Here is a 576,716-nt window from a genome sequence, read left to right on the forward strand (position 1 = left end):
CTCCATGTTGGTCAGGATGGTCTCGAACTACCGACCTCAGGTGATCAGCCCGTCTTGGCCTCCCAAAGTGCTGGGATTACAGGCGTGAGCCCCCGCGCCCGGCTCGCCCCGCCCCCCGCAATTTCTAAACTGTATCTGTCTCCTCCCAAGCCCTTGTTCCTTCCTCCCCCACCCGGTGCAGATTCAGACAAGCATTTTAGTTCCTAAGCATCGCGGTGCTCCCAGCTCCCGCGCCTCTGAGCTGCCCACACCCCTCCCAATCCCCTCCTCCGCGCCGCCGTCCTTCTCGCTCTTGGATGGCGGCGGCGCCCGCTCCCTCTGAACTCGCCGGAGCAGGGATACAGCCGCCCGGGGCCTCTTGCTCGTGCTTGGTTTTCCGTACCCCACTTCCTAAAGGGTCTTTAGGGGTTCCCGGACTCCTTCGCCTGGGAACCTCCATCCGCCCCGCACAGCCCCCGGCAGGGCCGGGGGGCGGCTTCAGTGGCGACCTGGTGGGGCCTGGCGGCCCTGCTCCCTGACGTCAGCGCCGGCGCCGTCATTGAACAGCTTTTGCTTAGGGCAGAAGAACCTATGGGCACAAAAAGCAGCATCGAGTAGCGGTGGCGGAAGAACGAGCAGGAGCTTGAATTTCAGTTTTCTTATGAGGAATTTTCCAGAAAAGATATCTTCACTGTGAAATAAGTAAATAAATGCCCACTTAGTACAGTAAGTATTGATACCGTCCTGTAGCATTTGGCTGGAAAGTGGTGTCAATAGGGTTTTTCCTTCAGACTTTACGCTACTGTACAGAAGGGCCAATGCCAATCCTTCTGTGAGGAAGATTTTTTTCTTCCTAAATATGTTAATTGCCTCAACTTGGACTAACGGTCACAGTCGCGAACATGAGTATAAGAAACAGTTTCTTTCTCACATGTATGAAAAGGAAATTTTCCTTCATGTAAGGCCACTATTCAGAGTAAAGTCAAGATTATGTAACTTGCAAAATTAAGCACTAACTTCATTTCAAATGAAATAAAATTCCGTCTGATCAGAAACCCCTTGGAGCAGTTTATATTAACCCAATTATCTTCTATTACTGCAGTAAGTTCATTGAAGATTATGGAATGCATCTAAAAAGCTGTTATATTTACAGGTCCCAAAATTAAATGCTAAGGAAAAGCATTATTTCTGCAAACCCAGGTAGTACGGACAAGCCGAAGGGAGTTTTATTCTGTCAAGTTTTACTCTGAATTCAATCATGGATCAGCTAGATCTCGGCTTGGTTGTTCTTGGAGGAGCTGCTTTGCAAATGATTCCACTCTGAGCTCGCCGGCCACAGTAGCACGAAATGGATGGCGGTTTCCTCTTCCTAAGACTGGGTGTGGTTTGGCTGGGCAGAGTATATGCAGTGGGCGACTCTGGCGGGATTTGAGGAGCCTAGAGAGGCCCACCACATGTGTGTCTCCCCCTAGTGACCAACGGACTGAAGTTCCTGTGGTTAAAGGCAATTGCTGATTTTGTCTTTAGCTGGAAGGCGAAGCTCAAGGAACTCCTGCATGTACAGCACCATTCTAGAAGCTGGATGTGTTTAAAGATGTGACGCAATATGTACCCAGAAGGAATAAGACTAGATCACTAGGGTACAAATTAAAATATCAAGTTGCATACGCTGAATGTGGGATTAGCTCCGCGGAACACACTTTGGAAAACACTGCTTTAACGACCTCATTCTGAGTCCCTGTAATGCTTAAGATTATAGCACAGTTTAGGCACCTTATATATATTATGATGGAATGCTTTCCTAGAGTAATATTCTGTGGTGGAAAGAGCAAATCAAAGGTCTCTGTGTTCTCTGTGACAGTGGAAGAAATTGCAACTAATTATTAATATAAATAGGGGTTTTAAAAAATGTGGGAAAAGTCTGAAGAAACATTTGCAGAAACTCCTTACAAAGTCAGTGACAGCAAGGCCAGGCCAAGGTGGGCGGATCACTTAAGGCCAGGAGTTTGAGACCAGCCTGACCAACATGGCAAAACCCGGTCTCTACTAAAAATACAAAAATTAGCTGGGCGTGGGTGGCTGAGGTGGGAGAATTGCTTCAACCCAGCAGATAGAGGTTGCAGTGAGCTGAGATCGCATCACTGCACTCCAGTCTAGGCAACAGAGCAAGACTCTGTCTCCAAGAAAAAAAAAGAAAAAGACATGTACTATAAATGTAAAATATAAAATATACGCTGGAATTCAGAGACGCATGTAAAAAAGAATGTAAAATATCTCATTAATAATTTTTATATTTATTACATATTAAAATGATAATGTTTTTGACAGGTTAAGTAAAATATAACTCAATTAGTTTCTTTTCCCAAAGAATGTGGCTACTAGAAAATTTTTAATTGTATATATGGTTTGCATTATCTTGTTTTCAGACAGTGCCGATGTAATAGTAACAAAAAGTCTCAGCATCATTTAAGATAAAAGGCCATCATCAGACAATGCAGGACAGATTGTAACAACAGGAAGTACTACAGAGATTCAGAGAATGCCATAAATAACCTTGGAATCCTGTGCTTGGGTAAACCATTTCCTTTTTTTACTTAGCTGATCCCTTAAAGCCTGTGAAGTTGAAATGTTACAGAGGGAATTATTTTCTATTTCTAGCCACCTCAATTTCATAACTTTGTAAGAAGAAAATGGCTTACATTTTTGCATCTTCAAGGTTTTCAAAGCATTTGCACATTTATTATCTCATTTCATCTCTCTAATCCGAGACGAGGGTAGAGCAGCTTATCCCCATTTTACTGGTGAGGAAACTGAGGCTCAAAGAGTTCATGTGATGTGAAGAATATTGGAATTAAGGATGCCAGAGAACAGTGACTCAGAGGGACCAAATCATTATGGGATCCATTTGGAGGTCTCTATGTAGAGGGGGAGCTTCCTTAAGGACTTCTGCAGAGACCTCCTTATTGGAGGAGAGGAGGAAGCTTGAAGACACTTTTCCCCACTCGGACTCAGTACTAAGCACTTTTCCACTCCAAGCCCTTCACCTTCTCCTCATCCCAGGCCCTGGGTCCATAAAACTGCAGGAGCCTTTTGTTCAGGCATTCCCTCAGCAATTTTGTGCTGATCCACCTGACCCTGGATTGGTGCCATTCTATCACAGCATGGGATTAAAGACTTGACCCTTCCTTTCATGTTGGCTTATTGTCTTCACTGCTTTTCTGACATCTGGCTCCTCAACTCTCTGGAACCAAGCTTGGCCCTTGACAATTAGACCTGCTGTCTCTTCCCACTCTGAGTTCCCTCTTGTCTCCCATCCCGGTACTGTTCCTTGCTCTGGCTAGGCACAGCCCCCAACTTTAAAGTTTTTGAATGATCACAGGCATTTCTGGGATTTGGCAAGGGATAAATTGAGTTGAGACTACATTGAGTTTGGGTTTAATGGGATATATGTATGTGGTTTGTAGTCACATCCATGTATACTTAAATATTGGTCATCCCACCATTGGAATGTTTTCTAGGAATACTCCTACTAGTGATTGTGCAGGTTCACCTACACCCTACACATAAAAGCAGGGCCAGAGGTCACACTATGATGTGAATGTGACCTATTGCTTGGCACCAGAAATATGCGGGTAGTGAAGAAGAAACAGATTGAAATGAACTGTGATAGATCCATTGCAAGAATTTCTCCAGTCCTTCCCTGTAGGCAGACCCTTTGCAATGTGATTTTTTTTTTTAACTCTACCCATGAAAAGTTGGGCCCACCTCTTGAATCTTGAATTTGTGACTTGCAATGCTGTGGAAAGAGCCATACTTAAAGAATAGGGCTGCTTTAGTCTCTAGAAAGGGTCTACTTTAAACCCATGCCAACAAAGCTTTTAAAATACCCCTCCTATAAGAATCAATGTGATCCATCAGTAAATTAACTGTGAGAAAAAAACTCAATACTCTTTAAAGGAAGACGACAAAGTCTTGATTCACAACAAGGTAGAATCTGTAATGTACAACATATAATCTATCAAAATGTAAGAGAATCAGAAAAGCAGGAAAATGTGACACATAATCAGAACATGTGTTGCTGGATCGTGCTGATCACCTTTGTTTTCCAACACTGGAGGACTTGTGGAATCTTGACTCAGCTTGTCACTCCTCAGTGGTAACTTTTCTCTGCTGGCCTTCACAGAATCTTACTCTGCACATGCACAGCTTTATATTTGGCTAAAGACTTCAAGGGAATCCCTATGCAGGATTCTGTAGTTTCTTCTCTACACCACTTCTTATCCTCAGGCACTCTGCCCTACTTACTCTAGGCAACTCAGCATCCCTGAGGTCTTTCTGAACTTCACTTCTCCATTCTGCAGTCCAAAATGGGCCCTTGAGCAGAAATGTAGGGCCACCAGAGGGATCAACTCATGTGTTTCTCCTCTGTCAGGTTAGCAGCCTATGCTGTTGTCTAAGATTCTTTGCTTGGTCAAACTTTAATCAGGCTCCTAAGGCTTCTGCTAAGCCCATTTGTGCACTTCAATGTAAAAGCCAGTTGTAGCAAGAACCCTGCTTAGTTGGGTTAGCAAGAATCCCCACTTTTGATATCTGATCACCCTTGATATCTAATTGGGTTCCTCGTCCTCTACCATCCCAAAGGTGACATCTGATTAATCTGGCCTGACTTTAGCAAGAATACTGTTAGGTTGGTTGGTTTAGCCAGAATTCCCCTTACCTTTGATGTTTCCTCTTAGTAATTTTCTATCCATTGCCACCACCCTGCCCCTTGTCTATAAATTCCTTCTTGCCCATGCTATATTCACAGCTGAACCTAACCTCTCTCCCCTACTGCTAAATCCCATTGTACAGGTCCCTGTACCTTTTGAGATAGTCCTAAATAAAATCTGCCTTATTGTACTTTAACAAGTATCATTTTTAAAATTTCTGTTTTTTTTTTTTTTTTTCCCCCAGAAGACAGGGTCTTACTGTGTCACCAGGCTGGAGTGCAGTGGCATGATCATAGCTCACTGCAGCCTCAAACTCCTGGGCTCAAGTGATTCTCCCATCTTAGCCTCCCAAGTAGCTAGGACTACAGGAGGGTACCATCAAGCCCAGCTAATATTTTTATTTATTTTTATTTTTTGTAGGAATGAAGTCTCACTATTTGCCCAGACTGATCTCAAACTCCTGGCTTCAAGCAATCTTCCTGCCCCAGTCTCCTAAAGTGCTGGGATTATAGGAGTGAGTCACTGCACCTTGCCTCATTGAATAATTTTTTCTTTATATGTATAATGTCTGAAAGGAGCTGCCTTCTGTCTTTTGTCCAGTTTTAAAGTTGTTTACAGTGAGAGGAGCGCTAGCCCACACCTGTTACTATATCACATTTGGAAGCAGAAGTCAGTTACCCTTAAATTAGAGATGAGGAAACTGAGGAAATGAAAGGTTAAGCAACTTGCCCCAAATCACACAGCTGTTTACATGTGATGGAGCTTGAATTCAAACCTAGGCAATCTATCTTTAGAGATGCTCACTTAATTATTGTAGTGTACAGCTTCTTAGAAAAATGGCTTTATATATGCATGTAAAATGTTTTGTCCAGTGTCAGGTAACATAGTCAATCCTTAATAAAGTCTAGCTAAATTATTCTTTAAAATCCTAAAGCTCAGTATGAATTTGTTCCTAGCCCAGTGTTTCAAAGCAAAAGATGATCAATAGGACACAAGCACCATCAAGTGAGTTGATATTCCTTATTAACACTAATTTTTATTACCATCCTACTATTAGCAAATAAAAACAAAGAATTTGCTTAAGTCGTTTATTAAGTGCATGAACAAAATATTAAATCCTTAGCCTGCTTTCTTTTGCCATTAACACTACCTTTCTTAACTAGAAATATAAGATAAAATGAATAAAATAAACCAAGCAATCAGGCATAAGTACTATCAGTTTCTGAATTTCAAATAAATCCTGTGCAGTAACACACCCTTCTGGCCATAATGGAGATTGCACCAGAATGAAAGCACAAGCTCATAAATAAAAATGTAAACATTTGTAATAGAACCCAGCATTTACTATAGTATCTAATTCTTAATCTGCCATCTAAATGAGCTCTAATTGTTCATCTTATTTTAAAACATTATAACTGGAGACATCTGTAAGTCCAAGCCTTTCTTTGGTTTTAGCTCATACGCTTGAAAACAGTTTCTCTCTGTCTTCTGCCCTTTTTTTTGTTTTTTTGGTGAGATATATGTAAATATTTTTCAAACCTCTATTGTATCTATTAGAATGGAATGCTATAAACATGTGGCAGCTATCCATTCACTCAGATTAGCATAGATAGAAAAACTAGTTTATTCAGGTCTTCTCTCCACAATGTCCCACTCTTGCCTCAGCCCAAGCAGTGAAGCAAAAAAACCCACATAGTCCAGTTCATCTACTTTGCCCTCTCTAATGTTCAAATTGACTGAACAGCTATCAGATCTCCATTACACACTGTTCTCTGCAGATCGCCTTTTTGATAAGTCTTAACCTAAAAAAATTATTAAGGGAAATGAAGAAATTAGAAAATGACAAATTAATTACAAGAAATGTAAGACTTGGCTTATTATTATCATCTCCTTTTTGATATCAGCTGTATTTGTGGCAGAAAGCCATCGTGATCCGCTGTCTCAGTATATTGTTAAGCTAGTAATTCTGAATATGTTGTCAAGGTTGTAAAATGTTCTGAGTAGACCACATCTTCAGTAATTTCCACAAGTTTACAATTTTTCGGGTAAAGCTATAATTTATTACCTTAAAAGAAATTCATTTTTTCAATGTAGTAAGAGCTGCTGCTTAGTTATAATACTCTGAAACTTTCATGAAACTATCCTTTTTATAACTCATATTACAATATGAGCTCTTTCATGTTTTTTAACTTCTTTGGACCTTGAGATGCAGTGTTATTCTAGATGCAGCATTACTCACAGTGGACGTTGTCCTCAAATTAGCATAATTTCCATTTCATCTCCGACATACTGTTTTGGATAATGTTGAAATAAATCCTTTGAAAATGCAAATATTTTTTGCCATTGCAGCACATACACCGTCTACAGAAACTTTGTCTTAGTTTGTTTAGTGTTGCTATAAAGACATACCGGAGACTGGGTAATTTATATTATTTGGCTCCTGATTTTAGATGGCTGGAAAGTTCAAGATCGGGCTTCTGCATCTGGTGATGGCCTCAGGCTGCTTCCACTCATGCAAAGGTAAAGGGAAGCTGGTGTGTGCAGAGATCACATGCAAGAGAGGAAGCAGGGGTTAGGGAGAGGTGCCAGGCTCTTTTTAACAACCACCTCTTTTGGGATTTAATAGCATGAGAACTCACTCACATTTAAGGGAAGGCATTAATCTATTCATATGGGATCCACCCCCATGATCCAAACACCTTCCACTAGGCCCCACCTTCCAACATCACCACACTGGGAATCAAATTTCAACATGAGATTTGCAGGAGAAGGGACAAACAAACCATATCCAAACCACAGCAACCCTGCCAAAAATAAAAAGCAAAGAAAAAACTGGCTACAAACTCATAATTTGTCCTATCTCCAGAAATTCTAATAAAAGGCAAAAGATACATGATCTGAAGAGAATCCAGGGTATCTCAAATGCTGGCTTGTAATTTTATGTATCTTAAATTACGTGATTTATATGATATTCTTATCATCTTTTCTCACTAAACTATAACTCCGTATCTCAGGTGGGACTCTCAGGACGCAGACTCAGGAGACAGTGGGCAGCAGGTTTATTAGGGAATGCTTTCGTGATCATCATCCATGGAAGGAATGGGAAGAAATGAGGATTGGGTGGAAGGAGGACTTGGGTTGTGATGCAGTGTCAACAGTGTTCTCAGCTGACCCCACGGGAAACTTTGAAGCTGTTTGGCCCTTTTGGTGTCCCATATTGGAGCAAGAAGTTCAGGGAACTCAAAGATGGGGGTAACCTTGGATGCAGTGACACTCTCAGCTGGTCTCAGTGACTTACCTGGTGATAAAACTCAGCCCTCAATCCTCAGAGGCTCAGAGTCCCTGGTCCCCATAATCTTTTTAGGCTGATAATGGCTGCTACACTGTCCATTTACAATCACAGTTGGGCAAGAGCATACCAAGAGGTGCATCTGTGCACTACTTGGGTAGCAACATTTTCCTCCTTCCTCCAACTGTGTAACCGTAGTCCTCCTCTTTATAATAAGATCCATTATCCCTACTAGGATGTGACTCCTCTTTTTGCCTGCTACTTTCTCGGTGCAAGGAACCTGAAGTACCTAGTCAGCAGATGTAGCTCATAGTTCAATGAGACCAGTGAGTCTCTTCTTGGGTCTCACTGAACTGCAAACTACATCTGCTGGTGGAGGTGTTTCACCTTTAGGAAGCAGGACCTCTAAATGACAGGGCCCAGTGTTGTGGAGCCAGGAAGTGCAATTTGCCCCAAGAGAATCACTGGGAATGATAAAAAGCAGGGCCATTCCTTCTTCTACACCCTGATTCCTGGACCCATGTATTCTACCTATTGAGAACACAGCCATACAGAAAGACCATTAAAGTGTACATTTCATCTTAAAGGATGGTGTTCGTGTTACGTATGCCTTCAACAAGTTATTTAATTATTCTATCAGGGTAGAGGCTTCTGGGTGATGCAGCACGTAATAATATGACAAGCAGAGGCTGTGGTCATTTGCCCACTCTCTTTCCTCCTTTGCTATAAAACAGGTCCCATGAGGTAGTTCAAACACTCTGAAAGCCCTTCATGATGCTGGCTGATGCCCTGCAGATAGAAAAGGAGAATCATGGAAAATATGTGTCTATTCCTGTCAAAATGAGTCACTGCCTCTTGTTAGGATCATTATTGTAAGTCAGCTTGCCACCAAGTGGCTGATTGGTCTTCTTGAGGAATAGGCACTCAGTATTGCAGCATTGGTTTCTGTTGTTAGCAGGCTGAAAATTTAGTAGTGACTATAACAAATCAGCCTCAGTGTATAGGCGCCCATCCTGTTAGGTCTATTACTTAGCCTCCAATCCTGCCACAGTAGTTATTCCAATGCCGGATGCTGGGTGTTATTAACTGGCCAAGTCCTGATAGTAACTTGGTTGGTCAGAGCCTTTTCTATTATGGGTACTTGGTGGTATAGATCAAATGCAGTACAAAGCTCCTAACACTTTGTGCCCACTCTCATGTGCCCAGTCCACCATTTTTATCTCAAATCTCTTTGTTCCCAATAGTTTAGTCTCTCTGTTTTCAGGACCCTGATCCCATGACCAAGCCAGTTGTCACCACCCATGTATATTCTAACCTTGAGACCCTTTCTACACAAATAGACGGCAAAGTACACTGCTCAAAGGTCTGCCCTTTGGGAGGGTTTTCCCTTATCATTGAATTTCAGGGCCACCCCCTGAGTGGCACAGTAACATAGCCACCATCTGTTTTGTTTGCCAAAATATACCCTTTTGTGAGTCAAATTCATGCATTTTCCTCTTTCATCATCTGGTCATATGGGATCAGTGGCAATAATTGTAAGCCAAGGGAGAGACACTGGTGCAACAGTGGTAGAGACATGGGAGTCTAGGCTGCTTGCTAACGTAACATACTGTGCCATCTGCCTATGTTTGTGTTCTACATGTATAGAACCCAGCTCATGATCATTGGTCTTGGCTTCCTGGCCACTTGGCATCCCTTTGTCAGGTGCTGTATCTCTATAAAAGCCCAGTAGCACATCAGCAGCTGTTTGTTGAAAGGTGTTTACTTCTCTGCTACAGATAGCACGGCCAGACTCTTGGGTCTACATTGTGATTTTCCCATTAGGACTTCTCATAAACTCCATACAGAATCTTTTCCTACGTATCTAATACAACACCATCTGCTGGGTGGTATGGTACAAGTGGTAAAACTGCCACCTGGACCTGCTTCAGAGCCCTTTTCTGCTCTGGGTCCCACTGAAATTGGAAGCCTTTTATGTCATCCAGTGTATAGGTAACAGCAAGTATTTCTTGCTATGGAATATGCTGCCTCTAGAACCCATAGAAACCTATCATTCTTCTATGCTTCCTTCTTTATGGTGAGAGGTACAAAATACAATAATTTATTGCTTATTTTGGAAGGGATATCTTGGCATACCCTGGACTGTGGACCCACCAGAGAGCCACCAATGGAAGACCCTTGAATCTTTGTAGGGTTTATCTCTCACCTTCAGAGTATATGTGCCATAGCTCCAATGTATTATCTACTTCTTGCTCTTCTGGTCCAATTAACGTGGTATAATTGATGTAGTGGTTCAGTGATGTTCTGCAAGATGCCCAGCTGGTCTTGGTCCTTCAGACTGTATTACAATAAAAGGTGGGAGAGTTAACATGCTTCTAAGAAGATTATACGTGTTCACTATTGTCTGATCCAAGGCAATGGTTTCTGATCCTCTTTTCTAATAGAGATAGAAAGGATGCATTTGTCAGATCAACAGCTGCATATTGTATATGTAGTGCCATGTTGTGATTTCTACTTTTTTGCATCTGTTGAGACTTGTTTGAAATATGGTCTGTTCTGGAGAATGAGAACAGAATGTATATTCTGGGCTGGGCACAGTGGCTCACGCCTGTAATCTCAGCACTTTGGGAGGCTGAGGTGGGTGGATCACCTGAGGTCAGGAGTTCAAGACCAGCCTGACCAACATGGAGAAACCCCATCTCTACTAAAAATTCAAAAATTAACCGGGCATAGTGGTGCATGCCTGTAATCCCCGCTACTTGGGAGGCTGAGTCAGGAGAATTGCTTGAACCCAGGAGACAGAGGTTGTGGTGAACCGAGATGACACCATTGCACTCTGTAGCTGTTGGGTGAAATATTCTGTAAATGTCAGTTAGGCCTATTTGATCTAGTATGTGGTTTAACTCCAGTGTTTCTTTGTTGATTTTCTGTCTGGATGATTTATCTGTTACTGAGAATGGGTTGTTGAAGTCCCCTAGTATTACAGTATTGCAGTTTATCTCTTCCTTTAGATCTATTAATGTTTGCTTTGTATAATTGAATGCTCCAGTGTTGGGTGCATAGATATATAAATTATTATATCCTCTTGCTAAGTGGACTCTTTTGTCATTATATAGTGACCTTCTTTGTCTGTTTTTATAGTCTTTGACTTGTAGTCCATTTTATCTGATGTGAGTATAGTTACTCTTGATCTTTTTTGATCTCCACTTGCATAGATTTTTTTTTTCCATCCCTTCACTTTCCATCTATGTGTCATTACAGCGGAGGTGAGTTTCTAGTTAGCAGCATGTAGTTTAGGGCTTGTTTTTTTTTTTTAATCCATTCAGCCATTCTATGTCTTTTTATTGGAGAATTTAGTCCCCTTACATTCAGTGTTATTATTGACAAGTAGGGACTTACTACTGTCATTTTGTGCTTGTTTTCTAATTCTTGTTTTATAATTCCTCTCTTCCTTTCTTATTGTCTTCCTTTGTGGTTAAGTGATTTTCTCTGGAATATGTTTTAATTTGTTGCTTTTCATTTTTAGTGTATCTATTATAGGTTTTTACATTGTGGTTATCATGAGGCTTACATAAAACACAGATATACTAAGTCATCTTAAAGAGATGACAACTTATCTTAGATTTAAAAGAAAAAAAAAAGAACTAAAAAAAAAGCCTTTATACCTTAACTCCATCCCTTCTACATTTTGACTTTTGGTTGTCTCAATTTATGTATTTGCATATTGCTTATCTTTTAACAGGTTGCTGTAGCTGTTATTGTTTTTGGTAGATTTGTCTTTTGGTCTTCATACTAGAGTTATAAGTGGATTACACACCACAATTTCAGTATTGAAGTATTTGGGGATTGTCTTTGTACTTAATTTCATCAGTGGGTTTTATACCTTCAAATGTTTTTGTTTTTGCATATTAGTGCTTTTTTTTCTCTTTTGGATTGAAGAACTCCCTTTAGCATTTCTTTTAAGATGGGCCTCATGGTGGTGAATTCTCTCAGCTTTTGTTTATCTGGGAAAGACTTTATCTTGCTTTGATGGTTGAAGGATAGCTTTGCTGGATACAGTATTCTTGTGTGGCAGATTTTTTTTTTTCTTTCAACACTGAAAATTTCATCCCATTTGCTCCTGGTCTGTGTGGTTTCTGTTGAGAAGTCTGTTGCCCGATGAATTGGAATTTATATTATTTGCATCTTTTCTCTTGTTGCTTTTAGGACCCTTTCTTTGTCCTTGCCCTTTGAGAGTTCGACTGTGTCTCTCAAAGGGGTAGTCTTATCTGGGTCGAATTTGTTTAGTGTTCTCTGACCTTCATACCTGGATATTTATATCTTTCTCAAGTTTTGGAAAAATTTTTATTATTTCTTTGAATAAGCTTTCTACCCCTTGCTTTTGCTCAGCTTTTTCTTGAACACTAGTTATTCTTAGATTTGGTCTTTTGAGGTAATTTTCTATATCTTATAGGTGATCTTCATTCTTTTTCATTCTTTTTTATTTCTGCCCTCTCACTGTGTAATTTCAAATGACCTGTCTTTGAGCTCACTGATTTTTTCTTCTCCTTGATCCATTCTGTGGTTGAAATCGTCTAAATTTTTTTTTTAGTTCAGCAAATATATTTCTCAGTGATGAGAATTTTGTTTTTTTTTAAATTATTTTAATCTGTTAAATTTCTCTGATAAACTTATAGATTGCTTGTCTGTGTTATCTTGGAGGTTACTGAGTTTCCTTAAAACTGCTATTTTGAATTGTTGGTCAGAGAGCTCACATATCACCATTTTCTTAGATTCAGATACTGGTTCCTTGCTTTGTTCTTTTGGGGAGGTCATGGTTCCCTATTGCTGTTGTTTTTCTTGTGGATGTACGTCCATATCTTTGCATTGAAGGATTGTTTATTCCAGTCTTCTCTGTCTTGATTGTTTTGTTTTCTATTGGCGATGTTTGCTTAGAGATTCTTTGTGACTTATCTGTTAAATTTCTTATTTTCCCACTAGATCACTGCCTCCTTTTTGGCACTTGATGGCAACTTACGCCTAGCTTTGCCTCCGCTCTAGAAACTCATCAGAGTGATGCCCTTCTCAAATGGGGGAGGTCCCAAAGGGGATATCCTGGCAGTGTGAAAGGCCGGCTAAAGGTTTGTGCCAAGAGGACCTGTGGAATGCATCTCTTACAGCTGTTGCTGCTGAGTAGCCACTCTGATCTGGCATCTTCTTTGGTCAAGTTCCAGAGCAGAGTTTCCAGGGCTGGGGATTGAAGTCCTGCCTCCTCCCTTTGTCTCTGGTTGTCTTCGGTAATGTTTTTCCCTCAGGTACTCATGATACTTCCCATGGGCTGAGTCGGGGACAGGTCACCTTCCAGGGAATCCAAGACGGCAGGGAGGTTGGTTGTCTACCTTTTCTCACTTTTTCCATTGTAGAAACTGTGAGTTGGGGGAAGTTTTCCACACACTTGGTGCCAGACAGATTGTGGGGAGGGGCACCAGAGATATAAAAGTCTGACTCTCTTACCATCTGCTCAGAGTTTTTTGACTTCTATGTCCCCAGGAATTGACTCATCCTCGTATCTGAGTTCTGGGATATTGTTGGTGATAATCTCGGTGCTGTATATTTGTTTTTGGTTTTCTGGTGTGGAAGTGAAGCCAGCTTGCGTCTACACTGCCATTTTTGAACCAGAAGTCCACCTGATGCCATGTGGGTCTGCTCTAACAAAGATGCCTATAGCTGTCTCTGTAGATACAATTGGAGCTATTACCTCATAAAGTTTGTGGTAGCCCACTATCTGGTTTTTGGAGGGGCTAGACTGGTGAATTAAATGGAGATACAATGTGAACCATCCTCCCTGAATCTTTTAGATATTTTAGGATGGCATTAATTTCTGCCATTCCCTGAAATATTATTTTTTGATTTACTATATTGGTATAGAGAAGAGGTCAACTTTTAAAGCTTCCACCTGGCCACCTGGCTTTTATCACTATGTTAGCTCTTACCACACACACTGAGAAACCTGGTGTCACTAATCAAGTATATTTATCACAATTATACACTCAACGACTAGGTGGGTCTGTGGATATATTGTGAGCCAGACTTGGGCCAGGACTCCCTAGGACTCGACCTCCATAACCTTTACTGTAATCAAGGGCATATAATGACTTTCAGTTCTGTGATATCATTGTTAACTCAGATCCTGTGTCCAACAGATATCAAAATGTTGAGTATTCTCCTTTCACCACTGTATGATTTCCTGAGTAATGGCGATAAGTCCCTTTGGAGAAGGACTAGAGGAATCATTATTTGTGCACACTATGGTATTACACAGTCCTTCCTCCTGGGGACCCAGATTCTTTAGTTAATGGGCTTGGATCCAAAAACTGACTCAGGTCTGGAAATTGGGTAAGGGGTCGTGATTATTTTTTATTTATTTATTTTCGAGATAGAGTCTCCCTCTTTAGCCCAGGATGGAGTGCAGTGGCACAATCTCGACTCACGGCAACCTCCACCTCCTGGGTTCAAGCAATTCTTTTGCCTCAGCCTCCCCAATAACTGGGATTACAGGCGCGCACACCACCTTGCCCGGCTAATGTTTGTATTTTTAGTAGAGACAGGGTTTCACCATGTTGGCCAGGCTGATCTTGAACTACTGGCCTCAGGTGATCTGCCCTCCTTGGCCTTCCAAAGTACTGAAATTACAGACATGCGCCACTGCACCCAGCCAGTTTAACTTTTTTTTAATTGGCTTAGTTGCCAAGAGAGGAAGTTGGGGAGGATCCTGAGGAGTGTATGTTTTGTCCTTGGAGAGATAGCTCATTGTCTTCAAGCAAAACAGGCAGCATACTAGCCCTTATTAGAGAAGAGAGGGGCACTTCTGTAGCCTTAGAAGGTTCTCGAAACCTGAGGATTGAAGATTTTTCAGGTGCATCAACCCTGACGGTTTCATCCCTTGTGTCAGGGTTCCATTTTCTCCCAATCAGGGTCCTGACCACAGCACAGGAGACCTGCCTAGCTTGGGTCCTAACTTCTTTGGAGTTTTATTCTCATGATTAAGTCTTGGGCCTGGTCCTCAGCTTCCTCTCCTCATTGGCTTGAGGAGCTGAGAGTCTGATATTCTACAAGGGAGGTTTTCTGGCCCTGAGTTTTTGTTTGTTTTTGAGACAGGATCCTGCTTTGTCACTCAGGCTGAGAGTGCAGTGGCACAGTAAGCTACTGTAACCTTGAACTCCTGGACCCAAATTATCCTCTGGCCTCAGCCTCCTGAGTAACTAGGACAACAAATGTATGCCACTATGCCCTGCTGATTTTAAACATTTTTTGTAGAGATGGGCCTTGCTGTGTTGCCCAGGCTGGTCTTAAATTCCTGGCCTCAAGCTATCCTCCCTTTCTGGTCTCCTGAGGCACTGGAATTACAGGCATGAGCCACTGCTCTTGATCCCACACTCAGCTTTTAATTACCAAGTAATCACTCTCATTCTTTTATTTTGAGACAGGGTCTCACTCTGCGGCTCAAGCTGGAGTGCAGTAGTGCAAACATAGCTCACTGCAGCCTCAAACTCCTGGGGTCAGGTGATCTTCTTGCCTCACCCTCCGAAATAGCTAGGACTACAGCCACAAGCTACTGGGCATGGATAATTTTTAAAAAATTTGTAGAGACAGGGTCTCGCTATGTTGCTCAGGCTGGTCTCAAACTCCTGGCCTCAAGGGATCCTCCTGCCTCAGCCTCCCAAAGTGCTGGGATTACAAGTGTGAGCCACTGTGCCTGGCCCATTCTCATTCTTCTGTTATCTTTTCCCAAGGTATTGGTCTAGCTCAGTAATAACTCATCAGTTCCACTGTCCGCACTGTTTCCCACCTGATATTTGTGCCTGCCAGTGCATTTCCTTGCATTGACGTGCCATCTTAGTTCACCACTAGTGAAAGTTTTAACAACTGCACTATCAGGGTGTGCTAGTAGTTAACTTCTCCCTACCCCAGTGAGGAGAATCTCATCCTGTAAGTGAAAAGGCAAGATAAACGGCTCCAAAAGCCCACTGGAGCACCTATTTTCCTGCAACCCTTCTGGTACCAAGATCACAGATGCTCAGATGAAGATAAGTGGGTAGGAGATTTATTAAGGATTGCCACCTGTGGAAAGAAAGGAAGCTCCACTGGGTGGAGAAAGAATATGGACTATGATGCAATCTCAAAGGCAGCTTTAGGTGACGCTAAGGGGAACTCTGAAGCTAGGATGGTCTTTCAGATTGTCCTAATATGGGGCAATGGGACTAGTCTTTGCATGCAGCCTGGCCCAAGAAGGAAGTGTGACTTTAGATGAGGTAGCTTTCTTCAGTTAGAGGGCAATTCTACTGACAGTTGAGGGCTGTTGGGTGCACACTTCCAAGGTGAGAAAACAAAATCCTCTGTAGGGAAGGGGAACCTGCATGAAATATCACAGCACACCCTGAGATCAGGGGAGTGGCTCTTCATCAAATAACACAATATGGGCCAACATATTCCCAGAGGCTGCTGTAGTGCTGGGCACATTAGTGCTCAATAACTTATTGAATTAGTATTGTCATTATATTGTATTATTGCCATCCTCATCTTTTAAAGTCACTTATCACTTAATGGATGCTCTTATGTGTTAGAACTGACACTATGAAGATGACTATGACACAATTACCTGTTGAGCCTATTTGGGAAATTAACCTATATTTAACAAGTTTGACTAATTAGATTGGTTAAGAGCCTTAGCAGAGGACTAAACAAAATGGTGTTAAAGAATACACCTGATGGTCCAAGAAAATCCCTAACTCTAGAAAAATCTGGATAATCTGAGAGGCGACATTTGAACAGTGTAAGAATGCACTTTCCTCCAGAGCCAGAAGCAGGGAAAGCAGAGGCAGCAGCAATTTTATCTTCTGGGCACCTTATCCTCAGACCTCATTTTATCAATACATATGGACTGTCTACAACCAAGTGATATTATCCTTTTCATCAGCCTTATGAAACTTTCCCCCAATTTATCCAAGTCAGGATTTCAGTATGCAGAAGTCTAATGTCATCTCAGAGAGTTCATTGTGCCTCCCCCATATCCAAGACCATTTACTAAAACCTTAATTCAATCTTTAAAGAGTCACAAGATCCTATTATGCCCAGCTTTTTTTCCAGTTTAAGTCTATTCCTTACCTTGCCAAAAAAAGCACCTGTTTCTATGGTTTAACAAGTGGAACTTAGAATATGGAACTATGGTAAGTGCTCTTTAGAATTGAAAGTAAGTTACATGTACTGGTTTTCCTTTATTTTATAGTTTGTTCTCAAAGAATTCCAGATATTTTTTTCCAGACAAAAATACCTGCTACATACTTCCTTCTGTATGAATACATGAGACCTACCTTCATTCATAAAAACCTACCTCTATGAAGCTTTCCCTGAGCTCCAAACACAGAGCTGAGACTTCTACCTAAGTTAGAAAGCTAGCACAAGCCGGTGCTGACAGATGGAAGACTTGAGATGTTACAAGATGATATATGGAAACACTAAAGGTTAAAATCTGTTCATTAGACTTATTTCCTAACCTTTTCATCACTCATCACTTTGGAACATTCTTGCAACTGAACTGAATAAACTGGGAAGGGTTTTTGGGTAATTCTAACGCTTGTTTTTTTTTGAGACAGGGTCTCACTCGGTCACCCAGGCTGGAGTGCAGTGGTGTGATCCTGGCTCACTGCAGCTTTGATCTTCTGGGCCCAAGCAATCCTCCCACCTCAGCCTCCTGAGTAGCTAGGACTAAAAGTGTGCCACCACACCTGATTGATTTTTTTTTTTTTTTTGGTGGTAGAGATGGGGACTCACTATGTTGCCCAGGCTGGCCTCGAACTTTTGGCCTGAACGGATCCTCCCACTTTGGCCTTCCAAAGAGTTTGGATTATAGGCATGAGCCACCGTGCGTGGTCAAATGCTTTTTAAACTAGTAATTCACCTGTGTATGGTTATGTCAAAGAAAAATACAAGGTTGCAAACGCTTAGAGAAAGTAAGGAAGTAACCCATTACATGTATGTTTGTAAATTTTGCTTAGGCCATCATTTTTTATTTTCACCTTTGAATTTCAAAGTAAATTAGAGATAGGTAAATAACAGAAGTATCAACATTAAAATATTCACGACAATGGCTAACAAGAACAGGACGACAGTCAAGTCAGTAGCTTTTTAATAAAATGAGCAGAATCCCATCATAACAGTTCTTCGTTACATGAATTCAAATACAGAGCAGACCAATCATGTTCCCTGAAATTTAACAATCATACTTAATAAAGGCCTGTTAGTGCTGTCCCTCAAGACTCTAATTCAAAAGGGCTTCCTTTGAATTCCCTTTATAAAGCTTTGTGCAAAGAGCTTAAGCACCAGTAAGAAAGACTGTTGCTAGCATTTTTATTTTATCAACAACAACAAACATGCAGTTTCTTTCTCCGATGTAAAATGGGTGCTACACTCTGTCTTGTGGTACAAAGTTTATAAATACAATATACCGATACAAAGTTGAAGCCATTAAAAAGAGCTTAATAACAACCACGAGGAGATAATTAAATCTGGAGTATTGATGGAATCTATGAAGAGATTTAGAAACAAGACATAAACTCAAACACTATGGTAAAGGTTTTACTTGGGAAGGGGTCAGAGGGGAACTTTTTATGTGCTACTGAAAGATTTTTTAAGTTGCTCCAAATTTACTTTCTTTCTGCTATTATCTTTAAATACTGCAAAGCATTGTGAGCTGCATCACTTTGTGCATTGCCACAGGAGATACCGGAGCCATGACAGACCGTGATGGGGCTGGTGGACAGTTCAGCAAGACATTGATACTGTCCATTGGCGCTCAGTTCATCTGTAATGACATATTCAACGATGACGATTAATGTCCAATATGTATAAAGGGGATCCCTTTGTAAAAACAATACAATTCTTATTACTGTCTTTCTTTTTAAGCATCCATAGTATACTACACCACTCGCAATCTTTGTTTTGCTTGTACAAACAGAAACCACAACTGCTCAGCTGTAGCAGTTTTCAAACACATTACACTTCATAATGATCTGACAGCTTTAAAGACGTACAGATATCTAGGCTGCACTCTAGCTCACTCAATCAGAAATATACGGTTGGGGGTGGCTGATTCCTACATTTAAAAAAAAAGTTCCCAAGGCAATTCTAATATGGTTAGTTGAACACTATTTGGAAATTACTGAACCATTAAGTAACTTTCTCAAAAGGGAAAGAACCATTTGTTAAAAGACTGGAGAGATTGTATTTTCCACTAGGAAGTCATTTTCAGGAGGCATTTGAACCAGGAATAACTTGGATCAAGGCAAAACCTCCCTTGTGTCTTCTATTAAAATTTTTTTTAATTGATACATAATAATTGTATGTATTCATGGAGTTGTCCATTCATGTTCTTAGGTTTTAAGTCTGTGCAGAGTCTAGTTCTTTATTTATACTGTAAATGGGTCATGGTGTTTTAAAAACAATACCTGACCCAGGAAACAAATGTTCTTCCCATCAACTGATGAGTCATTCTTACTAAAGATGGCTGAAACGAGGGCAAAGAGGAAGAAACAAACATGTGCGGTATAACTTAAAGTGGGCATAATAAAAATGTTATTTTTGATATTCTATTTAGTGGAAAATATCCAGATACAATGGGATTATTTAATGAGTGAAGAGGCTTTCTAGTTCTACTATCTAGGTTCTTTTCTCCTGACCCTCTAGCCCCTGCTTGAGGCTCATCCATGTTGTAGCATATATCAGAACTTCATTTCTTTTTACAGCTGAATAATATTTCATTGGAAGGACAGTCCACAATTTGTTTATCCACTTATTTATTGATGGATGTTTTGGGCTGTTTCTACCTTTTGGCTTTTGTGAATAGTGCTGCTATGAATATTCAGGGATCTGTGTGTATAGGCATTTGTTTAAATACCAGTTTTTGATGTATACTCCTAGAAGTGGAGTTGCTGGGTCATATGGCAATTCACTTGAGGAACTGAGAAGCTTATTCTACATAGGCTGAACTGTTTTATATTCCCACCAGCAACTTACAAGGTTCCAATTTCTCTACATTGTCACCAACACTTGCTATTTTCCATTTCCTTAGTGATAGCCATTCTAGTGGATTTGAAGTGGTACCTTATCATGGTTTTGATTGCATTCTGTATTAACTAATGACATTGAGCATCTTTTCATGTATTTTTTGGTCATTTGGTCATTTTTCTTTTTTAATTTTAAAATTTTGAGACAGGCTCTCACTATATTGCCCAGGCTGGTCTCAAACTCCTGGGTTCCAGCGATCCTTATGCCTCAGTCTCCCAAAGGGGTGGGATTACAGGTGTGAGCCACTGTGCCCAGCCCATTTGTATATATCCTTTGGAGAATGTCTAGGTTCTTTTGAAGGTAGCTGCATAGAAACTAGCCAAATTAACAGACTGTAGTTTTTAGACTGCTTTCCGTATCTACAAGAACTATTTAGTTCTCAAAACTGGGAAGAAATGTTTCAGAGGCATCATTAATTCATAATCTAAAAATTTATTTCAGGTTTCCTTTTTTCCCCCAGATTCTGTATCCTCCATAGTTCTATTCATGACATGGGTCATTCATCTCTGTATTCTAAACCCTCAACAAACTGTAGACACTAATATTTATTGGATGAATGGTCTCTCATCAGCCACCTTTTCTTTTCCTTTTTTTTTTTTTGAGACAGAGTCTTGCTCTATCACCCAGGCTGGAGTGCAGTGGTGCGATCTCGGTTCACTGCAACCTCCGCCTCCCAGGTTCAAGCGATTCTCCCACCACCTGAGCCTCCTGAGTAGCTGGGATTATAGGTGCACGCCACTATGCCTGGCTAATTTTTGTATTTTTAGTAGAGACGGGATTTCACCATGTTGGTCAGACTGGTCTCAAACTCCTGACCTCAGGTGATCCGCCTGCCTTGGCCTCCCAAAGTGCCGGGATTACAGACATGAGCCACCGCACCCGGCCTCTGGCCTCTTTTCTTTTGAGACAAGTCTCACTCTGTCACCCAGGCTGGAAAGCAGCTGCATGATCATGGCTCACTGCTGCCTCAACCTCAGGGGCTCAAGTCATTGTCCCCACCTCAGCCTCCCTAGTAGCCTGGACTACAGGCATGTGCCACCACACCCGGTTAATTTTTCATCAGCCACCTTCTCTAACCATCTGTCTGCACTGACTTCTCAGGTTCTGCATCATTATTGGTTTACTAAGACAATGCACTTGACCCGTCCTTCAATCCCAAAATAGCAGAGAATATCAGAAGTTCTTTGAGCCCCTAAGTGCCCTACTTTCCCAGGGTCAAGGGACCCTGACAAGCAAGGTCCCCACATCTCTCTGTGGTTGGATAGGGATATAAAATTTCTCACACGTTAAATCAAGTCACTTTGGCCACACACGGTGGCTCACACCTGTAATCCTAGCACTTTGGGAGGCCGAGGTGGGTAGATCACTTGAGGTCAGGAGTTTGAGACCAGCTTGGCCAACATGGTGAAACTCCCATCTCTACTAAAAAAAACTTTGGGAGGCCAAGGTGGGTGGATCATGAGGTCAGGAGTTTGAGACCAGCCTGGCCAACATGGTGAAACCCCGTCTCTTCTAAAAATGCAAAAATTAGCTGGGCATGGTGGCACACACCTGTAGTCCCAGCTACTTGGGAGGCTGAGGCAGGAGAATTGCTTGAACGTGGGAGGCAGAGGTTACAGTGAGCTGAGATCACGCCACTGCACTCCAGCCTGGGCAACAGATCAAGACTGCATCTCGAGAAAAAAAAAAAAAAATTAGCCAGGCGTGGTGGTGGGTGCCTGTAATCCCAGCTTCTTGGGAGATTGAAGCAGGAGGATTGCTTGAACCCGGGAGGCAGAGGTTGCAGTGAGTTGAGATTGTGCCACTGTACTCCAGCCTGGGCAACAGAAACAAGACTCTGTCTCAAAAAAAAAAAAAAAAAAGAACAAAATCAGGACACCAAACACACACAACTAATTAGCTTTATAAATTGAATTAAAAGAAAATCCATACTGACTTGCTTTCCCGTCTGTCCATATTTGTCTATCCAAATTATTAAGGGCTAGAGAAAATACAGATGATGATGGCTGGGAAGGGATAAAACTATAAACTGACTTGTTTCCATTTACCTCCCAGAATCAGCATACAGTGACAAAGTAGAGAGAAAAGGTCTGGGCGCCACAAACTTGGTACTTGTGCTAGAAATGTAGGTGCCTTTTCATTTGCCCAGCTGCCCAGCAGGGCTAGTTTAACAGCCAGGGTATCTTCTGGGACTCTTCCCCAAATCTTGCTCTACCACTGACTAGTTATGTGATCTTGGGCAAGTTTCTCAACCTTTCTGTGCCTTTCTTTCTTCACTTATAAATAAGGATAACAGAATTTGCTTCATAGAGTTAGTCTGAGGATTCACTAAGTAGATACATGTAATCTTAGAACAATGCCTGGCACATAGTAAAACTCTATCTTTGCTATTGTTGTTTTTGTTATAACTGTATGGATGTTAGCTCTTATTACTATCCACAAGAATGGGACATATCAATTATATATATTACTGGTCTAGTAATTATATATACTTAGAATCCCTGATCAATAAAATAAATTGTAATAGAAATTTTCGTTCCTCAAACACATTTGTAAACAAACATGTCTTGGGAAAGCCAAAGAAAAAAAAATCATACCTATATCCAAATATGTTATATTAAAACCTTGTTCCTTGGCAATTTCACTAAGCAGCTGGATGTAATCTGTATTTGGAATACTAAGGAGGCTTCTTTTCAGTAAGTTGATCTTTTCACCAGGAGAATTCCTCAAGGAATGCCAAGTACATCCTAAAGAATGTCCTACTACATTTGTCTGAAAAACAGAGATGAAGATTTAGACTCTTGACTAGGACTGGGTTCCAACACCAGTACCAGTATAATTAAAAGTACTTATTAAGCATTCACATTTAATATGTTATAAAGCATGTTTAAATGGATAACATTTGGTTAATTTCCCAATTTAAACAAGACATTAAAAAGTACACATTTAACAAGTACTACAAAATATGTTTTTAAGAAGCACTTGCAATAATATACTGAAAGTATTTTGTATTTTGTATAGTACAAATGTTTCTCAGTTGAGTTTTCTGATGGTCACATTAAGAGGTACAAGATATTTGGGAGCACCGTAAGTAAATCCATAAATAATTAATCTGCCTAATGGAGCAATTTGCAGATTAAAATATAAAACAATTTTCATATCTTTGTTTTTTTTTTAATTAAATACCAATCACTATAACTGACAGCTATAAAACAGAAAAAAAAACTATAAAAAAAATGAAATGTGCAAGTTGGGTTTGAGGAACAAGTCATTCAAATAAATGACAGGATGTCAAAAAGTTCTTATCAGACTTCTATCCCAGAACCCAACTGAGTACTTTTTCCTTTTTCTTTCTGCTTTTCCTCTTTCCTTTATTCTCCCCTATATCCTTCCATTTTCATCTGTCCTTAGAATGCCTCATATTTCCATATTAGTTTATGGTTCTCAAATTGCTTTCATATGCCATTAATAAAAACAACTACTTTCTGAAGTAAGTAGGGTTACTACTCTTAATCTTATTTTATTAATGAGCATGACAGACGGGAGGCAATTTCCAAAAGATTTTAGAGTTGGCATGATATGGAATTAAGTAATTTGTTAGATTTACCAAATAAAAATTTACATTATAGAAACTTTAAAATACTGTTTTAAAATAAATTTAAAAACACTATTTACATGGTTAAAAAAATACATACATGCACTAAGAACAAATACATAATGAAGAGTACAGTCTCTCTTCCTTACCACCCATTCCCTGAAGACCTCTGTTCTATTTCTTAGACGTACTGTTAAACATTTTTCAGTATCTTCCCATAAATGTTCTATGCATATGCAAGCACACACAATCTTTTAAAGCAAGTGATAACTTACTCCTCTACATCTTGTTCATTTTTCTTTTATCAGTGCACATATATGCACTGTATTTACCTTATGAATCTCCAACTGTGAGCTTTAGGTTGTTTCTGGCTTCTTGCTTTTACTAGCAATAAACACTCTTTTGCACTTGAATGAGTTTCTCTGTAGAATTATTACTAGAAGTGGAACTGCTAAGTCAAAGAACATGTAAACTTTTAATTTTGATAAACACTTCCAAACTGATTTCTGAACCAATTTATACTCCTACCAACTCTCTTGGAGGGGGCTTGTTTTCTCATACCCTCACTAATACCAGCTATTATCAAATTTTGTAGTTTTTGCCAATCTAAAAGGTGAAAATATTTTATCTTGCATGAATAAAGTTGAATATTTTTTCTTTTCTTTTTTTCCTTTATCTTTTGCATTTCTTCTACTGGGTTGTCTTTTTTTTTTTTTTTTTTTGGTGAGACGGAGTCTCGCTCTGTTGCCCAGGCTGCAGTGCAGTGGTGTGATTTGGCTCACTGCAAGCTCTGCCTCCCAGATTCATGCCATTCTCCTGCCTCAGCCTCTCGAGTAGCTGGGACTACAGGCACCCACGACCACGCCTGGCTAATTTTTTGTATTTTTAGTAGAGACGGGGTTTCACCGTATTAGCCAGGATGGTCTCGATCTCCTGACCTTGTGATCCGCCCGCCTCGGCTTCCCAAAGTGCTGGGATTACAGGCATGAGCCGCCGAGCCTGGCTGGGTTGTCTTTGTAACTGATGCATAAGAGCTTTTTAAATTTTCTATTTTTTAAGAGTTAGGGTCTTGCCATGTGGCTTAACTCTCAAACTCTTGGGCTCTTGCAATCCTCCCACCTTAGCCTCCCCAGTAGCTGGGACTACAAACATGTGCTGCTGTGTGCAGATGTGTATAAAAGAGCTTTAAAGTTGGTACTGAAAACAGTTCCTTTATAGTTATATGTTGAAAACAATTTCTTCCCACTTTGTTTTTATTCTCTTGATTTACAGATTTTTTGCTGTGCAGTAGGTTTTATGTTGCCAAATTTATTAATCTTTTAACCTTCTAGGTTTTAAGTTAAAATGCTTTCCCCATGCTAAGATTTTTAAAAAGAAAAACTCTTCCATGTTTCCTAATACTTATACTGTTTTAAATTTTTATGTTCAAATCTTTGATCCATCTGAAATTTATTTTGGTGTAAGGAATAAGGAAGCATCCTAAGTAGATGTCATACTCATAAACAAATATATATACAGTCCCCACCTAAAAGTGGATGTAAACCGTTTCTACATCATTATTGAATAATCCATCCTCTCACCCACTGATCTGAAATCTCACTGTTGCCATATACTATGGTCCTATGTGGATTAGCATCTACACCTGGATTCTCTGTTTGCTCCTCTGACTATTCCTGGCCCAGTAACTTGTCTGACAAGTGCAGTTTTACAGTATGTTTTGTTCTCTGGTAAAGCAGCACACCCTTGCTCTCCCAACCCTTCCTTTTCAGTTTTCTTGGTTATTCTTGAGGGTTTTTTCCCAGATAAACTTCAATAAAGGTGTATGAAGGTCCAAAATGAACGCTGGTAGGTTTTGAGTGAGACCACATTACAGTTAAATATATTTACAATATTTTCTGCTCTATTCTTTAGTAGTTTTCCTCACATGGTCCTGCGCATTTCTTTTTAAGTTTATTTTCAGATATCCTATCCCTGTTTCTACAATTTAAATTAGGATCTTCTATATTCTAGTTATTATTTGTAAAGAAAACTATTGGCTTTTTTCTAGTATATTTTTTCAGAATAGGATAGATTTTCTATTCTTCTATAAAATGTCCAGTGTTACCAAGCTTCGTAAGTTTTGTCAAAGTGGATATACACATACAGCAAAAAATCAAATAGTACAGAAGTATAAAAGCAACAACCTCTGCCTTGCCCCTTCTCCACCTTCAGTCCCCTTCCCAGATACAATAATTTTTAGCTTTTTATTTTTAATTATTCTAGTTGTTACCTACATAACTCTGAGTAATATAGAAAAGCTATTGATTTTGTATATTAATTTCATAATCAGTTACCTTGATGAATTCTCTTATTATTTCTAGTAGTTTTTCTTTAGGGTTTTAAAGGGATACAATCATATCATTTGCAGTTAGTAACCATTTTATCTCCTCTTATTTCCAACTTCTTCCTGTTTTCTCTTGTCTAATTTGTTTTTAATTGGTAGGTACTTCTAGAACAAGGTTAAATAAAAGTGGTGTTAGTGGGCATCCTTACTTCTGATATTAATGGGAATGAGTACAATGTGTAAATATTTAACCATGATTTTGGTTTTTTTCAAAGTTTTTATCAGTAATGATTGCTGAGTTTTATCAAAAATTTTTGTCATCCATTGAGGATTATATATTACTCTTTAACACATTAATGTGGTTAAAGTAACCAACTTACTAACCTTGAAATAGTCTTGCATTAGTTAAATAAACCCTACTTGTCAATGTTTTATTATTATTTTAATGTTGAACTGAACATTTTACAAAGGTTTTACCATTTTACCATAAGGCATATTGATCTATAATTTTTTTTTCTGTTGAACTTACTATTGTCAGGTTTTGGTGTTTGTATTATGTTGGTTTTGGAGAATAAATTTAAAAGTTTCCTTTATGTTATCTATACATTGCCTGAAAAGAGTTTAAATAGCATTGGAAATGATCTCTTCTTTGAAGATTTGACCAATTTCACCTGTAAATCTATCTGTGCTTTGTAATTTTGGTGATATTGTTGATCCAAATTCCAAAAGCAGTACATGCGGTGTTAATTTTTCTACTAAAAAAGTAGAATCAAATTATATTACTCATTTGTATGTAGTCTTTGATTTTTTTTCTAAAGAATGAGGCCTTATTTTATCATAAGCTCAGTGAAGAAGTTGCTATAGTTGTACTTTTTTATTTCCCACCTAATACACTACTCTCAGATAATGTATTACATGACAACACCTATCTATGAATATCAGAAACTGAAGTTATATATCGTGTGTAGGTCTCAATCTCTTAAGCTCTGTATTTATTTGTTCAGCTACTCGATATATTCACTTAGCTATTCCATAAGCTATTCCACAAGCACTTCAAATTCAATACATTTAGTTCATTATCTGCTCCCCTCTTGCTATTGCCAAGCTTAAAATAGTAATTTCCTCCCTTTCCCTTGCTTCCTACATCCAATCAATTACCATGCCACTTTACCTCAGTTTTCTAAATAACTTTAAAATCTACCCATCTCTCTCCATTTTCCCAGCCACTACCTTAGTTCAAGCTGTCATGTCTCATGTGTCTTCTATAACAGCATTCTCGCAGGTCTCTTTGATCCTAATTTCACTCACTCACCATAATGCAGCCAAGTGATTTCCTTCTAATGTTTAGACTAGATCCTGTCCTTCCCAGATTAAAATTCTTTAATGACTTTGTACTACCCTTGGGATAAAGTTCACTTTCTTTATATAGGGGTCCCTTTAAGATTTAATCCCTCCTTACTTTGCTGGCTTCATTGAGACTCCCTTCCTCCAACATTATGCTCTATACACAACAAATCACTTAGGGCTCCTAGACTGCATACGATGTTTCACTCCTGGCCTTTGCACACACTTTTTCTTCTCTCTGGAATTCCTTTCCCCCATTCTAGACCTACAGGTCTTGGCTTAGACATTACTTCTTCCTGGAATCTGTCTCCAAACCTGTTTTGGTTGGATGCTTTCTTCTGTGTTCCCACATCACACTCTGTAAGGACTCGTCTATGGAGTTCCTTCCTCTCTTTCAGTAGTCTATAAACTCCTTAGAGGCAGGGACTGCTTATCCACTGCAACCCAGTACCCAACGCAACACTTAGCACATAGTATGAGCTCACTAAATGTTTGCTGAGTGAACGAATGAACAAAGGGATGGAAATGCGCTGTCACTTTGAAGGCAAAAATGGTACTACTGGCCTATTATCTTTACATCCCATCCTATTATTCTGAATTTGACTGTCTCCCAAGCTCTCTTACCTAATTGCCTTTGTGATCCTGACTCACAAACAGGAAGCAGCTAAAAATGAGGTAGTGTATAACTGAATAATGAAGAGATTTCTAAAAATCACAACTCTGAAGTAGCCATACAATAAGAAATCAAGGAAAGTTTCCTACAGCAAGAAATGCTTAATGACATTAACATCATAGCTGTCAACATTACTCACTAAAGAAATGTGGTTCTCTGGAGAAATATTACTAAATTTGGCAAGAAATTTCTCAGCAGCATTCCTTTTGGCTTGCTTTTTTGATGCCCCCTTTCCTGAACAAAGAAAAAGACATGGTAGATTTAGAAAAGAAATTAGTGTCCACAGAGGATGATCAAACTGTATAAAGTATTGTATTTAATCAGAGAACCTCACGGTTTTTATTATATGCTAGACTATGTTCTTACTGACCTGATATCTTTGTTTGTTGTGTTATTTCTTTTGTATAGCTCTTAATTCTTTTCTTTTTTTTTTTTTGAGATGGAGTCTTGCTCTGTCGCCCAGGCTGAAGTGCAGTGGTGCAATCTTGGCTCACTGCAAGCTCCGCCTCCTGGGTTCAAGCAATTCTCCTGCTTCAGCCCCTCCAAGTAGCTGGGATTACAGGTGCCTGCCACCACACCTGGCTAATTTTTTATATTTAGCACAGACAGGGTTCTGCCATGTTGGCCAGGCTGGTCTCAAACTCCTGACCTCAGACGATCGGCCCACCTTAGCCTCCCAAAGGGCTGGGATTATAGGTGTGAGCCACTGTGCCTGGCCTGTATAGTTACTAATTCTTACACTTTTGAAGGCATTTGTTTTAAGTTTTTAATAGTTATGCTTTCTGTTTTTCTATAATAATTGTATTTTCCTATGTCTAGCATTACTGAACCACATTTGGTTTAATTCTGACCAATTATTCATATTTATTAAAATACATCTGAATTATAACTCCTCTCTCTCAATGTCTATTTCCTGCTTGTGATCTTCTCTAAACTGACAATTATATGGAATTCCTTTAAACAGGAATAAGAAAGGCACAGGGGATGCTGGAGTTGAAAGATACCACAAATATCTATCTCCGTGTTTTTGTTTTATAGATTAAAAAACTGAAGTCCAGAGAGATTAAGTAATTTGCTTAACTTTGCAAATCAAGGACTGCATCAAAAATGGAAGTTGAGGTTCCTGCTTTTGACCTGGTGCTTTCTGTAATAGCCCACACTACCTCCCAAAGGCAAACAGTTTCTTATTACTTGAAACTATTATCTAGTTAAGGTAAAATCCCATTTTAAGCCACTTTAAAAAATGACAAAAACATGCCAGAGAAGTTAACAGGAATTCTCACTAGTACTTTCTAAAGTGACAGTGTTTCTTACAGTTTATATCCTTTATAACATAGGAGTTACAACAATTAAGAAAGATAATTTTCATTTTTATCTCACTGCAATTATATGCCATCTAGTCTCTTATTAATCATATCATTTTCAAGTGTAATCTTCCTCTAGTCCTATTTTCTAGATAGAATAGCTGTTAAATAAAATCCAAGAGATTTACTATAGCTTTGTCTCCAAAATGAGTTTTTTTAAAGTCACTAATTTATCAATGAAGACTGTTTAAAGTACAGAGCCAATAGTTTCTATTAATAATCTATGATTTTTAAAAATATCAAATTAAGACTAAGTATCTTAAGCCAAATATTTATACTTAAGTTCAACCTCAGAAAGTCAGAGACTATAAAAGAGGAGTGTATCAATTTTTCTGCATAGAAATACTTGAAAACATTATGACAGAAATTTCTATAGTCATTCATCATCTGAAAATATTTCAAATGCCTTTAATTGTAAGAAATAAGTACCAGTTTCCATAAATGACTCTAGCCTGCAAATTGTGGTATATTCTCTCTTATGAGCAGGTCCTCCCTCCTGGGAAAGGGTATATTCAGGAAGTCTCCAGCCATGATGAATAGCCAATTCCTATAAAATCAAGATGAGGCTTTAATAGTAATTTTATGCAATGGCTCAATCACATAAGTATTTTCTTAATTTTGATCCCATTTCTATGTATATGTTTGAAAAGAATAGTGATTTTCTGCAACGGAAAAAAGAGGGAAGACCCTCTATTTCTCAGAGACATTCCTGCATTTTATATCTTTATATCCCAATACCAAAACTGAATCAGTTTTCTGCTATGAATGGTGTTCTTGAATTAAACCATAGTGAGCTGGTATGAGACTTCAACTAGAAAAACAGGCTACTACCGCCCTCTTTGGGAACACCAGAGGAGACCATCTACAGGTTTCACTGCCATCAGTTCCTAAAGTCCCTCCCCTCCTAGCTATAGACTTCCAAACCCACAGCTGGCCAAGAACACATGAGTAGGGACAGCAAACAACAGACTTGGATGAGGTGGGGGACAGAAGGTGAAGAAAACTATAGAAAAGCTCATAGTGCTGGAAAAGGAGACCAAAGGACTGGCTGAATAATGGGGAGGGGAATGGCCTAACAGAGCACATGAATAGTCTGCAAGAAGGATATTCTGCATATAGAAATTCAAAGCTGAATATGTGTGCATGTGTGAGTGTGTGTAGATATAAATTTTTTTTTTTTTTGGTAGAATAAGCAAATAAGCAGACTCCTTTTCTTGAGTTAGGTTCACTGATTTGATTTAGGCTCTTTATAAAGTCTTCTGTCTCAACAGAAGTAGAAAGAGATTTGTCACAAGAGTAGCAAGAACTATTCTTAAAGTATAAAACACTCTACCATGTGCACTGAGGGCCTATTGATCTTAAATGAGAATTCTATAAGCCAAAGGCAAATACTGTATATGGAAGAAAATCCAAAACATAAATAAGAAAATAATTTCAAGTTAGCCTATAAATCTAATGATCGTAAGTTGGAAAACAAAATATATCACTATCTTGTCTTTAAAATATTAATTCCTTGTGTTAGCCCCTCTGATATTACAAACTTATTATATATTTCATCAGTAGGCAAAGAACTGTACAACTTACCTGTAATGAACCAATAGGATTAAGCTGGTTCTTTGGTTGCTTGGAAGGGTCAGGCATTAAGGGATCAGGAACTGCAAAGCTAAATATTTTTTAAAAGTGTTATAAAACAAAATAATTTCCCCCAAATTATGAAATAAATGACAAGCATTTTCTAATTAACTCTCTATGTCTTTGCTCTTGTCATTCCTTCTACAAGGAATGCCCTCTTCTCAGGCCTCTTCTATGGGAATCTGATCTATCTGTCATCCAAGATATATCTCAAATGACACTTTCTCCAAGAAGCCTATCCTTTTACCCCAATGGTTTATAATCTCTCCCTTCTTTGAAACATTATAACACATGGTTTAATCCTTTCTTGAGGAAATTGTTTTACCATAAATTATATACTCTTACAAATACATATAATTTGTCCATCCTTCACCATACCTCTCCCCTATTCAGACTATAAGCTCCTTGAGGTAGGGCCTATGTATCACTTACCTACATAAGCTTTGTGGTGTTTTGTACGTAATAGGCATGTCATAAAAAAATATTTAAAGAATACTCTGTTACAACTATGCAAAAAATGGAAGAGTAACAATGATCCAGAAAATTGAACCTGGCAATGTAAACAATACAGATTATTTATAAATATTGTTTTTTCATCCAGAGAACTATGAAGAGAGATCTGGTTTGATCTATCATCTGCTCAGTGCTGGGATAATCCTCTAAGATTTACATGTATCCTGCATAAAATAGATGGCTTAGATGAATTTGGTTTTAGCATGTGGGGATTATGATTAGGGAAAAAGAGAACGACCTCTTCTAGGGAGTTGGGAATTACTAGTTACTTGGCAGGTCAGTGCTTAAAATTGAATAAGCGGCATTTCAAGGTTACTACCACCTAGGCAACTGGAGTCATTTTTCCATGACAAGTGAGGTTTAGTTATTGCCACTTCCTCAAGGTTGTTTTTTTTTTTTTTTCCCCAACTGCGAGAATTTCAAGCTTTACATAGGCTGATGAGATATGAGTATTCACTTACAATGCTGCATGCCGAAGCTACCCAAATAATTGTGATGGAGAAGTGAGAAAGTCTCTGTATTAAGTCAGGCCACTTTAGGCCTGATTACAGCTTAGTAATTCCCATTTTATCTGTCAAGAAGCACAAATATAGTAAAGTTTGTTAGCTTTTTTTTTGCTGACAAAGTGAAGTGCCCAGATGCAGAAAGGACACTCCATACCCCTCATTTCTACAAGTGTACTTAATGGTTGGGTTCACCTTCAGGCTGTACAGAAACAGCATGGCCATCACCAGTGGGGGAGAACCCAATACCTGCCATGTCATTTGGCACGTCTTTTGTTTGTTTGTTTGGAGATAGAGTCTTGCTCTGGCACCCAGGCTGGAGTGCAATGGTGCGATCTCAGCTCACTGCAACCTCTGCCTACTGGGTTCAAGGGATTCTCGTGTCTCAGCCTCCCAAGTAGCTGGGATTACAGGAGCATGCCACCACACTTGGCTAATTTTTTGTATTTTTAGTAGAGATGGAGTTTCACCATGTTGGCCAGGCTGGTCTCGAACACCTGACTCAAGTGATCTGCCCATCTTGGCCTTCCAAAGTGCCAGGATTACAGATGTGAGACACCACGCCTGGCCTTGTTTTCCTTTGAGACTAGGTTTCACAGGCTGGAGTTCAGTGGCGCAATCTCAGCTTACTGCAATCTCTGCCTCCCAGGTTCAAGCGATTCTTGTGCCTCAGCCATCCAAGTAGCTGGGATTACAGGCGCCTGCCACCATGCCTGGCTAATTTTTGTATTTTTAGTAGAGACGGGGTTTTGCCATGTTGGCCAGGCTGGTCTTGAACTCCTGGCCTCAAGTGATCCACCCACCTCAGCCTCCCAAAGTGCTGGGATTACAGGTGTGAGCCACCCCGCCCAGCCTGGCATAGATCAATTATAATGCATGACCCTAGAGAATGAAGCATCATCTTGTGAAATGCAAGGCTTATCTTGGGCAGCTGCTTATCTAGAGGGTTGCCGTGTCACTGGTTAGTTCTTAACTACCCAAACGGTTTAGAATGATTTACAAAAAGAGAGGAATACTACATGAGAACCTAACTAGACCCCTAATCCAAAAGCCTTTCTATGACTAGGAACAAAAAACCCATCCCAAATTCCCTGGGTCTCTACTGTCGGCTATAAGCAGATTACACCAGATCGTACTTCAGGCTAATGTGAGTGCATGCACAAGAAGAACATGAAAGTATGCCAACCTCCAGAGTACACCCAGTGGACACTACTATAATATGTGAGATGCTCCAGGACCAATATTCTATCCAGAAACACCTAGAGTAGTAAAAAATCTTACTTTGGAAAGATATGTCAAGAATATCCCACTTAACATTATCTTATTTTGATATATATTATATAATAAAAGAAAACCTCTGCCTGCTTCTTCAAAATTGTAATTCCTAAAAGAGTACTTTTAGTGGATCTTTCTCCATCTCACACTTTGTTGTCTTCAATGTAGAAATAATCAAAGTCTAAATACAAAATGTTAATATTAATATTTGCAAGAAGCACTGATTTTCTACTGTTGCACCCCATGTAAAAAAAAAACAGTAAAGCCTAATTCATGAGCGCCTTCATTTAACAGCCAACTGCTGGATTTGATTCAATAAAGTTTTCTTTCATGGATAAGTCTTCATAAGGAAATATAATTAGAGAGGTAGGATGCTAACAACTGTTCACTTTGTTGCTTTTGTAAGCATGTTGAAATTTTTACTCTTACCTCAGCCATGATATTTTTGAGCTGCTGAATACAAAGAAATTTAGCTCACCAAATACTTGCATTGGCTTTCAAAATGTTTATGGCAGCCTCTGCAGCTCTATGTTTCGCCAGCTTCTTACTTGTACCTTCACCTGAATTAAGATTTAAAAAAAGAAGTCTTTATCCCCTACAAAAATGTGCAGCTTACACAGATGCTTTCAAAACACAGAACAAAGTCACTATAGATTTTACATACACATACTAGGTAATAAAAATATACACTACATGTGGTTACACACTAATAAAATACTCACCATGTGAAAAATATTTCAAAAAATAACTTTTAAAGTTCTATATATTTAATTCTATGCATACCTGCATAAAAATCCTTATTTCTACATTATATATGTTTATTACATAACATGGTAATAAAGTAGACCGTGTCACACCTCTGAAGAAATGCAGCTTAGTATTTTACTCTTCCTTTATTCCTGGAGGGGAAATTCTTCTGCAGCAAGAAGTTTCTTTTAAAGGAACCATTTACAGCAGAATTGTTTGATAGCAAAATGTGCATAATTTTATTCGAATAGCCTGTCCTCTAATGTATCAAACTGCTCTGCTAGGCTTAGCAGTCATGATTATGTGTTGGGTACAACAGGAAAGTGTTTTATGAAGTAAGGTGACAGCTTGTTATGTATCTTCTGGACAGTCTGTATCTTCTGCATGGGTAGCTAAGTTGGGACCGGGGATAAGACTGATGTCTAATTTCAGTAAGCAATCGCAATGGCAAATGATAAATTCAATCTTTTTCCTTTTAAGTTCAAACTCCCAAACCCTCATGGGATAAGTTTTAAGTGTGGCCCTCAAGTGTGAGAAGACACACAAACCACATATTTATCTGCTAACAGAGGTTATTAGGGATATAGTATACGGGGGCCCTGCCCTCAAGAGCCAACAGCCTGGTGTGGGATTTTTGTCTGTTAATAGGCACCTGAAACATGGAATGGGATATGTTACAACAAGCCTAAGTACAGGCTATAGGGGAGCACATAAAAGCAGCGGCTCTCCGACTCTTTGTAAGGATTCAGAAAGGTTTCATGAAGGAAGAGATAACTAAATGGAGACCTAAATGATGAGTAACAGCTAATAAAGTGAAGAGAGACGGGGGAGTAGGAAGAGCATTCTAGGCAGAGAAAAAGAGCACCTGCAAAGGCTCAAAGGCAACATACAGCACAGTGTTCTCAAGAATCCCAAGTAGTTGGCTTTGGCTAAAGTGTAAGAGCTTTTTTAAAGTGTAAGAAGCAAGGCTGTAAGTCATGTTAAGAAACATGGTATTGTGCTGGGCTCAGTGGCTCACACCTATAATCCTAGCACTTTGGGAGGCTGAGGTGGGTGGATCGCCTAAGGTCAGGAGTTCGAGACTAGCCTGGCCAACATGGCGAAACCCCGTCTCTACTACAAATACAAAAATTAGCCGGGCGTGGTGGCAGGCACCTGTGATCCCAGCTATTCAGGAGGCTGAGCCAGGAGAATCGCTTGAACCCAGGGGGCAGAGGTTGCAGTGAGCCGAGATTGCACAACTTCATTCAAGCCTGGGTGTAAGAGTGGAACTCTGTCTCGGAAACAAACAAACAAAAAACAAGTGTTTATCCAGAGGGTTACAGGGAAACCACTGAATGGATTTTGAGAAGAGGAAGACATATGAATGCTAGAAAGAATACTGGTTGTTAAGGGTGGGTGAGGTGGCTCACACCTGTAATCCCAACACTTTAAGAGGCTGAGGTGGGAAGACTGTTTGACACCAAGAGTTCAAGACGAGCCTAGGCAATGCAGTGAGACCTTGTCTCTATTAAAAATCAGAAAAATTAGCTGGGCATGCTGGTGTGCACCTGTAGTCCCAGCTACTTGGGAGGCTGAGGCAGGAGGATTGCTCCAGTCCAGGAGATTGAGGCTGCAGTGAGCTATGATCATGCCACTGTACTCCCCGACAGAATTTCTCAAAAAAAAAAAAAAAAAAGAATGAACACTGGATGTCATGTGACAAAAGGACATCACAAGACTAGAAGGTAAACATGTAGTTACAAGAATGCAGCTACAATTCAAGTGAGAGATGATGGTCGCCTAGGCAGTGGCAATGGCCAGGAGAGAGAAGCAGACAGATACAGTGGCTATTTAGTGGATTATTAAACTCCAATGGATGGAGTTTAATAACAGACTGGACAAGAGGGAGGGAGATGGGAAGTAGTTAGGAAGACAAAACTCACATTTCTACTGAACTAGGTGATTGTGGAGCCTTTACAGAGAAAGGGAATGCAGGAAGAATGGGTTTGAGGGAAAAGATGGATTCAGTTTGGGACAATGAGAGGCTTGAGGGGCCTCTGTGTCATTCAAGCAAAGATGCTCAGCAAGCATAGACTGATACACTTCTGTAACTGGGCTTGGGATGTAGACAGACATTTCAGAATTATTAGCCTTTAGATAGTATCGGAAGCCATGGAGGCAGATAAGCTTGCACAGGAAGCCATGGTAGTGTGAGAAGAGGGCGTAGGCAGAACGGTTGCCATAGGTTGTTAATTTGGGGTCTAAAACACATCGAGAGGGAAAAAGCCTCCTTTTTCTTGAATTCTTCCTGATTATCTAGAAATAGACTAGCTAAAGTAAGTAATGCAGTGTTGACTCTATGGTTCCCATGGGGACCCTTCCGGCCAGCACCTACAATCTAACTGCCTCACACAAAAAGTTTTAAACTTTTCTTAAAGTGGCGTCAATTAAAATAAAGGACTCCAAACTTCCAGGGACACAAACAAATGCTGCCGTCAGATTTACCAGATGGCAGAACTTGAGCCTTCCTACTAAATTTTTTTCTTGGCATCCTTCCAAATTAAATTTAGCATCCAATGTTTTGTGTTTGCAATTAAATAGATACATAAGAAAAATAATGTCCACATTTACAAATGAGCAACTTTAGTTATCATTTGCTCAAGCTCACAGACCAAAAGAAAGCATGAACTTTAAAATTTCATTGCTATGTGACTTCATTGCTACAGGCATGTTACTTATCTCTCTGAACCTGTTTCTTCTTGTTTAAAAAGTGGATAATATACAAAATATCTGTTACATTTCAAAAACTAGAAGTTATTATGCAATATAATGTATGAGGACCTTCTCCCCTTCCTCATTTTGTTTGGATACAGAATCAAAAGTGGTACAATGGACCTAAAGTGCCAAATGAGTCCATAAAGAGAGGAGAGACGCGCAGAAAATTCTAGGGTCATGCCTGCTGGTATCTGCTATAATCTATGAAACTTCACAGTACCTAGGCACCCAGCTATGATTGCTCCAAGAACCTTTCCTGCTTCCCTCTAATTCTTAGAAGAACCCTAGGAGGATCATGGGGTATGAAAAGAGTCGTGCAGGATGGCTGGGTAACTTTTTAGTTTCTGAGCTTCTTTGGTATCTGGGGAAGAGAAAATTAGGAAGAGAATCAGATGAAGCTGAAAAGCCTTAACGATCTGAGATGAGAGGTCTCAGTTTCAGAACCTGTTCCTCACAGCTGTCTGGCAAAAAGAGCACTTTTCCGAACTGAAAAGCAACACCAAGTATTGACTGCCAACCCACTCGGTCATCCAGGTTAACTGTGTATACAGACCTGTGCAGGTTATGTCACCAACGGTTACTCTGAAGGTGAATGTGGGCACATGTATTTGCACATCAGATCTTTCACATTCATAAACTGGGATGTTCTTGGTCTTCATGCCGTATTCGTGTAATACCTGAATCGGTGTTTTCCCTGGCTTAGCTGTTATCATCTTCCCCAAACTGCAAAAACCAGAAAAAGGTGTGCTTTGCATGCCAAATTGGAGACTGAAGCAGAAGCGTACAGAGGCCAGTTTTGACCGCCACCGACGGTGACGAGGGAGGCGCGGAGTTTCCCGGAGGCCAGGGCCAGAGCTGGAGAGGCTGGGGCGCACCTGTCTTCCGGTCCCAATGCGGCAGTCACCCCGCAGGGGCAGGCGGGGTGAACGAGGTCTTTAAAGAGAGAACTTGAATGCGGGTAGGAGACAGTCTCAACAGAACAGGGCTGGTAGCAGCGCCGCAGCCTCTCAGGACAAACCTGACGATCCCTTCCCGGGCGCGGCGACCGCGCGCCGCCTCCGTCGCCCCGCGCGTCGCCTGGGGCCACGAGAGGGGCGGGGCCCGGCCGCAGACCCCAACCCTCGCAACCGAGAGGGCGGGGCCGAGCGCCCACAGCCGCGGAGGCGTGGGCGCCAGGCAGGGCTTTACCCAGAATGCCTCTGGAGGGCCGGCTCCCCGCGCCCCGGTCTCGCCGCCCAACGCTCCCGGCCCTGGGGCCCCGACTGCCCGCACGCTGACCTGAAGGTCCCACTGTCCTCGCGCTCCAACGGCGGGGCCTCGGCGCGGTGCCTGCTCTGGGACATGGCGAGAAGGGACGGCTCAGCGGGTGGAGGAAGAGCGGTGCGGAGCGACGTGCTAGCTCCCCGGGTCGCTGGTCCCCAGGAGGAGCTCCAGCGCCGCTGCCGCCTCCGACTCCCCCTCCTCCTGCTTGCGTTCCTCTAGCGAGGGGGCGGGAAGGGCGGGGGCGGAGCCTTGGTGCCGTAGCTCCGGCTACGCCCCCTCGCTGCCCCTCTGCGGGCCTCGGTCCCGGCCCAGCCCCGCCTCTGTCCCCTCCAGGGTCCGCCTCCTTCCCGCCAGTCTCCGCCCCGCTCCCGCCTGGGCACAGGCATTGGGCTCCCGGGGCTTCTCAGCGCCCGCCTCTGCCGGCCCTGACCAGCCTGCAGTAACTGGCCCTCAGGCCGTAGTTCTTTGTCCTTAGGAGGAGGCCGTTTCTTTCCCGAAGAGAGGGATTAGAGGGATTGTCCGGCGTGGGTCTAGGGTCGTTGAGGCCTGAAGTTAACCCTTTGAGGGGAGGACGGATTGGGGGCTGTGTCACTTTAAGAAAAAGATTTGAAAATTCGGAAGGCAGAATTCCAGGGAGTCTCCCGGGCCTGGTTCTGAAGCTTGAGACCCCGGATATGTACGCTGCGGTGGGCTCTTCGGGTCCCCGAGCCCGGTGTTTAGGAACACTCGAGGACGTCCAAACACCCCCTCCTTTCCCGCCAGGCGGGCTCCTTTGTCTTCTGGGCTTTCGTCGCGAGATGGAACGCTGGGTCAGTGCATCCCAGCAAAACGTTAGGAGTAAACGAAGGCCTTTCTGGGGACCTGTGTAGTCGATTGTAATGGCGTTTGCCTGGGATGCAGCACCTTTGGTGGGCCATTGGATGTCGTGTCGTTTCTCCAGGGGCTTGCTAGGCACTAGCTGAAATGCCGTCCTGTGCTTACGCGGTGTTATGGAAGATTGCTTTGCACGATGCTGTTCCTACGAAAGGATATTATTAAAAGTGATTTATGGCCGGGCGCGGTGGCTCACGCCTGTATTCCCAGCACTTCGGGAGGCCGAGGCGGGCGGATCGCCTGAGCTCAGGAGTTCGAGACCAGCCTGGACAACATGGTGAAACCCTGTCTCTACTAAAAATACAAAAATTAGCCGGGCGTGGTGGCAGGCGCCTGTAATTCCAGCTACTCGGGAGGCTGAGGCAGGAGAATCGCTTGAACCTGGGAGGCGGATGTTGCAGTGAGCCGAGATAGCGCCACTTCGCTCCAGCCTGGGCGACAGAGTCAGACTCCATCTCAAAAAAAAAAAAAAAAAAAAGGTGGTTTGTTATTTTGTTAGCATGTGAGCCCTGGATGCCTGAAAGCAAGTGAAAGATGTTCAGAATCTAATCAAATTATATCATTTGATGCTTTAATTAGAGCCTATTCTCTCTTTTTCTCCATCTATATATGTATGTATATAGATTACTATCCATCACTGTTTTAATGGATATCTTATTGGAAGGGCTACATAGTCACTATTTCAAAATATATGAACTCCGCATAACACCTATGCCAAAACATTTCAGCACTCAGGTAAAGTTCATTTTTAGCCACAAAATCACTTAAAAACAGGCCAGAACTTTATATAGATAGCTCTTATTACTATCCCAGTAGCTGGGATAATAATGAAACAAAAAGATGCAGCAGGACTCCATTTCAAAGGGATAGAGTCTGTGTGTCCAACTTCAGAGTAAGAAACCACTAGGTAATAGTTTATATAGTTACTTACATGTAATGTGGCTTTATTTTTTTATAAAGATCTGCATGTAATTGTTTATATCTGTGAATTCATATTTAATATTAAACACAGTTTTGTAAACATGTAAGATGGAAAATGAATGAAATGCTCTATCAGTGAACTGTATGCCATGAGGATTCAAAACAGCACTTTCGTGTTGCCAAAAGTCCAGTGTGGACTTGTGAAGGAATTCCCTTTGGACTAGGTCCACTGTAGATTGTATCCGGGACTATTGTTAGTGCCTAAATTGCATTGCTTCCCACAGCGCTATATACTTCCCTTAAAATTGGCCCATTGCCAGTGGCAAATCGCTATCTACTGTGATCCTTATCATAGACATTGGTCATATTTTTACGTTATTAGTTTTCTGTGTATATTTTAGTGCTATAGCCTGCCATTCCAAATTAAACATGCTCTTAGCATATCGTTTTACACCGTTGATCTATTATTCATTACCTGAGCACATGAGCGGAGGCAGTGAATTATACAGTGGTAAACTACTTGGTGAAACCATGCTTTGTATTTTTAAGATGTATAATTATATTTAAAAACAAGCAGTGCTTAATTTTGTGCCTGATTTTCGTCTTTAAAAATGGATTTATCTGGGGGTTGCAGTTGATGACATTTTGATTTTAGTATGTTTGCTGCTGCTACCAAGAGCTTTGTCAAGCAAGTTGGAGATGGAGGGAGATTAGTTCCTGTTCCAAGCCTCAGTGAAGCTGACAAATATCAACCTCTAAGTCTGGTGGTAAAAAAGAAGCGATGCTTTCTGTTTCCTAGATATAAATTTACTTCAACACCTTTTACACTGAAAGATATTCTCCTAGGAGACAGAGAAATTTCAGCTGGTAAGTTTAAATGTTTGGGAGGGCCAACTCATTCGTCTGTATTATTGGTAACCTAAACATAGGTCATATATGCTACTTACATTAGTAATACACATTTTCCATGATTAAAGCAACTTTTATTATGATGGTAGTATAATAATGTTATTAAGATTAACAATGCCAAAAGTTTGTATAATATCAAATCTCTTATTGGTCAAATAATTTTCAAATCTATCAATTATTTTATAAATTGTTTTAATCAGATCAACTTAGACTATGACATATTTCTTCATCTATAAAATGGGGTATTATTTGGGCTTACCTATCTTATATGGTCAAATGAGATGAAAGTAATTTGTATTTATTTTTTACAATGCAATTATTACAATTGGTAAACTGAAATGTATTTGAAGGGTAGATTATTTAATAAGCTGATATTTTAATGAGTTACTGCTTATAAACGCTTATTTTTTCTTTGAATTGCCCAGTGGATCTTGATGCTTAAGAAGTTCTGTTGGCTGAATAGAAAATTTGAGTTCCTTTTAAGAATTCTGGCTATGTGTTTCTTTTTGTTGTAAGATTAATTGAATTACTACTTTAAATCTTGGTGAGTAATGTTGCCTTTCTCTAACATTTGGATAATTGAGTCTTCAATTGTAAATTAACGTGTTACTATATATAATCTACATAAGATAAATTAAAGACATTTTAAAAATACTACGTTTCTTCTTGTAAAGGTATTTCATCTTATCAATTACTGAATTATGAAGATGAATCCGATGTTTCACTCTATGGAAGGCGAGGTAACCATATTGTAAATGACGTTGGGATTAATGTTGCTGGATCAGATTCCATTGCAGTGAAAGCTTCGTTTGGTATAGTAACCAAACATGAAGTGGAAGTATCAACACTACTCAAAGAAATTACTACACGGTCAGTATAATAATCCTAATATATTTCAGTGTTTTCATTAAATACTTTAGCTATATAAACTTCATTACAAAGAATGCTTAAAACATTGAGGTTGTATTTTACTAGTGTAATTTGCTAGGTGTATTTGAAATACATTAGTGGTATATCCAAACTTTGAATTAGGATAGATATCAAAAATCACTTGGTTTAAGTCAGAGACCTCAGGGCCCCAGATCAAGGAGCTAACTGACGAAGACACAGAGAGGCTGCAGCTAGAGATTGACCAGAAAAAGGATGCAGAGAATCATGAGGCCCAGCTCAAGAACGGCAGCCTTGATTCCCCAGGAAAGCAGGAGACTGAGGAAGATGAGGAGGAGGAAGAGAGAAGGAGAAAGGAAAACTGAAGCCCAACCTAGGCAACAGGGCAGACCTGCCCAATTACCGCTGGACCCAGACCCTGTCGGAGCTGGACCTGGCAGTCCCTTTCCGTGTGAACTTCCGGCTGAAAGGGAAGGACGTGGTGGTGGACGTGCTGCGGTGGCACCTCCGGATGGAGCTCAAGGGGCAGCCAGCGATCATCTATGGGGAGCTCTACAATGAAGTGAAGGTGGAGGAGAGCTCGTGGCTCATTGAGGACGGCAAGGTGGTGACTCTGCATCTGGAGAAGATCAATAAGACGGAGTGGTGGAGCCGCTTGGTGTCCAGTGACCTTGAGATCAGTACCAAGAATATTAACCCTGAGAATTCCAAGCTGTCAGACCTGGACAGTGAGACTCACAGCATGGTGGAAAGGATGATGTATGACCAGAGACAGAAGTCCATGGGGCTGCAAACCTCAGACGAACAGAAGAAACAGGAGATTCTGAAGAAGTTCATTGATCAGCATCCAGAGATGTATTTTTCCAAGGCTAAATTCAACTAGCCCCTGTTTTTTCCTCCCTGAACTCTTGGAGCTGAGCTGCAACCACCCAGCTTTCTTTCCCACTCTTCTCTGGGACTTGAGGGCCTCAGGGCTTGGGGCAGGCATGGGACTGGCCCAGGCACACAGGTCCCAGGGCATCAGGGGAAAGGCTGGAGCTTGGGGTCTTGTCCTCCCCAGTTGGTCTACTGTTACACGTTAAAACGATTTGCCCAGCTTAAAAGAAAAAAAAAGTCACTTGGCTTAAACAAAACTTAATTGTTCCACAAAATTACTTTGGCTCTACACACATTTGCTAAATTATTAGATTTAAATAATAGAGGAATCTGTCTGCAACAAATAGAGTCCCCCCTCAAAAGACTTTCAACAGACGGAGTGAAACATTGTGTATAAGCATGTTTTAAGAAAACAGGTAGGAGAGACAAATTATTACATTTCTTTTGGGTATATTTTCTGACTATTAGGATTGCCTTGATTTACTATTAGGTGAACTATGAATGAATAACATGTGACAGCAAAAAATGTACTTGATTATGTGTAATTAGATGTTACAGAGTCTTATGAATGTATCTTCTTTATTTTAGAAAAATTAACTTTGACCACAGCTTGATACGTCAGTCAAGGAGCAGCAGAAAGGCAGTATTGTGTGTGGTCATGGAGAGCATCCGAACCACACGACAGTGCTCACTGTCTGTGCATGCTGGAATTCGAGGGGAAGCAATGAGGGTAAACCACACTCGTTGGGCTTATCTTACTAACTAAAGTGTTGCCATGGGAATTTTTTTAAGTATTGAATTTCTCGTCAGACTTGTGTATTTTGTCAAATGTTCTGATGAAAGAGCTGCAGTTGTATGGGATTTTGCACAGCAATGTCTATTCTAGAGTATGAAAAAAAGAAATGTTGGGGTTCTAAACATGTGTAATATAATGCAAAAACAGTAATCCTTATGAAATTACATGCATACTGGAGTCCCTCAAATTACTATTTAAGTGTTGTTTTAAGAATAAAAATTGAGTGAGTTGAACTGATTTTAAGTGGTATAGTTTTTGGCTGGGCACAGTGGCTCATGCCTGTAACCCTAGCATTTTGGAAGGCCGAGGTGGGCGGATCACTTGCAGTCAGGAGTTGGAGATCAAGTTGGGTAACATAGAGAAACCCCATCTCTACTGAAAATACAAAAATTAGCCAGGTGTGGTGGTGCACCCCTGTAATCCCAGCCACTCAGGAAGCTGAGGCACAAGAATCGCTTAAACCTAGGAGGTGGAGGTTGCAGTGAGCCGAGATTGTGCCACTGTACTCTAACCTGGGTGGCAGAGTGAGACTCCGTCTCAAACAAAACAAAACAAGACAAAAACCCCAACCAAAAAAAAAAAAAAGTGTAACATAATGCAAAAACAGTAATCCTTGTGAAATTACATGCATAATGGAGTCCCTCATATTACTATTTAAGTGCTGTTTTAGGAATAAAAATTGAATGCTTAAGCTGAGTTGTTTTTTAAGTGATAGAGTTTTTACACTTTGAATTTTTAAAAGCTGAATTTATATTTTTATATTCAAATAGTTTTTCAAAGTTAATATTATCAATGGCCATACATGCTTTATTCAAGGTTAGTTAAATCCTTAAAAAAATATTAGCTGCAAGGTGCAGTGGATCATGCCTGTAATCCCAGTGCTTACGAAGACTGAGATAGAAAGACAGCTTGGGGCCAGGAGTTCAAGACCAACCTGAGCAAAATAATGAGACCTTGTCTCTACAAAAAATAAAAGAATTAGCTGGGTGTGGTGGCACACGCCTATAGTCCTGAGGCAGGGGGCTGCCTGTGGGGGTTTGGGTCATTGTCTTTTAGAATTTGGGAGCCTTTGAAAAGCCGTGGGCCCTCCCACCGCTATTGTGCTGGGGAAGATGTAGCAGCCTCTTTTCCAAACCACCCCTTTGCCTTCAGACTTCTCTGGGGCCAGCAACTAGGGACCAACTAGGGACCTAGGGCCAAGGGCTCAGCTGATGACCGTGGGCTCCGTGTCCAACCAGCAGTTTGCAGGTTCGAGCTCAGGACTTAGCGGGGACACCTTAGGATGCAGGAGCGGCCAGGAGTTCAAGGTTACAGTAAGCTATGATTGTGCCACTGCCCTCCAGACTGGGTGACAGAGAGAGAGCCTGTCTCTGAAACAATAAAAAGAATTAGAAAACTATCTGTGTTTAATTTTCAGCTCAATTATGATATTGTTTATCTTTGTCATTCAGTGACACCTAATAATGACTTGATTGGATTAAAACTCTGGAGGGCTTTGGAATGGTAGACAGGTTAGGCTGAAAACTTAAACTCTAGCACTGCTTTCTAAGATTTCCTGTTGAAAAAAAAGGCTTCTACTCCAGAGCATTATGGTTGTGGTAGCACTAATCATGGGCTGTAATACCAAAGTAAGTGAAAAGTGCAGAAGTATTTTCTAATATAGACCAGGAGTTTCTGTTGGACCAATTGGATCTCTGCTATAAAAAATGGTTTAATTCAAGCAGAATAATTCTTTACTTGGGAATTTTTTGTTTTGTTTGGTAGGATTTTATGAGATGTTTTGTTTCTCCAAAAAGCTATCCTTACTTGTTATAATACTTAATAATGTTATATATTTATTCAATACAGTTTCACTTTATGGATGAACAGAATCCCAAGGGAAGGGACAAAGCTATTGTTTTCCCAGCACATACAACCATAGCTTTCAGTGTTTTTGAACTCTTCATATACCTGGATGGTGCCTTTGGTGAGTTAAGGGTCTGCATGAAATACAAATGACTATATTTTTAAGGAGCATTCAACAGGGCATGGGATCTCTCTCTCTCTCTCTCTCTCTCTTTTTTTCTCGTGTCTAACAATTATAGAAGATGGTGTCAGCACTGTCAATCTTATGCTTGGGCAAAATAGCTGAGAAAGGTCTTCCCTTCCCTGCTTCCCCATTCCACTTTTCTGCTGCTGCTTCTTGGTGAAGGTTGTAAACTCTCCACTACCCCATTTAAAATTATAAATAAGAGCTAAAATGCCATCTACTGACAAAGTATTCCTTAGCTTACATGGGGAGATAATAAATGACTTTCTTATAGGTAGTTTTTGGTGGTGGCAAACAGAGGAGTAGGTAGATAGTAGGATGCCTGAAGTGTTAGGATTCCCAAACCAGGGCATCTAAAGACAGCTTTTCTTACTTCAGTTTTACTTATCATAACAAGCTTCCCCTTGCACTCTTCCTAAAAAATAACTTTAAAAGGTAAAAATACTTCCTCCAAAATTGTCACCTTGTATAATACCTAAGTGCAGCTCACTTTAGGTCTCTACATTTCACAGGTCTTTAAGGTCTGTTGGCCAACTGGAACAAGCCCAGGTGTAGCCCAAAGGATCAGGAAAGGGAGTCCCCTAGCCATGGTAATTTACAAATGTTTTTAGACCTGTTTTTGTTCATTTCTGCAATTTTGTAGGAGGAGGGAATAGGGAGTCCAGAAACAAAACAAAACTACATGTTAAGTAAATTGTTTTTTTAAAAAATATTTTTAATTTTTGTGGCTATATAGCAGATATATATATATATTTATTTATATATGGAGTACATGAGGTATTTTGATACAGGTATACAGTGCAATAATAATCACATCATGGAAAATGGGGTATCCATCCCCTCAAGCATTTATCCTTTGTGTTACAAACAATTCAATTATACTCTTTTAGTTATTTAGTTATTTAAAAATGTACAAATTCTTCTAGTTATTTAAAAATGTACAAATTCTCAGTCTAAGATGGAGAAAAAACTGTACAATTACATTGTTTTGACTATAGTCACCCTATTACGCTTCCAAATACTAGGTCTTATTAAGTAAATTTTAAGTTTTTACAGTTTTATTGATGGTTGGGAGGAATGTAAATGGACTGATGTATCCACAAGAATTTAAAATATATGTATAATTTGGACTTCCACTTCTAGGAATTTATCCTACAGATACATTTACACATATATGAAATGATATGAGTGCAAGTATATTCAGTCCTCAATAACAAGAGATTGGAAACAACTTTAAGGAGACTAAATAATGGTGAATCCTTACAAGAGAATACTATGAAGCCAATAAGAATATAATACTTTTAATGGATATTTTTAAAGAGCTGAGTATAATATGTAACTATTTGGGCATAAATAATTTTATACACATACATGTATACATACATCTTTCTTTATGCTTGTAAAATATATGGAGTATTTCTGGAGTATGAGCCCCTGAGGTAGAAGACTGTGGCTGGATACAGGGTGGACCAGAGACTTATTTGTCGCTGTATCTCCTTTTTGTATGAATTTTGTACCATGTGAATGTTACCTTTTCCAAAAGTATGTAAAAGTTAACTTTTTAAAAAATACAATGAATGGTTTGTACCAGAATTCATCACCCCATCAAACAATAAAACATGAATTATTCAAGTTATAACATCTTCTAACAATTTTTTTTGTAGACCTTTGTGTCACTTCAGTGTCAAAAGGAGGATTTGAAAGGGAAGAAACGGCAACATTTGCACTGCTGTACAGGTTGAGAAATATCCTATTTGAAAGAAGTATGTCCATTGTGAATGTCTTTTTTTTTCTTTCCTGGCTTAATGCATGAGGTTTTCTATTCAGTAATCCCATCTGTTAAGGAAAAATTTGAATTTAAAAGCCTGGCTGGTACAGTGGCTCATGCCTATAATCCCAACACTTTGGGAGGCCAGGGCAGGCAGATTGCTAGTGCTCAGAAGTTGTTTTTTTTTTTTTTTTTTTTGAGATGGAGTCTCGCTCTGTCGCCCAGGCTGGAGTGCAGTGGCCGGATCTCAGCTCACTGCAAGCTCCGCCTCCCGGGTTTACGCCATTCTCCTGCCTCAGCCTCCCGAGTAGCTGGGACTACAGGCGCCCGCCACCTCGCCCAGCTAGTTTTTTGTATTTTTTAGTAGAGACGGGGTTTCACCATGTTAGCCAAGATGGTCTCGATCTCCTGACCTCGTGATCCGCCCGTCTCGGCCTCCCAAAGTGCTGGGATTACAGGGTTGAGCCACCCCAGCTTGGGCAATGTGACAAAACCCCATCTGTACAAAGAATACAAAAGAAAAAATATTAGTTGGTTGTGGTGGTGTATATCTGTAGTCCCCGCTACTTGAGAGGCTGAGGTAGGAGGATCACTTGAGCCTGAGAGGCGGAGGTTGTAGTAAGTGGAGATTGCGCCACTGCCCTCTAGCTTGGGTGATAGAGCCAGAAAAAAGGAAAAAGAAAAGCCAATTATTTCATGACTAGTGGATTCACATATTTATTAATGCTATTTGCATTATGTATTTTTCATTTTCACTTCTAACACATTTCTGTTCTGTTTTTGTCTTTTTAGATAGAAGAGTGATGGATGTAATTTCTCATTCACAGCTTTACTTGGATGATCTTTTTTCTGACTACTATGACAAACCTCTCAGCATGACTGATATTTCACTCAAAGAAGGGACCCATATTCGAGTTAACTTACTTAATCACAACATTCCCAAAGGGCCGTGCATACTCTGTGGAATGGGGAACTTCAAAAGGGAGACAGTTTATGGGTGCTTTCAGTGTTCTGTTGATGGTCAGAAGTATGTGAGACTTCATGCAGTTCCTTGTTTTGATATTTGGCACAAGAGGATGAAATAAAATGAAAAATGAATATACCATGTTGGTGTTGTAGGTGCAGTTGTGCCACAAACCTTCCCTAAATTATCTAGGTTTGCTTTCATGAGTTAAATTAAAATGAGAAAAACAGAAAGAAATTAACCTGTCTGGGTATCATTTTCCCTATCTATAAAGTAGTGATGATGACAGTAGTGTCTATTTCTTAAGTTGTCATGAAAATTAGTAACATTGTTTATATCAAAAAAGATTTACATGTAACATTCAGAATAGAGATGTTCTTTCATAATCTTGCCAGTCACTTTAGAATCATTTTTGGGATGTAGTCTATCATTTTAGATAACTTTTTTTTTTGTTTTTTAAGACAGAGCCTTGCTTTGTTGCCCAGGCTGGAGTACAGTGGCACGATCTTGGCTCACTGCAACCTTTGCCTCCTGGGTTCAAGCAATTCTCTGCCTCAGCCTCCTGAGTAGCTGGGATTACTGGCGCCTGCCACCACCCCTGGCTAATTTTTTGTATTTTTAGTAGAGATGGGGTTTTACCATCTTGGCCAGGCTGGTCTTGAACTCCTGACCTTGTGATCCACTTGCCTCGGTCTCCCAAAGTGCTGGGATTACAGGTGTGAGCCACCGCACCTGGCCTAGATAACTTTTTATATAATTAAGATATTTTTCTAAATACCAATTTTATTTTCAATCAACTTTCAATTCGACATGTAAGGATGACAAAACTGCACAAGTAGCAACTTTATGGTGTTTCAACTATTGCCTTTGGTCTGGTAAAATGAGAAAAATGTGTTAATAATTTAATGCAATCCTAAATGTTTAATAGCAGTATCAAATTAAAAGCACACTGAACTCAACATGGGGTTTTGTGTACACAGTTAACAAGGTGACTGATAGTAGTAATGGGCTGCCATTCTATGATGTGGGTATGCTCACGAGTTTCGTCTTCAAAAAACGCAATACTGTCATTGTAAAGTTAAGACAGATAAGACACATCTGTTTCTTTGAAAATGTTTAAAACATTTAACATATTCAGTTCTGAAAGATCTTTTTAATCTACCCTGTTGAGAAATCTGAATTTTTCATACACAACCTAAATTACTATTTACCTTTATTAAAATAATTGTATAATGAATAAAATGTTAAAATTCTAGAACTCAAAATGTAGTCACTGCACTGAATGCTACATATATGCATATGAAGGCAGAAGGCAATCATGCCGATATGAAATACTTGTACACTGTATTGTATGTAGAATGACTAGAAATTTATTTTTAATTATGTAAATACAAGTTTTAGAATGAATCATCTCCCTATTCATGTGGCATTATCTGTCATTTTTTAAAAACAAGTTTAAAAGCACTTTGTATGAAAAATAATGGGACAAAAAAATTAGAATTACAAAGTTTAGATTATAGGGTGACTTCTTAATATGGATACAGAGAATGGAGACAGCTTCCAAACCAAAATAAAGAATATTGAGTTACTTAGTTTACTTCAACGGAGCAGGTTTTTCTGAGGGAAGGCAATGAAAGAGTAAATGATCACGTGAGAAAGTGTTAGAAAATTGAGCATAGAAATGAGGAAATATTGGGAGGAAGGAAAAGATAGTACAGATCCTTGTTTTATGAGGTGTCAAATTATGTGCTAGCCATGTGTTATTTACTAATCTCATGGTTGTGTTACCCCTATGTACACTTGTTTTTGTATGTACTCATCTGAAAGCCCTCTATTTTTAAATAGAATTTTTGATAGTGTAAAGAAGTTAAAGGATGAACAATGGTTTGGAAAGAGCAAGTTTCAGAAGGTAGAAAAAACTTTACTTGTTGGGAACTCAATTATTTTGAACAGAGCTATTTACTGTCTGACCATACTTTCCTATATATGCAGTGTAGTAGTCCACTTTCACACTGCTGTAAAGAACTGCCCTAGACTGGGTAATTGATAAAGGAAAGAGGTTAAATTGACTCACAGTTTCCCATGGCTGGGGAGGCCTCAGGAAACTTACAATCTTGGTGGAAGGCAGGGAAGCAAGGACCTTCTTCACAAGGTGGCAGGCGGGAGAATGAATGCAGGAGGAACTATCAAACACTTATAAAACCAAAGATTGCATGAGAACAGCATGGGGGAAACCACCCCTATGATTCAGTTACCTCCACCTGGTCTCTCCATTGACATGTGGGGATTATGGAAATTATGGGGATTATAATTCAAGATGAGATTTGGGTGTGGACACAAAGCCTAACCATATCATGCAGTATGCAAAATCTTCTATGTTCTGATAGACACGTGCCCTTTCTTTGGTACCAATGTGATCTTCTACAGCATCTCTTACATACTATTCTCAAGTCATATGATATCATAACTTGACCATGACACAAAACTGCCATGGCACTGTATATCCTCCTTTGTTTGGTACATTTATCAAAAGTTGACAGCATACCAATTTGTAATGATCATTCATCATTAATGACAAGAATGATGGGAAATGAGGTGACATAAGGAAAGAGATAACTAGAAAAAGGGAACAAAAACTAAGAAATTTCATGGCATCAATTTAAAACTATCAAGACAAAAGCTTGGGGTGGCAGACATCTTATAAAGGTTTAAAGAGGGAAGAGGAGTTGCACATTTATAATAATGTCTGAAGGAATGCAAAAGCCAGGCAGTACAGTCTCTATGCTTGCTATAAGAGGTAAAGTCTTTGGTTTGGTCAAATATCTTTAAACATTCCCCACTGGAAAATAACCAAGGCTAGAAGCTTACACCAAAAAGTATAGAGACTGTGTTGTGTTCTTTGTGGAACAGAGATATACAACTTTCTTCCTGCACATATACCAAAGGAAGACTCTTCAGTTCTAGGATTTTTATATCCTCTTCATAATGTTATAAGATGTATAAACAAGTGAAATGCTAATTCCTGGGTCCTTATTGGATATTTTAAAAATATGAGGCACTTTAACTTTTAAAGTATAAAAAAACTGGATATTAACATGCTGGTAAGGTTAAAGTTGGGAAAAGCTTGCAGTTTTTGACATACTGTATATGTCCTCCTACATCCTGAAAGGCGAAGAAATGCCCACTGGGACCAAGAGGTCTGTTTCATAGTGCTACAATTCTCGTTTACAGAATAAAGCAACAGGAAACACAATCATACCATTCCTACAAGTTAAGTTTGCAAAACAGCCTCACATTTATTATAGCAAAATCAATGTATTGGGGAGATCAAATATCTTCTCATAGGGGAAAATAGAAAATACAACTTGAAGAAAAGTGACTTTGTTTTATATATAAAGTACAGTAAATAGCTAAAAAAAAAAAAGTAGAAATACAAATATGCTATAGTTCATCGTGTTGGTATACATTGTATTCCTTGGGAGAAATGAAGCCATCACCATCATGGTCATTCTTCTTAAAAATATCTTCTAAAACTGCATCCTGATATGACTTGTCACGTGGCTTCTCATCTTTTTCAAATTCCCTTTGCAAATAGAGGTTTATCTGGAAGGCCAAAATAACATTCCTTTAATTAAAAGCCATCACAGTAAATTTCCAGTAACTTTGAGGAATATTTATAATAATGAAATTCATGTCCAAGATTACTTATAGTAAATGACACAACAGTTTGAAACACTATTTGAGGTTTTATTTTTCTTACTCTTTGAAGCAATGTTTTGGAGAGAAACAGGTCTTCAAATTAGTTTTCCCTAAGATGATAGATGGTTAGTGGTACATACTCAAAGATTAATATTTAAATTGAACTTTGTTGAAACTAAATGCTTTCTAATAATCCATGCTGTTCATATTATCAAAGGAAAATCATGCATGACTGCCATTAGTGAAAAAAACCCAAATTGGCATTTCTATAATCTCTAAAACTAATGAATATGTTATATAATCAATAAAATATAACCATAGGTTTTGAAATAAAATTTAGTATTTTAAGTTTTTCTAGGCTTCTATTGCTCTCTTCCAAATCTACATAACTATAATAATCTCTTTAATAATGTCAAATAAAGAAAGGAATCCTGAAGTATTCACTAATTATATAAAATTTCTCTATGCAAACACACATTAAAAGTATTGTCCAATATAGTAGCCACTAGCCACATGTGACTAATGAGCACTTGAAACATGGCTAGATCAAAATGAGATATGTTACTACAAATGTAAAATATATAACAGATCTTGAAGGCTTCAAAAAGTATATCTAATTGATAACTTTTATATTGATCTCATATAGAAATGGCAATATTTTAGATATATTGAGTGAAGATATAACATTAAAATTAATTTCACCTATATCTTTTTACTTTTTAAGATGTGACTATAAAAATTTTAAAATTATATGTGTAACTCAAATTATATTTCCATTGGAAAGCACTAATCCTTATAATAACTAAAGAAAGCAACGCACAATCATCTGGAGGTAATGTTCAGTAAGGCTGGCATTAAAGAGGCAAGAGTATTTTTGAAAGCTAGAGTTTGAGAGGTTTTTCGCAATACATATCCTACGGTCAACCCATTGCAAGTTGACTTTATTTTAGAGCAATCAGTGGACCTTAATGAAGGATACATCAACTGTTCTCAAATGGGACTTTGGTCCTACATGAGGGAGACGCATTTTTTTCTTCCAGCCAAAGCTTAGCAATCCTATGTAGGTGTAAACAATTTTTAATAGCTTCAAATATTTCTGAGTTTCTAAGTAAGTTCATTTATTTTTACACAACCAATATTGCTGATGCTTAAACTCAACTCCTTTTCCAGTACACTATAGTACAGAGGTACAGAAAGACAGTGGGTAAGAACATGACCTTAATTTTGCTAGTAATGGGTTCCACACTATTTCCACTTTTTAATTTAATAAAACACTGTATTTCCCCCATCCTTCCCCTTTAATACTAAATAAATACTTTTCTTTCTCTTTTTTAAAGATGAAACTGATGAAATAGTTTACTTAATCTTTCTGACAATGAATAAAGTGGTTTTTTTTTTTTTTTTTAGTTCATGTTTCTAATTCAGGCTTTGCCTTGGATTTGCTGTGTGGTCGTGTGCAAATTAACCTCTCTGAACCTCAGTTTTGTCATCTGTAAAAGGAGGTAAATAAGTATCTATATTGTAGGATTGATGCAAGGATTAGAATAATGATTATGGCCATCAATAAAAGATAGCTATTGTTATTCAAGTTAGTGAAAATCACTCTCGTCCATCTGGCGATAAAGCAGCTGATATCACAAAGACATCCAGGGAAATTGTAGCTAAGTAGATTAGTATTTTGAATTTTCTCTATTTTTATTTTCCAGAAAAGAATTTAAGATTGTCTAATGTCTTACTGTAGAGTAGTCATACTGCAGAACATGGCTCTTGGTGTGCCTGTGATAATGAGTGGTCTGTGTGCATAGGCTGAGCCCTTGGGTACTATGCAAATTCATCTGCAGCTGCTATTCACTCTAAAAAAGGGTGATAAGGAGTCAATAGAGAGGTGATAAGGAGTCAATGGAGAAGTACACTTTGGGAACCATTTGCCACCCCTGTAACTGCCCTTCTTCTTAAGAACAGGACATGTTCCCTTCTCCTTCTTCCACTGTTGGCCAACCAAGATGCTTGAAGGGAAAGTCATTACTAATATCCAGGTATAAGAAGTTGAACTGGGTGGGGAAAGGATTGGAGAGGGAGATGAAAAAGCAACAGAGAAAAAGACTTATTTTTATCACTTGAAATCAACCTAGTTACCTTTTACTACTCAGTTATGTGGTAGAGTTATGCATTTTTAAATGTCTCCTAACTAGTTAAGAGGGGAGACAGCTGGTTTACTAATTTTAAGCAGGAGTATGATCAGTGGGACTAAGTAAAACAGTAGACTTCAATAAATAGTATTAGACTTGAAACATTCATGATTTTCTCTAAAAGAAGCAGTCTAGATCCAAAGTTAAAAATACAGTAGTGGGCCGGGCATGGTGGTTCATGCCTGTAATCCCAGCACTTTGGGAGGCTGAAGGAGAATCACTTGAGGCCAGGAGTTCAAGACTAGCCTGGGCAATGTAGTGAGACTCCATCTCTTAAACAAAAAAAATTAGCTGGGTGTGGTGGCATGCTGGGGTATCACTTGAGTCCAGGGATTCAAGGGTGCAGTGAGCTATGATCATTCCACTCTGGCATGGGCAACAGAGCAAGACCCTGTCTCTAAGAAAAATTAAACTGTAAGAAGACTCATGAAGCCAGATTGCCCAGGTTTTGCCCCTTACTACTGTGTAATTTTTGGCTAGTTAACCTGATTATTATTTTCCCCATCTAAAAGTGGAGATGATGACAATAGTGTCTGCCCCATAAACTATCATGAAGATTAGATAAGTTCACATACTTATGTGCTTATAAATAGTACCTGGTACTAAAAGTACAAAATAAATGTTACCTAATATTATCTTTTTTTTTTTTTTTTTTTTTTTTTTTTTTTTTTTTCTGGAGACAAGGTCTCAGTCTATCTTCCAGGCTGGAGTGCAGTGGCACGATCACAGCTCACTGCAGCCTCAACCTCCTGGGCCCAAGCGATCCTCCTACCTCAGCCTCCTAGCTGGGACCACAGGTACGAACCACCACGCCTGGCTAATTTATTAAATTTTTTGTAGAGACGGGTCTCCCTATGTTGCCCAGGCTGGTCTTGAACTCCTGGGCTCAAGCAATCCTCCCACCTCGGCCTCCCAAAGTGTTAAGATTATAGGCATGAGCCACATGCCCAGCCCAATTATCATTATTATTACAAGATCTTTATTACAAGACTGAGATACAGAAGCTAGCTGGCTGAACTCCTGGCTCCTGTTTACCAACTTTCTAGCCCACTCAATTCAGATCCTTGCTAGCTCTTTTCATAATCCTATGAGGCGTGAATTATTTGCCCTGTTGCAAATTCTTACAGTGCTGCCTGAAAAAGAGATATGCTAGTGTAGTCTAGAAACTGGAAGAGCACTGTAGAGACGAATAATTTGGGATTTTAATGACTCTCTTGTAGGGAGAAAGGCAATTGAAGAGGATGACTCACAAGGTTTATACTGAAAAAGCTTAGAGCTTTTTCTAAGCGCTTAGATTATTTTTTAGTGACCAGCTCTATAAAAGCAGTGATCAGAGCCCATGCTAGCTAGACCTAAAAAGTAATAGTTGTAAAACAGATGTATTTAAACTGAGATAAAAAAATTAGACTATACACATGAAACTGGTTTGAATTACCTCGGCTTTAGAGAGTTGCCTGTCATTGTCCGTGTCTATCTGTTTAAATGTCTCAATGCTCCGTGGTCCTTTGGTCACAGCATAAAGTTCAATCTCAAAAATCAATGTAGCATCAGGTGGAATCTTGCCTTCTGCTAAGGGTATAAATTTTAACAGTTTAACTTACCTAAAGATATGGTTCAAATATCTACTCATGAACTGCCATAACCATATTACATTATTTCATGTTGATAAGAATTGCTATCTGAATATTCACAATTTTTAATTTTTTCTCATCTTTTATAACTTCTTTCAGCTTTTCAAGAGTTTTCATTTTTGCTTTTTTCTCTTTTTTTATAAATACTTTTTAGGAATATTTTTTCCACATGTTTCTGAACCAAGTCAATTCAAAGGACCTATGGGACCACTATTTCTTGATTAAGTACAAATCATAAATTTTTATTAATACATGGATATGACCCTCCATATCTGTGGGTTCTGCATCTGTGGATTCAACCAGTCTCGGCTTGAAAATATTCATACAAAAAAGGATAGTTGTGTGTGTCATAAACATGTACGGAGTTTTTTCTTGTCATTATTCCCTAACCAATCCATTTACATTGTATTAGATATTATAAGTAATCTAGAGATGATTTAAAGTACACTGGAAGATGTGCAGAGGTTATATGCAAATGTGATGCCATTTTATATTAGGGACTTGAGCTTCTGTGGATTTTGGAATCCATGAGGTGGTCTTGGAACCAATCTCTAATAGGTACTGAGAGACAACTGTACTCTCCTATCATCAATACAGAAGAGAGGTGGCACAGAGAAGAAATGCATAGGCAGAAAAATTTCAAAGCATAGATGAGTAATCTTTTAGAAAATGATTTTGTGTAGTTATTTGGAAGCATAAATAAAACATAAGTATCAATATATTTGTCTTTCAAATTTTTTATAGACGTTAAAAAATAAGTGCAATGATAGAAAAATCCAGTAACAGGCTGGGCATGGTAGCTCACACGTGTAATTCCAGCACTCTGGGAGACTGAGACAGGAGGATCACTTGAGCCCAGGAGTTTGAGACCAACCTGGGCAACATAGTGAGACCCTGTCTCTATTAAAAAAAAAAAAAATTAAAAATAAAAGAAAAATTCAGTAACAATTTTACAAAGAAATTGTATACATTTTTAAGCATTAAGTTGAATATCTCTTTTTATTTTTATCTATTTGTTTTTTTTGAGATGGAGTCTCACTCTGTTTCCCAGGCTAGAGTGCAGTAGCGCAATCTCTGCTTACTATAGCCTCTGCCTCCTGGGTTCAAGCCATTGTCCTACCTCAGCCTCCTGAGTAGCTGGGATTACAGGTGCACACCAGGCATTGTATTATTAGTAGAGACAGGGTTTCGCCATGTTGGCCAGGCTGGTCTTGAACTCCTGACCTCAGGTGATCTGCTTGCTTTGGCTTCCCTAAGTGCTAGGCTTACAGATGTGAGCCATTGTGCCTGGCTAGAATTGCTCTCTTTAATTAAGTTAACCTATTAGCTGATGTCACAGATTTTTTTTTTTGACAAGAAAATTCCTCTGTCACCCAGGCTAGAGTGCAATGGCGCGATCTCGGCTCACTGTAACCTCTGCCTCCCAGGTTCAAGCAATTCTCCTGCCTCAGCCTCCCGAGTAGCTGGGATTACAGGCATCTGCCACCATTCCTGGCTAATTTTTTGTACTTTATTAGTAGAGATGGGGATTCACCATGTTGGCCAGGCTGGTCTCAAACTCTTGACCTCAAATGATCCACCCGCCTTGGCCTCCCAAAGTGCTGGGATTATAGGCGTGAGCCACCGTGCTGGGCCATGATGTCACAGGTGATTTTAATACACAATGGGCTATTTCAGATAAGTATGTCATAAAAATGACCTGCAGAAATGACTTGCTAAGGGGCAGTGGGTAGCTTGTGTCATCAGTATATTGCCAGTGTCCCACACAGTGCCTGATCTACTACAGACAGTCCAATGTGTCAAATGAATGACCCATATCATTTATTTTTAAAATGTTTGTCCTTGGAAGGAAACAGCAATTTCTTTAATAAAAAAGTGAAGCATTCTAGCTAAAGTCTTTATATAATCTGAAGAGAAAAGAGTTTGTGAGTTATAGCCAAAAGGAGTAGCAGATTAGTAGTTTTCAAAGAGAAAACATAGAAAGATCTACCCATGCATCATATGACTAACATAAAAGTCCTAACCTAATGCACCACATATTACCTGACTTTAGAGTAGAAGAGCTAGAGATTGAGTCAATGGTCGTTTTATAAACCCCATTCCTATTTTTTCCAGTTATAATCTCCTTATGACAGAAAAACAATTACTTCTGACAATAATTCAAGGCAAATTCAAAACACAAATTCAAATTTCTTTCTTTTTTTTTTTTTTTTTTTGAGACAGAATCTGCTCTGTTGCCCAGGCTGTAGTGCAGTGGCACGATCTTGGTTCACTGCAACCTCCACCTCCTGAGTTCAAGTGATTCTCATGTCTCAGCCTCCCAAGTAGCTGGGACTTACAGGCAGGCAGCACCACGCCCAGCTATTTTTTGTATTTTTAGTAGATATGGGGTTTCACTATGTTGGCAGGCTGGTCTTGAACTCCTGGCCTCAGGTGATCCACCCACCTCAGCCTCCCAAAGTGCTAGGATTACAGGTATACGCCACTGTGCCCAGCCCAAAACATAAATTTCTTAAGAAAAAATATCGTAGGTACATAGGCAGTTTTTGAACAATTTTGCTATAAACAGAAAATATTGGCCAGGCGCAGTGGTATAAGCCACCAGGAGTTCAAGACCTGCCTGGCCAACATGGTGAAACCCCGTCTCTACTAAAAAAACAAAAATTAGCCAGGCGTGGTGGCGTGTGCCTGTAATCCCAGCTACTCAGAGGCTGAGGCAGGAGAGTAGCTTGAACCCGGGAGGGAGAGGCTGCAGTGAGCCAAAATCAATCACACCGCTGCACTCCAGTTGGGCGACAGAGTAAGACTCCATCACAAAAAAAAAAAAAAAAAAAAAAAAAGGATATATTGCCAGTTACCTCTTTTTCTTGTTATATATTGTTATTTAAGCACTAACAAGTCACATGCATTTCAAGACATGCAGGGTTGTTCTGTGACATGAGACAAGGATATTTTAAAATAATGTAATCCAAGGTATTGCAATGCAGGCAAGGCCAGTATTAACTATGGTCCAATTAACACACTTTTTTGGGCCTCAGTTTCCTTTCCTGTAAAATGAGGGTGCTGGTGGTATTACTAGTGAGATTATTCACTTTAATGTTTGTTAGAGATACCTCCAATTGAATATGAACTTGTTTCATGTCGAACTTCTATATCTCTGCAGCAAGTTTCTGATTTATTAAGAGCTTAGGCAGCCTGGGTAGTCATTCATATCTAAGCATAAATTACTTTATGAAAAGGATAAGCTAAGTGGTCCTTTGCCTCAGGGTGGTGAACCCTGGATGAGCACCTGATGATGACAGATATGTGTGCTCTAGGCAGATAGGAGAGTGGGTGCTCTAGTGATAGGCAGAATGTGGAGGCATCTGAAGACACAACACAAGACAGAAGGGAAAACTTTGAAAATGAGAAAGAGACTGAAAGGCACTCTTCCTCCATCATTTTGCCTAGAAGTGGCCTTAACTTTTGACAGATTTTTAGCACAAGTATTGCATTTGACTTAATTTATTTTCAATTTTCCTTCTCTTTCTCCCAGGTTCCTATACAAATAAAAACAGGATATATAAATTATGGTACCATGGAGCTGTTCTGATGGGATCAAATTATTGGCAAAAAGCATTAAAAATAAAGCTGAAGTTATCTGGAAATTGTCTTTTTAGGAGTTTTAAGCCTGACTGGGTCTGACTCGAAGCACTGACAACCCCCCACCACCTGCCAATCCAATGTGGGGCACTGATGCCCCGATTTTGCTGGAAAGAACTCTTAATGACTAATAAAACTGCCTCAAAGAAGGCATGCCACTTCCATGAAATATTTGGGAGCAATGCCAATATCTCATTGTGGAAAATTAATCTTTACTATTTCAAACAGGTGGAGTTAGCAGTGGCTCTAAATAGGGTAAGGAGGCAAAGATTCTTTCTGTATAGCCTTCAAGCAGCAACGTGGAGCAAGAACCTAACAAAGGATGCAAGGTGCAGCCTGTCTGTCAGGCTGCCCATCCTCCCTGCCTGCTTTAAAAATTTTCTTCTCTGTTCTGCTACACTCAATTTTTGTAATTTAAAAATTTAATTTTGGAAAAATTAATACATGCACTATAAAACTTTCAAATGGTACAAAATGTTAGAACGAAAATAAATCTTCTCATCCTTGACCCTGAGGCCTCCTTCCCAGGAACGCTTAATGTCATCAGATGACTGCATATTCTTCCAGATGTATTTTTGTGTAGATACAGGCATATGTGAAACTCCTCCTCTGAAATACAAGCTCATAGAGGATCGGGAGTAGTGTCTACTTTGGTCACTGCTTTATGCCCAGTGCCTACAAAGCCTGGCACTGATGCTCAATACATATCCCAAAAGTGGAATATAGTCTAGTCCACAGGTTGGAGTGCAGTGGCACAAACACAGCTCACCGCAGCCTCGACCTCCCAGGCTCAAGGGATCCTCCCACCTCAGCACCCTGAGTAGTTGGGACCACAGGCAGATACCGCCACACCTGGCTAACTTTTTAATTTTCTGTAGCAATTGGGTCTCCCTGCATTGCCCAGGTTGCTTTCAGACTCCTGGGCTCAAGTGATCCTCCCACCTTAGCCTCTCAAAGTGCTGGGATTATAGGCATGAAGCCACCATGCCTGGCCTCCACTTTATTTTTAACATATTAATAAGTATAGCTCTACTTAATTCTTTTTACTGGCTACACAGTAATTTATTGTGTAGATATATTATATTTAACTAATTTCCCACTGATGGATAGGCAGGTGGTTTCCAGCCTTTTGCTGCCCTCTGCCACAAAAATGCCTGCAATGAATGTTCTTTTACACATACCTTTGCACATATTCCTGGAAATGGAACTACTGGAATAAGAAGGCATGTGCATTTTCACTTTTTTTTTTTGAGATGGAGTCTCACTGTGTTGCCCAGGCTGGAGTACAGTGGCAAAATCTCAGCTCACCGCAACCTCTGCCTCCTAGGTTCAAGTGATTCTCCTGCCTCAGCCTCCCAAGTAGCTGGGATTACAGACACACTCTACCACAACCAGCTAATTTTTGTATTTTTAGTAGAGGCGGGGTTTCACCATGTTGGCCAGACTGGTCTCGAACTCCTGACCTGAAGTGATCTGCCCACCTCACCTCCCAAAGTGCTGGAATTAAAGGCATCAGCCACCACACCTGGGCCTGCATTTTCACTTTTAATAACAATTGTTAGAGAAGTTGAATGATTTCCATTCCCAGCAATAATGCTGATTTTTCCATGCTTTTGCCAAGTCGTTTTGTCTTTGCTAATCTGATGAGTGAAATATGGTGTCTCATTTTAAATTCCTTTAATTATGAATAAAATTAAGTATTCTCACAGACTTAAAGGCCATTTGTAATTTTTTGCTAGTGGGTGCTTATTTATGAATTTGGCCCATTTCTAGGGATATGTCATTTTCATTATTGGTTAGTAAGTCAGTCTTCATACATGATACAAACATTTTTCCCATTTATTTGCTTTACCTAGGTTTTCAGATCTTTTCACTCTATGATTTTAAAAATAGGCAAGATATTGAAAGAGTAAGATCATTTCTTACACATTTGAAGGCTTGTCCTGTATTGGGGTAATAATGACTGACAGCTTATTATATCTCAGATGTTCCTTTTACAATGTGCCTGTCCTGTCCTTTAACTCTAAACCCACATGTTCCAGTTTCTGAGTTTTATGAATTTAACTTTGGTACTGCTTACCAAAGATCTGTTATAAATATTTATGTAATAATAACATATGCTGAAAACAATAAAAATACTTGGCCAGGCACAGTGGCTCAGCCTGTAATCCCAGCACTTTGGGAGACCGAGGCGGGCGGATCACGAGGTCAGGAGATCAAGACCATCCTGGCTAACACAGTGAAACCCTGTCTCTACTAAAAATACAAAAAATTAGCCAGGTGTGGTGGCGAACGCCTGTAGTCCCAGCTACTCAGGAGGCTGAGGCAGGAGAATGGCGTGAACCCAGGAGGCAGAGCTTGCAGTGAGCCGAGATCGTGCCACTACACTCCAGCCTGGGCCACAGAGCGAGACTCCATCTCAAAAAAAAATGCTTAAGATAGAGCTTATAGAATACACAGAATCATCATGAGTGTTGCAACAATGTAGAAGAAAGAACTCTGGCCAGATATCTATAACAATGTCATGTTATCTTTATAAACAAAAAGAGGGGAATGGACTGAACTAGATAGAGCTTAAGGTCATTGGACTCAACTGTTCTCTTTATTTCATCTATCATTTTTTATTTATTTTACTTTTTTTGTTTTTAATTGTGGTAAAATTCACATAACATAAAATTTACCATCATAACGATTTTCAAGTGTGTTGTTCAGTAAAGTACATTTATGCTGCCGTGCAACCAATCTCCAGAACTCTTCCTCTGGCAATACTGAAACTCTATACCCATTGGTCAACACTCCCCCTTTTCCCTCTCACTTCAGCCTCTGGCAATCACCCTTCTACTTTGTCTCTATTAATTTGACTACTCTAGGTACCTCATATAAGTGGAATTATACAGTATTTATCTTTTTGTGACTGCTTTATTTCATTTAGCATAATGTCCTCAAGGCTGATACATGTTGGTGAATGTCTCAGAATTTTCTTCCTTTTTAAGGCTGAATAATATTCCATTTCATTTTTTTTTTTTTTTTTTTTTTTTTTGAAGAGCAGGGTCTTGCTGTTGCTCAGGCTGGTCCTGGCCTCAAGCGATCCTACCAACTTGGCCTCCCAAACTGTTGGGATTACAGGTGTGAGCCACTGTGCCTGGCTTCCATATACGCATATATTCATTTTGTTTATCCATTTCTCTATCATCTATGGACATGTGGCTTGCTTCCATCTCTTGTCTACTGTACATGGCTGCTATGAGCATGGCTGTACAAATATTTCTTTTTGAGACTGGGCTTTCAATTCTTTCAGACCTACATACCCAGAAATCTACTAATCATTTTTTAAATATAACTAAAACAAGAAATTAAAATTAAACATCTTACCATGGCCTTCCTTTCCATATGCAAATGAAGGGGGTATAACTACTTTTCGCTTTTCTCCAGGGCACATATCCATCATAGCAATGTCTAGGCCTTTTATCACTTGCCCAACACCAAGAACAAACCATTTGGGGTGGCCTTCATTTTGTGTCCGGCTATAATAAAAAACAATACTTAAATAAACTGATTTCAAGAAATCAAACTTGAAAATACAGCTGGGCATTTAAAATTGGAGTCCTCTCTAACCATCATTCCTGTATAAGCACTCTTTCTAAAACCCCTAACGGGGTGTTTGACTCAAACTTCCCTATAATTACCAGAAAGAAGTATGATTTGCCCAAAGCTAATCATTAAGAGCCATCTCATTTTTTAAAATTGTTATCTTTACAAAACCTATTCAACAGTTAACTTTTTAATGGGTCTCCATCCCCTAACTAGCTGCATGGCTTGTACAAAGAACTCATTTAACTCCCCTGAGTGTGTTGTAAAAAATGATGAGGCAGGTTTAGCCTCAAAAAGTCATTTTAAAAGTAATTTAAAATGGTATATTTTCTTATTAAATTCTAGTAATATAGTCTATATGCTTATTAAATCCTAATATAATATTAAATTTAAAAACTGTATAAATTCTTATTAAATTTCTCTATTTTATTGTAAATGGATGGAACTATCTTACCCAGTCCTATCTTTACAGGATGAAGAAAAGATTCTCCCTCTGAGTAATAAGCCATCAATTAAATCAGAGTAGGCACCAGGTGGAATGGGGGAGCAGGGCCCACCAGAAGTCACCAGGGAAGTAACGGTTTTTCTTGATAGAAAGTGGCCACAACCTATAAAAATCGTGCTTCTGAAGGCCAGAGTTAAATCTCTTTATTCCATGTATTCCTCCGTAAAGACTCAATACTTCCGGCAAGGGAAAAATGTGAACATCCTTATGGGCAGAACCTTGATTTAATTCTGGAGGTCCCAGAATTAAAGGTAATGGTAGTGGTTGGTGTGTGTGTGGATGTACTGTATTTTCGATAATTTATTGGACCAACATTTTCAATACTTTAAATAGAAATATTCAGTTTATTAGAGAGCCACATATATATATTATATATATATATATTTAATGAATAAAGGGCTCAACTTTTACTGTTAAAAAATAAAACCCCAACCAACCAACCAACCAAAAAGGCTTACGCTTGGTGGAGGCAGGCAAGATTTTGTGCAACTGGACGCGTGGGCAGCTCGCAGCATTTCCTACCTGCAGTAGAATTTCGACCCGTCTTTAGCCAGGTAGCCGTCATAATGGGCATTTAGTAGGTCTCCCTTCTTGCTTGTCTTAGAGCAGTTTTCTGGACGATGCAAAACTTCTATTTTCACTTCTTCGGTGCTCTCCTCTTTCTTTTGTCTCTGAGCAGTAAAAAGGCCCCATAGATAAAAGAAAACAATGAATCTGAATAAGAAATGCATGGTTTCTGGCATCGGCTCCAGCAGAACACCGCTCTCCCTCCCGCGTGTCACTCGCGCCCCTTGGATGCCCCGCGCCGAGTTCCGACGCGTGGCAGGCGTTGGACACTGTCACAAAGGGCCGGGGCTGGGCCATAGACGCGGCCCTGCCCTCTCACAGGCCCAACCCCTCCTCCTCGGGCAGCGGGCTCAGCGCGGTTAACGCTGTTTCTAGGCCCCCAGGCTGGCTGTTCTCAGTCTCTAAGATTGCACCGCACCCTCGCTCCGCTTCTTCTCGCTAAACCCGCATATTTTACAGCCGGTTTCCTCAGGGTTCGGTGACAACATTCGCATTTCTAAAATGGAACTGGCATAAGACGAAATAAACAGCTAGGGATGTCGTAGAGTCAAGGAATATGGTTGTCATTTGTGGAAGCAAAAGACTTCTAAGACCCCTAGGGAACCAGCAGATAGATACTGGGGGGAGGAAGAAGCATGCTGGAAAAGGAGCGTAAAAAATAGGCTGGCGGTGGCTTTCCGGGTGCTTCTGGGGTGTCCTTGAAGCGAATCCTCAGGTCGGAGTCTTGCATTCAGAAGTTCCAGGCTGAGTCGCACAACCTGAAGACCAGCCCGACGCGACGAAACTGCGGTGCAGCAGCTCCTCCGCCTGGCTGCAGGCATTTCCGAGAGCCGACCTCCAGGATTCAGCGTCCGCCGCTGGCTTGCATTTCTTTCCCCCGCCACTCGGGGCCGCCCTTGATTAGAGGGCCTCTGGTAGTGCGGGGAATGTCCTTTTGACTTTTTTGTACCAATCCCTTGGGATACGTAATTTTCCACATCAGTCAAGAAAACTTGAGTATTGGGCATTTTTTCCCTAATCTCACAGCTAATACGCAGCTGGTTTTTGGTGAAATCTGTGTGACCACACCCCCCCCCCACCAATTTTAGTATGAAAACCTTTAAAATACACAGAAAAATTGAATTTTACAGTAAACACTCGTACACCCACCGCCTAGATCCTGTCATTGAATTATATTATATATCCATCCATCACTCTTTCCTCCATCAATTCGCCTTGTTTCCAAGTGAATACCCAAAGACTACCCAAACCAGAAAACCAGCAAAGGCCTTTTGCATTCGCCTGGATTAAGTTCTGGGAGTAGAGGTGCTATTCCACCTGGGTGATGCGAAGAAAAGCCGCAGCACTGAGCCCGATTGATGTGCTTTGCTTAAAGTTTGCAAAATTCCATAAACCTGAAAATTACTGTCGATTATGCAAGATGACGATTGCGTCCAAGCAGGAGTTTCAAAAATCATAAAAGCTAGGGGGAAGTCCCCCTTTCTAGAATAAAATTCCAAAGTCAAGTTCCATGTTTTATATTCTAAATAAAATTGTGGCTATCCAAGGTTAATTATCGGCGTGATGACAGTTCCTTGGGGGACCCTCGCCATTCCTTGTCAGAGGACCCCGTCTGTTGCACATTGCCTTCATAGGAGATAATTTCAGACCCCTTGAATATGAGGAAAATACGAAGCAAACAGAAATAGGAAGGCTTTTATTTTTTCAGAAAAAACAAGATTTTATGAAAAAACAGGATATTATGTATTTTTTCAGAAAAAAAAAAACAACCCAGGAAAACCCGAGAGAACTAAGCGCCCGAGGGATGAGTGTGCGGGGAGCACCTCCTCGGGTGGGCACCGGGGCTGCGCGCGCAGTGGAGCCCGAAGGCCTCGGCCCCCGGGGGCGGTCGGCCTGGGCCTTGGCGGCCAGGGGGAGACTAGGGAGCCTCGGGACTGTTGGCCCTGGGCCCGTGAGAGGAGAAGGGCTGCCCTAGCTGGCAGGCCGAGGGTGCGACGCGCAGGTCCGCCCTCCTCACGCAGCCTCCGGCTAGGCGGCGAGGCCGCAGGCCGCGCCCGCTCCTTCAGCCCCGCCGCCGGGGAGGGGTTTCCCGGGACGATCCGGCCCCTTTCATCCAGGAAGTGAAAGCGACGTCGGGGTCAATGAAAACAAACGGGGAGCCCGGGGGGAAGGAAGGCAGGCGAGGAGGAGGCAGCGCCGGGCCGCGGAAGCGCGAGCAGGAGGCCGGTCTCGGTCGCATTTTTGCCGTTGTCGCGGCCGCCGCCGCCGAGGCTTACTCCGGGATGTCTGGGCCCGCGCCTCGCGGCCCCCGAGCTCCACGCGGCGCCAGCTGTCCCGGCCTCTAAGGCCGCCACGTCCCGGCGGCGCGCGCAGGCAGAGGGCGGCTTCGTGCAGGCGGCGGGCTCCGGGGAGGGGGCCCGGGCGGGCCGGGAGTGGCTGCCCCAGGCCCCGCGCCTACCCCATCACCGCGGCTGGCGCCGGGCCGGGAGGATGCGCGGTGTGGGGCTCTGAAGCATGGAGGGGGTTTTGTACAAGTGGACCAACTATCTCACAGGTATGGGGGCTCGCGTGATGAGGGAAGAAGGGAGAGGCGGGGGGCTTGGAGGGGCTTAGGCAGGAGGCTGCGGAGAAGGCGGGTCCGGGGCTTCTCTTCCTCCGTCTGGCCTCCGCGGACCCTCAGAGCGAATTCGCTGTACTCGATTCCAGGGCTTATTGAGTCCTTCTGGCCTCTTCAGGGGAGGGTTTAAGGCTGCGCACCTTCTAAAGAGTGGGAAGTGCACCTGTCACTTACTTGCTAGTGTGATAATACCAATCTTTGCCTCCCGTAGCCTCCGGAACAATTCTCAGTCACCCTACATGTGTTGTTGAGATCTCCGTCCTTATTCACACTTAGTATTCATACTTTAAGAGCATTTTGTTAATAATTGAGTTGTCAGAGTATTGGACTGGAAAGGACCCTTTAATTGTTTCAACTACAAGATTTAATTTTAAGAACTCTTTTCTGTATTTCTTCTAATTTCCTTAACATTTTATTTAAAAAAGTTGTCTTGTTGAGGTTGTTCGAGCTTAGCGAGCATGATTTTGGAAACTGTCCCCAGATAATATTCTCTTAGGGATTGTCAATGAAGTATCCTTACGTTGGGGAATTCTGTTAACTGTGTGGGAAGTAGTGGAAGACAGTGCCAATACACAGAAAGGGAGCAGGCAAGTCACTTTCACCTGTGAAGTGGGTGGAAGGGAGAACTTTGAAGAAATCAGAGGCCAGCAGGAAAGGGCTCCTTTCCATGACATTGGCAGTCTGGCTTATTTAAAAGCTCCTTAAATTTGAGTTGTAGTCCAATCTCTGCCATCAACCAACAATCAAGGCAAGTCAGTTATTCTTTCAGGACCTCAGTCTGGTAAGGCCAGGGTGATTAGCTATTTTGTCCTGGACATGCCTTCCAACTCCAGAATTCCATGACCTCACTAAGTGAGAGGATGGTTTTAACATAAATTCGAACAGTAAACAGATTTTTTGGGGCGGTCTAGCATAGGCAAATCATGACTTGCTGCCCACTTATTCCCTCTGCCAAAAGTATCGAATCCCTCAGTAATTGTGTGGTACTCTCAACTTGTGTCCACCTGATCTTGTGCAAAATGTGCACATAAACTTTTTCAGGCATAAGCACTGGGCTACAGTTATACCTGCTTTTTGATTTCTTAGAATGCTAAAGCCAGATTGATAGCAGCAAATGCTTTTAACATTTATGATACACAGATATTTTATTTTGTTCAAACTAAAAAGTCAATTTATTTCTATAAGTGACATGTTTTAATGGGAAACATTTAAAAGTTAGATAAATATTTTTTATTGGGCATTTTCATTTGGGCCCTTGTGAGAGCAGTTATACTGTTTGGTTGAGGTATAGTGTTAACTGTTAAAGACAATAGAGTGCTTCACCCCTGTAGTCCCAGCACTTTGGGGGGCGGACGTGGGAGGATTGCCTGAGCTCAAGACCAACCTGTGCCACACAGGGAGATGTAGTCTCTACTAAACAAACAAACAAACAAAAAAATTAGCTAGGTGTGGTGGTGCACGCCTGTAGTCCCAGCTACTGAAGAGGCGGAGGCGAGAGGATTGCTTGAGCTAGAGAAATGGAGGCTGCAGTGAGCTAGGATCAGTGAGCTATGATTGTACCCACACATTCCAGCCTGGCTAACAGAGCGAGATCCTGTCTCAAAAAGCAAAATAAAACAAAAAGACAGTAGCTTGTATGCTTTGAGATGCAAATGCTCATCCCATTGCAAGTATTCCTAAGCATGGTGTTGTGGAGGTCATGCCAGAGGAACCATTGGGTCATTACTGAGATGAGTCATAATTTAAGAATTGAGGTGAAACCTGGTCTTGGTGGCCATGTCCTCATCTCCTATGGTACAAAATAACCAGTGGTTGAGCTTTTCACCGCATGTGATTTAGATTGTAGTCTTTGCAGGGCATTTAGTCAACTTCTAGTATGCATTGTAGAAGCTGGTTGAAAAGAAATCTTTTGGTTGGAAGAATTTCATTTTTAAGAGTTAAATTTGAGTCAACAGTGTGCTGATGATTAATTTTAGTTCATCATAGGTCATAAGGATGAGCAGCTGTTCATACTAAGTGATCTTTCAGTGTAATGATAGTGTTGTTCAGGCACAGTGGCTCATGCCTGTAATCTTAGCACATTGGGAGGCTGAGATGGGCAGATAGCTTGAGGTAAGGAGTTTGAGACCAACCTGGCCAACATGGTGAAACCCCGTCCCTACAAAAAATACAAAAAATTAGCCAGGCATGATGGCTTGCACCTGTAGCCCTAGTTACTTGGGAGGCTGAGGCATGAGAATTACTTGAGCCTGGGAGGCAGAGGTTACAGTGAGCCCATATTGCACCACTGCACTCAAACCTTGGCAACAGAGTGAGACTCTATCTCAAAAAAAAAAAAAGATAGTGTTATTCGAGAATCCTTTGTAGAGAGTAAGAATTTCAGTAACATTTGGTAGTTTGAGATAAAAAGAATAAAAAAAAAAAAGAATTTAAAAAAGGGAATACCTGTGACTTTTTCAGATATTACCCTCTGTTATTTGAGTGTGTGAATCAATTAGAAATTGTTTTATTAAATGTTTCTTCAAAAAGTGTGTAGAGATAATTAACAGGCTTGATTATATTAATATGTTCAACCACTCACCTTTCATGTTGCTGCAAATTCTAAATGAATCATTTTGCCCAATATTTGTTTTAAAGAGATATTGAATTGCAGTACTGCAGGCTTGCGAAATCATAATTTGTCCTATAGGCACACTAGACCTGGGTGGAGGAGTGTATTTTCACCACCCCCTGCTTATAATTTGTTTGACAAGGTAAATTAGTGTTTGGAAAGATAATGTTTTTATCATTTCCATGCATGATCGATACAATATACTGTCAAAGATATATTGTATGTCTATATTCTCATAGTTAATATGAAATATCTGCCAGGTGTGGTGGCCCACACCTGTAATCCTAGCACTTTGGAAGGCCAAGGTGGCAGGATTACTTGAGTCCAGGAATTTGAGATGAGCCTGGGCAACATGGTGAGACTTCATCTCTATAAAAAATTTAAAAATTAGCCAGTCTCGGTGGTGTGTCTATAGTCCTAACTACTTGGGAGGCTGAGGTGGGAGGACCTTTTGAGCCTAGGAGGTCGAGGCTGTGGTGAGCCATGTTCGTGCCACTGCACTTCAGCCTGGGCAGCAGAGCAAGACCCTGTCTCAAAAAAACAAAACAACAACAACAGCAGCAATCCATGAAATATCTCACTTTTGGGGTATTTATTCATTCATTTATTTATTCAGTCACTTGAGAAATAGATTTTTTTGGTACCTCTTATGTGCCAGGCACCATTCTAGTTGCTGGGAAGGCAGTGATGAGCAAGATAAAGTCCATATACCAAAATAACTTACTTTCTAATTTGTTTAGGTCTCACTAGGGAATACTCTGTTGTTTCACAAAAAGGAATCTTCCAGGAACCTGAAAGTTGCTGGTTTTTAATTGCTTTAGATATCTATCTTTCTGAACTGTATTACTGCCTTCCCTGCCTTCCTAAACAAGGTTACAAAGTAAAATTTAATCTTTTATGATGACTCAGTGTTGTCATTTCAAAAGTGTTAGAGATAAATCCTTTTGGGGAATTAAGTCCTGGATCTGTATTAAAGTGTAAGGATGATTGACCCATCTCCCCTCTCGGCACTATCTGACCCTGGAAAGATCAGATTAATCATGTGGCAGACTATGGCCACATGATTTGAACACCCACGGTTTAAAATGTACATTTTAGCCATGAACACTTGTACTGAATTGTTATTTAATAGTCACGGAAAGAACAAGGACAGTCATGTTGCCCCCAGCATGGTCACCATGTTAATAGTCAGTGAACTGTTGTAAATTAGTAGCATGCTTGATAAGACTCCAGAGAACACCAAGTTTGGCTTCAAAGAGGAGTGGGAATTGGGTGCCAAGGAAAGCTATCATCCTTGTCACCAGCTTTGGCATGGAGCCAAGTCTGTGATAGATGTGAGCTCTGGTCACTGAATAAATATCAGTTGAACAATTGGAGTTTCTAGGATTTCTGCCCTAGCTGTGCAACTGCAGACAAGGGAAGAGGGGATCACATGGGGAATCTGTGTTCTCACCATAGGGTATGTAGCTTCTATTTAAGAGACTGGAATTCATTTAGCACTCACTGTGTTTAAGGGAGTTTGCTTAGAAGTATGTATTTCATAAGAGTCACATTGCAGAATTAGAGGGCCAGGTGGCACCTGAGAGGTCATCTTGTTCAACCTATACATTTTAGAGACTGGAAATTTTAGAGATTTATTGAAATGAAAAGATTCACCCCCAGGGTATGATTATCCAATTAAAGACTGATACTATAGGTAAGGCTAGAATTCCTGTCTTCCATGGCTTTTCCCTTAATATCATAACCCCAACTCTGTTCCTTTTTAGGAAAAGAGGGCAATTATGCTATACCTGGTTTAGTGCTATTACTAAGGATGGGCCTTATGGGTTGTTAATGAGAACACTGTGAGCTAGAATTAGAAGTATTACTCCCTGTGTTTTTGCTGCTCTGGAGATTGCTCCAGAAATCTCTCCCAGTAAAGTGGAGACTGATGCAAAAACATTTTTGGTAAGCCTTGGTGATTAAAAATTTCATTGTCAGAATGTTATTTGAGAGCCAAGAAATAATGTGGATGGCAAGTTTTGAAATCACAGTTTTCTACGTGGTAAAAGTAATGTCTTTCTAATTGACCTTTTGTTATTTATGATCTTTTTAGGTTGGCAGCCTCGTTGGTTTGTTTTAGATAATGGAATCTTATCCTACTATGATTCACAGGATGATGTTTGCAAAGGGAGCAAAGGAAGCATAAAGATGGCAGTTTGTGAAATTAAAGGTAAGTGAATATATGGAATTAGAGGAACTGGAGGTTAGTCAAGGGTTCTTCAGCATACTCCAGACAAGGGTAAAAAAGGCATTTCTAACCATTTAGGGATCTTCTAATACCATTTATATCCTTAGCAGTCAGGAGTGGCATTTCATCACAGTTAACACAATTAAACACAGTTTTTGATAATTCTCCCTCTACAAATGTATTTTGAATGGAAATAACTTTTGCTAGTTTTCCAATTTGGATTTGACAAACAATTTCTTGTGGATACTACTTTAGTGTCCACCTTCAGTCTACAAGCATTCTATTTCATTATTGTTGTAATGAATAGAAAGATATTATAAAAATTGGAAGCTTTACTCCAAAGATAATGGGGCCAGCTCTGTAGGGTTTTGATGAAGTATGAAGTTGGAGTTGTAAACTCTGGTTCTTTGCTGAATTTGGAGGTAAGTTCCTCTGGGTGATAGAGATGGTTTCCTTTTCTTCCAAAAGGGGAGAAATAAAGCGATAGGTCCTGCTGTAATTTTTGTGAAGGAAGGTTTTATGGACCATTGATTCATTTGTGTGTGTGGTTGGGGTGTGTGGGGTGGAGGCGAAATCAGATAAAATGGCAGTGAAAAGTACTGAATTCTTCAAAGAGAATGAAGGAAAAACTAGAGTGCCAGGGGAGTGACTGTTCGACTTCCCCCTGGTCATTTTCATTTCTCCACTCTAGCTTAAATACTTGTCCTTCATGAAGTGTATTTCTTTTGATGTGGTGAGCTCTGGGTCGTAGCCATCAAATAGTCTTCCTGAAAGGTAGCCATTAATCTGACTTTAATTGCCATATATAAGTGTTATCTATGTTTGAACATTTTATAAATGGAATAATTTACTATTTTCTTTTGTGTCTTGCTTTTTTTTACTCAACATTGTGTTTGTGAAATTTATCTATATTGTTCTGTGTAACAGTAGTTCAGTCATTCTTATTGTATAGTATTCCATTGTGTGAATATCTCACAATTTTGGTATCCATTCTAGTACTGAAGGATTTTTGGGTTATTTCCATTTTGGGACTACAGTGACTAAAGCTGCCATAAACATTCTTACACATTTATTGAACATATGTGTGTATTTCTGTTTAGTGTATCTCTGGAAGTGGAGTGGAATGCTAAGGCATTGAATATTCATACATTCAGCTTTAATAGTCGTTAAAGAAAAACGTATTCTTGACACTTGTTGAAATGGTATGGCAAACTTTATTTAGGACTATTGTGATAGATATAGGGAGTATTGCATTGGAGGAGAGAAATTGGGCTCAACTCCAAGTACAAGGAAAAGTGGGAATTTATAGCCAAGGAGCAGGGTTAGATGGAGAGGGTATCAGTGGAGAGAAAGTTACTAAGAGGTAAGTGGGGATTCTGGCTAAATTGACCTAACAGGATTCTTGCTGAAGGCAGGCCAAGGCCAGGGTGATCAGACATTGCTGGGAGATGGTAGGGAATGAAGAATGTGGTCAGATATCAAGGGTGGGTGATGAAATATGGTGTTAGGGGATTCTGGCTAAACTGACTTAGTAGGATTCTTACTAAAACTGGATTCTACAAGGATGGAGAAGGAAGCTTAGGTGAGTACAGGACTCAAATGAGCCTGACTAAAATTTGGTCAAGAAGATAATCTTTTTCTTTTTTTCCTTTTCTTTTCTTTTTTTTTTTTTGAGACTGGGTCTCACTCTGTTGCTCAGGCTGGAATGCAGTGGTGTGATCATGGCTCACTGCAGCCTCGACCTCCTGGGCTCAGGTGATCCTCCTACCTCAGCCTCCTGAGTAGCTGGGACCAGAGGCACACGTCACTATGCCCAGCTAATTTTTGTGTTTTTTGTAGAGACAGGGTTTCAAAAACCAGGCTGGTCTGGAACTCCTGAGCTTAACCAATCTGCCCGCTTTGGCCTCCCAAAGTGTTGAAATTACTGGCGTTAGCCACTGTGCCTGGCCAATAATCTTTTTCAGAGATAATGCCAGATGTTTTCCAAAGTGATTATATCAATTTTTTCTGCAATCAGTCAGAGTATTAGATTGCTAAAACTTTGTATTATCCATTTTAAAAATTCAGAATATTTCTGGTGTTTGTAGTGGTATCTCATGGTGGTTTTTTATTTGCATTTCTTCAATAACTAATGATATTGAATGCTTTTTTTAGATGTTAGCCATTTGAATGCCCTCTTGTCAGGCGCATTAGCTCATGTTTGTAATCCCAGCAGTTTGGGAGGCCAAGGCAGGCAGATCGCTTGTGCTCAGGAGTTCGAGATCAGCCTGGGCAACAAAATGAGACTCCTGTCTCCACAAAAAGGAAAAAAAAGGTTGAATGTTCTCTTCTTTTGAAATCCTCTTCAAGTCTTTGGCCCATTTTCTAACTTTGGCTATCTTCCATGTTGATTTGTAGGAGTTCTTTGTATAGTCTGGATGAGTCTGTGTTGCAGATATTTTCTTCTACTCTGTAGTTTATATTTTCATTTTGTTGGTGATACCTTTTGAGGAACAGAAGTTCTTAATTTCAATGAAGTCCAATTTGTTAATTTCTTTGATTGGATCCCTTTATGACCCACTGAAAACATCTTCTATGTTGCTTTCTGGAATGTTTATAGTTTTACCTTTTATATTTAGGTCTATATTAGGTCTGTACTTGACTTAATAACAACCTTTCCCCCACTGCATCATGGAGATATCTTTGTCACAAAGCAAGTGACCATGTATGTGTGGGTCTTTTTCTAGACTGTCTATTCTGTTCTGTGGCCCTGTTTTTTTTTGTTGTTGTTATTAATCCTTGTGCCAATATTACATTGCCTTAATTTCTTTAGCTTTATTCTCTTTGTATCTGATAGCCAAAGTCTCCTAACTTTAGTGCTTTTTCAGTACTGTATTGGTTGTTAGCCCTTTGCATTTCCTTATACATTTTAGAATTTGCTTATAAATTTCCACAGCTATCTGCTGGAATGTTTGAAATTGTGTTGAATCTACAGATCAATTTGAGGAGAATTATATTCTTGATGATATTGAGTCTTCTGTTCCATTAACTCTGTTTAATTAGATATTTAATTTCTGTCAGTAATGTTTTGTAGTTTTGTGTTTAGAGGTCTCGTCCATCTTTTCTGATGTTTTGGAAGCATCATTTTTAAGTTTGTTGCCTTTTCAGGTGACAACTTTGGAGGGCACCCCCCTTGATTGGATACATAAATTCTGGTATGTTTAAAAATGAGTCGTCTTATTTTAGTTTCATCTTGTAGCAACATCATTAGAAATTAGAGCATTGCTTTCTTTGAAAGTAGGTATTACTGGTGCTTTCACTAGATTGGCAAGTAGCAAGGAAGAATTACTCTTATAGCTTTAGGAGTTCACTAGTTTTACCCTAGCCTAGAAATCTTTTGCATTCATAATTGCCTGTTGCATGGTTGTATGTTTCAGTGTCTGCAACTAAGAATGGCCCATGTAAGTAGAATAAGATAGCAATGTTTCTGTGGCACTTACTCACCATAATAGACTAAACATCTGGTCAGTATTTATAGCAATTAATTATTTAAGTTGGGGCTTCTGTCAGAGTTTGCTGGGACCCTCATAATTTGGCTCCTCCCAACTTATCCATTCATGAATATAAATTTTTTTCTTCTTCTTTTTTTCTTTTCTTTTCTTTTTGAGACCGAGGCTCACTCCGTCACCCAGGTTGGAGTGCCGTGGCGCGATCTCAGTTCACTGCAAGCTCTGCCTCCTGGGTTCACGCCATTCTCCTGCCTCAGCCTCCCGAGTAGCTGGGAATACAGGCGCCTGTCACTACTAATTAGCCCGCCCGGCTAATCTTTTGTATTTTTAGTAGAGACGGGGCTTCACCATGTTAGCCAGGATGGTCTCGATCTCCTGACCTGGTGATCTGCGCGCCTCGGCCTCCCAAAGTGCCGGGATTACAGGCGTGAGCCACGGCCCGGCCTTTTTTCTTTTCTTTTCCTTTTTTTTTTTTTTTTTTGAGACAGGGTCTTGCTCTGTCACCCAATCTGGAGTGCAGTGGCGTGATTGTAGCTCACCACAGCCTGTACTGGGCTCCAGTGATCCTCTTGCCTCAGCCTTCTCCCTCCTAAGTTGCTGGGTCTACAGGTGCTGGGAGTACATGCTTGTACCACTGTGCTGGCTAAACAAATATCAATATTACTTTGCACTACAATGGAAGCCTCTATTTTTGCTTGTTTCCTAATATTCTCAGTACATTCTGTGTTTATTTTCTCATTTAAGCTTTTTCTCATTCATTTTCTTAACCAAATCCTGCTTTCATCAAATCCTTCTTTCTGAAGCCTTTTTAATTTCCTGTCTTAAATTACTTTCTCTCATAATTACACAAGAAATCTCTGCACCAAAGAGTTAGACATATACGTATTCTGATTGTTTTTGGTGTGTCTGTTTGTATCTTGGTTAAATAGTCAACCGTATAGAAGCGAAGACATCTTTTTTTTTTTCCCCTCTATCTTCCCTTCTACTAGCACTGCTCTGAGCTGAGTAAATATTTATTGATGAATGACAACTTAACACAAATTTTGTTTTACAACAAAGACTTGGGATTGGCTCATCATAATTCCTGATTAGCTCTCTTTTCTCAGAGCATCAAAGGAGGTGTGTATTTGTGTGTAGGAGAAGAGGTAGAAAGAGGCAAAGAGATGAATGTGTTCAAAATATACATGGCTTCCATGTGTTATGCTATGATCCATAATTAAGGGCATATCATAGAGTTACTTTTCTGATAGAAGGTGGCTGTAGTTGTCATTTATTACATTCCTTCTATGTGTCAGGCACTATCCTAGCCTTGGGGGATATGAAAACAAAGACTTTACTTTCAAGGAAATCAGTAAAAAAATGTGTGATAGTGTAACATTCATTGCAGTTGTATTTAATATGATAAGTGGCCCCAAGGTGGGTGAGGGGGTCTCACTTCTCAGTAGTTAGTATGTCCCTGTTTTCTTTTTCATACTCTGTCATCGATTTGGCACCATTATCACCTGGGTCTATACGAGAATGTTGGTTTGGGGAGTGCCACTGATGCACTGGCTGCATCATGAATGATAGTTCATTGTTTTAGGTGTATGAAGCATCTGATACTGTGTGATTAGATGATTATTTGATTCCCCTTAAATTACTTAAGTCTATAACTGTATTTCCTCTTTGTTTTTCATCATAGTTCATTCAGCAGACAACACAAGAATGGAATTAATCATTCCCGGAGAGCAGCATTTCTACATGAAGGCAGTGAATGCAGCTGAAAGACAGAGGTGGCTGGTCGCTCTGGGGAGCTCCAAAGCATGTTTGACTGATACAAGGACTAAAAAAGAAAAAGGTAACTATAAACTTTTCCCTTGTGGTGAGAGTACTTTCTTAAATATAAATATAAATATAATAGCCTGTCCACTTTTAGTATCTATCCCAAGGAAATAATTAGAAATGTAGATTTACATATATCTTTATCATAGTAAACATTTTGTAAAAGCTATAAATTTAGGGGAATGTCTCAATAAACTGTTTCTTTCTTTCTTTCTTTCTTTCTTTCTTTTTTTTTTTTAAATGGAGCCACGTTCTGTTGCCCAGGCTGGAGTGCAGTGGCGCTTTCTCGGCTCACTGCAACCTCTGCCTCCCAGGTTCAAGTGAATCTCCAGCCTCAGCTTGCCAAGTCGCTGGGATTACAGGCACCTGCTACCATGCCCAGCTAATTTTTGTATTTTTGTAATTTTGTATGCTGGCCAAGCTAGTCTTGAATTCCTGACATCAGGTGATCCGCCCGCCTCGGCCTCCCAAACTGCTGGGATTACAGGCGTGAGCCACTGCGCCCAGCCTAAACTTGTGCTTTCTTTGGCTGATGTATAGACAGTAAGATGTTTAAAAGGAATTTCAGTGTGAGAAAATGCCCAAGGTTAAATGATCATTGAAAAAAGCAGGATTCATAATTACATATAGTGTTAGTATTCATTGGCTGGCTTAGGAAAGGTATGTAAGAATTGGTCAGATTGTTACCTTTGGAAGTGGAATTTGTGGGAAGGAGACTCACTTGTCACTGTATACCCTTTGGTATCTTTTGACTTTACCATGTATGCATATTGCCAATTCAAAAAGATTTTTAGAAACTGAAAGCAAAGCAAGTGATTTATGTTATCAGTTCAACTGTATACAGATATAATGTGAAAATGACAATTTCTTGATAGTGAGATTATAGTTTGTCTTAGTTCATTTTCTGTTGCTTTGACACAATACTTGAGGCTGTGTAATTTCTAAAGAAAGGAGGTATGACTCATGGCCCTAGAGGCTGGAAGTTCAAGATTGGGCAGCTGTATCTAGTTGGCTTCTGGTGAGGGCCTCATGCTGCATCATAGCATGGTGGAAGAAGCAAGGGAATGCGGGCATGTGCAGAAAGAGATCAAACACAAGAGGCAGCCTCGATTTATAACAACCTGCTCTTATAGTAACTATAACTGTATTTCCCATAATGTAGTTCCAAGAGGTTGAGAACTCACTCATTCCTTTGAGGAAGGTTTGAATCCCCTTTAATGACCTAAGCACTTCTTAGAGGTACTACTTTCCTAACACTGCCACACTGGGAACCTAGCCTCATCATGAGTTTTGCTGGAAACTAACCATATTCAAACCGTAGTACAGTTGTTTGATTTTTCTTTTCTATATTTTTTCTATTTTTCAAAATTTTTTATTAAGTATGTATTACTTTTATAATTAAATACACATTACATTAGTGAAAGCAGGTAAATTACAGGTATTGAGAAATGAAGGCTGAGGATTGAATTTATAACAATTTTGAAATATATGAAAACATTACAGAATATGGCTACAGGTAGGATAAGAAGGAATGGATATTCACAATAGCTAAAAGATGGAAATAACCCAAATGTTCATTGGTAGATGAATGGATAAACAAAATATATGATAGAATGTTACTCAGCCTTAAAAAGGAAGGGAAATGTGACACATGCTACACTGTGGATGAACCTTATAGACATTACAGTAAGTGAAATAAGCTAATCACAGAAAGACATATAGTCTATGATTCCACTTATATGAAATACCCAGGACAGTCAAATTTATACAGCAGAAAATAGAATGTTGGTTCCCAGGGTCCAGGGGGAGGTGGAAATAGGGTTAATGTTTAGTGGGTGCAGGCCTTCAGCTGGGGAAGATGAAGATGTTCTGGAGATGGATGGTGGTAATGATTTTACAAATATGAATGTACTTAATGCCACATTTTGAAATGAATACTTAAAAGTGGTTAAAATAGTAAATGTTATGTTTATGTATATTTTACCACAGTTTTTTTTTTTTTTAAAAGGAGAAAGAACAGGCTTAAATGTGAGCAGGAATTTATTTAGGTTAGATTAAACGGGCAGATAGAGCTGCTTTGTCCACTCTGGCAAAAGTGGCTTTGTGGCTAGGATCAGCGAGCAAGGCCACTGGGGCCTGGCCCAGGGAGTGTGGAGAATCACCAGAAATTTACTCTACGAATTTTCCTCCTATGTAGCTTATACTTCTAGTTTAAAAGGTATTGGCTTGTGAGTGGCTGAGATTATGGCTGAATGTTTAGTTTGTCTGGAGATACTAAGGAAGAAAGTATGCTCTTAATAAAAAATGTTGGAAATAGTATAATGTGAAAATGAAACTTAAAGGATCAGAAGGAAATAAATGAATGTTTATATATAATAGTTTTAATTACATAAACATTTAAAACTTCTGTAAGCCAAAATAAAGAGAACTGAAAGGAAGCTAACAGATCTGGATAAGGTATTTGCAATATGTAAGATAGAGGAAAGATTACTATCTTTAATTTGTAAGAACTTTTACAAACTATCAGTTTATATTGCTAAGAGAAAAATCAACATCAGAGCTGGAAAAAAATGTATAAAGGACAAAATAAAAAAGCAATTCACAAAAGAAAACTAAGCACTATTTAAATGGAAGATGAGTAATGGAATGGAAATATCCTGTGTAAAATATCCAGTGGTCATCATCCTATCTCTGGAAATCACCTAAACGTGGCAGGCATGTAACTGTCAGCTTTTTCCCAATTATCTAAAGAGAAGATGTTTCCTTAGGGCTCCTATTCCCAAGTTCTCACATTTCTTGAGCTATAGGTATTTATATTCATTGCTTTTTTAAATGATTACATTTTGTTGCATTGCCCAAAGAATATGAAAATGATCTAACTGGATATTTATATATGTTCTTTTCAGAAATAAGTGAAACCAGTGAATCGCTGAAAACCAAAATGTCTGAACTTCGCCTCTACTGTGACCTCTTAATGCAGCAAGTTCATACAATACAGGAATTTGTTCACCATGATGAGAATCATTCATCTCCTAGTGCAGAGGTAGAGCAAAGAGGATCTTTTCATGTGCGGTTATGCTTTGGAGTGCTCTGGGGGGATCCTCAGTCATTCCATAAGATGATAGGCATTTTCACATTGAGTTATTTTCAGCTTTTCTGGGTTCTGCCTACTGTAGACTATCTGGAAATCTGTAGCATCTTCTCGGTTTTGTCTGTGTGGCCAGAGAAGAACATGAAGTAGTATATTTCTCCAGGGATCAAGGCTTGTCTTTGCAGCCACTCTAATAATTTGGAGGTTGGAGTGCGGAAGAAGCATTCCAGGCTTTGTTCTCTAGGCTAGCGGCATAAATTCACTGGACAGCTGCTATTCTCTTTTTTTTGGTAATAAGGTCCCTGCTTCAACTGTGAGAGTTGATAACTTATCTTTATGGAATAACTTAAAACAAATCCTTCTCAGAACAGTGACTTAGGAATCAAAACTCCGATTAGTCGGATCGGGCTATAATAGGCTCATGCTTTATGATAAAATAGGACCAGTGAGCTATACCACTCTCTGAGTGAAAGGCCAGCATGTTGCCTGTCCCTTTTTGCCTAACTTGATAGAAGTGGAGCAAGAAATCTTCCTCCTCCTTCTGTGACTTTCTCCTGTTGGGGAGGAATCTTATGTAAGAAGCCCAAGGACAAACTGACCACAAGCTCCCTGGAGGTAGGTGCTGTCACACTTGCTACAGCAGCTTGGTGACAGCATTAGGGACCCAGGCTTGTTGCATCTTTCCACTTTGCCATTCTTGATGTGTTGAGTTTTTCTCCTAATGCCCCAGGTGTCAAGATGACTGTCAAGCTCACAAAGAGGCAGGAGGCAGTGGGGTTGCCAGGGTGGAGAGAGTCCTTCTCAACTTGCTGTGCTTGGTTTTGAATCAGGGAACAAAAATCCCAGAAATTCTCCAGCAGACGTCTCATCTTTTTTTTTTTTCTGGCTCAAGGGAAACCAGGAAAAAATGAGCATTTGGTAAAGAGGCTTGGAATAGCCATGACTAGCTTAGATCAGTCTCTATTCATCCCCCAGGATCAGGGCACTTTGTGATCCTGAACAAAATTGGGGTTTTTACTCTGTCAAGGAAGAAGTAGGAGAACAGATAGAGGGTAGACATGAATTGTACTGCCACTAAGTAATTCTAAGGGTATTCCATGTCTGTGACCACTTTTGGGAAAATGAAAATTACTGTTTAGGTTAGATTTCTCTAAGATAAATTTTTGTACACGATTTTTCAATATGATAATTCAATGCAAAACTTATTTTTTCTTAGAATCTAGTTTCATACATTGTTTAGGAGACAGGCATTTCTTATTCATAGATGTTTTAATTTTCTTCTTTTTTTTTTTTTTTTGCCCCAGCTTAATTTTCTAAGGTACTGTATTTTAAATAAATTTGAACATAGTAATGTGTCTGTTGGAGATGTCTTATTATTTAGTGATAAGGTTGTATATGATTCCATGTCGTTGTATGCAAATCTGTTCAAGTCTTTGTGTAATTTTTCAGAACATGAATGAAGCCTCTTCTCTGCTTAGTGCCACGTGTAACACGTTCATCACAACACTCGAGGAATGTGTGAAGATAGCCAATGCCAAGTTTAAACCTGAGATGTTTCAACTGCCCCATCCGGATCCCTTAGTTTCTCCTGTGTCACCTTCTCCTGTTCAAATGGTTTGAACTTCTTGTTTTGTTTTTTTCCTTCAGTAGTAATGTTGCATGTGGTTTTTGTTTCATTTTGGTATTTATTTTTAAGGGCTTAAACAGGCAGTGGCGGGGAAACAGCTAACAAGTTGAATTTTTTTGTTTGTACTGTTTCATATTAGAGCTTCTCAGCTGATGAGCTCAGCACTTGTGCTAGTGTCCTCATCTCCTTCCGCTTGGAGGGGCTGTGCATGGCCTGCCCACAGGCTGCTTCATCCATTTCCCCCAGTATCTGGGACAATATTACAAAGTGCTGTGACACAGAAAAAATTGGGAGGCTCTATTCTGCTTGGTAAGAATTACACAACGGAATGAGGTTTTAGTCACAATGGGGTACAATTAAGTAAATCTTTAAAGGAGTTAGAAGGAATTTGAAACATAGTCTAGTGGGAACGGTGTTTTGTACTCACTGTTTGGATCTGAACCCTCAGAGTAGCTGATCTTCAGTTTCTTCATGTGTAAAAATACAGTGTATATCAGAGAGTCACTGCAAACGATCTGACCTGCTTACTGTTAGGTGCTCAGTGTTAGTTTCTTACTTCCTCATTACTCAGAACAACAAGTCCTCTTTTTGCCAGGGGTGGCAGATCCGTTGTCCTTTCTGAGCTAATAAATTTGCTCTAGCATGCTGTGAGAAACTTGTAGGTGAGATAAGCTTTAATGAGACTTTAAGTTTATTTCATCCAAGTGTTTTCAGGAGTCCATTTATAGGAGTAAGAATGCCACCTTGTTGCTGTTTCAGCAATTACCTGAAGATCTGTTTGTTAGGAGAATAGGGTCTAACTTATTCCTAGGTTCTCTTACCTATCCCAGCAAATTTAGTTATATGAGAGTTAGTAAAGATTATTGCCTAGATTTATTTAGATAATTGTTTTCTAATCAGTGTTTGATGGGCTAATAGTTTCCTCTGAGACAAGTGTACCATGAAAATGAGTTTTATGGCCAGATTAATTTGGGAATTGCTAGGTTAACTTAAATGATATGAATTGGGTTTCTCTAATCTGACAAGGACAGTTTGATAGGACTTGTCACAGCCTTTTTATTTATTTATTTTTTTAGAGACAGGATCTCACTCTGTCACCTAGGCTGACCATCATAACTCACTGCAGCCTCAAACTCCTGAGTTCAAGTGATCATCGCACCTCAGCCTCCTGAGGAGCTGGGACTACAGGCGCATACCACTATGCCTGGCTACTTTTTTGAACTTATTATTTGTAGAGATGATCTCATTTTGTTGCCTAAGCTGGTCTCAAACTCCTGGCTTCAAGCTAAGTTTTTCAGTTTATTTTTTGTAGGGATGGGGTCTCATTTTGTTGCCCAGGTTGGTCTCAAACTCCTAGCTTCAAGCAGTCTTCCCGCTTCAGCCTCCCAAAGTGTTGGGATTAACAGGCATAAGCCACCATGCCCAGCTGTCACACCCTCTTTTATGCTGAAGTGTATTATGAATCTCTGAGAGGTGGAAGTGTAGTGTACAGTGTTTCTGAAATTTATTTGACAATTGAGCCCATTTTATATATATATATATATATTTTTTTTTCTTTTTCTTTTTTTTTTTTTTTTTGAGCTGGAGTCTCGCTCTGTCACTCAGGCAGGAGTGCAGTGGCACAATCTTGGCTTACTGCAAGCTCTGCCTCCCGGGTTCATGCCATTCTTCTGCCTCAGCCTCCTGAGCAGCTGGGACCACAGGCGCCCTTCACCACGCCTGGCTAATTTTTTGTATTTTTAGTAGAGACAGGGTTTCACCATGTTAGCCAGGATGGTCTGGATCTCCTGACCTCGTGATCCGCCCGCCTCAGTCTCCCAAAGTGCTGGGATTACAGGCGTGAGCCACTGTGCCTGACCCATTTTATGTATTTTTTAATACCATTTTACAGGACTGTGGTGTTGAGTAAAACATAGTTTGACAATGTTGCTTTTTAGGACAATTGTAGATATGCTATAAACTGTTAATTAACAGAACAAAGAAACCAGTCTTTTGAGATGGATGTATAGTGCTATGTTCCTGAGGTTGATATGCAAAGGGTACACTTTTTTTTTTTACAGCTGTACTTTTTAGAGTCAAATGCAGTAAAACCTCAGAGTTGCCTTGCTTCCGCATTGAACTTCTCAGGAAATCCCTTATGTTACAAATGCTCTCTAGTCCAGAGTAGTCATATGTGTATTTTACATATAAGAAACTAAAATAATTGTCTTTTTAAAGCTAAAACCTTCAATAGAAAAATTACAGGAAATCTAATACATTAATTTAGGAAATATTAGATTAGAAGCTGCTTATTTTTGCTAGCTATGCCATTTTACTTGATAAAAAGAGCAAGAATTGTGGCTTATGGAATAGTTCTAGAGACAAATAGCATGGAAAGTGAGGTCAGACAGTCTTCATGTCTTTTTTTTTTTTTAATAACATTATTTATTTATTTATATGAAAAACTTACATTTATTTATATGAAAAATAAAGCTGAAAATTTGAGTATTCCAAAACAATTTAATCTGATCTTTATGAGCGCTTTATATAGTTAATCTCAATGAATCCATCTTAGAGTAAACTTGCATTTAACTTTATTTCAAGTCATCATAAAAGTTCAGACAACTGTCATTGGACCTAGAGACTGAGTGATTATTATAGTGGGGATGTCCTTGGGTTAGTAAGCCTAAAGGAAGTAATTTCTGTTAAAGGAGATATTAATGTCCATTTGCATCTTAATGTCAATCTTATCAGATGTTCCCAGACTACAGATTGGGTGGGTCATATCTCTTATCGTTTCAACTGGTATTTCTCAGAGCAACTAGTGGCTCATGTTCCAAATATAGAAGGCATTTACATAACATAAATGTTAGACCTGGGCTTGTTAGACTCTTGGGCTCATGTATACAAAAGCAATCACCCTAAACGTTTAGTTTAATCTTTGTTTTTCTGCTACCGTGTTAAACTTTGAAATAATCAATTTTATTTGACTGCCTCCCTTCATATTTTGATGGAGTAGTTGGATCTTCCAAATTATGTTTAGTATTTATCATATTTTTTAAATGCTCTGCTTAATTAGGTATTTTTTATTTTTTTAAATATATGTTTTGGAAATCCATTGAGACTTAGGGCTCTTCTGAGTTCTTTAAAGTCTTAAATTATTAATGCTGTCTTCCATGAAAACCACACTTCAGAACATTTGTATATCAGCTACCTAAATAATTAATAGTAAAGAGAAGCTTTGCTACCTGACTCTTCTACTACTTCCCTTTAAAAAGAGATATTTATTAGAATATTTTCTGGCTTGCTAGATACTCCTTTTTATCACATTTATATCCTATTTATAGTTATATACCCTGTTTTTTATATTTGTGTACACACGCATATATATATATTATGTATAAAATTTGGTTTTTACTTTTGAAAAAAGAATCCAGCATGTTTTTGGTGTGTGTTGAAAAAGATGCCAGTTAACGGTTATTAGAGAGAAAGCTTGATGTTGTGCTAATTATGTTACTCGAGTCTGTGAAAGATAAATTTTGTTCTCTGAGTAAATTTATGTTTATTATGATAATAGTAAATTAGAGCTGCATGATTCTACTTGACATATGGATTATGGTAATTTTTTTTTTTTTTTTCAAAATTTCTAGATGAAGCGTTCTGTCAGCCACCCTGGTTCTTGCAGTTCAGAGAGGTAAAAGAACCTTTTCTTTTGACTAAGTTCTCTCAAACTATACCCATTTAGGGAAGTTCTCTGGGCCTTTAACAAGTGGTGTGGAATGTAAACTCTGTATGGGTTAGGTCTTGATTCTGAAACCAGCATTTTATCTCTCTGTATTTATCTCCTAGTATTTAGTATAAGGGCCTGGCCTCAGTAGGTAGTCATAAAAAAAAAATGAATGAATTAATTAACCAGCAAGGTAAGCACCTTGCCAGCCATTTTACCTTTTTTAGATGTTTGAAATACAGTCATATATTGAAGAATGACTTTTCCATCAATGATAGACTGCATATGTGACAGTGGCCTCATAAGATTATAATACCATATTTTTACTGTACTTTTTCCATGTTTAGGTATGTTTAGATACACAGGTACCATTGTGTTACAGTCACCCACAGCATTCAGTACAGTAACATGCAGTACAAGTTTGTAGCCTAGGAATAATAGGCTATACCACATTGCCTACATGTGTACTAGGCTATACTAGCTAGCTTTGTGTAAGCACACTCTGTGATGTTTGCACAGTGACAGAATCACCTAGTGATACATTTCTCAGAATGCATCCTTGTCATTAAGAGACGCATGACTGTATATCAAGTTATAGTTAGACAGAAGTACATTTTTGATGTATTAAGACTCCACAGCTGGGGCTCATTTTACCTCAACTGTTTATAGCATCATCTATTCATGCTGAGCTGTTATTTCATTAAGAGAAAAAGATCTTGCTGAAAAGAGAAAACCACTTGATATTTTAAAGTACCTATTCATATCAATACATTAAAAAATTTTACCTTCTGGATAGATCTTACCAAAATGCTAAGTTGTTAAACTATTATTTTGTTAGGTAATAGTCCTTTAAGTTGCTATGATTGTCTTATTTGGTTCTTTGGAAAGTGATTTAATTATAGTGACATTAGCATTTGTTTCTCTATATTTGCACTGTTAAATGCTGGGCCCTTATTGTTTTGTCATGTTTTAATTTTTTCCCCTGATGATTATATAATCTTTGATTAAACCGTCAAATACTCAGAGGAGTCCAATGATGTATATGCCCAACTTTGTCAGGGAATCAAGAGTCCCACCAACTGAATTTTCCAGAAAAATGGAAGCTTCATCAACTTTTATTTTTATGAAAGAAAGTTTTCTATCCTTTCTACTTCACAAAATAATAATTTTAAAATCTTATTTGTTTCCTGATGAATCAAGGTTGTCATTAAGTACAGTAATGTTGGGCTGTTACAAAAATAGTAGCGGAGGTGCTATTAGGTGGTGGTGATTTGCTTCTCTGTTTAATTTTTTGAGACAGATTTTTAAAAAAGTTTTTCTAGCCCCCTTTTTGCCATCTTTATCTTCTCTTGCTGTTGTGAGTGAGTCTACCTCTAGCTCTATGAACTCCTTGCCCATTTCTTTCAGTCTGCTGGTTTTGGTCAGATATGGATTGACTTGAAATACATGCACTAATGAAACCTATAACTTTTAGTTTTCAAACATTTGTAAACTGACTGATATGTCTGCTCTCTGGAGTCTCCCCTACAGAAGTCACTACTTCTTCATTATACCCCTCTTCCTTTTATTTCAGCTCAGAAGCCATGTTCTTCAGGTTACCAGCTGTCTTCTAAATGGGTTCACTTGTTTTTGACTTCTGAGTAGAATGTTGCTAACATGGGACGTTGAGCATAAAAATAATTCTTTTTTCACTTAAAGAGAAGTCATTTAAAATTCCAGTCGAGGGTGTTTTTATTTATGTAAGGCCTTACAATTTAATGCTTTTTATTTAATTTGCAGGAGTAGCCACTCTATAAAAGAACCAGTATCTACACTTCACCGACTCTCCCAGCGACGCCGAAGAACCTACTCAGATACAGATTCTTGTAATGATATTCCTCTTGAAGACCCAGATAGTAAGTGGCATAGGTTCTGTCTCTTTCTTTGGCATATTCAGCAAAATTACTGTGGGGCTCTGTAATTTCTGAAAATGAAGTATACTGATATTGAACATTGTACTTTGTTTCTTTGATTGATTCCTTCGTTCAGAGGTAAGCAAACAGCGCTCAATCAATGAAAACTCATATATCCTCTTACAAACAGGTTTGTTATTAACTAAGGAGTGCTGAGGATTGCTTTGTAAATATCGTATCTTAGATATATATTTATAGAATATCATGATCTTTTACCACCACTATACTTGCACTTAAAAAACATTTCAGAAGAAGGCATGAATTGTTAGCAGGATTCTAGGGGAAAATAAAGGCAAGTTCCAAGTTCATATAAAAGTCAGCATTGTTACTTTACTAAAATACCTTGAAATGGCTAAGGAAAAGAATTTTGTCTGGTAGTCATGGTGAATTATAGTAGCATTCATTCCTGTACCTTTTTCTTATTAAAAAGGCAGCATACTGTGATTGAATGTTTTTGGGAAAGGTTTTGTGATTTATGTTAAAATTTTTAAATTTTTCTCTTCAGAGAAGAAGCTTTGAAAGTGTGTCAGAATATCTAGTAAGATAGTAGTGACCATGATTTGCAGTGAACACAAATATAGTCTTATTATTACATCTCTATTAATAGACTTCTACTCTCCAAGTCTTTACTATTTCTCAGGAAACATGTGGGATAGAAACTATGTACAATTTTCAATTAAGGAACAGGTTGTGTGCCAGTAGTTCATTTGTAAGTCAGTTGTTTGGAAAACAGATTTTATTTTTCTTGTGGAACTGACATGATAAGTGGTGGTTAGCTCTTTGAATAGCCTAGAAGAACCCAGTGAATTCATAGTATGACTGAAATGGGACAAAACAATGGTGTATTTCTAGCATTTGAGTGTATTGAAAACATTGATTAAGCTGGAGTTGTTTTATGTAACCAGAAAGTTAAACAGGTTTAGTTCACACACATGGCAATTTTAAAAAAGATTGCTGGTCATTTTTGGATTTTTAGGAGTGATAGCATCTGTTTTTTTTTTTTTTTAATGCTCACTTTTTTTTAACCGAACTAATCATCTATTTATTAATATATGGCACTATTCTATGCTCATTAACATTTTGAATTTAAATTGAGATATGGGTAGAGAAATTAAGGAAGGAAACCGGGAAGGGGAAGGGAGAAAGAAACTTTCTTGGGCCAATCAAACAAGACCTGGAAGAGAAGAGGAGAGAAGGAGGGTTAAAGAGGTTGTGTATGTGAAAAAAGTGTTATCTGAGGCAGGTAAGATAGATTCTGATTCTCTTTATTCTTTATGCCTTTTACACATGACTCTTAATCCAGAGTTCATGAAGGAGTTCTCTATGCTACCTTGTACTTTTCTTTAAGTGTGACTTTTTTTTTTTTTAAGAGGATCATTTGTGATTACTAAAATAACTTTTTTAAAGCCATCCATTTTTCTTTAGAATTCTTTTCTTCTCGTTACCCTAGTCCTGAATATTTGAAAACAATTTTCAAAAGATCTAGGTGTACATGCTCATTGTATTTAGCATCCCCCAGTTTAACTGTTATGGACTGTAACAAAACTAGTCATACACACACACGTATATACATGCATACATATAGTTCACTTCTCTAGAACATCTTTAAATTAGCAAGTATAGACTAGGTCAGAAATTTTATCCTTAGAGTTTTTCCTGTTTATACTAGTTTAGTGTTTCAATTAGCTGACAAAGCAAAGATTGAATTAGTGCTCCTTCTAGAAAGTATATATTTTGCAGTTGGCAGTTTTTGTTGAAAGTTGTTACTCAAAAATATTCTTCTTGTGAGATGCAACTGTTTCTATTTTTCTAAACAAGCTTTTTCAAAAAGTATGAAAGTAATAAATGATGATGGTAAACTCAAACAATGTGTATAAAGGTACAACTGCCTTAGAACAGGACTATGCCAGTGTAGTCAGCTGTGTTAACATGGAGCTGCAGTGATAGTTCTGTGAGCTGCATTACAAATGGAGAAATGGGATCTTTCAGTGTGAGGTATCTTGTCAGCTTTGCTCAGAAAGTCTTAGAATGAAAAGAGGAATACCTGAATTTAGTCCTCGTTCTGTTACCAATTGTGTGATGTTGGGTAAGGCATGTATCCTTTTATGGGTCTTGGTTTGTTTGCCTAGGAACAAGGGGATATTAACAGCATTAAAATAGGCTGAAAGAGCAATATTTAATTAATAAAGATTAAATTCAATTCAGCAGATATTTATTGACTGCTTGTTATGTGCCAACCGTGATTCTAGCAATGAACAAAACAAAAATCTCTACTTCAGGAAGTTTCGTCGTTTATCCCATGAATTCTGATGTTTTTCCTTTTGACTGTTGATACTATACTCTAAAAGTTAAGTTTTCCTGTATGAAACAAACAAGGAAATAAAAAATTAGCAGGAAACTAAAGGAATTTCATGTCCCTGAATAGGAAATTTAAAATGTTCTTTCACAGAGGACTGGAGTTAATATTGACAGGATGTTTAACGTTTTTACCAATGTCTTCATAGGACCTGTTCACTGTTCAAAAAATACACTTAATGGAGATTTGGCATCAGCAACCATTCCTGAAGAAAGCAGACTTATGGCCAAAAAAAAATCTGAATCGGAAGATACTCTTCCATCCTTCTCTTCCTGAAGAAACTGAAGTGTCCAACTTCCTCTAAGTATTGCTATGCAAAAGCTGCTGTAATTAAACTATTGTTATAGGGAGTAGTTTTTTCCCTTAGGACTCTGCACTTTATAGAATATTGTAAAACAGACAAGAAAACAAACCACATACTTTTGAAGTGTATTTTATCTTTATATAGTTTGTTTGCAAGAGTATTTTCCTAATAACTCACAGTATGAATGTGCATCTTTTTTTTTTTTTTTTTTTTTTTTTTTTTTAAACAAATGATGGTGTAACATTTTGACATCCATAAGGACAAATGTAGATATTTTTCTAAAAAACTGTGAGAGGACTGACAGCTTGGTCAGGGTGTATTGTAGCTTATAAACATGAAATCTTACAAGGTTTCAGTTTGACAGAAGTGTGATATATGTAACTTGTGCCATGGACCAAATGGTCACTTTACCACAGCTAAAAATGAGTTACGATAGCAGCTTGATGGTGATTGTATTATATTCCTTTAATCAAAAAGGAAACACAATATTTTAAGTATCTTTAGCCCAATTACCATGACATATTGAGCATCTTTAACCAGACTGTATTGTCCTTCATATGTGAAGTTGACACTACTGATTTGTCATTCCAAATGTTGGGTTAAAGTGTTTAATTTTTATTTATTTTCTTGTTGCCTCAAAAGATGATTGCATTCTAACTTTTGTGACCTACCAAATTTAAGATGTGTATACGTTGTTCTTTACATTGTTCTAGAAAAGAGATTTTAATGCTATAGTGACTTTGCTCACTTACACCAGAGAAATAAACAACTTTCAATGGAAGAGGATTTTAGTGCTTTTTTTTTTTTTCCTAAAATAGACATTAAGCTGCTGTTGTAAAGTATTGTTTGCAGCTCTTTCCAATGTCTAGAGACATTTTTATTTATGAATATTTATACAAAAAGGAATTCTGTCAAGATGACTGCTCTATATCACTTGAGAATGGCATTATTTAATTAAAGAACAAATAGCATTTTTTGGTAGTGCCTGTCTATACCTATTGTCATTGTTTGCCTTGTAATCGGTTGTTTTGAATTCACTTTGGGTTAATAGTTTTTTTTTAAGGTTTTGGTGAAGGAGCACTTTAAAACAAACTGGTGTGTTGTTTTTAAGTTAATCATATGTTTAATAAATGTGTGGTTTTTGCATTCAAACACATCATATAATACATTGTATTTTTTACATTCATTGATATTCTGTCTAATCTTTATTAGGCACTAATATAATTCTAATGGATTTGAGTTTGTATATTTAGGCCTGCTGGTGAAGACACAAATGATTGCTTTTAGTTTTTGTTGCCTGTGAGCTTAGAATGGTGTGGCCTATTTCATTTTATTTCAATTCCTCTTGTAAGTTTATGTGGGATATTTAAAAATAATTAATATTTGGTATTTGTTTAAAAAACTGTAATTATAGGCCTTCCATCTTAAGTTTAAAATGGACATAGTCTATACATTAATATGTGTTTGGGTAAACTCTATGCTACTTAAAGTGTTTGTAATTTTAAATAGCACACAGGTCATCAGACTACTTTATATTCAGTGGAGTCTTTTCCTGCTCGTGAGTTGTACTTCATATGTCTAATTTGAAAAAAAAAGTTTGATACTGTAGTAAGTTATAATGTTGAGCAGGTAATCAAGTTTTTTTATTATTATTATTATTATTTTTTATTTTGTAGTAAGAACTTGCACAGTGTTAAGACCATGAAGGTCAGGGTGCTATTGATCGGGAGTTTTTTCTGGTAGTGAGTTTTTTTGAAGTAATAGGTTTATAATGAAAACACCATAACAAGCTTTTGAACTTATAGAAAACAGTCACAGCCATTTTCTATTGCTTTATCCAAATAGATGGGTTCGTGAAGAGTTTTCTGTAAATATTTTAAAAATACAATGCAATTATTTCTGGTTTGTATCATTTTTTCCCCCTTGAAACAGGTCCTTGAACAGGTTTGCAGTATCCCTAAGTATGCCTTTTGTTATGAGTTGGAGCCACTTTTTGTTGTTATTGTTAGGAACCAAAAACATATGTGAAATCATTTATTTTGTGAGAGTATAAATATATCTTGAATTATATCCAGGTTTTGATCAGTGAATTAGTAGCATGAAGAAACCTATAAAGCTTAAGGGAACCTTGCATTTTGAGGAGTCCTTTATTTTCAGTGTGCCTTTTTTGAACTTTAAGAAAAAGATGAACCAAATAACAATTCTGTAAGAATTTTAGCTTGTCAAGTTGTTCTATACTTTATAGAAAAATTATTGGTTATTATTAGTTATTAGTAGTCCCTTTTTTGCTTTGTCTAGGTCATGGGGTTATTGAAAAACATGAAAAGTTGTTGAGAAATTTGGAGGTTCTCTTGGCAGCGTATCAGTGATCTTCTAAGCAAAAGCAGTGCTTGTTTTTCATTTCAAGTGCTTGCTCACTATTCTTTGGGAATCACAGGCCTCCATGACTAAAGGGATTTTGATACAATTATTTTATAAATGAGCTGAATTTGAATTTTCTTACATCATACGGGATTATGGCATGATCTTCAGTCAGGAAGAGTCCAGAAATGGATGCTATTGCTTAAACTTAAATTCCAAGGCAGGAGATAGAGTATCTTTATTTCCACAGATGCCCTGCAACCTTTGACCTTTGACCTTGAATTGTAGTTTTTCAGTATGTATTATCACATTTAGAAATTTAAAAATCATAACAAGATCTCAGGAAATATGTCCTTGTAATATGTTAATACCAGACTGCTGTTTAGACTAGTTCCATATACATGATAATACCATTAATTTGGACTCCGCTAGTTCTTTTATTTAATGAGGTCTGTACTTTGAGCCTTGCTCTGGCTACTTGGTGCAGAGGGAGTGTCCTGGCCTGAAAGAAAGCCACATGAGGCTGCAGGAGCTCCTTTGAGGAGGTCTCTCTTTTAATAACCCTGGTGGGTAAATGAATGGTAGGTAGCTGGTAGATAGGCCTTCTTGTTCATGTCTTTCTGTCTCCTCAATCCTCTCTTTGAATTCATGTTGAATTCTTAACTTGAAATTCTGTTGTTTTTTTTTTTTTTCAATTTTAGCTTTCTTTTTATTAAACTAATTAATGTACATAGTTTGAAAAAATCAAATAGAACTAAAAGGTTTATAGTGAAAAAGTTTAGTTCCCTCTTCCCCAATTTAGCATTCCAAAGACAAACACTTGGAACTCTTAGTGGTTTGTGTTAGTATTTACCTTCCTGTTTGAAAATGTTATACCACTTTTTCTTGATTTACCAATTTCAGAAATAGTTTCTCGAATGCCTTTTATGGTAGACAGGATTTACTTAACTTAAAATCTCCACCTCCCCATTTTTCTTCCCCCACCCCTCCCAAAATAGATTTATATTCACACAACTTCTTGTTAGAACAAACTTTTTGTTAAATAGACATAAATGTAGTTCACTGATGTACCACATGGTTAACTATCATTATTTCCTTTTTACTAGAATGTTATTTTTTCTGGGGTTGGTATTGCCTGATTTTCAAATTTGCTTAGTTTTTAATGTACCCGTCACAATGACTATCCAAAAGACTTAAATGCTGAAAAATATCAGATAATCTATCAATTCCCTTTATTTAAAAAAGTTTTAAAAAATATTTTGTCATCCTTTAGAGACGTTTCTTCCACAGTCCTTCATCTTCTGCCATTTGTACTGTTGCCCTCCAGGCCTGTTCCATGGTTCAGCTGTCATTCTGAAACTCCCTTTGTTTTTTAGTCTCACATTAGATCTTCCATTGTGGATCTTGTAACTTCTTTCTAGATTTACTGCCTTTTTCCTTTTTTTTTTGGCAAAGCTCCTCCACCAGTAACTTCCCAAGAAAAGGTGCATAGAAAGTAAAGATTTTAAGGCTTTACAGGTCTGAAAATGTCTCTACTCTTGATTGGTAGTTTGGAGTCTGAAAAATAACATTCCCTCAGAATTGTAAAGGCAACACTTCATTCTCTTAAGGCATTTAATTTTTCTGTGAGAATTCTGATACCGTTCCTTTCCCTGGGATCTGTTTTTACACTCTGCAAGCTTTTAGGAACTTCTCATTACTTCTGATGTTTCATAATGATATGTGAATCTTTATTCATTCATCTTGATGGGCACTTGGTGGAATCTTTCAATTTAGAGATTTGTCTGCTTCAGTTTTGGGTTTGTGTGTGTGTGTGTATTATCTTTTTGACAGTTTTCTCTCTTTCATTTTGTTTGTTCTATCTTTCTAGAATTTCTGTTATTTGAATGCTGGACCTCCTCTAAATTAAAAAAGCTTTTTCTCTCTAGTTGTTCCTTAAGTTATATTATCTTTGTTCTTTGTTATCCTCCAGCTCTTCTGTTGACTTTTCTTTATATATATTTTAATTTCTAAGAGGTCTTTTTTTCTGTTTCATTTCATAAAAACCTATTTTTATTTTATAGATTAAATGTTTCCTCGTATCTCCCTGAGGACAAAATTAAGATTTTTTTTCTTACATCTTTCCTGTTTCTTGAATGGTTCTCCTCCTCCCCCGCCATGTTTCTATTTTCTCTTTGTTTTGGGCTCTTTCATTCTGAAGCCTTTCTTAGAGATCATCTATTCATATTAGTCATGTATTAAAAAGCTAATGTCATAGGTCTTTATGTGTGGGCAGGGTTTATAAGTTGTCTAAAGGGCCATCAGGTAGAGAGTTGTTGGCCTTTTCTGTTGAGGTCCCCTAAATTTCAGTGGAGGTCTTCTCTTTGGGGCCAGTTTCTCTAGAAAACTGGGTCCTGGTAGTAGGGTAAGAAAAGGACAGCTGAGGTTTGTATGATGACTTTTGCTTAATCCTTCTATCTTCAGCCTCTCTCAGGCCCATGCGGCTCCACCCCGCAAATCCTCCTCTGGCTGCTGACCCTCAGGTTCAGTTTTTCCTGTCAGTGGAGGTTGACGGTGGCGGGTAGACTGGCTGTGGAGAGTCAGGGAGAGGACCTGGGTTCCAGTTGTTCTTTATACAGACTTCTAGTCCTGATTTCAGCTCTATACCTCACTCTCATCTTCTACAATACCTAGTGCTTCCAACTCCTGAACTTAGTAGAGGTTTGATGGAGTATGTTTTTTGGTTTCTCCCTTTTGGGTACTTAGGCTTTAACTTCCTCCACTCTGCTAGGTGAGGTATCACACTTCCTCCTGGTTTTTATCTGTATAAACTTTGTTAAAATCTCATGGCTTTGTAGTCTGTTCTCTTTATGGTTTAATACCATTTATATTCCTTTAATGTCTTTTTGGTGGTTTGGAGGTAGAGGAAATAAATTCATGTGGTTGGTTTGTATGTTTCACTGGAGTCTAGATTTAAATTCTATTAGTATATAGAAAATAAAAATTCTTTAGTATTAATTTATAATTCATTCTAGTGATTTTTAATTCATATGGTTTTACTGTACTACCTACCTCATAGGGTTGTGAGGATTAGAAGAATCAATTCATAAAAAGCAGCTAGAAAAGTGCCAGGCACATAGTGTATTGAGTAAGTGTTAGCTATTAATATTGTTTACTACCATTATTATTATTACTAGTATCACATTTTTTTTTTTCTGAGACAGAGTCTTACTCTTTCACCCAAGCTGGAGTATAGTGGCGTGATCTCAGCTCACTGCAGTTTCCACCTCCCAGGCTTAAACAATCCTCTTACCTCAGCCTCCTGAATAACTAGGACTACAGGCATGTACCACCACTCCTGGCTAATTTTTGTACTTTTTTGTAGCAGCAGGGTTTTGCCATGCTGTCCAGGCTGGTCTCAAACTCCTGGGCTTAAGGGATCTGCCTGCCTTGACTTTTCAAAGTTCTGGGATTACAGGCATGAGCCACTACACTCTGCTATCTCTCTCAATTCAGTAACCTGTTTATTCTTGAGTGAAAATGTTTCACCATAGGAAGAATTATTAATATATGGGAAAATCTAGTGTTCAATAATGTTGACCCTACATTTTTTTTTGAACAGTCTCACTCTGTCACCCAGGCTGGAGTGCAGTGGCGTGATCTCAGCTCACTGCAACTTCCACCTCCTGGGTTCAAGCAATTCTCTTGTCTTAGCCTCCTAGGCTACAGGCTAGGTCTACAGGTGCATGCTACCATGCCTAGCTAATTTTTGTATTTTTAGTAGAGATGGGGTTTCATCATATTAGTCAGGCTGGTCTTGAACTCCTGACCTCAGGTGATCTACCTGCCTTGGCCTCCCAAAGTGTTGGGATTACAGGTGTGAGCCACTGTGCCCAGCAGACCCTGCATTTAAATAGACTTCATATGAAATGTTCAAGTGTTAGGTGTTATCTTTCTGAGAAACATTCAAGCCTTAAGAAATCTAATCAGTAATAGTTACTTTAAAAGTTTTAAAAAGAGTATAACAATTTTGATGTGCTTTTAAGCTTTATTAGTATTATATTTTGTTTTTATCATGTAAATATGAAGTATAGGAGATAATGCAGATGATGTTTGTTATGCCTTACCTACCGCCAGTAGATGTAATACTCTTAATATATGGAGTACAGAAATAGTAGATTCCCTTCATCCCCAATGCAACAGTGTTGGGAGTGGGGCCTACCAGGAGGTGTTTAGGTCATGTGGGCACCACCCTCATGAATGGATTAATGCCGCCATGTAAAGGGCTTGTGGGAGTGGGTGAACACTCTCCTGCTCTTCTGCCGAATGTCTCTCCCTTCCAAAGGATGTAGTGTTCTACATAGTGTTGGAAGCAGAGAGACTGAGCCCTAACGTGCCAGTGCCTTATCTTGGATTTCTCAGCCTCCAAAACTGTGAAAAAATAAATTTTCATTCTTTATAGTAAATTCCCATCACTGTGTCCATAACCTCTTATAAATAGTTGTACACCTTTCAGAAAATGTTGTGGACTTACATAAGCAAAATGCCTGCATTTATTTCATAGGTAAAATTTTAATCTATTTTCTATTCAAAGTGTTTTGGGGAACATTTAATTTAAATACTATATTCAATTTTTTTAATGGTCTGCTTCAGATTTTTTTTATAGGTTAATGTTTTAAAACAAAATAATTGTGTTCTAGGTAGAAGCTACTCTGAGTCTAGGTTTTTAAATCTCTTTCAGATATTTTAAGTATCTTTTTTGTGTCTGGATTCAGAGAGGTATGATAACAAGATTCTCTTCTAGAGGTGAAGTGAGAGTAGGTGATCATACTACTCTTTCTACGGCTATAGAGCTGCATACTTGAAGAAGGGAGATTTTTATTTGTAAGGACATTTGTATTAACTTTCATTAAAGTAGAGTCCCGTGGGTGTGGCAAATGGCTGTAAATAAAGTAAAAGTGGCTAAAGAAACCACTGCCTGCTATTAGCTTGATGCTGGCATTTTCTTCTTTCCCTGATGTGACTTTTATTATCTTTATTGGGTCTGCTTATTATCCCTTATTATCTGTTTTGATATCCCGTCTCTGGAACTTTGACCTCTCTTTTTTTTTTTTTTTTTTTTTTGACAGAGTCTCACTCTAGCCTAAGTTGGAGTGCAGTGACACGATCTTGGCTCACTGCAACCTCCACCTCCAGGGCTCAAGCAATTCTCATGCCTCAGCGTCCCAAATAGCTGGGACTATAGGCACACACCACCATGCCCAGCTGATTTTTTGTATTTTTAGAGAAAGAGTTTCACCATGTTGGCCAGGGTGGTCTCGAACTCCAGAGTTTAGGAGATCCTCCTGCCTCCGCCTCCCAAAGTGCTGGGATTACAGGTGTGAGCCACTGTGCCCGACCTGACCTCTCCATCTTTGGCGTCCTTATGCTGCCTCTCCTCCAAATGCAATAACTAATCTAGCATATTTTCATAGGATAGAATTTGTCCTTTCTGTCCCATAATATGTTCCTCTTCCCCCAAAAAGTTTTTTGTTGGTCTCTTTGGTAATAAAACATTTTAGAGCATTTACTGTGGGCCAGGTGCTTTACCTCATGTTAGCCTTATAACAGAGATGCAGAAGTACAGGACTACCAGTGCAGCCAAGATGCACAGCACCAGGATTAACTCATGAGATTGATTAGAATGATGAATATCTTATTGTATCCTGAAACATTAAGCCTTTAAGTTATCTCTTTATTTAGTATTTAAATTCACATGCTTCTTGATATTTTTGGACTAGCATTAGTTGTTGAATAAATAATTCAGAATGTATCCGCAAAACCTAGAATATATGACAGGGTGGATTCAGTTTTGCTTAGTTACTGTAGATCAACCAAATAAATTAATGTAAAGGAATATTAATGCATTCAGCAATTTTTTGACATAAATGAGGGGTTGTTTCCATGGGTAATATATTCAGAGTATTAAAGATGAGTAAAATGTATGACTATAATGAATTCCTTCTTCAGTTTTACTCTGACAAGGTGGGAGGATGGTGCTGTTGATAATCTCTGTGCTTTTGCAAGTTTGGCATAAAGACTTTTACCCACTTAAATCTCAATATAAAGTATATTGCCAGATCTGGCAGCATGGGGACAGTTAGGAACAAAGGAGAGAGAATAGAATCAGCCATCAGGGGCTGTAACTACACTCTTCTTTCCCAACCTTTTCTGGTATTAGTAGGCAGAAGTCCTTTTGGATGCGATGAAGCATTTTAGGAGTGAACAATGGTGAGTCATGTAATGAAAGGAGATGTTCTAGGAAAACTTTTCAGTCCCACTCAGTGCTGCCATCTTTTTCTCCCAGCACTCTGGACTTAAAATTCTGAGACAACAGGGTATTTCCTACCCTTCCTCTTACTTGAAAGCAATACCTGAGTTATTAAACAATCATTTAGACAATATGAATAAACCAAAATTCACCTTGACACTCCATCCCCTAGAGGTAACCATTCTTTTCTAGTATATATTCTTCCAGACCTTTTTCCTGTGTATTGACTTTTATATAGATGTACATTCCAATAGTTTGGATTAGCTCATCCATAGCAGGGTGGTTAAATAAACAGTGGCACTTTTTTTTTTTTTTTTTCGGAGAGTCTCGCCATGTCTCCCAGGCTGGAGTGCAATGGTGCGATCTCGGCTCACTGCAACCTTTGCCCTCCAGGTTTAAGTGATTTCCTGCCTCAGCCTCCCGAGTAGCTGGGATTACAGGCGCTCATCACCACGCCTGGCTAATTTTTGTATTTTTGGTAGAGAAAGGTTTTACCATGTTGGTCAGGCTGGTCTTAAACACCTGGCCTCGTGATCTGCCTGCCTTGGCCTTCCAAAGTGCTGGGATCCTGGCCTCAGTGGCACATTTTTATGATGCATCTGGTACCAGAAAAGGAGCTGGCTTTATGACCTTTACTTGAGTATTTTTTGTGTGTGTGACAGTTCAACAATTCTGACTCCTATCATTGTTGGCTGGACAGGCGTTTTCTTTTTAATTCTTCTATGCAAGAAACTGTGGATTGTTTTTTTCTGGCTAGCTGTGGACATTTTCTTTCAAAAGACAGTCCTAGAGTTTCTAGTGGTTTTCTTTAATTGTATATGCATGAGTGTGAGAGTGTGTGTGCCTGTATCTGTATCTGTGAATGCATCTGTATGCATAGTTTCTTAGTTGTGGACAATGCAACTTGGAATCATTTTAGTTTTCCAATTGATTTTAAAAGTTTGTCTATAAAAGATGAGACAAATTTGCTGTAGAAGTTACCACTACTTGGTCAAAATAGAGAGTTGTGGGGTTTTTTTTGTTTGACAGCAATCAAAAGTATGGCCTACAGATAGTAAGGGTTAACAACCCAGATTTTTGTCAGATAATATATACATGTCCATGTAATTAAAAGTCTTCATTTGACAAATTTATATGGTAAATGAGCATAAAATGAATATCTTTTAAGTATTAGAACATTTCTATTTATGCCTATTCCAGTGGTATTTGTGGTCACTAGGGGTTGCTGGGTTATCCAAGTGATTCAGCACGCTTTCAGAATTGGCATCCTCAGGTGATTGTCCATAGCCTCTTGCAATGGTGCCTCATCTTGGGGAGGCTTTAGAACACAACTTTCATTTAGCTTATTATTAATTTTTTTTATTGTTTTGCAGTGGTTGGCTAGAGAAGGGTGTGTAGCAATAAGTACACACACTTACTGTGGTTTACCATAATGACCATGGATAGCAAACTGCCTGTTTTTTTTTTTTTTTTTTTTTTTAAAAACTCCTGTGTCATCTCTGATGTTGTGGCTAATTTTAAGACTTTGATTTTGCAGCTAGGATTAGCAGAGAATGACCTACCTACTTGATTAATGATGTCTGCATGGGCTTACTAAAAGGGTGTGGGGAATGGTGGCAGGAGTAACTATCATCGAGAATATAGGGAAATGGGTGTATTCTAACTTTGCATAACTTTGCTACTCACAATAAGCAAAGCTGAACAACTTAAAATTGATTCCCTGTTTTCTGTTTTCACTATCCAACTAGGATGAACTTTAAGTTCGTACATATACTTTAAAATGGGAACAAACATAGCCTGTCATGTCTTTATTTAGGCTAAGTGCATATGTATGTATAAGTAATGTGTATCCTTCACTTATTAGTAGTGCCTTCATGAATTCAAAGACACTTGTCACATGGTGCTCAGGAAAAAAAAAGTGCCAATACTCTTTTTTTTTTTTAAGAAGTACTAGTTTAGGTAAGTGAAATTCAATAGCGTATCAGTGCTTTACCTTAGTCACCTTTTGTGTTTTGATCACCCTTAGTAATTACTGGAGAGAAGAGTTTGAATTCATTTGTGGTTTTGCTTTAGTGGCAAACCTCCTCACAGAGATGAGTTGCCCTTCTTTCCCCTTGCGATATTTGGTTAATATAGGCCATGACCTTTGAGGGGAAAAGGCACAGATTGCAACTTTTCTTTCCTGCTTTTGTGAATCAGGCCATGTTCACACAGGGTCCTTGAAGGTGACTGGAGTGAGGAAGCCATGTACCGATGACTTATCAATTTTTGGTCTTATAACATTCTCTCTCTCTCTCTCTTTTTTTTTTTTTTTGGTAGCATATGACTTCCTCTACTGTATGTTGGCATTTGCCACTTTTGGTGATTTGACTCCTGCCGGTTTTTTTTTTTTCTTTTGGGGGAGTGTGATGGCAGTGGATATAGTCTTAGATGATGTTACTAATAGTTCAAGTCCATTAGTGTCTTGCTCTAGAGAAAATGAAAGACTCACTGTGTGAGTTTTCTTGCCCTCTGGTTTTCAGAATTCTGTGTAGTTTCTCAACATTTGCTTTCTACCTGCCTTGAAGAGTTTTTATGGAAATCGTGGTTGAATGTTAGTAAATTTCTAAGAGCTTTCCAATATTATCTATAATTAGCTAAAAAAAGTCATATGAACTTTTCTCATTCTACCTTTTTTAAAATTTTATTCACTTTATCTTTTTCTTCAGTTTTGATAGATGATTATAGAGTTCCCCAAAATGGCCTTGTTACTATTTCTAAATTAGGTATATTATTTCAGAAAAGAAAATAATCACTTGAAAATGGTGGAGAGTTCAGAGGGGCTGTTAACCATTTAATTTAGGATTGTTTATACATTTATTTACCTCTTTAAAAAATTTTCTTCAGTTAATATTCATTGACCACTCACTAAGTGCTATGTTGCTAGTATTTATCTTTGCTTTCTAATTATTTTTTTGTAATTTTTTTGCTTTCTAATTTTTGAGTGAATTTAAAACTCACTGCTTTATTATTTAATAGCTTAGATACACTATCTTAATTATAATTGACTTTCCAAAATTTTCACTTTTTTCAGTTAACTAGTTGAATAGTATTTATCTTTCACATTTGCACCCCAACTATTGTTTTAACCTAAACATAAATAAGCAAGCATTAGAAAGTAGCATGATTGCTATTAAAATAGCCTTTTCTTTGTGTGTTTAAATATTATTAGAAACATAAGCACACGAATTTTTTTTGGTCTTTTAAATGTCTTTTTTGTAGCTAGTTATAAGATGTATATATAGCTTATATATGTGTATATACACATACATATATATATGTTCATACATATATATACATAAAATGATTCTTTCAACAGTAGTTGTGGGTATTTAAGTGAAAAACTTGTAACTTTAGAAGTTAAGAAATTGGAAATAATGGAATTGGTTTAAAAAGCTAGTCTCTAAATTAACTTAGAAACCTAATAGCAAGTACGGATTTTGATTGGTATAACTAAACACTTTAATTTGAAAAAGTTTCAGAATAGGATTTCTATACCCAGGGAAAATAAACTTTATTTAAAAATATATGTATACTTATTTTGTGAATATTTTTTTCTTTTCCAAATTCCAAAAGGTGTATACTCTATATTTTTGTCATAAAAATTCTGCTTGTTGAAAATATTGTAGTAATTTTATAAATTCAATAAAACTGAGTGATGTGAACAGTGTGGGGGAAAATGTTTAATAAATTTGCCATGCCACTGAGAAAAACTTAAATACAGCATGTTTTGAAAGTTCGAGGAAGAATAACACTTTGCTTTTTACAAAGATGACTGGTTTGCTGCACATTTAAATGTAAAAGCTAGTTGGCTATTTTAAGATTAGTGCTGTGATGTGAGAAAATATAGTAAGATGATAGCTAACCTTTAAACGAGAGCGTACAGTGCATCACCCTATTTGTTTAGATCAGGAGTTCTCCACCTTGGCTGCACATCAGAAACCACCAGGGTGCAGCCAGGCACAGTGATTCACGCTTGTAATCCCAGCACTTTGGGAGGCAGAGTTGGGCGGATTGCTTGAGCTCAGGAGTTCAAAACCAGCCTGGGCAACATAGTGAAACCTCATCTCTTCAAAAAAAAAAAAAAAGTGCTGGACGTGGTGTTGGGTGCCTGTAGGTCCAGCTACTCGGGAGGCTGAGATGTGGGGATTGCTTGAGGCCATGAGGTTGAGGCTGAGTGAGCTGTAATTACACGACTGCACTCTAGCCTGGGCAACAGAGTGAGACCCTGTCTCAAAAAAAATAAACCAAAAAAACAAAAACAAAAACCCCGCCCCCCAGGGTGCATTTAAATTTCCTAGGTTGATGGCTAGGTTGACGCAGACCAATTATAGCAACACCTCTGGGGGCAGGATGGGGCCCAATCATCAGTATTTTTTGAAAGCTTTTCAGTAATTCCAATGGGTAGCCAACTTGGCAAACCATTGAGCTGGATGGAAATTCTCAATTCTGATTGTTGTATTTTAGAAGAAGTGAGGGGTGTGTGTTTGTATGTGTGTACAGATAGATATAGATCTATCTCTTTTTTATATCTGTCTCACTAAAGTTTGTGGCCATCGTCTAGCAGTCAGAAAGGCCTTATTAGCATGGTCTGAGGGTCAGCATCGGCCTTACTTTGGGGGGTTGTTAGAATGCAGAATCTCATCCTCCCCACCCCAGATGTGCTGAACTAGATTCTGCGTTTTCAAAAGTTCCTGCAGTGATTCCCACACACTTTAAAGTTTGAGAATCTCTACTGGAGGTGATACTAGGGTAAATGTAGATCTCCATACACCCTGCCTTTTGCTTCTCTCTGGTTTTCTGACTAAAGTTGTTGACATTTTTATGTGGGGTTGGAAGATGAAGATCGTACTATGTGCTCACATCAGCAGATTAATAGCTGTGGTGAGTTTCTGATCTGGAGCAGATGTGAAGGAGATGACTGCCATCACCACAAAACTCCACCCTTCCCTGAGATGGGGAAAGAGAAAACAGCTCAAAGAATGGTCACTGAACTGAAGGCAGTGCTCTTTCAGTCTCTTCTCTCAAATACCCTATGTGTTAAGGAAAAATAAGAAGTACAGTACTTGCAAGGATACTGCTTTATACATATCTTTGAGAATTCTTCTCTGAAAGAGAAAGCTATTTCCCTTTAAGAAATGTACTCATCCCAGTGTCAAACCACAATGAATAAAGCCAAATCCTTCAAGTTCTCTGAAATAATTTCTGTATAATGCCCTGCACTCAGAAACCTTTCTTATAGTGGCTACAATCCCATATCTTAAATATTTCAAGAACTTTCAGTCTGCTTCCCTCTGTCTCAACCCCTACCAAGAAATAGGCAGATTATTTTGCTAGGATGCTTTCTTTCTGCAATGATGGAAAGATTCTTTTCTATGAATACTGTAGGGTCCAGTAGTGTAGTTTCAGGGAAGCTCTCCCACTGCTGTCCCTTCACGTGACACGCTGGGTCAGGTAAGCACCCTATTTCCTGATTGTTTTTCAGCATCTCTGGCCTGAAGTTTCTGAGAAGAGGAATTCCCTACACTAGAAATGAAAGGCTTTTTTTTATAGGAAGCAACCTGATGGCATTTTGCTGTGGACTCTACCCTGGAACTACAGTGATTCTCAAAGTGGAAAAGAGCCCTGTTCTCCTTAAACAAGCACTCTCTTGCCTGCTCACTCTCTAGCAGGTTTGGTTCTTGGTGTTGTGAAGGGGTGGAAAGACAACACGGATAAACAGAGACCTGGCCTCTAGTTCCAGCTCTATTGCTAACCATGTGACTCTGGGCATGTTATTCAAAGACCTGGATCTCAATATTCTCCATTTTGAGCTTTCCTTCTGGTGGTTATCTCCATCAGGGGTCTCATTCTCTTCCCCTTAGTAGTCCTTCAGGTTTTTAGGACAGAGCATCTCAGCCTCCCACCTGGTCTTGGCCTGATGGGCCTGGTGGTGTCCCTTCTCTCTGGCTGCTTTGGGTTGTGGCAGGGACATGGAAGTGAAGGGGAAACAGCTGGCCTGATGCATGTGGGCTGAATTTCTTGGCAAGTTGGAGAACAAGGAATACCTGTGTCCTTCATCTGACCAAAAGCTAAAAGTTGATTATGGTGGTCTCGGAACTGGCAGCTGACAACAAAAAACTGCATTCATTCATGTGCTACATCCCTTCATAAAGCTGAGACTGGTGTCTGACAGAGGCCCCTCAGCATCCCTGGAGACTTCTGTAACTCAGGGAATTCATATCTATTGCATATAGCAAGAAGTATTCATCCTTGAGGCTCTGCTCGTTCAGGAAACACAAGGTTCATTGGCAGCGGCCTCTCTTGGATGCAGAAGGAAAGGAAATTCTGAGCATCGAGCCTTTGTAGGGGTTTCAAAAGTGGAGTTCGTCACTGCCTCTTTTTAGGGGGACCTATGTGTAGGCATTTCTCAGGTGGCTTAGACATCCCAAGGAAAAGAGTTGGGGAAATGCTGACCCAGAGATACCAAAAAGCACAAATCCAAACTCTCACTTTTTATAACTTCAAATAAAAACCCACGGGCCAATCTATTTTCATAAATCCTATCTAGCCTGCTACCTCTTAGACACATGTAGGACAGCATTTCTTAAACTTTTAAAGTCACTGGCATCTTTGTAAATGAAACCTAAAAAATATACATAGACAAAGTCTCAGGGACCTTGTGGATCACTAACAATCTCAGGATAAGCGTGAGTTTCATGTTTGGAATTCCGACTTTTAGGACATGCTATATTTTGGAGGGAATTCCTACAAGATTGAGAAGCATTGGCATAGCTGCGCATTCCTCTTACCTGCTTCCCATCTCTTTTGAAATAGAGCAGGAGTGGATGAGAATCATCTCCATCGGCTGTATTCCTGACACAACATCCTCAGTGTAACTTGGCTTGCTGAGCGGGACTCTTCTACCTCTTCACTGTCAATGCCATAGCAGTGGCCTCTGTCACTTAGAAGGTTTGGGGCAGTAAGGTGCCCTCCTATATCCACCCCTTGCTGCCACTTTTCCTATGCCTGGGAAGTCATTAACAGATTGACTTCATTTATATGCACCCCCAAGTCCCATGAAAATCTTAGGAAAGACCTTTCCATGATTGACTATAACCTCCCAGTGCTATAATTACAAGCGACACCATGGGTTAGAAATTTGGTGGTAGGTAAAGTCTTCCTGTGAGTGGAATTCTATAGGAGGAAATAAGCTCTTTGATGTAGAAAGCAAACAAATGTCATAGCTTTCTCAGAACAGCTAAAGACTTGGTAAAAATAAAATTTTATCAAGTCTCTAGTTGACTTAAATCTCTTTAGTGATTCCCTTACCTCTTAGGAAAAGTCCAAACTCTATTATATGGTGTATGAGGCTTTCTGCAAGGTGGCCTTGCCTCTTGCACCCAGCCCTTCAAAGGTTGTTCCACTATAATATTTTTTCTACTAAACTAAAAATAAAAAAATTTTAAACTTTTTTGGATGTATTGTGCTGTCCTTTGCCCCAAGGTCTCTGCAGGTGCAAAGGTTGTCTGCCTGGAAAGCCAGGCCTACCCCTTCTTATCCCACATTTTAGGTTGCAGCTTTTGCCTGTTTGGCCCTTTCTCTGACTGGATAAGATGCCTTAGCAATGTGCTCTCAAACACTCTGGATTTCTTTGATCATAGCACTTAACTTCGTTTCTTAGGGGATATTCAGTTGCCCCTTCAACCAAGATCTATTCCCTTCCACACCTTCAGTGTTTCCACCTTATATAGCCTGTCTTGACGTGCTATGCACTTGCATTGTGCATAGCACCAATGAAAAGCAAATTCTGTCTTCAAATAAATTTGGGGAGCACTGTGCCACCTCCGGGAAACATAATTCATAGCTCATCAAAGACTCTGAGAAATCCTGTATAGAGAAGAACAGTTACCCAAATCCTAAGTTTATTAGGCTGTGGAACAGTTTTTCCACAACATCTTGAGGAGCAGAGTTTGGGAAACATTGACCCAGGGGTACCAAAATGCGTAAAACAAAGTTTTCACATTTTATAACCTTAAAATAAAAACCCATGGGCCAGTCTATTTTCAAAAGTCCTACTTAAGTAGCAGACACTATTTTCTCCTATTACAAGGAAATGACTTTCTCTACTGAATTTCTCAAAATTACATTTGCGGCACAGTAAACACAATTGAAAATTACTTTTTCTTTCTGGAGCACAATCAAAACATTCTTCTTGAATCAGTCACCATGGAGATACAAATTTAACTTGCTATCTTATGGACTGTTTCTGGTTTAACAACCTCTACAACCGTCTACATAATCAGGTACTATTGGATAGAGAGAATAAATCTCTCTTTTCAGAAATTCCATCAGAACACTTACTATAAAGAGGTGCTGTTCTAAGTCTGTCACATCTAGGGTGATAGATGTGTATTATGTCCCTCCCTAAGAGATGTTGGACTCCTAACCTCAAGTACCTCAGGATGCGAACTTATTTGGTGATAGGCTTTATAGAGGTAATTAAGTTGAAGTGGGGTAACTAGGATGAGCCTCAGTAGTATGACTGGTATTCCAAAATGGAGAAATTTGGACACAGACATGCAGGGAAAATGTCATGTGAACGTGAAGGTAGCTATCTACAGACAAGGAGAGAGGCTTAGGAGAGAGTCTTCCCTCAGAGTTCTCAGAAGGAACCAACCCTGCCAACACCTTGATTTTAGACTTCCAACCTCCAGAGCTGCGAGACAATACATTTCTGTTGTGTCTGCCACTCTGTTTGTTGTACTTTGTTCCAGCAGTGCTAGATAACGAACACACTAGTCTCCTCTAATCTGTGGTTTCACTTTCTGCTGTTTTGTGTTACCTGCAGTACAGTACAATAAGATATTTAGACAGAGAGAGATCACATTCATATAACTTTTATTATAGTACATTGTTCTATTATTGTTGTTAATCTCTTACTGTGCCTAATTTGCCTAATTTATAAATTAAACTTTCATAGGTATGTGTATTAGTCCATTTTCACGCTGCTGATAAAGACGTACCTGAGACTGGGTCATTTATAAAGGAAAGAGGTTTAATCGACTTACAGTTCCACGTAACTGGGGAGGCCTCACAATCACGGCAAAGGCAAGGAGGAGCAAGTCACATCTTACATAGTGTCAGGGAAGAGAGAAATGAGAACCAAGCAAAAGGGGTTTCCCCTTACAAAACCATCAGATCTCGTGAGACTTATTCACTACCATGATAACAGTATGGGGGAAACCGCTCCCATGATTCAATTATCTCCTACCGGGTCCCTCTCACAAGGTGGGAATTATGGGAGCTACCGTTCAAGATGAGACTTGGGTGGGGACACAGCCAAACCATATCAGTATGTACGTGTAAGAAAAATCATAGTATATGTAGGATTCAGTATAATCCAGTTTCAGGATTCCACTGGGGGATCTTGGGATAGGTTCCCCAAGAATGAAGGTGGCCTGCTGTACAGCTAATGAGTACCAGTGAGACCTAGGCTAGGTCCCCTCTAAAATGCTGCCTCTCTAGTCCCTAGCTTCAATATTCTGTACAGTGGTCCCTAACAGAATAATGATTGCTGGTATTTATTGGGTGTTCTGCTAAGCACTGTTCTGAGTTTTACATGTAGTAACTTGTCTAATCCTCAGAATACTGTGAGGTTGCTGCTGTTATTCTCATTTTATGGACGAGAATGTCAAAGAACGGAGAAGTTCGGTAATCTGCCCCAGGTGAAGTAAGTTAGTAAACAGTAGGTCTTAGATTTGAGCGGGTTTTGAATGCAGGGTTTTGAATGCAGATGTGTAATTGCAACATTATTCGGCTGATCATGTAGCCAGGTGTGGGGTTTATAAAACAGACGTGAAGGATTTAAGAAAAAGGGGCAGGATGACCGTGAAGCTTGCCCATGCGTTTTGTGGAGGGGGTAGATTGGAACCAAAAAGCACGCATTGGCTTGGTGCTCCCTGTCGCCCTCTGTTGACATGGGGAGAGAAGAGCGGATCTGACTCGGAAATGACGCCATGATGCTGAGGAACCACTCCTGGCGTTGCGGAAGGTGGGGTATGGGGCAGGAAGACCCTCCCCCCGCGTCTTCGGAGGAGCGCTGTTTTTGGAGGAATTAGGGGAAAGAGGCTGCCCGGTAAGCCAGGAAAGGGGCTTCTGGCTGTTCTGTTGGAGCGCAGTGGGCTTTCGCTAGGGGATAAACAGAAATAAAACCTTGCCTTTAGCGCAGCTGTCCTTCACTGGGCAGATTGCTCTCCCTCCCCACTCTCCCAGGCCCAAATTGGATCTCAGCGCCTGGGAGCCGCAACTGCAGCAAGTGCGAAATCCTGTCCTCGGTTTTGGAATTTTCATCAGCACAGACTATATCAGCCACGGATAGGATATGTAAGAATACTAGCATGTCAAGGCTGGGAATCATCCTTAGGCATCACCTAGCCAGTCCTGCCTCTCATATTAAGGTAAGAATAGGCATTTAACATTGTAAGATCATGTAGTGGTTTATGTTGGCATCACTCAGATATCGAGGGAATGTGTATTCTTCCATCGATTTCTTGATTGTTCACTGTTTGGCTGCCCTAGTCCATGGAGAATTGACCTGGCCAACAGGCACCCCTCTTCACTTGGGAAGGTTATTTCCCTCTTCCATGCCTCCTCAGCCCCTCAGCTTATAGCCTGTAGCCATTGACTGGTTGGTAAGGGAGTACAAAATGTCAGCCCCCTTGCTCCTAGATGGTACCAACTCTGTGGTATAATTGATGCTCCCTGTTAGATCTGGCTGAGGCTTCTGCCGAGGCCCCATTCTTGCTGAGCTTTCTTCGTCTGCCCTATCTGCTGGTTGCCCCATTCCCTTTTTCCCTGAGAGTAATAATCCCTCAAAGAACTACTGAGACAAGAATCCCCGTCTCAGGCTCCGCTTTTAGGGAATCTGACTTCAGACAGAAAACTTGCTGAATAAATTGGTGAAGACCCAGGATCTTCCTCTGGAGAATGAAAACTGACAGTACATTTGCTTCAACTTTGGTCACCTGTACTTACATTAAGGCGGTCAATTTAGGCAAATAACATCATAGGCTTATGCTTAGCAAATTGAAGTGGACAAATACAGATATTTTTTGCATTATTTTATTACCAAGTCTAGATCAGTTGTTTAAAAAGCGTAGTAGAATGACACTATTTAAAATAGTGTCAATCTTGCATATACTGTCATTCTACCATGCTTTTAAAACAACTGATCTAGACTTGGTAATAAAATAGTTCTTTAGTTCTGAGGTCCTTTATTTGTTTTGTCTCAATTTGGAGCTGCAGTAGCCAATATGGACTCAGATGCACAACTGATCATTTTCCCTGAAATTGTCCTTTTCCGTTCACTATGCTCTTTGAGGGACTGTATCTATACCGTGTTAATCATCTTTGTATTGTTCACTGTGGTGTTTAGCACAAAAGATTGTGAAATTGTAGATGGTCAAAATCCATCAAAGATATTGAATCACAGCTGATTCCGAGTTGAATCAGCTCTCCTAAAAATATTTTTCTTGATATATTTAGAAGATAAATTTTTGGGGATAAATATATCCATGAGAACTATATCTAGGCTTTTTAAACAAAATTGCTGAATACATCTAACACGATAATTTAAACATTTGCTTAAAAGAACTTATAGTATGGGCTGTTTTGAACTTGAGTTGCCTTATCTATGATTGTTTTTGTGATACTTGAAGGTGCATACTTCCCCACCCCAGAATTTCACAGAAAACAACCAGCCACACATTTTGAGGTGCAGATAGCTTGCTTTATTTTGTTGTTACTATCTCAAGGAGGTCCAACAATTATAACTAACAATTGAATTTATACTTGCATGAAAAGAACTACATCAAATTGACATTTTGGGCAATTAGTAATATTGTTGTTTAAAATTTAACGACAGCTTTATTTTGTTGTTGTTCTTTAGTTTTTGCTGTGGCTCATTGCTTAGGTGCCCAGGTTTTTCAGGTGCAATTAAAATTTAGAACTACCACACAAAGGCATTGGCTGCACCCTGGGACCTCCAAGAGTTGGCACTGCTCTGGCATAGGAATACTTGAATAGCTTGGTTAAATGAAGGGATGGCCAGGAGATGTTACTTTTCCAAGCTATTCAGGCACTCCTTATGTCAGAGACAGTGTAAAATGAGCGAACAAAGTGTTGGCCGTTACACTTTGCTCTGGTAATATTTGTCGTGATAATTTTGTGTGACATCATCAGAGAAAATGTAAGACATTAAAGTGTTGCTTACAGGAGGGTAAATGCAAACATCACCAATGCCTTACATTTCTGATTCAATAGGTATTGGTGCACATATCAAGTGATGTGCACAGCATCATTCTCTTTTAGGTGGACAGGACATCTTCAGTGGGGAATTTCTCAACCCACTGAGGCATACTTAGACATCAACAGTATGTTGAGGCACAAAGATTGATTAAATGTTGAGCAGGGTATTCGTTCCATAAGAAACTTTCTCCTACCAACAGTTAGTTTCAAAAGTTACATTGTAAAATGTCATAAAATAAATGGTACAAAACTTTATAACCGTTAATCCGGCTATATACAGTATGTACATGTCACTAGCAAATGTATAATATTCTTAGGTCAACAATTATGAAAAGATTGAAATGAATATTTTTGAACTTTGACTCATTTAGGTTGATACAAAACTACTTTTTTTTTCTTTAAATATTTACAGATCAGAAAGATTAGTCCATGTGAAACGTTTGCAGAAAGTTAAGAATGAGTGTAGAGTATAAGGGCACAGGCCCTCTTAAATGGATCGAATATGTATATTCACAGTGGCAGAGTCAGATCCAAATTCATTCCCTAAACTCAGGGTATAAAGTCCACCATCTTGTTTCTGTACGTCCATGATGATCAGCGTTGTCAGGTCATCTGTGTTTTCAATGTGGAACCTCCCCTGTTGTTCTTGATTGTGAATTTTTCTTCCACCACAGGACCATGTTACTTCTGGGGTAGGCTCACCCGTGAAAGCACAGGCTACTGTTAGGACTTTGCCTTCATCAATGCTGATATCAGATGGAAGAGCTTCAATTTTAGGCGGAATTCCTTTATGGAACAATGACAAAAAAAGTCTTAGAATCACTGAAAAAAATAAAGATTTGCTTTCTACTGAATTGTGTGTACTAAAGACTACACCATGTTACTTGGCTTGTCTACCTCTACCGGTAATTTTATTGCTCACCTCTTATGCCTGCTTTAAGCATTTTACTAGTTGAACTTTCCAGTTGTGTCATACTAGATTTTCCCATAAAGCTGCTGGAACTCATTTCTACAAAGGACTCTTGCATGGAGGACATGCTTTGGGCAGACATGCTTGCAAATTTCATCTCAGTCATGCTGCTAGCACTGCTGCTGCTGAAACTGCTGAAGGAGGCCTCCTGCTTGGAGGCAGACATTTGGACTGACTGAGACGAGAAGCTTCCTTGCAAGCTTGTGTCACCACTTGTTCTCAATACTACCTCTCTGGAAGGTTCTTCAACTAGAGCTGTGGAGCATAGCAGATACACAGTGAACATCAATGACATCTGGTTAATTGGTGACATATGACGCTGACTTACAGAAATGGAAACTTCAACACACGCACAGCAGCATAACCCAAACAATTTGCTGTTGAAGCATAAGCAAATACATATATACATACATTTGTCAAGAGCTAGCTCAATGTCTCCAAAACATGAATCCTTATATTTCTATCATTACATTACATGCAGGTGCTAGGAATCACCAGGAAAAAAATGATTAGTCATATAGAAAGTAATTGACATATTGTGCGTCCTGAAAATAAATGTTATAGGGCAGTTGGTAGCTTTACTTTGAAATGTAATCTATCCAAGTTTCTGTGTAACTATAAAGAAAGTTTGACTGCAAGAATGAATTCACATCGGATAGGCTGTCCCTCTTTCACATGGAATTTAATAAGGCTTCTTAGAGTTTTCTGTGCTTGAAAGAGAGGCAAAAAAACCCATCTAAAGGCCTTAAGCATGTAAGGAAGAATGGTGAGGAGATACTTACGAAGGACCGTTAAGGAAGCCGTAGCTGAACACTGGCCACGGAAATTTTTGGCCTTAATTGTGTACTTTCCACTGTCGCTGACTGATGCATTTCGGATTTCAAGAGAGTATATGTTTCTGGAGCGACTTATGCTGACATTTGAAGAAACAGAAATCTAAGACGAAGGAAAAAGAAAGGAAATGTTGAAGTTCTTTAGATGTGGAAGACATGGTATTTTAGTTTTTTCTTAAATAATATATTCATAATTAAACTTACTGGCAGGTTGTTTTTAAACCATTCGATTTCAGGGGATGGCTCGCCACTGATTTCACAAGTAAAGAGAACATTTTGTCCTTCATTAATATTTTGAGATCTAGGCTGGGAGATGAAGGCTGGAGCATCTGAGAGTTCTTTGCTCAGCATCAAATCATATTGACACTTGACGATTCCTTCCTTGGTTTTGCCTATGCAGGTGAGGATTCCTTCATCTCTGTGACTAGCTTGCTTGATGGTGAGGGTCTGATCGCTGCCTGAGACACCATATCGGTACTCCTCAGAGTTGGTAAGCTCTATGCCATTCAGTACCCATTTCACATCAGTGGCACCAGCAATGTTGGCTTTTAAAACCACTCTTTGACCTTCATTTATGCTCATCTGAGTAGAAAATGCTTTAATCTCAGCATGAGTTCTGATTTCTTCTGATGCCTGTGATGTTTTAGTGATTTCCTCATGGACAATGGATTTTTCCAGGGAGGTTGCTGCTGATTTCTTGACTTCTTCGGAAATCAAAACCTTTGAAGCTTCCTCTTTGAGGGCTAACTTTTCTTGAGATTTTGCCTCTGACATCTTAATTTCTTCAGACATTAGGGCTTTTTGGGAAATTTCCTCTTGGACAACAGCTTTCTTCTGAGATGTAATTTCAGAAGTCTTTTGTGTAGAGACTTTCTGTGCCTCAGTATCTTTTACAGCTAAAAAAGAAACCTCTGTAAGGCAAACTTAATTAGAAAGAGACCCCCACCTTTTACTCTTCTAGATTCTGCATGTGAAAAACATACAAAGAAAAAAGTCAACTTCATGCAGTGTAGGTAATACCTAATACTTTCTCAGTTACACTTTTGGAAAATTGTCATGTGTGACTTTTGAAATCAGTGTAATGATTCCTTAAACTAAACTGAACCAAAGATGATTCCTATGACTTAAGGAAAAAAGCCTTGAAAAGAATAGTCAAAGGATTTAGGAGATAAGTGGATTTGGGAGATTTTGAGTAACCAAAACATTAAATTATCTTTCAGAAGATTGAAATGAAAGCAAACTAATTTTAATTGGTAAAACAGAAATAGTTCTTTAATTAACTTTGTACTGCTTTGGAAAATTAGCAACTGTGAAGGTTTAGGCAAGCAGTGCCATTTTGTATATTCACTGACTTTATTCTTAAATATTCCTGGGAGCAGGGGCTGACACTATAGAATCTTATATAATACCATATATAATAAGGTACTTAATAACTGCTTTTTATGCTCATAGAAAAGCATATGCTAACTTCAAATGTGTGTTTCTACTTTGGTGTACAAATTGCATTCTGGAATTAGGAAAATAATTTTATTTTAATACTTTCTTGTATATGTATATAAGGGGGGATGTTTGAAAATATTTCCCTAATATTATCTTCTGAAAAAATGTGGGTAAAAACAAAAGCCAACCTACCTTTTATTGTTAATTTGCAGCTAGAGGACACAGATCCAGCTGAATTTTTTACCGTACAAGTATAAAGTCCACTGTCAGAAGTATCAGTCATGTGAATTTCTAAGAGGAACCCTCCCTTATCTTCAGAGAGTTTATATTTACCTCCTTGTGTAATAGCCTGTAGAATGCAAATGATTTGCGCTTTAAAAAGTGATTTCATTTTAAGTGTTTTTTGGGAAGCTGAATTTAGAAGATAAAATATTTTAGAAGATAAAAGTAAGAGACATTTAAGAACTGGTTACCTTTCCATCTTTTGTCCAGATGACAGTTGGCCGGGGTTCTCCAGTAGCCTTAACTGCAAATTTAGCAACACTGTCTGAAGAAACAGTTGTATCATGCAACCCAGTAACAATTACTGGTTTTGAGGAAATTAGTTCAGGAGCTTTTGGTTCAGTTTTTCTGGTTTCTGTTGACTCAGTGGTTTTCTGATCTGATTTCTTAGTTTCTGATATTTTTGATACCTTCTCATGGATACTCTTAAAGGCTTGCCCCATAAATTGGAAGTTGGTTTTAGATGTTCCACCTTCACCAGAAATCTCACAAACATATTCTCCTTGATCAGATTCAGTGAGGTTATGGATTTTGAGCTCATAGGTACCATCTGCTGAATAATGAAACTGGAAATGCCCATTTTCCTTCAGTTTCTTGCCATCTTTATACCAGGTGACCTCTTTTGCACTTAATACACTGCTTTCAACCACACAGGTCAGCTTTGCAATCTCTTTAGAAGCTTCTGCTTTCAGGAACTGAGTAATCTTTGGTGGGGCAGAGACTGGAAGGTGCTGAACTTTCTCTGTTGATGTTGTTTTTGTCTCTGTGGGTGATACGGCTTTGGGGTGAGAAGGTTCTGGAGATTTCACTCGTTTTGGAGACTTAACTGCTTCTGGGGATTTCACCCGAGGCTCTGGGGATTTGACTCTTGGTGGTGATGTCAGAGCCTTTTCAGTTACCCTGGCCTTTTGAACAGTCAGAGTGAACTCTGCTTCTTGTTTCCCTTCACTGTTTTCTACCACCACGCTGTAATTGCCCTCATCGGAAGCCTGAACTGAAGAGATCTCAAAGGTTGATTTATACTTTGTGGTGGTCACTTGGTGGTGGGCAGAAGTACTTAGCACTTGTCCTTTACGCAGCCAGGTCACAGTTGGTACCGGCTCACCATCGGTGTCACAAGAAAACCTTGCAGACTCGCCCTCGTAGACCGTCATGGACCGTGGCTTTGTTAGAATTCTTGCCGCCAAAGTTGTCTTGATCTTTCTGGTTGTGGATTTTTCTTCCAGCGACTTTTCTTCTAATGCAGCACTTTTCATTTCTGCAGATGCATAGTGTTCATAGGAGGAGAGACTTTCCCTTGTCTCCGTCATCTGTGATTTCACTTCCCTGACAGAAGATGAAGCTTCCATCTCAGATGTTTTCTTAAATGATGAAACAGCATACGCCTCTGTTCTTGTCAGCTCAGGGAAAACAGATCTGGGGACCTCTTCATCTCTGCGCCTGGAAGCATAGGTGGTATAATCCCCTCCTGTTACGTCCAATGTTGCATAGTCAGAAGCTTCGCCCTTGTAGTTGGTGCACACAGCACGGTAGGTTCCACTGTCATCAATATGACAGTCCAGAATTTCCAGGGTCAGAACTCCACTCATATTGGTGTAATGAATCTTACTGCTTTCTTGGAGTTCCACACCATTGTGGTACCATTTAACCTCAGCAGTTGGCTTGGACTGAACATTTAAAATAAAACGTGTATTTTGGCCACATGGTACCCTGTGTGAGCGCATTCTCAATGTGATTCGAGGGGCATGGTCCAGTGTGAAAGGCTGCTGACTCAAAACTTCATACTTCCTTTCTGATGTCTTCTGAGTTTTTAAAGCAGCTTTCATGGACTCATACCTGGAAAAGATATCAAATCTTGCAGACCTCTCAAATCTCGAGAGTGATCTCTCACTAGACACAGGGCTGGGGGATCGTGGGCGAGTTCTTTCTGGAGTAGGTGACCTTCTTTCTGTGTCATCTTCGTATTCCTCAGCCGGTTGTGGACGTGACCGGATCAGCTCAGACACCGGCCTCATTAACTCAATATAAGTTGGAGACAGGGAGCGCCGTCGTCTCAGTAGTCTAGATGCGGATGAGGATGATTCTCTTTGAGCACGTTTTGAGATTTCGTATTCTTCCTCAATTTCTGTTATTTCTGTCACTTCTCTTTGTCGCCTTGATTTCTTTCTAGACTTTTCCTCCTTTGACATGTAGTCAAGTTCGCTTTTGTATTCTGAGAGACGCTGGGTGGTCGTAACCGGGCGAAGCAACTCTTCATCCTCCTTCTCAGCCATGATTCTTTGCCGTTGCTTTGGCTGTCTGTACGCAGCCTGGGCATGCCGTTCCCTCAGTTCTGCATAACTTGTACTAGCTTCAGCCTTTGTTGGGATGTGATAGGTTGAATACCTGAAGTCTTTTCTTGTTTCCTCCACCTTGACATGAGCTTGTGGTGAAGAGTAACGTAGGCTAGAAAGCTCAAAGCGTGGAGGGCTTCGGCTTGGGGGTGAAGCTGAAAAACCTAATTCAAGCTCTTCTTCAAGACGCAGCCTCTCTTCCTCTGTTCTTTTCATTGCTAAGTAGTCATCAATGGGGAGGAGTAATTCTTCATCAGAGATGTCTCCAAGAGAACGTCTTCTAGGTCGGTAGTAAAAGTAATAATCAGGAGAAGGTGTACGCCGGCGGGCTGGTCTCACTATCTCAAGATCATCTTGGGACAGTTTAGGAATACGCCATTTAGGTCTGTATTGATCCGTAATGCGTGGAAGAGGCATCACATAGAACTGTTCCCATCTTGAAAGGCGGATGCGCTTGGGTCGTTTCTGTACAACTCTGTCAAGTTTCCCAGGCATTTCATACTGATCACGTATCTTTTTATACCACTTCATGTCAGACATGGGCACGAACTGCTTGATGCGTTGGTCTTCTTCTATGGTAGTCTGCTTGTACTTGCGTGGCTCTGGTACATCATAAGGCATCCGGAGTTTTCTCTCCTCTTTCTTTTCTTCTGTCTCAAGTCTGAATTCCCCTTTTACAGTCTTGGTGCTTACAGCTGGTTTGTAAAGGATGGAAGCTTCTCTCAGAGCCTCTTTAGCTACCTGTGTCAGTGGCACACTTTCAGTTCCAGAAAGAATTTCAGCCATTCTGAGGGTTTTGTCAATTTGTTTTTGTACGTGTCGCTCATGCTCCTCCCTACTCTTGAATTCCTGTTTCTTGTACCTCAGGCGTTCCACTTGTAGGTGAGCCTGGCAGCTGGTGGACCCAGCTGTATTAGTGGCTGTGACTCTATAATAACCTGTGTCTTCAGGCAAAGTGTCCCTGATGTGCAGAGCATAATAATCCAAGCCTTCATGGATAATTTCAATGTTAGGTCCAAGGGACAGTGGCTGACCATCTTTCTCCCATTTTAATGTTGGTGGGGGGATGCCAGACACTCTGATCTCAAAGCAGACACTTTGGCCTTCTTGGCATTCTGCATTTGCCAGTAACCTTTTGAACATGGGTCTTAAGGTACTGTCTGATGGAGGTGGGTGTAGGGTTACCGTCAGCTTTGCTTTACAGCTGTCTTCACCGTATTTGTTCCTTGCCACAACAGTATATTCAGCGTCATCATCTATAGTGACACTGTTGATTGTTAATTGGTAAAGACCCTTGTCTGACTCAAATATGTACTTCTTGTCATCATCACCTGGTTTGATTTTCTGACCTGATTTATACCATGTTACACGAGGCTCTGGGTGGACAGTTATAGTTACTCCAAACCGGACATTTTCACCTACATAAGCTGTCTTATTATAGAGAGGCAGGGTAAATTCTGGTGGCCTTTCCAGGAGTCTCATTGTATCTGTTCTGCGCTTAATTTTCTTCATGGTTCTACGGCAGTAATAGTCATAGACTTCTCTCACACCTTTAACAAATAGCTCTGCATAAGAACTGTCTTCACCATAGTCATTGACTACTTTGCATCGGTAGGTACCATCATCAAATTTGGTAATGTCTTTGACATAGAGGATGGCCACTCCATCTTCATAGGTGATTTCATATTTCTCACTGTTCTCCAGCTGTCGGACGCCGAAGTACCAAGTCACTTGGGTAGACTGATCATAATTTTCAATTTTGCATACATATTTGGCATGTCCTCCTTCTTCACCAACTGCATGCATTATCTGCCCAGAAACTGGGCCAATTTCAATGGATGCTACTTTAACTTTAGCAACACTCACTCCCCTCTGAGATCGAATTGCACCACCACAGGAGATCCGGGCTGCTGACACAACCATGTTGAGGTCTTTCTTGATCAGGGTGTGGTAATAACGCCGGTGTTTTAATGTTCTGATAACTTTAGTACTGACTCTTTCTATCTTCTGCTTCAACCATGGGTGCTGGAGAGCCTCTGATGCTGTCATGCGAGATTTTCTCTCTTTCACTAACAACCGGTCAACAAAATCCATGGCTTCAAGGCTAATCTCTTTGAATGCTTCTTCATCGAAAGTATATTCAGCATTCATGATATTCTCAATGATCTGTTGGTTAGTTTCAGCCAGGAATGGGTTGATACCACTCAGTAGCACATATACCAGTGTTCCAAGTGACCACATGTCTGTGGCTGTGCTGACAACATCATGCTGGTGGACTTCAGGTGCATAGTATTCTGGGGCAGTGAATAGAAGCCTGAAGTTGTCCCCTGGTTTCAGCTGACGGGCTTGACCAAATTCTATTATTTTAATGGTAGAGCTTCTTCTGGTTTGGTAAATGATATTTTCTGGTCTAATGTCAAAGTGTCCAATATTATGACTGTGTAAGAACTGAAGTGCTTCACAGACCTGGTGAACATAACTTACAATTTCTCTTTCATTAAGTTCAAAAGCACTTGTGTTAATGCGCTCAAATATGTCAAGTCCTGATATAAACTCAAAGATCATAACTAATTCTTCCATGCTTTCAAATGATTCATGGAGGTATAAGATGTTTCTATGCCTAGCAATATTCAGAATGGAAATTTCCTTCTTTACCAAAACCTGATCAGTCCCTTTGACTTTAACAAATTTGGCCATGTATGTCTTCTTTGAGGATGTTTCAACACAACGGTGGACAATTCCAAACTCACCACGCCCAAGATCTTCAGCAATCATATATTTCTCATAGAGTTCCTTGGTTGAAGAGTGAGATGCTTTAGTCATGGAGACTTCCCTGGTTTCATCTACCTCTTCATCATAGTTCATAGCTCTGGTCTTATCTTCTTTGGTTATGGTTGGTTCTGAAGGCTCAGAAGGCTTGCTCAGACCAAATTTATTTTCAGCTATTACCCGGAACTGGTAACTTGTTTTTCCAAATAAGTTGATCACAGTATAACGTGTTTCTCGGGCTTGTCCTACACGAAGCCATCTTTCTGCAGTAGTTGCACATTTTTCAACAATGTAGTTGGTGATTTTGCTGCCACCATCAGAGGCCGGCTCAGTCCATGTTAAGTTGACAGAATCTCGTGAGACATCACTAACTTTGACTCCTCTGGGTGGGTCAGGAACATCAGCCACATCCAGTTCAACTGTCTTCTGATCAATTCCAAATCTGTTTTTAGCACAGACCACATAGAAACCAGCATCTTTTCTCTCTACCCCATTGGGGAAAACAAGTGATGTGAAGGATCTTGTGACAATAACTTGGTAGTGGCCATTATTGTCAATGAGATCTTGTCCTTTCTGCCAGGTGATCACAGGATCTGGTTTGCCACTGAAAGGAATCTTGATGCTGACCACTTCACCTCGGAGAGCATGAACTGCTCCCATGCCTTCAAGAGTTTTAGGTAAGTGTATCTTAGCTGGAACTGTATCAGAAAAAAATAAGAATATAATTTAGCAACACCTAACAATATTTGTTTAAGTGCAATAACCTGCACCCCCCAAGTTAATAACTCATTTAGCCTCAAATTGATGATAATATATTTTTACCTTCCACTTCCAAGGAGGCAGTGCCAGACACAGATCCCCCTTGGTTGGTAGCTCTGACTTGGTAAACTGTGGCATCATCATCTGTGACACTTGCAATGATGAGCTGGTGATAGCCACCCTTAAATTCTTGAATCCTATATTTTAATCCATCTGCAATGATTTCTTTGCCTTGTCTGTACCATTTCACGATAGGTTTTGGATGACCAGTCACTTTGCAGACCAAAGTAGCATTGCTCTGATATCTGACATTTAGATTTCTCAGTTCCTCTTTAAAGTGTGGTGCTTGAATTGGAACATCAGATTTGGGAGTGATGGGTTCTGATATTTCACTCCATTCACTTTCCCCACCTAGGTTTTCACATTTCACACGGAACTCATATTCAAGACCTTCAATAAGGTTTTTCACCGAAAAGACAGTTTCTCGAATTTCTTCTGTTGTCACAGAAATCCATTTATTCTGCTTCTTCTCGCGCTTCTCAAGGTAGTAATTTCTAATCTTTGCACCTCCATCACTGACAGGTGGCTTCCAAGCCACAACACAAGAATCTTTTGTGACAGCAGTAATAGTTGGTTTGCCAGGAGCACCTGGCTTTTCTATTAAAAAAAACAAAAGATTTAAGTCACGAGATGAAACAGGCAGCTTTATTAAAGCTTATTTATTTAAGAAAAGAATGTTATGAGTCCAAAATTTTATTAAAAAATAGCTATTCCAGAAAAATGAAATTGGTTACTTTATACTAAGACATATCAAAAACCAAAGTTGTATTTTTAAAAAGGGGTTAGGATATATATTTCTCCTTTTAGATATGCAAACATTCAATTAAAATGAAAGTAAAGGCACTTGTACTTTATCTGAATCTTTGCTATTTCCTTTCAAAATTTCTTTCTGTGTAAAAGAATTTCATGCAAAGATGGAACTTTACCATAGGAAGATATGGAAATCAGGTTGTACTCACCAAATGGACTCTTAATGATCACAACTGAGGACACTTCTAGAGGTTCACTGATGCCAAAAGTGTTCTGAGCTGAAACCCGGAAGTAATAGCCAGCATTTTCTGTGAGGTTCACAATTCTACAGGTTGTCACTGAGATGGCTGAAGACACCAATTGCCATTCAGCCCCCTCCTTGGCCTCACATTTTTCCACCACATAGTTGGTGATCCAGGAGCCTCCATCATCTGCAGGTGGTTTCCAGCTGATCACTGCAGAGTTCTTCAATAGAGCTTCGATCACAATTGGTCCTGTAGGTTTGTCTGGTTTATCTGTTGGGGGAAAATACAATTGTAGTGATTTTCATAGTGCGTTTTTGAGATTTTTTTTTTCTTTAAAAATAAAAAGCACTGCCGGGCGCGGTGGCTCACGCTTGTAATCCCAGCACTTTGGGAGGCCGAGGCGGGCGGATCACAAGGTCAGGAGATCGAGACCACGGTGAAACCCCGTCTCTACTAAAAATACAAAAAAATTAGCCGGGTGCGGTAGTGGGCGCCTGTAATCCCAGCTACTCAGGAGGCTGAGGCAGGAGAATGGCGTGAACCCGGGAGGCAAAGCTTGCAGTGAGCCGAGGTCGCGCCACTGCACTCCAGCCTGGGGCACACAGCGAGACTCCGTCTCCAAAAAAAATAAAAATAAAAAGCACTGAAAATAAAAATAAAATACCTTGTATTTCCACATCAAGGATGGCATCAACTGTTCCGAAAACATTGCTGAGCTGGACTTTGTATTTCCCAGCATGAGTCTTACGTTGGACGTTCTTCATGACAAGATGAGTATAGTGCTCAGTGTTTTCAATAGTAATGTTTTCTGAGTTTTGCAAAAGCTTCTGACCATGGAACCAAGTCATGGCAGGTACTGGACGACCAATGTACATAACATGAAGCCGAAGTGTAGAACCCACAGCTCCATAATATTTCTCTTTCAGTGGGTAACCAGGATGGAACTGTGGTGTTGCTTGCAGGAGAAGCTTACTACTGGTCTCTACTTCTCCAACCTCATTGGTGGCTATGCAGGTATAAACACCTTCATCTTCCTGTTCCTCTGTCATTACTGTAAGAGTGTGTGTGCGTCCATCTGAAGACATTTTGTATTTCCGGCTTTGTATGAGTTCTTTACCAAATCTGTACCATTTAATGTCAGGAAGAGGCCTTCCAACAATCTGGCATGAGAGTTGAGCAGCTTCACCCAATTTGGTGGTAACATCCTTCATTTCTTTGCGTATTCCTGGGGCCTCTCCAGCTGAATGATATGAAAGATAATATTAAGTGATTGTTACTGCTCAATCTGTAATCCTTTGTCCTTGTACATCAGGAATGAATTTACCTTATTTACTAACACATACCATGATTTACATATTAGCCTAATTCTTAAAAACTCTTTGAAGTGATTTTCTTAGGATCATATGGTAAATAGGGATTCAGTGAGCACATTGTCACATTTTCTGTAGAATGACTTTTTCCCTTTATGATTGGAAGGGAGTTAATAATGTATAGGCTTTTAAGGGACTATAAATTCTCTCTATAATTCTGTACTATTCTTGCCCTTACTTAGGTTCATTGAAGTGGCATACAATTGTTGACCTTTCAAATCTTGTTGGGAAATATTTTAAAAAAGAAACCATTGCATTTGAGGGAATTGCTCAAGGAAAGTGCTCAGTTCACTGCATCTAACATCTCCTGCTGAAGTTATGTGCTTGGAATGGTTTCCTATAGAACTTATCATATTTCCTGTGTGTGCACTTGCTTTTCTTTCTAAACACTTGCTCTCCAATAAAGCTTTCCAGGGTTCTACTTAGTATAGAGGGGGAATTAGCCTTAATTTGTTTAGTTTGTAAATCGTAAGTAGAGAACCAAAGGCTACTTACATGTGAGTTTAGTCTTTATAGACATAGCAGTCCTTCGAGGTCTGCTCAGCCCAGTCTCATTCTCAGCAAAAACCCTGAATTCATATTCAGTAGCTTCCAGCAAACCCCCTATTGTGAATTGCTTGTCCTTAATACGTTCCTTACTGCTCTTCTTCCAGGCACTGTCTCCAGACTGTCTATATTCAACCCAATATCCAAGAATTTCTTTGCCACCATCACATTCAGGTTTCTCCCACTGTAGAGTGACACTATCTTTGGATATTGAAAGAATCTCAAGTTCTCCTGGTTGGCTTGGTTTATCTGAAATATTGTAAAATAATGAAAAGGGAATCAGCTTTACTGGTGAAATAAAAGGACCAAACATGGCTTGCTTCTTTAATTTAACCCCTTCTTCTGAATTCCTTACCAAATGGATCTTTGCAAACAACTGGTTCAGAAGCAGGGCTGGTCTCACTTAGGCCAACATCATTCTGTGCAATGATTCGGAACTGATACTCAGCATCGGGAACAAGCCCTGTGACAGTGTACATTGTGGTAGTGATCTGAGTCTTGTTGTGTCTGACCCACTTGTCAGTGGATGTCTCTTTGCGTTCAATGTAGTAGCCTGTGACTCGAGAACCACCATCATCTTTGGGCCGGGACCAGGACAAGCTAACAGAACTCTTGGTTACATCGAGTACTTCCGGAGGATTGCTTGGAGGTTCTGGAGGATCTATAAATATAAGTAGAAAGCACACATGTATTAGAGTACAGTCCCAAGTCTTATAAGCCGATGATTTTCATTTAAAAACAGAAAAGTGCTGAAATAATGTTTATAATTTTGTGGTTGAAAGGACACTTACTCAGTGGTGTTTTTGGTATGACTGGTTCCTCCGATTTTAAGGGCTTGCTTATGCCAAACTGGTTTTCTGCTGAAACACGGAAATGGTATTCTACATTCTCTTTAAGGCCTTTTACCACCAGAGATGTACCTCGGACTCTAGAATCAATGGTATACCAGGCGGCTTTAGGCACTTCTCGTCTCTCGAGGATGTAACCTAAGATGTCAGCACCACCATCATCAGCAGGAGGTCTCCAGCTGACCCTCACAGAGCGGGCTTGGATGTCATCATATTCCAGTGGCCCTTCTGGACTGTTGGGACTTCCTATCACCCTGACCTTGATGTAGACAGCCTTCTTGCCACATTTATTTTCCAGAACCAGGTCGTAAGTGCCAGAATCACCCCTGTCTGCTTCTTTGATCACAAGCTCAGTGTGTGTTTCAGATGTTGCAATCATGGCACGCTTACTAATATCCTGGCCTTCCTTGGTCCATTTACATATTGGGAATGGTTTTCCTTTGATTGGTATGGTAAGTCTGATGACTCCACCTTGCCTTACAAAGATACCTTCCTGGTATCTTTCATCAAGTTCATAATCAGGATATTCTGGAAAAAAGAGTAGGGTTTCAATTTAGCATTTGGGGTAGGGGGAGTAAGAAATGTCTATGGCAATTATTGCAGAAAGTAAATGATCATATGTCTCACCAAGCATTTCAGTGACTTTGACTGTTCCTGGTACCTCAGCAGGCTCGCCAGGTCCACCAGCATTACAAGCTAGGATGCGGAACCTGTATTCCGCACCCTGAGGTAGGTGTGTTAGAGTATACTCTCGAATCTTGGTTGGAGTGGTGTTACACTTGGTCCATTCATGTTGATCTACTTTTTGCATTTCAATCAAGTAGCCTGTGACTTTAGATCCTCCTTCATCTTCTGGAACGCTCCAGGCCAGGGAGACTGATGTCCTTGTTGTATCAGTAACTCTTGGGTTTTGTGGCTTTCCTGGAGGAGCTGGGAATAAGAATAAGACAATATACTGGTTAAAGTTGCCGCAAAGTTGAAAATTAGCTCTGCCACCTAACAAATTCAATGAGTTGTTGAAACAGGGACTGTTAACATTAGCCTGTTTTTTTGTCTTGTGAAAATTTTATTCATGGCCGGGTGTGGTGGTTCATGCCTATAATCACAGCACTTTGGGAGGCCAGGGTAGGCAGGTACTTGAGGTCAGGAGTTCAAGACCAGCCTGGCCAACATGGTGAAACCCCGTCTCTACTAAAAATATAAAAATTAGCCATGTGTGGTGGCAGACATCTGTAATCCCAGCTACTCAGAAGGCTGAGGCAGAAGAATTGCTTGAACCTGGGAGGCAGAGGTTGCAGTAAGCCAAGATCATGCCACTGCACTCCAGCCTGGGCGACAGAGTGAGACTCTGTCTCAAAAAAAAAAAAAAAAGAAAAAGAAAATTTTATTCATTTTATCAGTTAAAAATACTTAACATTTTTTCACTTTCCTTTCTCTTAAATGTGCTTCATTTTTAATCACTATTATTATCTTACATTTATCATCAGTTTTTAAAGTGCTTCCAGAAATATTAACTTGTTTTAAAATGTTAAGTGTGATAGAAAGCATATATTATGAATCTTATCTTAAAGAGGTGGAAATTGACTCCAGAGAAGAATATTAAAAATTATTTGCCAGAAATTGCTAGCAGCTGGGGTGGGGAAGGGACTGATTACAAATGGACACAAGGGAACTTTACGGGGTAATAAAAATATTCCACATTTTGATTGTGGTGGTGATTACAAAACAGTACATTTTTCAAAAGTCATAGAACTGTATACTTCAAAAAGGTGAATTTTCCCACATATAAATTATAACTCAAACTTGACTGATACAAAATGTACTTACCAATTGGATCCATGGCAACAATGGGTTTGGAAGGACGACTTGGTTTTCCAGACCCTCTTGCATTAATGGCTGTGACACGGTGTTCATATTCTAAGCCTTCAATAAGGCCAGTGGAGCGGTACCGTGTCATTGTCACAGGTACTTTATTTACACGGACCCATCGATCTGCTCTCACTTCTTTGCGCTCCACAATGTATCCAGTCACTTGGGAGCCACCGTCATCCTCTGGTGGGTACCAAGTAAGTGTCATACCATCACGGGAAACATCAAATATCTGTAATGTTTCTGGGGGTCCAGGAATACCTGTGACAAGACAGAGGTTAACAGGATATGGCAATATGGATAAATTGAAACAATGACTCATATATTTGTGTGTGCCTTAGGTTTTGGTTGGTATTTTAAAAGACATATAAGACACATGACTATTTTTCCAATAGTTTCACTTTTGTGCTATTTGTAAATTTTAATTTAAATCATTTAATTAATTAATTATTTTTATTAAAAATTTTGACTTTTGTTTTAGGTTCAGGGGTACATGTGCAGGTTTGTTACATGGGTATATTGGGTGATGCTGAGGTTTAATTTTGTACTTTCCTTGCTGTTCCTCATTTTCTTCAATTCTACATTTATTAAGTATGGACTGTGTATTTTTTTCTCACTATAACATTGCCAGTCCTCCTTCCTTTCCTCTCTTCCTCCTACCCTTCTCTCTTTTCTTCCTTCCATTCTTTTCTTCCTATCTCCCTCCTCTTCTCTTTCATAAGAGTGAAGATTAAAAAAAAAATCAAGCCTAAGTGTGTGGAAAACCTCTGAGAAAAGGAGGTTTAGAAACCTTAGAAAGACCACAGGGTTAATTTTGTGACCTATTTTTATTTACATTAGGGCATATTAAAAACAAATTCTTTTTTGTTAACATTCAGAATCAGAGGTGGAGAGAGTGGTGGAAGGGTCCATGGACTTACGGATGCTGCTGCGACACTCTATGACCTCAGACTGCAAGTAAGAGCCAATCCCAAAGCGGTTTGTTGCAGCCACACGGAACACATACTCATTTCCTTCAGTGAGTCTGGTAAACTTAAACGTGGACCTAGTCACTGATTCAGAAACGGGCAGCCATCCTGGACGATGAGCATCACGTTGTTCTACCACATAACCACTCAATGGAGCACCACCGTCCAATTCAGGTGGTTCCCAGGAAATGGTAATTGATGTAGCATCAATTTCATCAATCCTAATAGGTCCTGTTGGTGGACCAGGCTTGTCTATGAAAGAGAAGAAATACAAGAAATTAATTTTTACTTCAAATCAAAATTGGGTGACTGAACATCAACAACTTGCTTGTGTCTTTGTCACACATCCTTACCAAGAATGATAACTTTAATGGTTTCTGAAGTAGTTCCAGTAACATTCTTCAGTTCAAGTGTGTATTCTCCAGTATCTCTGATAGTGGTTTCACGGATGGTTAATTTAGCTACTTTAGTGTGAGTTTCAACTGTGACACGCTCTGATTCTCTCAGTTTAGAACCAGCAAAGAACCAGGAAGCAGCAGGAGGTGGACGGCCAGCAATAGGTATCACCAGCTCTACTGGTCTGCCAGCTGGGACATGGATGGTCTTCTGAGGCATTGTAGAAAGATCGATTGTTGGCAACACTATGGGAAACAAATCAGGTATTTATTCTGAAGCATTATTTTTATGGTAAATTGTTACGAATTCTGAATTTTCATTTTACTTTACCATTATTATTATTTGGCTATTTGGTACATACCTCTGAGGTCTTGTACAGTCACGGCTGTGACAATCTCTCTTGCTTCTGACACACCTTTCTCATTTTGTGCCCTCACTCTAAATAAGTATTGTTCACCTTCATTTAAGGAAGTAACAGTGTGCTCTAGGACTGTGGGTTTTAAGGTGACAACCTTCATCCATCTCTCTGTGCCAGCTTTGCAGGCCTCGAGAACATATCCAGTGAGTCGGCTACCGCCATCATAGAGTGGTTTTTCCCAGGCAAGGGTAACAGTGGATTTGGTGACATCAACCACTTCTAGCTTTGTAGGCACCAAAGGCACTTCTGAGACCAGTACTGCATCAGATGTTTCACAGGGTTCTCCAATGCCATAAATATTTTCTGGCAGCACTCTGAAGTAGTACATGGTTCCTTCTACAAGTCCAGAAATTCTGTAAAGTGTCTTGCTGCATTTGGTAGTTACTGTTTTGAATGCTCTCATGGCAGCTTCACGCTTCTCAACGATGTAATTGTTGACTGGAGCTCCACCATCAATCGTGGGAATTTCCCAAGTTATAGTCACAGAATCTCTTGATACTTCCTTAACTTTCACTGAAGGACAGGGACCAGGAGTATCTGAAAAACAGAATGAAAGATTAATATTTCCTATTTGCCTGATAGCTTTTTTTTTCCTTGGGGAAATATAATCAACATAGTTCCTCTCTAGAGAGGTGATCAATCATAGGTCAAGCTATGTTGTTTTAGAGGATCTACTCATTGTATAGCCAATTTTAAGTAAAATGCTTACCATAGACTTTAACGAGGACTGTTGCTGATTTCTTGCCAGATTGGTTTTCAGCTTCAATTGTGTATTTTCCAGCATCATACCGATTAACTTTGTCCACTATTAGCAATGAGTAGCTCTCAGTGGTGTCAATAATTGCCCGACTTGCAAGGTCAATGCCCTGCTTGCTCCACGTGATGACAGGAGGTGGTCTTCCAGATACAGACACCATCAAGCGCAAGGAGGCCCCAGCCCTGATGGTCACAGTCTTCTTTAGATCATCTGCAAGCTCGAGATCTGGTATTTCTGGAAATTTAATGACAAAATTTAATTAATTCATGGACAGGTGTGAGAAGAAAATAATTCACCTAAAAGTTTCTATGATATATACCTATTCTTTCCACGGGCTCAATTTCAGCAATGGATTCACTGTATTCGCTCATACCCTTCACGTTCACGGCAGCAACTCTGAAGGAATATTTCTGACCCATTTTAAGATCTGGCACAGTGAATTCAGTATTTCTTATTGTGGCTTTGGTATGCACTCGGTACCACTGATCAGTGTCCTTCTCTTGCATTTCCAGAACATATCCTGTGATGTCAGCACCACCGTCGTACATGGGTTTGGTCCATGCCAAACTAATGCTGTGTTTGGTGGTATCCACAACTCTTGGAGCAGAAGGTGGTCCAGGGGTATCTATGGAATTTAAAAAGTGAGATGCAGATATTAGGCAAATAAGGAAATGTTGAGATTTGTATTTTTTGTTTTCAAGACTCACAAAGGCATTATTGCTCTTTGTCCACACTCGCCAAAATAATCTTTATTAACTAGGCTCCTGATATTGTAGGACAGCACTACATGCCACATTATAATTTAATATTATTATCTTAATAATTAAATTGCTTTAGGAAAGTGGATAGTTCTTCCCCACTGCTTTGGCTAGCTTCACTGTGTATTCTCCGTTAGCTAAGCTCATTACTTAAAGTACCCGTTCTTAGGGACTTTTCTTTAGTTGCTTATCTTTCACTGGGTTAGTATCACTTGCCACCAATACATTTCTAATGAATACAGGAATTGGATTCCTCAGTGTAGGGAAAAGAAAGGGAGATCAGATTGTTACTGTGTCTATGTATAAAGGGAAGACATAAGAAACCCCATTTTGACCTGTATTCTGAACAATTGCTTTGCCCTGAGATGCTGTTAATCTGTAACTTTGCCCCAACCTTGAGCTCACAGAAACAAAGGTTGTATGGAATCAAGGTTAAAGGGATCTAGGGCTGTGCAGGATGTGCCTTGTTAACAAAATGTTTACAGGCAGTATGCTTGGTAAAAGTCATCGCCATTCTCCAGTCTTGATAAACCAGGGGCACAATGCATTGTGGAAAGCGGCAGGGACCTCTGCCCTGGAAAGCCGGGTATTGTCCAAGGTTTCTCCCCATGTAATAGTCTGAAATATGGCCTCGTGGGATGGGAAAGACTTGACCATCCCCCAGTCCAACACCCGTGAAGGGTCTGTGCTGAGGAGGATTAGTAAAAGAGGAAGGCCTCTTGCAGTTGAGATAGAGGAAGCCACTGTCTCCTGCTTGCCCCTGGGAACTGAATGTCTCGGTATAAAACCCGGTTGTACATTTGTTCACTTCTGAGATAGGAGAAAAACCACCCTATAGCGGGAGGCGAGACATGTTGGCAGCAGTGCTGCTTTGTTATTCTTTACTCCACTGAGATGTTTGGGCGGAAAAAAACAAATCTGACCTACGTGCACATCCAGGCATAGTACCTCCCCTTGAACTTAATTATGACATAGATTCTTTTGCTCACATGTTTTTTTGCTGACCTTCTCGTTATTATCACCCCACTCTCCTACCGCATTCCTCTTGCTTAGGTAGTGAAAAATAATAATCAATAAAAACTGAGGGAACTCAGAGACCGGTGCCGGTGCAGGTCCTCCGTATGCTGAGTGCTGGTCATCTGGACCCACTTTTCTTTCTCTATAATTTGTCTCTGTGTCTTATTTCTTTTCTCAGTCTCTTGTCCCGCCTGATGAGAAATACCCACAGGTGTGGAGGGGCTGGCCCCCTTCATCTCAACTTCCCCAATTCAATCCCAGTGACTATTCCTTTATAGTTCTTGGACTCAGACTCTGTAAAAGGATTTGCCACTTACTTTTGAAGCTCTTATGACAATTATTTTGTCAGTAACTTATGAAACCACTAGAAACTGTATGTTCCTGCTAAACCTCTTCTTAAAAGGAGTTTTGCCATTTTTCTTTTCAGTTGTTACAGTACAATGGTACAATGCATTTTTCTCTAAGGAAAATTTATGAAATAGATTCTTTTCATATTGATAGTAGAATATTTTTCCATTAATTGGAAAATGCTGTAACAATTTTTAGCAATTCTAATTGCTGACTTAACAGATGTAGTAGTTAAAATGTTCTCTGACTTAAGCTATATTTATGATCATGTGAATAAGCATATGCTTTTCTAGACCATTCATAAATTCTACAAATTCTTAGAATTTGTTTGTTGGAAAATTATCTGTCATATAGTTCTGAGGAGCATTGTATTTATGTATGATTCTTGGAGCTCACATGATGGTTCTCTGCATGAGATGAAGTTGGAAGCTTCGCTGGGCTCACTGTTACCAGCTGCATTCACTGCAGTCACTCGGAACTGGTAATCACAACCCTCCATCAGGCTCGTCACCTTCAGCCTGGTATCATACACGACATAGTCTTTGTTGACACGTGTCCAGCGCAGGCTCTTCTTCTCACGTTTGTCTACTAGGTAGTTGCTGATTTCATTGCCACCATCAGATTCAGGTTTTGTCCACTGAATGATGATATGCTCTTTGCCAGTCCCAACTTCTTCAGGTATGCCAGGTGGTGATGGAATAGCTGTTTATGAAAACAAGGATGATTAGAATTGCACAAAATTACTATTAATAAGACTGCCCTTCTCCCTCCTCCCCCGATTCTATTACATTTCAACTGTCAAATTGTTTGAGTGTTAATACTCACTGAATGAGTTTCTGGCTACAATTGGCTCTGATTCAACAGGCACACCAGGGCCATATTTGTTTACTGCCCTCACTCGGAATATGTACTCATTGTTCTTGATGAGCCTGGTAACGACATAGGATAGAGTTGGGCATTCGCCTTCAACAATCACCCAGTTGAGCCTGCTAGTCTCGCGTCTTTCCACGATGTAGTGAGTGATTTCTGCTCCTCCGTCTTCCTGAGGAAGGCTCCAGGCTAAAGTGCACTTCTCCTCTGTTACTCTGCTGACGGTGAGCTTTCCACATGGGCCAGGGGAATCTGAAACAGGTGTAATGACAAGCCATGATGAAGATCATTCTTTCTGCCCACACTAGAAAATGCTATATAAATGTGAGAACATTTGACATGCTTACCAAGCACTTTGACCATGACAGACACGGCCTTGGTCCCGCTGGCGTTTTTCACTGTTAAAGTGTATTTTCCAGTGTCACTCCTGTCACAGAACTTGATCACAGCAGTTGCTCGTTTGCCAGTATACTGCAAAGAGACTTTTTCACAGAGATCTAGCTCCTTGTCTCCTTTGGTCCAGATAATTTTGGGTTCAGGTTTGCCACCAACTGCAGCATCCAGAACAAGATCAGAACCTGCTCTGATGGTAACCAGATCACCCTGTAATCGGGCATCCAGTTCGGCTTTGGGTGGAGCTGTCAGTAGGCAAAACAGATATGAATGAATATCTGAGAGTTTATTTTCACATAAATTGTGATAATTTTAAAAAGGAGAATGTTGACTATTTCCTACCGTATTCATCTCGGCAAGTGACAGGGCCTGTAGATTCAGATCCTTTGCTAATTACGCCTGCTGCATTCTTGGCTAACACACGGAACTCATAAGTGTCTCCTTCACTGAGAGCAGTCACGGTGAAGAAATTGTCAGATACTATGGTATAGTTGCACTTCAGCCAGCGACCGTCTCCTACCTCACTGACTGGCTTACGCTCTATGATGTAGCCCACAACCTTGCTGCCTCCATCATACACTGGGGCAGACCAAATCAGTGATACTGTTGATCTTGTGACATCTGTCACCTCTGGTCTGCCTGGTGCATCTAGAAGGGATGCAAAAATAAGGTTAAAATATACCACTCTGAGTTCTACTAGAATCAGTAATAATAAACAAATATGCCCTTAAATTGTGATACATACCAACTGGATTTTGAGCCATTATAGGTCTTGAAGCTTCGCTGGCCTTGCTAACACCTGCAGCATTGAGTGCATAAGTTCTGAACTGATATTCCAGTCCTTCTACTAAACCAGTTACTTTGTAGTTGCACTCTAAGCATGGCACTTTGTTTTCTTTCACCCAAAGAATTGTGTTACGTTCTTTCTTCTCAACCCAGTAGCCAACGATTTTACTGCCACCATCGTGGTAGGGTTCTTCCCAACGAATAGACATGGCATTGGCAGACACATGATAGACCTCAGGTCTGGTAGGAGCACTTGGTGGGACTAAATATAAACAAAGGTATTAAGTATGAATACAATTTTATAAAACTCAGGGGAAACATTTAGTAACAGAGACTTTGAAATAGGATTTTTATTTTTCTTACCAAATGGATGTTCAGCAACTATTGGTGCTGATTCTAGAGGTTTGCTGACACCAAATCTGTTCTCTGAACTGACACGGAAAGAATATTCCATGTATTTTGTGAGATGAGTGACTTTAATTTGAGTGCGCTTGACACTGGAATTGACAAGATGCCAAGCTGTTGTACCCGATTCACGCTTTTCAACTATGTAATTAGTAATTTCAGTGCCTCCATCATCTTTAGGTTCTCCCCATGACAGGACACACGATTCAGCTGAGACAGATGAGACCTCAATGGGGCCGGTTACTGGACCTGGCCTTCCAATGACCACAACTGTGATGGTAAATGTTTTAACACCAGCTGTATTTTCCAGGGTCAAGAAGTATCTTCCGGAGTCACCTCTCATGCTGTCCTTTACAGTCAGGGTGGTCCTGTCTTTTGTTGTTGTAATGCTCACTCGATCCGTCTCTTTAAGTCTCATTTCTTCCAGTTTCCATGTTACTTTGGGGGCGGGACGACCACTGATTGGTACGTCAATGGTAAATGGGCTTCCTGCTTTGCAAGTTATAAGCTGATTGGTAATTCCAGTGAGGTCAGCAGTGGGCTCGATTTGAGGCTCCTTAATGATGACAGAAGAGAAGGCTTCCCTGGGTTCACTATAGCCAGCATCATTCTTGGCCTTCACACGGAATTCATATTCAGTGTTCTCAACAAGACGCTCTACTGTGAAAGTCAGCTGTTTGGTGTGACCAGCTTCAACCCAGAAGTCAGATCCCTTTTGTCTCATTTCAAGCAGGTAGCCAGTGATCCGGCTGCCTCCATCGTGCTCAGGTTTAAGCCAAGCTAAGACTGCAGAGGATTTGCTAGTATCAACAACATCAAGTCTTCTAGGTGGAGCAGGCTGTTCTGTGGCTACAATTGGTTCTGGCATTTCATAGGGCTCACCAACACCATACTCATTTACTGCAGAAACACGGAAATAGTATGGAACACCTTCTGCCAGGTCACCAACCTTGAGGATCTGACGAGTGCATTTTTCACTGATAACCTGCCAACTACGGCGACTTGCCTCTCGTTTCTCTACCACATAGTGATGGATTCGGGCACCACCATCAAGAAGAGGGGCATCCCACATCAATGTAGCTGATCCCCGGGTCACATCTTTGAAGGTAATTGGGCCAGGTGGGCCTGGAGTGTCTAGCACTTTTACGGTGAATGTGATCGACTTACTACCACTGTTGTTTTCCACAGTAAGGGTATATTTCCCTGCATCATTTCTGTTGCAGTTTTCCACAGTGAGGGTGCTGAAGGAGTCTGTTGTATGGATATCAGCCCGAAGGCTAAAGTTAGAGTCTGGTTTGCTCCACACAGCTGTAGGAGTAGGTCTACCTTGGTAGGCAATGAAGAGGCGAATACTGGCCCCAGCTCTAACAATATGAGTCTGTTTGAAGTTTGCATCTATGTCTAACTCAGGAGCTGTTAACCGGTCAACTGCTTTAATTGTGCCGGTCACTTCACAGCTGTCTCCTTTTCCAGCACCATTGATAGCACTAACTCGGAATTTGTATTCTTCACCTGCTTGTAGATCAGTGACTGTATATCTTGTTTTCACGCATGCCTCTGCATTCACCTTGTGCCAGTCTCCTAAGTCGGCCTTGCACATTTCAATAATGTACCCAATTATTTCCATGCCGCCATCAAACACTGGTTTGGACCATTCTAAGCTCACAGTTGTCTTTGATGTGTCTGTTACTTTGACCACTGCAGGAGGACCTGGTGGGTTGACGGGCTCTCTACATTTAATGAGTCTTGAGATGCCACTTGCAGGTCCGACTCCTGCAGCATTTTCAGCCATGACATGGAATTCATACTCATTGCCTTCTGTCAGACCGGTGACTTTGAATCTTGTTTCGGAGATTGGTCGTTTACTGATCACTTTTACCCATCTTGTGCTTTTCTTTTCTCTTCTTTCAAGGATATACTGTTGAATTTCACTGCCACCATCTGATTCTGGCCTTGCCCATGTCAGGGTAATGCTGTTGCCTGTTATGTTGCTAGGTTCTGGAGTGCCAGGGGCATCAGGAACAGCTGTAAAACAAAAACAAAACCCCAAATCAATTAGATACATTTGCTTGGAAGGTTAATCTTTTGACATAGTACCACTTAGCAAAAATGCAAACTTACTGTATTGTATTTGAGCAACCACTGGATCAGAATCAAGTGGCCTGCCAACACCAAACTTGTTAACTGCAGAAACACGGAATTGGTATTCATTGCCGTTTATTAGTTTAATGGCAGTGTAACTTTGGGCTTCACATTTATCCTCAATTAGTGCCCAAGCAAGTCTGCTGGTTTCCCGTTTTTCAATGATGTAGTGGGTTATGGGAGCACAACCGTCATTGAGTGGAGCATCCCACCACAGAGTCATCTTCTCCCCAGTAATATTGGTGAATCTTATTGGCCCAACTACTTTTCCTGGTGTATCTGTAAGAAAAAGTTTCTAGAGTTAGTTTCTTTTTCCTTGTCCATTAAAACACAACTAGGCATGTCTCTAATCCAAGTTCATAAATTGTAACATTAAGAAGCTATTTTAAAAGTACCTTGTACTTTCACTTTAATTTCTGCTTTTGCAGAACCAGATGCATTTTTGGCTTCCACTGTATATATACCACGATGGTCCCGAGTAGCATCTCTAACAAATAGGCTGGTGGATCCAAGGACATCGGTTATTTCCATATTCATCCTCTTTTCGATTTCCACTCCATCTTTGAACCAAGTTACTCGAGGCACTGGTCTTCCTTGTACCAAAGCTTTAATTCTAAGGCTCTCTCCAGACTTAATAATGAGACCATCAAAGTACTCAGGACCAAACTCTACTATTGGTGGAACTATAAAAGAAAGAGAAATACTGTGTATTAGTTTGGCTTAATAAAAACAAAAGAAATATATATTTTTCAGTAGTGCCATATCACAAGGCCTGGAAGAGTAATGACTTGTATTGTGCTACCAAAGGCTATTTTGAAAGTAGGATTGATAATTGAGAATTTGGACTATGGGGTTAGATATTTGCCTATTATTATTCCCTTTGTAATGCCTGTCATGTTTTTAATTTTGCATTGCTGTTTGTAAAAAGAAAAGTGAAACATTTACAGATCATTTACTTCCTAATACTGCTGCACAAACAAGTTCTTTTAAGAGGCCATTAGCTGCATTCAAGCAAGGGAATGATTGTATTGTTGGATGTATGTTGTATTTTAATAACTTCAGTGAAGATGGACAGTTATCCTCGAGAACCTTTTTTCTTTATTTACTGTAAGTGGCAAAAATTACAAAGCTAAAAACTCATTCCAACTTGCTGCATGCTCTTTACGTGGGAATGGAGTGAAATAATAGACATGGTAAAAATAATTGATGCCAATTACTTTTTTCTTCTTTTCATCTGAAAGGTAGAAAGACATAATTCATTCACTTAGCAACCTTGGGTAATTTGTTTCTGTTCCCATTTTACAGGCCAGAGGCCAAATGTGGTTTTTAAAAATGTGAATGCGCTTAGTCTCATTGGAAATAAGTTGTAAATGCTTACCATTTTCATCTCTTGTCATAATAATGCCAGAAGACTGTGAGGGCGGGCTTATAGTTCCAACAGCATTTCTTGCAATTATTCTGAACTCATAGCGATCCCCAGGACTGAGTCCTGTAACTGTGTACTGACATTCACTGACGTCAGTAAAGTTGCATCTCACCCAGCGTTCATTTCCTTGCCGTTTCTCAATGCTATAGGCCACAATCTTACTGCCTCCATCACGCAATGGTGGGTTCCATTTAAGTGTGATGGTTTCCCGGGTGACATCAATGTAGTCAGGAGTGCCAGGTGGGTCTAAAATATTATAAGGAAGGTAAATGCATCATTACATTTGTAACCAGGTCTTAATCATCCATGGAAGAAAAATAAAATTATTCAATAATTTTAATAAATAAAATTTTTATAATAAATAATTTATTCAATCTCCCAAACTCATTTTGGTCATTAATTTCGACTTTCCATTTCATAGTCTTTAAAATGAACTTCAAATTAGTTTATTAGACTGATTTAAAATCATTCCTCTTGCTTTATATCACCAGTTCTCTAGTGACAAGAAGATATGTAAGAAGGTGATACAGAGAAGAAAAGCATTCTTTGATATATTTGTTTCTAATATGTTCAATTGTTAAACTAAATGTATTCGAATAATAATCACTTACCTACTGGAGAAACAGCTAAGGTAAATTTGCTTGGGTCACTAGGTGAGCTTAGGCCAGCAGAATTTTCAGCATATACACGGAATTGGTAATCCAGACCTTCTACCAGTCCAGTAGCTCTATATTCTCTTCCAGAGATTGGTGATGTATTAACTTTTTGCCAGAGGATGCTATTTCTTTCTTTCTTTTCAACGTGGAATCCAGTAACTTCTGAACCACCATCATAAACTGGAGCATCCCAAGTTAGTGACATGCCATCAGAAGTCACATTGTATATAACTGGCTTTCCTGGGGGACCAGGAATCCTGAACTGGTGTTTTGCCACAATAATGTTTGAGACAAGTGGTTGGCTGACTCCGTATCTGTTTTCTGCCCTCACTCTAAACTGGTACTCAGCGTCTTTGACTAGATTAGGAACTTTGAAAGTCGTCCTGGCAACACTTGAACACACCATCTTCCAATTAGTTTGTGAAGTTTCCCGCTTCTCGATGCTGTAACAAGTAATTTCTCCTCCTCCATCATCTTCAGGTACATCCCATGACAGGATGACACTATCAGCCTTGATTTCATCAAATCGAATGGGTCCTTTGGGTTTTGATGGTGGGCCAAGGGTGATGACTGTAATGGGGACTGCATTTCTACACACTGCATTATCAAGAATAACAGTGTATTTTCCTCCATGCTCCTTCTTGGCATTCTTAATACTCAAAGTAATTTTGTTTTCGGTTTTACTGAAACGAACAAATTCACTTTCTTTCAGTGGCAAGCCATCTTTCAGCCAACTGATGGATGGTTTGGGCTTTCCTTTATAAGGTAATTCAAGGTGCACATTGTGCCCAATTCTCACGGTGACTTGTGCCCCAGGGATATCTGACAGGTCAACTTCAGGCGTAATAATAAGTTCTTTCACTGTAATTGGCCCAATAGTGACAGGATCACTCAGTCCTTTCTCATTTTTGGCAAACACTCTGAACTCCAGGACTGACTGCTCCTTAAGTTGGCTAACCTCAATTTCACATGTCTTACTTATGCCAGCGTGGGACCATGTCTGTTCACCTTTACCTTTCCTTTCTACAACATATTCTGTGATGACGCTACCACCATCAAAGTCAGGTTTGGTCCAGCTGAGGATGACAGATGTCTTTGTTGAGTCTTTCATTGAGAGATCACGTATAGGAGCTGGTACTTCAGCAGCCTTCACTGGCTCTGTAGTTTCACAGGGTTCCCCAATTCCAATTTCATTTTCTGCAAGAACTCTGAAGAAGAATGGAGTCTTCTCTGACAACTCTGTTAGCTTGAAGGATGTGCTAGAACATTTGTGTGACACGACAGACCATGTTCTCTTGGTGGCATCTCTCTTTTCAATTATGTAATTAATTATTGGAGATCCTCCATCGATGAGAGGAGGATCCCAGAGCAAAGTGACTGTGCCTCGAGAAACATGCTTAACCTGTAGTTTCTGGCAGGCAGCTGGTGTGTCAAGCACTTTAACACTCACAGTTGAAGACTTAGGTTCACCAACTCCGTTTTCTATTGTGAGAATATATTTTCCTGTATCATTGCGAGTAACTTGAGGAATGGTGAGTAATGAAGATGAATCAGTGTTTTCAATGCTGTATCTGGCATCACTGCCAAGATTCTTCTCATCTTTTCTCCACGTGACAGTAGGTGGAGGTCTACCTTTAAAGGGAATCAGCACTTGTACATCTTCACCAGCTTTGGCAATAACAGAAGTTCTGAGAGCCACATCCAGGTCAATCTCTGGTGCCTCTGTAGGCATAAAATGGATATATACAGTGAATTTTAAAAGTAAAAAACAAGTGATTTCCTGGAAGTATGCTTATAAAAAAACATAATCACACCAGTAGGTACATACCAAGTATATCTTTAGCTTGTACAGGTTCAGTCATTTCTATAGGTTCTCCTTGTCCAGCACAGTTTACAGCAGATACCCGGAAGTAGTAATTGACTCCAGGTTTCAGGTTGGATACCACATATTCTGTAGTTCTGACCTCTCCTTTGGTAGAGACAATAGTCCATTCCTCTTCCTCTCCTTGTCTCATTTCAACAACATACCCAGTAACAGCACTGCCCCCATCATAGACAGGCTTACTCCAGCCAAGGGTGATGGATGACTTGGTTGAATCTGCAATTCTTATCTTAGCAGGTGGACCTGGAGGATCTGGAATGGCCATTCACAATAAAATAATTACACAATCATGTATAATTTAGTCACACAGGTGAATTTAGAAGACACAGGTGAAGATGCTGCAGGTATGAGCACTTACCAATAGGATCAGCAGCTTTGTAGAATTCAGATGGTTCAGAAAATGGACCCTGTCCAGCAGCGTTTACAGCACAAACTCTGTATTGATAGTCACTGTTTTCTGTGAGTCCTGTTACTTTTTGTCTGGTGTCACGGATAGTCTCTTTTAGTACTTTAAACCATCCTAGACTCTTCTTATCTCGTTTTTCAAGGAAATAGCCACTTATATCACTACCACCATCTGCAATTGGCCTGCTCCATACAACAGTCATCGAATTCTTGGTAATCTTTGTCACTTCTGGTATGCCTGGTGGCCCAGGTGTGACTATTTAGAAAGGAAAGGAAAACAAGGTACAAGAATCAACATTACTGATAAATTGTACCTTTGATGTTCACATTCTTTCCAAGAATATTAATTTTACTTTTTATATTTTTCACCTTGTGAAAAGGATGGTAATGAGACAGGTGTTATACAAAAGAAAATTAAAGCATATGCACAGGTTAGCATAGTTTATTTTTAAATTTTTCATATTTCAATTTTCTAATGAAATCATGTCTCACCAAATGCGTTCTTGGCTACAACGGAATCAGATTCCAGTGGCTCGCCAATTCCATATTTGTTGACGGCTCGGACCCGGAAGATATATTCATTTCCTTTGATAATTTTGGTGGTTGTAATGATGCACTCTTCCAAATGTTCAGACACCATAGACCACACAACACGGCTTGTCTCACGCTTTTCCACAATGTAGTGGGTGATTTTTGCACCACCATCATCAGCTGGAGGCCGCCAGAGAATGGTGATCTTTTCAGCAGTTACAGTCTTAAATTCAATCGGTCCACCAGGTGGGCCCGGTTTGTCTATCAATGAAAGGACAAAACACAATGTTAGTACTTCTTTAAAGCCTACTTATTCAAAATTACTAAGCTTTAGGCAAATGTAATATGACAGTGGTCTGTATTCAGCGCCTACCAAGGATCTGTACTCTGATGGTGGCTGAGGCTGAGCCCATGGCATTCCTTAGTTTTAATTCATAGCATCCACTATTAAGGCGATCGGCATCTTTGATGAGTATAGATGCGAGGTCCGTGGTATTTTCAACACAAACCAGTGCATTGGTTTGTAATTCTTTATCATCTTTATACCACTCAATTGTAGGCGCAGGTTTGCCAGAAATGCCAGCTCTGAGCCTCACAGATGTACCTGCTCTGTATTTGACAACTTCTGTATATTCTAGAGGCAAATCAATTACAGGACCACCTGCAAGAAAAACAGATGAGAAATATTTAAAATATTATAAGGATGGAAAAAAATAGTTGCACCAACCTTAAAGTAAGGTCATTGGCCGTTATTAAATTATACACACACCCCGTCATTATAATTCTATGCAATTATTATTTAAAAATTAAAAATTTATAGGCCACTCTTCTATCTCAGATGGGGTAGAAAGACTGTGAGTTGTGCAGGGACTTAAGCACCTTTTACATGTGTTTTAAAGTCCATTAGTTGCTTTATTCCAGTGATGAAATGGGATATGATAGTGAGAACATCATGGAAGAAGGTGTTAAACATTTTCTTTCACTTTAGCTTTTTTTTCCTTTTCTTCTAAGCACCTCCTATTCTTTTTCTTTTTCCTTCCCAGTTCACTGATATCCAAGTGTGGATGGTTCATGTCAGACCCCTAAAGTCTGAATTCTCTACCCACAGAACTACATACTCACTGGACAGATTTTCTGCCATGTTGTTTGGAATGATCAAGAAAGAGAACTAAATTTGACTTGCTTCGTACTCTCATAAACACTGATACAGTATCCACAAAGCCTGATTCATAAATAAAGAACAGCCCTGAGATTCTCAGCATGAAGATGGGAGTGGATACTTTTGCCCAGACACTATAGTGGCTCAATTTTCTCTTAGCAATTGGAGATCTTTTAGGAAAAGTGTCACAGGATACCTGACTCTCATGACGTTTTAATTTTCAAAACATTGTTGAGTTGAATGTGCCACTTATTTTCCAGAATGGTGAAGAATATGCATTTTGGACTAACCATGATAGAGAGGGCTCTGAAGTCTGTCTGTTTGAATTCCCACTCCGTCCCTAACAGGGAAGTTACAGAAGCACTCTCAGCCTCGGTTTCCCTTCTATAAGATGGCTAATATGAGGGCTATGAGAACTAAGGGAAAGAATTCATGAAAATTAATAAATGTTAGCTGCTGCTAATACTATCATCATCAAAGTCTGTGTTTAGGCCAGGTGTGGTGGCTCACACCTGTAATCCCAACACTTTGGGAGGCCGAGGTGGGTGGATCACCTGAGGTCAGGAGGTTGAGACCAGCCTGGCCAACATGGTGAAACTCCGTCCCTACTAAAAATACAAAAAATTAGCTGGGTGTGGTGGGGCATGCCTGTAATCCCAGCTACTCAGGTGGCTGAGGCACGAGAATCATTTGAGCCCAGGGGGCGGAGGTTGCAGTGAGCCAAGACCGTACCACTGCACTCCAGCCTGGGCGACAGAGTGAGACTCTGTCTCAAAAAAAAAAAAAAAAAAAAAAAACACCAAAAACGAAGTCTCTGTTTAGTCTGTGGCCTATTTAAGAGCAATATTCTCTAGGAACTCAACCATGGTTTAATTATTGACTCTGATAATTTAAAATAGAATGAAAGCGCCAACTCGTACAATCAATCATAAAAGGTTGAAGTTGGAAAGGCCCGTAGATATCCTGAGGTCTAAATCTCTCACTTTACAGTCAAGTCAAGAGGGCTGGAAAGGTATTTAAGGAATTTTCCTCAGACTCCCAGCTAGTTCATAAGTTCTTCCAAAAACCTCATTAAGGCACAGAATAAAAGTTATTCTATACATCAGAACCAGGAAAAGGTACGGGGAAATACTGAGTTAAACAGCTATTGTGATTCAAAGTGCTAAGCATGCTTACCATAAGAATCGATGCAAGTAATGGGCCCTACAGCCTCAGATGGATTGCTAATGGAACCAACAGCATTCCTAGCAAAGACACGGAATTCATACTGGGAATTCTGAGTCAAGCCAGAGATGGTGAATTGAGTTTCAGTAACATTGGTGAAGCTGGCCTTGGTCCATCTGCCATCTGGAAGGTCACGTCTTTCAACAATGTAGCCTGTAATCTTGCTACCTCCATCAAAAGCTGGTTGTTGCCACGAAAGGCTGACAGAGTTCTTTGAAATATCAGTGATACGAACATTTCTTGGGGGTTCTGTGGTAATAAGAGAAGCAGATTAGCGGCACTTACATCATAATATCTGGCTTCGCAGAAGTAAGATTTGCATTTCTGTTATCAGAACTCCCCTTCCCATGACAAATACATACCACAAGCATCAATTGCCAAGACTGGTTCAGAAGGATGGCTGGGTTTTCCAACTCCAGCAGCATTTTCTGCATATACCCTGAATTCATAAATAAGTCCAGCACTGATTGTTGTGACTTTGAAGTGAGTTGTGCGGATGACCAGTTTGTTGGCTTTTTGCCATAAAATACTGTTTCTGTCTTTCATTTCCAGGTGATAGCCTATGACTGCACTGCCTCCATTTGACACTGGTTCATGCCAGCCCACAGTGATGCTTTCTCGAGTAACATTAGTGACCCATGGTGTAGATGGTGGTCCAGGCGTTGCTACAAAAGAGAGAAATCCTATAGATTAGTACAGATAATAACACATTTATGGTAAAAGAAAACCTGGATCTTTGAAAAGTTGGACAACTTACTGTATGGTAGTTTGACAGTCACACAAGCTGAATCTATGTGATCACTGATGCCAAAGCGGTTTTCTGCCTTGATGCGGAATTGGTATTCTTCTCCTGTGGTCAGTTTCATGACTTTCATCATGGTTCTTGCAACTGTTGCAGACACTTCAGTCCATACTGCAGTACTTGTTTCTCTTTTAAGTAGAATGTAGTTGGTAACTTGACTTCCACCATCATACTTAGGTGGCTCCCACTTGAGAGTCACACTTTCTTCAGTTATATCACTAATAACGACAGGGCCAGTTGGAGGACCAGGCCTGTCCAGCACAACAATGTTAATGAAAGCTTTGGTTGTACCACTGGAGTTGGCAGCAGTGATCTCATATCTTCCAGCATCAGCTGTAACACTTTCTTTGAGATTGATGGTCAGGTTCTCAGCAGTAATTTCGGTATTAAATCTCATGGTTGCCTTCACGGGGACACCATCTCTTGATAAGGTCACTTTGGGAAGTGGTTTTCCAGAGATTGGAATGTCAACTTTAAGGTTTGAACCAGCTCTCACATATACGGTGTGACTTGGGAAATTCTTCATATCAATTTCAGGTGGTTCTGAAAAATGAGAACAGAAAGTGAAAGTGAAAAAGGGTTTCTGAAAATTAACATAAATCAATGCAAATAATTTCAAATTTTGCTTCTACACAAAATTAGACATACCTAGTTGCTCCTTAATAAGAACAGGAAGCAGAAGCTCTCTCGGATCACTCAGGCCAGCTTGATTTTCAGCAAACACCCGGAAAAAGTATTCAGAATTCTCCCTCAGACCAGAAACAACGTGATGGGTTGACTTTGCCACTGCACATTTAACCCAGTTTTTCTGTCCTTTTTCTAGTGCTTCAACAACATAGTGTACAATTCTGCTTCCGCCATCATGTTCAGGCTTCAGCCAGGTCAGGGAAACACTGTCTTTGGATGTACTTGTTACTCCAAGTTTTTCAGGTGGGCTTGGTTTTTCTAAGAAAACAAAGCATCAAAAGAAAGTGAATAATTATTACAACTTTTTAAATGTGCATTCTTAATGTATTGTCAAAAGAAAACTTTTAAATGAAGACCATATTTTTACTTTGATTTTAGTCTTCCTTCCTTTTTACATGACCCATTTTGCTTCTGAGCCAGCCAAGGCTCCCACAAGCTATGTCATTACATGCCATAGCATTCAAATCCAAATTAAGGGTAAAATGACCAGATTAAGTGATAACATTTACTCCAAATTCATCATGGGTATAAAAAAGAGGAACAAGATGAACAATCTTTTAAAAAACTTTACGATACAATTTCTGTACATACACACATGCACATACATACGATATATGTGTCAAACACACTATATATATATGTAAAATCTGTGTATATATAAGCATGTATACCTACATATACATACAGTTAGATTCAATAATACTTAAATTCAACATAAATTGTCCAATTTTAGCTATGTAAATTTCTGTTTTTTTAATCAACGAAAGACTTTCTTCACTAGAGATTCCATTTTGTGCCATAGTATGAATAGTCTGGGGTGTGAAGGGTGTGAACCCAAAAGCATTTAAGATGAAATAATGACTAATTAGAATGATTCACACTATTCTAGCAAAATTAATGTGGATATGTAGAATTTCCTTATTCTTAAAACATACCTGTTATTTTTACTCCTTCCTTTGTTTCAGCTGGTATACCAACACCAAACTCATTTTCTCCAGAGACTCTGAAGTAGTAGATAGCTCCTTCTTGTAAATTGGTAACTTTGTAGGAGAGGCGGTTACAGTTGTTGGTCACAGAGACCCATGCTTTCTTGCTGGCCTCACGTTTTTCTATGTGGTAATTCTTCACTGGTGCTCCACCATCGTTTTCAGGAACATCCCAGGATAACACTGCAGACTCTTTGGTTACATCTTGCACAGCAATGTTGGTTGGAGGACCCGGGGAATCTAAAACTTTGACAACTAAGGTCAGTGAAGCAGCACTCAAAACATTCTGAATTGTTAATGTGTACTTTCCAGAGTCATTTCTGTTGGCATTTTCAATGGTCAGTGAGGTACGAGAGTCTGTGGTATCAATATAAGCTCTAGTGCGGAGGTCAGTGTCTGGCTTACTCCACAAGACATTGGGTACTGGTCTTCCTCGGAAAGGCACAGTCATGGTAAATGAGGCACCGGCCTTGACAATCAAAGTCTTCCTCATTTCACTGTCAATATCAAATACAGGTTCTTCTTCTCTTTCCTTTGCTATCTGAGGGTCGGAGCTATCACTGGGGTCACTAGCACCAACCTTATTGACAGATCTTACTCTGAAAGTATATTCAGCTCCTGTTGTTAGTCCACTTATTGTATATTCTGTCCCTCGTAAGCTCTGAATGGCAGTTTTCCAGTCAGTGTCATCAGATTTTTTGTATTCAACAGTATATCCAGTTATTGGGGCCCCACCATCAAACAGTGGCTTAACCCAGGCAATAGTTATAGTTGTCTTGCCTGAGTCCACAATTTTGGGTTTAGATGGAGGAGATGGTAGGAACACTGGATCTTCTGCTCGAATTAAGGGAGAGGTTTCACTTGGAAGACTTAGGCCAGCAGCATTTTCTGCATAAACACGATATTCATATTCACATCCTTCCCGAAGTCCTGTTGATTTCACTCTCAGATCATAAACTGGTTTTTTGTTTACACGCACCCATCTTAGGCTATTTTTCTCTCGTCTTTCAATTATATATCCAGATATTTCACTACCTCCATCACTCTCAGGTCTTGACCAGCAAAGCGTCATAGATTCTTTCGTCACAGAAGTAATTTCCAAAGATGTGGGTGGACTTGGAACTGTAAATGGATCTAGTGCCTTTACAGCTACACTCTCTAGGGGCTCACCAACACCGTATTTATTAACACCAGTTACTCTAAATATATATTCATTGCCTTTGAGTAACTTGGTTACTTTACAGGATGTCGTCCGTAACTCTCCCTCACATATTGTCCATGCAAGGTGGCTTGTTTCACGTTTTTCTATGATGTAATAGTCGATATCTGCACCACCATCTTCTTGGGGGCGTCCCCAGGAAAGAGAGCATTTCTCAGCAGTGAGGCCATTTATTTCAAGTGGTCCTGCTGGTGGACCAGGCTTATCAAGTACCTTGCAATTAATGGCCACAGACCGAGTGCCGGCAACATTCTTCAGTGTTAGTACATATTGCCCAGTGTCTCGTCTTACACAGTCTTTAACTGTTAACAAAGTATGATTGTCTGTTGAGATGATTTCTGTTCTTGCTCTTTCTTCAATTTCTACACCATCCTTGGCCCAGGAAATTACTGGCAGAGGTCGCCCTGCAATGTCTGCATTTATCTTAAGGACCTCTCCAGCTTTGACAACAATAACATCTCGGAACTTGACATCCATCATAATTCTTGGAGCCTCAACATCATCTTTAACTGTAATAGGCCCAGTGGATTCAGATGGCTCACTAATTGAGTCCGCAGCATTCTTTGCAAAAACCCGGAATTCATAACGCTGATCTTCAGTAAGTTCAGTTACTTCAAAGTGTGTTTCCTGTATATTAGTATAATTGCACTTCAGCCACCGGCCATCTGGTAGTTCTCTGCGTTCAACAATGTATCCTGTGATCTTAGCTCCACCATCATAATGTGGTTTAGACCATTTAAGTGACACTGATTTTCTTGTGATATTTGTGACTTCAGGTTGTCCAGGAGGGTCACAAGGATCTCTTGCAGGGACTGGTTCACAAGATTTACTGCATTTACCGATTCCAGCAATATTCTCAGCATATACACGATACTCATACATCAGTCCTTCATCAAGGCCGGAGACTTTCATTTGAGTATCAGCAATGAGGATTTTATTTGCTTTTGACCAAAGAATGCTGCTTCTTTCTTTATACTCAAGATGATAGCCAATTACTCGACTTCCTCCGTCATTAACTGGCACTTGCCAGGTTACAAGCATGGTAGATTTTGTGGCATGCACAACTTTAGGAGTACCAGGAGGACCTGGGGGACTGAATGGATACTCTGCAACAACAGCTGAAGATTCACTGTAGGAGCTCTTCCCATAGCGGTTTTCTGCACAAACACGGAACTGATACTCACTTCCTGTGGTCAGGCGAACTATTTTAATGGATGTTCTTGCAACTGCTTGTGAAACTGTGTGCCATGTTGTAGAGGTGGTTTCTCTCTTTTCAACGATGTAATTGCTAATTTGGCAGCCACCGTCATATTCTGGAGGATTCCAAGAAATGGTTATGTTGTCACAACTAACTTCATCAATACGTATAGGACCTGGAGGTCCCGGTCTGTCAAGGACAATTATAGTAAGAGGAACTGTTATGGATCCAGCACTGTTTGAAACACATAATTCATAAGTTCCAACATCTTCCCTTGAAGCTTCCTTAATAGATAGTGATGTTACAGTCTTTGAAGAAGAAACATTGACTCTAGTTGTCTCTTTAAGAGTCTGACCATCTTTTTTCCAGTTCACAGTAGCTTGAGGTCTTCCTTTGAATGGCACATCAATCTTAAGTTGTTCTCTAGCCTTTACGTTGAAAGTATGGAAAGGAAGCTCAACTGAAGGCTTTATTTCAATATCCCTTGCAATTACTGGCACTCCAAGTTGTCTTGGATCACTTCTTCCCTTTTCATTAACTGCAGCTACCCTGAAGACATACTCTTCTCCTGCAGTTAAGCCAGATATAGTTGCTTCTAGAGTCTTAACTTGTGTGCAGGTGCTCCACTTTTCACTCCCTTTAGTCTGCATTTCAACCACATAACCAATAATTTTGCTGCCACCATCACTTTCTGGTTTCTCCCACTTAATTGTAGCTGTATTACGGGTCACATCAACAAGAGTTACTCTTCCAGGTGGGAGGGGTGGTTCAGACACCTTAATGGGTTCCGTTGTTTCAGCTGGCAAACCAATCCCATATTCATTGGAAGCCAAGACTCGGAAGTAGTAAGAACATCCTTCTTGTAGATTTTCAATTCTGAAAGTAGTTTTAGTGCAATTGTTTGTAACAGTAGCATAGGCTTTTCTTGTAGTTTCTCGTTTTTCAACAATGTAGTTTGTAATCTTAGCTCCACCATCAATAAGTGGTGGTTCCCAGGACAACGTCACTGAGTCTTTCTTCACTTCTCTTACAGTCAAATTCACAGGAGCACTTGGTGAGTCAAGAACTCTGACGTTAACAAAAGCTGTTTTGGAGCCACTGTTATTTTCTAATGTCAGATTATACCGACCACTGTCAAATCTGGTAACATTATCAATCACCAACATTGTAAATGAGCTGGTCACCTCGATCTGAGCCCTGTCAGTGAGAATGCCTTCTGCCTTTTCCCATTTAACTTCGGGTTCTGGTCGACCTTTGATAGTGACAAATAAGCGTAAAGTAGCACTTGCACGCAGAACGACCACCTTTCTAAGATCAGCATCGAGTTCTATTTCTGGTGGCTCTATCCTCTCCTGAGCAACCACTGAACCAGGCAGAGTTGCAGGTTCACCTACACCTTCAGAATTGATGGCACAAATACGGAAGTTATATTCAGTATTTTCTTTAAGCTTGGTCACTGTGAACTGCTTTCCTTGTAATCCTGTTGGTGGAGTGCAAGTTGTCCATTCATCTGCAGCAGCTTCTTTGACCTCTACAACATAGCCTTTAACAGGTGCACCACCATCATAAATTGGCTTACTCCATGCCAGGGAGACAGAAGATCTGGAAGTGTCCGTCACTTTTGGATTGCTTGGTGGACCTGGTGGATACAAGGCATCACATGCACGGTAGAAAACAGATGGCTCACTAGGTTCTCCCACACCAGCTGCATTTTCAGCAGCAACTCTGAATTCATAGGAATGGCCTTCGGTAAGACCAGTTACCCTGAGGCGGAGATCCGTTAATGTTTTCTTGTTGCACTTGGTCCATCTAACGCCTTCCTTATCTCGTTTTTCAAGAATGTAGCCCTCAATTTCAGCACCTCCATCGTCTACTGGGCGTGCCCATGTTACTACCATAGAATCTTTGGTGATTGCTGAGACTTCAGGTGTTGAAGGAGGACCTGGTGGCTTATAAGGATTACAGGCTGTAACAGGCCCAGATTCCAAGGGCTCTCCAATTCCGTATTTATTCACAGCCATGACACGGAAAATGTACTCATTACCAGGAAGAAGTTTAGTAACTTTGTAGTTAAGGGCCTGTACCTCAGTTGAAACCTGGGTCCAAGAGAGTCGGCTTGTCTCCCTCTTTTCAATGATGTAATGTGAAATATTAGCACCACCATCTTGCAAAGGTGGGTTCCATGCCAGGTAACATTTTTCTGCAGTAACTCCAGTAACTTTCAGAGGCCCTTCAGGAGGCCCTGGCCTGTCAAGTACCTTTACAGTGATGGGTATAGACTTTGTACCACCAACATTGCTGAGTTTCAGAATATATTGTCCTCCATCAGTCCGTATACAGTCTTTGACAACAAGAGTTGTTTTCTGAATAGTAGATTTAATTTCCATTCTAGCAGCTGTTTCTTCAAGTTCTTTTCCATCTTTTGACCAAACAACATCAGGTATAGGTTTGCCACGGATGTCGGCTTCAAGAACAAAAGTCTCTCCTGCATGAACAACGATGACATCTTTATATTTTGGATCCAGAGAGGCATTTGGTGCATCAATTTCATCTCTTGCAGTAATGGCACCACTACTTTCAGATGGTTCACTAAAGTTTCCAGCTGCATTTCTTGCAATTACTCTAAATTCATATCTTTGGTCTTCTACAAGTCCACTCACTGTAAATTCAGTTTCTAATACGTTGGTAAAGCTGGCTTTCATCCAGCGGCCATCAGGTAGATCTTTCTTTTCTACAAGGTAACCTGTTATTTTGCTACCACCATCATAGGCAGGTTTCTTCCATTTCAGTGTGACATTGTTTCTTGTAATAACAATGGCTTCAGGGCGACCAGGTGGGTCACATGGATCACGAGCAATAAAGCATTCCGACACTTTGCTAGGCTTGCCAATGCCAACAATATTTTCAGCAGAAACTTTGAACTCATACTCAAGGCCCTCATCAAGCCCAGTTGTTTTGAATTTGGTGTCCTGAATGGGGGTCTTATTTAACTTGACCCATAAAATACTGTTCTTTTCTTTCTGTTCAAGATGGTAGCCAGTAATTTTGGTGCCTCCATCATGAACTGGCTCATGCCATTGCACAAGCATTTGATCTTTTGAGATTGATGTCACAAAAGGAGTTCCAGGTGGTCCAGGTTCTTTAAATGGATACTGTACAATAACTGGCTTAGAATCCAGTGGGGCACTTTTTCCATACCTGTTTTCAGCAAAAATTCTAAACTGGTACTCCGTGCCTGTTTTCAGTTTGGTTATTTTAATTGTTGTTCTTGCAACTGTTGCTGATACCATGTGCCAAGTGGTGGTGGTTGTATCTCGCTTCTCTACAATGTAGTTGCTTATTTGGCAGCCACCAGTATAGGCTGGAGGTTCCCAAGATATGACTACAAAGTCTGCACTAACTTCATCAAACCGAACTGGGCCAACTGGAGGTCCAGGCTTTTCTAAAACGATAACACTGAGATTTTCTGTTGCTGTGCCTGCACTATTTGTTGCTGTTATGGTGTATTTTCCAAAGTCATCTTTGTTACCTTCTTTAATGTGCAAAACAGTTGAGGTAGCTGTTTCTTCAACGTTTACTCTTGTTGTCTGTTTAAGAGGCTCACCATCTTTGACCCAAGAAACGTTAGGTCTTGGTCGGCCTATAACTGGAATTTCTATTTTAAGATCTTCTCCAGCTTGGATACTATATGTGTTAAATGGTAACTTTAAACTAGGCTGTATAGTCAAGTCCTTGGCTATGACAGGAACACCCAGCACTCTTGGATCGCTTTTTCCTTTCTCATTATAAGCTTTGACACGGAACTGATATTCTTGTCCAGAACTCAAACCAGTAACAACTGCATTACAGACTTTGGATTCGGCCACAATGCTCCATTTTTCAGTTCCTTTGGGCTGCATTTCAACAACATACCCCAGGATTCTGCTACCACCATCATGTTCAGGTTTCTCCCACATAAGTGATGCACTGGTCTGGGACACATCAGTGAGTGTAACCTTTCCTGGCGGGGAAGGAGGTTCAGCAGCTTTCACGGCATCAACAGTTTCCACTGGAACACCAACTCCAAATTCATTTTCAGCCATGACTCTGAAGTAATAAATGGCTCCTTCTGTAAGATTTTCCACTTTAAAACTTGTTTTGCTGCATTTACTACTCACATTAGCATATGCTTTTCTGGTTGACTCACGTTTGTCAATCACATAGTTCTTGACCTTTGCACCTCCATCAATGATGGGTGGCTCCCATACCAGGAGGACAGAATCTTTTCTCACTTCTTTGACTGCCAAATTCTGTGGTGGTCCTGGAGTGTCAAGAACTTTCACAGTTACAAAAGCAGACTTTGATCCACTGCTGTTTTCCAACTTAAGAATGTATTTTCCAGCATCATTTCTATCACAGTTATCTATTGATAGTTGGGTATAGTTTACTCCCTTTTCAATTTGGACCTTATCTGTGAATTCACCTTCCTCTCGAGACCAAGTGATCTCAGGCGTTGGACGACCTTTGAATGGAATGTGAATTCTGGCAGATCCACCAGCTCTTACAACAATTCCTTTTCTTAATTCAGAGTCAAGGTCAAGTTCAGGTGCTTCAAGTTTATCTTCTGGTTTCACAGTACCAGGAACTGATGTAGCCTCACCTAAACCAACTTTGTTGAGGGCAGAGACTCGTATTTTATACTCTTGGTGTTCAGTGAGTTTTGAAATTTCAAATCGAGTGACTCTTAGGCCAGTCTGTGGAGTAACTATTTGCCATTCTTCTTCATCTGCTTTACAGATTTCTACTACGTATCCCAGGATCTCACTGCCACCGTCATAGATGGGTTTACCCCAGGCAAGTGTGATTGAATTTTTGGTGGTGTCTACAATGTGTGCATTGGTGGGTGGGCCAGGTTTGAACACAGGATCACAGGCTTTATAATAAACTGTAGCTGTACTTGGTTCCCCAACTCCAGCAGCATTTTCTGCAGAGACCCTGAATTCATACTCATGATCTTCTGTTAATCCTGTCACTCTTAGACGCAAATCTGTAATGCGGCGTTTATTACATTTTATCCATCGAATGCCACTTCTGTCTCTTTTCTCTACAATGTAACCAATAATCTCACTTCCACCATCACTATCTGGACGGTTCCAACAGACGGTCATGGAGTCTTTGGCAATATTTGTGACTTCTAAGCTTTTTGGTGGTCCAGGAAGCACAAATGGATTTTTCATTAGTACTGGTGCAGATTCCAAAGGCTCTCCAACACCATATTTGTTGACAGCCATTATACGGAAAATATATTCATTACCTTCTAAGAGTTTGGTAACTTTCAGAGAATTGGTCACAACTTCTGAAGCAACAACAGTCCAGGCAAGTCGACTGGTTTCTCGCTTTTCAACAACATAGTGAGAAATGTCACTGCCACCATCTTGAAGTGGTGGAGACCATGTTAAAGAGCATTTTTCAGAAGTGACTCCAGTAACCTGGACTGGCCCTTCTGGAGGTCCTGGTCTATCTAATACTTTTACATTTACTGGGAATGACTTAGAACCTGCAACATTGGAAGCTCTTAAAATATACTGCCCACCATCAATTCTAATTGCATCTTTTACAATAAGTAAAGCCTTGAAATCTGTGTTCTTTATTTCACATCTAGCAGATTCTTCAATTTCCTTATCTCCTCTTAACCACTCAATGGTAGGTAGGGGCTTTCCATGGACATCAGCCTCAAGTCTGAATGTTTCTCCAGCATTTACCACAATTGTGTCTCTGAATTTTGGATCCATTGAAATTCTTGGGAGTTCAACTTCATCCTTGGCAGTTATTGGTCCAGTACTGTCAGAGGGTTTACTTATTGCACCAGCGGCATTCTTTGCAATGACTCTGAATTCGTATCTTTGATCTTCAGTAAGACCTGACACAGTAAATTGAGTTTCAATGACATTTGTAAAGCTGGCTTTCATCCAACGACCATCAGGCAAATCACGTTTCTCTACAATGTAGCCTGTAATCATACTTCCACCATCATATACAGGTTTGGTCCACTGTAAAGTGATTTCATTTCTTTTAACCATTATTGGTTCTGGGGTTCCTGGTGGGTCACAGGGATCTCTGGCTACATAGCATTCAGAATTCTTGCTTGCTTTGCCTACACCAACAATATTTTCTGCATACACTCTGAATTCATATTCAATGCCTTCTTCAAGATTCTGTGCTTTGAATTGGGTGTCATGAATAATAGTTTTGTTGACCTTTGTCCACAAAATACTATTTCTTTCTTTTCTTTCCAGGTGGTAACCTATGACTGGGCTTCCACCATTGTTGACTGGTTCATGCCACTGTATGACCATGGAGTCTTTGGAAATGGCTGTGGCAAATGGTGTACCTGGAGGGCCTGGTTCTTTGTAGGGATATTGAGCTACAATTGGATCAGATTCTAAGGCAAAACTTTGTCCATATCTGTTTTCAGCAAATATTCTAAATTGGTATTCTGTACCAGTTTTCAGTTTGGTCACTTTGAGTGTAGTTCTAGCAACAGTAGCAGAAACAACATCCCATACTGTGGTGGTTGTATCTCTTTTCTGAACAATGTAATTGGTGATTTGGCAGCCCCCTGTATATAATGGAGGGTTCCAAGATAATGTAATACTTTCAGCACTGACATCATCAAATTTAACAGGTCCTTTTGGAGGATCAGGTTTATCTAGAGTTACAATTTCGATGGATGCTGTCTTCTGACCAACAATATTGGCAACCATGATTCCATATTGTCCACCATCATCCTTATGAGTTTCTTTAATACTGAGTGTGGTGAGATCCAGTGAATCAGTAACATTGATTCTTGTGGTCTGCTTCAGTGGGAGACCATCTTTAGTCCAGGTAATTGTTGGCTTAGGACGTCCAGAAATTGGCACTTCTATTTTCAAATCTTGGCCAACCTGTACACTGTAACTACTGAATGCAGGTTTTACATCTGGCTCAATTACCAGATCTTTGGCAACTATTGGAACTGCAAGGGACCGAGGGTCACTTCTCCCCTTTTCATTTACAGCAACAACTCTAAAAAGATATTCTTCCCCTTGAGTTAGGTTGGAAATTACTGCCTCAAGAGACTTTACTCGAGCACACTCTGACCATTTCTCACTGTGTTTAGCTTGCATTTCCACAATATACTGAATGATTTTACTGCCACCATCATGTTCAGGTTTTGTCCAACTCAGAGAGACACTGTTTCTGGTGACATCATCCACAGTTATTTTTCCAGGAGGTTGTGGGACTTCTGCAACCTTAATTGGATCAGCAGTCTGGGCAGGAAGGCCAATACCATACTCATTCTCAGCTGTGACTCTGAAGTAATAACTGCAACCTTCTTGGAGCTCATCGATTTTCCAAGAATTCTTATGGCAATTAGTTACAACAGCAGCATATGATTTTCTTGTGGCTTCACGTTTCTCAACAATGTAATTTTTTATTTTGGATCCCCCATCCAACAAAGGAGGTTCCCATGTAATTGATACTGAGTCTTTGGTGATTTCTGTGACTTTCAGGTTAACAGGTGGACTTGGCGTGTCCAGAACTCTCACAGTAACAAAGGCAGACTTTGTTCCACTGCTGTTTTCTAATGTAAGTGTATATTTTCCACTATCATATCGGTTGACATTGTCAAGAACAAGAGAGGTGAAACTGCTAGTGACATCAATTATAGCTGCATCTCGAATTTCACCATCCATCTTTCCCCATTTAACTTCTGGTGTAGGACGACCTTTTATAGGAACAAATAACCTTAAGGAGCCACCTGCCCTTATATTTATGATTTTCCTTAGTTCTAGGTCAAGATCAATGTCTGGTGCTTCCAATTTTTCTTCAACTATAATAGGTCCAGGGACATCAGCATGTTCTCCAACTCCAGCTTTATTAATAGCACAGATACGGAAGTTGTATTCATGCTTTTCCAACAGCTTTTCTACTTCTATGTTTGTTTTATTAATTCCCGTTGGTGGAGTGCACATTGTCCATTCACCAACACTCACATCACATTTTTCAACAATGTATCCTTGGATTTCACAGCCACCATCATATATTGGTTTGCTCCAAGATAGGAATACTGAAGATCTGGTAATATCTATGACTTTGGGGTTGTTTGGAGGTCCTGGTTTATAAATAGGATCACAAGCCTTTTGGTATGCAGAAGGAGGGCTTGGTTCACTAAGTCCAGCAGCATTCTCAGCAGAAACTCTGAACTCATAATTGTGATTTTCTAAGAGTCCAGTTACTCTCAGGCGCAACTCTCCAATCAGACGCTTATGGCATCTTGTCCATCTAATGCCTTCTTTATCCCGTTTCTCAAGAACATATCCAAGAATTTCACTGCCACCATCAGATGCTGGTCTTTCCCATACAACAATCATTGAGTCCTTGGTCACTGTTGTGACTTCTGGAGCTTTTGGTGCATCTGGTACTACAAATGGATTCTTGGCAATTACTGGCTCAGATTCAAGAGGTTCACCAACACCATATTTGTTTACCGCCATTATACGGAAAGTATATTCATTGCCTTCAAGAAGCTTAGTAACCTTGCAGCTGAGAGTCTGGACATTGGCATCAACCACAGTCCAAACTAAGCGGCTGGTTTCTCTCCTTTCCACAATATAATTTATGATATCACTCCCACCATCCTGAAGTGGAGGTTTCCAAGCTAGTGTGCATTTTTCTGCTGTAACTCCTGAGATAACAACAGGTCCTTCGGGTGGCCCTGGTCTATCAAGAACCTTGACATTCACAGTAACTGATCTCTCTCCTGCAACATTTTTGGCCTTCAGTATGTAATTTCCACTGTCGACACGTACTGCATCTTTTACACTGAGACTGGTGGCAAAGTCAGTGCTCTTTATTTCTAATCGAGCTGTGTTTGAAAGCTCCTGATCACCTTTTATCCACTGAATGGTTGGTATTGGTTTGCCATAAATATCTGCATCAATCTTGAATGATTCACCAGCATGAACCACGATTGTGTCTTTGTATTTTGGATCCATACTTATTCGTGGTGGATCTACCTCATCTCTAGCTGTTATTGCTCCTGTGCTTTCTGAAGGCTCACTAAACACTCCTGCGGCATTTCGGGCTATAACCCGGAACTCATATCTGTGATCTTCAACTAGGCCAGTTACTTCAAAATGAGTGTCAATAATATTTGTAAAACTGGCTTTCATCCAACGACCCTCAGGCAATTCTTTCTTCTCAACAATATAACCAGTGATCTTGCTTCCACCATCATAGGTGGGTTTCTTCCACTGAAGAGTCACAGAATTCCTTGTGACAATGATTGCCTCTGGCCGTCCTGGTGGATCACATGGGTCACGAGCCACATAACATTCTGATACTTTACTCGGCTTGCCAATACCCACAATGTTCTCTGCAGAGACTCTAAATTCATATTCAACACCTTCTTCAAGGCCAGTTGTCTTAAACTTGGTTTGAGGAATAGGTGTTTTATTCAACTTAACCCAGAGGATACTATTTCTTTCCTTGCGTTCTAGATGATAGCCAATGACTCTGCTTCCTCCATCACTGACCGGCTCATTCCATTGTACTTCCATGCTGTCCCTGGAGGACAGTGTGACAAGTGGAGTGCCAGGAGGACCAGGAACTTTGAATGGATATTGGGCTACAATAGGCTCTGAATTGAGGTAGGTACTCTTTCCGTATCTGTTTTCAGCTGCAATTCTAAACTGATATTCACATCCAGTCTTCAGTCTGCAAGCCTTTATTGTTGTCCTTGCAACTGTAGCTGATACAATTTGCCAGGTGGTTGTGGAAGTGTCCCGTTTCTCAACAATATAATTATTGATAGAACTTCCACCATCATACTTGGGTGGGCCCCAGGAAAGAGTAATACTATCAGCTGTCACTTCATCCATTTTAACTGGTCCAGTTGGAGGCCCTGGTTTGTCAAGGACAATAACATTAAGGGTTTCAGTAGCTTCACCAGCTGAGTTAGTCAGTTTAACCACATAATGGCCAACATCTTCTCGGCAGGCATCCTTTATTGTCAGTAGTGAGTTATTTTCTGTGCTCTCTGCATTTACTCTAGTTGTCTGCTTCAGTGGTACATCATCTTTATGCCAGATTACAGCTGGGGTAGGGCGGCCAATGAATGGAACATCAACTTTTAGGTCTTCACCTGCCAGTACAGTGAAAGTATTGAACAGGAGTTTGAAGGCTGGTGGAATGACAAGATCTTTGGCGATCACTGGCACACTCAGTTGTCTAGGATCACTGATGCCCTTTTCATTCTGAGCTGAAACACGGAAAGAGTATTCTTCACCCTGAATTAATCCAGTGATAGTGGCTTCAGTGACCTTGACTGTGGCACACGTGGCCCATTTGTCACTGCCTTTGCTCTGCATCTCCACAATGTAGCCTAGAATTCGGCTGCCTCCATCATGCTCTGGCTTCTCCCAAGAGAGTGACACACTATTTCTTGTGACATCCATCAAAGTTATTTTTCCTGGAGGAAGAGGTCGTTCTGATGCTTTCACAGATTCCGCGGTTTCAGCAGGCAGCCCAATGCCATATTCATTTTCTGCGAGAACCCTGAAATAGTAGCTACAGCCTTCTTGAAGCTGGTCTACCTTCCAGGAAGTCTTGTGACAGTTTGTTGCAACAGTTGAATATGCTTTTCTTGTTGATTCCCGCTTTTCAACAATATAGTTCTTGATTTTTGAACCTCCATCAAGGAGAGGTGGGTCCCATGTCAGTGTGACAGATGTCTTAGTGACCTCTTTTACCTTCAGATCCTGTGGAGGGCCTGGTGTATCAAGAACTCTAACGTTGACAAATGCAGACTTGCTGCCTGAACTATTTTCTACAGTTAGTATATATTTGCCACTGTCAAATCTGTTTACATTTCCAACAATAAGCAGTGTGTAAGAGCTTGTGGATTCAATGCTAGCTTTATCTAAAGATTCTCCATGTTCGCGGGCCCACTTCACCTCAGGTGCAGGCCTTCCTTTGATTGGAACAAAAAGTCTCAGCGTGCAGCAGGCCCTTATAGTAACAACTTTGCGCAGGTCAGCATCCAGTTCAATTTCTGGAGGCAGCATTCTGTCTTCAGCCTTCGGAGTTCCAGGAACAAGAGCAGGTTCCCCAAGTCCTTCGGAATTCATGGCATAGATGCGAATCTTATATTCCTGATTCTCTGTGAGGCCAGTGATAGTATAAGAAGTTGCCTTGAGTCCTGCTGGTGGAGTGACAATCTGCCATTCATCTTCCTCTGGCAGGGCAATCTCAACCATATACCCAGTGATTTCTGAACCACCATCATAGATAGGTTTATTCCAAGCGATTGAAATGGATGATCTGCTTGTATCTAGAACACGTGGGTTACCTGGTGGTCCGGGTTTAAACACAGTGTCACAAGCCTTGTAAAATGGACTGGTAGGACTTGGTGCACTAATTCCAGCAGCATTTTCAGCCATAATCCTGAACTCATATTCATGTCCTTCTGTCAGTCCAGACACTTTATATCTTAAATCAGTAAGAGTTTTTTTGTTGCATTTAATCCAGCGTTGGCCAGCTTTATCACGCCGTTCCACAATATAATTGATGATTTCACTTCCACCATCAGAATCAGGATGTCCCCAGCAGACAACCATCGAGTCTTTAGTAATAGCTGTCACTTCAGGGTTTTTGGGCGGATCAGGGGGTCCATAAGGATTCACTGCAAGCACAGGCTCTGATTCCAGTGGCTCTCCCACTCCATATTTATTTACAGCCATGACACGGAATATGTATTCATTGCCTTTCAAGAGTTTAGTGACCTTTAGCTTTGTTACTTGGACTTCTGAGGCTACATTTGTCCATGCCAATCTGCTGGTTTCACGTTTCTGTACTATGTAATGATCAATTTTGGCACCTCCGTCATCCAGTGGAGGCAACCATGATAGTACACACTTTTCTGATGTCACTTCAGTTACAGCCAAAGGTCCTTCAGGTGGGCCTGGTCTGTCAAGAACTTTGACATTGAAAATGTGTTTAGCAAAGCCACCAGGATTAGTTGCTGTAAGGGTATAGGCACCACTATCCCTTCTTGTTGAATCTTTGTTTACCAGATGAGTAGAGAAATCTGCAATTTTTATTTCTAACTTTGCTGTGCCTTCCAGCTCTTTTCCGTCTTTGGTCCATTCCATTGTTGGAGGTGGGCGGCCTGAAACATCAGCTTCCAGTCTGAATGCTTCACCTGCTTTTAATATAACTGTGTCCTTAAATTTAACATCCACCTTTATCTTTGGTGCTTCAATGTCATCCCTGCAAGTGATAGCATCAGATGGCTCAGATGGTGGACTGATGGCACCTGCAGCATTTTTGGCAATCACACGGAATTCATATGCAGCATCTTCTGTTAGGCCACTGACTGTAAATTCATTCTCCAAAATGTTGCTGAAGTTGGCCTTCAGCCACCGTCCATTAGGAAGGTCTCTCTTTTCAACAATATAACTGGTAATTTTAAAGCCCCCAGTATATTCAGGCTTAGCCCATTTAAGTGTCACTGTGTGTCTTGTAATATTTAGAGGTATTGGTTTTCCAGGTGGGTCGATGGGATCCAGAGCCAACATAGGCTCCGATGGCTTGCTTGGCTTGCTTTTGCCTGCCATGTTTTCTGCAATCACCCGGAATTCATAAGCAATACCATCTGTAAGTCCACTTGATTTGAAAATGTTGCCTGGTACTAAAGCTTTGCTCACAGTCTGCCAGAGAATACCATTTCGTTCTTTTCTTTCAACGTGATATCCTAAAATAGGGCTTCCACCATCAGAAAGTGGCTCATGCCAGCTAATGGTCATTGAATCCTTGGTAACTGCAGTTACCTGAGGGGTACCAGGAGGTCCAGGAACCTTAAATGGATAGTTGGCAACTATACATGCTGATGTGATGCCTGGTCCGACTCCGTATCTATTCTGAGCTTTTACACGGAACTGATACTCTAATCCAGTAGTAAGGCGGGTGGCTTTATAGGTAGTACGTATAACGGTGGTTGCTAACTCAACCCAGGTAGTACTGTCAGTCTGCCGCATTTCCACTACATAGTTGCTTATTGGTACACCACCGTCGTTCTCAGGGGGATCCCAAGAGAAGGTTACAAAATCAGATGAAACTTCATCAAATTTGATTGGTCCAGTAGGTGGCCCTGGGATATCATGGACTTGAATGGTGATGACATCACCAACTTCTCCTACAATGTTCCTTGCTGTTAATGGATAGGGCCCACTATCACTTCTGACACACTCATTGATATTTAAAATGGTTGAAGTTGCTGTGGTTTCAAAATTAACTCTCTGTGTCTGTTTAAGAATTTGGTCTCCTTTTTTCCATGTCACTGTGGGCTTGGGTCGACCGAGCACTGGAATTTCAACTTTGATGTTGTCACCAGCTCTGGCAATGACCAGTTTCTGATAGATGCCACGGAGATCCAGCTCTGGAAGCATTGTCTGCTCCTTGACAATGACGGGTCTGCTTTCTCTAGGGGCACTTCTCCCCGCGCTGTTCACTGCCATCACTTGGAAGGTGTATTCCTCTCCTTCAGTTAGATTCCTCACAACACATTCTAACCCTTTCACGGTTGTGATGTGGGTCCACTGGTCAGAGCCTTTTCTTTGGGCTTCAATCACATAGCCAGTGATCTTGCTGCCACCATCGTGTTTGGGCTTAGGCCATGCCAGGCTGACAGTGCTCTTAGTTATGTCCATGATGTTAAGGCTGTCTGGTGGAGATGGTGCTTCAGAGGCTTTTACAGGCTCTGTAGTTTCTGTTGGCTCACCAATTCCATATTCATTCTCTGCCATTACTCTGAAGAAGTATTCACACCCTTCAGACAAGCCGGTAACTTTATATGTGCATTTATGGCACTTAGTGGTGACCGTGGAATAAGATTTCCGTGTTGCTTCACGTTTCTCTACAATGTAATTTGTTATACGTGAGCCTCCATCTATCAGAGGGAGGTCCCAGTGCAGGGTGACACTGTCCTTTGTGATGTCTGTAGGCCGCAGGTTGAGGACTGGGCCCGGCGTGTCCAAGACTCTGACATTCACAAAGCCACTTTTCTTCCCAGCCGGGTTTTCAATGGTCATGACAAATTTACCGGTATCATATCTGTTACATTCTGGGATAATCAGAAGAGTAAATGATTCTGTATTTTCAATGTTGGCTCGGTTTTTCAGGTTGATGTTATCTTTGGTCCATGTCACTTCAGGAGCAGGACGACCTTTAATCGGCACAAATATTCTAATACTGAGTCCTGCTCTAACAACAAGTGTTCTTCGAAGCTCGGCATCTAGTTCAAAATCAGGAGCCATTTCCCGTTCTACAATTTCAACATCTGGAATCACCGCTGGCTCCCCAACACCTGCATCGTTGATGGCACTGATTCTAAAGTTGTATTTTTCTTTAGTCTGAAGATCAGGAACAACGAACTGAGTGATTCTGAGGGCAGTTCCTGTGGTATCTTTTATCCAGGCCTCGTCTCCTACTTTTTGATGCTCCACAACATAGCCAGTGATTTCAAGTCCACCATCATAATGAGGCTTGCCCCATGCCAAAGAAGCAGATTTCTTGGTAGTATCAGTGACATGCGGATTTGAAGGTGGTCCTGGAGGATCTGAAAAAGAAACAAAGACACAAAAGTGTATATTCAGAGTTTGGCTTTTGGATAATTTAGGTAAAATATTGGCATTCTGGAATGAATGGTATTGAAAAAGACAAATACTAACATGCTGCATCTTTCATTAGAACAGAATTTGAAGCCTCACTGGGTGGACCAATTCCTGCTCTGTTTTCTGCACTGACACGGAATTCATAGGTGCTTCCTTCTTGCAGTCCTGTTACTTTGCATCTGAGATCAGAAACTGGCGTTTTTATTGCTCTCACCCACCGCAGGCTTTTCTTTTCTCTCCTTTCTACATGATATCCTGTGATTTCGCTGCCACCATCATCCACTGGCCTTTTCCAGCTGACAGTGGCAGTGTTCTTAGTGACATTTGAGACCTCTGGTTTTTCAGGAGGGCCAGGGGGACCTGAAAAGGAAACAAATTTATTAGAAATCCATGATTTCCTAAACTCTGCTATAAATGTTTCCATTTCAATTCCCTCACATGCTCTACATACCAAATCTGTCTACCATTTTGACAGGTTCAGACTGTACAGGTTCTCCTTTGCCATAGTGGTTTACAGCTGAGACCCGGAAGACGTACTCATTTCCTTGGATAAGTTTGGTTGCCACATGCCTGCAAGACTGAATATCTTCAGAAACCACTGTCCACAAAAGTCGACTGGTTTCTCTCTTTTCAAGTATATAGGACTTAATTGGTGAGCCACCATCTTCCAAGGGAGGTGTCCATGTAAGTGTTGCTTTTTCAGCAGAAACATTACTGATTTCAATAGGACCTGGGGGACCAGGTACATCAAGGACTGTTACCTTCACATGTTCGTCCTTCGTGCCAAAAGGATTGGTAGCAGTGATGGTGTATTCACCGGCATCTTTTCTAGTGGCATACTTGATAGTAAGCATGGAAGATGTTGGGGTTGAAGTTATCTGAGTGATATCTGATGGTCTTATGTCTTTTCCTGCCTTGGACCAACTTGATTTTGGAAGGGGTTTGCCAAGAATGCTAATGGCATTCAAAACAATGGTATCCCCTGCTTTAATTGTTAGCCCATCTTTTATTGTGGGATCAAGGACAATTGTTGGTGCCTCTGCAAAGAAGAAAATACATTTTAATCAGAAAAGGAAGGAGGCTTAATTTGCTTTTTTTTTTTTTTTTTTTTTAAAAAAACAAAGTACATAAAAAGTAAAATGGACCTACCATATTCATCCTTGCAAATAATGGTTCCTGTACTTTCTGATGGAGCACTGATAGCACCTGCTGTATTCTTTGCTCTAATTCTGAATTCATATTTTCCACCCTCAACAAGGTCAGTTACAGTAAAGGCACATTCTGGGACATTAACATGGTTGGCTTTCATCCAAGACTTGGAAGGTAGATCTCGCTTCTCCACTATATATCCAGTTAACTTATGACCACCGTCATATTTAGGTTCAGTCCAAATGAGAGTCACTGAATTCCTTGTTACGTTAATAACCTCAGGTTTTCCAGGAGGATCTAAAACATAAAAACAAAACCAGTCAAACAAATACCAATGTTTTCTTCATGTAAAAAATGCACAAGGGTTTTTCTTCATATAATGACTTACCAATTGGGTCCAGTGCCACGACAGGCTCTGATGGGAGGCTTGGCTTGCCCACACCTGCTAAATTGATTGCCATAACTCGGAATTCATATTCAAGACCTTCAGTTAATCCAGTCACTTTAAAGTCTCTCATCCTTATCGGAGTCTTGTTAGCTCTCTTCCACAAAAGGCTGTTTCTTTCCTTGAACTCCAGATGATACCCTACAAAAGACCCAGGGTTGTATCAATTCACATACAAAGTATAAATGCAGCTTGATTTTATAATATATATGTGTTGCCCAAATTATTTATACATATCCATATATATTGAACAAGTAATCATTCTTGCTAGTATCTATACTTTTATTACCTAAGCATAGTGCCATTTTTTTCCCCTTGGAATATGCATAGTTATTGTCTTTTTTGTTGAACAATTTTAACTTACAAAAATAGATATTATAATTAAGAAATACTTTATTAACTATTACATTAGGAGATTTTCAATAAAATTAAACATTAACCATATGTACTGAAAGAAAAACACATTTCTGTATAAGCAGATAGTGTTATCGATAAGCACACATTCCACTGTTCTCAGGCAAATATTTTTGAGGAATCTTGATGTAAAAGATGTAGGGTAAGAATAAACAAAATACCTGTAATTGGAGAGCCACCAGTTTTCCTGGGGTCAGTCCAAGTTAGAGATACTGAATCGTGTCTGACCTCCACAATATTGGGAGGTGGGGGAGCATCAGGCACATCTAGAAAAAAGTAGATAATACAAGATTTATAATAAGTCTCCTCAAAACCATGTTTTGCTTCATGTCTTCTGAATTTAAGACACTTACCAAATGGATGTCTAGCAACAATTGGCTCCGATTTCAGGCCTTCCCCTACACCATATTTATTTTCGGCACTGACCCTGAAGGTATATTCCATGCCCTCATGAAGTCTGGTTACTCTAAAGGTGGTTTTCTGGACAGCTGAGGCGCACGTCACCCACTTGTTGTTCACAGAATCCCTCTTCTCTAGGATATAGTTGGTGATTTCAGAACCTCCATCATCCTTTGGAGGAGCCCACTTTAAGGTCATGGCTTCTGCTGTGACTTCATCAAATTTGATTGGTCCAGTGGGGATGCCAGGCTTGCCAACAACCTTTATGGAGATAGTTCCTTCCTTGGTGCCAGCAACATTCTTAAGTGTGATTGTGTATTTTCCAGCATCAGATTTTTGGCAATCGTATACTATAAGAGTTGTGTTAACTGCAGATGACTCAACACTGACTCTAGTGTCAGTTGCTAGAGGATCTTCCCCTTTCTTCCAGGAGACTGATGGAGCTGGCTTGCCTTTTATGGGGATCTTAAGCCGGAAGTTGCTGTTTTCTTTAGCCAAGTAGCACAAATCAGGTAGACCCTTTAAGTCAAGATCAGGAGCCACTGTAAAATAGCAGAGATAAATTACTGTTATTTTTAAGGCCAGGTAATTAACTTTTTCACATACTTCTAGCTTTTAATGGATTTTTAGATAAGCTAGTGAGTAGGACACAAGAGTGCACTTTTGATGACAATAAAGGAAAAATGAAGATGTGTGGATAGAGCCTTACCAACATCATCCCTTGCCACAACAGTGATTTCGCTTGGGGTTCCTTCTCCATTTTCATTCTCAGCACTCACTCTGAAGGTATATTCCTTCCCTTCAGTCAGATCTTTTGCGGAGTACTGTAGGCTTAAGGATTTCATAACTCGTTGCCACTTATTTTCTTCAGTCAGGAAATCAACTACATATCCAATAATCCGACTTCCACCATCACTATGAGGCTTTTTCCAGCCAATGCTACAAGATGACTTAGTTACAGACCTCACTTTCAGGTCCACAACTGGTCCAGGAGTTTCTAAAGCAAAGGAGAAATGATAAGTGTAAGCCCCATATAGCAAAGGAAGGATGTCACTCAAAATGATGGGATGATGGTTCATTTGCTTACGGGAAGCTTTGACAGCATCACGAGTTTCACCAGGATCACCAATGCCATACTCATTTTCAGCAAACACTCGGAAGAAGTAGGATTTTCCCTCCTCCAAATTAGATACTCTGAAGCTCGTTTTGGAGCACTCAGTTGTCACTGTAGACCAGGATTTCCTCTCTGCATCACGTTTTTGTACCACATAGTTTATGATGGGGCTTCCACCATCAATAATGGGAGGCTCCCAAGTAACATAAGCAGAGTCTTTGGATATTTCCTTAACAGTCACATTGACAGGTGGCCCAGGAGTATCTGGATAAATAGTGGGTAAATAAGAAATGAATGTGTAAAAAATACATATACTATTTTAAAATATATATGATTCTTTTTTGAAATAGACTTACCAAGCACTTTCACAACAATGGTATATTCTTTTTTACCACAGCTGTTCTCCAGGGTTAAGATGTATTTTCCTGCATCATATTTGTTCACATTTTCACAGCGCAAGAAAGTGTCAAAGTCAGTTGACTTTATGTCCAGTCCAATCCTGTCTCTTAGATTGACATTAGGTTTAGACCAAGTAATCTTTGGAGGTGGGCGTCCTTTTACTGGTACATATAGTCTCATAGTAACTCCAGCACGTAATATGAGTGTCTTCCTTAAGTCCGCATCAAGTTCTCCCTCAGGTGGAACTGTTTAATTTTGGGTGAAGAAAGTTAATTAAAAATTTAATAGTCAAATGTATTTCCAAGGACTGGCCTTATCATTCCTAAAATACATTTATTTTCTAGAGCCAATTTCTTGTTCTTTAAAACTTCCTTAATACAATCCTCAAAACCATTTTTCTATTCTGTACTAATTGTTGATCTTTCCATTTTCCACTATGCTTTAGTTTAACCAGGTTTTCCCCGGAGGATCTGTACCTCCTCTTTCATGAGCCTTATGTACTCTGAAATGCTACATATACTAAAAGGAAAGTAGATGATTGATTTTTGGCTCCCTTTCATTCTTGTTTTTTCCTTTCTATATTCCATGAAGGTATTCTGCCACATATTCTAGCTCTCTTTATTATTTCATAGTAGGAAGAAAAGTACCTGGAGGGTGACGTATAATATCAAGTAATTCAAATAAAGGGGAAATTATCATGGAGAATAAGCAAATAGAAAAAATAAGAAGAAGGGAAATTAAGATGGAGAGCCCACCAATCACATACTTAGGGAGATGGTGGATTGGAAAACAGAAACCCTAAGAATAGTAAATAGCTCACTACTTAGTTAAAAGGCCTCTTTATTCGTAAAATAAAATTCTTACATTCCAATAAAATTCTGTCATTCCATGTCTTTTGAAGACATGAAATTCTTATATATATGAAAAGCTTTTCAAAACCACAAATCATTTGCATTTGATTTGCCTGTTCTACAATACCGTAAAGTACCTACCCAGCTCTCCTAAAAAGTACTCCTGGAGTTACCAAGTCTACACCTTGTAAATAAATTAATCTACCTAAGGGAGTTCTATTCTCCCTCTTAGAATATGATTAATAAGAAAAGCCTTAGGTATTCCCCCTGGTAATACTTACTTAAGATGTCCTTGGGGTAGTGTTTATCTGGCACATCACTGGGGTCACTGTATCCAATCTTATTAACGGCGTACACACGAAATTGATATTGTGTGTCTTCCATCAGGCCAGTAACCTCAAAGCGGGTTTTCTGTAGATTCTGTGGTAAGTTGCACCTCACCCAGTTATCGGAGTCAGCCCGTTTTACTTCAACGAGATAACCAATGATAGGGCTGCCGCCATCATAGGCTGGCTTGCCCCAGGATAGACTCACGGAGCTACGAGTTGTATCATATACTTTAGGGAAAGCCGGTGGGCCAGGAGGATCTGAGAAGAAATAATGATAGGAAATTTTCATTCAAACCTCCTTCCTGGGTGTTTCATGCTGCTTTTAACACAGGATATGGATCTTGTTCATGAACACTTACACTGAGGGTCCCGAGCATAAGCGGCCTTGGATGCGTCACTGGGTTTGCCTGGTCCAGCTTTATTTATAGCTGTAACACGGAACTCATATTCGGTACCTTCTTGAAGACCTGTTGCTTTTAGTGTTCTTTCTATAATAGGTTTTCTGTTGACCTTAGTCCAGTTAACAGCCTGGGTTTCCCGCTTTTCAAGCAAATAGCCAGTGATAGGTGAGCCGCCATCATCTGCTGGTGGCTTCCAGCTGACTGTCATGTGATCTTTGGTTATGTTGCTAATAACAGGAGGATCACAGCGTCCTGGTGGGTCTGCAGAAATTGATTGAAAAGTTAATTTCCCAGACTAAAAGGTAATATTTAAAAAGTAAAATGAAAAACCACCGGGAAATGTTCCTACCGTATGGGTTTTTGGCAATTGCTGGTTCAGTGAAGACTGGATCGCCTACTCCATATTTATTTTCAGCACAAATGCGGAACTGATACTCATGGCCCTCTATAAGTTTCTCCACGCTGCAGCTGGTGATAGGCACAGTTGCAGAGACTTGAGCCCAGTTGGGCCTGCTTGTTTCACGTTTGTCAACAATATAGTTGGTGATTTCTGAGCCTCCATCTTCAAGAGGCGGTTCCCAAGAAAGCATTGCACGATCTGAATACATTTTGTTGATTTTAACAGATGCTGGAGGACCCGGTTTATCTGAAAGAATAAGGAAGAAGAGTGAAGTCTTTCACTAAAATATGTGGAATGGGGAATGAATATAGAGTAGAAGTCTGGAGACCTGGACTGCAGTCTTTCTATTGTCAATTTCCTATATGACCCAGGAGATTACTTAATTTTTTAGAATCTTAGTTTCTTCATTTGTAAAATTGGGTAATTGAAACATGTGATTTTTCTAATGCTCTTTTTAACTCTAAAACATGGTTCTGTCATAAGAATAATTCTGTGCATAGGAAATATACTTTAGAATATGTATGTCTTCTCCCACATTATTTTGTAAATCCTATTTACGTCCCATTAACCAAAGTAAAATATGGGATTCTAATGAAGTTTATTAGTTACCTAACACTTTAAGCTTAATGGTGGCTGACTTAGAACCACTTGAATTTTCAGCAGTAATGGTATAGTCTCCCGAGTCCTTCCGGTTCACGCTGAATAGCTCCAAGGTGCACAGATTCCGCTGCATGGCCATCTTTATGCCTTCTGCTGGTTTTAGCAGTGTGCCATCTTTCTTCCAAGAAACCGTTGGCATTGGTTTACCAAAAACAGTAGCATCCAAGCAGACATTAGTTCCAGCTTTCACAGTAAGCAATGATTTCATAGCCACACTCAGGTCTATCCTGGGAGGGACTGGAAAGAAAGAAGATAAAGGACTTAATATATGCAAAGCTATATTATGTAATCCTTATTAATAATAGTGGGAAATTCATATGCTGCCTCTTTCAAGAATGGAATTTTAATGTTATTTCATTTTGCATATTTTAAATAGACAAATAATAACTGCATTATTGAATAACTATTGAAATTATATCGTTGCCACAGTGTGTATCCTGCTTTTATTATGATTCTCCATAATCATAATGTTTGTGTCTTTATATAAAATATCATTTTATTTTTCCTTTTTTCCTTAGGTGTATACTTAGTTGTTTATTAGGAAAAATGACCATCATGAATGCTGTTACATCTTTGCCTGTAATACTCAGCAGAATCTTACCATTTTCTGCGAGGATAGTCACTGGATCAGAAGGTTCCGAAGGTGGGCTAATGTTTACTGCGGTCCTGGCAATAGCTCTAAATTGATACTGAGCTTTCTCTTCTAGGCCAGTAGCTGTGTACTCTTCCTGGGGAATCTGGTGAGGTGCAGTATTGCACCGTACCCATTTATCACCAGGAAGTTTGCAAGCTTCTACGAAATAACCAATAATTTTACTGCCTCCATCATGCTTTGGACGTGCCCAGATCAGAGATACAGTACTCTTGGTGACATCAATAACTTCAGGTTTCCCAGGAGGATCTAAAACAAAAAGAGGTATACTCACCATTTATCTTACTAGCAGAAGTTTAAATGTCCATATTTCACATTATCATCCCTGCTGCTAAGTAACAAGCTCAACAGGATGACAATTATCCCATTTTAATAATTGTCCAACTAGTATGCACTTTTGAGTCCTTGCTGTATGCTTTAAAGGAAATTATATGTCCTTTTATTTTTTTAATATGTCATCTTCATTGTAAGAGATAGAACATATTCTTGAATGGGAGTTGTAATCTTCAGATCTCTACTACTGTCTATGTCTTGGAGTCCAAATCTTAGACTCTGAGATTTAAATGTGCCTCCATAATACTAAAACAACAACAACAACAACAACAACAACAATAAAAAAACCCCAAAACCTACCAACTGGCATTCTTGCAGTTACATATTCTGTGGGTTTGCTGGGTGGGCTGGATCCAGCTTTGTTTAGGGCATAGATTCTGAATGAATACTCAAGACCTTCTATAAGGCCAGCACAAGGATATTCAGTTGACCGGACAGGAGTATCATTGGCTTTCACCCATAGCAAACTGTTTCTTTCCTTGCGTTCAATCAGATAACCAGTAATGGGGCTCCCTCCATCACTGTCTGGTCTGTCCCATGCAACAAAAATACAGTCCTTGTTGACTTTGGTGACTCGTGCATTCTTTGGTTCACTAGGAACACCTGGAGATGAAGACAAGGAAAATGTCAGTTTCTACATTCAGTAACAAACTAGAAAGAAAACATAACTTTTTTCTCCTTCACAAAAACATACCAAATGGGAACTCCGCAACCATCTTTGGAGATGTGAGAGGCTCTGAAATGCCAAATCGGTTTTCAGCACGGACCCGGAAGATGTACTCCTGGCCTGGGATCAGCTTTCCAATCCTGCAGGAAGTTTTTGTGACTGAAGCTAGAGCCGTGACCCAGTCACCTCGGCTTACATCACACTTCTCCACTATATAATTGGTGATGTTACTGCCTCCGTCCTCCAGAGGGATGTGCCACGACAGGGAGCAAGCATCGGCGTCTATATCAGAAATGTCAAATGGAGGCTGAGGGGGGCCAGGGGCATCTGCATGAACCAAGAGGAAAGAAATGTAAGAACAAGGATCTGATGGGTAAAAATGTTTCAGAGTTTCATATTTAGATGGCCGTTTGTCTAATACTTAACTCACCCATGACTACAACTTTGATTTTCTGAGTGTCTGTCCCAGAACTGTTCTCTGCTGTGAGGCTGTAGTAACCACTGTCTTTTCTAGTCACATCTTTTATGATCAGAATTGAAGAGCTGTCTGCTTTATGCACTGCCAGGTGGCTGGATGTGACAACTTCATCTTCTCCTTTTTTCCATTTACAGGTGGGATGAGGCTTTCCATACACATGGGCTTCAATTCGGAGCTTTTTCCCAGCTTTGATAGTAATTTGCTCTGGCATAAGGATCTTTGGTGGCACTGAAAGTAAAATGAAAAGATACTAATTTTGGGAAGGTGGTTAAGTTTCTTCTGGTGGAGAACTATACTGGTTCAAATTAATGCTTGTATTACCGCCAATTTTTTTTTTTTTTAAATACTTTAAGTTCTGGGACACACGTGCAGAATGTGCAGGTTTGTTACATAGGTATACACGTGCCATGGTGATTTGCTGCACCCATCAACCCATCATCTACATTAGGTATTTCTCCTAATGTTATCCCTCCCCTAGCCCCCCATCCCCCTGACAGGTCCCAGTGTGTGATGTTCCCCTCCCTGTGTCCATGCGTTTTCATTGTTCAACTCGCACTTATGAGTGAGAACATGTGGTGTTTGGTTTTCTGTTCTTGTGTTAGTTTGCTGAGAATGATGGTTTCCGGCTTCATCCATGTCCCTGAAAAGGACATGAACTCATCCTTTTTTGTGGCTGCGTAGTATTCTGTGGTGTATATGTGCCACATTTTCTTTATATAGTCCATCACTGATGGGCATTTGGGTTGGTTCCAAGTCTTTGCTATTGTGAACAGTGCCACAATAAACATACATGTGCATGTGTCTTTATAGTAGCATGATTTATAATCCTTTGGATATATACACAGTAATGGAATTGCTGGGTCAAATGGTATTTCTGGTTCTAGATCCTTGAGGAATCGCCACACTGTCTTCCATAATGGTTGAACTAATTTACACTCCCACCAACATTGTAAAAGCTTTCCTATTTCTCCACATCGTCTCCAGCACCTGTTGTTTCCTGACTTTTTTTTTTTTTTAATTTAAGTTCTAGGGTACATGTGCATAACGTGCAGGTTTGTTACATATGTATACTTGTGCCATGTTGGTGTGCTGCACCCATCAACTCGTCAGCATCCATCTACTCATCATTTACATCAGGTATAACTCCCAATGCAATCCCTCCCCCCTCCCCCCTCCCCATGATAGGCCCCAGTGTGTGATGTTCCCCTTCCCGAGTCCAAGTGATCTCATTGTTCAGTTCCCACCTATGAGTGAGAACATGCGGTGTTTGGTTTTCTGTTCTTGTGATAGTTTGCTAAGAATGATGGTTTCCAGCTGCATCCACGTCCCTACAAAGGACACAAACTCATCGTTTTTTATGGCCGCATAGTATTCCATGGTGTATATGTGCCACATTTTCTTAATCCAATCTGTCACTGATGGACATTTGGGTGATTCCAAGTCTTTGCTATTGTGAATAGTGCCGCAATAAACATACGTGTGCATGTGTCTTTATAGCAGCATGATTTATAATCCTTTGGGTATATACCCAGCAATGGGATGGCTGGGTCATATGGTACATCTAGTTTTAGATCTTTGAGGAATCGCCATACTGTTTTCCATAATGGTTGAACTAGTTTACGATCCCACCAACAGTGTAAAAGTGTTCCTATTTCTCCACATCCTCTCCAGCACCTGTTGTTTCCTGACTTTTGAATGATCGCCATTCTAACTGGTGTGAGATGGTATCTCATTGTGGTTTTGATTTGCATTTCTCTGATGGCCAGTGATGATGAGCATTTTTTCATGTGTCTGTTGGCTGTATGAATGTCTTCTTTTGAGAAATGTCTGTTCATATCCTTTGCCCACTTTTTGATGGGGTTGTTTGTTTTTTTCTTGTAAATTTGTTTGAGTTCTTTGTAGGTTCTGGATATTAGCCCTTTGTCGGTTCTGGATATTAGCCCTTTGTCAGATGAGTAGATTGCAAAAATTTTCTCCCATTCTGTAGGTTGCCTATTCACTCTGATGGTAGTTTCTTTTGCTGTGCAGAAGCTCTTTAGTTTAATGAGATCCCATTTGTCAATTTTGGCTTTTGCTGCCGTTGCTTTTGGTGTTTTAGAAATGAAGTCTTTGCCCATGCCTATGTCCTGAATGGTACTACCTAGGTTTTCTTCTAGGATTTTTATGGTATTAGGTCTAACATTTAAGTCTCTAATCCATCTTGAATTAATTTTCGTATAAGGAGTAAGGAAAGGATCGCCATTCTAACTGGCATGAGATGGTATCTCATTGTTGTTTTGATTTGCATTTCTCTAATGACCAGTGATGATGAGCTTTTTTTTTATATGTTTGTTGTACAGCCAACATTTTAAAAAACACAGAATACACTCCAGCCTGGGGGACAGAGCAAGACTCCATCTCAAAAAAAACACAAAAAACAAAAAACAAAAAAACAAAAAAAACCACCACACACACAGAATAGGGTAGAAAATATAAGAGTGCACATGATAATGAATGGGTATTGTTTCAGGAAATGGTTTTTAGTTATCTATGTGTTTGTATAAGTTTATTTACTGTGTGTTGTTGGCCCACCCACGTGTTTGAAAGCCACTGTTCTCTATTGGTTTTCAAGTATTTATAGAGCTAGATTCCTCAGGGAGAAATGTCTACATATAAAAGAAATTCTAATAAACTTAGCACATGACATAAATGAAGCAACGACTACTTACACAGTTGTTCTTTGGCTTCATACACTCCTTCAGCTTCTCTCGGCAAACTGACTCCAACAGCATTTCTGGCTGCCACTCTAAATTTGTATTTCTTTCCTTCCTTTAGGCCAGTGACAACAAGGCTGAGATCTTTTACCACTGAGTACTCTGTCCAGCGATCTGCAGGCTGCTCTTCTTCTCTGTAACTAATGATGTAGCCATCGATTTTAGCACCTCCATCACGCAGGGGAGGTAACCAGGCTAAGGTGGCACTGTTCTTTGTCATTTCAGTCACTTCTAATTTCCTTGGGGGATCCGGCTCACCTAGAAGAAAAACATAATGTGTAAAATTACCTAGGTAACCTAATCAAATCCCCTTTTGAATGTACATAAGAGTTTTAGTATGCCATTTGCTCCAATGTACATAGAACCTGTAGTTCAGTACATTAAAAGTAAAACATGTAAGATGAGACAGATCAAAAAAGTGTTTCATGAGTGAGATAGATATTTATTACACTATTTGGGTCTCTACAAATGAAATCTCTTTCAGAAGTGGATTAAAATGGTATTAGTATCTTGACCTTGCTGTAATAGGAGGCTGGAGTTAAAAGGAGGAAGAAAGCATAATACTTACTTAGAGGATCTGATGCAAGCACTGGTTTTGGGACATCTGTTGGGACGCCAGGGCCATATTCATTGACAGCAGTTACTCTGAAGTAATACTCATTCCCAGGGACAAGATTGGTTACTTGGAAGCTTGTTTTCTTAACCTCTGGGGTAACGGTTGACCATGTCTTTCTGTCTGCCTCACGTTTCTCCACAATATAATGTGTCACTTGGCTCCCACCGTCATTTTCAGGAGGGGCCCAGGACACATGGCATGATGTTTTAGTGACATCTGAAACTTTCAAATCAGACACAGGTCCAGGAGTGTCTGTAAAGAATCATAAAATTAGATATACACATCTCCTCAGCATCCCTATTAACAAATTCATTTTTGAAGTGGGAGGGAGAAGCATTTTAGTAACCCACCTAATACTCTGACATTTACGAATACAGCCTTTTCTCCTGCTGGGTTCACAAGCGTTAAGGAATATTTTCCTGAGTCATCACGGGTAGAATTGGGAATGACAAGGAAGGCCATAGTGTCAACCAGATCAACTTGTCCTTTTCTGACCACATTATCAATGCCCACTTTTCGCCAAGTGACTTTAGGGGCTGGTCGTCCTCTTACTATAGCAAAGAGACGAATAGGGCATCCTGCTCTCACTGTGACCAGTTTTCTCATGCTGGCATCCAAATCAATCTCTGGAGGTTCTGCAAATGACAGTAAGGTCATTAATTGATGTTTCAGAATGTGGGGAAATCATAAGAAATTAAGTGTGAATGAATCACATGCTAAAGGAAGGACTTACCTAGTATTTCTTTAGGTTTGATAGCTTCCTTTAGCTCTGCAGGGCGCCCAATACCAACTTGGTTTTGGGCACACACCCTGAACTCATATTCCTGGTTTTCATCCAAGCTGGTAACGGTGAATTCCTTGCGTACAAGCTGTGCTGCAGCATTACAACGTTTCCAGCCTTCATCAGGAGATGCATCTGCTATTTTTGGTCTCATTTCCACAACATATCCAATGATCGGTGCACCACCATCATAGACTGGTTTCCCCCATCCAAGAGTTATGGAATGTTTGGTTGTATCAACCACTCTGAAATTGGTTGGTGGACCAGGTGGCTCTGAAAATAAAATATAAGAATAGATATACATATGTTTAACTACTAATAGTGATACTTCAATGTGTAATTTTACATAGCCTAGTCTCAGTTAATCAAATATAGGTCATCCAATTTTTCAATTAGAGTCCTCTTTATTTTCCTTCATAAAAATGAGAATCTACTATTGTTTGTACCTTTTAGGTATTTTAGTAAAAGGTCTATTTGGAAAAATATTTGCTAAATACAGTTTTTATGTTATGGATTTAGATGTTACATTAGCTTATTTATCAAATACTTCTGTGCTTGAGATTAAGAGTTGATGTAATATCAGAAAAAACAAGGACATCCTACCTATGGGGTCTTTTGCCACCACTGGTCTTGAAGGCAAGCTTGGTTCTCCAATTCCAATTTCATTTTCTGCCTTGACACGGAACTGATATTCATGGTCTGGGAGGAGATTCTGTACTTTCATACGCCTCTCAGGGATTGCACTCTTGTTAACAGGGACCCATCGTGTTGAATGCTTTTCCTTTTTCTCCAAAAAGTATCCTGTTATAGACTTTCCACCATCATATTCAGGTGGATTCCAAACCACAGTCATCTCTTCTTTGCTTACTTTAGTGACTTCTGGGGGATCAGGGCGTCCAGGTTTATTATACTTGGTTTTGGCTATGACAGGTTTACTTTCTGTTGGAGGCCCTGTGCCTATTTTATTTTCTGCACGGACTCTGAAAATATATTCATTTCCTTCTATGAGACGTGTTACTGTAGTACCAGGTGTCAAGACAGTAGCAGAATAGGTAGACCAAACCATTCGCTTTGTCTCACATTTTTCCAGAATATAATTTTGGATTTCACAGCCGCCGTCATCTTCTGGTGGATCCCAGCGAACAGTACACCTATCACTGGACACATCAACAATTTTCAGATTTCTCACAGGACCAGGCTTATCTAAAACGTTGACAGTGGCATAGGCCACAAAACTGCCAGCTGTGTTAGTTGCCGTAACTACATATTTACCCCCATCACTTCGCTTTGCTTTAGTAAGAGAAAATTTAGATGAATCAGCACTGGTATCAATCTTGACCCTTGGTGATCTTGTAAAATCTGTAGCATCTTTGTCCTTGGTCCATGAAACTTCTGGGAATGGTTTGCCTCTAACCCCTGCCTCAAGCCTAATGGTGTCCCCTGCTTTGACAGTTAGGACCCCACTTAATTTCAGATCAAGTACTGGTTTTTGTAAGTCTTCTTTAACAACAACTTCCTCTGTCTTCACCCAGTCACTTTCCCCACCTTCATTCTTCGTTTGCACTCTGAACTCATAAATCTGGTTTTCAACACATCTGTCAACCATGTAGTGAGTTTCTTTAATGCTTCCTTTATGCACTCTTTCCCAGTCATCAGAGCCCTTCAGCCTTCTCTCAATATGATATGACAGATTTGGACTGCCACCATCATAATCAGGCCTCCGCCACTTTAGGTAGACAAATGTCTTTCCTTTATCCGCAATGTGAAGGTTTTCAGGCTCACCTGGTCTGTCAATAGGGTTAATAGCCAGAATGGGAGTTTTTGTTTCGATGGTTGGCCCAACACCTACTTTATTCTCTGCACAAACTCGGAAATAGTATTCATTGTTGGCTAAAAGGTTGGCCTTGATTAATCGTTTAGTGACATCTGACGCAACAATTGACCAGCCTTTCTGGTTTGGTTTGCGATATTCTACTATGAAGTTTGTTATTTCTGAGCCGCCATTATCTAGTGGGTTTTCCCAAGAAATTGTACAGTTCTCTTTGGTTACATTGGTAACCTTCAAATTCTGGCAAGGCCCAGGTCTGTCAAGGACATTAACGATGGCTGAACCTTGGGCATGTCCACTGCTGTTCTTAGCTGAGATGATATACTTGCCATGATCAGCTCTAACAGCTTCTTTAATTTGTAACTCAACACGAGGTAGATCCTGAATAATGTCCACCCTCTTTTCTCGGACCAATACTTTGCCTTCCTTAGTCCAAGTTATGTCTGGTGCAGGTCTGCCTTTGACTCGAGCTAGAATGCGGATAGTTTGGCCTACTCTCACGGTAATAACATCACGACAAGTAACATCAAGTTCTACTTCTGGAGGATGAAGGATATCTTTTGCAATCACAGATTCTGCTAGTTCTCTTGGCTCACCCTCTCCTACAATATTAGCTGCCTTTATACGGAATCTGTACTCATTTCCTTCAATTAGTCCAGGTACTCTAAAGGCACATTGCCTAATGAGTTCATCTTTATTAATCCTGTTCCATTGTGCTGTGCCAGGTTTCTGACATTCCACTACATATCCTAGAATGGGGCTACCACCATCACTGAGAGGCTTTGTCCACACCAAATCAGCTGTTTCTCTGCTCTTGTCTTTCAGTTTAGGATTAATAGGTGGTCCAGGTGGTTTGATGGGACGGCAAGCTTTTATTGGATCGGAACTTGGGGATGGATTGCTTAGTCCTGCAAGATTTTCAGCAAAAACCCTAAACTCGTATGTATTTCCTTCATAGAGTCCAGTCACTCTGAACTTAAGGTCAGCAATAGGTGTTTTGTTGACCCTCACCCATTTGCCAGTTACTTCTCGACGTTCCACGTAGTAGCCAGTTATTGGACTGCCACCATCAGATTTTGGCAGGGTCCAAGACACTGTTGCTGCATTTTCAGTAATGTCAGTAACCACTGGTTTACCAGGAGGAGATGGAGGACTAAATTTATGCTTAGCAACAGTAGGTGTGGAGTCAAGGGGAGGACCAACACCTATCTTATTCTCTGCTTTAACTCGGAAAACATATTCACAGCCCTTCTGCAGATGTGGGATTTTCAGCTTTGTCTTACTGCTTCCCGAAGAGACAACACCCCAAGTGTCTTTCCTTGTATCTTGTTTCTCAACAATATAATTTATCACAGGGCTTCCTCCATCATCCTTAGGTGGCTGCCATGAGATAGTCATGTGTTCAGGAGTAACATCCAGAATATGAATAGGACCTGTTGGTGGCCCAGGAACATCAAGAACAGTAAGATGTACGGCTACTGTTTTGCTACCAGCTGCATTGGAAACTGTGATTTGATATTCTCCAGTGTCTCTCCTTAAGCAGTTCTTAATGGTAAGTACTGATGAGAAGTTGTCTGTTTCAACTGTGTAGTGCTCATCGGTTTTAATCTCACTCCCATCGGTTGTCCACTTTGCGGTAGGAACAGGCACACCTCTTATAATAGCAGGGAATCTGACTGTGGTTCCAGCCTTTACCACAAGACCTTCAATTAATTTCACATCTAGCTCCACGGATGGAGGCACTGAAAAGTAAACATGAAAAAATCAGATTTTGATTTTCACCTACATGAATAATTTTATAAAGAAATAAGATAAAACTGCTAGTCCAAAAATTACCTAGTTTTTCTTGACATTCTATCGGGATAGTTGTGTCAGGGAGACCAAGACCCACAATATTTTCAGCTTTTACACGGAATCTATAGGTCTTTCCTTGTTGTAGTCCGGTAACCACACACTCTAAGTTTGTCACAGTCTTAAATTTAATCCAGTCCTCGGTGCCTTCTTCTTGATATTCCACCAAATAGCCAGTGATTGGAGAACCACCATCACGATCTGGCTTATTCCAGACGAGGGAGACTTCAGTCTTGTCAACATCTACATGGTGCAGGTTCTTGGGTGGCCCTGGGGGATCTTTTCAAAGAATAAGTTATGATGAAAAAGGAATATTCTTTTTTTTTTTTTTTTTTTTTTTGGAGACGGAGTCTCGCTCTGTCGCCCAGGCTGGAGTGCAGTGGCGCAATCTCGGCTCACTGCAAGCTCCGCCTCCCGGGTTCCGCCATTCTCCTGCCTCAGCCTCCCGAGTAGCTGGGACTACAGGCGCCTGCCACCTCGCCCGGCTAATTTTTTTTTGTATTTTTTTAGTAGAGATGGGGTTTCACCGTTTTAGCCAGGATGGTCTCGATCTCCTGACCTCGTGATCCACCCGTCTCGGCCTCCCAAAGTGCTGGGATTACAGGCTTGAGCCACCGCGCCCGGCCAGGAATATTCTTGAAGACAGTCAAACAATAGTTTTGTATTCAGAGAAAGCAACTTACGGAGAGGATCCAGAGCCTTGATTGGTTTTGGTGTTTCAACAAAAGGACCACGTCCATACTGGTTCTCTGCAGCTACTCGGAAGAGGTACTGGTTGCCTTCATTCAGGTGTTTAGCCAAGTGACTCTTTTTCTTTGATGTAGCTGAGAGAGATGACCACTGGGCGCTGGCAACATCTCTCCTCTCAACCACATAATTGGTAATAACAGAACCACCATCATCCAGTGGTTCTTTCCAAGTAAGGTAACAAGAATCTTTCCTAATTTCACTGACTTCCAGATCTCTAGGTGGCCCAGGTTTATCTAAAAAGTGTTAAATAACAGTTTTATAAGTAATTTTATCCAAATAAGAGCTCAAAATTATCAAAATTTATTTTTAATGGCATAAGTATTAAAATTCTTACCTAATACAAGTACTTTTACTGAGACAGTTTTTGAACCAGCTGGATTCTCCACTGTTAAAGAATAAATTCCACCATCTTCATGGGCAGCATTACGAATTTCAAGCTTGCTACCAACTGGAGTCACATCAATTCTTGCTTTAGTTGGAGCATCTCTGTCTTCTTTTTTCCAGGTTACTTTTGGGAATGGCACTCCTTTGATGATGGCACTAAGTCTTAGAGTATCACCAACCTTAATGTGTTGTTCTCTTGCCATGTTGGCATCAAGAATCAACTCAGGGGGTTCTAGAAAAAAGAGAACAGAACACTCAGATTTGATCCATAATGCAGATTATAATTAAACACATACAATCAGACATCTATTTTCCTTGCAAACACAGGTGAGAGCATTTTACTCACCAAGTCTGTCTTTTACTAGGACTGGCTCTGGAACATGAGCTGGATCTGATTCACCAGCTTCATTGACTGCTAACACTCTGAACTTATAAGTTTGACCATCCCGAAGACCGGTGACTTTATATTTAGTTTCAGGACATGACTCAGGGGTGTGATTGGCTCTTCTCCACTCTTCATCTCCAACTTTCTGGTACTCAACAATATAACCCAGAATCTTGCTCCCACCATCATGACGTGGTGGCTGCCAAGTTAGATCGACTGAATTGCATGTTGTATCTATTGCTTCAGGATTAACAGGTGGACTTGGTTTAGCTAAAAAATAAAAGTAAAAAATGAATTAGCATATAGCTGAAAACAAAGTTAAATAACATGAAAACTGAATAAATTCATTAATACTATACCAATTGGATCTTTAGCAAAGACTGGTTTGGATGGTGGGCTTGGATCTCCAATACCAATTTCATTTTCTGCAGAAACCCGGAATTCATACTGACATCCTTCTAGAAGATCAGGAACCCTAAATTTAGTGTACGGATGAATAGGATCTTTGGTAACTCTAGCCCATCGTTTAGACATAGTTTCTCTCTTTTCCAGGATGTAGTTTGTGATGGGTTTTCCTCCATCATGTGGCTTGTTCCAGGTTACTAATGCAGAGTCTTTGGTAACTTCTGTAACAATTGGCTGATCAGGTGCATCAGGAACCCCTGTAACAAATGTTGGAAAATGTGTTAGAAATTTATTTCTTCCTATTAGTTATATCAAGCATTGAATCACTAAAAAGAGATATAATGCATACTGAAACGATCTTTGGCTTTCATTGAATCAGACACCAGAGGATCACTTATTCCATACAGATTTTCAGCATGTATCCGGAAAATATAATCTTTTCCTTCAAGTAGTTTAGAAACTTTGCATGTTGTTTTAGCACTTGCAGATGTCACTGGCATCCAGACGTCTTTACCCAGTTCCTTCTTCTCAATAATATAATTGGTGATTTCACTGCCTCCATCATCTAAAGGAGGCTTCCAAGAGATAACCATGTAATCTTTGGTCACCTCATCAAAAATAACTGGTCCTACTGGTGGACCAGGACGGTCTGCAGAAAAAAAAAATCATGGCACAAAATGTTATTTCCATTTCTGCTTTTGAAAGAACAGAAGATCTATTCTTTCCACTAAATAAGACTTACCAACAACATTAACTTGACAGAAACCTTTCCTAGAGCCTGTACTATTCTCCACAACCACACAGTATTTGCCGGAATCTGAACGTTTGGCCTTGATCTTCTCTAAAGCAAGTGTTGTTGGTGTAGTCTTTATGTGAGTGCGATCATCTTCCAGCACATCAGCTTCATCTTTGAACCAGGAAACCTTAGGCTTTGGTTTGCCTGAGTAACGGCCAGTGAGGGCAAAAGCTTCACCAACTCGAATCGTGAGCTTATCTCTGAAGTCGAGGTGAAGTGTTGGGGGTGCTAAAATTTACAATTATAAAGGCAAGTCATTTTTACTGATGTCTTATTACGAACTACGAATGTGCAAGTTTCTGAAGTATAAATTGTAGTAGACACATACCCAGCTCATCCTTGCAAGTGATTGGCTTGGTGCAAAATGATGGTTTGCCTTGTCCAACAATGTTGACAGCACTGACACGGTACTCATAGGTATCACCTTCTTTTAAGTCTTTAACAGTATATTTTCTGCTAAGCAAGTTGTCATTTGTAACTTTGTGGAACTTCTCAGTTCCAATGAGCCGACTTTCTAGGACATAGTTAATAATTTCTGACCCACCATCATACTTAGGAGGATTCCAAGTCAAAGTTACAGTACTTTTAGTAACTTCTTTGACTTCCAGGTCTTCAGGACGTTCTGGTACAGCTGTGAATATAAGTATAGGAATTGTGGTAGAAAAAAGTGTCACATTAAGAATGTAGTAGGATATAGTGAATATTCCTTTTCTGAGGATTGTGTTTAAACATTAAACTCTCTGCTCCCATAAATAGCAAAAGAGGTCTCATCCAAAAACTATTAGAGTTAAAAAGGACCAAATACAATAGAATTTCTTCACTTGACAGATGAGGAAATGAGGTTTGCTGAGGAAAAATAATTTAAGAAAGATCTTCAGAGTTGGTAGTTTTAGATGTAGGAAAATAATTCAATTTCTATTAATGCCATTAAGTGGGAATTTTTAAAAAGTCTGTGAGGTATAGATGGAAGAAATTTGATAAATGGGTCAGGCGTAGTAATGCCAGCACTTTCGGAGGCCGAGGCAGGTGGATCACTTGAGGTCAGGAGTTTGAGACCAGCCTGGCCAACATGGCAAAACCGTGTCTCTACTAAAAATGCAAAAATTAGCTGGGCATGGTGGTGCATGTCTGTAATCCCAGCTCCTTGGGAGACTGAGACACAAGAATCACTTGAACCTCGGAGGTGGAGGTTGCAGTGAGCCAAGATCATGACACTACACTCCAGCCTTGGTAACAGAGTAAGACTATGTGTCAAAACAAAACCAAGAAAAAAAAAAAAAAAGAAATTTGATGAATTATACGTAGTTGTAAAATCTCTTTCACAATCACTGTCCAAGTACTACCAAATCAGATACTGAGTAGTTGTGTAATAACTGCTTGTCAAATGAATGAAATGTATGGCATTTATACACATATTTTTTCACCATAGTCTTGTATTAAATGAGTAAAGAAGTGATTAAGCATAAAGTTGTTTTTAATTTTACTTACTTATTGGCTCTCTGATAACAAGTGCCTCTGATGTCTCAACAAATGGACCCATGCCAATACTATTTTCAGCCGCGATTCGGAAAAAGTAGGCTTTTCCTTCAATGAGACCCTGGACAGTAGCATTTTGTCGGGTAACTGTATATGTCACTGGGGTCCATGCTCTGCGGTCAGATTCACGCTTTTCAATGACATAATTGGTGATTGGAGAGCCTCCATCATCTTCTGGAGAAAACCATGTCAGTTTGCAGGACTCATTGGTTAGGTTGTGAGCTAGGAATGGTGTTCCAACAGGACCCGGAACATCTGGAAATAAGAAGAAAATATTTCAAGCTGTTTGCCTTCAATGAAAGATAATGCTCAACATTTGTTTTTTAAAAGGAGACAAAATGTTGTTATGAAGAAAGTAAGGTTTTGTGTCTACTAATTGAGTTAGTTTTTCCTCCTCCTCCTGCTATCTAGTCAATACAAAAACAGTCAACCACTTTTATTTATTTATTTATTTTTGAGATGGAATCTCACTCTGTCACCCACGCTGGAGTGCAGTGGCGCGACGTCAGCTCACTGCAACCTCCGCTTCCTAGGTTCAAGCAATTCTCCTGCCTCAGCCTCACAAGCAGCTGGGACTATAGGTGTGTGCCACCATACCTGGCTAATTTTTGCATTTTTAGTAGAAACAGGGTTTCACCATGTTGGCCAGGCCGGTCTCGAACTCCTGACTTCAAGTGAGCCACCTGCCTTGGCCTCCCAAAGTCAGGGGATTATAGGTGTGAGTCATAGCATCAAGCCCCACATTTGTTAATGAAGTAGTTTTGCAACAGTTACTGGTTACCATGCTTTTAGTAGAGGCTGAAGGGAAAATAAAAATGCTTTTTAAAAGCAATTCGTGAGTTGGACAGGAGGGAGCTGGGAGGCAAACATGCGGAGGGATACAGGAGGTGGGTAAGAGTGGCATAGTCAGTTTCTATGTCCAGTTTCCTCTCCAGGGAAAAGGAGGGAGAGATATATTCTTTCTGGTCAGTGGATCAACGAGCAGCATAGGAGGCCCCAAATTTCAGAATGACTTTGAGGAGGTTGCAAATAATTAACATGGAAATGTACCAGTTTTCAAATTAGAGTAATAGCCATTAGGCAAATAAGCTTTAGGTGCTTGAAACTAACCCGAAAGTTTGTGGGATTATAGGTTAATGAAATATTTTTCCTTATGACATTCTTATATTAATTATATTCAACATAGAACTGGCAAATTTCACATAAAAACTGTGACTGGAGTATTGTTGTGCCTAGAGACATGCTTAGAAAGAGCTCTGAGTGGAAGGGCTTCAAGTTCTGAGCAAATCACTGGACTAAAGCCTCCAATGAGAGGTATGAAAAAGCCTCATAGAGTTCAACTCTATATTAAATGACTAGAAATGCAATATTGATAACCAACTATGATGCCTCTCCAATTAGAATACTGAAACCCTTCAAAGAAGTTTTTGCATTATTATGATAATTTCGTGATAGGGATAGAGTCTCATGATGTGAAATGGTCAACACTGGCAAATTGTTAAACATTCATGTACACTTGAAGGAAAGTTGCTTCTATGAAAACTGTATAACAACATAATAGACAGTATGGGGGCAAGTTCTATAAAAAAGTCATATTTATTCTGGGCCATGATTCAGAATACATATTCATGGCCTTCTAGCAATTTGGGAATTGTGTACATGCACTTTTTAGGTTCACTGGAGACATGGATGTATGTCTTCTTGTTAGCATCTGTTTTCTCAATTATATAGTTTGTAATCTTAGACCCACCAAACAGAATATGCATATAATAAAAAAGTAAGGAGGAAATTTTTAGAAATTCTAATAATGTTCAACGTGATTATGGGTGATTTTTCTTATTTTCCAAAATGTTTGTTACATAGCACACAGTGTAGCCTTGTGTAAATATAATAAGAATGTTGGTTTAAAAAGTTGCACAGACAAATTGAAAGTATTTACCTAATACATCAACAATAATTGTCTTCTTTCTTTCTCCGGCTTCATTTTTGGCAAGAAGAGAATAGACGCCTTGATGGCTCCTCTGGCAGTTCTTGATGACCATGGATGAGCTAATAGCTGTGGTCTCAATGGTGGCTTCTTGAGGTAAGGCTCTTTCATTCATGTTCCAGGTGACGGTTGGAGGAGGCTTTCCAGACACATAGGCAATGATTCGGATCACTCCTCCAGCATGGACGACAATTCTATCTCTGACACTGGCATCTAGCTGAAGGTCAGGTAAAACTGGAAGCAATTGAAAATTACAAATGTGATTTTTCCCCCTTAAATATGAAACATAAATACTGATGGCATAAAAGGAGGATTGATAATTACCAAGTCTGTCTTTCATTTCAATGACATCTGTGACCTCTCCAGGTTCTCCAATGCCAGCAATGTTGACTGCTCTAACTCTAAATTTGTAGAATGCTCCTTCCTTTAATCCTGTCACAACAAGCTTTGTTCCTCTCACTTCTTTATCTTTACCCTGGGGAGAAATCATAAACATTTTAAAATTAGAATAGTCATCTGTAGCTTCTTGCTTTAATGACTTCCTAAAGCATCACCAGCAGCCTAACTGTTTACTCTGGGAAAATTGTTGCTGGTTTAGGTTTCAGGGATCAGATACTACAGGCAACACTGAATGGAATAACTTGGCAGGAGTTATGCTTTAACATTATTGTCAAACAATTAAACCTTTATTTATTTATTCCACATTCCAGGATTTATAACCAAAAGATTAGTAATATCATGACTTAACTTTTGATTAGATTTCTGACATTAACAGACATTTGGAATTTGAGTTAAAATTATGCTATTTTCCTGATTTCTTAATCCAAAAAACATAGACAGAAGTTAATGTTTTAGTTTATTCATAGTGCATTTCCTTAGTGCCAAGTTTTCCTACCTTTTCCCATTCTTCTTTTCCTTCTTCTTTATATTCAACGATATATCCAGTTACTTTGGATCCACCATCTTTTAGTGGGGGAGACCACTCCAGATCTGCAGATGATTTAGTCCAATCTGTCACTTTGGGAAATGGAGGACCAGGAGGAGCTGGAAAGAGCCAGTATACATTAGTATTCTTGACTTTCCCAAGGCACTTTTGGAAAATAAGATTTTAAAAAAGGAATGGTTTCAAGGCTTACCAATTGGATCTCTAGCAGTCACTGGGTCTGATGGCAGACTTGCTGGACCCACACCAGCAGCATTGATTGCATATACCCGGAATTGATAGTCAGAACCTTCAATAAGACCAGTCACTTTATAAGAAACACCCAGAGTCATGGCTTTGATAGGATCTCGGTTAACTCTCTTCCATCTCTTTGAAGTAGTGTCTTTCATTTCCAGCCAGTACCCCGTCACAGGAGAGCCTCCATCATATTCTGGCTCTTCCCAGTTGACGGTCATGGAGTTACGAGTCACGCTGCTAACTGTTGGTTTATCTGGTGCTCCAGGGACAGCTGTGAAAAAGATCATATTGATTATAAGAAATTTTTTTGAAAAAGTAAAAATGACTTTGTTTGTGAAAATGTTGTCCTACTTACAGAAGAGGTTTCTTGCTGTTTCAGGTTCACTGTCAAGAGGTTCTCCAATGCCATATTTATTCTGGGCCATGATTCGGAATACGTATTCATGGCCTTCTAGCAATTTGGGAATCGTGTACGTGCACTCTTTAGGTTCACTGGAGACACGGACCCATGTCTTCCTGTTAGCTTCTCTTTTCTCAATTACATAGTTTGTAATCTTAGACCCACCATCATCTTTAGGTGGAAGCCAAGACAGTGTCATTTGCTCTGCTGAAACAGATTCAAATTTTATGGGTCCCACTGGGGGACCAGGACGACCTAAAATGGTTTAAAGAAGGAACCCTTTATCAGTCAGATGATTTTAAAGCCAAATGTTATTTATGAACAGAAAAACAAGTAGTTTTAACCAAACCATGCAATCTTTACCCAGGACATTCAGTCTCATCTCCTTTGATGCTGTTCCCAGATTATTTACAGCTGTGATGGTATATAAGCCAGTGTCACTCCTGCGAGACTGTGGAATAACTAAAGTGCAAGTATCATCCACCACCAGTTTGTTGACATGAGTGTCATAGAGAACAGGTTCTTTGTTATCAGGCTTCTTTGGAGGAGCTTTAAACCAGGTTAGTGTTGGGAATGGCACACCTTTAATTTTGGCCACAATGTTAACATCAGTTCCTTCTTCAACCTCCATGAATTCTGTTACATCAATTGATGGTGGGCCTAGATTATTGAAAAAAAGTTATCGTTACGAGCAAAAAGCATTGAGGGATAGAAAGTAGAATTCACAGTGACTATAAAGCTGTTTGAATCCACCGTAGTCAGACTTTGTAGCTCAGCCCAATGTAAAGAATGGTTCTGTCTTTAACACTATTACACTGGTTTGGGGAGCAGGTACACAGGGAGCTATATGTGACTGTATATCAGGGCTTGCCTCTCTTTATTTGGCATCATTATGCATGTAATGATGCATATTATTATATTCTCATATCCTGACAAAAGGGAAGAGAGGAGATTGTAGTAGGAGAGTATCATGGGACACTCTCTAATGTTTATGCAGAATTATGAAGGGATACATAAGAAGGTGAATTCCCCTTTTAAGAAATATAACTGTTAATAAAAGGGAAGGAATTTTCCATTTTGCTCAAATTTAGGACAGAAATATTCAAAGAGGGTAGCAACTACAGTTTCTTTACACTTAGATGAGAGAATAAACAGATACACAACAGTAGTGATGGTAATTATCAGAGGAAGAATTATTACCATATATATTATATATACTTCATTAAAATGGATATATCTTTTCTCATATAGAGAAATAGAAACTTGATTGTGAAGATAAATGGGTCTCAGCAGTTGCTAAGCAAATGACTAGTTACTTTCTGTCCCTTTTGAGGAGCATGCAGAGAAATTGCTTTAACCTCTGATAAGTAAAACAGCCTGCCATGGAGAAAATTACAGCGAGGAAATTACAGACATCATCTCCTTTGAATAGAGAAAAATTAACAGGTAAGGGAATGTGAAAATTCTGTGGAAATTGAGGGAATGAGTAATTGAATAATGTGCCCATGTCTACATTCAAGCCATGGTGGCTTTCTAAGGTACAGATATAGCTCTTTTAATGTTGAACTATTATTGAACACCTAGGAAGGCAGTCGTAAGGAGGACATTCTTTGTCAGTACATTGGTACTTACATGTCTGGTCTTTGACAGTCACGGGGCCAACAGTGGCTGAAGGCTTGCTGACTCCTGCAGCATTGACAGCTTTTACTCGGAATTCATATTGCCCACCCTCTACTAGGTCTTCAACAGTAAACTGCAGTTCTTCCACATCACGCTTATTGCACTGCCTCCAGGCTTCTTTCTTTGTTCCAGTAGGGTCCCATGCAAGGCACTCAACAATATAGTGGGTAACAGGGGAGCCCCCATCATTCTTTGGGGGTTTCCATGACAGATGCACTGTGTTCTTTGTGATGAGGCCAATTTTGAGTTTAATAGGAGGATCAGGAGGATCTTTAAAAATAGTTAAAGGAAGTATTAAGCATTGTTTATAATAATATACTTCAATTTTGAGAAGATATTTTAAATTTAGATTTTAAAGCTTACATATCGGATCTCTGGCAGTGGTCCTCTGAATGGTTTCCACAGGTGGGCCAATACCAAAACGGTTTTCTGCTCGCACACGGAAGAAATATTGCTGTTCAGAGAGGAGATCAGGCACTACAAATGTGGTGCTTCCACAGTCTGGATTGACTTTGGTCCAGGCTTTTCCATCAATAGTTCTCTTCTCGATAACATAGCCTTTGATCCTGTCTCCTCCATCGTCATCTGGCATCTTCCATGAAAGTCTGCAACTACCCCTTGTGATATCGCTGACTTTCAGATCTTTGGGTGGGCCTGGTACATCTGTTGGATGTAAATCACAATATAAGCAAAGTTCCTTAAATGCTTAAACATGATTTGTTTTTATTCTTTTGCAACTTTCAAAGTCTTTCTTACCCATGACTTTAACTCTGCAATTTGCAGTCTTTTGTCCTGCTTTATTCTTGGCTGTGATGCTGTATTTGCCTGTATGAGATCGTTTACACTCCGGAATAATAATTACTGAGGAGTTTTCAGCAGTCTCGAGCTGTACAAAGAAAATAGTAGTCATACATTGAATGAAATCAGAGTAGTATTGAAGTCAACCATATTTTGAATTATTTTAATTATTTTTTTTTTTACCTGTGAATCTTCAGGTATGTCATGAACTCCATCCTATTAGAAAAGGAGACAGTCAGTTGTAGTATAAATACTCCTCATAGTGATTCAGTGGAAAAAAGAGGAGCATGGTGATTTTCTTACCTTCATTGCTTTCTTTGCCTTTCCATCAAATTCCCAAGATGATTTTGGTGTTGGGCGTCCCTTGATGACAGCAGGAATCCTAATCTGTGAGCCAGCTTTACAAACCAGACAGTCCTGTGCTCCAATGTCAATGAAAACTTCTGGTTCCTCTGTAATACCACATACAATTTAACAGGATTTAACTCATATTTGTCAAAAAGTAATTGAAATATCTTCAATTGAAGAGTAATTGAAAAGTAAATTAATCAATTTTATAATGAGATCCAAAGAGGAATACATAAACTGAGTAAGTACTAGTACCTTGAATATCAGTGGCAGGGATCTCCCCGGTTGTATCACTTGGTTCAGATTCACCAGCTTCATTGACAGCCTTCACTCTGAATCTGTACTTCCTGAGCTCTTTCAGGTTAGGCACCACACATTCACAGGTAGTTATAAGTTTGTCTGGTTCATTTACTCTTTTCCAGTCAGTAGTACCTTCTTCTTGCATTTCTACAATGTATCCTTTGATTGGGCTGCCACCGTCTTTGGCTGGAGGTTTCCATCCTAGTGAGATGCTTGACTTTGTTTTATCTTTTACTTCTGGGCAAGAAGGTGGCCCCGGTGGAACTAATAACAAAAGAAAAAAAAAGCTTCATCAGATTTTAAAGCTGATGAAGTGCTAGAATCTTTTACTACACATGATCATATATTATTTTTAATCTATTAAAATATTAAAATAGAAATGCTAAAAGGAAATACAGTTGGCTTCTAGAGAAGAGAAATAAAGGAAATGTTCTATTTTCCTTTAGTGTTAATGAAAAAACAGAGAAAGCAAACAAATAACTGGGAATAGAAAGACTACTTACTATCTTGTTAGATTTACATTCTATTTACACATGATTGGTGAAAAACTACTTTACTTTTGAGATCCCTTTGAAGAAATTCTACAATAGCCTTTACTGAAAACATGATTTAAATTTAATTTGGCACAATATGAAAATTTTAAAATGATTCCATCAATAGCTAGTAAACCTGTGAACACAAACTAATCTTAATGCACTTTAGGGACAGGATCAGTGTCTACAGTAATCCCATAACAATCCTTTACCTTTCTGAAAGTGCTTTACAATTACAGAAATTCTCTTACTCCACTTGTCTTTTTAATCTTAACTCTTCCCCCTCCAGTGGTTAATATGGATCCTTGCACAAAGCACATGTTCAGTACTAGTTTGCAAATGAATGACTATCTCTTTATATATGTATATATGCTCCACATAGCACTTGAGTATTTAAAATTTTCTTTTTAACAAATAATTGAATTTTTCTTCTATAGAGAATCTAATCAGATATATAGCAAATAGGATGAATTATTAGGCCACAGTATTTTTTAATTTTTGAACTAATCCACTCATAGATCTTTTAGAAGAATTTTCCTCTCTTATTTGACCTCACAGACTACGCCTGAGAATCCTAAATCTTTGTTCAATAATATTATTGAAAAGCTAACAACACTTTGCTTTTTGTTGAATTCCTACTGGAAGGTCAGACTGTTTGGTGGGAGAGATGATTTCCCCAGTATCTAATGAGCTAGAAACTTATTTAAAGTATCAGAAGAGATAGCAGTTTATAGTCCAGGTCTTTATTATTGTGATTCCTCATAAAATATTTTGTTTAATCCAAGAGTTTACAAACTGTATGATTTTATGTATGTGTGTATGTATATATATGTGCCTGTATGTATACATATATACTTCTGATAGTCTATGTGAATATGAACCTTTTTTATTTTAATAAAATAATTTGGCATAGAAAAATATAAGAAATTTAAGAGCAGAATTACCCATTTAGTGACTTTGTGCTTTAGAAATTAGTCCCTAGAAATGGAAGCATACTTACATATGGGATCTCCTGCAACCTCTGGATCTGATGGTTCACTGGGAGGACCAATTCCTGCAGCATTTATTGCCATGGCTCTGAACTGGTATTTAACGCCTTCAATCAAACGAGGAACATTAAATTCCACGCCTTTCAATCCTACTTTGGTTACTGGTGCTCGGCTAACACGTGACCAGTAAGGACTTCCCTCTTCTCTTTTCTCCAGCCAGTAGCCAGTAATTGGAGAGCCACCATTGTCCAAAGGAGGAGTCCAGCTCACTAGCATTGATCCTTTGGTGCGTGCCAAAACTTTTGGTTTTCCTGGAGGTCCAGGAAGGCGATAAGGATCTTGAATGACTACTTTATCTGATTTGCACTCATCACTGATTCCATATTTATTCACTGCCCTGACTCGGAACTCATACTGACCATTGGGGATAAGTTTCCAGATCTAGAAATTAGAAAAATAGAAATTTATTGAAGAGAATATACTTATGTTGATTTTCACTCATTTAAAAATTCAACTTATTTTGGGAGGGATGACTATAAGAAGAAATAAATATATAGACTCAAAACATGGGAAGACAGAGAAAAGGAGAAAGCTTTTTAAAAATAAAAATATGTAGATGTATTGTACCTGATAGTGGATCTCAATTAAAAGAGTATCTGTGTATCAAACATAAGGAGCCTTATGTGTATGGGGCTAAACACTACAATAACAAAACAGCAGCTTATTGTGTGTGGTTTTGAGTTTAATTATCAAATTCCAAGGTTATACTAAAATGGCATCAAACCAGAGTAATGTACTTTTAATGTGTTTAAGAAAATATTTAGAAGAGTTTACCCCATATCTTTTCTCTACAGCAGTGTTGGTGACTTCCTCCCATTCTGTTTTCTTCCTACTTGCATCACGTTTGTCAATAACATAATGGGTGATTTCACTGCCACCATTATCAAGAGGGGCATCCCATGTCAAGTAGCAAGATTCAGCTTTAATGTCAGTAACAGCAAGGTTTCTTGGTGGGGATGGGCGGTCTGGAAAGGAATCAACAGAGAATATTGAGAAGGCAATTCTTAAACAGACACTGGATGCCTTTTTGATGTAAGAAAGCAAGTCACCTACCATATACTTCAACGTGAACATTTCGGAACACTGAGCCAAGGCGATTGGAAGCAGTAACTGTGTAAGTGCCTTTGTCTTCCCGGACCGCTTTGGGAATGCTAAGCTCAGTTTTTGCCTCACTTCGGGATACCTCTTCCTTGGTTATCTGAAGTGCCTCAGTGGGTTTTTCAATTACAGTTTCATTTTTGGACCATTCAATCTTAGGCATTGGAAGGCCTGTCACATCTGCAGGGATGTGGACAGGCTCTCCTGCCTTAACTTTGATGGTGTCTCCTCGAACACTCAGACGCAACTTAATAGTTGGAGGCACTGCAAAGAGAAGAGAAAGAAAAAAAAGTAGCAAAGTCATAAGGACATTTTTTCAACTTATGGGATAAAGGCACACTGTAAAATGCATTAAAATTATTATTATATTCAGATTTCGCACCTTCATCATCTTGTATGACTACATTAAGAGGCAGGGATGGTTCACTTTCACCAATTTCATTGACAGCTTTGACACGGAACTCATACATTTGGTGTTCATCAAGATTTTCAACCAGAAGAGATGTAGTTGGGCAGAGTCGCTTGTTAACTCTTTCAAAGTCAGGTTTGTCGTGACGCCGTTTTTCAATGATATATCCTTGGATGGGACTGCCACCATTACTGCGGGGCTCTTTCCAGTCAAGGGTGATAGTGGACTTTGTCCTTTCAGTGTATGTCAGCCTCTCTGGAGATGTTGGAGGACCTTTCGCCAGAGGCAAGTGAAAATGATTAGCATGAGATAAATATTCATATAAGAAATGATATTTCACTTCAACTTAATTATGTAAAAAATAGCCTTCTGTTTGGCATAACCTTACATCCTTATTTAAAGTCATTCCTAAAACTTGTCAGTTGCCAAAATTATAGACATTCATATAGACAGAATTTTTCTTAGCCAACTTTTCATCAAGATTATCAGTGAAAAATAAATCAAGGGCACATATGCTTTTTCATATTTAACATTTTAGATTATTTACCTTTGTAACTGGGGATGCTTCTAATTCTAATGAACTAGGAAAGTAAGTCTGTGAAGTTTTGCTTTGAATGAGCAGCTGAGAGCAAAGTGTTTTTTCTTTTATTAACAGATAGTGGGAATGTCTACGAACATACTTTGAGCCATGTTGCCTCACATGTGGGTTCAAAATATGATGGAAAGAGGATTTATGTAATGCTGCTGAAGTTTTCTTTCCTGAAGGACCAAACTAAGAGTTAAGCTTTCAGTGGTTAAACTAGACCCAATCCATACTTGTTCACTATTATTGCAACCAGAAGGAGTGGAAGCTCAGCTCTGTTGTGGTGCCTCTGGCACAGCCTGTGGTATATTGGACATTCATAGATGAGCTGCAGCAGTGGTATAGGATGTCATTTTTTTTTTTTAGGGAGTGATGGTGAGGGAATAAGTTCTTCTGTCTCTTGAGGAATGGGTCTTCCTCAAAGGTTTTGCTTTCTTAGATGGGATGTCAGTGCGCATTACTGTGTGTGCAATTTTAGTGTTTCGTATTGATTTCTGGGAGATTCCCTCTGATTGGTTTTCTGTTATTTGGAGGCTGTTTCTGGTTTTGGGCCTCTCTATTCTTCCTGTATGGGGACTTTTTGAATATAGAGGAAGACTAAGGCATTTATCCTTAGGCAATTGTCTAATCTTTTCAAAGAATATTGAGTTCTCTTTCACTACTAGGCTAGTAAATTTTAAAAACCCGACTTCCAATGTGTTCTACTGGAGAGACATAATATGTCTAAACTACTTCTAGGTTATTATTAAGCCCCTGTAGATCCAAGTTTTTCAGTACAAAAAACCATGCATGATTAATATACTTACAGTCACAGATTACACTGAAATTATAGCAAATATGATATCTTTAATGTTGCTAATAGTTTTTTGATTTACTTCTCTTGTTACTCTTTAGCTATAGATTTTGAGACTGTTGGGAGTTTGAAGCCATAACGCTCAGTAAATAATATAACCAGAAGCAAAACATTATTCTGTAAACACAATGAAACCTCTTTTACCTAGTGGATCAACTGCAAGAATTGGTCCTATTTCAACAGGAGGGCCACAGCCAAACTTGTTCTTGGCAATAACACGGAACTTATATTCTTGTCCCTCAAGCAGACCTGTGATGTCACATTTAGATCTCTCAGTCTCTATTGGTTGTCTCCAAGTATGCATCTTAGCATCTTTTCTTTCAATGATGAAGCCTGTTATTTCACTTCCTCCATCATCTTCTGGATCAGACCAGTTAAGTAGACACATTTTTCTGTTTGTTACAACAGGTTTTAAATCAAGAACTGGACCAGGGACATCTGAAAACAAAACAAAGCCAAAAATCAATGTAATAAGATAGTAACATTTGGGAAAATCCTATGAAAATCAATGCAACATTCCTTACCAAAAACTTCTACCCTGGCTGCTGCAAATTTGGAACCACAGCTATTTGTAGCTGTAATCACATATCTGCCATGGTCTTTTCGCAGTGCATCCTTGATAATTAGTTCAGATTTGGTTCCGACATTGTCTATTACAACGCGGTCTTTATCCAGCTCCCCTTCTTCTTTGGTCCATACTTTTGTAGGTACAGGGCGACCCGTTACCACAGCTGGAATTCTAAGAGTCTTCCCAGCCATTATTTGTATTCCACCCTTGACAGAAACATCCAGTTCCACAGTTGGAGGCTCTGTTGAAAGAGAACAGTCATACATTAGCCCATGAAAGATTAAAAAATAGTCCTTTATAGAGAAAATATCCATAATTTTATTCCAATAATGTTAAGTACCTTGTGGTTCAGCCACAGTAACAGGTTCTGTTTCTCCAGGCGGTCCTTCCCCTGCGACATTGACGGCACTCACCCGAAGTTTATAATCAGCACCCTCTCGGATTTGTTTGACTGTGTACTGACGGACCTTGATCATCTTCTCTGTGCAGCGTGACCATTCATTTGTGCCAACCAACTGCTTATCAACAAAATAGCCAATAATTTCCCCACCGCCATTGAAAGCTGGGGGTTCCCATTCTAGTTCAATAGTCGTAGAGCTTGTGTCAGTGACTCTCGGGATAGGTGGCCCAGGCGGAGCTAGAATGAATGAAGATATAAAAATCAAACTCCCTGATGATTTTAAAATGTACAATAACTTGTTCCACTCCACCTTCTTCTTAAGGAACTACTTACAGATTGGATCATGTGCTGTTTTGGGATCTGAAGGTGGACTGAACTTTCCAGGTCCAGCTGCATTTTCAGCACATACTCTGAAGACATAGGTGAGTCCTTCTAATAAGCCATCTACATTGGCTTTCAAGGCATTCAGAAGGCTTTTGTTGACACGAGACCAATGTGTACTATTAACTTCACGTTTTTCAAGCCAGTAACCCAAAATGGGACTTCCGTTATCTTTTGGTTCATTCCATTTCACTAGCATACTGTTGCTGGTAACATCTTCCACAATGGGCTTATCTGGTGCATCAGGTGGTTCTGATAAAAAAAAAAAAAACACATTTGAATTAATTCCCTAATATGACATAAAATGCAATTTTACAAGCTGTAGTAATTATATACCAAAGTACATGGTAAAAGGCAAACTTTAGATGCCAAAGGAAACTTACCAAATGGATCTTTAGCTACAAGTGGCTTTGAAACACATGGTGGACCTGGCCCAAATCTATTTTCAGCTCTTACACGGAAGAGGTACTCTTTTCCTTCAATCAGTTTTGTTACTGAATATTTGCAATGTCTAAGTGTTGAAGTGACAACAATCCATTCTGAGTCAGGTTTTGTCTTGTCTTTCTTTTCCAAAGTGTAGTTTATGATTTCACTGCCACCATCATCAAGGGGTGGTTCCCATTTACAAAGGACTGAGGTCTTTCTGATATCTTCAAATACAAAGTTGATTGGTGGTCCCGGTGTATCTAATATTTCAAAAGAGAACAGTAATCAAAAACATGTGTGGGAAGGGTTGCTGTGGAAAATGTAAATGTGAGCATGCTCCTCTGACATGATTTCTGGTTTCCCCACATCTATCATTGTATTCTATTAGCTAATAAATAACAAGGTCAGGTGATTTCTTTTACATGGCCAGGAGATAAAATATGACTGAGGATAACTTGCTGAAGCTATGTCCCATTTCTTTTAACTCTCCCCCAAACTTTTTATTTTTATGTTTTACTAAAACCTTTTTCAATTGGAAAGTGTAGTTTTAATGACTCACCTAACACACTGACAGTACAAGGAGCTTTTGCGATACCGTGGTCATTTTCAACTTTGATCATATACAGACCATGGTCAGGTCGGAGAGAATCTCGGACGCGTAGCTGAGATTCTCCCTTTTTGCTGTTGTCAATACTCAAACGCTGTGTCAGAGGCAGGACAAATGGTTCTTCTTCTTGAACTTCACCCTTCCTTCTTCTAACCAAGGGTGCTGCACGCTTCTTAATTTCCTCTGGTACAATAGCATTCTCATCCTTTATCCATGTAATAGTTGGGTAAGGTGATCCAGAAATACTTGCATCAAGTGCTATTTCATCACCTCGTTTCACTTCTAGGCTTGTTCTCAGAATGACTTTGGGGGCATCTATAATGATCATAACCAATAAATGTTTTCAGTTCTGATGAAAACAACTGACAAAACATTATTTTCATTTATTTCAAAATGGGAAAGTGGCAACTCCATTAAACAAAACTTACCAATGGGATCTACAGCTTTGGTTGGAGGAGTAGCCCGAGAAGGTTCACTAATACCCGCGGCGTTCTCTGCTCGCACACGGAATTGATACTCTTTCCCCTCTTCAAGTCCTTTTGCTGTATAGGTCAGGATTGGTACCAGGTGTTCATTGCATCTCTTCCACCTTTCTTCACCCTTAGCAATCTTCTCTATGATGTAGCCCATTATCTTGCTTCCTCCGTCATACAAAGGTGGCTTCCATGTAATAGTCATTGCCTCTGCTGTAGGATTATGAACCTCTACATCTACAGGTGGATCAGGGGGTTCTGAAGAATAAGAAAAAAAAGTTAGTATCAGGAAAACCACCTTCTTAAAACAAAACTATGGTTTATTAGTTCTTAGCCATAGTACATCCATGCCCAAACTTACGCTTTGGATCTTGGGCAATGACTGGATTTTTCAGTTCAATATATTCTCCTCCACCAATCTTGTTGACTGCTTTAACACGGAAGAAGTATTCACCATTTGGTATGAGATCCTTCACAGTCCACGACAGTTTATTCTCACCAGACATGACTGGTATATATGTTCTTCTCCCAGCTTCTCTGCGCTCCAGGACGTAATGAAGAATTGGGGTTCCACCATCAAATTCTGGAGGTTCCCAGGTTAACTTACAAGAACTCTTGGTAATGTCACTTGCTTTAATATCTTTGCATGGTCCAGGTAGGCCTATTACAGAAATGGATAATTATTTTAGTAATCCTGAAAAATCAGCATTTTAATAATGCACTTGTCTCTAAGTGGGGCTATCTGTATTTTGGGTAGGATAATCTTTGATGTGCTGGAGTGGCATTCACACTGCAAAGCATTTAGCATCCTTGGCTCCCAACTACTAAATGTCAGTGGTATCTACCCCAAGTCTGTGTGCCAAGGAAAAATGGCCCCACAAATATCCAGACATTATTTGCAGAGCCGGGGGGAATGCAGAAAATGTTACTATCCCTGGTTGAGAACACTATGGGAAAATGTGAAGCTGTACAATTAAAAAATTGTGGTCATTTCAATATTCTTTGGGTATGCTAATATATTTTATTTAAATTAGTATTTCACATGCAAATAATTAAAACTAGTATAAATTACTCTAATAAGAGTTTAGCAATTTCATCTCTTTAGAATTGTTTTACTTCTCATACGGAAAGACATAATCAGAAGTGACATTTAGTTTACAAGTGGCCAGTTCATGAAGTCATTTATACTGTTAATAGCACTGCAAAGTTAACTAATTTCCTCTACATGTGAAGAATGTCTGGTGTTTCTTCAAACAATGATTACCTATGACTTTGACATTGATTGAGGCTGTTGCTGAGCCGAGCTTATTCTCCAGTGTAATGGTATAAACTCCGGCATCTGCATGGACACTCTTGGGAACTTCAAGGTGGGCTGAGATGTGATCATTCTTCATTGTTAATCTATCACTTGCTTTAACTTCTTTGCCATCTTTATGCCAACTAACAGTTGGAACTGGGACAGCTCTGAAGGGAACAGGAATGCTTAACTTTTCACCTTCAATAACAATAATGTCATGAGTCTCCAGGTCAATTGTTGGCTTGCCTGTAAGATATCATTCGAAAGAGCAAAAAAGAGAGTATGTCAAAATGCAATGCATGAATAAAGGGTATTTTATTAACTGTAAAAGACATTGTGCTCTTACAGTCTGGGTCTTTGGCAACCACATTTTCAGAGATTTCAGATGGCTCGCTGACACCAATAGCATTGACTGCTCTCACTCTCAGGACATATTCTTTGTCAGGAACAACACCTTCTTCAACCTTGAATTTCAAGTCCTTTATTGGGCGAGAATTAACTCGCATCCATTTCTCAGTGCCTACTGGACACATTTCAACATGGTATCCTATGATAGGACTTCCACCATTTTTCTCTGGAGGCTTCCAAGCAATGGCAATGTGTTTTCTCCCAGCATCAGTCACATGTAGGTCAAGGGGTGGTGAGGGAGGACCTGTGAAAAGAGTGAAACATTCATATCCACCGTCTCATCAAGTTCTAGACAATATCTTGTGTATAATCAGCACTACTTACTTGTTGGATCTTCAATGGATAGGATTTCTGTGGGTTCACTTGGGTGGCCAACTCCAGCTTCATTTTCAGCCCGAACCTGAAACTGGACCTCTGTTCCTTCAATGACATCGGTTACTCTGAAGTTACAGTCAGGTCCTGCAGTCTTTCCAGCTTTCACCCAACGGGTACCTAACCTTTCTTTCTTCTCAATGATATATCTATTGAAATAACAAAGCATTTCATTAGCATTAATGAAAAAACATTGTTGAGATTTTGCAACCAAGTGTAAGTTATTCTTTATAAATTAATTCAAATTCTACCTCTGAATTGGTCTTCCACCATCATTTTTAGGTGGCTCCCACTTTAGGTCAACATGTCGTTTTGTCACATCAACCACTGCCAGGGCATAGGGTGGTCCAGGAGTGGCTGAAAGCAAAATAATCAATGATTAGGAAAACCAGAGGGAAGGTGATAATCTCCTGTCACAAAAATTAAGTGTGAGAGCACTTATTGTCACAAAGATTAAGTGTGAGAGCATACTAAAGGTGTCTTTGGCCAGCACAGAGTCCTCAATTTCGGTGTAGTCACTTTGTCCTATAGCATTTTCTGCAGCAACTCGGAACACATATAAAGAGCCCTCAGTCAGCGGGGTGACTGTGCACTTGGTGTCCTTGACAGTGGTATCCACTGTTTGCCAGCCTTTTCGCCTGACGTCTCTCTTTTCTACAATGTAGTTGGTGATGGGGGACCCTCCATCTTTCTCAGGAACTGTCCATTTTAGGTCTGCTGTATTTTTTGTGATATTAATAACTTCAAGCCAGCGTGGTGGTGATGGAGGATCTGAAAAAGAAGGAACGAAAACAAATTCATTTTTGTTTTATTACCCAATAGTCAGTCTGAATGTGCAGGCAGTCATTAAGAAATAATGTAGCCAGGAGGAAATAATAGTAATGAATTTTTCATATTTTCTCATATCGTAGTTCATAGGCAGACATTAGAAGAATTTACATACCCCAGACGTCAAGAGTGACTTACATAGCTTCTCCCGGCAAAGCACAGGGTCGCTGGGTTCACTGGGTTCACTTTCCCCAGCCTTATTCACAGCTCTAACTCGGAATGAGTATTCCTGTCCTTCCATGAGCCCTGGGAGCAAGTGCTGAGTGGTGGGAACCCCTTCCGCCACTCTGACCCACTCATCTGTCCCAGTCTTCAGCATTTCAATGATATAAGACTCAATCTTTGCGCCTCCATCGTGTTCTGGTTTTGTCCAATTCAACCTTACTGATGTTTTGCCTACATCTTTTACAGTTGGTTTTCCAGGAGGCCATGGAGGATCTGTAAGCCAGTGAAATCATTGTTTAGGTTTGTCAAAAAGGAGTTCATATGAGCTTCAAAATAACCACAAAAATTATATAAATAATACCTATGGGATCCTTTATTAAGATTGGTTCAGTTGATTTGCTTGGTTTTCCAGGTCCAGCAAGATTTTCAGCCAACACACGGAATCTGTATTTTTTCTTATTGGTGAGACCTTTCACTCTGAATTAGGAACAAAGTGCATGTGTAACATCATGGTAAGAAGCAGAAGAAGCCTATGTTTACTTTACACAGAAGAGACTAATTTATTTAAATTGTGAAAAGATGATTTGGAAATTTAATTGAAAAGCACTTCAATATAAATTAAAGTTGCTTTTTAACAGACACACTTTAGACTTGGCCACACATACCAGTCTAATTATAATATCTATGACAATGATCATTATCATAATGTACTGGAGGATCAAATACTTTGAAACTTCCTGAAGGTTAATATTTTAGAGTAAACTAAGAAATGTGCCCTTGAATGGAATTTATACAATTTTTCAAATTATGAGGTAATAGCAAATATGAGTAAAAGTAGTTTAAAAATGTTTTAGCAATATATAATCATCTGTAATCCCAAGGAATACTAAAGAGTAAACATTTGAATATACTGCTGTCTTAACATCTTGATGGGGATTCTGAGCATACCTGTATGTTGTGTCCTTTACTGGCATCTTATTGCATCTAACCCATTTATCCGTATCAGGATCCAGTCTTTCAACCCAGTATCCAGTGATTGGGCTGCCACCATCATCATCTGGCTCACACCACGTGAGAGTCACTGCATCTTTAGTGATATCAGAAGGTTCTAGGCGAGTTGGAGGTCCAGGTGGATCTATAGACAGGATAATGGTGTGAAATGTTATATGTCCTATATATCAATATGACACCAAAATGCAAGTTTGACATAAGCATCCTTTTTTTTTTTTTTTTAAATCAGCTGATTGAGAAACTTACCAAACTGATATTTGGCTGTTATTGGAGAGGCCTGAACTGGTTCACCAACACCATACATGTTTTCTGCAGCAACTCTGAAGATGTACTCTTTATTGGGGATTAATTTGGTGGCCTTGAAGTTTGTATCCTTGACGGTGGATGAGAGCTTGTGCCACACTTCACTATCAGTTGCTCGTCTCTCCACAACATAGTTTGTGATCTTAGATCCACCATCATCGCGTGGTGGGTTCCATGTTAGAAGACATGACTCATTGGTTACATCTGTGATGTCAAAGGCAGCTGGTGGTCCAGGTTTATCTGTGTATGGCATTACAGATGCAGGAAAAAAAATTGTTCACCATGTTTTATTTATTTATTTATTTCAAGAAAGTAACTGCAAACAGTTTATCCCCTTTTAAAATGAGAACCTTCCTTACCTAAGACGTTCACTTCCACCACAGCAGTTGCCCGGCCACACACATTCACAGCCTCGATGATGTATGTGCCAGTGTCACTTCTCTTACTATCAACAATAGTCACTGTGGATTTCTTAGGGACATTTTCAATGGTAATTCTTTTGTCCTGCTTCAGAATCATATCAGCCTTTGTCCAAGTTATTTTAGGTTCAGGTTTCCCAGTTACAGTGGCAGGAAGTTCAATCTTGGTCCCAGCTTTTACGGTAAGACCAGCAAGGAGCTTCACATCAAGGAAGATTTCTGGGGCCTCTGAATTGGAAAAGATTATTTATGATGTTATCAAGTTCAAGCAGATTTAAGGTCAGAGGCCTATTTGATAAGACAAAAATCAAAAATAGATACCTTGTGTGTCCACAGCCTGGATCTCCTCTGTAGGTCTGCTTGGTTTGCTAGCGCCCTGCCTGTTTAAGGCCTTCACGCGGTAGGCATACCATTTGCCTTCCTCAAGACCTGTCACTTCCATCCTGTCAGAAAACAGAATAAGATGTTTTACTGTGATGTCAATAAGTGTTTCATTGTGCAGTACTCATGGTCTTTCAAAAATTCAAACCCCTGGTATAATATTAGTCTTTAAATTAAACCTGGATTACTTCAACACTATAACTGAATACATTTTCATTTTAATACTGTCATGAAAACCCTGAGCATGAAGTACATTCAGCAGCACCTTTAAAAACCAGACAGACACACCGGCAGTATAGGATTCTCAATGAAAAAAGACAAACATTTAAATTTTCCCCAACAAAGCCCATTTTAGTGACTAGGAGTACACATTTACTCTCATGCCAAATAAAAAACTTACTTTGTTTCTGCAACAGGTTCTCCACAGGCAACCCATTTATCAGAACCACGTGGACATCTTTCAACTATATATCCTTTGATGCGTGAACCACCGTCATTTTTAGGTGGATCCCATGTTAAGAAGATGCTATTGGCTGTTCGATCTCTCCATTTAACATTCTCTGGTGGGTCAGGTACCGCTATAACATTTGGAAGAGAGAGTCAGTCTTACGCAGGGCACCTATGCAGTTCTCTTCGCATTGCCAACCCCTGCCTTGCCCCATAACTTCAACTCTAGGTCTAAAAGCAAAAACAGGCAACAAGATTAGGTAAGAAATCATTAAGAATGTACTCACTTGCAGGAGCTGACATATTTACAGGTTCATCAACATATGCAGGTTCTCCAGGGCCACATTTGTTACGAGCACAAACTTTAAATAAATACTCTTTTCCTTGAACAAGATCAGGAACTGTGAATTCTAGATCAGTTACAAAGTCCATAACCTGGGACAAAGAAATATAGTTAATTAGCTATTTTCCAAAAACCCTTTCCCCAACTCAAAAGATTTTTACCAAGTCAGTAGGGATTTTTTTTTTTTTTTAATTTTTACACATTTAGTAAGGCTCACAAGACAAGACAATTACAATTATACAACCCTTGGTTGAGCTACCTCAGGAAGCATTAGTACCGATGCATTCTTAAAAAGTTTTTGTACATTTTCAGTGAGGTAAAGGTAAGAAGTTGTAGCACACAAGATTTGTGCATGGCATCCCAACCTTCTGGGATTTCCCCTACTCTCATTTTTGGCATTGATGCAGTGCTGCTCAAAACTCACTTTAGTCCACGTTTTCCGGCTGACTTCTCGTTTTTCAACAACGTATCCGGTTAATGGACTTCCTCCATCATCATCAGGTGGTTCCCAAGTCAAATGTACTGAGTCCTTGGTTATATCACCAAATTTCAGTTCTTTGGGTGCACTTGGGCGAGCTGAAAAGAAATGCACTCACAAGTCACTGTCATTAATAGTCTGAACTAATATTTGTTAATACTACCAAATCACCTTAGATGATAAACAGTTAGTTCCTTACCGATTACATTGACATCGATTTCCCCAGAAATTGTTTTCACACGGTTTTCTAATTTCAGTGTATAAATGCCCTTGTCTGAACGTTCACTTGGAGAAATGACAAGTTCGGCATAGGCAGACAAGGTCTTCATTTTCACACGGTCCCCTGTTTCTAGTACTTTATCTCCAAAACACCAGGTTGCAGTTGGCCTTGGATAGCCTGTACTTGGAACCAGGATCTTGATAGGATTTGGGACAATAACTTCCAGACCATCTTTAAATGCACTTAAATCCATTGTTGGTTCAACTGCAAAGAAGAAAAGTTAATGAGTCTGCAGTGCCATATTTAAGTCCCTGTTGCCCCAAAGTAACTATGTTCTATTCCCCGGTCTAAAAATAAAATATCTATTTACCAAATGCATCATCAGCGGTGAGAGGACCAAGAATTTCAGATGGATCTGAAACACCAGCTTTATTTTCTGCAGATACTCTATATAAATATTTATTTCCTTTTTCCAATCCGGTAACCTACAATTATGAATTAATATTTATAAAAAACACATACAGTTATGTCCATGATCCACACTGAATATTCTTTTTTATATGCAAATGACCTACCTTGTAAGTCAGTTCAGGGACAAGTTTCTTATTGCAACGAATCCAATTATCTTTTCCTTCTTCACATCGCTCAATTATATAGCCTAATACTGGGCTTCCTCCATCTTTCAGAGGAGGTTCCCATTTGAGTTGAACTGATGACTGAGTCTGATCTGAGGAAGTTAGGTTTACAGGAGGACTTGGTCTCTCTGGAATAAAAGAAAGAGTTGGAGCATACCATTTACGTTAGTGACAATTTATGAAGACAATATTGTAATCAATTATATCATCATTAAAATAACAGATTTATTGAATTCACAAAGTAAAGTAGGCACAGTCTGGGTTTCTAGAACTTTATCCAAATTTTTATGATATTCTACCTTTTTATTAACTTTCATTGAACTTGATTTATTTTAATTGATAGGCCTAATATCAGGATTTCATGCAGTAATTATTTCCTTTTTTTGATGGGCTTACCAATTGGATTGGCAACTTTGACGAAGGGTGTGGCTGCACTTGGTTTTCCGACTCCAATTCGATTTTGGGCTCTCACTCGGAAACTGTACTCCTGTCCTTCTACCACATCAGTAACAGTTGCAGACAGGTCTTCAGCTCTCACAGTCATGGCAGTATCCCACCTGATAGAAGTCTTGTCTCTTAATTCAATGACGTAGTTTGTGATCTCAGCACCTCCATCATACTCTGGTGGTTCCCATGTCAGTGAGACACCAAATCGATTCACATCAGTGATGGTTACATTCAAAGGAGGGCCTGGAACATCTAGATTTCATCACAGAAGAAGAAAATAGGAGTTTTGGGTTAACAATGATGATGAAGGCAAAGACCGCAATTTACTTAAAAGCTAGCTTGCAATTTACTTAAAACTTCTTACCATATTTACTCCTTGCTTCTACAGGAATGTCAGTTTCTACTGGTTCACCAGTGCCAACTCTGTTTCTTGCACTTACACGGAATAGATACTCAACTCCTCCTTTCTGTAGACCAGTGACAGTAAACTCACAACTGTCTGCACGGTCTGTGGCCAGAACCCAGGTCTTTCTCTTAATGTCACGTCTTTCAACAACATAACCTATGATTTTGCTTCCACCATCAGTTAAAGGTTCTTCCCAAGCAAGGCTTACTTCACCATCAAATGTTTCTGTCACTTCTAAGTTACGTACTGGCCCAGGAACATCTGAAATTCACAAATAAAGGAATTTTTTAGTGTGCTGTCTTACTTTTAAATTGTGCTTTGCCAATTAAGTCTGAGAGACCCAAGGGCTTACCAATAACTTTTAGATTGATGAATCCTTCTGCTTTTCCATGTTTGTTCTGAAGCACAATTTTATATCTCCCTTTGTCTCCTTTCTTGGCTTCTAAAATTCTGAAAGAAGTTTGTTCAGCCGTAGTATCAATGGTTTTTGTAGATAAAGGTTCATTTTCTTTAAACCATTCAGCTTCTGCTTTGGGGTAGGCATCATACGGCACCACCATTGTCAGAGGCTGGCCAACATCAACCACAAGGTCTTGGTCACCTGTCTTGATTTTCGGTGCAGCTAGTGAGAAAGATAAAATGTGAATGCTTTCGACTATTAAACACAACCAAGCTACATCATACATTATTATGCATTTGTCAGCAAATATTGGTTACATAACCTTGGAAGTATGCCACAGTAGCTTTATAGCACAGAAAACTAAGTGGCTTAGACTTCTCATAGCTTTTTTTGGTTGTTTTTGTGTGTGCAAGTTAGATTGGAGAGTAGAGGATTGGGAATGGCACAAAATCATAAGACATGCATTCCTTGCCAAAAATAGTGACATAGGACTCAGTGTAGTGCAAAACATGTTTTGTTTTTTGATAGAGTAGGCACCGCGTACTTAGTTCAGTAAATGAGAAAACTTTTTTCCTATGAATGAGAGGTACACTAATGGCTTTTTCATGAGGACAGTGTATAACGATGTCCTGGGTCAGGATGAGAACATACCTAAAAGGCACACAGGGGTTTGTAAAGTAGGAGAGTATAAGACTGTCTTTAGATTTGCCAAGACTCTCAGGGTGATAGCTTAGTTCTAGCCTAAGTTCATAAACAGTCATCATGTACTAGGAACTGTCCAAGGTTCTGGCATATAAAGATTATTGCTATTAATTTCCTCTTACTCAAGACACTTACTTTGTAGTGAGCAAAATTAGAACTGTTAAAATTAGGGCTTGCTAGAAATGAAAGACCCTCACAAGGATTACCTCATTAAGTAACTGTGAAATCGGAAATCTAACTAATCTCTGTGACATTGGAAGGATATTTTAAAATAAAAGAAAGGGACTGACCTGCCAGTTCAAGCTTAGCTCTGGCTTCTTTATCTTTGGCAATAAATCTGTATTCACCCTGGTCGCGGGGCTTAATATCACAAATCTGTAGTCGATGTATCTTTCCTTCACTCATCATCTGGTGTTTATCACCCTGGACAACAACCATGTTATTTCTTAGCCATTGGACTTCCACCTTATCTTTATTGAGTTCTGCTAAAAAGACAACATCAGCACCAGGGGCTTCAAGAATATCTTGTGGAGGCCTGATGATCTCAACGGGAATTTCTGGAAAGAAAATGTGAAATAAATATAAATATGTTTACATTTTGATTAACAATTTTAAAAAATTGGTAACATTAGAATTGTCCTTTCACTTAATATGTACCTTCCACAAAAAGTCTAGCACGAGACTTCCTGTCTTCTACTCCACAAGCATATTCACACTCATCATCCAGCCTGCAATCTTTTATAATGAGTCTGTGTATACTTCCATCTTTTTCAAATTTGTATCTAAAGGAGACATTGGATTATCAGTTAGCTTGCATAATGGCCACTAAATTGTCAAAAGTGTATATATAGCTATGGAAATAGAGAATAAAAAGATCTTGCTTACTTTTTGCCTTCTTTGATTTCTCTCCCATTTCTGTACCATTTTACATTGGCTTTCTCTCTGGAGAGCTGGCAGGAGAAGACAGCGTCATCAAACTCAGTGACTGTCTGATCTTCCAAGTGTTCCACAAATTCTGTAGGGGCTTCTATGATGAGAAGCTCAGCAACAGATTTGTCTTGTCCAGCAGTGACAATGTATTCACCTTCATCTGGGAAGCCACAGTCTTTAATAGTTAACGAGTGCTTGTACTTATCAATTCTGTATGAGACACGGTTGTCAAAAGGCACTTCTTCACCATTTTTGGTCCACTTCAGTGTTACATTGAGACGATTCACCTTGCACCAGAATGTGACAGATTTCTTCTCCATTGTTTCAATATCTTTAAGAGGCTCAACAATCCTAAGGTCTTCCTCTGTTGTAAAGGAGAAAAATATGTTTATTTTAATTATTTTCATAATAGAAACTGATGAAAAAATCTCTAGTGGTATATAAATTACTTACCTTCTACTATTAGATTGGCTGCACTTTTAACATTTTCACCTCTGTGATTGGTCAAAGACACATTATAGTTGGCTTGGTCGTCTAAGCGTGCATCTCTAATTCTGAGGGTGTAGACCAGGTCTTTTTGGAGAATAATGTATTTTGAACTATCAAATATGGCTTCTTCATTTCTGAACCATTTGGCTTTGGCACCTTCAGTGTTGACTTCACAGTTGAAGACAACTTCTTGTTGTTCCTTCACCCGGGTGTCCTTAAGAGGAACTACGATCCTGAGTTTTTCTGAAAGAAACCAACAAGACTTTATAGTATGATGCATGATCAAAGTGGTAAATACAAATACAAAAAAACAAAACAAAACGAAACAAAGAAAAAACCCGAAAAGCAAGAACAAACTTACCAATGACTGTCAAGTGAGCTGCTGCTCTGGCGGCCCCTACCATGACGACGTAAGTGCCCATATCTTGTAATGTGGCATCTTTCACAACTAGAACCCTCTTTTTACCATCAGCAATAACGTCATATTTATCTCCAGATTCAAGTATCTTATCATCCCTCTTCCACTGGACTGGAAAGCTTTCTTTTGATATAGAGCAGACAAATTCAGCCTTTTCTCCTTCGAGTATTTCAAGGTTTTGAGGCTTTGAGATAAATTCAGCAGCCAGTTCTGGGAAGAAAAAGTTACAAGATATTAGAAACGTATGTCTTTGTACTTTAAATCTAGCAAGTGTGAATTGTTAGAAATAAAAGATTATTCACTGTAGTTTTCATACCATGTACTTTGACTTTGCCATCGGTTCGAGAGCTTGGGAGTCGACAGTTGTAGTTGCCGGCATCCTCAAGGTGAGCGTTCTGAATGACCAGGATTCTCTTCCGTCCTTCAGTCAGTATTTCATATCTTCCTGTTTCAATGATCTCCTCATCCCCTTTATACCAAATCACTTCTGCGCCAGGTTTGGAGACTTCACAAACCAGTTTTATAGTGTCTGTTTCACTAACTTCAATGTTGGCAAGATTTTTGGTAAAGACAGCTTCTTCTTCTGCAAACATTGAAAAAACAAAAGCCGCATTGAGTTAAGTTGGAAATTATTATTTTTTCCCAACACATATACTTCACAAAGAACGACTTTGCTCTTACCCAGAACTGTCAGCATGCCAGAAGTTCTCGCTGTCCTTACTTCACAGGAATATTCAGCTTCGTCATCCAGTAGACATTTGTTGATGACAAGAATGCGCACCGCTCCCTTGGATATGATGTCATATTTTTTGCCCTTTTTAATTTCAGCACCATCTTTAAACCACTGAACCTATATTTAAGATAAACAGATGATCAGTTTTCTTGTTGTTCCTTCACACAGGTGTCCCTAAGAGAAACTATGATCGTGAGTTTTTCTGAAAGCAACCAACGAGACTTCATAGTATGAAGAAGAACCAAGGTAGCAGACACAAATATAAAAAACCCCAAAAGCAAGAACAATCTTACCAATTACTGTTAAGTGAGCTGCTGTGATATTATTGTCAGTTATTAAAAACAATGGGATCATATAAGTTTAGAGCTATAGTGAGCCTTAGACATCATGCAGACTAACTTCTTGGATGTGTAAACTGAGGCTAGAAACTTGCCAATGGTAGTTAATGGCAACAGGAGGTACTTAGTTGAAACAAATATAATTGCTGATATTTGACTTTTACTGATCTAAGAAAACAGCGGTTTTATATGGTTCAAACTAATAACTAAATCTCCTGATTGTGAGTCCAGTGTTTTTCAAGTAATAGTAAATTAATAATACTAAAAAGAGAACAATTAAAGTCAAGAATACATTTTATACTATTCTTGTAATATATAAAGTAAATATAAAGTTATTTGACAGTATAAGGTGACAGGTATACAATCACAGACCTTAGCATTTTCTCGGGAAAGTTCACACTCAAATCGAGCCATTTCTTTTTCTCTAACTTGAAGGTCTGTGAGTGGTCTTAAGAATTCCACATGAGGAGCTGTAAAAGAATGTCATTAGAATTCAAAATGAGGTTTCTGGAAATTTACTCTGACATTACCATAGTATTCATTAAGAAAAAGTGACTCTTTTATAGGGCCTTTCCATCTTAATAGACTACAACTGACTTTGAAATCACTTGAAGCCCATCAGATATGATGCTTTGCTTTTTAGATATCTCTGTAGTTTACATAAAATTATGTGGCATTCTATATGTTCAACTAGTGTGCATGTGTGTGTGTATAGTATATATACTAGGGAGCCATCTCAGTTCTTTTGAATAATAGCTGGAGGAAAAATCTTCATTTGTACTGCACCAGACTTGAAAGATAACGTCAAAGGAAACAGCAGACACCAGTGGCAAAGAAACATTGTCTTCTTTAAGGCACCCAGCACAATCTTTGAGAAATTAGCAGAATTCAAAGATAAAACACGTGAAGCACTACGGCCAGCCTTGTGTATGGCTAAGAGGCATGAGGCTGTGATTGAAACATATATTCAGCTTTTTAAAAAAATCAGCTTTGAAGACGTCACATATAAGTCAGGCATAGCATCTATTAGTGCAATAAAGCAATGTGTTTTGTATGGGAGGGTGATTAGGATTTTACATCTGTTATTTCATTCATCTCTAGAATTAATTCAGCTGGTGTATAGAATTAGGGAGCTGCCCCCTTGTCCTTCCTTCTTTCAGAGCTCCTTGTGAGTCCTTCCCAAGATGACCATTCTTGAGCAATAAGATTCCGAGACAAATGCTGGCTAATAGGTTTGAAGATACGCTCCTTGCAGCTGAGCCTTCTTGGAATGAAGGTAGATGTCGAGGGGAAGAAGGAGACCCAACAAGCTACTTCGACATAAGCTTGAGCAGAGCAACCACAAAGTGGTAAGAAAAACATGGTACAAGATGCATGAAGCACAGAGTCACTAGGTTGTAGCTGTTGACAGATGGGAAGCAACCAAACCAAACAAACAAATATTTCACAAAAGTACGCAGAAAAATGTCATCACTGGACAAAGGAATGAATGAAACAAATAAGCTAGCATGTGGCATTTTGAAAAAAGACATTACATTTTTTACCAGAGGAAGAAGTAATGTTAAAAACCATTAGAGTTCTCTTCGTGCAGAGTCCAGGACTCAAAGGATCCAGGGCCTTACTCTATCTTCTTATCCATTCTTATTCTCAGAGATTGAATCATGTGACTAGGCTTTGTCATATTACAGCAGATCTCTATTATGCTCCTATTCAGACTGAAATTTCATGCTCATTTTCTAGTTGTTCCCCACACCTGAAAATTCATTTTCCTTCCACATGGAAATCACTTTTACTTTGTTTTTAAAATTAGGACTCCCTACTTATCTTTAAAATTCAGTTTCTCCTCATCCATATCAGGATATCCATACAGTAGACTGACCCCATGTAGACAAAGAGCACATCTACTCACTACTCCGTGAGAGAAAAGAAGCATAGGGAAAAGTGATTGCTCCATCATTAATCAGACCAGACATAGAACAAGACTTTTCTTTTCTTTTTTTCTTTAAACACATAAAGGATCAGGTTAGGTCAGTGTCAATACTAGAAGTTGCCAAGAAATGCAGTTAGGCCAAGAAGGGCATGCAAAAAGTGTTGTGTTGTTTTGTTGTTGTTGTTATCAAAGAATTGCAAATGATAAGTCCTTTGTAAGAAGAATACTTACGCACGACATTCAGGTTACAGGAAGTCTTAAAATCCTTAGCATCACAAGTGTATGTTTTAATATCCTCTGGGGTACAGCCGTGTATAATAAGTTTTCTGACCCTGCCATCAGCAACAATTTCATACTTCTTGCTTTTGAGGATTTCTGTACCATTTTTGAACCATTTCACCTTAGCATTTTCTCTGGAGACTTCACACTCCAGCACTGCAGTGGCTCCCTCTTCGACCGTCTGGTCCTCAAGAGGCTTAGTGAATTCAACTGGGGGTTCTGAAAGAATCATACTCATTAGCCAAGGTACTGCTTTCCTTCTCAAAGAGTTTTGGTACCATCTTAACTTTTCCCTGCCATCTCCAGAGCTTTGTTCTGTCCTAAGTTTTATTTTCAAGTTTTGATTACACTCAGACGTTTTCCTCTAATAATGATATTTTATCATTATTTGTACAGACAAGAGGAAAATCATTTTTAAAAACTAGGAAACATTAAGGAAATAACTGCCAACTCTTGGTTAATAAAGTGATGGATACCTAGCTTGATAATTCTTCCTCCAGCTGGCTTTTGGAAATCTAGGATGTGCAATAAAAACAATAGAGATGGAAGGAGGAAGTAAAACCTATGCTAGTCAATTTTAACTCTTTAAAAAGATAGCCTGTGAAGTATTTTGTTATGCTAAGAAGTAAAATTAGAATTTTGATTATTTGGTTGATTTTAAACATCTATAGTACTCATCATATAAAGATAATTGAGAGTTGGCATTATTTATGAGCCTCTGCCTTATACATGTTTTTAAAATAAGCCTTATAATTACCTTTCACAAAGAGGTTGGCGTGAGTTTTGAAATCTTTTGCTGTTAGTTGGACTTCCCCAGCATCTTCTAACTTTACATCCCTCAGAGTAAGTGTATGAACTTTTCCTTCTGAACGTGTGACCACCTAGTTGTTTTAAAAAAAAGAATATATGAAACAGCAATCTAGTATATGGGTGCATTTAATTCATTTAGATAAAAATAAATGGAAATAGAGCTTTCCAAGTTGTTTTATAATCATATATTTAGCACATACGCATTCAAAAATCATTCCAACCAATAGTTTTGGATCTTTTAAGAAAATTTTAGGCTTTCATAGTTACCTTTATATAACTGCTAGGTGGCGTTTCACGTTGAAATTGCCCAGGCCGATTTCTGTTTACATTTGTGGTCTTTTTTGCATATGGGTAGATATATGGCACATACATATGTGTGTATATATATGTGTGCGCCCATTCTGCTACTGGGCTTATATATATATAAAGGAAGAACTTAGAAAAGTGAAATCATGAAAGGATGAAAGAAAAATGTCGGCTATGGCAAGCTAAAAGTAAACCTTATATTCTGTATGTAAGGTGTTCGCCATGCAACAACAAGCTATAACTCTTCTTCCCATTTATTTTAGCAGTTAAACTTATTTTGCAAACCAATTAAACCTGTGATTAAAATAATTGGTACAACCTATTAATGTTGTTCAAAACTGCAAATGAAGGTTGGACTCTTCTTCCCTTTTCATGTGTCTAAGCATCAGGAATGGGAAAATCAGATGTCAATGGTATGACAGATAGGGTCATTCCGACAGTAAAGATAAGAGACTTGGGGCTTCTTCCAGTTCTATGATATAAAATTCCTAAGAAGCTGTGCCCTGTCATCCAGACTGATTTTGCACTGCTTAAGAGTTTACTTAGAGTTAAAAATAATGTAAAGGTTTTCAACCAGTGGAACTATTTATTATGCTAGTGTAAAGAAAAGAATCAGAAATAAGGTTTCATCTGAAAGTGTTTTCTTTAAGAACTGGGCATGGTTAGTCACATAATTATCTTAATAATTGAGGGTTAGCAAAAAACATAATAAGGAAAAATAACAGCTAGGAGAGGGTAACTAAATATGCCCTTGGAACAGAGCTACTTATCCAAGGGCATGGTCCTGAAATGGGGAAAATTTGTTTTTTAATAACATTTCAATATAAATTTTGACATGCAACTTTTGGCTATTTGAAAAGGTGTCTCAGTTTCTAACCCACCCACAGATATGTTTTATCTATTAATATTATGTTGCTTTATCATCTGAGTTCCTCTGTAGCTACTCTAGGACACTGCTCAGAATGCAGTATGTCTCAATAAACAGCTTGTACACAATCTACCCCCATTATGTTAAAAGAAAAAAAAAGGAAAACTGGGGTACCTTATAAAAATAAACCAATGAAATGAATGTTGAAGATTTTGCAGTAGATTGTAGGAATAATGTTAGAGATTTAAAAAAATATATTTATAATGGAAGCATATTACTATAATACGGTAGGCTTATGACTGTGACAAAACTATTAAAGTTTTATGTTTAAACTTCTCAAATTTAAAATTTAACTTTAAAATTATCAAATGCCATTTGCAACTTGACAGTCCTTTCTTAAACTGACAGCCAAAAACAACTACAACAATGAAGAAAAAATGCAAACAACTCATGTCTACAAGTTTCTCTTCATATTTCCTATTCCTATAGCTTGTTTTTGCTTGTTTGATTGTTGCAGTTTTGAAGGCTAAAATTTTTACAAAAAGTGAATATTAAAGGTTGGAATTACATTGACAAGAGCAAGTTTGTTCTGATAGACTTAATTTAAACAAAATCTGCCAAATGTAATAAAATGATTTTATTACTTCAAAGTTTATATTTAAGTTCTTTTTGAAAAGAGACATTTAAGTAATGCAGGAGCAAGTTCACAAAAGGCTAAAGTATTTCGGGTGCCTAGAGTAAAGGATTAAAATTCCTATGCCAAAAGAGATGTAAAGGGGCCCTATAGAATTATCGTAAACTGATCCTTTCTAACCTTAGAAAAAATGTTAGTTACAATAAGAATTTTTTTAAAAAAAATGTGAATAAGATTTTCAGGAGTCTACATTTGAATTAAAATAGTGCAGTTTTTGTATTAGAACTGAGACTGATCTTTTAATAAGAAGCTCTTAATATGACAAAAAGATATTTGGTAATGAAAAAATAATATTTGTCCTTAAGCAGTGTTTCTATATATAAATCATGAATTTACAGATCTAGAAAGAATCTTGAAAAGTCAACCTATTCTCTGCCTTTAGACATGAAGTTAATTAAATCATGCATGATAGGAAAAAAATATATTTTCAAACAATAAGCTTGAAGGTAGAGGTGCCTCCCTCAGTTCAATATTTAGAAGACCTCATTGTAAGGAAGGTTTTCTCATATGTAACTTAACTCTCATGCTACAAATGGAATGTACTGCTGCTTTTTCTGGTCAGTGGAAAAGGAGACCAAGAAGATCTCCTTATCTGTATAACAGTCAGGTGTTACCTATCAGATAACTGTTAGTGAATTACCCTGTAATCACTGTAGTGGAACACTAGTTTTTTTGTTGTTGTTGTTTATTTGTTTGTTTCAGAGCAGTTACTTGAAGGCATTGCTTTCAAATACTTCAGTCAACTTTGTGGCTTTTTGTTAAACTGAATCACTTTTTAATTATATTCCTTTAAGTCTTCAAAGTTTGATTTTTGTTGAGATCTTTATAGCACATTTAATATTATTTCTGAAATATTGGGGGAAAATGTCACAGAACAATTTACTGTCCTGTGCTTTATTTCCAATCCAGGCTGGACATATTCCATATATTTTATTTTAAGAATTCAAAATTAATGATGGATTGTCAAGATAATTTAAAGACATATGTTGTTTCTGGGGACAAAACAGATAGATCAATTTAGGCAAAGTGTATTGTGGGCCTATCTGAATAATCCCTTAGTTTTTACTTATGGGTAAAATCTTGGGCATAAAGAATGTCAGTAAAAGTTAACAGCAGGAGCTAGTTCTTTACCAAAGCTTTAAAAAAATATTTCATTCACATATGTGGATAACCACAGAGCCCTTCTTTCTTGTCAGTACCATCAGTTGCACTTTAAATAGTCCACTTGCATTCCAGATATCGCACAGTCCAAAGCACTTGAAGGCTAAAAATAGCTTTGGAGAAATGCTTGAAGAGAAAGTCTGCCCAGAAGTTATCTCAACTACTTGATCAACTGCCTGAAATGGAATTTCAATCTTCTCCTCTTAATCCCCTTATATGCAGAACACTAGATAGGATGAAGAGCATTAATCTTAAAACTTAATGTGCACCATGGTTGCAGAGCATGCAGTCAGAAAGCCTTTTTGATCCTTCCTGTCTTCTGGGTAATCAAACAAACTACCATTGATAGTCAATGAGTCTTGCTTTTTCTCCAAAAAACTAAAACATGATCATACTTTAAATTTATTTCTATTTTAATAAAAATATCAGGTTAAACCTAATAAAAAATGGAAACATCAGCTTTACAGTTTCAGCAGAAATCAGGCTAAAGGTGAAAAGAGAAAGGCAAAGGCAGAGGAAGAGACATTAGAAAGAGCAAAGAATAAGGAACATACAAGTGAAGGTGGAAGAACTCCAGAAAAAGAATGGGAAGGACAAGGCATGCCTGCTTTTTACCTTATCACTGGGCTCTAGTTTCTTCCCTTTGAGATACCATTCTACGGGGATATCCTCGTAGGAGAGCTCGCAGTCGAAGGTGGCTGTTTCCCCTGCAGTCACGGTGACATCCTTTAAAGGCCTCAGAAGACCAATTACTCGTGCTTTTCGAGAGGGAAGAAACAGCTTTGCATTACTCATTTTGTAATCCCAAAAGAATAAATAGAGACTTAGATATGAACCTTCATGGTTGCTTTCTTCAAGAAGCCACAGGACTGGCCACTATTTTAACTCCCATGTGAACGTGGCCTTATGGTGCTGAGAAAGGGAGAGCTGGTAGCCGGAGAGCGATTATATGTAGGGGCCCTTTCGTTCTGACGTACAAGGTCAGCGAGAAATCTCTGCCGCATCTGTCTCTCTGCCAGGCGTCAAGTTCTTCTTGCTACATAAGGTATGTGACTTCCAAAATAACTAAGACTCTGATTGGGAGAGGACAAGGGGCCCTCAATCAGAGGCTGTCCCTATCCATCAAACACTTTGCACCTTCCAGAAATGTTAGCCTAATGCTCTCCACGTTCTTTCTTGAATCTGACATGCTCACACAGCAAAGTTTGTCTTTCTGGTGCTCTAGTTGCACAGTCACTTGAGGGAAGTGGTCTTTAAGGGTTCTGAGTTAGATTCTTATTGTATGTGTATCTACTTTCAATGAGAGGACTACAGAGCGGGAAAATCTGATTTGCTAAATTTTCTTTTGTTCAAATGGCAAGGTCAACAAAATTTCCAAAATTTTACAATTTGAACCACTTCTGTATTGGAATGTCAAAGTGGCAAAGAGAGCCAGTTTTTGTGTTTTAACAATATTTTCTAACTAATAAAATAATTCCAATTAATTTCACTCACATTCATTTTCTGAAAAAGTGTTTATTTAATTTTCCTCAAAAACATACAATACTTACGCTTAACTCGGAGGTGAGCACTAGATTTAACATTGGCAGCTTGGAAATCCACCCCACCAGTCTGGTCCAGGCGACAGTTGTGCAAAACAAGGGAGTGTATTTTGCCTTCTTCCTTAATTTCACAATCCTGTACCAACAAAATAGAAAAACTTTCATAGAAAATAATTTTCTTTGAATTTTTTTTCTAAGGATAGAATATCTTAATTAAAGGAATGCAACAAATAAATGGTAGTGAAACTTTATATAACTTTGAGCTCTTTTTTAGGAAGTAAAGCTTACAAGTACTAAGAGGAAAGCCACATTTATTTTAGCTGTATAATTCTGAGCCAACTAGCAGCATCACAGAGTATCTACAACCTTATACCCACTCTGCTGGATCAAAAGTAATGCAAGTGTGCCAGTCTGAGCCCATTCATAGACCCTGACATCTCTCTTTGGCTTGGGGTCTGATAGAGAAACTGCTATCATGTTTTAAATGTCCTGCATGCACTCTGACTTTCACCTGTCCTTTTCTAATTCACACAGCTCGTTTAGGTGTTGACAAGTTCAGAAATAGCCTTACAGGTGTTTGGAGTAGGGCCTCTCCCTTGAGTTTCCAGTTGGCGTGGATATCATCTTCAGAGATTTCGGTTTCAAAGCGGGCCGTCTCAGTCTCCATCACCTCCACACTGTGCAGGGGTCGCACCAGTTTAATTTCCCGATCTAGAAAAGTGAAGGGCCAGCATGGGTCATTAGCCTCTGGCACAAATAACCCCAATGCTTCAAGAGTGAAACTCATGGAAATTTCCTTACCCTCAATGTCAAGTTTTCCTGAGGTCTTATCTGTCCCACAGTCACAGGTGTACTGTCCAATATCCGATTTCAAGGCTTTCTTTAGGATTAGCATGCGTTTCTTGCCATCTGCCTTAATAACAGCATTTTTGGATGGCTTTATTTCCTTACCATCCTTAAACCATTTCACTGGTGCATCTGCTTTGCTAATTTCACACTGTAGAATAACTTCATCTTTCTCTACACCAGTATAATCTTGAAGTTTTCCTGTAAAATACGGGTCTCCCTCTGCAAGTAAAGTATAAGTGAAAAAGTTTTATTAATCACCTTAGGGAAATGACAATCTCTTGGAAAGTTTAAGAGACAATTCACAGAGTTCTGAGTATATTTTTAAATTGTGTCAAGTGTTCAATCATTTAACCTGTTTATGTTCAAAAGTTCTCTAAATATTAGAAAAGGAATCAGTGCATGGGATTTATCAAGATCTAATCCATTCATATTGAATTTTGAAACATTTTGTTAACAGTAGCCAAAAAGACTGAAATTTAGCTTCAAATACAATTTTGTATTCCTCCATTATTTGGATAAATTTCTAATTTCTTAGCAACTCTATTATGTCTAGTTTACTTTTAAGCTTTCAGGTTCACATTGTTAGTTTTTCTTAATCAATTAATAGTTTGCCTTTAATCATGTCTATATATGTTAGCCTTCATGTTTAATCTTGTTGATATTAGGTGGCCAAGAAAATGAGGCTCGTTAATGTAGGTTATGTAATATCTTCTCTTATGGGAACCTTGAAAAACATTCCTCTGAAATAATTTTGATAAAATGAAGAGATAGAAAGTATTTATATATTCCTGTTTTAAACATGACAGGGCTCAATAATTAATGAAAAATTTTAAGTTTGCTTTTAACTGGCTATTTTGTGGGCATAAGCTAGAATCTTCATTAATTTACAGTAATGAAGGTAAAATGTTTTAGAAATAAGCCCGATTACATATATGATACCTTCATAAGGAGTTGGGCTGCTTTCATGCAATATAACACTTAGAAGACTATTTTATAGAATAGATACTCCACAAATTTCTGCTGAATTTAATGCAGTAAAATTAAAATTTAAAAAGCACTTACCAAGCACAGTGAGTTTAGCTTCTGAACTCATCCCCATAGCTTCTACTCTAATTTGAGAGGTATCATCAATAGACAGGTCTTTGAATGTGATTGAATGAGTTTTCCCTTCGTCTTGCATTGAGACCGACCTGGTGGTGTGTAGGCGCTGGTCATTCTTGAACCATTTAACTCGGATGTTATCATGAGATAACTCCACAGTAAACACAGCACTTTCCTTCTCTTTGGCAGTTACATCCTTGAGAGGAGTGAGAAATTTAAGCCGGATTCCTATCAAGAATAAAAAAAAAGAACTTATTAATTGAAGCACTTTAAAGAAGAAATATAAAAGTAAAGGCAAAAAAATGATTTTGGGGTGGACTATTTGATAAAACTATTTACCTTCAATGATCAGTTTGCCACTTGTGTGCTTATCTTCAGCTTCAAACATGTATTTTGCTTCATCTTCAAAAGCAGCCGACTTGATCACCATTGAATGCTTAGTGCCATCCTTTATAAGCTCAAATCTGTCATCACCTGTGATTTCCTGGGTTCCTTTTAGCCAACGGAATGTTTTGGGTTCCCTGGATACTTCACACTCAAACTTAGCCTCATCTTTCTCGAAGACTTTAACATCACTGAGAGGTGTGATGAAGATAAGAGGCAATTCTGAAAGAAGTGGACAGTGGATGAAGTCAGAATATGTTTCCATTGAGGACCCTTGATCAATGCAGGGGTGTATCAGGAAGTCTTGCAGAGAAAATACAAAAATGTGGCCGACAAGTAGAGCATACCTTTCACTTTCAGATTAGCTGCAGATTTGGCATTAGCAGCCTGGAAGGAAACCTCTCCTGTCATACCCAGCTGACAGTTATGAAGGATCAGAATATGCTTCTTCCCATCCTCAATGATTTCACAGTCCTGTTTGGAGTGAGGATTAGAAGGAAAGAAAAAACATCATTTACATAGTTATTCCTACAAATCATCAAGATATTTTATGCTTTTTTTCACCCTATACAACCAAGGAACCCCTCTCCTATATGATTAGCTAATCTTGACTTACAGGGGAAGCTGTCAAAGGCTCTCCTTTCAGCTTCCACTGGCCGTGAACATCAGGTTCAGAAAGTTCAATTTCAAAGCGGGCTGTTTCACCAACAAACACCTCTACTCCATACAGAGGCTTTTCCACTTTTATTAGTCGAGCTGAAATGATACAGTTTTGTTAGCATGACCAAACTAATAAACTACAGATTCAGATAGGGTAAATTTTACATTGTTGAGCAACTCACCCTCAACAGTAACATTTGCCTTGGTCTTGTCTGTGCCACAGTCACACACATATTCGCCTTTATCTTTAAGTTCTGCCTTTTTGATTTTTAAAATGCGGCGCAGGCCATCTGCCTTGATAGAATATTTGGGTGAAGGGACAATCTCTTCACCATCTTTGAACCATTTCACTGGTACATCCTTGCTCAATTCACACTTCAAAATAATCTCATCCTTCTCCACTGCAGTTTTGTCATGTAATTTCACAGTGAAGTAGGGATCAGCCTCTGTAAATAACATTTAGCATCAAATTAGAAGAATGTGAAAACTAAAGTTTATTAAAGAGTAAAAGGTTGCAAAATATTTTATTACTCCCCACTCCCATGATTCAGAAACTGGCTCTCTGGTTATAGGTGGTTACATTTACCTAAGACCTTCAGCTGTGCTGTGGAGCTCAGATCCTTGACTTGAGCTTTTATCTGAGATATATCATCCAGTGTCACTTCTTTCATTTCCAATTTGTGAGTCTTGCCCTCAGAAGAGATGAGTACTGTTCTGCTTGTGTGGAGTTTGACATCATTTTTGAACCAGACTACATGCATTTTTTCATGAGAAAGTTCACATACAAAAGTTGCTGTTTCACCTTCTTTTACTGTCTGATCTTCAAGAGGCGACATGAATTTCAGTCTTATACCTGAAATGCAAGCATAGATAATGCCTCAGAAACACAATTCACCTTCAGAAACATTCCATTCTAATCTGTCTGAGTAAAAGGGACCCATTTCACATGACACTTATTTATTCATCTTTCCAAATAGAGTGCCACTAAAAAAAAAATTCAGGGGGTTGTTTTGGTAACACTGTGAAAGTTAATTAGTGATGCTGATTATCACAGCTTTTAGAACTTGGTGTCCTATCTTTAAAGTCATACATTTGCATGCTTTTATGGGATGTCACAGATCTCATTAGCTCTCTTACCTGTGACAAATAACCGAGCTGAGGTCTTCTTACCCTCTACCTCAGCAGTATAGACCCCTTCATCATCAAATTGAGAATCATTAATAACAAGAATATGTTTCTTTCCATCAGCAATGATATCAAATTTGTCAGATGACTTGATTATATCGGGTCCTTTGGACCATATAACATTTGCCTCTCGGGTGAGGACACATTCGAATCGAGCCTGTCGCCTTTCTGGAACAGTGACATCCTTCAGGGGCACAGCAAAGTCAAGTTCGATTTCTGAAAATCAGACATTAAGAATGAGGCTTTTCAGAATGCATAGGGATGTGAAATGAAGTTGAGCCCCCCTCCCTGAATTCTAAAAGCCCCATACCTTTTACTGTCAAAATGGCAGTAGTAATTGCATTCAGGGCCTGGTAGAGGACTTCACCAGCTTGGTCCAGTTTGACTTTGTGCAAAGTTAAGAAGCGTTTTCCACCTTCTGCTTTGATTTCACAAGTCTGAAAAACAATAGTTTTAGTAACCATTTGAAAGAGATAAATTTCCTATAGGAGAAATGTTTCAGATACATATTTCTATAGAGTTTTAAAAATTACTACTAATAAAAGTAAGCAGAGAATTCCCTGTCATAACATTGTACAAAAATTGTTCAAGTTGTCCCCAAATGATATGTAAAATTTCTTTCCTTCTTGGAGACTTTAGAAGACTCCATTATTATTAACTCCATTATTATTAAAGGAACCTGAATCTGAGAAGTAGATACTGAATATAGGATGTGGTTATTTTATATGACTAACAATTTAAAATGTGAAATTACTCACAGGTGAGGGCCTTAGAAGTTCTCCTTTCAGTTTCCATTGTCCAGGAATGTCTGCCTCTGAGATTTCTGCATCAAAGCTTGCACTTTCTTTCTCATAAATGGTAACGTCCTCTATTGGTTTAAGCAGTTCAACTTCACGCTCTGTATTGGTCAGGGATGAAGTAACATAATGCTTTAGACAATCCAACAATGCTTTGCTTTTATGTGTTTTGGTGTGTTATTTGGCTTTACACATATACAAAACTTATATTTCGAATAAAAGGTAGGATTTTCATACCTCCAAGTGTCAGCTTTGCAGGGTATCTTTTTCCTTCAATTTCCACTGCATATTCGTCGATATCTTCTGGCATAGCATTCTTAATTTTGAGGTATAGATGATTTCCATCTCTCAGTATTTCAGTCTTATCATTTGGTTCTGCAGGGATTTCATCATATCCTTTGAACCACTTAATGTTTGGAGTATCTTTTGCTATATCACAGGCAAAAATAGCTGTCCCTTTGGGTTTCACATGCTGGTCTCGTATAGGTTTCACCAGCCAATCTCTAATGACTTCTATATGAAAATAAAATCAGGAAAAATGATTAAGATCTGAACAAGTAATATACATAGCTTCCTTAGTAAATTTCAGAAATAGGAAAAATTTCACAAAATTGGGCATAATTAATCCACTATAAGATATATTGTTATTCCCCTTTTAGGTACAAGATATATTGTTATTCCCCTTTTAGGTACAAGATTTCTGATATTGTAATACTGGGAAACGAAGTCCTTTCTTCCATTTTCTTAGTGTGGTAATAAGCAGAAAAAATCTTCCAGGAAAGTACTAACCTACTACTTTTACGCAAGATGAACACTCCAGGTTGTTGGCGTTTTCCACAGTAACTGTGTATGTTCCAGCATCTGTGTCATCTGCATCGTTGATGGTCAGGGCCCGCATCAAGCCAATGACGCCCGGCACAATTCGGCCAGGTTTCTCCACCACAATCTTGCCATCCTTCCTCCAGACAACATCACGCTCTTTGTTTAACTCGCAGCTCAAGTACAATGGCTGTCCTTTGACCACTGTGACTTCCTCTTCCAGTGTTTTTACAAAACGCACAGGAAGTTCTGTGAAGAATTTCAGTATATATTTCAATAAATACAATATTTTCAATGAAATAAAACTTGGAAATAAGAGGTTTTGTAAAATTACAATACAAGTTCCTACTAAGGTTTGTTACATTAAAGTTTAATATAGATTATGTTCAGAAGACTGGAAATTACCTTCTACAACAAGTTTAGCCGTGGAGGTCTTTTCTTTGTTTCCCAAACGTAAAACACAGGTGTATTCACCAGCATCGGAAAGTTGAACGTCAATGATGTGCAGTTTTCTGTCTTTACCATCTGCAATAAATCTGTGCTTGGGGCTCTCACGGATATTGCTACCATCTTTCATCCAGGTTGTAATTGCAGTGGAGGGGGAGACCAAACATTCAAAGATTGCTGAAGAGCCAACGAACTCTGATTCAGTTAAGACGATGTCTTTAATTTCTTTCACAAACTTCAGTGGCACAGCCTTTAGCTGGTAGGTGAATGGGGCTTCATCAGGAGGTTTCTCTCCACCACTTCCTGGCCTTAATTTTCTCCTTTCGGCTTCTATTGGTGAAGGAGTCTTTTTGGCTACACCTAATTCAAAGTAAAATAAAAAGTTGATTTGGCATCTCCATAGGAGTCAGAAAATTCATACTTGGCTGCCTGCTGGATAAAACCAGCCAGACCAGGCAATTGAAAGGTCAATTGAATTTATACTGCCTTGTTTCAGACAAGAAAATGAGATGGTATAAGGAATCCATGAATCATAAATGCTCCTTTTCTCAAGTTTTAATCTGAAGTATAAAATAGCCAGATTAATGTCTAATTATTTTATCTGCCATGTATAAATATCATGCATATGAAAAATGAAGCTAAGAACTTATAGGATTTGCTATGCTTAAACACAGTTGGTATATATATATATATATATTTTTAACCTCCTTGCATAATACTAAAAGTTCATTATTTGAGATATCAGAAAACATGCTAGTTTTAGTAGAATCAATTAGAAAAAATAAAAATTGTTACAAATTTTGTAATTTTTTTCCCCTTGAATATGAACTTTGGAAATTCAGAGTGGAAGGTTACAATACAAGTACTAGAAAAATGAATCTCACCTTTGATAGGACCTTTTGGCTTGGCAGCCTCTTCCTTAGGTGCTTTGGCTTCTGAAATAAAAATAAAACTCAGCATTTAAACACTTTTCGGACTTATTTCATGTTTAATAGTAAACCATGGAGGGTGAGTCATGCTCCATTATAAATATTAATGCATAAAGAGAAATTGGTTTCATTTATATGACTTCTATGCATAATCATATTTCCAGGAAGGCATATTCTGAGATTGCAGAGCTCAAGCTAAATTGCCAACATATTTAGGATTAACAGATTCTTTCAGCAAGTGCCTTATTCTCTTCCCATTTTTGGAAGGCTTACTGTTGCCTTGTGAGGAAAAGTTTTGCTCCTGCCTAACTATGCAAAATATTTTATATGTTTATGTATGTCCTGATTATGTGAGCCAAGGAAATAAGGTTTTGTCAATAAGAAATCAGTGTAGGGAAAAGGGAAATGGCCGAGAAGTTACCAAAAGACTTTCTTTTTATGTCTAAATTGGGCAGACAAACAAATCCAGGGAAGACTAAAGAAAAAGAGTCCACGTACCACACATGCATGAGTTTCTTTGAAGATTTCCCTTAGACAATGAAGTAAAGCAGAAGCAAGAGAGTTCTGACATTTTGATTCCATTATTAATACAGGACAGTAAAAACTGTGGAATGAGTTCGCTAGCCTCAGCCCCCAGGATAACTGAGAATAGCTTTATTTTTATACATACTTAATTAGCCAAGAGCAATTCATCACCTTTTTCTGAATAATAAAAGTACTACATTGACATTATAAAAGTTTAAAAGAGTAATGCCCAAATCATAAACATCAGTTACAAAATATAACATAAATATTAAAAATTAAACTACAGTCAAAAGAATATAGTATATTTTTTCATGTCATTAAACATGGTAAACTCCAAATATTTTGAGATAATTTTAAATAAAAAAATTTCTAAATAATTTATATAAAAATATATAAACAAATATAAAATGACTATATAATTATTGAATGAATAATCTAAAATATAATTTTTCTGAATAGTTTTATTTATTGATTTCTTAAAGATATAATCAATTTTTATTAGGTTCAGAAAATTAAATTCAAAAATCTCTCTGTCAAGCTATTATGGATATTTCTAAATGTTATTCCCAGGGGCTATGCACATCTCATTGTGGAATGTAACAAATAGTTCTTTTTTTTTTTTATTCACCCTGAATTTTTTATTTTGTGCTTTATCAGTGGAGATGATCATTTTTCCATAGGAACAAATTGTCAAGGCATTACATTGAATATCTTAGATTCTTCACATCTTAGAAAATTATCAATATATGCATTCCCCCCCCACACCCCACTTTAAATTTACTTTGTTTTATTTTTGGTTTTGTTATTTTTTTCTTTTTTTAAAAAATAATTTCAACTTTTATTTTAAACTCATGGGATGCATGTGCAATTTTGTTATGTGGATATATTTCATGATGTTGAGGTTTGGGATATGAATGATCTTGTCACCCAGATAGTGAGCCAGAGGGCAAATAGGATGTGTGTTTATCAATGACTATCAATTACACATCAAATTAGTTTTGATCAATTATATCTCAAATTATCACTTAAATGATGAACTATACTAAATAGTTCATATACAACTAATAGGTGCTTTAAGTTTGGACTTGAGATATCTATACCATTAAGTTAGAACATTTAAGAAAACTATTATTGATCTAATTCCTTACACAGATTAAAAGACTGAACTATGGAGTCTCTTTTTTCTTTTTCTTTTTTTTGTGGTAAAATATACCTAACATAAAATTTACCATTTTAGCCATTTTTAAGTATACAATTCAGTTGCATGAAATACAGTCACAATGTTGTACAACCATCAACACTATCCATTTCCAGAACTTTTACATTATCCCAATATACAGACTTTTTTAAAAAAGAGAAATCGTTCCAATAGGGTATAAGGGAAATTGGAAGCTTCATGGGATTCTTATATGTATACCCTTATAGGGTATCTGCCTGTCTCCTTAGTTTTTATCAGCCCCAAACATATTCATTACTTAATCTCCAAAGCATATGAAAGAAATGGCGCAACCCGGGAATGTACATTCCAATTAAGGCACAATATTCACCCACTGGGCAGGAGACAAGATGGATAAAAGATATTGGATGAAGAAAGGCTAGAAACTTATCATAAACCTCTGAAGTTGAAATGATACCTATGTTGCAACATAAACAGGGCTTGAATTTTAATCAAGTGTGAATACTTTTATTAAGTCACCAAAACAAACTGGCAAAAAGAAAGCTACAGGATAAATACCTGCTTTCTTTCCAACCACCGGCACTGTTACTGGGGCAGCGATGGGGGTTGGTTCAGGTTCCACAGGAGGTGGTTTGATTGTTTTCACTTCTGTAGAGAGATGTCCATTGCATTAATGTATCAATTTGTCACTTCCTAAAAGCTTATTTGGTGGCTTATTTGCCTCTTCTGATATAATTTTGAAATCTTTGAATAACTAGTTTTTAAGAGAATAGTATGTTAAGCATATTGAGACATCAGAAATCATTTGATACATACTGACTTTCACCTACTATCTTTTATTAAGTACATGTTATGTGTGTGAATCAAGAAGGAATATGCTGTTGACATTGAGGATAAGCTTGCTCACCTGCTTCAGGCTTTGGTTTCGGTTCAGGTCCAGGGAGAGGTATTGCTGGCTTGATTTCAGGCACTGAAATAATTCAGAGTAGAGGGCAGATTATTACAGGATTTTTGAAGTTTTTCACAAAGTCAAAACCAAAATTAAACCCACATATCTTGGAAGATATTAGAATTTATATACATATAATTATCAAATCAAGTATTTGATTAGTTTTCATTTTAAACAAAATATTTGGAAAATATAGTAAGGCAATGTTCTTGGTTTTAATGTTGTTATTTATCTCATTGCCCATAAATACAATTTTTTTTTCTGATAACTTATTTAGCAACTGGGTAATCATTAGCCAATTGCATAGGAGAGTGAGATGGTACAGAAAATTAAGCCATATGTGATGAACAGATTAAGGTCATGTGTTCAAATCTTTATGTCAGTGTAACAATATTTTAAATGATACATATTTGCATTTTTAGAAACAACTAAGAATGCCAGTAGATTTGTACCTTTTGTTGGTTCAGGAATCTTCCTTTCTCTTTTTGTAACAGTAGGTACTTCAACCTCTTCAACAGGTTTTGGAGGTGGTGGTTCTGGTACTTTAAGATAATAAGATTTTTTTTTAGTGTTAATATTTGAATATTTAAGGAGCAACTAATCTGAAATATCAATTTATTTTTCAAAAACTCTATTGATGGTTTTTTAAAAAACCTTATAGTTTATCAATTTCTATTTTATTTTCTTGACTCTGCTTCCATTTATTTTTCTTCCTTTTATTCCATCAACTTGTTTTCCACTCCCCATAGCTCTCTCCTTCTAAATCACTTCTATAATAGTTCCCAATAATTACACCCTTTGAGAAGAGGCTAATGATAAAAGCCAACCCATTTAAAAGCTCCCAGATTATGAAACCTTTGCCGACAACCTCCCATGAATAGCCACTTGATTATTTCAGTCATTTCTACTGGAGGAACTTAAGTTGCAAAGGAATGATAAGAATGAAGTGCAGGGAAATACATGAACGGATTTGGGAATTACTATAAAAATATTTAAACAGAAAGCAGACAATGGAAAACAAAGACTACATCACAGATGAAATATGAAGCCATGTTTACATCTAACTTCATTTATGTTTACAAGATAAACCTTTTGTTAAATGTCCATTTTGTTAAAAGATATTCTTACAAATTGTCACTGAGATTCCTACCTGCAGGTTTTTTAACTTTTTCTAGTTTTTTAGGTTCTACTTTAGGCTCTTCTTCTTCAGGTCTTTTTCTTAGAACTTTAAAGACAAAAAGGTTTATATGTAAACCAAGACAAACTAATGAAGATGTTGAATAAGCTTGACAAATGCAAATAATGTACAAAGCAAGGAAAATGAAAAAAAGCATGCTACCTAGCACTCTGGAAAATAAGCATTTACACTAAAAGTTTTTTCTTTTTTTTTTTTTAATCAAAGGTTGTTACATTAATTATAATAGCACTCAAAGTTACTTTGTTTCTGTCTTGATAGAGGGTATATTCTGAGACAAGTCTGTGGGAGAAACAGCTCCAACACAAAATGAATAATTTGAATAGCAACGAATTATAATAATAATTAAAGTTAATGATTTAATGAGTATGTAAATAAGTAGAAAGTTTACTTAAGCAGAGATATCTAAAGAAAGGTAGCCTAAAAATCAGTAATTCTATGTGAAGACAATGTTAGAACTTAATTCTTCATTTGACTATCTTGTTTCACATTCTTAAAGAAATGTTCAGTTTTTTAAGGATGTTATTTATTAGTTGTGGTGATCCTGTGTCATGCTTTAAAACTGAATATTGAATTTAAGCTAAAGTAGTTTCATGTAGGGTATTTAATAGGTTTAGTGTACTTTACTACATAATTTGGTTATGAAAATGGCAGTCATAGTTGTTGTTAGTTTAGAATATTATCAACTTAGTTATGCCTATTAACATTTTAAATTTCAAAATACTGTGAATGCTCACAAAATTTCTGTCTTTTTTTTAAAAAAAGATCTGGAAATGACATTTTTCTTAATTTTCAGTGAAACTACAAACAAATTTTGATAAATAGTGAACCAATTCAAGGAAAACCAAAGGACAGAAACATTTTGTAAGCTTTCAAGTTCATTTTTAAAATTACTTAATGCTGACAGAATGGTCGAAAAATACTATACCGCTTTTCAGAACAACTTCTTCCTTTGGTTCAGGTTTACGTTCAGGAAGTAATTTGCGAACTTTCTTTTCACCTCCAGGCACTTAAAAGAATATGATTTCAAATTTTGAAGTGAATTTATATAAAAACGGAATTTCAACAAGAAAAATGTCTCTCCTAAAACTAGTTAACTGTAGTGCATTAAGTAACAATTTTCACTGCATATAAATACCACAGAATTTAAGTTTAAATGATACATTTCAAGTTATCTCCTCTGTATAAATATCTATACAGCCTTGTGATGAAATTCAACTCCATTAACTGCAGGCAAATGTATTCATTTTAAATGCTTGTAGAGGATGTTGCTCTGTACTGACTTTATGAATCTTTAATCAAATTATAGGGTTCTTGACAGCATCTTTGTCCCAAACTGCAACTGCAGATTGTCCAAATTTACGATGTTATCTCCCCAACCACTAAATGTATGAAAATGATACTGGCAAGTGTTAGTGCCATCATTCAGTCTTCTCCACTGAGGGCAGATGGTGGCCAAGGGTTCCGATTTGTGACTTTGATGATGGGGAAGGGCCATATCTCACTTTCTGAACAGAAAAAGAGTATCCTTTCTTAAGATTTCCTTTTTGAAATAATACTGGTTAAAATATTTAAAATTATAGAATTATAAAATCTCAAAGCTGGTGTTGGAAGCTCATTTTTCGTGAATAAGAAAATGTTCTTAAATTCATTCAAATTAAGGAATGCAAGGAATTCAAAATTAATTTCCTCTACAGTGAATACTGAGCATGGTGGGCGATGCTATTTTATAGAGTGGCCTCTTTTGCTATTACGGCCCTCACAGATTTGAATGGTGAAAGAAAGGAAAACGTGGTGATTATTAAACCTTTTTCCTCTCTACTAATGTCAATTAAAATCTAATTTAGAACAGTATTTATTTGTATCATGTAACTATTTGCTCACTGTCAGAAATCTGAATTTTTAGATATTTCTGTAAAATTTCGTATTTAGGGCTTTAAACAAGATATTTGCAACTCATTAAATTTTTTTATGTGATAAAGATAATATTGCTTAACTCTTATTTCAAAAATTTAAACCTGCAATAGGCAAATATGTATTTTATTTTGAATAATCATTTTTTTCTAATGCCAAATATTTTAAGTAAAAATTTTACAGTTAAACATTACATATTTTATTCAGGATAAATTGTGTTGGCCTTCAATACTATTTTAAAGGTACCAATCTTCTTAATAACTATTTTTATTGCTCAAACCCAGAAGGAAGCACATGCATCTAATTAATGTAAAGCGAGGAGGCATAATACAGATTTTCTTAACTGATATAATGGACACAGTGAAAATATATCTGTGCGTTTTTTATATTATTATTTTATTTTAAAAATCTTACTGATGTTTGAGAACCCACCATTGTAGCTATTATTTTTAAAGTCATTATATGTGATTATGTGCTATTTTAATGTTTATGATCAATATCCATGATAACATTATTTTGTAATCTCCCCTTTATAAAATCAGGAAATGTATATTTATATGGATGACTTTTTTCCCCAAAATTTCAGAGTGACCAGAAACAGTCTTAATTTCTAGGTCTGAATGTGTTGATTACTTGAACAGAACACTGCTACCCACTAGAAAAATTAAGTTTATTTTTGATAGATGTTTTCTAGACTCTTACAATTCATTTAGTTTTCTTTAGGGTCTAATTTTAGATGAGATCTTATTAGGGAAAATACTGTTTACCGAAAAATACATTTTAAAAATTACCTACAGCAATAAGGAAATTTTTCTGAAATGTGAATTCTGTACACCTCAGAGAATGCCTTAGAGCCAGTGAGAAGAGACTGACGTGAAAGTCCTAAGGAAATCCCTACAAATAACCTTAATATAAAAGGAAGATAGGACTTATTTTTAATGCTTATTACATTGGCTAAAATGCTTATGTCAGGGAAATGTCAAAACAGTTTACTAATAGCTCTCAGCATTTTAATCTCACATGTCTCTTGATATCAATTTTGGCTAACCAGTACAATTTGATATTTTTAAGTTTAGGAAAATGCAAGAAGACATATGCAGATGAGACGAAGATAGACCATGTCTATGCAATGTATGAAACGGATGGGAGACAGAGGAAGCCACACTTATGAGCCAGGACCATAAAAGCCACAGAAATATAAGAAATGAATGGGACTACTCTCTGATGATTGAAAAAGAGAGACAGAACATTCAATGGAGGCAGAAAGAGCGAGGAGTCAGGAAAAGGGCTACCACGTAAGTATGTGTTTTTCAGCCTGTGAAATACCTTTCAGAGGTGTAAGCTCCACTTTTTCTGGAACCTCAGGTTTTTCAGGAACTTTCTTCTTTGGAACAGCTTTAAAGAATATGATTTTACTTTTGTTATTTGTATATTTAATCTGAAGCAAGTGATTAACTTTCTACTCCAAGAATCAAAACCAAGCTTTGCTTATAACCAGAAAGCATTAATAACAATCAAGAACAGCTTCCAAAGAACATACAAGCAGCATTCGAACCATGAAAACAGACTGCAGTTTTACTCCAAAGCTCAGTAGTTAATTAAAGACCGGCAGAGAAATAAGGCAATTTTTGTTATTGGCAAGAGGAAGAAATTTTCCTTTGAGCATACGTTTTACGTTAAGGGAAATGTATTTATGTGTGTGTCCTCATGGAGTGTCAATTAACAGATGGGTGGCCTTTCAAGAGGTGCCAGAGGGTCCCCCTAAAGGCCATGAGGGTTGTAGAGGGCAAGAATCACCAGCAGCAATGTCTTATGCTGGAAGACTCTGGTTTGCAGATATATAGGTCTGTATGGGGAAAGTGCATATCTAAGATTACATCTAGATAATTTTAGATTGGGGAATCATATGACATCACAAGACAACTTTTTGTTAAAATTAGAATAATATGTTTTTGCCCGTTTGTTTCAGCTTTTAAAGAAACTGATATTTTTAAAATTAAGTAACATTGTGTCAATTCATAGAAAAATCAAAATATAAGAAGGTGGAAGGGAAGTTTAATAATAGGAAGGGATGCTGGATACCAAATGTCTTCATAACCACTCTTTCCAGCTCCCCTGAGAACCACACAGAACACTTCTTTAAGTTGCAAGAAAAAAAAAAAAAAGATAGGGGAACAGTAACAAGTCATTCATATGCTTTCCTTTCATGATATATAGGCACATATCAGCTATTGGAGATCATAACTATATTACTTGTAATATATTTGAAAGCACATGCAATTCTTTAAGAACAAAGTTTTGGCTTTTAAGTAAATGTGTTACTGCAATATTGAAAATATCTTGCAAAGATTTCTTATACATTCCTTAAGCATAAGACCACAATGATATGTATAGCAATCAGGCTTTGAAATCAGAAAACTCTTTTCTCCGCACTCCACAAAAGAAAGTTAATTGGATAGCCCCTGCATTCAGATATCCCGATGACGCTATCAGTGTACTTTCTGACTTTTGCAGCAGCAGGCATGACATGACAAGCAACCCAGGAACCATGGGGCAGCAGAAGACACAACTGTATGCAATCTCACAGTACAATCATGTCTGAAAAAGTACACACTTCTAAAAGTCATACATTTCTTGCAAGCATCATTTCAGATGGCTGGATAGAAGTTTGAAGCAGGCTAATAAAACTTTGGAAGTGGTATTTTTTACCTTTAAGTTGGAATATTTTCTCCTTCACATCTTCCTTAGGTGGAGCAGGTGGCGGAGCTGGGGGTCTTGGTTTGAGTTTTGGTTTCTCAATAACCTTCTTTTCAGGTTCAGGTTCTTGAAAGAGTATTTCAGAGGTGTTAGTATATGTATATGTTAGTATGGGGATATGTAGTATATTTAATAGAAATTATATATATAATTTTTATTTTACATATACACACACATATATACATATATATATGAAGTAAAAAGTTTACTTTTTAAGGTATATAATACCAGTATCCAACACAAAACACAGAACATAAAACATAAAAATATCAACCCTTTACACAGATGATGAGAAATACAGCAAAGGCACCAATAACAACAACAAACAGAGCATCCAGACAAGCCATAATTGACATGAGATAAACAGTACAAGTTACATGGAAACCTAAGAATGAGGTTCACATTTAAAACGAAGAATACATACAAATGGGAACAGACCTACTACATATGTACAACAACATAAACCATATACATTTAAAGAGAAAGAATATGATAAAGAAGATTTAAGTCCACTGGCTTGAATACCTTTTACTGGTATTTCTTCAGGCTGTGGTTCAGGTTCAGGCTCTTCAGGTTTAACGTACTTTTCAATTTCACGTTCTTTAAAGAATTTTGACAAAGGATACGAGGTTGTAAAGTTCTTCAAAAAGACTCATAGAAATTTCACATTGATGCAAAGATTACAGTCACAAAATAAAAATATACAATTCATACAAATTCACGTATAGAAAAATTCACATATAAGAAAAAGTTCTTATACTTGAACTGCCTATTAATTAGATTATTCAATGTATATTGATGGCAAATGAGATGAGTTTTAAAATTTGATACTGTGTTATCATTTGGGGATCCAAGGCAATTATTCCATTTTGCTTCAGTAAACTGTACCTTTTGGAATTTATAATTACCAACAAGAGTAACCAAATTAAAGATTATAATTTGAAAGAAGTGTAACTATTTCAAAAATAAAGCAGTCAAACATGCTAGACAGATCTTGTATATAATTTCAAGAAGGAATAGTGTCCTGTAAATGCTTTTGTAATTCTAACAGTAATCTTCAGGAGATTAAAAAAATTTATATATATATATATATACCTTCAACAGGGGGAGTCTCTTTTCTACCAATGGTTATAGATGCTTTTTCTTCATATATTATTTCCTCAGGAGTCTCTTCAACTTTAAAAAATATAGTGTTTTATTTTAGACTATATTTAGAACAGAATACTGCAACTACTATTCTAACATATCAACCTAGCTACATTAAATAACACTCTATAACAGATTATTCAGATGACCCCCAAATATCAATAACTTCAATACATGAGACAGACAGACAAATACATAAGATTCATCTACAATCAAAGCAAGAGGATGAAGACAATTGTCATCTTTACAAGATTTATGGAGAAGCCATGTACCTTCAGCAGGTGGAGCTTCTGGCTCTGCAGGGATAGGCACAGACACTTCCTTTTCTGGGATGATTTTCTCGGGCACTTTGGGCACTTTAAAGATATGATTTTGTTTACTGTTAAGAATTTAGAAGACATGCAAGACTGTCTAAAGAGCAGGCAAAGAATGCAGGGGCAAGAGCTTCATCTTAGAAGATTTCATGGGGAAAATGGCTTCTGAGACATGGCACCGTTTTGGACATCCTAATTTTATATATGAATCTTCTCAGCCTTCTTCATTTGCTTCTAGTCCTCTGTGTACCCTTAAATGAAGATGTTTTCCCACTGGTCTAACTTCTACACTTAAAAAAATTTGCTGTACATTTTCTGAGTAATTGTTCCTTCATACTCAATTCTTATTTCCATGCGAATGACTTTAAGCTACATCTCTAGGCCTGATCGCTTTCTTAAGCTCCTGAGGCACACTCCCAACTTTTATGCTTTAAAGGTGAAAAATACATCTACCATATTCCTCTAACATGTGTTCAGAGACCAAATGAACCATTCTTTTGGCCATCTAGCTTTAAACCTTACAATGATCTTGGGCTCCTCAATTTCCCTAATGGTTTTGACAATGGTCAGAGGCCACTCAGTCTCCATCTCTCTCAAACCCAGTGCCCCTTTCCATTTCTACCACCACAGATCTTGTCCAACTCTTAAAGACCTTAAATAATTACAATGAGTCTTTACTATTTAGCAGCTGAAATTGCTGTCAGTTACCTTTCTAAAGCCCAAATCCTATTAATATGTAAGCCTACTGCAAAACCTTTGAAGCTTCCTATTGCCTATAGAAAAAAGTACAAGCCTTTTTCTAGCATTTGAAGTACTCCAAAATATGACCCCATCTTTATATCTGGTATTATCTTTCAAGACATTCCACAGTCAATCCATACTCAAATTGTATAAGTTTACTTGAAAGTCCTTGAACATTCTAGATCCTTCCATCTCTGTGCCTTTTAATATGCTCTTCCCTTTCCATAGGATATCATGTCCTCAATTTCTTTCTTTTTTTTTTTTTTTGAGACAGAAGCTCACTGTGTCACCCAAGCTGGAGTGCAGTGGCATGGTCTAGGCTCACTGCAACCTCTGCCTCCTGGGTTAAAGCAATTCTCCTGCTTCAGCCTCCCAAGTAGCTGGGACTACAGGCACATATCACCACGCCCAGCTAATTTTTGTATTTTTAGTGGAGATGGGGTTTCACCATGTTGGCCAGGCTGGTCTTGAACTCCTGACCTCAAGTGATCCAACCACCTCGGCCTCCCCAAGTGTTGGGATTACAGGCATGAGCCACCACATCCGGCCTCATTTCCTCAATTTCTACATGTAAAAGTCCATCAAAATTTAAATTCAATTATTCCATACAACTTCCCATGATGCCTCTGCCTGAAAGTAATCTTTTCTTGCCCTGTATTTCTGCAGCCGTTTGTATTCACTTGCTATGTATAATCACTTCCTGTGTGTATTAGAGTCCTATTATCTTTCTATCCTCTCACCGGATTTAACTTATTTGAACACAGGATCAGGCCTTAATTTTTCTAATATGATGTCTTGTTAATGGTCTACATTCAACAAAATATGTTGAATTGAGCTGTTTGACACATTGAATGAGAGAAGGTTCTTTACTACTAGTTGTAACCATGTGATATATCACAGCACAACTGAACCCCATTCATTTTTTCACTCCTGCTTGTCTGTTTCATTTTTTCCCCTTCATTATTTCCCTTTTTTCTGTGCAATGTGGTTTTAACATAAATTCACAATCAGTATGTTTTTCTCTAAGACCTATTATTAACATGCTTAAATAGCAGTTAGATAAATCTATTTTTTCTTCATAGTAGGTACCTTTTTCTGGAAGAACTTCTGGTTTTTTGGTAACAGGCACAGGTTCTTTCCTTACTGGAACAAGTTTCTTGGGCACCTCAGGCACTTTGAAGATATTAGTTTTGTTTTAAAAAGAGTATTTAAAAACATTTTTAAATATTAAGAATAAAAAACCTGCATTTATTGGAGCAGCATTAAAATTAATGAAAGCAAAATAAGGAAATTTTTGTCGTTAGTTATGCAATGACAATGAGGACAACTTATTGGATTCCACTTTAAGATATCAGAATATTTTCTTTTTTATGATGCCAATGATGATGTGAATACCTTTAGCTGCTGGTGTTTCTGGCTTCTTAACAGTTGGGACCTTCTTCACTGGAACAACTTTCTTTGGCATCTCAGGTTCTTTAAAGATATTAGTAGCATTTAATAATACAAAGTTGCAAGATGTAAGATATACATACAAGTTTATTGAACACCATAACATATAGGTAAGAGTTAACAAACGTATGATATAACACAACACACAATAAGAAAAGAGTGTAAAATTGTAGACACCACAAAAATGAAGTATTCATTTTAACATGAGTACCTTTAGGAGGTGGTGCTTCTGGTTTTTTGATGACAGGAACTTTCTTCTCTGGGATGATCTTCTTGGGCTCTTCAGGCACTTGAATAATAGGAATTTCTTTTAGAATTAGGTGATTACAATGAAAAATGTAATGCTAATGAATGAATTAAAAGCCACACATATTTCTTGGTATATGTGGGACCAAATTCTGTGGGACCAAAGTTTTATGTGTAGAAATGACTTTTGTTCTTAATGTAGTCAGATTTCAGGCAACAAGGTACAAGACTGATATTTTGCCTTGAAGAAGATATATAGACACAAAAATGAAATGACTGTATTTTCCCATACAGTGAATTCTGCTTCGTACCTGCTGGAGGTGGGGCTTTTGGTTCCTCCTCTTCTGCAACAGGTACCGGCTCTTCCTCTTCAGGAGCAATTTCCTCAGGTTCTTCATATACTTTAAAGATATTAGTTAATTTTATTTCAATGTATGGAACAATATTCTAAGATGGACAAACACTAAACACGACACATAGTAATCTTGATTTCTTCTTTTGTTTCAATTAATACCTTCTCTTATTTTTGTTAAGATAAAATCTATCTCATTTGCACTAACTTCTTTGTCTATTGATTCAAATGCTTGCAAAGCCCTTTTAGTGTTTAATGTCATTTATAATCATTAGTTCTCCTGTCTTACTTTCTGTGTACATTGGAGAAGCTTTGTTCAATACAGCTTACTATGACTTATGTAGATACTGTGGACCAATAACCCAAAATAGATTTGAGATTGGAGCTAATTTAGAATGATGAATTAAGACAAATAATTAAAGGTTAGAAAATGACCAAGAAATAATGAGTTAGGAAGGAAGAAGAACAAAGCTTAAATTAGAAATAGTCGCAAGTGGCAAGGTCATTAATGATCGGTCTCACGTGTACCTTCTGGGGGAGGAGACTCCACTCTTTCCGGAACAGGAACAGCTGGTTTCTCTTCCAAGACAGGTTTCTTTGGCACTTCTGGCACTTTAAAGATATTAATTAGTTTTTCTTACGAGTAGTTGAGAAGTATATTAAATTTATACCACATCTACTTCACATTTTGCTCAAATAACCCAGGGACAGATCCAAGAACAAATTTCACAATAAGGTCAGTGATCTGTCTTTGGATCCTCATATAGTGGGGAGGAAAATATGGCCTATTAAGAATAAAAAAACCAAGTTAGTAAACTTTTCCAATGCTTGTAATGAGTAAATATATCACTTTTAAAAGTCAGTGATGCTATTAAAAAAGCATTTACACCCTAAAAATCCAGAATGACAGTTTTGTAGTTGTGGATTTAAGAGGATTGGCAAATAAAGGGTTTGATAATAGGTGACTTTTTAGACAAAGGTGAGTGCTTTTCTGCAGAATCTCATTAGTGACATGTACCTTTTGCTGGTGGGACTTCTGGCTTTTTGGGAACAGCTACTTTCTTTTCTGGAACAACTTCTTTTGGAACTTCAGGCACTTCAAAGATATTAGTATTTTAACATTAGAAACAATCACCAGTAAACATCCATCACATTTACACAGAACAAAACCCTTTTAGAAGCTGGGGGCTCCATCTGCCTCCATCAAACAGTGGAAAGCTACATCTACCTTTAGCAGGTGGGGCTTCTGGCTTTTTGGGAACCACTGGAGGCACCTTCTTTTCAGGAACAACCTCCTTGGGCACCTCAGGCACTATAAAAGATATTAGTAGTTGTTTAAGCTCATGGTTTCAATGAAATGTGAAAATCATGAAGCAGAACAGTGGAATATGGCATTTTAAAGACAGTTTTTTGATAGGGAGTTAGTGGCAGTGAGGAATACCTTTCACCGGTGGTGGTTCAGGTTTTTTGGCAACGATAGCAGGTGCTTTCTTTTCTGGGACAGGTTTCTTAGGGGGCACGGTCACTAAAGAATTAGAAGGTATGTTTTAGAAAGAATGAAGATTGAGAAACGAGACAAAAGCTCAGAGCGCCCAGAATTATCGGGGCAGGAAGGGGAAAGAGCAGCCGACGTGTCCCAGCAGCTTTCTTGCCAGGTACCTTGTGGAGGCGCAGCCGGCTCTGGCTCTTCCACAACTTCAGCAGGAGGCTCTTCCGGGGCAACTTCCTCAGGCTCCTCTAAAGCTTTAAAGACATGAGCTCATTTTAATGCCAGAATTGACTAAAATACATGCAATAGTTTCAAAAAAAAAAAAAAAAAAAAAAAGGTTTTTACAACACTAAGGAGAGAGTTTGTATTTTAAAAAACAGTAATTTGAATAGTTTCATTATTACCTTCTGGAGGAGGACTTTCCGGCTTGGGAGGGATAGCTTCAGGCACCTTCCTTTCTGGGACAGCTGCCTTTGGCACCTCTGGGACTTTAAAGATATTAGTATTTTCATTATTAGACAAAGTAAAGACAAACAAACAATATCAAACACAGCAACGTGAGAGTGTCTACCTTTTGTGGGTGGCACTTCAGGCTTTTTAGGAGGAGCCACTGGCACTTTCTTTTCAGGAACAACTTCTTTGGGAGCTTCTGGAACTTAGAAGATATTAGTGAAATTACATTTAGAAGTTATGAAGACCATTAGGAAAAATATTTTCAAGAGTAGAAGAGACAGATCTTCTGAAGCTTAAAGTCAATGACAAATACCTTTAACAGGTGGGACTTCAGGCTTTTTAGGAGGAGCCACTGGCACTTTCTTTTCAGGAACAACTTCTTTGGGAGCCTCAGGCACTTGAAAGATATTAGTGAAATTATATTTAGGCATTATGAAGACTACTAGAAAAATATGTTCCAGAGCAGAAGAGTTTGATCTTCAGAAGCCTAAAATCAGTGATAAATACCTTTAACAGGTGGGACTTCAGGCTTTTTAGGAGGAGTCACTGGCACTTTCTTTTCAGGAACAACTTCTTTGGGAGCTTCTGGAACTTAGAAGATATTAATGAAATTACATTTAGAAGTTATGAAGACCATTAGGAAAAATATTTTCAAGAGTAGAAGAGACAGATCTTCTGAAGCTTAAAGCCAGTGACAAATACCTTTAACAGGTGGCACTTCAGGCTTTTTAGGAGGAGCCACTGGCACTTTCTTTTCAGGAACAACCTCTTTGGGAGCCTCTGGTACTTAAAAGATATTAGTGAAATTACATTTAGGGGTTATGAAGACCACCAGAAAAAATATTTTGAAGAACAGAAGAGTTTGATCTTCTGAAGCCTAAAGCCAGTGACAAATACCTTTAACAGGTGGGACTTCAGGTTTTTTAGGAGGAGCCACTGGCACTTTCTTTTCAGCAACAACTTCTTTGGGAGCCTCTGGCACTTAAAAGATATTAGTAAAATTACATTTAGGGGTTATGAAGACCACTGGAACAAAACATATTCAACTGCAAAAGAATTAGATCTTCTGAAGCCTAAGGTCAGTGACAAGTACCTTTAACAGGTGGGACTTCAGGCTCTTTAGGAGGAACCAAGGGCACTTTCTTTTCAGGGACAACTTCTTTGGGAGCCTCTGGCACTTAAAAGATATTAGTAAAGTTACATGTAGAGCTATGGAGACTACTAAAAAAATATACAGCAGAGGAATTGGATCTTCGGAAACTTAAGGTCAAATGACAAGTACCTGTAACAGGTGGAACTTCTGGCCTTTTAGGAGGTACCAGTATTTTCTTTTCTGGGGCAATTTCTTGTGGAACTTCAGGCACTTGAAAGATATTAGTAGTTTTTCACTTAGGTTAATGAGATAAATGGACTGAAATATTTTCTAAGATCAGAAGCGATATTTCTTCTGCAGAAAAAGGACAGCAGTGAAAAATACCTGTGGCAGGTGGGGCTTCTGGTTTTTTGGGCGGAGCCTTGGGAACTTTCTTTTCTGGGACAACTTCTTGAGCTTCAGGCACTTGAAAGATATTAGTAGTTTTAGACTTAAGTTAATGAAGAGAAATGGGCTAAAATTGTTTACAGTAGGAGAGAAGATATCTCTTCTGCAGAATGAAGTCAGGTCTAAAGTGTACCTGGGACAGTTGTAACTTCTGTTTTTTTGGGTGGAGCCATGGGAATTTCTTTCTCTTCAGCTTCTTGAGGAACTTCTGGCACTTGAAAGATATTAGTAGTTTTATACTTAGGTTAATGAAGAGCAATGGACTAAAATTGTTTTCAGGAATGGAAGAGAGATTTCTTCTGCAGGATAAGGTTGAGCTGACATGTACCTGTAAATGGGGGGGCTTCTGGTTTTTTGATCGGTGCCTTGGGAATTTTCTTTTCTGGGACAACTTCTTGAGCAGCTTCAGGTACTTGAAAGATATTAGTATTTTTATAGTTTATGAATGGTGAAGGCATATTTTACAATGATTGTGAGGGGTACAGAGAATAAGTTTTTCTTAACAGAGGAGTGGGAATAAATACCTTTTGCTTGTGGGGCTTCCGGTTTTTTGGGCACAGCCACAGATACTTTCTTTTCAAGTACAACTTCTTTAGGAGCTTCAGGAACTTTGAAGATATTAGTATCTTTTAGTTAGAAGCTATAAAGGGGGAATATCTACTCCACATTGACCCATGCAAATACAACTTGTTAGATCCGCAGACTTTTCTGTACACTCTTTCCCCAGGCCCCCCGGACTGACAGTGTGTAATGATACCTACCTTTAGGAGGTGGAGCTTCTGGCTTTTTGGGAGGAGGCACTGGTACTTTCTTTTCTGGGACCACTTCCTTCGGTGGCAGCACTTCAGGCACTTCAAAGATATTTGTAATTTATGTTTAGAAAAGGTGAAAACAATGGATGCCTTTTGCATATAAGCACACACCAAGATATTTTGGATAGCAGTTGACATTTGTTTTGTTTAGAATTATATCATCTTTAAGTAGTAGGATTTTTAACATATAATTTCCTAGTTAAAATAACAATCATTTTTCTCCTATAGTCTGTATAGCTTTCGCATACCTTCTGGGGGAGGACTTTCTGGTTTGGGAGGAATAGCTTCAGGCACTTTCTTTTCTGGGACAGCTGCCTTTGGCACCTCTGGGACTTTAAAGATATTAGTATTTTCATTATTAGACAAAGTAAAGACAAACAAACAGTATCAAACACAGCAACATGAGGGTGTCTACCTTTTGTGGGTGGCACTTCAGGCTTTTTAGGAGGAGCCACTGGCACTTTCTTTTCAGGAACAACTTCTTTGGGAGCCTCAGGCACTTGAAAGATATTAGTGAAATTATATTTAAGCATTATGAAGACTACTAGAAAAATATTTTCCAGAGCAGAATAGATCTTCTGAAGCCTAAAGTCAGTGACAAATACCTTTAACAGGTGGGACTTCAGGCTTTTTAGGAGGAGCCACTGGCACTTTCTTTTCGGGAACTACCTCTTTGGGAGCCTCTGGCACTTAAAAGATATTAGCAAAATTACATTTAGAAGTTATGAAGACCACTAGAAAAAATATCTTCAAGAGCAGAAGAATGAGATCTGAAGCCTAAGGTCAGTGGCAACTACCTTTAACAGGTGGGACTTCAGGCTCTTCAAGAGGAGCCAAGGGCACTTTCTCTTCGGGGATAACCTCTTTGGAAGCTTCTGGCACTTAAAAGATATTAGTGAAATTACATTTAGGTGTTATGAAGACCACTAGAACAAAATATTTTCAAGAGCAGAAGAATTAGGTCTTCTGAAGCCTAAAGTTAGTGACAAATACCTTTAACAGGTGGAACTTCAGGTTTTTTAGGAGGCACCACCAACACTTTCTTTTCCGGGATAATCTCTTTGGGAGCTTCGTGCACTTGAAAGATATTAGTATTTTTACACTCAGAAAATACAGAGACGACCAGATAGATACACAGACATTTTCAAGAACAAAAGTGCTCTTCTTTTTCCCCTGAGCCTGAGATCAGTGGTAACAAGTTCCCATAATAGGTGATGTTTCAGGTTTTAGAGGAGGAACTTTCTTTTTGGTAGCCATTTCTTTGGGAGGTTCAGGCAGTTTGAAGATATTAATACATTTACACTTGAGTCACAAGAGTCAACACAGACATGATACACATGTACACATCAAAATAATCTTCAAGTCTGGAAAGGTGGTCCTTTCTATCGCCCCACCCACTATCCCACCATAAGGGGACAGTTAAGAATGTACCTTTGACGGGTACAACTTCAGCCCTTTGGGGAAGATGCACTTTCTTTTCCGTGATAACTTCTTTGAGAGCCTCTGGCACTTTGAAGATAGGAATAATTTTACATTTAGAAGTTACAAGAATCAACACAATCAAGAAACACATTTATATAAGAAAAGACATTTTCCCACCCCTCTAAGCTTTCAGCAAGATATACCTTCATCAGGAAGGACTTCGGGCTTTCTGAGAGGAACCACAAGCGTTTTCTGTTCAGGGACAATTTCTTGGAGAGCTTCAGGCACTTTAAGAAATTAGTAGTTTTATGTTTAGTGTTATGCAGATCACTAAGAATAGCAAAAATATTCTCAAAACTAGAAGAGCTAGTTCTTGACCCTGAGAGCATGGTGACTTGTACCTTTAACTGATGGGGGTTCTCTTTTTTTGGAAGGAACTCTCTTTGCAGGAGTAATTTCTTGAGGAACTTCGGGCACTTGAAAGATATTAGTAGTTCACATTTAAGAGTTAAAATTATAAATGGAAAACAGTAACCACAATAAGTTAGCAAATATAACCACATTTTCTTCTCTTCCCTTCATCCTCCCTTTGCTCAGCCAATAGGCTAAGTCTTTTAAGGGGTTAGTGGATCCTTGAGAAGAGGTGCTCCCCCTCCTCCAGAACCTCACAGAGTTCTCGCGACACTCTACACTCTCATTATAAAGGATTTGTTGAATGAATACTTTCAGCAAGAGGGTTTTCTGTTTTGGCAGAAACAACCACAAGTATTTTCTTTTTAGAGGAAAGTTCTTGTGGAACCTCAGACACTTTAAAGATATTAGTATGTTTATATTTAGAATTTATGAAGAGTATTAGAAAAAAACATAGTTTTAAGAGCAGAGGACAGATAATTTCTTCTTCCACATTTGTTCAGGGTAACGTACTTTTCATACGTGGAGTTTCTGGCTCTTCAGGTACATCCTCAAACATTTTCATTTCAGGGACAACTTCTTTCATAGCTTCAGGTGCTTTGAAGATATTAGTATTATGGTTAGAGGTTAAAAGGATCAGTGGAGACATTAATTAAATGAGCTGAACCAAAGTGACTTTTATGGCTACAAAGATGATTCCTTTAAAGAATCTGAGACGGTATAAAATCTCAAGGAGAGGAACCAAATATTAATTGTCTTTGTTTATTATTCTCCAGTTCCCTAGCACCCTGTACATACTAACCACTATTAAATGTTATTAAATAAATGAAGGAAGGGATGACAGGATGAACGATACCTTTAGTGAGAGGTATTTCAATTTCAAGGGGAGCAGCCATGGGTATTTCCTTTACAGGGACAACTTCTCGAGGTGATTCAGGCAGTTTAAAGATATGAATGCATTGTACTTTGGAGTTATGAAGAGGAGTAAAGAGTTTCCGTCATAACTACACATGCAGAACGTTCCAGATGGGAACCTTCTCCCACTCCCTGCCCCCAGAATCAGATTCTTTTGTAGCAGTGTTTTTGGTTATGAGTGGCTGTTTTCTTGGTCACCTCAGACACTATCAATATTAGTAATTTTATTTCTTGGAATGGTAGATGCATAGAAAATTAGATCATGGAAAGTGGAAACATTGATTATAATTAATGCTATACCTCTGGCTATTATGTTGAGAAAAACAAATTACAGCCACTTTGAAAAATCTAAGTTGGCTTTTTTTTTGCATCTACACCTTCGACACCTTAAAAAGGTGAGTGTTTTTCAAGTTTCGGAGAGGGGAGAACAACCAAAAGATTCCAGACTGAGAAAAAATATCAAAATATTCAGATATTCTTTAAATTACAGAATACCATGGGTGTTATGATGCAATTATTGTTCTGGAGGTTTTAAAGCTTTTCCATGTTTTGACTTATCTAAAGATATTCAAAATGAAAAAAATGTATAATGCTTGAAAAATAAAAGGCAATGAGAGGAGCAAATGAACATTGAGGGGAGAGTTCCAGCTTTACCTGGAATTATTTTTGCCTTGGTTGGAGGATATTCTGGGAGGTGTTCTAATCTTGTAGAGATATTACAGATCAACTTCACACTGAATTAAATATTTTCTTTTCTTTAAGACAGGTTTTGATCATAATGTGTGTATGTATGTTTTCTCTGGAGTCCTCTTGAAAATACACTGACTCAACCATCTTTCATGTGTATAAGTTAAAGGCATTTTTTCCGTCTATTGTATCTTGAGTGACTCACTGGGACATGTATACATTTGGTTGAGCTTCTACTTGGGAGATCCATCTATGAAATGATTTCCTCTGTATCCACTGTGGTTGAAAAGATATTAGTATTTTTACATGTGTTAAGTACAACTTCAAACATGAGATTAAAAAGCTGACTTTCTTCCAACTTGTACCTGTTGGTGATGGTGTTTTTCTTCTTTTAACAATAGGAGTTTCTTCCTCTGGAATGACTTCCTTGAAGACTTCAAACTCTTTAAAGATATTAGTATTTGTTTTTTAATTGAGAAAAGGCAAAGGCATAAAGACATGACATACTAAGAAAGTTAGATTTGTTAATATCATTTCAGAGATCTTTATGCTAGAAATGTTATTTTTGTTCTAATATTTTATCTTTGTATATCATATGTGTGGGATTTGACTTTCTTGGGGGCGAGTCATAGATCATTCTTTTTTGTGGGTGTATCAGATCCTTTAAAGACAGTATTTTAACATTAGAGGTTGTGAGAATGTATATTAAACATTAAACATTTTGCAGACTGAAGACAGTATATTTTCTTCTTTAGATTTTCCTAACTAGAGAATTATACCTTCAGTTGGAGGATGTTCTGGAATTTCAGGAATAGCCTCAGGTACCTCCACCTCTGGAAAAACGCCTTTGGTTGTATCAGGTTCTTTAAAGATATTAGTAGGTTTACATTTAAAACTTGTAAAAACAGTAATTTATATAAAGCATGCAATGTTTGAGTCGTAAAGCCAAAGATATTCATCTGGGTTTGATGTATTTGAAATATACCTTTTGTTGCTGGTGTTTCTCTCTTTTTAGGAATAGTCACATATATTTTGTCCTCTGGAACAACTTTCTTGGGTGGCTCAGGCACTTAAAAGATATGAGTATAGTTATATTTATAAATGGTGAAGAAACATATGGAGCTTTTTAAAAGGAGCCAAAAAATAGTTTTTCTTCAGACTGGATCATTGTTATATACCTTTTGCTAGTTTGGGTTTTGTCTTTTGAGGTTGAGTCACAAGTACTTTTTCTTCTAGGTCTGCTTCTTCAGATGCTTCATAAACTTTAAAGATATTAGTATTCAAATAATTAGGATGTTTCAAGGTGGATAAAGAATTGTATTAAGAAAAATGTAATATATGATACCACATTCATCACCAAAATTAATAGTAGTACATAGAGGCGAATTAGTGGCTAGAATCCATTGACTGGGGATAGCCTCATTCCCAGTTTCATGATATAAGACTGTAAGCATTTCTCTATGATCATGATAATAAAATGGATGAATTGTTCAGGCAAGGACTATATAATTCTTCATTTTGCCTTGAGAAAGTTATTGGTAAAATTGTCCTATTGGTCTTATTTTTAATGGATTTGTTCATAAAGAACAGGGAAGATACTGAATTGCACATTGAGAATTCTCCTGTATTTGACCTACTAGAAATTCAGTAAGTCTTTTCCCTTTCTAGAAGCTTCATTATTTATATTTTCAAATCACATCTAATATATGGTTTCACAATTTAATATGAATGTAAAAGCCATTTAGGGCTTGGAGGCAGAAAATTTAAAAAATTAATTATTTAGAAAATAAGGCAAATAAAGACAACAAAAATTTCTCCAGTTTTTAGAAGAAAAACTGGCTGAAAACAATAACTAAAGTCAAGAATAGAAAGAATATTCAAAGGAGGAAGTGATTATATTCTTTTATCCCAACTTAGTATATATAACAGGATGAACAACAAAAAAGTTGAGTTTCATCAGGAAATTTTTAAGATTTAAAAAAATGGAAGAGGGCTGGGTGTAGTGGCTCATGCCTATAATCCCAGCACTTTGGGAGGCTGAGGAGGGTGCATCACCTGAGCTCAGGAGTTTAAACCAGCCTGACCAACATGGTAAAACCCCATCTCTACTAAAAATACACAAAATTAGCCGGGCTTGGTGGTGGGCGCCTATAATCTCAGCCACTTGGGAGGCAGAGGCAGGAGAATAGCTTGAACCCAGGAGGCAGAGGTTGCAGTGAACCAAGATTGCACACTCCAGTCTGGGTGCGACAGAGTGAGATTCCATCTCAAAAAAAAAAATAAATAAATAAATAAAGGAAGAATATTTTGACTACTGTCATTTTTACTATTCAGGTTGTTGAACAGTATTCTATTCACAATATTTTACTATTTGGATTATTTCATCATTCAAATTATTTAATCCTAATTTTGTATCAAAGCAAAAAAAAAAAAAAGTATTGAGAATTCTTTTGAGGTTTGAGTGGCCTTGTAAACCTACAGTCCTTTGAGCAGTTTTGCCAAAATGTTTCCAATTATGGTTGTCAAGAGTAAAAAAATAATAATGGTGAAACATTTTGATTTTATAAAATCCAATTAAAATATTGTTATGGAGTTAAAGTAAGTTACTTCATGATCTGAGAAAATAAATTGCTTCAAAGCAAAAGACACTTGCATACTGAATAGGTTAGGAAAATTTAACAAGACAAATGACTTTTCTAAAATCACACACTATGGTAAGTATAGTATTTCTTTTTTAAATTGGTGAGGAAATATAGTTTGTCTGAAGATAGTAGACACAAAGATTATTTGAGTCATATATTTTTGGCATGTTAGGCTTTTACAAGAGTTTAGTGTATTTACTTTTCAAAGCTATAAAGACTAACACAGTGAATTTAAGGACACGAATGAAACCAAAAAGAATCACTAATTTTTCTACACTCACTGTACATCTCTGTGTCTTCAGAAATAACAATTGGTGATTTTTCTTCTTGAATATTTTTCTTAGGCATTCCAGGAACTTTAAAGATATTAATTGTTATAAATAACAAATATAAGATACAAAATATAAGAATTTAATGTCACACACATTCACTTTAAACCATGAAAAACTAAACCAAGAGTTATTTCATGTTGTGATTAGCATCACTGTATACCTTTAGCTGGTGGAACTTCAGGCTTTTTAGGAACAGCTTCACGAACTTTTTCTTCTGGGACAATTTTCTTGGGTACTTCGGGTGCTTTAAAGATATTTATTTATCTTAGTTTTTCAGAACATATCGTTGGGTGTAAACATATCAAGTCTAGAAGGGGCATCTAACAAGGAGAATGTCAAAAACCCCCCAATTATAAGTCAACTATAAGTCAAATGTAGTCAGTGCATTTCTCTGAATTGCCTTGTCGATGAGTTCTTGATTCATTATATCAGAAACACTTTGCTTTTTGGAGATAGTATCATTTTCTATTGTCATTTAGAGCGCACTTTTTTTTTTTCAGAGCTACTTCAGAAGAGCTTCCAAAATGAATTATTTTTGAAAGAGAAGTTTGAGGGATCAATATTATTTAGTTATTAAATAAGAGGATCAATACAAATGATAACTTTGGGCTTATGTCTTTATGCCTAAAGCATTGCCTCAAAAGACAGGATTATGTTATAGAACATAAATTGAAGTTTATGTCATCTTGTGGCATTGAGAGGAGAATGGTCTCTCTTACATAGTAAGTGAATAAAAGAGGATTTTACATTAATGATGAATCAGAAAAGGCAGTTACCTTTAGTTGGTGGAACTTTGGGTTCTTCAGGAACACGTACTTTTTCTTCTACCACAATTTTCTTAGGCACCTCTGGTACTTTAAAGATAATAGTAATAATTTCTTTTATTTTTAAATATTCTTTTAAATATGCAATTTTTTAACAAGCAGAGCATAAGAGAGATATAAACACAGAATAGAATGCAGCAACAATATAAAATACAGGTATCACTTTATCAAATACATTACAGTATTTCAAATGCATTGAATTAAAAAAATATATATATTAACAAGAATCCAGGGGAATTTCACATGTTAGAATGGTAAGAACTTGAGAAGAAAAATTAACAGTACACCTTCAGGTGGTGCTATTACTGTTTGTTTTTGTGGAAGAGTTGGTACCTTCTTTTCAGTGATAACTTTCTCACATGTTTCAGGGACTTTAAAGATATAAGTTTATATTATTTATTGTATACTTTTTTATTTCTATTGTGAAATTTAAGAGATTTACAAAAATGAACAAAGTAGGAACATTAAACACATATTCACTATGTATTTATATTTGCCAGGTTAATATAATTAATAATAAATAGAAAAACGTGTGTATCAGCAAGCATGTTAGTGAATATGTAATCAAACAGCACCAAAGAAGGAGACCTGGGCTCACTATTTGGTTACTAGAGATATTTGCTTTGGTTGTTTTAGGTATAACAACAGTGACTGTCTTTTTTTGGGAGAACTTCCCTTGGACCCTCAGCTGCTTTAAAGATATTAGTTTGTTTTAGACATGTCAGAAACAAGAAATACAGAAGAAAGACATCAAGTGGAATGCAAACTTGTGCTTATAAAGTAACCAAGGTGCTATCATATGTAAAGTTAAGTAGTAATTTTTCACCAAGAAGATACCTTTAGCTGGTGGCTCTTTTCGAGGAACAACTTTAGTGGGCGGTTTTTTTGGAGGGATGATTTTCTCAGATATCTCAGGCCCTTCAAAGATATTAGTATTTTGGTTTAGAATGAACTTTTGAAGTATTTTGGAGCACTACTACTAAAGTTAGTACAATGAGGGGTCACAAAATTCTTTATATTTGTTGAATTTATAACATTTATTTCCAAAAGAGCTTTGATTTGCTAAATATCATGTATATTGTAATTTTCTATATATGCTAAACACATACACACACATATTCCTTCATATTGCATATATATTATTAATTTGTGCAAGATCTAGAGTGGTATTGCAGATAACTTATTTGTGCTATGGTTTGTCTTCATAGTATGCTAGAATACAGGTGCCATTAACAATATTTCACTTCCTTAATGTTGTTTCTCTAATAAAAGTATCATAAACTGGCAAAAGCTTTTGATAAGTAATTCTCAGTTTGTGAACAGTTTGACTGAAATGTTAACAAAGCAGTGGTTATTTTGCCTGAGCATGTAAATTCCTCAGTGAACTGAGGAGTTTCTTTTTCCTTTAACCAATGACACTGGTCAGTTATTTTGGTACCTGTAACAATTGTGTAACATTCTTAGTCAAATTTAAAAAATAATCTCCAAATTCATACAGTGACCTCCTTCGATAAGTAGATCTCAAATATTACTATCATCTACTAAAATTATACTCCATGTGGTTAAGAGATATTAATCTTCATGTCAACTAGTTTAAACTCAAGTTTAAAGTATTTTATGGGGTTTCTAATCTTCCAAACTGAACACAAAATTTACTTTCAAAGGAAAGAGCAAGATATAAGAATTTGTATTATTTGAAGAATTCCCTATACCTTTAGGTGGAGCTTTTGGTTTTTCATATACTTCCACTTCTTCAGCCTCAAAAACTTCTATTACCCTATGTACTTCTTCAACTCTGTGTTCTTCTTCAACTCTATGTTCTTCTACTTTGACGAATTCTTCTACTTCATGAAACTCATCTTCTTCAAAATATTCTTCAACTTCATGGAACTCTTCTTCTTCTGGAATTTCTTCCACTTCTGCTTCTACTACTTCTAATTCTAGTCTTTCTTTTACTACTTCCTCTTGGTGGAAGGCAACTGATACTTTTTCTTCAAGGACAGTTCTCCCTGAAAGAGCATCTATTTTAAAAGACTTATTTTTTTAAACACTGAAGAAATAAAGATGTACATTCAAATATATATATTTAAAACTGAATCAAGGCTTGCATGCAACAATACATGAAAATCCAAGATCTTTTCAAAAATACCTTTAGCTGGGGGAACAGCTTCTTTTTTATACACAAGGACTTTCTTTTCTGGGACTTTCTTTTCTGGGACTTTCTTTGGTACTTCAGGCACTTTAAAGATACAGTTTTAATGTTTAGGGCTGTCGAGAGCAAGCTTTCATAGACAAAAGTCATCAAAAGCAATCAAGACACAGAGACACGAAACATAAAAGTCTTAACGCAAAAAGACAGAAGAGGAAGTCAGGTTTAAAAGAGAAGATGTACCTTTGGCTGGGGGTGCCTCTTTTTTCTGAACAGGAACAGGTACTTTTTTCTCAGGAATTTTCTTTGGCACTTTAAAGATATTAGGTGTTTTAGTTAGCTGAGAATGCTTAATAACACACATGAAATAAAAACACCAGAGACAACACCAACATTACAATAACTAAGGTTTTTCAGAAGTCACTCTGTACTGTGGGACATCCATTTTAGAGGCAATAAAGCTACTTTCTCAAATCACTCATTTGTCCTAACATTCCTGTAGAGGAAGAAATGTCCACCAAGTACCTGTGCCATTCTTTTTTTTTCTTTTAGTAACAGGGATTACCAATACGAACCCACTTTTGCTATTTTTAACTTGATGAAGGCTTTTTTGAAGTGATTACCATTGTAGAGTATTTAAGTCCTGACATTGGCCTCACTTTCTGCTGTGCACTCTTATATTAGCTGAGGAGTCTGCTGTGACAGGGACAGCATAATCTAACTGCTTAAGAGCACTATCTGAAGCATTAAGTGAATTAGGAAGCAGGGAAAAGTAGACATTTTGTAATAACCTTGAATCTTGGGTTAAACATTACAAAAGGGACGTGAGGCTCTTTAAAATGGTTATTATCCAAGCATTAGATTTTTTCCATAAAATAATAAATATAGTAAAATAATTATTATAACACATACGGAAACTCCACTTATGGAATAATCCAGAATGTGGGGAAGAGGGATCCATTGCTATGTGTATAAGTATTGAGAGACATACTAATACATTAAAATTCTCAGCTAGTTAAGAAGCTTCTAGAATAATTCATACATAAACACATGTACACAATTATTCGTTAACATCCTAGAAAAGATTAAAGAACTAGAATGAGTTATATTTTTACTGGTCCTTAATCAGTTCGCTATCTAAATGATTATAAGAAAGCAGTCAAAAAAGACAATGTTGCTTTTTAGAAAGAAAATTAATGGGAATTTAACGATATTAATAATGAGGATTTGATATACCTTTAGCTGGTGGTGCCTCCACTTTTTTAGGAACAGGAGTAGGTGCTTCAGGTACTGCTTTCTTAATCACTTCAGGCACTTAAAAAAAATTTTATGAACATTTTGAAAAGTGGCATGTGATGAGCAGACCACCACCCATATACCAATAAATAAATAAATATCACAAAACATTGACTTATTTTTAAAAGATATTAGCAACCTAAATGGTAATAATAAATGTGGAGTAGGAACCCTAGAGGTGTAAAGGATATTACTTAGAAATCCTATAAGCAAATATAATACCAGTTACGCAAAAGATTATCACACTCTTCAGGAATAATAAGTTAAAGATTTTTCTAAAAAATGAACACTTTCACCACAGAAATAGATTCCCCTCATATTAATATTAAAAACAAAATTAAGGATTGAAATCTAGGAGAAACTATTACAGTAGGGCCTGGTCAGAAAAAAATTAAATCGCCAACAACAAAATAGTAATCTCTCATTCTTAGTTGTATTGCAGATGCTGTAGAAAAATTTAGGGTAAAAAAAGGACACATAGATTCAGGTGCCAGGAATAATTAATCTTCACTTTATCATGGATATGATAAAGAAAAGCATACTGGTGAGTATTAGATTTAGATAACTTCTAAGAAAGATTTGGAACACCAAATATTTTAAATGTTCAACTCTTAAAAGCGGCTATACCTCTAGGTGGTGCCACCTCTTCAACTTCCTCTATGCTAGGTGGTTCTTCTGGGATTTCTTCTTCTGGAGTAGGCTCTTCTTCAGGCTCCTCAGTCACTTTAAAAAGATTATTATTTTGTAAATTATTTTTATAATTATTTTGAATATTAGACTACAGTGATAATATCAAAAACTGCTCAGCCTTCAAAACACTTGTGTAAACTCACTAGTCCTTAAAAAATCTCTACTGGATCTTCAAAATATGTTAGGCCTATCCCAGCATTTGCAAACTGGAAAGGACTTCAGATAATTTAGTTAAAATTATTATTGTTATTTTTTTTAATGAAAGACTTGTTTGAAGTCAAATAGCCACTTGGGGTAGAAGTCAGATTTTCTGCACCAGTTACTCAGGCTTAACTGGAATTTCTCTTGGATAAGCTTATTTTACAATTGCCTGCTAAGTCATTTGATGAAAAATTTCCCACAGCAAATACAGTTTCCCTTCATGAATTCGAATTAAAATAAAACAAATAACAGACAAACAGGCTGAACATGCAAGAAGGAGATTCAAATAATATTAATTTGCCTGCTCAATTTCTATTAGGTTAATAATAATTTATTTTAGAATCTGAATATGTTGATTTCCTGGGGTAAATTGTACATTTACCTACTTTAAATATTAGACAATAATAAGACAAAGATGACTTTGCAATGTTATTTTCTTAGAAAGTTATCTACCTTCAACTGGTAGAACTTCCTCTTCTTTAGGAAGAATGATTCGTTTTTCTTCCACCTTCTTAGGCACCTCAGGAACTTGAGAGACATTGATTATTTTAGACACTTAAAATGCAAGAACCAAAGAAGAATAAAGACCAAGTTTCCAGTTTCCAGCATAAGAGAGTAAATATCAAAAGGCACATACACAAGATGAAACATTGACATTTCACAGAATCAGTTAATGAGAAAAGAATAAAAACTTTGTGGTTTAAGATTAAGGGTTTATTAAAGAGAAATTCTACTTTTTACTACTGGAGTCTCCATTTCTTTTTTCTTTTTCTTTTTTTTCTTTTGGTAGGAAGAAATGGGTACTTCAGGGACTAGTTCCTTAGTTATTTCTGGCTCTTTAAAGATATATTTTTATTTTGTAGAAACAACATACATAGAGAAACAATGTAAAACACACCAACACCAAGTGAAAAAATGGACACAACACAAACTTGGGTGCAACAGAGTCACAAATGACGAATGTGAATGACAGACCATACAATGCACACATTTATGTTGAACGTCCTGTGTGGATAGAACCACCGTTCAACATCGGTGCAGCAAACACATCCCTGTTATGGGATGATGTACCTTTGGCAGGAGGCGCCACTGCTTTCTTAAGACCAGGAGGAGGGACCTTCTTTTCTGGCTCAGGTTTCTTAGGTACCACAGGCACTTTAAAAATATTATTTTATTTTACAAGTTCAGTTTCAGAAACACAAAGACAAGTAGACACAGCAGTAATATAAGTTGTACTAACAAATATGGAAACAGGACATTTTGATTTTTACAGGTGAAGGAAGGAAATGGCGTGGTCTAATGTACTTCAGAATAGCAATACCTTTAGCAGGGGGAGCCTCCTCTTTCTTGGGAATGACCACTTTCTTCTCTGTCACTTTCTTCTTAATCTCAGGCACTTTAAAGACATCATTTCATGACAAGAATTTATTTTGAAGGACAAAAAAAGAGAGAAACCAAGAAGTCCCCACACCCAGAAAGACCAACATGCAACAGTCACTCAAGACAGGTCTGTAATGCAAGTTGGGAGCCCAAACATTATAATGTAACTGGGAGTTGTAAAGCAAGGAACCAGCAGCATGTGTCATTATCAGAGGACAGATGCTATTAGGGTGGTGCAAAAATAATTGCGGTTTTGACATTACTTTTAATGGTAAAAACCACAATTACTTTTGCAACAAACTAATATCATTTCATCCATTTAAATTTCATTAGTAATTTATTGTCTAGAAAGTATTTCTGAATCGTTGATATCCAATAAAAGATCAGCTTTACTATTTCATTTGATTATATAACTATATGGCCTGATGGGAGGGTTATGCTGATTTTAAGTAGCCATGCCAGCACCTTTTGTAGAAAATATTATTGAGCTTTAAAGCACAAATGTATTAATTCTGTCCTGTACTATGAGCTGATTGAATATGTTAAATCTGGATACTATTCATTCAATGATAGACTACTTTAATAACTTACTTTATTTTATCCTCACCATAATAGCTGAACCCATTAAGACTGATATTAGCATCCCCAATTTACAGGAAAATAACTTCAGGCTCAGGTTGGTTAAAGGATTTGCTGAGAGTAATACAACAAGGTGTAAAGTCAACACTGAAATCAAAACCTGTTGGGCTGCCCTTTATATATATATATTAGAAGACATAACTATTATTCTGTGTTTTGGTAAATACATTCATCTTTTTTCCTTTTTAGCCTGGTGTTAAATACGCATTTAATGTAAATGGTTGAAGCATGAAATTTAAGAATATTTATTCATAATTTTTTTGATATGTTTAAATATATAGTATACTTATTCATATATATTTAAATATATCTCCATGAAAACTATGATGTTTAATCAAATGATAGGAAATTAGAACTTTTCTATGAGTTTTGGGACAATGCTTCCTTTCATCTTTGTTCTTGAATCCTGCTTTGCTTCCAGTGAAAAAAGTAGGTATCAGTGTTCCTGAACATCGTTAGAAGTAAATATGTAAGTGTGTGATTGTCCATTTTATAAATATAATTTTTCCTAAAACCCAGTTTCATCATAATTTATGTGGTGAAGCTATGGGTGAAGAATATGTATTCACTTTGGGGAGGTGTACCTTTGGGTGGTGGTGGAGGTTCCACTTTTTTAGGAGCGGGAACAGGGACTTTCTTCTCTGGTACAGGTTTCTTTGGCACTTCAGGCACTTAAAAACATTTCATTTGAAGGCATTAAAAACCATATATACATGGTCGTGTATATATATATATATGAAAGAGACACATGAGAGTAAGACCACAAACAAGTAAACATAATACGTGATTTGAAAAGACATTTAGATAATTTACAATAGACAGATACACAAGGCAGACACACAATAATAACAGCACAAATGTCTGGAATGTTTTCTAAGATTTAGGTGGTCAATTACAGAGGGTAAAGCATTATAGATAAAACTGGAGATGAACAAAAGGATGGAAAAGCAGAATTCAACACAAAAGAGGCCTTGATGATTCCAAGAAGAGCTGCCATACCTGCTGCAGGTACTGGCACCTTAGGTTTAACTTCTGGAAGGACTTCTTCTTCAGGTACAAATTCTTCTTCCTCAGTTACATATTCTTCTTCAGGAGGAACTTCCTCTTCCTCAGGTGGAATTTCCTCTTCTTCAGGTAGAACTTCCTCTTCCTCAGGTAGAACTTCCTCTTCCTCAGGTAGAACTTCCTCTTCAGGAACAATTTCTTCTTCAAATGGAACTTCCTCTTCCTGAGGTAGAGCTACAGGAACTGGTTCACGTTTCTTTGGCACTTTAAAGATATTTATTCAAGGGTACAAACATCACTTTTATGTAAAATATTCAAAACAATGAAGAAGCTTATGAAAGACAAATATTCTGTGATCACAAAGCATCGATTATCATCAACATAAAAACTAAGCATTAATTATAATTAGTAAGGCTGTATAACACCAGTTAGTTTTCTCTTTTACTATGGCTCTGTTACAGATTAATGTACCTTTGGGTGGTGGTGCTTCCACTTTTTTCGGAACAGGTGTTGGTTTCTTTTCTTCTGGGATGAGCTTCTTGGGCACCTCTGGCACTTTAAAGATATTTTTTGTATTTAGGAATATGTTCTCTTACAATGTCTTAGAGCAATAGATATGAAAAAGAATTGCAAAATACCTGACATATTTCTAACAAGATAGACACTTTAAAAATGTACAATGTAATGGGGAAATTTGTATATGAGTATACATAGATGTGCATTTTTTCCCCCAAGTACTTTAAATGATGAAATGATGTACCTTTTGCAGGTGGAGCCTCCACTTTCTTAGGAACAGGAACTGGCACCTTCTTCTCAGGCACAGGTTTCTTGGGTACCTCTGGCACTTTAAAGAAATGATTTAAAGAAAAACTTCATACAACATAAAAATATTGATTCCAAGCATAGTTTCAAAAGATTAAGGTAAGGTAATAAAAGTATGACAAAGATATTCCAAGAGGTATTTTCTTTTTAAAACAAAATATTTAATTTTCTCTAAAGAGTTGCATCCCAAAGAGTTGAGTTAAACTAATTAATTTTTTACTCATATGCAAATGTAAAATAAAAAAATTGCAACATTACAAGTTCATGTACCTTTGGCAGGTGGAGCTTCCACCTTTTTAGGAGCTGGTACTGGTACTTTCTCCTCTGGTACAGGTTTCTTGGGCACTTCAGGAACTTCAAAGATATCAGATAGAGTTAGTGTCACATTTTTCATCCATAGCTAAGATTTTAAGGCTGGCAATGTAAGGCCTTAATTGAAGCAGCATAGATATTCTATCAATTTCACTTTAAGATGGAAAATTCTAATAGCCACAAAACAAAGACCAGAAAATACACAAAAATTAAAATAAAAAACACTGAAAAAAAGTGGACTGGTGATAAAGACAAGACACAATGCCTGGTAAATGATGGTTCTGTCCATTTTGATATGCAAAAAGAATATTTTACTTGAAGAACTTTCCACTAAAGAGGAGGAGCCAACCATTGAGCATAAGGATAATTTGATGGTAAAACTGAGAGATGAATACCGGGTAAACTGCTCCTGTGGCCAGTTGAGAGGTTCTTGTCATGGCATTAGTGTTGTTAATATTGTCATGGGGAAAGATCTGCTATGGCTCACCAAGTTATGCTACACGGTGAATTATCATGCTATTCCATTGATGGATTATAAGGATGTACCTTTTGCTGGCGGAGCCTTCTCCTTTTTAGGAATAAGCACAGGAAGTTTCTCCTCTGGCTTCTTAGGAACCTCAGGCACTTTAAAGATATTGTTTATTGTTAAGTTTTAACTACTAGTAACAACACATCCATATAAAGCACAGCTAATGGTTTTTAACAACAGATAGTGACACACACACAAGGTTTTGAACTCAGAAGAAAGTTAACTATTTCTAGGCAGATGAAGTCTCTTAGATACTCATCAATGAATGGTGGTGTACCTTTTGCCGGTGGAGCTTCCTTCTTTTTGGGAACAGGAACAGGTTTCTTCTCTTCTGGAACAGGTTTCTTGGGTAACTCAGGCACTTTAAAGATATTATTAAGAATATTGGAAATTTTGCAAGAAAGAAATAAAATGTGAAAAGCACCTGTAGAAACCATATTTCAGCATCTAAAAATATCTGGTTTAAAGTAAGCAATCATCAGTGCTGCTAATAACCCCCAGAATCTGACCAAATCAGACCCCCAAACTCCAAAGATGCTGTTGCACATCCCTTTGCAGGAGGCATCATCTACCTTTGACTGGTATCACTGGCACCACTTCTTCCTCAGTCATGAACTCCTCTTCTTCATGAATGTACTCTTCTTCTTCTTCTACAAAATATTCTTCTACATGGGTTACTACTTCCTCTTCAAAGGCAACCTCTTCTGGTTCAAGTTCTTTAGGCATTTCTGGCACTTTAAAGATATTATCTTTAAGTTGGACCTTTGCCAATGACTCAGCAAAATTAAGACACCTTAGAAACATAGGCCCATTTATAACAGAAGAAAGGACAAGATTTACTTTTCCCACAAAAGTTTTCACACACAGAACTGAAGAGTAATTCAACAGCAAAAGACGAACAACACATTAAAATGAGTGCCATTAGGTACCTCTAACAGGTGGTGCTACTTCTTTTCTAGGGACAGGTACTTTTTCTTCTGCGACAACCCTCTTGGGCTTCGTGGGCACTTGAAATATTAAGTATAAGGAAATTTTATTGTTGGAAAAAGGCCACCCAGCCAATGCTTGCTTTGCTGTACTTTAAGCAGATAGAATAATGTATCTCCCTCTAATGAGATAGATATGCGATTGTTCATCTTTAAGAAACTATATACTCTCCGTGGAAAGGATTCTGAGCTTCATAGAAATACAGATACACAGAAGTACCCAAGTAAACATGAAGTAGCAGAGCCCAAATGTGAAATCAGGTTTAGTGTTCAAATATCTCTGCTTGAAAGAAATATCCTTTCCTGAAAAGTGAAATTTACTTCTCCATTAGTATACTTCACACTTAGTATGAATCAGGGGGAAAATGACTGGAAACTGGTTAGCTTTCAAAAACATCTTCAAAATGAATTTAGAATGAATAAACAGTTACCAAAGTTTGGTGAATATTATGGTATCATTACATTGTTTAGGTAAATCAGGAATATGCCAAATGGTCACTGATTCTAAACCCAAACATCCTATTTTATATGTGTTGTAGCCATGTGGTAGGACACAGCCATTGTCTAACAGGCTATGGATGTATTTTGAAATAATTTTTCCTTTTAAAGGTATTATCTTCTTATCCTGTATTTACAGATTTTTACATTCAACATTCTGCAGACAACTAATTTAAAAGACATGAAACAACAAAATAAAATGAATCATAGTTACATTAATTTCAAAAGAGGCATCAGAAAAGATCACAATTGAGGAAGGAAATCATTATACCTTTAGCAGCGGGTTCAGTCACCTGCTCTTTTTCACGTTTGGTAATTGAAATACGTATTTTTTCCTCAACAACTTTCTTTGGTTCTTCAGGCACTTTAAAGATATTAATTATTAAAGAGCATTAAAACCAATTCCTTGAATACTATGTAATAAATACACATAAAAAACCAAATATAAGAATCAGGACAAGAACATCCTACTCAGCAAAAACACAGAACATCAGATGGGCTAGGAAGACATGATTTTAGAACATAAAAAACAAAGTTGTTTTTGGTGATTATTACTCAGTAATGTACCTTTGGGTGGTGGAGGTTTGAGTTTCTTAGGAATGGGCACTGGTACTTTTTCTTCAGGGACAGCTTTCTTTGGCACTTTAAAATATCAATATTAAGAGATTTTAAAACTTGAAACAGATTTCTCAAGGCTAGTAAGAACAAAAAGTTAAGAAAGACAAGTACAACATAATATTCCCAAACACACACATAATTTGTACACTGCCACTTTTACATATATTTTTATAGTAGGACAGACATGGAGGAAACAAAGATATCTTACAGGTAATAATGTTTTTTTCACTCTACCTTTAGCTGGTGGGGCCTTTGGTTTTGTGGGAACTGGTTCTTCTGGGACAGGCTTTACAGGGATAGGCTTCTCTGGTTCTTTAAAAGTACATACAAGGTATTTCATGTTAGACTTTAGAACATAAGTTTAAACATTTCTTAAAAGGAATTAAATAATTGAAATACCGTTTATCTACAGTATAGCCATAGCCTATTGAGGTAGGCAAGAATCAGAGGTCCAAGCAGAATAAGCTCATATTGCCCTTTCCTTCTTGCTATTTTCTTTAATTAGGTAATTCTTACATGTTAAAATTCTCATTTCACTTCAGGTAGATAAATTCCTGGCTAAAACTCCCCTATAATATGGGTTCCTTAAAGCTATCCATAAGACTATGTAGAATGTTCTCAAAGTTGGGCTATGAAACATCAGAGACTGAATAAGTGAAATAATATAGATTTATTTCAAAATTCCAATAGAAATTTATTCTTTGAGTGAAATAAACTCTTTGAAGCCCAAAATATATGCCTACAAATTTTACCTTCATTAGGTAAAACACAACAGCTTGTGTTAGCTTACATGTCTGTCTTTACTTTTGAAGTAGTCATTGTGAAGTGTTGATAATGGGAACCCTGTGGGTAAATATATTTTCTCAATAGCCTATCGTACTCCATAATAGCAAGCTTTAGAATAAAGGATGTTCAGAAATTTTTAACCATGTCCTAGAACGATCATGGGCACTTGAAGATAAACTTGTAACCTTTTTGAAAAAGAAACTTAATGACATTTGCTATTCTGCATATGAGCCAAAATGAGGGGGGTAATAGATTATTCCCAGAACAAAAATCTAACAATAACCTTAAGATTTATAGAGTTTTTTTTTTCTAGGAGTTATCAAAGAAGAAAATTCCACATTTGCCAAATGAAACAAAGTTCTTTCCAAATTTCTTTGGGCATCCAAATTTTTATCTTGTTCTGATTTATCTTGTTTTATCTTGTTCGAGTGTGCACATATTTAGTGTGGTTTTGAGTTTGCAGTTTTGCTCATACCTGTGATGTATTCTTCATGCTCTTCATATCGTTCATACTCCTGTTCCTCATATTCTTCATATTGGTCATATTCTTCTGTTGGTTCATACTCCTCAAATTCTTTATAATCATATTCTTCATATTCCTCATATTCTTCTTCCTGTTGTACTGAAACAGCTTCTTCTCGGGTGTAAGACCTTTCTTTCTCTTCCATTATAATTACTTCTGAAACAATATTAACAACAGGCAGCACTTTACTTTAAAGCACTTTTAGGGATGACTGATAGTCACAATGTGCTTTGATTTTATTCTTTTGTGTTTGTTTCATGCACTGATTATGGGAGACTCTGACTGCTTTTTTTGGCCAGTCAAGGTACCATAGAGTATATTTAGTAATTGTGATTTCAAATGTTGTATATCCTGCCCTTAGTCAACAATAAGCTAATAAAGCAAAGGAGTCAGATTGGGAACGAGAAGGCGAAGAGCCAGATAGTTTCATGCTTCATATTACTTAATCAAAGTTCAATATACCTTTGGTGGGTTGAGGTTCTCTTTTTGGAGCTTCAATTGATACTTCTTCTTTAACCACTCTTTTTCTGAATTCAGTCACTTTAAAAGAGTAATTATTAAAAGTGAATTGCAAGATTCTGAAAATGTGTGTGTGAAGAGAAATTTCGTTCAAACAATCCGAGGACAAAGACAACCATAACAGTGCCTGATTAAACTTTCATTTAAAAGGCAAGAAAATCAATAGACTTGGAAATAAACTTGCTCTAATACACATATGAATACCTTTTTTTTTTTTCAAAAAAAGGCTACTTAGTACGTTAAAGACATTGAATAATTTTAGCAAAATCAAGTATTATTTATAAAAGTTTAGAAAGACAACTAGACAGTGTAAATAATGACTATTAAGCTAAGTAGAAGCGTTAGACAGAAACTTGTGTTACATGAATAGTTTCTTCACCTTAATTCTAAGACATTTTCCTTAGTTCTGGTGGTACAATGTAGAAAATTCAGAATTGAAAAAATTAAAAATTTCATCAGAGATTGCTACGTAAAACAAGCATCTAGGCAGATGAGTTTCGTATATGGACAAAGACATTAGAAGACAAATACAGATGAAGGAAAATTATTCACATACGTTTAGAAGAAGCCTCAGTTTTTTTCAAGTAAAAAGTACTTTCTATTATCAAAAATTTTAGTTTTGAAGTGATATGCATTAACAAACTTACATTGCTTACTTTATAATATGTCTTTTTTTTTTTTTTTTTTTCGAATGACACCTATTCCACTAGATTAGTTTTAGTGCCTGGATCCTTATTTTGAATTTTTTTTTTTTTTTAAAAGAGTCAGTATACCTTTAGCTGGTGGTTCCTCCTCTCTTTTAGGTTTGAGTTTCGGAACTTTTTCCTCTGGGACAGCTCTCTTCGGTTCCTCCGGCACTTTAAAGAGAGATTTCACTTTAACGTATTGTTTCCCTCTTTCAAACCACAAAAAGGCAGCCATATAGTAGTAGCCCAAACAAAAAACTTGACATTTTCATTATTTCAAACATAAAACAACAACTGTAACAACAACAACAACAACAACAACAAAAACTAGCACCCATAACCAGTGTATTTGGTAAAGAGAGTAGGGCAAGTACAATATTGTGCATAATGGAAGGGCGGATGTACCTCTTGCTCTTGGAGGCGCCTCTTTTTTAGTTACAGCAACAAGAACTTTTTCTTCCTGAGTAATTTGCATGTGCCTCTCAGTCACTTAAAAGATAATTTTAGGAATAGGGAGTTATATTAAAGTGGACGTAAAAAATATACTAGCCAGAAAGTACTGTGATTTTAGAACAGAGGAATTTACAAGGTACACACAAATAAACATCACAAGTAATACTCCACCCAAAGACACCATTGTCACCCACCAACATATAAACAGTTTGACTCAAAGGACAGCAGCAGAGAGAAAGAAAGATAAGTTCCTAGTATTTCTGCTGGGGAGGTTTGTTTACCTTTGGCTGGGGGAGGTTCTTCCATCTTAATGACTTTTGGAGGAACCTTCTTTTCTGGAACTGGTTTCTTTGGCTCTTCCGGCACTTAAAAGACACCAGGCAATACCGTCAAACATACGATATGGAAAACACTAAACATAAGCACACTTATTTTTTTGTTAATGTTTAAAAAATCTGAAGAATGTATCAATTTAAGATTTAAAAAAAGACAGTCTCGAAGAATAAAATAAAATCCAATGTACCTTTAGGTGGGGGCACCTTTTCCTTTTTAGGAACTGGAGCAGGAACTTTCTTTTCTGGCACAATTTTCTTAGGTGCTTCAGGAACTTTAGAAAGATTAGATTTAAGAATATGAGTTTGCCTTACATATGAAGTGATATAGTTTTGGGGCTTAGAATTCACTTTTTGAAAAGATTGCACGTATATACAAACATTAATGACTATACTCAGTAAATACGTTCATACATGTGTGCTGACAAAACGTAGACAGTTATACAAATTGTTATGCATAAGACAGTTATACAAATTGTTATGCATAAGACAGTTATGCAAATATGAAGGTATTATTATATACATTAAAATAAATAGTGTTGCATTTCTTCGAAAGAAATCATACCTTTAGCTGGTGGAGGCTCCTCTATTTTAGCAGGAATTTTTGGTTTCAGTACAATTTTCTTCTCCTGCCTCTCTGTCACTTGAAAAGATTATAAAATATACTTGTAGAAATGTCCAGATTTCTTTTCGATAAAAGTGTAAGGAATCTTTTTATTAGGCATGATATTTATCAATATATGCAATATGGATGACAAATTAGCTAAAAGAAAACATAAAGGAGACAAGCTAACATAGGGATAAAACTAATTAAAGAGTCAGTATACCTTCAGCTGGCTCCGCTTCCACTCTCTTAGAAATAATGTGCAGCTTTTCTTCCACAACATATTCCTCAGGCTCTTCCATCACTTTAAAGACAGCAATTTTAAAGAAGATAAATTACAGAGTTTTTCATGTTTAATTTTAGCTTTAATTTATCACTTCAAAGAGTAATTAAAATAGCAAAAGTTTAACCCTTGCCAAATCCCTGCGTGTTCCTATTTCAAACGCTCAAAGAGCATTTTAATCAAAGCATATGTGTTAATGAAGAGTACGGGAAATGGGAACTATGTTTAGTTCCCATTAACTTATTTTTCACATGTGTCATACAGATAATAATGCTTATATCCACAGCAACAACAGGACAAGCACAAGACAAAAAGCGATTATAATAGCTGAGTTAACAAGAACACAAGAATTTGAAGATGAGTTTCACAACTAACAGAGCACTCTAGATTTGAAGGCCACAGGGCAGAAACATATACTTGAGGATATAAGTGAATTGCAAGATAATATTTCATGTTGTTTTCCCCGCCAGTTTTGTGGGGCAGGTATGGTAGAAAAGGCGGGAGGCTTCACATGATTTTTGAGCCTAAGTGTATACAGTTTTAATTTTTTTTTCTTTTTAAAGACAAGGTCTTGCTTTGTTGCCCAGGCTGAATCACAGCTTACTGTAACCTCAAACTTCTGGGCTCAAATGATCGTCCTGCCTCAGCCTCCTGAGTAGCTGGGATTACAGGCTCATGCCACTGTGCCTAGCTGTTTTTTTTTAATTTTTGTAGAACGGGGTCTTGCTGTGTTGCGCAGGCTGGTCTTGAACTCCTATGCTCAAGCAATCCTCCCTCCTCGGTCTCCCAAAGCACCAGGATTATAGGCATGAGCCACCATGCCTGGTCAAAGTTAAATAAGGAATAGAAGTGTCTGGTTAAAAACATATCTGCTCCTTACACTGAAAGTAAACCTAACAAGCCACCTATATTTGGGGCTTAATGAGGACCTAAAAATAATCAGTGTTTCTCCTTTTAACTAGAGTCTGGAGTACTAAAGGAAGTTTATAGTGTCAAAAGTTGAAATCAGACTATGTTTGGTTTTACGAACACTTTTAGAAAAGATGGAGTCGTCTTCAAATCTACCAGCTTCCTGACTTCTGTCCACCATCATGGCCTCTTCCAGGAAGCACAACAGAACTAATGGATTTCCTCTTGGGAGTCATGTCCCATCTTGGCCTATTCCAAGGCATTCCATTAAGACTATGCACCTTGGATTTTTACATGGGCTTTTGTTCCAAGTGAAAAAAGGGGCATAGTGTGCCATCTTTTATTAGACAGATAAAAACAGATACTTAGGGCATCTAAATGTACTTCAATTCTGCTCATCTTCTCACTGGGAAGAGAGTTTGGTTAAGGAGCTTATTGATTTCTCTTTAAAAGCAGACCTTAGGAACTTTCTTAGGAAAGTTCTTTTGGCCATATGGCTTTAGCCAGAATGCTGGATTTTAGCTGGAAACCCGCCTTAATTCATTGAAAAGATATCCCAATGGAATAGTTTGTTGGTTCTGTCCTTAAGAAACTATAGATAATTAGCATTATAGGTATGAAAAGATCTGAGTAACAAGTCAGTCTGATCACATATATAACACAATTGTTTTCTCCATATGTAAAATACAGGAAAGCCATATGTGTTCAGTGGTTCAGGCTCACAAATATGGCATTGACTCCTGGAATGTAATGAGGTAATATATTTTCTTGTTCATTTTAAAACTGTCAGTCAAGACATTATAGTGACTTCTGGAATTAACTTAATGGATTATAGCTTGTATTTTTTAAATGACTAAAATAAAAAAATTAAAGTTTTCTGGTTTGCACATGTGTGTAGGATTATAATATATAATATATTTTTGTCTGTGGATTGTGGTACAAGCAATGTTTGAGAAACACCAATTAAGCATTAGACTACTAAGGTAAAGCTTATGCCAGCCCCCCATGCTGAAGCCAAATCCTGTTTAATGAAAGGATATATGTATATGGAGATACCTGCTCTGATTAATTATATATAAATATGAAGCCTCTTTTATTCTATATAGGCAAGTAAGAAGGGATGCACAAGAAATACACTGGATTTCTTGAATCTAGTATAATCCTCCTGAATCTTGTGTTTTGATCAAAATATTCATTTAATGAGACTGGTAGATGTTCACTGAATTTGTGTCACTTTTCGTGTCCCTTTTCATTGGTCTGTAAACAGTTTGTGAAAGAAAACACCTCATCAAAACCCCAGATCATCTCTGCATTGTTTACCTTTATATTCTGTAACCTCCGCTTCTTCCTCCTCTTCTCTTTCTTCTTCTCTATAAACTGAAATGGACACACCTTCCTCCTCTTCTGAATAACTCCATTCCTCCTCTGCAGATACTTTAAAAGATAAGGTTTCATTTAAATTCAGCCTGCTGAGATACAGATGTATATACAGCCATGTGGTCACTACAGATGGATAACTGTTCCTCTATTTGCTTAGAACATAGCTTCATGGTTCTTCCTCACTACAAGAAGGAGGAAGCTAATTTAAGATGAGGGCAAGTACGGCCCAAGACTGAGAATGATACTCAAGTTATGTCCAAGTGTGGCCACTTCCAAAATTATAACATTTTCGGGACTCATCCACTTCCTTCAAATGATTCAAGACCAACATAGACACAGAAGACTCAGTCCCAGAAGGCTACAAAAGGTAGACACATTCTAATACCAACATAAGGAGAAATAACTGATGAGGACACGCTCTAAGGTAAGCAATCACATGTGGAAGAAGAAGAGACTTTGAGGAAACACAAACTCATTTATCCCCTGGCTTCCAATTATATACCTTCATGCCGCGTGACTTCCACTCTTTGAGGAACTGCGAAGGATAGTTTTTCTTCAGCAACAAATCTTTTTTCTTCTACAACAGTTTTCTTAGAGACTTCAGCTTTAAGGAAGCATTAAAATTGAAGTTTAAAATCAAGAATTTTAACAATTCTCACTTTCTAGAATTTGGGGAAGAGTTGCATGTACATCACTTTGACTAGCAAAATGGGAAAACAAGTTACATATCACAAGGACATAAACAAAAAAGTTTCACTGAAAGTAAGACAACAGATCAGTACAAGCACAGACCAGATGGAAAAAGCAAGAAGTTAACACACTCGAAGATTTTTTTTTTTTTTTTGGTCAGAGGATTGAGGCAAATCCTACCTCGGGGAGGAGGAGCTTTCTTAGCGACAGGAACTGGCACTGCAACTTTCTCCTCTGGGACAGGCTTCTTAGGCAGAGCTGGCACTTTAGAGACATTAAGCACTTTTAGAAATTTAATGTGATCTCAGTGAAGCCCAATGCAAAACAAAGAAATACACCCACAAAGCACTCATATCACAAAACTAACAAACTCACTGGAACATAAAGACAGTTCTTGGGAAGATGGAGAAACAATACCTTTTGGTGGTGGAACTTCTTCCTCTTTCCAAGGAACAGGTTTTCTTTCTTCAGGAACTTTCTTCTTTGGTATCTCTGGCACTTAAAGGATAGTATTGAATTTTAAAATTTGTCAAAAAGTCCAAATAAATGAGCAACATAGAAGTGGCAATTAAAGAAGACATGCAATTAAAGAAGCTTGAAGGAAAGACGAGGTTATTTCATGGAGATGGAATTAAGTACCTGCTGGTGGTGGAGATTCCTCTCTTTGAGTTACAATGGTTATTTTTTCTTCTGTCATAACTCTCTTCTGTACTTCAGGAACTTGAAAAGACATTTTTAGAATTGACTTTATATTTTCTAAAGTAGCTATGCACAGCTACTTTTTAAAGAAAGCAGACAGGTGGACAGACACTTTTGTTCAATTCTCACCACAAAACATCCATTTAGAATTAAAGTAACTCAATGGACAGATAATTAAACACAAAATATTTTGCATCAAAGACAAAAGATAGGGCTTCTTTACTTTGAAAGCCACTGTACCTTTAGCTGGGGGAGCTTCCTTTTTCTTTGCAACAGGAACAGGAATCTTTTCTTCAGGGACAGGTTTCTTTGGCACCTCTGGGACTTAAAGTTTTTGAAACACAATGTTGGTTCAGACATATATCACTTTTATGAAAGAACATGGGCACATGCACAAATCTTTACGTAGTACATTAATGTAACTGTTATAGATTATTTATGCATCAGCAAAATTATCCAGAAAATTAAGCTAACTATAATATTCCAAGGATCATAATGTGACAAATATCACAAATAATGTTTTAGAGGCATTTAGGCAAAAATGAGTTACGTAATAGAAAGTTGTGCACAGAATTCATCCTTTATATATTGATATGACCTTGCTAAAAACAAATTAGTGATTACACAAACAATCAAGAATGTGGATATAGTATATAGAAAACTTCTTTATGCTCTGTATTGAGAAATGGAGTAAATAATAACAATGGCTTTAGTTTATGTAAGACTATTTTAGACTAAGACTAAGAAGCCTTAGAGTCTTAGAATAGTTGAATATATATATAACTTACTTCTTTTCCCCACATTTCTCCTCTCATTTTTGGTAGGTGTGCCTGTAGTGAATTCAAAACTCAGGAAACACTTACTCTAGAGTAGGTCTCTCCATCTGATACCCATGAGTGTTATAAGCTCTTTACAGAGCTTTGTGTGCAGAATTCTGTGGGTATGTATATTTGTGCTTTTTTTTCTAAGGGGCTATAGAGTTTTCAACAGGGTTTTCAACCTAAAAAATGTTTACAGTGTATTTGATTTATCTATTCTAAGAATGGATAATGTTGACTTTTTAATTGGAAGATGAATTTTAACAACATGCATTATTGGCAATAATTGTTCTCATTTTAAATACAATATTGGCAGCTTTTGTGAATCCCTGCACCTCTGCACGTGCATTTGTAATATTTTGGTGTAATTATATAGCTGTTCATTTCTATATGTATATGTTATGCTAGATATACATGCAGTATTTATATATATACATGCTATTATACTATGTGTATTTGTTTTTATGAGTAAATGAGAGATGCCTCTGTGTCTCCTTTAAAAGACATATATGACTTTGCTGAAAACAAATTAGTGATCACACAAACAGTCAAGAATGTTCAGATAGTATATAGAAAAGCTTCTTTATGCTTTGTATTGGGAAATATAGTACATAGTAACAATGGGTTTAATTTATCTAAGACGATCTGTCTCATGTAGCTTTAGTATTAGTATTGGTTTTACTAATATGACCTTTGTATTTAATGGTTAGATAATCAAAAGAATTTTGAAAGAGCCAAGAGTTTGAGAAAGAGAGAAGCATATTTGATTCAGGAAGAAAATAGAAACATTGCAAAGTCAGGCCAAGGGAACACTATTCAAAATGTACTGTTTTAGTTAGGTCTGGTTTCTCTTAAATTGGATGTTGTTGAATTCTTACTGAGTCTTTCTATAGCTGAACAGATGTGTGCAATTGTAGTTTCAGTGCTTCAATAAGATAGTGCCTTTTATCACCAAAAAATCCCAAACGAACCAAAGCCAGGGGTTTGTGATATACCACAGCAGTACATTTTCATTCAAACATACCTCTATGAAAGGTACTTTGACTAGCTGATTAGATAACTGAAACATTTACGGCAAACACTGAAGCTCAGTTAAGGTCTCAGGAAAATGGTGAAAGTAAACTTCAAAAAATCTATATGTTCCCCACTATTGAAGACTCACCACTATTGACTTTTAAGAAGTGTGGTACTATGTACGTCTTTATGTAATTAACAACTAGTTCTGCCAGACACTCTACAGTTATCATTGCCCGCACCTCTTCGTAATGCATGAAACTGCTTTTACTAAGAAAAAGTTGCATTTATGAAAGATGAAAGTTTTTTCCTAGAAATATGTAGAAAACAAGTTTCACAAACATTTCCTCTTTCTCTAAGAGAGGGAAGATATTAAAAATGTAAGATAGCAGTTTGATATAGTTACTTCCTTTAACAACACTTTTTGGTGATGTCTTGGGAATATTCAGTATAATAAACAAAGTATGTCAAGAGCATGGCACGGAAGTGGACAAACACTAAAAACAGAAGGAGAATGTAAAAGAGAGAAAGACAAAGGCAGCATAATACACAAGAAGATCGCAGAAAGCAAAAGGCTGGCACTTGGAGCAAAGAGTCTCCCCATCATGGGCTCTGGGGTACCTTTTTGGGGAGCAGCAGGTTCCTTCTTAGGCACAGGAACTGGCTTTTTCTCCTCTGGCACGGGTTTCTTGGGAACCTCAGGAACTTTAAAGATACAATTGTTGAAATAATGTGGAATATTCTAGTCTCCTTCTGGGACATTTAAGATTACATTAAAGCATAAATCTTCACTAAGAGTGTGAGAATTAGGAAGTAATTTAAATATGCCTGTTTGTGATAGAAATGAATGCTAAATACCTCAACACCATGTAGACATTACATACATTACACAAGCAGACAAAGACCCAGTTAGCATGATCTGGAGTCTAGAAATGTTACCAATACTTGTATAACACATTACCACAAATAAATGAAATCAATATACACGGAATTAAATATATTATAGATGGTTTACAGATGCTATTTTGTTAATACACAGATCTCATAGAAAAAGATACAAGATGGATGCTAATAATTATTTTTTTCACAAATATTATTCTACCTTTCGGTGCCGGGGGCTCCACTTTTTTAGGAATTGGAACAGGGACCGCTTCTTCTGGAACTGGTTTCTTAGGTAGCTCAGGGACTTTAAAAGAAATGTACCGTTTTTGAGAAAGTGTGCATTTGACAAGGCATATGTTGTTGTAGGACTTAGAATTAAAAAAAATAGAGATTCTCTTTTTATACCAATTGAATGCAAGAAAATTATGCTTTAGAAATGAGGGCACATGAAGATGGCTGAATGGCTAATTGGAAAATGTGACTGCTGTCACCTTTAACTGCAGAAGCCTCCACTTTGTCAGGAACAGGTAGGAGCAACCCTCCCTCGGAGGTGCCTGTGTCGGTTCCTCAGAAACCAGCTTTTTACGAACATCAATAACTATGAAGTTAGGTTTTTTTTTTTGTAACCTTTACTTTTATAAAGCAGTTTCATAAACACAATTGCATTAGATTTTTTTGTGTCTTAAATGTTTAACAATTTGGCTGGGATGGCGGGGGTGGAGGCTTGATCTATAGTGCTTGCAGATTTGCGATTTCCAAGGTGGTGTAAACACTCCCTCCCACCCTGGCTATAAAGGTGATGTCATTGTCCTTGAGTTGGAAAGAGACTTGCAGTAGTACATTATATGGTATTTCCACCACACAGACACAAAGATAGAAACAATCTCAGAAACACAGATAAGAACAAAATGCCGTAAAATAGGAGGTAATAAGTTTTGAGTATTTATTAACATTTAAAAATATACTTTTTTGGACTGTAACTTTACATAATCTAATTTTTAATAATGGTGGTGTTAAACTACTGGCTAGCAAAATTCCTGAAAATGTAACCATAGGCACTGATGAGCTGGTATGAACTAGCTCCAGGACGCTGTATTTCCAAATAACAGGTGATGAGATTGCAGACTCTCTGAATCTGGGAATGGAGCCTCCAATAATTTTCACTTTTCTCCCCTGTGCCTTCCTAATGGTTCTTCCCATCCCCCATCACATCCTTTGTACATAGTGGCTATAGGTATGCAGACTGTGACTAAATCTGTTATTTAATACTAACATAAATGTTTACTATGGAATATGTATTATTATTAAAAGACTAGTTTAAACTTAGAATGAATTACTAATACCTTTAGGTGGTGGTTCAACCCTTTTGGAAACAGCAACGTGAATTTTCTCTTCAGTAACAGTTTCCTTTTGTACCTCGGGGACTTAAAAAATGTACATTATAATTACTGATACGCCATGTTGCGGGTGGTAATTGTAATTTACAAAGAACATTAAAATAAAATGAAAACAGAGACAAACATGAAATGAAAAAGAAGACAGAGAATTTACAAAGAGACAGAAATGTCTACATGATCACAAGTTAAACAAGAGGGATAAAAATCTGCCTAAAACCCTTCCATTTGAGCCCCCACATTCCAGTTTGCCTTATACCTGTGACTGACACCTCCTCCTCTGTGTGAGAAGCAAAGAACATCTTTTCTTCTGAAATAACCATCTTCTTTGTATGCACAGCTGGTACTTTAAAGAGAGTATTTCACATTAGTATTTCTTTTTTTAGTACAAGACATCAGATCAAACACATGGATTTTATACTCAAGTATTTCGACACAGAATGAGTGGGTTAATATGGTAGCTTGAGAACAAATTCAGTATTGACAAGAAAACAAATCATCTTTTGATCTATAGGGACAAACAACACATGCAGCCTTCATCAAACATTCTTAAATGAGAATCAAATAGACACAACTTCTTCACACACAATGTTGTGCTTTTCCAAATCTGTTAGGGTCTATTTCTATAAATAAGAGGACAGGGAATATTATATGCAATGGAATGCATTGCATAGTAAAGTTAGCAAACTACCGATTAAACACAAACCTTCCTTATAATAAAAAATGTAATTTTTAAGCAGAACTAGAAACAAAGTAGATAATGTTATTATTTAAATTGAACATATGTGCAACTCAACGTAAGACTTGTATTATGTAAAAATGTGGTTTTTTTTGGTCATTTCAGATTTGTGAGTTACTTAGCAATATATGTACACATGTCCATACACATAAATAAAAAAAAATTGAACTTGTAGCTGAAAAACAAAGATGTATACCTTTCACTTCAATAACTTCTTCCTGTACTGGAGTCCGGGAAGGTTTTTGTGGAACAATCTTCTTTGAAACTTCAGGTACTTTAAAAATATGTACAAATATATTTGTATTTTGAAGAATGTTGCTTTGCACAAAATTTAAAAGTATTTGATTATATAAAGAACTAACGTGAGTATAGATCAGTAAACACATTACTTGTGTACATGGGTGCTAGGAACGTTTGAAATGATAATACCTTTGGTGACTTGAACTTTTTCTTCCTCCATTCTTCGAGAAGTCTTTTCAATTTTTTCAATTACTGGCTTCTTTATAACTGCAAGCATTTTAAAGAAATTGCAGTACTTTTAGAATTCCTATTAAAAATCTCTCTCTCTGTCTCTCTCGCTCTGTGTTTATACACACCTATATGTATATATGCAGATATATGTATCATTTTTTAAAGAGAGAGACGAGTTTGGTGCTTTGACCTTTATGCACAACTTTGAACTTCGGGTACAAGTTTCTGTACTTAACATATTTTGGCTATATTTAAGTTTACCATAACAATTTTTATCATCTTTTGATTTTTTAAATTAAATGAATTAGATAGAAATTTTAAGAAAAAAAATCATTCACAATAAAGCTTAGAGAAGAAGTTGTGCCTATTGGATTGAACTGCTGATTTATACATTGCTGCCAAACAAGCCATGATAATGATGTCGATGCTCTAGTCTATTTAAATATTTCCAATTACTTACCTTTAGGAGGTGGTGGTGCTTTCTTTTCAGGTACTTTGGCTGGAACTTTTCTCTCACGTGATTCTTTAATAAAAACACAGGAATAAGAAGGGATGCTTAAATAAGTTCTCTTAGGTTGTGTTAATTCCAAATGAGATAAGGTAAGGATAACATATAATTTTGGGATCGTTATAACCAACACAATTCTTAGTGCTAGGTTTTGAAGCAGGATCAAGCAGAGATGCAACAAGGCAGTAAAAGTAAAACTTGAACTTCTGCATTAGAAATTAGCACTTGGAATTTAGTGTTAGTAATAAGACTAAATGATTTAGCTTGTAATATCAAAGCATGAAAGTAACTCTAAAGAAAATAACTTTTAAAAGATTTCTAACCTTAAAAAAATCTAAGATCATTTTATCTATTTCACATAAACTGCAAATCAGGTTCATAGCATTGACAATTTAATGAACTGAGCAAAAATGAAGAAAAGAGGGAAACAAATCATTCAGTTTATACATACCTTCATAGACCTCCTTTTGAACTTGAATTACTTCCCTTTCTTGGTAAGCCTCTTCCCACTCTTCCTCCCCTTCGTCATAGCCTTCTTCCCTTTCATAGTATTCTTGCCCTTCTTCAAAATCTTCTTCCCATTCCTCATGAACTTCCCTTTTAGCTTCTACCTTGGTCTCTTCATAGTATTCATCTGGTTCTTCATAATAAGGTTGTTCAAATGGCTCTGTGTATGGTTCTACCTCCAGTTCGTCATAAGGTTCTTCGAAAGATTCAATGAAAACTCTCTTCTCCTTGTGGACTGCTTGCTTTTTCTCATACACAGCTTCTTTTTCTTTCTGAACCTCTTGCTTTCTGGTTATAGTCATTATTTTTACTTCTTCAGCTTTAGAGGATACATCAATGATTTCAGGACCTAAAATAGATAAAGAGACTATTAGCACATTAATTCTATCCATCCAACTGCTTCACTAAACAAAAATCTACCTAGTTAAACAACATCAGTATTTCAGATCTATTTTATTGAGAATCCTTTTTTTTGTATTGGTTCCATTTAAATTTTTGACTATGGAACACAGTAGAGTATCAAGATACATTCTACTGTTGATTTGAGGATTTTTCCAGTGCGAAAAAATGGATTCAATAAATATTATCAAATGGACACAACTTCCATTATTCCATGAGAGCTCCAGTTTGCAGAACCCCTAGTTTCTTCCAATGGAATAGTTTTAACATTCGATAAGTTTATGGAATTTATATTTAATACTTAAACAGTTAACCTTTTAAAAAAGTTCTGATTATGATTTAAAACACATTTCTAATTTTAAACCTACATTTTTGACTATTGCATAGGATCCCTTAGTCAGTTTAATAAAAACAACATTTAAAATTATGTAACCAAGATAATTAGGTACTTTTAGATAACAGATTTTAAAAGTTCTTAAGGGCTCTCATTATTTATATGACTCTTAACATTTGGTTAACTACAATTAGAAAAATAAGGAATGGCCCCTCCTTTTTAGCCCTCACTGCTTCTTTCTCTGAGACCATTGCACAGAGGCAGCATAAACATCTGCCTGGGTTTCTTTTCCTGGGAAAGGGGCAATATGAAATAGCCATCATTTCTAATGCTAAATTTAACACAGCAGAGGAGACTCCACAACTTTGCAATAAGTTGGAAGCCTAATATTTAAAATAAGAATAGTCAGCAGAAGTGCAAATCTCAGGAATAAACAGAATAAAAATAATTTCTCTTTATTTACCTTTTGCTGGAATTAAGGTAGTAGGAGGTGGAGGCTTCTTGACAATCTCTGGGAGTTTAAAAACATAAAAATGGGTGTTTATTTTTAGATTACATTATTATTAATGTTTACTAATCCTGCACATCATTGTTAGTTGTTTGTAGGAGCTATGACTACTAAGAATACACCAGTCTTTCCAGGAATCATAATAATGCTTTTATAAATTCCAAATCTAGCTCATTAGAAATGCTATGCAATGCCATATTAACAAAAAACAAACATGCAAAAGGCCAAAGTTTGATTCTAGTTTAGATTGATTTATAATAAGTTAACATGAAGCATGAAGAGAATATTTAATATGTCCAATGCTAAAAATAATGCATTAGACATTTTCAATTACTAACTATAAAGTTCACGAAATATCCATGCTTTTTGAGTGTCCTCTTATTCCATGATGTTTCACAAATGACCACTCAGAAAAGTCTGAATGATGAATGATGCCTTGTGCTTCCATATTTTCCTTCTTTATGGAGGTTGTTGTACTCTAATCTTAGTCAAATGGGTTAAAACTATTTGTTTAAATGTAGTTATCCAACTGTTTTCCTAAAAATCTTCCAGGATATATTGAAAGTTAAAGTGATTTGAATTGATTCTCCTTCATAAAGTATTTTTTCTTCAAATATTGATATTTAGATCACCTAAATTAGGAAGGATACTGAGGTGGGTTGCAGCAACCTCTTAAAATTAGCAGCAACCCTTGCTCTTCTATTGATGTGACTTTATCAAGACCAGCTGTTGGGCACTTCCAAGTTCATTGCAGCATTATTCACAAAGACCAAGTCATGGAAACACCCTAAGTGTCCATCAATGGATGAATAGATAAGGGAAAGGTGGTACATACGTACACAGTGGAATACTATTCAGCCTTATAAAAAAAAAGGGAATTTTGTCATTTGTGACAACATGGATAGAATTGGAGATTATGCTAAGTGAAATAAGCCAGGCACAGAAAGACAAAGACTGTAAGTTCTCACTTAGATGTGGAACTAAAAAAGTTGAACTCATAAAGTGTAGAATGATGGTTACAGAGCCTGGGAATTTGAGGGAATGGGGAAATGTTGGCCAAAGGGTACAAAATCTTAGCTAGACAGGAGAAATATGGCTTTTCTTGAGATCTGTTGTACAGAGTGGTGAATATAGTCAATAATAGTGTATTGTACATTTCATATTCGCTGAAGAGTAAATTTCAAATATTCTCACCACAAAAATGTTAAGTATTTGAGGTGATGGATATGTTAATTGGCTTGATTTAATTATTCCATATTGTATTCACAGATCATAACATCACTTTGTACCCCGTAAATATATACACAATAGTAAATCGTCAATTTACAATAAAATAAAAAAGAAAAAAAAAGAATAGCTGTTGGACTTCTGGGCAAGACCTTCTTTAAATTATCATCCAGAAAAAACCAGAATACACTGGTGTTGTCATTGGTTCCCAGGGGCTCAGGAGGACAGGAAAGAGCAAAGGGAGAAAAAAGGAAGTTGAGAAAGAGAGAGTGAGGACTGAGTCAAAGAGGGTGAAAGTGAGTGAAGGGAGAGGTACCATTTTGTGATTGCAAATTCTTACCCTTCCTTCACCCTCCACTATTTAGGATTTAAAAGTTTTAGCCAAGAAAAAAGTATTAAGACTGCTTTTTCATTATAATACCTTCACGTGGTGTCACCTCTTCTTTGGGCTTTGCAACAACTTTTTTGGCATCTTTCTTCACAGCCTTTTTGGTAACTAAAAAAATAATAAAAAAAAGTTTTCTGGTATAAGTAACTAAAATGCTTTCAGGAAACTAGGAATTTCATTGAAATATTTTATTTTTCCAAATGTTGATAGTAGTGAGCTTCTGCACATTACTACAAGATATTTGTTTTGGAAAGATCTAGGACTAGATGCAAAAAAATTGTTTTGGAGGGATATAGAAAATGTACTGTGATCTTACATCTTCACTGATTTTGTGTCTGCTAAGAGTTAAAGTTTTCAGAACATGGGGTGTGAATCTAAGTGATAGCATAAATAGAAAAGTACACATTTTCATCCTTGTTTCACTTAGGGATGAACACAAATATGTTAGAAGGAAGAGTAACAAGTGGGTTTAAAGTCCTTTGTTGTGCTGCTGTTATACCTTAACCACATTTCCTAATCATACTTGATTATGGCCTTTCGTATTCATGAATAAAGAACACTCTCTTTTAATTTTTAAAACATTATTTAACTTCTCAAGTTTCACAGTGAGTTCTCAAACTTAGCCATGTTGATACTACCAGTCAAAGAACAAATCATTCATTAACATAAGTTGTTATTTTTGACAACAGAAATAGAAATGGAAATCCAGGCCGGGCACGGTGGCTCAAGCCTGTAATCCCAGCACTTTGGGAGGCCGAGACGGGCGGATCACGAGTTCAGGAGATCGAGACCATCCTGGCTAATATGGTGAAACCCCGTCTCTACTAAAAAATACAAAAAACTAGCCGGGCGAGGTGGCGGGCGCCTGTAGTCCCAGCTACTCGGGAGGCTGAGGCAGGAGAATGGCGTAAACCCGGGAGGCGGAGCTTGCAGTGAGCTGAGATCCGGCCACTGCACTCCAGCCTGGGCGACAAAGCGAGACTCCATCTCAAAAAAAAAAAAAAAGACAAATGGAAATCCAATTTATGATTGTTGATTCTTGTTCCTCCCTGTTCTCACAGCTCGATAAAATCTTTATGTTGGTATGAACCATAAAAATGCTTCTCTTTGTTAATGAGGTTGCATTAGTCACAAAATTGGAAGTTTCTAACTGAATTTCCTCTAAGACTGGCTTGAAAAATAGGTCAAACTTTTAATGCCAATTGTAGTGGATGTTAAGGGCCTACCATGTCCGCCCCTTGAATCTACTACAGTAGTAGTGACTTAGCTATAGAAAAGTGTGATTTTGACACACAGAATTTTTTTCTGACCATGCTGGGAGAATTCTGACAGCATTTCTGAACTCCCTATAACTCCAGAAAGTCCCAGGAAATCTGTTGTCTAATTTAGTTGAGCAACTTTGGGACACAAATAGTACAATTTCTCTGCTGAATATTTGAGAGGAGCAATTCCTTGGAACGCTTAAGATTTCTTTATTGGTGAGATCATGCCTTAGGTACAAAAGAAGTCAAATATTTCATAAGTATTCTAAATCATATTTTTTGTAACAAAATAGTAAAATTTAAAGAGTAGTTAATACTACAAATTGAGAAGAACCACAAGCTATAATTTTCAATTTAACTGTAAACTACTACGGTTTATTTCCATAAGCTGCACTAGAAATTGGTTCCATTATTCTTTTTGTTATACTTAGTAGTTAAGAAAATACGAAACATAAAATTAATTCTACATTAATGTTTCAGTAATTCCATTTAAATAAAATATTTTAATAGCAACATAGTATTTTGTTTGATGATTTTCAGAGTTTTAAGCACATGACTTACACATTTAGTTAGCTAATACTTTGAGAAAATAATTTACATTTTGAAAGGCAATTCCACCTCTTGACCACTAGAGGGCCAATGTGTTGTATTAAGCAACATTTTTCGGGTCAGCAGAGTGAAATTCTTATTTCGACGTCTAGGTAGATGAGGTATAATACCTTCAATACGTTTTGCTGGTGGTTTCTTTTCTTCGGGTGTTGGTAGCAAAAGGGGGATAGGAGGAGCAACCACAGGAGGGATTTCTGAAGAAAATAAATGCCGTTAGTAACATGTTTTAGTTTCCTATTTTGCGTAAAATATAATGAATAGTCTCATGCATTTCTTTCAGTACTTCAAAGGTATTATAGTACCAATTCATCAATCAGAACAAATAAAAGTAGCATCTATTTATTACTGGAACTACTTTGTTTTTTTTTTTTTTTTACTTTAATTTCTAATTGCTCACTGAAGAATACAACATGGAAGGGTTTGTTCTGACTCTGCTGCAGTTTGGGCGTTGGTATAAAGTTTTGTACAGATTCGTAGTGCTAGAATATTGCTGCTCCAAGCTCAGATGCTGAGGTTCTGGGTCTTACCTTCTGGTGGTACTGCTCTAATAGGCATGGTTGGGATTGGAACTCTGGAGTCAGGAATATCTGGAAAGGGACATGTAATGATAACCATAGAGAGACTGAGAACAAGCTATTTATTAGACCCTAAGATATGTCAGGCATATCTAACGGAAGAATCTAATAGACAGACAAAATAATATTAGTATTCTTTTGTATGCAGCCACATAGGTAAGTTTTGCTTGCTGTCAAAATTTGTTTCATTCTGTGGCCATTCTATTTGGCATGATTCTAGCATCAGCTGAGTGAGACCTTATTATCTCTGATTTGCCATACTCACAAAGTTTAACATTTTATTATTTGACTGAAAGTAATTTTACTGAATAACACTTTTATTGAAAAATATTTTATCCAAAAGAGAAAGATATCTTATACGTTTTAGTTTGGCTTCTATGATTTACAAAATTATGCTGAATTTATTGTAAGCAAGGATTGATTTTTACAAAACAACTTACCAGGAGGCTTCAGCTCAAGTTTGATTTCTGCAAAATAAAAAAAAAAATGATATTTTTTTGTTGAGAATGGTATAGGTAGGCTACGTGTTTCAAAGATGGCAGGGTGGCTTTCAGATGGCGCTCCCTCACCTTTCGTCGTTAGGTATAACTCTGCCGTGCTTCTTGCTTCACCTCTTGGCTCCAGCCGAGCGATGACCGAGTAGACACCTAGGGAGAAAAATCATCCAACTTTTGTTTTCTGATATGTTGCAAATAACACTTCTTTACTTCAATATATGTATGTGTTTATTTACACTTGTCTTTTCTAAAAAAGCATTCTAGATAGAATTAGAGCATGAGCGCATACAGGGTAGAAATACAGAAAACAGATGAGCCTTCAATTATACATTCACTGGAAAACTGTCAATGAAATCACCTTCATCGTCTGGGGTCACGTTGTGGATGGTCATATAATGGCAGCGACCGTCATTCCTGAAGTTGTACTTCTGGCTCTCTGTCAGTTCTGTTGGTCCTTTGTACCATGTTACAATGGCGTCATCAAAGGACACTTCACACTCGAAGGTGGCAGACTGATGCTCACTCACCACAATGTTCTGTATACGCTTTGTAAACTGAATTGGTTCAGCTGTTTAAGTACAAAGAGAGTTCAAAGCTAGGTTATATAGAGAGGAATTTCTTTTACTTGCTTTTGCCTCAGATACTTAAAATCTCCATCTTTGTACCCAGTTATAAAATGGCAAGAAAAGTTCAAAAATCCAAAATGAAAAGAAATGCACACTTCTTTGCATCATTAACAAAAAAGTATCCCAATACTTAAGTGTATTCCTGCCGGACGAATGTAGCAAAGTGTAAAGAAATTATTGTGAGCCCTTAAAATATTTATATACAGGACATATTAAAGAGAGCTTATGACCCAAAGTCAAATTAAATTTTAAAAGTGTTAGGGCACACAAACTTAATTGTACTCTGTAACTTATTCCTCTGTGAAATTCTTTCTTGCCTCAGTAAAATGATTTCTGCTATTCAGGATCTAGAATTGTTTAATATGTACAACTTTTCTTGTAAAATAATTTCAAACTCAATAGGAAATCTGCACTTCTAAATTTCACAAAAAAATTTTAGAGTTTGGAAATCTGCTAAGTACATAGGGGCACAAATAAAGGATCTGTGTGGATGGCAGGAGTGTTTTCTAGAAGAGGATGGAGGGGAGGGTCTTATACGTATAACAGTACCATAAAATCTTAGAAATCACAGTACTCTGGTGAGCTCTATTTACTAAATAATTATATTAAAAATATCATTTATTTAAAAAATAATTAGTACTTGCAGCTGGACCTTTACTTTGAAAATCATTTAAAATACAACCAGTCACTGATATTCATTGTAAGGTAAGCCAGAAAAGTTGACATGTTTATGTAAATCGAATGTCATATATTTGTGTTTCAGCAAATACAAATGGGCACCAATAGCTGAAAGCAGATGCTATTATAACCAAAATTTTTCTCAATATTTTGAGAAAGTTTGAGGGTGTCTTTGGAAAATGCATATAATCAATTAGGAAATGAATGTTGTTTCTCCTAAATTCTGAGATTTCACTTAATTTCAGAGATTCAGAAGGTTGAAACATGATCTGAAAATGAAATAAATATTTTTTGAAAAATAATTGCTAATTGCACATGACATGTTAATTTTATCTACATAATTTTGTACAGAGAAAGTCAGACTATGTCCTATAAACAAAATATCAATTCCTCACCAAGATCCTCCAGATTTACAGCTATGAGATCTTGTCCTTTCCTAGACTTCTTTCTACAATCCTAGATATGAGAATCATGAAATTTAGACTTTAGACAGAAATTACTGTTAAAGATTATGTCTTAGACTAGATTAAAATCTAAAAGAATGACGCAAAAGAATTGACACTCATTTGAATATTTCCCGTGTGCTTCTGTATGAACTTTGAGATGTGAGTGAATACTATGAGAACGTGTGTTGGGAAATAAGAACACATGACCACTTTGATGTCTATCTAAAGGCAGGGCTGCAGGCGTCCTGCACAGCATTTGCCGTTGACCTATGCTGTACCACAAGGACTCCACAGTGTTTCACGCACCTTCGATTCTGAGTTCTGCTGAAGTTTCAAGGTCTTCATATTTGCAGGTGTACTGACCCTGGTCTTCTGCTCGAACATCTGCAATGGTCAATTTGTGGACTTTGTGTTCCACTTCTGTTTTATGTCTACCTTGGGGTTTAAGGATTCTGCCATTTCTGAACCATTCAGATTTTACATTTGGTACAGAAAACTGGCATGTCATGGTGCAAGTCTGGCCTTCTTTCAGAGTCACGTCCTGAAGATGCCGTTCCCACGCAGGCTCTGTTCATGTGATACAACACACATTTTGTTCAATATCACACGCAGATGTGCTCAACAGTAATTTAAATCTCGCAAGTATTTCATAAGCCTTTTCTAACTTACCAATTACGGTTAGTTTAGCGCTAGCGATGTGTGGGCCACAAACCAATCGATAATTGCCCTGGTCTTTAAGTTGACAGTTTTTGACTCTGAGTGTATGTCGGTCACCATCGATGCTTATTTCAAATTTATCACTGGGTTCCAGTTTTTGAGTTCCTTTATACCATGAAAGCTTGATTTCTGGATAATTAATTTTAATGTCAATTTCAAAGACAGCATCATTATCTTTCAAAACTGTCTGATTTTCGATGTCCTTGATCAGAGTGACAGGCTAGGAGAATAAAGAATGAAAACACATTTGTTACTCCTTCCCTTATAATAATACTCAATCACAACTTGTTCATTTTATTATCAGCATAATTCTTTTTACCTCTGTCTGTGACAGTCTTTGCTGAATAAATGATACAAGTTCCTCAAATTCCTTTTCGTCCTTTTCTGACCTCTCTATTTCTTCAATTTCCTGAGAAGAACAAAAATGATAGGTATTACATATGAAACAAAATGTGATTTAGAGGATGCATGACTATATTCAACTTCATTCTGGATGCTGGTTAGGTCATATTAAATGATGTCATATAACTATAGGATTCTGGTAATTCAAAGGGAATGTGTGAGATGTTTTAAATGTGACTTTTTTAGGATGATGCTATATATGAAGGAGCATACCAGTCTATGTGTCTCTTCTTCTTGGCTTTGCTTGAGCAGTTCAAATGCTTGAAGAAGACCTCGGAAGTCAGTGATTCCATACATGCGGGCATATTTTTCATATTCTTTAGGATCAACATTTTTGAGAAGTTCCATTATATCAATTTCCTCTTCTTCCCCAGCTTTCTTTAAGATTGGAGTCCTAAATAAAATTTAAAAAGTAAGGATAAATCACCTGTCTTCTATTTATTTTTAATTGTCTATCATCATTCAAAGATTATGTACTTCATTAAGGTTTTCTTGTTCTTTATTCAATAAATATTAATTTTACCACGTTAGCTGTGAAATAATTTTAAAATGTGGGTTTGGAGATGGAGTGGATTAAAATCAGATGGATTAGGACCATTGTTATAAAATATAGACATTGGATCAAAAATTTTAAGAAAGGAAAGAATAATAGAAGTATTTCTGTAAACTTCATAACCAAAGAACCTAGTTAATGAATTATAATATCAGAAAAAAATAATAATAGCAATGGAAAACTTTAATAATAGAATAGTATACATCTCATGGAAAAGATTTATGGGAATTGAGTGTGGATTTAATTCAATAATTATGTTGAAAAATAAACCATATTGAAATGGATGATAATTATGGAAAATGTTTAAAACAGTTGTTTTAGAGAACCATTCATAACATAATAAATTATAATAGAAACAAAAATTTCATACCTAGGCACAGACAATACTAGGGTTTCTTTAGGCCATTTCTTTTTGTTTAAAAATCGTAATAGACATTCACCTCATTCTTAAAACTTTCTCTTACATTCAGAAATTGATTCTAATGAAACAAGAACACCCAGATGTTTTTGCTTATCTGCTTCTGTTAAAATGTCTATATGCCTATGTTTTTTAACAATCTGAATCATGAGATGGATGGCCCATGCCTTTTGAGAGATTCCTTTTGTGAATGGAACATTACCGTTGTCCCTCTGAATGCACAGGAGATTGGCTTCAAGAGGCCTGTGGCTAGATGCTGAAGTCCCTGATGTAAAATGGCATAGTATTTGCATGTAACCTATGCACATCCTCCTGTATACTTCATCTCTAGATTACTTATAATATCTAACACAATGTAAGTGCTGTGTAAATGGTTGTTATGCTGTATTGTTTATTTGTATTTTTAAAATTTTTGTTCTTTAAAACTTTCCACTGGGGCTGGTTGACTGTGGATGCGGAACCCGCTTACACCGAGGGCTGACTGTACAATTTGTGGTTTTTATTGAACTCACTTTTTCAGCATTGCTCTAAGATCGCCTTCAATTTTCTCTTGTTTCTTCCTTTCATCCACCTGTAAGTTAACATTACTTTCAATTTCACCATGTTTGTTAAATGCCACGCATCGGTATAACCCAGAATCAGTTTTTGTGGTGTCTCTAATCTCCAGTTTTGCTTCATCGCCTTTTTGGTGGATGAAAACACGACCTCCTTGGTTCAGCTGTCTCCACTTCCCTTTTGTCCATTTAACATTTGGGATTGGGTCACCTCCAACTTTTGCAATGAAGGTTGCAGTGGTTTCTAAGGAATAATGAAGACAAATGAATAAAAATTTAATTTTCTAAAATCAGTTCTTCCAAAATTAAATCATAAGTAAAAGGTACCAGATAGATGAAGATGCACTTCTCATGAAGTACACTTACTTTCTACGACTCTGATACTCTGAGGTTCTGATACAAAAAAGAGTCTTCCATCTACTGCAGCTTTCTTGGCTGCTGGGGCCACAGCTGGTTTGTCTGAAAAAACGTTTACATGTTTTGTTACTACAATCACCTCAGAATTGTAATAAATATCCCCCTTTTTAAAATAAGCCTTAGGAGGTTGGCAGTGTGATAAGTAAGTACTGCAGAATTCTCTTCCTATGTAACGGTGGGTTACAGAAGATAAAGCAGCTTCTCAGACATTTATGCTAATGATAGCTATCAAAGGTTGAACTATAATCATGTTAGTAGTGTCAATATTTTTAGACCTGGTTTTATTTTTTCCAGGTGTATCACACCAGCCTACTTTCTATCACATTATTATAGCATCATTTTTGGAACTGCATTAATTAAATCTTACTGGATATGGTGAAAAGAGGTTCAAGAAGAGTGGTAAACTTGTAATAATTTCAGATACTTTGTATTGACATTATTTCTGTTAAATTATCTAATATTTCAATTATAATAAGGAGCCTACAAATTGCAGATGAGCAACAACTGATATTTCTAAAAATCTGATTCCATTTCTAGTGAAATTGTAATAAGCAAATAAACATGAGTAGTGGCTGGCTTGAACTGCGTAATACTTTTGAGGTGTCTGTACCTTTAATGGTCACTTTTGATTTGGTAGTGTCACTTCCAGCCACATTTGAAGCTTTACACACATAATCTCCCGAATCTGCTTTAGCCACATCTCTGAGTTCCAGTACAGCTGTCCCTCTAGCAAAGCTGAAGCTGCATCTGTCTGAAGGCTTTATTTCCCTGCCAGACTTCAACCACTGGATCCTAATTGGCTCAGATCCCTGGACATGGCAGCTGAGCTGCACATATTCTCCTTCACTCACTGTTACTGGAGTAAGGTGCTGATCAAATACAGGTGGCTTCTTAGGTTCTGGAATTGAAAAGGTATTTTCATGAGGAACATAAAGGCAAAAAAAGTATTAAATTCCACAAGAGAAACAAATAAAGAGAAAACCGGTTTTGCCTCTAACAGGTAACACTGGTTGCTGTAGTAGAACAGAATTATGTGTCTGGTTTATTCCTCTCTAAAGACAGTAGTTTAAATTTGTTGGATTTTTAAAAACGATAAAGGTTTAAAAACAAGCAAAGAACACATGACATGCTGCCCACAAATTGCCCCAGCATCTGTGTCCTGACTAAGCACTGCAGACTTTGGCAGTTACTATAAACTTCTTTACCATGTAGCACACTATTAATTCTCTCAAACCTGTGTACAGCTGCGTTTTTGCTGAACCCTGAAAATGAAGGGCTTATTTGGGAATTCTGCTTATCTCCAGCAGCAGTGATTGCTACCCTCTAGGAAAGAAAGCTAGCATCTGAGTAATACATGAGCCCACATATTTATATGTGATTTTCTCTGATGTTCATCTTTAGCTATTAAATGGAGCCACAGTAGCATTTAAAATCCAATCTTAGCCCAAAGGAATTAGGAGTTGAAGTTCAGTGTTTAACTGAAGACCAATGATGAAGACTCGATGAGTAACATGATAGGAAGGCCATGTACAACTCAGTAGTATATAATGATTTTGTTCAATGGTTCTGAGACCTGTACCTAGAAAGAATAAGGCCATTTTTTTAGTTATTGCAAAGATTAAAACTTCTGATGTCTACCCTTTAAAAAATTTTACAAATAGCTTCAGAATTCTATAGAAAGCATTTATCTGCCGTGGTAAAACCATCATGAATGTAAATCATGAACATAAGCCACTGCTAAGTATATGTTTTTCATTTTATTAAATGTGTTCTAAAACTAAATGCATCTAAATTCCATTAAATGAGTGATGAAATTGGAATTTTAAGACAACTCAGTGATATTTACTTATGAGAAATATCAGTCTATTAATAATAACTTACTATCTGTACACTGTGAGATAATCAACCAGATCATAAGAATTGGTAATCAATTCCAAGCTGCTCTAAGAGTTTAGTTTTTAATGTGATTTTGATGAAGCTATGTTGTAATTACTGGAAGCCGTTACAGTGAAGAGAAACAGATAAAGATATCCTTAAACAACATAGTCTATTTCATTGTCTCAAGCTATGATTGTGTATTTAAATACATCTTCCATAATGATATGCAATGTTTTCTACCCATTATTTTTCTTTTTGGGCAAATGTTACCCTTTTGTCTGGGATTAATATTTGTTTGCAGGTCCAAAGCTTTGGGCAATATACATTAAACAATAATCCTTTAGAAATACACTTAGAAAGGAGAAAGTTTCAGACTGTGATATAATGTATAACTCAATAATAGTCAAGTAAGTGTGATATTTGGTGATGAACATTAGAAAAAATTCAAAACAAATGTACTTCATAAAAATATATGTGTCACGTATGCACACATTTCAGAGTATGCTGAAACTTCTAACTACCTAAGGGAATTTGGGGATATGATTTAGAAACCTAAGATATTAGTCCATTAAATGACACCTCCTTTGGGAAGACACAATTAAATCACAATAATTTATATTTTTGGTAAACATGTGGAGTGATAAATACACAGTTAAATAATGTGTATTTATATTTGTTATAACTTACATGGTCAAGATATCATAAGAAATGCACATGGCTATACAACAGGCAGTGAAGAAAAACAACAGGTTGGGGCTGTGAGGATAACTCACCTTTGATGACAATTGAAGATGTGCACAGAGCAGAGCCTGCATCATTGGACACTTTGCATGTGTACAAACCCGCGTCGTTCATGCCTGCTTTCCTGACTTGCAGCACTAATGTGTTGTTCTTGAATGTTATTTCACAGTTAGAAGTTGGTTGTATCTCTATATTATTTTTGTACCAGGCAACAGTTATAGGTTGGGAACCAGCCACACGTCCCTCAAGTTTAAAAGAATTCCCTTCTGTTTCTTCTACTGTCTCTGAGAGTTTTTTAGTGAAACTTGGTGGGATGAGCCGCTCTGTAAGAAATTGCAAGGATATATGAAGTAGAATCCAGAAGCAGATTACTAATATGAAGCTTTTCAAGGAAAAAATCTCATATTTTTAGTTAAAAATCAAGGCTAACCAACTAAATACACTATATCAGTGTATGTTCCTAAACATTTCAGTCTCCTTCTATGAGCTTATTCTAAACTGTTCTTTGACTTACAAGGTGGGTGATAAGAAATAACTCATGGTTATTTACAGAATCACAAATTTGTAAAAAGAAGGGGTAGTCTCAGTATCATATGGAATATGTAAAGTTTTAGAAATATAGATTATAAGCTGGGTGTGGTAGCTCATGCCTGTAATCCCAGCACTTTGGGAGGCCAAGGCGGGCAGATCACTTGACGTCAGGAGCTCCAGACCAACCTGGCCAACATGGTGAAACCCCATTTCTACCAAAAATTACAAAAATTAGTTGGGCATGGTGGTGGGCGCCTGTAATCCCACCTACTCAGGAGGCTGAGGCATGAGAATCACTTGAACCCAGGAGGCAGAGGTTGCAGCGAGCAGAGATGATGCCACTGTACTCCAGCCTGGGTGACAGAGTGAGACCCTGTCTCAAGAAAAGAAAGAAATACAGATTTAAAAAATTACTTCTTCTCTAGATAAACTTATTTCCTCTTAAACGTTTTCTTTTCATTTGTTTAAAAATGTCCTAAACTGCATTCATCATCATAAAAACTACACCTTTAGGATATACTACAAAATGATTACACTTTCGTGGGATCACTTATAAAATAAACAATACCTTTTATATTCAGCTGAGCTGTGCATGAGTCTTTTCCCACTTCATTCACAGCATAGCAGGTATATTGTCCAGAATCTCCTTTGTCTACTTTAAGGACTGTCAGGTGGGCGCTGTTTTCCAGATAACTAATCTGGTAGTTTCCGCCACTTCGTATCTCTCTGTTGTCTTTGGCCCAGCTGACCTTTATCGGTTGTGTGCCTGTGACGTGGCACTCAAAGTCAGCACTTTCTCCCACCACAGCATCCACAGGGGCAAGAGGGATGTCAAAGAAGGGTGGGTTCTTCCCCTCTAATAGTAGAGCAGAAAGACAAGGTTTCAGGCTCAGTATCTGGACCGTGTCAGTTTACTGAAACAGAAATTTCTCCCTAATTTCACATTTGATTACAATACTTTAATTATAGAAATAAAAGTTTAAGAATCCACAAACCTGTAAGAATGAGCCGGGCACTAGAAGAAGCAGAGCCTATAGGGTTTGTAGCTGTGCAAGAATACTGGCCTGCAAGGCTCCGGTCAGTTTTAAAAATATTGAGTGTGGCTGTATTGTCTAAAAATGATGTTTGTACATTTGGGCTGTCTTTCAATGGCTTGCCATCTTTATACCAAGACACAGAGATAGGTTCTGATCCACTTATGGCACAATCAAAAACAACTGGCAGTCCAACTGTTTCTTGAACATCTCTCAATTGTCGAGAAAATGATGGTGGAAGTTTTTGTTCTGTAGGAACAGAATAAAAGTAACAAACACTTTAATTTACTAAATGCTCTTCTCACAATTATATATATACAAAATGCATGTATATATGTGATTTCTTTTAAAAATCAGGAATTATTAACGTCTCTTGAATTAACTTGGAGATAAAGAAAAGCATATAGATTTCTGGAGCAAAAGTATCACTCTGAGACCAACCCTTATGCACAGTAGGTGCAAACCAATCTGAAAACCAGTAAAGCAATTGGTTGGCTGAAGGCATGTCTCTGGGCAAGCAGCAGATTCCTGTAATTTTAAAGACTGCCTTCTAACAATTTGCATGAGATACTTATGGGGTGCAATTAAAAAATATATGATCACTTTTAAAAAAAGATTTAATTATAGAAGCAAATGATTGCATAATCCTTCCAATGAAAGATTTAGTCATATTATTTCTCTCTGTAAAATCCACAGAAAAAGATAAGCCACTAACTGTAAATAGGATTACTTAAGCAGAATATTAAGACTTTGGAAAGATTTTCCGAAAAACAAGGCCTCCCCAGACATTTTAAATCTTGTTCAAAAGAAACACAAATTCGTTCACTTTAAAAATATTGCCATCACCTTGAACGGTAAGGAAAGTTGATGCAGAAACTTCTCCCACGCTGTTTTCAGCTTTGCAGATATATTCTCCACTATCATTAATATCAACCTGGTTGAAAACCAGTGTAGCAACATTATTCCTAAAATGCATTTTGTAGGTCGTAGTGGGTCTCAATTTTGTATCTCCTTTATACCAGGATACCCCAATTTCAGGGGTTCCAGCAAGCTGGCATTGTAGAGAGGCAGAATCTCCAACAGACACCTTAACCGGCTCCAGCTGCTTGACAAAATACGGTGGTTCTGCAACCAAGAGAGATAACCAATCAGTGATGAAGGAGACAGGCCAGATCATCGATTGCATACAAAGGTAAGAATGTGCAATCATGACAAACCTAGTATGAGTATTTGTGCTGAACAGGAATCTTTTCCAGAAGCATTTTCAATGTAGCAGTTGTATTGTCCTGCATCCTCTACTGTGCTACTTGGAATTTCCAGGATTGCCGATTTTTCAGTCGTAGTTATATTACACCTCTGAGAAGGAGTTACATTTATGCCATTTTTCTTCCAGACAACCAAAATGGGAGGAGTTCCAGTGAATGTACCCTCTAGGATCAGGGGTTTTCCTTTCTCTATGCTGTAATCATTCAGCCTCTTCACAAATTTGGCTGGGGCTAAAGTGACCAAATTGAAAATATATCAATTGAAAATATCAAACACATATACATAGAGACATAGACACATCTAATTACTAACCATATAAATCTAGAAGAGCAGTCTGACAAACCTTTTATGTAGAGATGTGTTGTACAAGAAGCCTTGCCAGCTTCATTGCTAACTATGCAAGTATATTCTCCACTTTGTGATGTATCTACATCGAACAACTCCAGTTCAGCAACTGAATCCTCCAAGGACACGTTGCATCTGTCCCCTGGTACTACTTCACTGCTACCCTTGAACCAGCTAACACTGAAAGGAGGTGTTCCTTTTACGATACTGGTGAAAGTTACATTGGTCCCAGTTAAAACATCCATGGGATCAGGTTTCTGAACAAAAGATGGTGGTTCTAAACACAAAAGCACATATCAGAAAAGGTTTAGATTTGTGAATTGTGATGACAAACATGCTTAATAAACTGTGAAATGCAATTCATTTTACTGTTTTGTAAACTGACCTCTCACAGTCAAAGGAGCACTACATTCATCAGAACCAGCCATATTAGTAGCTATACATGTGTAGTCACCACTGTCTGATTCTTCCAGCATGTTCACAGTTAAAGCACAAGTATTATCTGTCAGGGTGGTCTGGTATTTCCTTCCACTGCTGATCTCATTTCCTTCGTGGAACCAGGAGACAGAGATTGGAGGTGACCCATAGACTTTACACTCCATTACAACTGAGGAACCGGATAGACCATTTGTCTCTTTCAGTTTTCTTGTGAATGAAGGAGGAACGGTTCGATCTGAATGTGATACCAAAAAAAGCAGAAAAAAAGGACAACAATGATAAAATGACTTGAAGAGAGAGCTGTCTTCTTGATGGAATATCCCTAGATCCATCTGGCTCTTTTGTGAGGGTAATAAAAAATCCTCTATGGGTTCACACTATCAAAAGCTTGGAGAATCAGTGGGCAGAATGTGATGGTTGACTCGCTAGGGATTTTATTCTCTCTTTGCCGTGAAGCATTATGTGGTGAATTATTTCAGCATAAAGGAAGACTGCTTTAACCTTATCCGGACACTATTTTTCATTCCTATCATCATTTTGGAAATTCCTCAAAAAGAAAGGGATATAACATTTGAATGTGGTTTTCTTCTAATTCTACAGATGGTATTGCCTCTGAATTTGCTGATTCAGAAGATGTAAGACTCATGCTATCCTATAGAAGATGGAACAACCCATATACATTTATGAAAATCAGGAAATACATTATTATAATGATGAAGGAAAAGCCCAAGAAATCAACCAACCTGAAACCTGCACTGAAGCTGTGCAGCTGTCTTTACCAACAGGGTTCTGCACCTCAAAACTGTATACCCCACTGTCACTTGGTGCCACCTTGATGATCTTAAGGCCAGATACTTTGTTGAAGAAGCTTATTTTGTATTTGTTGTCACTTGTTAGTTCTTTTCCATCCTTAAACCACTTAGTACTGAGTTCAGGGGTGCCAGCTACTGTACACTCCAAGGTACAGGTGTCTCCTGTGGTAACTTTTATGGATTCTGGCTTTTCTACAATTGTTGCAGGCTCTGGAATGAAATGTAAAAGATACCCATATTTTAAATTCAAATTGAAAAACTAAAGAAAACACAGATCCTGGTGAGTATGTGCCTTGTATCTGTGATAACATCATCTTCGTACTAACCGAGAATGGATAGCATGGCGAAGCACTCTTGCATCCCAGCATCATTTTTGATCTGACAAGTGTATTTTCCAGCACTGGCTGGTTCCACTCTTGAAAATTGTAAGGTTGCAATGTTTTCTGAATAAGAAATCCATATGTTGTCACTTTCTCTAACGACTTCCCCCTTATCTTTGAACCATACCACTGAAATGGGCTCAGCGCCTTCAATGATAGTCTGCAGCTGAACTTCTTTACCAACGACAGTAGAAATGTCACTGAGCTTCTTCACAAAGCTTGGTGGTGCTGATGAAGAAAGAGGAAAGCCTGGGTTTTAAAATGTGTGGGACTGATAGCATTTTGCTCAAATCATGAATGCCAAGAATCAAACTAGTGATAATGTATCATTTCCATTTAAGAGGCATTTTTGGTCGATGCGAGCAGGGACACATTAAAGTTTATATTCAGTAGGAAAGTTGAATATCTCATCTACTCCAGCTTTCTTAATCCAATCAAAACCTAATGACAACATTATCTAAAAGGATATTTAGTAGGATTTAGAAACGGGATGCAGAATAAACAGAAAAAGACTTGGAAAGGAAACAAAGGGAAAGTGGAATAGGCTGTTAGTGATAAGACTGACCTAGGGTGAAGGGGGCAACAGACTATTACAATTAGAAGGGAAGTAGTGAGCAGAAGAGAATGCAGTCCATCTAACCTTTGAGAGTGATGGAACCAACGCAAGTGTCACTCCCCACATCGTTTGTGGCTTTACACTGATATTCCCCAATGTCTGCAGCATCAACATTCAGGATGTGGATACTGGTAAGGAAGTTCTCAGACATTATCTTGTACTTCTTGCCGCTCCTAAGTTCTCTCTTGTCTTTATGCCAAGAAACATGAAATGGGGGCGTGCCCTGAAGCTCACATTCAAGGTGGACATCAGCTCCTTTCAGTGTCTCGACAGGATGAGGCTTTTTGCGGAAAATGGGTGGTTCTAAAATTGGAAAAAAGGAAGATACGGATGTATTATGTAAGTATATAGTTAAAAGTAAGAATCAGTCTTCCACTCCATCGGAGATAGAGTGAGAAAAACACTTTCAATTCTTTACTGTGTCCTTTCCCAATTTTAAAACATCGTTGGAGAGTCAAACAGGGAGTTAAGAAGACAATTAAAGAGGAGGCTAATGTGAAAAATACACAGGTGGGAAGAGCTCTGACCTTTAACTTTTAAGGACGTGCTGCTGCTGGCACTGCCGGCTGCATTGTGGGCCTCACAGGTGTAGTCTCCACTGTCTTCAACACTGAGATTGTGCATTTCCAGCACAGCCACTGAGTCAACGAATGACATTCTGAATTTACTGCTCTCTTGAATTTCAGTCTCGTCCTTGTACCATAAAACTTTGATTTCTGGAGACCCGCCGATTTTGCATTCATACCTTGTAAATTCGTCCTGTTTCACAATTCTTGAAGGTTCTAGCTTCTTAATGAACCTGGGTGGTTCTATGGAAACAAAAGGAAACACAAAGGGTAAGGGATGGAAAAGATGCATATAATTCAAGATGAGGTGGAAAAAATAATCTTTGCTAGAGAGGTCTTTAGCTCTGGAAAACAAATTTATGCAGTTCCAGGAAGAAGAGTTAAATAAAACCTAAATAGAAAATTTCTAAAATAAAATACGCTTGTTTTTGTAAGCATCTACATCAAGTATTATTACTAAAGGAAGGAGAAAAAGACGTTACTCTCTAATGTGCCGTCCTCTCCCAGCAAAAGAGTCCCTTCTCTAGTGCCAAGATCAGAGATAATAGCATGTATCTGTCAGTGGAAGCCCTCTGAGGTCCATGGGGAATGAGAGTTTCGTTACTGTCCTGTATGTGAACCAGTGGAGAACTATTTCCTAAGGCTGCAATGCTATCAGTTACATAGCATGAAGAGCCAGAATGGCAAAATGGGTCAGATATCCTAATATTTTTAAAATGCCATTTTCCTCTTATAGGTGTGAAATGGATATTTCTTCAACCTTCATAATTTTCCTCTGAAGTGTGCGAGAGTAATGCTTTCCTCATTAACTGAAGCAAAAAATTCAGGCATAGGGAAGCGAAAATGATTAGCTATATGTCATAGAGCAAATGGGCTGCTAAATCTAATTATATTTTAATTTCAAGATATTTATAAACTACCACCACCATAAAAACCCTTAAAAATACTCTAACGGACTCGACTAGCAGTCCATTGAGTAAACTATTTAATTGCTAACACTAGCAGCTATAAGCATGTGGCAGAAACACATGACTGCCTTCCATAATAGCAGATACTGATCTACCTACTCCTCAGCTGCTGACCTCCACTATTATTTAAGTGGGGCTCGTGGAGGAAAGTAAGTTGAACTTATCATTCTCATCTGAATTCTCCTTGAAGGGCTTGATAGTTTGGAGTTTTACTATGCCTTAGACGGACAAAATCCATTCATTTACTAAGTACTGTGGAAAACAAGTCATTTGCAATAACTTCGCTTTTTTCTCCTATGATAATGCCTTTCAAACTAGGATTTTCTCGCAATTTTGTAGAGTTTTGGTTGTCTCTCTCTAGTCTCTATTTTTACTCTCTTAAAATGGACTTTTGGTCCATGTTTTCCTAGTTTAAAAAAATTTTTTTTAAGTAATAAAAAAATACTTGTCTCCATTTGGAAGGACCTTGATCCACTTGATCCATTTTAATCACTAGACCCTGGTCCTAAACGTAGCTCTCTCTCAAGCACATCCACCCTCCTATATTTTAAGATACTGAAAATGTAGAAGAGATCTTGCTCCTTCACTCTAACAAGTACCTTGTACACCCAGCTGAGCAGAACAAGAGTCTTTTCCGGCGACGTTGCTTGCATAGCAGGTGTACTGCCCGGCATCGCCTTTGCCTACTTTGAGAACTGTCAGAGTGGCAGTATTTTCTACCAAAGTCATCTTGTAGTTGCCTCCAGGGCGTATCTCTCGGTTATCTTTGGCCCAAGTGATTTTGATTGGTGCAGTCCCAGTTACATGACATTTAAAAGTACCACTTTCTCCAAGAGCAAGATCTACTGATACAGGTTTTAGATCAAAGAAAGGAGGCACTTCATGCTCTGAAAAGAATGAAGACCAACATGGTGATTTTGATTTCCATGCTCTCATATACACAGCAGAAACTAAATGGCGCCAGCCTTTTGGTGGCCTGGAGCAGTGAAGCTGCTTTACAATGAAGAGGGTAATGTGAGTTACTCACCTGAGAGAATGAGCTTGGCACTGGATGAAGCGGTCCCAAGAGGATTAGAAGCAGAGCAATTATACTGCCCTACGTGGCTCTGGTCAGTTTGTAAAATCTGAAGAGTTGCTACATTATGAACAAAAGATGTCTGCAAATTAGCATCATCTTTCAAAAGAACCCCATCCTTGTACCAAGACACTTGAAGAGGTTCTGAGCCATTGATGCGGCATTCAAATGCAACTGGGAAGCCTAGAGTCTCATGAACGTCTTTCAGTTTTCTTGCAAAGGAAGGTGGAAGTTTGCGCTCTGTAAAGAAGTTACAGATAATCCTTATTTACAAGTGAGAAAGCATCCACAACATATTTCAATCCATGAAAGTTTTGATGTTTTTAAGAAAATGAATCTGTCCACACACACTAGGTTAAACAACACCATCATCACCTTTGATAACAAGCACAGCTGAAGAAGCGACTGCCCCCACACTGTTCTCTGCCTTGCATGAATACTCTCCCACATCACTGTGATCCACTTTGTTGATTACTAAGGAAGCAATGTTATTTTTGAATTGCATTTTATATGCAGGAGCTGATCGTAGCTTTGTGTGTTCTTTATACCAAGAAATTCTAATTTCTGGAGTTCCATCCACTTTACACTGTAAAGTTGCAGGTTCTCCAATGGCTGCTTCCACATGTTCCAGAGGTTCGATGAAGTATGGTGGTTCTATGGTACAAAGGATGGTAATCAATCAGTCAGTCATGCCATGTAAAAGAGGATGTTTGAAGTGAAAGAGCAATACAAAGAGGTAGCTGTCAACACACCTAAGACAGATACCAGAGCTTCACAGATATCTTGACCGGCCTCATTTTCTATCAGGCAGCTGTACTGTGCATAATCCTCTATTGTGCTCTCAAGAATTTCCAGTATGGTAGATTTTTCTGTCATAGTAATACTGCATCTCTCAGATTGTGAAAGAAGATACTCGTCCTTTATCCAGCTCACTGAGATTGGAGGTGTGCCAGTGTATGTGGCCTCGAGAACTATGGGGCTTCCTGTCTCAACACTGAAATCAGCCAGTCTTTTCACAAAGGTGGCTGGTTCTATAGGGAGAAAACATGAGGGTAAAATTCATGTCTTCTAATGAAGACTTAGGAGAAATTTTAAAAGATGCACATATTGGGGGAAAGAGCAAACCTTTCACAAAAAGATGTGTGGTACAGGAAGCACTGCCAGCATCATTAGTAACGAGGCAAGAATAGTCTCCACTTTGCAATGGCTGCACCTCAAACAACTCCAGTTCTGTGACAAAATCTTCCAGGGAGATGTTGCATGACTCCCCAGGCACCAGTTCCCTGCTGCCTTTAAACCACTTGACCTTGAAAGGAGGGGTGCCTCTGATGACACTGGTGAACGTGAGGCTCATTCCAGGCAAAACTTCCACAGAATCGGGGGTTTGTTCAAAAGATGGTGGTTCTAGATATTGCAAGGTGGAAGGGGAGATTAAGAGAAGAAAGAAATCCAAGTGAGAAGTGCTTTTGCTCCTTAAAAAAAAGGGAGCTAAGACTAAACATGAAGACAAAATAAAGAAACTCCAGGGAAGGCAGACATCACATCCACATGAAAGAGGTGTTAGAGAAGCAGCAGCTTTTTCCCTGCACACTGACCTTGCACAGTCAGGACTGCTGAGCACTCGTCGGAACCAGCTACGTTGGCAGCCACACACGTGTATATGCCTGTGTCGGAGGGCTCCAACAAGCTCAGATTCAAAGTACAGACGTTTTCCGAAAAGCTGGACTGACATTTGGGCCCACTAACAATCTCATTTCCGTCCTGAAACCAGCCAACTGAAATTGGGGCCGAACCAGAGACTCGGCACTCCAAAACAATTGAGGCCCCCAGGATGGCATTCACATCTTTCAGCTTGCGGATGAAGGAAGGAGGCACAATCCGATCTATGTGGGGAAGGGTAGTTTTGTGTTTAAAGAGAAGTTTTATTCTGTGCCCCTCCACCCCGTGGAAATATTGTATATGCACAAAAATCTCATTCTACTCACCAGAAACATGGACAGATACAGTGCAGTTACTTTTGCCAACACTGTTTTTCACTTCAAAGCTATATAACCCTTTGTCACTCATTTCTGCAGAGGGGATTTTGAGGGAAGCCACTTTATTGATGAATGTAATGTGATGTTTGCTGTCTGCAGACAATTCTCTTCCATCTTTGAACCACTTGGCTGAGAGTTCGGGTGTTCCAGTCACTACACATTCTAATGCAAAAGGATTTCCAGTAGTGACAGTCATGGGTTCTGGCTTCTCTATGATTCTGGCTGGTTCTAAAAGAAGAAGTATTTTGCATTGAAAACAAAGTCACCTTTCAAACTCAAGAGTACAATCACTGTATTACTCGATAAGAGGAATATTTGAGGAAAATGATCATGGATCAATTAGCTTGATTTTTTTTCTCTGGCTGTGCTTTGCTACTAACCTAGTACAGTCAAGACTGCAGAGCATTCTCTCATTCCAGCATCATTTTTGATTTGGCATATATATTTTCCAGAATTCGATGCTTCTGGACTCCCCAGCTGGAGGGTTGCAATGTTATCAATGAATGAAATCCTGGTGTTCTCACTTTCTCTGATGACTTCACCTTTATCTTTCAGCCAGACAACAGAAATTGGCTGGAAGCCCTCCACTATGGCCCGTAACTCAACAGCATCCCCAATAAGTGTTGAGGTGTCACTTAGCTTTTTCACGAATCGTGGAGGTTCTGATGAAAGAAATTTGTGATTAGAGGAAAACATGTGAGAGTCATGGCCACACAAGTTATTAGTTAGGCAAGAACAGATAGAAGTAAGGGGCATATATTTTTGTGCCCATGTATACAAACCTTTGAACTTGACAGAGCAAGAACACGTGTCACTTCCCACCTCGTTAGTAGCTTTGCAGTGATATTCCCCGACATCGGAGGCTTCAAGGTTAAGGATATGAAGACTTGTATCAAAATTTTTCGAAGTGATTTTAAATTTCTTGCTGCTTCTAACTTGCTTTCGATCTTTAACCCAAACTACTTCAAATGGGGGAGTTCCCGAAATTTCACATTGTAGAATCACATCAGAACCTTTAAGAGCTCCTACTGGAGAAGGCTTCTGGGTGAAAATAGGAGGTGCTACCAGAAAAAAGAAGATAAACAATGAGAACACTTGCTTACTATAAAGGAAGAAAAAATTAAATCTAGAACCTTGAAGACTGACTGGTGTGATCATATCACAATACATGCTGACACAAGAAATGACAATTCATTAAAACTTGTTGAAGAATTGCAACAAAATAACCTTAATTATCCTTTTATTTTGGAGCTCATAACTTTGCTAAGAGCCCAAATCAGAGGAGAATAAGGAAATGAAGAAGCTTAGTGTGTCTAACCTTTCACTGTCAACGCTGTGCTGCAGCTGGCGTCACCAACACCATTATGAGCCTCACAAATGTAGTCCCCGCTGTCCTCAGCACTAGCTTCATTGATGGTAAGCAATGCCACAGAATTAATGAATGACATGTTGTATTTCCAACTTTCATGAAGTTCACTGTCATTTCGGAACCACGAAACTTTGATTTCTGGGGAACCACTTATTTTACATTCCAGTTGAATGGATTCCCCCTGCTTTGCAACTTTTGAAGCTTCTAATTTCTTAACAAACTTTGGAGGTTCTAGTAAACCAAACAAAACAGTCAGTGAGGGATATTTATTATACATGTTAAAAGAGCTTGTTTTTATAGCTGAAGATCCCATAAATTTATATTTAAACTGGTTTGTTATTAAGAATATACTTTCTGAGGATTTTGCAGTAAAATAAGTCATCTTTTAAGTTAAATAATCTCATAACATTTTTAATAATTTAGTTGATACCTTTTTTAGTTTGACTATGTAAGTTAAAACATAAAAGTTAATGTATTATAGATGTATTTGATCAACATTTAGTAATGATAAATCAGAATGCCATATAACAAGAAAGTATTTAAAAATGGACTAGACAGTTAAAACGACATTTAACAAATTTCAATTAAACAATACTTTTTGATAAGATTGCACTTAGAGATACACTAATGTAAAGAACAATATAAAGAGAAAACACAACTTTGATTAATGTTGCCTCCAACACTAATACACAAATTCTAACATGTCCAGTTAGTTTATCTCAAACACTTAAAAACCAAAGAAACATTTATAAGACAATTATGCAAACATGGTAAGGAACATATTGTGAAAAGCCATGGAATGATACCTTTTACACTGAGCTGAGCTGAGCACATGTCTTTGCCAACATCATTGGTTGCTTGGCAAGTATATTGACCAGAGTCTCCTTTGCCTACTTTAAGAATTCTCAAATGAGGAGTGTTTCCCACACATGTGATTGTATAGTTTCCTCCAGGACGGATCTCCTTATTATCTTTTGACCAAGTGATTCGCATTGGTTGAGCACCAGTAACATGACACTCAAAATCAGCACTTTCTCCAGCAATAACATCTATAGATACAGGCTTGATGTCAAAGAAGGGAGATTTCTTGGGTTCTGGAAGATGAGAAGAAAGGCAATATGGTTTTGTTTTTTTTTTTTTTTTTGCCATTGGTCATTTCTACTTTGACAATGAAATATGAAGTCACAGTTTGCAAAGAAAAAGTGTGACATGTGAACAAACCTCTTGCTGTGAGTCTAGCACTAGAAGATGCTGTTCCGAGTGGGTTGGAAGCTGAGCAAGAGTACTGGCCAGAGTGACTCAAGTCAGTTTGCAAAATTTTTAAAGTTGCCACATTATCTACAAACGATGTCTGTAGATTTTCATCATCTCTTAAAAGTACTCCATCTCTATACCAGCACACTTGGATGGGTGCAGAGCCATTTAATCGACAAGTGAGTGTAACAGGTAACCCCACAGTTTGTTCAACGTCCTTTAATTGTCTTGCAAAGGAAGGTGGGAGTTGGCGCTCTGTAGGGAGACACGTAATACTTAAGGCGTTAGGAGATGAAATGAGAACTTCACCATAAAGATGCAAGAGTTAAGGAAAAAAGGAATTTCTTAATTTGTAAAATATCGTCACCTTGAATTCTGAACACAGTCTTAGAAGAAGCAGTTCCTATACTATTTTCTGCTTTGCATGTGTACTCTCCGCTGTCATTGAGGTTCACCTTATTAAAAACAAGTGTGGCCACATTGTTTGTAAAGTAGGTCCTGTATTCAGGAGTTGGCCGTAATTTGGTGTCTCCTTTGTACCAAGACACTGTAATTTCTGGTGTCCCAGCAACTTGGCATTGTAAAGAAACTGAATCTCCAACTGATGCCTCCAGAGGTTCCAGTTCCGTAACAAAATAAGGCGGTTCTAAGGAAGAAAGGCTCACAATCAGCAACTGGAATTAATGAATATCAAAGAAACTATGCTACATGTTAGAAGAATGCAAATGATTTAAAAGACAATAAGACAACGCACCTAATGTAGATACCAGAGCTCCACAAACATCCCTTCCTGCCTCATTTTCAATCTCGCAGGAATACCGTCCTGCATCTCTCTTTGTGCTATTCAGAATTTCCAGGATACACGTTTTCTCTGTTGTGACTATGTTACATTTTTCAGAGGTAGTTATGTTAAAACCGTCCTTTTTCCAAGTGACAGAAATTGGAAGTGTTCCAGTGTAGGTGCTCTCCAGAATTATGGACTTCCCTGGTTCTACAGAATGATCACTTAATCTCTTCACAAATGCAGCTGGTTCTAGTAAGTGACAAAGCACAGCAGTTAAACACAATAAAAACACAAAGATGTCAGTATACAGAAAATAGAAAAAGCAAATCCACTTGAGCAAACCTTTTACAAAGAGACGGGTAGTGCAAGATGCTTGGCCAGCATCGTTAGAAACCACACAGGTGTATTCCCCACTGTGAGATATGTCAACATTAAATAATTCCAGTTCTGCCACAGTGTCTTCAAAATAGATGTTGCACTGGTCTCCTTTCACTAGTTCTCTGGCACCTCTGAACCAGCCGACTTTGAATGGAGGGGTTCCTCTAATAACACTTGTGAAGGTTACATTTTTCCCTGGTAGTACTTCCAAAGGTTCAGGTTCTTTCACAAAAGAGGGTGGTTCTATGTAGACATGGAGAACAATTGAAAGATCCTGTAAGCTTCAAATGGAGTTGCAATTTTGAATAAAACTTTAGAGCACTTTTGAATGTTTGTCAACATAGATGTGCACCTGAAGAGGAATTTGTATGAAATTCCTTACAAGTTGGACTGTCTACTGACCTTGTACAGTTAGCACTGCGCGACATTCATCAGACCCAGCGACATTAGCAGCCACACATGTATAATGGCCCATATCTGATGAATCCAGAGAATTCAACTGCAATGTGCAGACATTATCTGAAAATGTGGTTTGGTACTTTGCTCCACTGACAATCTTAGTTTTTTCATGAAACCAGGCAACTGAGATAGGTGATGATCCAGCTACTTTGCATTCCAAGATGCAAGAGGCACCTAACACCCCACCAGTATTTTTCAGTCTTCGTGTGAAAGAGGGAGGAACTGTTCGGTCTGTGTGAGGAAAGGTAAGAGACTCATCATGATTTGAAAGAATAGAAGAGACTTGAAAGAAGGAAACTTGTAAAAGGAATTTGCATAAGCAACCAGAGAAAAATAGCAGAACTAACCTGAAACATCAACTACAGCTGTGCAGCTGCTTTTCCCAACATTATTTTGAACCTGGAAAGTGTATGTGCCTGCATCTTGCCTTTCAACTGAGAGAATCTTTAAGGAAGAGATTTTGTTGTAGAAGCTAAATTTGTGTTTTTGGCTGCTGGTCAACAGCTTTCCATCCTTGTACCATTCAACAGAGAGTTCCGGAGTGCCAGCCACCTTACACTCCAGAGTGCACGTTTCTCCTACAGTCACTGTCATCGGTCCTGCCTTCTCAACAATGACTGCGGGCTCTGAAATAAAACATGATATCCATTTGTCAAAAGTCTGTGTCTCTACTATCACTGTGTCTCTACTATCACATTCACTAAGATTGTTTCTCCCAATGAGATGGTTACGTTAGGGTGCTCGCTCTCTCGACTTTAAAGTGTGATTCCATAATTCCATGCAGTCATAGAATGATAGCTATTTTTTGTTTTAATATTTTTTCTTTTTAGTTTTCTTTTTTCTTTATTTTTTACTTTTCCCACCACTCTTGCTGTCATCTTATAGCAATTATTCTTAAGAAATATATGTTCATGCACGACTCAAATCGATTTAAACAATGTGTATTAGATAGTATATATTGATTTCCACTTGACCCTCTGTAGATCAAAGGCTACAGGTTATTGTGAATTACTTGGTATTTTTGCTCTACTTTAAGGTGTTAAAGACAATTCTTTGAAAGATGTTATTCAAACAATTGTTTAATTGTCATTTAATTTTATGTGCAAGCTTTGCTATCAAATGCCAACCTTTGGAGTTCTTGTTAGTTTTAACAATTACTCTTGTAGCACATGCTGGGCTCTGTATTCTTTCATGCTTAATCAAAGAGAGTCATGATTACATCTGCTAATTAATTAAGACAGGAAGTTATTAAACAATAAAACAGATGTTTACTTTTGTTAGAATTACAGAAACAGAAAAGAGTGTTTGAAAGATCGACTATGTCTTTCTTCTAGACCTTTCAAATAGATGAAGATAAATATAGTTCTAGAAGAATTTCAGAAAAAGAGTCTGCCAGTAACTCTGAGTAATTCATTCCAGCATTTGGCACCAGTTTCTATCGTGGGTTATTGTACCAACCTAAGACGGTCAGTGTGGCCATGTTCTCCCTCATTCCACCATCATTCTTGATTTGGCAGATATACTTTCCAGCATTAGCTGGCTCTGCTTTCGCAAACTGCAGAGTTGCAACATTTTCCACAAATGTAATCCTGATGTTTTCACTTTCTCTAATCACTTCTTCCTTCTCTTTAAGCCACTGGACAAAAATAGGCTGGGCGCCTTCTATGGATGCTTGTAATTCAGCAGGCTCTCCAGCTACAACGGTGAGGCTGTTCAGTTTGGAGACAAATCTTGGTGGTTCTGGACAGGAAAAGATGGATGGAGATTTTTGAAAAGATTGTCCAGATCATGTGAGACTGAAAAAAATGGGATTTTGCACATTTATGACATTTCTGCCATGTGAATGCACTATATTTACCTTTCAATTTTACAGTACAAACGCAAGTATCACTTCCCACTTCATTCTGTGCTTTGCAGTGGTATTCCCCGATGTCTGAAGTGTCCACATTGAGAATGTGAATACTTGTGTGGAAGTTTTTGGATGCAATTTTGTATTTCTTGCTGCTTCTGAGTTGCCGCTTGTCTTTGTACCACACCACCTCAAACGGTGGTGTTCCCGAAAGTTCACATTCAAGACTGACTTCAGCATTTTTAAGGGTTTCTACTACAGGAGGGAAGCTGCTAAAAACAGGTGGCTCTGTAAAAAACAAGAATTTCTCATGAATTGGGCTACTGAATTTCACAGAATGAAAGTTTTTTATTTGTCTTTAAATTGGAAGAAAAGGTTAGGATATTCTAATGGGTAAGTAGAGTCCAGCACTATCACTCCATGGGATAACAGCCTCAGAAGTCATTCACCTTCACAAGATAACCAGCTAGATGGGCAGAGAACCCAGATAGATCCTGCATGTCGTTACTGAAAAGTTCAACATTCTGTCTACTCCCCCTTACTGATGTATCTTAGGCTACAAAGATTGATACAAAAATTGTAAATAAGCAAGTATAGCAATAAATAGGATTTGCACCAAGTATGGAATTCTAATTTCAAGGATGATTTTTTTGGTATATGTTCTGTAACAGACACCTGGAAGTCATCACAACATCTGTGATCTAAGTCTTCCATTTCAGCAAATGATTACTGCGATAACTGTCTTGACACAAGACAAACTTGGCCTTTGTGACAAAAAAAAAAAAAAAAGCACAGGAAAATTGCAGCAAAAAAATATGGGTACTGTTTGTACCAAGGTATAGTCATATAATTTTTAAAAGATAGGAAGTGATTCTTGAGAGAGAAGGAAAAAATATGATTGTCCTGTTTTAAACATAAGTTTAAAACCTGTATTGCTCTCACTTTGCATAGATATAGTAAATAGTGCTTGTTGTTAATGATATAGATTATAGTGAGAATGATACATCTGTAAGTTGATTGAAGGCAAAGACTAATTTTAAAATGCCTACTTCATTTTTTTGTGTGCAGTTTTGAAACATCACGTTTAATGTTTGGCAAATGTGTTGAGGTAATCAGAATTATGACACTGGAATAACAGAAAAATATTTCATGATGACTAGTTACATGTAAGCAAAATTCAAGAAGGAAAAACATCTAAAAAGGGAAATAATACTAGCTCAGAAAAATATTCTATGATCTCAAATGGAAACTAAAATGATAGTAAATGAATAAAGAACTATAATACCCAGGGGAGAAGATGGTTTTCATTTAATGAGAAACATAAGAACAAGATGTCTACCTTTTACTATAACCTTGGTACTGCAGCTTGTGCTGCCAGCAGGATTCTGAGCCTCACAAATGAAATCTCCACTGTCCTCAGTACTGAGATTGTTCATCTGTAGGACGGCCACTGAGTCAATGAAAGTCATTCTGTACTTATCACTGGCTGGAAGTTCATGTTCATTTCGGAACCATACAACTCTGATTTCTGGGGATCCAGCTATCTTGCATTCAAGTCGTGAAGAGTCACCTGCTTTCACAATTTTGGATGCTTCTAATTTCTTTACAAACTTTGGTGGTTCTAAAGAGTCAGGAAAGAGGAGAGTATGAGGGAACAGAAATAAATAACAATAGTTAAATTAGGTAATACATAGGGAAGAGAAAATCATGAGCAAATACTGTCTACTATGTTAGAAAGAATACTGCCTACTATGTTAGAAAGAATTTCTTGATTGTTTAGAGACATTGTAACTGAATACAGAGAACCATAGACACAGTCAGACAGAAACATAAAAGCAATCAAACTTGCACACCTGTCACAAGTAACATTGTAGTACAAGAGTCGCTACCAACATCATTGGTAACGTGGCAAGTATACTGTCCAGTCTTAGAAGCATCCACCGAGTAGAGATTTAAGAAGCTAGTCGACCCTTCCAAGCCAATGAAACATTTAGGACCTGAGACAAGTTCCACATCATCCTTAAACCATTTTATTTTAAATGGTGGTGTTCCTTTTAGTACTGCCTTGAATTCCACTGTAGAATCAGGTATGGCTTGTTGTCGCTCAGGTTTCACTAGGAAGCTTGGTGGTTCTATAGATTTTGAGAGAGATATATTTAATTAAGTTGCTTGCAGTTGAATTATTGTGACAGTTTTATGGACATTTAAGAAAACACTCTTGAAAAGAGGCAATGGCTAAATATTTCTTGAACACAATGAATATGTGTCTAAAGAACCAGAATCATAGAGATTTTAGCTCTAAAGGATACAAAGGTAAGAGTGATACATTTATGAACCATTCACAAAGAAGAACCAAGAAGAGGTAAAGAAATTCTAACCTTTCACAGTTAAGATGCCACTGCATGCATCATCTCCTGCTACATTTGACACTTTGCATGTGTAATTTGCAGTATCTTCTAATTCCAGATTATTAACTTCCAGAGACACAGATCTCTCATGGCATACAAGTCTGTATTTTGCACTTGTGGATATTTCTTTTCCATCCTTAAACCACTGAGCACTAATGGGAAGTGAACCAGAAACCTTGCACTCCATATGAATAGAAGAGCCCAGAACTTTATCCATTTTGGTTAATTTTTTGGTGAATGATGGAGGAATGTTTTGATCTGTCCAATGCAAACAGCAAAACACATCCATTAATCTCTTGCTATTTGTTTACAAAGGACATACTATAAATAAGGGAAGTTGACTGGGGTAAAGATACAAACCTAGCACTCTTAGGTAGGCATCACAGCTACTGCTTCCAAAGTCATTTTCCACCTTGAAAGTATACTGACCGCTGTCCTGCGTCATTACTGACTGAATCCTAAAACTGGCTACGTTGTTTTCAAAACTCATTGAAAAGTATCTGCTGGGAACTATTTGTTTCCCATCTTTAAGCCATTTCACTTTGAGTTCTGGTGTTCCAGCCACAACACATTCCAAAGTCACGGGATCTTTCTCCGTAACATCAACTGATTTAGCTTTCTCTATGATTTGAGCTGGTTCTGTAGTAGAAATGAAAATGTGGATGAGTTACATTGATAACTCCACTAGAAATAATGTCTGCTCATGAAACTGTCTCTGTAGACTATCTTTGAAAGAGAATAGCTTACAAACCTTGTACTAAAAGGAAAGCATAACACCTCTCAACTCCTGACTCATTCTTGGCTTGACACGTGTATCTCCCACTGTGTCCATTATCCACACTTCTGATTTGAAGTGTGGCCACACTGTCCACAAATGAAATATAGATGTTATCATCTTCATCAAGAATCTGATCATCCTTTAGCCAGGTTATAGAAATAGGAGGAGAACCTGCCACGATACTCTGAAAGGTGGCAGAAGTTTTCAAAACAGTAGTGGTATTTTCTATCTTCTTAATAAACGATGGTGGTTCTGTGGTTAAATAAAAGAGTGTGAAAAGAAGAGACATATTGTAACTCCTACCCATAATCATAAGATTAAAAAGCCTTACAGAATATTTATTTGGTAGGCTCCTTCTTGTAAAACTGACCTTTCAGGGCAACTCTAGCACTGCAAGAGCAGCTGCCACCTTCATTGGATACAATGCACTGGTATTCCCCAGTGTCTGAAGCGTCACACTTGGTTATATGGAGGTTAAACACAGACACTCTGTGGGTCAATATGTATTTTTTGCTGCTTCGAATTTCCTTGTTATTCTTCAGCCAAGTGACTTCAAACGGAGGTGTTCCTGTAACTTCACATTCCAGCTCCACGTCATTATCTTTTACTACCTCCACAGGCCTCAGCTCTCTGATAAAGGTGGGGGGTTCTAAAGATTCAAAAGGAAGACAGTAGCTTACTTAAGGGAAGACCCCAAACCTATCAGGCAGCATAGCCAAAATGGAGAATAGATTCCATTCACAAACCTTTCACTTTGAGTTCAATGCTGCAGCTCGCCGTGCCCGCATCATTTCGAGCTTCACAGACATAAGTCCCACTATTTTCTACCCTGGCACTAGAAATCTGGAAAGTGGCTAAACCGTCAATGAAGGAAATGCCATGTTTCTGAATGGCTGTTATTTCATTCCCGTCTAGATACCAAGACACTCGGATTTCAGGAGTGCCTGTTATTTGGCATTCAAATGTTGTTGACAGTCCATTCCTCAGCACTAAGACTGGACTGGGCTTCTTAATGAATTGAGGAGGTTCTAAAGATGGAAAAAGAATTGTGATGTTCAATATTTTTAAAAACAGGTCACTGGGCAAAACTGATTTCTTAAGCGTTTTTCCCTCCCCACCCCCAGGCAAGAAAATTTAGACAAGCAAGAAAGTGAGGAGATGTAGAGACCAGACCTTTTACAAAGAGAGTGACTTTACTGGTTGCTGTGCCAACATCATTGCTTAGTTGGCAAATATAGGTTCCGGAATCAGTAGCTTTGGCTGCAAAGAGCTCTAGAATGGTAGAGGTGTCGTCCTTCCAAACCGAACGGGCTGCTCCTGAGTGTAGCTCTTTGTTATCTTTAAACCACTTTATTGTCATGGGTGCAGTGCCACCCACAAGAGCCTTTAACTGAACCCTTGTGTTGGGATTGACATCTTGTGACTGTGGCTTTTCCACAAAATAAGGGGGTTCTGGGGTGAAAGAAAAAAGAAGCAAAAGAAAAGAGGAAGTTTTATTTTATAACTTAGCAATAAAGGTAAAAATTGAGAAATGAAAGAAAAATATTTTGTAAGTTCTTGATAAGTGGAAGTAAAATTTGCCAACCTTTGACTGTCAGATGCCCACTGCACTGGTTGTGCCCTGCCTTATTGGTGGCAGAACAAGTGTATGTCCCGCTGTCTGTACCTTCCAGTTGACTGATTTCCAAGAAGGCAGTGTTGTCATGAAAAGAGAATTTGTACTTTTCACTAGCTGATATTTCTTGGTCATCTTTGAACCACTGGATGCTTATGGGATGTGACCCAGCCACTATACATTCTAAGTCAATGAAAGAGCCTTTAATGCTGTCCATTTTCTTCAGTTTTTTGGTGAATGAAGGAGGTATGATAAGATCTATTCAATGAAAAAGCAAACAAACAAAAAAAAAGGTCAATCTACTAACTTGTATTTTTTTTTTATTTTAAGGGAAGAAGGAGCATGGAGATGCCCAGTCCTCCCTATAGAAGAACAATACCAACCTAATACATTAATTCTAGCCTTGCAGCTGCTTCTCCCAACATCATTTTGGACCTCGAAAGTATATTCACCACTATCTTTCTTTTCTGTAGAAATAATCTTCAGTATTGAGACTGTATCAGTAACACTGATTTTATATTTTGAGCCCAGGGTCAGTTCTTGGCCATCTTTAAACCATTTGGCTGTAATCTCCTTAGTCCCTGAAAATTTAACCTGCAAAGTGGCTGGGTCTCCATGGGTGACATCTATAGACACAGCTTCCTCGGTGATTGTTGCAGGTTCTGTAGAAAACAAAGGGATAGATGTGGGTTGTGCATTACCCTGCTGAAAGGCTTACATCTGCATTTCTTCCTCAAATCCAAGGCAAACTTTCTGAACCAACCTTTTACTGAGAGTAATGCAGAACATCTTTGTATTCCTGCATCATTTTTGGCCTGACAGACATATTTCCCATCATGCTTGACTTCAATGCCACTGAGGTACAAACTGGCCACATTGTTCTCAAAGGTCATTCTTATATTATCATCTTCAGTGATTTCATCGTTGTCTTTTAGCCAAGTCACCGTAATTGGCAAGGAGCCCTTCAGCGTGGCCTGGAAGGCAGCTGTGCCTCCTCGGAGGGAGCTGGTACTCTCGATCTTCTTTATGAAGGATGGGGGTTCTAACAGAAGAATTAATTCTCAATCAATATTATCCCTAAAGTAAAACTGGCTTAAAAAAAAGAATTGACTCTTCAGCAGAGCCAGTCCATCACTGGAACCAACACTAACCTCTTAAAGTCACCCTGGCACTGCAGATGCTGCTGCCCACCTCATTGGTCACCCGACACTGGTATTCACCAGCATCTGCAGCTACAAACTTGAGGATCTGCAGGCTAACCAGATGATCCTGAATGAAGGTCTTAAACTTTCTACCACTTCGCAGGGTTGTGTTGTCTTTGAACCAAGTGATCTCAAAGGGAGGAGTGCCTGCCACCTCAGCCAGCAACATGACATCATACTCCTTTAAGACTTCAATTGGTTTAAATTCCTTGGTAAAGTAAGGTGACTCTACAGTAAAAAAGGAATGATTTGCATTAAGGGAGGAGGGGTCTGTGCCATGGGCCATAACTTTGGCAACACAAGAGGCAAAGTGAACACAAACCTTTGACTATTACAATGCTACTGCAGTGGTCACTGCCAGCCTCATTCTGGGCCTCACACATATATTCACCACTGTCTTCGATGCCAACATCTGTCAGTTTTAGAACTGCAGCAGACTCCACAAAAGACATTCTATGTTTGCTGCTCTCCTTAATTTCTCTATCATTTGCAAACCATGTTATTTTAATTGGAGGGGTACCAGTTACTTTGCAGGCTAGCTGGGTGGCATCTCCCTTCTTTAACAGCTGTGATGGCTCTAACTTTTCAACAAATGTGGCAGGTTCTGTGGAAGGAAGGAATTTATTAAGAAATGTGAGAAAGAGGAGAGAATGTATAACAAAGGTAGCACAGAGATGTCAAGAAAACAATGCAAACCTTTTACAAACAAGTTTGCACTGCATTCCACGCCTCCAGCGACATTGCTGACTTTACATGTGTATGTGCCTGAATCAGAGGTTTTTACTGCATAAAGTTCCAGGGAACTCTCTAAAGCTTCTTTGGTGATATAGCAGCTTCCACCAGAAACCAGCTCTTTGTTGCCCTTAAACCATCTGATTGTGAGAGGGGTAGATCCTTGGAAAGTACTCTTCAGGCAGACTGCTGAGCCAGGCAGAACATCCTTTGAGCCGGGTTTAATTACAAAACTGGGTGGTTCTGAAGAAGGGGTATAAGAAAGAATTTTAAAGGGTTAAGAGGTCTGATCTAAGGGAAGACGAATTAATTTGAACATAATCTTTAATAAGGATAAAATGCAAAGTCTCCAGCCAACCTTGCACAATCAGGGCTCCACTGCTGTCTTTGCTTCCCACGGAATTTGTGGCTCGACAAGTGAAATTGCCTGCATCATTCATGTCTACTCTGATGATCTCCAAAGAGGCTGTGCCTTCCACAAATGCTATCCTGTATCTGTCAGAAGAAGTTATTTCTTTGCCATCCTTAAACCAGGACACCCTCATGGGAAGGGAGCCTGCAATTTTGCAGTCCAGTCTGCAGGTACCATTAACAACACTATCCACGTTGCGCAAGGGTTTGGTAAAAAATGGAGCAATGTCTCGATCTGTTTGTGGCACAAGAAGGGAGAAATGGTCAATATAGAAAAGTGCTCAGTGATTTACTTCAGGCCATTTGTTGGGTTTCAAATGCATATGCAGCATCATTTTCTAAAAATACTAACCTAATACAGTGAATGTAGTCTCACAGGAGCTGCTGCCCACTTCATTGGAAATCTCAAATGTGTATTGGCCACTATCGTGCAGCTCAGCTGAATAAAATTTGAGCTGGGCAACATTGTTTTTAAAACTTATTCGGTATTTTTTACTGGCGACCAAGGGTCTCCCATCTTTGTACCATTTGGGCTTCAGTTCTGGCGTGCCTGCCACTGTGTACTCCAGTGTGGCGGGATCTCCTGCTGTCACCTGGATCAGTTCTGCTCGCTCAATGATTTTGGCTGGTTCTACGACGGTATGAAATAGTTAGGATCCTAAATGCATATTAGGGTTTCACTTTAAATCTAAGTAGCAATTTGAGGTTTAAATGTTCCTACACAAACCTTTAACTATTAATTCCCCAACAGATGTTTGGCTTCCAGCTTCATTTTCAGCCAGGCACGTGTATTTGCCTCCAAAACTAATCTGAACATCAGGGATTATCAAGACTGCAACACCATTGGAAAAGCTCATTTTGATTTTTCCATCTTCTCTAATGACCTCTTGTCCTTTCATCCATGTGACAGAAATGGGTTCTGACCCTCTCACAGCAGCTTGCAGGGTAACAGTTTGTCCTGCTAGTACAATAAAATCATCTACTTTCTTTACAAAGGTTGGAGGTTCTAGTTAAGGAAAGAGAGCACATAAAACATATCAATTCCCAAACACTTTCAATACCATCTATATTTAAGAGTTTTATCAAGTTTATATTTATCTTGTCCCAATAGTATTTCACAGTGTTAATTAGAAGAAGAAATAAAAGTTAAGAATAATTATAATTCCATCCAAGAGACAGAGGCATAGACAATACATGTTCGTCAGCTGACAAAATGGCTTATTATGTAATTCCCTTTTGGTATCAGATAATAGATATTTACACTGGTCTCAGGAAAAAGACCAGGCGAAAGTTATTGACTTTGTTCCCAAGGTCCCAGGTCAAACCAAGACAAAACAAATTTAAAGGATAGGACAAGAGAAAAAAGTATCAGTTTTTCTTCCATGGGGTGAGAAAGCTATTTTGACAACTTGTTGAAGAGACATTAGCTTTTCAAGCACTAACCTTTGAGTAAGTGTGTTGCCCTGCAGCCACACTTGCCAACTTCATTAGCAACAACACATTCATAGTCACCAACATCTGCGCTATTAAAAGAAAAGATCTCCAGACACACAAGAGACTTCTGAGAAAACAATCTGTATTTTTTACTACTTCGAATTTGTTTCTTATCTTTGAACCAGCTAATTTCAAATGGTCCAGTGCCTGAGATTTCACACTGAAGTAGAGCATTTGTTCCTCTCACTATGTCCGCAGGCTCAAGAGTTTTGATGAAAGAAGGAGGTTCTACAAAAGCATGAAAGCATTGTGTAAGTAATGAGTAATAAATAATTGAAAGGGAAATCTTTTCTCAGAAAAATACTGCATGGAAAGTCAGTAAACAAACCTTTGATAACTATTTCAGTACTGCAGCTATCACTGCCAACATCATTCACGGCTTCACATGAGTAACTCCCACTGTCTTCAACTTTTACATCCGTAATATCAAGTATGGCCTCAGAATTGACAAAATACATTCGGACTGTGTTACTTTCACTGAGTTCTTTGTTATTTTTAAACCAAGTAACCTGGATCACAGGTGAGCCTTTCAGCTTGCAATGGAGGCGTGCTGATTCACCTGGCAGCATTAAATAAGAGGGATCCACCTTCTTCACAAAGGATGGTGGTTCTACATGAAGTTTACAAAAAAGAAAAAGGAGAAGATATCTGAAACATAAACTCCACAAAAGAAAAGTAGACATATACAACAAAGAGACCCAACACACATAAAATTTCTGAAAAAGTTGTGGTGCATTTAATAGGTTCCTATCATTCTAAGACACTTTCCCAGTCTCTTGGTTTAAAATAAAATAACAATAAACAGACTACCTACACAAAGAACAATTTTATAAAAGAAGATAGTTAAGAATTTCCCAGACACTTGGAATTTTTTCTTAGAAGAAATTTTAAGCAAGCTTTGTTAATAGCAGACAATTTAGAAGAACAAAAGTAAGTGAACTTTGAAGAGGATTAAAAACATAAAATCAAACAATGCCAGGACTTTCCCAAACCATAATGTTTGCTGAATGGCATTATTTTAATAACAAAGTGTACTGACTGAATTGTTTGCCAACAGTTTTTCTACCGAGGATTCCTTGCAGAGAAAGGACTGGAAATACATTCACATGTTTCTTACCTCTGACAGTGACTGTGGCTGAACAGGAGCTGCTTCCAGCCTCATTTGAAGCTATACAGACATACGTTCCTGAATCTCTCAGTTTGGCCAGAGGAATCTCAAGTGTTGCTATTTTATCTTCAAAACAGATCTTATAATCTTTCCCTGGGGGGAGTTTTTGCCCATCTTTGTTCCATGTAACTGTGACTTTTCTGTCTTCATCGACTTGGCACTCAAGGTGGACCTTCTTATTGATAGCAGATTGCACAGGCTCTAATTCTTTAATGAAACGTGGCTTATCAATGATGACCAACTCTGCTTGGCAGATGTCTGCTCCAAATTTGTTAGAAGCCTTACAAGAATAAACTCCTCTATCTTGAATGGTAAGGTTTGAGAGTTCTAAAATGTGTTTGTTTTCTGCGTCGGAAATCTTCCGGTTAGGTGAAGGTGAGAGTGCAGCCCCATCTTTCTGCCAAATGGTTTCTATCACAGGAGTCCCTGTCACTGTGCAGAGGAACTTGGCTGCCTTACCCACAAAAGTCGTAAGGGACTTAGGTCTGGAGAGAAAGGTTGGTGGATATGCCTCTGCAAAAGAAATTTTTCCAGCATTACATTTAGTCCCCACCAAAGCACTTGCTGTAATTATATATTCCGAGACAGAGAAAAGATGAGTTAAGTCTTTAGATAGACATGAGCCATAATTTAAAATAGAGTAATGCGTTAATAAGAACAAAAGATTGTCAAAGGAAAGGGATGAGAGTGTTCTTTATAAAGGAGCAAGACATCACTTTACTTGTCTCTATCAAAGAAAAGACAAGTGTTCCTTTATTAAGTAACATTGCTAAAAATTTGTCCATTTTAGTGGCTGATTGTTTAATTATTTGATAAGCTATTGAGCTGATACTTTAATTCTGCAAATTAGAAGACTATGTAAGGAAGATAAAGAAAATGTATTTGACTCTTCTGAAGAGTAGGGATATTAAGTGATAAGAAGATTGAAGTAGTTGTGTAATGTCTTTGTAACCCTCATGTCAACTGCCTGGAAATTCTTATATGGCTTAACTATGAATGCATCCTCTAGGCCAACTCAAACTTGTAAAAATATTTAATAGTAGCAACTTCCCTTTTCCATTCTGCATCTTGAAGCCAGACTTTCAGAACCTCTCTTTTTAATTTTTTTAAGTCATCCTCTTTATCCTTTCCTTTTATTATCTGAAGCTTCAATATTAGTTGCATTCCTAAATTGACCTAATTTGAGTAAAGAAACTTCAAAAAGTGTCAGTATGAATAATATCATGCACTTGGTTTTATGGAGACATTTTGACCAGAGTGAAAAGCATTGGTTGGGTCATCATGGGCCTGGGTTTTTCTTAGGATCATGTAAAAGGATTGTAGAGAAGAGGAAGCTATAGGGAACCTGATCGTTTTCATGTCCAAGAGATGTGCTGCATTTGCCCTTCCCCTTGATATTCTCATTGACAAAGAAGACCAAGAGACAGCCTTCCCTGACAGTCCAAGTATGGCTTGACTGCATCTCTACCCCTGTCCTCAAAATATAGTTCATACTCACACTTTCTCTTGGGAAGAGGGAAAGAAAGAAAGAAAGATAGAGAGGAAGGAAGGAAGGAAGGAATGAAAGAAGGAAGGAAGGAAGGAAGGAAGAAAAGCTAGCTACTAATATTTTGGTTAATGAAGGAATTCAAGTATTTGATGAGTGTTGTTAACTATTTGAAAGTCAACCTATGTATCAATTAGAAAATTGGGAATAGGCTATTTATGTAGTTGTCTTATTTTCTTTTTCTCTTTCTTTCTTTCTTTCTTTCTTTCTTTCTTTCTTTCTTTCTTTCTTTCTTTCTTTCTTTCTTTCTTTCTTTCTTTCTTTCAGATGGAGTCCCACTATGTTGCCCAGGCTGGAGAGCAGCAGTGCAATCCTAGCTCACTGCAACCTCCACCTCCTGGTTTCAAGCAATTTTCCTGCCTCAGCCTCCTGAGTAGCTGGGACTACAGGTGCGTGACACCACGCCTGGCTAATTTTTTATATTTTTAGTAAAGATGGGGTTTCACTGTGTTAGCCAGGATTGTCTCGATCTCCTGACCTTGTGATCTGCCTGCCTTGGCCTTCCAAAGTGCTGGGATTACAGGCGTGAGCCACCGTGCCCAGCCGTCTTATTTTTAAACTAGTAAAAATGCCTAGAGTGAGAATCCTAGTTTTCAGTCCTGTACTAGCTCCCTGTCTTACATAAGGATTTAATTTTAGACTAGACATTTACTTTTTTAAGTTTGTAATTCTGCTCTTAATTGGTTATTTGATTTAAAATTTTTAAATACATTGAGACTTTTTTTTTTCTTTTTAGTAGCACCAAACTGTCCTGATATGTTTTATATGAAGGGCCAAGGTGAGCTCATTTGATTACTTAACATTGTTCTCAAATAATAAATTATTTTTTCTTTGGTCAGTGGTGGAAATATGACTGTAAATAATGATTTCTTATCCCATGTAGGCTCTGCAATACCTACCTACCATGTTACCGTCTTGGTTATTGGTCTCTCCAGTTGGTAATACAAGCATTTCCCACACATGTACAAAAAGCAAAAAGGACAACAATATGAAATGAAGTGACAACATCTGTGCCAATGTATGGCATTTACCTGTCACAGTTAGTGTGGCTGTACAGCTGACACTGCCATACTCATTGGAAGCTTTGCATGTATACTCGCCGCAGTCAACCACCTGGGTTCTTAGGATTTCAAGGCTGGAGACATATTTTGAAGATCGAATAGAACACTTGTCACTCTCATAAATTTCTCGGCCAGCTTTAAACCACTGGAACCGGACATTGGGAGCACTTTGGATCTCACAGGTGAATTTGGCTAGGTGGCCCAGTGCTACTTCCAGGGGTTCGATTCTCCTCCTGATCACTGGGGCAGCTGCAAAGGGAAGTAGAGTCCATTAACATGCCTCCTTACCAGGCATATGACATTTTTCTCTTTCTTCTAACTTTTGTTGCTGTTAATGGAGTAAAACAGTTGAAACTGGTGAGATGGATTACAGCAGTTTAAGACAAGTGACTGGAAAATGAGAAAGATCATTGAAGGCAAAAGAAGACAATAAGCTTTTTTAAAATAAAAACATATTCAATCATTGCTCTGCAGTGAATTGTGAAAAAAATGTGACGCTATTGGATTACATGCATAAAAACATGATATATTCTTTAAATATACCATGCTGAATGGTAACACTGAAAATCATGTGAAGAAACATGATATACTAAATAAAGTGATGAAGTAAAACAACAGCAAAAAATAAATAGAAAGAAGAAACAGACAACTAATCATGGTTATTTTGAATCTAGGGCGAGACCAGTGATTTCACAGTGGCTAGGTGTTCACTGATACTTTTTATTACATATTATGAAAGTTATCCTCATATGAAAATAAACTAAAAAGCTTCTCTATTGGTATTATGAAACATATGAAAAGATGTTTTATTTTTAACATAAGTAGTACCATGGATATGATAGCATAGCCCCCAACAGGGCAGTAAGGGAAAAGCTGAGTTCATAACCATGATTATGTCTGTGATTTCATTCTTACTCTAAATAAATTACATTCTGGAAGTGGCAGATAAGTGAAAATTTAAGTGGTGCAAGCTAAATCATTACAATCCAGTGAATGTTAACACTTGATCTAGTTCATCCTTAAAATCCGACCTCTTTTTACTACAGTGAGTTTGGCTGAAGTTGCTGTTTTTCCGTTGTCATTCAAGGCCTCACAGACATACTCTCCTTGATGGTCTTCGGTATTTACTTTGTCGATGACTAGCGTATACGTATTTTGATCTTGTAAACACTTGAACTTTTCATCTGAAGGCACCAGTTTATTCTCAAAATACCAATTCACCTCTTTAGCATTTGTTATGGATGTTGTGAGGTGTACAATGTCACCTTCCTCAGAAACAGTGTCCATTAAGGGTGTATGTATCACGGGGCCATCCTCTTTGATTAAGCCACCCTCAGCTTCCTGTATCTTTACTGTACCAACTTCCTCAGTACCACTTTCAGAGGAGGACTCCTCTTTTTCCTCTGATGGTTTCAGACTCTCCTCTTGTTTCTCAACAGAGACAACAGCTGAAGCAACCCCATTAGTGACAGTTGTGGCATCCAAATATTTAACCTGACTTTGCATGTTAAAATACCTGACCTCTTCAGCTGAGATAAGATATTTAGATTCAACTTCTGGTTCAGTAATGGGTTCAACCTTCTGTGAACCTGAAAAAGAATCCATTTCTTCCTGCAAACTTGTTTTGGCTCCTTGCTGAATTCTAGGACCCTCAGCTGTTAGGATGCTTATTTCCTCATATATAATAGCACACAAAACATCCTTAAGTTCCATTTTCAGGTTAGTGATTTGAGGATCAACATCTTCAATAATGATGGTTACTTCTTCTGTTATAGACTTCGCTGAAGTAACAAGGTACGTGCACATGATGTGTCTGGGCTCTTGGGTGATGTTTACGGCCATGACCTCCACCTTTTCGATATTTCTTAGCCACTCAGAGAAAAGACCTGGCTGCTCACTGGCCACAGCTGCTTGCAAAGCCCTGCGGATTTGAATTTTCAGATTTAATTGCTGTTCTTCTGGAATACCAGAAAGCAAGCTTTCCTTAGAAAGAATGTCCCTTCCCTGTACCTCCTGCACTTTCTTTATCGCCACAGGCTCTCTTTTAGACTCAATGATTTGGTCTGGGGGCATCACCACGTTGTCAGAATGCTCTTCTTTGAGCAGTACCTGCTTTTCTTCAAGTGCTAGTGGAAATCTTAAGGACTTGCCTTCCTCAATTCTGACCGCAGAATCTTGCCCTGCATTTTCCAATGGATCTGCACTTTCTATCAAAATTTCAGCTCCTTCTGTGCATGAGTGTTCTGAAGGGACTAGGGGCTCATAGTTTACCTGAGAGATCATGACATCAGGACTCTGGAGACTCTCCACGTGTCCCTCTGCTAAGCTCTGACTCAAGATGAGTGCACTTTGTGCCTCTTGCTTTTGAAGAGTCACTCTTTGGTCTTTGTTGGCATCAGACACTGTCTTTTCTTTTGGTAAAAGCACTTCCTCAGCCACAGAGGTTAGATAAGAATGCACCGGAGGTTCTATTGAAGACTGTGGATAATTCCCTTCAGGTTCAGTTAATAAAGTTTTCAGAGGCTTAACTGTTAATGAATTAATTTGTTCTATGAACATGGCACTTGGGAAGATTTTCTCAGTCTCTGATAGAACCGCCTGTGTCTCAGGCTCTTCAAGCATTAGAATGCTTTCTTTGGAGAAGGTTTTCTGGGACTGTACAGTCTGCACCTGTAGGTTGGGAGAGGGTTCCTTGAGAGGCTGAAAGTGAGTACTGCCATTGATGCAAAGAAATTCCCTGGTGCTTTCAGGAGTGGACTTGTCTTGCTTCAAAATGGATTGCAATTCCTGAGCTCCCAAAGGAAGCTGACTGCTCAATTCATTGGCTTTAGCAATATGCTCATAAGATAGTTGCTGGTTTTCTTCTGTAATTAAAGAAGCTTGCAAAATGGTGTCTTTTACAAACGTTGCAATTTCCTGCTCTGAGTCAACTGCTTCAACTGTGAGACCTTTTAAGGGTGTCTGTGGAAAATCCTCAGGAGCCTCCGGTGTGGACTTTGCTTTGCAGGGGGTATCAGTCATGTCTGTGTCTTCCAGAAGCACAAGAAGTTCTGCTGCACAGGTGGACTCACCCAGCATATTCTCTGCTTTACAGATATAGAGGCCACTGTCTTCCCTCTGAGGGTCATTGACAATGAAAGTCCCAGAGCCATCAGGGTTATGAATGATAGTGTAATAAACACTGGTGCATAGCTGCTTGTTTTCTTTGAACCATGCAACAGTAGGGGCAGGCTCTCCAACTACTGTGTACTCAAAGATGGCAGGAAGTCCTTGAGCACAGCGAACTGCTTTTAACTCCTTAAGGAAGTGAGGAGGACAAGGACCTCCAAGCTTTTCCAGAGATTTTGCCACTGCTGATTCTGTTTCTGTGTCTTTGTGACCTTCTCCTTTGGAATTTATTTTTAGATAGGCACTACATATTGCCTGTCCATAGTCATTACTAGCCATACATGTATACTCTCCCTCATCCTCCAATGTGGTGAACAGAATGATCAGGCTATGATCATCACCGTCAAAAACAAATTTGTAGTCAGCAGAAGGGGTTAATGGCACTCCATTAAAGAACCACTGAATTTTAGGTTTGGGGATGCCAATGACAGTTACAGACAGTGTAGCCACATCCCCCATGCTTGTATCAGCACTTGACACTTCTTTGATGAAAACTGGGACAGCGCCTTCCTTTTTGGAATCAAATTTAGTTGAGTAAACTGGAGGTTCAGACAAAAGTTCAAGTGTTTCATTTATATTAGATAAATGAAGTTCAGAGCTATGAAGTTCTTCTTCCTCGGCAGACAGAAAAGAACTAGAAAACTCTGTATGGGGAAAAATGATTATTATTTTACTACAAAATTTTATTTAATAAAAAATAGAAATCAAAGAATTAGATACCAGTTGATGGCCTTCTTCTGCTTTATTCCTGGAATGATTAGATTATTCCAAGATTAATTTATCAAAAAGCACATTTCTAAATTTTTCTTAGCTTAACATAAAAAATTACACAAAATTATACATACTGTACAATGCAATTTTTGATCCACTTCATCTGTGTTAGAGTTCATAAGTTTTAAAAATGCTCTCATGAGTTTTTCTTGAGATATAATTCCAATTTTAAAGTTTGAAAAACTGCTGGTTAGTTATAATAATCCAGCATTATTTAAATCGACTTCTAAAAAGATCCAGAATTGTTATTTATATTTAGAGTTTTCTTGAGTTTAAGAATAATCTTCTTTGTTAAAGACTGATTATTTCCAAAATAAAACATTGATGTTCTAATTACTGCCTCTAAAGTCATTATTAAAAATAAGAGGCTACAGGAAATGTTTAATTTGGATTTGTAAGAGAACCACTGTTTTCAGTTCCTAGAAATGCAGGCCTTCTTTCACCTGTGTAAATCACCATATTACTTGAACAAAGCCTTTACGTAAGGCATTAGCCAAGAAAATAAGAGAATCAAAAATAAGAGAAAACAACTCCAATATTAAAAGTTCCTTGTATTTTATTGTATAAGAAAACCTATACAGAACCACTGAGCAAGAAACAAAGCAGTGCATAACAGAGACTCTTTAAACAGTATCCTGGATGACAGGATGAAAGACATGTAATTTTAAACAATTTGATTTTTTATTAAACCTGTTAGGGATGTAGAACAGGCCTGTTATTAGTAGTTTTATTGCCTTAGCAAAAGGCAGTTTTATGATTTTATTTGGTGCCTTCACTTGCATCACATGAAATAGACTTACACCTTAATTCCTTTCTGTTCTAGCATACAAGCATTAGAAGACAGGACTCAAGTGTCTGCTGGCTATAAAAATACTGGAGAAACTCATCTATAGCATGCAGAATACATATTCAGGTATTTATTATTTTAAGTAAACCATAAAACCATTGATAATTTTACATATTAATGATGATCACTTCACTTTGCATTTAATCTACAATATATAATTCATGTTACCTTTCCTTTCACTTGAACTCACAAAATATCTGTAAAGGTAATGAATGTGAATACAGTTAAAATACCCTTACTCACTAGTATGTTGAAATATTTTCAAATGTTTTCCTTTCAAGCCATGGTATTATTAGCCATAAAAAGGATAGTAAATGAAATTCAAACGTGCTGAAACTTGAAAGGCATAGTTTAAAACATTACATGTAGTGGTAGCAGCTATTAATTGTCTAAACTCAACTATCTGCAATACAATAAATTCTTTATCCAGAATCAGAGAAACTAATATTTCAGGGTTTTATGTTATGTGCCATTGAGTCAGAAAATAAAAAATTCCATTTCATTATCTATGACAATTAAAGTAAGCCAAGGCTTACTTTTCTTTATTCGGTCACTGTTATTCTGCATATACTCAAGTTCACTGTACTTGAAACTAACAGAATTACAGAATTCTAATGAACAAAATCAAACAAAGCCCTCCTTCTTATATGAATAAAAGTGTTTTTCAGCTCTTCCTAAAATCCAGTAGGATATTAAAACATTTTTCTATTTCTCTCTTTCTTTCTTTCTTTTTTTTTTTTTAAGAAACAAGGTTTGAACTGTTGCTGTGCTGCATGATGATTGAGTAAAGCATGCTTGTCATGTTTGCTTCAATCTGAGTTTCTCATTAATTTTAACATGCATTACGTGACTAAGCACAGACTAAATCCCTAAGTTCCTAATCTATAGAATTAGTTTTATTTCAGGAATTTGTGATGTGATACATTACATTATGTCTATAATTATTATCACAGATACTGTGTGCTCACTGGTTGGAACAGGAATGATTGTTCTACAATAGTATATCTTTGCTGATGAGTTATGGTGGCTCAAACAGATAAATCAAATTTTTTTTTGTGAGGAAGGCATGGGAAACCTGACTGCTCTGCCTACTTTCTATACATTGTCTCTATTGCTTCTTTAATTTGGATAGCTGTTAGAGAATTCCCATGTTGAGAATAAAGATTGATAGATGAAGGAAACATAATAAACATAATTGGATATGAATTCTTTGGAAAATTAAAGTGTTTATATTTCAAATTAAATTAAAATTAGTATTTTAAACATGATCATGGTACTTAAGTATTGCTGAACACAGGTGACAAATATAGCCATTTAGTAACAATAAGTAATTTAAGAGGTGGAGGGAGATAAAATTTATCTTTCATTGTAGTATTCTTTCTCTCGTCCTTTGTTATCAAATTAAAGTTTATTCTAAATTGTATTAAGAATAATTACTATTAGGGTGACACAGAACTCTATTGTTGAATGATCGCCTCTAAGGTCTTTTGTTCCTACCCTTCATTTTCAGAATTTGTTTATATTTGTCGAGTCTTATATGAGAAGACTTAGGTCCATGTTAGTATATAGGTAAGATATTAAGGAGTATGTTAATTTACTGTTATTTTAATTTTAAAAGACAAAATTAAAGAGTTACTTTAGAAACATAAATATCATAATAAAAATTGAATGCTTATTAAGCTATATTCGTTTTAAAGATGAAATTCAGTGAAAGTGATAGGAAAGCTTGATATCTTGTTATTTACATATAATCTGAAATACAAATTGCCATATTGACTCAATTCTAAAAATATCCCACCTTTTTTTTTAATTTTAAAGATTCTGAAATCAGAATACAATTTAAAAATCTATATGTAAACACAATGTGATAGTTTCCCTTTTTTTCCCCAGGCCAATACTAAATTATTGCTGCATTTTACACTTGATGTCATCTCAAAAATTGAGAAAACTAAGGTATCTCCAAAAGTGGAAAGATCTTTATCTGCTTATTCTGCAAATGTCTAGGTGAATCCTGTGCACAAAGAGCACAATTGGTCCCTTGAAGCCAGTGAGAATTAAAGCACTTATGTAGACGAATATTAATAATGAAAATATTTTTAAAAGAGATGAAGTTAATATATTAAGATTGAAATGGCAAACAGATTATAGAGTTAGTTGCCAATTGGGAGAAGCTGGTTTTTGTTGTTTGTTTTGCCTATTCTAAGTCGAAGTAAATAAACATGGGTTTGGATGCAAAGGGGTTACAATTCCAAAAATAACTTAGAATGGGAGCAGAGAGGAGATTTGCCCTTACCAATTTGTCTGCGTGGTCATCTGATATGGTCTCCACATTTACATTGTACTTTTGCTTATATGGTTTATCTGCTAAAAGAGAGTCCATTCCACTGAAACACTTTGTGGAGGAGGCATGAGGGTAAATAGAAGTACAAATAATTAGGTAGCCAAGAAGAGATTTAATTGTGTTTGATGTTACACAGCATGATTGACTCAAGTGATGATTCCACAGTTCAGATAACAAAATATTTACATGTGTTACAAAGATGAGATTTCTACACAGAGATTATTTCTCCAGCGGTCTCCAAGATAATGAATTCAAATATAGTGGACCTGTTTGGAAGTTTATTAGATCCATATAATTTGGAAAATATGAAAGCACTCAGATCAATTCTAATAATTACTGAGGCACTAAAACATTACATTTTAAGTTAAGGTGAGTGCTGCAAAAGTCTCAGCCATTCCTGATTTGTTTGTAGCTACACACCTGTACTCTCCTTCATCACTCTTTACTAAGCTTGTTATAAACAGGTTGTGGAACCCTGTGCCACTTTCCTCAACACTGAACCTTCTTCCTTGGACCAATTTCCCATCTTTGTACCAGTAAATCGTGGGTCTTGGAGAGCCACGAACTAAGCACTGAAAATATGCTGCTGTACCTATTGGTGCATAACAGTCAGAAATACCTTTGATAAACCTGGGAGGCCCTTCCACCACCTGAAATTCAAAAAAACTGTCTGTGTAGTTGCTCTTTAAGACCAATTCTTCTGTCAAACTGCTTAAAGTCACTTTGCTTTTCTTTGCTATCATAGCAAGTATTTCGGAATCTCCCAAGGTGAGGAATCCACGACAGATAGCCTCTCCTACACAATTCACAGCTCTGCACCTGTATGTTGCACTATCAGAAAGACAGACATTTCTAATTTTAAGAGTGTGACTTCCCTTCTCCTCGCTAATCACATATTTAATGTTATCTGGCTCAATACACATATATTCTTTATACCACTTAACTTCAGGAGTAGGGATGCCTATGACTGAACATTTGAACACAGCATCTGAATTTTCTGGAATTTTAAAATCACAAATAGGCATTATAAAGCGAGGAGGCATTTCAAATACTTCTAAATCAATTTTTAGTTCTTTGTCTTCTCCCTCCCTTGAATCCATATTTGGATCTACAAAATTAAATGGAAGAACATCTAGACTCACAATCATACTTTTATGGTCAGGAGTAAATTCAGGAACTGTCACTATTTTCACCTGCTTCTCAAATTCTTTAACGTCTTTTTCACTTAATTCAACTTCCAGGACAATTTCTTGAGGAGAAGGTGTTCTTGATGATGTGGTGTTTTCCAAATCAAACTCCATGACATGCTGATGTGTTACTGGAGGTGGGAGTGCCACCACTCTTTCTTCTTGGGACATTATGTCTACATTTGCAAAGCTCTTTGCTTCCCCTATGATGTTTACAGCATGACACATGTACTCTCCCCCTTCTCCTTTTTGAATGTTTGAAATTTCCAGTGAACATACATTACCCACCCTTTCCATTTTGATTCTTTCATCTGGCTCTAGTAAAGATTTATTTCGATACCACTTCACACTAGGAACTGGAAGACCTTCAACTTCAACAATGAAGCCTAGTGTTGTGTTTTCATACACCTTCCTTTTGGTTAGAGGTTCAATAAAAGATGGAGGCATTTCATTGTCTTTTGGCTCAATGGCTTCATTGGGTGTGCTAAATGAATCGGAACGCCATATTTCGTCAGCTGAACCTCTCTCTTCTGTAGGTGTGTAGAAATGCTCATTTGGTGTACTGTCTTCCCTTTCTATTTTTGATGGATATGTTTTAAAAGTACCAGTGGGGTTTGGTCCTCCAGTAGGAATAGAATATCTCTCTAGAGTCTCTCCTGGGGGTGTGGAGTATCTCTCTAGAGTCTCTCCTGGGGGTGTGGAGTATCTCTCTAGAGTCTCTCCTGGGGGTGTGGAGTATCTCTCTAGAGTCTTTCCTGGGGGTGTGGAGTATCTCTCTAGAGTCTTTCCTGGGGGTGTGGAGTATCTCTCTAGAGTCTCTCCTGGGGGTGTGGAGTATCTCTCTAGAGTCTCTCCTGGGGGTGTGGAGTATCTCTCTAGAGTCTCTCCTGGGGGTGTGGAGTATCTTTCTCCTATCTCACCTTCGGAAGGTGTTGAATATCTTTCAGTAACTTCCCCTAAAGGTGTGGAATATCTTTCAACTGTTTCACCTCCTGAATATATTGAGGATTGTTTAGTTACATCTGAAGGATTAAAATATAAGTCAGGGGACTTTGGAGATTCAAAATATTCAACAGATGATGGTGGGGTATAAAACTGATCTAACTCAGATATTTCTTCACTAGTTGTACTTCCCACACCAATGGAAATGTCAGACTCAGGAGAAAATGCACGACCTAGTGATTCCTGTTTCTGGTTGTAGTATTCGTACACAGTGTTGAAAGTTACTTCTTCTACCTCCATTGAAGTGATTGATTCACTCTGGACAAGCTTTGCCTGATCTCTGGTGTCTTTAGTTTCAGGAACCTCACGCTTTCCAGCAGCAAGTAAATATTGTGTTAGGGAGGTCTCAGATTCCGCTACCTCAGTGGTATGTGCCTCATCGAATTTAGGAATATTTTGAGAAGAACTAGTTTCTATCATTTCTCCTAAAGTGGAGAAAGTTTCATTTTGGACTTCTTCATAACATTTTTCTTCTCCAGAGGCATCAATGTTTGTAATTATTTGTTCACCTGGATTCTGTTTTTCTTCAGTCATCAAGAATGGGAAGCACTGACTCAGGGAGAGCTGTCTATGGAGTATGTCAGCCTCCTGAATATCACCTCTGTGGTCTTCCAAAGTGGCATCTGTATATTCCTGTGCCCCACCATCCTGCTTTGGAAATGATGCCAACTCTGGTTCTAGAGTGCATTCTTCTTCCATTTCACCAACTTCTAAAGGCTTTTCCTCACTTACTGCTTTTTTCAAATGTGAGATGAAACTTTTGTCTCCATTTTCTAGAGAACAATTTTTCTCAGAAAGATCAGTTTCTTCTATATCTGCAGATGAGGTTGGAAATAGGGCACATGATTCACTATAGATTTCTTCAGAAAAGGATTTAAGAGAAAGATCAGTTTTTAAAATGTCTAAGTTTTGTTCCTGTACATGTCGGACTTCTTTTTCTAAAGAAATGGAATTTTCATCAATACTACTTTTCTCCACCATAGTTCTATATGAAAGCTCCTGACTGGAAGAAATTTCTTGACTGGCAAATACATTATTTTGCACATTTTTGGAGATACTCTGTGTATCAGGTTGTAATGTTTCAGGGCTAGGAATTTTTTCTTTATAATGTATTTCCTGCTGTTCCCTAGTTTCTTGCCCTTGGAACTCCATAGCTGGATCTCCTACATGAGAATGCATTTGTTTTAGATCAAACACAATGTTCTCAGTGTCAGCTGTTTCGGAAGCAGGATGTTGGATTTTAAAATAAGCTTCTTCTGGTTGACTACTATCTAATTCTTGGAATTTCACATCTGTGTGTTTTATTTGAGTATGAAACTGCTTTAAGTCAAATGTAATAGGTGATTCATGTTCAACTCTTTTAGAAATTGCAGGTTTATCTATAAGACTTATTTTTTCCTGTTGTTCCCTTTCTTGTGTTTCAGATTCCTTATGAGTTTGAGAGGAAAGCAGCCTTAAATTTATTGCAATGTTAGATGAATTTGATTCAGTATTTGGAGACATTTTCTCTGTCTGACACATATTTGCATTTAGATTACTTGATCTTGATTCTCTTTGCTTTAATGAAAAGGCTTTGTCATCAATCTTCTTTTGAGGAGGATTAACGAATGATGTTCTGGTAGGTCTTTTTTCTAGAACTCTTTTTTCTACATGTAATTTTTCAAATTCGATAATTCTGTGCTTCACTTTTTTCCCCGGGTAGTGTATCTCTTCACCAAGGGATTCTTCATAGGCAACGGCAGATGAATCTTTTATATTGTAACTGTCAGAAATTCTCTCAGAGTGAATATTTGGTAAATAGTCACTTTGGGCATATTCTTGTACATTTTCCTTTTCTGATCTACCAAGTTTTCCAAAATTGTTTCCTACATCTTTCTTAATAGTGATATCACTGAAATCATCAACAAATGGATAAACAGTACCCTCTGCTTGGTACAGCTTTGATTTTTCACTTACATGTCTCTTTTTCCCTTCAGCCTGACATTGTATGAATTCAGCCCTGATGGGCTTGTTGGTTTTTATGGTTCTTGAAGCACCACGCACAAATATGGGAATTTTTTCTCTAGAAGGTACGCAACGCACCTGGTCTTTCTGGTCTATCTGCTTAATGGTCTCAAGGCTTTGAAAATAGTCCCTTACTGAATATTCTTTTACATTTGTCCAGGGAGTAAAAGGACCAGCAGGATAATCATAAAAATGTGCCCTTACAGATTCTCCCTGGACTTGCACTTGCTGATCTCTGGAATATTTTCCATAAATTTCACCAATATTTTCGAATTTACTATTCTCCCTATAAGTGACAGGCTCCACTGTTAGATCTGAAACACTTTCAGCTGTCCCTGAATTGTTTTCAGCAACACATTTATATTTTCCAGAATCTTGAGAATTAACGTCTTTAATATATAATCGGTGGCTACAATTAACTTCTTCAAACTGAAACTTCTGGTTCTGCTTTAAAAGGACTCCATTTTGAAACCATGTTACAACTGGCTGGGGCTCACCAGATATTAAACATTCAAGAATGATGGAATCCCCTTCTCTACACCTGGCATGCTTTGGCATTTCTTGTAACATTTTTGGTGGCTCATTAGTAACATCAGACAAAAATACAAATTTGTGTTTTGGTGACTGAGTAGCTTGATCTTGAGGCATTGCTTCAGGTTTTAGCTCCTCAGTTTGAAACATCTCTTTATCCTCTTCTGGGATAGGAGTAGCTGCTGTTACCTGGATTTCTACAGGAAAGGAAAGCAATTCTGTATCTCCAGAGGGAGGAGCTGGTGGGTTAGTTTTTAACACATGAAGATTTGTTTGGCCCTCTTGACTCATAGATGGGTGGGCGCCTTTTGCTTGATCAAATACCAATGCTAGCTCTTCTTCCTCATCAAAGTAGTCATGGAACACTGGGATTTTATGTGTTTTGACATCAGGTTTTTGTTTTGCTTTCACTTTAAGCATACCGGTTGTTTTTACTGTTCCATATTGGTTAAATAGCACACAAGTAATAGAACCTTCATTCTGATGATGAACAGACAGAAGAGTTAATATTGAATAGTTTTCCAAAGAATGAATGATAAAGTTTTGATTACGTGGGATTGGCATGTCATTGTTATACCACGTCACGATAGGTTGAGGATATCCTTGAAAATGGCACACGAAATTACAACTGTCACCTTCATAAATTTCTTGAGATTCAATTTCTTGAAGAAATGAAGGTGGGCAACGTTGTGGGCGTTTTCGAAAAGAATTTTCAAAAAATCTCATGTTTTCTTCCTTGTGTTCGGTTTTGAATGCATCGATTTGTGTAGAAGCAGGGAGTTGTAATTCTCTTACATCATCCATTCTTATTCTTTCACTAGCTATTTCTTCACTTTCTTCAACATTTACAAGTGTACCAAAAGATTCGCTGGCATGTGGTGTAATAGCTTGAGACACCTTTTCAGGAGTCTCACACACTTCCTCCTTCTCACATACATTAGTGATATATGTGGGTGACTCTCCAACTGTAGTACTGGCCATAATTTCTTCCAGCTGTCCTCTTGCTTGGGTATTTTCATTTCCTAGAATTTCACCATATAAATGGTCTTTTGGTAGACTTTCTTTTACCAATGACTCTTGGCTCATTCTTATTTCAGTCTGGAAAATTTCTTCATCAACAATAGTTTGAAAGCTTGTGGGAAGTTCCTCAGATTCTATATTTTGATCCATTTGATTAGAAAGACCGTGTGGATTTTGCACAATACTCTCAGCTGAATTATTTACCTTATAACTTTCAGCTAGATCAGACATAGATCTGATTTTCATGTCCTCTCTAGAGAACAGAATATCTTTATCACTAGCTTTACTTCTCAAAGTTCTTGAGCTTATTTCAGAAGACGTATCTAAAAGAGATAATTTCTTTTTCTCTATTAACATTTTCCTAGCCTCCCTTAAACGTTGCAACTTCACTTGGGTCTCCCTGTCCAGAAAACTTTCACCTACATTAAGCCATCCTCTTATGTCAGATTTACTTTCTAAATATTCTTCATCATACATGTAATCTGTTTTCTTGGCAGAACTCATTGTCTTAAAATGTATAGTTCTCACCATTCCCTTTTGTTCCACATCTTGTTTTTTGTTAAAGGGAGAGCCAGTAAACCTCAGGTCAACCTTTAGCCTGTCTTCTCCCCTTTCAGCTAAAGCCTCCACATTTTCATGTGCCTGTTCTGCTCTTTTCAGAAATTCTAAATATTTCTCATCTTGCCCTTTTTGGATAACAAGCAATGATGCAGTTGATTCAGCAGACCCTTCACTATTAATTGCTAGTAATCTATAACTTCCAGAATCTCTGTCTTGGACCCTTTTAATCTCTAAGCTGGAAGAGTGATGGTGTAAATCACTCTCAGCTTTTATAATCCGACGAAGACCTGTTGGAATGGGCCGACTGTTATGAAACCAAGTCATTTCTGGAGTTGGACAGGCAATTAATCTACATGTAAAAACAACTGGTTCACCCTCTAAAACATATTTAAACATAAGTTTTTGGGTAAAAGAAGGCTTAAAATATTCAGGCCAGGAGCTTGTAGATGATATTCTACTTGCATATCTTTTAGCAGCCATGGAGCTGTGGTCTATGTCTTCAGAATCTGAAAAGGCATCACGAGTATCCCTTTCTGAATATTCAGATTCCCCCTCGGATAATGATTCTGGAAAAAAAAAAAAACCTTTTACTATTTTCCATAGAATTTGAAAAAGTTGAAAGTAAATAAAATTGCAAAATAGGAAATGAAATAAATTGCATGCTACAGATCTCACAAATCCATAGAAAAATTCACTCACCATATTTGTTCGAATAAACGCAACACCATGCTCTGTTTAAAAGATTCTGACACGAAAATCGTTCGTTGTCTGGTCTTTTCTTCAAACTGTTGAAATTTCTTCTTGAACAAGCAAAAATGCATTTCAAAATAACATGTTCCTGTGCATATTTGTTTTGAGAGCAGGAAAACTTTGTTCTTTTGATGGCTAAGTGGAAAATCTTACCTGACTTGCAGAGAGTGGAATAAACGCCCTTTCTGATTCTTTTGATTGTAGATTAAATTATTATATTTTTGAGAATTAACTATTTAAAGAGTATATGCAAGAACTATAACCATAAATAATTAGCTAAAATAAAATGAGAAGGCGTTTATTCGAACTAATACAGCCATAAAATCACAATGTTATGCAAAGAAAAGCAGGCAATAAGGATCACGTAAGGCAGCTATCTGCAAGCCAGTGTAAGAGACATATCAATGTTAAAATGATGTATGTGCATGAAGTGTAAACCAGATGGGAATGTAATGTTTTCACACAACCTCAGTAAAGTAGCATTTCAATCAAAATTCATTCATGACATTGCATTCTGAGAATGACAGCTAGGTTATTGTCTATCGTTCAATGTAATTCACTGTGATTTTGAAAACAAACTTTTACTTCATGATTTCATGCATTAAGATGACAACTTTTCCTAATACACACTTTTGGAAATGACTGCAAACATAAAGTTGAATATGGCTGATAAATTTTAAATACAAAATTTTAAATTAACTTATGATAAATTACTGTGAAATGCATGTAACCATCAACATTCTAAACCAAGCATGCGACATAGTAATATATACTCTAAGAGATATATTTGTACATCTATGTCATTTTTTTTCTCAATAATACTAAGAAAAAGAAGGCAACTCAAGGATCCTATTAATCCCTTAGAATTTCTACTTAAATCTCACATCCATTATAACAATACCTTTCATTTCCATCTCAATCTCTTGTTCAATCCTCTCATGCAAAATTGATTCAGGGGCTAAAATAGAAAAACATATAAAGAGATTTTAGTTATTAATTGCATACACTTTCTGCATCAATTCATGACTTATATGATTAAAATTTTCTTTTTATTATAATAACAGAAAACTGCATTCCCCAAATATACCAAAAAGTCCATGCCAAACTAACTATTGAGCTGATAAAACACATGGCAATGTCGACAGAAAGATTTAAAACATTTTTATTTTAGGTTCTTCATGAAATTTCCACTTTTAGTTCTATAATTCCCCATGCCTTTACATGCATTCAGAAAGCAATCTACAAACTGAAGGAATATTATTTTCTAAAAAAATGTCCTATTGACTAAACACTTGCTAAGAGATGAAATCACATTTAGAAAGAACATGCATTTTCTAAACTGCTACTTTAGCAGAGGGCTATTCTCAGTTTTTCCTGCTAGTAAATACTCCTTTGATTTGAACCACCTTTCAAACTTTAAACTATACAAAGTCCAATTACATATTAAGGAACAAAACAAAGACTTATCAAAACTGTTTTTATTACACAAGGAATATGCACAGTTTTTAGACACAATCATCTCTGGGGCAGCTGAGATGGGACTCTCGTATCACTCTCAGTCTTCAGTCCACGTGGTATCCTGTCAGTAGACTTGATTCCCTTGTTCTCAGTTTCTTATGGTTTTTGGCATGAAGTTAATGACAAACTTGATGTTTTCTTTGACGATTCTCTTTTTACTTCAGGGGTTGTTTTAATTTGTGACTCTTTGAGTGTTTTAATACTTTTAGTGTCTGAACCCAGAGTAATTTTTGTAAGTGCTCTGGCTTGCGATTCTTTTGCTGGGTAAGAATAAAGTTAGGGAAAGGCATAAATTAGCTGTGTTTGTAAGATTAAAAAACATGCTGAATGTGGAGAAGATGGAATGTCATTAGGATGAGAAGGAAAGGCAGCATGTTAGTCATCAAACTAATATACGATATGTCTATGTTTATTATGCACATAAGAACTGTATTCAAACAGACTTCCAGGGGTTTGACATTCCTGCTTGATCTTGGTGGATAACTCTGTAGCCTATATGAACTTATTAGGCCAAAATAAAAAAGGAACATATAAAGACTGGCCTGTGTCAAATAATTAGACAACTGTGCCTAATCTTTCACCCTTCAAACACCTAAAAATATCTTATCTTTCAACTTTCTTAGGTACAAGTAAGGCAGTTGGATGTTCAAAAAAATTATTTTGCTTCAAGAACACTTTAATAATAGTATCCATTGGAACTCAATGAACTGGAGATCCTAGGACAAAAGAGCCAAGCTCAAATCAATTCTGGGAATATGACAGTCAAACACCGCACTATAGCACTAGATTCTTTAGGAACTGAGTTAAAAAAAATCTAATCTACATTTCTCCCACCTTCACAAGACAGCCAACTCCCAACTACATTTCTGAAAAAATTGTCACACTGTCACCTACAGGACTTGCAGACAACACCTTCAAATAAATAGTCACTCTGTGTGATTACTGTGCTAGCCAGCAGCTGCAGTGAAATTGGGGGTCAACTTTCTGGCTGGTGGAATTTTCTACCTAATTTACATAACTAAACCTCAGTTCTTGAGATATTGCCTTTGTAGGCTGTGGTGACAGAATGAGATAGAGCTATAGAACAAAATCTCATTAAGAAAGAATAAGACCTCCTTTTGGTGAGCAGGTGTTGCAGAAAAATTATATGAATCAATGAACCATATTCTCTGTACTGGGTAGGAAGAAAGGCCACTGTTTCAAAATTCTGTGCAGAGATGGCTGTGCACCTCCATAGCACTGCCCCCTTTTCATCCTTAACACCACTATGGCCAGGATCAGGGAGGAACTTGAGGTCAGAGCTTTCCACAGACCCCTGGAGATGCCTGAACTTCTCCCACCATTTTCCTTCCATGAGACTCAGTGGAGCTGTTTTGCCTACAGGCACACAACACAAGCTTAGAGCACCTGAAAAATATTTTTCTCATTTCATTAATATCCAGAAGGAAAGACCATGGATAAGAGGAAGAATTTATCACTTGCCCAGACGAGTTTATTCCTGCTCTTCCAGACATGATGGAGAATCAAGCCCAATAATGATAAAAATTGTGATCTTGCCATGAGAAAATTCTACAATTCCAGGAGGATTTTAAGCCTGTAAAAGCAGCATCATTTATGGAGTAATATCTAGAGACTTCTAATTTTGGTCCAGAGAGAGCCTTGTTATTTTCAGTGCCCAATTTTCTATTTTTCTTTTTTGGAGATGGAGTCTAGCTCTGTTGCCCAGGCTGGAGTGCAGTGACCCTATTTAGGCTCATTGCAACCACTGCCTCCTGGGTTCAAGCAATTCTCCTGCCTCAGCCTCCTGAGTAGTTGGGATTACAGGAATGCACCAACATGCCTGGCTAATTTTTGTATTTTTAGTAGAGATGGGGTTTCACCATATTAGCCTGACTGGTCTCGAACTCCTGACCTCAAGTGATCTGGCTGCCTCGGCCTCCCAAAGTGCTGGGATTACAGGCATGAGCCACTGTACTTGGTCCCAATTTTCTATTTTCATGGCCCCTTTGTAAACAACTAGAACCTCCAGATGTGAAAATGAAGAGGAGATAAGAATTGTTGAACCTCTTACTTTAAAACAATTAAACTGAAATTTACCACAGTATCCAGCACAATAATAAATGCCCAATAAATACTTCTCAGACTACAACATTTTAACTTTGCTACACTTTCTTGGTGGCGCATTGGTAAATATTAGAAAATGCAGCATATAGGAAATAAGCCTTTGCTTCCCGAATCTACGTTTAAAAATTAAACTTTCTGAATCTAGACGGGCAAGTTAAATTTTCAGGATAATCATGGTCATTGACTTGGCTGACTTTCAGAAGTTATTTATGAATATGGTGCTAGTTTAGATATATTTTAATTAATATATTCATTGATTGAATTTGCACGACAGAAAAGCTGCATAAAGCGATGAGGATGAAATGAAGCAAGTCATAGCTAAAAATCAATTAACCACCTTCTACACTTAGTACTGCTGATGTTGTCCTCTCTCCACAGTCATTGTGTACAATGCAGCTGTATAGTCCTTGGTCTACCAGTTGAACATTACATATGGTAAGAAACTGAATATTTCCATTTTGTGATTGCTTCAGTCTCTCGGATTCCTCTATCTTTGCACCTTCATGAGTCCAGGTTACGTCAATGAAAGAATCGTCTTTTAAAACACACAGGAATTGAGCCGTATCACCACACTTTACAGTGATGTCCTGAAGATGCAGGAGAATCTTGGGCGCCTCACCCATGGACTCTTCAGCACATTCCTTAGATAGTTCAGTGCTTTCTGCAATTTCTGAAAGGGATGCAGTATGGCGCAACTGTATATCTTGAATGGATGCAGCTGTGTGGATGGAACTTTGAGATACACTTTCAAAAACCTGCACTTCATATTCATATGATGATCCTTGATATGACTTAATATCCTTTTGAGATATTTTGCTGTCCTCCTTTGTGAAAGAGGAATCTGCCACTGCCTGGGACTTGGTGGACTCTCTTACATCTTTCCCAGAACTTTGCCTATCTAGGGCTTGCACTGTATAATCAAGTGACAAGAAAAAGAAAAGAATATTAAGATCTAAGCTTTGTCACTTGCCCATGTTAGTAACACAAAATGGCATGGAAGATGAAGATGAAAGACATAATTTTCACTTGGAAGCAGCATGCCAGATGCAATATGATCTAGATGTCAGGATCACACAAAAGAAAATTCATTCCCAGTGATTCCGTGATGAGTGGTTGATGAAGGCTCATGCAGATGTCATATAGTATCTGGTTCCTTCTTTCTGTTGTCATTTCAGCTATCCAAAGTGACCCAGTCTCTCTTTCTCTCTCTCACTCTAGCTGACTATATTTGGGTAGCATTTGCTCTCTGTCCACTCTATGCTTTATAAGTAATACTCAGCAAATAGATAATTTAATGATGCGATGATACAATGTTGCTTAGAAGAGTAAAGAAGCCAAGCAAAGGTGGTGCCTAATAAAATCATTACTGGTTCTCTGGGGCATAGAACAGATACTCCAGTGAAATTTAAAGTGTGTAGGTTAACCTATAATTGAGGACCTAGGGGAAGTTATTGCATGTTATTTTATTAGTAAGTTATGGACTGACCACAGTATGCAATAAAACAAACAGCAGAGACTCTCATTAGTAACAGTGGGACTGAGAGGTATACAGCAAATCAAAGTCCTTGAAGCAAGATGGGCTTTACCTGTTGGAGTCACTGTGAGTGTAGCTGCACAAGTGGCTTCCCCAGCACTATTGGTTGCTTTGCAAGAGTACTGCCCAGCATGCTCTGAGTAAGCATCAACTATAAGCATTAAAGCCATGCCTGTGGACTCCTCAAAATGGAAAACTACATCTTTTGTTGGTAGAATTAGCTGCTGATTATGAAACCATTGGATTTCTGGCTTGGGAATGCCAGAGACCCTCGCATGAAATCTGACTGTCTCCCCGCTGTGCACCCTGAGGCTTGACAGAGGCTGGATGAAGCTGGGCTTTTGGCCAAGGGGCTCCTTCTTAAATGAAACTGATAAAGAGACATGCCATTGGGAGTTTGATGTATGTTCTTCAAATTTGCTAAATCCTGAAAAGAAGCATACCAATTTTTAATGTCTTACCTTGCATTGAAACCAGAACTTATTTGGAGTTGTCTACAGATTTGTCACAAATTCCAATAATGGACTAGAATTCAGTCCAATCCTAATGCCTTGTCCTTGTATATCACTATTGATTCAAAGTCACACAAGTTCCCTTCCATTTCCCAGAGAAGCAAGCTGAGACATGAATGGATTAAGGAAATTCACTACATTGTTCATGAAGGCAATAGTGGAGTATCCACCAGGGTTCAGGTATTCTTTTCTTTCTTCCTCTGGTTTTAAAGTCAACTTTTTTATTTTATAAACCACTTTAAATTCATTATTTAACAAACATCTAGTTACAGTTAATGCATAAAGTTAAGAAAAAAATAGAAGTTTCTCTAAATCCTTGTGTATTTGTATGTACTTAATACTACATAGACTGTATTTGCTCAGGAAAAATAGTCCCACTGTATGAAAATGCTATCCTCGTTTGAATCAAAGTCCCCGTGTTACTGAGGAAGTGTTTCTGACTACAATTTAAGAGCCCTGACTCACAGAAATGTTAAACCACTTTAGGACTGCATTCCTTAACACTCAGACATTCTTGAAAGGAGGGTGAATATAGCTCGCTGGTATACAGACCTGAAATGGTCTAGCTTTTGTGAAATCAAAATTGTGTCAGCACGATAGGAGGATAACACTCTTAGATGTTTTTAAAATATGATTTTTATCTTAGCCAATTGAGAAAACAAATCTACCTATTTCTTCAAATATTTTGCCCCCTTCTGATTCATGCTGATCAGGAAGCATGACAGCTGGTGACAGCCGCAATACATTACAAATTGTTACAGAGAAAAAGCGGGGCCAAATGAAACATGATGGTCTATGATTCACAATGAAAAGTGGTAAAGGAGAAACGAGAACATGGCATATAACATGGAAATAATTAGTTGAATTAGAAGAGAATGGTAGGAACAACGATGATTTACATGAACTCTTGAGTAATTGTTACAGACATTGTAAGATTCGATCTATATTTAAATGGGGTTCTGAAATTTGTTTTACTTTACCTTCCAGACTCAGGTTGGCTGTGCTTGATACTTGGCCTACAGCATTACTAGCAACAAACGTGTAAGTTCCTTCATCTTCTGGATAAGCTTCGGCAATTTCCAGTTGGTAAGTGTCTTCAAATTGAGTCATTCTAAAGAACCGAGATGGCTTGATTTTCTTGTCTTTGCTGTACCAAGACACTTTTAGATCTGCAACAAAAAAGAAGAGATACTTCAACCACAAAAACGAGTGGATTTTTCAAATTTACCTGCAAACACTATGCTAATAATACTAGTGCCTACATTTCATATTTGACTTAATAACATGATACTTTTCTCTGGGCATGCCATATCTACTATTATTAAATGATTTCCTTTCATCTTCAAGAAGGAAGTATGATGATAGAAAAATGTAGCTTGTCCTATGGTTGAACTGGTTGTAATGTTTAAAATGATAGAATTTCAGTTACATTCTCTTTAGACATTTGCATGTCATACAGTGGAAGCAGGGACAAGATTTTGACATATTCAGTCACTTTGAGAAAAAGACAATCCTGAGAACAGTCATCATGAAAGGTTTGATCTGGGCTTGTAGTTGCCTTCTGGGACAGGAAGTGAGAAAAATCTCCACTTTTGGTTTGCAGAAAGATCAATCAAAAAGAGAGCTGAGAAGATCAAGATATGAAAAGTCTAAAATAGATAACTTTGAAGGCTGTAGAAAAAAAAATCTCTGTCTTTGTTACTGATGAGCAAAAGGTTTCCGTATGCAGTATATATGGCAAAAAATAATTGTACAGAAAATAATTTTTTAAATAAAGAGGGTGATTTATGGTATTTGAGCATCTTAGATACACTTGACTCTTTTCAGAGTGGCAGTTATAAGACATTATAATAAAGCTAGCTATTTCTATATAAGGATTTGAACCATCTTAAAATAATAGAAAGTAAAAACCCAAATTACAGGTAAAGTAGCATGTTATTGTGTTGTAATAATTGTAGGTGATATGCACTTTAATTTTAGTTAATTGTTTGAATAGCCAAAATCAAAACCATCTTGTTTTTGGAGCATAGTCACTATACCTCTTCTTTGTCTCAATGCCATCCATGATGATCTTCTCATAGTCCAATCATCTAGCATTTGTCTGCATTTTAATGCCAATACTTGCTATAAAATTTACTCCCCTTCCCATGATGGTAGTTGTGTATAAATGGCAGGTTCTCCTCTTACAGTAACAAATCTGTTCAGTTCCTTAGATAGTAAGGTAAAGTAGAAAATGAAATCCTGCCCAGGCGTGGTGGTTCACACCTGTAATCCCAGCACTTTGGGAGGCTGAGGTGGGCAGATCACGAGGTCAGGAGTTCGAGACCAGCCTGACCAATATGGTGAAACCTTGTCTCTACTGAAAATACAAAAATTAGCCAGGCATGGTGGTGTATGCCTATAATCCCAGCTACTCAGGAGGCTCACGCAGGAGAATCGCTTGAACCCAGGATGGGGAGGTGCAGTGAGCCAAGATCTTGCCACTGCACTCCAGCCTGGGTGACAGAGCAAGACTCCATCAAAAACAAAAAACAAAAATAAAAAAGAAAAAAGAAAGAAAGAAAAAGAAAATGAAATATTGACACTACAACTTGTCAGCTGTGTGACCTTGGAAATGTCATTTAAGCTTTCTGGATTAGTCTTTTCATTTGTAAAATGGCATGCATAATAATTTATTGGCTATTCATTGCATACAATTGCTGTGAGAATTACATGATATAACACACATGAAATGGCTTTATAAGCCACTGGCACAAGTCAGTCATTATAGCAAGAATGTCTAACATCATAGATGGAAGCAACAGTGTCTTCAATAACACGCCAAAAGACAGGGCCATGTGATATAACATGAAACACCACCCCTATTTGGTTTGTGTGAAGGTATGTATATGTGTGTGTGTGTGAGATCATCAATGGCAAGGGAAGGATGAATAGTTTGGTACATCTTCTTACAAGGTTCTCTGCTTATTTCTACTGACAGCTTCTTCCTTTGGTGAGCTGAATGAGGCACCAGCATACACATGAACTGCCACTGGACGAGAACTGCACACAGTAAGTGAGTTAACAGGTGAAACTTTCGTGGTAGTGGACTTGGTGCTTGTGGCTGTGATGCCATGATCTGCATTAGTCATAAGCCTCTCGCGGCTTCTTTGAGGCCATTCTTCTCCCATATTACTACTTCTACAATCCCCCCCTTCTCTCTCCTGACTCCTCTGGCTGAAGTCCTAGTCCACACTCTCCAGGCCTACTGTAATAACCTCTCCCGAGTTCCTGACTGCCAGTCTTGCCTCCCACATCTGTCCATTCCTTCTTTCCCTATCACAGTATCGTTTCTAAAAAGCAAACCTGATCATGGTACCCGGGGGCTTAAAAATCCTTCAGTGTCTCCTAAATGTAAACAAGATCAATTCCAAAATCTTCAGCATAGAATATCAAAAACTTTAGCATGGGCTTTGCCGTATTATCCAGCCTTCTCACCTGCTCATGATATCACTTAAACCAACTGTACTTAAACCACTCGCTTCTAGCACATGAAGCATTATTGCAAGTTTTGATGACTTGGAGATGTTGTTTTCTCATCATAAGATGCCACTGTGTTCGATGATCCTACTTATTTTTCAATGCTCAGTTCACACATCTTTCTCTGGCTCTCTCCCAGACAGAGAATGATGAGAAAGTGGGCCTGTTAACAGCACTTAAAACCTTAGGATCTAGTTGTGTGCATGCATCTCCTCACCTACATGTTGAGCACCTTAAAGCAAGAGCAAGATCTGCACCCCAGCACCTAGGGTAATATCTCAATAGCAGGGAAACAATAAATGGTAGAATAAAAATTGCACAGATGCTTAAATGAATAACAGACATCAATGCTAGACTAATTATTCACCATTTTGTTTAGCTAGCTGTCACTCTGTAACCCTCCAAATGACACTGACTCATCATCTGTAGAATAAACAGCAAAAAACTAGCTTTTTTACGTTTTAAGATTCTGCTTTTCCAAATTGCTCCTCTACCAGTAGGTGGCACTGGAGACCTTCAATACGTAACACTGTCGCTGTTAGAAACAGCCCCTGGTTGCTCAGGCCCACGTTTCATGCTTCAGAAAGTACTGCATCCCCAAAAAGCATGGAAAAGGGGCTTCTGAAGACTCCCAATTTCTTTTCAATTTGTAGAAAGCAGGGCTACACTTACTTAAGGCAATACGTGGCCAGAGGAAGTTGTGTAAATATTTTTAGTCCCAGTGGTATGAAACTATGTGAGTTGGTGAGTTTTTGAAAGGGCATTTTATTTAATGAATTTAATTTCTTTCATATGGAAAACAAATTTACAAGATGGTGCTAAAACCACTATATGTGTACAAATATTACCACACATAGGAAGTTAATGATCTTCTGAGTTTACAAAGCCTATTCAAACTTTAAAAACATTGGTTATGCAGAAAAGATAGTGAAGTTTTTCTCTTTCTATCCCAATTGGTGTCTTGTAGAGTGCTTCAGGTGTATTTCTGCAACACTTTAAAGGCAATACTACCATATGTTAATATGTTATAGACTTAAAAGCACTATACCAATATAGTTAAGACAATTATTACTACTTTGAATGATGTATATATATGTTTATGTTAAAAAATTCCTCTAAAAATTAAATAAATGGATAACGTATTTAGTGTAGCTTTAGTGAATTTGCTTTTAAAATATATTTTTATTACTGTGTTAGTAGGATATTATCAAATCAGTCTTCATTTATTAATACTTAGTATTTCTTGAACACTATCCCTCAAGTATACAGTCCATGGTATTTGTCCATATTGGTCACCCAATACATTGATGTTTATGTAATTCCTCTCTATGGCTATAATAAAATGAATGTATTGAGCCCCAGTTACTTGGCAGCCATGACTATAGGTGCTTTACATACATTATATCTTTTAATTATGCTCATACAATCAAATAGGTCTATTGGATTTCTAGATCACAATCTCCATTTCTGAGGAGGAAATAATCAGGTCAGAAGACCAACTGAAGTACTAACCTGTTCAGAAAAATAAATCTTGACAAGGTAGATATTGGATTATAAACTAATGGGAGAAGTACAATAAACAAAACAATACAACTTTGCAATTACTTTTGCATCAGCCTATTAAGAGTACTGGGAGATGCCCAAGCTTTGAGAGTTTCCCTTTGGCTGGTGGTATACAAAAGCCAAGAAAATTAGAGAGTAATTTTCATTTGGGATAAAGGGATCATACATTCATTTGATTTATCTTGTTTCTGAGACAAGATATCTATCAATTGTGATTACAGACAATCAATTATGACTTGAAGTGGTTCTACATATATTGTCTCATTCTACCAAGGTCAGATTCCTGGGATGAGGAAAGCGGCTGGTGGTACTTGAGAAGCGTGCCCCAATTAAAAATGGTAGCAGCTGACTCTCATTGATTACTCTATGATGGGCACTGTGCTATGTGCTGACTTGAGTTACCTAACTTAATCTTGATAATAATCTTAACTGTTTGGTAACAGTCATTTAACCATCACTAATTTGTCCAGTCAACAATTACCTATGGAGTATCTACTATGTATCAGGTGATATTCTAGGGCAACGATCCACTCTTGTTTTCGTAGAGCTTACCTTCTACCAGGTACTATTTTTCAGATGCCAAATTCTAGATACTAAAACAGAATTCCTAGCCTTATAAAATATATTTTCTAGAATTGAATGAATAGTTTACTCAATGTATTCATGAGAGAAAGAGAACCAGAGAAATGATATATTTGCCTAAGGTCACATATTGAAGGCAAGATTCAAATTCGGTATCTTTGACCATAAAGCCCCGACTTCTGACCACTATAGGATATTGTCTTCCAAAGGACACTTTTCACACAAGCATTGTCCATAGACTGAATAATATCTTACATAAATGTATTATTCTTTTGAAATATATGTAGATGCTATTATGATTAATCTAATGATAATTTTAGTTTTGTCATTGTATTTTATCGATTAGGAAATTAAGTGTAGCTACAATCATAAAGGGAACATGACCTTTTTTAAAGATTAGTAAAAAACACTAATGTAATTCTTTTACTATGATAAAGAACACATAACATACATAAACAACCATTTTTAAGGGCACAAAATAGTGAAAAACACTTATCTAATTCCTAATTTAATAATTGAAATAAGTTTTCTGCTAGATTTCCATTAAGCTTCAAATTATGCGTGAGAGATGTTTGTGATAGAGGAGAAGGTGACAGAATGTTTTTCCCATATAATTCTTTGTAAGTATTAGCAATGATACCTTTTGTTCTTAAACCTACCTGTTCCAGAAACCCGGCATTGAAAACGGGCTGGCTGCCCTTCAGAAGTGACAGTGTCCTGAAGCGGGGTGATGATGGCAGGTGGATAAACTGGCATTTCCTGATCGGGAGACACAATTTCTGGAACTAAAGAAAGAAACCACAAGATTTGTCATGATTAAGTCACCATAGAGACCTCACAGAAGGGAGCATGTAGGTTTATCTTAATTTATTTCACAGTAGAGTGCTTTCAAAACTGGGTAGCAATCTACTTTTATGAGCTCCAAATTGTATTTTTAAATGCACTGGGAAAGGACAAAAGCCATTTCTTAGGTTTTATTTTCAGCTGGAAGTAGCAACGCATTCCCACCTTCCACTGAGAGTGAAGCTGATGTTGTGGCAACTCCATAGTCATTCTTGGCTTCACAGGTATAGACTGCCGCATCCTCTGGGAAGGCTTCAATTAGCAAAAGTGTGTACTCTTGCCCATCATGAAGAAATTTGCACTTGAAGCCAGTAGAAAGCAGCTGCTCTTCCTTGTACCAGGAAATTTTGGGCTGTGGTCTGCCGGATATCACGGCACAGAAGCGGGCCGGCTTGCCAGACTGCACAGTGACAGGCTGGAGCTCCTGCAGAACTTGGGGCGGTTCAGGAGCTAGGAGTAAATGTTGACAAATAGCCCATAAAAAAGTGTAAAAACACAGGAGAGCCTGCAAAACTCTACATTAATTTCTTGCCGTCTACTTATACATCCAGAGACAAAATTTTGGAATTGTGGTATTTTTACTTGCCTCGGAATATTAGAACATTCTTTGTGCTAAGAATGAAGAAAGCATTTAGAATTTGTCCACAAGCAGAGGGAATAGCTTCAGAAAGATATTTTTGACATTTGGGGGGCATGCTGAGAGTGCTGAGTTAACCTGATTATCCCAGTTTCTGTTTGGGGTGGGGGCTTAGCGATGGATACCTGAATGAATTATAAAATAACTTACACGTGCTACCTATTTTCAAAAGTCATTTGGACAAATCATATGGTGAGGAGGCTCATCCCATTCCATTTTGTTTGTTTTGCAAATATTTGTATTTATGTCATAGTCATCTTGTTACGTACCAGTGCCAGTAAAATGCAATCAGTAAGTATTGAATGAATGACTACTATTTCAGATCTAGTTAAATGCCATTAGGTAGATTTAACAAATTCGGCTTTCCTGTTTTGCTAACTAAAGCATATTCTCAGTGCTGTGATGAGTGAGGGGACCTGGTTAGTTCATGGAACCCAGAAATGAGGAGAAATGACTTCTGTGAGGCTGGCTTCTGACACTATCATAGAAAAGATCTTTATTTTTCTGTGTCTGTTTCTCCACTAGTAATACAGAGATAATAAGAACTGGATGCCATGACCATTTGGTCTCCTAGGAACCAAGGGAATGTTGGTGATATGGTTCATCTTTGTGAATCTTGAGATTACCCCTGGTGTTCCTGCATCTGCCTCAGGGGTATTTTATTCAAAGAGATATGGCCTAGGATGAGGAGAGAAAGGGAGGTTCCATTTTTCTCTTTCATCTAGGTTAGACTCAAAACAAGGTCAGCTTGAGATTCAGCCTTAAGATTTCTAATGAGGAGAGCAGAGGTTTAACAGCACTTCCCTGAGGACTGCTCAGAGGCTCCTCAGGAGTGCTTGCTAGCAGGTGAAATTCCCCCTCCAAAATAAGAGCCCCTGTTCTCAGAGCTTGGGGTAGAGAGGATCTAGTTCCACATTGCCTGAGGCTCTCTAGGCCTTCCAGGGTCTCAAAGAGGACCTTTGAGTTCTCCCAGGCACTCCATACCAGAGGCTGGAAACACTACTTTCACTTGTTAGTGCTGCTAGGACTTGAGCAGTTCAGGCAGAGGGCAGAGAACTAAAATAGTTTAGCAGCAAATCTAGAAGCCCATCTGGGGTATATGACAATTGACACCCAGTGGATGTTCAATAGTGTTGAGCAACTAGATAAGGATCTGGCCATCAGGTGCTTCTGAAAATAACTTCTCAATAGGTCTTTTAACAGCTGCCCTCCCTTTTCCGTAGGTATAATATGAAGAAAAAAATATAACTGCACCATGTGAATACCATAGGTTCTTTAGACATTTCCTTTGAATTACAGGAATTTAGTGACTTAAACAGGAGGATTATTTCTGATGGATCCACAAAATATGCTGAAATCTGTCCCTACATACCATTGACATAGAGAGTGACAGAACTCCTGTTCCTTCCTGCCACAAAGGTGTATTCTCCTGCATCGCTCTGTCTGGTCTCAGAGATAAACATTCGGTGGATTCTTCTCTCCACCACATATTTGTGTCGTTCTTGAACTTGGAAATTGATTTCAATGCCGTCTTTATACCAGTGGGCATCAACATCGTCTTCATTGACCTCAAACTCAACAACAGCACGCTGTTTCTCAATGACCTGTTGATGGAACAACATTAAAAAAAAAAACAAAAAACAAAAAACTTGAAGCTTTGGTTTCCTCCCAGTTAATCAATTTCTAAAACTGGTCAACGAATGGCATGTGAAACTAATATATTATAATGTCATTAGTTGGCTGATTATAGCACTCTGTAATTTTTCCTGTCTAGTATTGGACAAATGGTACATAAACTTCTCTTGTAGAGAATTGTGTTTACACCTGCACGGAGGAAAGGAGCTGGCCCAAAGGGACAATTATTTCATCCTTAAATGTTTGCTTATTTACTAATAAAGGATATAAAGACACTTTACATTTGGGGGCTTCTTATTATCTAAAAGGTTATTACTTAATTTGATTTCATTTTATATGAACAATAACTTTGTGAGCTAGGTAGGAATTATTATCCTCATTTTAAGAGTGAGAACATTGAGGTTCAGAATTGGCAAATAAATGATGGAAGACCTCTCCAGGTTATCTGAGTCCTCATTGAAGCCTTTTTCATTGTGGTCTACAGTCTCTAAAGCCTGGTTTTCTTTGGATGAGCAATATGATGAAGATGAACTCAACTGGTATTTCTCTAGACATGTGTCCTCCATTATATCATTTGGGATGACTGACACTTACGAGGATAAACTCTGTAAACTCAGCTGACAGCAAAAGTGTCTAGCATCCTTGCCAGGAACCCAGCATGGCTTGGACGGGGCTTTCTCTTAGACTTCATAGAAAGTACTTCTAGCCACTAAGTCCCTTGACACTTGGCTCTCCATAGATAGAAACCTGAGAAAATGACACCTTGTTCTAAATTTCCCTTAATTCTAATTGATGTGTGAACCTCACGATTTACATTTTAATTCTTTTCTGGTTGGTGCTGCTTGGCAAGCAGCCATTTAGTAGACGGTGAAGTTTCTACAGCTGCTTTAATTAGCGTATTTAGACAGCTGGTAGGGACACACTTATTCCCTGAGTGGAAACTGTGACTAAATTGAGGTCAGCATGAGAGAGTCTAAGCCAAGTAAGAATGAGCTGATTTAATTCTTTAAAGGACTGTGGTTAGCAAATGTAAAAAGGAAACATTGAAATATAAAACGATAGATTATGGACTACTGATGATTTTTCAAAACATTTACTATATAGACAATACCTGAACCTCCTTTTTAATACTTCGGATGCGAACATCTCTGCCTTCTACAAAGAGGTTTGCAGTTGACACGTTGCCTCCTGCCACCACTGTGTACTTCCCAGCATCAGACATCCGGGTGGATGGGATCAGAAGGCGATGGACATATTTCTCCTTCTGAATCTTTATTCTATAGATGAAATGGAAATTGGAGTTTTACCATATGGTGATTCAGTAGAAACTGGGAATTACTGGAATGTAGCAAGACAAAACAACCGACCTGTCTGTGATCTGCAGTTCCTGGTCATCTTTCATCCACTGTACAGTGATGTCAGGTTCAGAAACTTCACATTCAAACATGGCTCGCTTCTTCTCCAGAACCTTAATGTCCTTAATGTGTTTCCTAAATTCTATATGACGAGCTGGAAAATAGCATGTAGAAAATTAACATTTTTAACAGCTTTATTGAGATATAATTCACATACTATACAATCCACCCATTTAAAGTACACAATTCAATGAGTTTCCATGTATTCATCATTGTGCAGCCATCACCATAATTTTAGAACATTCTCATTCCCCAAGAAGAAATTATGTACCCTTTAGCTATTGCCCCAAGGACTTTTCTATTGTCTCCCTTGTAGACCTAGGCAACCACCAATCTACATCTCTATAGATTTGTGTATCTTGGACATTTCATATAAATGGAATCATACAATATGTGATCTTTGTATGGTCTCTGGCTTCTTTCACTTAGCATAAAATTTTCAATGTTCATCCATTTTGTAGTAAATCGTAGCTTCCTTTTTGTTGCTGACTACTTTCCCATTGTATGGCTATCCCACATTTTATTTATCCATTCATTAATTGATACACTAAATTTTACAAAGCATGTGTGACATTTTTTCTATGGATCTAATATTTATGAAACCATACCTTCCACATAAAGTGTGGCTGTTGATGTAGCTTTTCCAGCCACAAAGGTGTAGTCAGCAGCATCCCCAAAGTGAACATTCCTGATGTTCAGTGAGTGTGTGAGCTTTTTGGTTCTCATCTGGCACTTGTCAGTTGATTTGATTTCCACACCATTCTTTAACCATTTGTAAGAGATGCCTTCATAGTTCACTGTCACCTCAAAAGTAATAGTGTCTTTTTCTTCAGCATTGATGTCTTTCAGCATGGAAGTAATCATGATTGCTGCAAAGGAGAAAAGGAAACACACCCAAGGAAACTTTACCTAAATATGATGTAGGTTATAAGAGGTGCAGAATAAAAACTTGGAATGTTTTTAGTACATCTGTTGAGGCAATTACAGTTTAGAGATATAAGCTTTGATACCTTCCATGTACCCTACAGGACAGTGCCAGCTCAGAGGAACAGAAAGATCAAGTGATAGACACTGAGCCATCTTTCCAGGTAGCCTTTCAGTGCTACTCTAACTGGAACATTTTATCCAGGTGGAGCTACTAGTGCTTTACTCAGTGTAACCACATACTAGATGTTTCAAGTAACAATTTTATTTTTTATTTTTTGAGGCAGGTTCTAACTTTGTTGCCCAGGTTGGAGTGCAGTGCCGTGATCGTGGCTCACTGCAGCCTTGGTCTTCTGGGCCCAAGTGATCCTCCAACCTCAGCCTCCTGAGTAGCTGGGACTACAACTCTGTGCCACCATGCCCAGCTAATTTTGTTTTCCTTTTGTTTTTGGTAGAGGCAGGATCTCACTGTGTTTCCCAGCCTGGTCACAAAATCTTGATCTCAAGTGATTCTCCTGCTTTGGCCTCCCAAAGTACTGGGATTATAGGCTTGAGCCACCCTACCCACCCAGATTTTTGAGTGGTCAGCAAAGTGTAGGATATAGAATATCAATGAATCTACTGAATATTTCATATTTTATATACATATATGTATCTATTTTTAACTTACGGGTGACTGTCAGGGTGGCGCTGACTTGGTCATTGCCACAGACAAATGTGTATTCTGCCGAGTCCTCTGTGCTGGTGTTCATGATGATCAGCTGGTGGAGTTTTCCCTGCACAACTATCTTGAACTTTTCACTCATCTCAATTTCCACACCATTCTTCAGCCACATGGAAGGGACATTGAAGTGGGACACCTCACACTCAAAAGAGGCAGTTTTGGTCTCAGGCACCTCGATATTTTTCATGGTTTTTGTAATATGTAATGCTTGGTAAAATCAGAGAGCACTTCAGTTAATACAATTTATTTAAAAAATAGACAAAACCAAACAAATTAATACATGGGGTTCATCAAGGAAAGGGCCGTAGGGGCTGCCTGATACTTACTCTCCACAAACAGTTTTGCTTTGCATTCCAGTTGCCCCACCACAGCTGTGTATTCCCCAGCATCTGAGGGGGAGATGTTCTGCAGCATCAGCTTGTGGACTTTCCTTTCTGAGACCAGTCTGTGTTTGTCACTTGGCTTAATTTCCACATTCTTATGGAACCATTTTACTGGAACGGTGTCATGGGAAACACTAACTTCAAAGGCAACAGTGGCATTTTCCAAGGCTGTCACATCCTTTGGCTTTTTAATGATCTTGACAGCTAAGAGGAAAATTGGAGCAATTCAGTGATAGGGGTAACTTAATGGTAACCATGGGCTGACTATTTGTAAAGTGTTTCTAAGTCAACTTACTCTCCACGTGCAGTCTGGCACTGGCTCCTAGCCTTCCAAGCCTGAAGCCATAAACAGACTCATCCACGATGGCACAGTTTTTAATCCTCAGAGAGTAAACTGTTCCTTTGACAGAGATAGCATACTTTTCATTGGATTCCAGCACAACTCCATTTTTGATCCACTGGACACCTTTGACATTAGGGTGTGTAAGCTCGACAGTGAAAACAGCATCCTGTGTTTCTGTCACTGTGAGGTTCTTCAGAGTCTTCTTAATTTTGACAGCTGAAGACAAATTTATGATTGGGTTAGAAAATATAGATGACATCATGAAGGAAAAGAAGTCCTGAACAAGATCATTGCTTAGTCTGCAAAAAACTGCAAAAAAAATGGCTACCAAACATTTTGCAGTTATGCAGCACCTCTGTTTTTAAAAGACACTGGAAATTATTTAGGGAAACCTGGGATCCAACTGGACATGTACAACATGAAATGATTTTTCTATGCTCGAGTAGTATGAAGTTTGCATAGCTATATATTAGTAGCATAATAGACTAATTGGAGAAGGGTGAGAGATGAATGGAGAATCAGGGTCTGATATAGCTGTTTCACAGTGCTTCAACCTAATAAATGGCTTTTTTGCATAAACACATTTGATAAGCAATTTTGTGCCTTGTGGTATGTGTCTCAGGAAGGTTTAGAGGATCTAGAATGACATTATGAAGTGAAAATTTATGGTATCCAAAATGGCCATATCATTTGTCTTTTAAAATGATAATGATCAAGATTGTAATATGATTTGAAAAGGACAAATCCTATGTTACTTACCTTCAACTTTAAGTTTGGCAGATGTTTTGGAGGTGGCCACCTTGTAGGTATATTCTCCAATGTCATCTAATTTGGTGGCAGCAATGATAAGTCTCCTTTTGTGGCCATCAGACTCACTTCTGATGTTGTTAGTCAGTGGTAGGTGTTTGCCATCCCTCAACCATTCACCTTTGGAATCTGGGTTGGCAACTTCACATTCAAACACAGCTTCCTGGGATTCAGCTACGGTCTGATCTGTGAGTGGCTTGGAGATGGCCCCACCTTTGGAACAAGAGAAGTACAGTATGAGCCCTTTAAAAATACTCACATAATAAGAAAATCTTTGCAGAAGTAAATATAAAATATCAAATTTAAGAACATGATTTTGAAATCATGAAATGTCTATAAGATTGTTTTTACCCATATTGAGAAGGTACCAAAGAAATCCCTTATTCTAAGTATGTATGACTGATAATTAGGAGAAATACTGGAATCAGAAAAGTTTTGTTAGAAAAAGCAATCGTTGAATTAATAGGAAATTCTTAGAACAGTGTAACACTGGGATAGCCTCTAACCCAATTTCTTCTTCTTCAAAAGCATTTTACTTGGTCTTTTAATGATTATTTCCTGGGAATCTGATATTTTGACTACATAAAAATTTGCTAAACAAAATGTACAAGTCATGAGTGTTTCTACTAGATTAAGGATTTCTGTATACTAAAAATCACTGTGTTGACAAATGTCACGCATTCTATGAAGTTTCACCCCATTGCCTCCACTCTTATCATCCACTAGTAGAAATAATTACTGCTTTAACAAGCTAGTTGCTTATGTATCTGTCCTCTCTAAATTATGAATTTCTCAAGAAAAAAATCATTTCTTATTTAGTTTTGTGTCCTGAGTTCCTACAAGTGTCTGACCTATGGTAGGTACTTTAAAAACGTTGGGTGAAATCACAGAGGGGTTCATAGTTTATTCCTGTTTCCACATATTTAAAAACATGTAATTTATATTAAATGTATAAAAATGCTAAATCTGAAATTTTGTTTTACAAGTCTTTTCATGGTCCAATCTCTGAGGAAATCTTATAATGTAAGTAAGTATAAACCATGAAACTTTCATACCAAATAAGACAGACCATTACCATATAACTTGCTTCAATTCTAGATGTAATGGACAACACGATCTGAATGTAATATCTCAACTCTCAATATTTAAACTGTAATGAACCAAACAAATTAATGATGACTTCTAGTTTTTTGTTGACAATTGATTTACATTTTTTATTCTTCATTGTAAAGCTAAGACATTCTGCTGAATGATGGTCTTATTTCTACATGATATCATAAGAGATACAGTTACATTAAACTGTATTTTGAAAATATTTATTGAGTCCATTAAAAGGTAGGAAGAAAACAAAAGGCACAAAGACTGAAGAAGCAAGAACGGCTACAAAAGGAAATAATTCTTTAGAATAAGAAAGTTTAAATAAAGCTCAATTCAGCAAATATCAATTGATTATCTGTCATTTGCGATATATTGGAATATACAAAGAAAATTCCAGATTTCAGGAGTTTATACACTGATATTGAAAGAGGAAGGATATTGAAAGAGGAAATGGGGAATAAGACAAGTGCATAATAAATACTATGAACGAGGCACATATAAAGTGATCCTGGGGTTGGAGGAGGAAGAGATCATATATAAATGGGGAGATTAAGGAAAGTTTAATGGAGAAGATGATGTTTGAGGTAGGCCTAGAAGAACATTTGTAATTTAGGCTGGTGGGAATGGTGTTGCAAGTACTATTGGCTTTGGGAACAGCATAAGCAGAGGCATGGAAGTGGGAAACTGAAAGGAGTTTTGGGGGAAATGAATAACAATTTCTTAAAATAACAATCGCTCCTCATAATAATTTAGGTTAATAAATATACCAACCTGCCACAGTAAGTTTTCCAGATGTCATATTTTCTCCTGCATAAAATGTGTATTTTCCTTCATCATCTTTCATCATATTTAGAACTGTCAGTTTATATATTTTTCCGTGTGCTTCGATTTTATATTTAGAACTGGGTTTGATTTCCTTGTCCTTAAAATTCCATAAGACATCAATTCCAGAGTGGGACAGCTCAACCTCAAACACCACATTTTGAGTTTCTGTACAGGTAAGGTCACGAAGACCTCTGATAATTTTAATTTCTGGGGAAAAAATAAAATAATCTCTTGGTTATTATTACACTGAGAAAGTAGAATGCTTAAAGTAATTATTAGATAAGTAGAATAATCCTTACTTTCTACAGAGAGATTACAGTTGGTTTCAACTCTGCCAACTATCAGCTTGTAGGGTCCTTCGTCTGAAGCATGAGTTCGGTTAATGACTAGCCGCTGTTTAGTACCTTTTACAATGGCATGCACACGGTCATCAGGCTTGATTTGTTCATCATTTAAGTACCACTTAACAGAAGTCACATCAGGGACTGAGACCTTACATTCAAGCACAGCCTTTGTGCCTTCAATCACGTTAACATCTTTTAGAGGTGTTATCACGTCCACACCTGCAAAATCATACACACACAAGATGAATGAATTTTGTTGAAATTGTCTGCTCCTTGAAGTTCTTTATGTTGCTTGATAGTGTAAACATAAAATTGTATAAGTAGGACTCACTATAGACAGAGACACGCCCACTGGTGGAGAGGCCAAGGGCTGGAATGGTGAAAGAGTAATTTCCAGCATCTTCCTTAGTCATGTCTTCAATGAGCAGCATATGAGATTGTTTGTCTATCACAATGTGAACCCTGTCACTGGGCTGCACTTCTTGGCCGTCTTTCATCCAGACGCCTTCCACACTTTCCAAGGAGACTTTAACTTCAAGCTGAACAATGTCACCCTCACAGACTTTTTGGTCACTAAGTCCTTGTAGGATAGCAATGGGGCGGGCTGTGAAATATGGGGAGAAAAAGAATGTTATGATCATTTTTTATCAATAAACCATAAAGATGCTCACTGTAGGCTGACAGGAATGGGAAGACTTACGTTTCATCTTTAGTTTACAGGTTGTCTTTTTTCCATCAATGACAAAGCTGTATTCTCCCTGGTCCTCCTTGGTTACGTCCTTGACTGTGAGGTTCTGACGTCCACGACGAGATGTAATTGTGTATTTGCCATTGGATTTAAGCTCCACATTGTTATGATACCATTTTCCTTCTATATTTTCTGGGGATACAATACATTCTAATTCTCCTGAATATGATTCTGGAACTTCTATGTCCTCAAGTTCCTTCACAAACTCAACAACTGCACCTGAAGTGTATAACAGAAAAAGAAATCATTTTTTTTTGGAGAAGTATGCATCTAGACTTAGGATAGAGACAATGTCTTGTATATCTCTTATCTCCCCCATACTATCAGGAATATTCTTAATATCTACCTGCTGATGGGCTGAGAGATAAATTTTCAATGAGAAGCAGTTATTTTATTTTAATTTTTTAAATATTTTTGAAAGTAAAGAATTATGCTTTAATAAAAATCTTAAAAGCTAAAAATCAAGGTAATACTACTTAAAAAAATCCAAATGGTCAAATTGTTAACATTCTTAATTAGGAACATAAATTTACGATTCTGGCTATGAAACTTATAGCCAATTTCCAAATAATTGTTTTATGAAAGAAAAATTGCATAGCTAATTTGACCACATGCTAAGGGTGACTTTAGAGCTTAGGTAAACAATGAAATCCTTCGTTGTTGAATACCTTCAACAATAAGTTTAGCAGTCGTTTTGATATTTTCATCTTCCACAAGTACACAGCTGTAATCTTCAGCATCAGACATATCAATGGTCAGTATGGAGAGGAAGTGAACCTTTCTGTCAGAGTGCATCCTGTATTTATCTCCCTCATGAACCTCCATACCATCTTTATACCATTTCACTTTGACAAATGGTTCTGAAGTTTCACATTCAAAGGTTGCCATAGTATCTTTTTCCTTAGCAACAACATCTTGTAATTCCTGTGTGAAAGTGATCAATTGCTTGGCTACAAGAAAAAGGTGGGGGGAAAAGGGGAGAGCACATTATATTAAATTAAATTCGCAACCTGAGGAATGGGGAAAGAAAATAAAAGTAAATGCGCTCATGGATATTCTTGAATACAAAGACAGGTCCATCAAAGGAAAGACATGCAAATTACCTTGGACAAGTAAGAATGCGTGACTGGAGGTTTCTCCAGCTATGTTGATGGCTTTTACCATGATGCTGGCAGAGTCCTCAGCAGTCACATCTCTTATGACCAACTCACAAACATTGTCTTCGGGCCAATACCAGTAGATCCGGTCAGACCGTTCAATTTTGACACCATTTTTGTACCATTCACATTCAGGGTCTGGTTTCCCCACGACTCTGACCCGGAAGTGTGCATCAGATCCTTGGCCCACTGTTTGGCTTTGGATTCTTTCGAAGATTTTTGGAGCCTCCATACTAGGACTTAGTTCAATCTTATCAGGTTTAAAAGTTGGAATCGTGATTTTGCCTTCTTCGGCAAGAGCTTTCTTTTCCTCTTCAGTTAACTCTTTGGTCCAGTGGAGAAGTTCATCTTTTGTCTTCCTGAGGAGTTCCTCATAGGATTCATCTTTCTTTCGAGACTTGAGCTCCACAGCGGTAATGGCTTCATAATAGCCCTCTTCTGTTCTGCGCTTGAATTTACTGCGCAGCTCTTCCGACTCTTCGGGCACTTTTTCATGGGTAATTCTTTCAGCCCTTTTCAACTTCACAACTTCTTTGGTTTCAGTGGTGTCAACAGGTCTATCCACTTTTTGTACTTCAAACTGAAGCTTTCCTGGTTCGTGTACGTGAAACTCGGGCCTTGGTTCAGGAGCTCTCCTAAGAACAGACCTAAAATCTTCCCTCTGTTGAATCTCAAGCTTCACTTTATGCTCTATCACACCTTCAGGATTTTCTGCGGTGACCTTCACTTCACCTGTGTCATATGATTTGCAGTCCACGATGTCCAGGTAATGGATACCATCATAGCGAACTCTGAACCTTTTGCTTTTGCGAATGAGCTGTCCATTGAGGTACCAGTTGACTTTGGGCTGAGGGTAGCCTGTTACCCTGCAGCGGAACCTTGCAGTCTCCCCTTCAAGTACTCTAACTGGCTCTGGGAACAAGACGATGTCTGGCTTTTGCTTTTCTTTCTGATCTGTTGTTACACCTGTAAGTGCACCTTCATGAGCCATTCTCTCTAATTCTTCAATTCTCTGTAAGCCTTTCCTCCCCTCAGGCAACTGGGATTCTTCCACAAGACTTTTCTCATCTTTAACAATAAGGGTAGCAGATGTATGATCTGTTCCGTATTTGTTAGTGGCTCTGCAAGTAATGATACCACTGTCTCTAGAATATGCAACACCATAATCAAGGCTGCAGTACCCAAATTCATTGATCATACGGAGCCTGTTGGCTGCCTCAAGTGGCTTTCCATCATGGAGCCACTCCACCACCATCGTTGGGTCACCAATGGGTGTTAGCCTGCATTCAAAGTGGGCAGGTCCAAAGCGCTTAAGTCTTAAGGAGGTGAGTTTTTTCTTGAAGAATGGTTTCTGTTGTTTCTCTTTGTCATAGAGATCACCTTCTTCCCATTGCTCTTGACCATATCGCAAATGGAGGGGCTCCAGTTCTGGGGCTGCAATCTCCTTTGCTCTATATGTCCCCCTTGGGATGATTAATTTTCTCTCTGGTTCAGGCTCTGCAAACTCAACTTCAACATTTACTTTGCATCTTGTAGTGTCTCTGCCAGCTTTATTAATAGCAGTCGCAGTATACCAGGCAGAATCTTGGCTGACAGTGGAATCGATTTTAAGGGCAGCTTCTCCCTTGGTTCCTTCAATTCTATAAAAAGTTGGGGGAGGGAATCATCAATATAGTAGTATAGCTTCCCTGGTTATTGGATTTGTATAGTGAGCTTAGCTTTATTATTTCCAAACTTACCTGATTTTGGGATATTTATGAGGCACAATGATGTCACTGTTTTTCAACCATACAATGTCAGGGTTGGGGTTACCCGTAGCTCTGACTTTCATTTCAAGTCGGGAACCTTCCTTTACATTGACATTTTTCAGTTTTTCTACAAACATCGGTTTTACCTGATGTTCCACAGCTGAAAGAGAAAGGTCATGATTTAGAGGGAGTAAGGCTGAAATACCTGTTTATAATCCAAGTGATAAGAAAATTCATTTATTTTTATTTTATCTCATTTTACCTTCCACAGTTAAAATCACTGAAATTGAAGATCTGCCTGCCCTGTTTTGGGCAACCACAGTCCATTCCCCAGAATCACTGGGTGTGGCAGGGACAATAATTAGTGATTGAGTACCATCTTCTTTAATGACCACTTTATGGGTATAGTCATTGACAATTTGCTGGCCTGTGAAAATATGTTCAAAAGAAAGTAGATTTTAAAATAGTTTTTAAAAATTGTTAGACAGATATATAAGCTTGTTTTTGTGTTTTTAGTATTCATGAGCAAAAACCTGTCATACTTACCATCATGAAACCAGAACGTCTCTGGCATAGGTCTACCAACAACCTTTAAGTCAAATCTGGCAGTCTGCCCTTCTAAACATTTGAAAGAAGCAGGTTTTAACACAAAGACTGGTTTATATAGTCTCTCAAGTTGTGACTCATCTGTCTCCTCCAGCCTACGTCCAGGGGACATTCTTGCAGGGGACATCCGTGCAGGAGACATCCTTGCAGGTGACATCCGTGCAGGAGACATGCGTATAGGAGACCTGCTCACTGAACGTGGAGAGAGAGATCTGTAAAACAAAGACAAACAATACTTTCATGAGGCATAAAGAAAACTCAGCAAAACAAACTTCATTTTGTCATTATTCACGTTATTTTAGAATTTACTTCTTGCATGTATTAGAAGGCACCTCCAACTCATTCAGATCTAAAATAGAATATATTATTGTTGCCCCCACGGCTATGTTTTTCCTATATTCTCAATTTTGGCTGGTAGTCATTCAGTACATCCAGGTACCCAGGTTTAAAAATCTTGGAATAATTCTCAATACTGTCTTTTCCTTACCACTTGGATTTAATCAGTCACTAGACTTTTTTGATTTAACTACCAAAACATCCTAATAAATGTTGGTTGGATAAGTAAACCTAATGAATACATTTATGGAAAAATAAAAATATATATATTTTTTATCTCAGAGGAGGAAAACATAGAAATCAATTTGGAAACAAAACAAAGCAAAACAAGACTCTATCTACACATTGCAGCCAGACTGACTTGGAGTTTGAATGCTGGCACCACCACTTACAGGCTGGATGAATTAAGGCAATTTTCATAGATTCCCAGGGCCTCAGTGTTCCTATTTCCAAACCAATAATAGTCATCTTTTTATTGCAGGGCTGTTGTATAAATTTACATATGTAAAAATCAGGTGTCAAATAAGAGCTACTGTGATATTAGCCGTAGCACTAGGAAAATAAATAGTATGATACACTGATGAAAATTATTTGCTCATCTTACACAGGGGCAAGAAATAAAAACTCTTGGCAATTGTTGGTGTTGCCACTGGTAAGTTTCTGTGCCATCTTAGCCCTCAATTTTTTTCTTACACAATAGCGATTTGCTACTAAGATATTTGATGTTTTGAAAACAATTTACATACTAAGTAACCCAAATTATTATAAGTCTTACCTGATTCTGCTCACTGGCTCTGGTGTGGGGATGTAAGTTGGAGCTCCAAGTGGTGCAGCAGGCTCCACATACAATTTCCCTGAGCAAATTGCATTTCCTTTAATATTGCTGGCAAATGCAGTGTAGATTCCTTCATCTTCTGGAAGAACAACAGGTATACGCAGACTAGCTCTGCCATCTTGTAGAAAGTCCATTTGATATCTTTCTCCATGTTTGATGCGCTTGCCATCTTTGTACCAAGCAATCTGCAAAGAATACCATGCATGTATGAGTAAAATTTACATCAAATAGTTATACTGTAACCAACTTGTATCTTTACTGTGGCAAGGAGGTATTATAAATGTTTATATTTTACCTTTGGTAATGGATATCCAGACATCTTGCAATGAAAAGTGACACCCATCCCCTCAAGAATTCTATAATTCTTGATTCTTAACTCAAATCCTGATTCAACAGCTTCAGATTCAGAAATGTCAACTGCCATCTTTTCTTCTCCATCTTCTTCAAGAAGTTCTTCTAATGTAGTCTTTATTATTCTATATTCAATTTCTTTAATAAGTCTCTCTTCAAAGGAAGAAATATGGAATTCCTATGCAAAAAAGATTATGGTCTGTTAAAAATACTTATGCTTACTGATGGAAATTATTTAAGGATATGTATCTGAGCTAGATTGTTGAAGTTTTTAGCTGGGAGAAGAATCTAGAAGACTTTGGTTTGTTTGTTTTAATCTGCATTATGGTCATCTTTCCCACTGAATGTTGTGGCATCTTGGGTAGAAAGGTTTTCCAAAAAAGCAGGAGTTAGAGTTGGGTTAGAGGTTACATTAGCTTATCTTACAGATGAAGAGATCTTGGCATTAATGAACTTAGCTCTACTAATATTGGTCTTTTCCTTAATATATTATAAACCCTATTTCTAAAGCCACATTTATGGCATATATGTAATCTCTATTTCTAAACTCACAGGTGCAACATACCATGAAGATTAAGGAAACTTAGCAGCAGTGAACTTTGACCTACTAATAGTTGTCTAACCCTGAGCTCATCACTTGAAAATGAAAATATCAAACAAAAAAAGGAAAGTATAATTTATGAAATTGGTTGGTTGGTCATTATTTTTATACTCACCTGATCTTCTACATATGTTCTGACCATTACAGTATCTTTGGCCATTTTCTTCCTAATTAAGGCTTGTTCTTTTTCATACTCTTTTTCATACTCAGAGTATACAAATCCAGGGGCTGTTTCTCCAACTTTGGGTTCTTGAACAAATGCAGTCACTTGTGTCTGGTAAAGCATTTCTTGCTGGGACTTCATCAGTGACTCATAATCAGCTAAGAGTTAAGAACATAAGTTAATTTTTAATATTCTTACTAAAAAACATTCATGCCACTATGCATTCAGGTAAACTCTACATTGGGGAAAGTTGATAACCAAAAGCCAAATTTTCCAAATATCTACTATTGACGTGCTCAATATTTTCTAGATGGAATTTGGAAACCAAACTTACACTAACAAATCAAATCAGCCACTATAATTGTAGAAAGAATTTTATATTAGCAGTCAGTTTTGGGGGATCTACCATGGAGGTCTTCCTAATCTGCTGTGTGGCTTTTAATAATTCATTTACCTTCCTGAATCTTGAGAGCTTTATTGGCTAAATGAAGATAATATTGTAATTTCCACTAAGGGATACTGTGTAGATCAAATGAAACAGAGTCCGAACCAGTTCACTGTAAATGTGAACAGTCTAGCATGAAAGCTATTGCATTTGTTTTCAAGTTATAAACATTGAAAATCCTGACTTCCAGGTTTTCTTTAAAGTATCAGGAGCAACACTGAGTCTGGTAACAGCCTGGTGCATGCCGGGCAACAACACAGCTACTGTCTCTTTGACGCAGGGCACCTACTCTCCAGTTTGCCACTGTTTGCATTGCACTCACTGTTACCTGCCTGGGCCTGGAAGGCAACTGGATTTAGAATCTGTGCATTTTCGGAGGCATGATATGCCTAGAAACAAACACACCAAACAGAAACTATTGCTAGAACCTCAGAAGTTTAATGCCAGTATAGTTTTTGAGGCCATGTGGTCTAAAACATTTTCCATACAACTGAGGCAAAGACACTGGGGCAAAGTATCAGAACCAGTAAATGGCAACAGGTTTTTAAGCAAACGGACAGCACTGCTATATTCTTGTATTTCGGATCTTATCATGCACTTAGAAACTAGAGTTGCACTTACCTTCTTCAAGCAAGGAAGCAGATGCAGAAGTTTCTCCATGCTTATTACGAATAACAATAGTGTATTCTCCAGCATCATCAGCAAAAGTCATAGAAATTACTAGCTTGCATTCACCGGTTTGTTTGTTGTAACTCACTTTGTATCTTTAGGTAAATGTACAAAATTGAAAAATCAGTTATAAACAACCCTTCTGTGGGTAAAATAATTGGACTTATCTGTGAGTGGATCTGTGGTATAAAATTCAATGACCCTAAACATATGACTAAGCTCCACAATAGATTATAAGATTGCTGAAAATTGAGAAAAATGCAAGAACATGAGTAATTAGGGCCCAATAAGTTAAAATATTCATTTTAAAGAATATTTATTGCTAGAATCAGTCATGAAATTAAGTGATTTTCGGTGTTTACATTAGCAAATGATCAGGTCACTTAAACAACAGGTATTTTCTCTTCGTTTGTTATTTTGTTCATTATTTCATTCAGAGATCAAATGAATAATTAAAACAATAAATTTCTTTAAATATTTCAGTATTAACTCTCTGGTACATTATATTTATTATTATTAACGTATTTCACCTACATTTTTAGATTACCAGGTTGCTCTTTTTATCTTAAGTTGCAAAATATTCAGAGCTAAATTTTATATTGAATTGAAGAAAAATTAGTAGCATAGATTTTTGTGCATAACTAGCTTTCTTCTTCATTACATGGCCCCTATTCTTCTGTCTTTTAGTCACTTAGTTATTACATGTTTTTATTGAAAGTTGTCTCAAATATTTTGTATGTGTGAAAATCTATATTTTCTCTACTTTCACAACCTCAATGAATTAAACTACAATGTAAATAAATATATCTTCCAACCACTTTTGTCACATAGCTTTATTTCTTAGGAAGACTTTGCACAAAAAATGTAAAAATACCTCAAAACAAAGATGGCTCCACAATGAAAGAGCCTACGCTCCGGGTCGGTGGGGTAAGTAAATTCTACTCTAGGCTTCATGCAAATATTATACAAGTCACAGAGAACTCTATATTCAGCCATCAAAATACCTGTATCCAGTGGTCAGAGGAACACCAGATTTTTTCCAGTACACATGGGGCTTTGGGTTGCCACCAACTTGGCATCCAAACACCACGCTCCCACCTTCCACCAGTTTCTGGACCACTGGTTTTGTAATAAAGTAAGGTGCAGCAGGTTCTCCAGGCCCTGCTTGTTCCTCTGTGATGCTAGTATCAGTCATAACCACATCTCTTGACTCAACAAAGCTGGAAAGAGAATTCCCCTCATATTAGTTTCTGAGTTGCAATTTGCCAATACTGACGGGGCTGAAAGTCAAAACTGTACTAGAACAGCTACTAATTAGCAAAATGTTTTACCGTTTCTCTTCTGTGGTAAATTTCTCAGTCACGGCTGTGGTTTCCTTTTCAAATTCTTCTGACACTAAAAGAAGACAAAAGTTTCTCATTGAGATGAGATGTTTAGTGACCCTGCTTAGCACTGACAGTTAAATTGACCATATAATCTCCCCCCAGTTCCAAAAAGGGACATCATTTCAAGGTGCGCAGAAACCGTATTGTGGAAAAGAATGTCAGATGAAAGTGATGGCATCTGCATTAGGACTGTGGGAGGGTGGCCACTAACCCTGCACAGCCAGATAGCAGGATGTGCTGACAGTTCCAGCCTCGTTAACAGCACTGCAGGTAAATCGCCCGCTGTCTTCCGCAAACGCTTCGCGAATCATAAGACGAGCGATTCCACTCTGGAAGGTTATCTGGAAGTCAATGGAACTTTCGATTTGGTAGTCTTCCCTGTACCATGTCACTGTTGGGGATGGGTATCCAGAGATGTGGCACTCTAAGGTGACAGATTCACCTTCTATGACTGTCACATTTTTTAAGCCCTGAAGAGAGAAGAAAAATAAACAATGATACGTGTGCATATTCATTAATCATTTCTGTTTTGTAACAAATGTGGAGTTTGAACTTCCACATTTCAACTGCCACGAAATGGCCTTTTAATCAGGACTCCAGAAATAGTAGTAGAGAGACTAATATTTATATAATATACTAATATATTAGTAAAGAGCTGTAAGGCTCAATAGCAAATGCTACCTGTTCAACAAAGCTTTGCCATGGTATCACCAACTGGAATGAGTCTATCCCTCCCATGGATTCTCCCTCTGTTGTGGTGCTTATCACCTTGTATATTTTATTATGCTCGTTTATGTACATTTTCTCTGATGGCAAAGAAAATATTTCAAAGAGGGATGGAGGGATGGATTGGTCTTTATGTCTCCACAGCTCCTGCAATAATGCCTTTTGCATATGAGAAGCGCATCAAATCTTTTGAATCCATGAATGATGTACCCCATAGAATTCCCCTCTTCCTTGCCAATATGGTCAAATATGGTCTTAAAATGAGCATCTGTACGCTCACTAACGTCATTTTGTATTAATTTGAGAAACTGATCTTTGCAAACATGTATTAAAATGATTTGAGCAGATATGAATAGGGTCCAACATAATCAACTTCTTTACTCACCGAGACCAAAGTTGGTGGAGTAACAGGAATTTCAACAGGTGCTGGTACTCTTGCTGTTTCTGTTACCTAGATTTTTACAAATTATATTACAAAATGCTCATGAAATTAAGGGAAATCTCATAAACTCTTAGCTCATGCCACATTATTAAAATAATCTGAGAAAATGATCTCCGACCCATACTGTGCTCCATAAAAATCAAGTCTTAGCGTGGTAAAGGAGAAAGGCAAGACTCCGCTGGCTACTTTTCAGTACAAACTAGCCAACCACCTGGCCCTGCTCAATGGGAATGGGCCAAGCAACAGCGGGTAACCAGTGACCAACCTTGGCTTCGCGCCCGTGCAGTACTTCAAAGCGCTCTTCACGGACGGTGGCGCCAGTGATGCTCACCCCTACTTCCTTTTTCACCTCAATGCCAGCTTGACTCTTGTAAGTATCTGGCATGTCAGCGAAGGGGAACTGTGGCGAGGGTGTGGGCTCTGCCCTTACTCTAGTCTCACTGGGCTTCACAGTAGGAGCCTTCACCGATTTGGTGATCTTCTGAGCAGAAGATGTGGCTGACAACTCTTTTTGTAATGTGGCAATAGCACTACCGGCTATTGATGCCTACATGGAAACAGAGTCAGAAAATAAAGTCACTTAACCATTCTCAGATGGCTAACCCTCTTGGACTGAGTCTCAGCCTATTTCTATAAGGTCCGTTTTTTAATGTTCTCGTTATCACTCATTATCACACAGTTAATGAAAAGTCAGTTAGAGATAAGCCAATTATAAAGCTCCTTGTCATGCCTGTTAATTTGTAAAACAAATTTTAAATATCTTTTTTAAAGAGTTGTATTCAGAACTCCTTATTTTACAGCTTTTATCATAAAAGGACGGCGTGTTCTAAAGCTTAGTCATGAATTTTCACTTGACCATTCCGATGAATGCCACTTTTGAATATGCCACAGTGGGAGATTCAAAATTAAGAAATTATTGAAATTGTTGGTAAATTCCTAAGAACTACTTTGCAATAGTACATTTGAGTTTTAGCCACAAATCTATGTGAAAGGTGAACATGGAGACATTCAGACAAAATATTTTAAAGGTTTCCTTATTGCTTTTATTCTGTTGCGGTCTATGGTTATTTGTTTTGTAATTTGGGACTAAATCGAATACAGGCGTTATATGTAACTTACAGTTCTTTGAAACCATGGAAGGTTTGGGTTCTATTTCTTGGATATGTATGATAACAATAGTGATTAATATCAAGGATTTATTACATGCTGACAACTTGTTAAGGTTTTTATATACTTTTTACTTGCATTTTACATGTACGTTTACTTTCTCCTGATGACAGAGGTTATAAGGGGGAAGATAGGGCACTAATCCAGAGCTATTTGATTCCACAATCCAACCCAACCACTATATAGTACCACCTCTCCATCTTGCTATATATACTCATATATTTATATATTGAGTATATAAATATATGATTTCTCAATGTCTGTCTTTATTATTGAAACACATTCGCAGTTAAGTTACTCTGAAATGTCTCACAGCATAAGTAAAATTATGCTGTGTAATATACTACTTTCACAAAATCATCAGAACAATAATAAAACAATTGAGTTTGAGCTGTCCCTGAAATGTGAACTAGAGAGAAGCCTTTGTGGATTTGTGTCTCCTCAGAGGTATAAGATAACCACTTGTGACTCTAGGCTCACTCTCCTGGGCAAGTTTCAGAAATAAAAAATTTAGGGCATCTGGGCCCACTGTGAATGCAAACACACACACACATCACCAAAAAAAGCCTCCATTGGCCTACTCCAAAGATGCTCTATTTCACAGGTTAGATACTTATTTCCTTTAAACATTTCTGTATCACGCTCTGTAACTTCTTACCTCATATCCATGTTCTGTCTTAGGAACAGAAATTTTTGAAACAGTAAAGTGAGGGCTAGCTGTGCGGGGGCGTTTATCCACATGGACTAATCTTTCCGTTGTTAGATCTGTAGTTTTCTTAATCTGCATTGAAATGAAACTCAGTGATACCATTGATCACCAATGACCACAGCAGCGAGGCTTGCTTTACCATGAACGAGGTGAAAAATCAGCAGGTATAGACTCACCTGTGATGATATGTGCATTCCCATTTGATCAGTAGTTTTGATATGAGTCTCAGAAGGAGCCTGGATTACTACAGGCTTGACTGCTTTAGGGACAACATGGGGTTCTGAGGCTGGACGTTGGGGAGGCTCAGCTACCTTTGCGGCGGAAATGCGTTCCTTATATCCGTACTCCAAAGTGGTCTGCTGAGCATAGGATTCTTCAAGACGCCCAGGCTCTCTGGGCTCTCTGACTCGGGCTTGGTCTACTGCAGCAACAACTGTTGCTACAGCTTCAGCCTTTTTTCCAACATCCACCTAGAGACAAGGGTTCCAGAATTAATACACAGGAATATCAAGATGAGGCTGGAACATCTCCTAGGCATCAGGACAGGCAAATGGCTAAAGGCGTGATAGGTAGATGGCATCCACGTTATACAGCAGTGTTAATGTGTCTAGAAATGTATCTCAGAAACATTTGTAGGGACTATTTCATTGATTATTATATTGTACAGACATCGATTTAGATCCACTCTCTGTACACCTGCTTAATTATACTAGACATTAAATCACATAGACACAACATAGGACAATCACAATATGAACATAAAATCATAAGGAGATTTTGAAATTTTGTAGAATTTTTCCAGGCAGAGAGTCATTCAGCAATTGGAAAATCAGAATTTTGGAGCTGGCTCTCTTCACTGATTATTTTTATTATCTTGTTGACCATTTAGTCTGATGTTAATGCAATGACAGTGGTGATATAAGTGCACTCAAATACCATCATCATCCCATCCAGAAAAATCAGTAACTACAGAGTTACATGGTTGCATGCAAATCGGACATAACATGAAAGCTCATAAACACAGAGTGAGCATATGAATTTACTTATGATTCCCTAAGGGTAAGATTTGTTTAATCTATTAGAAAATACCTGTCTCAAAACACACAGATGACAAAGAGAACCCCGTACAAATGAAAATATTGTGGTTAAAATGAAAGTGTTATCATGTTTGGATTCAAGAGAACAACCTTTCACATTGGTGTTTAATTTACTTTCATTATTATGGAGAGTTAAAGCAAAGAATGAAACAAATATTATTTTCTCGTTTCTGAGTCTGATGAACATAAATGGAAATAAAATTTGCAGAGCGGTTTCTCTTCTAAAGAAGGCAAACTAGCTGATGTGGCTTAGATATTATGATTCTATGTGATACTTGGGAACAGCACACCACAAAAATCACATAGCCATGTTCATCCAGTGCTTTTTAAAAGTAAGATTGGAAAATTTCATTAATGTTCAGTTTTCTATATCTGTGAATAGAATCTAGAATGCATCGGAAACATTCTTCAACTATGCTACCTGTATATCTTTAAAAATTGTTCTCTGAACTGTTGAAGATATAAATGAGATTTTTCTGAGATAGAATTGGGTCTTTAGTGATCATGGGCTTTATCCAGGGCTTCCTTTTAGGAAGACACAAACAATTTCATCTGCCTCGAAGGACTGCAAATACCATCTTCACTTTAGATTGCATCATCTCAGAAGAAAACATAAAATATACATGAGGCTTAGGTGAGTTAAGTTTGTCTATTTATTTGTTTCTTTTTTAAAAACTATATTGGCAATGAGCTGACTTTAATTGTCTAGACGTTTTAAAATGTTAACATCTTCGACAGATAACACTAAATAAATATATATTATTTTGATTGTAGATTGATCACATTTCCACCATATCTCATTTGAACCTTTTAGCCAGTCTGATATGAAGTAGTCAGGTTAAGTCTTAATTTTATTTTAACAATGATAAAAGAAACTGTCATTTGACTAAATATCACACAACTGAAATATTTAAATTTTGTTCTTAATTTTAAACATATGGAAAAATCTTAATCATGGTAGAATATTTTAAATTGAGGAAACATCTGTCTGTTTTTTCCTTGAATTATTGTATATCAAATTTATATACACACACTTATTGATGGACTACAAATGAGTATGCTGGTAACTGCTTTTATTTCTTAGTGGACTTTGATATCTCTCATGTTTGTAACCTAGAGAAGCAGGAAGACAAATTGGACTAGAATATACCAGTTCATACCACGTGAATGCTGAGAATAAATTTAGGAGACATAAAGAAGAGTATTACATGGTCTGACTTTTCACTACTAGAAATGCTCACTGTTCAACTGGAGGATGGACTGAATCTAACCATCTCTACTGTTTTATTGATCAGTCAAGCAATTAGATGGAACACTGGAAGCACAATTCATGACGGATGAAAAGTTATGAGAGTTGATGATGAAATGGGATGAAACAATACTTGTCACCTCCATTGCATCAGTTTTCATCTCTTCTTGGAAAAGATGTATTTGTTCTTGTTTAACAGCAAATACTTCTCTAGTTGTTGGCGGTGCGGCTGATTCAGCAGATTTTGCAGTGGTAACTACTACTTTAGGTATAAACATTTTCTCAGCTTCCATCCTTAGCTATTTTTTAACAAAAATAAGATAGTGAATTCATGACAAAATTTGAATGGAAACAAAAATAAAAAGTTAATCACTCATGAAGTTGTTGCATAGTGGAATTTCTATGATTTATGAGACTTCTGTAAGGCTGATATGCCATTAAATGTTAGACTTGAGTAAAGGTTTAAAAAGTTTATCTTAAATCATGTCTTAGGAAAAAAAAAGATGTAGAGTTAGAAAATGACATTGAGGGAAATACAAATAGGATTCAGGCCATCCTGCTAATGAAATGCGGAAACTTTAGTTGCTAATTTTCAAGTGGTATATTAGCAATAAAGAATACAATTAGGTAAATGGCTCATTTGGAGTAAATGATAGTAATGGGAAACAGTTTAATTCATGGATATTTCATAGCTACAAATAGATACAGTAATCTTTTCATGGCTTATGTGTAATTGTTCTGTTTGGATACTTCCTTCTCTAGATTTTAATATGCATCTTGTTTAGCTTTAGTGGGAGCTGCTACAGCAGGCATTATAATTTTTTCAGCTTATCTTCTCCTGTGATATTTACAGGAGGGAAAAAAGATAAAGTTTCATACAAAGAAAATTATGGGTAATTTACTGAAATAAGTCCATATTCCATAACATAATATACTGAATTTATGACCCCTCAAAACACATATCTTCTTGACAGTGATTAAGAGTCATCATTTACTTATACAACTTTGTGTTTTAAAAAATGTTCATGGGCCTCTTAAAATTAGCCTGCATGCAATTTTAATCAACTTCTGGAAGATTCCCAGATGTTAATAAAATGTTGAAAATAATGGCGAAGAGGTAAGTGGAGAAAGGGATGTGTAGTAATATTAACAATAAATCTTTTTTAGTTTCCAATTATTTAATTGTCTAAAAACTAAATTCAGTTAATAGTGACTCATACATAAGAAATTCAGAGATTTGATATTAATGTATTATAATAAGGAATTTCACATGATATGTGGTATTAATGTATTATAATAGGGGATTTCACACTTGGAACAACAATAGTCACCTTTCCATGGGTAACTTGGGTTTGTTCTTGTCTAGTAGCCATAGTTTCTCTAGTTCTCAGTATTGTTTCTTGTTCTTTGGCTTTAGCAGTAGCAACTGCTATTGTAGACAAGGCAGTTTTCTCAGCTTCCTTTCTCATCTGATTATTACAGTAAAATCAAGATTTAAGTTGAACAGGGCTTCGAACACACATAGTATGACCCTTCCCGCTTCCTCATGGTGATGCAAGATGGTTATTCAGGGTTAAATACACAAGAGAAATTAACGTTCACCTGGCAATGTCTACATATACTGACTGCGAATCACAAAACTTAGAAATGTTAGCTATTTAAAAACCTCTAGATGAGTCCCTATGTCGCTTTTTAAAAATTAAGCTAAAAAATGCTAATCTTCATGCAAAGAATAATGGTGAATAAAATGAATTATAAATGTTACCAAGGATGAAAATTAAATGTGCAGATAAAATTAATGATAATCAGTTGCATATTTACTGTTTTGTTTTTAGTTAGGGGTTTTAAAAGGCAAATATAGATTAATAATTCATACCACATTGTAGTTAATAGTTTACTAGAAATTAGTTTAAAGATGAACTTTTCACAGCTCAAATATCTGTATTCACCTTTTCCTGAGTTATTTGAACTTGTTCTCTTTTGGTAGTAATGCCTTCTCTACTTCTTGATACTAAATCTTGTTCTTTGACTTTGGGTGTGGCAACTATGACTTTAGGTACAACTGTTTTCCTAGTTTCCTTCATTATCTGATCACACACAAAAAGTAAGAAAATAGTCATTAATTCCATAAGTCTTTAATAAAAGAAACATAAGTCAAAAAGAAAGGAGGCAAAATTTCTTCCTATTCAAGGAAGTTTTAATTACACTAAAATATATCATTTGAGCTGCTTTGATCATCCATACTGTTTCACTGGCAAAAATATCTAAACAATAAGTCCAGTTTAAAATAAAAAAATGTGATTAACAATAAAAGACTAATGAGTGCTCTTTTGTATTTTTCACATTTTAAAAATTATAATCTATAAGACATTTCAATAGCACTGTAAATAGCACATTTTTTTGTATTATGAATTGACTTATTTACAGACATCTGCTTCAATAGGAAGACATTAAAGTGAATTATTATATTATATTAGTAACAAGCCAAAGAATGTCTGAAAGTTAGGAATGAATTGGCGGTGAAAGGTAGCTGTGTGGGGAAAGAAATTTTCTATTTGCATTATAAGAAGAGGTGAAAGTGAAGAAGTGATGATTAAGATCCATGATGGAAATGTAGGTGATTTGCAAATGAAATGGTGCAAGAGTGACTTTCACATTGGCAGGAAGTCATCACCTTTTCATGACTTAGGTGCATTTGATCTTGTTGTGTGGCAGTTTCTTCTTGAGCTCCCGGGACTGTTTCTAGTTTTGTGGACTTTGCAGTGGCAACTACCACCATGGATGCAGCAGTTATCTCAGTTTCCTGTCTTATCTGATTTTTAGAGTAAAATAAAGATTTGAGTTTCAAAAGATACAAAAGAAATGGCACGACATCCTTGAAACATTCAGGAAAATACAGAATGCTTAGTGGTGAAAGATAAAATGTCAGATTTCCATTTTAGGGGCCTACACTTGTGCTTCAGACATAGACTGCTTTCCTGAGGTATGGTCTTCTTTTCTGCCCACATGCTCCTTAGCAAATTGTCCTAGAACTGAAAATATCTTGGTTGGCTGCTGACAAGTGGCTAGAAAACTATAGGCCAGCTGAACTTGCCAGTCACCAGTATTGCAATGGCCATGGGGATTTCTATGCCTTTGATTATGCCAAGTAGGGTTCTTGCTACATTCAAAGTGTCTCACTCACAGTAAGGAGAGGGAAATTCAGTCAGCAGCCTCTGGTCAGCCTTTTAAGTGTACAGGGTTCTCAACTGGACCTTTGAAGAAAGTAGCTCTAAGATCAGCAAAGAGCTTGAGTTCAAGGAGGATGAGCACACGTGCCCTCTTCAACATGGAAGAATTCAAGATAAATGCCTCTCTCCTGACACTTAAAGGCTTGATTTCACATACGGGAGAGATGTGGATTTTAATGATACTGAGATTGTCCTTACACAGCTCTAGGGCACAACAGCAGCAAATGCTTCTAGGTCACTGTTTATCAATCATGATTTGAAGGTTTTTTTTTTTTTTTTTGAGGAAGTATTCGCTTTCGCCGATGTCTGGCATTTCCTCACTTTCCCTCGCTATTTATTCGGGGTGTTTATGGCTGATGTGTGTGTGTGTGTGCATGTGCACACACATGATGTGTCTTACAACTATGTAAAGTTTGTGCATTACAATCTAAGTGACTGAGGGCTTAGGCTATGCACAAAGAAACCGACTGTCCCGGTGGGTAACTGGATTGGCATGATATCTATCATCCATTCATGTATGTTCTAGAAAGTTCATAGATGTGCCCTAAACTGTTCTGTAGACAGTCTCCTGAAAACTGATCAAGTGAGTGGAAAATAGTGCAATGTGAACATAATTTCCATCTTGAGTTTCAATGCTAGACATAGAGGAACAATAACAAAAAATATACAACAAAATACTTCTCCATTTGTGGGTTTCAGTTATAAGCTACCTGCAGCTGGCTGTAATGTGATATTGTCAACGAACTACAAAATATTTAGAAAATCGAACTTACTGTTTCTTGAGTTACTTGTTTTTGTTTCGTAGTAATTTCTCCAGAAATTCTAGTTTCTTGTTCTTTGGCTTTAGCTGCCGAAATTACTACCTTTGGTACAAATGTTTTTTCAGTTTCTTTTCTTATCTGCAAACAATGATTTAAAAAAAACCCTTATTTCCTGATGCCCAATGAAATGATATGGTGTTTATTAAATATAACAACATAGGAATTTGAAGATGTAAAATCCCTTTTCTGGAGATGTCACTAAATAAAATAAATAATCTCATGTTCATAAATAAGATCATGCTCTTTCTCTCCCTAAACTGTACATTATGTAGGCTGCTTAGAGAAAACAAAGTTTAATTCAACACTTTGTTTTGAACAGGAGAACTGTAGTCTTCTTTAAAATGACTTCCAATTTTTACAAATAGATCTATGGCAATATTATTCTGTACTAATTCTGACATCTAAAGGTAATCTTAGAATATATATCAGAATGGAAAGCTTTAGAAGTAATTTTGTCTGATCTTTTTATTTTCCATGTGAGAAATCAAGCACGGATAATTTATAATCTGCATTTATACAATAATTTTGTCTTGTCAATTTTCCTAAATACTGTGAAGAATGCTGTTTCCATCTGGGCATCTAAGTTATATGCGTATATAGGGGGACAGTTTTCTCCATTTGCCTCTGTGCTGTTCTCAAATATCTCATCACTGAAACACAGAATCTCAAGGCTGAAAGAGACTTGAAAGTTCATCTTCTCAAACCACCCAACTGACAACTGGTTCCATTGGCCAAGAGCTTTACTAACTGGCCTTTTCCAATCTGTCCCCAAATGCTGCCAACCATGGGGCTGTCCTTTTCGCCTTTTCTGGTCATTTGGCTTGTTAAGGCTATGCTGTCCATTCCACTTCAAACTCATGTGTAAATGTCTTCCCAAGTAGCCAGGAAGCAGTTGCTAAGATTTCTAAAGCAAAGTGAGTTCAGTGTCTCCTCCACTTTTCCCCATTCCTGCCTCAGCATTGATTTCTTCCTCCTGGTTTTACCCGTCTGTCCTCTCCCTATAGTCATACACTTATATCCCCAGATCAATGTGGTGAGATCCCTGGTGTATGTTCACAGAGTTCTTTTTCATACTCATAAGGGGAGCATTCAGGGACGCTACCAAACTTTGGTATCCAGTACCCAGAAATTTACACATACAACAAGGGGATTTTATTAGCATGCTAACAACCATATGGCCCAAAAAACAACACTCTTCATGGTAAAGGTGATTATCTGTGTTGACCCCTGTAAGAACCTCAGTGAATTTTAAATAGAAAACCATTTTCACCTGCTCACGAGTTACGTGCATCTGCTCTTGCTTTGTGGTAATTACTTCTCTGGTTCTTGATTTTAATTCTTGTTCCTTGGCTTTATCGGCGGCCACTACTACCTTAGTTACAGCAGTCTTCTCCGCCTCCTTTCTTACCTGCTTTTCATAGAGGAAAGGAAGAAAACACTTTAATGCATCTTACATAAAAAGTTCAAGACCAGCCTGGCCAACATGGTGAAATCTTCTACTAAAAAATACAAAAATTAGCTGGGTGTGGTGGTACACACCTGTAATCCCAGCTACTCACGAGACTGAGGCACAAGAATCACTCAAACCCAGGAGGTGGAGGCTGCAGTGAGCTGAGATCATGCCACTGCACTCCAGCCTGGGCGACAGAGCAAGACTCTGTCTCAAAAAAGGAAAAAAGTTACAATAATCTGTCAGGATCTAGACATAAATGTCACACAAGAGAGGTAAGGAGGAAAGCTGGAATGATTTTAAACTCTAACAGAAGATCTATTCAAATATGAGGTGGGACATTATCCTGGATTTATAATACCGTTCCAGCTATGAATCAAGTGTCATGTTTGTTTTGAGAAAAGTAAAAACAAAAGTCCTTTGGGGAAATTTAGAGAAATGTAATGCCTGCCCTGAAATAGTAGTTTCCACGTCCAGTGTGTGCAGTGACTGAGTTCTAGAATTGACTGGTCTCTGTTTCTCCAGCCACCCTTTGCCTTCCTACCTTGAATACCATAGTTGACTTTTGCCTGCTCATATAGCCCAGGTATTTCTGGCCTACTCTGCTCTTCTGATATTCACATTGTCAACACCTTTGGTATCTCAGACCACCTTTTGCTCAGAAAGTTCTAAAAGTCTGGGCCCTGCTGGACTCAAGGCTGTCTTCAGAATGAATTGAGCATTGCTGCATGCAAAGCTCAGTGGATGGTGGTTGAGTAAACGTGCACTGAAGGACGCGGCTCTGCAGGTGCCCCATGGCAGCCTCACACGTACCTGTTCTTGAGCAGGTTGGACATGCACAGCAGTCGTGGTTGTCCTCTGAGCAGTCTGCTCTACAGCGCTGATCACTGGTTCTCTCACTCTGGCCATATCAACAGCAGCAACAACAGTCGCAACAGCTGCACTTTTGTCAGCATCTTGTTTCACCTAGATTAGAAATGACCAAGTAGATTACTTTTTAAAATGACATGCCGAGTAGAAAATAAAAAAGCATACTAGAAAACTGAGCTACCTAGAGCAAAATACACTCATATATAAGCATTTATTATTGCCAAGAAATATAGAGGCTGTATCATTAAAACCTGTATTTTATAGAAACTTCACAGATTGGAGCTTTTGTCCTAATTAAAAATGGTTTTACAAAGCATGACTACTGAATTTGGTCTTCAGTTGCTGCTATATTTTTATGTTTATATGCATTTTTCCTCCAATTTATACAGACTGAGTTTCTGGCAGAAATCCACTTGGAGAAACTAGAATGTGCAATAAGGAAAAACAAAACCATTCTGATAGTACCTCTTTAGCACCAGTGGCAACAGCCCCTGCTGCGTAGGTAGCACTGGCCGACACACTGGCGGCAGCACCCGCAGCGCCACTGATGGTCATTTGCTCCTGGACACCGTATCTCCCTTCCCATCTCTCTTCTGTCCTGATCTGAGTAGAGGTTGTCAGCGTTGTCTCTCTCATCTCAGCCTCAGATGAGGAGGCCACGTAGCCCTCTTGCTTCCAAGGCGGTGGCACTTCGGGACCTGTGGCCATGGTGGATGCCTGAGTCTTACGCATGAGCAATGGAGACCTAACAGATCTGATGGGGGATGTGGAGATTCTTGCTGCCGGAGACACGGACCTGAAAACCAAAGGCAGAGGTCAAGAATGTCAAAGCAAGTAGAGGTAATTGGATGTGAATCATGGATGAAAATCTGGAAGTGCTTTAAGGCAGAGTTTTAAAATGTGTGCCTCCATAACCTATTCAGAGGGTAAATAATGTACTTGGAAGTAATCTGTTTTAAATCTCAATAAACCTATTCTTATCTGCTGTAACCCTGTAAGAGAATCAGCTTTAATTCCAAATAAGCTGGGGATTTCGTGCCCTGCACCTTCTCACATTAAAAAAAAAAAAAAAAAAAAAAAAAAAAATCACAACAGAAAAAGCTACTTCTTTAATATACAGCCAAAGGAAAGACATGTCAAATCCAGCAACCTCTGTATTCCCAATTCATCTCTGTATTTCAATTCTGGGGGGTTAGAGGATGTCAAATAGGTGTTATAAGAAGAAAGGTTTCTGTAATCAAAATGTTTGTGCCGCTCTTGACTAAGCAGCTTAAGCCTTTCCCCCGCCCCCCCATTGCAGGACTTCCCACAGCCTTTACTATGTCAGTATGCCTTGTGAATTTCCAGGACAGGAGGACACATTCTCAGGAAGCTTTCTGCAGCATGTTGCTGGGTATAGGTTGTGCAGTGCACTTTGCAAATTGCTGCTTTAGCTAAAGTGTTTGTGGACAGCTACTTTTAATTTCCTCCATATTTGTTTACTCACGCCCTCCTTGTATTGCACTCTGGACTTATTTTAAATATCTTTAGAGTTATTGTGGGAATTGACTAATTTAAAAAACTAATGATTCTGTGATTTTTGGTTAAATTGATAAAGTTGCTTCTTCCAGAATAGTTTTCATTGTTTGCTTTTTAGATGTATCCAAAGTGCAAGTAGCATCAGTTGAAGAATATGGGTGCTAAATCCCAGCACTGATGGCCAAAAATGACTATTTCTGATCTATAGCAATAATTCTGGGGATTGGCCTACTATTGTAAGGTAAAATTTTTTTCAAAACTAATTTAATTATTAATAAGGCTTATTACATTTTCCTCTCTAGGTGGCAGTATTGCCCTATCATTGCATTTTTTATTAATTCTGCATATAAGAAAATGTTTATAAATACATTCTGTCACTATCTAGGATATTAGCTTACACTGATCATAAATGAAATGATTATTCTAATTAAGCTCAAGGTACAGTTGATATTTTCTGTAACTTACAGAGTACCTTAACAGTACATTACAACATTAACTGGTTTCACGAAGAATTGTTTATTTTCTCGAGGAAGGGCTTTTTTTGTGTGAAAATCCATTTACATTTTGTAAATGAAATCGTAATCAAACTAAAGGAAAATCTAGGGAACAAGTCTCTTTTCTGAACATGACTGCCTTCAAAATATAACCAAAACCAAGTTAGAATAATGTGTGGTTTCCACTAACTGAAGAAAAGCAAAGAGATGTGTACTTTTAAGTTTCACCCTGTGCCTTGTTCTTGCTGTACTTAGTAAATGGGTTTAATTCTAAAACAGTTAAAGACAAGATTAGCATGACATGACTGATTAACAGCAGGTCACAGGTAAGCCCATAACTGTGAAAATCATTGTAATTTTGGTCATTATAGGAGAGTGCTTATTTCTGCACTTACAATAAAAAATAATCACCTAGTCACAGCAAGATACAATGCACCTTATTCAATGAAATATGTTTGCCTTTCAAGATTAAACTATGAGATATTTAGGAAGTAGTCTATTTTTGATAACCATTATTTTCTCTGCAAATTGGCATTTTATTTCTTAATTATTTGAAAGCAAAATTTGGGGGCAATTTGGATGGTTATTAATGAACTTTCAAAACTACTAAGATGGTCAAAATACTCCATGGGATCAGGAACACTCCATGATTCTAAATGACCCTTAGGCTTGGGTTTTAAAATATAGTTAGGTTGTTATCTCCTCAAGAAATTGCATTTGGCTTGTGTTGTGATTTCATGGTGTGCAAACTTGGATTTAGCCTGAGACTGAACATTTTTTTTTATTCAACTGCTAGACATGTTTTTTAAAGTAAGCTTTTTGTTCAAGGTTTCATGTTAGTGTTTGCCAGTATCTTTACATTTTTGTGGCTAAAACAATAAAAATTGGAAAACATCTAGCATTTTTTTCCCACATATTTATTGGACTTTTACATTGCCTCTCATGTGAAATACTTTTTTGTATCTTTTGTCTTTTTTTTATTTGTGTAGTATATTTTCCTTTAAAAATTAATTTATGGATGATTTTTAATGCATTTAGTGTATTAGTTATTTGTCATAAGTGTTGCAAACATTCCCCCAGATCCATTTCTTTCATTTTGCTTGTTTATGGGTCTTACCCAGCATAAACATACATAATTGTATATGCTATATACTGTTTCTAGGCTGGTATTGTCCACCTTGTAGCCATTTTATGTTTATTATGATACTTTTATGGCAGAGGCAATGAAGTACCTTGAGGAGGAGAAACCTCTTAAAATGTTTTCAAAAGTTCTGTTTGGTTTAGTAATGACCTTTTGCCATACATATATTTTGATTTTTATGTAGTTGAATCTGTAACTGTGTTTTTAAAAGCTTTCACCCATAAATGCTTTTGCAAATTGTCTTCTCTCTCTTTTTTTATTTTTTGACTATTTAATCAAGCTGAAATTTACTTTGTAAATAGTGAGAGGCAGAAGTTTGTGTTTGTTTGCTTCCAGATGGATAGCTAATTGGACCAGCATTCTTTATTAAAATACCTCTGCCTCCCCTGAATTGAAAGGTCACTTTGCTTTTTGAATTCCCTATATACTTGGACCTATTCTACTTGGATCTCTTTCTGGACTCTTTGTTTTGTTCCCCCAGTGTATTTTTCTATTCATTTACCAATACCATACTGTTCTGATTATAGTAACTTTACAGTATGTTTGAATATTATTTAAGTCACCTATCTCCTTATTATTCTTTTATAATAAAAAACTTTATTGGCAGGGAACATCATGTGTTTTTTATTTCATTTACATTGATCAATAAACACTTTTTGGTTTGCTCAAATTTTGTACATTTTTCATTTCATCATATTAAAAGTTTCATCATGATAAACTAAATCCCAAACTTTCAAAACTGTTATAGACAATTTACACTTGATTATATAATTTCTGAGCCCTGATTATGATACATGATCACCTTCTAAAATACTTCCATATTAAGTAAGCATAGAAGTCCATTTTATTTTCTAGATAAAATAACACAAGCATATGCAAAATATTTAAAAAGTTTTACTTACTGTCTGAATGTAAGAATATTGGCATAATTACTTTCTATTTACAAGGTACTTTCAACTAATTATCTCATTGAACCCCCAAAATGCAGTTTGAGGTCATTCTTATTGTGATTCTCTTTAACTTACAGATGACACAACTGAAACCTTAAATAAACTACTTAACTTCTTTAATTCCAGTTACCTATCAATAAAATTGAGGATAATAATTCTTACAGGTTGTGAACATTTAATAAGATAATGTATGTATAGTTCCAGTCTGACAGAGGAAGTGATCCATATATAGTGACAATTATTTTATTATTTATACTTATTGCCCTAAATCAAACTGTTAAGTGATCAGGCTGATTTGTCCTTAGGGCTTTCAACTCTAACTTCTGTACTCTTCTCCTTTCATTGTGCCATATTTTGGTCCCTAAAGTAGATATTTATTACATGAAATATAAATAAGAATTCAGAAGTTTTTAAGGGTCTTCAATTTACCTGTGGACAGTGAGGATTTGTGAAAATCATATTCAGTAACTTCTTGGTTTACCTCCTTTGTCACCTGCTACATTTTTGATTGCATGAAACTTATACGGGAGGAGGGCTGGGAAGTGCTGGGAAGAGAAGGGCGTGGTCCCTAGCGAGGCCTGTGCCCACGGACCTGGGTGAGGACAGGCACTGCTGCCTTCCTGCCCAAATGTTGCATTTCCCAATATTACCCTGACCGGCCACGCCCCCACCCTATGCCTATAAAAACCCCTGAGACCGTAGTAGGTAGACACACAGCGGCTGGATGTCGAGAGGAACACGGAGCCCCACAACCTGCCAGTTTGTATGCTCCCCTAGAGGTTTGAGCAGCGGGGGACACTGAAGAAGCGAGCCACTCTCCGCGTCTCACGCCCTGCGAGGGGGCGAGGGAATCTTTCTCGTTTCAAAACCTAGTTCCAAAATGTGCAATAACCTGCTCTTTCTATGGAAGCTTTACCTGACCGGAGATGGGGTCGGTGCCCGCACGTGTCTGACCGGGGAAGGGGAGTGTCTTATGGGCGATGGGGACTGCTGCCGAGCCAGCTGTGCTTTGGCAGCAATGGACGGTGGCGTTGGGGATCTTGATTTTGGCTTCGGAGGAATCCTGGGAGGTGTTTTATGTGGCAGCTGTTGCCCAGCGGCACCATCTATGACCATCTCAACTGTTGCAATTGATCTGGCATCAAAGTGGGCTTCAATCTTCTGTAAAAGATTAAAACAAAGCCCACGTTGAGGAGGAATAGCTGGGGACGCAACAGCCTGAAAGGCTTGAAAACCAACAGTATAGAAAAAATACCTTTTCAATTCGGGTTTGTCTTGATTCTGAAATCTGAGCAGTCGAAACAATTGTCTTTGTCTTTTTAGCAGGTACTTCTTCTTCACCTGTGGGAAGGGAAAGATGAATGTTTAGGAGGGGGCACAATGAACCATTTTAAAAGAGATTCTGTTAATTCTGACTACAAAGTCAAAAAGATTTTCTGGGTATCCCAATGGAGAAAATTGCAGAAAGTTTTGGATTTTGCATGAATATAAATTAGGTTTAAAAATAGAAAACATTCATTACTAGATAAAAATTTACTTAGAACGATTTTTAAAAATTTCATTATTTGCCAATAATTTGGAAATGTAGATCACTTAATTGAAACCCTTTCCAGTTTATAATGAGATTCATAATCACAGATTGCTTCCATTCTGCGCTCCTGCCTAGAATCTCAGGGACTTTTCATGGGTGTCGAAAAGCCGGCTTTTATATTAGCTCACAGCCTTCTTCCCAGGGCTGCGAGAGGTGGCAAGTGAACCCTTGGTCCCACTTCGTCACAAACCAGCTCTCTCCCCTTCTCTTTGTTCCCCAACCTCCAGCACATACCTTGAACCAGTAATTCAGCAGTCGAAGTAGCTCTTCCAACACTATTGGTGGCATTTACTGAATAGGTCCCTGAGTCTTCAGGGTATGCTTCTGCAATCAGTAAGCTGTAGAGCTCGCCTTCTTGTGAAATTTGGAAATCAAGGGAGCTCTGGATTTCGGCTCCATCCCGGTAGAACTTCACCACAGGTGTAGGGATTCCAGTCACTCTCACTTGGAGTCTCACTTGGCTTCCTTGTCTCACGGTCATGCTCTGCAGTCGTTGAACGAAGTTGGGTGGTGCTGTCTCAGCTGCGGGGGCAAGAGAACAAAGTTAGGAGTGAGAGCCAGGGCACTCCCCACAAGGTAATTTTTAAACAATCACAACTCCAATTCCAAAACCAGGTGATGACTCGCCAATCTAAACATCCTTAGCTGTCCTTGAACCCAGTTCACCCAGCGATGACAGCAAGAATGGAACCAGGAGATTACAGAAGGCTTTCTCACCACCCTATTTTATTTTATTTGCTTTGTTTTGCTTAGCAGTTTAGGCCAACACTTTTTGTTTCTTTGTTTTAAATAAAAGCTCTAGATTTTGTTATAACATTTCTTGAGACTCTTTCTGGCATTTCCCCCTCAACCTCACATCTAGTGCTCTATTAATATGCAAAGACCATGTTGCATATTCCAGTAAGTTGCATTAAAATGAAGTCCAGTGGTTGCTATGATGGGTGCACCTGTTACTTAAAGAATCACTACATTTTTAATTTAATTTTTAAAATCCTAAACTTTCTCCAACTTGATAGGTATTCAAATAACCCAAATATTTACTTGCATTTAAAATGTTAATCGCAATAATAATATTACTTTATTTTAATTACATTACAGAAAGGGGATTTTTTGGGTTATGTTGAAAGAAATTTTTTACAAGTGTGAGGAGTGAATGGAATTAACTTTGACATGATTTTGAGTAATAAACAACAGCAGGTGCTGCCAACCCTGTGCATTTTCCATTCGTGAATTTTCTGGGTGCATGCTAAAGTTCTACCTGAAGTTACTTGATGTGGTTTCTGTTTAGGTCAATTATAGCCCTATAATTTAACATCACTGAATGTACAGTTTATTGGATAAGCATATGTAGCTCATGTAGGATATTGTTATAAAACATGTAAAGGCATGCAATATTCTTTATAATAATGTCTCACTAGGTAGTAAAGGATAGAGAGAAACAACAGGTCACTAAGATTGGTGATAATTTTTCTGGGGAAACAGTGTCATGCATTTGAATAATGAACAAGCATTTGTTTTCTTCTGGGTATGTTTACATGCCTTTTAAATGGGTGGTCTGTAGACCACCGGCATCAGAATTATCTGGATACTTATTAAAGTGTGAATTCCTGGAGATTCACATTTTCCTGGAGAATATGTCTTATTCCTTAATAGACTTATAAACAAGGTTCCAAGCTTTTCTACTTGCTGAGAAACATGACTTTCAATATTTCCTTAACATACTTTTGAGTGTTTAATATGTGCATAGAGAAACTGATTCTCAGCCACTTTTATGATGTACCCTAGAGGAAAATTAAATTCCAAAAGGCAAACAACTTGATTACAAATAATTCAGCCTCCAGTAGGCCCTTCTCTAGTTTAAGAGCTGCATCTACCTATGCCCATAGCTTTTTCTGGACCCCTTTCCCAATTTGCCAGAGATGTCCTCTGAGGGAGCAGAGGATTGGCAGGTCCCCACCAGCCTACCTTTCACGAGAAGCTCAGCAGTACTAGTCGCTTGTCCAGATCCATTGGTGGCTCTCAGGGAATATCGTCCACTGTTGGCTTTAGTCACGGCGGGGATCGTCAGTTTAGCGCGGCCATCGCTAAAGGAGATCTGCACGCCGGGCAGAGTGGAAGTGGAAATCACCTGGCCATCCCGAATCCAGCTCACCTCAGGAACTGGAAAACCTGAAGAGCAAGAACAATTCATCTTTAGGTTTGAGTGGGCACCGCAAAGTCCTCTGCTCTGTCCCATCACGTTCACTGCCTTGTCCCAATCTGTAAAAGCTTTCCAGCATGGAATGCCACTTAATGAAAACCCAACAGTTGCATGATCAATGTGTAAACTTGCAGACCACTAGGAAGGCAGGAAGGGAGGAAACTGAGGCCAAAAGAGGCCTAATGATTTTTCCAAGGTCCTTCAGCTAGCAGTGATACAGAGGGGACCAGAATTTCCTGCCTTCCTGCCTAGGGCTCGATCTGATGCAATTTAATAGACATCATGAAAATCATGAAAGGGACTTATAAAAATGAAGAACCAAGGAAAATTTGAAATGAAAAGTGACTATTGTCCTCCTTGAGAGCAAGTGAAGAACAAAAGCAGCAAACTGATCTCCAGGTTCTGCCTGACAGGCCCAGGAGGCATGCCCTCCTCTCTCTGTGGTTACAGGGACACTGTCTTCTTGGACTCTTCTGCTTTCACAAGTGCAATCAGTAAAAACAGTGTAACACGGACAAGCAATTTCTCATAATAAGAAACCTAGTCTTTCAGAACAACATGTATCATTGGAATTGCAGCTGGAAAGTCAAATTCTCTTTATCTGCCATAAATTGTAGAGCCCAGAACTACATGTCCATGGTTTGAGGTTTTAAATATATTAAAACTCTGTACATTGAGAATGTATGAGGCACATTCAGAGCATGATTTATTTTGCACTTGGCATAAAGGTTGATGCTTTATCTACTTAGACTGGGAGGTAAAGATGATCTAGAGAAACTCTATTTTGTTGTTTATACATTAGCCAATCTCCCACTATGGCCAATTAAATAGTTTATTGGACTGATTTATGGGTATTGGATATTTTCAGTAGTGTCTTTGTAACAATTTATTTGCACATAGTTTGAAGGAACAAGAAGATATGAAGTAGCCAGATTCCACTACTTCTCAAGGAGGCAAATTCCCACTGAAGTCATATGTGTTCCGAAGTTCAGAAGTTACTGAGTGCTACCAGATAAATAAGTAAATTATTTGAAAGTCAGTAAGATTTTATCATGCAAGAGGGAATTTCATTAGTCTATATATGTACAATAGAAAATAAGTAATGATTATATGATATTTGTGCAATGTAAAATAAAGTATTATCCAGTTATGAATAAGATTGGTGCATACAATAGAAAAAAAGAGAAAAAATAAATATTATTTTATATCTTTATCATAAGCCATAAAATTTTTAAAAAGAAGTGGGCAATGAATGATGGAAGTACACTAAATTAAGAATTAAGCATGATTTTTTATTAATCCATATCAATCTTACATAGCTAGTTGTAATACTACAGAAAGATAAAATATTGATTAATTTTAAAATTATTTACAATATAGTTCATAAACTACTCCTCATTTTTTCATAAGATGATACCATGCATTTTTTTGAACCATCCATAAACCCAGTTATGAGGAAGAAAAAGAAAGGCAAAAAAGAGATGAACTTCCTTTCAAATAAAATTCTAGCATTGGTGTTTGCTTCCTTTTAAATACAGAAACCCGAGAAGCATATTATTATCTGTCATTTCAAAATGATTGGAGTCTTTTAACTCATTAGAATCACTCAATAAAGACTGAAAATAAAATAATAAAATAATGAGGAGTTGGTTAATTACTGAACAGCTCTGCCTCTGAGGAAAATTAGATGCACTGTTATTTTGCATATGAACCAACTGAAGTTCAGGTGTCCAGAGCAGGCAACCCAGACTGCCTACCCAGTGGCTCTGTGGCTGGCTTCTATTGGGCTTGAGTTCTTGGCTTCCAGTCTGGCTCTGCAGCTGAACCCAAATATAGAATGACTAAATTTGGTCCTACTTAGCTGCTGGATTCTAACAGCAATTTTAATCCAATGCTAATTATTTTTGCTTTGTGGAATAACAAATATGAATAAAACATTTTCAAGCCATTATATTGTCAGATTTTGTCAGTACTCTGTGAATGGTATACCCTTAAAATGACCTTTCCATAGTGTTGGACTAATTTACCGAAGTGAAAGCAGGGCTTAAACTTGGCATCAAATCCTGCACTAACGTTAGCTTACTGGAGAAGAGGCAAAGGAAAAAAAACAAAAGTGTGGATGTGTGAGCTTACCACTAATGTGAGCCTCAAAGGTTGCGGTACTACCCTCCAGTACCACAACGCTTTGTAACGGCTGCGTAAACGTCGGTGCTTGAGTTGTCATCTTTCTAGGCACTCTGGAAAAGAAGAGAAAATAAATTAGGGTGTCCCAACTAAGGGTCACTCCGGAGCTGCTTTGCAGATAGCAGAGACACATGTTCCTCCAAATGGATTGCTCCATAGGTCGTCTATGGGCCTAAAGTGATGGACAGGTCTTCTCTTTTGTGGTTTGAACAGTTTTGCATAGTTCATCATTGAGTTTACTTAAAGCCTAACCCAAAGAAGCAAGTGTAAGGGGAAATGGAAAAAAATATTAGCCAAACAGAGCAAGGAATGAACCCTAGTGGTCAAAGAGGGAATATACATTCTTACCAATAGTGGAAAATCAGGTTCACAGTTGAAGAAAAAGAAAACCACAGCAATGCAGGGTTAGTGAAGTGTAATTAGAGAGACAAGACATGTGATAAATGTCAAATAAACCTCTGGGCCTGGCGTGGTGGCTCATGCCGGTAATCCCAGCACTTTGGGAGGCCAAGGCGGGAGGATCACTTGAGGTCAGGAGTTCGAGACCAGTTTGGCTAACACGATGAAACCCGTCTCTACTAAAAATACAAAAATTAGTCAGGCGTGGTGGCGCATGCCTGTAGTCCCAGCTCCTTGGGAGGCTGAGGCATGAGAATTGCTTAAACCCAGGAGGTGGAGGTTGCAGTGAGCAAAGATGGTGCCACTGTACTCCAGCCTGGGTGACACAGTGAGACTCCATCTCAAAAAAATTAAATTAAATTAAATAAACCTCTGCATCAGCTTAATGTGTAAGTGACAATTATTTAAAAAATTTTCCTTTTCCCCAATATTTTTTGTTCACTCTATATTTATAAAGTTGACATTGATTCAGACATTATCTGATTACTTAAAATAGTTGCCAGAAGTAAAAATCTGGACTTTGTAATTTCTTTTCTGACTGGAAAAGCTTTGGCAAGCCTTATCAAATATGCAAACTTTTCGTAGACAGCATACGGTGCTTTTTATTTCTTAACATTTCTTCATACTGTAACTGTGCAGTAAATGTTGCTACTGCTGAAGTAAATATTCAGAAAAATTTAAATTTTAGTGAACAGGCCAAAGTTTATTATAGATCTGTAAGAAAAATGCTGGCTCGAGTTCTTAATATGGAACAATTTGCAAACTTTGAATAATGGAAGGCTGGTGTAAAATGTAGATGAAGTGAAAAGGCCTATGCTTTCATAAAGTAAAATATTCAACATCAAAGAAACGAGTATGAAATTTGCAGTTAAGTCATTTTGTTAAGTACAAGAAAGTACTTTGCCTATCAGTTTCAGAGAGATTATGTGAAGAATTTTCTGATGCATAAATACCTAATTATTCAACATGACTATTCTGTTCTGAAATAGAACATTTCTGAATTGTCAATCACTTCATTACTATTTTTCATTAAATTCTTTGTTTACTAAAACTTCATGGAGCAATAATCTTCTCAGTGATAATTCTGTTTCTTATTGTAACTTTCTACTTAGTTAAAACAATGAAACCAGCATTCTCTGAGATAATAAAATTTATATTTGGAAAATTCAGATAATATCCAAAAGCTTTCATAAATTTTTTGTCAGAAACTCCTTTTCGTAGCATATTATCTTTGGGACGAACAACTTTCTGTGTCTAACTTTTTCTGTTTACAAGCTAGTACATCTAAAAATATCTGTCTTCTTAGATATAGAATACCTAATTATACATCTATGTATTACAGGCATTGACAATTAGTAATTGAATGCTAGGAAGATGAGAAATCAAAGTGTTTTTAGAAGTAAGAAGCCTTTCCTTTAAACATTATTTCTTACCCTTCTTAGCATTAACATTTATCTCAAAATATATAATTGGACTGTGCGCTGAATTAAAATGCATGAAGAGATTCTGAATATTTTAGAAAACAATTATATCTTTTTATTCCAAATCTCTAACTATGTTGCAATTAACCAGCTTAAACTGATCTTATATTCCTATTGTCTAGGTAAATTTTGTTGCTTTAGCACTTGCTCTTCACAGGTCTTTGTCTAACTGGGGCTGAAGGTATGCATCTAAAATGTCATGCTCTTAAAATAAACTCTCCTAAACTCTCCAAGGTTGACTGACAGCAGGCAAGTGTTCTGTCACTGTCCTGCAACTGATCCCTCAGCAGTTGATTCCCTTAAAAAGTCATCAGGGTGTAGCTGATACCACATGCATTTTATCAGAGCTATTCTTGGTGTGCTTCACTTTATCATTGAGTAATATAACCTTGAACATTCTCAACAGACAAAGAGAGTCTAGACAAGAAGTAAACATTTTTCTCAACATTTCAGACCTCAACTTTTAGAATATGAAGTGAACTTAAGCAATTTGAATCATGGAATCATTTAGCTGATGTGCTAAAGCTTTCAACTTTTTAAGGAAAAATGTTCAGACATTTTAAAACAATGCAACAAGCAGATTTAAATAATGGGTCAGCACTAGCAAGAAGTAGTTATACAAACACTTGTACAAAGGCATTTAGCACACACAAATAATCCGGAGCCAGAGATCAATAAGAAAGTGACTCTACTATTAAAATAAGAAAAGTTGCTGCTCACCTGATTTCTCAAGAGTGCCTAAAAAGGGTGGGACTAAGCCCAAGGTTGCTTCTGAAACGACGTCCTATGGAGAGTTGGTTTTTCTGACCATCTCCGACATGAATCGGTGAGCCTCTAATCCTAAAAACAAAACTACACAGTCAAGACTGTGTAGTTTTGCTTTTCTATGCAATCCCTACACCCGAGGCGAGGCTGGGAATGCACGACTGCTGAAGAGCCAGGGTCTGGCCTGCCCTTATATTCACCAGATCTGCTGACAGCCCCGCATCCTTAGGCAGGGCCCTGGGTGATTGGCTGTCTTAGGAAAGCATGATGGGAGAGGACCTATTTGGTAGTGTCACATACCACCTGTTCTTCTGATTGACAGTGCTAAATTTAGTACCTCAAAGGAGACTTTACCAAGGAAATAGAACTGTATTTAAAGAATAACTGTGTTGAGACTCAGAGAAGAGAATTGGTTGCTGATGTTAAAATCTGAAAATGCAGGTCTAAAGAAGTGTGACAGTAGATAGCACTTGTGGGCTGTTACACAAAAGAGCCCCAAACCTGAGGACTCTGCCCCGAGTCAGGTCCCAGTCCAGTTCCCTTCCCCCATAAAACAAACCAAATGGACCTGTCAATCATGACAGCAGATGAGGGAATTTATCTCAAGTATGAGGCTTCACGTTCTCTGAAGAATCAGTTGCTATAAACCTTAGTGTTGAAGAGAGCTCATTTGTACTACCTACGTTCTCCAGAATCCACTTGTATTTCGGGGACAGTTACACTGATGTTAATGAGCTTATTGCTTATACAACCCTGCAAGAAATAATGTTGAAAGGCAAAATTGGAACTCTGCTTAGGTTAGTCTGCACAGTACAATGATTTCACCTTTGTCAGATTTCATTTTTGTCTGGCATTAATATTTACAAATATGTGTGCACTGCTCCTTAGTAAGTAGCCAGGTCTTATGCTTAAATCATCCATAAGGTTCTTTTTCCAGGCACATGAATGCTGTTCTGCTAATCTCTGGAGTTTGCTGTTACTAATGGGAAGTGGTTAGGAGATGATATAGTTGCTATTTTAGGACTGAATTTAATTTCAAGCAAGAGATATTTCAAATACAAAAGAGCACACCAAAAGATCTTTATAATGACTCAGCTGAGAGATTTGTGAAACTTTACTTAGAGGGAAGAAAATTGTCTTGTTGATAATGGTAAAAGACTTTTATCAATAAAAGAGACTAAAATTTTTAATTTAAGTTAAATTTCTTTATAAATTTCTGTAATAAAAATACTCCCTGTTATGGAAGAATTTGGTCATGCACTAAACTTTTCAATTTCTTGAGTATTTCATATCTTATGTTTATTTATATAGTGATTAATATGTTAATGTTTAACAGAGCTTAAATTTACTGACAACTAATGTAGTATAGTTTTATTAACAAGATGACACCATGTACCTATTTAAACATTTTTCTCCTTTACTTAAGTGGTGTATCTGTATTGGTGGCACCATTTCCACCCCCATAGATTGCATCTGCTATAATTCTATTTGATTGTTTTATTCAGAAACAACTGGTTTCATATTATATACTTTGAAAATTATTCCCAGTGAGAGATTTGTGTTACAAAGAATCTGCCAGTCATAAGGCAAAGAAACAATAGAAATATGTGATCTTTCTGTTTTGGAGTGTTCACCAATTGGTTATCTATTTAGGATACATTTGTGCATGTTTGTGTGTGTGTATGTACTGTGCATGTGTGCATATTTTTAGACTCGTTTGATCTAATGTGAAGCAGATTAATGTTGTGTTATGTTCGTTGGAATTAAAGTCAAACCATTTTAATTCTTATGGGAACTAGAGGGAAGAAGTGACTATAATCTGGAAGCCTGCGTCATCTTGACATGATGCAATTCAGGTAACTCAAGAGCCAAGAAGATGGACCATATGTTATAAACCTAAAGTCAAGTGTCTGTCCTTTTAAGGTGATTGTCTAGTCACTGTTCTTTGACTTTGCTAGACCTTGCCTCCCAACCTACATCTTTCTCTCGAGCTGGATGCTTCCTGCCCTCAAACATCAGACTCCAAGTTCTTCAGTTTGGAGCTCGGACTGGCTCTCCTTATTCCTCAGCTTGCAGACAGCCTATTGTGGGACCTTGTGATTGTTTGAATTAATACTTAACAAACTTCCCTTTTTATATATATTATATACTAGTTCTTCCATATATATATATGTATGTACACACACAAACACACACACACACATATTAGTTATGTCCCTCTAGAGAACCCTAATACACCTTGCAATATTGTCAGGATCCTTGCCTTTAGGCCTTTATATGTTTATATGACATTCAGAATTAAGAAAAGAAAAATATGAATGAACAAAAGAAAAAAGAAAAGAAAAGAAAAGAAAGGACCAGTCAGTAAATAACTAATATTCTGCTCTGAAAAAGAGTTCTTATTATTGGAATAGTAATGGACAGTATACGATATCATGGTATGCATTAGTTTTAAAATTAAATATGCCATCGTTACAATTAGTAAACTAGTCTTGTGGAAACCAAATACTGGGCAGATTTGGGGAGTTTGCTGATGCAGTAAGATCTCAATTTACCACCCTAACAGTGGGAAGGAGCCACATAGATAATCCCAAACAGCTGATAATTCAAATGTAATGCACTTAATTTGGAACGCATGGCATGATTCTCTCTTTGAGCACAATATTCAATGAAATTCAGTAAATATTTATTAAACATATACTCAGTGCTGAACACTGGGATAAATTATTATGATTTTGGATTCTGTCATTATTTGTTGATTTGACAAATATCTACTAAGTGGTGACTTTGTGCTGGGCATTGTACTAGTGATGGCTAGGCAGAGCTGACCAAGAAAAGACAGTTACAATAATTGTGCTCTTAGAGATTGTGGTCTACATAAACTCCTAATGAATGCTCATTAATCTGTGACTGAGACCAAGTCTAGGATATATGTAAAACTCAGGCAGTAACTCCAACTACATAGTCAGATTTTGTTTACCTTATATAGGACCATTTACAAAGGAAGGACTTACTGGGAGTTATTTAAGAAATGGGTACAGTTTTTAAGGCTGATGCCAGGATACTAGAAGAGAGTAAAACTAATGTATCTTATGACTGGTTAAATTTTTTTGTGTGTTCTTTTATTGTATTAAACACAGTTTAGGCACAGAGATTATAGCAATGCACACAACACACAAAAATACATGCCCTCTAAGAGTTTACATTTTCGTTAGCACAGTAATATTAAGTGATATAATATCTGTAAATTCCTTTCCACTCATAAAACATATCAAAACTGAGATATAGGCTCATCATGGAGCTATTTTTAAACAAGGAAGTAGAAAAGCAAATTCAAGAAGTGCACAGGGAAAAGCCTGCTGACGAAAACAACTTATTCTAATGGAAGACAGTCTGTGTTCTTGGAGTTATAGAGGCAGAAAAAGCTACACTGGGAACGTGGGAGGCAAGAAATTGTTGCTTACAATTTAAAAGAAGACTTATTGTCCCATTTTTTTCTACATCCAGCTATAATTTCTTTAGAAGCAAGATCAAATTAGATTTCCACAACTATTTACAAGTGTATGAATAGTCACAGATGCATTTAACACCACATCGAATACAAAAAGATTATTTCAGACATGTAAGATATTTTTACCAAAGTAAGAAAGGTAAAAAAAAAAAAAATAAAGTCTTGAATGTCTCAGTAGCACTGCTGTTAGGGGCACTCGGAATTTCACTCCTACTCTGCCTGGGTTTAGGCAACTCACTTGAATCTCTGTCTCAGATTTGTCAGGTCAATTTGGTGATTATGGTCTTGATTTCAAAGAGTTATTAGGAAGATTAAATAACAGAATGATCGTGGCAGTGTCCAGGACCATGAGAATCCGACACATGGTAGGCATTTTGTTCGTTTGCTGCTGCCAAGCATGACACTAAGAAAATAATTTCTGTGCTTCGTTGTATTGATTTGCTAAATTATCTCTGACTACCTGATAAAATACACAAGATAGTATTTTCTAAGAAATCTTTGAGAAGTCCAAAAGTGAGCTCATGGAATAAAGCACATCTCATGTCCTTCCCTGAAGGCCCTCAGAAGGTGACATGACATTTATATGTGGATTAAAGCAAAGCCCAAGAAATACTGCAATCTTAAAAAAGAAATAAGTTGGGCTTCTGAAAGCCTGTGGCAGGTAACTATAATCCTGATTAGATCCAACCACCAGCACATGCTCATTGGAGGCGATACTGCTGTCAAACATCAAGCTTTACACATGCTGAAGGGAGGCAGCCAGCCTCATTTTTTCCAGTAACCACTGCAGGCACGGCATCTGGGGACAGGGATTAAGGGCTCTTTCAGGGTCAAAAACATATTTGGGAGCTGAAAAATAAGTTTTGCTTTGAAAACAAAAAGAAATCTGCAACAAGGAAAATAATGGATGTTTATCAAATACCTACAAAAGAAGATATGTCAACTAGTCAACTGCACTTGAGATTGGTATATTTCAATGCATCTGATAAGCTCAGGGATGGATTTTCCAAAACTAAAACAATCTCTGTGGGACAAAAATCTAAAATTGGCCCTAAAAGAAGCTCTACAGTCTCAAAAAACAAAGGTAATCTTTGAAAGATTAAAGGCTCCTTGATCCTTAAATTATGGTTCTTTTTTATGTTCCTATGGAATTCTTTAGTTTTTATGTGTCTGTTAAAGAGATTTAGGCCTTTTTACCTTTGTGTTTTACCCCATCTATTTCAAATTCCCAGATAAATTCCTCTTTCCCCCATTTCCTCACCTAATCATAATAGAATATTTTTTGAGCAAGCCCTTACTGTATCAGCAAAGTGTGGGGTGCTATCATATTCTCTGTTGCCCCAGCCCATCCCATTTGCTACCTACCCTGCTCCAAGCTACTCTGTGCCTCTGGGAGGCTGACTCCTAGGGGAGTCCTCCTTGGCCCTTTGGCTTCTCATATGGTTCAGCCAATGGGAAGTGCTTTAAGGAGAGAATTTGGAGTATTCATTCCCCCCGCTTCCTCTTTGCCTGGCCATGGTTTGAACATGCCTTCCTCTACTTGTGACCATGCCTTCCTCTACTTGTGGCCATGCTCTTGTGACCCCTCTCCTCCAGATTCTTTCTTTGGTTCCAGGAACTGCTCCTTTCCCCAGTGTTTTTAGTTAGGGCTTTGGACTGTTGCTATCTCCAGGATTCTTCGGCAGCCCCCATTAGTTTTCATTACCCTGCTACGCCTTGTAATAATCCCTTCACTAAACTCTCTTCAGTTATTCTTTTGAGGTGCATGTGCTTCCTGCCCTGACTGCGACCTGGCTTACTCACATAAAGACAACATTAACAACTTCTCTCTTTTTCTTAAGCTAAACTAAGTCAAACATTTACCTTCATTGCTAAGTTATAGTTTCCATTTCCAATTGACTTCTTCCTTACCCAGCTTCTTCCCTACAGGCAGCACGTATTTTTAACATCATGTTCAGACTTCTGTTCATTTCTTCCTCCTTCTCTCTGTTGTTCTCTCCCTCTTTTCTTTCCTTCTCAAGTGTTTTTTGAGTATGTTCCATGTACCAAGAACTATAAAAGATACAGATGATGTAAGGCCCTTTGCTGAGATATTAGTTAGAAAGACAAGAGAGTTATGTAACAATGCAAGGACAGACAATAAAAGGTTAAGGGCCAGAATGATAAGAAACACTAAGTGCTCAGAAATTCAGAGATGCAAGAGAACAGTGCAGAGTGAAACAAAGGCACAACTCCTCATGGAGAGGATCACTTAGGTTGGGTGTTTTTATTTCATTTTACAAAAGAATTGAAGCATTTCAGTAAAAAGCACATAAAATATGATAAAAGAGAAATGGAAATAAAAAAATGCCTTTGAGAGAAAATAGAAACAGAGTAGAAAACTAAAGCCATGCCAAATAACAACATAAGTTCACAATCCACAAAGGTCACTATATTTGCTGTAGTTGATCTTTAGGTTGGTGATGAGCTTCTTTAAAAAGTTAAAGAAAAAAGAAAGTTATAATTCAAAATGTAGAGTAGAAAGCATACCAATTCCTGGGGCACATGCAATTTTCTAATGCTAAATTTGTAAAATGTATAATGTACAGCTTTATAGAGTAGGCACTAAGGAGGTACCTAGCAAAAAGTCCTTAACAATGTACCTGTAGTAGATATAGTGACTTAATTTGATATGTTGGTATTTTCAGTGCAAGTTTTAAACAAAAGTTCAGGGCATACCAAAACGCAATTCACTGAATGCAACTGAATGAAAGGCTAAGGAAATATAACCCAAGTTTAAAAAATTAAGAATAGGAGTGAGGCTCTAACCTGATCCATGGTAGGATTTAGATCCAAATGATCAAAATTGAAACCAAAATATGACTGCAATCCTGGTGTTCTGTGTGCTTAATTGTGAAGTGATTGACATTATCTTTAAGGGTTTTTACTGAAATTCACATTTCCTGGTATAATGTAAAGGTTTCCACATTTTCTCGCTGTCCTTAATGACAACAATCACGACTTTATGCTTACCAAGTAGTTTATATTTTCGAAAGTAAATTCAGTTCTCATTTGATAATTACATTCTTGGATTGTAGAACATTGGTGTTAGGATGGTCCTTAGAGAAACTGAAAGGATTGTCCTTTGCTAATGTCTAAAAAGAGCAGGCAGACATCCTGTGGAAGGTCAAAGTGAAGTACAAGTATGTCCCCCTGAATGCTGGAACATGCTGCTACATGCGAAGGTTGAAGGCACCAGCTACACATTATTTTTGATGAGGTCATGGTATAAAAGACCTTTGAAGAGGAAGCCTTGTCATGTATTCATGTCGGAACCAGTGTAGCCACGTTGACTCCCTCATGCCTCTGTTTCTAAGATTTTCACCTGAAGACTTTAGTGGATAATATGAGTATGAGCAGAAATTACCATTAAAAAAAGAAATTCAGTGGATGAATCGGTTTAAGTATTTCATTTTTAAGTTTCCTAGGGTGAGAACTCTGTGCATACCAATGAAATAAATCCAGTAGGGTGCAAGTTTTTACATAATAGATCTTTGGCAGTGAAAAGATCTAACCTGTAGGTTTGACACATTGTGGATAACACTATAGAGTCATAGCATTTAGTTTTGAGGAAGTGTGAATTTGAATTACATGTATTATATATGATATGGTTTGGCTCTGTGTCCCAACCCAAATCTCTTATTGTAGCTCCCATAATTCCCACATGTTGTGGGAGGGTCCTGGTGGGAGATGATTGAATCATGGAGGTGGGTCTTTCCTGCGCTGTTCTTGTGGTAATGAATAAGTCTCACGAGATCTAATGGTTTTAAAAACAGGAGTTTCCCTGCACAAGCTCTCTCTCTCTCTGCCTGCTGCCATCCATGTAAGATGTGACTTTCTCCTCCCTGTCTTCCACCATGATTGTGAGGACTCTCTAGCCATGTGGAACTGTAAGTCCATTAAATCTCTTTCTTTTGTAAATTGCCCAGTCTTGAGTATGTCTTTATTAGCATCACGAAAATGAACAAATACAGTACATCGGTACCAGAAGTGCGGTACTGCTCAAAAGTTACCCAAAGATGTGGAAAAGACTTTGGAACTTGGTAATAGGCAGAGGTTGGAACAGTTTGGAGTACTCAAAAGAAGACATGAAAATGTGGGAAAGTTTGGAACGCCCTAGAGACTTGTTGAAAGGCTTTGACCAAAATGCTAATAATGATAAGAACAATGAAATCCAGACTGAGGAGGTCTTAGATGGAGATGAAGAACTTGTTGGGAACTGCAACAAAGGTGACTCTTTTTATGTTTTAGCAAAGAGACTGGTGGCATTTTGCTTCTGTCCTAGAGAATTGTGGAACTTTGAACTTAAGGGAGATGATTTAGGGTATTTGGCAGAAGAAATTTCTAAGCAGCAAAGCATTCAAGAGGTGACTTGGGTGCTGTTAAGACCATTCAGTTTTAAAAGGGAAACAGAGCATAGAAGTTCAGAAAATTTACAGCCTGAAGATGGGATAGAAAAGAAAACCCATTTTCTGAGGAGAAATTTAAGCTGACTGCAGAAATTTGCATAAGTAATGAGGAGCCAAATGTTAATCACCAAGACAATGGGGGAAAATATCACCAGGGTATGTCAGAGACCTTTGTGGCAGTCCCTCCCATTCAGGCCCAGAGGCCTAGGAGGAAAAAGTGGTTTTATGGGCCAGGCCCAAGGTTCCTCCCTCTGCTGTGTACAGTCTAGGGACTTGGTGCCCTGTGTCCCAGTGCTCCAGCCATGTCTAAAAGGGGCCAAGGTACAGCTCATGCTGTGGTTTCAGAGGGTACAAGCCCCCAGGTATTGGCAGCTTCCACATGGTGCTGAAACTGCGGGTGCACAGAAGTCAAGAATTGAGGTTTGGGAACCTCCACCTAGATTTCAGGGGGTATATGGGAATGCCTGGATGTCCAGGCAGAAGTTTGCTGCAGGGGTGGAGCCCTCATGGAGAACCTCTGCTAAAGCAGTGCTGAAGAGAAATGTGGGGTTGGAGTCCCCACACTCAGTCCCTACTAGGGCACTTCCTAGTGAAGCTGTGAGAAGAGAGTCACCATCCTCCAGACCCCAGAATGGTAGATCCACTAACAGCTTGCACTGTGTGCCTGGAAAAGCTGTAGATACTCAATATCAGCCTGTGAAGACAGCCAGGAGGGAGGCTGTATCTTGCAAAGCTACAGGGGCAGAGCTACTCAAGACCATGGGAACCCATCTCTTGCATCAGTGTGACCCAGATGTGAGACATGGAGTCAAAGGAGATCATTTTGAAGCTTTAAGATTTGATTGTCCTGCTTGATTTTAGACTTGTGTGGGGCCTGTAGCCCCTATGTCTTGGCCAATTTCTCCTATTTGGAATGGCTGTATTTACCCAATGCCTGTATTCCCATTGTATCTAGGAAATAACTAACTTGCTTTTGATTTTACTGGCTCAGAGGCAGAAGGGACTTGCCTTGTCTCAGATGAGACTTTGGACTGTGGACTTTTGAGTTAATGCTGAAGTGAGTGAAGACTTTGGGGGACTTTTAGGAAGGCATGATTGGTTTTGAAATGTGAAGACGTGAGATTTGCGAGGGGCCGGGGCAGAATAATATGGTTTGGCTCTGTGTCCCCACCCAAATCTCATCTTGAATTGTACTCCCATAATTCCCATGTGTTGTTGGAGGGACCTGGTGGGAAATAAATGAATCATGGGGGTGAGTCTTTCCCATGCTGTTCTTATGATAGTGAATAAGTTTCACTATATCTGATGTTTTTTAAAATGTGAGTTTCCCTGCACAAGCTCTCTCGCTCTCTGCCTGCTGCCATCCATGTAATATTGACTTGCTCCTCCTTGGCTTCCACCATGATTGTGAGGACTCCCCAGTCATGTGGAACTGTAAGTCCATTAAACCTGTTTCTTTTGTAAATTGCCCAGTCTCGTGTATGTCTTTATCAGCAGAATGCAAATAGACTAATACAATATATTATCTAGCTGTGTACCAAAGCTAATCCTTTACCTAATACACGAATCTATAGTGGACAAGGGATGCATTAATGTGTGGATTTTGTTCTTTGCTTTTGCAATGCAGAATTACATTAAATGATGAAAACCATTCATTCTAGGAATTTGTAATATTAATAGGAGATTTAAACTAAAGACAATATAATTGTCTACCAATAGAGAGTATTATACACTGACACAATAGACTATTAGGAAGCTTTTAAAAAATAACTATAATGTTGAAAAGGAACTTGCCTTACCAGAAATAGCTTACTATACAACTACAGCAACCAAAGTATTGGCATAGTAATATAAAATATAAAAATAAATTAGTAAAAAGAATAGAGAGTCTGGAAACAGATCCAAGAAAATATGAAGAATTAATCTGTAATGGCTTAGTTCATAATGGTGCTGGCATAACTGAATATTTATTCAAAAGAAGGTACCTCATACCATGTAACATAAATCCCCAAAGTAAAAGGAACATGATAAAATATTATGACAATATGTAAGATAATATTTGTGGAACCTCACAGGCGGGAGAAACTATTTGAAGCAACACTGGACACTCAGATGTCATAATGAAAAGACCAAACACTTACCAAATAAATAATTTTGAATGGCACAATCTACTTTGGTCAAATTAAAAAGACTTGAGAAAAATATTCATGTTGCACCTGCAGTAAAGGATTGGATATTGCAAAATATAAAAGTATGAGTATAAAAATATTTATTTTAGTATTGTTTAAAGGGGATAAAATGGACAACCTGAATTTTAATCAGTGAGGAAATGCTTGAATGATTTGTGGTATAACCATGATATCCATAGCACCCAGCAATTAAGGATAATGAGTTAGACCCATATATTGCCCCAGAAAGATGGCCATCACAGTAGGAGAAAAAGCAAGTTGCAGAGTGATATGCAATGAATATTATTCTAAATCACAGCAATATGTTCATTTTAATCATATTTCTTTCTGCTTTTTGTTTATTTGTTTTGCCATTTTCCTGATTATTATATGACTCTTCTATTGGTCTATAAACTTCAATAAGGAAGCATTGCATTAAAGTCTGTTAAGTTCACCTTTAAAACTCTGGCTCCTGGTACAGTGGTGTGCTAGATAGAAGATGCTCATTGAACATTTATTTAATGAAAATTTATAGTAAACTTCTGGAAAGATACACAAAACTGTTAAAAGTGACTTCTTTGAGATAGATGCATGTAGGGCTTAGATGAAAAACTTAATTTTCACCTTTGACCTGAATTTGAATTTTCACCATGAACATGTATTACTCTCTCTTAAAAAAACTTCTATTACAATAATGTATCCAAAACTAGTGTGGAATTAAAAATATAAGGCAAACCTTATAAATTCTATTTAGTAAAATCATAAATAACAAACAGAAACTTTTTCCATGAAATGCGTCTCTCCCTGCAAAATTTTGTTTTGTGGATAAAAGTGACCAAAAGCTGGAGCGATCTAAGAAGTGGAAATCATATACAACATACAGGGGGATAAAGTAACTGGAAAGAAGCCTAGTACACTGAAGTGTTAGTTATGTTATTTGGGTGCAATGAACATGTATTGTTTTTATAAAGAGCAAATGAAATTCAAACACAGACAAAAACCAGGTGCAATGATCATTAACATAAATAAAATAGTTGGGGGTGAAAAAGGAGCCTTCTGGAAAATTCTTTCTTTGCTATTGGTGCTGTGTCTTCCTCTCCTGAACTTGACTTTAATTTCCCAAGCCCTGTGAAACCTCTGTTCCAGTTGTTTCACAGAGTGCCTCTGCCCTCTCCTTGCCTTAACTGAAATGCAGGTCTCCCCTTGGCAGCCTCACCCAGTGGAAACTACTCAGTGCCCACACAGCCAAGTGCTGATTTTTCTCCAGCTTCCATTATCACCTCCAGATGTTTACTTTTTTATTTCTGAACAAAGTCTATTCTTCCTTTGAAGCTAAAGATTCTTTAGCTACCACTTTCTACCTATCTTCTCCAGGCTTTCAGGGTGTTTTCTTTAAGGGCTTTCTCAAAATTTCCTGAAGACATCAGCATCAGCACCCCTAGTGTAAGCCTTGCAAACACCCTGAGGGACTCCCACATCCATGTGTAACCATGCTAGAGGAAAATGATGGATAGCACAGTTTCTAAGTCAGACAGACTTTGGATTAAATCCAAGATGTGCCAGTTATTAGCAAAATGACCTTGGATTAATCATTGAAGCTTCATTTCTTCCTCGTAAAATGGGAATACTCACTTCTTCAGAGTGAATATTCTCCTTTACTGTTGTTTTGGTTTCATTAACTAGGTTTTGTAAGTTCTTATTTGATTTTTTACTTTTACAAATAGTTTTAGATACTAGTATTTTTTTTTTTCATAGCACATTTTATAACAAATGCTCAATGTAGAAGCTATTGCTGGTTATTGTCATTATTTGAATAGCTCTTTCTATGCCTTTAGCCACACAGGTCCTGCCTGGCAGATCTGAAATGGCATTCATTTCTTCTTTCCCATTTCAACACTTTACCACTGTGACCATACTTTGGGTCTTGCCCTCTTCAGGTCTGTCCTCTGTGGAGTTGCTTCTCTTCTAACATCAACAGAGAAGTTAAAGATACATCTGTTTTTGTCAGTATTATCATGAGTAGGGCTTAAACATTTACTCTCTAACCATATACCTATGCTTATCTGTTTTCCTCCGGTGTCAGGGGAAAATGGGTCTATTCCTCTTCAAGGCTAGACCAATATTCAGGATCCTTCTACTCTTGTTTCTTCCAAGATACACACTATTCACACTATTCCATATAATATGTTTAACTTCCCCTATCTAGAAGCTTCTTCTCCTTCCAGCCACTCCACTTGATACATTGTTTTCCCATTTAATTATAACTGAGTTTATTGCTGTATTAATTTCTTTATTTCTTATTGCTATGGTCTAAATGTTTGTTTCCTTCCAAAATTCATGTTGCAATCTAACCCTGAAGGTGATGGTTTTTAAGAGATGGGGCCTTTGGCGAGTGATTAGGTTATGAGGGTTTTGCCCTCATGAATGGGATTCGTACCCTTATGAAAGAGGCTTAAAAGAGCTCCTTTTGCTCTTCTGCTATGTGAGGTCATAGCAAGAAGGCCTTTTCTATGAGAAAAGTGCCCTTGTTAGATATACAATCTGCTGGTGGCTTGATCTTGAACTTCCCAGCCTTCAGAACTGTAAGCAATAAATTTCTATTGTTTATAAACTACCCAGGGTAAGGTAAGTTGCTAGAGCAGCCTGAATAGACTAACACACCTATTCTTTCTGAACCCTCATTCAGCTTCTTTTCTCATTGTCCTTGCACTACTCACATTGTGTTTTCCATTGCCTTTCTTATTTCCAAATCCAATAGGCAGAGGTTTTTAAAAACTTTTTTGCAACATTTTTGGTTGTCACTTATTCATCCAGTGGATGCTTAAAAATTGTATTTTCATAATGCATAATAGTAAGTGATGTGTTAGGAAACTCTTCAAATAAATTCACTTAAAGGAAAACTATTTGTGTTGAGTGATTGAAAAGTCAATGAGTTCATAGCACTAAACTTGAACTATTTCTCAGGTTATGTCTTCCTTTGACCTTGGCTTTTTGACAAAACATAGCCAGGAAGAATCACCCAAGATTATAATTTTTCTGCATCCCATCACTTTCACCAGTTCACCTACTTTTGTACTTCATCTTTCTAGAAGTTCTCTCCAAACTTGAATTCCATGGCACCAGACTCTCTGGACTCATACAGTTCTGACTTATTCATGAGCAGTTCTCCTCCTGCTGGTCTTGATCAGGTTCTACCTCTTCTTACTCTTGTGTTTTCCTGGTGTTAGTTCATCTCCTTTCAAGGCTTCAACCACATTCAGATCACTTCAAGACGATTATCTCTGCCCCTTTCATCACTCATGTGCTCCAGACTCACATTTCACTCTTACTGGGTATCTCCAAGAGAATCTCAAACTTAAAACACCCAGATTGAACTCCTTATAAATCTGTCCTTTTTCTGGATTTTTACATCTGAGTTAATAACATCACAATCTATTCAATCACCTAAGTGAGAACTCTGGGAGTTTTTCTTAATGTTTTCTCCTCCTTATTACCTGCCTCTGAGATGTCAATAAATTCTTTTAATTCTACCACCTAAAAATAGTTTGAATCTTTGTAATCTTGTTTATTGCTACTGCCATTTCCAGGTCCTCATTTCTCACTTATTCTGTTGGATTTAGCCTCTTAACCGTTCGTTTGTGCCTCCAATCTAAAGTCTACCTCAAAGCCCAATAAGCACTCCATGATAAAAATTTCAGAAAATTTCCCTGATTTAAATCTTCAGCAAGTCTTGGGAGCCCTACATCACCCAAGATACTGATCAAATCTATTATCCTCCACTCCTGACTTTTTGGTCCTGTTTTGATTTTGTCCAGCCCATTGCCTTTTTGTGGCACTGACTAGAAAAATGATCGACACATAGTAGCTCTTGGTATGGGCTAAAATGTGAACCCTCCAAAATTCATATGTTGAAATTCTAACTCCTAGTGCCTCACACTGTGACTGTGTTTTGAGATTAGGTCTTTAAAGAGATGATTAAGTTAAAATGAGCTCATTAGGGTGGGCCCTAACCCAAGATGACTGGTGTCCTTATAAGAACAAGAAATAGGACCAGGACTGGTGGCTCATGCCTGTCATCCCAACACTTTGAGAGATGGAGGTGGGCAGATTGCTGGAGACCAGGAGTTCAACACCAGCCTAGGTAACATAGCAAGATCTTGTCTGTCTTAAAAAACAAAAACAAAAACAAAAAATCCTGGGCATGGTGGCATTCACCTGTAGACCCAGCTACTCAGGAGGCTGAGGTGGGAGGATCACTTGAACCTGGGAGAGTGAGGCTGCAGTGAGCCATGATCACAACACTGAACTCCAGCCTGGGTGACAGAGTGAGATTCTATCTCCAAAAATAAAGAAAAAAAAAGAGCAAGAGATTAAGACAAAACAGGAACAGAGGAAAGGCCATGTGGAGACAGGAGGAAGATGGAAGTGAAGGAGAGAAGCCTCAGAAGAAATAAGCTCTGTTGGCACTTTGATCTTCGAACTTCAAGTATTCAGGACTGTGAGAAAATAAATTTCAGTAAGTTTAAGTTGCTCAGTCTGTAGTACGTTGTTATGGCAGTGCTAGCAAACTAATGATGTGCTCAATAACATATATATGAAGGACATGAACAACTTTATCAGATAAATATGATGACAATTTGAGCTTTTGGTGACCGACCTTCTCAGAATCCCTGAATCATATTTTAAGGAAATGAGAGTGGAGCAGGCTGGAGTGGACAGGACTTCCTAATTGCTTATTACCATATCTCAGCAGCAAGAAACTGCTCATCTCTAGGCCTTCACTTTGGATCTAAGTGTTAATGTATACTCTTCCATTTAAAATGAGGAAGCTTTAGCAACAGTTTCACCTTTGGCAAATTCTTTGTCAAAACGAAGGAACACTTATCACCTGCAATGTGAATCTTTGTCTCCCCACATCTCTGTTGATAGACTGTGATTTGGGGATGCCTGCAGTATACTTGTCCTTCAGTATCCTTGTGGGATTGGCTCCAGGAACCCCTAATCCCCAGCGGATACCAAAATATGTGGCTGCTCAAGTCCCTTATATAAAATAGCATAGTATTTGCATTTAACCTATGTACATCCTCACATACGCTTTAAATCATCTCTAGATTCCTTATAATACCAAATACAATGTAAGTGCTATGTAAATAGTTATGCTGTATTTTTTATATGTATTTTTTTATTTTGGGGTTTTTCTTTTTTGAATATTTTTGATATGCATTTAGTTGAATTCATGGATGCAGAACATGTGAGTAGAGAGAGGCAACTGTGTTATTAACCCATCAAAGACTACATTCATTAGAGGTTAGTTGAGTAACAACTATTATAAGAGCATATGTAAGTTTAAAAAACAATAAGCTTTGAAAAAGATAAAAGTATGTCCTGGCATCCAGAAGCTGGCCTTTGTAATAAATGGTGAGCCAATATTGATGCATTATTACTAAAGTTCATAATATACATTAGGGTTCACTATTGTTTTGTACATTTGGTGGGTATCGATTGATGTTTAATGACACGTATCCAACACTGCAGTATCATACACAGTAGCTTCAATGCCCTAAACATCCTCTGTGCTCCACTTGTTCATCTTCCCCTTCCTTCTCTCCCTAAACCCTGGCAATCACTGGTTTCTTATTGTCTCCGTACTTTCTTTTCCAGAATACCATGTAGTTGAAGTCATACAGTATGTAGTCTTTTCAGATTAACTTCTTTCACTTAGCAATATGCATTTAAGATTCCTTAGTGTCTTTTCATGCCTTAGTAGCATATTTCTTATTGCCTAAGATTCCACTGTATGTATGTATCTCAGTTTGTTTATCCCTTCACCTGCTAAAGGACATCTTGTTTGCTTCCAAGTTTTTGCCATTATGAATAAAGCTGCTATAAACATCTACATGCAGGTTTTGTGTGGACACAAGGTTTCAGCTCATTTGGGTAAATACCAAGGAAACTAATTGTTGGATTGTATGACAACAGTATGTTCAGTTTGGGGAGCACCCAAGATGGCCGAATAGGAAGAGCTCCAGCCTCCAGCTTCCAGCATGAGCAACACAGAAGACAGGTGATTTCTGCATTTTCAACTGAGGTACCAGGTTCATCTCACTGGGGCATGTCGGACAGTCAGTGCTGGTCAGTGCGTGCAGCCCAACCAGCGAGAGCTAAAGCAGGGTAAGGCATTGCCTCACCTGGGAAGCACAAGGGGGAAGAGAATTCCTTTTCCTAGACAAGGGAAACTGAGACACACAACACCTGGAAAATCGGGTAACTCCCACCCTAATACTGTGCTTTACCAAGGGTCTTAGCAAATGGCACACTAGGAGATTATATCCCACGCCTGGCCCGGAGGGTCCCATGCTCACAGAGCCTCCCTCATTGCTAGCACATCAGTCTGAGATCTAACTGCAAGGCAGCAGCAAGGCTGGGGGAGGGGCACCCGCCATTGCTGAGGCTTAAGTAGGTAAACAAAGCCACTGGGAAGCTCGAACTGGGTGGAGCCCACTGCAGCTCAAGGAGGCCTGCCTGCCTCTGTAGACTCCACCTCTGGGGGCAGGGCATAGATAAACAGAAAGTAGCAGAAACCTCTGCAGATGTAAATGTCCCTGTCTGACAACTTTGAAGAGAGCAGTGGTTCTCCCAGCACGGAGGTTGAGATCTGAGAACGGACAGACTGCCTGCTCAAGTGGGTCCCTGACCCCTGAGTAGCCTAACTGGGAGACATCCCCCAGTAGGTGCAGTCTGACACTTCACACCTCACACGGCTGGGTACACCTCTGAGACGAAGCTTCCAGAGCAAGAATCAGACAGCAACACTTACTGTTCAGTAATATTCTATCTTCTGCAGCCTCCGCTGCTGACACCCAGGCAAACAGGGTCTGGAGTGGACTTCCAGCAAATTCCAACAGACCTGCAGCTGAGGGTCCTGACTGTTAGAAGGAAAACTAACAAACAGAAAGGACACCCACACCAAAACCCCATCAGTATGTTACCATCATCAAAGACCAAAGGCAGATAAAACCACAAAGATGGGGAAAAAGCAGTGCAGAAAAGCTGGAAATTCAAAAAGTCAGAGTGCATCTCCCCCTCCAAAGGAACACAGCTCACTGCCAGCAATGGAACAAAGCTGTACGGAGAATGACTTTGATGAGTTGAGAGAAGGCTTCAGTCGATCAAACTTCTCAGAGCTAAAGGAGGGACTACGTACCCAGTGCAAAGAAACTAAAAACCTTGAAAAAAGAACAGAATAATGGATAACTAGAACAACCAATGCAGATAAGTCCATAAATGAACTGATAGAGATGAAAACCATGACACGAGAACTACGTGACAAATACACAAGCTTCAGTAACCGACTTGAACAACTGGAAGATGGAGTATCAGTGATTGAAGATCAAATGAACGAAATGAAGCAAGAAGAGAAGTTTAGAGAAAAAAGAGTAAAAAGAAATGAACAAAGCCTCCAAGAAATATGGGATTATGTGAAAAGACAAAATCTGCATCTGATTGGTGTGTCTGAAAGTGACAGGGAGAATGGAACCAAGTTGGAAAACACTCTGCAGGATATTATCCAGGAGAACTTCCCCAACCTAGCAAGGTTGGCCTAGCAGGCCAACATTCAAAATCAGGAAATACAGAAAACGTCACAAAGATACTCCTTCAGAAGAACAACTCCAAGACACATAATTGTCAGATTCACCAAAGTTGAAATGAAGGAAAAAATGTTAAGGGCAGCCAGAGAGAAAGGTCGGGTTACCCACTAAGGGAAGCCCATCAGACTAAAAGCGGATCTCTCAGCAGAAACTCTACAAGCCAGAAGAGAGTGGGGGCCAATATTCAACATTCTTAAAGAAAAGAATTTTCAACCCAGTCAAAATAAGTTTCATAAGTGAAGGACAAATAAAATCTTTTACAGACAAACAAATGCTAAGAGATTTTGTCACCACCAGGCCTGCCTTACAAGAGCTCCTGAAGGAAGCACTAAACATGGAAAGGAACAACCAGTACCAGCCACTGCAAAAACATGCCAAATTCTAAAGACCATCAAAGCTAGGAAGAAACGGTATCAACTAACGAGCAAAATAACCAGCTAATATCATAATGACAGGATCAAATCCACACATAACAGTATTAACTCTAAATATAAATGGGCTAAATGCTCCAATTAAAAGACACAGAATGGCAAATTGGATAAAGAGTCAAGACCCATCAGTTTGCTGTATTCAGGAGACCCATCTCACATGCAGAGACACACATAGGCTCAAAATAAAGGGATGGAGGGAGATCTACCAAGCAAATGGAAAACAAAAAGAGGCAGGGGTTGCAATCCTAGTCTCTGATAAAACAGACTTTAAACCAACAAAGATCAAAAGAGACAAACAAGGCCATTACATAATGGTAAAGGGATCAATTCAACAAGAAGAGCTAACCTTCCTAAATATATATGCACCCAATACAGGATCACCCAGATTCACAAAGCAAGTCCTTAGGGACTTACAAAGAGACTTAGACTCCCATACAATAATAATGTCAACATGAGACAGAAAATGAGACAGAAAGTTAACAAGGATATCCAGGAATTGAACTCAACTCTGCACCAAGAGGACCTAATAGACATCTACAGAACACTCCACCACAAATCAACAGAATATACATTCTTCTCAGCACCACATCACACTTATTCCAAAATTGATGACACACTTGAAGTAAAGCACTCCTCAGCAAATGTAAAAGGACAGAAATTATAACAAACTGTCTCTCAGACCACAGTGCACTCAAACTAGAACTCAAGACTAAGAAACTCAATCAAAACCACTCAATGACATGGAAACTGAACAACCTGCTCCTGAATGACTACTGGGTACATAATGAAATGAAGGCAGAAATAAAGATGTTCTTTGAAACCAATGAGAACAAAGATACAACATACCAGAATCTCTGGGACACATTTAAAGCAGTGTGTAGAGGGAAATTTATAGCACTAAAAGCCCACAAGAGAAAGCAGGAAAGATCTAAAATTGACACCCTAACATCACAATTAAAAGAACTAGAGAAGCAAGAGCAAACACATTCAAAAGCTAGCAGAAGGCAAGAAATAACTAAGATCAGAGCAGAACTGATGGAGCTAGAAACACAAAAACCCTTCAAAAAATCAATGAATCCAGGAGCTGGTTTGTTTTGAAAAGATCAACAAAATTGATAGACCGCTAGCAAGACTAAGAAAGAAGAAAAGAGAGAAGAATCAAATAGACGCAATAAAAAATATTAAAGGGGATATCACCACCGACCCCACAGAAATATAAACTACCATCAGAGAATACTGGAAGCATTTCCTTTGAAAACTGGCACAAGACAGGGATGCCCTCTCTCACCACTCCTATTCAACATAGTGTTGGAAGTTCTGGCTAGGCCAATCAGGCAAGAGAAAGAAATCAAGGGTATTCAGTTAGGAAAAGAAGAAGTCAACTTGTCCCTGTTTGCAGATGACATGATTGTATATTTAGAAAACCCTATCGTCTCAGCCCAAAATCTCCTTAAGCTGATAAGCAACTTCAGCAAAGTCTCAGGATACAAAATCAATGTGCAAAAATCACAAGCATTCTTATACACCAATGACAGACAAACAGAGAGCCAAATCATGAGTGAACTCCCATTCACAATAGCTTCAAAGAGAATAAAATACCTAGGAATCCAACTTACAAGGGATGTAAAGGACCTCTTCAAGGAGAACTACAAACCACTGCTCAGTGAAGTAAAAGAGGACACAAACAAATGGAAGAACATAGCATGCTCATGGATAGGAAGAATCAATATTGTGAAAATGGTCATACTGCCCAAGGTAATTTACAGATTCCATGCCATCCCCATTAAACTACCAAAGACTTTCTTCACAGAATTGGAAAATCTGCTTTATAAGAGCTATTTATGACAAACCCACAGCCAATATCATACTGAATGGGCAAAAACTGGAAAAATTCCCTTTGAAAACTGGCACAAGACAGGGATGCCCTCTCTCACCACTCCTATTCAACATAGTGTTGGAAGTTCTGGCTAGGCCAACCAGGCAAGAGAAAGAAATCAAGGGTATTCAGTTAGGAAAAGAAGAAGTCAACTTGTCCCTGTTTGCAGATGACATGATTGTATATTTAGAAAACCCCATTGTCTCAGCCCAAAATCTCCTTAAGCTGATAAGCAACTTCAGCAAAGTCTCAGGATACAAAATTAATGTGCAAAAATCACAAGCATTCTTATACACCAGTAACAGACAAACAGAGAGCCAAATCAGGAATGAACTTCCATTCACAATTGCTTCAAAGAGAATAAAATACCTAGGAATCCAACTTACTAGGGATGTAAAGGACCTCTTCAAGGAGAACTACAAACCACTGCTCAGTGAAATAAAAGAGGACACAAACAAATGGAAGAACATAGCATGCTCATGGATAGGAAGAATCAATATCATGAAAATGGCCATACTGCCCAAGGTAATTTATAGATTCAATGCCATCCCCATCAAGCTACCAATAAGTTTCTTCACAGAATTGGAAAAAACTGCTTTAAAGTTCATATGGAACCAAAAAAGAGCCCGCATCTCCAAGACAATCCTAAGTCAAAAGAACAAAGCTGGAGGCATCATGCTACCTGACTTCAAACTATACTACATGGCTACAGTAACCAAAACAGCATGGTACTGGTACCAAAACAGAGATATAGACCAATGGAACAGAACAGAGTCCTCAGAAATAATACCACACATCTACAGCCATCTGATCTTTGACAAACCTGAGAGAAACAAGAAATGGGGAAAGGATTCCCTATTTAATAAATGGTGCTGGGAAAATTGGCTAGCCATAAGTAGAAAGCTGAAACTGGATCCTTTCCTTACTCCTTATACGAAAATTAATTCAAGATGGATTAGAGACTTAAATGTTAGACCTAATACCATAAAAATCCTAGAGGAAAACCTAGGTAGTACCATTCAGGACATAGGCATGGGCAAAGACTTCATGTCTAAAACACCAAAAGCAACAGCAGCAAAAGCCAAAATTGACAAATGGGATCTCATTAAACTAAAGAGCTTCTGCACAGCAAAAGAAACTACCATCAGAGTGAACAGGCAACCTACAGAACGGGAGAAAATTTTTGCAATCTACTCATCTGACAAAGGGCTAATATCCAGAACCTACAAAGAACTCAAACAAATTTACAAGAAAAAAACAAACAACCCCATCAAAAAGTGGGCAAAGGATATGAACAGACATTTCTCAAAAGAAGACATTCATACAGCCAACAGACACATGAAAAAATGCTCATCATCACTGGCCATCAGAGAAATGCAAATCAAAACCACAATGAGATACCATCTCACACCAGTTAGAATGGCGATCATTAAAAAGTCAGGAAACAACAGGTGCTGGAGAGGATGTGGAGAAATAGGAACACTTTTACACTGTTGGTGGGATCGTAAACTAGTTCAACCATTATGGAAAACAGTATGGCGATTCCTCAAGGATCTAGAACTAGATGTACCATATGACCCAGCCATCCCATTACTGGTTATATACCCAAAGGATTATAAATTATGCTGCTATAAAGACACATGCACACGTATGTTTATTGCAGCACTTTTCACAATAGCAAAGACTTGGAATCAACCCAAATGTCCATCAGTGACAGATTGGATTAAGAAAATGTGGCACATATACACCATGGAATACTATGCAGCCATAAAAAAGGATGAGTTTGTGTCCTTTGTAGGGACATGGATGCAGCTGGAAACCATCATTCTTAGCAAACTATCACAAGAACAGAAAACCAAACACCGCATGTTCTCACTCGTAGGTGGGAACTGAATGAGATCACTTGGACTTGGGAAGGGGAACATCACACACCGGGGCCTATCATGGGGAGGGGGGAGGGGGGAGGGATTGCATTGGGAGTTATACCTGATGTAAATGACGAGTTGATGGGTGCAGCACACCAACATGGCACAAGTATACATATGTAACAAACCTGCACGTTATGCACATGTACCCTACAACTTAAAGTATAATAATAATAAATAAATTTTAAAAAAATAAAAAATAAAAAATAAAGTTCATACGGAACCAAAAAAGAGCCCACATTGCCAAGACAATCCTAAGCCAAAAGAACAAAGCTGGAGGCATCACGCTACCTGACTTCAAACTATACTACAAGGCTACAGTAACTAAAACAGCATGGTACTGCTACCAAAACAGACATATAGACCAATGGAACAGAACAGAGCCCTCAGAAATAATACCATACATCTACAGCCATCTGATCTTTGACAAACCTCACAAAAGCAAGAAATGGGGAAAGGATTCCCTATTTAATAAATGGTGCTGGGAAAATTGGCTAGCCATAAGTAGAAAGCTGAAACTGGATCCTTTCCTTACTTCTTATACGAAAATTAATTCAGGATGGATTAGATACTTAAATGTTAGACCTAAAACCATAAAAACCCTAGAAGAAAACCTATGTAATCCCATTCAGGACATAGGCATGGGCAAGGACTTCGTGTCTAAAACACCAAAAGCAATGGCAACAATTGCCCAAATTGACAAATGGGATCTAATTAAACTAAAGAACTTCTGCACAGCAAAAGAAACTACCATCAGAGTGAACAGGCAACCTACAGAACGGGAGAAAATTTTTGCAATCCACTCATCTGACAAAGGGCTAATATCCAGAACCTACAAAGAACTCAAACAAATTTACAAGAAAAAAACAAACAAGCCCATCGAAAAGTGGGCAAAGGAAATGAACAGACACTTCTCAAAAGAAGACATTCATACAGCCAACAGACACATGAAAAAATGCTCATCATCACTCGCCATCAGAGAAATGCAAATCAAAAACCACAGTGAGACACCATCTCACACCAGTTAGAATGGCAATCATTAAAAATCAGGAAACAACAGGTGCTGGAGAGGATGTGGAGAAATAGGAACACTTTTACACTGTTGGTGGGACTGTAAACTAGTTCAACCATTGTGGAAAACTGTGACGATTCCCCAAGGATCTAGAACCAGAAATACCATGTGACCCAGCCATCCCATTGCTGGGTATATACCCAAAGGATTATAAATCATGCTGCTATAAAGACACATGCACACGTATGTTTATTGCGGCACTATTCACAATAGCAAAGACTTGGAATCAACCCAAATGTCCATCAGTGACAGACTGGATTCAGAAAATGTGGCACATATACACCATGGAATACTATGCAGCCATAAAAAATGATGAGTTTGTGTCCTTTGTAGGGATGTGGATGAAGCTGGAAATCATCATTCTCAGCAAACTATCGCAAGAACAGAAAACCAAACACCGCATGTTCTTACTGATAGGTGGGAATTGAACAATGAGATCACTTGGACACAGGAAGGGGAACATCACACACTGGGGCCTATTGTGGGCAGAGGGGAGGGGGGAGGGATAGCATTAGGAGATACACCTAATGTAAATGATGAGTTAATGGGTGCAGCACACCAACATGGGACATGTACACAAACCTGCACGTTGTGCACATGTACCCTAGAACTTAAAGTATAATAAAATAAATTAAAAAAAATAAAGAGTAAGTTCAGTTTTGTAAGAAACTGCCAAACTGTCTTCCAAAGTGGCTGTGCCGTTTTGCTTTCCCACCAGCAGTGAGTGAGAGTTCCTGGTGCTTCACATCCTCACCAGCATTTGGCTTTGTCAGTGCTTTGGATTTTAGTCATTCTAATAGGTATGTACTCTGACCCATTTTTTTACCATAATAAAATAAGTACTTCGGGATAATTAGGGTGTATTCCACAATAAGAAGAGAATGAAGGAAATACAACAATAACTTTAAATTTGGCTCCTGGGTGGTAGGCCAGGCTCATTCCCTGAGTAAATCATTGGTTTTCATATTCTAGCCTTCTAGGATGAGATTAAAATCTGCACCTAAGAGAAATAAGGAATGAGAACTTTGGGTTATTCATTAAGGTTATATCTGCACATTAGATGTCTAATGTAATTACAATTTTACAGTAATAGCTCTAAAAGTAGAAAGGACAATAAACTATGTAATATCCACATGGGTTATGGATATTTCCACATATGAATATTTATACTTAGAAATGGGACAACCTCCACAAAAGAGTTTTAGTTCCTGCCCCTTTACCTAAGTGGACAACTGGTCCTTGCTAGTACTTTTTTCATACTTCTAATACTTTTTTTCCTCTGTTGTATTTTTGGGCAAAAACTTTTGTTTGTGTTTAGTTTCTGTCTGAAATGTGCCACATGTTTCTTTCTTTAAGACAAAAGGGTGCACATTGTCTTGTGAATAAGTCTTTCTTTCGTTTATGTATTGTGTACCTGAGAACATGGCCTCAAATATGAGAATTTAGCTGAAACTACTGTTGGTGGAACAACAGATCTTTCCTACTTTATTACTCTTAGGACAGAAGTACTTCCTAGAATCAGAAAGATTCATGCTCTTTTTCTGTGGATAATATAGAAAAACATAGAGTGAGGAAACACAATATATTCTTCTGAAAATAAAGACAAAACCACATGGTCTACTTCAGTATCTCCAGGTACCACTTAGAAGTCATCTTTGAACCAAGGGACACATAGTCCTAACCTTCTGGACAGTGTGCAGTGTGGAAGCAGATCTCATCCTTCCTGGAAGTTGACAGGTCTAACACTTTCTAGGAATCTTAGAATTTTGCCTCATACTAAAAGGTAAGGGAAATTTGAAGTTGCTAATATAAGATACACATGAACAATATATTCTTTCTTCTTTCTTTCTCTTTCTTTTCCTTCCTTCCTTCCTTCCTTCCTTCTTCTCTCTTTCTCTTTCTTTCTTTTCTTTCTCTTCTTTCTTTTTTCTTTCTTTCTTCCTCTCTTTTTCTTTCTTTCTTTCTTTCTTTCTTTCTTTCTTTCTTTCTTTCTTTCTTTTCTTTCTTTCTTTCTTTCTTTCTTTCTTTCTTTCTTTCTTTCTTTCTTTCTTTCTTTCTTTCTTTCTTTCTTTCTTCCTCTCTCTCTTTCTTTCTCTTTCTTTCTTTCTTTCTTTCTTTCTTTCTTTCTTTCTTTCTTTCTTTCTTTCTTTCTCTCTCTCTCTCTTTCTTCTTTCTTTCTTTCTTTCTTTCTTTCTTTCTTTCTTTCTTTCTTTCTTTCTTTCTTTCTTTCTTTCTTTCTTCCTTCCTTCCTTCCTTCCTTCCTTCCTTCCTTCCTTCCTTCCTCCCTTCCCTTCCCTTCCCTTCCCTTTCCTTTCCTTTCCTTTCCTTTCTTCTGTCTCTCTTTTCTCTCTATCTCTCCCTCCTCTCTCCTTCCCTCCCTCCCTTCCTTTTTTCTATGGAGTCTCATTCTGTTGCCTAGGCTGGGGTGCAGTGGCACAAATTCCACTCGCTGCAACCTGCTTCTCCCAGGTTCAAGTGATTCCCCTGCCTCAGCCTCCTGAGTAGCTGGGATTACAGGCACCCACCACCATGCCTGGCTAATTTTTGTATTTTTAATAGAGATGAGATTTCACTATGTTGGTCAGGCTGGTCCCAAACTCCTGACCTCAGGTGATCCACCCACCTTGGTCTCCCAAATTGCTGGGATTACAGGTGTGAGCCACTGCGCCTGGCCCACATATGCAATATTTTCAATATGCTCGTTTTCAGAAGTCTTTCTAAACAATGTCAAAGTTGTTTTTACTGCATTCTTACCACCTCCTAATATTTAGCAATTATCAATATTCCCCTGACTGAAAAACCAAAAGCAAAAGTAAAAACAAAAACAAAACCCATAAAGGTGACTTTTTAAAATTTTAAGTTCCAGGATACATGTGCAGCATGTGCAGGTTTGTTACATAGGTAAACATGTGCCATGGTGGTTTGCTGTACCTATCAACCCATCACCTAATTATTAAGCCCCACATGCATTAGCTATTCATCCTGATGTTCTCCCTCCCCCAACCCTCAACAGGCCCCAGGGTGTGTTGTTCCCCTCCCTGTGTCCATCTGTTCTGATTGTTCAACTGCCACTTATAAGTGAGAACATGTGGTGTTTGGTTTTCTGTTCCTTTGTTAGCTTCCTGAATATAATGGCTTCCAGTTCCATCCATGTTCCTGCAAAGGACATGATCTCATTCCTTTTTATGGCTGCATAGTATTCCATGGTGTATATGTACCACATTTTCTTTATCCAGTCTATCATTGATGGGCGTTTGGGTTGATTTCATGTTTTTGCTATTGTGAATAGTGCTGCAGTGAACATATGTGGGCATGTATTTTTATAACAGAATGACTTATATTCTTTTGGGTATATACCCAGTAATGGGATTGCTGGGCCAAATGGTATTTCTTGTTCTCTATCTTTGAGGAATTGCCACACTGTCTTTCACAATGGTTGAACTAATTTACACTTCCCAAAACAGTGTAAAAGCATTCGTAAAGGTGACTTTTATCAAGACTCTTGAATAGAGTCATCTTGTGAAATTCCACTTTCCTCACACATAAGGGAGAAAGAAGGGCAGACAGAAGGAGGAACTTGTTCTTAAGCTACTACATTACCATGCTTTACTGGGGATCTGTCTGAGTAAGAGTTTCTAAAGTGAAAAAGCTACATTCTTGGAGACTATTCTAGAAACAAATTTAAACAGAAGTAATAAAGATGACATTTTGAACTATGCATGTAGCCATTGATTGCAAGTGTACTTAGGGGCTTCTTTGTCAAAAAATTATAACCTCCACAACTTTTTTTCTGTCAAATTCCAGAATATAGACTTCAGTCTGTTGAATTTTGCAGGCTTTTATTTGATATGTTTAATTGAATATCATCATTATCATTTTGCTGGTATGTCAGGGCAATGGTATGTCAGGAATTTTAGCTCTCATAACAAATTTATTCAACTAATTAAAACTATTTACTAATCCACCCAGGATAACTAATCCATTTAAGAAGAAGAACAAAAATAAGAAAAAGTTTCAATAATTAAGAAACAGTAAAATTGCTTTGTGAAGACCACACGCTATTTGCTGGATTTTATTTTCTAAATTGTACTGACAAAACACCAACATGTAATCTTGACCAAGCTTATGCTATCTTGCTTCCTTAAATAGTGGTTCTCAACCAGGGATGATTTTCTGCCAGGGGATATTTGGCAACATTTGGAGACATTGTGGTTGTTACATCTGAGGGTGGAGGTGCTAATGACATCTAGTGGGTAGAGGCCATAAATGCTGCTAAACATCCTATGATGTATAGGACAACCCCCAAAAAACATATTATTATCTGGTCCCAAATGTCAACCTTGTATCAAGGCTGAAAAATCCTGCTTTAGAGAAATACAGGATGAATATCACATTTTCCTCATATTTAAATAATTTTCATACATATACAGCTATCTCATGAAACATTCATCTCAAAACCCAAGCAAAATACAGTTTTTTATGTAGAACACTTTCTGGTCAATGTACACACAAATTGGATGGTTTGTGAAAAGCATTCTACTGCATTAAAGGACATAAGGGGAAGATATTTATTGAATATATTTATTAAGCTTCACTCACTAAGTAAAGCACACCACTGATACTTCCTCCTGCTTATCTGATACAGAAAAGGACATTAAGACATCATTTCCTGCAGTTTATGTTCCATAACACGGCAGTTGATTAGAAAGATGTAGTTACTTCTGTTTGAAAATGTAGCTGCTGCTCTGCCCTCTGGCTCACTTTGAAAATTTGTGGTTCTGAAAGCTCAAGGTACTATTTTTACTCTTCGTATTTGGCTCTGACCTGTGTAGCTATGTTCCTGCTTCTTGTTTCCCTTGGTTTGGCCACACTGGTGGAGAGTGGGGCTGTGGTGTGTTTTTTAAGGTTGGCAGAGGGGTTGCAGTTACTCAGACAAGATTCTGATAAGTTCACGTTCAGGGTGGTTTTGACTGAAAACTAGAATTTATAATTTTACAAATCAGATTATCCTTTTAGATATGTAGTTTTATGAAACATATTATCTCTTCCTATGAAAACAGAAACATGGCAAATAATATCTGAATATTGTTGGGCATTTAAAAATATTTTTATACAGGCTCAAGCTTAATTTGGAAAAAAGTTGTGAATTATATTCTATTTGCAATTACTTTACATGCAATAAAGTAATTTTTACCTGAGAATGAGATCTAAAGTATTAATAGATTAAATTGAAATGAAAGAATTTTTTTAAAAAAAATTAATTTATATGAGCTGTTCTGAAGAAAGCATTAGAAATGTGTGAAAGTTTATTTCAAAAGGGATCATAATGGTAAAATAATTTGACTTAATTGCAATATAATAAAGGCTAAGATTTTTAAATTGTCTGAAACTGGTACTGACCTTTTCATTAAAGCAGGTATCATGTGGGTGGACATTTTGATAGCCCTGTTTAGAGTGCTACAGTCTTATAAGGGTATCTATCTACAAAGTTCCTCAAGGTTCCACACGTTAAAGATGTCAAAGTGACTTTTCATTTTCTATGTTCTTTTTCTTTAATTATACTTTAAGTTCTAAGGTACATGTGCACAACGTGCAGGTTTGTTACATATGTATACAGGTGCCATATTGGTGTGCTGCACCCATTAACTCGTCATTTACATTAGGTATATTATTTTCTATGTTCTATTATACCACTATGCATTTTTATAATACTAATTGGACACAAAACGAATGTTAAACTAGGGTTGCATTTCTCTAGAGAATGACAATATCTATGCTGACTTTCTTTTTTCTAACATAGGGATAAATTTTTTATCAACTACTATGTGCTATATTCTCAGTTATTTCATCACTCAACAAAGCCACAACTGCATGAAAGGGCTTCAAGGCTGGGACTTTTGGGGGTGAATAAGAGCCTGATTGTGTTTGGTATACCAAGTTTTTAGTGAACCATATTTGAAGTCCTACAATCATATATATATATATTTATATTTTTTCTTTATTGAATAAATAGAATTTTTTTTTTTTTTTTGAGACGGAGTCTCGCTCTGTTGCCCAGGCTGGAGTGCAGTGGCCGGATCTCAGCTCACTGCAAGCTCCGCCCCCCGCGTTTACGCCATTCTCCTGCCTCAGCCTCCCGGGTAGCTGGGACTACAGGCGCCCGCCACCTCGCCCGGCTAGTTTTTTTTTGTATTTTTTAGTAGAGACGGGGTTTCACCGGGTTAGCCAGAGATGGTCTCGATCTCCTGGCCTCGTGATCCGCCCGTCTCGGCCTCCCAAAGTGCTGGGATTACAGGCTTGAGCCACCGTGCCCGGCCTAAATAGAATTTTTTATGACTGCCAAAAAAGTACACTATTCTGAGCAAACAAAATTATTACCTTATCTGTCTTCTGCTTCCCAGGAAATTTCCTTAAAATTTTGTTCTAAACCTTGACTGGTCTCTTGATCATTTGGCCCCAAACACCAAGTGCTTGGCAATATCATCCACCTGTTCCAATGAGAAAATCAAGAACACATTGTGTGTTTAATACCCCTTAGAGATCAGTGAGAGCTAGACGCACATTTAGAAATGGTCTATTTTGCACCATAATTCACAGGCAAGGAACATGAGGGTCAAAGATTTTAGTTGCCTAAATCCTCAGAGTTCTTCTGTAGCAAAGCTAGGATTGGAATTTAGGTCTTTAGCTCTTCCAAATAGTAACATTTTAAGAGGAGTAATACAGAATATTTCAATTCTTTAAAACAAGTGCTCCCTTCTCTAAGAATACAAGATTGAGAACGGGCTCAAAAGCATGATATTCAGTGTTCCACTATTTTAATAAGCAATATTTAGGACTTTGATTTACTTGCATAAAGTTACATGATAACCTCAACAAAAAGCCTACATTTACCCAATTAAAAAGGATTCAGATGGCCCTAGGTTTCTCAGAGCAACATCAATAGAGAGCCATTTATCTCATCTATGTTATCTCTAAATGGAAATGTTTATATTAGACATATAAAGGCATATCCATCATTAGAAATTTAAAACGAAAATGAAGATTGGTTGTAATTTATTTTCAGTAACATATACAGCCAATGCCATATAATTTAAATATCAGTTATACTCTGATTTCAGATATGTCTGTTGGTGTTATTAAAATAACCATGTAATCTTTGCACTGTATATGGAGTCTGTTTGAGCCAACCTGCAAAGTTTCAGATTGGTGGAAAAAGAAATATTTCTCCATGTGTCCACACATGAAAAGGAATATAGCACAATGAGAAGCCAGTACATTTAACTATAGAAAACTGTCTTAACTTGCTTTGATTACTGTCCTTCCATAAAACAAACCACTACTCTGCAATGGAATGTTTAATAGGTGTATGTTAATAGTGGTTAAATATTAACCACCATGATTATTTTTTTCTCTTGAATTGGAGAAACTGCATTTATTAAGAGCATTTTGAGTCAATATTTATACAAGAATAAGCATCCCCTATCTGCAAAAGTTTGAATGAGATATTCAGATTAAATTTATTACCTTTACAGGAACTTAATGTCAAATTAGTAAAGCTAAGAAACAGGCAAGCAAATTCTGTTGTTTCCAGGTATTTAGTAGACATAATATACATTTTATTATTAGCATATAAACCATTAGCAATAAAAAAGAAATAAACATACAAAACATTTGTTCCTGCAGTAATCATGTCTGCTTTAGTAACCTTAAGATATGAGCTAGAAAAATTCATCTTTAAAGATCTAGATTCAGTACTTTTATGGAAGCTTGAAATACCATAACTAATGGATTGAAAAAAAACAACAGCTGCTTCTCAGCTAAGATTTATGATGTTATGATGTTGTTATTACATTAAAATTAAAGTAACTTCTAAATTCTGTTTAGAAATAATTCTTTTTGGTTTGCTATCAATGAAGAATTTAAATGAATTTACATTTGAGGTTGATATATGTGTACACATATCTTAACAGTATCTGCCCCCCTCCAACAGCTATCTGGAAATCTTGTTTGAAATATACAGATTTTTAATTTTCTATTTTAAAACTGGAGTTGTGCTGAGCTTTTTATCCAGAGCATGCATATAAATAACTCTCTGTATGATACCACTGTTAAAATGAGAGAAGCTTATTTCTTCATCAAATCTAGGCCATAAGTTGCTAATGGCACTGGGGCCATTAGCATGAGGTGTTTTTCTAACCTAATCACATCACATATCACCTGGGCATTTTATGTATTACTGAATTCATACAAGTAAGAACTCATGCACACACACACACGTATAGCAAAGATTCAAAACTCTTGAAATAGTTTTTATTCATTCACAGCGATCCTTATGGCATATAACACACTCTGCTATATAATTTTGATTAAGCCAACCAAGAATTTCTTACATTTAAAGAAATGGTACAGGCTTTTCTAATTCTGAGATTCTCTATGAGATGGTATCATTCCTTTCACTGATTTAATTTTTGCCTACAATGGATTAGAGTCAGAGCACAGAGGAATGAGACTCATGTGCCAAGAAAAAGTCAACTGTGGCCGGGCATAGTGGCTCATGCCAGCATTTTGGGAGGCTGAGGCACGTAGAGTTTGGGACCAGTCTGGCCAACATGGAGAAACCCCGTCTCTATTAAAAGCACAAACATTAGCCAGCGTGGTGGTGTGCACCTGTAATGCCAGCTACTCAGGAAGCTGAGGCAGGAGAGTTGCTTGAACCCGGGAGGCAGAGGTTGCAGTGAGCCAAGATCATGCCACTGCACTCCAGCCTGGGCGACAAGAGTGAGACTTTGTCTAAAAAAGAAAAAGAAAAAAAAAAAGTCAGCTGCAACTGAGGACCAGCCCCTGTACCTTAGACTGTGCTCCTGACTTGTCCAGGAACATCCTGTTAAACCTGGGCCATCTGTCATGGTGTTCATAATCCATTTTGGGTTCTCAAAGTAAATCAGTATTTGTGCAATTATACAATGTATTGCCATAGATTTGAACAAAACCTATAATAGGTACTTTGTATATCCATTTATAAGTCCCAGATGGGGTCTTTACAGTGCTCTACTGCTTACACTACTATATTTACAAGGCCTTTGATAAAATACAAGTTTAATACTTGGCTTTTGTGGTGCATCAGTTCGTTTTTTTTAAGTGACAAAGTACAATGCCATAATAATTTAGAATATTGACATATAAGACCAAAAATTACCCTCAAGAAAATGTTTAAAGGAAATGAAGAAAATAATTATATTTAACATTTAGATAATATAAAACAATTAGTTTCATTGAAAAGTTTCCAGTTAACTGTAAGTGCCAAAATAGCCATTTGTATTCTATCATTTAATGAATTAACAAACTAAAATATGACTTTATGAAATACTGCTTTTTAAGGTATAATACAGAGGTTCGCATATTTTAGCTTAGGTTTCTAAGAAGAAATCTTAGAAATAATACTAGCAACCGGGGCCCATCCTTGCTGATAGGAAAGTACATATCCACGGTAGCTACATTCATTCTTGCAGCACAGCAGACGACCAACTGGTAAATCATCTACTCCAGGATGTGATATCAGAGGCCAAAAGGACTTCTTTTATTTTATTTTGGTCATGTTATTATTGGAGAAAGCCCAGCTCAGCAATCCTGTAATCACAATTTCTATTTTTTCTCTCTTGATCTGTTGATAATGACAATGGCGGTTAATGATCCAATCTGATTTATGTTCCACATCAAGCATTCCCTCATTCTGGTGAGCATCATCTTCTTCAAGTAATTTACCTCTCTCAAATCTGCCCCCACCCCCCACCAAAATATCAGAGGAAGGTGCAGAAAAAGCAAGCGTGACATGTCGCAACTAGATTTCAGGTTTCCATAATGTCTGCAACCAACGTATGGAAAAGGGGCAATTTCTTACAGCCTGCCTTTGCCACGGTCTCTGGAGATGCCTGATCACTACACTGACAGCTCCCTAGCTTTTTCTCGAGAGCAGTTGTTGCAGATCTTCTGCTTTGGTGATTTTATGTACTCTGATTAGTTCCAAGAGTTTTTTGTAGATTCTTTGGGATTTTCTAGGTAGAAAGTCATGATGTCTATAAATCAAATTAATTTTAATTTTATTTCTTTTAAAATCTTAATAACTTTTATGTTTTCCTGTCCACTCACTAGTGTTTTCAGTCAACATTGAATAAGAGTGGTAAGAGAGGATGTCCTTAAGTATGATATTAGTTACAGGTTTTTATAGATGTTCTTTATCAAGTTGAGGAAGTTTCCTCTGCTACTAGTTTTCTGACAGTTTTTAAAAATTATCACGAACACACATTAGATTTTTGTCAAAAGTTATTTCTGCATCAATTGATATAATTATCTTATTTTTCTTCTTTTGCCTGTGGATGTGGTGGATTCACTGATTGATTTTTGAATTTTGAAAGAGCTATATATACCTAGAACAAATCCCATGTCTTGTGTGGCATTCTTTTTATCCATTGTTAGATTTGACTTATTAATGTTGTGTTGAGGATTTTTGTAATTATATTCATGGGAGATATCGGTTTTTAGTTTTCATTTCTTGTAATACCTTTACCTGGTTTTACTATTAGAGTAATTCTGACCCAAGAGAACAAGTTTAAAAAGAGTTCTCTCTGCTTCTATTTTCTGGAAGAGATGGTGGAGAATGGCTATTTTTTCCCCTTTAAATGTTTGGTAAATTTATTAGTGAAATCATCTAGGCCTTGTGTTTTCTTTTTTGGAAAGTTGTTAATTATTGGTTCAGTATATCTAACAGATAAAGGGCTTTTCAGGTTTTCTATTTCTGCTTGTGTGAGTTTTGGCAGGCTGTCTTTCAAGGAATTGATCTATTTCATTTCAGTTATCAAATTTGTGGGCTTAGAGTTGTTCATAGTACCCCTTGTTATTCTTTTAATGTGCATAGATCAGTAGTGGTGACCCTTCTTTCATTTCTAATATTGGTAATTTTTGTCTTCTCTCTTTTCTTGGTTATCCTGGCTAAAGGTATATCAATTTTATTGATCTGCTCAGAGAACAACTTTTGTTTTCATTGATTTTCTCTATTGTTTTCCTCTTTTCAATGTCATTGATTTACACTCTCATTTTTAAGCTTTCTTTTATTCTGCTTGCTGTAGGCTTAAATCACTTTTCTTTCTCTAGTTTCCTAAGGTGACAGCTTAGGTTGATTTTAGATTTTTTTCTCTCTAATATATGCGTTTAATGCTAAACATTTTCCTCTACACACTATTTTTCTACATCCCACATATTTTGATGTTTTATTTGTAATTTCGTATTTTTCAAAACATCTAAAAATCCTTATTGAGATTTGTTTTTGATCTACATGTTATTTAGAGGTGTGCTGTTTAGTATAGTTTGAAGTCAGGTAGCGTGATGCCTCCAGCTTTATTCTTTTGGCTTAGGATTGTCTTGGCAATGTGGGCTCTTTTTTGGTTCCATATGAACTTTAAAGCAATTTTTTCCAATTCTGTGAAGAAAGTCATTGGTAGCTTAATGGGGATGGCATGGAATCTGTAAATTACCTTGGGCAGTATGACCATTTTCACAATATTGATTCTTCCTATCCATGAGCATGGTATGTTCTTCCATTTGTTTGTGTCCTCTTTTATTTCACTGAGCAGTGGTTTGTAGTTCTCCTTGAAGAGGTCCTTTACATCCCTTGTAAGTTGGATTCCTAGGTATTTTATTCTCTTTGAAGCTATTGTGAATGGGAGTTCACTCATGATTTGGCTCTCTGTTTGTCTGTCATTGGTGTATAAGAATGCTTGTGATTTTTGCACATTGATTTTGTATCCTGAGACTTTGCTGAAGTTGCTTATCAGCTTAAGGAGATTTTGGGCTGAGACGATAGGGTTTTCTAAATATACAATCATGTCATCTGCAAACAGGGACAAGTTGACTTCTTCTTTTCCTAACTGAATACCCTTGATTTCTTTCTCTTGCCTGATTGGCCTAGCCAGAACTTCCAACACTATGTTGAATAGGAGTGGTGAGAGAGGGCATCCCTGTCTTGTGCCAGTTTTCAAAGGAAATGCTTCCAGTATTCTCTGATGGTAGTTTATATTTCTGTGGGGTCGGTGGTGATATCCCCTTTAATATTTTTTATTGCGTCTATTTGATTCTTCTCTCTTTTCTTCTTTCTTAGTCTTGCTAGCGGTCTATCAATTTTGTTGATCTTTTCAAAACAAACCAGCTCCTGGATTCATTGATTTTTTGAAGGGTTTTTGTGTTTCTAGCTCCATCAGTTCTGCTCTGATCTTAGTTATTTCTTGCCTTCTGCTAGCTTTTGAATGTGTTTGCTCTTGCTTCTCTAGTTCTTTTAATTGTGATGTTAGGGTGTCAATTTTAGATCTTTCCTGCTTTCTCTTGTGGGCTTTTAGTGCTATAAATTTCCCTCTACACACTGCTTTAAATGTGTCCCAGAGATTCTGGTATGTTGTATCTTTGTTCTCATTGGTTTCAAAGAACATCTTTATTTCTGCCTTCATTTCATTATGTACCCAGTAGTCATTCAGGAGCAGGTTGTTCAGTTTCCATGTCACTGAGCGGTTTTGATTGAGTTTCTTAGACCTGAGTTCTAGTTTGAGTGCCCTGTGGTCTGAGAGACAGTTTGTTATAATTTCTGTTCTTTTACACTTGCTGAGGAGTGCTTTACTTCCAACTATGTGGTCAATTTTGGAATAAGTGTGATGTGGTGCTGAGAAGAATGTATATTCTGTTGATTTGTGGTGGAGAGTTCTGTAGATGTCTATTAGATCCGCTTGGTGCAGAGTTGAGTTCAATTCCTGGATATCCTTGTTAACTTTCTGTCTCATTGTTCTATCTAATGTTGACAGTGAGGTGTTAAAATCTCCCATTATTATTGTATGGGAGTCTAAGTCTCTTTGTAAGTCCCTAAGGACTTGCTTTATGAATCTGAGTGCTTCTGTATTGGATGCATATATATTTAGGATAGTTAGCTCTTCCTGATGAATTGATCCCTTTGCCATTATGTAATGGCCTTCTTTGTCTCTTTTGATCTTTGATGGTTTAAAGTCTGTTTTATCAGAGACTAGGATTACAACCCCTGCTTTTTTCTTTTGTTTTCCATTTGCTTGGTAGATCTACCTGCATCCCTTTATTTTGAGCCTATGTGTGTCTCTGCATGTGAGATGCATCTCCTGAATACAGCAAACTGATGGGTCTTGACTCTTTATCCAATTTGCCAGTCTGTGTCTTTTAATTGGAGCATTTAGTCCATTTACATTTAAGGTTAATATTGTTATGTGTGAACTTGATCCTGTCATTATGATATTAGCTGGTTATTTTGCTCATTAGTTGATGCTGTTTCTTCCTAGCATTGATGGACTTTACAGTTTGACATGTTTTTGCAATGGCTGGTACCAGTTGTTCCTTTCCATGTTTAATGCTTCCTTCAGGATCTCTTGTAGGGCAGGCCTGGTGGTGACAAAATCTTTAAGCATTTGCTTATCTGTAAAGGATTTTATTTCTCCTTCACTTATGAAACTTAGTTTGGCTGGATATGAAATTCTGGGTTGAAAATTCTTTTCTTTAAGAATATTGAATATTGGCTGCTACTCTCTTCTGGCTTGTAGAGTTTCTGCTGAGAGATCCGCTGTTAGTCTGATGGGCTTCCCTTAGTGGGTAACCCCACCTTTCTCTCTGGATGCCCTTAACATTTTTTCCTTCATTTCAACTTTGGTGAATCTGACAATTATGTTTCTTGGAGTTGCTCTTCTTGAGGAGTATCTTTGTGGCATTCTCTGTATTTCCTGAATTTGAATGTTGGCCTGCCTTACTATGTTGGGGAAGTTCTCCTGGATAATATCCTGCAGTGTGTTTTCCAATTTGGTTCCATTTTCCCCGTCACTTTCAGGCAAACCAATCAGACGTAGATTTGGGCTTTTCACATAATCCCATATTTCTTGGAGGCTTTGTTCATTTCTTTTTACTCTTTTTTCTCTAAACTTCTCCTCTTGCTTCATTTCATTCATTTGATCTTCAATCACTGATACTCCTTCTTCCAGGTGTTTGAGTTGGTTACTGAAGCTTGTGCATTTGTCACATAGTTCTTGTGTCATGGTTTTCATCTCTATCAGGTCTAACTATACAACAAGGCTACAGTAACCAAAACAGCATGGTACTGGTACCAAAACAGACATATAGACCAATGGAACAGAACAGAGCCCTCAGAAATAATACCACACATCTACAGCCATCTGATCTTTGACAAACCTCACAAAAGCAAGAAATGGGGAAAGGATTCCCTATTTAATAAAAGGTGCTGGGAAAATTGGCTGGCCATAAGTAGAAAGTTGAAACTGGATCCTTTCCTTACTCCTTACATGAAAATTAATTCAAGATGGATTAGAGACTTAAATGTTAGACCTGAAACCATAAAAACCCTAGAAGAAAACCTAGGTAATTCCATTCAGGACATAGGCATGGGCAAGGACTTCATGTCTAAATACCAAAAGCAATGGCAACAAAAGCCGAAATTGACAATTGGGATCTAATGAAGCTAAAGAGCTTCTGCACAGCAAAAGAAACTACCATCAGAGTGAACAGGCAACCTACAGAATGGGAGAAAATTTTTGTAAACTACTCGTCTGACAAAGGGCTAATATCCAGAACCTACAAAGAACTCAAACAAATTTACAAGAAAAAAACAACCCCATCAAAAAGTGGGCAAAGGATATGAACAGACACTTCTCAAAAGAAGACATTCATACAGCCACCAGACACATGAAAAAATGCTCATCATCACTGGCCATCAGAGAAATGCAAATCAAAACCAAAATGAGATACCATCTCACACCAGTTAGAATGGCAATCATTAAAAAATCAGGAAACAACAGGTGCTGGAGAGGATGTGGAGAAATAGGAACACTTTTACACTGTTGGTGGGACTGTAAACTAGTTCAACCATGGTGGAAAACAGTGTGGCGATTCCTCAAGGATCTAGAACTAGAAATACCATTTGACCCAACCATCCCATTAATGAGGATATACCAAAAGGATGATACATCATGCTGCTATAAAGACACATGCACACATATGTTTATTGCGGCACTATTCACAATAGCAAAGACTTGGAATCAACCTATATGTTCATCAGTGACAGACTGGATTCAGAAAATGTGGCACATATACACCATGGAATACTATGCAGCCATAAAAATGGATGAGTTCGTGTCCTTTGTAGGGACATGGATGCAGCTGGAAACCATCATTCTCTGCAAACTATCGCAAGAACAGAAAACCAAACACTGCATGTTCTCACTCATAGGTGGGAATTGAACAATGAGATCACTTGGACACAGGAAGGGGAACATCACATACCGGGGCCTATTGTGGGGAGGGTGGAGCGGGGAGGGATAGCATTAGGAGATATACCTAATGTAAATGATGAGCTAATGGGTGCAGCACACCAACATGGCACCTGTATACGTATGTATCAAACCTGCACGTTGTGCATATGTACCCTAGAACTTAAAGTGTAAAAAAAAAAAAAGAAGTGTGCTGTTTAATCTACAAATATTTCTGGATTTTTGAGCTTTGTTATTAATTTCTTGTTTCATTCCATTGCAGTCTGTAAACCTGCTTTTGTATAATTATTATTCTTTTAAATTTTTAATGTATGATGTATGGCCAAGAATGTGGTCCATCTTGGAAAATGCTCCATGTGAGCATGAGAAGAATGTGTATTTTGTCTTTGTTGGATGGCATATTCTATGTGTCAATTAGATGAAGTAGATTGATAGTGTTGTTTAGGTCAGTATTTCTTAATTTTTGACTGTTAGTAATCCCATTTTTTGATCTCTCCTCTCCTTCCTTTTATTGTATATAGTCTTACTTTCGTTATATGTCTAAACACAACTTTCTTTCTCCCTTCCTCGACCCCTGTTGTGAATAATTTCAGCTTCCTCTAGAACACTTTGCACCATAGTGCACTTAGGGGGTGATGTTCACATAGAAGATGAAAAGTTACTGATTGACTGAAATGTACCAAGGTGATCCCTTCAAATCAAGAAGGAAGCAGAGGTATTCCAGCACACCACAGGAGTGCTGGTTTGAAAGGCTGACTGGTGTCCAGTAACGGTCTCTAGGAATTTTATTACCAGAGACTTGTATTGGTTCTTCTAAAACATGGTCATTGTATTAGCTTTCTAGGGCTGCCATAACAAAGTACCACAAACAGGGTGGCTTGAAACAACAGAAATTTATTATTTCATAGTTCAGAAGGCTAGAAATCAAAAAGTCCAAAGTCTAAAGTAAAACAACCATTCTCCCTCCAAGGGCTTTAGGGAAGAATCTTTCCTCACTTCTTTTAGCTTCCAGTGATTGCAATCTCTGGTGCATCTTGGCTGATAGCAGCTGCATTACTCCAATCTCTGCCTCTGTTGTCACGTGTCATGTACTGCCTCCTCCCTGTGTGTCTCCTCTGTGTCTCTGTGTCTGCCATGGCCTCCTTATAAAGACACCAGGAATTGGATGTAGGGTCCACCTTGACACTACTAAACCCAGTAGAGTCCTCTTACTGGGTAACAAAAATTGTCATGTAGAAACATTTTATTGGGGTCTCTAACTTTTTCTCGGGGAGTTCCCTAAAAACATTTCCAGAATCCATAGGAAATCCACACAGACAAGGAAGCTGAAAGCCAAAGCTGACACTGAGCATCCTCACCGTGTTGTGTAGCCAGTTTATCCCTTCTAGTTTTACATATCCCCAGTCACCACCTCTAAGTGGAACATAGCCTGCAAATCTTTCATCTTTCCATAGACCCCATTTTCTCACCAGAAATCATGTTCTTTGAGTGGGGAAGCATTCTTATTTAATCTACTAACCCAGACCAGAATGTGATAAGAAATACTATTACTCTTGTAAGAGTAATAGAAACTAATAAAAATGCATTTTAAAAGGCACCTTCTGGAGCTGCATTCACTTGAATCAAAGGCTGGCCCTGCAGCGTTGGCATGGCAGCAGGTGCTAGAGGAGCGGCTCTGGAGCAAATGGGCATATTCGCCTTTCTGACTCTGCCAAGTAAGTGGTTTCCTACCTTGTCTGCATTTCCAGCTGACTCTGTTTTCCAACAGCTTGTTTGTGTGTGGGTGTGCATAATAATTATGACAAAGAGAGGTGGCTGTCTGCCATCATTAGCATAATATGTGTTAGAGACAATTTGCCATGGATAAAGTATGTCCTTTTATATTTCACTGATTTTTTATGCTCAAAAGATTTTATCGCATGATTTTTAAAATGCATATGTAAGATAAAAACACCATTTTGTAGATACTTGAATCAATAAAGTTCTTGTAAAAAGAACAGTTGTTGAATGACAAAGGAAAAAGATGATTTCATTTTATTACCTAGTTCTGGAGCTGCTATTTCACAAGTATTGATGTTTACGTGCATTCTAAATAGAAAAAGAGCCATGGCACGGAGCCATGAGAATACAGATAGAAAACTTAATGTTATGTAACTATTATTTTTCTGGTTTAAAGAAAAATTGGATTTGATCTATTTTTTCCATCTACTCATATGGTTAAAATACATTTTGATTTCACCCAGTTTTTATTGTGCAAATTGGGAATACACATGCATTCTTGTCTATACAATTATTTCTGCATTCTTGCTCTTTAAGGAAGATAGGAAGTTAATTTTATGGTACAAAAAGGAGGATCCAAGGAATCCGATTTGCCATGTCCTGGGTTACACAAATGAAACTGCTGTTGAACAGAAGGAAGAGTGAGCAGGCCAAACACTCAAACTCTCAACACAAAGGCTTGTTCACCCTGAGGAGTGTCATGCCTCCAACCTGCACTGATGCTCAGATGGTTCCTGATGTTGTACAAACTCTCACCATCAAAAGGAACAGTGCTGTGGAGATTCATGGAAAAAGGCCCAAATCACAGCTGTGTGCTTCCTGTTTTTGAGGTTGAATTCATGCACAACTGATAGCATTCAAATCTCATCTCCTGTGATGAGCACAGACAAAATGAATTGTTTTTGCTTTAAAAAGGACACTTTTTCATTTAAGTCAGTGCAAATCTTTTAGCTTTCCAATGCAACTCAAGATTCCGCTTATTATAAATGGAAAAGTCTGTCATGCTTTGGCATTTACATTGACACAATATCAGAGCATACTGTTAGGAGGTATTTTATTTTGTTTCAACTAACTTATTTCATGGCTGCACTTAAAATGCTGTGCATACAACAGGAGTGTCAAAAGCTTCAGATGGTAATTTTTAGTAAGAAATGGTCATGAATAAAGACAAACATAAAGCAGAACAAAATAAGATATTCTTTCCTTTCTTCATTTGGAATTCAAATACTCTTAAGTTCTTGGATTTGGCTTTCTTTATATTTACAAGTATGTATGAAATACTGGTTTCAAATAAGATCTGTTCACAGCCCAGATTACTGAGCCCCAGCTACAATTAAATATTGATCATTTACGTAGTGCTTTAAAGAAGTACATAAATTCTGGTTTTGACAGTTTGGATTTAGTCATAGAGAGTGGAGGCATCCACTTCCTCATACCGGATGATGATTTATGCCTGAGTACATATGTTTTAAAATGTTGGAACGCTTTAATATGTTGGAACAATACTGATCCAGGAACAACAATCCTGGACCTTTCCTCTTTCCTCCTCACTATTATTTTAGTCCCTTGCGCCAGCATCTATTTTTAAATTGAAATTTTCAATCAGGGTCTAGCCCAGAGGGTCTGGAGGGTTCTCACACAAGTTTTTCAGATGAGGTGAGAAATTTGCAAGCATGCTTCATTGTTAGGGCCTGATTTGGATTGACTCCTGTCTATAAGAAGGGAGAATTATCTTTGTCTTTTTACATTTCCCCTCTCCTCTCTCTAAAAAGGGGAGAAAAACAAGCTAGGTTTATTTATTTATCTATTTTTACCTTTGGCAACAATTCAATTCAAACGAGTTTACTGAGTGTGACTGTGTCTCAGGTACTGGCAATACAAGGACAACAGGGCTGTCATGGATCCTGCTGATAAGGTTCTTACCACCTAGCCAGAGGAAACAGATGCTCAAACCTGCAATTCCCGTGTGTGTATTCAGGGGTGTGGCTGGGCAGTGCAGGTGCTGACAGTGCACATGGCAGGACCATCTACTCTGGACTTGATGGGTCAGGAGGCTTTTCAGGGGAAGTTGTGTCTCAGTGGAACTGGAACATAAGCAAGACTTAAGTCACATGAAGAGAGGGTGGTGAAGATAGTTAGAAAGTTATAGGAAGAAAGGGCTGGAGAGAAGAGCACGACAGGTGAAAACTGTGAAGTTAAATGTCACTTCACTAGGGGTTGGGGGTAATAAGAGGGGATCAAACAGAGGGTGGAGAGGGGAGGCCAGGTTGTAAAAGGCCTATGAACTACTTGAGGAATTTTAAATTTGAGCAAAGGAGTTAGGACAGTCTTATAGTCATCTATTTTAAGTATGTGTCTTGATTATGAGTGAAATAGGTTACCATTATTGATTAAAATAGCTAAAAAATTGTCTGCATCTTGTTCAAATATTTTAAATATCATAGAATATTCAGAGATTCAAATGTAAAGATTCCTACGGTAAATTTCTCTTGGAATTGAGTGTGAAAAACTACCACCAAATATTTATACGTCCTTTTATTGGAAAAACAAAGCTGGAAAACTCAATGATTTTGCCTTATGAAAACTTAAAAACATTTTGTTTTTCAGTTCTTTGAAGTATCAAGTATTTACAATTTGTTTAAGAGTTTGGAAGTTTCAAAAAGTTTTCTGGTGAAAATCTTGAGTTTAATTTTCACCAGAAAACTTGCTAGACAAATTCTAGAAGAGCCGTAACACATATAATTTTTAATCTTTCTTTTCATTTTAGTTTTCTTGTTGAAAATCTTTTGATATTACTAACCATTCAGAATTTTCTCTAGAAGTAAATGGTTATAAATTAGGTATATACCTTAAAATAGAAACAACACTTAAATTTCCTGGTTCTTATGTTTTTAACCAGTAACTGCAATTGATACTTTCATAAGAAGAATTGTTTGCTCAAGACAGAAATCCCAGCAAAAAGGAAAATCACACTTAAGTTTTTGAAATTAAAACATAACCAGAAGAATAACTGAATAATTATTCTTTACTGCTGTGGGAGTCAATCAATAGCCCAGAGGAACAGGTAGATGGATAGGTACACAGAAAGCTCTCTGTACTATATCTTGAATATCAGCATAGTACTCTTTTCTGATCTTTGTGCTCCCCACACCCACCTTTCTCTCTCTCTCTCAAAATGGATTTTGCATGCTTTTTTCCATCATACACCATGGATATATCTGTATCTTACTCTGCTCCCCAAAGAGTTAACATGAACAAGCATGCAATAGAAAAAGCAAACCAAATTCCCATGCCCTAACAACCCCAACACACAAATTCAACCATGTTGACAAAATGGGAAGGGAGATCCTGCCAAATTCATAAGAAAGAGAAAGTGGGAAGAGAGACAGTTTGTTACCAGGTCTCACCTGCCTTCTTTGGACATGAACAGGTTTTTACTCTTTAGCTTCAACATAGGCAATAGCAGTTAGGCAAGATTCGCACATTATTTGAAATTGGACAAAAAGGATACAAGAGGCCGGGTATGGTGGCTCATACCTGTAATCCTGGCACTTTGGAGGCTGAGGCCCAGCCTGGCCAACATGATGAAACCTGGTTTCTACTACAAACACAAACATTAGGTAGGCATGCCTATAATCCTAGCTACTCGGGAGGCTGAAGCAGAAGAATCGCTTGAACCCGGAGGTGGAGGTTGCAGTAAGCCAAGATGGCATCACTGCACTGGGCAACAGAGAAAGAGTCTTTCTCAAAAAAAAAAAAAGAAAAAAAAAAAGAAAAAAAAAGTAGTTAAGAGAAATTCCTTAGGATGTTGTATATACAAGCTTTTAATATGGTTCTATCAAAATTTAGAAGGAAACGGAGATTTAATTTTTTAATTAAATTGGATATGCAGCACAAGAAAGTATATGCCAACTTTTTACTTGACTACACATTTCACATCTTCAGATAACATTCAGCAACTTTTTAATAACAACTTGAATATATTATATTTGAATATTTTGATTATTTGTAGACAGTCTTCCAGCAACATAATTAATTTCTTCCCTTCATCAAAAATCTGTAATGAATTATTCTTTCAACTGAAGATTTTCCTCAGCATAGTAAGACTACATTTAAAATCTAAAAAACAAATGCCTCCCTATTTCATGCTTATTTTTAAAAGGAGGCCAAAAAATGATCTTTTCTGAATAAAGTGTTTCAGAAAGGCATAGAATACTTCAATATTATAGTAACAATTATTATAATAAAAGGATAGAATTCATCTCATACCATTCTATTACATGTTTCCCCTTGGAACAAACAAAATGTATCCTCCTGAGTTTAATTTCAAGTCTTTGAAAAGAATGCAGTCTTAAGAAATTAGATAGGAATTTAAGTTCTAATTCATAAAACATCACTTTCCCTCATGGAACTAGTTGAAAATTACATATTAACAGCACCCCTTTAATATTCTAAAAAAACAGCATCTAAAAAAAAAAAAGAAAAAGAAATAGCAGGAGGCCAGTCTGATGACAAATTACATTAAACAATATCATTATCCTTAGCCCTCATAGAGTGCTTTCCATTTTCCAGATGTTTAAAAGACACAAAATGAAAACTTTCAATTGCCCAAGAGGTAGATGATGAACTCATTTTCCAGACAGGAAACTGAGGCAATGAGATACTTTGCCATAGAGTATAAAAATGGTCATCAGCAGAATCAAGATGAGAAGCAGAAACACCTGGTTACAATGTACACATTGCTGCTCAAAACACATCAACAGAAAGTCAGGAATAATGCTGGTTCTTTCTTGCAACCTGTATTCCATCTTGCTATATGACATGCAGAGCTGACAAAAGATGGAAGCTCTATTTAAAGTTGATGGCACGTCTATTCTCCAAGGTCAAATCCGTGAGAGCAACATGAGGAATGATTATTTACAGTGACATCATCAGACTCAGGAATGTAGTCTGTGTTGAAATTACACAGAATGCATTTCAGTAAAAAGATCAAGACACGGAAAGCAAAATTAAAGGACAGCTAATGCAAAAATACAACATCAATTCAATAGTTCTACCGATATTCCCTACAAAGAGATGTTTTTAAACACAATTAAAAATAAATAAACAACTGTATTTGAAATTTAGCACATCTCTATGCCAATGTCAGCCTTCATCTGCACACCCTTAAATTAGGAGGGAATAGGCATAGAATAATTTTGCTGCATATTATGTTGAAAACATCTCTTTCTAGAGTACAAAAATATGTTCTTATCCACTACAGATAATTTATCAAGCTTTTCAACTATATTAAACACTCAAGAAAATTTGATTATTTCACCTAGCAGTGGTATTGGCCAAACAGGTATGGTGATGAGACTGGAGATACACTTGGTGGGAGATGCTTTGCAGGAGGTGCAGGAAGATAAACAGTGGCATTGTTCTTTAGGTACATGAGAATGATGTCCATTGGTGCCAATACCACAGTTATTGTGTGAGTAGCCAGTACATTAGGGACACACTAACATAGACGACACACAGCGTTATCCAGTTTATTCTTGTGATTGGCGGCCTGCAGTTACCCGTCACATGGAGGATGACATTGGAAGAGAGAGTGCCGCTAGGGTTTTGGGCCTGAGCCACATAGAGGCCTTCGTCTGCCTTGCATACCTTCGGAATGAACACGGAATGCCTTGTCTCCTTGTGTAAAACCTGTAAGTGCCCATCTGTAGACAGTTTCTGGCCCTTCTTGTACCTGAAGCAGAGAGGCAGTTTTTAAAGTCAGGATTGCTGTTCATTCACATTATTTCCAAGTTCTAATAACGGTTGCAAATAGGCCTATTACCACGCAATATTCTCTAGGATTAGTAGGAACGTTGTAGCCACAACAAATTCCAGTGGGGCTCTTTATCTTTTTTTCTTTAGTAGGCTAGAGTGCAGTAGCAGAATCAGAGATCACTGCAGCCTCAAACTCCTGGGCTCAAGCAATCCTCCCACCTCTGGCTCTGAAGTAGCTGGGACTACAGGCGCCTACTACCATGAGCAGGCTAAGTTTTTCATTTTTCATTTTTCTTAAGAGACAGGATCTCACGTGTTACCCAGACAGGTCTTGAACTCCTGGTTTCAAGCAATCTGCCTCCCTCAGCCTCCTGAGTAGCTGGTATTATGGGCTGTTTATCTTTCAAGCCAAAGTTGGCAACTGGTAGGGAGAGAATTGCTTCGACTGGCTCAGACAATGTTTTTGGAAAACTGAATTTTTTGAAATCCTTTAAAAATTGGAATATTGCATATGAAAATTCAGATATACAGCTACATCTAAAAACAAAAACAAAACAGACTATCAGGTCACATTAGGCCACCATTTGCTCATAGTAACAATTACCTAGGGTGTGAAATGGCACCCTCATGTTGGCCAGCTTTATTCTTTTTGCCACTCTGGAACAGCAGCTGGGACTCCTCAGAAATTGTATTGGAGTGAGACTCATCTACTCCATCATATTCATACCACAATATCCACACGACAATACAGATGTGCTGTTTTAGAGGACTGGACTTAACATCACCTCCTGATGAAATCACTTCATTTAATTTTTTGAAGCAATTTCATTAGAAGAAAATGGCTTGTAAATATAAAAGGTATTTATGCAACTGGATTATGACTAATAACATATTTCTAAAAGTTTCCTATGAACATGAGTGCTTAACTGCATGTTTTTATAAAGCAAATAGTTTATTTTGTATATCTGAGATTCTTGTTTATTTATTTATACCCACAATCAACCACTCAGGGGGGATGACAAATCTGAATCATCTTCTGTTCCCATTGCCTAAGTGATAACGTTGCCTTTTCCTGGGTGTCCTAAAAATGTATGATACCCTGAAAGCTTGTCAGTTACTATTTGAGCACAGTTGTAAGTCTGATGGCAAAACATTTGTTTACAACACTGTGATATTCTTCAACAACATGTAAGTAGTAGTGGTTCTTTAACCACATACACACTAACCAAATTATTAATATTTACTGTGTGGACAAAAACAAGAAACACATCTGACAACATTTTTCTTTGGAGTGAACTGAGATTTAATAATGAATTAAATATTTTTAAAATTCATAAATATGACACTCCTGATTTGTAAAAAAACATGCAATAATAAAGACAATAAAACAAAAAGCAAAAGTGACCGCACTAATATAGCACAAGTGCAGTTTCTTTTAATAATTTGAGAAACCAGAGTTTTCTCATAAGTTCCTTAGATAACTGGTTCATATTTCAAGTACCATTAATGGGCACACACAATAATTGAAACTGATCATTTAATATCTACTGAAATATTGTGATCAATAAATGCTATTTTACTTAATCTTAGTTTATAAGTATAAACTAGATCTCGCAGATTTGTAACTTTGTCCTCAAATAAATTTACTTAAGGATGAGAATTTTCCAAATGTTTAAAAGTAACCCACATATTGAGAAAGAACTGCTTTTGTTACCAACAGTAGGCAATCCAAAACCAGTATTCTACAGTTTGCTTTTACTGAAACAAATAGGCTAAAAAATAATGATGTCTCGAGAGTGAAATCATATCGTTCACAGCTCAGTTATTATACTACCTTACAAAAATGAGTTTATTGCCTGTCACCTGGAGCAACTGTGACAGAAATATTTTTATTCCACCTCTCATATTGGAAAAATTTGTAAAAAGATATCCTAGTAAAACAAAATGTTACAAAGATGACATGTGTGACTCTGTTGGAAAGAGGAAAAAGATATAAGATGTAAATGAGAGAGAAGGGGAAAAAACCAAATTCTTGTATTTTTCAATTGCATAAAGGTAGTTAAAACAAGCAGATGCCATGCTTATATAGAAATAGACAATAGAAAATAATTTCAACCCACAATCTTTAGAAATGTGGAATGTTAAACACAGAAAAAAACAAGCACAACCAACCTACAGCGCTTTGGAAATTTGTTAAATTATTAGTACTTTATATGGTTACCTTTTATTTTTCTTAAAGGTATTAACTATGCTGCTTCTACAATGAGAGTGGTCTGATGTGAGATTGAATCATGCAGAGTTGCAGTGTCACAGAATATTAATCAGCTAGCCCTAAACCTTTCAGTTAGTGCTCACAGAATGATTTTTCTCTGTGACTGAATTTGTTTCCATTTATGGCTTATCATTATAGGCTACCCACCATGTCAGTGTAGGCTCTGGAAATCCTGTTACTTCAACTTCCAAAGTCACTGGAGAACCTTCCATGACAGTTACATTAGACACGAGTCTGGAGAAATTAGGTGCCTGGTCAGCTAGGCTGACCATGCTGCTCTTTGCTGACATGCTTTTAATCTCTTCTCGAGGAACCATTTGCCTCTGATAGCCCCTGCTGGTGCCTGATTGAAACCTGAGGCCTGAGAATGCATCAGGGGAAGCATGCAGCCTATCTTGGGTTTTAGTGAAGTTATTATCAGCATGCATTTTGTCCCGTGTTTCTAGCAAACCGCCCTGAGCCTGAGGGTGCTGCTGTAAAGCTCTCTCATGCACTTCACTCATCATGCTCTCTGGATGTTCAGCACTGATTCTGTGTAAGGCAGTACTCTTTTCCAGGAATCCTCCGGAGGTTAGTGGGGGCTCAGCTTTGAACTGGAGGTAGGGTCTCTCAAAATGACTTGAAAATGTTTCTCTCTTATCATTGCATGCATCCGCAAATGCAACAGGTGGTGGAAGAACAGATTCCTGGGCATCCCCTGGGCTGCTGGTCCCAGCCTGCACCCCATAGCTGCCTATGTGAAGGCTGAGGGAGGAGCTGACAGGCTCTTCCACCTCCATGTCAGATGGTGCAAGGGGGGACTCAGGGCTTCCTGGGAGAGGAGGCAAGGAGATGTCATCAGGTGAGACACACTCATATTCTTCCCCTGAGAGCATGTCTTCAGGCAGGAGCAGGCCCTGGACGCCACCCTCCTTGTCAGCGGACACCTTCAGGTCTTGTGGGAGCCGATCTTCCCCTGTTCCATTGATGGCCAAAAGATCTGCCACCTGTACCTGCCCCTTGAAAACAGAAAAGCCAAATTTCCTTATTCATCCATTTTTCTTTTTCCAGTTTCAATTACAGTAAAACTCAACTTCAGAGAGACAACCTGAGAAAACCTACAGGGGGTCAAAACTTAGGGGGCTGGAGGAAAACCATTTGTCTGTCTATCCCGAGCACAGTCCCACTTCTCATGACTAAGGAATCATTACAAAGACCTCAAGTTCTGAGTAAAATGTGATAGACCTTGTGAACAGAAGAGAGAAAGTCCTAGTTTCCATCTGTAGTGAAGGGGTTGGACTGGATCAACATCTTTCAAACCATGATCTGAGGAGTCTCCACAAACAGCAAAGTCAGTTTAGCTCTGACTTGTCTACACTTCCTGTAAACACACAGATACTGAACACCAGCAAAGTCAGCTTAGGTCTGGCTTGTCTACACTCCTTGTGAACTCACAGATGCTGACCATCAGAGACTTCCTTGTTAGGTGATTCCTCGGACCCTCCCAGAATAACCTGTCTTCTCTCTCAAGAAAACAATTCCTTTTTAAAATAAATTGTAGTGACATATACAAAAAATGTACCACTTCAACCATGTTTAAGTGTGCGGTTCAGTGGCATTAAGTGCATTCACACTGAGTGTAACTATCACTGCCATCCATCTCCGGAACTTTTTCATCTTTCCAATTGAAACTCTGTATCCACTAAACACTAACCCGCTCATCTTCAATCTTCCCCGACTCAGCCTTTGCTAACCACCATTCTATTCTCTTGCTCTATGCATTTGAGCCCTCTATATACCTTATATAGAGAATGCAATTCTTCATGACTAGTTTTATTTTCTTAAAGTCCCTTAGTTTATTCTTGCATTGAAAAAATATTTATTGAGCACGTACTGTTGTACACTAGGAACCATGCTAGTATTAGAGCCATAATTTGGTGAATACAAGTAGAACAGTCTCTGCAGTTGAGGAGATGATATCCTAGTGGAGGAGGTAGATATTAATGGAACAATCAGATGTGATGGCCTTTCCCAAGAGAGCACATCAAGATACAATAGGAAAGCACCTGCCACTTGTCTCTTTGCTCTAATCGGAGTGTAGTTCTGCTAGGAGCTGTAAGTAGCAGTACTTCTTTCTCTGCTTCCACTGTCCTAGTCTAATCCACATCCATCTCTGGTTTAAGAAGAGGCTCAAATGTCCCTGTTGCATAGACTCAAAAGAACATTGAAGCTGAAAAGCGATCTCATCTATCCCCACCTGCTTGTTTTATATCTCCTTTCTGTGCTGTTCCTCAGTATTTTGGGTACCTTCTTACTTAGTATGTACTGGTTTTTGTCCTGTAGTAACTGATGCATATAGGAAAGTCACGTCTTGCCTTGCCTTTGAGTTTTTGATTTTAGCCCATAGTCCTGCTCTTGATATACACTTTGTAAGTGATTTTTAAGAAAATGAGGCCGGGCGCGGTGGCTCATGCCTGTAATCCCAGCACTTTGGGAGGCCAAGATGGGCAGATCACGAGTTGAGGAGATAGAGACCATCCTGGCTAACATGGTGAAACCCCATCTCTACTAAAAATGCATAAAATTAGCCAGGCATGGTGGTGCGCTCTTGCAATCCCAGTTACTTGGGAGGCTGAGGCAGGAGAATAGCTTGAACCTAGGAGGCAGAGGTTGCAGTAAGCCAAGATTGCACCACTGCACTCCAGCCTGGGCAACAGAGTGAGACTGTCTCAAAAAACAAAACAAAACAAAATTAGCTAGGCGTGGTGATGGGTGCCTGTAATCGCAGCTACTTTGGGAGGCTGAAGCAGGAGAATCTCTAGAACTCAGGAGGCAGAGGTTGCAGTGAGTCGAGATTGTGCCATTGCACCCCAGCCTGGGGAACAAGAGTGAAACTTTGTCTCCAAAAAAAAAAAAAAAAAAAGTGTTTTCAGGTTGAAGAGCAGAAGCAAAACAATGTTGCTTCTACTATCCTACAGAGATGATCTCTCCTTAGAGAAACATTAACCCAGCTTAGAGAAAGTGATTTCCTTCTGCCATTTAGTAAAAGTTTAAATTCTGAGTCTAAAACTCAGATGTTCTTAGAAGTTCCTCTCATTAAAAAGAACACCAAAATTACTAATTGCCCCTCCCTCTTTTGGTTGTCGTTCCACAGCTTAGCTCGGTCTCTCTCTTCATACAAGTAGAATGCTTATTTTCCTCCTTATAGGGACTTTGATCAAACACCTATTGTCTAAGAATCTCCACTACAACACTCTGGCAGCCTCTATTTGAATACTTTTTCTGAAAGAGTACTTTGAGAATGTGCACCTTACTTGTGTTAAGAATATCTTCCTATATGTAGCAAAGAGCTGATTTCCTGCAATTTCCACCAATGGATCTGAATTGGCCTCCTGGAGCTACACAAAAAGTCCAGCTGCTCTCCAATTTTGACAGCTCTTTGACTGTTTGGAGAATTGGTCCTACAACCTGTCTAAGCCTCTTTCTCTGTACCAGACACTCTCAGGTCTTCTTCTGCCTTAACTCTCTGTCATCATTTTGGTCATTTCTGGGAGGTCCCACTCCTACTGGACCACAAGGTCCTTTATAGAAGAGCATGGACATTTGTTGACTTGATGGCCTTCCAGGGGCAGACAATGACAACTCCTTAATGACTTCATCAGGTAACCTATGACTCTCCACAGAAGAATAATGTATTACAATTGTCTGAAAATTTACAACAAGCTTAGGAGAGAAACTTGAATAAAAGTCCAGACCAGTCTCCCAACTCCTCAATCCCTGCTGGGGAGGAATTTATTTCCTAATTGAGGGTTTGGAAGAAGGACTGAGCATGCTCAGATCTGTCTCTATGAGGCCCTCTCTTTTGGATTTGCTTTTCATGAAATGCATGGGTTCAGGTTGGCTCTAAGGCACGAAAATCCCCTGGAGGTGAAGTCTGTGGTTGTCTAGATGGGCACCCAAGTGGACTAGGTACACATTTAATCTATTTAAATCAGGCACGAAGTTTGGGGAAACCCACTAGAAAAGTTCAAGCCATCCAGCTTTAACTGGTTCCTGACTCCTGTATCTTACTTTCAGCTGGTGCCAAACACAGGAAAGGAATCCAAGACTATCATTTTTTCACTTCTAACAATTCCTAAAATAGAAAAAGTACTTTCCTCAGAAAATAACACTACTCAATAATTTCTACTATCAATAAGAGGGAGAGAGTTTTCTCAAATCTTTTTCTGGAATCATTTAACTCCCCATTAAACATGTTTCTAGAGTTGTTTACTTTCCAGATGGTAAGTAATCAGTGGACTCATCATCTTCTTGACCTATATGATCTGTTTTTATTAAGGTGATTGTATTAGTTCATTTTTTAAAATAAAAATCACATGGGACCATTGACTCATACTGAATTTGCAGTCAACTAAAATTTGCTACCTCCTCTGTCCATTAGTGCTATTGATGAAAATGTTGAACACTGCAGTGTTTAGAACAAAGTCAGATATCTCCACAAGACAGACTATCTCCAAGGTTGATGTTGATGAACTACTTAACACTCTTGAGTACAATTATAACTTGGCCAAACCCTCATTCAGTACACATTTCTCCACTTATCTTAAGAGAGCATCATAAGTGTGTTTATCAGATGACTTCTTGAAACCATAATAAATTATGCCTATGGCACTAATCTAGAATTATTCATTAAATAATCATCTCAGGAAATAAGATAAGGTGAGTTTAATATGTATGCAAGTGGTTTTCTGAGTAAATCCATTTGGCTCTTGGCACTTCTGCTTTTATTCTTAAATGCAAAAATGAATGTATTAAATTATCGCAGGTACCTCAAAACTATGTACATCTATTATGTATCATATAAAAATTTTTAAGAAAATTAAAAATGCAAATAAGATTTTAGTTTTTAAGTCACTGTGGAATTTTATGGAAACATTATTTTATTTTTTTTTATTTTTGAGATGGAGTTTCACTCTTGTTGCCAAGGCTGGAGTGCAATGGCACAATCTCGGCTCACTGTAACCTGCACCTCCCAAATTCAAATGATACACCTGCCTCAGCCTCCCGAGTAGCTGGTATTACAGGCACCCGCCATCATGCCCAGCTAATTTTTGTATTTTTAGTAGAGACAGGGTTTTACCATGTTGGCCAGGCAGATCTTGAACTCCTGACCTCAGGTGATCCACCTGCCTCAGCCTCCCAAAGTGCTGGGATTACAGGCATAAGCCACAGCACCCAGCCAGCAACATTATTTTAAAACTCACTGACCTATATTTCCTAGAACTGTCTAGTTTTCAACTATGAAAATGCTATCCAAACATTCACATATACTAATTATTTGTTAATATTTCTTCACCATAAAACCATGTTTGTTATTAGAAAAAAAATGTGAGTGTTATTTACCCAGAAAAGGTTAAATAAATCTATGGTGTTCAGTACAGACAGGGCATATTTACATCAGTCTAATGAGTTCTGGCAAAATAGCTGGGAAACTCTGATCTAATTCACCAAAACATAGCTCAACTCTCAATCTGCTTTTCTTATATCAAATTGAGAGGCTAATCTTTGTCTTTTTGTTGATTCCTTTTTCTTTTCCCACCCTCTAAATATATGAGTGGTCTGCAGTCTTATCTTGAAGTTCTCTAATTGTCTCTACATTCTTTGCTTCTCCAAGATCTCACCCACTTACATATCTAGTAAACAATTAACTTTTAATTAATACTAAATCTATAGTTTCAAGTCTTATCTCTGTCAGGACTTCCAAACTTTCATTTCTGCTCATGGGCATAATCCCTTGAATTTAAATCATTGCCCTGTAGGCAGAAAAAGTGTCTGGAAGGGAGAATACAGTGATATTCCTACATCCATTCAACTAAGGGGGCAGAACCAATCCTCAAAGTACATAGAGCAGGGAACTACGTATGTGGTAAATTTGAAGGAACACCACAAGACTTTATCTTCCAAAATAGCTCCATAACAGATAGCCTTACTTTAGGGTAAATAAGATTTAATGAGAGTAAGTAGGAAGAACATAAAGAAAGATATTAAGCATAGGATTTCGTCTGTAAGAGGCATTTGCAGAGAAGGCCCTTAGCGGGGGCTTTAGACAAAAAGGGGTAATATGGCATTTTTGGGCACTTTACGTGGACAAGGTAAAAGAAAAGGGAACAGAGAGGTGGTGAGGAAGAACACTTTTTCTCTTCCCAAATTTTGTCAAGGCAAGTGTTTCAGAGACATCTTCCTGTACCTGCCAGGTGATCGGGATTAGTGTGTGTGTGTTGAGGGTAGAGGGGGAGTGCAGGGATCTTCCTCACCCAGTCTGATAAGAGCACTCCACTGAATTCTTTGGTGCAAAAATATTTCCATGCTATTGCTTTAAACACATAAATACGAAGAGGGGAAAAGTTTGTCATGGACATCTATAGTATTATTACAAAACAGCTTACGTATATGCAACAGTTCCTGGGAGCTCCCATTTGGTCTTGTGGGAAAAGTGTATGGTTAAAATTCAGGATAATTGGGGTGACTGCCAGTTTTTACACTACTTTCTGTAATTTTTGGAGGGCAATGTATTTAATCCCTTTTGGCCTCAGTTTCCTCAACTGTAAAATGATATTTGATCAGATTATTGTTAAATCCCTTCTAGCAATAAAATTCTGTAACTCTAAATGCTGGCATCAAAAGCCACCATCTTTCACCGAATAGTTCCATGACTTTAGGTGAGCCTGTTAATACTGTGTGCTTCCGTTTAATCTGAGGAGTTTTCATAGCTTCGGTGCTCACATTGGGAATAAAACACCATCACTAATCTGTTAGCAGTGCTCCGTGTGTTACATTTACTGAATTGCCTAATTCTACCTACTGCATTTTTGGGTCTGAAAAATGAGAAGTACTTTGCTATCTCCAGGAAAAAAAATCCCTGTGTTGAATATATTTTGTAGTAGTTCAGTGGAACTATTCTTTCCGACTCAAATAATTTCCTCAGGAAGGCTACCATCATTTAAGGGTATCAGAATTGACTGCAGTAATACCAGGACCAGCTCTTCACTTGGTGCTTCCTATCTGCCCACATGGGGTTGTGGAGAATCATTACATCTGATGTACATATAAATAATAGAGACAATAAGAGGGTAAATGTGATTGAGCTACTTAAAAGTGAAGATTACTGCCACCCTTTCATTTGGCTGTCTACACCAATTGCACCAGGACATGACATAATGTTAATAAGAATTCTTGACAGCTGTAATTGTAGACCTTCACTTACACCCGAAATGACTGATGCTATATCCTTTTAGTTTATATCAGAATAAAAGTGATTTTTCCATGAAGGTAAATCTTGCTTTTTTTTTTTTTTAATTTAAAGGAATCTGTTTCTTCTAATAAGAAAATAAAAGCAAGATAAACTACTTTTGCTAAGTATAAATTATTTTTGTTTGCTTTGGTAGCAATAATTTTTGTTTCTGAGTTCTTAGTAAATGTGTGTAGTTCACAATGTAGGAAATTGTGCAGAACTAAATAAAATAAATGATAGGATGCTGGATTTAGCAACTCTTAGAAACCTTTTTAAGAAAATGTGGTGCATTTAAGGCTATTCTTTATTATGTCAACCAGTCATTCTCAATTGAAGTGATTTTAGTATAATAGACGCTACTGGCATCTAGTGAGCAGGGCCAGGAATACTGCTAAACTCCTACAATGCACAGGACAGCTCCCCACAATAGAGAATTTTGTGGCCAAAATGTCAACAGTGCTATGGTTGAGAAACCCTGATTTAGGCCAACTACAGTAACATAAGATCATTTGATATAAGAGTACCATCCAGCAAAATGACCAAAGTATGGCAGCTTTCCTTTGCCTCAGAGAGGAATCTGGGTTTAAGTGGCTCAAGACCCTACCACAAAAAAAGACAGTTTGCTTAACAGTACTTGCTGCCTGGTGGTTGTATAACTGCACCAGGCCTTGGCATAGATTAACCTGTGGAAAAGGACCTATAAGGAAGCTGAAAGAACTGTATTGACTTCAAGGAAAGATAAATCTTTCTCCATGAAATAACCACTACAAGGAGAGGGTTTGTGTTTATTTTTAACTCTCATGTCACAAGAAGTATATTTTATTAATTTGAGAACGGTTGAGAATAATGTTGACTCTGATTGTTCCTTCAGCTCCTCGGGAGAGAAACATTGGGAGCAGGCAACTTGGCAAAGCAAAAAGTCAAAAGCTAATTATAGTCCAGCAGCTATGAATAGAGAGTGAGCAACTTATGCCAAAAAACCATCATGATGTTGTGATTTAAATAATACTTTCACAATCATGATACATTTGCATTTTTGTTAGTATCTGCAGTCATTACATGCTTTAATTTATCAGTAAGTACATAAGTTTTACAATAATTTAAACATTTCTCTAAATACTTTAGTATTTATATTTCAGCTGGATTCTACGGTTTAGTAAATGTGCCTGGAAATATCATCTTAGAGGTAGAGTCTATGGGAACAAGATACTATCTAATTTCATGAACTAAGCTTTGCTAATGGGTCGTGTAAAACAATAAAAATCATGGCTTGGCAATATGATGAAAAGGGAGAAGTAAAATTTGAAGTTGCATTGGATATAAAAAGACAATGGAAAATGCAGCTAGAGATGGGAAAAACAGAAGTGGTTTGGGGTGACATGGCATTTAAATGGCTGTCCCAATGCTACTGTGAAATGTCACGGTTTCAGTACTTGATAGTGAGAAGCTCAGAGGAAACAGCATAGCAGAGAGAAGAAGCACTAAGTAAGGAGCAAACGGAAGCAAGGAAGGAGGAAACTCACATTGCATTTACATTGGGAAATTCTATTTGGATAGATAAGAAGGCTGCAATTCACTTTTATTTTGCAATGAACAATGACTCGAACCTCAAAGCAAAAGTACTGAATAGCTGAGGTTAAGTAGTTTTCTTTACCTTATTCCTTTCTTCATTGCATATTGTCTGCTTATTTTTTGCTGGTTCCTTCAGCAAGTCAATGTAATCATCATGGAAGTCTTCCAAATTTGGATTCATCTTTAAAACGTCTCCCTGCTGTACAAAGCAACAGTTAGTGAGAGCCTGAGCCAGGAAAGTTGGAGGAACAGTGCCATACACTACTTGGAAGAAAACATAGACCACTTGCAACCTTTCAGCAAATACATTCCACAAGAGACTGGTGTACTCCCATGATGTGATTTATAAAATTATCCCTCCCAGCTCAGTTTCCCTCCTGCCTCATTCCTTTGATAGAGTTCATTGCCAGTAAAAATTGGTTGTTGAAAGGCCCAGCAGGAAAAAAGTAATCATTATAATAAGATGCTCCTGCAGGAGCATTCTCTAGAGAAAGGAATCATTATGCATGGCAGTGTAAACCATTAGGAGAGTCTGGGGAGCAGCAGTGAGGTAGAAATGATTAAAGGTTTCTAGGGGAGAAGAAGGTAGGAAATCCAGAGAATCTACACAAGCAAAATACCAGGGAGACTCTTGAAAAGAGGAATAAAATATCACTGAGTATAGTAAAGAAAAACAGCAATTGAGAACACATGATGCTTCATGTGGTTGAAGATATTTTGTTCCCTGCATTTCATGGGGCTCAGTTTTAGTCATGGAGGTAGTGGAGGTTTGCAAAGTGCTGTGGAGTCAGTGCGAGAGCCAAGAAGACTTTGTAAAGGTGGAAAGAGCCACTGGTATCCCACGTGATAGAACACGCCAGTTTAGAATGATGATCATACTGCAATGGAAGAGTCTCTATTCCACCTGGAATACGATCCTTGGAGCATGCAATACACATGCTCATCAAAATGCACATGCGACACTGGCTGGGAGGATTCAGGGAGACCCACTACTGGGGAGATTCTGCCTTTAGTCCCAACTCTAAACTGAACTGGTTCCTGTCGCTCAATGAATCACTCTGCTTTGGTATGCAGCTGATATCTTATTCTAAAATATCAGCTGGTGTGGAAAGAATGCTAGATTTTGAATTAAATCCAAATTCAAATTTCAGATCTACCACTATTGACTATTGGGGCCCATGTAAAGCACTTTTACCCTCTTTGGAATTTTCCTTTCCCCTCTACACAGAAAACATTTGCCTTCTTTTCATCTCAACATTATTTGGAAATCACTGGAGATAATGTATATCTGAACGTCCTTTGTAAGTCTGAAATTGCTATACATTAGAACGGATTTCTATCACTATTTCAGCCTTGACAGGAATTGCTGAGCCCACTTTCTATACCTTTGAAAAGAGAGCCATAGCATCAACCTTTATATTTAAAAACATAAAAAATAGACATTTGCTCTCTTCATACAAACACCTATAAAGTGCTGGTAAACATTCTTTGGCAAGCATTTGTTGCGGCTGTAACTCATAAAGATAATGCTGATTCCTATTTCTTTTGCCAGGGAGACCCTTTCTCATTTCTACATCCACCCAAATTAAACACCTTCAAGCACTGAAAGATAGTTCTTCTTTGTACCAATTCATTGGGCATTTACTACAAATGCCAAAACTCTTTCTGGATAACCTGCTTTAAAAAGCAAAGCAGGCCAGGTATGGTGGCTCAGACCTGTAACCCCGGCATTTTGAGAGGCCAAGGAGGAAAGATCACTTGAGTTCAGGAGTTTGAGACCAGCTTGGGCAACATAGTGAGACCTCAACTTTACAACAAAATCAAAACATATGGTGGTGCATGCCTGTGGTCCCAGCTACTTGGTAGGCTGAGGTTGGAGCATTGCTTGAGCCTGGGAAGACGAGGCTGCAGTGAACCATGGTAACACCACTACACTCCAGCCTGGGCAACAGAGCAACACACTGTCTCTAAATCAATCAATCAATCAATAAAAGGTAAAGCATGTTAAATGTTGTGTGGGACACTAAATTTAGCAGCGCCAGAGGGTTTCCTTAAGTATAATCAAGTAGGGAGAGTTGGGATGGTAACAGTAGTTATATGTGATGTAATTATATGTAGTAGTTATATGTGTGATTATACTAGTGTTATAGCCTGAATGTTTATGTTCCCCTAAAGTTTATATGTTAAAATCCACATCCTTAAGGTGATGGTATTAGGAGATGATGCCTTTGGGAAGTGATTAGGTCATGAGGGTCAAGCTCTCATGAATCGGATTAGTGCCCTCAGAAAAGAGGGCTCAGAGATACCCCTCATTCTTCCACCATGTAAGGTTAGAGTGAGTAGACAGCTACCAGGAAGTCCTCACTAGACACCAAATCGGCCAGCATCTTGATCTTGAACTTCCAGCCTCCAGAACTATGAGAAACAAATGCCTGCTTTTTATAAGGCATCTTGTCTATGGCATTTGGCATAGCAGTCAGGATGGACGAAGACAGGTAGGAAGGCACACAAGTGGCATGAGAGGTCAGGGAGGGAGTGATATAGCTAAGGAAGGATTTATGGAGGAGGCAGCATTTGGGTTTGGCTCTGAGAGATGGTAAGATTTCGAAAAACAGACAGAAGGTCGTGTCCTTGAAGTAAAGGTTGAGAAGTGGGAAATCCCAGGGAGCACAGTAGATCAGTAGGACACAGATCTACAGTGAATGTAGAAGCACAGTGGTTGGGAAAGGTGACCAGCCTCAGAACACTGAAAGGCCTTGAATTGGAACTTGACTTGGTAAGGAAGAGTTTGTAGTGGAGTGTTGTGAATGTGAAGATGACACTAGCAGAACTATTTAGGAAGGGTAATCTAGCTGGGAGTATAATTAGGGGACTCCTGACTAGTGCAAAAGAGAATCCAAGTGACAGGTTGAACGTGAGAAAGAGAGAATGCAATCCTGACTACACTGAGTATGGAAGGAATGGAGAATGAGGAAGTGGGAGAGGCCGTGGAAACAGCCCTTTCAGGAAGAATAGCCATCAAGGTAAAAGCTGGAAAGGGATATAACTTGAAGAAAGCAGATTTTATGAAGCTGACCCTCACTTTAAGATGTGCAATATAAATGGGAGGAATATTGTAGACAATGAAGAGCAAAGAGTCAGAGGAAGCAGTGATTTGCAGCCTGTGTATTGGAAGTCAGAAGCAGCAGCAGCTCCTCAGGGGGTGGGATGGAGGTGGGGAGGAAAGGATAAATGTTGAAAAAGATAACATGAGATATATGGTTTATTATCATTGTGAAACATTGATGGGAAGCAAATAACATATATATTAGAAATATTAATCATTTCATATATTAAAAATTTCAGTTTTCTCAAACCCGATTGTAGAATTTATGTGTGGGTAATAATACAAAAGAAAGAAAAAGCTATGCACAAAGATGTTCATTGTGGTGTTATTTAAAATGGTAAAATGGTTAGAAAATCTAGATTCTTAACCAAAGGATAAAGATAATTTAGTTGGGCACCCACTGAATTAAAAGCCTCACAAACTATTTGAATGGAAGAGGCACATAAATTTATGACATAGAAATTCCTACCAAAAAAAAAGTGGCTACTAGAAATAAATATAATTCTGCTCTGAACTGCGAGACCACCACTAGGCCTCAATAACAATTATCCCAACAATAATCTTGAGTATCTTCACAGTCAATTGTCAGGGCTACCCTGGGATCCACTTTGTAGATCAGGAAATGGAGATTCAGGGAGATTAAATAATGTAACCAAGGTCACAAATCCAATTATTTAGGGAGTTGGTATTTCAAGGCAACTGTGCTTTGCTTTACAGCCTTTGACCTTAATGACCTTGCTATTCTGCCCATCCTCAACAACCAGTTCTTTCAGCCAGCTATGAAAACAGCATTAATCAAACCAGTTTTTGACATGACACTGACAAAGAAACATATGTATTTCACTTTAACTGGTTTTGCTTAGACATAAACATATTCTCTATATTTGTTACCATCAAATTGGTATTCTATGAAAAGTGATCATGATTAGTTTACTATTTCCATGAGGAAAAGTGTTCAATGAATATAATACCTGAAGATTACTTTTATTTTCTCTGGTGCCACAATTTGGAGAGGAAAAAAAAACCCACCCTGGCATCTATTATTTATGAATAAAACCATAGGCTACTTAATTATGAAACAAAACCATAGGCTACTTAATACAAAGTTTACTGGCAGAGTCTTAATGGGACACATTTTTTAGGATATGATCCATGAAAATGTAAACCAGACACCTTAATTGTGTTTAGCCCTCATTCCCAGCAATATTTTTCTCTGCAGTGATGGGAAAGAAATAGAATTAATTATCAGAAACACCCAGATAATTATGTTAGAAAGCTGTGAAACAAATGTGCACATTACGTCCCTTGAGAAATTCTATTAAAACGTCTTTGCACCAGAAGACATTTGATTAACACATTTTTATTTATTTTGCTTGAAAATACATATTCTAGGAAGAAGAAATTACCTTCAGTTTTTCTTCAAGCTCTGTGAGGGACTCACATAATTCAGTCACAGATTCAAGAACCTCTTTGTGTTTTGTCACTATTTTCTCAATATATTTCTGTCCTTCTTCCAAACCTGGGGAGAAGGATGAAACTAATTTTAAAGGTCAAATTTTTAGCAAGGAAAAAAGTCCAGGTATAAATTCATCTCCCTGTCCAGTGTAAGGGCTGATAAATTGTGAGTTCTTAATAAATATTTGCTGAACAGATAAATAAATATATAAAGATATGTTTCTAAAAGCTAGATATTCTAGGAAAATGATTACATTTGCTGTACCATGCCACTTTCACATAACCTAAATAATGTTGCTACATGAATAGTCTTAAAGCTCAATTCTCCTCAGTTTTTCCTATTCAGAACATCCAGTGGTTCCTCTCTGCTTAGAGAAGAATAAATTCCTCAGGATGGCATTCAAGGCCCTTCCATAACATGGTTTCAATCTGCCTCTCCCTAATGTATGTCACTCTAGTTCTCTCCTGTATTTTATCTCCAGCCAAACGGAACCAGCAACTCCTTCTGAAGATCCCCACAGCAACTGAGTATTCCTTCCTCTACCAGGACTACTGTCCCTCCACTCTCTATTTCTGCTGTCCAAATATAACCTACTCTTTAAGGTCCACCTGAGATGCCAACATTTCTGTGAAGATATTCTGAATCTTTTCCAACTGGGTTTCTCCATATATATAGTAATAAAAATAGCTACCATGTAGCACATGCTTATTATTTGCCTGTGCCTAAGCACTGTATAACCATTGTTCAATGTAATCCTTGGATAGACTCTACTACTATCCACATTTTTTTTTTTTTTTTTTTTTTTTTTTTTTTTTTTTGAGACGGAGTCTGGCTCTGTCGCCCGGGCTGGAGTGCAGTGGCTGGATCTCAGCTCACTGCAAGCTCCGCCTCCCGGATTTACGCCATTCTCCTGCCTCAGCCTCCCGAGTAGCTGGGACTACAGGCGCCCGCCACCTCGCCCGGCTAGTTTTTTGTATTTTTTAGTGGAGACGGGGTTTCACCGTGTTAGCCAGGATGGTCTCGATCTCCTGACCTCGTGATCCGCCCGTCTCGGCCTCCCAAAGTGCTGGGATTACAGGCTTGAGCCACCGCGCCCGGCCTACTATCCACATTTTACAAATGAGGAATGCGATGCTCAAAAGAACGTCTTGCCTGGGCACAGTGGGTCGTGCCTATAATCTGAGCACTTTGGGAGACCAAAGTGGGCAGACCACCTGAGGTCAGGAGTTCGAGACCAGCCTGACCAACATGGTGAAACCCCATCTCTACTAAAAATATAAAAATTAAAAAAATGCGTGGTGGCGCATGCCTGTAATCTCAGCTACTCGGGATGCTGAGACAGGAGAATCACTTGAACCCGGGAGGTGGAGGTTTCAGTGAACCGAGATCATGCTGCTGCACTCCAGCCTGGGTGACAAAGCAAGACTTTGTCTCAAAAAAAAAAAAAAAAAAAAAAAAAAAAAAGAATTTCTTTAGGTGACCCAGGTAATAAATGGAGGAACAGGGATTTGAACCCAGGACTATCTGACTCCACACCCTAGGCCAAGATTGTGTCACACATTGTTATGGGCTGAACTATGTCCTCCATCCTGCCAAGTTCATATGTTGAAGTCTCAATTCCCAGTACCTCAGAATGTAACTGTATTTGGAGATAAGATCTTTAAAGAGGTGGTTAAGTTAAAACGAGGCCATTGGGATGGGTCACTAATCCAATATGACTGGTGCCCTTACAAGAAGAGGGAGAGACACCAGGGGCATGTGTGTGCAGATGGATGACCATGTGAAGAGGCAACAAGAGATCAGCCATCTGCAAGCCAAGCAGAGTGGCCTGAGATGAAATCAACCCTGCTGGCATCTTCATCTTGGACTTCCAGACTCCAGAAGTGTGAGAAAATAAGTTTCTGTTTAAGCCACCCAGTCAGTGGTATTTTGTTACAGCAGCCCTAGCAAACGAACACGAACATTTTATGTCCTTCTCAATCCATTTACCATACCATGACTTCAAGGCCTAGACGGTGGTCTCTTGAATGCAGGAACCAGGTCTTAATTGTCTTTATAACAGCCACAGCTCTTAGTAGATAACAGGTATGCAAAAGTTTGAGATAATTTTTTTGCATGAAAATTCTGAGTTCAGTAGTGCTTGAACAGCTTGTAAGAGTTGATATGATCTTAAAGTACTTCCCTTGATGTACTAATTTTAAAAAATGTATAGCTTCCATACCAAACAGATGGAGACTCATGTCATTCATTTATTCATTCAGTGATTCATTTATTCATCAAATATTTGTTAAGCTGTTGGTATGTGCCATTAGACAGTGAACTAACAGGCAAAAATCCCTCCTCGAATACAGCTTACACTCTGGTAAGGAAAGCCAGGCAATAGACAAATACCTATATAAAATGTCAGTTGGTGATAAGGGCCAGGGATACAAACAAAGCCAGGGGCAGGATCTTGCATGTCAAGAAGGGAATTTAACTTTTTAGGGGCTTTGTCAGTACTTATCATGCTCTGAGATTGAATAGGCACTGATCCAGGCACAAATACAGTGAAAAAAATATATATACTTTCCTCAAGTTTATGGGCAGTAGAGAAGACAAATAGGTGTTTATACTACAATGTAAAAAGTTCAGTCAGGGAGGAAACATATACCAGGCTATGGGAGCAGAGTGTCTCCAAAATTTTTAGTGCACTTACACAGTAACTCCAGCAAGAAGATGTCACCTTAGTTTCCATTAATTTTTCAATCCGTATTTTATTATTTTTATGTGTCTACTCTTTTCTTCTGGAATATCATGAATAATTCATTCTCAACAATTTAAGTAGTATACTACAAAATTTCAAAATTTATGGTTCTGCATGGATAGTGTTTCATGTTATATAAGAGAAAATATCTGGCAGCAGCCATGGGCAGCCAAATTAAGCATTTTGTACCAGCTGCTGTGTCTTCTTTCTGGGCTGCATTTGCCTGGTCACTGGGAATTACTCTGGATCTCGTAGGACTGATACCAGGGAATTCATGGAACTTATTCCTCAGAGCCCTCAAGAACTATCATCCTCCATGGACTTCTTAAATGGGGGCCTCTTTTAGGAGGAAGGATCTCCCAGGCTGACATGACGTTATCTTTTCTAGTCATGGAAGAGAGGAAAGCAGAACTTGTAAAATGGCAATTTGAGTTCTCCCATTTATTCCACAAGTGAGAGGAAGACAAAGGAGAATTTTCCAGGTCTTTCTCAAATTCGTGAACCAAAAGCCTCGTTGAAATGAGAGGGCTGGAGACTTCAGTCTTAGCTTTATGTCTACTTAAAGTATTACTGAAGTTTTCTATGTTTTTCGAGGAATCACTCTAGTGGAAATTAGATGGGGTTTTTGTTGTTGTTGTTGTTTACATAAGCTGAGTATTGTTCTGGTGTCATTACCCTAGAGACGAACAACAAGGATGGAGGAGAAAAGAGAATAGAGAAGGAAGGCTTACACAAAGTAGTTGAAAATCTGCAGGCTTCATCTGCTCCAGAAATTCCTCCCTCTGTTCCCTATTTGCTTTCCCTGGCTGTGGGTTCTTATCTTGAACCCTTTCCCTGAATAGGTTGGTATACTGAGGACCCTGAGGACTTGCCACGCTCTTGCTTTCTACTGGATTAGGCTCAGTACAGATTTGTTCAATGGCCAATCACAGGATATCTTAAAAGAGATCTCACCATATAAGCGCTGAGCAAGGTCAGTGGCCTCCTGAATTCTTTCTTCTTGCTGTGGCACCGAGGGTGCAATAAACTTATTGAACTGCTGGTGGAGAATTTTCACAGCTTCCTTTGTCTTGCACTCTGTGGAATATTTTCCCACTCTTACAACTGTGGCACTTGCATCTTCGTACCAAAAGTGACACTAAATTTAAATAGGATAAAGCACAGATGAAAGAAATACGGTCCTTCTAAAGTTCTTAATTTTGACCAGTGGAGTATCAAATTTTAATTCCCTCAACTTTATGTTCACATTGACTTGAACTTTCTAAGTCATAATAAAGAAAATATTAAAACATGATCATATTCTTTTGCACTTAAACGTTAGTGGCAGAAATAAGTACAAATATGAAAATACATATAAATAAAACTATAAGAAAGTAAAAATATGAAACTATATTTGATTCTCCTGCCTTCTTAGGTTTGCCTAAAATATAATTCCTAAGAGGAATGTTGCAAACTTACAAGAACAGGCAGGATAAAAAGCATCTGGCACGAAAAAGAATCCAAATACATGCTAAATGGCAAGAAAAAGGTCAAATGTTCACAATCCAGCATAATGAATTGATATCATTAACAATACACTGCTAAAGTATTGCCTGATGAATACTCTAACAAATAAATTCTCCTTGAAGAATAAGATTTAGTTTATGAATGGGAAAATATCATCCAACAAATAGCATTTCACCTTTTCTTAATAGAAAATAGTTATATTTTCCAAACACAGTGGAGAATGAGACAATTTCTCATTAAAAATAAATAACTGTGATGGAAGGAATGTCTGACCCAGACCCAAAGCACTTATGCAGGGTAAGAGATAGAAACATGTGACTCTGTTAGGAGTTGGTTTTAAGTAAGTGGCACAAAGGCACAACAAACCCATACATCATATGTAGAAGACTGATCATTTTGATTCTCCGTAATCTGGTGTTAAATCTAAAAACTCAACCGCATTAGTGGTAAAGACGTTCTGTATCTCAAACAATAATGGGCAACAAAGAACACTCAAGAACATCAAGTGCAGAATTTCTTCAATACGAAGTGTTCAAACAATAACTTTAACTTGTCAAATTTCATATATTTTATGTATACTCTACCTTTTATCCTCTTGACAGTAATAAAAGAAAACACCAATAACAAATTTTTGTAACTGAAAAATCACAGTATCAATCTTTAAAATAAATATTTTCAAGTTCTATGAAATAAATAAGCCACTCGGAGTATTTTAAACAGATATCCAGCATAATTTCATGATAATTAAACATCTTCAGTTGATGAGGTTATGGAGAAATAGGAACTCTCATACGTTGCCAGTATATTAGTAAAGACCTTTCTCAAGATAAATTGACCAATAAAATCAAAGACTTTATAACATTCATCCCCTTAAATCCAGTAATTCTATTTTAAAGAATTATCCTAAGAAAAAAAAATCATGAAGAGGAGCATGATACATGTATATAATGACAATAACAGCTAATGTAACATTGCTTTAAAGTTGCAAACTAATTTTTGAAAACAACAGCACAACATGGATACCACTGCAAAAAGAAGATACCTCTTCTATCACCTCCTGGAGATGCTCAGTCAGGTCCAAATTCTTCTTGTAATCTGTCACAACTTTGTCAAAGTCATCCACATGTTTTTGCAAATCCTTCATGACTTCCAAAAGGACATTAACTTTATCACTTGGATAATTTAAGAAAGAATCAGAGGTTTTATTACTAACTTTTTCCATTTTCCTTTTCAAAGCCTGTGTGAAAAATAAGAAGTTTTTAAAATAACATTCAATTTGTATTTATGATGCTAGTGATTAAATACTGCGAGAAAAACTAGTAAAAGCTTTTGCAGCTTTTTCCAATCTATTAAAATAATAATTATTACAAATATATTATGGAAAGAATGGGTTTTCCCCAAATTCTATTGATTTAGCATTCAGAAAATAAATAGAAAATGTACACAGGTTTATTCCAGATTTTGAGACTAGTAATATGATATTTTTTAACGACAATGATAATTAAATCAAATAGTTGTCTTCAATGAGCTCACTGTCTCCTGGAAAAGGCATTCAAATAATCTAGCCAGTACATGTGATAATCAGGGTAGGAATAAGAGGCTATAGGAACAGCAAAACTAATGACATAGATGGACGCAAGAAAAGGAGGAGGAGTGTAGAAGGCGTGTGCATGCATCCGTGCATGTGTGTGTATGTGTTGGGGAGAAGAATGGAAGTAGACAAGTTGGGTAGGTTTGGCAGAAACCATTCTGGATCTGCCTCAAGAGATAAATCAATTTATTATGTATTTTTACATGAAGGATAAAATTGTTATAAAGACGGAAAAATACCCTTTGAGTCCCAATGCTACAAAAAGCCAGAGTTAGGTATCTAGATTTGAAATGCAAAACAATTTTGCAATAATTGTGTAGTACATACATACACACACATATACAAATCATATTTTCTTGTTACCTGCATTTTTTCAGCATACGTATCAACTTGTTGAATTTGATATTTAAGCACCTTCAGATTCCTATATTTTTCATTTTTCTTAGTGTAATTAAACTTCAAATTATTGAATTTCTTTTTGACATCTTTGAATGACTCTTTGAGCTGTAGTTCAACAAAAAGAAATAGGTGATTTCCTTAAAATGAGAAAACAAGGAAGTCATAAATAAATCAAAGCATCTGAACACTTCAAAATATTCATAATCTTAAAAATGTATTTAGGGTAATTTTCTCTCCCTTCCATTCCCTTCCTTTCCCTTTCTTCTTTTTTGAGACAGGGTCCCACTTTGTCACTCAGGCTGGAGTGCATTGACACGATCTTGACTCATTGCAACCTCTGCCTCCTGGGTTCAAGTAATTCTCATGTCTCTCCTAAGTAGCTAGGACTGCAGATGTGTACCACCATGACTGGTTGATTTTTGTACTTTTAGTAGAGACAGGGTTTCACCATGTTGGCGAGACTAGTCTCAAACTCCTGGCCTCAAGCGATCCACCTACCGCGGCCTCCCAAAGTGCTGGGATTACAGGCTTGAGCCACCACGCCCGGCCTCAGAGTGATTTTCAATAGAAAACAAATCTGCCAAGTGGACACACAAAGTGAATTTAAATATATTCTCCAAATATGAGTAATTATAAAATGTTTAACATTTTATATATATTTAAATATATATAAGGCTCCAAAAAGCTATCCATGTTGAAGAAGTCAATGAAGTGTTGACATTTAGACCACCTGGACATCGGTGGGCTGGAAGAGAAGACCCAATATGAGATTTAGTAGGGAAAAATAACTATTATCTGCCCAGTTAAAAATTATTTTTCGTGAGCAGTTCTGAAAAGAGTTTTACTTCTTAGATATAGACCATTAACTTTAGAGATCCTTCAAAAACAAAAAAAGTAAAATGACAGTTGTTGCTAATGACAGCTATGCTAACCTGTGTATAAATAAAGCATATGGCTATCCATAGGGGAAAGATTTTGACATTCTTAAAAACAGTTCAACTTTACCAGTGCACCAAATTTCTAAGCAGCCCAGTTCCATTAAATGCACCACTTTCTGTCCCTTCTCTATATTTAAGAAGGATAAGCATATTGACAGGCAACTCTCTGTATTATCAACAAAGAGAAGTACAGAGAAAAAAAATACCTTCTCAGATTATATGTAGGCATTTAACAGCAAGACTGAACAATGCCATGGTTGATAAATTTGAGCTAAGATAAGTCAGAAAAGCATTAAAATTCTTTTCAATGACAGCAAACAAATTATTTGGGAGGCAATAAAGACCATGCATGTGCTAGATTTTAGAATTGTAATGCAGAAAAACATACTTGTCCTACAAAATGTATACTTTTTCAAAATGCTTATTTCAAATTCTGCAGACTGTGAAAATAAAGCCTTTATCTTATCTTTAGCACATCTTGGAGACATCAACTTTAAAGCTCTAGTGGAATTGCACACGGAAATTACTATACTGATAGAATTTTTGCATCTGATACACATACACTTAATCAGTGTTGTTTAGTTTAAATGGTAAATAATGTTGTTGAACATTACTTTTAAGTTACAAACTAAACCAAGCACAGAGACCGCATGAACTACTTTAACTGATAAATAAATCAGTAATGTTCAGAAAAAGTGAAAAGTTTCAGAATTTGAACATTATTTCTCTATTAGAAACTCAGTGGAATGTTTAAAAGATCATATTCAGTTCATGTGTTTGTGAAAAAACTAATAAACATTTACATTCTATGGCACTCAATGTTTTAACGTGCATATGTTTGATTTTAACAAGAAAGGATAAATAATGTCAATTTTGTAAGATTGAGATATAAGGGGGTTATATCCTTAGTAATTTACATAAAATTTTGGCAGGAGGTTTTGCAAGTATAAATGTAATAAGTTCCACATCTGAGGAAACCAGATATTATTGTTTTAAAAAAATCTCAATAACGAGTTACTATTTAATGAGTGCAGAGTTTCTGTTTAAAATGACAAAAAAGTTCTGCAGATGGATCGTGGTGATGGGTTCACAACAATGTGAACGTACCTAATACCACTAAACTATACACTTAAAACAATGTGAACGTACCTAATACCACTAAACTATACACTTAAAACAGTTAAGCTGGTAAATTTCATGCTATGTGCATTTTACCACAATTAAAAATAAAGGGAAAAATGCCCTGCCACTAAAATTTATCCATTGGAAAATAAACTTATATATTCTTCTACTTATATATAAGACTATATAAAATATATATCTTATATATCTTATGTCTTATATATTTTTCTCTAGTGAAATGTGACATACATCAGAAAACCTTAGTCTACAGAAAGGAAGAAGGGCTCTGTCATTAACCTGATAACCACTGGATTACATCTGCTTTAAACGGGAAAATTCAATGTCTATTTGAAAACTATATGATAAATAGAGAAAGGCTGAGATTTAATACTTTAATTTTCAACCATGAGATTTTAAATCTACTTTGTATTAAGAAATTTAAGACTGATAAATGATGAGTATGATTTGATTTCTGTTTGCTTCAGAACGTGTGCACTTCCACTGAAGATGATTTATAAGGCCAAAGAATGTTCATGACACTGTGGGCATGTGAAATGGGATCAGCTTCTTTCTGACACATGAGCTCCCTTGACAAAGTTGCTGGCACTTTTCTATTTTGGTTTCACTGGAAATCCATTTTAAATCTAAATCTCTGTGCCTTTTTTCAACTCAAAGTCAGGACTACTGCAGATACGAGTGGAAGGCAATATGCATGAAACTACCTTCGGCGATTGAAAAATCTTGCCATTCTTAATTTTCTTACCTGCACTTTCCAATATGAAAACTTAACTTCCCATCTAATCCCAACATAACTTGTGGTCATATTTTTAAAGGAACTGAGTGCCATAGTTGCTGGGCTGTGGTATCATTGTTCACGCAGCTGTTTCTAACTTCAGTCAACTTGTCAACAATGGGGAATGGTGGGATGGGGCTGAGACAACTGCTCCAGTTGAACACATAAGCGGAGAAATACACCCCAAGCTTGGGGTGAGAAAAATTGTACCCTGTTAGAAATCTTTAAATGATATCATAATTCATACTAAAGTTCCTCAAAGTTTTCAGAAAATTAGGGAAAATATATTTTTAATGAATAATTTTATTTTCCCATCTTTTCACATGGTCAGCTCCTCTATATTTACCATAGAATAAACAGACCGAGTTAACATAGCTATAATTAGAAATAAGCTATTAAGATTTAAAAACTATAAATATTTTGAAATTAGCAGAATGAGCATCTTTGCCAAATTTTCTAGCATGCCATAAGCCCCCTCTCAGGGTTAGAAATGAACAAAGCTTCTTTGGAAAGAAGCAGAAGGGAAAGAGGCTGATGCCAAGTGAGGCTGGCTTGCTATTGTTAGTCCACCCTGGGCAAGCTGGTTGAGCCAGCTTTGGCATGAAAATGTATTATTTATAAGTTTGCTGCTGTCAAGGCCAATTTGTGTGAGGGACATGGGACATTTAAAACAGAAATGCATTTAATGCATTTAAAAAGAAAGCCTTTCCTTAGAACTATGGCACATGTTTGGCCAGAAGCAAAAATATAAAATGACTGGTCAATTTCCATAATGTCCCCTTCATTAATGTCATTTCTTGCCTGTCATTTTATTTACTCCAGAAAAAAGCTTTTTGATGCTCATGTTTAGCAACAGAAAGCTGTGATGTTATCACCTCCCAGGTATGCGTTATTCAAAATCAAGAGACCCAAAGGCTCAAAATTTAACCCAAATCATTTGCTACAATTATCAATTATCACTTAGGGAGGCTGTGGTGGGTGGATCACCTGAGGTCAGGAGTTCAAGACCAGCCTGGCCAAAATGGTGAAACCCCATCTCCACTAAAAATACAAAAATTAACTAGGCATGGTGGCACACGCCTGTAATCTCAGCTACTCAGGAGGCTGGGGGAGGAGAATTGCTTGAATCCAGGAGGCAGAGGTTGCAGTGAGTCGAGATCACACCACTACACTCCAGCCTGGGCAACAGAGTGAGACTCTGTCTCAAAAAAAAAAAAAACTTTTTTTTGTAGAGGCAGGGTCTCACCATCTTGCCCAGACTGGACTTTAACTCCTGAATATTCAGACTTAGTGCTAGAGAGATTTCAGGAGAAGACTTTTTGTCTTCCTTCCATTTGGCAACCACACCCTTGTCTTCCTGTGCTTGAGGCCAGCTGCTAGAGGCTGAAAGTGGGACAACTTGGGAAGACATGACCATTGCTCTGCCTTAAATTGTAGGTAGCAACAGGTGTCAGTAATAAATATTTTATCCATTTTGCATGTTTTGTGTCTTCATAATATGTTTGTCAAGTTTTGTTTTCTGAACATGATAACCAAAATTTAAAACTTCAGCTCTCTTTATTCTTCAGAAAGATTCCAGTCATTTTGCAGATGTTAAACACCAAAATGTTAACATTTTAACCTTATGGAACGGATGCTTTTAGAGCAAATTGTAATCTTTCTTATCCTCTTACACATACCATCCAGATGGACCCTGGATGGGGCCCACTAGAGGAATGGCTGTGACTGTGAAGTCTCATGGGTTTTAATGCTGTCTAGACTCGAAGTTTCCTGAGGATGTTTCTGTTCTTTTTTTTCTTTTTAATTGGTGGAGTCTCACTCTCTTGTCCAGGCTAGAGTGCACTGGAGTGATCACGGCTCACCGCAGCCTAACAAACTCATGGGCACATGGGATCCCCCTGTCTCAGCATCTCAAGTAGTTGAGACTACTGGGACATATCACCACATTTGGCTAATTTTTAAAAAATGTTTGTAGGGCTGGGCACGGTGGCTCAGGCCTGTAATCCCAGCACTTAGGGAGGCTGAGGCGGGTGGATTACCTGAGGTCAGGAGTTCAAGACCAGTCTGGCCAACATGGCGAAACCCCGTCTCTACTAAAAATACAAAAATTAGCTGGGCATGGTGGCACACACCTGTAATCGCAGCTACTCGGGAGGCTGAGGCAGGAGAATTGCTTGAACCTGGGAGGCAGAGGTTGCAGTGAGCTGAGATCACTCCAGCCTGGGCGACAGAGTGAGACTCTGTCTCAAAACAAAAAAAACAAAAAAAAAAAAACAAAAAAAATTGTAGAGGCAGGGTCTCACCATCTTGCCCAGGCTGAACTTGAACTCCTGCGCTCCAGCAATCCTCCTACCTTGGCATCCCAAAGTGCAGGGATCACAGGTGTGAGCCACTGCTATTTGTATTCTTATGGCTTGGTACACAGAAGCCACAGTAACACATTCGTTGAGTGAATATAATGGAGTCCTTTTTAAAGAAAATGATGAATTCAGGTTATAAATCTGGAAAATAATTATTGTCTGTACTATACCATTGTGCTGCCCTGTTGGGTGTTTTGCCATCTATGCAAACTCTTTCTTTGCTTCCTTTGCTGCCATGGTCCTTTTGTCAGTGGCAAAGTGCTATACAATGTCAGGTGGTTTTAATTTTATTGTGTATGTGTCCATAGCAACACTATTCCTCTATTCTAATTTACTGCTACTAATCGACTTGTATCCCTGGAACTCATTGGACTGATTTATTCAAGTTGAAAAAAGAATTTGTGCCATTAAAACATGTGACTGATACATGGAACATATATACTAAGTCCTTTTCTTCATAATTCCTGATGGGCAAGATGTTGCTACAGTGGAAAAATTCAGGGTAAGGTAAAATAATTATCTGGAAGTTCTATGTGGAAAACTTCAGAAAATAAATACCAACCCAATTCTGTCATTACTATACTTTTCAGCAAAGTAATTGTGATCTGTAATATGAGCCTCGAGCTACAAATTTCCATTAACATCATGTAGATGTAAAGGTAATTTTTTTGGTCAGGTTGAAAGAAGAAAACATGCTTGATATTAAGTTATTACATTTCTAAATGTAGATGTGTAAAGAATGATGTTTCTGTGTCATGTAATATGGCAGAGAATATGTCTATTGTGCTTTGTGTATGAACAACTTATTTATATAGCCAGGCAAGAAAAAATATGAATTATATTCAACATCCATGCATACAAATGTATCTTTGTATGAAATGGGTAGGAAAAAACACAAAATCTGGCAGTCTGAAGATTATTTTTCTAGTGGGTAGACATGAAGAAAATAAGGTTTTACAAGTTCCTACGTCTTCATATGAAATTGGAAAAAAATGGTTTTTACTCAAAGATAAGCACAAACTATCATTCATTGTCTTTAAGGCACATCACATTACATTTTAAAAAATTACATTTAGAACACTTTATTTTGCCTTGGGGTACTGAGTTCTTTTCTAAGGGCTTTCAGTTCAGTTAAGACCATGTAAGTTAGCTATAGCACGGTCAAGAAAGAAATTTTTTTGAAATAACCAAATGAACCGTGCTATTATATCAGATCATACAAACATCTTAGATATACCAGAAAATAGGGATAGAAGAGGAAAGCATTAAAAAAAAGGATATTTAACATCAGACCATGCAGTGGTTGAATGACACTGAAATATTATGTAAATGGTGAATTCTGAATTTAACAAATGATAAGCATGTTGGTGCCCAACAAATGAGTCTGTGGCCTGAAGTCGATTCCCTGGAACACCCTGAGCTGAAACTCTGTTGTCCTGTAGCATATTCCTAACATGAAAGTCTTATGCTCCTCAGTTTTCCCATCTGAAAAATGAACATACTGAACTGGACATCCTCCAAAATCCATTGCAAGTCAGAGTCTGTGAACTTTCTAACAGTACTTTAAGCACATTGGAAGTGAAACTGTGTTTAAAAATCAACTTTAAAAATTAAATGCTATACTTGGTTTAGTCCTCTGGCATGTTATCTAATTTTAATTGTTTACGCAGAAAAAAATAGTGTAACGTATCATATTTAATTTTACAAATGTTTTAAGCAGCTGTACCCAAAGACTAATAATGATAACAATAAGAATAATGTCTAGATAGCAAATATTATTACCACTGTGGAAACTAGCCATCTGTTTGGGTTCTACTATTCACAATATAAACTAGAACACACGTATTTTTATTTTCCTAAGGGGCATGGAAAATATTCCTTCTGATTATTTTCCCTTAGGCCTGTCGTGAGAAAGTCCAGGGTGTGCACACTCCTCATATCTCCACAAAAAAGAAGAAGCGACAAAGACCCAAAGTTCTCAAAGGTCATTTAAATGTGAAATTGTAAGTTACATGAAAGATTAACTGGATCTGTAGTGGAAGCAAATGGGAAGAATATCTCTCTTAAAATGTAAGAGCATGCTGAAGTGATACCTGATTCCTAAATCAAACCCGCATGTATCTGGCTGCTCATTCTGACGCGGTACAGACAATCCTGGGGCGTCCCTACTGACAGGAAGGGACATCTGTCATCCCAGCCGACTGGCTCCAAATGCAGTCTCATCATGAGGCAGTCCCTATAAATAGAATTCCTGCTGGAAGGGCCTGAACAGGGAGACCCAGCTTCATAAATATCACAGGTCTACAGGGAGACAGAAACGGAGCCAGAGGGGGCTGGGAAAACCCCTCAGCCTGCTCCACTTGCGCGTCAGCAAATGTAGAGCCCAACCATCCCTGCAAAGAGGGAGGATTTTTGGCAAGACAAAGGTTTACAAATAGAAGTACACGAGGAGGAGGAGAAGGAGGGAAAACCAGAGGAAAGGGGGAGGGGGAGGGGAGGAAAGAAGAGAGAAGGAGGAATAAAGAAGATAACTTTAAGGAAAGACTGTAAAGGAACAGTTTCCATAACCATGAATCCACATTTTGTAGCCTTGGGGAGACCAATGTGCTCTGATGGTTTTCCTTAACAAGACGTGATTGACATGTAAGCAGCAGTACAGGAACCTGAAGTGGCCATTCTATCACCTACAGGGCAAATTACACTACCCGTTCAACCCCAAAGAGTCTTGACACCTCTCTAGCCAAAAGTAGCTCCCTGGAACACAAATTATGCGCTGAAACTCTACAGTCCTGTAGCACACTGTTGAAATGAACATCATTATCAGATGTCAGTTCCTGCTTCCCTCCTGTTTAACCGGATCGAAGTGGCCACTCCTGCTTTTTCCCCTCTGGTTTTTCTTCCAGCCATGCTCCATCCTGCACCTGCCTGTGGTCTGTAAATATGTGGCCTACAGGAAGGGCCACTTCAGAGCCAGGCCACCATTAAAGTTGAGTTATTTACACTTATTTCTGTGCTTTAATGTTGTTGGGCAATATTTGATACTTGCTGGGTCTAGTTGATGTAAACTGGGCATAAATAGAAAGTGAAGAAAGTTTACTGCCTCCTTTTCCACCACCTTCTTTCCCAATGGACTCATGGCTTAATAGGCTCAGAAACATTTTGTTCTAAATGGAGATAAACCTAGAATTATGGGTACCCTTGTGTTCTGCTATCACTTCCCAGTCAAGAATCAGAACTGTTGCTATCCCAATCTGTGAGTTGTTTTCTGCCAGAACAAGTAAGCCTTTCAATGCAAAGCTTAGCTAGGAGCAGGTGGTGGTTGTGATTTAGTGAATATCCAGGTGTTGTGGATTGGTTACAGTTGAGGGAGAGAAGGTAGAATTAAGCATGTGGAGGTGCATGGATGTAGAACATCACTCTGATCTGTTACTTCTTTTTTCTCGAAGAGTTGTTTTGCCAGAAAAGCCACGCAGTTTGAGTAAATATGAAACCAGCCACTTGACCTCAGGGATAATACTTCGTAGCCTCCGAAGCAAAGTGCCTGCTCCCTGGCCTCTGGCACCATTGACTCACCATGAGTCAATGACCCTTAAATAGAACCTCAGCAGGCTGGAGTTGGCTGCAACGAACTGGTCAATGTCACCCCTTCCTCTGGGTCCTGAAAAAGCTGTATCCACTCAAGCAAATGACTGCTATACAGGTTTGAGGGAGAAGGGGGAAGCAAAAAACAAACAAACAAAAGCAAGCAAAAAAAACATACTACTGAATTACTGGTTTTTCTATGTATTGACATCATACTGACTTCAACAAATTTGGGAGCTTGAAGTTGACTCAAACTTTCAGAGCCCTGAGGTCACTACTCAGTGGATTAAAAGACATAAGTGAGAAGAAAGTCTCCTGATTCACTGTGTGTCTGTGTGTGTGGGAGTGTGCACACATATGGACATTTAGACACATACTTTAGGTTCAAACAGCTTTTTTGGCAATGTGCCAGTTCTCACCCCTCCCACCCCCACCTCATTTATCTCGTCTCTCATGGCGCAGTACTCCAAACTACGCGACAGGCTCCGTTCATACTCCTCAGCTTTGGCACGCCACTTCATGCTGTCCTCCTCAAGAAGCTCCAGCTGCTGCTGTAAGTTCTTTGCAGAAACATTAGAGCAGTGCTAAAAGAGACAAATGGTGGTAACGGGGAGAATGGGCAAAACAGCAATGAGATGAGTAGGCTATTTACTTGGATTATGAAACTCATAAATGACACTTTTTAAAAAAAGAAATAGGTTCCTGATTTATTTTACCTTAAACATATTTGAGCATAATTATTTCAGAAAGAAGCCAGACACCCAATATTATGGAAAAGACATTTCCCAGCTCGAATTTCTAGTGTTGAAGATTCACTCATCACACCCAACTCCTCAGAGACACCATTCATTATAGGGTATAATTTTTACTTCAAAAGGCCTAAAATATGCATTAGAAACATTTGATTTCTGCACTATAATTTTCCTGTCAACTTGAGCTTAACCTCAGGTTCATTATGCAAGTGCTCCAATCTCAGCTCAGCACAGCGGGCTGCCAGGGCCAAGGCCAGAGGAGGATTGGAGAACAATTCACATTATTTGCACAAAGTGAGACTTCTTGCTTTCTTTTTCTTTTAAAAATAAATGTACTAATAAAATAAAACTCTTTAAAAAGAAAGCTCTTTCCTGGCAAAAACCCGATTCCATTAACAACAGCAGATAATTTGTATTTCTGTATCTTTCAGTTCAAAAAATATATATTTTAGATTCACTGCATTTCATGTAGTTTCGTGGATATCTTACAGGTACTTTAAAATAAAATGGGCCATTATGATTTTGTTAATGTTATACCTATTGTTAGAGTAAACATAATCTTTTCTCCCCTCAAGTTAGAAATCTGGAGAAGGATTTTTTTTGTTTTGTTTTGTGTTTGTTGGCAGTGGTGGTTTTTTTTTGTGTGTGTGTTTTTTCTTTTTCTTTTTCTTTTTTTTTGAGATGGAGTCTTATTCACTCTGTTGCCCAGGCTGGAGTGCAATGGCTGGATCTTGACTCACTGCAACCTCTCCCTCCCGGGTTCAAGCGATTCTCCTACCTCAGCCTCCCAAGTAACTGGGATTACAGGCATGTAATACCACGCCTGGCTAATTTTTGTAGTTTTAGTAGAGACAGAGTTTCGCCATGTTGGCCAGGCTGGTCTTGAACTTCTTGGCCTCCTAAAGTGCTGGGATTACAGGCGTGAGTCAATGTGCCCAGGCCGAAGAAGGATTTTTTTTTAAGAATCAATGTCCAGTGTATTATTGATGAAAATTTGATCTGGGAATATTTCCTTCTCTTTTAGGCCCCTCTTTTGAAGTCTGACTGTGGCATCAAACAAATCCAATGAGCCCTGGCTAGAATCAGGAGACTTGGACTTCTCCGTTCTGGGCTTTTATGGGTAAGGTGGGAATTTCTGTTTGCCTCAAATTCTTCATCCATAAAATGACAGCTCTGGCCTGGGTGAACTCTAAGATCTAGATGGTCTTCCAGATCAGCAATGCTAAAACAGCCTTAGCCAACAAAAATAGAATGTAAACACACAAATAATTTAAAATTGCCTAGTAGTCATATCAAAAAATCAAATAAAAAGAGCGAAATTAATTTTTATAATAGAATAACCAACTATGTCCAAATATCACCATTTTAACACGTAAGTAATATAAAAAATACTAATATGATTGCTTTTCATAATACCTCTTTGAAATCTGGTGTGTATTTCATACTTTGAGCATCCTCACTTGTTGCTAAATTTTGATCAGAAATATTTGATCCGTATTTTAATTTTTTTAATTTAGAGTTTCAAAAGTTGATTCCCATACCCAAATTGCTCCCAACATACTTAAAAGTTTTCCAATAACTATACTGAGGATCAATTTTTAAATTTGTGTTTAAATTTATGCAAGTTAAATAAAATTAAAACTTTAGTTTTTTAGTTGCATTAGGCACATGTCAAAGGCAAAAAAGTGACTGCGACACTGGACTATAGAGATCTACTATATAAATACTCTTAAAATTTTTTTCATGAGAATAGAGGTATTCAACAAGACTTTTATATTCAGATTTTCTACTTAAAATTTTTCTCTTGTCAGAGGGTAGAAACGAATCACAAATAACTACCCCAATGGTTTAATTTATTTTTAAATTTAACATATACTAAGCAATCTGCCTAGTTTCTTTCATAGGCTAGCCCAAGCCCCAGTTAGAACTGAGTCAAATGATGGTGTTGTTGGATGCTTACAGGCCGCTGCACTGATGAGATGATGTCCACTCCTAAGGAAAGGGCCAGTCTGTGGAGATGGTCTACACGTGCTTGCTTTTCCTGAGAGCACCAGAGGTGAATCTGCACATCATGAGCATCACCCAGTTCCTTCGGCTGCTCTACAAACTCCAGCTCTCTTGATTTGATGAGATGTCCCAGCTAAAATTTAGGGCATTAACAATTAACCTGAGTTTTATATGAAGACAGATTTTTTTTTTTTTAAGCCTAATTTCTATAGCACATTTTGCTAGCTGGTCAAAATGCTGCCAAGCCCATCTATAAACTGTTGGCATTAGCCAAATAAGTGTTAGAATGCTGCAAATCCAATGGTGGTAAAATTGAACTGCTAATGTCGTCAATTCCATTAAAGAAGGAAACTCTTTTTGGTCATGAACCAAAACCTTAGCAAGATCTAGGCCTGTGCTCTGAGTAAATTTAGAGGCTATTTTAAAGGGATATTAATTAATATTCCTCCATCTTATATTAATAGAGACCATAACTATGAAGTTTTTGTAAAAATGCCACCAACAATTAGCACTCTGTGATGTCAGGTACTTGAAGTGGGAAAAAAAAAAAAAATTGAACTTGGTTTCTGCCCTCAAAGAGCCTACAACTGAATTGGGCGGGGTGGTGGGTAGGGGAGGGAAGCTATGCTTATCAAGTAGTTAAGAATCAAGATAGTAAAATGCAAGATATGTGGAATAAACAATGAGCTCTAGGATTTTTGAAGAGAGAGAGATCACTCCAAGTGAGGTAGGATTGTTGGAAGGAGGTATAAGATTTAGATAAGAGGGAGGAGAAAGACAGACTTGTCAAATAATGGCAGCCTGAGAGTCAGGGGTTGGAGTTAGATATGTGTGCATCATCTCTGAGGGATGAAGAGCTCAGTTTGTCTGGAACAAAAGGAAGAATAGGAACATAGTGAGAGTAAAGATAGGGGCCAGATTGTGTAAATTTCTGATATTAGAAGATACAATTTGGCCTTTATTTATTATTTAATAATTCATTTTTAATTGCATAGTTTAAAACTCAGGATTTTTCAAACATCCCTTCTAAGCCTTACCGCTTCCTTGACTTGATGGAACTGGACCACCTTGTACAGGATATCCTCGTAATCCTGGATTCTCTCTTTCTGTTTTTGTTGGAGGTGAATGAGGTCCTTCAGTTGTTGAGACTTTTCTTTTACAGGGGCTCCTTTGCCAGTTAACTCCTCTGATTCTTTCATAATGTACTGAACCTCATCATTTAATTGCTAAAATATTGAAAGTGATATAAAAAATCTTGCTTTTAAAGAACTTTTTTACTTTGCAACTGACAATATAAAGGTCTAAACAATGAATCACTCATTCATTTGTCAACAAATACTTATTATGAATACCCTCACCCTCCAAAAAATTTGGGCATTGTGCTGGATGATAGAGATACATTTTTCTATATTCATCTGAGAAGTTTACAAAAAAAAATAGCATGAGCAATGCAAAAATGTTTCAAAGATATGTGGAAAAACAAAGTCATACATTTCTATGGCATACCGAATATTCTATTAATCTGTTAAGTAAATGTATTTTAGATATTTTATGCAGCCCCATGATTATCTCTGATATTTAATACAGACTAGAATCAGGCAGTATGGTAAAAACACCATGAGGAGATGAGTGTAAAAATATATCAGGGGAATAACTTGTGCTCTGTGATAAAAGAATGATCAGAATGAACCACCAGCTGAACAGCATAGTAGACAGACTGTTTCAAAAGTGGTCATCCCATGATCCACAAATAGCCATCACATGTAGGGAAGGATAAACTGCCTTCTCTTTCACCCGGCATTGCTCAGATACCCCTTATGCGAATCCAGATTCTGGAATAGAATTTACAATGGGGGCATACTTTAAAGAGAATGCTACTGTAGGCTGGGCACGGTGGCTCACATCTGTAATCCCAGCACTTTGGAAGGCCAAGGAGGGTGGACCACCTGAGGGCAGGATTTCAAGACCACCCTAGCCAATATGGCAAAACCCTATCTCTACTAAAAATACAAAAATTAGCTGGGCTTGGTGGTGTACACCTGTAATCCCAGCTACCCCAGAGGCTGAGACACAAGAATCACTTGAACCTGGGAGGCAAAGCCTGCAGCAAGACAAAATTGTGCTACTGCACTCCAGCCTGGGCAATAGAGTAAGACTCTGTCTCAAAAAAAAAAAAAAAAAAAAAAAGAGAGAGGGGGACAGAGTGAGAGAAAGAGAGAGAATGCTACCATAATTTCAGGCGTAGATCTTTTGTATGAAAGGTAAAAGCAATGGAAATGATTTAGACTAAGGAGATAATTTTCAGAAAAGTGACCTAAAAAGGGTCTCCGAGTTTAAGCATTTGGGCATCAAATATATGTGCACCACAGTGACAGGGCTAAAGAAGTGTGGCAATGGTCCTGATTTAGAGGAATTTACACGTACATGCAAAGGTGCACACAAACAAAACACGTATAAGCAGATAACACAGGGTGTATTAAAGAACCTAATATAGGCCAGTCACATTTGCTGAGAGTTTTAAAGAGTTTGCTGTGGGTTACAGTGGTGGGTGTGTTTGTGTGTAGCAGGTGTGGTGGTTTTGCATTGGTTTTTGTCTTAAAGGAACCTACAGTTCCCTAAAGGAATCTTCAATCTTCTGATTCTGGGATTCTTTGAAGCCCACATTTATGAAATAGTGACAGCTAGAAACACAGCTATCTAAATTTTGCAGCAAAGCATAAGAATCCAGGCAGAAGTATGATGTGACTAGCAGCTGGCAATTTTTGGCAGTTGTGTCACATTTTGGAGAGGCAAGAGGCAGGGAAACAGGGACTGTGTTAAGCAGTCAGGGTCAGGAGCATGACTTGTGGTTTTGTTGTTCATATCCTGAGAGGTGGAGTGGAGAGCACAGCAAAATTCCTGGGGTGATGGTACGTGCCTGAGGTGCTGGTGGGTGAGGACAGTGACATGACAGTGGTCACCTCAGGGACCCAGGGCAGCAGAGCCTCTGGGTCCGAGGTTGCCCATCCTTGTTCTGAGAGGTCTCAATTTAAAACACCTCTGCACTCCCCAGGATAAGAATTAGAGTGAAAATGCAGCATAAATATATGACTAGTTTAATTAGCCATGTAAATTTTTAAAATCTAAGATAAAAATCTATTTAGGACATTTTGTAGCCCAAATGTTGGTATGTCATCAAATTCAAAAGAATGTAGGAAAACAGTAAGAATAATGTCTCTACAGTGGATTTTTAGACAAGCAATACTTTTGTTTAAAAAATAGAAATTCACGAGCCTATTACAATTAAACAGGTAAACTGCAACCAAACAGTTTTAAATATTTTTTCCATTCACCCAAATCCAGCAATGTATTTCTTCACCTGGAACTGAGGCTTCATGTCATTCCATTTCTGTCGTAGCTCTAAAATGAACTGGAGGCTCCCTCCAAGGTCAAGTGCAGACACAGGCATAAGTGCTTCCTGAAGAAGTTTTGAGTTGTGAGTAGTCTGAAATAAATATTGGACAGTTACACATGCATTTTCTTTGACATCTCCAGCAAATGTGATCATTCTAGTAATGACAAGAGTGTGATCAAATTTTTGAAACCCCATGAAAATACTCAGGATGTGGCATGAGCTCAGGGTTCTAAACCACCAAGGAGTAAGGCCCTTGGTTTCTGCTGCCTTCTTTGGTTTTATTGTGGGAAAATATACATAATAAAAGTTACCATGTTTACCATTTTGGGGTGTACATTTCAGAGGCATGATATTTAATACATTCACTTCACTGTGCAGTCACCGTCACCGCCATCCGTCTCCAGAACTTGTTCATCATCCCAGACAGAAACTCTGCACCCATTCAACAACTCCCCATCCCCTCCCTCTCTCCCAGCCCCTGGTAACCTACATTCTGCTTTCTGCCTCTATGAGTTTGACTACAGGGACCTCATTTATTATTTTTTTTTAATTTTTTTTTTTATTTTAAGAATTATCAAATAATTTATTATTAAAACCAAAAATAAATATTAGCTAGATATAGCCAGTCATGTTTCTATTAAGACAAAAGCCATTCATTAAGATATATTTTTATGTGGCAGTTTCCAGGAACTTTAAAAAATCAATTGTTGGGTGTATACTGTAGCTTCTCTCCTTTTTCTCTTATGTACATCCAGATTGCTTTCTGTAATGAAGATTTTGTCATCTTAGACTAGGAAGATGAAGAAAACATCTCAAAGATGAAAGAATAGTGAGCCATGGCCCATGAGAACTTTGAAAAATTTAGACTTGAGTTCATTTCTGAAGTTTGCATGAATGAGAAATAAGTTTATGTCTTGAAAGCTACTGTTATTTTGACTCTCATTCTCTTGCTGTTGAATATAATTTAGTTGATAGTTACTTAGTTTTTGAAACACAAAATCTTCCTTTTTCTTTAATCTTTCTCCAATCTGCAAACCAGATTTGCCAATTCTACCTTAGATATGTACCATTTTAAAAAATGCTTTCTATATCTGTCACTATTATGTCATAAACCATCATAAGATTCATATGAACTGTGAAAAATTGTAGCTAAATTTTTTTCTTCTAAAATTGGACTCATAAAGTTTATGTACCACATAACACCTAAAATGCATGATTACAAACAATCCAAATGATGCCATATTCTAGTAATCAATATTCACATAGTTTCTAGCTGCAAAAAGAAACTCATGAAGACTTTACATTATTTGACTTTGATTATATCTACAAGCACATTCACAAATATTTTGCTTATTATATAGAATCATAAATAACACTTTTCTGTTACTTAAAAACACTACATTTCTTTCTGCCATAGAGACCTGATTATAATTGTTCCTTCCGTGTTAACAAAACAAAAATTGTAAAAGACAATGTTATCCAGGCAAGAAAGACTGTATTCAAGTCTACTGTAATAGGTAGAGAAGCCAGAATTTTAGTCCGAGGTCAATGCTCCTAAAACAAAGAGCTGGAAAGATTTCAAGAATGAAATGAGGGATTGTAGGCCATCTACCTTTGCTAATTGGCTTGACCTTCAGGAAAATAAACTTTCTCTCATCTTCATGACAAGACAGTTTTACTACTTAGAACTGGGAGCCTGAAGTTAGGCTGAAGTTAGACTTTTATGTTGCCACACAAACTGGGAGTGAGAGGTGTTATATTTCTTTTTTTTTTTTTTTTTTTAATTTATTTATTATTATTAAACTTCAAGTTGTAGGGTACATGTGCACAACGTGCAGGTTTGCTACATATGTATACTTGTGCCATGTTGGTGTGCTGCACCCATCAACTCGTCATTTACATCAGGTATAACTCCCAATGCAATCCCTCCCCCCTCCCCCCTCCCCATGATAGGCCCCGGTGTGTGATGTTCCCCTTCCCGAGTCCAAGTGATCTCATTGTTCAGTTCCCACCTACGAGTGAGAACATGCGGTGTTTGGTTTTCTGTTCTTGTGATAGTTTGCTAAGAATGATGGTTTCCAGCTGCATCCATGAGGGACCTCATTTATAAGTGGAATCACACGATATTTATCCTTTTGTGTTTGGCTTATTTCACTCAGCTAGTGTTTTCAAGGTTCGCTCATGTTAGCCTGTGTCAGAATTTCATTCCTTTTCACACCCCATTGTCCCTTGCCTTACCTTTTTAAGCTGCTCTTTGAATGCCGCCCACTGCTGTTTGACAGGCTTGCTTTCCGTGGCTTTAAGCTGCCATGCCAGCCGAAGGAGGCTAAGTTCTTCCCGTTCTGCTTTCTGGTTTTCCATGGTGTTCTTCATGATGTACACTTCATTTTCCACATTTAGTATCTCGTTCTCTTTTGCCTGTTAAATTAATAATTCATATAATAATAGCTTTTCTTTCCCAAGAGATACAGCTTTTTGTTGTATATAACTATTTGATGAGGCAAATTCTTTATCACAGCCAAAGCAGGGCACGGTTCTGACATCCCAACACATTGGAACTCCCTGCGCAGAGGCACAGTTCAGCTCTCGGAACCCACATACTGTTCTTAGACGTCAGGTCCCGAGTTCTTCAAGACCCAAGGGGTGTTTGATTTTCTACCTAGGGTCTGGTTATTTCCTGGGGTTTATTTTGAAGTCAAGATTTAAAACATGCGTATAAGTATACCTAAATGCATTTTAAAGATACTCCATCTTTTATTCTAACACACTCATCAGAATACATCAAGATATCAGTATTGAGGAATAGGAGGGGACAGATTGTTCGGGACCAGTGTTTTTCTTTTTCTTTAAACTATTCCATTGTATACATTGCAATTATTTTAAATGTCCTTTGCTGTTTCTCAAGTTCCTCCATTTTGTGAGAACTGAAATGGGTCTGTATCTCTGTATTCAGAACTACATCATACACCGGAAGCACAGTATCTAAAATCGAAGATTTCACTTCCAAGCTTTCATATGTTCTGCTTTACTGATTAGAAATCTTTTAAACAATGGTTTTAAACAAGGGGAAATTCAATTAGCGGTAAAATGATAATAGGAGCAAAGAGTAAGACTATGTGTGCTTTATTTCTGTAGAAACATTTAAAAAATGCACAGGAACATTCATTTGGCAAAACAGTTATTATGTTTTTTACTTTAGTAGCCAGCCTTTCTCAATAAATCTTCAAATTTCTATCATCTCAATGACAGCAATTGATAGTATCATAAATATTTAACAGGATATTTTAAAGATAGGCCATTATACTTTAAAATTATTTTAAATGATATTGATATTGCACACTTATATTTTTATATAATTTTACACATTATAAAGTGGCAACTAATTCCAAAAAATATATATATTTGTAGGTCCTAAGTGAGATTTCCTCCATGAACTTAATAATCTAGTAATAAAATGATATATTCCCTCATTATTAATAACAATACATAATAGATTATGAAAGATATTAGACAACTCAGCAGAATCCACCCCAAATTATACTTTTATCTATATTATAAAGTTATCTTTCACATATTTTAAAGAAATGATTAACCAGAATGTAATGTACTATATAATTTAACATAAATTTTGAAACTGCAGCATGCCAATGACAACTTTAATCAGAAGGATATGGTGGATTCTGAGTGAGGTCTAGAGAAAGGAGAGCTATAGTAGGATTCGTAGATGTCTAGCTAGTAGGATCTGTGAAAAGTGATCCTGTATTTGGCAGATGAATATTTTGGCCACTCAAGAAGATTGAATAATTTGCCTGAGGTCTAATCAGTAAACACAGTACTCATTTTACTTCCATGTAGGGCATGGAAACTTTTTGCCATAATCCAGTCTAAATAGGCCACTAAAGCATTCATTTTTCACTTGTATTCATGCACCATGAATGGTTTTCTGATGTGTTACTTTTCAGATACCTTGATAATAGGAAGGCTGTATCCCAGATAGCATTCTTGGTACTGACCATTATAAATAAATAAATTGGAACTTTCATCAAGACGTCTGTCATAATTTGAACCTGAATCAGTTTCTCTGATCTTAATGATTTTTAGATGAACTGAAAAATTTTCTATTTCTGGCTTGAAAATATGAGCCACGACAACCCAATAAAGAACAGAACACTCAATTGAATATACTAGCTGGCCTCTGCCTTCTTGATGAGCAAACTGGTCACCATAATTCAACAATAATGTTTGTTTAAAAGCCTAGTGGTCCAAAAGATATCATGAGAATGAAAAAATTGTTTTACTTACTTTACCAACAATTTCATCTCTCCAAATGTTGCTAACCAATAAATTTCATTATCATGTGGGCTTTAATTTTAATCAATAAGAAGGAACTTATTTATCATATGATAGTGGCAAAGACCTTGGGGTAGAGTGACCATGTTTATGACATCAAGATAAAAGACTACCAAAGCACAGTAGTAAAATACATGCTATTTCTGGGAGATCTAAGTAGGTATTGAATATTATGATAACCTAAGTTTATTTATATATAGATTCAAAATATAATTTGGAATGAGTTATTGTTGCAGATCTTTAAAAACGAAAATCTGATTGTACAATCTTAAACATTCTAAATAAGTAACAAAGGACTTCTGGGTAGAATGGAGTAGCCAGTGGCAGAGCAGTGCTTTTGCTTAGAATACCTAGAAAAGCTACGTAAAATGCAGAGGGAATCCATTTGAAGGAAGCAGAGAGCTGCTCTGCAACCAGAACTAGAGAGGCTGACTCCAGAGATGGAAGAACCTGACAGTGGTGAGCTCACCCATCATCCCAGGGGGATTTCCCAATTCTGTGCAGACAGGAGGCTGATAATCAAGACTTCCCTGGAGCAGAGAAACCAACAGAGATTTTGGCAGACACTTGGAGGGCTTCAAGCACAATGATCTTCTTCTAAAGAAGATTGACAAAATACCAGGGGTATATGGGGCAGTGGATTAAAAAACCTAAGCTAAAGGCCTCTGAAAAGCAGAGTGGAGTTTTTCAGCAGACAACCCAAACAAAGATTGGAGTTTGTGACCTGCCAGGGGCACAGATCTCAGAGAAAGCACCTGGCTCTCAATACAAAATTCTCGGAGCCTGAGGGGACAGGACTATACTGCAAACACAACTCTGCCAGCTTCTGATTGGCTTCAGTGATTGCCCACCAACACCTGCCTGGAGAAAGAAGGGTGACCCTTTCTAGAAGAAGAAAACACCATCTGCCTATCCTCCAATTTTTTATACATAATGTCTGGCATTTGATAAATATTCACTAGTGCTGCCAAGACACAGGACTACAGAACTGGAAACCAAGTGAAAAATTAGACAATAGAAACAGCTCCAGATCGGCCGGGTGCTGTGGTTCACGCCTGTAATCCCAGCACTTTGGGAGGCTGAGGTAGGCAGATCACTTGAAGTCAGGAGTTCGAGACCAGCCTGGCCAACATGGTGAAACCCCGTCTCTACTAAAAATACAATTATTTGCTGGGCCTGGCGGCGGGCACCTGTAATTCCAGCTAATCTAGGGACTGAGGCATGAGAATCGCTTGAACCCGGGAGCTGGAGGTTGAAGGGAGCTGAGATTGTGCCACTGCACTCCAGCCTGGGTGACAGAGCGAGACTCCATCTAAAACAACAACAACAACAACAACAACAAAAAACAAAAACAAAAAACAAACAAAGAAAGGAAAGAAAGGAAAAAAAGAAAGAGCGAGCTCCAGATCCAAATGTTGTAGTTAGCTGACAAGCACTTTAAGTGCCTAGGGTTAATATGGTTCAAGAAAGTATTGGAAGGATGGGAAAAGTGCAGACAAGAAACAGAATTTCGTCAGCAATTTAACTCTAATAAATAAAAGTACCAACTGTAGATTCCAGAAGTAAAATTTCTGAAATGAAGTTAGTAATAAGACAGACAAAATTACGCAGTTTGAAAGTATTTGAATTCCCTTAGGTAAATCACAAACATACATAATCAACAGATGGGAGAAGATTGATTGAACCATGTAAAAGTGTGAGAGAGAGACAGAGAGATAGATAGATGGATAATACATGTTCTAAATGAAAAATAATTTTTTTTTACAGTAAAGTACCTACATCACATAGGTATATGGGCAAATTGCTTAGCAAGTTTTCTTTAATGCTTAAGGATAGTGTTGGATAAATTAGAATTAGCTAATGCATCTTTTATTTCCAAGTAGGTTTAACAAGAATGGTCTTCAAACAACAAAAGTTGACACAAGACAAAGAGAAAATTGTAGCTCAAAGTAGATGAGGGTAGTTAGACCCTAACTCTTCCAAATGAATTCAGGCTCCAGACTGAGATTAATCACATCCCAGGTACAGAGAAAATTGCAGCTGTCAGTTATCTTTGAAAATCTACAGAAACTAGAAGGGCCATAAAATTAGAGAACAGAAAATGCCCTGATTTTCAAAAGGAGGAAAGGATGGATTGCACAATTTACAGATTGGTAAGCTTCACACTGAAAATCAGTGCAATAAGTTCATTACTTATCAAGCACTTTGTGAGCATTTTGGAAAGAATGCCTTGATCACTAGGAGCCATCCTGATTTATGTCAAATTATGTCTGTGTCATTGATAGGATACTAGGTAGGTAAACCTTCTTTTGAGCAGTTTATTTGAGAAAGTCTCCCATTATAGACTTAATACAAAGATTATGAAGTAGTGGCTGAATTAAGTATTATTGGGAGCATTCATGATTATTTTAAAAACTGGTTAATCAATAGACGGCTTCATGAACTGGAATATCAATCTGCCCTTTAGGCATCTATATTTAAGAACTAATTGCTGCCATAGAAAGCTTACTTGTCATATCTACAGAATTAAACCCAAGACAGATGGCGAATATACTAGATAGGTTCAAATTAGTTTAGCAAGATGGGATCATGTGTGAAGACTAACAAAATAAAATTAAATAAAAAAAATATAAAAACCCACATTTGTATGAAAAAGGTAAATGGCTGATACAGGTATAATATGGGAGAGACATGGTTTGACAGAAGCTGCAAAAAAAGTATTATGAGAGTTTTGTTCTATCACAAGCTTAACATGTACCAGCAAAGTGAAACTACTGCTAAAAAGGTTAGCATAATTGTAGGTCTCATTAGTAAATAATAATGTCCAGTTTATTGTACTCTGTGTTGTACCTGTAGTTCACTTTTTGGTTACATTTAATGAATGATCTCGACAAACCACAGAAAATCCTGAGAAGAGGGGATCAGCATAGAAAGAAAAATAAAGCTCCTTCATAAATGATGGAAAGGATTTTTAATGCTGCAGAAAACACTCAGACATAGCAAACTGTTTTTAATGTTGGAAGGACTTTCATACATAAGAGAAATTAAATATGAATACTTTTTGTCCCTGTGTAGCTACAGAAGATTAGGAGTAGATATGGAAACAGATATATTTAACATTAAAAAAAAAGTTTTCTAGCAGCTGGCATTCTCCAACAATGAAATGAGCAGTTTCATGAGGAAAATACTTGAGGTATTGAAAGAGAAGTGGACTAACCAACTTTTAAGTATCCTACAGGGAATTTAATATTGGTTATGGGTGGATATAAGGATTCTAGAATATTTTACAGACATAATTCAAGACAGCTAAAGGTTAGGGTATTTTTCTAAATACAATGGACCTTTACAACAAAAAGATCTGCTAAGGTAAGAAACTCTTCAAAAGAAGATTCATCTTAAAAGTTGTCTTTAGCCCCCAGAAATTTTGAAAGGACCTTGTTGCATGCTTTCAACATAACACGGAACTTTTGGGTGGACTTCTGAGGACTCTATTTAATAATAACAATGTTGCATTTGGATTACAGTCACTCTTCCTTCTTAATAGTTAAAACAACCTTCCTGTTATAAACTAACCAAAGTTCTAGGCCAAGTAAGCATTTAAATATTGGGCTTCAGGACTGGTCTAGGTTGAATGAACCTAACGAGAACTTCCTAGGAGAGAACTGCTGATTAGTAGACAGCTGAACCTTTGAAATTATTATTTTGACTTTGATGAGTAATCCTTGCAGAAGGTGTGATCTATTTAATGTCATTCTTACCATGTTTATTAAATTAAGGAACTCAAGCCCTAGATCTTGTGTTACAAAACTCTTCTTTAAAAATAGTGGCCACTGCTTCTCAGTCGAGTCAGAACATGGCTTGGCTTTAGCATCATCCTGCTCCTTCTGAGGGATTTTGGTTTCATAAAATTCTTTTAAGCTCTGAAACTGCATCTTTACCTAAAAAAGAAAAAGAGAGTTAAGAACACTTAAACACATTTTTTTAAAGAAAAAGAACAGTAGATTCCAATAAAAGCCTATATAAAACCTAAAACTACATTTTCTGAATTTTTAATTTTTAAACATTTTATTTATTTATTTATTTATTTATTTATTTATTTATTTATTTATTTTTAGAGATAAGGTCCTTTGCTCTGTCACACAGGCTAGAGTGCAGTGGCACGATCATAGCTCACTGCAACCTCGATCTCTTGGGGTCAAGCGATCCTCCCTCCTCATCCTCCAAGTATTAATAGTTAAAAACTACAGACTATAGGCACTTGGCACCAGACCTGGCTAATTTTTTTTGTTGTTTTTTCGTTTTTGTAGAGATGAGGTCTTGCTATGTTGCCCAGGTTGGTCTCAGACTCCTGGGCTCAAGAGATCCTCCTGTCTTGGCCTCTCAAAGTGCTGGGATTATGGGCATTAGCCACCAACCCCAGCCCATTTTCAGAATTTTTAGAATAATTATTGAATGTTTTCAACTTATTGAAAAGATATAAAAATCTATTTGGATTGTTGATTGTTTGGGTAGAACACTGAGCTGACAGGTTTATTAAGCATAAAAACTAATTATTGAAGCCAACATCATATTTATAAATTCTATGTTTGTGTGTTTTTCAATTTGGGACAATGTATGTCAAAGACCTGTGTGGTTTCATTTAAAGCCAAGTTTCATAATTCAGAAGAAAGATGCATACATAGAATCAGATAATACAAATCAGCAAGAAATATAGGCCAGTGAAAGACGATTAGTAATTAGTAAATCACGATTTACTTCTAATCAGCAATAAACCAGAATAAAAAAGTATAAATAATTCTTAATTTTCTGCCAAAGTATTAATATTAAACTGCCTCCATGAGCTAATCTCTTATTAAGGTACATTACTACGCCTCCCTGGAATTATATTTTCTCATTTGCTAACCAATGTAAGCAATATTAGATCATTTTAAATCACTCTTTTGAGCAGAGTTTATATAAAATCAAATATGTCTGTAGACCTACAGATTAATATGTAACTGGATGATATAGAAATAGTAGAAATTATTTGACACAAGTTTGCATGCATTTTCAGTAACACCAATGCCTGACAGGACTAGATTTAACTAGCTCGTAACTCCCAATGTAAACACGGTAAGAAATTTCAGGCAATGGTTAGTCACTATATTTTAAAGATTTTAACATTGTTCTTGATTTAACTGAACTTGATAGGAGAGCCTGCAAATAGCTCTCAGAGACAGAAGCTCTCTCCTCATTTCCATATTCCACTTATACACGCCTCTACGTTTTGCTGATGCTTGTTCCCTCAGCCCAGAATGATCTTTCCTCAATTCTCTTCTCTTATTTATCCTTCATGAGCAGTTAAAATGCCACTTCCTCCATGGAGCCTTCTAAGATGCCCTAGTAATAATTAACTATTTTGGGGGGTATTCAAAGATAGTTCTAGGAGAAAGAGAGCCATAATCAAATTATTACAACACAGAGACACATATTACAGACAATATTATGGGCACACTGAGGAGAGACCACCAACTCTATATGGAGTAAATAGGGAAGCGCTTCCCAAAGGAAGTGACATTTGATCTGTGTCTTGAGTAATTGTCCAGGGTGAGAAGGCATCAAAGGGGATCCCGGATGGGAGGGATAACTTGTGTAAAAGTGTGAAACACTAGCTGTGAAGACACTCACTGGTTCAGAGGACAATACATGATCTTAGTGTGAGTGAAGTACAGGTTGCACAAGCTGAATGGTAAGATAAGAGACGGAGGGATATTTGTGCTGGGATAAAGCTGGCCAGCAAGTTTCAACCTGTCTCCTACTGTAACCAGCATAATTGAGATACATTCTGATTAGGTTGAAACCACTGATAGATGACTCAGAATCAGCATGGCAATCATCAGGGCTTCAATAAGGTCATCCATTATAGGCTGGATTATGGGCAGTCAGTTATGTGCAATTCTCAAAACACAAACTTTAATTCATCCTTCTTTTCCAACTTCTCAAAAAAGCCTCCTTGAATGCAAATGAGAACCATATTATTATAGAAATTCCCTTAACTCTGTACTAGTTGATTTAGGTGAATTAATGGGAGATTTTATTCATTTTTGGTAAAAGTTATTTGCAACTTGCTTTATTACACTTGTCAAATTACCTGAATTTCAGGAGGTAATGTGATCAGATTTGCCTTAGAATGACTTTTGTTTTGGCTACAAAGAGAAGGGGAGTGTGAAGGGGTAAAAACAGGAGGCAAACTGAGCAGGCAGAAGATGACATCATTAAGCTGGATAAGAGATGATGCCAGCCTGAACCGAGGAAGTGATGGTGCAAGTACAGAGAAAGGGGAGTTCAGAAATCTTTTAGGTTGGCTCAATAAACAGATACGGAAGAGCACGGCCTTTGAAATAGGAAAAACAAAAGGGAAATAATTTGGGATGAAACTTCAGCTTTGACGTTTGCTAGTGCTTGATCTTGCATACCTCATCCTTCAGAGCCTCAGTTTCCCATATTTACAAAATGGGGATCATAGTAACTAAAACATAGGGTGGTATAAGGATTAAATAAAATCAGGAATGAAAAGCACAGTACCTAGTACAAAATAAATGCTCAGTGAGAAAGTGATTGAAAGAGACATAGAAGTTTCTAAATAGCATTTCTGAAAGGATGGTGGAGTCATTAACCCAATGCCAAAATACAGAAGGAAAAGCATATTTGAGGAAAAGCCACCAGCTGTGTTTTGCTGAGTTGGAGGAGCCTACAGGATACATAGCTAACTGAAAGCACTGGTTTAGGGCTCAGGAGAGTTGGGGCTCAGGAACCACTTTTGAGTTATTGGTGAAGAAACCATAGGTGGGAATGTGGTTTCTGTAAAAAAAAAAAAAAAAAAAAAAGTGGGTACAATGTGCAAAAGAGAGGGCACATGCAAGAACTCTATGACCCACCATGCTTTAAGAACAAAAAAGAAAAGTGAACTAGGAGTAAGGACAAGGAACAGACAAAGAAGTAGATAGGATTATTCCACTTATGTGAAATATTCAGAAAAGGCAAACCTAGAGAGACAGAAAGTAGATCAGTGCTTGCCTGAGGCTGGGGGTGGGAGCCAGGACTGCCTAAAAATGTATGCCAGTGCTCTTCTGGGGATGATGGACATACACTAAAACTGGAGTGCTATGGTGGTTGCATGATTCTATAAATATAGGAAAAATCACGGCATTACGAAATATGTGAGTTTCATGCTATGTAAATTATACCTCAGTAAATCTGTTATTAAAAAAAAAAAAACCAAAGGAGGTGAGAGTGGGTAACTGGGTCAAATAAATGCCGCAGAAAGATTAAGCAGGATGAAGACTGAAAATATACTATTTCATTTGTCAACCAGTAGGTAGCTTAAAAGAATGTTTTTAATGGAGTGAAGAGGTGGCAAGTGGAAGGGTTGAGACAGGAATAAAGCGAATTGCAGTGGGACAAGGACAGGATGAGCAAGTAGAGGTGAGGAATATCTTCTTCCTATTTCAAGAGTCCAAATTTGAGCCTGTGCATCATGAAGAAACCCCATTTCTTAAAAAAAAAAAAAAAATAGCTGGGCTTGGTGGCACATACCTGTAGTCCCAGCTACCTGGGAGGCTGAGGTGGGAAGATCACCTGAGCCTGGAAAAGTTGAGGCTGCATTGAGCTGTGATCATGCCACTGCACTCTAGCCTGGGCGACAGAGTTGAGACCCTGTCTCCCCCCAAAAAAAAAAAAAAAAAGAAAAAAAGAAAAAAAGGTCTACATTTGAAGAGAAATAAGATGATGGAGTGGTAGCCTTGGTGAGGGCAAGACTATATGGACATAACTGTAGAACAAAGGGAAAGAAGCAATGGAAAAGAAATCTTTTAAAAATCAGAGGATGGCTGGATGTGGTAACTCACACCGTAATCCCAGCACTTTGAAAGGCCAAGGCGGGCAGATCACCTGAGGTCGGGAGTTCGAGACCAGCCTGGCCAACATGGAGAAACCCTTCTCTACTAAAAATACAAAAATTAGCTGGGTGTGGCGGCGCATGCCTGTTATCCCAGCTACTCCTGGCTGAAGCAGGAGAATCACTTGAATCCAGGAGGTGGAGGTTGCAGTGAGCCAAAATTGCGCCATTGCACTGCAGCCTAGGCAACAAGAGTGAAACTCCATCTCAAAATAATAATAAATAATAATAATAAAATTTAAAAAATAAAATTAGAAGATGATTGCTGGAGCTAGATGCTGAAGGATGTAGGAATACTTTTGTTTATTGGAACCCATGGAGGATGGGTGAATATGTCAACAAGTTTGGAAGTCAAGGCCATTATTGTCAATGGCTTCATTTTTTTTTTTCAGTGACATATGAGTTAAGAACATTGGATGAGATTTAGAGATAGAAACTAAGGTAATATGCTTGAGAATTGCTACAAAATGGGAACCAACTAGGGAGCATATGGGAGACCCAGCTGAGGCAGAGGCCCGTGCATTTGTAATGGGGCCAATCAACACAATTGTATGATTTTCCACTGGAGTGTCTGGAAGCTTGGAAGGAAAGGCTGAGTAAACAGACTATTGGATTGATCTCGTATTGGGAGTTGGCAGGGGTTAGTCAGGGTGGAGGGCAGGGAGTTGACGGGATGGAGAATGGAAAGGACATGAGTAACCATTAGCTAGTGAGGAAAAAAGGAAAGCCAGAGGAGGAGTGAAGTAATGTACGGGGAGCATCGCCAGGATTGGAAGGATGGAAGCCTCTGCCAGGTAGAAAAACAGATTTAGCAGAAAATAGAAAGCAGGAAGCTAGAATGTTCTGATTAAATTGTTTGCAAAGCTAAGCCTCCTGGTCCAAAGGCCAGAGTGGATCAAAGTGGATGCTTAACTGAAAGCTGAGGAGGTTCATTTTTGGCAATAAAGATGCAGAAGGCAAGCACTTCTTTGTAGCTTCTCTACCATTTCACGTACTGCATTATAATATTCATCAACAAGATAATTCTGTCAGTTAGGAATAGTTTGGAACTTGCCAAACCATGAGAGTTTAGGGTCAAGAACTAAAAAGAACATGAAGGATAAATGCTCGAGGGGATGGGTACACCATTCTCCATGATGTGATTATTACACATTGCATGCCTGCATCCAATCATCTCATAAATATATATACCTATGTATGCACAAAAATCAAAAATTAAGAAAAAAGAAAAATAAAGAGAAAAAGCTAAAAAGTCAGAAGGGACAAACAGTTGAGTAAAAATGTAGAAAAGGATGCAGTGGTGAACTGAGAATATTATAAAGGAATTGGACAGAGGAGAGGTGTGCCGGCAGGATGGCGGTGGTGAGAGTTAAGAAGGAAGGTGTTGAGAAGGTGGAGGTAAGAAGAGGAAAAAATCAAGCATATACTTGTCTTGGGTTGGCTCCACCCTTGAGTGAACCCTGCTGGCTCCGCCTCCCACTAACCAGCACCTCTCTGCCTGAATAGGAGAGTGATCTATATTTGCATGGGGGTTACTAGGATAGGGGTTAAATAAAGTGGGACTCTAGGGCTTTTCTATTACTGATGCCAGCTTCAAGAAGCAATGACCTTTGAGATGGAATCCAGTGTACTAGAGGGAATATTAGAGGTTGTCTAGCATAACCAGACAAAATAAGGCCTCAGAAGAAACTCTGAGGGGTAACATAGGAAAACACATCATACAAGGCAGATTCGAGACTGAACCCAGTAGTAGCCTGTATTTTCCAATTCTGTGTATTTCAAATGAACCACACTAACTGCTAAGGTATTCAAAAAGATCCATGGTTTAGAAGATGACTATTTTGAAATAATTTTGTTGTCTGTTTAGGATATTGTAAATATTTGTAGGATGTAGTAAAATGTATTCCAGTATAACTAGTTTGTTTATTTGTGCATATCCCACACTATCCACACATACAAATTTGTATGTTTTTAATAAAACAACTTATTTTTTGAGCCTTTGTATGGTGCCTTGAAGAATGTGGAAAAAACAAAAACAAAAAACAAATAAACAGAATCTCAGAACCCCAAAGTCACTATGCCCAAGGGAAGGTTAAGCTTGGGAACTGGGTCACACACAAAAAAACTACTTTGCTTTTGTTTCCAAACAGATAACTGTAATTTTACAGCTTTATGTCATAGACTCTACTCCCTCTTTTCACATGTTTACTTTATCTTATGTAAAATGTAGATTTACTGGGTGTGCAACAATGCATAATTTACTTTTTCCCCATGTAAAAATGTAGGTTTTCACATGTAAAATGTAGATTTGCTGAGGCTAATCAGAGCCTCACAAGAATGTAACCAGCTGCCTCACTGCCTATCCTCCCTCCTTTTTGTTTTCCTCGTGCTTGCCCTTTCTCCTTTAAATACTGAAGTTCCCCAACCCCCCTTTGGAAAAAGCACAGGTCACAGGTGCTCCTGGGATTTTTATTTTTTCCCAGGCACATCTCAACCTTGGCTAAATAAACCTTTATAGATTGAGAACTGCTGCAATCACTCTTTGGTTTACAAGAATACAGGGCCTGTAAGTGAGCTCATGCACAGGGGTAGAGGACATGGAACTACCCACCAAGGCAGAGCATATATCCCCACAGAAAGCAAGGACATGGGCAGTGGCCACCTTGCTGAAGAAGGTTAACACATAGTACCATACCTCCTCTGATGACCTCAGAAATGCCACGTAAGTTTGCAGGACTTGTGATCTGTAGTCAATGCTTTGGCCAAATAGGTTTAATTCTTCTGCTAGCCATCTAGCTTTAGAGGAAAGTGATACCATTTCATCAGATTCAAATTCGTTTTTCTCCATCATAGTTTTTGCAGCTGCTTCTAATTCATGTGATGTCTCCTGTAAAATCAAAGCACTGGAGGTCAGAAACTGACAGGGGAATCATGAACATTCACATTTCAGTATCTTCTGCATATCCATCAATTATGATTACTAATTGAACTTATACCAAGAATCTCCTCAATAAAGAAAGACACAACTTCCAAAAAAAAAAAAAAAAAAAAAAAAAGAAGGGCACTTTAGAATGAAAATCATCACAAATTATTCTTGGTTCTATCAGCTATATTTATTTTGAGCACTCTATTTTCTGTGTCACAGATAAAAGAAAGGTTGTTTGGTATGAAAGGTTAAAAATGTTTTAAATAATTTAAATGAATTAATTATACATGAGATTGCTATTTGAAATTTAACAATACCTCTAGCAAATTCCTAAACTAATTTTATTATATAAGAGATGGCAAATTTACAAAACTTATTCATTAGTTTTTAGTTTACAAAAAGATGACATATCCATAGTGCAGTCTTATTTAAATCTCTATCTAGAAGGGCTAGTAGGGAAAATGTCACATATCAGGCCTAAATAACCTAAAAAATCAGTGACTTTGACTTGCTCAGGGATGTTCTCCTATGTTTTCTTCTGAGTGTAATTTCTGTTATGTGAACTCCAACCACTGATTAAATGGACGAATAGAAATTGTAGCCATGACGATTACACATGTCATAGAAAGAGCCATGTAAAATTTCATGTGAGAACAACCTCAAAACCAAGCAAAATGAAAGAAAAAAGCTCTGCAGCAATGAGAGATTGCTTCCCTACTTGTGATTAATATGCTTCCCAAGTACTCCACTGAATGAAGGCAATTTTAATTTACAGGCCCTGCTTCATGATAGCACTGGGGGAAGTAGAGAAGTGGGGAATTTCTTCCCTTGTAATCTCCTTCCCATTTCTAAAATGTTTAACATTAAAAAATGAAATTGAGTTCAGACATAAGCTTTAAGTATTCTAAATAATAAATAAAAAATACTCCATTTAACAAAAAATTGGTGTGTTTGTGAGTTTCCAGTGGGGACACAGTCCATGAAGGAGGCTCTTCTGCTGAGAACTGGAGTCACAGGGCTCTTCCTGCGGACCTGGGAGAACCAGAGGAGGGCACTTGACTTAGGTCCTTAAACTTTGCTGAAGCAGACAGAAACTTTAGGGCAGGTTTGGAGCTAAGTGCCATGTGAAACGGGTAGGAGGGGAGCTGGAGAAGGTGCTATGATGGGGGTGTGGCACTTTCTGTCTCTGAGTGTTAGGTAAGCAAACAAGGTTGTTTTTATTTATATCCTTGGAATCTTGCAATAATGCACGTTGCTTCTGGTAATTTTTTGGTAACTTGCTCCTGCAGAAAAAATTGCCAATAGTCAGAGAAGCACTGTCTCTGCCTCCTCTGTCACCCCCAAAATGAAGCTTTTTTTGAGAAACTGCCCAGGCAAGAAAGGGAACCAAATGACCAATACCCAGCTGTAATGCTGACTTTCAGTGAGCACAAATGTCCTAATAAATGCATATATAAATATAATTTAGACATGTAAGAATATGAGTTTTTAAGTCATTGTGTGCTACATACGAATTTAGAATTGTAAACTTCAAGGGCGCTAGGATTAAGTTTATAGCTATCAAATAATTTAAAAATTATATTTACAAAATTATAGCCATAATAATCATTCTCGTTTTACTCACCTTAGCTTGGATATCTAGTTCCAGATATTTATTCAAAATCGTCTCTGATTCAGAACAGGTGGAGCCGACATCCATTGCATTAGAAAGCACTGGACTGATTTTCTGAATTGACATTTCCACCTTTAGGAGTGAATAATATATGGCAGTCTTAGTAATATATTTTTGCATATATGTACACACATATGTCAGGAAGATAAATATTATTTTATAGATTCTCGTTATACTTGAAATATATTTTACCAATACTAATCTAATATAGTTTTAAATATTCAGAATTTCATATTTTAATAATGCTGCTCTTCACAGGAGGTAATACATGTGGCCCACCAACAAAGGTTATATCTGGAAAGGTATTTTTTTTTTATTAACAGCTGTGAGATATAAGCAATCATCCACATCCTTTAAGAACTTATCTATATTACCTATGAAGGATAATGCACTTGCTAACACATCAACAGAGATGAATTTATCTGTGAGTGGAATGGGACCCAATTTACAGGCACATTTCAAAGGCAAGATCCAGAGCATGAGCATTGCAGTATTTTGGAAAGAGGGACTCTAGGGAAGCACCAAACCCTGGACATGTCATAGTAAAACACAGGGGCATACTTAGGACATTTAATTGATGAGCTTGGAGGACTATGATTTGATCCTCAGTGGACATGAGTCATTGACTAAAATGACCCTTGAAAGGCTCTGTTCCATTCAAGTTACATGCTTTGCCCCGTTGCTCTAACTCCAGTCCATACTCCCCAGACTCAAATTGACTCCGAATTGGCAATAGGACAAGTAGCAGCAGCTGAGGTCCTACTGGTCCACCACCACCAAATTAGGTTGGTTCTCAAGCTCCAGGGGATGCAGCACCACAGCTGCCACCATATTTGGAAACTCCCTGAACCCAGGCACCAGAACGAGGATAAAATTCCCAAGTTTCTGATTAATAACAGGTGAGGAGGCAATTTAAATACAGACATTGATATTTAATGTCCTCTCCAGTGAAGGGTACTAACTCTATTCATGTAAGTTCAGGCACATAAGTCCATTGTATCAAATGAAAACATCATTGAAAATTTGAGACCCAGCCTCTACAGCAAGATTCATTAGCATCAATGCCATTGAGATATTACTAGTTTTTGCTGAAGATAAATAATTTTTTTATGTAGTCAGATTGCAGCTCCTTAGTTTTATTCCCCTTTGGAAACAGGAAGTAAAATTCTTCCATACGAAGCCATCATGTTCACTTTGCAAAGAGGATTTTCACATGTATGTTTGTATGCAGAATGACTGTGTTGCCTTGCACTGGTCTAGTTCAATAAAATATAACAATGGCAATTTATTCCTTGAAAAACCTAAAACTCATAATATTTGGTATCTGTCTATATATCAATCTATTTACCTATCTATAGTCCTGGTGTTGTATGGTACCATGGTAACAGAAACTTGTGCATATTTGAACCATGCTCAGAACGATGCACATGAAAAATCCACTCTATTCCCATATGTACTTGGTTCAGTTAACACAGTACTGTGCAAAGCGGGAACTGCCTTTGTGTATATACCTACAGGTCAAAGGCACAGACGGGCCACCTGGGTCAGGGGTGGTTGATGAACAATAGTGAAATACAACCCTGTCTAGTTCAATTAGAGGACCCAATGTGGAACATAAGGGCAGCTTAAGGAGACATGCTCCTGTCCTCCCACCATGCCCACATACTGCCCTACCATACCATCTATTATCACCAACTTAGATGTTTAAGTTTTAGTTGATGAAACTACCTTCCGTAGGTAACCCTCCACTGAGGCTGTTAGTTGTTGTTTCCTAAGAGCATATTCCTTGTGCGCTGAACACTGTTCGGTCAGATGATCCACTCGTCTCTTAATGCACCCTATCATCTCGTGGATGCCAGACACCTGAGAGCTGAACAGAGCAAACCAGCTGTTAATTCACTCTACCCCAATATAGAACACAGAATATTTGAAAACAGATCTGCTTTCATGTTAGGTAGGCATTGGTAAAAGGCATCAGCTTTAGGATAATAGAAGTTAAGTAGCTATCATCTCGGTATAGCAGAAAGCAAAAACAAATTATATTCTTTTGTTTTGTCAGTCAGTCCTGAGGGAAAAGATGAGTTATGGGTTTTTGCAACAAGGTCTAATCTTCTTTTCTAAAGGCTTACTTTTTAATATTTCTGTAGGATATTTTGAAAACCTGATGGCAAAGCCACAGTGTGTTTACCACGACTTTTCCTTAGGGTGTTATTTAAAAACTTCATTTATCTAAAGATGCTCTTTGAATAGAAATGTGGATCAGCCAATTAACAAAGCATTTACTAATCCAATAGGGTAAAATATTTATATAACACTAAGGTCCTTGTTCTCAATGATTATGAATGCTCAAAGCTGTATTCATTAGATGAAAACCAAGTTATCACCAACAGTTAGAAATCAAATATACTTGTTGATTAAAAAAAAGAAGCCAAGCCTCCCATTATCATTTTTTCGCCTGTGCTGGCCTCATGAGACAAAGAAAAGTGACATGAGAGCTCCTGCAACGAAAATGCCTCTAAAACAATGCATGAACTTTGAGTTGGACCCTACCTCTAGTCCAAAGATATCTTAACAAGTTTCCGAATATTGTTGAGGGAACGAACACTTTTAAATTTTCCAACCTATCCCTAAGACCATTTAAGAAGTTGATGTCTTTCATTTCCCCTCAGTCATTTCCTTCGCATACTGTATTAATAAAGATTAACATGATAGCCCTTAAATTTAATTACCGAGAGTTTAAAAAGAGCTCAGAACAAGGTACAGGTTTCAGTCATTTTACCTCAAAATAATTAATTTATGACTCTGTAAAAATGAATTTAATAAGTAATGAAATGAGGGCAAGATCCTAAATGACTGAGAGGTAAAGTAACCTCACTGGAGTGATGACGAGGCCGCTATAGAGCTGGAAAACACTGAGGTGTGTCTTGTGGACCACAGGAGTCTCAGATACGTTTAATTGGAGGAAAATATGAAACCACTATGAGAAATCTTATTCCTGACACATAATGTTTCACAGATGTTACATTTTAAACATTTAGTTTTGCATTTTAATATGTAGAGACAGTGAAGAATATAATCAAGACATCAGGAGATTCTTCTCATTTATCATTAAGAAATAGTTCTTAATAACACTAAATTCCATAATTCTACAAAAGCAGTGTATTGGTAATATGAATTGTATTTTGTAGGCTTTAGACTTTGAAATACTGTATGCTCAAAAGGCATTTAAAAGCCCAGTTTTCCTGTATACTTTAAGCTCCAAGTTTTCTGCAGAATATGGAAACCTGGAACGAGAAAAATAAATTGAATAAGGGGCATTGTGGAAAGAAGGTACAGAGAACAAAGGTTGTGAAAGGAAATGGGCAAACACATAGAAAAGAAATATAGCTGAAAGTGGCAGAAAATGCCATTACTAAAATAAAAGGAATCTGGAAATGATTAATACAATTAAGAAAGAAAAGCCAAGATAAAAGGTGCCCACTCCCACCTCTGAGCTGCCCTGTGTGGTCCTACCCCAAATGCCCTCGGCATCCAGTTAGGGGCTATTTTACCAACTAAACTTAGAATACAGGCCTCCCTGGTCCCAAGAAGCTGTAGCTTGGAGGGGAGTCCGAATTCTGAATAGGCTACTCCCTGGGGGAAACTAGATCTCAGTAACCAGCTCCACATTCCTGTTCACATTACTCTTTATTCCCTGGCCTTCTCCAAAGAATAAGACTGTTAGCCAGCTTCTTGCAGTTATCTATAAGTCCTAGCCATGATGTCTCAGGTACCAGAAATACCAGAACTCAGACCCACTCTCTGACTCTCACTTGAACTTGCTCTAGCCTCTCCTCCCCCTCCCAAATTTCCCCCTGGAATCCCTACTTTGTCTTAATTATGATGCTCTAATTCAACACTCACACTAAGCCCAGCCTCCTCTTCGGCTATTTAAATCTAAAATGAACTCTCTTTCTAAAATGGCATCACTCGATTGTACAGTGTCATGGGAAATATATAGATGCACACTTCTTATAAATTTGCATATAGTCATAATAATAGCTACTATTTAATACATTCTTGCACCAAACTTGCCACTTTGTTAAGTGCAATAGATGCATTATTTGATAGAATCCTTACAATAACTTTGTGAAGTGTCAGAAAAGCAACAATAACTTCAATTTTTAGCCAATGAAACTGAGCCTTCACAGGTGACATAACTTGCCCTAGAGACACACATCTAGTAAGTAGCAAAGACTTGATTTAATGTCAAGTCCCTCTGCTACCTGAATAGATAGACTTAATATACTTAACAATTTTATTGAATTAATGATTAGTTATACATCTTACCTTCAGGAAATTTAAGGAAAAACAGATTACATTGGTTTAGTTTTTACCATAAAATGCTATAACTAATAAAAACAGTTATTGAGCTCTTACTGTGATAAGGCACCATTCTTAATGTTTTAAGTAGTCTCTTTTCTAATCCTCATAATAACCCTATGAGCTGAGTAGGATTGTTATCCCCATTTCGCAGATGAGTAGACTGAGGAACAGAGAGAGTCTCAGTAACTGGCCCAGTTCTGAAATGGCTGACATCTGATCTCAGAGTTCACACTCTACCACCTCATAATGCTTTTTCTGGGTCTATGACACATGACTTGGGGTAGGGAGTATTTTCTCCTCTAAAATTTCACTTTGCCTTGAGTTGAGTGTTCTTGGCTGTCGTAGAAACGGGGTGGCCTGGCTGACATGCTCTTTTGAAACTGGCTGGCTTTTCCAGGTATGCAATGCCTGCTGTAGTTTTCAAAGTGGCCACTAGAGGGTCATGGTAGCTTGTTCAAATTACAACCTGTCTTGACGGTCCCTTCAGCACAAAAAATAGGTAAACAAAACCAAACCAAGCATTCCTTCCATAAAAGTGTTGTTTTTTTAAAGAACCTACCATTTTAATTTAGGTAAATTACAACCAACCATATAGGATCTCTCTATCTCTCTCTGTTTTTCAGTAACCTTGGAGATTCTGTCGCATTTTGTGGTGATTTATGCCTTTATCATGTGTATCTATTGCGTTGTAAATTCTTTGAGGGAAATAAATGGTGTCCTATTTATTCTTATATCCCTTGTAGCCCTGAACACATAGCCTTTTAAGTAGTCGAATATCAATGCCCATTTTCAAATAAAATAAAATAGTCTCTGGTCATTATTTAAGGGAAGAAAACACATAGATTTAAAGATTGAGAAGAATATACGCAGTCACCATATTTGAAATGTCATAGTAACAGTGTCCAGCAGTTTTAAACAATGATGACTTGCACTTTTGGCCACTAGTAGAAGTTTTAGGCTATCCAAAGACTGCCCAATTTCTTCTTTGGTATGCTTTGGCATTTATAATTAGGTTAAATCAAATTTTATCACGTGTAGTTTGGCTCGATACTTCCTTCTATTTAAAGCCTTAGAGGGACAGACTGAACTGCCTTGTCATTCTGTGCATCACTGCCTGTCGTGTGTGTACTCCATTGTCACATGTGGCTTAGATCCTTTTCTTAGGAAGAGAAGTTTCCATTCATCTTGGTTACTCTAGCCAGTTCCCATTTCCCTCTCTCTATGCCCTTATAACTTGGTCATCTCTGTCTGATTGGGCAGTAACCAGTTCCTTTTCTCTGATTCCCAGTTGGAAGATATCCATCACATTCCCAGTCCTAGGGCTTTTTCTATTTCTTCTTAGTGACATCCTAATCTGCAGGTTACATTCAGCCCTGATTCCATCCTTTTCCATTAGAAACTTTATACGGTAATACCAGACTTCTCTTTTGAAAGTTCTAAAACATTTTAAAACCTGCATAGCATGCATATTGACAGTTTCCTCAGCACCTGATCGGCAGGTGGTCTGATCAAAGGAAAGGTATGACCCCACTCTTTGCCAGCAATTCTTACATGAACTGAAAATAAATTAATAGAATCTCATCAGTCTCCCAGAAATGAGTCCTATTACTTTACAATCTTATTAAATTAACGATGAAACTTGGTTGAACCAAAAACGTGGTGCCCTGTCATTTTGTTCTGATTTGGAAGCAACACTGCCCATGTGCAGTCTGATTGGGTGGGAGAGGGGCTAACAATGGGCTAGACTTCTAGCTCTAACAGTCTGTGGCTCTGTGATTTGCATTGGAAATATTGATTGACCTTTGGGCTGTCTCTGTAAGAATGGATTAGAGGATGCCTGTCTGTAGTGTGAACATGCGGTACATCAGTTTATTCCTGATGTTGACTTTGACTTTTCCAAGCATCACAGACTGTGAAGGCTTCTTCAGGCATTTGTTAGAAACTCCAAATGAGAACATTCTCTCCCTTACTCATTCAGCCAATAGAGGGGAGTGGAGGAAGAAGAAAAATAATTACTCTTTTTTTTTTTTCTCAAAGAGCAGAGACTTTGGTTCAAGAATAGGCTGTTCTATTTACTGTATGGAAGCAGTTGCCTTATCTTTGCATTTGTTGTAAATTGGGGCTGGAGGAAGGGAGCAAATTCCAATGTTAATGTGTTCTAATGATTTTTTTCTGAAGAATGGCAAGTTGCTTTCAAACCTTTCATAAATTACTATTGTCAGCCCATCTGGATTAGGAGCTGAACCAGATGGTAAGCACTTGACGGCTTACTCTGTCTCATTGGGAGAGATCAGCTGACCATATTTTTCTTTTTGTCTATGGACAAATTATACTTTGAAGATGGAAAAACATCTTCCTTATCTTTAGCTTGCTGCTTCTTTTAACGGGAACCTGAAGAGTGTCTTTTTATGTTTATGGTTGTCTTTATTTTTGAGGAAACAACTGCTGCTCTCTCTACTTTTCATCCCTACTTTGAAAAAGTGCCATTTATACTGTAGAAGTGAAGTGCCTATGTTTCTACAATAAATTTGATTCTTATTTAAGTTATATACTTTGAAAATCTCTCCCACCAAACATATCTGTCTGTCTGTCTCTGTCTCTCTCTCTCTCTCTCTCACACACACACGCACACAGACACACACACACACATAATCTTTTATGTATAGATAACATAGTAGAAACAGAAAGCAGTAAGTGTGGCTGAAGCTACAGGGCACCTGAGTTCTTGTTCAGATGCATGTAGAGATGGCCAGAAGTTCCACTTCTATGAGGCCATAGAGACCAACATATATGTTCTATTTGAAGGGTGCCATTGCTAGGATTCTTCCTGAAATTAGTAGCAGTGCTGAAATTCTCCACCCTCATTAGGGGAGGTTGAAAATACTGCAGCCAACTGCTGTATGGATATAGCCAACTGCTATATCCATGGGGGCCATGGAATCAAACATGGCGGGCCATCAGGAACCACATCAAGCCCTCTTCTGGTTTTCTGACTGCATCTTCAAGAGCCAGAATATCTCCATAGATGCTTGTGTGACCCTGATCAAATAACAGAAGGACATTTTATGCTGGACTGAAGGTACTATGAGTCCAGGTGGTCACTGCAAGGCTGCTAAGGAGGAAAGAGCAAAGAGAGAAGAAAGCAATCAAAAGTCAAAGAAAAAAACCCTTCCACTCCAAATGAGAGTGCAATCCAAAATCTCAAAACACATGAGGAAAAGCAAATCCAAGATACATTCAACAACCAAGAGATAAATGTACTCCAGTTGTAAAGAAAATAAGTACAGCAATCTGACAATGACTTTAAAGTAAATGCCTGAGATCGTCAGAGAGATTTTAAAAAACCAACACCCACAGTAAAAGACCAAGAAATTTTGAAACAAAAACAGTCAGAAATAAAGCAAAATTTGATACAAAAAATTAGAAATCACAGTAATAAAAACAATATATTTTCTAAAATAAGAAATCAATGAATGAAAAAAAGGGGAAATTGACAAAAGAGAAAATAGCCTGAGGACCCAGGGAGAATGCAACATGAGGAGTTAAAATAGTGAAAAAAAAAAAAAACAAAGACAGGTAAGAGACTGGAAAGAGACCAAGAGGCTCCAACATTCTTCTAATAGAAGGTGTAGGAGAAGAGAAAAAAAGGTAATGGCAGAAAAGTAATATTTAAAAAGATAATGGCTGAAATTTTCTCATAATTTGCGACATGGTACTGAGATTAAAAGGGCACAGCAAGAGCTAAACAGATAAATGCCCACATTTCAGATTATTTGGAAAACATAAAGATATCTTTTAATGTATTTCCTTCCAAAACGACTTTCTTTTCGGTAATGCCCTGGCCCTCCTTGCCTACTCCACCACACATTAGTATTATGCCATATAGAGAACTTGGGCCCCACTTGTACCTACTTACTGTTATATTGTGAGGATAGTCTGTCTTAAAATATTCTTCAAAACACCGTTTGATAGGGACTTAGAATATTCCATTATGTGCTTTCCCTTAAACTATTCAAACATTTCCCTAGTTTCTGGAAATATTTAGGTGGTTTTCTGGTTTGCACTATTATAAATAGCACTGTGATGAGCATCTTGTTCATAAATATGTCCCCTCACATCTCTTTCTGTCTCTTTTCTTTGTCCTCTTCTCCCTAAACCCTGTAATATGAGAGGACTCCTCAACCACCCAGGGCAGGGATTTCTGCCTCTTTAGTTAGCCTTCCTCTGGAGGTTCTGTGGATCCAGATCTTTTTACTCTGGGATCTTTGCTACTTCACGTCACATCATCAGCATTATAAATGAATACATTCATATTGCAGTGGTAAAGATACTTTATGAGAACCTAGTGTAGTTACTCCTGGATTTAATGGAAAGTGTGAGCTTTTGGTACTTTTCATACTAAAGAGTTTTAGAATGATAAAATCTTTAACAGCGTTAACAAGCCAAGATTGCAGTTATGACATTTACCCAGCCTCTAAAAAGAACAGCTTATTATAGACATGAAAATATTTGGAAAGTGGCTGGGTTAAGACTGTCATAAGAACTCAACTTTGTAATTTCCTAAATTTCACTATCTGACATTTACCATCTAAATGCATCATCAAACTCTTTTAAAAGCAGTTATTTTTAAGTTCTTAAATGCTTAGTACAGTTCATATAAAATGCAGGCATAGACAAATCTACTAGGCAAAGGAAATGTGTTTGCTTTGTTGGAGAATGGAGATTGTTTTTGTTTGTTAAGATCTTTGTAAATATTTTCATTATGATAAGGGCTTTCCTTCAATGTCATGCCAACCCCTTAACATTTCAAATCAAGTCACCCAGTATGTAATACTAGAGTAATGTAATACTAAGCTAAGGAAGGTAAAAAGAGGTTTCTTGGGTGGTTTCAGCCCTGGGGTGATATCATAGTCTGAATGAGGACATGATACTGTCACAAATGAAATAACTAAAGAATGATTCAGCCCAGCACAGAATGAAAAGTGAAGCCATGAGATAGACATGACAAATAAAAAGGAATTCAAATAAACTATTATGTGGTAGGTATTGATTCAGTTCATCTCGGCTTGAAGATGTAGACCCCATCTCAGCCTACCAAATACAGCAACTGTTCATAGCCCTCTCAGATTTCACCCTTTCACCTAGCCTGTCCTGATCTCAGACTTTAGGATTGTGTCTCCTTTCTCTGAAGAAGTCACCCCAACACCTACTGTGCTCATGGTCCCCTCATGCCTGGAGCACACTTCCTTGATGTGCCGCTCCCTGACTGGACATGGGACAGGTTCTGGGGATTTGGGGTCAGTTTTATATGGCTTTGATCGTCCCTGAGGCCTGGTTCTGCTATATCATATAAGATGCTCATATGTACATTTAATAACTTCTGAAATGAACTGAAAGAAAAACTTTGTAGAGAAGTTGGGACTTGAGCTGAAGCTAGAAGCTAGAGTAAATTTTAAGTGCACTAAAATATACATTTTTTAAAAAGGATCCATGTTCATTTAGCCACAAGTCTTCTTGTTATTGATTAAAGCTGAATGAAAGGAGTAGAAAGACAAAAAGCTAGCAACCTAATAGTAGTTCAGATCAGCTCTTAAGTACTCACACAACCTCTTACTGCAAGGTTATAGGCAATAGGGCAAGTTATTAAACTTCTCTGTGCCCCAGTTTCCTCATCTGCAAAACAGGAACAATGATAATAGTAGTACCCATTTCACAGGGTGGTTTTGAGGATTAATTTATGTCTAGAGCACAGAAGTGTTTGCCATTATTGATAACGAGTCATTGAACATAGTATACCTCCCCCTCTCACTTTGTAGTCTTGTCTGACACCCTTCTCCCCCTGCCACCTCCTCCTCCAGCCATACCACCCTTGTCTCTGTGGCACCCTTACTATTGCTCTGCCTGGTCCACTCATCTCCCGGCTGCTTGCAGGGTAGCCCCCTTTGTTCTTAGAGAGTCCTTCTCTGACTACAATGTCTAAAATGATCTCCTGCTCAGTCACTCTATCTCATTTCCCTTTTATATTTTCTCACAGTACTCACTCCCGGGTAAGAGCATCTTAGGTATTCGATTCATTTGTTGGCTATTTCTTACCACCAGAATAGCATAATCACCATGAAGATGGACACTTCACCTGTCACATTCGATGCCTGGGAACATCTGATTTACAAAAGATGCTCAATAAATATTTCTGAATAAACAAATGAAGAAATGGATCATGTTCTGTCCAAAAAGTTCATAACCATGCACAATATCAACCAAAGGAGATAGCAGTAACCAACGCAAATGAAAATTGTGGGAAAAGAAAGCAAAATCCAATAAACTCCTGTTTTATGTCTCTATAAAATATGAAAATAAGATCTACATTAAGAAGGTAGTAAGTGTTGGATCAAAACAGATAAGTCTTAAAGTTATACCAAAGCAAAATATTCAGTTAGGATTAGGCATATAAGCCTAAATCCACCATGATGAGGTAGAATGAAAACTTATACAGTCCTTTAGGCAGGTGTAGAAATTGAGTTAGCTCTGAAGCAAATTTATTTGTAAATTATATAAGTTAATTTTAGCAAACGGGAAAGGCAAATGAATACTTCACAAGGTAGCCTGGTCTTGCTGGGGTTTTGTATGCTTTTCAGCTCTGAATTGGTAACTGAACTGAGAGAAAAAAAGGAGGTCCCTCATTTTTATCCCATTATAGAAAATCTTACCCTCACACAAGGTCCTGGACCCAGCACTTCCAATCACCACAGATTCCTGTGTCTTAATAAATGCAAAATTCTGCTTGGTAGCAGGCCATCTTTGTTTTTTCTTTAGACTTAGTTCTCAAGGATGATGCTTAGGGAGATGAGGAAGGCTGGAAGCCAGGGGCTTTTAACCTCACTATAAGTCTACGTTTGGCCATTTCTATGATTTAAGTATGGTTCGTCCCCACTAAAACTCATGTGGAGGCTTGGTTCTCAATGAGGTGGTGTTGGGAGGTGGTGTCTTCAAGAGGTAAATAACATGGTCATTAAGATGGATTAATGCATTTTTCATAAGTCTGGGTTAGTTCTCTCAGGAATAGATTAGTTCCCACTAGAGCAGGTTATTATAAAGCGAGGCTGCCTCTTGTGTTTTGCCCTTTTCCCATACATAACTGGTTTCCTTCCAGTTTTCCATCACGTTATGAGGCAGCCTGAGGTTCTTACCAGAAGCTGACCAGATGTGGCCACCCAATCTTGGCCCTCCAGCCTCCAGAATCATGAGCTAGATAAACTTCTTTCCTTTACATACTACCAGTTTCAGACATTCTTCTATAGCAACAGAAAATGGACTGAGACAACTGTTATTGCATACACTTTTAGGCATCATAAAGAATGCTCTAAAATGCCTTTAAAATTAAAGTGGTTATGTGACAGATATTGTACTCCAAAAAGACAACAACTATTTAGTAATGACTCAGAATTATCATCAGATTAAATGCAGGAAATAGAAAAGGCAAGAAAACACATAAATAACCACAATTTGCTTTGTGAAGCTGCTCAAACTTCAAATGTATTTGATTGCATGATAGTAAAACAGTGTAGGCCTATTCCTAATAAAGTAGTAATTACCGAACAGTAATGAAAATGTCTCAGATTTACTAAGGAAGCTTCATTTCAGATAAATGTAAACTTCTGAGGTCCTATTTTTTGACTAACAGAAAAAAAACCAGATCAAAGGGCCTCTGAAATTCCTACCTGTCCCAATACTAAATTAAGCCTTTTATTACATTAAGGTAAGTGTTTATCTTCCCTATTTCAAATATTACCTTTCCAGTTAGTGAAAATGAACACAGTTTGATACAACTGACTGTGCTGTAATCATGTGAAACAACCATATTACCCTCAGTATTTTTTTAAGCTCTTTATATAGAAAGTAAAAAAGTATAGTTATACAACATATAACATTGCAATCAATAATGGTGGTCCCAGAGGATTATAATGCTGTGCTTTTACTGTACTTTTTCTATGTTTAGATACACAAATACCATTGTGTTTCATTTGCCTATAGTATTCAATACAACATGCTGCACAAGTCTGCAGCCTGGGAACAACGGGCTAGCTTAGCTATGTAGTAGGCTATACCATGTCTAAGTATGTGTAGGTGTGTGTGTAAGATGTGTGTAAGTGCACTCTATGATGTTCACACAACAGCAAAATCATGTAAGACTCATTTCTCCGAATGCCTCCTCACTGTTAAGCGATGCATCACTGTACTTGTTTATTGAGCCCTCTCTATGTGCTGATGGTGGTGCACATAGACAGGGCTCAACAAACAAGTGAGTTTGTGCTCAACTGGTGGTGCTGTCTCATTCAATTTTTTAAAAACTCTATAAAATGTATATCTTCATTTTACAAAGGGAAAACTGAGATTCAGAGAAATTAAGTTTAAATGTCATGGCATTGTTTTGGCACTCAGAATGTATGAATTAAAATTCCTTTAACACGAAGTCTTGGGTTTCTTATCCATACCAGTTTTTTGGTGTCTGGTAATAGGAACCTTAATATATTGTGTCCCATGAGTGTGGCTGGCACTCAGAAGTCTCAGAAGCTACTGTGATGTTCAGCAATATCTGCTTTGCTCTGTTGAAATTTACATTGATTTCCATTGCCAGCATTCTAAACTCCATCTTCACTCCAGCAGTGACTGCAACTTGAAATATTATCCTTACATTCTATTTCTTTCCTGTGATGGTGACTCAGTTCATTAAGCACATAAATTATTAGATGAGGAAAGGGAGCAAATCCCAAACAGAATACATGGGATTGAGGTCAATAGCAATGTATGGCTCTAGTTTGCAACTGACAGTCTAATGCATTTCAGTTCAATTTTTAATGGGTTTTTATTCTACATCTACCTTCTGAATCCAAAAATGTCCTTTGCCAAGAAACAATTTCATTTTATCTTCAGCTCCTCCTGCAAAATGAAGATAGTATTGATTTATAAAATATTATAAAATCTCAAGGAAACCAAATGCTTTGGAACTACAATGTTGACAGAAACCATATTGCTAAAGATTTTCTTAAACTCACTTACCTAAGCATTAATTCAAGCTTTTTGAAATGGTACCTAATTATTTCTTCTTCTATTGAAACCAGTCTGCATCACGAAAAACAGGATGGTAGCTGTCTCTTTGATAAATGATCATTATGTTAAAATTAAGACCAAAAAGAGCAAAAGAGGTAAAAAGAAAACTGGTATGGATAAGGAAACTAAGACTAATGTCAAGGGAGTTTAATTTCATACATGTGGAGTGTCAAAAACAATGCCATGACATTTCAACTTAACTCCTCTCAATCTCAGTTTCCTGTTTATAAAATGAAGATGTCTATTTCATAGAGTTTTTTGTTTGTTTGTTTGTTTTTTGTAGTTGAATGAGACAGCACAACTCTTGGCACATAAAGAAGCAAATAAACATATCAGCCATTACAAAATGATGGCTAAAAATAGTCCGTAAAACCTCAAACATAGAATGTATATAAAATAAAAGCAGCTTTCCTCTTATATATAAGTTTTGAAAACAAGAATTACTGATTAGAGCAAACAGGATAAAATTCAGCAGTAAAAAGTTGTGACTACTTTTCTAACTCCAGGAGTCAAGCATCAAAACTGAATCGGGAACTTCAGTTTCTGGTCAAGAGGCGGGGACTGGATTTACCCTCATATCTTAACCAACTAGAAAAACAAGTACAGGAACAATGGTTTTCAGACACTGAACAATTAGTAGCACAGGGCAGTGATCAGTTGGAGAAGGAAAATACATGAGATGAGCCTTATGATTGCACTAGTTTACTGCCTGGAAGGTAATTTTTAGATCAAAGCTCAGAGAGGTGGAACCTAAGCAGAGCCCAGAGTTCTTGCTGAGTTGAGAAGACAGGAATCAGGCTTTGAGTCAAGGCATCTCAAATTTGTGGACAGGGTACCAGACAGGAAGGAGTAACCCACAAACAGAACTCCAGAGATTTGGGCAGAGGTCTTCAGCTACATGTTGATCTCCCCATGCGTGAGAGGAACCTTTCCACAGCCAGGGAACACGTCACAAGCAAAGAGCAGCCTGACCAGAGAAATAACATCTGTCTGTGCTTTGAGACCCATTTGTTAAACTGAGATTGGACCATTTTAAAATTATAACTGGAAACCTCACTGCTTAATTCAGTCATCATATGACTCAAATCAATGTCCAACATGTACCCCAAGTCTAGGCACAATAAATGTCTCTTCCACCCAATAGGACGTTTTCTGTATTGCTCAAGACATTTATATATTCTGGAAAAGCTGGAAAAGAGCAGAAGGAGGAGTTCCAGTATCCATATTTTGTGCCTGGATGGGAGGGAACACCTTGAAACTCCTGAAGCCTAGTGGACACCCCTATTACCTACTGCATGGCTTGGAGCTAATGTAAAGAAACTTAGTAAAAAAACACAGCTATTCATTTTTCAAAGGGGAGAATCCCTTGTCTTCATAGCCTCAACTTTTTGGCTTTTATTGGAAGACCTTGGATTATTTCTAATCTTAGTCGTGCATGGTCCTATAGCAAATATCACAAACGCTGGGTTAAATACCTCTGTCCAGATTCAGACTGTCTTCTGGAAAGAATGTTCCCCAAACCCAAAGTTACCAAATCAACACCTTTAAACACGTCTAAAATAGAACAGAACAAGGATTTAAACCGAAATAAAATGATTTTTATCACATTTCACCTATTTCATGATTCTTCAAACTGAATGTCTTTGAGTTTCAAGGAGATTGCAGACATGGAAGGTGAAAAAGTGAGTTTAACCCATTTATAATATATTTTTTTGTCTCTGTCAAAAATGTAAGCCCTGCTTTCATTTCTTTCTGGTCAATAGGCATTCTACTATCTGCTCTGTCATTTCCTCTTTGTCTTCCAATCCCTGGTCTTTCCCATACTTTCCTACTGCATTCTCTCTCTCTTTCTCAAGGTCTTTCTCTCTATTCATACCCACTAAGCTCAACACTGATGCATTCACCAAATGTGCTCATAAAACAGGCCCACCTAGAGCACTGTTCAAAAGCATGGAGTCTGGTGCCCATGCAGTTGGATTAATAATTGTCACTCTTTACTTAGGGTTTTGCATGGTGAGCCACCAAGGTCTAACTGGAAGGAAATTCTGGTATTTTATTTTCTTCCAGTAAGAAAAAAACAGGACAGGATAGACTCATGACTCATGAACCAAAGGGAAGGAGCTATTCCATAAAGATGCTAGGGTTTGAAAAGCCTTGGGAACTAAAGCTCCATTTCTTATTTTGTCCATTCTCTTTCCCCTCCTCAGAAATGAGTAAACAGAAAGCTTTAGCATATGTAAGTCTCCAGGCTTAGAATATGGCCTCACTTCTGGATGAGCAATGGCTGTGTTCAGAATAGCTATTGATCAAACTTCAATAGATCCTTTTAAGCCATATCATAATGCAGCAAAACATCAGAACCAGAAAAAGACAATCATGCATCTTATTTTTTAGCAGGTTGTGGAAACTGTGAAAAAGCTTGTTACACCGAGAAAGAAATCAACTTTACTCACCTGCAGGAGTCTACTTGGCTGATTAAGGTTTGTCCCTTTTGCAAAGCATCAGCTGTGCAGTCTTTAATTTTTCTGTGTAATTCCTCATGCCTCGCTGCCAAAACAGCCAGACTTAAATCCTCTGATTTAAGGAGCTTAAGGTAAGCTTCAACTCTTCCAAGTACATCAAATGCCTGCCAAAGAAAACATACTTTCATTTTCTGCTTTTCTTGTTTAAAATCTACATCAACGTGTACACGAAACACTAGCAATTAAACCAGGCCAAACAATTTATTAGTTTCATTATAACAAAAAACAACTATCTTAATCTTGGAAGATTGTTGGAAAACAGCTGTATAGTTTTTTAGGGTTCCATTTAGGGAAACTGATCATAGCTTAATTCAGCATAAATAAATGTCAATATCATAAAATCACCAAAATAGTTTACATTGAGAATGTTTCTATACAACACAAAGAGTTATAACTGTATAGAATTTGGAGAGTCAGTCTGGTTTATTTTGTGCATTTTATACTGTACACAAATAACAGATGAGTTATTTAAATATATCATGCAGGTTTTAATGGCAAGAATGTTTCTCTAATATTCTTTAGAGGAAATTTCCCAGTAAATTCCACTTTGCTCTTGAAACACTGTAGGAAAATATCCAAGAAATTATGAATGTCCTTTTTTTCTCTTGCTTTTGCAGATATAAGACCTTCAGCCTACTCCATCCAATGCATCCATCTGTCTTCAGAAGAGTTTAGAATTCTGTTCTGGTGCTGTGCAAAGAGTAAGACCAAGGTAATATTTAGCTTCTGACATGCATAAATAGGATTATGCAGAAAAAACATAGCCTTGCAAACCAAGATATTGTCTTGAGAGAAGATTTTTAAATTCCTTTATTTTCCTCCTTTATTAGCAGATCAACAACCCAGCATGCAGGATTAAGCTTATAGAATTAACATAAAGTAGAGAGGAGTTAGCCACTGGGCCATTAAGGCTTAGCTGGTATTAACATGAAGGAGTGTATGATACAAAGGCAATGAAAGAAGATCGTGGGAATATGAGGAGAAAGAGAGAAAGCAGAGTGCAGTCGTCTTTGTAGGTCTCCTGATATCTCACCTAATGTCTCTAGGAATAATTTTGACCTAGAGAACAAATGGTACATTGAAGAAAATCTGAATGGCAGGGGAGGTCTTGCCACATTGCCCTTTAGCACTACTGGAAGAAGCCACCTTAGGGAATGTTCCATACCAATCTGGAAAATAGTCCTAACAGTCAGGCAGGGGCCTTTAAGTGTAGCCTCCCTGGGTTGCTGAGTTGGAAGCCAGTGAGCTTGAAAGGAGCTGACCAGTAGAGCAGGAAGACCCCACAGAAGACCCTAGGTAAGGATCCCAGACCAGAAGAAATGAGAATAGGTGGGCTCATGAGTCCAGTACTACTGAGACCTAAAGGAGACCAGGCGAGCAAGGTTGAGCTGATGCTGGGGCAACACAGGCGAAGCCAACTGTAGAGGCTATGGTCATGGAGGTACACAAATGCACTCATGCCCCTGCACCTGCTGCCATCTCAGGGGGTGAGATCTAGTGGTAGAATTGGAACTGGACAAAATTTGAATTTATGAATGAAATCACTCAAACAGTATCTTACTATTTATGCACTGATATTCTATTTTCCCACCAATGTCCTCATGTCTCCCATGCTGCAATTCTGTTTATTTAGAATGTTTTAAAAAAAATCATTCTCACTTATTTAGCAGTGAAGAGGAAGTTATAACTATATTTTAATATAGTTATATTATAGTTATATATATATAGTTATATAACTATATTTTAATAAGAACAGACTATGTGCTTGCTTCAATACTGTGTGTTGCACAATTCTTATTCAGTCAGTGAATATTGAACGCCTGCTTAGTTCCAGACTCTCCTTAACCGTCCTAAGAGGAAGTAAGAAATTATCCCCAATATATGACTGGGAAAACGGAGTCTCAGAGAGGTTAAGCAAATTGCAGAAAGTGACACTTCTACCAAGGAGTGGATTTGGGATTTATACCCCATTTCCTGACTCTGAGACCACTGCTCTCAAACCCTGGGCTGTGGTGCCATGTGGCAAAAGATTACCTTGGAAGGCTTAAGAAGGAAGGGCTATTTCAGATAAAGTTGTAATTTTGGGTGGAAAAGGAGGGATTTTAAAACTTACTTTTTGTAAGTATGTCTCTGCTTTTCCTTCTTATAGGTTAGAAAAGATAGAGAAAGGTTGAGAGAGTTCTCTTACACTATAGGACTGTAAAAGAAAGAGAATTTAATTAAAGAAACTTTGAACCTGAAGAATTCTTCTTTATCTGATTATTTTGCTTTCCTGAGGTTGGCAATGGAGCCGAGTGCAACAAAATGTTGATGTTAGAAAAAAAGTTGATTGGCCAGGCATGGTGGCTCACGCCTGTAATCCCAGCACTTTGGGAGGCCAAGGCAGGTGGATAACTTGAAGTCAGGAGTTCAAGACCAGCCTGACTGACATCGTGAAGGCTCGTCTCTACTAAAAAAAAAAAAAAAAAAAAAAATTAGCCAGGCATGGTGGCATGTGCCTGTAATCCCAGCAACTCGGGAGGCTGAGGCAGGAGAATCATTAGAACCCGGGAGGTGGAGGTTGCAGTGAGCCGAGATCATACCACTGCACTCCAACCTGGGCAACAAGAGTGAAAGTCTGTCAAGCAAGCAAGGAAGGAAGGAAGGAAGGAAGGAAGGAAGGAAGGAAGGAAGAAAGGAAAGAAAGGAGGGAGGGAGGGAAAGAAGATCATTTAATGACTTTCTCTATACTTCCATAACCCATTGAAACATCATTTGCCAATAACCACTGTTTCTGAAAATTTTAAATACATTTTAAAATTTGTATTGCTTATTTTGAATAAAGTGAGTTTGTTGTTAATTGAGGGTTAGGTTTTTCGTTTTGTTTTGTTTTCTGAGACAGAGTCTCGCTCTGTCACCAGGCTGGCATGCAGTGGTGTGATCTCAGCTCACTGCAACCTCTGCCTCCTGGGTTCAAGTGATTCTTGTGCCTCAGCCTCCTGAGTAGCAAGGATTATAGGCACACACCACCACATCCAGCTAATTTTTGTATTTTTAGTAGAGATGGGTTTCATCATGTTGGCCAGACTGGTCTTGAACTCCTGACCTTGTGATCTGCCTGTGTTGGCCTCCCAAAGTGCTGGGATTACAGGCCTGAGCCACTGTGCCCGGCTGAGGGTTAGTTTTAAAGTCAATGCCTGAAGCAAATATCTGGCATAGTCAAAATCATCTTGAACGCCCTTAAATCACCCTTAAAGTTTAACATATGTGAATTAGTGCATATAGTAACTCGGATTCACATTTAGAATTGAGAACCCCTGAGCTACACTAAAGGAGGAAATAAAAGGCAAGTCTGTATGTAAATGTGAGAGCCTTCTCCCCTTTCTTCCCTTAAGATAATTCTCAAGTTTTCAGTGTGAATGGAGAAAGAATAGAAAATTCCAAAGTGCTTTTTCTTGCTTACCCATTGAACCCCATTTTCTAATATAAAGCCACTATGACCTTAATATATGTCATGTTTGTTGTTTTGAGAATTAGGAAGAAAAATATAGAAAAGTAAGTGGGTTTCATGGCAAACATGTAGTAGGTACTTGGAAAATACTGGCTGTTATTCTAAATCTTGATTGATTGAGCCCATCTTTAAAAAGTCACTGAGAAGTGCATGGCCACCTGGTGCCTGTCATTCATCCCACACAGCTTTTCCTCTGTGGCCCCACTGAACATCTGCCACTCTCAAATCCTCAGGCATTGGTCTCATCTTTATTGGAATTAGATGCTAAAACCACAGGTCATTGAATGCTTGTGTGGTATCACTCCACCCCCTCCTGAATGTTACAATAAAAGTAATACTTCCTAATAAATGGGAAATAAATTGAAAGACTAAGCATTCACTAGAAGTAGGGAATGATACATCAAGGACAAAGATAGCCCATAATGAGAATCAAAACAGTCAAATTATCTTCCAGAGCTTTTTCTCAAATGTGTAAGGAAAATATTTACTATAAATTGTTCTATGTATCACACTTAATAGAGCTACAGCAGTAGAAAGGAGGTAAGTGATTTTATTCCTTCATTAGCTCAACAAATACATATGTAGAATACCTATTGGTACGATGGGCCTGATACTGACCTCAATCCTAACCAAACCCTAATAGGAATAATCTGTAGACACAGAAATAAGAGTTAAATTTCTGGACTTTAACAGGAAGCTACTTTCAAGGAGACTATACTGTCTGTGATTGTCTGAATTATACACAAAGTTCATCTCTCTTATTCCCATGCAGAATTTGCCAGTTCCATGTGCCAGTTCCAGAAATGAGCTAAGTATCATTGCTCTCACTTAATCTACCCTCAAAATAGAACTGAGTGCTTTTCTATTTACCATATCCATAAAGAACCTGATATACTGGATCCAGCCTGGAAAGACTCCCTTTGCTGCACACACAGTACAGAACATATTATTTCTGGCATTAAGAACACTGTGACCCCCATATAAACTCCTTTGGAAGTAGTGTTTTCCCTTTAGTCTTTTTTCCTTCACATATCTCTCTTTCTTCAAACCTTATATGTGCAAGTCAAATAAAGCTACTACGACTGGATTGGGAAGAAAGGATATAGCACAAGGGTAATATTTTATCCCTCTGGTTCCTAGCTCTTCTTGACCATTTTATATGTACTATTCAGTTTTTAGGCAGATAAGAAGATGAATCAGCTCTTTTTGGCCTTGTTTTGATAAAGACTAAGGAGTTGCTTGGTGTTTGTTCTTCACAAAACCAATAAAGACCTTTCCTTTTTCACTTGTTTAGTACAGGACCCAAGGCAGCCTGCACCAAATCAAATAGAGATAGTATCAGGATATGGCACATTTCATTCTTTTAAAAATATCAACAAGATGAAATCAAACAAGAGCTGTGAGTCATCTAGCAGAATTCTATCATGCTGTTTCACAAAGGTGTTTTAATAAGTAATGTTGTTTGCTTCTTGACTAATCAATTTGAAGAGAGTCAACATTAAACAGGAACAGCAACAGAAAGAAAACAGCAGAACCTAGAACATTTCCTTCCATGAGTCTAGTGGCTGGAGAGAGTTTCGTTGGAATGCTTGTAACTATCAAAAACACAAAACTCAGCTAAGTGCTGAGTTGAGTCTAATTAGTGCTTCTAATTAGAGCAACAGATTCTATTACCTGTAGAGATTCGGATTTCCCTTAGGTTCTGTTACAAAGACCAAAAGCTTCAGTTTCCTTTTCTATACATCACCTGAAGAGAAACTCTGGTGGTTCCCACTCTGGGGAACTGATTCCTATCAGGTCCTCCCCACATCTGCCCAAGCTTTCAAATGCCATGAAGGCCAGAGTATAGGGGTGATGTGATTTTTAAGCTCCCAATATTTGCTGTCCCTTGCTGCAGCTCCAGCTTATTCCTTGCCTGTCAATGGCAGTTGCTGCTGGACCCCAGGGCTCCCTCTTTGTTCCAGGGTGAATTCATGGTATTAATGAGCGGTATTAAATGCCATTATCACCTATGGAAACTTCTGTCTCATAATCTGGAAAGCTGAGAAAACACTGGAATAAAAGAGGTTTGGGATTGAAAGTGGTATGTATCTGAAGCATTTTATCAACAAGGAATGGAGGAAGTTTATGCATTGACCATCTTTGTTCTGAGGAATACAACTAGACCCATTCAATAGCACTTTAGGCAGCTAGTCACTATGTATAATTTCTGGTTTCTCTCTAAGTTGACCTAAATGACTTTAAGATGATCTTGGAAATATTAATATAGAAAATGTCCATTTATAATGTGTTAAGCATTTATTTTTTCACTTAATCAAAAAACACTGAAATCTATGGACTATGTACTGAGCTATGTGCTGGGAATGCGAAAATGAACAAAAGCATTACATCACATGAGAGATGTAAAGACAAAATAATGGCTAGCACTTAGTGAGTGCTTAGCAGTCCTGTGCTGCAGCCATGTATTAACTTACTTAGCACAATGTCCTTGTAAGGCACCAATAGTACTTCTCTTTTACAGGTTAAAAAAGCCAGATGCACCGGGAGGTTAAGCGACTGCCCAAGGTCATAAAGCTAATAAATGTCCAAGATCAGATTCATACACAGGCATCCAGGCTCCAAAATCTACTGTTATTTTGGCAAAGTGTCATACTAGCAAACATTTCTAATTTTCACTTAATACCCCACAATTCCATTTATTTTCCACTCCAACTCTATCCAAAAAAGATTGTGTACAATTTATCACCAATTATAAGAACTTTTATTATTGAATGAGACTCTCTGAAATAGATAAGGATGATCAGACTGATTTTAGGAAAGAGAAAACTCAAGCTCAAAATGTAAATTGATTTGTCACATGGCCAGTCATTTATTCATTCATCCGACAAAAGTTTTTTGAACATATGTGACACACAAAGATTAGGACATAATCTCTCTCTAAGGCGTACAGAGAAATATTATGGAAATGATACAAAATGAGCAATTAGTGCTGCCTGGAGATGTCTCAGAGGAGGCACTGTGTGTAGATGACAAGCCCTTTACACAGCACGACCTGCCTTCTCAGATACGATGCAGAGATGAAGCTTAAAATTTGTGTTCCTTGTATATTAAAGTAATTAAATTATCTTCTTTCAAAATGGTCAAGTCCCAAGTACCTTGGATCAATATAATCTCCAACGAACAATTTCATGTAGTTGGCCTTGAAACTCTAGAGTTTATAATATTTCACTGCTCTTAGTCTGCTCTAGTTAGTATGAGAATTAGGAAGAAAAATATAGAACTAACCCCTCTAACTAGAAGTCAATGTTCTAGGTGTTCTGGTGAACACAAAGTGAAAAGGACATGTTTCTTACCCTCAAGAAATTTTAATTTAGCCAAAGAAATCTACCCAGAAATAACTGTAATACTAGGCAGAATGTGTTTACTGCCAACAGAGAGATGCAACAATCTGATAATTGCACATAGAAGAGAAACCGATTAATACACTCTTAACTTAGAAATTCATTGACAGCTTAGATGTGAAAGGTATTCATGAGTGAGGACAATAAAATTGAACAGCTTGATTATCAGACTATGAGATATGAACTGAGTTGTGAGCCCTCATGAGACACTTAAGATGTTAAAGGTGTTTCTTTTTCTATAATTTTTCTGTGATATATCTATTTTCATAATTGTATGCTAATAACAGCCATACTTATCAAATGCTTGCTGTAGTTTAAATAGCCTGACCTCTGAGCTCTAAAATCAAAGGTTTCTAAACCCAACTGTCATCATTCTCCCAGAGAGAGTACAGGAAGAAGGTAAATTAAGACATCATCTGCTTCTTGTGGTGAGGTTTGCATCATCATGGCTTTTTCAATTCTTAAATATCTCTGCATATTTAAAGACACGTTCAGCATAAAATAGAAACTCCTTTGCATGCTATTCAAAACCCTTCCTGGTCTCCCCACCTGCTTCTACCACCTTCGTCTCTCATCACTTTAGGTTTACACACTATACTCCTGGCAAATTGAATTATCTTAGGTTCCCCAAACATGGCATGACTTTGTACCATCCAGCCCTTCCTTGACCCTTCTTGCCCCATCTTTTAAAACTTATTTCAGGCTGGGCACAGTGGCTCACGGCTGTAATCCCAACACTTTGGGAGGCTGAGGCAGGCGGATCACGAGGTCAGACATCGAGACCATCCTGGCTAACACGGTGAAAACCCGTCTCTACTAAAAATACCAAAAATTAGCCGGGCATGGGGGTGGGTACCTGTAGTCCCAGCTACTCGGGAGGCTGAGGCAGGAGAATGGCGTGAACCCGAGAGGCAGAGGTTGCAGTGAGCCAAGATCGCGCCACTGCACTCCAGCCTGGGCAACAGAGCAAGACTCCGTCTCCAAAAAAAAAGAAAGAAAGAAAGAAAAAGAAGAAGAAGAAAAACTTAGCTCAGTGGTCACCTCCTCTGGGGAGCCTTCCTTGACTCTTTTTCCCTGGGCCAAGTTAAGGGTCTCCGCTCTGTGCGCCCTAATGCTTTGGGCTTACTCCATCATAGCTTTCCCACAACCCAGCACACTTCTGTTCCCTTGCGTCTTGTCTAAACTTGACTGAGAATGTCTGGAATGCAGGGATTATATCTTTCATTGCTTTTGCTCAAGTACCCATCTGATGCATGGCAAGAATAGGAACACAACATATTAGCTGAATGCAAATATGGAAGAAGAGAGGGAGGGAATATAAGAGGCTTTAGTGATTTCTAAGAGAAAGGAGAGTTGTTCTGAAAAAGAGGAATTTAAGACAGGCTGCTGAGGAATTATAAAACTGAAAGTAATTACATTGTCCTTCATACCTAATAACATTTAGCCTATTTCTTGAATTCGTTTATATCACCTCAATAAATTCCTTCTGGATAATATTTTTAGGTACTCTACTCGGGTAGGTTTTTAAAAGTTTCAATCTATACAACAACTGGACCATTTTGATTAATTGTTTTAATCAGCTGGGCCTAAAATGTGTTTATTTTGAAAACGGTAAGATCACATATATCTCATATATATATATATATATATATATATATATATATATATAAATGAAAAAAAGTGTACCAAATTCCATGCTTAATTATTCTGTTTGCATCTGAAACAGTGATGTTGCTATAAGCATTACTGTGCATCACTGTAAATATCTTGAAAAACAACATCATCTTCTTAAAGGACATTAATGTTTCAACAGCTATGGCAGAAACAAAGGAAGCTATGACAATTGTTACATTTCAAACTACTTTTTGTATATTTCTTTGGCCACCCCAACTTTTGCTTCATCTTTGCTTTCAGACTGACCACCCAAAAATCAGACCATGTTCATAAAATGGATTTGTCCTCAGTTTCCTCTGCTTGCTTTCTTCAATGAAATCACATGCCTGGGAATGGAAGGCATAGGACATGATACATTACGACCAGTCAGTCATGTTTTACAGTTTTGGGTTCAATTGCAGCAGTCCTGTAAAAACAGGCTCACCCCATTCTGTTTTTGAAACATATGATATATTTATCTTGGATTCAAACTACATTCCCTTAACAATGACAAGTACATTTGGGGTGATCAATAAATATCAACCATAGCTTGTTTTCTGTGAACACACTGGAAGTATAATAAATAAGATAATATATAATCCCGAAGGATGAATAATTTGGAGGATCGAGATGAGTTATTCTAATAGGTGCTAAATTCATATGTCGTGCCATGTTCTCATAAGTCTTAGCAACATCTGATAATTAGAGGAACTCTTCTCTTAGTCAATGTTGACAACTGACACTTACTTGTATATTCTGCTAAGTGACTTAACAAATAGGTTCATTCACCAAACACATTAGGAAACTCTAAAAAGAATAGGAAGTATTCAGATTTTTGAGTTATACGGCTCACTCCACTTGAATCCAGTGGTTGGTTTACAGCAAGCCGCAGGTAGTGATGTTCCTAATGCCGTCTCAACATCGCCACCTGCTGCTCATTCCAGGTCCAAACGTGCGTATCTCTAGTCACAGGCTGCCAGACACTTCCTCGGGGTGAGAAACATTCCTGAACCTTGGGTACTCATCAAACCCTAGTAGAACTAAAGGTAATCAATTGCACTCCTGGAGCCACTGGACAAAGGCAGTGGGGGAACTGTTGGTAATGTGGGCAATTAAGTGTTAATTATATTTTACTGAATTTCACAAATTTTGTAAGTTTTGTTCTCTGCTATTTATTTTCCAGCATTTAGAACAATGCCTGACACATAGCAGTGACTCAATAAATATATACTAAATAAGTGAATATCTAAGGAGAAGGGTAATTATTCTCATGAATTCACCTTTAAATAATAAAATAAATTATTGTGAAGTATTTCTAGTAAATAATAACATCCCTATCCAGAATTGTTAGAGAGGGGAATTCATGAAAATGAAAAGAGGTGGGGCATGGTAGCTCACACCTATAATCCCAGCACTTAGGGAGGCCAAGGAGGGTGGATCCCTTGAGCCCAGGAGCTCAAGACAAGCCTGGGCAACATGGCAAAAAATACAAAAGATACAAAAAATTAGGCTGGTGTGGTGGCAACCCAGTTGCCTGGGAGGCTAAGGTGGGAAGATTACCTGAGCCCCGGAGGTCAAGGCTACAGTGAGCTGTGATCATGCCACTGCACTTCAGCCTTGGTGACAGTGAGACCCTGTCCCCACCCCCTGAAAAAAATAGAAAGAAAATGAAAGGAAAAGGGAGAAGAGGGACTCCTCAATGATTTTAACCAGAAATATGATAAAAATCTGGATGAAAAAATATATATGATAGGAGAAAATTACTAACAGTCTATTCTGTAGATAAAATTGGATATTTATTTTTTTTATTTTAACAAAATTCAAAAAAGTAAAAAGTATATTTAAAAAATCATGTATTTCACTTTTTACCAAGCAGATATTCAAGTTATCCCACTCACTCATTTATATATTGCATGTGATACTAACAAATTTGATAGACTAGTATTTGACATAGAAATTGAAAAAGTATATTGACCTAGCTTCAACGAATTTGGAACAAGAAATTGTTTGCTGAAAAATAATTCCACTTTTCAAGAATGAAATTGATTTTCAAGGAAAGTATCTTTTTGTAAAGTGCTGACTTCATCTTCTATCTCTGCAGTGCTAACATCCAGATTTGCATGTGCCGGGAGAGAAAGTTCTTCATGGATCTCTTGTGCTCCTACACATCTCACAGGTAGGTCAAGAATACAAGACTCTGACCCCTTTATATCTGGGCCATTTATCAGTGTTGGGTCTGCAACTAGCAACCTTCAGGATTGAGGTGATGTTGCCCTCCAAGACAAAGAGCAGACTTGCTTCCTATTTGCTGTAAAACTACAGATTCTCCAAGCTTAGGGTTCCTCTCCTGAACCCCACCTGCTACAGGTGCATACATCCATCAGGGCCCATCTACATCACTCAGGGGGAACTGGAGCTGGGAGAATTGATGTGGTATGCTGACACTCTGGCTGCTGCTTTGCTATAATCAATCACCTCTGACCCAGAGGTCAGGTGTCTTCTGTAGTCATCCATGAAACTGTGATAAGTTAACATGTTAGCTGGAACGTAGGATAAAATCTCAAACCCCTCACAGTTCTTGAGAGCATGACTTCATCTAAGAACAGGAATGTTCACAATGAGGAAACCCCAGTGCACTCAAGGCACAACAAAGTGAATTTTCAAGAGGAAAATTCAGTGTTTCGGAGATAATTGATTATATAAACTGAACATACCTTTTCACTAGTGTCAACAGAATTTTATTCTAGAAAAAAAATTTTAAGGGATTTTGAAATTATATTAATTTTAAAACTTCAGTTCTTTATTTAAACTAGGGCTATAAGTATCATGCTAAGAATTGGGTAAAGTGGTCAAATTTTTGTAAAATTTGGAGGTTTTACAATATAAATTTAAAAAATACCATTTATAAGCCACGAGAAGAGTTTTCTTCTTTAAGTAGATTTACACTACATAATTTCATCATTTTTTACTTAATTATATAGTATAAATAATATAGTTATTTTACTTAATAACACAGTAAAAAATTCATTCAACAGTCATGATTAAACACCTACATTCCAAACTCCAGCTTGTATTTTTGCTGAGGTAGAAATATCCATCATCTTTCACATTGAGTTCTTAGATTTGGAGTCAGAAATTATTTCCTTGATGCTTTGAAAAGGGAGAAAGGATTCTAACACTATCCTGAGCGCCACTTGGCTATAGAACCTGCTACAGTATGGATAAATCCCAGTGGAGCTTATTATAATTTGTATAGTTAGCATGCCATGGCTTTCAAATGATAAAATGGGGACTCTAGAAATCAAAAGTCTTTGTGATTAAGAAACACACATTCTCTTCTCCAGTCTGACCTGAATTACTGTATGAGTCTGAGAAAGTAACCACTCTCTTCTTCTTCTTTTTCTTTTTCTTTTTCTTTTTTTTAAAAGACTTTTGGAGGGGATATTCCTTCTCTGTTAAAACCCAGAAAGATATAACAGCAAAGTACAAAATAATGAGAGCAGAGAGAACCAGAGGAAGAGAATGGGAATGAAAGAGAGAAACTACATTTTGCAAGGCTGTAAACTATAGGGTTTGAACTGGAAGCATTGTTTCATAACAATATGTTTGATAACTGTTTTCCTTAGAAACAATATTAACTGACTTGTAGATGACCCACACATTTTGAAAAATGAACCTGCCGTTTAAATTTAAAAGTATCTTATTCAAAAACAGAATTACTGAGGAGAAACTTAATTAGCACTTAACATCGAATTAGTTCAATAGCTCCAGTAATATGGTATGTCTGTTTCCTCTCTTAAAACAAAGAAATCCCAAATGACAAATAATCTGACAATAAATCTTTCTTTAACGTTTTACCACAATTTAGCACTTCTGTTTTGAAATTTTACTATTTATTTTTTTCAGACAGTTTTTATTAGTAAAGAAGTTCAAAATTAAGTCACTATTTTGATATGCAACAGGACATTATATTCAGGGTGTTGACGATACGATTTTAGATCACAACGTACCTAGCTTCTAGGGTTTCCTCTTTCATTTCCTGCCACATTGTCTGTTTTGAAAACATCAGTGAAATTTAAGGTATGAAAGAATTCCAAAAACACCATTTGAAGATGTATATTACATTGGAAAAGGTAGAAAAAAATTTCAAATAAGATCCCCAGCCTCATATACTGAGCCATACTCAAGTGATGTGAACAGGTGAACACTGCCACTTAGCAGGAACCAGCTGCTGCAATGAACGTCCAATGAATCAGAGAGGAGAAGCAGAGCACTTCTCCAACTCAAGAAGACCTGGAGATGGTCCACAGCCAGATTTCACTCTGGCTGACTTAAAATGGCAAGATCAAGGTGGAACAATCAGGCTGAGGCACTGTTTCTAGCCTTATGGCTTGTGTGCAAAAAGACTTGCAATATTCATATATTTTTTACTTGGTAAATAAAAAGAGGATGGAAAAAAGGAGGGCCTTCGGTAAAAATTTTAAGGTATTTTTAAACCTTGATATATTTATGATAATTCTTTTCCTCCATGGGAAACACAATAATGTGGGCACAAGTGTCCCCCCCAAACAGACCAGTGGCAGCTGTAAGATAAAACCCTCATGAGGCTAGGCATGGTGGCTCACGCTTATAATTTCAGCACTTTGGGAGGCTGAGGTAGGAGGATCACTGGAGCCCAGGAGTTTGAGGACTGCTTGCACAACATAGTGAGACCCTGTCTCTACAAAATAAAAAGTCAGGCATGGTGGCATGTGCCTGTGATTCCAGCTACGTGGGAGGCTGAGATGGGAGAATCACTGGAGTCTGGGAGGTCGAGGCTGCAGTAAGCTATGATCACGCCACTACACTCCAGCCAGGGTGACAGAGCCGGGTCCTTTCTCAAAACAACAACAAACGCCATCCAACAACCAAACCAAACCAAACCAAACAAAAAACCAAAAAACTCTCATGAGGTGTGTTTGCTGTTTTTAAAGTCACCTTTTACATGTGAAAACAGTCTTTTAGTTTTGAGAACCAAATAATGGCCATAATAGGAATATATGTTAAAAACTCTTCTTTGCTGCCATCAGTTTTGAAATTTTACATGGAGTTTTGACTTCTGTGATGTGCTCCAGCTGGTTGAAGTAATGGGTCTTTTACTGGTCTCCCTGATTACCGAAAATTATCAACTTGATCTTACACTGACCTTGTTAGCACTGTTAAAAAATGCATTTGCCTTCTTTAACCAGGTATTCCTTTCCACCATGAGTTGACCAAATTCTTCTTGAAGCTGACTCAGTTTCTGGTGAGAGAGCTGGAGATGTTCTTTCTCCATGTAGTCCTTTGAGAGCAGAATTCTCAGGGCCCCACTCTTCAGCTTCTCAACAGCAGAATTCCATTCCTGCAACAGATCATTCTTATTATTTTACACATCTCCCCGGTTATGGACTGAATGCTTGTGTCCCCCGCAAATTCCTCTGCTGAAATCTAATCCCCAAGGTGACGACATTAGGAAGTAGGGCTCTGGGAGATGAGTGACCTCATGAAAGAGGCCTGAGAGGGCTACCTTGCCCCTTCCACCATGTGAGGATACGGTAAGTTGGCAGCCTGCAACCCAGAAGAGGGTTTTCACCACAACTCTACCGTGCTGGTACCCTGATCTGGAACTTCCCACACCCAGGACAATGAGACAAAAATATCTATTGTATACAAGTCATTCAGTCTATGTTACTTTGTTATAGAAACTCAAACTGACAGAGACACCCCTTTTTATAATTTCTGATAAGATTCAGAGAATATTTAGATATGTTGAGTATATCAGAAATCTGCCATTCGATTTTCAAATCATGAAAGTGCAGTAAATACTGGAGTGGTAAATGCTTCACTACAGGTTTGAGTGTCACGTAGATGTAGTGGGGAAAAGACACAGAAAGAGGCTAAAAAGGGAGAGTAGAAAGAGGCAGGAAGTTGGGATGAGTGACTGGCAGAGCTCCCAGCTGACCTGAATACAGGTCACTTCCATTTCTATGAACTCCACCTAAAAATATACCCCCTATACAATGAACAACAGTTTTAAATCTTGAACGCGTTTTGTCCAATGTTTATTCATTTAAGTATAAAAACACATCTTTCCCACAATTCAGTTTCACTGTCAATGTGGGTAAATGTGTACAAGAAATGAAGAGAAATTACATGTCTTATGACTGTTGTTTTTGTGTCTGCCTACACGTACAGCTATTAGGTTTGTACAAAGGTAATTGCAGCTTTTGCCACTAAAAGTAATTACCTTTGCACCAACCTAATAAAATGAAGTTCTGCTACCCTTCATAAAATGAAAAGCTGTTATTGTTCTGTATTTCCTCCTTCATGTTATCAATGTCACCTCTCAAGGCTTCACTCTTAATGGTATATAGACCTTTCAGAAAATGAAAAGAGGTAGCTTTTTACTTTTTGTTGCATGAGGATGGAAAAACATTAAACAGAATTTAAATGAGTTGGAGTAAACCGAGCATATTTACATTCAATTTATTTGAAGGGAAATTCAAGTTTCTTGCAAAAGTCCTGAAGTCAGACCCACTGTCATAAAAGAAAGATTATCTCTAACATGGCTGTCTTGTTAGCGAATCTTCTGGTATTTACATAGGCTGAGGTTGAGTGATAGGCATAGGCTACTTGTTAAGCGTGGAAAATTTAGCATAAGATTTCAGAAGTCTCAGTCTGACTCCATCCTGCCTTGTTCTACCAGTACAAAGTATCCTATTATTAAGTTATATTTGATTATATTACACTGTGTAAAATAAGTACAATTTTAGTGCAATTTGCCATTAATTTTTCCATTCATTCATTTCACAAAGTAACTACTATGGTATTACTATGTACCCAGCACTATGCTAAGACAGATGCCTTGGGGAATATAAAGAAAGAATAAATGGTTTGTGCGGTCGCCTGTAATCCCAGCACTTTGGGAGGCCAAGGCAAGCAGATCAGTTGAGCCCAGGAATTTGAGACCAGCCTCGGCAACATGGCAAAATTCTGTCTCTACAAAAAATACAAATAGTGGGCATATGGGCATAGTGGCGCATGCTTGTAGTTTCAGCTACTTGGTGGGGCTGAGGTGGGAGGATCGCTTGAGACCAGGAAGTCGAGGCTGCAGTGAACTGTGATCATGTCACTGAACTCCAGACACACACACACACACACACACACACACACACACACACACTCAATACAGTAGTATTTTAAATAACAATTAGCAGGTGTTAAGATACAAATTGTACACACTATTTTGTGTCCATGGGAACTGTTATAGTTTTAGGTGCAAGAGAAAAACATTTTGATCAATGAATACAGGAATATAAAACGTAGAGTAAGAAATTTGAATTATTTGAAGTATCAGTTACATAAAATTGTGGCTTATAACTATAATCCTCAAAAACCCTTAAATTAGATATTATTTTTTCTAGCATTGACATAGGTTCAGAAGAGTATGCTACTCAAGGTTACATATCCAGTAAGTGGCAGTACCAGGACTAGTTCACAGGTCTTTGTCTCATGCTACCTTCCAGGGAACTGAGGATAGACTCCAAAATCTGCAGTTTCTCAGTGCATGCAAAAGCAACACTCTTAAGCATAGATACGGGCTACGTGAGTTCTCAAGATCTTTCCATTTTTAAAGAGCTATTGTGTCCCCATGTAAGCAAAACTAATATGTGCCAAGATGTTCTTTCATAAAGCACTTTTATCAACCCTACCACTTAAAAACCATTACTTTAACCTACTGGAAATGAGCAAATATTTTTAAAACAGTACAATTTCTGGCACATGTAATAGGCACTCACTAAATGTTAGTCCCACTTTTATGCCCATCAGTTTTGGTTCATTAATTCTCCAAAATTTGTTCTTTATTTATGGGTATTCCTGCAACCCAGTTGTAAAATAATGGTAGTGAAATGTTTCCCAAAATGTTATTGATTAGTGTTAAGTATTGATCAGTCTTATGAGATGAAACAAAGTAAAATGGTGTGTGTGTGTGTGTGTGTGTGTGTGTTTTGTTTGTTTCTGTTTTTGTTTTTTTTACTGCAGAACTTCTTGGCATCTTTATTGTACAAACACTCATTGAGACTCTCCTAGAGGAAAGTGTGGTGTGGAATATTTTGGACAAACTCTCTTGGTTAATAAACTGTTTGCTAGTCATCTCAGGGGACCAGTGCTCCAGTTGGAACAACGTTGGGGGAAAACGTTCTGTAGCTAAGACCAGCTGAATCACCAACTGAGTTCACCAGCTCTCACAAGTCTTTCTGTTTCTTTCTTTGCTTTGTCTCTGTTCTCCAGCTCCTCTGTTAGTTCATTTCCTCTCTTTGTACCATTCTTTCTTCTTCTGTCTATTAAGATCTGTGGGGCATTAATACTCAAACTCAGGTGGAGAAAAACTTAATGTGTAAAGGTGTAGAATAAAGCAGGTAATTCTTTAAAAAGATTTGGTATTGATCAGAACCTTCTGTGCTGATTAGGGGGAGACTACTTAACAAATATGGAGAAGCTGGGGAGGGCCTAGAAAAACAGGGGCAAGGAAAATGCAGAAGTTAGGATATGAAGAAATGAAATATAGCCATTGCATGCTCAGCCTAACAATACTAAGCTCCAGGATGTTGTCTTAACTGTCTGCAAGATGGTAAGGGTTGATTTTTCTTCCTGTATGTTAGTGGTGTGCTAAACACTTTACAGGCATTATCTCATTTAATTTTTATCATATCCCTATGAAGTAGGAACTGTTATTATCTTCATTTTACAGATGGAGTATCTGGGGCTCAGGGAGATGACCAACTTGCCCAAGGTGTCAACATTAGTAAGTAAAAAAGCCAAATTTGAAACTCAGGTCATTTGACTCTTCTCAGTCTTGATACACTGTTTTTCTCATCAAATAACGATTAACCATATTATTTTGGAATTGCCTAGGTAAAACTTCCATATGGCCTGGACAAGACCTCGGAGGTGATAAAAATCTTATATGACCCTGGCATTCTCAGATTTGAAATCAGAAGGCTCGCCATTTCAGAATAAACATAAAGCTAATATAGATACAGTTGAAAATTTACAGCCCAAACTCAGACTTAGTTTTGCTTAGCAACTGGACCAAAATAATAAACCTCTTCTCTATAAACAAGAAGAGAAATACCTGTTCTCCAACAATGTTCATAAATCTGCCTTCAGTATAAATTTTGCAAACAACATTAAAGAGAGACCTTTGGAGTAGAGCCAAGTCTTTGAAAACACACTTTCACCTTGTGCTTGACATCATGCTATAAAAAGTGGACTGTGACCTTCCAAAGAAGCTGTAAAGGTCCATTTTGTGTCTCTTATCTTTTTTTGTTCTCCATCCCCAGTCTTCTTAATTACATTTTCACATGAACTCTATGGGTATTAAATGAAGCTGGGTCCATTCAATATTTCTATTCAATCTTCTCAGAAAATTGGTTCTGTTTTCTTTGGACAATCTATAGGCAGTTTCTGATGCATTTCTATACCATTCTGGTAATGTATTTATTTCCCCAGCCATTTTTCAAAGGGGACAGTTCCACCATTTTATTTTTAAGACAAAATTTTCCAGAGCCATTTGAATCCACCACACTATTTAAAAAATATAGTTGTCACCCTTGTCAAGGCTGGAGGAGCCCAATGGAGAAAATCTCGTTCTGTTTTCTCTAAGCGGTTGCTGCCTGCCTGCTAAGTGTTAAACTTCTAACAGGGTCTCAGTCACTTTGCAATAAAATATTTCCAGTACTTGTCCCCACCAGCAGGAAGCCAAAGCCGTCCACTTCCTTGGCTTTTCAATTTGACAGAGATGCCTGCATATCTTGGACCTGATACAGACAAGAGGCCCTGTGTGTTCCCAGGTTTGCAGTGTCTCCATAGGTCACACCATTATTTTCATTTTTCACTCACAGTAGGAACCTTTTTAACTGTACCTTTCAGTATTCCATTTGCTGAGGCAATTGAGCTTCTCTTGGATCCCTTGATTGAAAGGGTACTTTTCAGAGGATTAGTGCTGATAGACAAGAAGGCAAAAAATATTTCTTCTTTCCTTCCCCCCACTGCTAGTCCCAGCTTAGCTCTTTAAATGAAGTTATGACTTGGCATAACAATTATCCAGCAAGCAGATCCAAAAAGTAAGAATGTTAGGGGCTCCAACTGAAATGAAAAAATAATGATAACCACAGTATGTTTAGTAAGCTTTCGCTCACACAAAAACTTCCCTGTGTATGAGGGGATTTTAACCATTCAACATCAAGTGGTAAATTTTCATTATAAGCTTGACTTCAGAATTTAAGTTTTAAGTGGGGGAAAGGTGGACCAAAAAACAATAGGGAATATATTTGAAAAGTACTAAAAAATATTAACTGTGGAGATTACTGGTCAAAATCAAATCTGGCAGAAGCATGTGTTGAGTTCATGCATAGTTCCCAAAGCATGGCTGATTCCTAGACCATCTCATTAGATAGAGCCTATTTTTTGTTTAACCCCCAAGTCCACAGTTCCATTCAGAACAACTAGAATTAACTCATCGACACAAAATCATAGAATTTTGCATGACTGCATTAGCAGATGGTAAAACAAACCTGGCAATTTTAATCATAGAATATTTGAACGTCTGCTTAAGATTTTTGTTTTTAACAGAAATGTTTATGCTTTTGAAGAGTGGCATTGAGCCCTTTAGAAGTTGAAACTCTCTGATTATGTCAAGTTGGATTATAAACTGGGTGGCAGTTTCTTCTCCTCATGCTCCCTTCAGGGGCATTTCTATGCTGACCTGTGCAAATGTCAGGGTCATTCTGGAGAGAAGTGTCTTGCCTCAGTCTCCCATGCTTGCTGAGTTCAGTGTCTACAGGCCATTTGAACTTTACCCTCACTATGATGCAGTCCAGCAAAGGCACAGATTGCAAGCAGGAAGGACTGTGATTTTGCATTTCACCTAGAGATGAAAGAAGTGTGCTGTTTCACCTCCCAGACATATGGTGAAAATCACTGCAATTGAACCAGGGAGAGCTTGTGGATCAGAGCAAAGAACACCAGCTAGAGGTACACTTTTTATCCAAGCTTGTTAAGCAGCTTCAGGAAGAAGATTTTGCTTTTTTGAGCCTTATTTTTACTGCAGTGCAATGACAGTCACCACCAGTTTGTACATTTCTGCTTTCCTAGTGACTCATCTGTTAATTCAGTGACAAATTAGCTGTGCTTCAAGTTCCTGGATTTTATGCCCTCCCAAACTGTGGGATACTGGCTGTTCGATCCATAAATTAACCTTACCAGCATTGGAATTGCAAGTCTGTAATAGAAGTGACAGATATCACCAAATTTATTTCTGACTATTAGTTGCTGCTTTCTTATCTTAGTTCATTTACATATTTTAGAGATTTAGTTAGTTTGTTTTAGTTCATTCAGATATTTTTAAAGCTGCAGGAAAATAGCCCATGACTTGTAAATCTCTTGTTTCCCTTATTCTCTTCAGTGTTTGGCCACTGAATGATTCCACTCAGCAGCACTTTAGCAGCATGAAGCAGGGTGCTTGTTGCTAATACATACTGAAGCAAATGGCTATGTGGCAAAATAAAATTTGAAAATAAAATAAAATCACAACACACTATGCTCATAAACAAATCTTCAAAATAGTCATTGGAGCACAAATGCATTTATTCTTTCTTCCTTGGTTCAACATAGATGAAAATTTAATTACAAGGGAATTCTGGGGAAAATATTCCCAAGATTTGTGTATTCCAAGAACCGTTTTCTTCTTTAGTGTCTTGTCCCTGTTTTTCTTAGATTTCTTGTTCCTATTAATCACATTTTCTTCTAGTTAAGTAAGAGAGCCTGGTTGGTGTTTCCATTTTAAATTAAATTTAATAAAAGTCTAGCTGGCCAAAATACTTGCATCTAACACAATTTGCCTACAATCAGATTGTGTCATGGGCTGACCATATGGTCCCAGTTTATCTTAACGTCCTCAGAGGACTTACTTTTTCATTGTCTACACAATCCATTGGAGATATTTTCAGGATCTCAACACACATAATTCAGCTACAGGGGAAATTATTAGATTGTGTGGTGATTTCCCTAAATGAAATAGGCTAACTTAATAGAAGGGAGGGTCTGTTTATGTTTTATCCACAATAAACCTCAAATATAGACTTTTTTTAAAAGCCTCTTAAATCTGATTGGCCGTTAGTATCTCTTGGGAAAGTTTTAAAAATACGTATTTCCAGGCTCACCCCCTATCCACTGAATCATAATTTATATTGGTAGGGTGAAAAAAATAAGATTTTAAAAAAAATCTGAAGCATTTTATTTGCAGTCAAGGACAAGGAAATGACACAATCAGACAAATTTTGGAACCACTGATACAGAATATTCTAAGGTATTTAAAGAATAGGTAACATTTGACTTAGAATAATTGATATATAATTATGCTGATAATTGGAAGATAGATTCTATAAGAATAGTAGTTTAAACCTAAAACTTTCAACTAACTTGACTCTGAAAATTACATTATTGTATTAATGACTTCTAAATCTAAAATTTAACTTTAGTTTTACACATTACTTCATTCAGTCAGTAAGTATTGAGCTAGCCTGTGGAAGATACAATGACAAATAAACAAAATCCTCACCCTTAGACTCCTTGAATGATTGTTATACTAATCCATCAGGAGTTTAAACAGCCCTGTGCAATATTGTATATCATTAGCCTTAATTCAGTAAGATGAAACTGACGCATTTCTTCCTACTTTCTTCATTGACATCATTGTCTCAACAAAGGCACCACTGATTTAAAAGGGGAAGGATTCAAAATTACAGCTGGATATAAAGAATAAGTTCTAATGTTCTATAACACTGTAGGATGACCATAATATATATTTTCAAATAGCTAGAAGAAAGGATATTAGATGTTCCCAACACAGAGAAATGATAAATGTGCGAGATGATGGATTTGGTAATTAGCCCAATCTGATATACATACATATGTTATATGTATTGAAACATCACTATGTACCTCACAAATATATACAATTATTATGTGTCACTTTAAAGAAAAAAAGCTAAGAAAAGGTAAAAAAAATATGATCAGGTTTTTCTTTCCCAAAATTGTCTATATGCCCATGTGGTTATTTTTACCTTCCTTGTAAAATTTTTGTAACTATATTTATAATAGCTATGTAGTCTATTATAGGAAAAAATCCTTACCTCTAATGGTATGGAAGAAATCGCTTGTCTTCTAACAAAATCCACTGAAAGCTAGAATTTCTTCAACTCATCTCTTTGCAGGCTCTGGGTTTCAGTTCACCACTAAGTATATGCACAGGACTCTCATTCCATAGTCAATAATCTGTGAACCAGCCACAAATGATACCGGGATGGGCATTCCATAACTCTCCTACGCTGAATGTGGAACCATCTAAAAAGCATTATTCAGCACCTTTTATGAACACAAGCTCAAATGGAAAACAAAACAAGTGTGTAGCAGAAAGTGAATCAGTTTCTGCTTTGGGGTATCTGAGAAGCCGTCTTACTGGGTCTTAAACACGCACAGGAATTTCACCTGGTGAGCGTAGAGGTGGGTCTTGGGAGAGGGCAAGGATGACCCACCATGTCCCAAGCAGGAGAGAGAGCCCGAGCCAGAGCACTGAAGCAAGGGGGTCGGTGTTATCAAGAAAATGTGGAGGACGATTCTGGATCATAGAGAAATGGAGCTAATGGTTTCCAGAGAATTAGTAAGAGTTTCCTATAGGAAGCGATGTCTGAGCTGAGACCTCAAACAAGCTGTGGGAGTTATCTAGGCAAAAAAAGGAGTGGAGGTGGGGTGAGGAGTGAAGGGTGACAGAAAAATGAGATACTAAGAATGAAAAGAGATATAAAGTGAATAGGAGATAGAACCAGTGGGATTTAGAATAGGATCCATTTCTCCTGGAAATGAGGGGAAAGAAGTAAAAGAGAGAAGCAAGGAAGAGACAAAAAGTTTGGGCAGAGAAGAAAAGAACAACCAATTCCACTCTGTGGGACTAAGTGACTTTAGTTAGTCTGGTTAGTTAAAGTCTGAGGTTAGTTAAAGCCTGGCTCCATGATAGTTGAGCATTTTAAAAGAGCACGAAGGTTTTGGACTAGTTGTTAAGGGGTATGGAGCAGGGAATTAACAGATGATAAATAAAGGGATTTGAAAGGCTAACTGGTAACAGATAAATTACGACTAGAATAATTATGCTAATTGTTTCAGAATTAGGAAGAAACAGAGAAACCAGGTGATTGAGTAGCACATGCTGAGTAGCACAAGGACAGAGACCAGGAAAAGAAAGCAAGCACGGAGGTGGTGATGAGAGCAGTTTTGGGTGATGCTATAAAACAAAGTGTTGTGGCCACAGGAGTGGGAAGCTGCAGCTAGCTGAAAATAGGTCTTTGGAGTAAAAAAAGTCAAGGAAAGCGAAGGCTAGGGCATTAAATAAGTCACTAAATGGCTAAATTAGCACAGGAAGGTTGTAGGCGGTTCAGGGAATGACTGTGTTAAGGTATAAGAAGTCCTCTCAGGTGTTCACTTAAAGTAGATTCAGTTTCACTATTATTATCATGATAGCAAAATACCATGCAATATAATAGTATTAACTGTAAAAAGCCATGCTTTCCGGGACATTTTATTTAAGGGCTGACAAATACCAGGAAAAAAACAAAAAAGATGTGTGAGGAATTTTTGTAAAAGTCAAAACTAAAAATGATTTTCTAAGCATTTAAACTTAACAAGCTGGTAAAGATTCTGTAAGCAAAATAACAGCAGGTAGTTTTAAACCTCATGATCATAGATCATAGAGCACAATGTTCTTTATTTGCTTTCTTAACTCAGCCCTTTCTTAGATGGGCATAAATATTTCGGAGGGACTTTCTAAATTCAACTTTCCCTTGGAAATTAAAACATAGGGTCCACTAAGCTTTAAATTGAGCTGCAAGTTAAGGCTAGAATAGGGTCACCAATATGAAAATCCCATCATTGTGTGGACATTCCCAGTGCTTGCTGGCAAATTCAATACTATTTGTATATATTTTGCCTGTTAGTAATAAAATGATTTCTAATTTATGTTCTGTGAAAAATGACATCTGCTTTTAATTGGAAAGTTCATTAAAGAATCAGATGAGTAAAACAAATTATTCACTAAAAGGAAGACAGAGGAATTGAAATGCTCTGCTGCAGGTGTCTTACTCTTTGGAGAACTCACTAATTTCTGCCTTGAGACATTTCAGATTCAGACCCCACTTTATTTTTAAATTAGATGAAACATTATAAAAACAGACTGTCTTTCATTGTATTAATTTTCTTTGTAATCATCAGATATATGAGCTGATTTATTGAAGCAATATATTTTATAGTGATTTTACAATTTTTTCACATACCTTTGGTGAAGGAATTTGGGGAGATAATCAAAGTTCAAATAGCAGAAGAGTCAGCTTCTTTATACAGGTTAATAAGTGCAGCAATGAAATGAAAATTGTTCAACAATGCCTGTGATACACTTGGAAAATATTTGGATATCCTGGACACTATGATTATGCAAACTCTGGATATTGCTACATACCTCTTTAACTACCCATGAGACATATAAGTAGCTCCTTTGTTACTAAATATAAGGGCTACTTCTGAGGAAATATTCGTATTTTTGAAAATGAACAATCAGAACATTTAAATACTTATCTTTTGATCTTCAATTACCTCAGTAATGTATCTAGGACTAAATAAAAACAACAACAAAAATTAAGCTGTAAGCTTGGGCAAGTATGTCCACACCTTAAGAGACTCAAAGATTTATTTTGACTTATATCTTCTGAGTTTTAACAATGACCCAGTATTCTGACTTTATTACTTATACTCTCTTACATTGTGCAGTTATTTCCCTTATAACCTTTGTTATCCAAAAGGCAGCCCTGAGACCCGCAGCATCATTACCCTGCAGCTTGTTAGTAATGTAGATATTAAGGTCCCACTCTAAACCTGATGAATCAGAATTTGCCTTTTAAAATGTATGGGTAATTCATGAGTACACTATAGTTTGAGAAGCTCTGGTCTAGAATACAGTGAAATAGCAGCTTTTTACAACTAGACAGATGAGCAAAACACAAATGAACAAAGAATATGGAAGGGGAAACTTGCAGATGATATGATCTTACATGCTGAAAACTCTAAGGGATAATTTTTAAAAATTAAAGCAAATAAATTAAATCAGTAGAGTTGGAGAGTATAAAACCAACACTCAAAAAAAATCACTTGTGTTTCTATAGAATAGCATTGAACAAACTGAAAAGGAAATTAAGAAAATGATTTCATTCACAGTAGCATCAAAAAAATGTAAAATACCTAGGAATAAATGTAATCAAGGAGATCGAAAACTTATACAAGGAAAATTACAAAACACTGTTAAAAAATGAAAAACCTAAATAAATGACAAGATATCACATGATCATGAATTGGAGAATTTAATGTTAAGATGGCAATACTCCCCAGAGTATTCTAGGGATACAATGCAATCCCTATCAGAATCTCACTGGCCTTTTTTGAAGAAATGGAAATGCTGATCCAAATATTAATGTGGAATTGCAAAGGATCCTGAATAGCCAAAACAATCTTGATAAATAAGAAGAAAATTAGAGAACGTACACTTCCAGATTTTAAAACTTACTACAATCCTACAGTAATCAAAGCAGTGTGGCAAACTGGCATGAAGATAGACATATAGATTTACAGAATAGAAGAGCCCAGAAATAAACCCACACATTTGTGGTCAATTAATTTTCAGTGAGTGTGCCAAAGTCATTCAACAGAGAAAGAATATTTTTTTCCAACAAATTGTGCAGGGACAATTGAATATCCACATGCAAACTAATGAAGTTAGACCCTTACCTCACAGCATACAAAACATTAACTCAAAATGGAACAAAGATCTAAATATATACACTAAAGCCATCCAATTCTTATAAGAAAACATAAGGGATAAATTTTCATAACTTTGGATTTGGTGATGGTTTCTTAGATATGACACCAAAAACATAACCAAAAAAATTAAGATAGATAAACTTTATCAAAATTAAAATTTTTACTTAGCAAAGAACATTTTGGTCAAAGGGCTTGAATAGACTTTTTTTTTTAAGGAAGATATACAAATGGCCAGTCAGTAAATGAAAAGATCTGCAACATCATTAGTTATTAGGGAAATGCAAATAAGAATCACAATGAACTAGCACTTGATGCAGACTAAGATGACTTTAAAAATCAAACAAAATGAAAGAAAACAAGTGCTGGAGAGGATTTAGAGAAATTGGAATCTTCTACCTTTCTGGTAGAAATATAAAACAGAGCAGCTGCTATGGAAAAATAGCATAGTAATTTCTCGTAAGTTAAGCATAGAAACTCCATACGATCTAGCAATTCTACTCCTAGGTATTACCGAAAAGAATTGAAAAGAGGTATTCAAAAATATACATATACATGAATGTTCATAGCAGCACTATTAACACTAGACAAAAGGTGAAAACAACCCAAATGTCTATCAACTGATGTATGGATAAATGAAAGGTGGTATATCCATGCAATGGAATATTATTCAGTATAAAAAAAGAAGTGTTAATACATGCTGCAACATGGATAGACCTGAAAAACATGCAAAGTGAAAGAATTCAGACACAAAAAGCCATTAAATATTATTTTATTTAATGGTGTTTCCAGAATAGGTAAATACATGGACACAGAAAGCAGATTAGTTGTTGTCAGGGGCTGAGGGGAGACAGGAATGAAGACTGACTGCTTAATGGTTATGGTGTTTCTTTTTGGAGTTATGCAAATATTCTGAACTAGGTAGCCATGATAGTTACACAATACTAATTTACTAAATGTCACTAATGATAAATTTTATGTAATATTTACTTTACCATTATTTTCTTAAAGCCCAGACGATGTTGTGTTTCTGTTGTGCCAGGCATTGTGCCAAGAACTGTTACATATGGCCAGGTGTGGTGACTCATACCTGTAATCCCTGCACTGTGGGAGGCTGAGGAGGGCAGGTCACTTGAGGTGAGGAGTTCGAGACCAGCCTGGCCAACATGATGAAACCCTGTCTCTACTAAAAATAAGAAAATCAACCGGGGCATGGTTGCGCATGCCTGTAATCCCAGCTACTCAAGAGGCTGAGGCAAGAGAATTGCTTGAACCTGGAAGGTGGAGCCTGAATAAGCCAAGATCATGCCACTGCACTCCAGCCTGGGCGACAAAGTGAGACTCAGTCTCAAAAAAACAAAACCAAAAAAAACCAAAAAAACAAACAAAAAAACACACAAAAAAACCTGTTATAAACGACATTTAATCTTCACAACAAACTGTAAATTAGGTACAATTGTTACCCCCTTTCACAAAAAGGGACTGGAACTTAGGCCCAAATACACAAAAAATTTGCCCAAGATTATATCAGAAGTAAGCAGAGATGCTCAAATTTAACTCCAGTTCCCTTGCCTGAGTGCTGCCATGCTGTATGCTGCCTGGGAGCATCCCATTCACTCTCTGCTAAGTAGTCTAAGATGCTATATGTTGCCACTTCACATAATGTATATCTACACGGTTTGGTAACATGTAATCCTTAGAAAACACATTTAAAATATGTGTTAAAATGAGGAAATGCTTATGATATAATGTTAATTGGAAAAAGCATCACATTGTAAAACAACACATACAATTTTTTGTGTATACATACAGATATGTATACACAAAATATATAGTATATACATGCACATAATACACAGTTTTGGAACACTCATATGTAAATGTTTTATATTTCCTTCCTATTTCCATATACACCCACATACAGTGTGATTTTAATTTTCTTTTGTTTAGTTTTATGTCATTTCTATTTTTCCTAAGATGAGAAGGTACTGTGTAATCAGAAAAATAAAACAATAAACATATTTTGAAAGAGTCACTTTCTTGCATTGGCTCTACTGATGATAATTACACATTTAAATTACTTAAATAAGCTTGTGGGATATTCTGCTTTACTTCTTATCCTATATTTATAAATATTTTTTAACTTTAAACTGAACTCTTCCCTTTGACTAAAGTTTCTGTGGGACCTAAGCACCTAAGCATTGGTATTTTCTGAAGATCTCCAAATAATATTATTTGAAGGAACTTGGGGCCAAGATCACAAATCCAATTTATGAAATCACTCAATAATGACTAGAAAATATTTTCAATGACTTGGAAAATCGGATTAGATGATGAATCGTGGAAGATGGTTTTAATCTTGAAGCTGAGATATGTGAATGCTGCTATATTAAAACACTGAAGATGATGTTTCTATACAAAATTTCAGTTTTGCTTCTTTCCCAGAACTTTAAAAATTATTATTAATGAAGAACTTCATAAACCATATATGTCATAATAAAAGACGACAATATAAGAAGTCATCTATAAAAATTAAGAGGAACATGAACATACATGAAACACATGGGCGAAACGTCTAATTTGGTGCCTCTTAAATTTTAGCATGAATACAAATCCTCTTGGGGAATTTGTTAAAACACAGTCTCATTCTGTAAGTGTGATGGGTGGATTTGAGATTCTAAATCTCTAACAACTCTCTGATGCTGCTGTTGCTCTCTGGGAGTCACACCTTGAATAACAAGGCTATATAAGTTTCCTTTAAGCCTTAAAGATGGAGATTAATAACCTCCATCTCGAAAGAGATCATGCCCTTCCTGAAGTCACTCCCATTCAAACCACAGTAGTTTCTTAAGTGATTTTCTGTCTTTTATCTCCCTCCCATTACTGTCGTTCACATTGTTTCCAAGGTAATCTCCCAAAATGCAAATCAGTTTAAGCTATACTTTGCTTTGATGATATTTAATTGCCCATCTGGTCTCGAATCCAAATGTTTACAGCAGCCAGGCACATAATGTGAATGAGTGAAGTAAGGCTAAAAGGGGAGGTAGGTCATGAGGAATAGTGGCAAACTAAGGACTGTGGCAGACTGATGTGCACATACCTTTTCTAAAAGAAACAGGTATTACTGGGCTCCAGCCAGGAGTCACTATGTCTATGTGGGAAGATGAGCTGATAATGCCAGATCTTCCAGTTTTTTAAAAAAACAGGAAATCTAGATTTCTTTTTTAACAGAAACTCTAACATTTTAAGATTAATATTATTTTTTTCAAGGCAGATGCCCACCAAAACCTACATAGAATCTCTGGGAATGAGATGCAGACATCAGTATTTTTTCAACACCCTCTAGGTGACTCCAGTGTGCAGCCAGAGTCGAGAAGCACTAATCCACACATTCCCCCATGGCACAAACTAGAAAGGGCCTGAACTTAACCAAGGGTTGAAGCTATAGAAGTACAGATTGGTTCATGAAGGGAGTTCTATTATATGAACATTATTTCTGATGTGTAAGAGAAGGACTGATCATACCCCCTCAAAAAAAATAATTAGCAAGTATTTGTTTGCATAGTATTTTAATACATCCTACAACAAATTCTGAGTTTCAAAGGCTGATTTCAAGCTTTGGAGCATCAAGGTGATTTATAATACAATTTAAGAGTATTTAAGGTTTTAAACCAAAGGACAGTTTATAATTATCCATGTCTGCTATTTCTTTGTCTCTTACACATGTAAAAGAAAAAAAGAATTTTCATATTCGGTAAAGAAAGTATAATTTAAAACAATTACCCACAGTCAAAGGTCATATTTAAAAATCCTTTAGTTCATTTATTTCAATATGTTCTGAATAAAGTATCACACTTATTAAGAGCTATGAAAGTTGCTGTATTTCTTGTTCTGAATGTATTCCAGTAAGAAATGATGGAGACATTTTCAAAGTTTACTTAGAAAGAACTCACTGAGTAGACTAACAAGCCATATACACCAGCTTCCTGCTGTTGAATTTAGCTGTGGGTAGCAGAGAACACCTGCTTTCTCTGTGTTACCAGATTATTTATAGGAGCTTCACTAATGAATCCTCAGCTTGATGCCTTATTTCTATGTTAAATCTTCTTTGAAAGGAACATTTCCTATTCTGTGCCTCATATCCACACCCAAACAAAAGTCCAAAATGTAATATGCTGCTTACTACTTAAGGACATACAAAATTGAATTTCTTTTCCATGAACAAGAAATTAGATTGTTGAAAAACCACAGATAAAAACTATTTGGAAGTTTACACTATGGATGGGAAAGGAAACCAAACAATATTTTTGGAGCCACTACTAAAACATGGATGTGTTCACAAACATTATCTTTTTTTTTAACTTTTATTTTATGTTCAGGGATACAGTGAAGGTTTGTTACATAGGTGAACTCGTGTCACGGGGTTTGTTGTACAGATTATTTCATCACCCTGGCATTAAGCCCAGTCCCCAATAGTTATCTTTTCTGATCCTCTTCCTTCCCCCATCCTCCACCCCAGGATGGAGACCCCAGTGTCGTCTGTTTTCTTCATTGTATTCATAAGTGCTCATCATTTGACTCTCATTTATATGTGAAAACACGCAATATTTTGTTTTCTGTTACTGCATTAGTTTGCTAAGGATAATAGCCTCCAGCTCCATCCATGTTCATGCAAAAGACATGATCTCATTCTTTTTTATGGCTGCATAGTATTCCATGGTGTATATGTACCAAATTTTCTTTATCCAACCTGTCATTGATGGGCATTTAGGATAATTTTATGTCTTCACTGTTGTGAATAGTGCTACAATGAACATTGACATGCATATGTCTTTATGGTAGAATGACTTCTATTCATCTGGGTATATGCCCAGTAATGAGATTGCTGGGTTGAATGGTAGTTCTGCTTTTAGCTTTGAGGAGTCTCCATACTGTGATTTACACATTCCCATCAACCGTGTGTTTAAGTATTCCCTTTGCTCCACAACTTCACCAGCATCTGTTATTTTTTGACTTTGCCATTCAGATTGGTGTGAGATGGTATCTCATTGTGGTTTCAATTTGCATTTGTCTAATAATCAGTAATATTGAGCTTTTTTTCAGGCTAATAATCTCTAATAATCGGTAACATTGAGCTTTTTTTTCAGGCTACACATATGTCTTCTTTTGAGAAAGTCTGTTGATGTCCTTTGCCCACTTTTTAATGGAGTTGTTTGTTTTTCTCTTGTACATTTGTTTAAGTTCCTTATAGATGCTGGATATTAGACCTTTGTCAGATGCGTAGTTTATAAATATTTTCTCCCATTCTGTAGGTTGTCTGTTTACTCTGTTGATAGTTTATTTTGCTGTGCAGAAGCTCTTTAGTTTAATGAGATCCCACTTGTCAATTTTTGCTTTGTTGCAATAGTTTTGGGTGTCTTTGTCATGAAGTCGTTGCCTATTCCTATGTCTGGGACAATATTGCCCAAGTTGTCTTCCAGGGTTTTTATAGTTTTGGGTTTTACATTTAAGTCCTTAATCAGCCTATCTTGAGTTGAGTTTTGCATATGGTGTAAGGAAGGGTCCACCTTTAATCTTCTGCATATGGCTAGTCAATTATTCCAGTATTTATTAAAAAAGGAGTCTTTACCCTATCACTTGTTTTTGTCAGCTTTTTTGAAGATCAGGTGGTCATAGGTTTGTGGCCTTATTTCTGGATTCCCTATTCTGTTTCCTTGGTCTATGTACCTGTTTTTGTACTAATACCATGCTGTTTTGGTTACTGTGGCCCTGTAGTATAGTTTGAAGTTTGGTAACATAATGCTTCCAGCTTTGTTCTTTTTGTTTAGGATTGCCTTGGCTATTTGGGCTCTTTTTGATTTTATATGAATTTTAAAATAGGTTTTTCTACTTCTGTGAAGAATGTCATTGATATTTTGATAAGAATAGGGTTGAATCTGTAAATTGCTTTGTGTAGTATGGCCATATTAATGATATTCATTCTTCCTATCCATGAGTATGGAATGTGTTTCCATTTGTTTGTGTCATCTGTAAATTCTTTGGGCAGCGTTTTCTAATTCTCATTGTAGAGATCTTTCACCTCCCTGGTTAGCTAGGAATTTACTTTTTTTTTGCAGCAACTGTGAATGGGATTGCCTTTCTGATTTGGCTCTTGGCGTGGCTGTTGTTGGTGTATAGGAATGCTAATTATTTCTGTACATTGGTTTTGTATCCTGAAACTTTGCTGAAGTTATCAGCTGAAGGAGCTTTTGACCAAGACTATGGGGTTTTCTAGATATAGAATCATGTCATCTGCATAAAGAGAGACTTTGACTTCCTCTCTTCCAACTTGGATGCACTTTATTTCTTTCTCTTGCCTGATTGCTCTGGCTAGGATTTCCAATACTATGTTGAATAAGAGTGGTGAAAGAGGGCATCCTTGTCTTGTGCCAGGCTTCCAGCATTTGCCCTTTCAGTATAATGTTGGCTGTGGGTTTGTCATAGATGCCTCTTATTATTTGGAAGTATGTTCCTTCAATATCTAGTTTATTGAAGATTTTTAAAATGAAGCGGTGCTTAATTTAGTTCTGTTTATGTGATGAATCACAATTATTGATTTGCATATGTTGAACCAACCTTGCATCCCAGGGATGAAGCCTACTTGATTGTGGTGGATTAGCTTTTTGATGTGCTGCTCAATTTGGTTTGTAAGTGTTTTGTTGAGGATTTCTGCATCAATATTCATCAAGGATATTGACCTGGTTTTCATTTTTTGTTGTGTCTCTGCCAGGTTTTGGCCTCATAGAATGAGTTGAGGAGGAGTCCCTCCTCCTCAATTTTTGGGAATAGTTGTTGGAGGAATGGTTCCAGCTCTTCTTTGAACCTCTGGTGGAATTTGGCTATGAATCTATCTGGTCTTAGGCTTTATTTTTGTTGATAGGCTATTTATTATTTATTCAATTTTGGAGTTCATTATTGGTCTGTTCTGAGAATCCATTTCTTCATGATTCAGTCTTGGGAGGTATATGTGTCTAGGAATTTTTTTAGGTCTGTATCAAGGTGTTCGTTGTAGCTTCTGATGGTGATTTTTATTTCTGTGGGGTAAGTGGTAACATTCCCTTCATTATTTCAAATGATGTTTATTTGGATCTTCTCTCTTTTCTCCTTTATTACTGTAGCTGGCAGTCAATCTATCTTACTAAGTTTTTCAAAAAACCAACTTCTGGATTCACTGATCTCTTGAATGTTTTTTCATGTCTTCATTTCTTTCAGTTCAGCTCTGATTTGGGTTACTTCTTGTCTTCTGTTAGCTTTAGGGTTGATTTGTTCTTTTCTCTAATTCTTTCTGTTGAGATGATAGGTTGTTAGTTTGAGATCTTTCTAACTTTTTGATGTTAGAAAGACATTTAGGGGAGAACACTAAATGTTGGGCATTTAGTGCTATGAATTTCCCTCTTAACACTGCCTTAGCTGTATCCTAGTATGTTGTATCTTTGTTCTCATTAGTTCCAAAGAACTTTTTGATTTTTGCCTTAATTTCACTGTTTACCCAAAAGTCACCGAGGAGCATGTTGTTTAATTTTCATGTAATTGCATGGTTTTAAGTGATTCTCCTTGTCTTAATTTCTATTTTCATTGTGCTGTGGTCTGAGAGTGTGTTTGGTATGATTTCAGTTCTTTCCCATTTGCTGAGGATTGTTTTATGTCCAATTATGTGGTCAATTTTAGAGTATGTGCCATGTGGTGATGAAAATAATGTATATTCTGGTTTTTTTTGGGATGAAGAGTTCTATAGGTGTCTAACATATCCATTTGGTCCAACGTTGAGTTCAGGTCTTGAATATCTTTGTTAATTTTCTGCCTTGAATTATCTGTCTAATACTGTCAGTAGAGTGCTGAAGTCTCCCACTATTATTGTCTTAAAACTTTTCTAATTGAATTTTCAAGGCTTACAGGTAAGGAAAGTGGGGCTCACAGGTATGTAATGTACCCAAGGTATTTCATTCACTATGTAGTGAATGTCATAGCAGGGGTTTACACCTGTTTTTCTCCATGTAGATGCAACCAACTATAGCATTATAGTCAACTTCTAGATATTGCATTGCTCACAGAACATATTCTGTTCTGGAGTAAGGGAAGACAAAGAATATAGAACTATAAACATTTTGTCATTATAATTCCATTTTCTCTAATCTAATCTGCATGTTTTTTTTTCTTTTGGTTTGTTGTGGGAAGCCTGCTAATTCAAGTGAGAAGAGGTTAATAAAGTGGCTAAGGAAAATGTATATTCAGCAAAGGCTGCCAGGTCTTTCCAGAAATCCTAACCCTATATATAGGACTGACTTCATGGTCAACTGACCTGTGCAATCACACAGAACCTTATGTTTAAAAGGGTCCCATGCTGTCCCTATACTGAACTTCTCAATAATATTTTAAGAAAACTTTCCGTAATTTTATTTTGCACTGGGCCCCACAAATTATGTAGCTGGTTCTTTCTGTAAAGTGAAAGTAAGGTTTTGTAGATCACAGAACTCTTCTGTGGGAGACAAAAGGTAGTTGAGTCTCAGGGCACATGGCTGTCTACACACAATAAGTTTGGAAGCCATAGACAGGAGATATGTCAGGGGAGAACTTTTTAGGTGTGATGCTTTCTCTCCTTACCTCCCTGGTCGTTGCTCATCTTTGTACCTTTTTTGGATAGAAAATAGTACCCTCAGTCCAGTACCAGTAAGAGAGAAAAAACAGAACCCCATGGAAATCTAATCAGATGGATAGTTGATATTAGAGAGGCAGGCAACCTGATCTGTTTCTTCATGTGTCCATACCAACTCTCCACCATGTGAGCTGGGTAGAATACCACCCAGAGAAATAGGTCATGGATAAAAGCAAGGTCCAGAATCCAGTCACTGGGAGGTCGTCCAAGGGGTATACTCTTTTGTTTGTGTGGTGGAGGGGGGGTGTTGGGGGACAAATGGGAATGGCTGAATACTAATTGTAGCAAAAGAAGTCATCTGCACTTAGGGTACTCTCCCCAGCTCACCCAGAAGGGGTAAGTTAGAGCACTGGCTTTCATATCCCCAACTTACTACAGTTACTGATATCCCAATGGAACATTAACTCACAGGGATAAACAACATCTGCTGACCACAAGCAACACTGAAATACAGAAGAAGCAGAATTAATGCACTGGACAGACCAAAAATTTAATATGTTAAAAAGTATGTCTTAAGATATGAGGAAATACATTAGATAGGTAAAACAGAAAACCATTTGTGAAGAAGAATCAATGTCAGCAATTGGGCATGAAAAATGTAATAACTGAAGTGAAGAACTTGGCAGAAGGGCTGAATGGCAGAAGGAGTACAGCAGAAGAATGAGTGCGCTATAAGATCAGAGAATAGAAAGGAATAAAGAAATAGGGGGAGGCAGTGACAAGTTAAGAAGGATATAAGTAGAACATCATGTATGTAATACAACTTTCCAAATTTACATTGCAACTAGAAATTAGCATACTGAAGAACACAAAGAACTGTATAAACTAGATGCAAAGAGTGTTATGGCAAAAAACAATATGAGATCTATGACTTCATACTATTTATGAAAATTAAAACATGTAACTCTATATTTTAGAAATAGGACTATGTCTAAAGACAAAAGTTGAGCCCATTAGAGTAGGTGCCTGTGAGAATGAGAATGTGAGGGAGACAGAGAATAAAGGTGAAGACAATAAGGTAAACCAAAAGGGAAGTGTAACTCTACTCTGAGGGCTACAAAAATGGTTTTAAAGATAATAGGTGGATAGATAGATAAAAGAAGGCTAAGTGATTATCTAAAGTTACCAGGGAATCACAAAGAAAAACTAAAAGGATGTTTCTTCTTCACAACGTAAAAGACTTACTACACAGACATCAATCAGATGTCCTTTTCATATCAGGCACTGTCCTATGTGCTGGGAATACCAAGGTAAGATACTGTCTACTTTAAAAAAATACTGCTACTTCCCCCACCCAGACTTATTCCTTTCAACCAGCTCTGGAAAGGTGTTTTTTACGCTTGTCTTGCTTTCAATATAACAAGCATAATTGATATTGAAATGTACATCCTATCTCGTTTACAGGATTTGAAAATTAAAGAAAGTTTTGAGGTCATCTAGGCCTACCTCTCATTGCTTCAGGAATCTCTTCTATTTCCCAACCTGTGGAAGTCTACTTTTCTGTCATGACCATGAATTATTATTTCTTTCCTACAGAATGGCTGTGGATGTCTATTGCCTCTAGGACAACTCTCCTTAGCCTCTCTTCTCTGGCTTACACATTACGAGGACTTTAACTCTCATCATAGACAGCCTGATTTGATTGCTGTTTGCCTTATTCTGCCATATTCTGGTTTGACCAGCCCCTCCTAACCAACAACTCATATTCTATCCATCCGTTCAAGCCCCATCATTCCAGAAAGCTGTCCTGGATCACCCCAGAATAGAGCACCACTCTCGGTTGTGCATATAGACTGATGGTGGTCTCTCTCAACCCATATGATTCGGAGACTCCTGAAGTCTTAATAACCAGTTATCTTGCCAGTGAATTCTCTAGTGTCTGAAATTCATGGCAAATATGTTTAGAACCTTTTTGTATCTATAAGTTATATTTGAGCATTCATTTTCATTTGACTGAATCAGTCTAAATAATTAGTCCACATTTTTGTAATTTGTAATTAAAGGTGGATTAAGATTGATGGCTCTATAGCCCAACCCATAGTTCGGAAGGAAAATCTTACATTGGAAAGAATGCTTCACAGAAATAAATAAAAAAAAGAAATCCCAATAAATAAACTAATCTTTTTTTTTTTTTTTTAGAAAATAAATTTGCCAGGTATGATGGTTCATGTCTGTAATCCCAGCACTTTAGAGGGCTGAGGTGGGAGAATCACTTGAGGCCAGGAGTTCATGACCAGACTGAGAAACATAGCAAGACCCCATCTCTACAAAAAAAAAAAAATAATAAAACCAAAATTAGCCAGGTGTGGTGGTGTGCAGCTGCAGTCCCAGGTGCTCGGGAGGCTGAGGTGGGAGGATCACTTGAACCCAGGATGTCGAGGCTGTGGCAAGCTATGATTGCACCACTGTGCTCCAGCCTGAGTGACAGAGCGAGACCCGCATCTCAAAAAATAAAAATAAAAAGGAAAATAAATTTACTCTCAGGAATGCTGTAGAGAAATAGGTTTCTCTGCCTCACTTTTCAAAAACAGTTTGGCTTGAAAACTACTTGAGTACATGGGGCGGTACTCAGCTTCTGCACAAGATGCAGAGTAGTTCAGGACCCTAAAGAAAGTGGATATACTTGTATGGAACCTCCCAGGCTCAAACAATCCCCCCACCTCAGCCTCCTGAGTGGCTGGGACCACAGGCATGCACCACCACACCTCGCTAAATATTTTGTAGAGATGGAGTCTCCCATGTCATGCAGGCTTATCTAGAATATTATTTATTTCTAAACAGGAATGAACTATGAAGTCATGAAAAGATATAAAGGAAACTTAAATACATATTACTAAGTGAAAAACGTCAATCTGAAAGCCTACATACTGTACAATTCTAACTACATGACATTCTGGAAAAGGCAAAACTATGAAGACAATAAAAAGATCAGTGGTTGTCAGGAGTTGGGGGTGTGGAAAAGAATGAACAGGCAGAGCACAGAGGAGTTTTAGGGTAGCAAGAATATCTGTATAATTCAATGATGTTCAATCATTCAATACATGTCATCATACATTTGTCCAAACCCATAGACTGTACAAAACCAAGAGTGAACCCTAATATAAGCTATGAACTTTGGGTAATAATGATGTGTCAATGTAGGTCCATTAAATGCACCACTCTGGTGAGGATGTTGATAATGGGGGAGACTATGAATGTGTGGGGGCAAGGTGTATATGGGAAATCTCTACACCTTCCTCTTAATTTTGCTGTGAACTTAAAACTGCTCAAAAAGTAGTCTTTTAAAAATTATTTTTTACATCCCTTGTACCTGCAACTTAATAATATTGATGGAAATAATATCTATATGCTTTTTTGTTTATGCACATCAGAGGTGGAAATACAGCTATAAACTATGAGAAAAACTGTGGCCTACTAAGGTCAAACATTAACAAATATTCTACTCCAGACTGTCTTCAGGCTAGAGGAAACCATAACTCCACATTTATCGTGAATATAACCCCAAGGGATGTATAAATTATGTGTACACGATATACTGCCTTTTTTTTTTTTTGTATTAAAGGAAGCAGCATCCTATGCAATTCTGGTGATCTCTTGTGCTTAGCATTTGGGGCTTTCGATAGAATTTTCACTGATAAAACTTGAGTTTCATACAAATAGAATCAATTGCCATATAATTCAATGAAAAAAATTAACCTCCTAAACAGATAAACCAAATGCTGAAAAATTTTAAGAACTTAAAAAATAATCAGTCATTATTAGTCAACAGTCTTCTGTAAGTGCACCTTTTATCAATCAGTCAAATATTCAAACCAAACACTTTGAATGCCTAGAAGACACTGGAGTGTTCAAACAGAAGCAAGAAACTGAAACAAATGTGTCATGATCCCCATGAAAAGATTTAAGTCTAAATAAATGCAATCTACTGCCTCCGTCCTCATCTTGCCGACTCCTATCCTCCCAGATATGCGAATATTTGACTTGTCTAGCCTGTATTCAGCTATTGTCTAGTAGTGTTGGCCCATTGTTTTCTAGAGCTTTATGACTTAGCTCTACTTACAACTACCAATCATCTAAAATATTAATAATACAAAGTTCTCTAAACCTTGATAGTGATTATTCACTGTTCTCATTCCATCTACTATGATGGACTTCTGTTTTCTTGCAGATCAATATGGAGCCTCTGTAAAGAATTTTGGAAAGTATTTATAGACCCCCAGATGTATAAATGCATTGATTTTCAAATAACAAGACACAATGGAGAGAAGGTCAACCACAACACAGGTGCTTTACTCATCTTGCTTTCAGCACTTCCTGCTTGCATTTTAATACATTCTATATACCTACAAGTGGCTGCCGGGCTGGTAACCATTACTTGTTGCAAAACTGAGAAATCTGAAGCAAGTTAAGGAGCAAAAGACATGTAAATGGGAACAGCAATCAAATTATATCTGGAAGTCATAAAAGTGATGACTCATAGTAATGATATCTCAGTGTAGAAAAAAATTTTAGAAAGCTAAAAAGGTATAATGTTTAAGAGCTTGGGCCTTTGTATTAGACAAAACCTAGAACTGAATTTTAAATCTGCCACTGACAAGATATATTATATTGGTCAAGCGACTTTGCATTTCCAAGCCTCTGTGTTTTATTTGTTTTGATGCATAAAATGGGGAAAATAATACCTCCCCCTTAGGGGTTTGATAATTTAGATAATGGATTTCCTATACATAGTATAGTGCCTGGCATATAGTAACTATTCAGAACAATATAGTTATTGTTGTAGAAGCTGTTAATTTGTTTATCATTATTCTGGAAGCCCTGTCAATGCACAGCGGTACTGCTAATGTTATTGGGATATTTTTTTACATGAATAGTAGATTAATCAAAGAGACTTCTCAGTTCTCCTCTAAATTACCCACAGAAGCATATTCAAGAAAAGTTAATGCATTTTTCAATTATTTTTAAAGTGTCTAATATATCTCTTACCTTTGCTTTTATTATCAGTTCCTCGTGCTTACGAATTAGATCCTCATTGTCTGAAAGTGATGAACCTAGACTTTGTTCCTGTAAATCTCTTATCGTTTTCTGAAACCAACAAGTAACCTAGGTAAAAAGCAACAAAGAAAGATCAAAATTCAAATAATCAGAATCAGTGAGTAAAAATTCAAAAATAGTCCCTCAACCTTTCAAAAGTTAAGCTACTTTAATTTCTCTTTATATAAACTATCTCATGTATTAAAATAATATGAACAAGTTTAGAATTTTTTCTTCATTTAACCTCTACATGCATAAAAGAAAAAAAATCCCAGAAAAGTATGAAAATGACTAATCAGTTCAGTAGATTACATGGCATGAATAAAATCAAAATCTCCTAAGAATCAAAATACATTCCCAAGCAGTCCAAAAATCATGAATTCGTTTAAAATATATCTTCTTTCCTGGAAATGAATATGAATCTAAGTATAGTTATATAAACCCACATGAAAATATTAAACAGTATAGGTAGAATTATATTTTCTGCCATAAAAGAGACTATGCAGAAATATTTAGTTTGCTACAAGTGCTAGAAATCTATATCCAGAAAATAGAGAGGTTATCAAAATCCATTGACTTAAGTGGTAAGGGCATGACTCACAGTTACATTGACTTGATTTATCATACATGCTATATACAGTGCTGAAACCACAAATAGCAAAGGACTTGAAATAATCCGTACCTTTTTAAATGATGCCAACACTTGTCATGGGGGCCCTGGATACAGATTCCTTATCCCAATTAAAGGAGACTTAGATTTTTTACTCTCGAATCCTGTATAGCATTATCCTTATGATCATATCATAATGACTGATTCTTAAGAGACTACTACCAGCTAGATAGTTTGCTAGTTGCATTTTGGGCATCATCTCTATTTCTCTCACCAACTATATAACAGTCATGATATCATCATTTTAGAGATGCGGTAACTGAGTTTTGAAGAGGTTAAGCAGCTTATCCACAGCCACATAGTAAGTAGCAGAGTTTGTCCTCCAGTCTGCAGGATTTCAAAGTCCATGCTTTTTCCATTGTGCCCTGATGCCATGCTTGAGTCATTTCAAATCTTACAGCCCTACCATCAGGGGAAATGACTTCAAATCTGAAAAAGGAACACTGGCAGCCCATTCAAAACAATGGGCATATAAATCCCAAGCCTGATACTATGTCTTTCCCCAGCCTAGGTTGTCTTGCCTGTTGCAGTCTCAGGATTTCTCTGAAATCCTGTAACATGGAGAAATGTGTGAAACAGGTGGCCAAGGAGAACTCTAGATTAGTTTGGAAGTTCCACACAATAAATGCACATCACACACACACACACACACACGTCAGAGTTAACGGCTTACCTAGAATAGGACACACCATTTATAGGGCTGATATCGCAAAGCTGACTATGTGATCAAAAGGTCTACACCAACTCTTAGTATTTCTCAGCATGGAATAGGCAGTTAAAATACAGGATGGAAGCATTTCTCCAGCTTTCTGCTAATTGGAAATGTCTTTGTTAATCACCATTTTAGTCCATCATTAGTGCAAAGAAAAGAATACTGGTGACCTTGTAGCAGTTTTCATGTGACATATATCTCATTTTCTTCTGAATATTTGGTAATCTATGCACAACACACACATTATCTAGTTAGTCCCCAAGATACACAAGTATTGTGCTTATGTATTTACAATTATTTGAAGACAGTCTGTTTTTCTGGTATCCAATTAGAGTTAGATGATATGTACAATGTGCCTATGAAAACACACACAGAGTATTTTATCAACAGCTATAAAATTTATTATTTTATTGTGTAAAACAAAATAATTTTCTCCCAAAAATGCAGTAAGCCCCTATAAAAACACAACTAGATCAATGATTTAAGGGTTTCCTCAAAGTGGATCATGATACAACTAACTTCCAGAGATCGTTTATTTTATTAAATGAAAGTGAGTTTTATTTATTCTTAGCTAAAGTGGGAGGGACTTGACATCTCAAGAATGCTTTAATAGGGACAGTTAATATAGAATCAGAGTGGATGAAAAATGGGTACAAACAGGTGTTCTCTAATCTCTAAAAACAGGTGAGAAGCCTGAACCCTCAGATAATCTTATTAAACTTTGTGAGTCAAAGACTTGTCATCTAACACATGCCAGCAGTGATGAAAGCTGGGAAAGAGTGAGTTGTTTTGATTTTTAAACCATATCTACTGACCTCATCTTCTGGATTTGGCACATACTATTTCAACTCCCAAAAGATACTATTCCTGTGAGACAATACTATTCTCTTTAAGAGAATGTAAAGAACTACGATAATGTTCAGCATGTCTTGTTCATGTTCCTGCCTGTTAAATCATGCTGACTCTCTAGATCTACAAATTGTTACTACCAGATGCACCCGGGAAAGAAACATGAAAAACAAGTTGGCATAACACTCAGAAGTAAGTCGATCATCATGAGGGTGTTACATCTCATTATGAGGTATTCACACACAGGAGCAGACTCTTAGATCAGATTTACCATGTATGCTGTGGGATGCACACAAAATAGGCTCTCAGAGTCCTTCTGATCACAAGATAGGACACCCTAAATAACCAGGAGCATGTCAATCATAATATTCTGCCACCCAGTAAATCAGTCATTGTGCCTGGCGAGTAGCTACTTCAGACAGCTGCATAGATATTCTAAGTGCACTTTTTATAAGGTTTTAAATTATGTCAGCTGCTGTCCAGAAGCCTGAGTGATAAGTACAGTAAATGATGCACCAGGACATTTATGTAGAACATGGTCCCTGCAAAACTATGAAAACATGAGCCATAAGCTGAGGAGATGTGCAATGGAAGGAAAACAAAAAGTATTCGAAATATGCACTGGAAATTGGTACTGAGCAATGATGGATTAAAGGGGTAAATTAGAATATTTTTCCTTTCTTCCCAGTTTCTATCTTTCAGTTTCATCTGAGCAATGTGTTCATGGTCATCCCATTAATTTGATAGGGCATTCTAGGTACTTGATGCCTAGAGGAGATAGAACTCAGCAGAGGAGTGAGGCAGATCTTTGTAGTGGTGTGTGTGTAGTGATGGGGTGGTATCTATCACAGAATGACAAGAGATGGAGAAAAAGGAAAGTCAGCAAAGATGCAGAGAGGAAGCAATCAGGAATGTTCAGTGAAAACAAAGAGCTTCCTTCAAAGTTAAAGTGGGGTGGCAGGAAAACCTGCACTGTCCAATACAGTAGCCACTAATCAACATAGCTATCTAGTACTTGGAAAGTGACTAGTCCTAATTGAGACATGCTCCATGTATAAAGCACACAGCAGATTTCACAGACTTAGCATAAAGTATAATGAAAATATCTCATTAAGAATATCAGTATGAGTATGAGTATAGTGGTTCATGCCTGTAAACTGAGCAGTTTGGGAAGCTGAGGCAGGCAGACCGCTTGAGCACAAGAGTTTGAGACCAGCCTGGGCAACATGGCAAAACCCAGTCTCTACTAAAAAAATACAAAAAATTAGCTTGATATGGTGGCACACACCTGTAGTCACAGCTACTCAGAGAGGCTAAGGAAGGAAGATCACCTGAACCTGCAAAGTTGAGGCTGCAGTGAGCCAAGATCATGCCACTGCACTCCAGCCTGGGCAATAGGAGTGAGACCCTGTCTCAATAAAAAAAAATGTTACTATTGATTACCTATTGAAATAACATTTTGTATATGTTGGGTTAATTTAAAAATATTATTGGTTTTCACCCTTTTTATGTGGCTTTTTGCTTTTTAATTTCTTTTTACTTTTAAAATGTGGCTACTAGAAAATTTAAAATCATATCAGTAGGTTGCATTCTATTACTATTGGATGGTTCTTCAATTAAAATATATTTGGACTATATTTGTTAAATGTAGACTTAAAGACTGAGCTTTAATTAGGGATATTTAAAAAGTGGAGTCAGGAGAAGAGCGGTGTGAGATATCAGTTGGTAGCATTTATGAACATCTAAGTGCGGATGTTGGCTGCTACAGTTTTGATGTTTGTCCCCTCTAAACCCCATGTTGAAATTTGATTCCCAGTGTTGGAGATGGGATCTAATGGAAGGTATTGGATCATAGGAGTGGACCCCTCATGAATATATAATGCCCTTCCTTGGTGGGGGCTGTGGGAAAGTTCTCCCTTTATTACTTCCCAGCAGACCTGGTTGTTAAAAAGAGCCTGGTGCCTCCATGTGTTCTCTTGCTTCCTCTCTTGCCATGTGATCTCTGCATTTGGAAACTCCCCTTCACCTTCTGCCACGGGTGGAAGCAGCCTGAACTTTCAACAGATGCCCAGTCTTTCAGCCAGCAGAATCATGGGCCAAATAACCCTTTCATCTTCATAAATTACCCAGTTTCAGGTATTCCTTTGTAGCAATGCAAAATGGACTAAGACATTGGCTACATTCATTGGTTGAGTAAAGGATGATAGCTTTTGAGAAAGCAGAAGTAACAAAGGGGCTCCTCCCCACATTTTTTTCTTTGATTAGGTGAGACATGCATTTCTTTGCTTGTCTTGTTCATCACTGAAGACGCATGAGGAAAGTTGATACAGGGATGTACCAAAAACAGTGGGAAGGTTGGAAGAGAGGGAAGTTTGGGCTAAATACCTATTGAAGGTGGTATTTATCCTTGAGCAAAGAAGGACTCCTTTTTTTTAATATTTTTAATTTTTGTCTTGTTGGAAGTCCCACTTTGGACTCCTGCTGGTAGATAAGAATGAAGAAAGTAAAAGAAGTGAACCAGCCTTCCTTCCAAGAGAAGCATTAGGTACTAATTTAGGTAGGTTACAACATAACTTCAACTAATCTTTGCACCCTTCCTGTGATAAAGATATTTGTCTTTTCAATAGATGAGGTAACAGTTCAATAGACAGTTCAATAATTTGCCTAATTTCAAACAACCAACAGGAAGAAATTCTTGTAGGTAGGGACAGAAATGCCAGTGTCAGAATTCATACCATGCAATATTTTTCCTGCTTATTATATACATCTGCAGAAATAAAGGATTCTGGAGAAGAGAAGTGGCCTATATATATCTCATTAGTCTATATTTATGAACATTCTTAAAATAAAAACCAAAATGCAAAGCTATGGTTATAGAACCCAATTTTAACACCGAATTAGGTCCTGTATACAATCAGGGGCTCAGTGAAAATAGTTCATTAGAGAGGAGAATGAATGTGTGGGTCAGGCCTGTCAGAAGGAGTCCCTGAGAGCAAGATGCCAGCTGTGGGCAGTGGTGACAGCAAGAGCAGGCTGAGAATTTCACTTCCCAAATGACACGTGCCAAAGACAGGACTGAAAGATGGGGCATACAAGCAATAGAAAATGCTCTCTGATGGTCAAGGATAAACAACGGAGGTGGCAAGAAGGTGGACTTCCGCTGCAGCCCAAAGCAATGCATCAGAATGTCATAAACCACTGCAGCTTATTTTTCTGCAATTTGTTCTACAATCTGAAATCAGATCTTTTTTATCTTTATTTAAAATATGCTGGAGGAGGTGAACTAGCAATAAGCAATTCAAACTACCTTAAGAGAAATGCTTAAGGGGAGATGAAAATCTCATCAAATTACTTTCATTTTCTTTTCCACGTGCAGAACTTGCTGAATAACCAGGTTCTATTAAGGACAAAAAACTGATCAAGGAAAAAGGCATCAGTTATTTATCTTCTTTAACCCAAGACTTTTTGACAGTCTCTCTTGCAATTACCAAAAATACACACATACACAGAAATGCTTTCAACTGTAGTTGATGGTCACAGGTGACAGTTCTAATGCCTGCTTTGATTTTGAAGGCATGTTTCCATAGGGCTTTGGGTTTTTTTCTCTTTTTTTACAGTAGGGGGAACCAGTTGTATTTTGTATTAGACAATACAGTCAAATGAGCTCTGGATTTAACTAGCAATAACCAGATTTGAAATATCTGTTTGGTCCACTAGGTGATTCTAATGCACATTAGAAGAGATGCTAAAGCTGTGTTGCTGATGTTTGCACCTGCAGACTTGGGAGGAGGGCAGAAAAAAACAATTACGGCCAAAAACGTGGATTGGGTTTCCATTTTTAGATGTATTCTGGGACTGATCTAGTTATTGGCCTGTTATTATTTGGACTTAGAGATTCCAGGAGGATAATGCTCACAATTTTCTTCTGTAGAATTTGGGAGCCCTTTGTGAATTACTGAAATCAACTGGAAGGTATCTGTATCTCCTCAACAAATTCCAGTATCAAATCCCAGTATTCTCTGTTGAGGGGCAGTAGGAAAGCTAAAATATGTTATTTTAAGGCAAAACTTGTTACTTTATGAACAGCTTTACATACAATCCTTTTTCCTGTCTAGAATAATAATTTTATGTATTTAACTATTCTGACTTGTGTTAGCATATCATTTCTCTTCTCACATCTATATTTCATTTTAAAAAAAGGCAGTAAGGACTTCCCTTCTTAACATTGCCCACAACAATTATTTGTGTTTAGGTAGGCTCTTTACCTCCAACTACTTAATGGATGGAAAGTTATTTCGTCCAATGGACAAAATCAGTACAGTAGAAGTCTCTGGACCTAAATGTTATTTCTAACATTACCTCTGACTCATTGAAAATAACCTCCCCAGCAGTGGAAAGAAATTGTTTTTCAGGAGAGGAAACAGCCCCATCCAGTGTCTTGGCAATGTGTATCCCTGCCAAAGATATCGAAGGCATGGTTTTCCCAATATAACTTAAAGTTCCACCCTAAGTGATCTTCAGCCAATTATATTCACTGTGCGTGTGAGATAAAGAGAGTGAGAGACAGACCGACAGACAGTGCAGAGCTACTTAGGAGTCGGACCAAAGTTTGATATTTTCATTTTACCTTCCCATTTCCTAGGTCAGGCAGCTTAATGGATTTCCTACCAAAGTTTTGGCCTGAACCTCTGGTTGTTGGGAAAAACAATGAATCAGAAACTGTCATATAGACAGAATAAATAATTGGTAAATTTTAAAAGATGTCTTCATCTTTTCAAAGCATTCTATTTATTGTTTGCTTAAGAGTCTCCCTACAGTATTCATTAAAATTAATTCATCCTTTTGGGTTGTCTTTGGGATTGGATCGTGAGAATGAGGGAAGAGGAGAAAATGATTTCTACTCACTGGCTAGTTTGGGATGGTGGCAGGAGAAAAGAGAAGCCAATGATCACCAGGGACAAACACCAGGGGCAGGAAGGAAAAGAGCTTAGAGAGGTAAAAGGAGACCCACAGGCAGCCCCAGGGCTTAGCAGATATCTCAGGCAGCAACAGCTAACTCTGTCATACAATGGGCATGAGGATTAGAAGCAACCACAGAGCCTTCCCCAGGGAGCACACACACATCACTTCTGAGAGTGAATGTGGTCACAGTGTGTGTCCCCATCCCCCTTACCAACCGACTTGGGGGCTTCAATAACCAAAATGTTGTTAAGCCATCAGTTCAACTGAACAGTATACAGGAATGACCTAATTTAATGAAAATGTAATCAACTATAATAAGTATAAGTGACCAAAAGAAATAGCTAAAGGGCGGAGAAACTTAAGAAGTGGAAAATTGGTTTTAAACTCTATCTTCCAGCTAAAGCTGACCTTTTGAGTAAACTAGACTGGATATAAAGCCATGAAATGGTATTTATGCCCTGTTCATATCAGAACATTTTAGAAAGTTAAGACTATCTAGTGGTTTATGGAATTGGTGTGGGATGTGGACAGTGTGTCTGATTTTGTAGGCTAGTGATTATCCAGTAAAGCTCAGAAAGTGATCACCAAAGTATATAGTGATATGGTGAACATTTGAAAAGATTGAGCACCTACAATATGCCAAGCTGTGCTCAAAGCATTTTAAAATGTATAATATTTTTTATTTTTACAATAAATCTATAGGTAGATACTGTTATTATCCCCATTTTATAGAAAAGGACACTGAGGCACAGAGGCCAAGTAACTGGCCCAAAACCACATACCTAGTAAATGTAAAAGCTAGGATTGATATCCATGCCATCTGCACCAGAGTCCCTCTGTTTCAACCTTTGAACTGCAGTGCTGTTGGAAGCAATAGTCATTCGCATACATCCCAGTTAGAAAAGGTTTTTTTCCTGTTAAAATCACATGATCCTTCTACAAATACTATCAGATCCTTTGCATTTACTGTTGGCGTGCCCTACAGAGAATTCTAGAGACAGACTGTATACCAAAATGAAATTCTGTGATAAATTTTCATCTATGGACAGTAGGACAGTCATTTATACCTGTTACTGACCCAACGGTTTGATACCAGCACCACCAAAATAATGCAACCCTTATTTTGGCCTTATGCCAGCCAATGTATAAAAGCTGCCTTCAGAGAACGACTTTTTTTTTTCTTTTTTTTTTTTGAAGCAGCAGCTCACATTTATTGAGAGATGCAAATGCATGTATATTTAATGCAATCACTAGATATTTAGGAAATACTAAGTTAAACAACAAGACCAGATTTGCAAACATGAAAATAAAAGGTAATGCTCAACATTGACCAATGTGGTGAGAACTATTACTCAACTCCAACTAGTTGGATTCAAATTTAAACAACTTTTGTGGGGGTAATTTGACAAGATGGATCATGGGACTTAAAACTTGTTCACATTCTATCAACCCCCAAATTCCACTTTTGGGAATAACACTGTTTATCCAGGAATACCACCTCTTGGAATATGAAAGATACACTCAAGAATACAACTGAAGAGGCTCATTGTGCGTCATCATAATCATGGGACCAGGACTGACACTTTGTTGATGTAAATGTTTCAAAGTATTTTCACTCACACCTTTTCATTTATTTTTCACAAAATCTCTTGGTGATAGGTTTAGTATCCCCATTTCAAAATTTCCAAAGCAATAGATAAGAAGCTCAGGTAAGTCAAGGAACTTCCAGAGAGGGACTTTCAAAATTATGCATTTAAGCTGTTCAATCATTCAAGTTCTAAATCCTAGTTAGAAGACGGCATCATATACAAGAGAATACACTCACATGTGCCTGTATGGGTGCACAGTTTTACAGATGTCCACCAGACACAAGATTGGTGCCCAGAGGCTATGCTCATATATGTCATCTTTAATATCATTTAAATTGCCCATTGGCAAGGAATATACTGCATGATTATGATACACATTTTACTCAAATTATAAAACCACAAAACCTTCTGATGTGAATTCTATTATTCTTCCTGCCCCTAAAGATGTATAACTCATATGTGATCTGGGTAGTAAAAAGAGATTTTCTGCCCTCATGTCTTAATTCTCCTAGACGTCCTTGACACTGTCTTGTACACAGAGACCATGAATAGCTTAGTTTTGATATATTTGTTTGTCTCACTTATGCCTGATTGGAGCAATTGAGAAAAATTACATTCATAAATCTTCTTGCCAAGATAATTAATTATGCATGAAGTACTTCAAGCTGCTTCTGATTTTCATTAATGAGGCAGATTATCTGCAAAATAAGATGCTGCTGGAGCTGAAAAGAAAGGTCAGCTGCTTATCTTTCAATGTAAAACAAGAGTGCATTTTTACATCTGAAAAACAATGACGAAAGAACATGCTATAATTATCTTTATGAGGCGATCACATCCCAATTAAGACAGGAAAGTATGTGGTTTTCATTTACTGTTTTCCTGCAATTGATGTGAATCCTAAGTCCCCATCATGCTGGTCACTTAATTTCTTTTCCAAAGGAGAATCAGCTGAACTATTATAGTTCAAAAGCATTAGGCCACAGCACTCAGAAACAGAGAAGCACTAAATGTATCTTTTAAATGGCCCTTACGAGAGAAGACACATCACATATTCAGACATCTACATTATTATTCATCAGTAATCTTTGTTCTATTTCTTTACTTAATTTCCCTTTTTCTTAATTGGTTAAAATGATTGACAAAGTTGATATTTCATTAATGTAAAGATTGATAGCTCCTGTGTTCACTTAAAATAAGACAGAACTGACAAAAAAAAAAAAAAAAAAAAAAAAAAAAAAAAAAAAAAACCTTTTGCCCTCCAATGAAATGTGGTTCCATATGTTCTAGAATTATCAGGTAGATCATCCAAGAACATGATAACTATAAAACCCAAATTACGAACTGAGTGACACTCAGCTCAGTGTCCCTGCTGCAATTCTTCACCACTGTACCATCAACAACACTTTAGAACATTCAGGCCGGGCACGGTGGCTCATGCCTGTAATCCCAGCACTTTGAGAGGCCAAGACCAGCAGGTCACTTGAGCCCAGGAGTTCAAGACCATCCTGGGCAACATGGTGAAACCCTGTCTCTACTAAAATGCAAAACATATAGCCAGCGTGGTGGCGTGTGTCTGTAGTCTCAGCTACTCAGAAGGTTGAGGCATGAAAATTGCTTGAACCTCGGAGGTGGAGGTTGTAGTGAGTCGAGATTGTGCCACTGCTCTCCAGCCTGGGTGACAGAGTGAGACTCTGTCTCAAAAAGAAAAATAATAATAATAACAATAATAAACAGAAGTTCAGAAAAACTGAAAAACTCAGGTGAGATAATTTGTGTTTATACATACCTGGACTTTAAAGTGATTCCTTGTTCATATAATTATCAACAGAGTAAGCATTAATTATTGTTTATAATATTAAGAAATCAAAGCAAATCTATTTCCTTATTAATAAAATACTGTTTAAATTGTTTTATATTCAAATAGCAGAATACTACACACTTATTAAAATTAATTGCTCTACTTAAACACAGAATATGTTTATGATTTTTTTAATTAAAAAAACAGGTTGTAATACAGTATATATAGGCTAATTCAATGAATTTTCATTTGTTTAGTTTTTTACAATAAATGTGTGTGTGCCTGTGACTATGCTCACACTTGGATAAAAGTCTAGAAGGTGGCAATATGCCAAATTTCTAGTAGCAATCTGCATGGAGGGTGATCGTTACATTTTAACAAAGAAGCATTTTTAAATCACAAGCAGAAAAAAAAGATACTACTTTTTGTTTTAAACTATCAATTCAGTGCCCGTTGAACAAGGGTAGCTGTTAACATTTTTAAAGTGACTTTTATTTTATCACATCCTGTGAACTCAAATAATAAAACTGGTCTTCAATCTGAGACCAATTGTCATCTGAGCATGTCATTGCGGGGGCGAGAAGTGGGGAGAGTATGTAACATGTCGGGCCTTCACCATCTTTTTCAGACATGATGGTAACAACTGCTAACACTAAGATAGTAGTTGGTATTATTATTCATATTTTTACAGAAAACTGAGCCTCAGGGAAGTTAAATACTTGCTGTTACTCAGCCAGTAAGTGGTGAAGCTAGGATTTGAACCCAGCCAACAGTCTGGCCCCAGGATCTGTACTCTTATCAACATAAAGAGACAATACTTAGTTTTATTAACTAACTACTCCAACCACTGTCACTGCTGTTAACAAGAGAAAATGTAACATAGGTGTTTTAAGATTCAGAGCCCAAATTTTATTTTTATTTTATTTTTTGAGGCAGAGGGTCTTACTCTGTCACCCAGGCTGAAATACAATGGTGCAATCTTGGCTCACTGCAGCTTTGGCCTCTTGGGCTCAAGCCACCCATCCATCTCAGGCTCCCAAGTATCTGGGACTACAGGAGCATGGCACCATGCCTGGCTCATTTGTGTGTGTGTGTGTGTGTGTGTGTGTGTGTGTGTTGTAGATACAGGGTTTTGCCATGTTACCCAGGCTGGTCTCGAACTCCTGGGCTCAAGCAATCTGCCTGCTTACTCTGTTGATAATTATATGAACAAGGAATCACTTTAAAGTCCAGGTATTTATAAGCACAAATTATCTCACCTGAGTTTTTCAGTTTTTCTGAACTTCTGTTTATTATTATTATTATTATTATTATTTTTTTTTTTTGAGACAGAGATTGCTCAAGCAATCTCACCTCCCACAGTGCTGGTATTATAAGCATTCACCAACACGCCCAGCCTAAGAGCCTAAATTTTATATTTAAGGAAATGACTATCTTGTTTATTGACTGGTTATATTTACTATAATGTTGATTATCTTATTATAATTAATTTTTGTTCAAGTGCTGTTAGGAATGGAGGCTAAATGAGAGCCTCATTCCCTTAACCACGAATGTGCATTCTTAAATCCTAACTATACTTATAACAGCCTCCAATAACTAAACAGTATTAAGAGACCTAGACATGTATGACAACAGTAATGCTACATCCGAGGGAAAGAATCTGGGCTGAATGAGAAAGCTTTCATAAGTTGTAAGGTTTAACCACAGAGAGGGAGGGCAAAGAAACTAATATTTATTAAGTACCTCTTAAAATGCTATGCATTGTGCTACATGTTTTGCACATTATTTCATGTAATCCTTATAACAACTCTGTGATTTAAGTATTATTCCCAATTTAAAGATGAGGCCCATTAAAACAGCAATGAGATACCACAACACAGCTATTAAAGTGGTCAAAATCTAGAACACTGACAATGCCAAATGCTGACAAGAATGTACAGCAACAGGAACGCTCATTCATTGCTGGTGGGAATCCAAAATGGTACAGCCGCTTTGAAAAATGGTTTAGCAGTTTCTTACAAAACTAAACACACTCTCACCATATGATCCAGCAATCGCATTCCTTGGTATTTATCTATATAAATTGAAAACTTACGTTCACATAAAAAGCTGCACATGAATGTCCACAACAGCTTTATTCATAATTGCCAAAATTTGGAAGCAACTAAGATGCCAGTAGATTAATGGATGAACAAACTGTGGTAAATGCAGACAATGGGATATTTATGGATTTATTGATTTATTTATGTTATTTGAGACAGAGTCTTGCTCTGTGTCACCCGGACTGGAGTGTAGTGGCATAATCATGGCTCACTGCAGTCTCAACCTACCAGACTCAAGGGATCCTCCGACTTCAGCCTCCTGAGTAGCTGGGATCACAGGTACACACCATCACACCTGTCTACTTTAAAAAAGTTTTTGTAGAGACAGGGTCTCCCTGCTTTGCCCAGGGTTGTCTAGAATATTATTTAGCGCCAAGCATAAATGAGCTATCAAGCCATGAAAGGACATGGAGGAAACTTGAATGCATATTACTAAATGAAAAACGCCAATCTGAAAAGTCCTGTATGATTCTAACTATATGACATTATGGACAAGGCAAAACTATGGGAACAGTAAAGATGAGTGTTTACCAGGGGTTAGAGGGAAGGAAGCAATGAACAAGCAGAGCACAGAGGATTATTAGGGCAGTGAAAATGGTTTCTATGATGTTATGATGGTAGATGCATGTCATTACACATTTGTTCAAACCCATATGTACGTGGAATTGGACATTTGGAACATACATCATCAAGAGTGAACCTTCCTGTAAACTGTGGACTTTGGGTGGTAGTGATGTGTCACTGTAGGCCCATTGATTGTAAACAAGCTATTCTGAGGGGAGATGCTGATAAAGAGAGAAACTGCACGTGTGGGGGCAGGGAGCATATAGGAAATCTCTGTACCTTTCTCTCAATTTTGCTGTGAACCTAAAAGAGCTCTAAAAAATAAACTTTACTTTTTAAAAAGCACCCCTCCCAAAAGCATTCACCTCTAAAACAAAATGAGACCCCATAAGTTAGAGAACTTACCAAGTCAGACACCTTCTACTATACCTTACTTTACTTATTAGCAAATATATTTTTGCTTTCCAGGTTTAGCAAGGGATTTAGATTTCCTTTAAGAATGTGGCCAGGTTAGAATGTCCATTTTGAATCTTCTAAATTTTCAGGTGATTTTTTTCTTTTCTTTTTACTACAGAGGATTCAAGTGGATGATTACTGCCATAGTTATGGGGCAGAAAGGCAAAATTGCTGTTTTAAAAATAAATAAATAAAATTACTGAAGCTATTCTTTGAGGAGGTTTTTTTTTTTTTTTTTTTTTTGGAGAGAGAAGGTCTCTGTGTTAGTCCAGATAAGAGATGTTGAGGTTTAAAATACAAATGCTTCTCTGTATGATAAAGGAAGAGGAGTTTTTAATGTATTTTTGGAAACACTAGAGGCAGAGGCTTGGGGTTGTAAACACAAGAATGAAGAGATAAAAGGAAGGTTCCTTTAAGGGGATAGTAGCTCTAGGAACATGGTGGCTGGTCAGGATTAGGGCAGAGAGAGACAGAGAGGAGCAAGGGAGCTAAAATACACCCACTCATGCTCGGAAGGACAAAGAACTTTGGAAACAGTTGTCTTACAATTTTAAGTTTCTTGTCCTGAGGATTAATTTCCTTCTTGTTATGCCAGAGTCATCAGGAAAAGACCTTTGCATTGGACAATAATGCTTTGGGAGATGAGCATGTGAAAGTGCGTGTAAGAGTGTATAACGGCTAGAGCAGAGTCCGCAGGTCAAGCACAGCAGAAGCAGGACAGGAGGAGCGGGCAGCAGTCAGTGTAAAATGATAAAAGCAAGGCAGCTTAGAAAGTGTATGGTGACTTAGAGGGGAATGGCAACAAAATGCAAGCAGGAGAATATATGACTGACATCTTCATTTGGGTCTCTGCTCTATGCCACTTCCTTGGAGAGCCTTCTTTGATTCCTTCTTTGATGAAAAGTTGGCCAACACATGTCAAAATTCATTACGTTATTTGATTTCATCATCAGGTTTATCATCATATTCATCATTTGTTTATTATAAGTCCTCATCATATTAGAACAATGGTTCTTAACTGGGGGTAATTTTGTCCCCCAGGGGACATTTGGCAATGTCTAGAGACAGTTCTGGTTTTTCACAACTGGGGATGTTGTACTGGTATCTCGTTGGTAGAGGCTAGCAATGCTGCTCAGTATCCTAGAGTGTGCTGGACAGGACAACCTCCCACAACCAGAAATTACCTAGCACTAAATGTCAATAGTGCCAAGATTGAGAAACATTGAATTAGAAGAAAATTTCCTAGAGGAAAAAGGCACCATCTTGTGGTCTAGTATATCCCCAGCACTTATGATAGGAACTGATGCATAGTAGGTGCTAAATAAATATTAATTGAAAGGTTGATCATCATTTAAGCTCTCATTTTTCCAGCTTGAAATAAGAACCAGTTTCTTCTGGACTCATATGCGCTTCCAAATATATGAATGTCTCTTCAATTTGGATAGAGCAATAATATTAAACATATGAAAAAACCTCTTTCCTGTGTATCTAGGCCAGGAGACCTCCCTCCACATAATTTCTCCCTAAAAATTCCTTCCACTTAATCTGTACAGATTTAAACATGGAATTAAGACAATCAGAAGTGTTTTGATAAACTTCTCACTTATTTGAGTTGGGGGTTTGCAAAGAGAGTTCTGCCCACTCTTCGCATCAAATAATTGTAGCAGAAGAAATCCATGTCAAACACATTGACAACCCATCAGAAATGTGCTCGCAGCCTGGGTAATGAGCTCTAATGAGCCTGCAAACTCATCAACCCCCAAAGCCCTCTGACCACAGATCCTGCAGCTATGGGCTAAGGTCATATTTCTTGATTGGCATCAGACTACTCTTCTAAGAACATTATCTCTATTTTGGGCTGACAGACTTTTTTTACTGATGTAAGCAGCAATCTAGCACAATTTGGCAGCATCATACCTCTTCAACTTTTAAGAAAACTGCAATTAACATTTCAAAATGTTAAAGAAACATGTCTAAAAGTAGTGACCTGGAAGGAAGGAAGAATCCAACAATAGAATACATTCATTCTCAAAACTACCCACAGGTGTTCTCTCATTTATAAAATCAACAGTATAATGAAAAAATGCATACATTTGATTTTATATTACTTACAGGAAAAAACAACATGGTAGTTAGGATGAAAGCTTTTTGGACCAAAGACCAAAGGATTTGACCATGAAGACTGACAAACTGCCCCGGGGAATGGTTAATCCATATAACAACTAATCAGCTGAGACTGGAACATCTTCCAATGCCCCTTTGGGTTACCTGGTTTTCTCGTTGGTCCCACTGACATATCTGCAGAACCTGACTCAATTCTTGCCACTGTTGCTTCAAGTACTTGTCTAACTGTCTTCTCCTGTCTTGTAGAAGTTCAAGAAGGCTGTCAATCTTCAGACAGCTGCTGTGAGCTCCCTGAATCAACTCAGGATTCACATTAGGTCCTTCACACTTGAATTTTTCTATGAAGTCAGTGAGTTGTTGACTTTTGTTTAAAAGGGCTAAAGACCGTTCCAAGAGTTCTAGAAGAAAATTAGAAAGAAGAAAGAATAATGATATTAGCAAGCTTTTATACAGCAATATTTGGACTCTTCACAATGTAAAATATATGTAATTTTTATGTTAATAAAAAACAAGTTGTGCTGCAAGGAATTAAAATATGTGGACAGAAACTGCCTACAGTACTTCAAAGAAAAAACTGGTCAAACACCTTAGCCTAGCAATTGTGATAGTGCTAACTGCCAACTGATGGGATGCTTTGTTCAGCAATTGTGTGACTCAGGACAGGGAGTAGAATGAGCGTGGGATTTTGACATTGCTGCAGTTTTCAGCGGTATGATGCTGGGTAAACGTTCTACATTCTAAGGTGGTTGGACTAAAGCTGAGGTTTAAAGGCTAGTGCCTGGGATGACCACACAAAAAGTCAATAAATGTGGTGGCCAGCTGCCCAAATGTCAGGGACTACAGCAAAGTGGAAAATGCTTGCTAAAAGGGTCAGCTGTCACTCAGTTCTGACGAACTGTTGACATGAAGAATATGGGTTCAGTGTTGATGGAGCTTCCAATTATTAAAAGAGTTTCAAATGTAAATTTTATATGAAAGTTCTGACTGCTAAATCTTTCATAATTCATATTTTTTAATTAAAAAATCACAGGATAATGAAGCATAGATATCTCCCAGATGGGCTACCAGTATGTGATCTCTGGAGTAAATAGCATTGTAAGTTTGGGTAACATCTTGTAGAATTGGGATGTTAAGCCTAGAAACTGAAGAACTACTAAGGGAGAAAGTGTAGAAGGAGAAAGAGTTGAGAATAGCACATTGAGGGGCATCTACACTTGGGGATCAACTGAAGGAGCAGTTGGGGAACTGTCCACTCTCCATCAGGCAGAAATGAAGGAGTTGTCCATGACATCCCTCTCCTTCATCCCGCCATCATCAAGACCTGTTGATATTACATGGTATCTCTGGCATCTGTCTACTTCTCTCTATCCTCACAATGGAAAGCATCATTTGCTGCCTGGATGTACAGTCTTCTCTTAATTGTATCCTCTCTCCAATCCATCTATCAATGCTCCAGACTTTAGCCACAGCGATCTTTTCTAAACATAGCATCTCTTTTCCTTCCTTCCTTCCTTCCTTCCTTCCTTCCTTCCTTCCTTCCTTCCTTCCTTCCTTCCTCTTTCTCTTTTTCTCTCTTTCTTTCTTTCTTTCCCTCTTTCTTTCTTTCCTTCTTTCTTTTCTCTCTCTCTCACACACACATGCACGCATGCACACACACACACACACACACACACACACACTTAAACAATGGCACCCCATTGCCTTAAAATTAAAGACGGACCCCTTAATGTAGATTACTATGTCTGGCATGGTCTAGTCTCTTCCTTCCTTTTCAAATTGTCTCAATTTCTCAATTTTTCATTCTTCTTTAAATTCCTCACACATGCTATACTCCCTCCTGACCCTGAACTTTTCACTATGTCTACTCACAGGGACACCATTCTCTTCAACACCCTCCTTCATTACCTTTACTGTACTCATACTTCATGTCAACTGTCACTTCCTCACAGGACAAACCAGATGGGATCAAATACTCTCACACTTAATGTCTGTCTTTGCCACTAGGCTCCATTGTAATATGAGGATAGAGACCATGACTGCATCCAGCACTTAGCACGGTGACTGGTACAGGAGATTTGCTACCATTTTTGTAGAATGCTAGAGTGAGAACAAATATTTTGAAATGTGGGGGGAGGAGATTGGGAGAGCTACAGATTAGTTAGAGATCAGAAGTTCTCCAGAGATGTAAAAAAGAGAAGTTGAGAAGACTTTGAGTTTTGTGATGGAAACAGAAGCCAAGTTACCAGGGTGAGAAGGCAATGAGAAGTGAGAAGAAAGTGAGCTGAGAAGTGGGAAGGCAACAAGCAGGACAATCTTTGAGACATTTGTTTTTATAAGAAAAGAAAACACTAGGATAGTATCTTGAGAGAATAACAGGGTCAAATATACTGTTTTTTATTATTATTATTTTATTTTCAGGATGGGGGAACCATGGAGAACACTGGGAGAGTAAGCATCTTACCAAGTCTGACACTAATAAAAATGGACTGAACCGGTGCTGAAACTCAAGACTTGTGATTAGTATAACTCAGTGTTCTTTCCACTATAGGGACACACTCAACTTCAGCATTCTCACTTTTGGCAGTTTATTACACAGCGATGATGTAGGCTGAGGTAGTTGGGCCAGTTTTCTCTTTCAATTGACACCTTTTTTTTTTTTTTTTTTTTTTTTTTGGAAAGCTGGAGGAGAGAATAAGATAAATGAATATACTGTAAAAAGGCATTTTGAGATGAAAAGGAAATAATTTGAAGTAGTTTATTCCACATGACCTAGATTTGTCCTGTAAAATATTAGCTAGTAGTATCTGCTCCAAATGACAGTGTGATTATGTCCCCTGGGCAATTTGATTGTGAGTCAACAATGCAAAGAAACAAAAGACAAAAACAACCACAGACTTCAACCAGGTCAGAAGAACAGGAGAATGTAGATAGCGTAAGAAAAGTCAGGGAGAACATCATAATTCAAGTCAATTTCTTTGGAAAAAACATGGAAGCAAACATGAACAAGATGGGACTGGGGGTAGGGTTCAGGAAAAGATCTATCTGCTCAGAACAAGTTCTTATGGGTAGGTCCAAGACACAACTGGAGAAACGAGTTATAGCAGGCCTTACCTATCAGACTGAATAGTTTAATTTGTATATCCTTAATGAAGTAAGAAGTATGATGGAGTCGCCTTTTGTATATAGAGAGAAATAGTCTTTTTCCTTTGCATTGAAGAGCTTGTTATGATTTTGTGAACAGCTATACACAAACATACACACACATACAGCCCACACACGAGAAGTTTGGGAAGGCAACAGGGTCTCCACAGGGTTTCCTTCCTTCCTGTAACTAACTCTTACACATTAGACTTTCCAAATGAGAGAGGGAGGCACAACTTTAGGTCCTCAGGGTATTGCAGACTAATGGTCGACCTGTTCTGGTTCCTGTGAGAACACGAACAATTAGCCAAAATTACAATTCACTTTTTTTTTTCCTGGTTTTCTGTTTCACCTTCTGCCAAAATAATATAACAACTACCACAATATTGCCACGCACACAGCCTCCTGAGCCAGCATTAACTTGTAAAATGTATCCAGGCTGAGTCAGTCTGTTACCTGCCACCACGACGGCTGTTGAGGTGGATGGATTCTTCCCTCAGTTTCCTCTGCCAGTTCCCTCAGTCTTTCAGTTTCTTACATTTTGCTTCTTCACAGTTTACGTTTTCCTAGCTATTTATTCCATCAGTTGATCTTACAAAGTGATGTGTTTTTTCCCAAGGGTAAACTGTCTAGATATATTGCGACCTTCAAGAACATCTTTACAGTCAATTTATTTTAAAGATTGTATATCAGCACATACAAAATCCTTCTTACTGACATAATAACTTGTGATGTGAACTTAGAAAAGAGTCGATAAATTTTCATTAATTGTTTTGATTAATTTTCAATCTATCTAAAAAATTATCATTAAAGTTCACAAAATACATAATATTTTATATTAATACTTCTATAGTTTGCCACAATTATTAAATATAAATAACCAATTTAAGATGGTATAATAGGTATACACAAGGTGGATAGGTTTATAGCTTGTTAAATAAACTTTCCAAATGGGTACTTTATAAACTCCATCAAGATCACCATCTTGGTCCTGAGATAATGTATGATATTTCTTCCTAATACTTCAAAAAATATTCTAAATGTTCCCCAGTGGGATGGTTTCTCTTGAACATAATTAATGGGTATTTTCAAATAGAGACAAAAGTACAGATAATAGTATAATGGGCCACCAGGAATGTATACCCTAGCTAGGTTTAAGATATAAAAAACATTCATGATTGCTGGCAAGATGGCTGAATAGGAACAGCTCCGACCTGCAGCTCCTAGATAGATGGACACAGAAGGAAGGTGATTTCTGCATTTCTAACTGAGGTACCCAGTTCATCTCATTGGTACTGGTTGGACAGTGGGTGCAGCCCACAGAAGGCGAGCCAAAGCAGGGTGGGGTGTCACCTCACCTAGGAAGCACAAGGGGTAGGGGAATTTTCTTCGCAACCCACAAACCGGAAGATCCCCTCCGGTGCCCACCCCACCAGGGCCCAGGGTTTCAAGCAAAAAACTGGGCAGCAATTTGGGCAGACACCGAACTAGCTACAGGAGTTCTTTTTTTCCATACCCCAGGGCACCTTGAACACCAGCGAGACAAAACTCTTCACTCCCCTGGAAAGGGTGCTGAAGCCAAGGAGCCAAGTGGTCTGGCTCGGCAGGTTCCACCCCCACAGACCCCAGCAAACTAAGATCCACTGGCTTGAAATTCTCGCTGTCAGTACAGCAGTAGTCCGAGATCGACCCGGGACGTTCGAGCTTGGTGGGGGTAGGAGCATCCGTAATTGCTGAGGCTTGAGTAGGCAGTTTTACACTCACAGTGTAAACAAAGCCACTGGGAATTTCGAACTAGGGGGAGCCCACTGCAGCTCAGCAAGTCTGCTGTGGCCAGACTGCCAGATTTCTCTTCTCTGAGCAGGTCATTTCTGAAAAAAAAGGCAGCAGCCCCCATCAAGGACTTAGAGATAAAACCCCCATCTCCCTGGGACAGAGCACCTGGGGAAAGGGGTAACTATGGGTAAAGTTTCAGCAGACTTGAACATCCCTGCCTGACAGATCTGAAGAGTAGTGAACCTCCCAGCACAGCATTCAAACTCTGCTAAGGGTCAGACTGTCTCCTCAAGTGGGTCCCTGACCCCTTTGTATCCTGACTGGCAGACACCTCCCAGTAGGGGCCGACAGACACCTCATACAGGAGAGCTCTGACTGGCATCTAGCAGGTGCCCCTCTGGGACGAAGCTTCCAGAGGGAAGATCAGGTGGCAATCTTTGCTGTTCTGCAGCCTCCACTGGTGATACCCAGGCACATAGGGTCAGGAATGGACCTCCAGCAAACTCCAGCAGACCAGCAGCAGAGGGGCCTGACTATCAGAAGGAAATCTAACAAACAGAAAGGAACAGCACGTCCACTCAAAGACCTCATCCGAAGGTCACCAACATCAAAGGCCAAAGGTAGATAAATTCGTAAAGATGAGGAGAAACCAGTGCAAAAAGGCTGAAAATTCCAAAACCCAAATGCTTCTTCTCCTCCAAAGGATCAAAACTCACCAGCAAGGGAACAAAACTTGACGGAGAATGAGTTTGACGAATTGACAGAAGTAGGCTTCAGAAGGTGGGTAATAACAAACTCCTCCAAGCTAAAGGAGCATGTTCTAACCCAATGCAAGGAAGCTAAGAAGCTTGAAAGAAAGGTTAGACGAATTGCTAACTAGAATAACCAGTGCAGAGAAGAACATAAATGACCTCATGGTGCTGAAAAACACAGCACGAGAACTTTGTGAAGCATACACAAGTTTCAATAGCTGAATCGATCAAGCAGAAGAAAAGATATCAGTGATTGAAGATCAAATTAATGAAATAAAGAGAGAAGACAAGATTAGAGAAAAAAGAATAAAAAGGAACACGAAAAGCCTCCAAGAAATATGGGACTATTTGAAAAGACCAAATCGATGTTCGATTGGTGTACCTGAAAGTGATGAGGAGAATGGAACCAAGTTGGAAACACTCTTCAGGATAGTATCCAGGAGAATTTTCACAACTTAGCAAGGCAGGCCAACGTTCAAATTCAGGAAATACAGAGAACACCACAAAGATATTCCTCGAGAAGAGCAATCCCAAGACACACAATCGCCAGATTCACCAAGGTTGAAATGAAGGAAAAAATGTTAAGGGCAGCTGGAGAGAAAGGTCGGGTTACACACAAAGACTAACAGCGATATCTCGGCAGAAACCCTGCAAGCCGGAAGAGAGTGGGGTCCAATATTCAACATTCTTAAAGAAAAGAATTTTCAGCCCAGAATTTCGTATCCAGCCACACTAAGCTTCCTAAGTGAAGGAGGAATAAAATCCTTTATAGACAAGGAAATGCTAATTTTGTCACCACCAGGCCTGCCTTACAAAAGCTCCTGCAGGAAGCACTAAACATGGAAAGGAATAACTCATACCAGCCACTGCAAAAACATAATAAACTGTAAAGAACATTGACACTATGAAGAAACTGCATCAACTAACAGGCAAAACAACCAGCTAACATCATAATGACAGGATCAAATTCACACATAACAATATTAACCTTAAATGTAAATGGGCTAACTGGACCAATTAAAAGACACAGACTGGCAAATTGGATAGAGTCAAGACCCATTAGAGTGCTGTATTCAGGAAACCCATCTTATGTGCAAAGACACACATAGGCTCAAAATAAAAGGGTGGTGGAATATTTACCAAGCAAACGGAAAGTGAAAAAAAAGCAGGAGTTGCAATCCTAATCTCATAAAACAGACTTTAAACTAACAAAGATCAAAAGAGACAAAAAAGGGCATTACATAATGGGAAAGGGATCAATGCAGCAAGAAGAGCTAACTATCCTAAATATACATGCACCCAATACAGGAGCACCCAGATTCATAAAGCAAGTTCTTAGAGACCTACAAAAAGACTTAGACTCCCACACAATAATAGTGGGACACTTTAACACCCCACTGTCAATATTAGACAGATCAACGAGACAGAAAATTAACAAAGATACTCAGGACTTGAACTCAGCTCTGGAACAAGCAGACCTAATAGACATCTACAGAACTCTTCACCCCAATTCAACAGAATATACATTTTTCTCAGCACCTCATCACAATTATTCTAAAATTGACCACATAATTGGAAGTAAAATACTCCACAGCAAATGCAAAAGAATGGAAATCATAACAGTCTCTCAGAACACAGTGCAATCAAATTAGAGCTTAGGATTAAGAAACTCACTCAAAACTGCACAACTACATGGAAACTGAACAACATGCTCCTGAATGACTACTGGGTAAATAAGGAAATGAAGGCAAAAATAAAGATGTTCTTTGAAACCAATGAGAATGAAAACATAGTGTACCAGAATCTCTGGGACACATTTAAAGATGTGTGTAGAGGGAAATTTATAGCACTAAATGCCTACAAAAGAAAGCAGGAAAGATCTGAAATTGACAACCTAACATCACAATTAAAAGAACCAGAGAAGCAACCGCAAACAAATCCAAAATCTAGCAGAAGACAAGACATAACTAAGATCAGGGCAGAACTGAAGGAGATAGAAACACAAAAAATCCTTCAAAAAATCACTGAATCCAGGAGCTGGTTTTTTGAAAAGATCAACAAAACAGACTGCTAGCCAGACTAGTTAAGAAGAGAGAAGAATCAAATAGACACAATAAAAAATGATATAGGGGATATCACCACCGATCCCACAGAAATACAAAGTACCATCAGAGAATAGTATAAGCACCTCTATGCAAATAAACTAGAAAATCTAGAATAGGATAAATTCCTGGACACATATACTCTCCCAAGTCTAAACCAGGAAGAAGTCGAATTCCTGAATAAACCAATAACAGGTTTTGAAATTGAGGCAGTAATTAATAGCCTACCAACCAAAAAAAAAAAAAGTCCAGGATCAGACGGATTCACAGCTGAATTCTACCAGAGGTACAAAGAGGAGCTGGTACCATTCCTTCTGAAACTATTCCAAACAATAGAAAAAGGGGGAATCCTCCCCACCTCATTTTATGAGGCCAGCATCATCCTGATACCAAAGCCTGCAGAGACACAACAAAAAAAGACAATTTTGGGCCAATATCCCTGATGAACATCGATGCGAAAATCCTCAATAAAATACTGGTGAACCTAATCCAGCAGCACATCAAAAAGCTCATCCACCACGATCAAGTCAGCTTCATCCCTGGGATGCAAGGCTGATTCAACATATGCAAATCAATAAACATAATTCATCACATAAACAGAACCAATGACAAAAACCACATGATAATCTCAATAGATGCAGAAAAGGCTTTCAACAAAATTCAACACCTCTTTATGCTAAAAATCCTCAATAAACTAGGTATCAATGGAATGTATCTCAAAATAATAAGAGCTATTTATGACAAACCCACAGCCAATATCATACTGAATGGGCAAAAATTGGAAGCATTTCCTTTGAAAACTGGCACAAGACAAAGATGCCCCGTCTCAACATTTCTATTCAACATAGTATTGGAAGTTCTGGCCAGGGCAGTCAGGCAAGAGAAATAAATAAATGGTATTCAAATAGGAAGAGAAGAAGTCAAATTGTCTCTGTTTGCAGATTACATGATTGTATATTTAGAAAACTCTATCGTCTCAGCCCAAAATCTCCTTACGATGATATGCAACTTCAGCAAAGTCTCAGGATACAAAATCAATGTGCAAAAATCACAAGCATTCTTATACACCAATAACAGACAAACAGAGAGCCAAGTCATGAGTGAACTCCCATTCACAACTGCTACAAAGAGAATAAAATACCTAGGAATCCAACTTATAAGGGATGTGAGGGACCTCTTCAGGGAAAATTACCAACCACTGCTCAAGGAAATAAGAGAAGACACAAACAAGTGGAAAAACATCCCATGCTCATGGATAAGATGAATCAATATCGTGAAAATGGCTATACTGCCCAAAGTAATTTATAGATTCAATGCTATCCCCATCAAGCTACCACTGACTTTCTTCACAGAATTGGAAAAACTACTTTAAAGTTCAAATGGAACAAAAAAAGAGCCCACATAGCCAAGACAATCCTGGACAAGAAGAACAAAGCTGGAGGCATCCCACTACCTGACTTCAAACTATACTACAAGGCCGCAGTAACCAAAACAGCATGGCACTGGTACCAAAACAGATATATAGACCAATGAAACAGAACAGAGGCCTCAGAAATAACACCACACGTCTACAACCAACTGATCTTTGACAAACCTGACACAAACAAGCAATGGGGAAAATATTACCTATTTAATAAATGGCGTTGGGAAACCTGCTAGCCATATATGGAAAACAGAAACTGGACCCCTTCCTTACACCTTATATGAAAATCAACTCAAGATGAATCAAAGACTTAAACGTAAGATCTAGGACCATAAAAATCCTAGAAGAAAACCTGGGCAATACCATTCAAAGCAGGCATGGGCAAAGACTTCATGTCTGAAACACCAAAAGCAATGGCAACAACAACCAAAATACACAAATGGGATCTAATTAAACTAAAGAACTTCTGAACAGCAAAAGAAATTATCATCAGAGTGAATAGGCAACCTACAGAATGGGAGAAAATGTTTGCAATTTATCCATCTGACAAAGGGCTAATATCCAGAATCTACAGAGAATTTAAACAAATTTACAAGAAAAATTATGGGCACAGTGGCTCATGCCTGTAATCCCAGCACTTTGGGAGGCCGAGGCAGGCGGATCACGAGGTCAGGAGTTTGAGACCAGCCTGGCCAATATGGTGAAACCCTGTCTCTACTAAAAATACAAAAATTAGTTGGGCTTGGTGGCACACGCCTGAAGTCCCAGCTACTCGGGAGGCTGAGATAGAAGAATCACTTGAACCAGGGAGGCGGCGGTTGCAGAGAGCTGAGATTGTGCCACTGCACTCCAGCCTGGGGGGCAAAGCGAGACTCCACCAAAAAAACAAAAACAAAAACAAAAACAAAAAAAACGAATTTAAAAGAAAAAAATCACCCCATCAAAAAGTGGGCGAAGGATATGAACAGATACTTCTCAAAAGAAGACATTTATGCAGCCAACAAACATATGAAAAAATGCTCATCATCACTGTTCATTAGAGAAATGCAAATCAAAACCACAATGAGATACCATCTCATGCCAGTTAGAATGGCAATCATCAAAAAGTTAGGAAACAACAGATACTAAAGAGAATGTGGAGAAATAGGGATGCTTTTACACTGTTGGTGGGAGTGTAAATTAGTTCAACCATTGTGGATGACAGTGTGGTGAATCCTCAAGGATCTAGAACTAGAAATACCATTTGACCCAGCATTCCCATTACTGGGTATATACCCAAAGGATTATAAATCATTCTACTATAAAGACATATACACATGTATGTTTACTGCAGTACTATTCACAATAGCAAAGACTTGGAACCAACCCAAATGTCCATTAATAATGGACTGGATAAAGAAAATGTGGCACATATACACCCACCATGGAATACTATGCAGCCATAAAAAAAGATGAGTTCATGTCCTTTGCAGGGACATGGATGAAGCTGGAAACCATCATTCTCAGCAAACTATCACAAGAACAGAAGGAACCAAACACCACATGTTCTCACTCATAAGTGGGAGTTGAACAATGAGAACACATGGACACAGGGAGGGAAACATCACACAGTGGGGCCTGTCTGGGGGTGGGAGTTAGAGGAGGGATAACATTAGGAGAAATGCCTAATGTAAGTGACAGGTTGATGGGTGCAGCAAACCACCATGGCAAGTGTATACCTATGTAACAAAACTGCACATTCTGAACATGTACCCCAGAACTTAAAGTATAATAAAAAAACTAAGTAAAAATAAATTTTAAAATAAGATATATACAACATCCAAGAAGAAAAAAGAAGTAATATGATCCTTCCTATGATGCAGCTTCTCAGTTCTTACATTCATTTTAAGAAGACCCTTAGAAAACTGGAGGGTGCAGTTGTCATTCTTTGGAGCTTAGAGTAAATTTTCTTCTCCTTAACGTCCCTATGGCACCTTGTGTGTTGCTCACTTGTGTATCATTCTGCCATGTCATACATTGGAATTATACACAAATAACACTGAACGAATATACTTCAGGTTGCACACTATTCTCAGCTTCGGAGATCTAGGGTCTCACAACCTGATGATGAAGATAAATAAGAAAATAAATCATGACTACACAGTGTGTGAGGTGATGTACTGAAGTACCCACAGGAAGTACAGAGGGAGTTACCAAGGAATATGCACATGTCCTGATAAACTGCAGGCTTCCTGAGGAAAAGGGCCATGTACTCCCCTGACACGTGGCCCTGGATTTCTCACCAGGTTATGGGTTCAGAAAACAGTGTTTAATTATGTGTTCTTTGATTGAGGGCAAGTAGGCCAGTAAGTCATCTGGAAACCATATTTGCTGGAAGACTTTAACTAGGTAATTTTAACCCCAAGGAGAGAAGACTGGAAAAAGGTATATTATTCCCTCTATTTCAAGGATTGTTATGTAGTAGAGGGAACCAACTTATTCCGAAACATTCCAGGGGGCAGAAACTTCAACCCATTAATCCTGGTTCTGACTCCCATAGTGTTAAAGAATATGTTTCTTACATAGTACAGAACGTTAGCATTGCTGAATAAGGAGAAAGCATAGGTGAAGCTAATTGAAATAAAGTGACTATTAGGGGTAAGTTTGATTACAGTTTTTCCAGCTTTTGTCACCCTGACACTCATGTTTTATACTACTCAACCGATCAACATCTCAGAAACTTACTAGAATGGCTAGCTGCACTTACAGACGTATTTTATTGCTTAAATTTAAAGATAATAGATATGAAGCCCTTAACTAAAGAATCAGAATTTCACCCTTTAATAAGCATTTCAAATCCGCTAATCTTAATCATATCCCACGGAAGTAGTTGGTTAATAAATTGCATCAACTCTCATTTTTTTGTTTTATGAAAACAAAAGCCCTTGAAGCCACCACTGGGCATATGAACTGGGAAGAAGTGTCCTGACCAGAGTTTTCTGTCATCTCTGTGCTTCAAGTATCACACAGAAGGGCACGAACTCTCACAATAAATATGTCATCAAGATGGAAGAATATTTTTTCATCACAAAAATAAACTATGTTTCCTGTCTTCCACTAGCATTTTTATCCATCTCCTCGGACTAAGGAGACCCAGTGGACTCTCGAAGGCTGTACCCCCGAAAAGCAAGACATCAGTTTCGCTGTCAGCTGGATGCCAAAGAAGTGCAAACAAAGCAGCACATCCCTGATGTAAACTGGCCCACGGTGCCGCAGATCCTAGGAACTCTGAAGGAGCCAACAGCAGTAGCAACAACAAAACAGCATTAAGGCTACATTCCCCTGCTAGCTCCATTCCCAAATATTTATGGAAAAGCCCCTACTTCTACAAGCCCCCCGTCCCTCCGGAGAATGCTTTCATTTGATTGCCTCAGTATTGAAACTCTTCAACAATAGCATCCGTCACTGTCAGGCTTCTGGAGGTAAAACTGCTGTGTGATGATCATGTTGGTTGAAAGAAGGGTGAACTGAGACCACAGAACCCATCTGTTACCTTCTAGTCTCCTAGCAGGAATTTCACGTGATTCTACTCATTTCCTTTGGACCTAGCTAGATTACTACTGCTGTATAAAAATAGGCAACTGTTGCTTTAAAGCACAAGCTTTTGATGCTTTTTGTAATCCCTATTAGTGATAGGTCCTATAGAACAATAATCAGTGGAAATTATATATATGTATTTGGTAGGATCTCATAAGAATTTACATAGGAAAGATTAAGTCCTTTAATCTTACATAGAAAAGATTGAGTTCATTAATCTTTGAGTTTTAGAAAGTTGTGATAAGTAATTTATCATAATGATCTATTGTCTAGAGTCTTTTGAAGGGTAATATAAACACTCAATCTATTTGTGACTTTAAAACACCTTTTGGTTTTTTAAAGTCCAGAATGGCAGGCTGGTGGAGCTAGAAGTCAAGTTAGAACTGTGACAAATGAATTCAGGAAGTCTTTCCATCCAGCCCCTGTTCTATTTGGCAGTAAAACTAGAAGACATATTAGGCAGAAAGGAAATGGTTGTTTCTATCTATTTATCTAACCTCTTTCCATAGCAAAAGATGACAGGTTAACTACTACTTTTCTACAAATGCGTTCCCTACTCCACTCCTGGCCCACACCAAATTCTTGTAGAAAGCCTTGGCATACAAATTGTTGGTTAACAACTAGACTGTCTTTCTAGTTGTTCAAAGGGAATTGAAAATCTTTTTGTAGAGTGTTTTATGAGATTTTCATCTGGAAAAATTCACTATTCCATTTTTTAACTGCAATAGTGAAAGAGGAATTTTGCTAATCCAGACCTGCTTTTTAAAGAATGACCTTCATTGATTGACCCTTAGAAGGAACATTCACTGAATTCAATGATTTATTCAACTAAGAACATTTCTTGAGGATCTACCATGTGGCCAGGAACCTTGCTAGATGCTAAGGGCAAAAGGATGAACAAGGTAGAAATGGCCTCTGTCCTCAGGAGCTAAACTCTAGCAGACCAAATAACAGAATCTCCTGGAGGCATGTCCTCTACCGTCCTCTCAGAATATCTACAACTACTTCTTTCTTCCAGAAGATGACTAAAAATGAAGCTTTATTTAACTTTTCTTAGTACAAGCTGAGGTATACATAAATAGATAAATTTAAAATACACTGTGTCATACATAAGCATTCTCACATTAACATCTTTTAAAACCTCTAAACACTTCTGCGAGAAATAAACGTATTTCTTGCCTTTAGTATGATGTTCATGGAGCTGAAGAAGTGATTTTAAGGACTCAGCATTCTCAAACTCATGAGTATTCTGGAGGAAATCTTCAGCTTGGTCTATTTTAATAGCAAACTACAATAGAAATACAGAGGAAAGACATTTGTATAAAAATTAATGTGCCATTGTTAGTTACCTGTAGATGTTTTTCATAAATTAGTAGCCCAACTGAGGATGTGTGTTTGTGCAAGGGTATATGTTCGTATGTGTTTGTGTGAGTGTGTGTTGGCTTACGGTGTTTGTGTGAGGGTGTGTATTTGCATGTGGTCAATTTACAAAGTGTCATTGGTAAGAACTTTCTCCTCCTTTCATACCTAATTTTGTATGCTGAAATAAACCAACCTGTTTACTGTCCAAATGCCTATTAAATTTTTCAAACAAAATTATAATGACCTATGTGTACAGTCACTTTCAACATTCTAAGGCACTTAATTAAGAATAAGCAGATAGTTAGCTAAGGGAAACCAGGAAGGGGTTAACTAGAAAGTAATCTACACATTTACAAGTAAATGTAGCTTAAGAACTCACTTAGAGAGAAAGTTGAAGTATAGTTATTTTTTCCCTCTATAATTGAACTTAGCAGTGAAATATGCAAGTTTCCAAATAATACATAGTCTAATCCATATCTAATCCTATATATATATTTGTATAGAAAGCGGTCTGAAAAAATACACACCAAATGGTGACTTAATGAGAAGAAATGAAATTAAGGATGAGCAAGAGGAGGTAAAATTTTAATATTTGAATCTATAATTTGTAATTCTGTTTGCATTTTTATCAATAATTTGTATGCATTACATCTATAAATAAAATAAGATTAGATGGAGTGAGAATGACAAGTGAGAAATGTATCCTCTCTTTCAAGGAAAATGCATAGCAATTTCACACTCTAAATGGCGAGGAATATGACTGGTCTCTCTTTTTGTTTTTCTCCATAGAGGCAGTGGGAAATTGAGAGAGATAATTAACGTGATGTTAAAATGCTCAGGAAAATCATCTTAGAAACAAATTTTAGAAGACGGCAAAATACATTTGGTTATCCTGTCACAGTATGTCTATAGTGGTAGACAAATAGCTGGCTTGTTTTAGCACTAAGATTCAACAGTAATGATCACAATTTATATGAGCATTTCAATATATTCACCTTTGGATTAGGTTTAGAATAAACTAATTAAGGAAAAGTATCAGTGTAAAAGACACAGAAGCTTGCGATGTTACTTATCTTCTGTTTCAAGTCTTCTCCAAACTACCATCTTTGAATCTGGGGATTCTTAATATTTTAATGTAACTATCTGATTAACACAATCGACTGTAGTTTATTACAACAGCCATATGAAATCCAATTATAAATGAAATGGACTGATGAGAGAGAGACTGAAGAGCATGGGACATGTTTTGGAAATGCAAGGCAGGCCTCTGTTATCCTATCAGAACAACCTGATGGACATCTGCTGCTGCCACTCAGGGGTGGTGTTTCTAAATTATAGTACAGTGTTTGAGGTGAGAATAACCCAACTGATAGTTATGTCTGTGAGTGAGCCTGAAATAATCTTGTAATAATGATCGACCATGCAATCATTAGTAATTTTTAATTTCTCAAAAACTTCTGCATGCACATAATTCAATAAGGGAGTCAATATCCACATCATTTACATCTCTAATTCACTCAATTTCTAATAACTGATTTTTAAAATATTATTTAAAGAGAATCTTCAAAAAGAAAAAAAATCCTAGTAGGTGGTTTGTTTGTTACCTGCAGAACATTACAAAAAGTTCCAGGGTCACTGTTTAAACTTATATTTATATTTCAGTTTGTTATCAAATTAAAAATAAACCAATAAGCAAACAATGCTTTACTCAGAAAAAAGCTTCCCTAAAGTTCTGTTTACTTTTATCGGTATTTTCCTTTCTCCACTCTCTTTTATCACTAAAGAAATGGCTTTGGCATACAAAGGGGGCATAAGGATTATATAGCAGTTTGTCTTCAGTTTAATATGAAGTGATTCACAAAATTGGAAATGGGATAATACAAGTAATAATTAGTCTTTTCACTAGAAGCAATAAAAGCTCACGCAAGTGTAAGAATAACAATGTTGGGTTGAATCATGGTTTGGCCTGCTATTTCCTTTTACTTCATGTTATATCTGAAAGGAATTTACTCATCATGGAGAAGATAAGCTAGCATTAACACTAAAACACAATGAGAAACAAATATTGCTCTAACGCTAGAAAAAGAAGAAAATTTCCTGGACTCAAAACAGATGAGTTTCAAGGACAGTTGACACCTGTACCCTACTTACTCAGATAGAATGAGTCAGATATATCTATAATTTGGCGTCTGTAGGTATATTTCAGCTGTTTTATCTATTTTCAGGGAAGAAAGATTGTGTATGAAACTTCTTCCAAGATGGTCTCTGAAATGAGTTAAACTTCAGTGTTCAAACTGTGATAAACAAGCCTTGAAAGTTATAATAAGGTTTTTATTCCTCCCTTTTGCTTTTAAACAAGTTCATGATGCATGAGATTGCCTACTCCAATTTTTAGGTTCCATTACTAATCTTCTTTCCTTCATTATTTTGGATTTAAGTCCTGAATTTTTAGTTTAGAAATGTCATATTTTTCAAAGCTAGTGCTTTATCATAATGAAGCAATGCTCTCACATCAAAATGAATGGGCTGCCACTTGACAGAGAAGTTAAAAGTGAAATTTCCAATAACTGTCTTATACCAAATATAATACCTCTTTTGATAATGTTCTTTGAAACTCACATTTTGAAATGAGAAACCTCAAAAAATTGTAGAATTCAAGAAAACTCACATGGAGACATGACCTTCTTAGGTCCAGAAGGACTTTTTCCTTCTCTTGTATTGTAAGGTGTTCAAACTATGGAAAATCAACTATACACTTTAGGAAAGTACTCAGAAAATGCTATATTTATGAATCAAATATCCTATGGAATATTCTATAATTACCTTTTTAAAACATAGGCAGCAAAAGGAAATTTTATTCTCCAACTTTTAGCCAAGAACAACACTCTAGACCAGCATTTCTTAGCAATCCTACAATCCGGGTAATTGTTTGATTTAGTAATTGTATTACTACCTTCTATAGAGGGAAATAATCATAATGACTTATGAGCATTCCCATTATTACTTAATATTTTACCAAATTTTAGTTACTTAACTGTACTTTGTTTTTGTTTGAAGACCTACTCTTAAAATAGTAATAATTTTATTTATTGACAATCAAAAATTAAATATATTGTCTATGTATGTCTTGGTTATTCTGCCATTTTTTAAACTGCTTGCAATGTCTATTTGTGGAAAAACAAACATTTTCAGGAGTGCTATTAATTTGCTCTGATGTGGGGAAGGGAGAAGTTTTTTAAAGCACAAACCTCCAAGGCATTTTCAAAAAATTCAGAAGTCAACCTAAGGAGCTCCATTCTTCTTTCAAGCATGGACACCAGGGCTGCCCATGCTTCACCCAGAGTCTCGGCCATGGCGTCGTAGACCTGACTCTGATCCTTGTTCTCTTCAGCTGTCTTGTCTGCTTCCTGCAAGAGTTCCCATACCCGATCTTCCAAAGCCTAAGTACAAAAGAAAAAGGCATAAGGCAGGATGTTAACTCAATGTAAGAACACAGGATCACACTTTAAACACTTGGATATTAGAAATTGTATGTGGTCTAGGAAAGATAATTTATAAACACAAACTGTTATACAAGAAGGTATATCAAACAGGAAGGAAGGAGCGATCAGGATTGAGGTGAGCCAGGGAGCATGGCCAGGCTAAAGGGATTCACATTTAAACATTGTCCAAACACTGCTGACATCTGTCAAAGACACATGTCTACATTCCCAAGGGGTATAGAATATTATGTTAATCTCACAGTTCCAAAAAAAAATAAGAAAAGTAATAAGAACACACCTAGAAGAGTGATCAAGAATAAAGGTTGTGAGAAACAAGCCCTATAAAGCTTACTGTTTATTGCAAATAATTGTCATTAGTTGTTAATATGACCGTGACACTTAATGTAAATATTGAGTAGATTTTTAAGTCATAATTTAAAATTTAAGATGTCTATAACCAACATTATCTACTGTTTGAACAAAATATGAAAAATGAAAAGGAACATGTGCTTACATAACTGTCTCATTCAGGGATAGGAGGATTTAATAAGTTCCATATAATTCTTGAAGTTAGCACCAAAATAAAGGCATAATTTTTAAAGAGTACAGTAGACTAAAATAATATGAATAAATTCTAAAATATCAACATAAAAAGGAACTTAAAAATGTGATAAAGAAAAATACAACAGAGAAAACAAAAGAAATAAGAGCAGGTTCATAAGGACACACACACACACACAAACATAATGACAAGTACATAATTAAATATCAATTAACACAAAAAATGTGGATGAGCTAACTTTTTAAACAAAAAGACAAACACTATCAGAGTGAGAAAAAAAGGCAGCAAAATTCAACCAATTTGTGTTTCCTAGAGTGTCCCTAAAAAGAAATAGTTTTTGAAAATAAAGAGATGAGATATATCAGGCAAAGACAGACAAGAGAAAGCAGGACTATAATATTGAACAAATTAGAATCAAAACAAAAATCACTGATGCTTAAAAATGGCATTTATAATGATAAATAGTGCAATCCACAGTAAAGACACTCATGAACCTTTGTATCTGTGGCACTGAAATATTTCAAATATATATAAGCAGTCTTACATCAAATGAACAGAGAGTAAGAACTACAATTATAGACTGTTTTTAAAAATAATAATAAGGCTACTACATTTAAAAACTTTAAATACACAGCTAACCTTATGCTCAGATTAAATACATAGTATTAGACAACTTGAACAAAGAAAGAAAACAAATTATCTCAACATCTAGGTCTAAATTATTTAAAAAATAAATAAAACAACAAATTAAGGGGGATAAACTGATTTAATACAAAATCAGAAATTAGCAGTTTAGATTAAAATATTAGAATTGATTTTTTAAGTTGATTAATTAAAAAGCCAATGAAATATTAAAACAGCTGACAGATGTCAATAAAATTGGGAGAGTACATAGTTCCAAGTGACCATTCCTGTAGAGAAACATCAGAAAACGCTGGGAGGTCAAGGCAGGCAGATCACGAGGTCAGGAGATCGAGACCATCCTGGCTAACATGGTGAAATCCCGTCTCTACTAAAAATACAAAAAAATTAGCTGAGCGTGGCGGCGGGCACCTGTAGTCCCAGCTAGTAGGGAGGCTGAGGCAGGAGAACCCGGGAGGTGGAGCCTGTAGTGAGCTGAGATAGTGCCACTGCACTCCAGCCTGGGTGACAGAGTGAGCCTCTGCCTCAGAAACAAACAAACAAACAAAAATGCAGGCAAAAACTGTCTTATTTTTGTTAGAACTCTGGAAAGTAGTCAAAGATTTACAGCCACCAAACCAAGGCTGAAGCAAGAAAAAGGTGATTTAAAAATGGTAGAAAAGCTTTGCGATATTTTTACATGCCCTTGCTCAACCCCTCCTGGGTTCAGCAGAGACTATTAGAGTGGATAAGAATAATAAGACTCAACTGTATATTGTCCACAAGAAACCTACTCCAAATATAAAGGCAGAAGTGCATTAAAAGTAAATGAAGTGGAGTAACAATGTGAGGTGATATGTCAATTAACTCAATTAATTTAACATGTGTTAATTATTTTGCAATGTATACATACCTCAAAACATCATATTGTATAACTTAGGTGTATACAATTTTTAGTTGTCAATTATAACTCAATGAAGCTGGATGGAAAAAAAAGTAAACGAATGGAGAAAGATGTACCATGCTAACACTAATCTAAAGAAAGATGGAGTAGCTATGTTAATTCTAGACAGATAATATTTTAGAGCAAGGAATATTATTTGAGATTAAGATGGGTGTTACATGATAATAAAGGAGTCAATCTACAAGAAGGCATGACAATTCTAAACGTGTATGAGCCTAACAACAGAGAGTCAAAATATATGAGGCAAAAATTAATAGAACTACATGGAAAAATAGATAAATATACTATAATAGAGACTTCAACATCCTTCTATCAGTAATCATTATATCCAGCAGGCTGAAAATTATTAAGTATATAGATGAACTGAACAGCACCATCAGTCAACTTGATCTTATTGCCATTTATACAATAATTCCTCCAACAATGCATAACATACTTCCTCTCAAGCTTACATGGAACATTCATCAAGATAGGCCATATCCTGGGCCATAAAACATACCTTAACAAATTTTTAAAAACAGAAATCATACAAATGTACTCTCAGACCACAAAATAATTAAACTACATATCAATAACAGAAATATAACCAAAAAATACCACAATATTTTAATATTAAACAATACACTTTTAAATAACACATGGGTCAAAGAAGTCTCAGGGAAATATAAATATTTTGAACTAAATGAGAAAATGAAAATACGATGTATCAAAATTTTTAAGATGCCACAATAGTAGTGCTTAAAGAAAATTTTATAGCATTGAATATATATATATATATATATATATATATATGAAATGAAAAAAGACCTAAAATCAATATTCTGAGTTTTCACCATAGGAACTAGAGAAAGAGAGTAAATTAAATCTTAAGTAAACAGAAGAAAATAATAACAATTAGAGGAGGAATCAATGAAATGAAAACAACAGAGAAAATCAATGAAAGCAAAAACAAGTTCTAGGAAAAGATCAATAAAATTGATAAATCTCTACTCAGGCTAATCAAGAAAGAAAGAGAAAAGAAATAAACTACTAATATTGGAAATGAAAGAGGGGCCACAACTACTGGTCCCATGGACATTAAAAAGATAAAAAGGAATACTACAAGTGGCTCTATGCCCACAAATTTGATAACTGATATGAAATGGACAAATTCCTTGAAAGACACAATCTACCAAAACTCACACAAGAAAAAATAGGTAATCTGAACAAGTCTCCATCTATTAAAAAATTAAATCAATAATTAATAACCTTCCAAATAAGAAAGCACTAGGCCCAGGTGACTATACTGGTGAATTCTACCAAATGTTTAAAGAAGAAATGATGCTAAAGCTACTTAATAAATTCAGCAAAGTTACAGAGTATGAGATCAACACACAAAAAAATCCGTTGTGTTTCTTTATAAAGAAATGAACAATCTAAAAAGGAAATCAAGAATTCCATTTACAAGAGCATCAGAAAGAATCAAATACCTAGGAATACGTTTAACCAAGGAGGTGAAAGACTTGTACATTGAAAACTAAAAATAATTACTGAAAGAAATTGAAGAAGATCTAAATAAATGAAAAGAGAACCCATGTTTATGAGTTGGAAGACAGTGTTGCTAAAAAGCAATACTATCTAAAGTAATCCACAGATTCAATGTAATCAATATAAAAATTTCACAGGCTTTTTGACAGAAATTGAAGAGATAATCCTCATATTTATATGGACTTGTAAGGGGATCATAATAATCAAAACAATATTGAAAAAGAACAAATTCGGAGGACTCACACTTCTAAATTTCAAAACTTACTACAAAGCAACAGTCATCAAAAACAGTGTATTGACACAAGGATAGACATATAGGGCAATGGCCTAGAATTGAGAGTTCAGAAATATACCTATATGTCTATGGACAATTGATTTTCAACAATGATGCCAGGACCATTCAATTAGGAAAGAATAGTCTCTTAAACTAGTGGAGCTAGAACAACTAGATATTCACATGTAAAAGAATAAAATTGAATTCTTACCTCTCATGCCATATAAAAATTAACTCAAAATGTATCAGTGATCTCAATGTAAAAGCTAAAACTAAGAAATTTTTAGAAGAATTTTA

The 576,716-nt window shown here is 37.9% G+C and overlaps 6 protein-coding genes, 2 long non-coding RNA genes, 1 other non-coding gene and 1 pseudogene across 15 annotated transcripts in view; 5 read left to right on the top strand and 5 right to left on the bottom strand.

Moving 5' to 3' along the window:
• The first annotated feature begins 221 nt into the window (after nucleotides 1-221).
• On the top strand, nucleotides 222-49,514 carry PJVK (pejvakin). 2 transcript variants are annotated; one of them, XM_073019843.1, is made up of 10 exons: nucleotides 222-705; nucleotides 2,406-2,551; nucleotides 5,109-5,202; nucleotides 7,139-7,208; nucleotides 40,518-40,729; nucleotides 41,446-41,641; nucleotides 43,124-43,265; nucleotides 45,180-45,297; nucleotides 47,025-47,123; nucleotides 47,921-49,514. In XM_073019843.1, exons 4-10 carry the CDS (start codon nucleotides 7,201-7,203, stop codon nucleotides 48,211-48,213), a joined length of 1,068 nt encoding a protein of 355 aa, XP_072875944.1. In that variant the 5' UTR covers nucleotides 222-705; nucleotides 2,406-2,551; nucleotides 5,109-5,202; nucleotides 7,139-7,200; the 3' UTR covers nucleotides 48,214-49,514. The 2 variants fall into 2 exon arrangements, with proteins under 2 accessions (XP_072875944.1, XP_072875945.1); XM_073019844.1 differs by lacking the exon at nucleotides 40,518-40,729 and having other exon boundaries at nucleotides 235-705.
• PRKRA (protein activator of interferon induced protein kinase EIF2AK2) lies at nucleotides 18,126-38,185 on the bottom strand. 2 transcript variants are annotated; one of them, XM_007965467.3, is made up of 8 exons: nucleotides 38,084-38,185; nucleotides 37,359-37,528; nucleotides 33,780-33,861; nucleotides 30,963-31,041; nucleotides 29,808-29,925; nucleotides 28,154-28,248; nucleotides 22,677-22,851; nucleotides 18,126-18,817 (listed from the first exon to the last, which is right to left on the bottom strand). In XM_007965467.3, the coding sequence occupies exons 1-8, from the start codon at nucleotides 38,146-38,148 to the stop codon at nucleotides 18,660-18,662; spliced, it is 942 nt and encodes a 313-aa protein (XP_007963658.1). In that variant the 5' UTR covers nucleotides 38,149-38,185; the 3' UTR covers nucleotides 18,126-18,659. The 2 variants fall into 2 exon arrangements, with proteins under 2 accessions (XP_007963658.1, XP_037857821.1); XM_038001893.2 differs by lacking the exons at nucleotides 33,780-33,861; nucleotides 37,359-37,528; nucleotides 38,084-38,185 and adding an exon at nucleotides 31,985-33,750.
• Nucleotides 41,715-43,117, top strand: LOC103218268 (nuclear migration protein nudC pseudogene; annotated as a pseudogene).
• Nucleotides 49,515-51,363: 1,849 nt separating the features above from the next.
• On the bottom strand, nucleotides 51,364-64,715 carry FKBP7 (FKBP prolyl isomerase 7). 3 transcript variants are annotated; one of them, XM_007965470.3, is made up of 4 exons: nucleotides 63,872-64,714; nucleotides 62,626-62,777; nucleotides 55,416-55,546; nucleotides 51,364-51,695 (listed from the first exon to the last, which is right to left on the bottom strand). In XM_007965470.3, the coding sequence occupies exons 1-4, from the start codon at nucleotides 64,090-64,092 to the stop codon at nucleotides 51,534-51,536; spliced, it is 666 nt and encodes a 221-aa protein (XP_007963661.1). In that variant the 5' UTR covers nucleotides 64,093-64,714; the 3' UTR covers nucleotides 51,364-51,533. The 3 variants fall into 3 exon arrangements, with proteins under 3 accessions (XP_007963661.1, XP_007963660.1, XP_072875946.1); XM_007965469.3 differs by having other exon boundaries at nucleotides 55,416-55,549; nucleotides 63,872-64,710; XM_073019845.1 differs by lacking the exon at nucleotides 55,416-55,546 and having other exon boundaries at nucleotides 63,872-64,715.
• A 1,126-nt stretch (nucleotides 64,716-65,841) lies between these two features.
• Nucleotides 65,842-102,073, top strand: PLEKHA3 (pleckstrin homology domain containing A3). The gene is made up of 8 exons (XM_007965471.3): nucleotides 65,842-66,470; nucleotides 71,240-71,356; nucleotides 76,544-76,699; nucleotides 79,590-79,726; nucleotides 81,224-81,388; nucleotides 85,031-85,074; nucleotides 86,887-87,002; nucleotides 89,564-102,073. The coding sequence occupies exons 1-8, from the start codon at nucleotides 66,431-66,433 to the stop codon at nucleotides 89,689-89,691; spliced, it is 903 nt and encodes a 300-aa protein (XP_007963662.1). The 5' UTR covers nucleotides 65,842-66,430; the 3' UTR covers nucleotides 89,692-102,073.
• An 8,591-nt stretch (nucleotides 102,074-110,664) lies between these two features.
• TTN (titin) lies at nucleotides 110,665-381,576 on the bottom strand. 3 transcript variants are annotated; one of them, XM_073019846.1, is made up of 312 exons: nucleotides 381,438-381,576; nucleotides 379,070-379,273; nucleotides 377,339-377,626; nucleotides 376,769-376,854; nucleotides 376,430-376,674; nucleotides 371,876-372,206; nucleotides 371,354-371,506; nucleotides 370,361-370,498; nucleotides 369,043-369,168; nucleotides 367,714-367,851; nucleotides 366,989-367,126; nucleotides 366,371-366,508; nucleotides 362,870-363,163; nucleotides 362,643-362,765; nucleotides 361,083-361,364; nucleotides 360,761-360,826; nucleotides 359,861-360,119; nucleotides 359,596-359,659; nucleotides 359,269-359,484; nucleotides 358,217-358,359; nucleotides 357,103-357,308; nucleotides 356,331-356,564; nucleotides 355,976-356,220; nucleotides 354,805-355,076; nucleotides 354,521-354,685; nucleotides 354,250-354,418; nucleotides 352,457-354,150; nucleotides 352,022-352,303; nucleotides 351,306-351,572; nucleotides 350,937-351,209; nucleotides 350,561-350,824; nucleotides 350,208-350,468; nucleotides 348,291-348,551; nucleotides 347,484-347,747; nucleotides 347,132-347,392; nucleotides 346,752-347,012; nucleotides 345,766-346,026; nucleotides 345,110-345,251; nucleotides 344,854-345,019; nucleotides 343,480-343,711; nucleotides 341,636-341,920; nucleotides 341,287-341,412; nucleotides 335,944-336,132; nucleotides 330,177-330,233; nucleotides 316,125-318,905; nucleotides 315,064-315,342; nucleotides 312,436-312,999; nucleotides 311,647-311,928; nucleotides 311,268-311,546; nucleotides 310,552-310,830; nucleotides 310,177-310,455; nucleotides 309,772-310,059; nucleotides 309,378-309,656; nucleotides 309,004-309,285; nucleotides 308,631-308,909; nucleotides 308,243-308,521; nucleotides 307,863-308,141; nucleotides 307,450-307,737; nucleotides 307,038-307,316; nucleotides 306,611-306,892; nucleotides 306,235-306,513; nucleotides 305,838-306,116; nucleotides 305,447-305,725; nucleotides 305,057-305,344; nucleotides 304,532-304,810; nucleotides 304,018-304,299; nucleotides 302,688-302,966; nucleotides 302,288-302,569; nucleotides 301,177-301,455; nucleotides 300,773-301,060; nucleotides 300,335-300,613; nucleotides 299,963-300,241; nucleotides 299,576-299,854; nucleotides 299,176-299,463; nucleotides 298,761-299,048; nucleotides 297,904-298,185; nucleotides 297,368-297,646; nucleotides 296,966-297,247; nucleotides 296,535-296,813; nucleotides 296,145-296,432; nucleotides 295,675-295,953; nucleotides 295,302-295,580; nucleotides 294,925-295,203; nucleotides 294,502-294,789; nucleotides 294,074-294,361; nucleotides 292,468-292,749; nucleotides 291,965-292,243; nucleotides 291,271-291,552; nucleotides 290,876-291,154; nucleotides 290,080-290,367; nucleotides 289,693-289,971; nucleotides 289,301-289,579; nucleotides 288,930-289,208; nucleotides 288,045-288,332; nucleotides 287,618-287,905; nucleotides 286,551-286,841; nucleotides 284,510-284,797; nucleotides 283,849-283,941; nucleotides 283,441-283,726; nucleotides 282,171-282,351; nucleotides 281,875-281,964; nucleotides 281,508-281,775; nucleotides 281,145-281,405; nucleotides 279,447-279,656; nucleotides 279,161-279,238; nucleotides 279,032-279,058; nucleotides 278,544-278,603; nucleotides 278,127-278,210; nucleotides 276,179-276,253; nucleotides 274,486-274,533; nucleotides 273,234-273,638; nucleotides 272,735-272,797; nucleotides 272,233-272,310; nucleotides 272,000-272,077; nucleotides 271,324-271,410; nucleotides 271,014-271,094; nucleotides 269,891-269,974; nucleotides 269,410-269,493; nucleotides 267,197-267,280; nucleotides 266,897-266,977; nucleotides 266,675-266,755; nucleotides 266,438-266,521; nucleotides 266,070-266,171; nucleotides 265,508-265,621; nucleotides 263,219-263,299; nucleotides 262,957-263,034; nucleotides 262,583-262,666; nucleotides 262,341-262,424; nucleotides 262,012-262,095; nucleotides 261,694-261,777; nucleotides 260,864-260,941; nucleotides 260,354-260,557; nucleotides 259,327-259,404; nucleotides 259,042-259,116; nucleotides 258,746-258,838; nucleotides 257,920-257,997; nucleotides 257,563-257,724; nucleotides 257,268-257,351; nucleotides 257,008-257,085; nucleotides 256,420-256,503; nucleotides 256,088-256,171; nucleotides 255,799-255,882; nucleotides 255,322-255,591; nucleotides 253,625-253,699; nucleotides 252,757-252,831; nucleotides 252,040-252,135; nucleotides 251,353-251,430; nucleotides 250,360-250,428; nucleotides 250,117-250,206; nucleotides 249,680-249,976; nucleotides 248,805-248,885; nucleotides 247,920-247,997; nucleotides 241,340-241,423; nucleotides 241,150-241,233; nucleotides 240,983-241,066; nucleotides 239,085-239,168; nucleotides 238,501-238,584; nucleotides 238,334-238,417; nucleotides 238,100-238,183; nucleotides 237,882-237,965; nucleotides 237,669-237,752; nucleotides 237,459-237,536; nucleotides 236,969-237,052; nucleotides 236,400-236,489; nucleotides 236,054-236,131; nucleotides 232,145-232,258; nucleotides 230,762-230,830; nucleotides 228,450-228,530; nucleotides 227,477-227,551; nucleotides 226,779-226,868; nucleotides 226,285-226,347; nucleotides 225,936-226,025; nucleotides 223,631-223,681; nucleotides 222,705-223,106; nucleotides 222,270-222,548; nucleotides 221,718-221,993; nucleotides 221,442-221,581; nucleotides 220,994-221,120; nucleotides 220,636-220,899; nucleotides 220,085-220,351; nucleotides 219,681-219,944; nucleotides 219,455-219,594; nucleotides 219,186-219,312; nucleotides 218,794-219,060; nucleotides 218,416-218,682; nucleotides 217,306-217,572; nucleotides 217,076-217,215; nucleotides 216,514-216,640; nucleotides 215,579-215,721; nucleotides 211,882-212,005; nucleotides 211,077-211,343; nucleotides 209,288-209,385; nucleotides 208,526-208,694; nucleotides 208,161-208,427; nucleotides 207,788-208,054; nucleotides 207,391-207,669; nucleotides 206,893-207,301; nucleotides 206,665-206,789; nucleotides 206,298-206,564; nucleotides 205,258-205,527; nucleotides 204,864-205,166; nucleotides 204,449-204,751; nucleotides 203,993-204,180; nucleotides 203,788-203,902; nucleotides 203,397-203,681; nucleotides 203,144-203,295; nucleotides 202,664-202,811; nucleotides 202,330-202,507; nucleotides 201,870-201,991; nucleotides 201,489-201,776; nucleotides 201,073-201,369; nucleotides 200,764-200,950; nucleotides 200,177-200,292; nucleotides 199,789-200,088; nucleotides 199,294-199,593; nucleotides 199,074-199,179; nucleotides 198,775-198,971; nucleotides 198,389-198,694; nucleotides 198,010-198,288; nucleotides 197,107-197,406; nucleotides 196,701-197,003; nucleotides 196,225-196,587; nucleotides 195,623-195,925; nucleotides 195,192-195,491; nucleotides 194,799-195,095; nucleotides 194,415-194,699; nucleotides 194,035-194,328; nucleotides 192,428-192,727; nucleotides 192,001-192,309; nucleotides 191,722-191,912; nucleotides 190,899-191,328; nucleotides 189,321-189,629; nucleotides 189,021-189,169; nucleotides 188,901-188,933; nucleotides 188,676-188,805; nucleotides 188,283-188,582; nucleotides 187,872-188,189; nucleotides 186,603-186,899; nucleotides 186,195-186,494; nucleotides 185,796-186,110; nucleotides 185,555-185,703; nucleotides 184,984-185,134; nucleotides 184,612-184,893; nucleotides 182,625-182,927; nucleotides 181,465-181,767; nucleotides 181,083-181,364; nucleotides 180,690-180,989; nucleotides 180,295-180,597; nucleotides 179,897-180,205; nucleotides 179,501-179,782; nucleotides 179,100-179,399; nucleotides 178,402-178,695; nucleotides 175,341-178,307; nucleotides 174,690-175,010; nucleotides 174,307-174,591; nucleotides 173,909-174,208; nucleotides 173,296-173,598; nucleotides 170,540-170,815; nucleotides 170,137-170,436; nucleotides 169,743-170,045; nucleotides 169,059-169,358; nucleotides 168,407-168,694; nucleotides 167,747-168,043; nucleotides 167,356-167,658; nucleotides 166,949-167,254; nucleotides 165,774-166,061; nucleotides 165,391-165,681; nucleotides 165,013-165,300; nucleotides 164,258-164,845; nucleotides 164,066-164,170; nucleotides 163,434-163,631; nucleotides 163,046-163,342; nucleotides 162,348-162,935; nucleotides 161,954-162,256; nucleotides 144,736-161,841; nucleotides 143,762-144,058; nucleotides 143,069-143,656; nucleotides 142,674-142,976; nucleotides 142,264-142,560; nucleotides 140,302-140,589; nucleotides 139,890-140,189; nucleotides 139,351-139,653; nucleotides 138,939-139,244; nucleotides 137,066-138,832; nucleotides 136,407-136,700; nucleotides 135,424-135,711; nucleotides 135,008-135,307; nucleotides 132,845-134,911; nucleotides 132,441-132,743; nucleotides 132,038-132,343; nucleotides 131,650-131,940; nucleotides 131,258-131,554; nucleotides 130,829-131,134; nucleotides 128,629-128,934; nucleotides 128,262-128,543; nucleotides 127,496-128,089; nucleotides 127,092-127,379; nucleotides 126,691-126,990; nucleotides 125,729-126,031; nucleotides 124,529-124,831; nucleotides 123,845-124,429; nucleotides 123,409-123,714; nucleotides 123,003-123,302; nucleotides 121,802-122,377; nucleotides 121,102-121,407; nucleotides 120,146-120,739; nucleotides 114,413-120,021; nucleotides 114,132-114,288; nucleotides 112,704-113,395; nucleotides 112,449-112,602; nucleotides 111,619-111,921; nucleotides 110,665-111,482 (listed from the first exon to the last, which is right to left on the bottom strand). In XM_073019846.1, exons 1-312 carry the CDS (start codon nucleotides 381,526-381,528, stop codon nucleotides 111,184-111,186), a joined length of 103,014 nt encoding a protein of 34,337 aa, XP_072875947.1. In that variant the 5' UTR covers nucleotides 381,529-381,576; the 3' UTR covers nucleotides 110,665-111,183. The 3 variants fall into 3 exon arrangements, with proteins under 3 accessions (XP_072875947.1, XP_072875948.1, XP_072875949.1); XM_073019847.1 differs by lacking the exon at nucleotides 316,125-318,905; XM_073019848.1 differs by lacking the exons at nucleotides 110,665-111,482; nucleotides 111,619-111,921; nucleotides 112,449-112,602; ... (263 more) ...; nucleotides 315,064-315,342; nucleotides 316,125-318,905 and adding an exon at nucleotides 322,580-329,091.
• LOC103217428 (uncharacterized) lies at nucleotides 186,094-198,157 on the top strand. Its single transcript, XR_012094232.1, has 4 exons — nucleotides 186,094-186,799; nucleotides 187,573-187,685; nucleotides 195,181-195,280; nucleotides 197,278-198,157. It is a non-coding gene; the product is annotated as an uncharacterized lncRNA (long non-coding RNA).
• On the top strand, nucleotides 354,027-357,066 carry LOC119625332 (uncharacterized). The gene is made up of 2 exons (XR_005241508.2): nucleotides 354,027-355,852; nucleotides 356,941-357,066. It is a non-coding gene; the product is annotated as an uncharacterized lncRNA (long non-coding RNA).
• Nucleotides 381,577-427,006: 45,430 nt separating the features above from the next.
• On the bottom strand, nucleotides 427,007-427,065 carry LOC119625491 (U7 small nuclear RNA). The gene has a single exon (XR_005241682.1). It is a non-coding gene; the product is annotated as a U7 small nuclear RNA (small nuclear RNA).
• Nucleotides 427,066-427,375: 310 nt separating this feature from the next.
• CCDC141 (coiled-coil domain containing 141) overlaps nucleotides 427,376-576,716 on the bottom strand; it is a 223,061-nt gene continuing 73,720 nt past the window's right edge. Inside the window, exons 3-24 of the mRNA XM_007965472.3 lie at nucleotides 572,238-572,429; nucleotides 568,807-568,915; nucleotides 555,002-555,255; nucleotides 538,984-539,100; nucleotides 513,556-513,750; nucleotides 499,758-499,930; nucleotides 485,560-485,701; nucleotides 483,784-483,903; nucleotides 481,929-482,120; nucleotides 475,056-475,235; nucleotides 469,186-469,365; nucleotides 466,912-467,037; nucleotides 464,591-464,779; nucleotides 463,507-463,686; nucleotides 461,229-461,378; nucleotides 451,964-452,104; nucleotides 451,052-451,246; nucleotides 449,458-449,641; nucleotides 445,711-445,823; nucleotides 441,281-441,397; nucleotides 432,504-433,354; nucleotides 427,376-430,061 (exon numbers count right to left, since the gene is read on the bottom strand). Of these exons, the coding sequence (XP_007963663.2) occupies nucleotides 429,794-430,061; nucleotides 432,504-433,354; nucleotides 441,281-441,397; nucleotides 445,711-445,823; nucleotides 449,458-449,641; nucleotides 451,052-451,246; nucleotides 451,964-452,104; nucleotides 461,229-461,378; nucleotides 463,507-463,686; nucleotides 464,591-464,779; nucleotides 466,912-467,037; nucleotides 469,186-469,365; nucleotides 475,056-475,235; nucleotides 481,929-482,120; nucleotides 483,784-483,903; nucleotides 485,560-485,701; nucleotides 499,758-499,930; nucleotides 513,556-513,750; nucleotides 538,984-539,100; nucleotides 555,002-555,255; nucleotides 568,807-568,915; nucleotides 572,238-572,429 (4,368 nt within the window). The 3' untranslated portion in view covers nucleotides 427,376-429,793. The remainder of the gene's footprint in view (nucleotides 430,062-432,503; nucleotides 433,355-441,280; nucleotides 441,398-445,710; nucleotides 445,824-449,457; nucleotides 449,642-451,051; nucleotides 451,247-451,963; nucleotides 452,105-461,228; nucleotides 461,379-463,506; nucleotides 463,687-464,590; nucleotides 464,780-466,911; nucleotides 467,038-469,185; nucleotides 469,366-475,055; nucleotides 475,236-481,928; nucleotides 482,121-483,783; nucleotides 483,904-485,559; nucleotides 485,702-499,757; nucleotides 499,931-513,555; nucleotides 513,751-538,983; nucleotides 539,101-555,001; nucleotides 555,256-568,806; nucleotides 568,916-572,237; nucleotides 572,430-576,716) is intronic.

This window comes from Chlorocebus sabaeus, chromosome 10, assembly GCF_047675955.1.
Source record: "Chlorocebus sabaeus isolate Y175 chromosome 10, mChlSab1.0.hap1, whole genome shotgun sequence".
Classification (NCBI taxonomy): Eukaryota; Metazoa; Chordata; class Mammalia; order Primates; family Cercopithecidae; genus Chlorocebus; species Chlorocebus sabaeus.

Coding starts and splice junctions, on each gene's coding strand:
- PJVK (XM_073019843.1), top strand. Junction 40,730..41,445: donor AGACAGAGAAATTTCAGCTG/GTAAGTTTAAAT, acceptor CTTCTTGTAAAG/GTATTTCATCTTATCAATTA. Junction 43,266..45,179: donor TTCGAGGGGAAGCAATGAGG/GTAAACCACACT, acceptor TATTCAATACAG/TTTCACTTTATGGATGAACA.
- PRKRA (XM_007965467.3), bottom strand. CDS start 38,148: ATGTCCCAGAGCAGGCACCGCGCCGAGGCCCCGCCGTTGGAGCGCGAG. Junction 31,042..33,779: donor AAAGCCAATGCAAGTATTTG/GTGAGCTAAATT, acceptor AAAAATATTTAG/CTTTGCAGTTCCTGATCCCT. Junction 29,926..30,962: donor ATCCTATTGGTTCATTACAG/GTAAGTTGTACA, acceptor TTGATTTTATAG/GAATTGGCTATTCATCATGG.
- FKBP7 (XM_007965469.3), bottom strand. CDS start 64,092: ATGCCAGAAACCATGCATTTCTTATTCAGATTCATTGTTTTCTTTTAT. Junction 62,778..63,871: donor GGGTCGAAATTCTACTGCAG/GTAGGAAATGCT, acceptor TTTTTATTATAG/CCGGACACAAAATGAAGGCC. Junction 55,550..62,625: donor ATATGGAAAGGAAGGCCATG/GTAAGATGTTTA, acceptor TTATACCCTTAG/CAGAAGGCAAGATTCCACCT.
- PLEKHA3 (XM_007965471.3), top strand. CDS start 66,431: ATGGAGGGGGTTTTGTACAAGTGGACCAACTATCTCACAG. Junction 71,357..76,543: donor GGCAGTTTGTGAAATTAAAG/GTAAGTGAATAT, acceptor TTTTCATCATAG/TTCATTCAGCAGACAACACA. Junction 85,075..86,886: donor GGTTCTTGCAGTTCAGAGAG/GTAAAAGAACCT, acceptor TTTAATTTGCAG/GAGTAGCCACTCTATAAAAG.
- TTN (XM_073019846.1), bottom strand. CDS start 381,528: ATGACAACTCAAGCACCGACGTTTACGCAGCCGTTACAAAGCGTTGTG. Junction 361,365..362,642: donor AGACAGAACATGGATATGAG/GTAAGAAGTTAC, acceptor GTTTCCATGTAG/GCATCAATAGCCGGTAGTGC. Junction 142,561..142,673: donor CTTGGCAATTGATGCTTGTG/GTATGTATTTGT, acceptor TTATTACCACAG/AACCCCCAAGAAATGTTCGT.